The sequence below is a fragment of the Zonotrichia leucophrys genome, chromosome 5, assembly GCF_028769735.1.
Source record: "Zonotrichia leucophrys gambelii isolate GWCS_2022_RI chromosome 5, RI_Zleu_2.0, whole genome shotgun sequence".
Classification (NCBI taxonomy): domain Eukaryota; kingdom Metazoa; phylum Chordata; class Aves; order Passeriformes; family Passerellidae; genus Zonotrichia; species Zonotrichia leucophrys.
The window spans coordinates 56719564-57258418 of record NC_088175.1 but is presented as its reverse complement, the minus strand read 5'-3'; the positions used below and the strand labels follow the sequence as shown (position 1 = coordinate 57258418).

The 538855-nt window shown below is 44.3% G+C and overlaps 7 protein-coding genes, 4 long non-coding RNA genes and 2 pseudogenes across 35 annotated transcripts; 9 read left to right on the top strand and 4 right to left on the bottom strand.

The window, feature by feature from the left end:
* Positions 1-6790: 6790 nt before the first annotated feature.
* Positions 6791-8274, top strand: LOC135448812 (inositol 1,4,5-trisphosphate receptor-interacting protein-like 1; annotated as a pseudogene).
* Positions 8275-12843: 4569 nt separating this feature from the next.
* Positions 12844-14282, top strand: LOC135448736 (inositol 1,4,5-trisphosphate receptor-interacting protein-like 1). Its single transcript, XM_064714941.1, is given in 2 exon segments — positions 12844-13243; positions 13246-14282. Coding segments are annotated over 2 exon segments (1437 nt in total).
* A 4610-nt stretch (positions 14283-18892) lies between these two features.
* On the top strand, positions 18893-20346 carry LOC135448735 (inositol 1,4,5-trisphosphate receptor-interacting protein-like 1). The gene is given in 2 exon segments (XM_064714940.1): positions 18893-19295; positions 19298-20346. Coding segments are annotated over 2 exon segments (1452 nt in total).
* Positions 20347-27461: 7115 nt separating this feature from the next.
* Positions 27462-28964, top strand: LOC135448734 (inositol 1,4,5-trisphosphate receptor-interacting protein-like 1; annotated as a pseudogene).
* Positions 28965-33970: 5006 nt separating this feature from the next.
* On the bottom strand, positions 33971-45307 carry LOC135449162 (uncharacterized). 11 transcript variants are annotated; one of them, XR_010440670.1, is made up of 10 exons: positions 43949-45307; positions 39881-40038; positions 39686-39773; positions 38732-38805; positions 38517-38638; positions 38210-38289; positions 35216-38133; positions 35035-35140; positions 34380-34537; positions 33971-34272 (listed from the first exon to the last, which is right to left on the bottom strand). It is a non-coding gene; the product is annotated as an uncharacterized LOC135449162 (long non-coding RNA). The 11 variants fall into 11 exon arrangements; XR_010440671.1 differs by having other exon boundaries at positions 38736-38805; XR_010440677.1 differs by lacking the exon at positions 43949-45307 and adding an exon at positions 42816-43042.
* A 5014-nt stretch (positions 45308-50321) lies between these two features.
* ZDHHC13 (zinc finger DHHC-type palmitoyltransferase 13) lies at positions 50322-67430 on the top strand. 9 transcript variants are annotated; one of them, XM_064715823.1, is made up of 18 exons: positions 50322-50396; positions 51548-51743; positions 52515-52648; positions 53025-53147; positions 53574-53651; positions 54095-54239; positions 55525-55589; positions 56131-56293; positions 57139-57264; positions 57564-57697; positions 58488-58590; positions 60964-61092; positions 62108-62170; positions 62533-62626; positions 63994-64077; positions 64900-65057; positions 66230-66327; positions 66838-67430. In XM_064715823.1, the coding sequence occupies exons 4-18, from the start codon at positions 53032-53034 to the stop codon at positions 66971-66973; spliced, it is 1692 nt and encodes a 563-aa protein (XP_064571893.1). In that variant the 5' UTR covers positions 50322-50396; positions 51548-51743; positions 52515-52648; positions 53025-53031; the 3' UTR covers positions 66974-67430. The 9 variants fall into 9 exon arrangements, 8 of the variants coding, with proteins under 8 accessions (XP_064571893.1, XP_064571898.1, XP_064571894.1 ...); XM_064715824.1 differs by lacking the exon at positions 50322-50396 and adding an exon at positions 50412-50535; XM_064715825.1 differs by lacking the exon at positions 50322-50396 and adding an exon at positions 50637-50821.
* Positions 67431-68514: 1084 nt separating this feature from the next.
* Positions 68515-75706, bottom strand: CSRP3 (cysteine and glycine rich protein 3). Its single transcript, XM_064714594.1, has 5 exons — positions 75595-75706; positions 71739-71907; positions 70217-70352; positions 69681-69774; positions 68515-68594 (listed from the first exon to the last, which is right to left on the bottom strand). The coding sequence occupies exons 1-5, from the start codon at positions 75704-75706 to the stop codon at positions 68515-68517; spliced, it is 591 nt and encodes a 196-aa protein (XP_064570664.1).
* Positions 75707-83931: 8225 nt separating this feature from the next.
* E2F8 (E2F transcription factor 8) lies at positions 83932-96126 on the bottom strand. Of its 3 annotated transcripts, none has more exons than XM_064714310.1 (14): positions 96071-96126; positions 95703-95812; positions 94123-94398; positions 93645-93801; positions 91892-92197; positions 91102-91263; positions 89556-89693; positions 89037-89246; positions 88422-88506; positions 87683-88166; positions 86588-86803; positions 85618-85747; positions 85211-85527; positions 83932-84492 (listed from the first exon to the last, which is right to left on the bottom strand). In XM_064714310.1, the coding sequence occupies exons 2-14, from the start codon at positions 95739-95741 to the stop codon at positions 84319-84321; spliced, it is 2694 nt and encodes an 897-aa protein (XP_064570380.1). In that variant the 5' UTR covers positions 95742-95812; positions 96071-96126; the 3' UTR covers positions 83932-84318. The 3 variants fall into 3 exon arrangements, with proteins under 3 accessions (XP_064570380.1, XP_064570379.1, XP_064570381.1); XM_064714311.1 differs by lacking the exon at positions 96071-96126 and adding an exon at positions 85037-85099 and having other exon boundaries at positions 84385-84492; positions 95703-95870; XM_064714309.1 differs by lacking the exon at positions 96071-96126 and having other exon boundaries at positions 95703-95870.
* Positions 96081-103120, top strand: LOC135448358 (uncharacterized). The gene is made up of 3 exons (XR_010440429.1): positions 96081-96164; positions 99169-99329; positions 102764-103120. It is a non-coding gene; the product is annotated as an uncharacterized LOC135448358 (long non-coding RNA).
* A 19046-nt stretch (positions 103121-122166) lies between these two features.
* Positions 122167-492091, top strand: NAV2 (neuron navigator 2). Of its 5 annotated transcripts, XM_064715815.1 has the most exons (42): positions 122167-122247; positions 126633-126714; positions 126848-127246; positions 292649-292934; positions 343200-343317; positions 346451-346503; positions 359966-360038; positions 364936-365146; positions 366697-366765; positions 369565-369722; positions 385135-386242; positions 389747-389859; positions 393060-393168; positions 394684-395109; positions 408210-408332; positions 440050-440188; positions 445594-445885; positions 446829-447531; positions 450985-451452; positions 452429-452494; positions 453708-453752; positions 456201-456361; positions 459298-459486; positions 465286-465338; positions 465969-465992; positions 466102-466176; positions 469447-469530; positions 470131-470242; positions 470759-470904; positions 473860-474032; positions 475931-476084; positions 477029-477188; positions 477657-477757; positions 479069-479164; positions 479803-479971; positions 482001-482236; positions 483371-483525; positions 483988-484059; positions 484537-484733; positions 484909-485027; positions 488051-488254; positions 488484-492091. In XM_064715815.1, the coding sequence occupies exons 3-42, from the start codon at positions 127224-127226 to the stop codon at positions 488607-488609; spliced, it is 7389 nt and encodes a 2462-aa protein (XP_064571885.1). In that variant the 5' UTR covers positions 122167-122247; positions 126633-126714; positions 126848-127223; the 3' UTR covers positions 488610-492091. The 5 variants fall into 5 exon arrangements, with proteins under 5 accessions (XP_064571885.1, XP_064571887.1, XP_064571888.1 ...); XM_064715816.1 differs by lacking the exons at positions 122167-122247; positions 126633-126714; positions 126848-127246 and adding an exon at positions 291248-291391; XM_064715817.1 differs by lacking the exons at positions 452429-452494; positions 453708-453752 and having other exon boundaries at positions 122168-122247; positions 126633-127246.
* A 3227-nt stretch (positions 492092-495318) lies between these two features.
* Positions 495319-497824, top strand: LOC135448732 (uncharacterized). The gene is made up of 4 exons (XR_010440560.1): positions 495319-495637; positions 495860-495987; positions 496869-496944; positions 497561-497824. It is a non-coding gene; the product is annotated as an uncharacterized LOC135448732 (long non-coding RNA).
* Positions 497825-503311: 5487 nt separating this feature from the next.
* Positions 503312-509143, top strand: LOC135449157 (uncharacterized). The gene is made up of 4 exons (XR_010440665.1): positions 503312-503435; positions 504119-504439; positions 505187-505261; positions 508703-509143. It is a non-coding gene; the product is annotated as an uncharacterized LOC135449157 (long non-coding RNA).
* A 15675-nt stretch (positions 509144-524818) lies between these two features.
* DBX1 (developing brain homeobox 1) lies at positions 524819-529843 on the bottom strand. Its single transcript, XM_064716043.1, has 4 exons — positions 529495-529843; positions 528892-528993; positions 526147-526349; positions 524819-525202 (listed from the first exon to the last, which is right to left on the bottom strand). Exons 1-4 carry the CDS (start codon positions 529841-529843, stop codon positions 524819-524821), a joined length of 1038 nt encoding a protein of 345 aa, XP_064572113.1.
* Between the last annotated feature and the right edge of the window lie 9012 nt (positions 529844-538855).

Genomic DNA, 538855 nt, shown 5'->3' with positions numbered 1-538855 from the left:
ACGACCCATATTCATGCCTGATAGTTAGCGAATTCAAGAGTGGCAAGCTGGAAAATTCCTCGTTCTTGTTTCAATAAAATGCAGTTTTACAGAACGTGGAGTGTGGAAGACTTTATTGATCTCAGCCAGGCCTATAGTAGTGGTAAATGTAACACAGTGTGGATCTGGGATCTTGAAGAGACTCCTTGAACTCAACCAAACTGAAAGTGCTGAATTGGCTCAAGACAGAAATTAAGCTGAGCTACCCCCAGCCCCTCAGGTCACAGAATCGCAGAATGGCTTGGCTTGGAAGGGTCCTTAGAAATTGTCTTGTTCCAGCCCTGATGCCAAGGGCAGGGACACCTTCCGCTAGGCCACGTTGCCCCAAGGCCTGTTCAAGGTGGCCGGGAACGCGGCCAGGGATGGGGCAGCCACAGCTCCTGTGGGCAGCGTGGGCCAGCCCTCAGCAGCCTCCGAGGCCAGAATTCCTTGCCCATCTCCAGCCTAAGGCCGCCCTGTGTCACTGGGAAGCCACTGGCCCTGGCGCTGCCCCTGCAGGCCCTTGCCAACAGCCCCTGTGCAGGTCTCGGCTGGCTCGCGGGCTGCGCGAGGGCGACCGCGGCCCTAGGTCCGGCTAGCAACAGGGGTGAGAAGGCCAACGCCCCTACGCATAGGAAAGCCAGCCCCCCTCGGCGTCTCGGCCTCATGCTGGGCTGGGTGCGAGCTCGGAATTGCACGCTGTGGATGAGACAGGAGGCGACCACTTGCTGGGGGTGAAAACGTCGGTTTATTGATGAAGGTGACCAACAGATGGTGGAAACACTCACAGCCAAATGGCGCCGAAAAGGGGCAGAAACCGGGTTTTAAAGGGAAGGGGAGGAGAAGGGAGGGGAGCCCAGCTAACCAATAGGGAAACTTAAAGGGAGGTGCTGACCATAACTGACACACATTGGTAACCAATAAATACAAAGTAAGGGAGGGGCCCCGGGACCACAGCCAATCACCATCCCCAGAGAGAAGAAGGTTCTCGAATGCTGGGAGGAGAGGGAGGTGATTGACTGAGCCCAGGGAGGAGAAAGCATTTACTTATAAGGGAGAATAGGGGAGGAGGAATTATATAACACAACTGATTGAAAGCAGGGGTTGCTAAGGAAACCAACTGCCAGAGGAGCAGTGGCGGGAAAACTGGGGAGGGAGGAACCATTTACAAGAACAGGGGGATACAATACATAAAATGGGGGAGCAAACTTAAAAACACACCACAACAGCAGGCAGGGACTGGAAGGCGGCGCGAAGTTGCCCCTGGAGAAGGCCTCGGAGAGCGCTGGGGCCAGCAGTGCCGCCATGAGGGCAGTGAGCGGGGCCTGGGCTATCCGTGCATGTGGGAGGGCACACAGCGGGCGCTGAGGCCCTGGCAGCTGGAGCTGGGAGCTGTGCAAGGCGGCCGGCACAGAGCCCTGGGCTCCCACAGCTCTGCAGCCCTCATGGCTGAGGCAGCTGCCCGGGCACAGCCAGCTGGGGACACGTGGCCGGCCAGGGGCCACCCGCAGGGGTAGCCGGCTTTGGGGCCAGCCCAGGCCGCAGCAGGGAGCAGCCCATGGGGCTGTGCCCGGCCAGGAAACGACTCTGCCCGGGGACAGGGCTCCGGGAGCAGGGCAGCAGGGCCGGCAGTGCCGGGCACAGACACAGGGGCACACATGGCTGCAGTCACAGCCTGACTGCCCTGGGGCGGACCCAAGAGGCAGACCCAACATGGACAGGCAGGAGCTCCTCCCATCCTCTTTGTGCCCACGGGCCAGACTCTGCCTTGATGTATCCTGTGGCCTACCCTTAACCACGTGCAGCATCTTGTACTTGGTCTTTTTAAAACCACATGAAATTGCCATGGTTCCACTCCTTGGCCACGTCCACATCTCTCTGGTTGGTATTCTATCCTTCAGGTGTGGCTACTGCTCCGCTCTGCTTGGTGATATCAGCAAATCTTCTGAGGATGCCCTCGCTCCCTTTGTCTACATCATTAATGAAGATATTTAGAATCACTGATCCCAAAATAGACCCTTGGGGGACACCACTGGTCACCCATGTCCATCCTGACTCTGAGCTGTTGACCTCTGGAATCATCATGCATGCCATTTCTTATCCATCCAGCAGTCTAGGCACCAAGTCCATCTTTCTAATATAGAGAAGATGTTGTGGGGATCATGTTCAAAGGCTTTATAGAAGTCCAGATAAATGACACCTGTAGCCCTTCCCTTGTCCCTTCATATTCTTGCTCTGTCACAGAAGGCCACTTGATAGGCCAGGCAGGATTTACCCTTGGCTGTCCTGAATCACCTCCCTGTTCTCCATGTGCCTTAGCAGAGCTTCAAGGAGGATGTGCTCTGTGATCTTGCCAGGAACAGAGGTGAGGCTGACATGTCAGTCCTTTCCAGAGTGTTCCTTTCTACCCTTTGTTAAGTTGGTTGTAGTGGGTTCACCTTGGCTGAATGCCAGGTGTTCACTGAGCCACTCAATCACTTCCCTTCCTGGGGGGACAAGGGAGAGAAAATAAGGTGGAAAACAAGTAGTCAGTTGAGATAAGGATGTTGTCTAAAGTGAAAAAACAGAGTTTGTGCACGGAGAAGTAAAGGAGAAAAAAATGGAGTCTCTACTTCTCATAGACAAGTAATGTTCAGCCACTTCCCAGGAAGCAAGCAATTTCTCTGTTCTCTGGTCTTCTCATTCCCTCTGAGATACTGGGCCTATCATACCACACACCTTAACAGAGCAGAATGATACTTCCGAAGGAGAGCTCTGTCCAGCTTAGAAACCCAGCCGTGAGCGGCCTCTAGCTGGAGCCAGAGGTTTACGTATTCCACTCTGGTCCTGAAGAAGCGTAACGAGGGAATGGCTGCAGACGTGCTTGCCCTCTCCAGAACGTCCATCTTCCCTGGTTTCTAGTTGTCTTGTTAAAGTACTCTGAGAAGGGGAAGAGGGAAAAAGCCGTTTCCAATCGTTTGCCTAGCCCAAATCACACCCGCTGATGAATAAAGGACAGAATTGCCCACAAAGTACTTGCTGACTTCTCTACTCCCCTCTAGCAGCGGTTTCTTTTGTATGGTGATTTTTAATTTTGCGGGGGTGATGCAAGGAAACAAGCAGAGCCAGCAGTCAGACTGCAAGTTAGGTCACTGCAAAGAAAAGGGGTTATCTCCCACTCCGAGCTAGCAAGGGTTAGATTAAAACATGCCAGCGTGGAATGCTGCAACAGGTCCCAAACGGCTGAGCACAAGGAAGGGAAGAGAACTGGGAAAGGGTCTGGAGGTCAGGTCTGATGAGGAGCAGCTGAGGGAGCTGGAGGGACTGAGATTGGAGAAGAGGAGGCTCAGGGGGGACTTTCTCACTCTCTAAAACTCCCTGGCAGAAGGGTGGAGTAGCCAGGTGGGGGTCAGGTTCTGCTCCCAGGGAACAAGGGACAGAACAAGAGGAAATGGCCTCAAGTTGTGCCAAGGGAGGCTTAGATTGGGTACTAGGGAAAAATTTATCCTCTGAAAGAGTTATTAAGAGTTGTCAAGGCTGCCCATGGAATTAATGGTATTGTCATGTCTGAAGGCTCTTAAGGAATGTGTCAATGTAGCATTTGGGGACATGGTTTCAAGGTGGCTTGTCAGTGTCAGGTTTGTGGCTGGATGCTCTACAGTCTTAGAGATCTTTTTCAACCTAAACAATTCCATACTACTGTGATGGGGAGCCAGTTTCAATCCAGAGTATTTCGTAATGTCATTTCATAAAGTCATTAATAGCAACTTCAATCTAGTGCTCAACTTTATGCAGCTGCTTTTCCCTGTACTCTCCTCATCTTCACCTTCAGCCTTGGGACAGGAGAATTGGCTTTGGTGGGATCAGTGGTAGTGGGAAAGCCTCATGCCAGGAGGCTGTAGGTTGTTGTACTTCTGCCAAGGTTGGAGCTGCCTCCAGAAAAGGCTGTGATGTCTCTAGTCCCTATTCACATTCTTTGACCACTCTGAGGTGAGTTCCAGGCTGCAAGAGTTGTTGGTCAAGCTGAAGGGAGATCACAAGAAGCACTGATCTGAAACCCGGCTGAACGAAGCAATAGAGAAAGTCTGTTAGCCACATCAATCCCAGGCTGTGTTTGCCAAGCAGATGAAAATGACATGAACACAAAACATGTAGGAAATGGTGGGAAAGTGGCTCATTTCCAAACAGCATGCTTCTAGAGTCAGGTGTGCTTCATGTAACAATGAATGGAAGAAGCTGGTGTGCCACTGTTATGACCCTGTGTTGTTTCAATGTCATTGATCATACAGTGGAGTTATTACAGTATTATAATGATGCAAATGATACATATTTAAATCTATTGCAATATTTTCCAAGGCTTTATAACATTCAGGAAAGGCTTTGCCCAGTTGCCAATGGGAGCAGACGATGGTAGAAAGAACCCACGCTTGGAAGTGAAGAAGACTTGATTTGCTGAAGTCACTTTGGCTTCCCCTCCTGCCATCTGCTGCAGCCTCTGACTTGATGGCAGGACCAATGTGGGGCAGGACACAGCCCAGCTGCTGGCAGCTGTGAGCTGACTCATTCCATACAGATGAGCCTTCCACATTGGCTGGCACCGGGGCTGGCAGCTGAGCCACTGGCAACATGCCACCTTACCCTACTACAGAGCCCTCCCAGGGTTAAGCTAGGGCTTGGGTGGCTCTCCCATCTCCTGAGCTCCAGGTGAGAAAAGAGAAATGCTGTTACCTATCAATCACTTGAACTGAAACATCATAACAGGAGAAAGAGATGTGCAAAGGCACGATTTTGAGTTCCATGTAGGCAGCGCTGAGAGCGGACCACTCAAATCCAGGTGTACAATATGGCAAATGCCACAGGTTTTCCTGTGGGGGAAAAAGCTTCAAACAAAAGACAACAAAATCCCAAAACCCAAATAGTTACGTTTGAATTTTCTGTGATTGATAGCTGAGAGAAGCAGCTGCGCAGTGCTGATTGTCCCTTCTCTGCACACTCCTCATCGTTGCTCATCTCAGGGCTCTCCAAAGCCAGGTGATCATTTCTTCCTGCTCCAGCCTGTGCTGAGACCAAGCAGCCCTCCGGTGCCCAGGGCCCTGAGCACGAGAGCTGGTGAAAGTCACTGCCAGCCACACAGCCTTCCCCTCCTAGGCTCCAGAGACACAAGGGCAGAAAGCTGTCATCTAAGCTGGATTGCACTGGCACCTTTGTTGGCCTTGTCTGTCCTCTGGCATCCCTCAAGCCAGGTGGTGTAAATCTGAGCTGCTTTCACGGGGAATTCAGGGTTTGCCCAAAGTGGGGCCTTGCTGAGGGCAAAGGCCACGCAAGGGCTCTGCCTTCTGTTGCCCGTGCCATGGAAGGCCCCAGAGCAAGAGGGCATTTCTTGGCTGCTGAGATCCCCTCTTGACACTCTGGCCTTGCAGGTTTGCCAAATCCACAAGGACATGCAAGGACATTCTTGCAACCATGTTCACTCCAAACCTTCCAAATTTCTCCAATTAAAATTCCAATTTTTCCTTCTGCTTGGAAGGGCATGGATTCCCTTGGCTGATGTTTCTGGCATAAAGGTTCTCCTCCAATGGAAACCCTTCCGGGGAACCTGAACCTTCTGCTCACTGAGAACCCATTTTGTCTCACTGGATCATGGGAAGTGCAGTTCAAAAGCACCACCTTTCTCTCCTCTGCCAGGAGCTGGTTTCACAGCTCAAATGCCTGACAGGATGCAGATGGCCCCAGAAAGGAGGCTCTAGCTTAGTGGGGGTCATTATATCTGCCCAAGGAACAAAGAATATGAGCAGGGGAAAATGACCTCATGTTGCGCCAGGGGAGGTTTCAATTTAATCTCTAGGAAATGGTGGATCAACCAAAAGGTGTCAAGCCTCCAAATAGGCTGCCTAGGGAAATGGCTCTGAGTGACCACCCTCAGAGAGGTCAAAAAGCATCATGGATGTGGCATCTGGGGACCTGGCTGATTGGAGCAGTAGGCAGTGTTAAGTTTGCAGTTGCACGGGGTGATCTTCAGGGACTTTTCAACCGCACTGATGCTGAGATTTCAGTGTAGCTCAACCGTTGAGGTGTGCAAGCTTAGAGTCAGTGATGCTCAAGGGTGCCTTCCAACTGGGATATCTATGTGATTGCCAATGAAGGGCAGATGAAAATAATTGCAAAAGAGAAATTATTGGAAGTCCTTTGGAAAAGCTTCACTCAAGGGCAGCCCTAAGCAGTCCACCAGGGCCACTCTGAGTGCCTGAGCCAGGAGTTGGCTCAGGGGATAAAGGGTGGGGTTGGCTGGGTTGTGACATGCTGTGACACGTGTGACATCCCGGGGGACGTGTCACAAAGGGGGCAGCTCTAAAAGGCCCCAGCAGGTGACGCTGGCCCTGCATTGCTTTGGCAAACGGTGAGTGCACACGTGGCAAGGAGGCTGGGCTGGGAACAAGGACTGGGGCAGAAACGCTGCCCCTGGGGCTGGGTTCTCCCTCTGCATGCAGGAACAGCCCCTCATGGGAGAGCCTTGGGCAGGCCAAGGTGCTGCTGCTGCTGCTGCTGGGGCAGTGAGACAGGCCTGGCGGCCTGCATGCTGTCTGTGGCCATGTGCTTCCTGTGCCCAGATCCCTGAGGATCCTGTTCTCCATCCAGCAACCAGCAGTTCCCTCCCTTCTCGCCCCACTCACAGGCTTCTCTGCCTCTCCTGCCGACCATGGGTCCCATGGTATTCCTTTTTTTGCTCTTGAAAACCTTCATCCAGTACCCACAGCCCGTGGCTGAGGGATTGGATGAGGAAACACGTCTGCGCATGGAAGCACGTGCGAAACACCTGGAATGGGAGAGGCTTCAGCTGGAGCAGGAAGTGGAGCAGCACACCCAGGAGCAGGTGCAGCTCTTGCAGCTCTTAGCTGCTGCTGCGCTCCTGGTCTACGTCTTGGTCCTGTGGTTTATTGGGTGGAAAAGCAGCCTGAGGAGAGAGGAGGATGAAGAAGAAAACCGTGGTGCAAATGAAGAGGAAGTGGGCAATGTTGCTGCAAATGAAGAAGACAATCTTGGAAATGAAGCTGTCAATGAGGCTGAAATGGCAGCAACAACAACGATGTTGCAATTGCAGTCCAAGAAGAAGACGATTTTGACGATCGCATAGGACGAGTTATAATGCAGCGCATCCGGTGGCCTGTACAGGACTTGCAGAGAGGCTGTCAGTGGACAATTACAGCCTTTACTTTTTGCACGTCTTGTCAAACAGTTTCTACCCAGTCCTGCAAAGAGCCATCGGGGTGGGCAGTGCCTTTGAAGGCTGGAGTCCCCGTGAGCAGGATGTGGTGTACCGCGTGCTCATCCCCATGACTCCTCCGCGAGGCCACAGCTTCCACCTGGAGCTGGACAGTGCAGGGCAGAGGCTCGTGAGGAACTTCCGTGTCCGCGTGCAGCTGGAGTGCACCTGCACCAGGGAGCAGCAGGCTGAGAACATGCTGTGCTTTCTGCACCACCCCGAGGAGGAGCTGAGGAGGAACCAGGATCCCAGCCTCCTGGACACCCTGTGCACCGGCTCCTACCTGGACGTGCAGAAAACTGCCCGCTGGTTCTACCAACTGGTGAGAGCAGTCTGGCCAGCTTTGCCTCAGTCCCACAACTGGCATTTAGTGCTGCTGCCCTCCACACGCTCCTGCCAATTCAAGGTGACCAACGGCAGGGAAAGCTTCAGGATTGAGTTGCTCTTTGGGGTGCGGAGAGATGACTCAGCCGTCTTTGTCAGCAGCCAGACCAGAGAGGCCCACACAGCAAGCACAATCTGGCCTGAGTCTTACGCTGTGGCAGAGGCTGAGTTCTTCAAGCACATTGCCAGGCAGGCCCCTCCTGACAGCTTGCACCTCAAATGCCTGCAGTTCTTCACCCGACTTCCGCTGGGCTTCTGCTTTTCCACCTACACCATGAAGACCATTGTCATGCACCTGCTCAATGTCATGCCCGCCTCATTGTGGCGCAGGAGACATCTCCTGGAACGACTGCAGGATATCTTGGACAGCCTGCGCTTATGTGTGCAAACAAAACGCCTCAACCACTTCATTGTGGGGAACCGGAGGCTCCCTCAGCACATCCATTTACCTGCAGATGTTCAAACCGGTGGGACATACAATCTCCTCCTTCGCCTGGCGCAGCAGCCGGATGCCCACTCCCAGGCCATCCATGACTACCAGATTCTCAAAAAGTGGTACAAAAGAATCCTTCTTGCTGAAGACTGACCCAGTGAAGCGGAGGAGTCATGGCTATGAGCACAGAGCTGTGCTTGTGCTGTTTGCAGCTGGCAGCAGAGAACCACCTTGCAGTCCAAATTTGGTGGAGGAGAGGATGCACGCAAAGGCTCTGGAGAAGGTCCCACTGCCTCTCCTGCCGCCTCAGCAGATGGAGTGCCACGGGAGGGTTTATTCTACCTCCTTGTATCATTTCGTTTTCCGAAAAAAAGCACCCAGACTGCTTTCAGCCCTGCTTACATGTGAACTCTTCCACTCCTGAAAAAGCACACAAAGAGAACATGTGTCATACATGCAGGGCCAAAGTCTCCAAAGTCCACCTGCAACATGAAGTTGTTCCTGGCCTTTGAAACAGGGCATGAAAGAGCATGGAAGAAGTGTGAATGTGGGACACAGGAAGAGAAAATAAATGGGGCGAAAAGGACCAAGAGAAAAAATGGGCGCTGCTGGCCGAGGATCAGTCAATGGATGGAGTCTCTCCTTGTTCCTGGAAGGGACATCTTGACGTCAGCATTGGAACAACAGTGTTGGAGCTGACCTGCAATTTTGTATATAGAGGGATCTAGATTTTGATTTCATAGATATATTTATATATATATATATTGCGTATTCCTATTGTAGACTATGCTATTTATAAATTATATATAATAGTAAATTACCATAGAACAAAACAAAATACTAATATGAATATTATAAAAAAAAAAATATGTAGTTATGATGTAAGGATAAAAAGTTATATTAAGGAGTTGAATATGTAATTACGTGTAAATACTAACAGTAGAGGGCATATTTAGTTTAGCTATCTGATGTGACTGTTGTTAACTATCTATTGTTCTCTTAGTAGGTTATTGTATGGAAGGTGTTCCATAAAAGATATAGTCATAACATATATATGATACATATTACATACATGCTCTGTATACATTATATTTGAATCTAATTCTATAATATGTATTATACACTGCATGCCTATAATATATTACATTGTTGATATAATTTTTATATATGTAGAAAGCCATATCTAGTGTCGCTCTCTGTTGCGACCCATATTCATGCCTGATAATTAGCGAATTTAAGAGTGGCAAGCTGGAAAATTCCTTGTTCTTGTTTCAATAAAATGCAGTTTTACAGAACGTGGAGTGTGGAAGACTTTATTGATCTCAGCCAGGCCTATAGTAGTGGTAAATGTAACACAGTGTGGATCTGGGATCTTGAAGAGACTCCTTGAACTCGACCAAACTGAAAGTGCTGAATTGGCTCAAGACAGAAATTAAGCCGAGCTACCCCCAGCCCCTCAGGTCACAGAACTGCAGAATGGCTTGGCTTGGAAGGGTCCTTAGAAATTGTCTTGTTCCAGCCCTGATGCCAAGGGCAGGGACACCTTCCGCTAGGCCACGTTGCCCCAAGGCCTGTTCAAGGTGGCCGGGAACGCGGCCAGGGATGGGGCAGCCACAGCTCCTGTGGGCAGCGTGGGCCAGCCCTCAGCAGCCTCCGAGGCCAGAATTCCTTGCCCATCTCCAGCCTAAGGCCGCCCTGTGTCACTGGGAAGCCACTGGCCCTGGCGCTGCCCCTGCAGGCCCTTGCCAACAGCCCCTGTGCAGGTCTCGGCTGGCTCGCGGGCAGGGACTGGAAGGCGGCACCAAGTTGCCCCTGGAGAAGGCCTCGGAGAGCGCTGGGGCCAGCAGTGCCGCCATGAGGGCAGTGAGCGGGGCCTGGGCTGTCCGTGCATGTGGGAGGGCACACAGCGGGCGCTGAGGCCCTGGCAGCTGGAGCTGGGAGCTGTGCAAGGCGGCCGGCACAGAGCCCTGGGCTCCCACAGCTCTGCAGCCCTCATGGCTGAGGCAGCTGCCCGGGCACAGCCAGCTGGGGAGACGCGGCCGGCCGGGGGCCACCCGCAGGGCTAGCCGGCTCTGGGGCCAGCCCAGGCCGCAGCAGGGAGCAGCCCATGGGGCTGTGCCCGGCCAGGAAACGACTCTGCCCGGGGACAGGGCTCCGGGAGCAGGGCAGCAGGGCCGGCAGTGCCGGGCACAGACACAGGGGCACACCTGGCTGCAACAACCGTCAGGATCACACAGGAACCTTCTCACTCTCTGCAGCTCCGAGACCGCAGGGTGGGAGCTGCAGCAGGGCAGCCTCTGCTCCCAGGAAACAAGTGAGCAGACAAGAGGAAATGGCTTCAAATTTTGAGGCTTAGGTTGGATATTAGGGAAAGATTTCCCTTCTGAAAATGTTGTCAAGAACTGGCACCTGATGCCTGTGAAATTTGTGCAATTGTCATTGTTTGAAGCATTTCAGCAGCATGTAGAGGTGGAACTTGGGGACATGGTTTCCATGGAACCTGTTAGTGTCATGCCTGCGGCCTTTGAATTGATGGCCGGCACAATGCAGTGCGAGAGACAGCCCAGCTGCTGGCAGTTGTGAGCTTACTCTTTCTATACAGATGAGCTTACCACCTTCGCTAGCACCAGTGCTGGAAGCTGAGCCACTGGCAACATGCCACCTTATCTTGCTGCAGAAGACTTGAAGGCTCAAGCTTTGGCAGAGGAGGAGCATGGGTGGCTCTCCCAGCTCTTGAGGACAAGGTGAGAAGAGAGAAACACAGTTACTCATGAGAGCCTTGAACTGAAACATCATAACAGGGGAAAGAGAGGTGTAAAGGCACAATTTCAAGTTCCATGTAGGCAGCACTGAGAGTGGACCACTCAAATCCAGGTGTACAATATGGCAAATGCCACAGGTTTTCCTGTGGGGGAAAAAAGATCTAAATGAAACAAAATACAGACCCCAAACCAAAACAGAAAGGTTGGAATTTTCTGTGCTTAACAGCTGAGAGAAGCAGCCAGGTGATCATTTCTTCCTGCTCCAGCCTGTGCTGAGACCAAGTAGCCCTCCGGTGCCCAGGGCCCTGAGCACGAGAGCTGGTGAAAGTCACTGCCAGCCACGCAGCCTTCCCCTCCCAGGCTCCAGAGACACAAGGGCAGAAAGTTGTCATCTAAGCTGGATTGCACTGGCACCTTTGTTGGCCTTGTCTGTCCTCTGGCATCCCTCAAGCCAGGTGGTGTAAATCTGAGCTGCTTTCACGGGGAATTCAGGGTTTGCCCAAAGTGGGGCCTTGCTGAGGGCAAAGGCCACGCAAGGGCTCTGCCTTCTGTTGCCCGTGCCATGGAAGGCCCCAGAGCAAGAGGGCATTTCTTGGCTGCTGAGATCCCCTCTTGACACTCTGGCCTTGCAGGTTTGCCAAATCCACAAGGACATGCAAGGACATTCTTGCAACCATGTTCACTCCAAACCTTCCAAATTTCTCCAATTAAAATTCCAATTTTTCCTTCTGCTTGGAAGGGCATGGATTCCCTTGGCTGGTGTTTTTGGCATAAAGGTTCTCCTCCAATGGAAACCCTTCCGGGCAACCTGAACTCTTCTGCTCACTGAGAACCCATTTTGTCTCACTGGATCATGGGAAGTGCAGTTCAAAAGCACCACCTTTCTCTCCTCTGCCAGGAGCTGGTTTCACAGCTCAAATGCCTGACAGGATGCAGATGGCCCCAGAAAGGAGGCTCTAGCTTAGTGGGGGTCATTATATCTGCCCAAGGAACAAAGAATATGAGCAGGGGAAAATGACCTCATGTTGCGCCAGGGGAGGTTTCAATTTAATCTCTAGGAAATGGTGGATCAACCAAAAGGTGTCAAGCCTCCAAATAGGCTGCCTAGGGAAATGGCTCTGAGTGACCACCCTCAGAGAGGTCAAAAAGCATCATGGATGTGGCATCTGGGGACCTGGCTGATTGGAGCAGTAGGCAGTGTTAAGTTTGCAGTTGCACTGTGTGATCTTCAGGGACTTTTCAACCGCACTGATGCTGAGATTTCAGTGTAGCTCAACCGTTGAGGTGTGCAAGCTTAGAGTCAGTGATGCTCAAGGGTGCCTTCCAACTGGGATATCTATGTGATTGCCAATGAAGGGCAGATGAAAATAATTGCAAAAGAGAAATTATTGGAAGTCCTTTGGAAAAGCTTCACTCAAGGGCAGCCCTAAGCAGTCCACCAGGGCCACTCTGAGTGCCTGAGCCAGGAGTTGGCTCAGGGGATAAAGGGTGGGGTTGGCTGGGTTGTGACATGCTGTGACACGTGTGACATCACGGGGGACGTGTCACAAAGGGGGCAGCTCTAAAAGGCCCCAGCAGGTGACGCTGGCCCTGCATTGCTTTGGCAAACGGTGAGTGCACACGTGGCGGGGAGGCTGGGCTGGGAACAAGGACGGGGGCAGAAACGCTGCCCCTGGGGCTGGGTTCTCCCTCTGCATGCAGGAACAGCCCCTCATGGGAGAGCCTTGGGCAGGCCAAGGTGCTGCTGCTGCTGCTGCTGGGGCAGTGAGACAGGCCTGGCGGCCTGCATGCTGTCTGTGGCCATGTGCTTCCTGTGCCCAGATCCCTGAGGATCCTGTTCTCCATCCAGCAACCAGCAGTTCCCTCCCTTCTCGCCCCACTCACAGGCTTCTCTGCCTCTCCTGCCGACCATGGGTCCCATGGTATTCCTTTTTTTGCTCTTGAAAACCTTCATCCAGTACCCACAGCCCGTGGCTGAGGGATTGGATGAGGAAACACGTCTGCGCATGGAAGCGCGTGCGAAACACCTGGAATGGGAGAGGCTTCAGCTGGAGCAGGAAGTGGAGCAGCACACCCAGGAGCAGGTGCAGCTCTTGCAGCTCTTAGCTGCTGCTGCGCTCCTGGTCTACGTCTTGGTCCTGTGGTTTATTGGGTGGAAAAGCAGCCTGAGGAGAGAGGAGGATGAAGAAGAAAACCGTGGTGCAAATGAAGAGGAAGTGGGCAATGTTGCTGCAAATGTAGAAGACAATCTTGGAAATGAAGCTGTCAATGAGGCTGAAATGGCAGCCAACAACAACGATGTTGCAATTGCAGTCCAAGAAGAAGACGATTTTGACGATCGCATAGGACGAGTTATAATGCAGCGCATCCGGTGGCCTGTACAGGACTTGCAGAGAGGCTGTCAGTGGACAATTACAGCCTTTACTTTTTGCACGTCTTGTCAAACAGTTTCTACCCAGCCCTGCAAAGAGCCATCGGGGTGGGCAGTGCCTTTGAAGGCTGGAGTCCCCGTGAGCAGGATGTGGTGTACCGCGTGCTCATCCCCATGACTCCTCCGCGAGGCCACAGCTTCCACCTGGAGCTGGACAGTGCAGGGCAGAGGCTCGTGAGGAACTTCCGTGTCCGCGTGCAGCTGGAGTGCACCTGCACCAGGGAGCAGCAGGCTGAGAACATGCTGTGCTTTCTGCACCACCCCGAGGAGGAGCTGAGGAGGAACCAGGATCCCAGCCTCCTGGACACCCTGTGCACCGGCTCCTACCTGGACGTGCAGAAAACTGCCCGCTGGTTCTACCAACTGGTGAGAGCAGTCTGGCCAGCTTTGCCTCAGTCCCACAACTGGCATTTAGTGCTGCTGCCCTCCACACGCTCCTGCCAATTCAAGGTGACCAACGGCAGGGAAAGCTTCAGGATTGAGTTGCTCTTTGGGGTGCGGAGAGATGACTCAGCCGTCTTTGTCAGCAGCCAGACCAGAGAGGCCCACACAGCAAGCACAATCTGGCCTGAGTCTTACGCTGTGGCAGAGGCTGAGTTCTTCAAGCACATTGCCAGGCAGGCCCCTCCTGACAGCTTGCACCTCAAATGCCTGCAGTTCTTCACCCGACTTCCGCTGGGCTTCTGCTTTTCCACCTACACCATGAAGACCATTGTCATGCACCTGCTCAATGTCATGCCCGCCTCATTGTGGCGCAGGAGACATCTCCTGGAACGACTGCAGGATATCTTGGACAGCCTGCGCTTATGTGTGCAAACAAAACGCCTCAACCACTTCATTGTGGGGAACCGGAGGCTCCCTCAGCACATCCATTTACCTGCAGATGTTCAAACCGGTGGGACATACAATCTCCTCCTTCGCCTGGCGCAGCAGCCGGATGCCCACTCCCAGGCCATCCATGACTACCAGATTCTCAAAAAGTGGTACAAAAGAATCCTTCTTGCTGAAGACTGACCCAGTGAAGCAGAGGAGTCATGGCTATGAGCACAGAGCTGTGCTTGTGCTGTTTGCAGCTGGCAGCAGAGAACCACCTTGCAGTCCAAATTTGGTGGAGGAGAGGATGCATGCAAAGGCTCTGGAGAAGGTCCCACTGCCTCTCCTGCCGCCTCAGCAGATGGAGTGCCACGGGAGGGTTTATTCTACCTCCTTGTATCATTTCGTTTTCCCAAAAAAAGCACCCAGACTCCATTCAGCCCTGCTTACATGTGAACTCTTCCACTCCTGAAAAAGCACACAAAGAGAACATTTGTCATACATGCAGGGCCAAAGTCTCCAAAGTCCACCTGCAACATGAAGTTGTTCCTGGCCTTTGAAACAGGGCATGAAAGAGCATGGAAGAAGTGTGAATGTGGGACACAGGAAGAGAAAATAAATGGGGCGAAAAGGACCAAGAGAAAAAATGGGCGCTGCTGGCCGAGGATCAGTCAATGGATGGAGTCTCTCCTTGTTCCTGGAAGGGACATCTTGACGTCAGCATTGGAACAACAGTGTTGGAGCTGACCTGCAATTTTGTATATAGAGGGATCTAGATTTTGATTTCATAGATATATTTATATATATATATTGCGTATTCCTATTGTAGACTATGCTATTTATAAATTATATATAATAGTAAATTACCATAGAACAAAACAAAATACTAATATGAATATTATAAATAAAATATGTAGTTATGATGTCAGGATAAAAAGTTATATTAAGGAGTTGAATATGTAATTACGTGTAAATACTAACAGTAGAAGGCATATTTATTTTAGCTATCTGATGTGACTGTTGTTAACTATCTATTGTTCTCTTAGTAGGTTATTGTATGGAAGGTGTTCCATAAAAGATATATTTATAACATATATATGATACATATTACATACACGCTCTGTATACATTATATTTGAATCTAATTCTATAATATGTATTATACACTGCATGCCTATAATATATTACATTGTTGATATAATTTTTATATATGTAGAAAGCCATATCTAGTGTCGCTCTCTGTTGCGACCCATATTCATGCCTGATAGTTAGCGAATTTAAGAGTGGCAAGCTGGAAAATTCCTTGTTCTTGTTTCAATAAAATGCAGTTTTACAGAACGTGGAGTGTGGAAGACTTTATTGATCTCAGCCAGGCCTATAGTAGTGGTAAATGTAACACAGTGTGGATCTGGGATCTTGAAGAGACTCCTTGAACTCGACCAAACTGAAAGTGCTGAATTGGCTCAAGACAGAAATTAAGCCGAGCTACCCCCAGCCCCTCAGGTCACAGAACTGCAGAATGGCTTGGCTTGGAAGGGTCCTTAGAAATTGTCTTGTTCCAGCCCTGATGCCAAGGGCAGGGACACCTTCCGCTAGGCCACGTTGCCCCAAGGCCTGTTCAAGGTGGCCGGGAACGCGGCCAGGGATGGGGCAGCCACAGCTCCTGTGGGCAGCGTGGGCCAGCCCTCAGCAGCCTCCGAGGCCAGAATTCCTTGCCCATCTCCAGCCTAAGGCCGCCCTGTGTCACTGGGAAGCCACTGGCCCTGGCGCTGCCCCTGCAGGCCCTTGCCAACAGCCCCTGTGCAGGTCTCGGCTGGCTCGCGGGCAGGGACTGGAAGGCGGCACCAAGTTGCCCCTGGAGAAGGCCTCGGAGAGCGCTGGGGCCAGCAGTGCCGCCATGAGGGCAGTGAGCGGGGCCTGGGCTGTCCGTGCATGTGGGAGGGCACACAGCGGGCGCTGAGGCCCTGGCAGCTGGAGCTGGGAGCTGTGCAAGGCGGCCGGCACAGAGCCCTGGGCTCCCACAGCTCTGCAGCCCTCATGGCTGAGGCAGCTGCCCGGGCACAGCCAGCTGGGGAGACGCGGCCGGCCGGGGGCCACCCGCAGGGCTAGCCGGCTCTGGGGCCAGCCCAGGCCGCAGCAGGGAGCAGCCCATGGGGCTGTGCCCGGCCAGGAAACGACTCTGCCCGGGGACAGGGCTCCGGGAGCAGGGCAGCAGGGCCGGCAGTGCCGGGCACAGACACAGGGGCACACCTGGCTGCAACAACCGTCAGGATCACACAGGAACCTTCTCACTCTCTGCAGCTCCGAGACCGCAGGGTGGGAGCTGCAGCAGGGCAGCCTCTGCTCCCAGGAAACAAGTGAGCAGACAAGAGGAAATGGCTTCAAATTTTGAGGCTTAGGTTGGATATTAGGGAAAGATTTCCCTTCTGAAAATGTTGTCAAGAACTGGCACCTGATGCCTGTGAAATTTGTGCAATTGTCATTGTTTGAAGCATTTCAGCAGCATGTAGAGGTGGAACTTGGGGACATGGTTTCCATGGAACCTGTTAGTGTCATGCCTGCGGCCTTTGAATTGATGGCCGGCACAATGCAGTGCGAGAGACAGCCCAGCTGCTGGCAGTTGTGAGCTTACTCTTTCTATACAGATGAGCTTACCACCTTCGCTAGCACCAGTGCTGGAAGCTGAGCCACTGGCAACATGCCACCTTATCTTGCTGCAGAAGACTTGAAGGCTCAAGCTTTGGCAGAGGAGGAGCATGGGTGGCTCTCCCAGCTCTTGAGGACAAGGTGAGAAGAGAGAAACACAGTTACTCATGAGAGCCTTGAACTGAAACATCATAACAGGGGAAAGAGAGGTGTAAAGGCACAATTTCAAGTTCCATGTAGGCAGCACTGAGAGTGGACCACTCAAATCCAGGTGTACAATATGGCAAATGCCACAGGTTTTCCTGTGGGGGAAAAAAGATCTAAATGAAACAAAATACAGACCCCAAACCAAAACAGAAAGGTTGGAATTTTCTGTGCTTAACAGCTGAGAGAAGCAGCCAGGTGATCATTTCTTCCTGCTCCAGCCTGTGCTGAGACCAAGTAGCCCTCCGGTGCCCAGGGCCCTGAGCACGAGAGCTGGTGAAAGTCACTGCCAGCCACGCAGCCTTCCCCTCCTAGGCTCCAGAGACACAAGGGCAGAAAGCTGTCATCTAAGCTGGATTGCACTGGCACCTTTGTTGGCCTTGTCTGTCCTCTGGCATCCCTCAAGCCAGGTGGTGTAAATCTGAGCTGCTTTCACGGGGAATTCAGGGTTTGCCCAAAGTGGGGCCTTGCTGAGGGCAAAGGCCACGCAAGGGCTCTGCCTTCTGTTGCCCGTGCCATGGAAGGCCCCAGAGCAAAGAGGCATTTCTTGGCTGCTGAGATCCCCTCTTGACACTCTGGCCTTGCAGGTTTGCCAAATCCACAAGGACATGCAAGGACATTCTTGCAACCATGTTCACTCCAAACCTTCCAAATTTCTCCAATTAAAATTCCAATTTTTCCTTCTGCTTGGAAGGGCATGGATTCCCTTGGCTGGTGTTTTTGGCATAAAGGTTCTCCTCCAATGGAAACCCTTCCGGGCAACCTGAACTCTTCTGCTCACTGAGAACCCATTTTGTCTCACTGGATCATGGGAAGTGCAGTTCAAAAGCACCACCTTTCTCTCCTCTGCCAGGAGCTGGTTTCACAGCTCAAATGCCTGACAGGATGCAGATGGCCCCAGAAAGGAGGCTCTAGCTTAGTGGGGGTCATTATATCTGCCCAAGGAACAAAGAATATGAGCAGGGGAAAATGACCTCATGTTGCGCCAGGGGAGGTTTCAATTTAATCTCTAGGAAATGGTGGATCAACCAAAAGGTGTCAAGCCTCCAAATAGGCTGCCTAGGGAAATGGCTCTGAGTGACCACCCTCAGAGAGGTCAAAAAGCATCATGGATGTGGCATCTGGGGACCTGGCTGATTGGAGCAGTAGGCAGTGTTAAGTTTGCAGTTGCACTGTGTGATCTTCAGGGACTTTTCAACCTCACTGATGCTGAGATTTCAGTGTAGCTCAACCGTTGAGGTGTGCAAGCTTAGAGTCAGTGATGCTCAAGGGTGCCTTCCAACTGGGATACCTATGTGATTGCCAATGAAGGGCAGATGAAAATAATTGCAAAAGAGAAATTATTGGAAGTCCTTTGGAAAAGCTTCACTCAAGGGCAGCCCTAAGCAGTCCACCAGGGCCACTCTGAGTGCCTGAGCCAGGAGTTGGCTCAGGGGATAAAGGGTGGGGTTGGCTGGGTTGTGACATGCTGTGACACGTGTGACATCACGGGGGACGTGTCACAAAGGGGGCAGCTCTAAAAGGCCCCAGCAGGTGACGCTGGCCCTGCATTGCTTTGGCAAACGGTGAGTGCACACGTGGCGGGGAGGCTGGGCTGGGAACAAGGACGGGGGCAGAAACGCTGCCCCTGGGGCTGGGTTCTCCCTCTGCATGCAGGAACAGCCCCTCATGGGAGAGCCTTGGGCAGGCCAAGGTGCTGCTGCTGCTGCTGCTGGGGCAGTGAGACAGGCCTGGCGGCCTGCATGCTGTCTGTGGCCATGTGCTTCCTGTGCCCAGATCCCTGAGGATCCTGTTCTCCATCCAGCAACCAGCAGTTCCCTCCCTTCTCGCCCCACTCACAGGCTTCTCTGCCTCTCCTGCCGACCATGGGTCCCATGGTATTCCTTTTTTTGCTCTTGAAAACCTTCATCCAGTACCCACAGCCCGTGGCTGAGGGATTGGATGAGGAAACACGTCTGCGCATGGAAGCACGTGCGAAACACCTGGAATGGGAGAGGCTTCAGCTGGAGCAGGAAGTGGAGCAGCACACCCAGGAGCAGGTGCAGCTCTTGCAGCTCTTAGCTGCTGCTGCGCTCCTGGTCTACGTCTTGGTCCTGTGGTTTATTGGGTGGAAAAGCAGCCTGAGGAGAGAGGAGGATGAAGAAGAAAACCGTGGTGCAAATGAAGAGGAAGTGGGCAATGTTGCTGCAAATGTAGAAGACAATCTTGGAAATGAAGCTGTCAATGAGGCTGAAATGGCAGCCAACAACAACGATGTTGCAATTGCAGTCCAAGAAGAAGACGATTTTGACGATCGCATAGGACGAGTTATAATGCAGCGCATCCGGTGGCCTGTACAGGACTTGCAGAGAGGCTGTCAGTGGACAATGAACTGATGGACAATTACAGCCTTTACTTTTTGCACGTCTTGTCAAACAGTTTCTACCCAGCCCTGCAAAGAGCCATCGGGGTGGGCAGTGCCTTTGAAGGCTGGAGTCCCCGTGAGCAGGATGTGGTGTACCGCGTGCTCATCCCCATGACTCCTCCGCGAGGCCACAGCTTCCACCTGGAGCTGGACAGTGCAGGGCAGAGGCTCGTGAGGAACTTCCGTGTCCGCGTGCAGCTGGAGTGCACCTGCACCAGGGAGCAGCAGGCTGAGAACATGCTGTGCTTTCTGCACCACCCCGAGGAGGAGCTGAGGAGGAACCAGGATCCCAGCCTCCTGGACACCCTGTGCACCGGCTCCTACCTGGACGTGCAGAAAACTGCCCGCTGGTTCTACCAACTGGTGAGAGCAGTCTGGCCAGCTTTGCCTCAGTCCCACAACTGGCATTTAGTGCTGCTGCCCTCCACACGCTCCTGCCAATTCAAGGTGACCAACGGCAGGGAAAGCTTCAGGATTGAGTTGCTCTTTGGGGTGCGGAGAGATGACTCAGCCGTCTTTGTCAGCAGCCAGACCAGAGAGGCCCACACAGCAAGCACAATCTGGCCTGAGTCTTACGCTGTGGCAGAGGCTGAGTTCTTCAAGCACATTGCCAGGCAGGCCCCTCCTGACAGCTTGCACCTCAAATGCCTGCAGTTCTTCACCCGACTTCCGCTGGGCTTCTGCTTTTCCACCTACACCATGAAGACCATTGTCATGCACCTGCTCAATGTCATGCCCGCCTCATTGTGGCGCAGGAGACATCTCCTGGAACGACTGCAGGATATCTTGGACAGCCTGCGCTTATGTGTGCAAACAAAACGCCTCAACCACTTCATTGTGGGGAACCGGAGGCTCCCTCAGCACATCCATTTACCTGCAGATGTTCAAACCGGTGGGACATACAATCTCCTCCTTCGCCTGGCGCAGCAGCCGGATGCCCACTCCCAGGCCATCCATGACTACCAGATTCTCAAAAAGTGGTACAAAAGAATCCTTCTTGCTGAAGACTGACCCAGCGAAGCGGAGCAGTCATGGCTATGAGCACAGAGCTGTGCTTGTGCTGTTTGCAGCTGGCAGCAGAGAACCACCTTGCAGTCCAAATTTGGTGGAGGAGAGGATGCACGCAAAGGCTCTGGAGAAGGTCCCACTGCCTCTCCTGCCGCCTCAGCAGATGGAGAGCCACGGGAGGGTTTATTCTACCTTCTTGTATCATTTCATTTTCCAAAAAAAAGCACCCAGACTGCATTCAGCCCTGCTTACATGTGAACTCTTCCACTCCTGAAAAAGCACACAAAGAGAACATGTGTCATACATGCAGGGCCAAAGTCCACCTGCAACATGAAGTTGTTCCTGGCCTTTGAAACAGGGCATGAAAGAGCATGGAAGAAGTGTGAATGTGGGACACAGGAAGAGAAAATAAATGGGGCGAAAAGGACCAAGAGAAAAAATGGGCGCTGCTGGCCGAGGATCAGCCAATGGATGGAGTCTCTCCTTGTTCCTGGAAGGGACATCTTGACGTCAGCATTGGAACAACAGTGTTGGAGCTGACCTGCAATTTTGTATATAGAGGGATCTGATTTTGATTTATAGATTATTTACATATTGGTATTCCTATGTAGACTATGTATTTATAAATTATATATAGTAAATTACCATAGAACAAAACAAATACTAATATATATTATAAAAAAATATGTAGTATGATGTCAGGATAAAAGTTTATTAAGAGTTGATATGTAATTAGGTAAATACTAACATAGAGGGCATAATTAGTTTAAACTACTGATGTGATGTTTTAATATTATGTTTAGATATTTATTGTATGGAAGGTTATAAATGCTGCCTTAATATATTACATTGTTGATATATTTTATATTACAGAAAGCATATTAATTGCTCCTGTTACGACCATAATTATGCTGATATTAGCGATTTAAGAGTGGAAGCTGGAATTCCTGTTTGTTTCAATAAAATGCTGTTTTAGTAATCGTTGGAGTTGAGACTTTATTGATCTAGCCAGGCCTATATAGTGGTATATGTACAGTGTGGATCTGAGATCTTGAAGAGACTCCTTAAATCAACCAACTAAAAGTGAATGCTCAGACGAAATTAGCTGACTACCCAGCCCCTCAGGTCACAGAATGCAGATGGCATGGCTTGGAAATGGTCCTTAGAAATTGTCTTGTTCAGTCCTGATTCCAAGGGCAGGGACACTTCCGTAGGCACATGCCCAGGCCTTCAAGGTGGTACGTGAACGCGGCGGGATGTGGCTGGCACACTCTGTGGGCACGTGGCTGCCTCAGCAGCCTCCGAGGCCAGAACCCTTTGCCATCTCCAGCCTAACGACCGTACATTGGAAGCCACTGGCCCTGCGCAGCCCCTGCAGGCCCTGACAAAGCGCCTGTGGCTTGGCTTCGAGGGCCTAGAAATGCTCTCGTTCCCAGCTGGCCAGGGCACGGGAAGCGCTTGCCGCTGGGCCATTGCCAAAAGTGCCGCAAGGTGCCGAAGGGCAGTGGAGGGGAGGCCCAGCTCGCTGTGCGTGCATCGTGGGAGGGCACCCAGCCAGATCCGCCATCCCAGCCTGAAGGCCCTGGCAGCTGGGAACATGGGGGCTGTGCAGGCGCCTTGCCAGACAGGCTGGAGGCTCCTGGCTCCCCAGCGGCAGGGATGGAAGGCGGCGCGAAGTTGCCCCTGGAGAAGGCCTCGGAGAGCGCTGGGGCCAGCAGTGCCGCCATGAGGGCAGTGAGCGGGGCCTGGGCTTCCGTGCATGTGGGAGGGCACACAGCGGGCGCTGAGGCCCTGGCAGCTGGAGCTGGGAGCTGTGCAAGGCGGCCGGCACAGAGCCCTGGGCTCCCACAGCTCTGCAGCCCTCATGGCTGAGGCAGCTGCCCGGCACAGCCAGCTGGGGAAGCGGCCGGCCAGGGGCACCCGCAGGCTAGCCGGCTCTGGGGCCAGCCAGGCCGCAGCAGGGAGCAGCCCATGGGGCTGTGCCCGGCCAGGAAACGACTCTGCCCGGGGACAGGGCTCCGGGAGCAGGGCAGCAGGGCCGGCAGTGCCGGGCACAGACACAGGGGCACACATGGCTGCAGTCACAGCCTGACTGCCCTGGGGCGGACCCAAGAGGCAGACCCAACATGGACAGGCAGGAGCTCCTCCCATCCTCTTTGTGCCCACGGGCCAGACTCTGCCTTGATGTATCCTGTGGCCTACCCTTAACCACGTGCAGCATCTTGTACTTGGTCTTTTTAAAACCACATGAAATTGCCATGGTTCCACTCCTTGGCCACGTCCACATCTCTCTGGTTGGTATTCTATCCTTCAGGTGTGGCTACTGCTCCGCTCTGCTTGGTGATATCAGCAAATCTTCTGAGGATGCCCTCGCTCCCTTTGTCTACATCATTAATGAAGATATTTAGAATCACTGGTCCCAAAATAGACCCTTGGGGGACACCACTGGTCACCCATGTCCATCCTGACTCTGAGCTGTTGACCTCTGGAATCATCATGCATGCCATTTCTTATCCATCCAGCAGTCTAGGCACCAAGTCCATCTTTCTAATATAGAGAAGATGTTGTGGGGATCGTGTTCAAAGGCTTTATAGAAGTCCAGATAAATGACACCTGTAGCCCTTCCCTTGTCCCTTCATATTCTTGCTCTGTCACAGAAGGCCACTGGATAGGCCAGGCAGGATTTACCCTTGGCTGTCCTGAATCACCTCCCTGTTCTCCATGTGCCTTAGCAGAGCTTCAAGGAGGATGTGCTCTGTGATCTTGCCAGGAACAGAGGTGAGGCTGACATGTCAGTCCTTTCCAGAGTGTTCCTTTCTACCCTTTGTTAAGTTGGTTGTAGTGGGTTCACCTTGGCTGAATGCCAGGTGTTCACTGAGCCACTCAATCACTTCCCTTCCTGGGGGGACAAGGGAGAGAAAATAAGGTGGAAAACAAGTAGTCAGTTGAGATAAGGATGTTGTCTAAGGTGAAAAAACAGAGTTTGTGCACGGAGAAGTAAAGGAGAAAAAAATGGAGTCTCTACTTCTCATAGACAAGTAATGTTCAGCCACTTCCCAGGAAGCAAGCAATTTCTCTGTTCTCTGGTCTTCTCATTCCCTCTGAGATACTGGGCCTATCATACCACACACCTTAACAGAGCAGAATGATACTTCCTAAGGAGAGCTCTGTCCAGCTTAGAAACCCAGCCGTGAGCGGCCTCTAGCTGGAGCCAGAGGTTTACGTATTCCACTCTGGTCCTGAAGAAGCGTAACGAGGGAATGGCTGCAGACGTGCTTGCCCTCTCCAGAACGTCCATCTTACCTGGTTTCTAGTTGTCTTGTTAAAGTACTCTGAGAAGGGGAAGAGGGAAAAAGCCGTTTCCAATCGTTTGCCTAGCCCAAATCACACCCGCTGATGAATAAAGGACAGAATTGCCCACAAAGTACTTGCTGACTTCTCTACTCCCCTCTAGCAGCGGTTTCTTTTGTATGGTGATTTTTAATTTTGCGGGGGTGATGCAAGGAAACAAGCAGAGCCAGCAGTCAGACTGCAAGTTAGGTCACTGCAAAGAAAAGGGGTTAGTCTCCCACTCCGAGCTAGCAAGGGTTAGATTAAAACATGCCAGCGTGGAATGCTGCAACAGGTCCCAAACGGCTGAGCACAAGGAAGGGAAGAGAACTGGGAAAGGGTCTGGAGGTCAGGTCTGATGAGGAGCAGCTGAGGGAGCTGGAGGGACTGAGATTGGAGAAGAGGAGGCTCAGGGGGGACTTTCTCACTCTCTAAAACTCCCTGGCAGAAGGGTGGAGTAGCCAGGTGGGGGTCAGGTTCTGCTCCCAGGGAACAAGGGACAGAACAAGAGGAAATGGCCTCAAGTTGTGCCAAGGGAGGCTTAGATTGGGTACTAGGGAAAAATTTATCCTCTGAAAGTGTTATTAAGAGTTGGCAAGGCTGCCCATGGAATTAATGGTATTGTCATGTCTGAAGGCTCTTAAGGAATGTGTCAATGTAGCATTTGGGGACATGGTTTCAAGGTGGGCTTGTCAGTGTCAGGTTTGTGGCTGGATGCTCTACAGTCTTAGAGATCCTTTTCAACCTAAACAATTCCATACTACTGTGATGGGGAGCCAGTTTCAATCCAGAGTATTTCGTAATGTCATTTCATAAAGTCATTAATAGCAACTTCAATCTAGTGCTCAACTTTATGCAGCTGCTTTTCCCTGTACTCTCCTCATCTTCACCTTCAGCCTTGGGACAGGAGAATTGGCTTTGGTGGGATCAGTGGTAGTGGGAAAGCCTCATGCCAGGAGGCTGTAGGTTGTTGTACTTCTGCCAAGGTTGGAGCTGCCTCCAGAAAAGGCTGTGATGTCTCTAGTCCCTATTCACATTCTTTGACCACTCTGAGGTGAGTTCCAGGCTGCAAGAGTTGTTGGTCAAGCTGAAGGGAGATCACAAGAAGCACTGATCTGAAACCCGGCTGAACGAAGCAATAGAGAAAGTCTGTTAGCCACATCAATCCCAGGCTGTGTTTGCCAAGCAGATGAAAATGACATGAACACAAAACATGTAGGAAATGGTGGGAAAGTGGCTCATTTCCAAACAGCATGCTTCTAGAGTCAGGTGTGCTTCATGTAACAATGAATGGAAGAAGCTGGTGTGCCACTGTTATGACCCTGTGTTGTTTCAATGTCATTAATCATACAGTGGAGTTATTACAGTATTATAATGATGCAAATGATACATATTTAAATCTATTGCAATATTTTCCAAGGCTTTATAACATTCAGGAAAGGCTTTTCCCAGTTGCCAATGGGAGCAGACGATGGTAGAAAGAACCCACGCTTGGAAGTGAAGAAGACTTGATTTGCTGAAGTCACTTTGGCTTCCCCTCCTGCCATCTGCTGCAGCCTCTGACTTGATGGCAGGACCAATGTGGGGCAGGACACAGCCCAGCTGCTGGCAGCTGTGAGCTGACTCATTCCATACAGATGAGCCTTCCACATTGGCTGGCACCGGGGCTGGCAGCTGAGCCACTGGCAACATGCCACCTTACCCTACTACAGAACCCTCCCAGGGTTAAGCAGGGTTGGGTGGCTCTCCCATCTCCTGAGCTCCAGGTGAGAAAAGAGAAATGCTGTTACCTATCAATCACTTGAACTGAAACATCATAACAGGAGAAAGAGATGTGCAAAGGCACGATTTTGAGTTCCATGTAGGCAGCGCTGAGAGCGGACCACTCAAATCCAGGTGTACAATATGGCAAATGCCACAGGTTTTCCTGTGGGGGAAAAAGCTTCAAACAAAAGACAACAAAAACCCAAAACCCAAATAGTTACGTTTGAATTTTCTGTGATTGATAGCTGAGAGAAGCAGCTGCGCAGTGCTGATTGTCCCTTCTCTGCACACTCCTCATCCTTGCTCATCTCAGGGCTCTCCAAAGCCAGGTGATCATTTCTTCCTGCTCCAGCCTGTGCTGAGACCAAGCAGCCCTCCGGTGCCCAGGGCCCTGAGCACGAGAGCTGGTGAAAGTCACTGCCAGCCACACAGCCTTCCCCTCCTAGGCTCCAGAGACACAAGGGCGGAAAGCTGTAATCTAAGCTGGATTGCACTGGCACCTTTGTTGGCCTTGTCTGTCCTCTGGCATCCCTCAAGCCAGGTGGTGTAAATCTGAGCTGCTTTCACGGGGAATTCAGGGTTTGCCCAAAGTGGGGCCTTGCTGAGGGCAAAGGCCACGCAAGGGCTCTGCCTTCTGTTGCCCGTGCCATGGAAGGCCCCAGAGCAAGAGGGCATTTCTTGGCTGCTGAGATCCCCTCTTGACACTCTGGCCTTGCAGGTTTGCCAAATCCACAAGGACATGCAAGGACATTCTTGCAACCATGTTCACTCCAAACCTTCCAAATTTCTCCAATTAAAATTCCAATTTTTCCTTCTGCTTGGAAGGGCATGGATTCCCTTGGCTGATGTTTCTGGCATAAAGGTTCTCCTCCAATGGAAACCCTTCCGGGAAACCTGAACCCTTCTGCTCACTGAGAACCCATTTTGTCTCACTGGATCATGGGAAGTGCAGTTCAAAAGCACCACCTTTCTCTCCTCTGCCAGGAGCTGGTTTCACAGCTCAAATGCCTGACAGGATGCAGATGGCCCCAGAAAGGAGGCTCTAGCTTAGTGGGGGTCATTATATCTGCCCAAGGAACAAAGAATATGAGCAGGGGAAAATGACCTCATGTTGCGCCAGGGGAGGTTTCAATTTAATCTCTAGGAAATGGTGGATCAACCAAAAGGTGTCAAGCCTCCAAATAGGCTGCCTAGGGAAATGGCTCTGAGTGACCACCCTCAGAGAGGTCAAAAAGCATCATGGATGTGGCATCTGGGGACCTGGCTGATTGGAGCAGTAGGCAGTGTTAAGTTTGCAGTTGCACTGTGTGATCTTCAGGGACTTTTCAACCTCACTGATGCTGAGATTTCAGTGTAGCTCAACCGTTGAGGTGTGCAAGCTTAGAGTCAGTGATGCTCAAGGGTGCCTTCCAACTGGGATATCTATGTGATTGCCAGTGAAGGGCAGATGAAAATAATTGCAAAAGAGAAATTATTGGAAGTCCTTTGGAAAAGCTTCACTCAAGGGCAGCCCTAAGCAGTCCACCAGGGCCACTCTGAGTGCCTGAGCCAGGAGTTGGCTCAGGGGATAAAGGGTGGGGTTGGCTGGGTTGTGACATGCTGTGACACGTGTGACATCCGGGGGACGTGTCACAAAGGGGGCAGCTCTAAAAGGCCCCAGCAGGTGACGCTGGCCCTGCATTGCTTTGGCAAACGGTGAGTGCACACGTGGCGGGAGGCTGGGCTGGGAACAAGGACTGGGGCAGAAACGCTGCCCTGGGGCTGGGTTCTCCCTCTGCATGCAGGAACAGCCCCTCATGGGAGAGCCTTGGGCAGGCCAAGGTGCTGCTGCTGCTGCTGCTGGGGCAGTGAGACAGGCCTGGCGGCCTGCATGCTGTCTGTGGCCATGTGCTTCCTGTGCCCAGATCCCTGAGGATCCTGTTCTCCATCCAGCAACCAGCAGTTCCCTCCCTTCTCGCCCCACTCACAGGCTTCTCTGCCTCTCCTGCCGACCATGGGTCCCATGGTATTCCTTTTTTTGCTCTTGAAAACCTTCATCCAGTACCCACAGCCCGTGGCTGAGGGATTGGATGAGGAAACACGTCTGCGCATGGAAGCACGTGCGAAACACCTGGAATGGGAGAGGCTTCAGCTGGAGCAGGAAGTGGAGCAGCACACCCAGGAGCAGGTGCAGCTCTTGCAGCTCTTAGCTGTTGCTGTGCTCCTGGTCTACGTCTTGGTCCTGTGGTTTATTGGGTGGAAAAGCAGCCTGAGGAGAGAGGAGGATGAAGAAGAAAACCGTGGTGCAAATGAAGAGGAAGTGGGCAATGTTGCTGCAAATGAAGAAGACAATCTTGGAAATGAAGCTGTCAATGAGGCTGAAATGGCAGCAAACAACAACGATGTTGCAATTGCAGTCCAAGAAGAAGACGATTTTGACGATCGCATAGGACGAGTTATAATGCAGCGCATCCGGTGGCCTGTACAGGACTTGCAGAGAGGCTGTCAGTGGACAATTACAGCCTTTACTTTTTGCACGTCTTGTCAAACAGTTTCTACCCAGTCCTGCAAAGAGCCATCGGGGTGGGCAGTGCCTTTGAAGGCTGGAGTCCCCGTGAGCAGGATGTGGTGTACCGCGTGCTCATCCCCATGACTCCTCCGCGAGGCCACAGCTTCCACCTGGAGCTGGACAGTGCAGGGCAGAGGCTCGTGAGGAACTTCCGTGTCCGCGTGCAGCTGGAGTGCACCTGCACCAGGGAGCAGCAGGCTGAGAACATGCTGTGCTTTCTGCACCACCCCGAGGAGGAGCTGAGGAGGAACCAGGATCCCAGCCTCCTGGACACCCTGTGCACCGGCTCCTACCTGGACGTGCAGAAAACTGCCCGCTGGTTCTACCAACTGGTGAGAGCAGTCTGGCCAGCTTTGCCTCAGTCCCACAACTGGCATTTAGTGCTGCTGCCCTCCACACGCTCCTGCCAATTCAAGGTGACCAACGGCAGGGAAAGCTTCAGGATTGAGTTGCTCTTTGGGGTGCGGAGAGATGACTCAGCCGTCTTTGTCAGCAGCCAGACCAGAGAGGCCCACACAGCAAGCACAATCTGGCCTGAGTCTTACGCTGTGGCAGAGGCTGAGTTCTTCAAGCACATTGCCAGGCAGGCCCCTCCTGACAGCTTGCACCTCAAATGCCTGCAGTTCTTCACCGACTTCCGCTGGGCTTCTGCTTTTCCACCTACACCATGAAGACCATTGTCATGCACCTGCTCAATGTCATGCCCGCCTCATTGTGGCGCAGGAGACATCTCCTGGAACGACTGCAGGATATCTTGGACAGCCTGCGCTTATGTGTGCGAACAAAACGCCTCAACCACTTCATTGTGGGGAACCGGAGGCTCCCTCAGCACATCCATTTACCTGCAGATGTTCAAACCGGTGGGACATACAATCTCCTCCTTCGCCTGGCGCAGCAGCCGGATGCCCACTCCCAGGCCATCCATGACTACCAGATTCTCAAAAAGTGGTACAAAAGAATCCTTCTTGCTGAAGACTGACCCAGCGAAGCGGAGCAGTCATGGCTATGAGCACAGAGCTGTGCTTGTGCTGTTTGCAGCTGGCAGCAGAGAACCACCTTGCAGTCCAAATTTGGTGGAGGAGAGGATGCACGCAAAGGCTGTGGAGAAGGTCCCACTGCCTCTCCTGCCGCCTCAGCAGATGGAGTGCCACGGGAGGGTTTATTCTACCTCCTTGTATCATTTCGTTTTCCCAAAAAAAGCACCCAGACTGCTTTCAGCCCTGCTTACATGTGAACTCTTCCACTCCTGAAAAAGCACACAAAGAGAACATTTGTCATACATGCAGGGCCAAAGTCTCCAAAGTCCACCTGCAACATGAAGTTGTTCCTGGCCTTTGAAACAGGGCATGAAAGAGCATGGAAGAAGTGTGAATGTGGGACACAGGAAGAGAAAATAAATGGGGCGAAAAGGACCAAGAGAAAAAATGGGCGCTGCTGGCCGAGGATCAGCCAATGGATGGAGTCTCTCCTTGTTCCTGGAAGGGACATCTTGACGTCAGCATTGGAACAACAGTGTTGGAGCTGACCTGCAATTTTGTATATAGAGGGATCTAGATTTTGATTTCATAGATATATTTATATATATATATTGCGTATTCCTATTGTAGACTATGCTATTTATAAATTATATATAATAGTAAATTACCATAGAACAAAACAAAATACTAATATGAATATTATAAATAAAATATGTAGTTATGATGTCAGGATAAAAAGTTATATTAAGGAGTTGAATATGTAATTACGTGTAAATACTAACAGTAGAGGGCATATTTATTTTAGCTATCTGATGTGACTGTTGTTAACTATCTATTGTTCTCTTAGTATGTTATTGTATGGAAGGTTATTATACACTGCATGCCTATAATATATTACATTGTTGATATAATTTTTATATATGTAGAAAGCCATATCTAGTGTCGCTCTCTGTTGCGACCCATATTCATGCCCGATAGTTAGCGAATTTAAGAGTGGCAAGCTGGAAAATTCCTTGTTCTTGTTTCAATAAAATGCAGTTTTACAGAACGTGGAGTGTGGAAGACTTTATTGATCTCAGCCAGGCCTATAGTAGTGGTAAATGTAACACAGTGTGGATCTGGGATCTTCCCCTGGGCCTCCTGAACACCAATGCCGCCCTTTACACAGCTAAGTGTAACTCACCAGCTCAGGTTTCTGATCGCAGGGTGCTGCAGGCATTTCTGACTCTCAAACCAGCCTGACTTTGCAGTGGTGGCAGCTTGGATCCACGACACATCCTTGAATACAGAATTTCAGCAGGCAGCCGGCCACTAAGGGCCCCTTGGCCTCCTGAACGTGAACGCCTGCCCATTCCTCAGCTAAGCGTCACTCAGCCACCCAGGTTCCTGATGGGAGATAGCATGAGGCACGTGCCATGGCCACCGCAGCTGGAGTTACCACTGGTGCAGGGTTGGGTCTGGTAGGCATATTTGGCAAAGCAGTAATTTCAGCAGGCAGCCAGCCACTCCAGGGAAGGCCAATGCCAGCCCTTTCCTAGAAGAAGAAACCTCAGCAGCCCAGGTTCCTTGCTAAAGAATGCTGGAGCCATTTGGGACCCTCAAACCTGCCTGACTTAAAGGTGGTGGCAGCTTGGGTCTGGGAGGCATCCTGCACAATGCAGAGTGGAGGAAAGGGAGCGAGACAAGGCGAATACGGGGAAAAGGAAAGAGGGCTAGGGAGAGGGGCAGGCGCGGAAGCCTCACTGAGCCCCTCCCAAGGTGGCGGCCTCTCTATGCAGAGCTGCTCTGCCCAGAAGGCGGCAGCACTGCCGCCCGCCCCAGCCGGGGGCGCAGCGCGCCTCGGGGCTGCGGGCAGGGAAGGCGGCAAAAAAGAACAGGCGCGACCCCCGCCAAAAACTGCTCTGAAATAAATGCCCCAAATAAACCAGTAAGAAGAAAAAAAACCCTCCTGCCTCTAACCTAATAGGATAAAAAAGGAAAACAGCAAACAAAACCGAGTAATTTCTTTTAAGAAATATTTAAATATTTTTTTAAATATTTTTTCATAATAATACTCACCTTTATAATGTATATTGATGTATACTGTCTATTTATACATTTTATTTATAAATAAATTTATAGTCTATATTACATCTATTCCTAATACTTAAATTTATTTATATATTTTTATACATATTTTTACATAGTCTGTATATATTTGTTTTAGGATTTTTGCTTCTGTAAAATTTACATTATTTAAAATAATTCCTCTCTTTCTACCTGTATAAAAGCCAAAAAGAACCCCTTTAATTTACATGTAGTTAATTTTTTTTAAATTATATTTTTCATATTTATATCCACATTTATACACAAATATACATTTTGAATATAATGTTTAATTTTTCATTTTTAATGTTCGATTAATTTATAAATTTTTATAAATTAACCTAACCCTAACCCTATTTATATACTTTTATATGTATCTTCATATAGTTTTTATTTATTTCTGTGTTAGGATTTTTACTTCTGTAACATTTATATTATTTTTTATAAATCCTGCCTCCGCCCAAATTAAAGCCAAAAAGAACCCCTTTTTTTTCAACTGTATTTAAATTTTTTTAAATTGAATTTTTCAAGTTTATATTCACATTGACATTTAAAATGTATACTAATGCATACTGTTATTTGTATTCTATATTACATTTCTTCCTGCTATTTATATTTACTTATCTATTTCTAAATATTGAGATATATTTTATATTTATGTATATATTTATATCTTGATTGTAGAACAGTAATATCCATATTCATATTATTTAAAATAAAAGCCCTGCCTCTAACCCAATAAGAACCAAAAAAACCCCAACCCTTTCTTTTAAACAACATTTAAATATATATATCCTTATGTTTTCATATTTATGTTCACATTTATATTTATAATGTCTATTAATGTATATTGCTTACTTATACATTTATCTTTATCAATGTCAATTTATAAATAAATTTATATTCTAAATTACATCTACTCCAAGCACTTATATAATCAATATATAAAAATATATGTATAAAAATATATAAATTTCTGTGTTAAGATTTTTACTTCTGTAACAGTTATATTGTTTAAAATAAAACCCCTGCCTCTACTTAAATAAAAGCCAAAAATTCCCTTTCCTTTAAAATATATTTACATATGTTTATATTTATATTCCCACTTATAGAATATAAATAACCTTATATGGCAATATAAATTATATTACAAATCTGCATTTTACTTACATAAATTTATATTTAAATTTATATTCATAGCTTAAAAATTTCTCTTTATATATTTATTATATAGTTCTATCTTAATATTCACATTTTTATAATAATTATATTATTTAAAATAAAACCTCTGTCTCTAACCAAATAAAAACCAAAGACACCCCTTCATTTAATTAAATATTTAAAATTCTATTCACATCTACATTTATAATTTTCTTTATAGATATTACATATTAGAGATAATACCTTATATTGATTCATATTTATTATATTAATAAAGAAAATATATAAATATTTAAAGTTAGATATATAAAATAAAAATAATACATTTTATTTATTATATGTACCGATATCTGTATATCGGGATTTCTATTTTTATATTATTTCTATTTATAGTATTTATAAAAAAACCCCAGCCTATAACCTAAAAAAACCCAAAAAAATCTCCAATTTATTTTAACATTTTTATATTTACATTCTATATTTTTATATCTTTGTAACATAATAATATATAAATTATAGTCTGTTATATATATATGTTACAATTATATACCATAATTAATATTAACAATTATATACCATAGTTTTATATATGTTTACATATGTTTAATAGTTTTATATATGTATCTGTTATCTATATTTATATTTATATTTACCACTCAAATTTTATATATATTTTTAAATTTATATTTATTTCTATTTTAAATGATATATTAAACCATATAAATTCATTAACCCGACACATCAGAGCCACAACAATACCGTACCTTCGTCAGCAACGGCACGCAGCACACGCTCATCCCATCGCAGCACATCAAAACAAAACCTATTTTTATTACTAACGGAACAAACATCCCACAACATTGAACCCTCATAAAACCTCACATAAACCTAACTGTAAAGAAATTTTAAATCCCACTATAACTAGCCCAAAACCTCCGCACATTCTCATCATAAACTTCCTCCTAAACCAATATCTCAAAAACCCCATAAAACTCAAATACACCTTGAAAATGACACAACTGCTAAGAAAAACCAACACCCACTAAAAATTAAATCAAACCAACTCACTAGACTCAAAACTGTACAACTGACCCTAAACAGTACTAAAAGAAGCCCCCAAAGCTCTACCTTTATGCTAATGCACAAATAAAAACCAATAATCTATAAAACTTAATTTAAAATTAAAAGAAAACTAACTTATATTTTTTAGTATTTTAACAGTTTAGATTTTTTATTTTTATGCTTTCACTGCCCAAATTAAAAAACATATTGCCTATAAAAACCCACCACGTGAATACCCCTGGCACCAAAAATAAAACTAAAAAAACCTATCGAACCAGAAAGAAAATGGAACTTAGGAAAACCAAAACCATAACGTTCAAGTACTCACACCACATCCCTTACCGGACAGCAACTATAAACAACATCAAAACCATACAATCAATTCTAAAAACCACCTTAAAACCACTACATTGAAAAACCTTTCAAAAATTAAACACTGCATTTAACAAAAGCCATCGAATAAATTCACACCCACAAACTCCGGCAGCCCAGCTGGCCCAACCAAAGCTGTATGTTTATGCATACAGTAAACAAAGCCAAAACCCCAGTAATAACTATCACAAGTCTATGAAAGAAACCTATTGAAATCAATCCTGTCTCAAATACAAACCAACCCATCCAGAAAGTTAGTTCACTCAAAAAACAACTTACACTGAGTTAATCATACCAAGAAATTAAACAACACACCATATACCACCAATGAATATAATAGTCAGGTAAAGAAAAACTACTTTTTTTTTTTTTTTTTTTATTTAAACTAACTTCTTTTATTAGCTAGAACAAAAGATTTTGCCAGGCCTGTAACAACAACAACAACTTCTTTTTCTTCTTCACCTTCTGAAATGTCCCTTCTCACTCCCAAATTCCTTTCAACTCCTGAGTTTACATCCAAGCAAAAAGCAAAATTCATGCGCTCGCGCGTTCGGTGCTCCTGTCAGATTCTCTGCTTCCCTCCACATCTTCTTACACTTTCAGTCTTCATGCTTTCCTGCTGTGATGAGTCTGACAGAAGAACAGGCACACGTTAACAGAGCATTTCCCTCCCTCCCCAGAGCCGGTTTCCTCAGCGCATTTCACCCAATCCCAAGCCTGCAATGATGCACGCTCACCTGAAGCAGGGGGAGAAATCTGTAAAGGTCACTAAATACATAAAAGCGCATCCCCATTGTTCCATTACTCAGCAGCCCATCCGGCCAAGGTCAGAGCTCGCTGCCCACCGAGGACACGGCAACCAGCAGGGCCCTTTCTCCCACTCTCCAGCACGGACCTGCGAAGCCAGAGAGGAGTTTACAGAGACCGGGAGCCGGCGGGACGGGACGGGCGCCCGGCCCGACCTTCCAAAGCTGCCGGCAGCGACGGCGGGGAGAGCCACGGCCCCGCTCCGCCTCCTGCGCCGCCTGCCCGGGGCCGCCCCGCCGGGATTGTCCCAGCGCCTGGAGCGGGGCGGGCGCGGGCCCGGGGGCTGCAGCCTTGTTCCGACGCCGCTCGCCCGCCCCCGCCCGCTGCCCCCGACCCGTGGAGCGCTGCGACCGCGCCTCCGCCGCCCACCGAAACTGGCCCCGCCGGGCCGCCCCCGCCGTTTCTCTCGGTCATTGTGTCCCTTTGCACTCCTGAAATGTCCTGCCCCCGTCCCCGGCATTTACAGACCCTGGCCCGCCCCTCGCCCTTCCCTCCCTCGGCAGCGGCGTCCTTGCCCCGCCCCGGGCACCCAGCTGGCTCGGGGGGGTGCAGTACCGCTCTGTGGCCACAGGGCGGCAGATTTACCGGGGTGTGCAATGTTCCCACCCATTTCGCCGCCAACTTGAGAAGGTCAAAGAAAGTCCGCGACATTCGTGACACGCCCTTCCCAAGATGGCGGCCGAAAGAGGCCCTAGGGAGAGAGAGGGGATTACCCAGATGCCTTTCAGAAACACGCCAAAATGCACCCGCTAGCGCCGTCACTGACCCCACAGACTGCATCGGGTACACTTGAAAGGCCACAGAAAATCCCATCGGAGCCGCGCCGGGGCCGGTGTTTCATGAAGGCAGCCGATTAGACCGAGCCGGGTCCTCCACTTCCCCGCCCTTTTCGCCGCCATCTGGAGAAGGTCAAGGAACAGTCCGAGACACCCGCGACACGCCACTCCCAACATGGCGGCCTCTCGGCTGCCTGCCGGCGCACGGCTGCAGTACCGCGCTCTGCCCACAAGGCGGCAGCACTGCCGCCCGCCCCAGACGGGGGCGCAGCGCGCCTCGGGGTTGCGGGCAGCGAAGGCGGCAAAAAACAGGGCGACCCCACGCTGAAATAAAACTCCTCTGAAATAAATGCCAAAAATCTTACCCGATCAGAAGCAAACAAGCCCCCTTGCTTTAAAACCATAAATTTGGTATTTCTATTTTCCGTATTTATACTCACATGCATATTTATAGTGGACATTGATGTAGCATGTAATTTATATAATATAAGTAAATATAAATAATAGGAATAGACAGAATATATTTTGTGGTTTTATAAATATCTTTCTATATTGATTGGATATCTCTATGTTTAAAATTAAAAGCATGATAGAAATGTATTATTTAAAATAAAAATCCCATCCTAATAAATACAAAAAAGCTCTATTCTTTTAAACTGTATTGAAATATTTTTATATATATAACTTGCATGACTATATTCACATTTATATTTATAGTTTATATTTAAGCATTATATTAATCATTCTATATAATATGTATCCTATTCAAATAATAGAGATGAATTATTTTTAAAATTATGAACCATATCTACTGCTACAACTTATTTTTTCTTATATTTTTAATTTTTATATTAATCTTTAGCTATTTCTGATCTATTTCTATACTTCGAATTCTACCTTTATATTATCTGTACTTATAATTTTCATACTAAAACCCCTGCTTTTACCAAAAAAAACTAATATTTTAAACTACTTATAAAAAATTAATAAAAAACAACAGCCCACTTACTTTATTTATATCTATGGATATGGTGTAATATATAACAAATGATAGATATGATAAATCTATATTTATATCTTTTTCTAGTGTATTTTAGGAAATATAAACTTGTTTCAAATATATGCAGATATTTTATATTTTAAATAATTTAACAATTCTTTATATAACATAAATCAATACCATCCATAATGCATGTAATACTATATATAATTTCTTTCCAATTTTTTCTGGGTGTTTCCTGGGTCTTTTCTTGCCCTTCTTGGAATTTTTTTCTGGGTTTTCTTTGGGTTTTTTCTTGCCCATCTTGGGGGTTTTTCCTGGGTTTTTCTTGCCCATCTTGGGGGGTATTTTCTCATTTTCTTCTGTTTTTTTTCTTGCCTGTCTTCGGGGTTTTTTCAGGGTTTTTTCTTGCCCATCTTGGGGTTTTTTTCTGGGTTTTTACTTGCCCATCTTCGTCTGTTTTTCTGGGTTTTAAGCCAACATGGGTACATTCCATGTCAGTACATACAATATAACCTGGCTGGAGATTTGCTGTCAGGTTTTGCAACTCATTGTTAAATTTAGAATAAAAAAAGTCACACACAAGGTTAACTCCAGTCAGCATGTGCCCACCCATGCAGAGACGAGCAGACACAGACACAGCCACGTGCTCTCACACACTCTTTCCACTTAGACGCTCGCTGCGGCCCTGACTCCAGACACTGAAGAACGTGCTGTGACACATCTTCTATCACATCTTCTGGCTGCCGCTCCTTGATGTTAAATGGTAGATTCGGGGGAAGTTGGCAGCTTCAGGGACCTGCGAGACGACAGGAAGTGGCTAAAGAGTGATTATCTGACAGCTAGAACTTCTCCCCACTCTGGACCAATAAATTATCTACCCAAAATCCCACAAAAGACAGATGAACAGTAAAGTTTTTATAACTGTGCTACCTAACTGTGACTACGTGCCAGGTCAGGGCAGCTGCGATCATAAGTGGCACAATGCAAGTACAGACAATATCAGCTGAGGCAAACAGTGCAAGTGTACACAGGGTGTAAGTATACACAATATAGGGTAGCACACTTACATGCTGTGTAAGTACACACAGTACAAGCCAACATACGTACACAGAATGTGAGTACACAGAGTATAATCCAACAGAGATACACATGGTATAGGTACATACAAACATAAACCAACACAGGTACATAAAATACAAGCCAGGACTGGAGATAACTTCTGGAAGATGAATTATTGACCTTTACACGCTTTGAGAAGGGTTGGGGTTAGATAGAACCACTGCAGTCACCTAGGGAGGTGAATCTGAAACAAAGTCAGGACAAAAGTCACAGGGCGGCAGGACAGCTAAAGAGCTCCAGATGTCCTGTGTCCATCTACAAATCCCATCTAGAGTCCAACTACACCCCACATTACACATTCCAAGTCCCCGGGCCCTCTCCTATTACAGCTGGCCATGCGGCAGGGCAGAACAGCTCCGGCACCCATATGTGTGCAGACACCCGTGACACAGAACGTGACAAACAGGGGGACATCAAACACCACACATCATGCTTGTGGTGAGGGCCTCGAGGGAAGAAGGCAAAAGGGACCCCAAAGACACACTAGGGAACACGGCACACCGGAAACCACGACACAAACCAGAGCTGTTCTGCACTGCCCGCCTGAAAGCTGCCATCAAAAGTAGAGCCTCTCCCTTTAGCTGTCCTAAGAGGCCCTTGGACAAGTTTGCTTTTCCCTCCGCTAATTTTTAAATCTGTCCCAAGAACTCCCAACCTGCTACACCCCCATCTCCAGGCCATGGCTCCCAACTTATCTTTTGGATGATCGGTGACGGGAATCCACGTTGCACCTGAAATGAGTCTGCTTCAGAGAGCCTCGTGATGGCCTGTGAGCCTCTCGGTCAGCTACAATAAAGAAAACCAAAACCAAAGAATGAGTCCAGAGTTATGTGGGCCAAATCCCAGCCAGTCAGCTACTTGCCCTCTCCTGAGTGTGCCTGGCTCCCTCAGGCTCCAGCTTCATCCTGATTCCAAGGCTGTGGCCTTTATAAGGGCTGGCACCTGGGTTAGAGAAAGGCAAAGTTAAATGGCATTCCTGTGAGTGCACTGGATGACTCTGTGTGCTCTAAGACATGGGAATGCCTCTGCTAGAAGCCTTGTGGGGGGGGGGGGCCTCAAATAAACAAATAAACACCCTTTCTCACCCTGCTGCCTGCAAACCCCCTCCCAAGAACTCCTAACTGGATACCTGCTCACCCTCCCTCTCCCACTCACAATCCTCAACTCACCTGAAGCCTCAATCTCAAACATCATCTTGGACACTGGGCAGATCCCTCCTGTGACACAATCAATCTGCTGCAAAAAGTGTTGTGCTTGACACAACCTGGAATCTCTGAAAGGTGTGCTCCTCCTAAAAACAATTAAAAACAAAACAAGAACAAAACCAGAAATTACAAAGGTGCTTTAACACCCCTAAACACAAAACCCAAAATTGTGAACGTACATACTCCCTGTATTCCATGCTGTTTTCTTCACAGTCTCTTCCAAGCCTCTGCTGCTTTAGATGCCCAGAAACACCTGCTGGAAACAAGCTGAGATGAGCTGAAAGAGCCTTTTCACTGAAATGAGAGGAGAACTCCTACCCCAGCACATCCCAGAGAGGGAATGAAGCCCCTCAGCCAAGGCTGGGGTTAATATACCCCCGATGGTGCCCGCCTCTCGTTCCCATGGCACCCAGGAAAAGGGAGGGGGCAAATCCTCCCAGGTGTAAAAGCCCTCAGAACAGCTGCAGCTGTTTGGCCACTCAGATTCAAGGGGAGTAAAGGGCTTGTTATAGAAGAAAACTCTTCACAAAAATAACAGTGCTTTCTTTTTTGCAACAGCTACTTGGAGCAGAAGAACAGAAAACTGGTAAGACATAAAACTTTGTGGTTAGGTAGCATAGCTGGATAAATTGGGTCATTTGCTGTTAACTTACATAATTATTCTGTATTTAACCAAAGCCATCTAATAAATTCACACCCAAAACTCCAGCAGCCCAGCTGGCCCTACCAAATCTGTATGTTTATACATACAGTAAACAATACCAAAATCCCAGTAATACCTATGAGAAGTCTATGAAAGAAACCTATTGAAATTAATCCTACCTGAAATACCATCTATTCCTACCTGAAAACCCATCCAGAAAGTTAGCTTCACTCAAAAAACAATTTACACAGAGTTAATAATACCAAGAAATAACACACCATATACCACCAATGAATATAATAGTCAAGGAAAAAAAACCCCACATTTTAAATTTTTTTTTAATTTAAACTAACTTCTTTTATCAGCTAGAACAAAAGATTTTGCCAGGACTGTAACAACAACTCCTTCTCCTTCTGAAATGTCCCTTCTCCTTCCCAAATTCCTTACAACTCCTGAGTTTAAATCCAAGCCAAAAGCAGAATTCGTGCACCTCTGCGTTCAATGCTCCTGTCAGATTCTCTCTTTCCCTCCACATCTTCTTACACTTTCAGTCTTCACGCTGTCCTGCTGTGATGAGTCTGACAGAAGAACAGGCACATGTTAACAGAGCATTTCCCTCCCTCCCCAGAGCCGGTTTCCTCAGCGCATTTCACTCAATCCCAAGCCTGCAATGATGCACGCTCACCTGAAGCAGGGGGAGAAATCTGTAAAGGTCACTAAATACATAAAAGCGCATCCCCATTGTTCCATTACTCAGCAGCCCATCCGGCCAAGGTCAGAGCTCGCTGCCCACCGAGGACACGGCAACCAGCAGGGCCCTTTCTCCCACTCTCCAGCACGGACCTGCGAAGCCAGAGAGGAGTTTACAGAGACCGGGAGCCGGCGGGACGGGACGGGCGCCCGGCCCGACCTTCCAAAGCTGGCGGCAGCGACGGCGGGGAGAGCCACGGCCCCGCTCCGCCTCCTGCGCCGCCTGCCCGGGGCCGCCCCGCCGGGATTGTCCGGCCGCGGTCGCTCCCAGCGCCTGGAGCGGGGCGGGCGCGGTCTCGGGGGCTGCAGCCCTGTTCCGATGCCGCTCGCTCCCGCCCCTCGCACTTCCTTCGCTCGGCAGCCGCGTCCTTCCGCCGCCCCCGGCACCCAGCGGCGAGAGGCAGGGCGCTGGCTCGGGGGGTGCAGTACCGCCCTGTGGCCACAGGGGGGCAGACTTACCAGGGTGTGCTATTTTCCCGACTTTTTGGCCGCCATTTTGAGAAGGTCAAGCCAGTCCGAGACACCCGCGACACGCCACTCCCAACACGGCGGCCTCTCGGCTGCCTGTCGGCTCACGGCTGCAGTACCGCGCTCTGCCCACAAGGCGGCAGCACTGCCGCCCGCCCCAGACGGGGGCGCAGCGCGCCTCGGGGCTGCGGGCAGCGAAGGCGGCAAAAAAGAACAGGAGCGACCCCAGACAAAAACTGCTCTGAAATAAATGCCAAAAACCTGCCTCTTATCGAGCAAGAGCCAAACAAGCCCCCTTGATTTAAAGCCATGTTTAAATAAAAGTTTTATTTCTATTTTTCATATTTATAGTCACACGCATATTTATAGTGAACATTGATGTAGCATGTAATTTATACAATATATTCTGTCTATTCCTATTGTTTATATGTATTTCTCTGTGTTTTTATAAATATCTTTCTCCATTAATTGTATAGTTCTTATATAGTTCTTCTATAGTTTAAAACTACATTTCTAAAATACTTTTATTATTTAAAAGAAATCCAATTCTAACTAAATAAATACCAGAAAACCCTTCTTTTAAACTATACTGAAATATTGTTATATTTAGAGCTTGCATGACTATATACACATTTATATTTCTAGTTTATATTGATGCATTATATTTAAAATATATATAATATGTATCCTGTTCAAATAATAGAGATAAATTATTTATTAAATTACGTATCATATCTACTGCTAAACCTTGTTTTTTCCTTTATTTTTAATTTTTATATTAATCTTTAGCTATTTATGATATATTTATATACTTAGACTTCTACCTTTATATTATTTGTATTTATAATTTTTATACTAAAACCCCTGCTTTTACCAAATGAAAAACAAAACCATCCTTTATTTTCAACTACTTGAAAAATACTTTTATAATTATAATTATCATATCTATAATTTGTTTTATAAGTATAGTACATCAATTGATATATCTATTTTATATCTATTTCCTATAATATACTAAAAAAGATATATACAGTATTACTTGTATTATGCGTAGTATCAATTGATGTTATTTTATATTTACAATTATTTAAAAATTTTATGTATACCTGCATATATTTGAAACACATTTCTATATTTATATTTGAGTTGGGTTGTGTCTATATTTATATTCTCTATCTACATATCTATAAATATACACAATACTCTAATTAAAAAAGATAATATCTTATTGTAATATATAATAACTTATGTTACAAGTAAAATTTTAAAAAAAGATCAAATATATAAAAACAAGAGAGGTTTATTCCCATTTCCACACATCTGTTTTGTTTAAATGTAGTTATAATATTACATTAGAAATCCAATTCCTAAATAAAATTACAATACAAAGAGCATTGAATTGCCAGCAATATCTTCGAAAAACATCAAGATACCTCCAACAGCCAAAAATCTGCCAGCCAAAAAACCACAAAACACTCTTTTCAATAACAAATTCTCATCATATCAGAAAAATGGAACCAAGATAAAAGAAAACCCTATAGAAACACGCACAGCAAATTACAACAACTACTAAAAAAAGAAATCAAACCAACCTACTAAACTCCAAACAGTGCCACTGACCCAGAAGGTTACTAAAAAAAAATAAACAAAATTCTACCTCTACACTAACTCAAAGAATAACCAATCCTCTGTAAAAATAACAGCCGAACTACTTAACGAAATAGAAAAAATCTCAAGGACTAAAAACTAAGAAAACAACTACTCAATACTACTTGAAAAGATCCACCATATAAATACCCATATTCCAAAAAAAACCCCGATGAACAACAATCAAATACATGAAAGAACAACAACAACAACAAAAATAATCAAAAAAAAAAACCCAACAACAAAAAAAGCCCCAAAACCGAATAACCTTTCATTTTCAACAAAAATATTATTCCCAACGGAATAAACCCATAGTGCCTCAAGCTATCAAAATAAAAATAACACCTAGAAACAAACACAAAGACTAAAGACAAACGTAACCATAAACAATGTCTCCCAAATTACCCGCAACCATAAAACATACACTACAATCAAACCAACCAAATAAATAAAAGCCCTGGAAGACGATAAACACACATGCAATTCTCGAGATTAAAAACCCGCTGCTATGAACGACACGACGCTACCTCAAAAGCCCACCGAAACAAACACTACCCGCTCACGCCAATAAAAGCCACCTCAACAGAATTAAAATCCGAACCGCTGCTTCGCGCTACGACCCGTAAAAACCATTGCGCGCCTTTCTAAACATAATACCCCGGCAAAAAAAAACATATCCGACTACAAAACCCAATCCGAAACGAACCTTTATCATCCCCACCGGCACCGAGAACCGCACCACTCAGGAAGAACACCGTAGCCCTTAGCGTACCCCCGCTGCAAACCGAACACAGCGATGCAATCAATGCCGACAAAGCGCCTCCGAACCGCGGCACCGCCCCAGCACTGCGAGCAGCCGAAGCCCGCGCTCGCTGCCGGCCCCGGACGGAGCGCGGCTCCCGGCAGGAGCGCGGCTCCTCCGGCGGCTCCTCCGGCACGCGGGGCCGGCGCCGGCCCGGAGAGCCGCGCCCGCTGCCCCTGCCCGGCGGGGCCGGCACCGGGCCCGGGGGTGGCGGCCGCGCCCAGCCCCGCGCCCGGAGCGGCCGGAGCGGCCGGCACCGCCCGGGCCGCCGCAGCAGCGCCCGCGCCGCCTCTGCCGCCCTTGGCCGGCCCGGCGCGGCTCCCCTCGGCTCGCACCGGCGCGGCTCCGCCACCGCCGCCCTTGGCCGGCCCCGCCGCGCCAAATCCCCCGTGCGCCCCGGCAGCTCCCCGGGCCGTGCCAGCGCCGCTCCCGAGCGGCAACGTTCCGGCCCGGGCCGCGGCCACCACAAGCGCCCTCCCATGCAGCGGCACGGCCCCCTTGCAGCCCTGCAAACGCTGCCACAGCTGCAGCTTCCCGCAACCGAACCCCGAAACTGACGCCGCAGGCGGGGCTCGCCTCCCTTCAACAAGGGCAAAGAAGTGTCCTCTCCCCTTCACGTTCGTCCCCTACGAGAGCACAAAAGAAGGGGCGCTCCTCAAATGAAAGCCTTCGACTGATGGCAAAAGGCCATTTCCACCTCCATTCAAACCCTTGAAAAGGAGGGACACTAGGGCTGCTCCCTCTATTTGAACCCTAGGGTGATGAAAAATTGGGGGGCTACTCTCAAATCAATTCCATAACACCACAACAATACTTTTCCCCTTAAAATAGATCACAGGATTCCCCTAACAGCCTGGAAAACTCTGGTTTTCCTTCAAGCAATACCCTTAAAACCACCGGTAATGGGTGACTCCCCTACCAGTTCAAACACAGCCAGTAATGGAAGAGAACTTGTTTCCCTCAAATTGAATTCCTTTTGTCCTCATAAGCTCCATTTCTGCTCCTGGGGAACCAGGGAGGGACTGGCAAGATGAAATTGCAAAGGGGAAGGACAAAATTCCCCGCTCCAAACCCACACGGGCTCACCTGTTCGGCTGCTGCTCCCCGGCACAAAGATTCGTCCCTCGGCACCTCCTTTAAGCGATGCTTGGACGTATCCAAGCGCGAATCCGGGTGTTCCCGCCGACCCTGGGAGAAGCTCTCGCAGTCCTTCCGTGAGACAGCGCCGGGAGCGCCCCATAAACCCCTCCACTCAGCAGCTCCGTGCAAAAATGTACAGAGGCAAACTCTCCCCCCGTTAAAACCGCCCCGGCAAGAGCCACCCCCTCATCATCCTCACAGCTCACACCTGGGCTGCTCCGAGCCCTCATCATCCTCACAGCTCACACCTGGGCTGCTCCGAGCCCTCATCATCCTCACACCTGGGCTGCTCCGAGCCCCTCATCATCCTCACACTCACACCTGGGCTGCTCCGAGCCCCTCATCATCCTCACACTCACACCTGGCGCCGATGCCACTCCAACAGCGCCTCTCCCTGTCCAGCACACAGCCCGCTTCTTACAGACACAGAGCAAACAGAAATCTGCTACGGGTGTTGGCTTTCCTTAGTCCGTCTGGTACCACAATTCAAACACGTCCGTGCACTGATGGCATTGAGGGAAAGCTTTCCAGTGCAGAAAACTATCATTCTGCTAGCACACTTTGATACACCCTCAGAAAAAGTAGAATCAGCACCAACTCCTAAGACCCCTGCTGAGGAACCCAGCCCTCCTTGGGACACCCAATGCAGCAGACCTGGAAAAACGAGGGGAAAAGTCAAGCTTGGAGTGGAAAAAGAGAACATAAATACACCAGCCTTTAAAATAAGCCCTCACACAGTAATAGTGAGATCCAGTCACATTTCTTCTTTCACTGCTTTTTGCGGTTACATTAATACAAATAAAAACACATTAAACACAAGACAGAGCTAGGCATTTACAGGTCTTCATTTTGAAGTCTGGATGACAAATGGGGGAAGAAGTAAAATAAGAAAACCCATGACTCCTTGCCTTGTTTGGTCCCAACAATGCTAAGCTAAGGGCTTTGTCCTCTAGCACTCACTGCCCAGGAGAGTGATGTCCTCTCACAGATACATCCATTGTTGAGACAGCAACAGACAGTACGGCAGGGCACGATAAAAAAAGTGGTTTTAAATACATTAATGGATCAAAAAAACCTGTAGTAGAAATAAAATTGAAATAATCTCGTCCCCTTCCAGGGTGTGGATGGTCACCTCTCAAACAAGGACAGAGACACAGCAAAGGTGTTTAAGGTGCATTAGTTGCCTCTGTCTTCAACGCTCATCCTTTCCTTCCCAGCAGAAACCATTGCACTGGTGTACCAAGGGACACTGCAAAGTCCTTGAATAGGGCAAGCCCTGCTCAGCAGAAACCAAAGCACCCCTGCTTGGGGCACAGCATTCCTTCCCATCCAATCCCAACACATGCCAGCTCTTGGGAAGAAAGAAACAGAATCCCAGTCCATGCTAGAGCAGTGGGAGCACAATGAGTGTTCCTTGGCAAATCCCGATTTATTTAGAGCAGAGGCACAGCAGAAGTCAGTGAGCTGCTAACAGGAAACTCTTCCTGCCCTCCACAGCCAGTTCAGGAGAGCTCCCCAGAGACAGAAGAACGTCAACTCCCTTTGTCTCTGGAGGATCTCTCTTCTCAGGCACACAGTAGTGGGTGATTCCAGCTGGGAACAAACGTCCTGGGAGTCTGGGCTGGACGCTGCTGGCACCAGCGCTGTTCCAGGTGCACCCATGGCTCCAGGGAACGACGCCTTGCCACAGGCTGAGCTCCCGTTCTCCCAGCCAGCAGCTTTCTCTGGCCACGTCCATCTCCAGCCACGAGCCGGTTCTGCTGCTCCTGGGGGTGGGCTGGGCTCTGAGGGCACAGAGGGGCTGAGCGCTGTCGTGGGGCAGGGCTGTGATGTCCCGGGGCCGTGATGTCCCCGGGCTGTGATGTCCTGAGGCAGATCTGTGATGTCCCAGGGCTGTGATGTCCCAGGGCTGTGATGTCCCGGGGCTGTGATGTCCCGGGGCTGTGATGTCCCCAGGCTGTGATGTCCCCGGGTTGTGATGTCCCAGGGCTGTGATGTCCCCAGGCTGTGATGTCCCGGGCTGTGATGTCCCAGGGCTGTGATGTCCCCAGGCTGTGATGTCCAGAGCTGTGATGTCCCAGGGCTGTGATGTCCCCAGGCTGTGATGTCCCGGGGCTGTGATGTCCCGGGGCTGTGATGTCCCAGAGCTGTGATGTCCCAGAGCTGTGATGTCCCGGGGCTGTGATGTCCCAGAGCTGTGATGTCCCCGGGCTGTGATGTCCCGGGGCTGTGATGTCCCAGAGCTGTGATGTCCCCGGGCTGTGATGTCCAGGGCTGTGATGTCCCGGGGCTGTGCCAGCCGCAGCACTGTGACATAACCGCGCTGCCGGTGGATAAGCCGGGCCAGCGCCCGTGGCCGCCAGTGCAGTCAGATGGGACGTGCCGGAGCCACGAGTGACGGCGGCGTCCTGGTGACGGTGCCTGTCCTGCTGCTGGCCGCTGGGGCTGTCTGGTGGGCCCTTGGCCACCGGCACCCACCGGGCCGGCGGGCACGGACAGCAAAGAGGAGCGAGCACCCCGGGGTGCGGCCCCAAGGCCCACGGAGGAACCGAGGAGCCCCCGTGGCTCCCAGGGCCCCCAGGCCTCGGGCGGCTCGGCGCAAGCGGCCACGGGCTCCCGGCAGCCCCTGGGCAGGCCCTGCAGCTGCGGCCCCTGGGGCTCTGGCCCCGGAGCTGCAGGAGCTGATGCGGCTGCTCTGGGATCCCAGCGGGACGCGGGCGCCGCTCTACTCGGGGATGTGGCAGGCGCTGGGGAAACAGCTGGAGGAGCTGGTGAAGCGAGGCCACCTGCCCTGCTGTGGCCCCTGCAGCTCCTCCCGAAGCCTCCATCCCTTCAAGAGGCTGCTCCCAGCAAGATTCTCCATCCCTGGGAGAGCCTCAAGGCCTGCAAGGATGGCACAGCAGGGGAGAGCCATCCGCGCAGGAACCTCAGGCTGTCAGAGACCCTGCATCCTGCCGGGAGCCTCTGCTATCTCTGACAGCCTCCACCCCTGGCAGAGGCTCACTGAGACCTGTCAGCCTGCAGAAGGTGCAGGGCCCATGGACAGGTCTCCCAGCTCCCTTGGACTCACGGGCATCAACAACGCGGGCACAGCCCTGACCCCTGACGTGGCCAGGGAAAGCCCAGAAGTCCAAATGGGAGCCCAGCCTGATCCAGAGGAGCCTTCTCGGGAGAAGCTGGCCGAGCAGCAAGCGTCCTGGAGCCAGCAGTGGCCATCCCATAGCTGCCAGGACGCTGTGCCGCTTGTGTCAGCCGGTGACAGCCCGAGCCTGGAGACACCAAGGAGGTTCCTCCATCTCCAGGAAGCTGTCCCAAGACAGCCCTCGACTGCCACAAAGGGCTCTCTAAGAGCAGGTGAGATCTCCTGAGGAGCTGTCTGAGGCTCCCCCGGGGCTCTTGAGGGGCACAGCCAGGCCAGGCTTAGGCCCCTGGGAGCAGCCTGGTCACTGGCTCTTTCCAGTGCCTCTGACGGCACAGCTTCAGAAAGCCCTGCTTGCTTTGCAGCTGCTGCTGGCACCTCCCTGGGAGAAGAAGCCTCGGGCTGCATCCCTGGCCGCGGTCAATGGCAGAGTGCAGCCCACGAGGCCGGGGCCAGCGACGGTGCCGCCGTGCCCCGCTGCCCCGGGGCTCCTGCAGCCGCCCGTGTGCGCTGCCCGGGCCCGGCTCTGCCACTCGCCAGCCCGGCGGCTGCGGGGCAGGGGCCGCTGCCCGGTGCGCAGCAGGGAGCGGGTGAGAGCGGCGCGGCCCGTGGGGCCCGGCCCGCTGCACCCGCGGGCACTGGGGGGCTCCTGGGCGCAGGGCTGATGGCTGCTCTCGGCCTTTTGCAGGGCAAAGGAAGGAGCTGCAGCAGCTGTACCAGCTGGGCCCGCGGCTGGGCAGCGGTGGCTTCGGGCACCGTTTTCTCGGGCATCCGCCTCTCCGACGGGAGCCCGGTGAGTGGCCGCGACGGCCGGCCGTGGGACGAGGGGCAGCGCCGGGAAGGGGCAGGGCCGGAGCTCAGCCCTCCTCTCGCCGTGGCTTGCAGGTGGCCATCAAACGCGTGGCCCGGGAGAGCGTCCTGCAGTGGGACGAGCTGGTGAGGGAGCGGGGCCGGCGGGACCGAGCGGGCCGGGGCGGGCAGGGAGAATCCTGGGGCGCCGACTGGCAGCGGGAGCCGGGGGATGGCGGGGGCAGCGGGCGCGGGCTCAGCGTGCAGCCGCAGCATCGCGGGCCCGGCCGTGCCAAACAGCGGCGGCGGGGCCGGGCAGGGGCGCCCCCCAAGCGTCCCCTGGGCGGGAGGAAGCCCCAGCACCGGGGAGGCTGCGCCAGGGGGCACGGGGGCATCCCAGGCGGGGCGCAGTGCAGCAGCCCCAGGGCAGCATCAGGCCTGCCGCAGGCACTGATTTTCTCCTGCTCGCAGCCCGACGGCACCCGCGTGCCCATGGAGATCATGCTGATGGAGAAGGTGGGCTCCAGCTGCTACAACATTATCCAGCTCATCAACTGGTTCGAGCTGCCTGACAGCTTTGTGCTAGTGCTGGAGCGTCCGGAGGCATGGCAGGATCTCCTGCAGTTCCTGCTGGAGCAGGGGTTCCTGTGCGAGGAGATGACGCGCTGGCTTTTCGTTCAGGTGCTGGAGGCCGAGCGGCACTGCACCACCTACGGCGTCCTACACCGGGACATCAAGCCGGAGAACGTCCTCGTGGACCCGGAGAGCGGCGACCTGAAGCTCATCGACTTCGGTTGCGGCATCTTCCTCCAGGAGCGGGCCTACACGCGGTTTGCCGGTGAGCCCAGGGCCCGGGCCCCGCTCCCGATGCCAGGCACTGCGGGGCCCCGCTCCCTCCTGGGCTGCGGGCTGCGGCCTTCAGCCGGCTGCCCTCTGGCCTGGGGCAGACGCCGTGCCCCGGGACCCGGCTGCCGGCCCTGTCCGCAGAGGGTGGCGGCCAAAGCCAGCTTCGGGCCTCCCGGCTCGGCAGGCCCACAAGGGCCTGGGCCGCTCCGCTGGCCTCCTTTGCCTGGCAGAATGGTTCCTTGGCTTTGGCCAGCTGGCTGGAGGACGCGGGGTGGCCTCAGGGGGGAAGCTGTGGCCGTGGGTGCAGCCCCTGCTTCAGCCAGGAGCCTGGCGCTGGGCTCTGGAAGGCAGCAGCCCGCGCCTGGACAGCGCTGCCCGTCTCCCCTAGGAACGCACGCCTACAGCCCGCCCGAGTGGGTCTGCCTTGGCTGCTACGACGGCCATGAGGTCACCGTCTGGTCCCTGGGCGTGCTGCTGTACGTCATGGTCTGCGGCAGCCTCCCCTTTGAGGACGACCATGCCATCGCGCTGGGGCAGCCTTTCTTCTGGCAGCAGGTCTCTCCAGGCTGGTGTCCGGCCCCGAGCAGGCGGCTTTGGCAGCCGGCGGCGCGCAGCCTGGCGCGGCCCTCACGCGGCTCCGGGCACCGTCCATCTGCCCCCAGGGCCGGCCGCAGGAGGTGGCCGTGCCCACGGGGTCAGCGCGGCCCCGCGGCCGAAGGAGGCGGCCGTGTCCCGCCGAGCCGCGCTCTGCCCGCGGGGCACGGTCGCTCGGGAGGCCGGCGCAGCCCCGAGCTCACGCAGCGCGGCCGGGGCCCCGCGGGCGCCGGGGGCAGCCGGGCAGGAGCCTTGTGCCAGTGACCGGCGCTGTCTGCCTTCTCTCCGCAGAGCGCCAGCACCTGATCCGCTGGTGCTTGGCCAAGCACCCCGCTTACAGGCCGCACCTGGAGGAGATCTAGTGCCACCCCTGAGTGCGGGGCAGGCGTTTTTGACGCCTTGCTGGAGGCTCTGAAGCACCCACTTACAGAATCCCACGCAGGACTGAGGGCCCGAGAAATAAAACAACAACAAACCCATTGCGGCGAGTCAAGTCTGGTCCTTGTCAGCAACTTCAGCTAAAGAAACCTCTTGGGAAAAGGGGAGATCTGAGGGCTCCCTTCAGCCTTTGTCAAACTTTCCATGCCTTTCCCCCAGGATGCTCCTTTTGTGTCTTCAAGCACAGGCTGTAGTGCGGGTAGGAGGGGCTTGACAGCCAGGAAATGCAACAGTGAAACAACAGCTGCCCTTTGATAGTGACAGGGGCTTCTTGAAAGTGACAAGGGCTTCTCCTGAAGTGACACAAGGGTCCCTGTGTATAGTAGGAATCCTAGTAAAATATCTGTATTTTATTTGAATATCTGTATACAGGCCTTGCCCTGATAAGCCCTGGTTGTTTTTGATGGGCTGCAGCTGCGATGTCCTTAATTGGGCTGCAGCTGTAGCTAATGGAGATAACTGGGATAAAAGGGGCTGGGCTTGGCCAGGCAGGGAGAACCTGGAAGGAGCTGTGACTAGGAAGCACCAACAAGCAGGAGAAGATGGCAGAGCTGTGAAGAACTGCCCCCAAGAAGTATCGTGAAGAAGGTACCAGACTTTAGAAATATGATTGTGACAGTATGGGACTCTAGAAATATGAAATATAACAGCAAGATAACAACAAGCTGTGTGCATTCCAAGGGCTTGTGTGGGTCAGGAACAGAAACTTTGCTCTCTTACCAAAGCTGTGAGTAGAACCAGAAGAGACAAAATTTCATTTCAGGTTGAGCCCTGAACTCTTTCTTCCCCTGTAATGGGAGCCAGGTCTTGGCCTTTTACCAACGGGTTTTGCAACAAGCATCCTAAGTCATGTGCGTGGAGTGCACAAGGGAGATGTTGAGATTCCACAGTCACTCCTGTGGTGCTGGGATTATTGTACCCCCCAAAATAGCTTCCTCTGCTTTAAAAACAATTGATGGTGATGGAAAATGCAGTAACCAGTCACAGGAAAGCACCCAGGTTCCTACCCGATGGTTAGTTGCCATCTAATAAACCTATGCTACCTTTTGCCTACTGCTCTGACCTACCAAAACAGGGCTTTGGAAATAATTGTTGCGGGTTTTTTTTCATTAATGTGCCTGCTCTTGCAGTTTTCTTCCCTTTTATGAAGGCTGCTGAGGCTCTTGTGCCCTGAATGGCTCTCCCAGTCTCTCCCTGAAGACCTGACCTGAGCTGTGATCCTTCCAGCTGGGACCCCACTGTGGCAGGATGGCGAAAGCTCTGTGGTTCAGCCCTGGTCTGGAGGCTGAGCTGGGAGTGATAATTATCCCTTTTCCGATGACCTGTGAGAGGTGACTGTCAGTTGTCCAAGGGTCATGACACATTTCCTCCAGGAGCAGGGGGTCCCCGTGTCCCCACAGCCCCATGATGTTTGAGAGCTGGATGTCTCTGGTCATCCCATGCTGGGGTTTCTTCTGAGACAAAAAGAGATGGCATCACTCCAAGGGCTGCCAGGGTGCCACCTCACCTGGCAAGCTGGGTGAGGTGTGGGTGTTTGACACGCTTGGGTATTTTCCCAGTTTATCCCCATTTCTTCGAGGGGGGGATGTGACCGCTTGCCTTAAAGTGGCGGCTCTTCTCTCACCCTGGCGGTCATTATGAGGGGATAATGGGGCTCAGCTGGGGGTGGAAATGGTCCCAAATGGCCTTGAACTCCTCTGGGAACCGGGCCAACAAGGAGGTGACGTTACTCCTTTCAGGGAATTGTGGAGAGTCCCAAGGTCCCCGCTGAGCCTCCCTTTCTCCAGACTGAGCTCCCCGTTCCTCAGCCTCACTTCATCAGACGTCTCCAGAACCTTCACCGAGAGATAGGCACAAGCCCCGAAAAACTCGCCAGCAGACAATTCGCCTTGTCCGCCACCCGGGGGGGATCCTGAGCGAAAACAGAGTTCTTCGGTACGGTTGCCTTGGTAAAAGTGAAGGAACCATTTCAGGCACACGGGAACCGCCAATCCGCTCGCCCAAGCGGCTCCGCAGCCGCAGGGACAGCCTCAGGGAAGGCTTCCTGGGGCCCCCCCGCGCTCCCCCGGCCCCGCCTCGGAGCCGCCCCGCCCGGGCCGTGTTTGCCCGGCCCCGCCCCGCAGCCGTGCCCAGGAAGCGGGAGCAGGAAGCTGCGGGGCCGCGGGCATGGCGGGGGGCGGCCCGGCGGTGAGCGGGGGATCCCCAGGCAGCGCCGGGGCTGGGAGCCGAGGGTGCGGGGCGCGGCCGGGGCGGCCGCCGTGCCGCCGGGGTCTGGCGGGGGCTCCCGGGCAATAGCCGTCCGTGTCGTGCTCTGCGTGTGCCTTGTCTGTTCCCTCGTTGGGTTTCTGGCTGCACGGATGGCACTATGGCTGCCAAGTGCGTTTCAAACCCTCCCCAGGGCCGTAGGTTGTGGTTTCTGGAGTGTAGCGCTGTTGTGGGGGAGGCTGCTGTGTCGGGAACCAGCTCTGCAGGGTGCTGAACGCCTCTGTCATTTGTCCTAATGCACCTTAACCCCATCCTTGCTGTCCTCCGCAAATGAAAGGATTGGTCTCTTGCCCGGAGGCTTTAACCGTGCTTTGAATTAACATCTTCGTTTGTATTAACAGAACCTACCACGCCCAGTGAGTGCTTCTGGTAAAGGGGGAGCTGTGTGTGGTGTGCAGCCGATAAGTAACAGTGGTTAATAATTGTTTTGTTAACAATCAGTGTCAAAGCCATTGCCATGGGCCTCATCGACCTCATGTGCACAGGAGCCACAGCGTCCATGAAGATAAAGGTCTTCCAGGCCCATATCCCATTGCTGAAGACCCCAGCACCTGTGATATTGTCAAGGCTACGCAGTAAGTACATGTTCTGAGTGTGCAGAGTGTTGGAACAGATGGAAGTGTCCTCAAATGTGAGCCAGGCTGGATATTTTTACAAAGGAAATGTTTTCAGTTTCGTTTTCTCCCTGTAGTGGAAGAAGAACAGTAACTTACTGTTGCTGCTGTAAATAAAAACATTTCAAGCAGCTTTAAGTAGAAAATTCTACTCGTCAAGGCATAGCCCCACTCTTTTTACAAGGCTTCCATTGAATGCAATGTGGAATTTGCTCCAGTAGGATCTGCTGGGTGATGCTTACTGAGATATATTTTTTCTTTAGGGTGCAAATGTCTCCAGCCTGGAGAATACTAAAAAAAATATAAGTAAATTTATTTTTTTTATTTCTCATTTAAGGTATGGAATGCTAGAACGATGCAAAGAACTGGTAGAAGCAGGATATGATGTTCGACAGCCAGACAAAGAAAATGTGACTCTTCTTCACTGGGCAGCCATAAACAACAGACAGGAGCTGGTAAAGTAAGCTGAGAGTCCCTGTGGCAGTAACACAGTGTATTCTGCCACTGGTACCTATAATCACTTTGAAAAGAGAAGGGTAGAACTCAAATTTTAATGTACTTACCTTAGTGAAGATATCACTGAAATGTAAAGGTAGCCTGTTTGTTTATATGTGAAATCATCTAGTACATGAAATCATTGGATTTTCCTGGGTTTGTTTCTGTAACAAAGGTGAAAGCTGATTTTAGAAGTACCTTGCTAATGACTATTTTTTCTTCAACATTTTCTTGAAACAGCATTACTTACTTGGTAAACCACTTTTGTCCATTTGCTTCTCCAGTGAATTTTTAATTATGAGTCATTTACTCCTTTAGTTATGTCATCTTTAGTGTAAGACTTTTCTATTTTATTGTCTGTTCCTGACCTTATTGTGCTGTTATTACACAGATATTACCTTTCCAAAGGTGCAGTAGTGGATCAGCTTGGTGGAGATCTGAATTCTACACCCCTGCACTGGGCCACCAGGTAGTGCTGCTTGCAACCCCTAACTGCAAATCTGTCGGTATTTAAAGCTGTGGTAGCACTTTCTGAGATTCAGAGAGCAAAGCACTGCTTGTCTGGAGAAAATATAACCTGAAATAATTATTCTGGGGAAACTTCTCTGAGTGTGAAGTTTCCTGCTGGAAGATGAGTGCTTTCTTCTGGACTGTCAGTCTTTTGCCAGAATCAGAGGCTTGGATGACTGATCATAGGAGAAGTTACTGTAGAATACCCACTGTAGTCTAAATTAATGCTTCGCCCTAGGCTTGTTTGTTAGGCTGTATGTATTTAATATGATTTCCTAAATAAAGCCATGAGAAGCTGAAATATTTTGTGAGATGCCTGTGAAAATTATAAAGGCAATGCTTTCCTTAAAATATCCATGTTTGAAATCGTCTCTATAGTTTCACTTACACTTATTGTTGCAGACAAGGACACCTTCCGATGGTAGTGTTATTGTTGAAGTGTGGAGCGGATCCCAGTCTCATTGACGGGGAAGGATTCAGTAGCATTCATTTAGCAGTGCTGTTCCAACACATGCCCATCATAGCCTACCTCATAGCAAAAGGCCAGGTATGTTGCTGATGCCCCAAATATGCTGTTCTGCTTATGAGTACCTGCCTGTGTATAGGAGGCATTCCAGAACTAACTGGGTTTTTTTTTTCCCTAGATGAGAAACAGTCATTTTTACACCTATTTTTATGTGCTAGAAGCACAGACAAACTTAAGCATTTTTGTATATAATTTTTGTTAATGCTCTTCCCTATTCCTGTCATTACCCACATCCAGATTCACCTACCTTTCAGCATGTTTAGGAGTGTTGTTAAGGTTGTGTGGATTTGTGGTGCGGTGAATGAAATAACCAATGGCTTTTAAACGTGGGAACAAAAAGCAGTATATGATGTATAGACATTATGCAGTATTTATGAATTGATTACAACTTTGTAACTAAGAATCTATGCAGTTTTCCATAAATTGAAGAATGCAGAAAAAATGATCAGACTAGGTCTGAATTTTCATTGGAAATTTCTGTGTTGTATCCATGGTAGCTGATGTCTCTTAGCTTATAGGTGAAATAAGTGGAATTGATGGCAAGTGTAACAACATGCTAATAAAAATGACAAGAGAGTTCTTATATGACCTAGAGTGATTTTGAGGAACAATCTAGTGTTAGAATTTAAAAGTTTGCTCAGTTTATTTTCTTTCTCGTGAAGTTCTCTTTAGGGAGAGTGACTGACTTCAGGAACGTAGGTGCAGTGGTGTATATCACAGGCTTAATAAAGTTGTTGGCCCACCTCTCTTCTACTGAAAATATCCATGTGAATAATTCTTTTAAGTAAGTCTGTCCTAATATAATGATGGATGGAGGAAGAAAGCAAGGAAACCTTTGTTGTGAAGAAGGAAGAAAATTTAGGCTAGATGTTTACCTATGTCTTGAGATATGTAGTCCTCCTTTGTTTTAATAAATCTGTTTTATGTATTTTCTTTACATCTTTTATGTGCTTCTATTTACACAAGGAACTTGGTTAGCATTGCTTTATAAGGTTCTTCTTATAGTGTATTTCTTTGTAAGGAGGACAAGAAATACAATTGACATGATTCACTTAAAAATATCCTTAGTGGAGTCTCTCCCTTAAAAACTCCCTTAAAATAGGAACTCAGAATATTCTGTAAAGAATGACATGCAAGACTTAGAGAAGGAGGAAAAAGTTTTAAATGAGTGTTGGCTTCTTGGCTGATATGATTTGATTTGCCTTTTTTCTGTTCATTAGTGAAGCTAAGTCAGTTATATAGCCCCAAATTCCACTGTTTCCTGAGATCCCTGGTAATCACTTGCTTGTTATGTTTTTCTTCTTAGAACGTAGACACAACAGACTTCAATGGACAAACGCCTTTAATGTTAACAGCACAAAAAGCCTTTGGGTAAGTAGAGAGTAACTGAAGAAAAGTCTATTGTACTGTAGTCAAGAAGCAGTGAGGTGAATTTTTCCTTGCTTTTTTAACTGACGTTCCTTTCCCTTCCATTTGTACAAAAATATGAGGTGTTTCAGAGATTCAGCGTTGGGAATGCTTATTGGATATAGCAAAGAAAGTGAAAGGAATTTCTTAAATAATTCTAGGCTTATGGCTAAATTGTCTGCAGCCTTATTGTATTTTCTGCAAAATTAAAACAAATGGGTGTGGATGCAGTGAAATACATTTAGAACTAATAAAATGGGGAGATAGAAGCTATGGTGTTGTAGAAGATATAACTGATGTTATGTACCTCATATTTGTTAAAATGGTGAGGTAACATCATCTGGAGAAATGATGATGTTACCTTACTTCCAGGGCAGGTGGGTAATTCTAAACATGGATTTACCATTGATGAGCTGGTTGTGAGAAGGCATTATGTGTTCAAAAGTTTCATTTCCAATCTAGATTATCTTCTGTTTGTTAACTCTGATAATTTATTTTCATCTAGACCAGAACCCATGAAGTTTCTCTTAAAGTTTAACCCCTCTCTCAATGCTGTAGACAATGTTCAAAAGAATACTGCACTGCATTGGGCAATAGCCTCAGGAAATACTAGTGCAGTGGATCTGTTGCTGGAAGCTGGTGCCAGCCTGGACATAAAAAATGTTAAGGTAGGATTTCCTTTGTGATATTTTATCCCATGTAGCATGAATGTATAAATTGAATGTAAAGAAAAATCTCAGTCTTCTCCATGTTGGATGTAAATTGCAGCGGGGTTTGGCTAAGAGCAGGTATTCGTAGTCTTTCCCAAAAGACTTGACTTGAGGTGTGGCTCCAAGTATGAATGCAGAGGTTCTTTGCAACTTTTGTGTAATGAACAGCCACGCCTTGTGTTCACTAAACAGTAATTGTGTCCTTTGACTTGATTCTGCTCCCTCGCCCTTTTTTGTTTCATTTTATTGGGGTGTTTAATTAGTTTGATTTTTCTCAGGACCTTGTTTAATTTCTGTTTCATTTCTTCATTTGGCTGTTTTCTACTTAAAGACATTGTCATGAGGACTTGGGCAGATTTTAAAAAATGCATTTCTTACTGTCTAGTCAGACTTGTAAAGACTTCAAATTAAGTGAATGTCCTCCTGTGAAAGCTGATGTTTGGCAATGCCTGTTTGTACATTCAAAAGATTATCACATTTGAAAGCCTTCAACTTAATATTTGTGGGAACTGATAGCATAAATGTTGAAAGGATAGATTCCCATGACTATATAGATGTTATTGGAAACAGTCCAACAGATAAACAGCTACAAGTATCAGTTTTCAGAGCTATGAAGCTCTGATTTAAGCATGCTAGCGCTCTGAATTTAGCTTACCTTTAACTTAAAAAAATAGTGTGGGGGGAAGTGGGGCTGGGAAGTAACTGCCCAGTTAGTCTTTTTTTAACTATGTTAATTTCTTGCCTTTGTTGAAAGAGTGCTTATGTGTAAAGTAATAAATAAATAACCCTATTTGTTGTTCAAGGGAGAGAGGCCACTTGACGTTGCTTACCAAAGTCAGAATCCCTTCATGATTTACATGCTACAAGAGGAAGAAAAAATGAGAAACAGGAGAAATAACAGGTTGCTGAAAGTAGTAGAGAAATATGAGGTAATTTCCTGAGTAATAACTAATAGAAATAAAACCAGAGCATGCTGTGTTTAGAGTGACATGCAAATTAACGAGAGTAATTTCTGAAATTGGGTGCACAAAATAGAATTCTTTAAAAGCACATTGGAGTGGTTTGCATGAGAGTTTTGTCATACCTCACCCCTGCTTTTGTAGTATTGATGTCATCTTGTCCTATCTTACTGTGAGTCTTTCAGCATTTGTCATTACATGAACTGAATACTTTTAAGTAAGACCTGCTTGAGTACTTTGTCATATTTTAACAATAATAATTTTAACAGCTCTTCCTGATGTTAGCATCTTCCTTGATGTTCATGTGGGCCATTGGATACGTCATGGACCTAAGTTCTGATTCTTGGCTTTTAAAAGGAGGTTTGCTTCTCAGCCTGCTATTTGTGATGTCTCTGTTTGTGAGGTTTGTGGCCTTTCTCTCTGTTTATGTACTTACTTGGCAAAGACACTTTAAAAGGATCTGATGCATAATTCTTTTCAAGGTTTAGTTTCAGTTAACAAAAAAGATAGCGCCTGAGAAATGGCTTTACAATGTGTGGAGAATTTAAATGCATGTACTTTTTAGAATGAATGACCATAATAATCAGATGCATTTTGGTGCACACAATAATAGTTTCTTGTCACTGAAGGATTTGGAAAAAAAACCCAAATGCAGTTGGTTAGCGAATTTTATTGTCAGAGTATTGCTGATGGTCTCTATCTGGTAGACATTGAGATATCTGCTCAGAAATGTCCTTTATCACAACTTTTTCCTGCTGTGTTCTGTCACAAAATGAGTTTTCAGGAGCCATCCCCTCTCCTGCTCCCCAGACCTCCCAGTGTTATCCTGAGCTGTTTCTCACCTTTCCTGCCAAGGTCAGTGGTCACTGATATGGCAATGCTATCTGTGTGCAAATAGGCAGAGGTGGGATTTTCAACCAGTCCTACTGCACTTCTCCAGTATATAATACTGTGCTGGAGCAGAGCACTCTTCAGTTTTATTTTTGCATTGTTAACCCCCTATATGTATGGATAAAGAATGCTTTTGAGTGACAGTCCTTGATTGCTTTGGGCAACTTGAAATAAACCCTGTGCTTGAAGTTTTTGCCGTTACAAACCAGATTATTTATATTCTATGTATTTTCTATATCTATGTATATTCTGTGTTTCAAATATATTTTGAAAAATATTTATTTCTTTTAATATTCTTTCAGGCAACTTGTGGGCCTCAAGAACCTAAGATACCTTCCCACAGCATTTCTGCTAAGTTCAGTTTTTTGGATGTCCATGACCTGGTTTTTCTGGTTCCTGCCTGATATCCTTTATACTCAGGAAATGCAATTCGCTTGGAGTTTCTTGTAAATCTAAACCTGTTGTGCAAACTGTGATGAGAAGTTCCAGATAATTCCATGTGACTGTTCATCTCTGGTAAGATTGGTTTAATCCCATTGGGAAGGGGCCAAGTGACTTTAAATTAAAGACTAAAATTCTGTACCTTCTTTTGTCTATAGATTTGTCTTCCTTACAACCTGACCTATTTCTGGAATATCAGAATGAAGGTGTTATGTAACTAATGGCTTCTGTTAGCATCTACACATCACTCTTTAATCTTCCTCACTGAAACTGTGGTACAGTGATGTATTTTGTCATGTGCTGTAACTGGGTAACGCATCTTAATAATAATGCTGAAAGCATCTCTTCTTTCTGAAATGATAAGCAATTTGACAGTTGGTGGTATTCATGCTCCTGCCTTTAAAAACAGCATCCTCTACCACCACCTCCCTAAAAAAAGAAGAAATTCCTTTGTGTTCCTGCAAAGTAGACTGTCCAGTCTCCTGTCTTTATTCACAGGTTACATTGAATCTTTAGTATACAGTGAATTAATTTCTATCTGACATTTACTTGCTTTGAAGAGGCTTCTCAGTGATGAGTACAAAAGCATTTTAGTAGTTTGTGCTCTCTTTCCAGTGCCCTGTTCTTTGTTAAACAGTGGGCATCTGTTCATTGATTAAGTTGTGTGAAAAAGCCTTTAGGAAGATTCTTAGAACTGCAAATAATTTTGTACTAAAGCAGCTACAATGTATTGCTACACAGTTTTAATTAATTTTTAATTCAGTCTTTCAATTACATTTTCTCTTGTACTGTTCCCAATTAAGAGGTCCTTAATGGAATTATCAGGATTAACTTTGATGGACTGATCAAGTGTATTCCTGCTGGGGATTCACACACGTGCTTGTATAAATGCAAATGGTGTTATTCAGTTGTTGTGAAGGTTTAAGGTTTGTTTTATTGGTGCAACATAAGTGAAAAGGAAAAAACAATTCCACTTGTAGGGATTTGAGTTGGATGCTGCTGAAGATAGTGAGCATAGCAGTGTTCTGGAAGTACTAACCATAGCCTGGTGAGATGGGCCAGTGGATAGGTTTCCATTTCACCGTCCAACCCTTGTTCTCATGAGTGTGTTTTCCTCCTGGAGCTGGTCACAGTGTTTTAAAAGTTTTCAGGATTTTAATTATCTGTATCTGTCTGTCAGACTTCCTTTGGACTGAATGAAAATCCAGCCATTCTAACTAAAGATTTCTCTGAGCTCCAAAAACCAATACTAGTGCAAATAGACCAGTAGTATCCACAAGAAATACACCATCATTTTGACTTCTATAATTGCACCCTGCAACTGCATTGTAACAAACACAGCTGGTGTTTGTGCCAGTATTTCCTAATTTGTCACCTTGATTTTAATAAGAACTGTTTGCAGTGTTGTTAGTTCATAAGAGAAAACGACTTTGGGGTTGCCGTCCTGGATTTTTCAAAATTATTTTCCTTGGAGTCATGAAGTGACTGAGGAGTCACTGGAGATGCCATCCAGACTTGAGCTCTCTGTCTGGTCCTTGGTAGCAGCAGGATGGTTCTTTAGCAGCCTGGGCTCTCAAGGTTGATGCATGACTTTAAGTTGTATTAAACTAGTCTCACTCTATATGCCTTGTTGCTGTGTGGAGACAGTTAATCTTGACGTGTTTTTCTCCCCCAGTCATCTGATACACAGATGGTTTTAGTTCTTAGTGCAAAAGTGGTGTTCCTAATGTCCCATTACCTTCAGAAGTGTTTTGCAGTGTGTGCTTGGGCTTTTTTTGTGTGACAAAAATAGTTTCAGGATGACTTTCAGTTACATTTTTCTGAATGAGTATGTTTAGTTGCTTTTGGCTGAAATGAATGGGACAAGGTAAGACTGAGTAAGAGCCTGAGTTAGGGGTGGTCCAGCAGCCAAACTAATCTCACAGCTGCCAGAAGCTTTATAGCTCTGCGTGTCTGACTGATATTGTGTAAATAAAGTACAAAAGCTCCAGAGGGGAAAAAAGAAATCAAATTTGTTTCATACCTCTGAAATATTCAAAAGCAGAAGTCTGGAGGACTTCTAAGGAGGATGACATGGAGCCATGTTGTGATGCAGGTTTATACAGCTGTAAAAGTAGTCTTCAGCACTCAAACTGGACAGGATATTCCATTTATCTGATAAGATGGCCTTGGAAGGACAGAGAGGATCCCACTGTAAAAGTGAAAGTATTTTTTTTCCTTCTTGTGTCTTGCTTGTATTAACTAATTAGTATTAACCAATTTTAGAATATTTTGCTTGTTTCACAAAGAGTGGTGTTATGAGTTGTAAGAATATCGTCCTTAACCTGACTATCACATGCCACACACACAAATGTAATTCTTAAAATCACTGTTGTGTTCAGCTTGATGGGTCTTCTCTATTATTTCTATAAAACCTGGAGTACTGATCCTGGATATATAAAGACTTCAGAAGAAGAGAGAAAAGAGGTAGGTGGTTTTGTAAAAACAAATGGAAGGGCTGGTGCGGTGCAACATGTATCAGCCACTTCTGGTGGTTGCTTGTCATCATGTGCAGCTTTGGTAAACTGGAAAGCAGTGAAATATTCTTCCTTAAAGAGGTTTTAGCAATGTTGTTTAACAGCACAGATCTTGGAGAGTTTCTCCTTCTACTGCTTGTTTCCTTGTCTGCCTTGTCCTGCTAAAGTTTGCTTGCCTCTGTCTTCTCATTGAAATATGAGCTTTGGCCAAAGATTGTACAGACCCACTGGTGTTATCTGTGATATAAATTCACATAGAACTTCACTTATAAAAAAATGTAAGTTTTGCATGGCTCTGTTGCAGTTGTCTATGGTTAGAAAGAAAGAGTCACAGTGCTTTCCTATATATCATGTGCTAGTAATTATTTAAATTCTATCATGTGCTCTGAGGATGTGTGTAATGTTTTTTGTGGTTGAACGTCGTGCAACTCACATGCTATTTCCTAACTGTTTTATAGCAGCCAAAAGAAGTCATGGGCAGCCAGTCAGTAGAGAATTTAGTGTCTGCTCTCTCCAGCCTATGGGTTGAGGAGAGCATTTTCTTTATGATCTCATGGCTCTCATTGAGGTTGTATTTCTTCCAATTGCCAGGGAGAATAAATTGCAGTTTTAACATATTGCCACAGGACTCATGAATGTTCTGTCCTTGTAAAGGAGCAGGCTTCATCTCCCTGAAGTCTGGCTGACTGTATGAGGGGTGCCATCTCATTTTAAGGAGTATTTAATTCACATCATTTATTAATTTTGACCACACAGAAATGCTTTTCTGAGTCATCTTCTGGTGAAGCTGCATTAGTCTTTACTGGTTTGTTTTTTCTTGTGCACCTCTTTAAATAGTGAGTTCTTACTCCTGTTCATGCTTGGCACTTAAAATACTTACAAACTGCAGAAGTCTTAGTGTAGAAATGTTCATAGCACCTATGGAAAAGTTATCCAAGTGCAAGCACAGAATCTTTCTCTTTCAGAACATTATAGCTCTTGCAGAAACTGGGTGCTTGGACTTCAGAACACTTTGCACATCATGTCTTGTAAGTAGGGCTTTTGTACTTATTTTTTGTGAACTTGCCTTTTACTCAATACTGCCATAAACATCCTTTTTCCTCGCTGCTTGTCATTAAAGTGTTACACAAGTAGTTTGTTATATATTGTTTAGATTTCTTTTATGGTGATAAGAGATGCATTGAAATACTTGGACTCTAATCTTAATTTTTAAAAATCCACTATTTTTTCTTTTTAATTAAGGTGTGTGGTTCTCATCCATGTTCTGTGTTGTGAGGTCTATGACACAGTAATTATGCAAAATGTGGTGGTAACTAAGATGATGCCTTAAATTTTGAGCAAAGTAGATGCTTCTGCTATGAGTGTGTTCTTTCCCTTCATCCTCCTCTAGGTAAGGAAGCCTTTGAGATCTGTGCATTGCCTTGCTTGCCAAGCATGTGTAGCCAGATATGATCAGCATTCTCTGTGGACTGGACAGTGTGTAGGTGAGAGTGTGTTGCTTTATCAAATTTGAAAATGCCCCGTATTTTAAAAGTTGCAGAGATAACATTTATCCCCTTAAAGAGAGAGCACACATGACACAAGACTATCCTGTTGATGCTGAAGAACTCTGATAGGTGGCAGAGTGAAATCAGATGGAAGAGAGAAAAGCAAATAAGATTATTTAGGGGTTGTTAGAGTGGTCACCCTAAGAACACACATTATGCAATCTGCAGCTCTTTCTTTGGAGAGAGAAGGAACAGGAGATATGATTGAGACTTTAAAAAAGGAAAGAAAAAAATTATTAAGATGGTGGCTAAAGTGAATGCAGAATTATTAGCCAAGCATGTCATAGTAGAACTAGGGATTTAGGATTGGTAGAGGAAAAATGTCTCCACATGGCAGGCAGGGAAATTTTGGAGCTTGCTGCTGTAAGGGTTTGCAGACACAGGCAATGTCAGCAGGTTCAGAAAGGGTTTAGACAAACTTTTTTGGACAATCTGTCCAGGAGTAGATACTGAAAGAACCAGACAAGTGTGCACAGTCTGACATTTTAATGCAGTAGCTGTGGGTGAGGAGAATGAGCTGCAGGAAGTGGCTGGACTCGTGTGTCCTCCTGAACTTCCATTGCCCCTGGTCACTGTCGGGGACAGTTCTGAGTGGGGCAGCTGTACCACTGAGATGGCCCTGCAGGGCATTTCCATCTTCTTGTGTTCTTCCCTCTCACCCTCTCTCTTCCCTTCTGCCTTATTTCTGGTGATGCTCAAGATAGGAAGGTGAGAGCTTCACATTTCTAACAATACATTTTTTCACTTTTTTTTGCCAACAGCCTTTTTCCTAGTGTTAAATGCTATTTTTGCGATGTTTGCTATTTATGAGGTGCTGAGGCATCCTTCTGATGTGTTGTCTCAAAGCTTTGAGCAATATCACTGTAATTAAAAATATCTTCATGTAACAGTTGTTCTGACAGAGGTCTAGGGCTTTTTTGTCATGTATGTTTTCAATTCTGAAGCATACAACGTCCAGCAAATTTAATAGCTTAGACTTCTCAGTATATGAGGCAATTTTATTGTGCATGGGAGGGAGTTGTGGTTGCTTAATTAGGGCTCACCAGACTAAAACAGCTGAAGGCATGCTCTGAAGGAGAGACAAATCCTGGTTGACTTTATCACAACTAATTCTATTATATAAATTGGATGGCTTACAGGACAAAGTTGAGAGAGAGATCAGCCTTGCCAAGCTCTCTTGTGGATGGCAGAGGTTAAAATAAGAAATGGTTTTGACTCTTTTTATTCCTGATAACTTTAGTAGAAATGCAAGTACTGCTGAATTTTAAAATGTCCAACTTTATTTTTTTTCCCCTCAATTTCAGGCATTGGGAACCATTATTACTACCTGTTGTTCCTGTTTTTCCTGACAATGACTGGTGTCTGGCTGCTTTATGGAACTCTTCAGTGTATGTATCCATGAGTTTAATTTTATTTAGCTTTCAAATCTGTCTCTGTGTCGTCTTTATTTTTCAGCATTTCCTTTCCAGCAAGTACAACCTGCACGAGCAATACCTTATTTCAGCAGTGATGTTACTGTAGCTCAAGTGAAAATGCATCCTATCTGAGTCTTTGGTCAAATACCTGATTCCATTTGTGTTGAGCAGGAACAAAGATGCTGCTGTAGTGGGGTACCCAATGGAAAATGAAATAGCAGGAAGCATTTTTGTTAGAGAGGAAATTAGTTAGAGAGGAACATGTGGCAGAAGGTCAGGTGACAGGTTCGAATCTGGATCCCCTTTGCTGTAACACAAAATAAGTTTGTAAATACATTGTTGCAAAAGCTGGAGTGATTATTTTTTCTTTTTAATTTGGAAATATCCATACTAAACGCAGGCATTTCTTTTTGGTTTTAAAGTAGTTTAATTTTGAAGAGAAAAAAGTATATTAGTTTGTTAATGAATCTGGACTGTTGCTTTGTAAAATTAAGAGTTTTATTGGAAAGGAGAGGAAAACCCTCATAATTTAGTTGCTGAGGATGAATTGCCATAGCACCAGCCTTTAAAAACAAGGATGTTTTTCTGTGGATCATGAGCACAGAGTGTAAAGATTATGCAGCCAGAATAGCAAGCACTCACACATCTGTGTGGGTGCTTTTTAGGTGGCAATGGGATAGATGAAACATGGTATTTCTAGAGGATGTTGCTATGTAATATTAATTTCATGCAAATAATCTTCCCTCAGCTCTTAAGGGCTTAAAAACACAATTGACTGGCTGTGTGTGTTGTCAGATTGGTCCAAGCACTGTGCAGCAAATTTCCATCAAGATGGAGCGTGGACGTACTTCACCCAGACAGTGTCCTGCTCTCCCTGGGTTTCCTACATCTCCTCAGTCGCTTGTTTCCACACCCTGTGGGCCTCTCTGTGGCTCACTGTTCAGCTTTATCAGGTAATATCTTCCTTCAATTTGTGCTTCTTGTCAAATTAAAGCTCTTCCCTGGATGGTTTGCTCCTATAAAAACTCTGTGCCTGCTCTCCCTGATAAATGTCACAGCAAGGTGCTTCTCTTAAATCTCAAGGTAGAGCTTCAAGTTTCACAGGTTCAGCTTGTGCACTCAGCATTTCTCTGTTGGAAGTAGAATCACAGTCTGCAAATCATTCCGATAACTGAGCTCTGGGTTTACTGCTCAAAATTCCAAGCCTATAAAAAGTTGTATTTAAAGACAAGAAATTTATTTGACTAATAGAACTGGTATTAATGCCCCCAAAACTGCACGAAATCTCAGTAACACAATTATTCCGGAGTTGAAAATTCTGTCAGAGCTCAGCCATGTGTCATTAGACTGTATTAAATCCCACTGCTACTGTAAAAATATATGACCTGGATTTTATCTTGAGGACTGTCAAATTTCTTGTTTGTTTTTATCAGAGAAAAGCTTGGCTATGCAAACAAAATTGAGAAGAGCTGTCTTAAAACATCTGTGAAAGCTTGTTTAGCAGCTCTTAGGAAACAGGTGTCTTTGAAATATGTGCTAAGCACACTGAGCCAAGGGCTTGTTTTACATCTTGTTCAGTAAAAAATCCTGAAAAACAAAAAGCTCCACAATCTTAATGTGTACTGCTAGATTTTTGCAGTGTCCAAAACAGTGGGATATCATGCTGGAAAAAGATAGGGAGGATTAACTACTTAACACAGTTTAACTGCTGTGTTTCATACACAGTGATTTGAGAATGTACTGCTTTGTGGCATTTAGTGTCATTGTGGATCAAGGTGTCTTTTTCTGCCATTTTGTGTGGTAGAATGTAGACAAAAATCTGAGGAGATTGGTGCTTAACTGTGATAGATCTTCCACTTCTGCAGACATCTGTGAAAGGTAGAGTCTTCACAGACATCCCGATTGGGCTTGCCTTCTCTGGAGCTGGATCTGGCCAGGTCCTTTTAGCCCCAGTGACATTTCAAGACATACTTTGCAGTCATCGGTTGCAGCAGTGGTTACTTAATTGTTAGATATATCCAGGCTCTTCCCTCTACTCCCTTCTTAGTAGTATCTTTTGCTCACTAGGATTTTAGTTTGTGATGTTCGTGTTGTAACCATTACTTATGTTTTTTTTTCCAATCAGATTGTGTTCCTGGGGTTGACCTCACATGAAAGAATTAATCTCCTGGTACAGAGAAAATCCTCTAAGCATCCTGTTTCACTCAGGAGGACTCCCTACAAGTGGGTATTAATGAATAGAGTGTTTGAAACATGTTATCTCTTCAGTACTGGTCGGCTTCACTGCCTCATAAATGCAAAACCATTGTTTTTGGGATAAGGGAGTGCTGTCCAAAAACTTGTTCATCAGTCCCTGTGTCTGTTGTGCAGGATCAGAAAGGGAGTAGTTCACACCTTAGTTCTCTTTCTGACTTCTCCTGCAATATTTAGCTCTATTAATAGAGAAATCAGTACCAAGGTTTCCCAGTTTCCTCAGGTATACTAACAGATGGGATCTTACTAACTGTGGGGCATTATTTGAGTCCAGCTTAATCTACTCTTATGTGTTTAAGTAAAACATGTTGTAAAAGTTCAGCAAAGGTATAATGCTTAATTGAGAGCTCTTCTGTTTCTTCTTCCTGAGCTGTCTGCCTTGACAGGTTAAAATCTTGGGTGCTGTCTCATGGTGGTGTTTTTCATGCTTGCAGTCTTCGTTTCTTGGGTTTATGAATGCATGTTCTTTTCTTTTTTCAGCCTTGGATGCTTCCAGAATATTGCAGACTTTTTTCAGTGCAGTTGCTTTGGTATGTTCAAACCCAACTTAATTGACTGGACCAAGCAATATAAACTTTTTCATCCGGCAAAAGAGAAAAATGTTCATTCTGTGTAAAACTTTGCTTAATTTCTAAAACGACTGAGCTGAAAGCTGAATAAAACAAGATATTTTGTTAATTTCTACACATTCTTCTGAAGCTGCTTGTTTAATTTTTATTATTGTTTCAGATATTGAACTTACATAAGATACAGCAGATTTGTAGATGGAACAGTCACTGTGTGTCTGTGTATATATAGTTGGAGCTGAAACTATTTAAAATTTTATGTGGTGGATGACACAAACATATATATTTTTAAAGGTAAGTTTTCAGGGCATAATTTCAAAATTATGTTGGTAACATTTGCTTTACTTTTCCGGTAACAAAAGACAATTAAATTTGAAAATTAAGGTGAGAGTTCATGTTTAAAAACTTAATATTACAATTATATTGTAATTTTATTGCTTATGCTGTGAAAATCTCTATTATGTCTTTGTATTTGAAGAGTTTACATGTAATAAAACAGGGCTTTCATACTTGTGAGTGTATTTTTGCAGATTGGAATAGAGTCAAGGGATATGTGGCCAATGATGTATTTCAGAGTGGGTGGGCACAAAACCATAAGAAGGAGCCTGACTCTTTGCCTTATGTTTTTCACATATATATGCCCTGTTAGGGTATGAAAATGGGTGAGTTTATGATGGAAGAGAGCCATGCACATACAAAGAGGAGTTGTTCCCCACTGCATCTGTAATAGCTGATGTCAGCCACATTCCCAAGGAAAGGAGGGGCCAGCTGTACAGTGTGATATGAATGTAAGTCAAAGTAGGTAACAATGAAAACCAGCAGGAAAAGGGTTCAAGATCAGGAAATTAAAGTCAGATACCATCTAGAATAGAGTGTAAGTACTGTAGTGAAATGCAATTCTTGTGAGGGGTTTCATTCATCTTGGTGAAATCCATTTATCTGAAGCGTTGTAGAATGTGTAACCACAAGCAAATACAAGTAAAAATAAGGTGAAGCAGTAAGTACTTTATTGTAGCTTGAAAACAGACAAAACTTACACCACTGTATCTTGAGAAAATGTTGGGTTTTTGTAGAAACACCTCCCTCAGAGAAAGAGAGAATTTCAAATTCTTTTTAGTTGTCTCAAAGCAAATTACAGCTACTTGTTCTAACACAGTTGCCAGCCTAGACCAAACTCAGCTGGCAGACTGGTGGAAATACAGACGGGTTAACATTGTGAAAAGAAGAAAATACAATCTAAGTGGGAACACCTGGGCCCTTCGCTCCACAAGGGATCCCTGTCATAAGGGGGCGCTAGGAGTCTAAAATTCCAGTCTAAAATGTAACAAGTACTAGTTTAAGAAGCAATAATGTTCCATGAGCTTCCTTGTCTTTATATACTAAACACAAACATGAGTCTAGTGTTATCATTGTACCTTTTTAATCTACTCTAAGAATTTCTTAAGGTACAGCTCATTATTTTTTCCTGCAAGGAGGAAAATCTTAATCAAATGCCCTAGGTACTTAGCAATATGTGTTGTTTAATGTTTTACTTGACAGCTGTCACTTGGTGTCATCAACAGCGGTTTGAGTCTGTTGCATCCATTTCTTCTCATTCACACTCTTTCTTTTCCACTTGGGTGAGGCCACCAAACCCAATTCCCTTGGGACCGAAGTTTTTTGCATAGCAAACTGCAAAAGAAGGAATGGGAGGTAAATGGTGCTCTGAAGGCTCTCAGAGGTTAATATCATTTGGTATTTGTTTTTAAATTATCAAATTGAGGTTGATAAAAAGGAAGGAAATCTGAAATAGTGTATTTCCCATAAGTTTATCCAGGTCTTAATAGTGAAGCTGGTATTACATATTTGAAGTACACAGAAGTTGCATCTGGTGACTCAAAGAAAATTAAGAAATTATCTATTTTTTCAGATCTAGGTAATAGTTTCATTAAAGCTACTTTCCTATCTGAAAATGCTCAGTAAAACTTGGTCTGATGGGTAATGCTAAGTAAGCCAGAGATTTTTAAGAAGAACTGGAGCATAATCCAGAAACTATTGATGGGCATTTAAGTAATTCCATTTGAACTCTTTATTGATTAATGTGTGCATAGATGTTTATTACAACTGTAAGTGGTGATGGTGAGTATATTTCTCCAAATATGCCACCTTGATCCACTGTGGTTAACAGACTGTACCCAAAGTCACAGAACTCCAGTGTTCTTCTTTAGGGTTCTCTGTAAAGTTTAGCTTTATATATAAAAGCTTCCATACTTTTTTTCCCTTAAAGCTATTTGTAGGAGTCAACTGAATTCTGTGAACTTGGTGAGTCTGAGAAGAACATCTAGATGTGTAATTTGCTATTTTTGCATCATCTTCTGTGCTACCAATGCAGTGGAAATATCTTTACAACTTTGCTGGCAAGAGTTCTGATTTGGAGGACGAAAGATCTGAATCTGCGTGTTTTTTTTATTTTAGTGAGTAAGACTGTGTATGTACAAGAGCCTGCCCAGCAGATATGGCCAGTGCTCTGTTAGAAGGTCTGACTGGTTTGAGAGCTTGTCCCATCTGTAACATTTAAAATTTAAATGTTAATAGTAGAAGCTGCAACTGCAATGTCACCGCAGCTCTTTGCTTTCAGAAGGTTGTTAAAAAAGGACAAAAATGAAATGTCCTGGGGCTGTTAGTGTACAGCAAGGTAAATCACAATGGCAATCCCAGGTCTAAGGAGGCTAACTCTAGACTGACTCTGCAGGCCAGGTCAGCTCCTGCAGCGCTCACCTTTGCAGTAGAGCTCTCCATCCTTGTCTGTGACGTTGGTGGACTCCAGGCTCTTCCCACAAATGGCGCAGCGGAAGCAGCTCTTGTGCCAAGGCTGAGCAAGGGGAGAGAAGTCACCGTGGGCACAGAAAGTACAAGAAACAAACACTGCTTTGTGTGGTGTGGAAGGGTTAACATTCATCTGTCGAGCTTGTGGCTTCCGTTTTCAGTCATTCTGGGTTAGCCTTTTTTCAGTGACGCTGTCTAAGGTATCTTCAATTGCCACTACACATAAATGTTGATAAATATACCCAGAGACAGAGGAAGAGCCAGCTTGTACAGTAGTCTGTGCTTGGTCCTCAGACATCAATAAGAAGCAAAAAGTTGGAAAATATTTACAAAAAGTACAAGATTTTAAACCTGTTGTAGCAATTTGCAAATTCATCCTCGTGTTTTCTTTATGAACGAAAATTTAAATTATCGAGGACCTTTAGCTGTAGTGTCTCACTATTATAAATTGGTGTGGTTTTTTTCCTAGTGCTGAAGTCACTACTTACTTTTCCTCCTCCCATGATCTTTTCTGCAGCATACACTGATTTGCCACAACGGGGACATTTATCCACATCTACCATCTTTTTGGCAAATTTTGAAGCATTAGTTGGTGTTGAGGGGCGAGCAGGCTTTGGTGACCCCCTAAAACAGAAGTTTTTAAAGCTGCTTAAAAATCTTATCTTCAAAAAAAAAAATTTAATTATTTTTTTAGTAAGGCATAAAAGATACTAAATTGCTCATCTCTGACATGCAAAAGGGGACAAAAAAATAAGAAAATGAAAGTATTCTATTGAATTCTGTGTTGTATGATTGAGAAGCTGGTACTGTAAGCACTGATATTGCCTGTTCTGGGCTAAATACATGGAGCTGGCAGCAGCCACGAGCACAAAAGATTATATTTAATGAAAACTGAAGTAAAAACCAATTATCTCTCATTGGGAGGCAACAGGGAAAATAAAAGGAAAAGATGTCTCTAGTCTTTGTAACTGGTTATCTGCTGGTACTTCTCAAACTGAAAATAAAAATTCAGGTTTTGCATGCTGTAGCTTCGTTAGGCAGTGAAACATTTGGACGGGGAATTGGGGTTCTTTCCTGGCCTGGGGTCAAAAGAACATCAGAAAAGTAGCTTTGTTTTTTATTTCTGGTCTGTGTGCTTTAAATCTTTGTGCATAAAGCCTTGGACAGAACGATTTCTGATTTATCAGATAGCTGGCCTGAAACAGTGCATTTTATCCTCAGGATGCAGCAGTTTTGGGCGCAGAGCTCTGCCCGTAATGGATTTGTGTGGCACAAGGAGCTACAGTTAAATACATTGTTTAAGCTTTTATTTCCTGCACAGCATATTGCTTAATTGGTTCCTTTATAGCAGGCCACCAGAGGGAGGAAGAAGCATTGTTGATGTAGAAATGTGCAACTTTGAGAATTGCAGGAAAATCCTATAAAAATGAACTGTCAGGGCTAATTACGTGCTTTTGGAAGATGGTATCCCATTAGAATTCTTTTTGTTCAAACACATTCTCAGTGTGTTTGTAAGTGTTATTAGAACCACAGGGAGGATAACGTTATTTCCCCCATTGAGAAATGTTAGAAATGTTATTGCCGCCATTGAGAGGAGCACTGGCAGTATGGGGTAGTGTGATTATTTCTCTAAGAGTAAAATGTTAACTAAATTTTAGCCTCTAACAGGAAAAAGAAAAAATCTTTTTCTGTGGCCAGTGTGACTTTACCACTGTGCTACAAATGGCAGATTACAAATGCAGTGAATATTTACATGTGTGGTGGCATATAAAGGCTGCTTCTATAGAATAATTACCTATTGAAGGAGGGTATAATTTGTAAAGGAGGCTTAAAGAGATTGAGCATCATTAAAAACTGTAAATTACAGTGTCTATGGAAGAAAAGGGTGTAGGGAAGTCTGCTCTGCTCCTTATGCTGGATGTTGTTATGGAAACAGAATGAAATATATAAAACACCCTGGCAGGAGACAGGAAAAAGTAGAACAAGGAGTGTGGCTGGGGTTTGACTCACTGCTGCAGGTTCAGGCCCAGGTGCTCCCCGGTGTCCGTGCTGAGGCATCCAGCCCCTTGTCCAAAGCCAACCCCTTTGGGGCCGTATTTCCTCCCATAACAGGTTTTGCAGTAGATTTCAGATTCGTGAGCTGCCACTGTGGTGCTGTCCAGAGCCTTCCTGCAAGCCACTGAAACCAGGGAGAGAAAGGCACGTATCAGCATTTGCCTTTTCAAATTTGAATTAAAATAATTGCAGTTAATATTTCCTTTTGTTTAGCTTTAAAAATGTGGGGAAAGGAGTCAGTCAGTAGGAAACTTGTCAGTATAAAACTTGACTGAGCTGTTGCTGAAGTAAGGGGGAGGTATATGTGTGCGTGCACATAACCTGTTTTTCTTTTGCCACTCTGAAGTTATCCTGTAACCCCAGGGAAATCTAGATCTGCGAAGCTTAAAATGGGCATGGGATTTAAATTGGGCATCCTGAACTCCCAAACCTTAAAATGTGGGGGGAAGAAGGTTTCAGGGACATTGATCTGGCCTTTTCAGAGTATTTGTTCTGAGTCTGTGGTGGCTTTCTGAGCTCAGCCCAGGCTGTTCTGACGTGGTGTGTTTCTGAGAGAGGGTTTGACATCGACTCCTGTCTGGAGTCAGACAGGACATGTTGGGGTTTTTTATCGTTATTTGTTTGTTGAAGCTGTGGCACCAGGGCAAAGCAAGTGTCAGCTCTGTCAGGAGTGTGGCTGCAGCCATTCCCAAACAGTGCTCTTACAAATCATCTTTGGCACAGAGAGCGACAGCTTAGCTCAGCTCACTAAGGGAGGTCTGGCAGAGGGTGTCATGGGAATGCCCAGCTTTCATCAGGGAATGCAAATACAAATTACAAATTATGTCCTCTAATAATGAATGGGGAAAAAATACAGTAGCTACACTGCTCAGTGCTTAGTGAGGATTGCATGCCTGTGTTTGCTGCACCCCTTGGGGAACTCGGTGTGAGACAGCCTCCACCCCACAGAGAGGGAGGAAGATGTTTCAATTCAGAGCCTCTCTTGAAAACCAGGGTTTTCCAGTATGCTAAAAAATTACTGTTTCAGTACTTCTCACAAACTGTTCACTGTTCGACAGTGGTTGATTGGAAATGGGGAAAAAATAGGCAAGGACTTTCTCTCCAGGTTCCTTAGAATAAATGCTTACCCTGCAGAAGGCATTCCAGTCATGGGCTATTGATAGCTTGGAAAACAAAGTTGCTGAGTTCACGTTTGCAACAGAAAGCTGTGAAATGCAGAAGTATTGGAAGTGGCCTGAAGTGCAAGCTCTGGAGGAGACACCTGAGGGTTTGATTAGCCCCTTTCCCCCATGTTTACTTTAAATGTCCTCCTCTAATCCAATTTATCCACCGCAGGGAATGTACAACCTGGAACCTCTGCACCTTTAATTGTAGACTTCTGGATTGGTTTGGGCTGGAAGGGACTTAGAAGATCAAGCAGTTCCAACCCCCAGAGCAGGTTGCTGTGAAGGGGCAGTATAGCTAGTTATACATCCCCAGCTCTCTGGTTATCCTTGAGGCTTTCCTCCTCCCGGTGTGGCATGGTGGCAGAAATAATTTGCAAAGACCTTTACAGTTAGCAGAAGTAAAGTGAGGCACTTCTGTACTGCACTCTGGCTTTGAGATGATAATTGTGTTTGCTAAGGGAGTTAAGGGATGATGGAAACTCTGGCAGTAGATAGTGTTTCTATTCCTGGTGCCTTGGGGAGAGGGTATCAATTCACCACGACAGATGGAGCAAAAGCTCTTGAAGTGCTATTGTTGAAATAACATAATGTCATTGCCAGCAGGTCCTGAGACCTGTCATTGCCAGCAGGTCCTGCTCTCCCGCCCGTGCTGAGCAGATGCAGGTTCATGGAGTGAGATCCTGCCCAGTGCCCACCACGGCTGCCCTTGGGGTGAAAGCTGCCACTGAAACATCAGCCTGCAGGGAAACAGGGGCCTGCATGGCAAGGAGGGATTGCTGGAAACAAATTTCTCCTTGCAATACCTGTAGGGAAAAACTGTGGAGCGCAGAGTGTTATAAATAATTTAGCTTGTCTGATTCTTCCCGTGTTAACAGGTTGCTCTGAGTTGTTTATAATTCTGCTGGAATTGAACTCCTTGGTTAAAAAATACTGATGTGCTTTGTATACCTGGTCAAATACAATATGAAATAGAGGATATATTTGAAATAGTTTTATATAGAAATAGTCAAAAGTGCAGCTAAACTGTTTCCATGCCCAAGTTTAGGCTGGGGAGAATTGGTTTCCTTCTGTTGAGAAATGAGATCCTATAAATGGTTCACAGTAAAGCCCGTGAATGTGACACATGATCCTGAGGCATCCAGCACAACTGAACAGTGTATGTGAATCATGGGGGAAAGTAAAGCCAATTAACATACCTTTTATATGCCAGCTGGGCAATTTAGATGCATCTTTAGGTTTTGACCTTAAACATATTTCTGATGGGAATTCTATTTTTAGTATCTAACCTATTAATAATTAATTCAGCCTTAAAACATGGGACAAATAAAGGAACATTTTAAAAAACCAAACAAACAAAAATAAAACACGACAAAATACACCCCAACCAACCAAGAAAAGCCCCACAACAAACCAAATACTTGATAGAGCTAATGAATGTAAGTTGTTCATTATGAATCACTAAAAGAAAATAATTCAGCTGTACTAAGAATGAAGACTACACTTGAGAAATATTCATAACTATGCTATATTAGGGCAGATCTTTATTTTTATTTACTATTTATTGTTATAGCCAGAACATGGAAGCATTAAGAAAGTTTTAGCTGAGACTGAGATTTTCCTTTTGCCATTCTGTAAGAATTGGCTGAAGGTTGTCAGTTAACTGATAATTTTTTGAGGGAGTCCTTTCTTACTTGGCCTTTTAGGCATCACTAAAGGCATCATTTGGAGTTTTAGGCATCACTTTTGGGGCAGCTGGCGAAAGGCACAGACAGCTCAGGTGTGTCCTTTGGCTTCATTCTGCAAAGAGCTGCTCTGTATCAGCTAAGCATGTAAAATTAGTCTGATGCCTCCAAATAAGAAGTCTATATCCCTCCAGAAAGGGAGGGAGAAAATCGGATTCAGTGGCTCCTAAACTGTCACGCTGGGAGCCGTATGCACAGGCGCCAATCCCGAGTGTTTTCTGCGAGATAAACTCTTCAGCTATCTTTGGTTCTTAGCAAGTTGTTTGCTCTCTCCCTATCCACACAGGGCAAACAGAGCTGAATTGGTACCTTCTCTCTGAAATTCATTTTTTTTACAAATTTCTGCCTCTTCTGCAGAGAAAGCAAAATTCCTGGAAGCCAAACATCACAGAGGAGTGTGGAGGGGAAGAGTAAGTGAAATGGGAGTACGTGGAACAGGGAGGGAGGCTGAGGAACATGCAGAGTGTTGGTGCAGGCTTTGATGGCACTAGGATCCTTCAGCTTTTCGGTGTGAAACAAATTAGTGCCAGGATTCACTGTGAAAGTAATCCTCTCCTGAAAGTGAAGAAGCAATCATCCTTCTGTCTGATGGGGGCTGTTTGTTCAGCTCTGCTGGGCTCTCTAACCTGGAGCAAGCCTGTGGTGTGCCACACGGTGGGACAGAGGGAAGGGTGTCCTGAGATGGATTTGGACACTGTGATTCTGCAGCACCTTCGTGTCCCTGACAAAATCCATCCCATGTTTGGACAAAGGAAAGCCAGGAGACCAAGAGGCAGATTGCTCCAGGTAAAAGGCAGCAAAACTGCCTGCCAGGTAATACAGAAATAAATGTTCTGGCTTTAATGCAAGAGTTACACAGAGCTGTGGGGGTGTTGAGATGTTAAACCATTCAGGCCAGCTTACTGCAGAGGAAGCATGACTTGTGGAAGCTCCTTCCGTTGCACTGGATTTCCTCAGCGTGGTACACGGTCTTTTCACAGGCCCCACACTTGGCTCCTCCGCCCCAGTTCGGCATCCTGGTCTGCAGGGTTAACCTAGGAAATCAAATCACATAAATAAATGCAACAGCAAATATGAATTCTTTTAAATGAAACAGCTTGACTTAAAAAATATATTTTTTCTTCTTTCTCCAGTCAGCTGCTACAGCATACTTGGAATATACCTCATACCTGTGTGGTAGCAGAAGTGAGGGTGCTGCCTTGGTGCTTTGGGGACAGGGACAGTCCAAATCCCTGTGATTCCTTCATAAAAAAGGACATTCCTTGGCCTGGTGTGTTGTGATGGTAAATATGTGAAATGAATGTGAGGTGTTTCAGTGAAAAGGTGCTAGGATCACTCTGGAAAAGAGGATCTGGGGTTTGTTTTCCATCAGTCATTTTCTGTCAACACTGCCCTTTCCTGTGCTCCAACACAACCTTTTCTGAGCTCCTCATGGAACAGATGTGAGATCTCTGTGCTGCACAGCCATTGTACAGTAATAATGGACGGGCTCCTGAGGTGCTCAAGGTGTGGGCTTTTCTCTTGGTCTGTTGCATTTAAAACCTAACCATCCGAGAAAAGAAGGGCCATGGTTTCTGTTCCAGTTCCTGCCGTTCCAGTCAGCCCTGGGGTGCCTTGCCAAGGTCTCCTGATGCCAGGCTGAGCGCTTTTCCCTGAGATTGTGCTGTCACACACCTGGAACAGCCCCAGCCCCAGCCTGCCCTTCTCTTCTCTGGTTTGAGTCATCGTTTCTGGAGAGCCTGGGACGTCATCTTGTCATCTGCACACTGAATTATCGGGTTGTTCCAAGCCCCTGGCACAGCCCTTCCTCCTCCTTCTTGGAAAACCAGTCACCTTCTCATTATAGTTACTTTGAAGCCTGCTTGTGCTATTTGTGTTTGAGTAAATTCACCAAAAGGTAACTAAGAGGAGGATTTTAAAGGCTGAATCGGGCCTGCTACCTGAGAATTTTCTTCTGAGGTCAGGTGATAGAGAGAGGGGAATTTATCACAGCAGCAATGTAACAGAGCTGGTATTTTCAATTAGTTGCATTTTAGACTAACATTTTACTATATATTTACATTGGACTCATGTCCAATGTACAATGATGAATGATGAATGAACAAATGATGAATCTGATCCCTCTCACTCAGTGAAGCCTTCACTGAACAGTACTGTTAAATTGGTTCTTCAGTTTCTTTTAAATGTGAGATAAAGGAATCTTTCATGTAGGTAAAATCTTATCCTCACTCTGCCATTCTACATTTTCTTCTGCTTTTAAAGCACTTTTGTATTGGTGCCATTTTTTCTTTCTCTTACGAAAACAGTTCAAATGATGCTTCAAATGTTTTAAAAGAAGGAAGAGCAACTGTGGATAAAAAACAGTTTTGTGCCACTTCCTTGAAAATTAAAATGAGATTTTTGTGTCTACAGCGTTCCCTTTCAACTCAGGTTTCCAGTGGGATCCCTTCCCAGCTGAGGCAGCACCAGGAGAGGGTGATTTGTACCTCTTGTCTCTGCAAAGCTGCCTCCCCTCTCTCAGGGCTCCCCAAAGGCACACCACGCCTCCAAAGCTGTGGCTGCTGGAAAGTAACTCCAATTACATCATCAGCTGAAGGGGAAAAAATAACCTCTGAAAAAGTCTGATAAAGTGTGATAGTGAACCTTGTGCTGTCAAGAGCTCTTAGAAGGACCATTGTTCCTGAGGCCAATTATAGTAGCATGACTGGGCATGCATGCACATTTTCCATGGTGTTTTGGCATCACCTGATGGGAAGCTGCAGGAGAGAGAAGAAAGGCATGGCAGAAATCAATATTTCTGTAAGGATGCTGGTGTAAGAGCCCTGTCTGGGCCCTGCTCGTCCCTCTGGAGCTGACCACCATCCCTGGGGTGCTGCAGGCTCACCATGGGAATTCAGGGAATCTCCACAGCGGTGTGGAGAATCACTCACACTTTTGTACTCATCTAAACTGTGCAGCGGGTAAAGCTCCATCCTTTCAATAGAAATAGAACTCGGTCTCCCATTTGTCATCAGAAAACAATAGATCCAAAGTCTCCACTTCCCACCATTTCATTGGGTGTCAGTGTCTAAACCCCCATGAAATTGCCTGAACTTTGTGGTCTTAATCTGGTTAGCTTTTCATGTCTGCTCATCACATGGTATTTGTTGTATTCTGATGGTGGGAAGTAGAGCAGACTGATCCTGAAGGTAAGAAATGTGTGACACAGGAACTCCTGAGTGCTAGTTGCCACGTGTGGGCACTCAGGGTGCTGTTGGGCTGGAGGAGTGTTCTTGGCCATGCTCAGATGCTGTTCCCTGCTTGTGTCATTCCTCAGAATGCAGCTTCTATATGGAGCACCGTTTATACATCAGATGTGCAGCCAAGGATTCGTGCCTCCCATTACTTAGAGCTGTATCACCACTCTGTAAGCAAGGCAGCCTTTGAAGCGTTGGTATGCTCTGCACAGTTGTGAGCTGTCTTCTTTTGGGCTGTTAGTCACACTGTCCAAATCTGGGTGTCACATCACTGCCACAGAGGGGCTCTCTCTAATCAAAGTGCCACTGATAAGGATAAAATCCAAAAATGTGTTTTGGTCCATTGATCTAAATGGGTGGTGGATGCAGTACAGGCCTGATGAAATGTGGAGGAATAACAGACAGTGCCTATGCCTGACTGTGCTGCATATGAAAAATGTAATTAATTAATAGATTAATTGGAATTAATTCTGGTGCTTCCTTGCTAAACACAAGGTTTTCCCTTCCATGTGCTCATGCATTTGGCAGTCTAGAGCTCAGGTCTTATCTGAACGGGCTGCAGAGCTGTGTTGTGTGTGGCTGGCAGGGTTATCTCTGTGCCACATGTGCTGCAGGGCGGCTGTGAAGGGGACAAACAGGATGGGGAATATTGGTCTTTGTGACCAGGGGCAGCACAAGGGCTGGGTGGGAGCGGTGGGCAGGGTGTGCCTTGCATCTCTCTGCATTTTGGTCCCAGCTAAGCTGCTTGGTCTGGACTCAGAGGGTAAGGAAACTCGTTCCTTGATTCCTTACCTAACACATGAGCAATAAAAATACAAAACTCACACATGGCTGCCTACGCTGAAATGCAAAGTGTCAAGGCCACATTTGAAATTGGTTTCCCAGCTGAAGGCTGTGGGAATGCCAGTGCAGCCAGGCCTTCACTGTGGTATCTAATCACAGCCCTGCTGTGCCCTGTCCTGTGACCACCATGACTCATTTGTCCTCCCCAGTGCTGCTCACCCCACCAGCGCCCTGGGATAACAAGATGTGTCTTCCTTTATATAACAGCAATAAAATGCTGCTGTGGCTTTTCTCTGCAGCTGGCGCTCACGGTGAGGGTTTCTTTGGATGTGTCTGCATTTAAGATGCCGCTGCATCTCGACAGCCTGGGGGTGTTTCTGTCAAAACCCAGCCCCTTGTGGAACATGCAGGAGAGATTCACAGCAGGGGGAAGGCTTGTGCTTGAAGCCTGAGCTCATTTGATGGAGATGTGATCTTGTTATGTGTTTGTAATCATATTTCTGACATTCCAATGCATTCAGCAGGCTGTGGCTACAGGTAAATCTTATTAGTCAGTGTCATACATTGGGTTTCCTCCATGATCTCAGAATAACCAACATTTTCCCCTCACATCTGCAGTAAAGCAACACAGAGAGGTCAAGGTATGGGAATTCCAACACTGGAAAGTAAATATTGATTTTTTTCATTGACACTGGTCATGCTAAGTTACACATGGCACTTTGAAACAAAAGATTTTAACTGACTTGATGTGAAGCAGACGTGCATTGCTGAGAGCTGATAGTGACCCATTCCCTTGCTTTCATCTCTTTTCTTCCATTTTTTCTATTATTTTCTAGCCTAGTGATGCTACATTTCCTTTGAAACTTCCTCGATGCACACTTTTGCAGAAATTTAAGATCACGTCTCCAGAAAATACAGTATCCGACAGTAGAACAAGGTACTTCATTCTGACTTAGAAACCAAGCACACCCCACATTCACATGCTTGTACATTGGCACTCATGGTTCAGTGTGATCCCTGTGGCTGTGGAAAGCTGCATCCTGCTCTGCAAATGACACATTCAATTTTCCAGGCCTGATCCTGGGCTATCAGCTTTCACTATTCCTTGCACAAGATCCTTCTCTAAATGCTTATCCCTGCACTAAGTTCTTTAAGTGCCGGGCAAAACTGTTGCAGACTTTAAAATAGCACTGTGATGAATGAGATAATACACAGAATTATTTTATCTATGTGCAAGGCTTTGTTCTCTGAAAGACTTTCACCTTTAGGCAGAAAAATTTCATAGTAAAAACACATATGTATGTATGTATGTATTTATTTATTTATTTGATTTTTTTTCCTGAAGATTTGGCCAATTGTGCTCTCTTAGAATGCTTGAATGAAGGATTTGGGAATAATTCTTTCATCCTGCATTCTTAGCTATCCATTTCTTGTCAGATCTGCTCAGAAGTTTTCTTCTTATTTGACATGAAACCAATTGGTCACCAAGATTAAATATGTTGAAGATTTTGGGGGATTTGTTTGGTTACCATTATGGAAGCACACAAATTTGTGTGCTGTGTGCATGCGCTTTCTAAAGACTGACTGTTTGCAGACAAATAATTCTGTAGCTTTGTAGGAAAATATTTAAATGTTCTGAAACTTCTGTTCCCCAGTCTTGCCTAGCCCAAAGGAGCGTCTCTAGTGAGGATGGATCCCCCAGCCCTGCTCTTGCTCCGTGGCTGAGCCAGAAGAATCTCTCTTTCTGCTGGCTACCCAAACCTAAAACTGCTCTGTAGGACTCGCATTTCTGCACTATACCTACAAAAGTGGTTTTCTTTGTCAGGCAACAAATTGCTTCTATGATCTGTTAGGAATAAAAGAATACCCAAACCCTTTTTGGCAGAACCCGAGGGACCCTACTCACCGGAGCCGCTTGAATTTTCTGCTTCTCTCCTTGTGTCTCGAAGGGTTTGAGCAGGAGGGGCTCCTGCTCTCTTTAAATGCAGTGACCCCTCCTGCCAGCCCTGTGAGCTGGGAGGGTTTCAGGGATCTGAGCAATGCCACTGCTATCACCAAGCTGAAAATAACCTCTGACAAAAGCCTGGCATTTTGTTCCCTGGTGTCTGCTTGTGAGTAGGTGGACAACAATGCAGCCCCTCGGATTAGACCTAAAGGACATTCCTGACTGCAGCCTAACAAATCAGAAATAAAGATTAAAGTTTTGTAGTTGCTCTACTGCATTGCTTAAATGTGAATCATAAAATAACAGCTCTTGAAATGGCGATCTCATTATTAATGGTCATGTTGCCAAAAGTAATTTACCAAAATAATTGTTTAAAATAATCATACTTGCTTGTAGCACCTCCAGGAAAACAACAGTTTTAAACTAAATAGCGTTTCATTCTACAGTTCATGGTTTGAGAGATACAAATGCTTTGCCTTCTAGGATACAAGGGATTATGCTTTTACCTAAATCTTTCATTTTTTACTGGTTTTAGGCATTAAGGTGGGTAGATAATATGTAAAATATTTAGCCTGTGTAATTATTGCAGTTATCTTTGCCGTGCCTGACTGAGTCCCTTGGAAATGGATGAGGCTGCAGATGTGTTAGACATGTGGGCAGTAAAGTGTGAACTTTTTTACAGGGCTTTATTTTAGGAGCTTTTGAGGTTTAGAAGCTAATTCTCATTTTTCTGAGCAGATGCCTGAATTTAGCAACTTTGTTCAGGATCATGGACTTTGCTGTGTATGAAAGGGCCCATTCCAGGGGTTAAACACCAGAACTCTCAAGCTGAAAGTCTCAACCAGGGGACTTTCATGGCAGCATAAGAAAATTAGATGACAAATCCACATCAGACTTTAGAATTTAGGGGTCTGTTAGCTGAGAAAACTCTTAGGAACATATAAATCTGTTTGCTGTTGAGTCTGGCACAGATTTTATAATGCAGAGAGAGGTCCTTGGTGTAAAATGGAAGGACTCTCTCTTTCCTGAGCAGAGGAGCTGGCCTCCATCCCTTCTGGGGGTTCTCCCCAGATAGTTGATGGAATTATTCTATATCAGACAAAGCCAAATGCAGAGGGGACAGTGCAGTGTGTGCTATGAGGGTTCCTTGTACCAGGGCAGCAAGGAGGGGCAGGCCTGAACCCCCTCTTGGAATACATGGGCAGCACTGAGAAGCTTCTTAAATCTTTGTGCTGGCACCCTTGGTGACTTACATTAGGACCCCTGACATTTGAGAGGGATGAACCTTCTGTAATGTTCACTCCTATTTTATAGATCATGTACTTGTATGGATTTGTGCCATACCCAGCTGCAGGGAACTCTGTGAAGGAAGTTTTTGCCCCAAAATGTATTTTCCCTTTGGTTTTGGCAGAGGATTTAAGGGGAAAATGCAGGTGACGAACTTTTAGTTTTCATGGTGTTGGGTGCTGCCTGGTTTCTCTGCTGCTGTGTAACTTCTGTGTGCCCCTGTAAGGATTGCAATTTCTGTAATTTCTGTGTGCCCCTGTAAGGATTGCAATTTCTGTGTGCCCCTGTAAGGATTGTAATTTCTGTGTGCCCCTGTAAGGATTTTAATTTCTGTAATTTCTGTGTGCCCCAGTAAGGATTGCAATTTCTGTAATTTCTGTGCCCCTGTAAGGATTGTAAATTCTGTGTGTCCCTGTAAGGATTGTTGAAAGGCTCATCACAGCTCCAAGGAACAGCTGGATCCATACAGGGTACCTGGGATTCCCTATCATTCCAGGTCAGCTGTGGTCAGCAGGATCTGGGGCTGGAAGACTCAACACACACAACTGGAGTTCTAAATGCATGAACTGGAGTGGAAAGCAGAGTTTTCTGTAGATCAGGGGAGGGGATTAAAGCCCTGCCCTGAGAGCTGGGACACAGCAAGTGCAGAGCAAAGCCCAGAGGGGCTGCCCAGAGCTCCGCAGGCACCCGGGGCAGGGAGGCAAGGTGCAAGGGCAGGAGCTGGGCTGCCAGGGACAAACACGGCTCTGCTGGGGCAGGAGAGCCCCGGGGCTGAGAGAGCAGCGGCTCTGCAGCCTGCACAAACTGCACGCAGCACAAACTGCACGCAGCACAAACTGCACGCAGCAAGAAAAGGGCTGGTGGAAAAGCAACTGCAGTGTCAGGAGCCAAGGGACACTGGGCAGAAAGGCAGAAAACACGCTCAGCTTTCCAAAACGTGCTCAGCTTTCCAAAATGCGTGACAAGACCATTTCACCCAAGTACTCTAGTTTCTTAGTCTGTCAGCTGTGGTGCTCAGAAATGAAAGGGGTGCTTTGTTTCTGCTGAGTAATGCAAATTTCCAAAACCTTTGCCTTTATATTCCAGAATGAATTTGATAACAGGTGTAAGAAAGATCAGTTACCTCGTTGGAATAATAGAAAAATCAATTCAGTGCTCTAGTGAGAATTCTTCCTGCTTCCAGCTTTTATTCTTCTTTCCCCCTCATTTAGGAATATTTCAATAGTGAAATATTCTGTCAGGTGTATTTGCAATATTAAAGAGCAGATGAGTTTGTTTTACAGGATAGCTGTTTTAATTATATTTTTTTTGTGCAGTCCAGGCCTGAAACTTGGGGCTTGCTACCATTTCTTCTATCCCAGGTTGGTCTACCAGGCACATTTCACCTGGGAAGGCAGATACTGTGTTTTTATTCAATTTGTCAGCTATTACTTGTTATCTGAGTGTGAACTGTACGAGAAGCCTTCACCTTTCTCCCTTCAGTGTACAGGAGACATTGCTGCCCATATTTAAATTCGAGTGGTTTGACTGAACCTGTTTGAAACTTCTGTGCCATTTGGACACACGTTCCTGTGTGACTGACTTGATGTTCTGACTTGTTTTTAGGAGTTGTAGTATCTACTGATAAGAGTGCAGAAGTTACACTGAGTTATTTAATTCACTTTTTCACAAAACACCATTTTCCCCCCTTCCTTCAGAACACAGCAACCCCTGCCTGGCAGAAAAAGAATTGAGATGCCAGTGAATATGCAATATATGCATATGCAATGTGTAACTTAGGTAATCTAATCTGATCAAACAGAAAAAGTCACTGTAGAGTTTTATGTAAGTTTAATCTGAACAAATCAATTTAAAAATACAGTATAAATAATTCTTAACTTATATAAAAAATGATTAAGAAAATTTGGGAGCTTTTTTTGTGCTTCTTACTAACTTTACAAAAGAGCATTATTAAACACAGAAGCAAAACACTTTACCTGTGGCCTTTTTTCTAAGACATAAAATATTTACACACTCACAGTACTTTTTTTTTTTTGGTGCAAAATCTGTACTGACTGATAGACTGTACCTTTCTGTACAAAGACAATTTCAGCTTACTTTGCATAGAAGAAATCAACACACGCTCACAAAAAACCCCACTAGATACATAACTTTGCTGTTAAATACTTCAGGTAAGCCTTTTGGAAAAATTTATTAGGCATTAACTTTCTCCTTAAGAGTCAGTTTTATTTTCTAAAGCATCAATTAAGGCTATTCCAGCATTGAGGTCATGGCAATACACGTCCAAACCATTGTCCATCATACAATGCCGGATGTGTGCAGTGTGTTACCAGCAATTTTGCCTGCTAACACAATCAGAAATTCCCTTTCCCAAAATTAGTCTTCTGAAACTTCAAGTTTTCGTTGAGGAATATATAAAGTTCCTTGAGAGGTTCTCTGGGTGCCATCTGAGTTTGCAGATAGTGCAGGTTCTGTGTTTGGCCCTCCTGGTGTGCGGAAAAAGTTCTCTGTGACTGCCTGAGGCTCCTGAGGCTCCTTTGGCTGGAGGAACTGAAGAGAAAAGACAAAGTTACTTTCATTTATGGGGGAATAAAAAGTAAGTTCTACTACTTCTAAGTTTCTGCAGGATGTTAGCAAACTTTTTTCCCCCCTGAAATTTAAAAACGGAACTTTTTACTGAGAAGGGTATACCTGCATTCCTTTAGATATTTATTTAAATACATAAAAACATGGTTTTTCTAACCCCCTTCTTTTTTAACACAAACAGATATTAGGCAATACAGTATTACATGAAATACACAGAGAAACTTCCTGTGGGGGGAAAAAAATATTTAAAATCCTGTACAATCCTATCCTATTAAAAGAATAGCTATTATTACACACAAGAACTTGAGGGTAGAGTAGGGAAGTAACAAGAAGGAAAGAAAATAACAAAGGAACAATTTTTTTATAAGCACAATGTCAGTTTGTCATTATTAAAATATCTCTCAGATACGTAAAATCCTCCTTCTAAAACAGTTGTTTCTTCACATCTTGTCATCTTCCAGCTGGCTCCACTTCCACCACAAATAAGTCACTTATCTTCCTTGCTAACCTCTCATCTCTACTGTACTTAGGCTGGCCTTCACTGCTAGCTCTTTTTGGGCAGTGCTGATTTCTAAAGATCAAAAAGAAATGTTTATTTATAAATTTTACCTGCTGTAAGGGAATTACCGCACTGCATTTCCCACTCAACCCACCACGGTGGAGCTGCAATGTTTTAACTCACCTTCCCTTCTTGCACATTTGTGCTCCCTGAGCTGTGGCTGATATTTTCTGATTGGGAAGAGACTGGCACGTGCTGCAGAACGGGGTTTGCAGGAACTTGCACACCAGCAGGTATTAGTCCTATGTGCTGCAGCATAAAGTTGAGAGCTGAAGAGCTTGGGTTTGGGGCAGAGCTGGTACTGCTCGAGCTGAGGCATGAGCTGCTCAGTACAGGTGCAGCAGCTATGGAATTTGGGGACAGCATTATGTTCAAGGGTGTTATGTGAAAAGCAGGAATATTGACTGTCTTCAGTTCTGAGGCTGGCATTGGAATGACACCTGGAACAGAAACATCCGGTGTTGAAAGGAATTGGCACAAGCTGCTCCTGGCCCCCGAGCTGCCCCGTGCCTGCTTCCCTGGGCACTCACCAGTGATGGGAGAGCTGTAGGCTGTGTGCTGCACAGAGCACACCCCAGCCTTCTCCTTGGTGGAGCACTCTGCCTTGGTGCCGTGGGTGCAGTGAGTCAGAGGAATAAGGTAACCAGATGGAAAAAATGTCTGAGAGAGAAAGAGACAGCACATCTTTAGCCCAAACATGGAATACACAAACCCCAAAACTCTTCTCCAAAACTGCAGCCTTCCCTTGCCTTGCTCTTATTCTTTATCCTCCATGTCCCCAGGATGCCATATCCCATGCCTCTACTACTTTCTGTCTGAAAAGAGACACAACAGACTCAAGGACATGCTCTTTCAATTAAAACCACACAGAAGTCAGCTGGCTCCATTTGCAGCTGATACTCTTGGTGGGGAACTGGAAATCCACCTGGGATTAACACAGTGCAATTTGACCAGATGGAAAAGAAACCCTGATACTGAATACCATTTTTTCCAGAAGAAACATTCTGGACTCAGTAAATCATCACATCACCTCATTCTTGGATTGTATTTTTCATAAAACAAACATTGGATGGCAAAACTTTTGCATTTACATATTCTGTTCTTGTCAACAGAACTGTTCAGGTTCTCTACAGCAATCAGTCTTAACTGCAGAATACTGAATTTTTCTGATGAAGAGAGTTTCATGTGATGCTGTTTCCAAGCATCTGACAGTAAGGATATGCAAAGAAAGGATGGGGGAGGTAAGGGATCTCATTATTGCCCTTAGCTCCTCAGTGTGACCTTCATTCCAATGGCAGCCTGAGAGCCTCTTTGTGTCCTCTTTTTTGTGTACTAAATGCACAAACAGAAATCCTACATTCCTACAAAATAAGGTTTTAAAAGCTCACCAAAGTGAATTCAGCCAAAGACAACCTAGGTAGGAGTAGTTTGTTGTAGTTTTGTTTCTTTTGCAGAGACTCCAAGCAGTGTCTTCCCAGGGAATGGCAAGACAAATCTTACCTCAGGAGCAGGAATGGCAAATGCCACAGGTATGTCTTGTTTTGTTTTGATTTTATCCTCATCTTCTGGAATATTTTCTTTTGTACATTGGTCACAGCAACTTGCCATGTTTTGATCTGTTTTGGTTTCATTCTGTCTCTCTTCCTGGACATTGTCCATTTCATGATTAGTTTGTGAGCTATTGGAAGGTGGTTTTTCATTCTTAGTGGATTCTCCCTTTGAAGAAAGCACATACAAAAAGAAAGGCAGGTGTTGTAAGGCTTAATGATCTCAACTAGAGCCCTACAAGAGTAGTTATACATTCTTAAACACTGGAAAGAAAGCTTTTTACTTCCTCCTCATGCCCAAGTTTGTACTTTAAAAATTTCTGGTCCCTAGGACAGCCAGGTCCATGTTATCACATCTTGTTTCTTCCCAGCTAGTGGATGTGGAATAGCATGTGCTGTCATAACACACCCGTAACATATGATGGCTGTTTCAGCAAGCCAAATTTACAGCAGATTTATAATTTACAGAGATGCTAAAACAATCAGTAACTGAGGAGTAGAAAGCAACCCAGCCCCAGTCTCTCCATATACATCAAGTTTATCTGAACCTGTTATTCTCTTCATGTCTGTTCTATTATGCCTACAACAAACCAAGACTGAGTGGGAGTATTTAGAAGCACCAGGATTTTGGGATGTTCCCTGTTCAGTGACTTTCATACATCCACTTTCCCTCCTAACACCTCTAAAGCCAAGAAGGGGTGCCAGCAAGTTTACAGAATCCTAGAATTCAAGGGACCTTGAAGATCTCTCGCTTCCAACCTTGCTCTCAACCGGATCTACTCCAAAATCATGTATCAATAGGTAAGTTTTGACACAGTGTTTGGTGAGCTGCTTTATTTTCTCTACACCTGAACACTTTGTCTCCTTAGATGCAAACCCCAGCCCCCTCAAACATTAACAGCATAGCAAATGAAACACCATCTCTTCGAGCCTGATGTTATTTACAAAACGCCTACACTCACTGGCAGGCTCCTACTTCACTTTGAAAATGAGTAGGTGGCAACATCACTAAGCCATAAAATGGCATTTTAAAACTAATTTAACTTACCAAAGAAGTATCAAGGCTTTCCTCATCACTTTTACGCCTTTTAATTAAATTACTCTCTGGTAGTGCTTGTGATCTTTTAAGGCACCGCTGAGATGAAGTTTCTGATTTCGTTTCAGGTCTTTCTTCAGCTGCCAAGGACTTTGTAGGCTCATCTGGAGCCCTCTGAGTGTCCCCTTCCTCCGTGGTTATTACATTCAATATTTTTGAGTTACTGCTCTTCATTCCAGTTACGCTGGCGCAGGGCAGAGGCTGCAGCATGAAGCCTGGGCTGTAGGTGGTCACCGTGTGGGCTTGGGAGGGGTGCAGATAGATGGCATACGAGACCCCAGACTGAGGGTGAGGGAGGATGACTGGTGACACCGAGCTGTGGCTGGCAGGGCACGCCCCGAGGGGCTGGCTCAGAGCTGGCTGCGGAGAGGGCTCGGCCTTGGGGACAGCCTCAGGCGAGGACAGGGCACACTTCATTTGCACCTCCTCTGCTGTCCTTCAGCAAGAAACAAACAAAAACATCCCAAATGTGTTTTAATTCCTCCATGCAGAAATCAATGTTCTGACAAATTATCTTCTGTAATATAAACAGTTAACATAAACCTGTACTTCTCAATCCACTAAAGAGAAAATAAATTAAAAACTAGCCTGCAGTACTCAAGCTTACTGGTTTTTGCAGGCTATTACTCCACTCAAGTATAACTGAGCATAACTTTAACTTGTTCTCACCTGTAAACTTGTGCAAACTTACTTGGATTGTCCTTCCAGCTGATGTTTAGTGATTGCTGGAAACTGAGCTATTGTATTTGGGAAAACTGGTAAACTTTGATAAGTACCTGGTTAGAGGAGAAGAACAACAAATCAAAACAGTGAGTTCATCAATTCAAAGTGAAAATCTAACTTTAACTTGAGGAAACTGCATTATGTAGTGTAACACTTAATGAGGTAACTTATCCTCCAACTCAGGCCAGATGTGATTGGATCACCGGGACATCAGCTCACACCAAACCAGTGTTAAAGGCCCCAGAGAGGATCCCTAGCAAGAACGTGAACACAGACAGGTAATTGTCTGGCCAGGCTTTGGAACACAGAACTGCTTGGATAGCATGATCCAAAGCAGAGTTTCTACAACAAAGCAGGTTCAGAGGAGATCCAATATTCAGTGATTCTAGACAAACAGAAGGTTTGTAGCCATTTCTGCATTTTTGACAGCTTTTAAGATGCATTTTTTGAAAGGAGGCACCACCCACATATCTACATGTCCCATGAGAAGAGGGCAAGCCCAAATATTTAATGCAAGACTACATCTGACTTAAAAACAAAGAAAAAGAAGTTTCTAAAAGAAAAATGATGAAAAGATACGTACTGGCACTTATTTTAACTGGGCTGGTTGGAGCAGACTGGATCTTCCTTCTGTCATTCTCTATACTCTTCACTAATTTTATTAGAGATGAATGCCGAGTGAAGTTTTGCTTTCCTTTTGAAGGAAAAAGGGCTTTTGAGCACTGCTCTTTGGAAGTGATGGATTCTGAAATAGGTGGGGAACAGGTTGTAGAAGTGGCTTCAAGTTTTATATCTAGAAAACAGAAAAAAGAAGAAAATATGTATCATATGCAGATTCAGTAATAAAAGCAATTATTTGAGCCTGGCTTATAATTCTTAAAGTACCAACAGCAGCAAACATGGAAATTCAAGAATCTCAATAGCTGAACATCCACTGTGTGCAAATACATACTGGTTGCTGTGGTAATAAGGACAGTGATGTGACCAGTAAAAGATTGCCTGCTTAGTTATTCTGTCTTTTGGTCAAAAATTTCTAGTAGAGAAAACGAAAACAACAATCAATACCATCAGCAGAACAAAAGGAAATGACACATACACCTACCCTGAGTATTTGGCAAGACCTCAGGTCCCGTCCACTTGAATGCTGGTTTTCTACCTCTCTCCTCTGTAACATGGACTTTTTTGATAAGCTTAAGGCTGCTGAGAACATTTGCTATGTCATAAAGTCTTCTAATTTTGGCTGAAATAAAAGAAATAAATGGAAAGTGTAGCACTGCAATTAACAAGTAGCATGTATCAGATAAAGAAACACTCTTTAAGCAGCTAAAAGGAAGAAGCTTTTGGAACAATCAAAAGAACAATTGTGTGGAACAGGTATTTATACAATGAAATAATATTGTGATACAAAGTTTACATGTAAAATAGAAGACATAGATGCAGATCTAGAAGACACTGCAAAGTGTATTATGCTAAATATGGAAAAAAGACCGTTTTCAAAACCAGTTGATTTCTGTGTGATGATCAAACCTACACAAATCCTGTAGCAAATATAAGCAGATTAAAAGGCAGGTGCACACATGCAATGGCAAACATGGGAACTGGAGGGCAGAGACACTGAAATCCAGCAGTACACCCATCCTGCATATCTTCCCTGGCTCTAGGTTGAGCTATTAGGGAAAAGTTTCAGCCAGAAGTCAAACTACAAGTGAGTTCTAGAGCATAGTGAATGTGCTTAGGTCATGGAAGTTTTGGCTTCATAACCAAGAACGTGGTAAAACTTGATAAAAATTGATACTTGAAATACAGGTAGACAGATGGAACATCCTGAAAATGCTTTTATGGTGAGACAGGCTCTTCTTATGGAAGAATAAAAGCAAGAAAAAACCCTACTGAGTAGCTACCCACCACCTCTATGCTGCTGTGAGGCAGTGGAAAGGAAATAATGAACTGAAACCAGCAAGGATCAGTATTCACATAGACACAATTCCACCAAAACAACCCTCAAAACCAACACAAAAAATAACCCAAACAAGCAAAGGAATCTTAGAATTAAGGAAGAGTCTAATTTTCAATGAAACCCACAACTATCCCTGAAAAGCAGCACATTTTTAATTATTACATGTCTACTGACCTAGACCTAGAAATACCATTAATTTGAATGGAGAGGAAGGGGAAGAAGTGTGCAGGGAACTGAGAGAAGGGTAAAAGAATGAAGAAATAATTGGCAGTTAGAGCAAAGGGTTTCACTTCCTCTGACATGCAAGTTGTTCACAGGACTTCTACAAATCGAATTTCTTTAGATTTCTACCAAGTTAGTTATGGGGCCAGAACACAGATTTTGCATGATTCTGGGGCATCTTTGGTGAAATGATGCTGAAAACTTTGACAGGCTGCTTGAGGAAAGAGAAATGGTTCCTAATATGGAGGCTTGTGACAATGCTTCAGAAGGGAGTATTTAATGGACTTTTCCTCTCAGGTGGGCATTATGCATCAATAGCCACACAAAAATTATAAAATGTAGAAGGTGTTTAGTGGGTTTTTGGAGGCTCAAATAAACATTTATGGCAGGAAAAGTAAGACAGTATTTTTCCTTATATGCAGTAGTACTGGGATAATTCATTTAGCTTACACTTGGCTGTTGTACTTACTTTTAAACTTGCTTTTATCTAAGTCTTCTAACTGATCTTCTCCAATCAGGATTTTAGCAGCAACTTCAAGGCTCACTATTTGAGGTGTTGATACGAGAAACAGCATCACAAATTTCTGACTCATCACTCGTAAGGACTTGTATTTCCTGCCATTCACTGATGCTGCAGCAGACAGGAGAAAGGATTAAAGTATTCAGGGACACACCAGCTACAAACAAACACTGAAGAAATGAGTCAGTAATAATAGTTGTAAGGATAACACAGAGACTAGGGCCAGTGCTGACTCCAGAATCAGTTCCTACGTGACCAGAGACAGATGACTGGGTGGATACCAAGTCTAAGTACAAAGAACAGACAGTGATGTATCCCACACATACGCTTCCCATTGTCTGACAACTTCTACTCTTAAAGATGCTTAACCCTTCATTAAAATTTCTTCCATAAATCAAAGCTAAATTAATAAAACCAATTGAGTAATTTATGCCTCAAGTTTCTATAACATTCAGTAGTAACTTCTGGTTTCTATAACAATTCATTGGTAATGGCAATTGAATTATATGTTGGTGTATTTGTTAGTTTCACTTGATGTAGAAACAAATTACAAGAAATGAACGAATAAGACAAGTGAAAGAGTGCAGAGCACTTTTTCTCACTACAAACAGTTGTGGTGCCTTTGGGGCAGCACCACCTCAGAAAAAAAAAGGAAGGCTAATAAATGTTTTTTTCCCATGTTCATAGAAATTTATCATTTCAAGTACATATTATTCTTGGCATTATAGAGAATTATTACCAGCACGAAATTCCACTCCTGGGAGCTCGACAAAAGACATTTCTGACTGCTCACTTGAGCCAAAAGAACTTGCCATTTCTTCATTCCTTTCACCGTCAGGATCGAATTCATGCTCATACTCTCTTCTCTTGATCATCTGGATTTGCTGTATGTACTTGTTCTCCTCCCCCACCTTTTTGAGGGCCTGCAGGGTCTGGGGGAGGTTGTGGCGCCCGTGCCAGACATATCTGTTCCTGGCCAGGCGGCTCACCATGTGCAGGCTCTCCAGCACGTTCACGATGTCGTAGATGCGCCTGCGCTCCACATCTGCGGAGAAAGGGGAGCCTGACAGCTCTGCCGTGTGACACACCGGCACTCGAGCATTACTGCAGCACAGAGCCCTCTCCTTCCTCTCAGCATACTTCCAAAGCATTTCTGCCAATTCCACAGCAGAAACTCAAAGTAGCCCTCCCAGGTCTTGCCAGCAAGGAAAACAAATCTGGCTGTGTATATGCAAGGACTTGCTGTTCCAGAGTTATACTTGGCTTTTAGCATTCCTTAAGAAATAAAATTTACTGGTGCCAGAGGAGCCATTACATGGGTTTCAATCCAGCTTTAGGAGAAACAGAGCATTTTTAATTATTCACTGCATTGATTCTAGATGGTGTCCTTAAATAACCTCAGAAACTCATGGGAGGAAACTGTTTTATAACTTCGTTTGACATGTCATTTTATTAGCACACTCTTCTGTTGTGCTGTGAGGGTCCCCAGGATGAGGTGAGAGATGAATCTGACTCTATATTTCTTAGAAGGCTGGTTTATTATTTTATGTTATTATATTATATTTAAAGAAAGTGATATACTAAAACTCTACTAAACTATAGAGAAAAGAATACATCTGAAGGCTAGACAAGAATGAATAATAAAAGCCCATGACTGACCAGAGAGTCCAACACAGCTGGACTGGGATTGGTCATTAAATCAAAACAATTCTCCAAATCACATTCCAAAGCAGCAAAACAGGGAGAAACTGAAGCTTCCCAGGAGAAGAAATCCTGGTGAAGGTGTTTTTCCATAAAATATCACGGTGACACTCTTTTGTTCTCATTTGTCTGATAAACTCTTGCTTTTGACCAGACATTTCCTAAATTATATGTCCTTTTGTACAAAGTATACAAAAATATAAATCATACAGCTTTAAAATTTTAAAACTATTATCCATATATAAGCTGCAGAATACTGCGACTCCATAACTTTTTTTCATTTAAAAAAGTTTCAGCTTGACCATAGAAATGTGGACCCCGCAGAAATTATTGGTGCAACATAAAAAACAGTGATATAGAATGAGAAAGTTAATATACCATCAAGAACAGAAAGAAGATTCTTGCTTTGATGTCATGATCGGACAGGAAGCTGTAGGCTCAGTTTGAGAAATTCTAGTTCCTGCTGCAAAAATCTAACCACTAATCTTAGGTATCATCTCTGAATTTAAAAAACTGCAACTGTTTAAAATGCTCTGTTTATTTGTGGTATAAGCAATAATTTAGATGTCCAATATGAAACAGAATTCGGATTCTCTCAGTTCAATTCACTGAGGGAACATCAGCATTCTAAAATAATTGCTTTGGGAATTAGCAGTTTAAAACTGGGTTTAAATAAATTTGAGTGAGAGTAAGCATTCAAAATTGTATGGAGCAAAAATATACTAACGAAAATGGCAGGTTATAGGCAAATTTGCATGAAGAAATGTTTAATAGGATGAACACCAACTTACGTAGCTCTTCAGTGACTTCATCAAGGCAAATGTAACTTTTCTGTGAAGGGCTGGGGTAATCAGGATACCGAGCTAAGAATTTATGACACAGTAATCCGAGACTTTTCTCTTTGCGACTTGGCTGAGATTTTTCATATTCATCCCCCAATAAGTGCTCCTATGAGGGAATAAGGAAAGGAGATTGTGAGGTTTTTGACAATATATAAGCACAGATATTTAACAGCTTCACAGTGAGCACTGGCAAAGGGCCAGTGCTCTCCCTTTGTCTTCAGCAGCTGTGAAATAAAACCAGAACACTACCTGTTGAATGTAGCTAGTCAATATCATTATTATATTTAATAGGTGCTCCAAAACCAAAATTTCAAAAAAAGATATGCTGAGTCAATGTATATTTTTATACTGAATAAACAGCCTTCAGCTAACTTAAAAAAAAAAAAAAAAGAGAGAGAAAACAGAAAACAAATACTTTTCAACATACCTGCAAACAGTGTTTTGTCTGTAGGACCTCACTTGAACTGTCTGACAGTTGCCTTCTCTGTTCTCTGCTCCTGATCTCAGGACTGGCTGCACTAATCAGCATCTTCAGGTTGGAAGTAGGTGTCCATGGATCTGCCGGAGGGGTTTCCTTCGGTTTTGGGGGTGTGGTTAGAGGCTGACAGTCAGTCTGTCTCTCTGTCAGTACCAACTGTGAGGTAGATGCTTGTTTCAAAGGGGTTTTCAGTACGTTTTTGCATGGCTCAGAATGCTCATTCTCCTGCATATCAATGAAAAGAACAATGGTGACATTAAAGCCCGGGTGTACCACGATCCATTTATCAATAACAGTCAAAGGGGGATAGAGATCCATCGCGTTTTTTGGGTAGCTCCAAGTCAAGGGTTCCAGTCCTACTCTAAAGCAACGAGTCCCTTCCCTGAAACCATTTCTGCGCCTGTAGCTTCAGGCTTGGGTCCCCTGGCACTTATTCCTTGGGCAATTTTCTTTTTCCTTCCTCTGAGGTAAATACAATCAGAACATAAGTTAATGCATAGCAGAGAGCTATAAATAACAGTTGAAACATGTAATGACCCGGGAGCGGGTGTGATGTTGCTTATAAATTCTTGTTGAGCTAAATAGACACCGGCCTGCATGTCAGGGAAAACATATCCTTATTATAATATAATTAATTATATATATATATATATATATATATATATAATAATTATAATGTATTTGCCTCAACTCCGGCGCCCAGCCCGGTATTTGTAGTCATGGAAGTGTTGGCTAACAAGTTCTTAACTTTTACAGTGAACTTTAACAAGCTCCCAACAAACTTCGGAGCGGAGTGAGGGGTGGAATGTGATCGCGGGCCTTGCCGAGACAGAACACGAGAGGAGAGGATGAAGACGAAGGGAGAGCGAAGGGAACGGGTGCCCGGGCGGGATCGGGACCGATCCGCTTCCCCGTCCTTTCCCTCCCATTCCTCCTTTACTTTTCGCGCCGCGTCTCCGCGCATGCGCGGTCGGCCCCGCGAAGCCCTCCGAGAAATGGGTCTGGGGTCTGTGGCGGTCCCGGAGCCCCTTTCGGGGTCCCGGAGCCCCTTTCGGGGAGCTGCCCGGGGCTCCGGGCAGGCCGGCCAGCCTGGAATTGTGAGGGAAGCGGGCTCGGTACAGCGCCGCCCCACCTCCACGGGACCCTCTCCCAGTGGCAACTTCTCCGTCTCGGCACCACAGAACGCCCGAGACAAACGCGCTCCGAACATCACTATCCCTGCTCCTCCGCACACCTTCCGTAAGGGAAAAACAGAGAGGAGAGGACAGCCAGGAGGAAGAAGTGTTCTTCACGGACACCGGGGATAAAGGTCGCGAGAGATGAAGTTTCAGGAGCTCTTGTTGAGGACAGAAATTAAAGCGAAGGTAAAACACGCTCGGTTTCTGCCATCCCGCGGTTTCTACGCGCGATCGTTCCGACCGGAGCGGTTTCACCCCCAGCCGGGCTGAGCGCGGGCAGCGGAGCTGTCACCGCCCCGCGGGAAGCGGCAGCCCCGGGGGGCGGCTGCTCTCGCTCCCCGGAGGAATTACCTTGTCGCCGGCCCCCATCTCCCCGCCCGCCGGCCGCATTCTCCCGCCGCCTCAGGAGGCGACACCCGCCGCTCCCGCCGCGCCGCTCCGCATCGCAGGTCCCGCCGGCTCTGCAGGGCGGGAGGAGGGAGGGAGGCACTGGATGGGGGCCCCGTGCCGGGCCGGTTCCCGCTGCCCTCCGCGGCCGCCGGGCTCGTCCCGCCGCCTCCCGGCCCGGCCCGCGCGCGCCCGCCCGCCGCCCAACGGCCCCGGCCCCGCCCCGCCCCGCCCCGCCCGCCGAGGCCTAGCACCGCCCATCGGCACCGCCGGCGGCGCGTTTAAACACAGGGAAGACGCTACCCCGGCGCCCTCCCGCTCCCGCCGCGCACCCCACGGTCCGGGAGCGCCGGTGGCCCCCAGGAGCAGCGCTGTCGCTGTCGCCGCCGCCCGCCCCGGCCCGGCCGAAGCGCGGGGCCGCTCCAGGTGCCGATTTGAATTCAACGCGCGGAGCCGCCGCGGGCGGGTGGGGCGGGCGCGGCAGCCAATCAGCTCCCGGCGCCGCTCCCCGCGCGGCCAATGGGAGCGCGGCGCTGCGCGGCCTCTCCCTCCTCCTCCCGCCTCCCGCTGCCGGGCGAGCGCCGGCGGGGCTCGGGCCGGGGCTTTGGCGGGTTCCCTCCCTCGCTCCCTCCCTGCCACCCTCCCGCCCCAACGGCCGCGGCGGCGCGGGGCGGAGCGGGCGGGGGGCGCCGGGCGGTTTAGCGGAGCCCATTTACCCGCCGCTGCCGCCGGCCTCGCCCCGTCCCCGTCCCGTCCGTCAGGGGCCGCGCGGGCCCCGCGCGCCGCTCGCGCCTTCCCCCGCCGGCCGCGGGCCCCGCGCGCCCCTCACGGGGTCCCGCCCGCCGCTCCGGCGCCAGACCGCGAGCGCCCCGCCGCGCCCCTCGGAGCCCGCCGCGCACGTCGTGTGTAAAACGCGCCGCGCTTCGCGGTTAAACCGCACCCGCTGTGCTGCAGGCTGAGCTCCGCTGCCCGGGCCGGGGGTGGACGGCGGCTGGAGAGACTCCCGCGCAGCAAAAGGAGGCGATCAAAGGTGAATGGCTGAGCCGGTGAGGGCTCAGGTGAAGCGCCTCGATCGCCCCGGCCAAAGGGTGGTATTGCCCCCAGATAAGGGTCGCAGCCGTCTGGTGCCGCTTATCGCAAAATCACGGAACCAACTAGGCTGGAAAAGAGCTCTGAGATCAGCAAGTCAAATTTATGACCAACATATGGCGGTGATGGCGGGTATGGCAGGGGGCGCCACGTCCAGGCTTTCCTCAAACACCTTCAGGGACAGCGAGTCACTCCAGCACCTCCCTGAGCACCCCTTCCTGTGAAGAAATTCCTCCTAATGCCCCACCAAAAACGCTGCCACGTCTTCAGACAGCCTGTCCTGTCCCGTGGTCCCTTAGAGCAGAGCCCGACACCCCCGGGCTGCGCCCCCTCTCAGGGGCTTGTCGAGAGCGATAAGGGTGCCCCCGACCTTATTGCAACAAAACAATACTTTTGTTCTGCAGGCAGGAGTCTGGGATTGAAACCCACCTCATCTCGGCCGGTTTTTATGCTAGAGTCAGGATTTCCAAACCTTTTGATGTAACTCTGCAGTTTCCTCTGAAAGGTTGTAAACTCCAATGAAAATATTGACCCGAAGGGACCTTCACTCCTTGGTGTCACCAGCCATGTGGCAGCCAAGGGTTGTTCTCTTGCAGTACCCTTGAGCCACAGCTCAAAAAGTGGGATTTTGGTGTACATTTGCTCTTTCTCCTTGTTTATGTTTTGATATAATTACTGTGTATTGGTTTCTTTCTATAAAATGTGCACTATGAAGGTGTGATTGTTGTAACCCAGAGCTGGTGTGTGACTCACAAGAACTACAAATGTAAATACTAAAAACATAATGTGTGTTTTTTCTTTACCCCCACAACGCCAGGCATGACCACTTGGAATTTGAGTTACTTAATGAGGAGCACTCATGTGTTTCAAAAATCAAACCAGGGGAAAAAAAATCAGGCTTTAACATTCAAGCTGTCATTTGAATATTTATTTAATTTATGTTGAGCTTTGAAAATTACCTTTATCACCTAATCAAGAAGCCATTATCTCTGTTCAAACAACACACTCTTGTGACCTTTGTTCAGGGGACTTCTTTCCCTCGAGTTAGCTTTACAAGCTGCCCATTGCAACAGTATCAGACATTTTAAAGTAAAGGTTTAAGGAATTTCCCAGGATATTACATCCACTGAAATAATTATTCTGTTAATAACTTCTGTGCCTCTTTTGCCATGCTCCTTACCACGAAAGTGCCTTTGCATTTCTGGAATTACATGGAGCAATAAAGATGATGGAGTTATATGGAGCAATAAAGGGCATTCTCACTTGCAGCCACCAATTGAAAATGTTTGTATTTCCCTCTGCTCTTGCTTGACTTGAATAAGAAACTGCAATTACGTTCTCTGCCAGGTACCTCTTAAAGGAAAAAGAACAAAGATTAGAAATTTTCATGTCCCTGACATGGCAACCAAAGCGCCAGCAGCTAGGTAGTAATGGGCCCTTTAACTACAACCTTGAAGCCTTTTGTGTGATGGTCTTTGTCGGGATGTTTGCTGTTTTCAGGTATTGTGCTGAATGAAGACAGCACCTGATGCCAGAAATCACAGCTGGAGAGTGATAGGTGATTTTATCTATGCTAGTTCAGCTAAAGAGTTACTCACAGCATTGCCATGTGGATTAAAGAGAATGTTTGACATATCCTAGCGGTTTGGTCAAACCAAATCACTGATAAAGTGGTAAATAAGCAAAGAATTTGTGAAATTAGGTGCTTGCAGTGCCTCCATTCTAGTTAAGCATCCCTCCTCACCTGCCTGTACAAAGTTTCCTCTCCCAGAAACAGCTTTAGCAATGCATTGGGCTAAATCTAATCTGGTTTGCTCTGCATGCACTGCTCAAGTTGTATTTCTTGTATGAACACATGTTGTCAATAATGGATTTGTTTCAGTGTGATCACAAGGCAGCAAATTCAGCATCTTGTGCTGGAGTGCTTCCTAGATGTGGTGCTACACTTTTGTCAAGAGGAATTGTAATTAATGGCCCACATAAAGAGAAAATGCACACTGAATTTTACTGGAGTCATTCTTATTAGGTAATTCCATGTATAAGGCCACTTACAGAATGCCCAGGTGGAATCTTCATCCTTGGGGTTACCCAAAAGCTCTGGATGTGGTCCTGAGCAAGGGGCTTTAGTGACCACGTTTCTAAGAATACTCTGTTGTAAAGTTCCAGTTAACAATAATAATTAAAAAAAAATCACTGACAGTAATGTGAATTGAAAATATTTTGTGATCTCTACAACCTTCAGGAAGCTGAACTTCCTGTGGCTTTATGCCCTGCCGTCAGAGTGCTCAGGCTATTTTAGGCTGCTTTCCTCAAGGAGCTACTTTGTTATTTCTCTTTCTAGGGCTGGAATTGTGAATTCGAACGTGGTAGCTGCCAGCAGGAGATTTGCAGGGAAGTGCCTGGAGTCCAGCATCCAGTTTCACTGTTGAAACACAGCTTGTGGGAACCCTGGCAAGTGATGCTGCTCGTTGCATATGTCTCTTTCAAATGTCATGTTTTCTGGTAAGGTTTCTTTTATTCAAGTTAATTTTAAAGGGCAGTTGATACCTAAATAAGGTATTTATTATACCTTAATTTTAATGTCTGATGGGTTTCAAGGAGAAACTGCAGCCTTCTGTAGGTATGTACTTCTAGGCAAGGAGTTATTGATATAAGCAGACCCCCAGATATGTCATAAATCTCTCAGTAGATTGGGTTACATATTTCATATATTTAAGTATAAATAATGAAATTATTGCCTTCAATAAAAATGAAAAGAAGGCAGAGGAGTTTCAGGAGTACAAGCTGGAGGTCAGAGGTTCCTTATTCACGTGCTGATGTAATGTTAATCTCTCAATTAAAAATTGTGACGAAATCTGGATTACAACATTTATCCATTTCTTCTCCTTGTCTTCATTCTGGGCTGTGATGTAACAAAGATATATCTTCATTTCTGAGCTATGAATAAAGTTCTGCAGAGCGTTCAGGTAACTTGAGGCTGTGCCTCTTGCAGGAGTGGTATAAGCACTTGGGTTCACTAGAGGTCACACTTGTTTTACTCCTCCCTGTCTGCAAGAGACTGCTGCTCCTCACAGAGATGTGCTGGCAGGCTGTGCTCCCACCATGGTATATGCCCAGCAAAACGACATCTGTAATTCTGTACCGGCTACAGCAGCACTAAGTGGCTTTTAAATGATTTTAAAAAAATAAAACAAACAAAAAGCGCCCAAAAAAAAAACACAAAAAAAAAAAAAAAAAAAAAAAAAACCAAAAAACACACAAAAAAAAAAAAAAAAAACACACACAAAAAAAAAAAAAACCAAAAAAAAACTCCAACCTTTTAAAGATTAAACTGGGAAATGATGGCAAATAAATGTCATGTGGCAGACTGAAAATACAATGTCTAAAAGCAATCTGGATTTTTGTCAGACAGTGTCTCCACAGGCATGTTGTCACAGAATCCTGAAATGGTTTGGGGTGGAAGGGACCTTAAAGCTCATCCAGTTCCACCTCCAGTTTCTCAGTGCCCCGTCCGACTTGGCCTGGAGCAGTTCCATGGAGAGCAACTGCATATCCTGGGCGGTCTGTAAGCTCAGCCCCACAGCAGCACAGCAGTGTGTAAGGTCAGCCCCACAGCAGGCAGGTACAGCAGTGTGTAAGCTCAGCCCCACAGCAGGTACAGCAGTGTGTAAGCTCAGCCCCACAGCAGGCAGGTACAGCAGTGTGTAAGCTCAGCCCCACAGCAGGTACAGCAGTGTGTAAGCTCAGCCCCACAGCAGGCAGGCACAGCAGTGTGTAAGCTCAGCCCCACAGCAGCACAGCAGTGTGTAAGCTCAGCCCCACAGCAGGCAGGCACAGCAGTGTGTAAGCTCAGCCCCACAGCAGGCAGCACAGCAGTGTGTAAGCTCAGCCCCACAGCAGCACAGCAGTGTGTAAGCTCAGCCCCACAGCAGGCAGGCACAGCAGTGTGTAAGCTCAGCCCCACAGCAGCACAGCAGTGTGTAAGGTCAGCCCCACAGCAGGCAGGCACAGCAGTGTGTAAGGTCAGCCCCACAGCAGCACAGCAGTGTGTAAGCTCAGCCCCACAGCAGGCAGGCACAGCAGTGTGTAAGCTCAGCCCCACAGCAGGCAGGTACAGCAGTGTGTAAGCTCAGCCCCACAGCAGGCACAGCAGTGTGTAAGTTTAGCTGCATGCAGGCACCCAGAGGAATCACTGCTGCCCCGTGCCAGCCTGGGAGCTGCTGTGGTGGCAGGAAAAGTGGCAGGGAGCAATAATTGGCAGCCCCAAACCCGGGTGTGGGAGCAGCTCCCACTGGGTCAGGAGCCCTATGGAGTGCTCTACTCCAGCCCTGCCTAATTCTGTATTCATTATCTGCATAAAATTAAATCATATTAAGCATCTTATTGAACACAGGCTGATTAAATTTAACTGGAGTTTATTTGCTTTCAGTTGTTACACTATCTTTTAGAATTAGGCAAATTAAATCAGCTGGTCAAGCTCTGAGGTGAAGGCTGAGAAGGAAACAACCCCAAAACATTATGAAAACCTGAATTCCTAAACAAACAAATGCCTTTTTCAGGCATGCTAATTTCAGGGAATGCTAATTAAAACTTAATGCATGCACCAGAACCTACACTGCAAGAATATTAATAGCATGGTATGAAGAAAAATAGAGATACAGTATTTCAGTGCTTCACTTCTGTAGGTATATTTTTCCTGCTAGGATGAATTATTAGGAAAGTAAGATAACAACTCAGAAATGTGTGTTTATTAAGATCAAACACAGGGCACTTTCTCAGCTCTGGAACATCTAGAGCTAAGAGTTTATAGAGTACTCAGTAAAGAGCATATTTGTACTTCAAATGCATTTCAGTTTTTGTAGTCAAACATTTCACAGGTAATACCATCTAAATTATTTTAGTGTACTTTAGATTTTGTTGTTTCAACATTTCAGAGGTAAGTTATCTCCACTAGGAGTCGAGACTCATGGCCATTTAAATGAGTCAATATTTTTGAGAAATTAAGAGGAATTCTGCTTACCAAAGGGAAACATTCACACAAGTCTTTCACAAGAGTTATTTCCTGAAAGGGTAAGTTGGAGAAAAGGTCTACTTGCTTCATGTTTTTGAAGTAGAAGATTACATTTAAAAAAAATATTTATACACTCAAGTTTTTTTATGTGTAGGAAAAAAAAAAGATTGCTATCATGTTGTTATTTGTGGGAGCCTTTGGAAGATCTTATTTCCCTAAGTGATGTGCTACTGAAAATCCTTAATTTATTTTGTATTTGTCCTGTCACGTATTTGTAGTGGAATCCGTCATGAATTCTTAAAGCAGCCGATGAAGCATTTTTCTTATGACTTGATCTCAATTTGTTCTTGTCAACAAGCAGCATCTCGGTTCTTATTTAAGAGGATTCCTACTGCACAGACACATCCAGAAGTTAATGTTTGTTTAAAATGCAGATTCTTACACAAATTCCTTCCCCCCTCAGTTCTTTAGCTGAGAAATGACACATGTAATTGTCAATGGCATGTCAATAGCAGAATACTTTGTACCGTGGGATTAACAAAACAGACTACACTGACATTGCACAGACACTCTTCACTCCTCTGGTTCAACTGAATAGATTCTCAATATTCTCATGCTGAATTGTTTGCCATAACTCATTGAGTCGGAATAATGTTACATTCACATCAAGACATTTTCCTCTACTGCAAAATGACTGGTTTCAGAGGATTTGCATCAGGAAGGAATTTAGCTTGAGAACGTTAATAGTATTTTCTATTGGAAGACTTTTCTCCATGTCAGTGTAATTCCTCTTTTCCTGAGGTTTTGTACCATATCATATTTGAAAGCTGTTTCTTTGAGTTTGCTCTTTACATGTCTCACTTAAACCTTCTGTACAGCTCTGCCTTTCTAACCTGGGCCACCTTTTCATCTTCTTGCTCTGAAGGTTCTCTTGCCCTAACTTCTGATGGCTCATTAGTTCCACACTGCCCCTCTTTTGAGGCTGCTCTTGGTACTTCCATCCACGAGGGGTGCGTTCTTGGAGGCTGCCCACAACAAGTATATGGCAGGCCCCCGCCCAGGGACACGGGTGGGCATTGGAGTCATCTCTCAGTTTGTGATGTACGGCTGGACACACCGGACAAGGACTCAGCATTCCTCTTTCCTTCCTTCTGGCACCTTCCCAGCTGAAAGGACTGCCTGCAGGATGATCTTCTGCTTCTCCAAAGTTATGCAGCACCATATGCCCTGTATCCAGACTTGCTTGCAGTAAGTAGATGTGAAAGGCAGACTCTTAGCTTGTCTGTGCTGTGGATTCCACGTGGTGGAATGGGTAATAAAAATTCCTGGCTTCTTAGAAATGGCATGCATTATAATGGCATAAAGGGAACAGGGGATTCCGAGCTTCTTCCGTGTGCAATTAAAAGCAAAATTCTGTTATGAGTTGAACACAGACTTTTCTCTCCATTAGCTAGTTTTCCATGCCTTTTGCATGTAAAGAGAGTTGTTCAGCACTGCACACATAACCTTTTTCTTTTTCCCCTATGAGAATGCTACTTGAGCGCAATAAATCCACCACAAAGCCCATAATACCCGAAATAAACTTCACTTGCACCTGCCATCTTCTGTTCCAAATGCCATCTCTATTTAACCACTCCTCTCTATTCTGTATGTAGCATCTAAACCAAGCTGCATTATTTCATCTGCCATGAAGGGATTAAACATGTCAACAGTAATTATCTTTGCCTTAATCTCTGGCAGTTGCTTTTCCTTAAAAGTGCTCAGAGGTTCATTATAACTTTCTCACTGAATCTCTTGCTGCATAAATCTACCAAGGTATCACTTGCTGGCATAGCAAGTGCAGACACGTGTCCACCCTTGCAAACAGAAGATGGTCAGGAGGGTTTTACTCATCAATTCTAGTCTGTGTTGTTCTGGTTAAAATCCCAGTGGTTACACCCTGCTTGGAAGCCTGTCAGGCTGCTGGAAAGCGATTCTAACCTGTGAGAGGGCTGAGAATTTTTGCAGAGCTTTGTGTTATTAATATGAAATACTTAGTGCTTTGAATTCTAATGGCAGTCAAGCATTACTTTTAACTAGAAGAACTGGCAGAAGTGAGTGAGGACAAGGGAGCAAGCAAGAAGAATTACTAACTGGATATTTAAATTTCATGGATTTTTTAAAGGTACATGACCCCCAAGCAGTGGGCTCCTGAGGGCTTCAGTTTATACTGAATAATATGACTGAATAATATTTTGTAGACAAAATATTTCAAGTGCTATTTTTCAAAACCTATTAGTAATTCTTGCTGTTAAAATCAGTTTAATTTCATGTCATGATTAATTAACAAGTTTAGTTATGTAAAATAACTGTAAAATATCATTTACCAGTGCCTTGAAGTAAATGTTTTGATAGAAATATCACAGAAGTCAAGAGAAATAAAAAAAAATTAATATCAAGCTTTAAAGGATGGTGCTTTTTAATATTAAAGCCATGTTTCACTCTTTTGAAATACTTGTACTGGAAAAAAAGTGCATCATCAAATATACATAAACCTAAAACTGCATGAAAAGATAACTACAGTCCTCTGTTATTAAAGGAAACTTGTGTTTATTACATTTACACTCTATTCCTGCTGAAGGCTGGCAATTAAATCTAATAACTAGACAAATACATTAAGGGTTTTCTGTGGGCATTACAATATTCCAGATAAGGTTTTTGGCATAAGCAGTACAATGCAGTGAAATACTTGTGCTCCAGGAAGGCATAGAGGATAACAAATACTCATTGCGGTGTGCCCATCAAATAAAATCCTGTTTGCTCTGCTTGGCAGCGCCTCCAGTTCTTCACAGAAATGATAAATCTCTGAGGAGATTTTCCTGGGAAGAAAAGAAAAAAAAAAACCAAACCAAAAAACAAGAGCCTTAAATGCATTTGAATATTCATTTCTTAGCTATCTTGTTCTGTTTTGTTTCTTCCCCCTCGGAGAACACAGGAAAATGTGTGGTGCTCCAACAAAGAGCCTTTTTTTTTCCTTCTGAATAACCTGACACGGGGGAAATGTGCATCCAGTGAGGATTGTGAAGAACTGGGGTTTTCCCTGGCAGTTCCCTGCTGGCTGTACTCCAGAACGTGGCCTGTCAGCCAGGTAGGGGCCATGTGCAGCCTGGGCTCCTCTCCCCTGCAGGGATGATGCAGTGTTTAGCCACAATGGAGAGTGCCCATTACAATGACAGGGCCTGGAAAGCCACTGGGCAGGCTGAGCTGCCAGGTGGTGCACAGTGGGCTGTTCACAGCAGGCAGACACCTTTTCCAAGGACTCTCCATCCTCCCTGGGCATCCTCACCGGCCAGGAGTGCCCTAGTGTCGGTTTAATGAGGGGAAGCTCCTCTTGAGAGGGCTTTGTGGCGTTGAAATGATGCTCTGCAAAGTGTGTTTTGTCACCAGGCTGGGACAGCAATCAGCTGCTTTTACACCTATTTCCTCCTGCTGTTTCTTGTCCCAGTTACAGCAGCATCCAGGAGCATCAGCTGAAATAAAAGGCCTGTTTTCATATGATGTTCACCACCACAAAATACACAAGGATGGATTTTCCAGCAACCAGGTGCTTATTGGAAAGATGGCCTTGGATATTCTAGAATCCTTGCTCTCTTCAGTTGATTGGGGACTTCAGGCACTGAGTCCCTTCCTCCTAGCCAAGCCCATTCCAGCTCCTCATTCCAGCCTTCCCAAACAGCTGCCTCTGGCTGTGCCTGGGATTATTTAAAGCTTTCTGCATTATAGATAAGCAAAACTTTATTGGGCCAAAGAGTGAAAAAGAATTAGCACCTTCATCTGTGAGAATGTACTCCTGATGCCTCCTTCAGGGATTACTTCACACAAAATACCTGTTTAGCACAGAGAAGAATGGCGCGTGGATTCCCTCATTTTTTCATTGCAATGAAAAAAAATTTATTCTCCAACCTAATAAAAAGTCAGTTATGCTCTACAAGTGACAGAGCTTCAACAGAAGAATGTCCTCCTGTGCTTAAGGCTGTCCTAAGGAAACAGGACAGAGAAGTTCCAATGTCCCTGTGTAGAGAAGAACTTCAACTGTCTTACTAGGGAGGATCTCCCTAGATTAATTCTGTGGCACGGTGCAGAGGTACTTTATTCTAGAAGATGGTGTAGACTAAAAAATCCTGAGGGAAAGATGGTGCTGCTTATCAAAATTACAGAGGCCTGGGAGGGTGAGGGTTCAGCTTACTGAGTATGTTAGGAGCTCAGCTTTGAGCTGAGCTTTCTACCATCTCTTGACCTTGTAGTAAAAAGAATATGTCCTCTTTATTCATTTAGCCTAGATACCCATTGCTTTCTTAATCTATTTAAATTACTGCCTTTACATTAAGAAAAGGTAAATTCTGAAGTGCTTTTTATCTTGGGGATGGGGGGGGAAATTACAAGGTTCAGACACATATCTCTGTTTCTCCACATACAACAAACCTGTGGAAGAACAGATTCGGCAAATCCGTGGAAGTCAGCACCACTGCTGGTTTTTAGTTCAAATCTCAACAGCTGGATTTCATCTGAGCATGTGGTCAAAGAGAGACACTATCAGGTAAGCAAAGCTCAGTATGCACAAACAAGCATTGACAGACAAGTTTCAAGCAATTAAATACATGAATCAAAGTCCTGATTAGAGCAGGGGATTTGGGTGGAAGCAGAGTCAGGTTCATTCAGTTATGAAAATGTTATGAACAGACAAAAGTTCCCTATTCAGAGAGCAGAGTCGTGCTCCCAAAGGAAATGCAGTCTCACTATGGATTGGTATTGGCATGGAAAGCTCCTTCTGTATTGGAAAAGGCACGATGGAGGTTTTGTGTACAAAAATCACACCAATTACCTTGGTGGCAGTGCTAGTAGGTGGCCTTTACACTCAGGCCTGATTGCTCTTGCAAATTTTGTTTTCTTTCACCTAATTGCTGGAATGAGGCTGAGCGGGCAAAGCCGGTCCATGGGGATGGTTTGCCAGGGTGAGGGACAGGCTGATGGGCTGGAGACAAGCATGTTTCTCCAGTTGTTTGCAGACAGTCCTGCCTCATCTTGAGTCACTTCTGTCTGTAATCAGTGAATCACAGATCAAGATAAACACTCGTACGGAGTCAATAAACCTAATTTTTTATTTTTATAATTAAATCTTGAGAGCCACCTGATTCTGCATTGAATCAAGACTAATTTCAGCTGTAAACATCTGATATTTTATTGTAATGAAGAAGCTAAATATGAATAGAGCCACATTTTTGATTAATTAGAATTTTGTTGCCAAGGAATTAATCTGTTTTCCCTTCTCCATGGAAAAAAACCCCAACCCTCTCTAAAATGAGTTTCTCAGCAGGGATAATTATAGAAATGTTGAGTGAACTCCAGCAGCAGGCACGTTTCAATGTTCCTTTGTTGTCCTGGAGCAAGGGGAATATGGGAGAGCATAGATGACCATTAAATACTGATTATGGCTGTTACTTTTCCTGATCATAATGTAACACAAAAACTAGTCCTGGACCTAGGACTTCGTGGCCACTCAGCTATTTCTGGGTGAGATAAGAGCGAGTTTAGCTCAGGCTGTATTAACTCAGTCCCGTATTCATGCAGAAATGGCTCCAGGCTGGGAGTCTATACTAGTTAGCTGCTGCAGTAATGCACTGCATGACTGTGCCTCCCTGGATGATCCTTTGGACTGATTCCCATGTTCTCATGATGCTAGCAGAACTGACAAGCCCCCAAAATGAGTTAAGTGTACTGCAGTAAACTTTGCTGAATTACTTGTGATTTACGGATGTGAATCCATTTGTGCGCATAGCAAGCTAACATGTAATTTCCATGGTCATGAATAAATAGAGCAACCACTTAGTACCTTAAAACATTGCTTCCTGTCATTAGTTATGGCACCAGGGGATGCATTTCATTTCTCCTAAGGTTAAGGCAATAAATGCCCTTTCTTTGTTGAGAAAAGCTTACCACACTTACCCAATTTGTAGTAAGCAGTGTGTCTGTTGCGGTGTTCCTGCTTTAACATGTCTCTGTAGGATGCAGAAAGCTGCCTTCAAAATAAGGATAACCAGACAGCATTAGAACATTCAAAAGGATACTGTCTCCACATCAGAAGTGCAGATCCAAATGCTGCAGTTCAGGCTCATCAATATTGATTCAGATGTGAGTAATTGAAACTTGCTGTCACTGCGTGCTTCTAGCAAAGTGTGAAATTGAGGAACTGGAACACAATACCGAACGCATGGATGCACGGCTGCAGCCTTGAGTGCTCTCCTTGTGGGCGACCGAAGCATTTTACTGCCTGGTTACCCGCAGAGGAGAGAGCAAAGAAACTCTCTGGCATGAGAATACTTGGGGTGCTCAATTTTACTTCCTAATTTTGCTGTTAACTAAAAAAAAACCCAACGCAAAACCCTGTGTAAAATTGATTAATGTATAATAAGCAGTTACATCTTTGCTGTTAACATAGTTGAGACTCTACTGTTGATACTTTTAAATCACTTTCTCTCAAAGAGGTGTAATGTAGTTTTTCTTGTGTGAGTGATGACATACATGGATTGAAAACTTGAACACGATGATCTGGGCTGTTTCTTAAGAAAATGTTTGTGGTTAAATAAGGACTGGGTTGTTTGATCCCCCAATTCTTGCTATGCAAAGAGCTCTCCCCATACAGAAGAACTTATTTTTGAAGATTTTCTGCTGTAGTAATGATTTCTCCAGTTGTAGGGAGAGGGATGGAGAAGAAAGGGGCCCTTGTCCCTTTAAGAGCCATATAAAAGAGCACCAAATAAGTTTGCTCTGTAAACAGATTTCTTGTCAATGAGGTATTAGTTCTTGTGCAGTCGGGTCCTAAATAGTGGATGACAAATCTAGTATCTGCAGTAAAATATAATGGATTGTCCTGTGTTAGGTCTAACTAAACAAAGTAGAAGACTCTGAATATAGAAACTTGGTAAGAAGTTACCCCCAAAGACAATTTCTACTTTTGTCTGTTTGAGCATGGTTTATCTTGAGCTACAAATTTTTGTGTGAGCTCAACTTTGTATCCTTCTAGGACAGGCAAAGCCATTTTATTCCCTTCTGGTCAAGTACATTTATGTCTCATGGAAGCAGTGAACAAATGCTATTTAAATTAAAGTACCACAATATTTATCATTTCCTGCATCCTTTTAAAAAAGAAAAAAATGTTGTAAACATCCTAGGGATTGCAGCCAAACAGTCTTTTCACTTTTGAATACAGTGAATCCAAATTTCTTCTCTGGTCAGTTCAAAAGTCAGGTATCCTACTAAAATCCATAATCTGCCTTAACTCTGACACCTTGTAGAGATCTGGTTACGCAGTGAAAGAAACAACAGGTTGAAATTGACTGCTAACTCATGGATATATTTTGTTTTCTTTCTCGCTCTGATTAATATTTTATTCCTAAACAGTGTTTTGAACACCTCTGAGACTATTGTTACAGGAGCTATGTTGTGAAAGAATGACAGATGGTGGATGAGGAGAACCTTTTTCATAAATCATTTCCCTTTGCAATGCTTCTATTTTATCTTCTGTAAAATAGGTAAAAATATAATATTCCTTCTAGTACTAATGAGAAAATCTGTAAGTAAATTAATTCTTTGACTCCAGGCAGTTGCATTTTACCTACCAGAAGCCTGAAGTGGTGTTTCTCCCTGGTTGCTAGCATATTTGCTTCTTCTTCTTTCACAATTTCATCACAGATATGAGCTTCAACCCTTCCAGTGTTAATATTGAAACTGCTATTTTGGGTTTACAAAGTCCTTTCAGTCTATTAGAGTGTAACAGTATCATTGCATTTCACATTCTGCCTCCTTAAAAGGTTGTCACAGCAGCAGTAAGCCCAAGATTAGTTAAAAGCCACGACAAAATTGTAACATTCCCGTACATAAGAAAACAGGTGATGAAAGATTTCCACCCCATTGAAAATTCCTGCTCTCTTACATCTTCTCAACTGACACTTAGTGCTTGGATAATAATGAGAACATAGGAAAGAAAGATTATAGCTTTCTGTTCGTGAGCTGCTCTCACTCTAAGCCTTCATTTTCAGCACTTACAGCTTCTGAATAGATTACCCTTTGGGCTTCCATTACACATGCTTGCTTTCCTTCCAAACGGTGGTTTGTGGCTTTTTTGTTTAGTCTTTTTCATTACATTTCCTTGGCTATTTATTTGATATCTAAACATGGGGAAAATTATCTTCACTATTTCATCAATAGTTCAGATTTTTTTCCCCGCACATTGGTGCTGGTGTTTCTGCAGAACATCTGCCTTTGATACAGTAGAGGAAATTTCTTTTATAGATAACTATATAAAGTTCTTAAAATCTACCTCTTCTGTTTTGGTTTTTACTTCTTGAAATAAGCATGGAATTTGTCCTTAGAGAAAGAATCCCGAAGTGTGATATCCTAGTTAAAAATGTAAATATGTGCTAACTTATTCACAAAGTTTCTCTGTGTGAGTGGTGGCTACATCTGAGTAAACAGAATAGATGATTTCTGTCAGTTCAGAGCAGGACTTCGCTCTCCTTTATGAAGTGGTGGGAAACCAGTGTCTGTTTCACCAACAAATACCATAAATAAAAGCCAGACTTCATACACAGCTTCAATTTTGGACTTTATAACGCTCACAAATGATAACCTCCCTTTGTTTATGTATAGTTTAGATTAGTGGGCCTGATCTGGGGGAAATGATGAGGAATCAGGAAAGTCAAACCCACTGCTATGGGTTCCTGAAGGGGCCCCAACTGTCATCCCCAACAATAATAATTTCAGTCTCTTGGCTTTCAGTGGAAATGCATTAGCTCAAAAGATGAATTAACATCGAGGGTTTTGTATTTGAGTGAGAAGACATTCCATGTGCCTGTGCACATGCACAAAAAGAATGAAGGATCAGCAAAAAGAACCAAAGATCATTAAACACAAACAAAACCAATCCTGAGTGGGAAGTTTCTCTCATACAACCATCACTTACAGTCTTTCTAAAGTTCTTTAAGAATGTAAGCGTTGTTTATTAGAGAACTTTTATAGGTACTTTGTTATGTTTTTAACTACTGTTCGGAACAGATTCAACAACATACCAGTATTGTCCATTATAATTCTAAAACAAAAGGGCTTTTTGTAGAGAAAAAAAGCATCTGTAGAAAGCAAATTGTTATTATCTGTACTACGTGTGTTCCTAGGACCAACTTTGCTGTACTGCTTGGCCCAGCTGGGATGGGCAGTAGCATCTTAAAGTAACAAAACAAATCTGAGCAAGGTCCTCCTCACCCTCAAGGCCTCTCCAAGGCCATAATTTCACAGGGAACATGGTCCTGGCAATGCTGCTGATCTCATTAGGACTGGGGATATGGTTTGTTGTAAAATGCATTTAAATAAGCATGTGAAGACTTCAGAATTGTCATGTCTCAGGCAGTGAGAGTCCACGGAGCTCCCCTGAAGAAGGACATAAACAGGTGTTAGCTCTACAGAAACACTGTCCTGTCTTTCCAAGCTACCACGGGCCGCTGAGGAGAGACAGATCAAGGGAAATGCAGGGCTGTGGAGCACTGCACAGGGTGAGCAAAACCCCCGCACTCATAAACCTGACATCTGACTGCTGCTAAACACACCATCTCGCTGGAACAAGGGGTAGTTACAACAGAGATCCCATAAAAGCGATGGCCTTGGAAAAATGTGGGCTTCTTCCAAAGGAGATCGTAAGTATGAGTCTAAGGTGTTTTGTTCCCTCTTTTTCTTCTTTTTCATAATTTTCCCCCCTCCCCTTCCTCAAATTTCTCACAATAGCTCGGTCAACAGCATTTTTTTGCTTCGATGGTTTTGAAAAGGACTTGCTGTTCCCTGCTGTTAGATTATTTCCAGGAGACTGTCTCAGGTCAATAGTCATAACATTCTTTGCTCCACTCCCCCTCTCCCCCACCCAGACAGAAAAATAATAAAATTAAAGAGGAATAAATGAAAAAATTAAGTTGGGAAGTGGTAAAGGCAAGCATGATGGTATTTACAGGATTGATCCAGCAATTTAGGGTACAGATCATTTTTGTTTTCAAGAATCTGGTCTCTGCATGCCATTCCCATAGAGAAATCTCCCCCGCTACGAGGCATAAGCAGTAGCAGTTAAATTTCAAATGAAATTACCAAAGAAATATAGGGACTTTTTATTGGTATTAATTTTATTTTAATCTTCAAGACAGAAAAAGAGTCCTTCCTTCAAAAAGCCTAGGAGACACTGACTGTAAAGAAGAACTTAGCCAAAATAAACATCATCCAGTTGTGGCTACCTTGGACTTTGAGGTTCTCTAGGTTTTTTCCCTACTCTTCTTGAGCTTCAGCAGTGAATGAAAGGGCAGAAGGATGTTCCCCTGCGGCACAGGGTGATGGGCACTGCAGAGGGCAGGCCCAGCTCTTGCTGTGGCTCCTGCTCCTGGTTCATCCACAGCGGTGTTCAGGGCACATTTCCCAGCTGGGGTGCACCTGCAACTGCTCTTCCCTTCCCCCTGCATATCTGCTGCATTTAAAGGTGCCACAGGTTAGGACTGCCACTATAAAATACATGTATTAGGTTGGTTTGGCACTCCAGGAAATTCTGGTTCATATTCAGAGGGGCTTGAATTTTCTGTAACTGCTTGACCTGATCCAATAAGCATGGGAGCAGGTACTCACAAACAAAGACAGTTCCTGTTAACTGAAATGAAAATTTGATTATATGGTGTTTAAGAAGGGCAAGGTGTGATTACTAGCAACCATTGATTATTTTACAGTTTACAAAAAAAGGAAAAGACAACAGCAGGTGGATTTGACAGCAGTAGGAGTGAACAAGAGGACAACTCAATACCCAGCTAACCTGTCTTGGGACCAAACACGTAACCTTTATTCCTTTTTTCTTCAAAATCTGATTAAAACTGTCTTTGATGTGCAATTTAGTTGTGTGTGCTACTGTAGGGTCACAGAGTTATCCAGCACCCAAGATTTTTGTGGTGAAGCCCAGTTTGGGTGCTTGAATTTTGCAGACCTCTAAAAGCTTCTATTTCTTTCCTTCTTTATGTATTATTTTGCCTACTTACAATCTATATACTGCAGGAACAAAGAGATTGTTTTGCTCTTATATTCATTACCAGTCATTATAACTTCTAGTTCAAGTTTTTGCTTGTACTTTTGTAACTGAAAAATTCAGGTTCTGTTGATGACAAACTGCTGGTGCACAAACATCTGCTACACAAAAGGTTTTAGACAAAAAAAAAAAAAGAGACCTTTTTGCTGGAACAGCCCCCATTTCAAAGATTGTTTTCTTGTTCATGCATGACAACTAAAGATAAACATACCAGGTAATTGTCTTATGCACATATTGGGGGAATGTCTGAATTGTGAAGCTGTGCAGAATGACTCCAGTTATGTGACTTTCTGGCCTAACAGCAGCCAACCCTCCAGGGTACAAGAGCTTGGGCTGCACAAGTTGAAGTTTCAGGTTCTGGTTCAAGCCCGAAAGAATACAAATTCTTTGAGTCTGCACCTTTTGCAACACACAGCTATTTGCTATCCAAGGGTATTCCACTGAGTATGAGGGTGGAAGGCATCTCTGGAGTTCATCCAGTTCAGCCCCCTGCTCAAACAGATCCAGCCACATCAGCAACCTGTTCCTGCATTTGATCATACTTTAGGTAAAAACAAAAAAAAAAAAACCAGCAAAAACCCGCCAAAATCCAACCCAGCAAACACACAAAAAAATGTCAGAAAACCAAACCAAGACTTAAAAAATATTCTACCAGAATTTCCTATATTTCAGCTCAGGCCTGTTTCTTCTTGTCCTTTCCCTGGACAGCGATGAGAAGAGTTTTGCTTTCTCTTCTCCCTGCATCCCTGTGGGAATTCACCCACAGTTTTACCTATTTCAGTGGCAAGAGAGGAGGAAATGGTGTGGGATGCCTGGGTGCCTGTGATGCCCAGCTGTTTACTTTCAGAAGCAGCCTTGGGAGTATTCACTTACTCTCTTGCCCAATACAAGAACAAGAGGCATTGCCTGGCTCAGGCTGTGAGCCACAAATTGCAGGAAGCTGGGACTACACAGCACATAAATATAACTGTGCTTGGTTTGCTCCTGTATCTCCTCACACACTTTGGTTACTGAGCTCTGCTAGGGATAGGACTTGGAACAAAATTGCATTTTGCCATGACTTGGTACATCTGCTTTTACTTTCTAAGACTTTAGAGAAGTTTCAGAGGGATAGATGACCTCCAACAGGAAAGAAAAATTGCTCCTAGAGGTTTATCTTGAAGCTTGATTATAATAATGGTAAATAAGGGCTAATACACATGTATTATAACTTAGATCTTGTTTGCTTGTTATAGAGTGCGAAATGAACTTTCACTGGTAATTGCAGGTTTTCTTGATTGATGTGAAGCTGTTTTCTCTGTAAGCAGAGATTTCTCAATTTCTAGCTTTGTTCAAAGTATGAATTAAAAAAAAAACAATTTGGAAAAAAATCAAATTGCAAAGAGGTTAACTTCCTTGTGCCTCAGGACAGCAAGAACTTCTGAGCTGGGAAATTACAGGCCCTTGGCATGACTGTGGACTCTTGTATTGAATGAAAGCTGTACATCAAGAGGGATCTCTCATTACATGGTTACAGGACACATTCTCCTTGGAAGGACATAAGGCACTTCCCCTTTGGGGCCTGCCTATGAATTTTCACAGCTTGGAGAACTGCAAATGGGCTTGAGAGTAAAGTGTATCTGTGACCAATGGAAACATAAAAGGGGAAGAAAAGTTGCAAGACTTCACTGACCTCCTCAAGTCCCATGTTCCTGTGCACCAAAGGCTTTGCCTCCTTTCTGAAAGATGCTGTTTTCATCACTGCATCCTTTGGGATGAATTCTGCCAGCTATCCGTAGAATTATTTACATACAAACCTTGTCAGGTTAGCAAAGGCACAGGAAGGCAGCTGGTCATTAAAGAGGTAAGTGCATTTCAATGTCCTGTACAGTGTGCATTCCAGTGAGAAGCAGGACTCCTTTCCTGGCTGTAAGGCCATCACAGCTGCAGCCCATTTACAATAACTGGAACTGGGGCAGGGTCACTTCTACAATACAGAGATCTGTTACTGCAATACATACATTCACTCAGGCCCCTATAGCATCCCATACCTCTGTGTTCAGAGACTGGATTTGATTCTGAGCAGGAGAGCATTTCTCCAACTCCACTGTCTTGGCTAATGGCCTCATGCAGCCCTGAATGTGGCAATTTGTAAAGCAAATCTATTTCAGGGCAAAAGTGTTCTGTAAAATCTGTTCTCTCTAAAGGCCAAAATTAAGTTCACATGTTCAAAACAAGATTTTTTTTCAGTCTGATCTAGTCCCTGTTTATTTCTGCTATCATGTTGTCATTGCATCCAATCTGTCTGTATATAAACAGTTGTAAACACTTCTTACCAATTTTCCCAGTACTGTGAATTGCCTTGAAGGCACATGGGATAGATAGAAAGAGGAAAACAGGGGATTTTCCATATGGTCTGAATAGTATATGATATTTTAAGAAGGCTATTTCCCATTTATATCCATTCATCTCTTTGAATTTCAATCTTTAAATCATTACCTTTTCTCTCAGGACTGCTGTGAGGCTTAATTCATTAACATCCATAGAGTGCTTTGAAATCCTTAGATAAAAGGGAGTATAGAAGTGGAAAATATTAAAGTAAAAAATGTGAACTCACAACCTCCCTCTTTTTTACGTCACCTGTTCACAAAGATTTTTATAATCATATAAACTTACCTTAGAATCAAGGCAAATACATTTTCCTTTGATGTACAGATAACATGAGGTTGCAAATTTTTAAAGTAATGTTTTTCATATTAACAAAGTTAATGTAAAAACTTCTTAGCAATGTTTTTAATCTTCTATTCTGTGCTTCCCCAATTAAAAATGTGGTCCTAGTTATATCCAGCTGAATTTTGTAGGACTACATCAATACTGAAAGATTCACACTGCTCTCTCTATAGGCTCACAATAGGAAAACAGAAGTTCCTCCATCAGGTTTATATGGCTTCAGACTGCAAAACAATTGGCCTAATATGATCTTTTCAAAATACATAATTTGTTTTCTAAATGGGAACCATCTTCTCTCCCTAAGACCTGCACTGGTTTCTGTAAAGCAGATTCCTCATTTTCGCAGAATGATTGGATAACTCAGGTTAGAATGACCTCAGAAGATCTCAAGTCCAAACTTTTGCTCCAAGCAAGGACATCAGATGAGGTTTCTCAGTGATTAATCCAGGCATAGAATATATTTGCCTACCAACTTCTATCTGGAGCCACTAGGTCATCCATTAACTCAGCTGCCTCTGTTTCCATCTCTGAAGCTGTAAGAGTGTCCAGGTCACTCTCAGTAACTTCTTTTTCCCTAGGAAGAAAACTGGACAGAGGGTAGAGCTGGGTAAGAACTGTTAATAAGCCTCAGGCAACTGTAAAGTAAGCCTTTTGGAAACCTTGGGGTACACATATTTAAGGACAGAGTCAGAGCAAAGAAATTAGGGTTGCCACCTCCACTTCTTGGTTTGGATATTGGAAGTCCCATTTTCTGGGCCTGTTGAATAAAAAAAAAAAAAAAAATCCCTCTTGGCTGCAGCCACTAACTAAAACCTGTGGAAAGCTGCTTTTTCCAGGCATTTGTGATCACCCTCTTGATCCACACGAGGCATCCTGTTGTATTCATATTGTTGTTATCATATTTCCAGAGTCCCATACCTTCTGAGTGGTTTCCTCACACAGCTCTCCACAGCAGTGCTGTTCCTGCTTCTCCATCAGGGCTCCTCCAAGGCTCTCACTGCCCACCCCACCCCCTTTTATCCCCGTTATCTTCATTAGCCACAGCTGCTGCCCAATTAAGGCCATCACAGCTGTAGCCCATTTACAATAACTGGAATTGGGACAGGGTCACTTCTACAATACAGAGATCTGTTACTGCAATACATACATTTACTCAGGCCCCTATAGCGTTCCATACTATCTTTCCATGTCTCCAAGAGGAAAGGCTCAGTCTCCTGTCTTCTGAGTCAGCATGGAAGGACTGACCTGCTGCAGAAGGTTTCAGCTTTCTCTCCAGTGCTGATCCTACAGCCCCTGGCTGGGCAATGCTCCGTAGTACTGCAATCTTTCCTGACAAATAGGATGGAGAGCTCTTCATCATCAGGGAAAAACCTCACCATTCAATGCTCAGTTACAACATTCCAGATACCCAGATTGTCCAAGACAGTGCAGCCAGTCATGTTTTCAAAAAGATGCTGTTGTAGTGTCTCTCACCTTCCCATTGGAGCACATATTCATTTCTGACAAGAGCCAATGTATTTCAGAAATCCCCCTTTCTGCTGCTGCTGTGACATTATCCTGCTCTTCCAGTTCAGCCATTTAAAGTCAGTAGGAAAGTTTACTGACCTCTTTATTTGCAGACAGAGCAGATATCTACCAGCCAGTGGTGGAGAGCAGCTAGTTTCAACCTATATTTAAATACTCAAATAAGCATATGGTTATTCAGATTTCTCTTTAAACTTCAGGTCTAAAAGTTTCTCCTGTATTACATAGGCATGTGTTGATATAATCTGGCATTTTGAGCTGACTGCAATATTGCTACTAGATATTAGGCTAGGGTTGTTTTACCACCACTTCATCCTCAAAGAAGAATTAATCATTGACTTAACTAGAATGCTAATGTGAATGATTGTGTTGTTATGCATATGTTGATTTATTTAACTTTTTCAGCCTTCTAGGTCCCTTTTGAAAACAAGCTTAGCCAACCAAATGTAACAAGCTTTTACTTGAGTGTGTATAAATGTTAAGTAAACAAAATATTTTTGCTGCTTATGCTTGCAGTATTCAGCTTCATTAAACATGTTTGTACACAGTCTACGGCCTTTTGCAGCATACGTGACTAACTTGTGAGGCACATCTCATCCAGATAAAAGAAAACACAGAAAATGTGTTCCGGAGAACTCGTTTGAATGTGGCTCTCCCAAGGCACTCTGAAGGTGTCCTGTTCAAGCAAAACAAATCTTGAAATCTGTGAGGAGAAAAAGGACTGTTGTGGTTTAACCTCAGTCCAAGCCCCTCACTGCCCCAGCTGTGGGATCAGGGAGAGAATCTGAAGAGTAAAAACAGAAGAGTGGGTTGAGATAAAGACAGTTTCTTAGGGAAAGCAAAACCATGCACACAAGCAAAGCAAAACAAGAATTAATTCCCTCTTCCCATGGGCAGGCAGGTGTTCAGTCACCTCCAGGAGAGCAGAGCCCCATCACGTGCAACAGTTACTTGGGAAGACAAACCCCATTACCCCAAACATCTCCCTTCCTCCTCCTTCTCCCCACTTGGTATCTTGAGCTCAATTTCACGTGCTCTGGAATATCCCTTTGGTCAGCTGGGGTCACCTGTCCTGGCTGTGTCTCTTCCCAGCTCCCCAGATTCCTCACCAGCGTGGCCATACCAAAAGCAGAAAAGGCCTTGTCTCTGTGCAAGCCCTGCTCAGGCATAACAAAAATATCTGTATTATCAATAGTACTATTAATATCTATATTATTGGGTGTTCAGCACAAATCCAAAATACAGCTCAGCACAATCCTAACTTAATGTTTGCAAAGGTGTTTCATTACAGTAATGAGTGACCATGGAAGATGCTGTCTGCCCATGGAGGGAGCCAGTTACTTTGAAGAAATAAACATTCTAACCATGGAAATACACACTGACAACTTTGAGGATGACAGAGATGCAAACTAACAGTAAGAACAGTGGACAGAGGGTTGTCCTAGAATATTTACACTGAAATATAAGGCACTGTGAAATAAATTCTTAGTCTTTAGGATCCATGAAGTAGTCTTTAGGAGCCATGAGTGAGGATATTTCTTACCAAATATTTCTTACCAAGACGGTCCAGGATCCCACCTTTTAACAAGTATAGGGGACATAATTCTTAGAGAGCAGCTGGTTTTTTTTTTCTTTCAAAGCTGTTGTTTAAATTTAGTGTTTGAACTTTCTCTTTAGTCTAAAGGGTTTTCAGATCATAGGAGAGGTAAATGGGTGAAACAGCTTCGAGGATATTATACACCTGTTGCATTAAATTGATCAGCACTTGATTTCATCTTCCAAACACAAATGTTAATTAAAGGAATCTTTCCTATATAAAAAGGAAAACCAATCCCCCCCATGCCAATGAATACAACAAAGAGTGACAGGACCTGGCTGCCTAAAGGAAACCTATTAGCTATCTCAAGAGTTAATATTTCAAAGGTTATATTGGGTGTGAGAGAGGCAAAATAGATTCTAAAGATGCATGCTATCTGCAAAAGCAAAAACTTTTCTTAATGTACATGCATTGCACAATAACATCTTAAAAATGCAAAATAATACATTTTTAAGAATTCATTGCTTAAAGTCAGAACTTATATGAACATTCAAATTGATTAGTTACAGCCAAAAGCTAAAAGGTACATAAGGGAGCCTGAAAAATTAATAAAAGCTTTGCTATTTTAGTTTAACATCCCTGGTTTTTTGCTTTCTAAACGCTCCTACCATTGCAGCCATCAGTTTTGTAACAGAATGCTTTACCAGACCCTGCAGCAGACACACAGACAAATGAACTCAATGTTGTCCTTAAAAGTCTGTGAAAACACCTCAGGAAATGTTGGCTCTTACAGTCTATGGATCAAAGCTGAATTATCTGAAGCTAAATGATTTAAATTCTTCAGATGATGAGTTGCATGTAGCTCTTCATGAATGTTTTGTTTTCTAATTATGAAACATTTTTCACTTGAAATAAAAACTAGTTCTTTGAGAGTAGGAATAATATTCAGTATTTTAAGGCATCTTTTAATGTGTTAGAACTGAACTTTCTCTGACATTTAGCAGTGTCAGGAAAAAGGCCCTTGCAGAGGAAGCCTCATATTTTAAATGCTCATGGCAAAGCGTGGGTTTATGGCACCACAGCTCCCACAGCACTGAAGAAGCCTTGTACTGCAATGCTGATTAAAATGCATCGGGCCAGATCTGCTGAGATCCAAGCTGGGATCACAGCTCCAAAGCATGGCCAGCGCCAGTGGGCACCCAGGCACCGAGGGCTTGCTGCCTCTGAGCTCCAGCCAAGAGAGGGGCTTGCTTAGCACAACTTCTATAGAGCTGGTGGTGAAAGGCAACCTTTGATTTAACACATTTACAGTGCATGGCTGGCATTTAGACTTCATCCTGAGGGAACCTGGTGTGCTTCCACAGAACCCAGGGTGAGCTTAGATGCCAGAGAGCTGGCAAATTCAGGAGTCATGAGTCCCAGGCTGCTGCCCCCACCCCGCAATCTTCTGCTTTCTGTGAAAATACTAAATTGCTTTTTCATAGGAATTGTACTGGGATTTGACTGACATGATCCCTGGACTAAAGGTGTGCATTTAAAGGGCTTTGTTGCTGATTTTTACAGAACAATTGCTGTTACCTTTGGTTGTGTATGGACTCTTAAATAAGAGAATTATTTCTATGCTAATGTCCAATGAGAACTTGGACTTTGATCATTATCTTTTTAGAGTCCAAGGCTGTAACTTTATACATGATTACTTTCACCTATCTAAGAAGCTGGAATACATCAAAAGGATAAGAACCAACAAGAGCAGGAATAGCTTGTGGTTAAGATGCTGATTCAGTTGGGAAATGTGATCTTGGCAAATTCTCCTCATCACCTCTGTGCCATAGCTTTCTGCTTCTAAAACAGATATTAAAATCCTGCTGGTTTTCTCTTGCCTTTTGTCTAAATTGTAAGCACTAGAGAGGATGCAAATGTGCAACACCTTGTACACTAGTGCTTCTTGTTACAACCACAGCATTTGATCAATAAAAATAAGCCTTGTGCTTCTTTGATTAATGAAATGCTGACTGTCTCACTAGTCTGAGCCAGAGAGGAACATGTATTCCAGATGACCTTTAACTGGAAAGAGTGGGAGATCACTGTCCTTGCTTTCAGTTGCGGAGCATGAAGCCAGTAATGCAAATTTTTAGGCTCCTGGCATGCAAATTAACAAAAGAGGTGGCACTACACACGTCTTTTCAAAGCTCAAAGCATCACATGTGCACAGGGAAAAAAAGAAAAAAGGTTACACTTCTGTAGTTTTCTACAGTCAAGCATTCTTTCAAAGAGAAAATCCATCACTTTGAAGAATTTACAGAAGAAAACCTCCACAACAACTAAAGCTGCAGGCAAGCGAGTGAATGCAACTGCTGAGAAAAATAAATAAGGGCCTTTACAGCAGTCCCGTTGAATTGAAATTTTCCTTTATCACAGACAAGGCTGTTCTAATCTTCTTTACTACCTCTAGCCACATATTTTTAAAAGAATATTTTTTCTAACATAAAAATGTTACAGTAGAGGCAGAATTTCTAAGTAATATATTATAAACAATTTTTTACCATACTAAAACATCACCTGAATTTGCCAAAGAACCAGTTTGGCTTAATTTCTCATCCCTGCTGTATTGGTATAAAAATGGCAGTTGGGTCACACATTGACAGAAATGCCATCTTCCATGGGAGCTGGCAGTCAGCAAGTCCCTTAAAATGCTTGACAAGGCCTTGGAACATGGGCCAGACTGAGAGTCACAGCAAAGAAGCTTTCTGCAAGACACATTGTCCCCAAGGTCCCAAGAGCCACAGCGGCCCAGGTGTTTGTGACATCTTGTTTTTCCAGGTAAGCTTAGAGAAAACCTCAGGCAACCTAAGTTCATAGGTGAATTTTTACAGAGGCCACATACTTTGACATTTAAAGAACAGAACCAAAGAAACGGTCTGAATAAGATGTAAATTTTATTTACTGGTAGATGTAGCAAATACTGGCCTGAAAGCTCTGATGAATCGAGCTTTGAGGATAAAGCTAAAAGCAGGGCAAGACTGTAGCCATAATTTTATTTGGGGTAGAATTGAATTTTCTCTGCTCAGGAAAGAGGTGCTACAGAAGGAGTCGCACACAGAATAAACTAGCAAGTGTAGAGAGAAAATGAGGAAAATGCCTTGAAAAGCTGCACTGGTGGTATTCCTATCTGGGATAGTGTGGGGGAATGGAATGTAAGAAAATAAAGATCGTGCAGAAGGCAATCTCACACCTGAGGAGTTGCGGCTGTGCTAATCACCAGAGATTAGGAACAGCCCTGCCCTTAACAGGCCACAGGTGTGCCCAATAAGAGTCCTTAAGTGGCCACAGGTGTGGTCAATAAGGATGAGTGCCATAAAAGAGTCCTTAAGTGGCCACAGGTGTGTCCAATAAGGACAAGTGCTATAAAAGAGTGGGTTAGGAGGGAGCTGGAGTTTGTTGGCTGAGCTGTGAGGAAGAAGGAGTCAGTGCTGTGAGGAGCTGCCCAGGGTAAATCACCAAGAAGGTATGAAACTTTTGTAATAAGATAATAGCCGAACAGGAAGAGGGAAAGGTGATGATGCTGTGGAACAGGCACCACTCCTTTTCTTGTTGGCCTCTGGTGGAGGGTGGATGGCAGGAGCCACCCTTGGTTCCTTGGGCGGGATTCAGAGCAGGAGCCACCCTTGGTTCCTTGGGCTGGAGTCAGAGCAGGCAGTGAAGCACGACCAGCTCTTTGCCCTCAGACATCAACAGTCCCTCAACATTGTCCTGTTTCTGTGGCCTCCAGCCAGCCCAGATTGGACAGTAATGTTCTCCTCAGAACACAGTGTGTTCTCCCACGACAAAAAGCGCACTTCGGTTTGGGCCAAATCTTTCAATATAATCCCACTTTATTTTGTGTCTGTGATAATATTTGCTAGCACTCCTTTTGCTCCCCCACAGAATGTGTGTGGGCCAGGCAGGGTGACCAAGGCTGCTGGGCCAGAAAATCAAGTCAGACCAAAGAAGGGTTCTGCTGAACTTTCTGGAGTGTAGCTACTTGTAATTTCCAGAACTGGTGCCGAGCTTCCTAAGTGGCTCTGTGAGGAGTGAGCTTACACCCAGCCTGGCTTATTAGCTCATGCTTGTTAAAGCCTGCGAGGCTCCGGAGCAGCTGGCCCAGCTCCAAGCAGTGCAAGGACCTGCACTAACGCGAGGGTGATACCACGTTTACATTAGATTTTTGAGTATGCACCTAATCAAGACACGTTTGCTACTACCAATATATTGCATTAATAGTGCTGTGTGACCAGCACAGCCGTGGGGTATCCCACTCTTGCTTCCCTGGGCTGTAGTCAGAGCGGGCGGTGAAGCACATTGCCCTCAGAAATCAGCAGCCCCTCAACACTGCTACGGCTGCGGCCTCCAGCCAGCCCAGCGCCCCCGGGCCCGTGTGCCCGCGGTCCTGCAGCAGTGCAGGATCCCGAGGCACGGGGTGTAGGACATGGGCTGGGCTGGGCACACGAGGGACACCGCAGGCTCCGTCCCGAAGCCTGCCCGCAGCGCTCTGCTGCCCGCACTGCGGCCTCGGGGGCTCTCTCTGGGCAGGTGAGGCGGCAGAGCCGAAGGGGCAGGTGGCCGAGGGGCGGCGGGGAGGGGATGGCGCCCGCTGCCTCCCGCCTGGAGAGCGGCTCTCCGCCGGCCCAGCCGGCCGCAATCCGCCTCCATTGGCGTGGCGGCCCCACGTGGGAGCCCCCGCGCTGGGCGGCGCCGCGGGGAGGGCGGGCAGGAGGGAGGGGGCTCGGCGAAGGCGGGCGCTCGTTGTCCTGGCGACGCCAGAGTGAGTTGTGGCGGCGGCGCGGAGCGGCGACGCTGGAGCCGGAGCCGGGCTCGCAGGGCGGCCCCTTGCCCTGGCCCGGGCGCATGGGCCGGCGGCCCGCGGGAGCAGCAGCGCCCAGAGCCGCCCGCCCCGCCGCGGCAGCCCCGGCAGGTACCGGCGGGACGCGGCGGGCGCGGGGAGCCCTGCCCGGCGCGCAGGAGGGATGCGAAAGTTTGTCCCGGCGCGCCCGCTCCGGAGGCGGGAGGGACTCGGCCCCGGCCGGGCGGAGCCCCGTGCCCCGGCGGCGGCCGGCAGCGAGCGCTGCCCGCCGGGGAGCGGCTCGGGGCGGGAGGGGTGCCCGGGGGCTGTGCCCCATCCACGGCGGGGCCGGCACCGCCCGCCTCGCTGCGCGGGAGCGGCTCCTCCGCGCTCCCTGAGGCGGCGGGGCCGCAACTTGTGCGGGGCTCGGCGCTGCGGGCTCGGCGGCGGGGTCGTTCCCTCGGCGCGGGGTGGGCGCGGGCGGGGCCGGCCACCGGGCGGGTGCTGCTGCTGCTGCCCTCTGTGATTATTTGTACATTATTGCTGCTGTTTTGCCGGCGCTGTGTGCCGGGCACAGGGGCGCCCGCGGCCGGGGTGTCCCCACACCCGCCGGGTCTGGTCTGGCCCCTCACACAGCCGCGGGACTCACTGACTGCCGGGCTGCTCCCCGTTTGGAAAAAAGAGAACTTGTGGGTTTGGTTGCTTTCTTGTTCCCGAAACACGGGCAGTTGCGGGAATTAAAAATTCCCGCTGTTGCGAGATTGCTTACATTTTAACGAGAAAAGCCCCAAAAGTTGTGTTAATTTGCGTTACTTTGAATGGAAGACTGGCGGCCAGGCGGCGTCCTTGAGGATCTGGGTATCCAGCGAGGTAAATGTGAGCGACATTCTGTGCAGGCGGGGACCTTTTTGGGACTGTGTGTTGAGGATGGACTCTGGTAGGACATACCCAGGTGGAGCCCTTATGGCTTAAATTTAAGAATATCAACTCACCTGTGGTTCACTGAGCTGTTAATGTGCGTAAGCCATGGCCAGGTGCGGGCTCTGAGCCCTTAGAGCTGTTCATTCAGGGAGGATGGTCAGTTGCAGCCCAGCGTGCTCTGGAGCCCGACCGGGGCTTTGTGTGTTGCTGTGATGGGAGAATGGGGTGACACCATTCAGTTTTGGGTCACATGGGGTTTTGTTAGTTTCAGTGTCTCCGGCTATGTGGTCATTGCCCCAAACCTGACCTTTCTTTCTTCTTGAAGGTTTTTGTTTTATATTTAATGTCAATTAATTTGCATTAAATTTGTAAATAAATCCATTTCCACAGTCAGATATACACAGAGATTAGGAAGTGAAACTTACTTTTACTGGAGGTAGTAAAAATAAAATTAAGTCTAGATATTCAAAAATGTTTGGGTTTGTGGCTGACTTGAAATGGTATTTTAAGCCTCAGGATGCATTTTTTTCTTCCTGTTAATATATATTTTTTTAATACATGAAGCTTAATGTAGCTAACTTGGGCAGAGACACTAAATACCTATAACACATGGCTTTAGGTTGCAGGCATGTACTAAGTACTACGTACAAATAATACAAATAGATCCTCATGTGTTTCTGTAGAGAGGCTGTTTCCATGATGGTTAAAGCTGGAACGTTGAATGCACAGGAACTTCCAGAGACTGCACTTCCTTCTTCTTGTCTTTTTTTTCCCCCTAGTTGAGGGGACCTTTTGTGTTGTCCTTAGCTGCACTGGTTATGTCATGCTATTCCAGCATGGCATTACACGATGTGACTGATGCAGTCTCATGTGTCACATCACAGTGAAATCACTGGAGGGGAAAAGTTTTCCTCGGTGGGGCTTAAGGATATTTATAAAATTTGGGGTTTTTTTGCTTGTGATATTTGTTGCTAAGGTTGGAGGCCATGAATTGCCTTCAACGTACCTGTCTGGTTGCTGTGACTATTGGCAGGTTTGGAACCACAGATGAGGAGGAGATTCTGGTTGGAAATAGAATTGGAAACGTTCTGTTTCTCTGTAAAATGGGTTAGATGTGTTTTTAGATTACTCTCAAATGGCAAAGCATTGCTGCAATCAGCTGTGTTCGTTCCTGTGCTCTGTAGAAGAAAGAACTGGCTTTGTGGTGAGGAGCAGTGAGAGGCACAAGCAGCATTTCTACCTGTTGTCTTGTCAAGATCTTTGCCTTGGTGTAGCAAGGGATGTCAGCATGCAGAGCAAGCATTTCCCCCGTGTTGTCAGAAATCTGTTTTTGATGCTGTTTATCCTTCAGTGGCAGGAGAGTGTCTGATGATGTTTTTATTTGTTGGTTCCTTTGTTACACAGGTCGCAGGTTTGGGTTTTTGGTGCTTACCAGGCTTATAACAACATGCAGCTAAAATTTCCTCTTATGCCATGCTCAGCTAAGGTGGCTGAAATTGATTTAATGTTTAGCCTTTTTAGTATGGAAGTCAGTGTAGTAAATGTGTTTTTCCTGGTGCCTGCATATTGAAGCCTGCTGTTATTGATCCCACCTTACAAATTAACCCAGGAGACTTTCTCTTTTAGTAAACTTGTGCTTCTCAGTACAAAAAGAACAGCATTTCGAGCTGGTTGACCTGTTCAGCTGTGATTTCAGGCTCTGCTCAGCTTTCCTTCCCAATAATAAAACCTGTTTGTTCCTGCGTTGTTGTGCTCAGGATTTTGGGAGGTGGCGCTCATTAACTTCAGACTGTGAAGCAAGATCCTTGGGTAGGATTTGGCTTTAGGTGTGGGACTCTGAACCCTGGAGAGATCAGTTCTGAGTTGTTCCTTGCAGGCTTCAGTCAGTGTTGTTGCAGTGGGTTCAGCTCTGATGTACAGTATTGGCGTTCTGGGCTGGTTTTGTGCAAGAAGTCCCAAAGGCAAGGTAACGCTCTAAACAGGCATCAGAGCATTTTGAGTAGCTTGGATGACGAGTGTAGTACGCTCAAAACGTGTAATTATTGTATCAGCTCTGACTTGTGGCTCCTGGTGGTGGACAAAGAACACCAGTAGCTATGTTTTCTTTCACACTGGTAAAAATTGCCTTTTTTTTCCCCCTCCTCTTCTAGGTATTTGTTTGAATACATAGAAGAAGATGACAAGTGTGCATGGATGATTTTACGTAATTAACACCTGCTAGATTTGCAAAAGGCAATTATCACTGCGAAGTGTTTACATTGATTTATGGGAGGAAGGCGGCCCATGAGAGGGATGCTGATAATATCAACACAGTGGATTAAATGCACATTTACACCTTTATTGACATATAAATTATCTGTGCCAGGAATGCACTGAAAAGGCTGCCGATGGAACAGTAATGTGGCACACACTAGTGGGTTTGGATTCAGCTCCGTCATCCTTCTGTAAGGCACTTGCATGGAAACCTTCGTCTGAGCTGCTATAGGACACAGAGGCTCACAGAATGGCTGCTTGGTAGAATAATGAGCAGTGATGGCAAATGGGAATTCAGAAGAATGATGAAAGACAATGGACGAGGTTTGAAGGAATTGTCTCGCCTTTTTTAAAATTACTTTTAGTTTTTTGCTGTTCATGCTATGGATTTTTAGAGAAAGCTTAAAGAGGCTGGAAGAGTCTTTGCAGCAGGGAAATGGAATCTGGCTCTGAATCCAGCCAACATCAGAAAAGAAAGATTGTGACACATGGACTGGAAGATCAAAAAAGGGTAAGTGACAAAAGGTGGGAACACTTTCTGCTTAAATTACTGAAGGAGTTGCAAGTGGCAGAATAGCTCTACATAATGCTTTTATCACTTGCACTTGCTGCTCGCTATGCTCAGCCAGCTGTAGATCTCTTGATTATATGTTTTGGAAAGTGTTTGTCTTTCTCTTCTTCCAATGTATGGAGCAAAGAGCTGAGGGAAGGGGAAATTGTGATATGAGTGAAAGAAGGGAAAGAGCTCTAGAATTCTGTTTGTTGATGAAGAGACATCCAGTGCAAATGAAGTATACTGACTCTTACTGAGTCTGGTCAGATTATTGATTTGTTGTAAGTTTAACTTTTTTCCTGTTGATATCATTAGTGGAGTGGTTAGAAAAATACTGTCTTGGTGTTTGGTGTTTTCATTTTTGAGAATGTTGTGCACTTGTCAGTGTCCTCATTGTTCTGGTGGAACTGTTTGCATTTTGCTGTAGTTGCCAGATGTAATTTTGGCTTGAATCAAGATATACAGTGGAATGTGTTAATGTCAGCTGTTGGCCCTTAATTTGCCCAAGTGCTTTGTGGGTCTCTGTGTGTCAGGGTGGTGCTGAGTTACCCCATCCTAGTGGGTTGGTGCACTAAATTGTGAAGTCCTGGTCCCAGACAAAGCTGTAGCTTGTGACCAGCTGGGATTCCAAAGCTGTTTTGTTGGCACCAGTCAAGCGCACGACAACTTGGTGTGTTTCTGCTGTATAAATCATTGATGTTGTCCTCTGCTCAGAGTTGATGGGGAATAGAAAATGCCATGTTCAGCTCTGTGCGGGGAGCTCCTTTCCCCTGCATGATTTTTATTTCAGTTGAAAACTGAGTTTGAAGAAAAGAAATTGACCATCAGCTATTATTTTGCTGTTCAACAGCGCTGTCTAATTTCAGGGAGAGGGAGGTTTGTGTCAGTTTCATCAGGTCTGCTGAAGAATCAAAGTGGTTTCTCTGTCACCCCATTAGAAATCTAGGCAGCCTGGAAAACTTTCAGAAATTGGATAAAATGCAGCTGCTTGCTAGGAGAGAAATGGCATTTGGGGAACAAAATAAAACTCCTGAATGTATCTTAATTGCAGCAAGCATGATCTATTAACTGACAAGCTGCCAAGGTCTTCCTTCTACTTTTTTCAAGGAAGCATTTTGGGACTGAAGTGAATCAATAAGGGTTGAAACAAAATCCGTCTATTGACTTAATTTCTGGAGGCTGCTGGAACACTTTTCCTCCCCCTTCTGAAGTGTACTACATTATCCTGCGTTTGGGGTGTGATGGGAAAAACATTTGTGACCTGTGACACTCAAGCATGCTGTAATTGTTTTGATGCACCAAAATTAATATGCAATTATGTCTGTCTCTCCTTTCTGATAGGTATGGGAGCCTACATCTCCCATCTGCTCCTGGCTCTGGCTGTTTGGTGCACATGTAGCACGGGGCCTCTGAATGTATAATATAACCCCAAGTGAGGCTCAGTGGCAGCTGGGATAACATCAATTGGTCATGCTTTGCTGACATTCATTTTAACTTGAACTCTAGCCGTCATGGAGATTATTAAATTTATAATGATATATGTAAGATCCATTTTAATGACTCTGCATGCTTGGGTGATCTCTCTCACTTCTGTTTGCAAAACAAGTCCTAATAGAGTATTGCATTTCATTTCCTATAGAATTTTTCAGGGAGAGGTTACTGATGAGGGCTTTGCTTAGACTTCTGCTTACTGGGAAAAATCAGTCTGGAATAATGATAATGTTGATGCAACTCAGTTGTTGGTATTATGGAATTGAATAGGAATGTAGACTTTAGCATTTCTAAGCTTGAAGTTCTTAGATTTCTGATAGGGAAAGGTGTATCTGTGATCAAAGGCCATTAAAATTAATTATCAGTAGACACTTTTTTGTTATTGAAAATGAGACTTGTGCTGGAAGAAAAAAGACCAAGCTCATTTTTAACCAGGTGAGTGCATTATCCTTTTTATCACCAATATGTTTTATGGACATGAAGTCGACCATTGTTTAGTGTTTCTGGAGCAGTAAGAATCTGTCTGTGTATGTACAGCCCTTGATGATGGAGCTGGCTTGTCTTTCCCAAGTAGGGTATAGAACGCTGTGTCTGCATTTGTGGTGTAGCAATAAAGCTTAGTTTCCTGTTTGTTTTCCTTTTTTAAAAGTGTATTTTTAAGTATCAATTTAGTATCTATATTGATTAAGCAAGGACAAGATTTAGCATTTGTGCTTGTTTTTTAGAGGGATAGGGTTTTGCTTTTTATGTGTTGGCTGATGTTCAAGATCTCAAAACTGGGCTGCCTCTGCCTGTGCTGACATCAGCCAGAGCAGGTTCTTCTAGTCATCACAGCTTCCCAGGCTGACTTTAGAGGAGTCATATTCATCTTTGGGATAGCAGTTCAGCCATCTACATATCTTAAGTTGGCTCTAGCGGAATTACATAGCTAAATTCCATGTAACTGGTAATGTACAAGTGAAGAATTTGATCAGGTTTAACAACCGTGTAAGCTGGCCATCTGAAGGTGGCAGGATTACCAACGTGAATACTAATGTGAGTGGTGAGCAGGCTTTATGCCAGGATATGACCTTGGCAAGAGAGTCTTTAAATACAAGAGTAATGCAGGTGATGCTACAGACCTTTTGTGTGTAAAGTTTGTATGTAGAGGATTGTTTTGGTATAAAATGGATGATGGCTCATGAGCAGTGAATGCGGATATTTACCTTTTTTTTTTCTTTGAAGAAGAGATTTAAGGTAAAAACTGCTGCGAAAATAATCTAGTTAGGTACATTTACATGTCCTATGTTATGAAAAATTTAGTGCTGCCCTGTGTTCTGATTAAATGCATTTTCTTTGGATGATTGGAAATCAACTGAAGAAATATTTCATCCTTCATTCCTCCTCCTTCTTGACTTTTCATTCAGGTCCATAGCTCTAAATTAGAGGGACATCCTAAAGAAATGTGTATGTGCAATAGTGACAGAAGTGTCTTCTGCTCTGCCTTACTGAACCCTTTTTGACTGAATGATGAGTAAAATGGAATTGTGAAATGCATTCAGACTCTGGAAGGATCTCTGTAAATGTGTATTTTATGCTTAGATGTGCTCTCCTGTTTAACGAAACAATTGTCTCTGCCTGAGTTGTGATTTTAATTTTTTATTAGAGATTTATTTGCTCTTGCCTGGTGTCCTGGTCTGTTTCAGGAAGGATTGTGTTTTGTTGTCAGCAGCGCAGAAAGTGGCATGGCAGTTGCACACCTGACAGGCTTAGAGCTTAGTGCACCTCACAGGCTTCTATGATTGCTCTTGTGTGTGGGTTACGGGGCGTTTTTGGTTTTGACTGTAAAAAAATTGTCACCCTGAACTTTGAAATATCAGTTCAAGCTCTCTGGGCATGCTGCCACAGAGGCAGAGTGCATCTGGTGCTGGACTTGTAAAGCCAAACTGATGGTGGTCTTCTAGTACTTTTTTCCCCTTTTGCTACTTGATAGTAAACACTCTCAGCTCTTTTTTTTAATTGAATTATTTTTATTTTGAATGAAGAATGTGTGAGCTGCAGTTTTACAGTGTTACAAGCAGACTAACACTGTTTTCAGGGGGCATCTTTTTCTCTTGACTTGTTTCTGTTGGAGCAGTCGTTGTGATAGCCGTGACTGAAGCCATATGCTTTAGCTTTCTCCTGGGTTTGTGTTTTTCCTGCCTTATTATTGATAAACTTCCCATTTGTTTGAGGAAGCTCTGCTGCTACCTTTATATCAAAGTCAGCTTAAAGAGCATAAGTAGTCTCACATGTATTGACCTGCTTATACTGAGGGCTTGTGTTCTCTAAAGCAGGGTAATGGTGACTGAGTACTGTTTATTAGCAGAATTTTGTGCTGAAACATTAATGCAGTTGGGTGCTGTGCTGCTGAGCCAGTGTGGAAGCACTCAAGTGTAACACTTATAAATTGCAGCAAGACTTAGCTTATGAAATTACAGCAAGCTGTGCTGTGGTGTTTTGATAATTTAACTAACTGGGTTTTTATGGAAATACACATGCAATAAAAATCCACTGAGCAGGAGAACTGAGAAAATGTCAGCTGCTTCATTTTTCAGATATTTAAAACCTTCTGTAAGCTTAACAATCTCTGTAGAATTTTAGTTCATGGCAGGACTTTGTGTTTTTATTACAGTAATTAAGATGGTTAATAAATTTACTATAAGCCTTATAATAATAGAATCAGATTTGGGATATTTTAGTTACATGGATGTGCCTTGGTGGTGCGTCCTGCGCTTGGCTTCTGCTTCTAGGTCATAAGTTTCCTGCTCTAAAAGATGATTCTGTGACCCTATTTGTGGGTGTGTTGCCTGTGATAATTTTAAACCACTCTTCACTGAGAAATTGGCTCAAAGAAACAGCTAGTTGTGTTTTAGTGAGGCAGATTTTCACCTTGGTGGTTGCTACAAGGTATTTTGTTCATCTATTTTATCTGGAACTTTTCTACAATGGTTTTAGTGAGAGAGTCATAGAAGTGTGATTTTGTATTGCCAGCCCTCTCCCAGTCACACCCTATGAAGAAATATGAAGAAATTTTCCATATTGTCAGAAATGTCTAATATAAACAAAGGATCTTGCTTATTCAGCTGATGTCTCTTGTAGTGTGTCTAGATAAAAGAATGTGTGAACTTTAAGATTTAAGGGTGATTTTTCTCCAACTTGTATAAGTTTGCTAGGATGTGATACAAAGGGTCTGTGGTGATGTCAGCCAATCCAGCATTGGACTCAGGTGGTGGGTTTCATGTGCCTGACGACTCTGGCACAGTCTCCACTAGAACTGACTCATGTAATTCTGTCAGTCTTTCGTCTCTTTGCCCTGACCTTTCCCCATGTCTGTGTTACAGTATAGTGAAAAAAGCTCCTGTGTGATTTCTTGGGATCTTAGGCTTGGCCACCATTTTGGGCTTTACCTCTGTTTTGTACAGTGAGTAAACTACATGTGGCACAGGTACATATGCTTTTCTCTTCCTCATACCAAGCGAAGTTCATTATCTCAGAAATAGTCTGACTGAGGAGTTTCAGCTGAAGTTCCAGGAATGTGGAAGAAATACCCATGGGCAAGCAGGTGGCTTAAGCCATGCAGGGCCGTCATGGCTTTCCACTGAACTGTGCTTAAAGCCTCTTTGTGAGGGAGGGAATGAAGGTGGTCAGGAGATGAGAGCAAGGAGCTGTTGCGATGCATAAACAACTGCTGCTGATGCTGTGGCTCTGAAGTGATGGGAGAAATGTGAATGAGGCATTACTCTACAAGGTAGGACTCCGGAAGTCTCTGTGGAAAGCATCTGTGACACCCTTTGCAAATTTGCTGATGGCACTCCTTGAGCAGGATACAGAGTCTCTGTCTTAACCAAAAAGGATGGCACTGATTTACAGTATGATTGGGGGAGCCTGATATTCTCGTTCCCCCACATAAGCAAAAAGCAGAACAATTATTCTTGGAGGTTTATTGCAAAGTTCTGGCATGCATGCCTCTGAAAATGCTTGCATGGGCAGGCAGATTACACAGCAGATAAGTGCAGGTGCTGTTAGTAGAACAGTACAAAATCGGTCAGAAATTATTTCTGTTTGCTGAAATTGTTGTGAACCATTTGGAGCAGTTGGTTATTTCCAGTGTGAAAGAAGTGAGGATCAGTGCTGATAAGGAGTTTATATGGCACCCCTGACTCTGCTCATGCCTGGAAGAACTTCCCTGCTTGCATTTGTGTGTACCTACACAGCATGTAGCTTTAAACTGGCTTTTTTCCCCCCCTCTTCTCTGATGGTAGATTAAGAGTGCACTGGTGTGACCTGCTCATTCAAATCCTGCAGCAGTGTGTGCTGTAGTGCCAGTGGCACTGATCAATAGCTGATCTTTCAGAGCTGGACAGAAACCCAGCAACGTGGTGATGCATCAGCTGCTTGCCTTGTGTGTCGGGAAGAAATCCAGCTGCTGCTGCTGACAACAGCCTTTCAAACCCTAAGGCATGGTGTATGATTATTGTTCTTACTTTGGATGACTGAGTATTAATGGTCATAAATTAGCTGGGATATTTCGAAGTTTAGCCAGACGTCCTGATGCTGTGGAAAATCTGCAGTCTGGGGTGGATTATCTATTCTGTCTCCCCTAGCTGGCTTTGGGGTGCCTTGTCTGGGGCCCTTGTGAGTGGGGGCTAAGGAGTGAAAGCTGGCCATGATGCTGTAGCTGTGGCTCAGTGCATTAGTGAGCCTCTTACTCCGGTTTTCCACATCCTGTGGTATAAAGGAAGATTTTATAGTTAAGATCCTAATGGCTTCATCAATCTAATTTCAAAGATAATGAAACCAAAAAGCTTAAGCAGTAAAAACAAGTGAGTGCTATGTACTATACTGTGTATTCTTTGGAGTATAAGAAAAAACTTTATTTGAAACAAGTGAACTTCTGATATTAAAAAGGGTTGTAGGATGCTAAAGAGACCTCTCTACTCAGTAAAAAAATTATTCTGTTATTAGTTAGATTGTAAGAAAATTTACTCCCAATACCAGAGTGTTCTGGAGATGCTTCTGCAGCTGTGAAATTCACTTTCTGTCATTCTCTTCTTTTACAGTGGTTTAGCAGAAGTTGCTGCATTTCTCTCATTCTTTCTGTGATTAAGATGTTGCAAACCGAGTTTACTGTGCCGCAAGATGCATTTCACCTGATGTGCTGCTTCAGGAGCCAGCCCGTTTCGCAGCCCTCACACATGGGAAAAGTCCAGTGGAAATTACAATTGTGTCACATGCCTCAGTGTTGTGGGAATCATTAAAATTGGAGGTTTTGGGAAACTGAGGTGCATTCCTCAGCCGTCCCATCCCGTTTGATTTGTACATAGACCCCCAGGTGGCAATAAGTGTTGCAAAAATTACTTCTGTGTCCTGTGCATTTAATAGGACAGGTGTTTCTGTTACATAAAAGGTACAAGAAGGTAAACACTAGAGGTTGTGTTTTTAATTATTTTTGTAAAGCAAGTGTGACTTTTAGATAATATACATTCTAACTCATTAGCGTGTAGTTTCCTGCGCACCTCCTTAGAAAAATGTTCATTATTATGCAAATGGCTACCCTCTGGCTTTGAAGTAATTGTCACTTGGAATAATGTGTGGGCCATGGGATAAAATACTTCAAAACCTAAATAGCTGGGAAAGTCAGATGGAGCAGTCAGACATTGCCTCTCGTTATGTCTGTGCCTGGGAGCAAATTTGATATCCCTGAGGTCTGCTATCTATTGTGATATTCCTGGTGAAGGGAGTGGTAGGAAAGGCAATGGGGAAAAGGAGGAAGGAGTGTACAGGAAATAGTCTCTGTGATAATTGAGACTTCTGTACTAATTTTAGGGTGTATTATGAATCTTGAAGTCTTCCAGACTCAAGAGTCTTCCAGAAGGGGAGGCATTAGGGATAGGCAGACATGCATTTGTCAGTATTTATTTTTAGGCACTTGGTGTTAGGGGTTTTTCTGGTTGATTATAGTCTAGTCTGACAGATAGGGTGTAGATTTATTTATGCTTGCACACTGCAGTAATTCATAACTTTAAGAAGCAAATATTAGTGACATCTTCCAGCAGCAGCAAAGCGCTAGTCTATTTTTTAACAGAGACATTAGGTTTCTCTGTTAAGGTGTAGATCCAGTACAACAGACAACTTTAAGCATATAACTTTACAAGCATATTTTCTGGTGCAGTGCAGGTGAAGAAATTCTTAGTGTTACAGATGTGTATTTCTTAAATATTCCTGCTTGGAAAGCATCATGTCTGTTTCCATTGATGTTTGTGTGTTGCTTTCAAAGCACTGTTAAGAAGAATACTTAAAATGTAACAGAACCTGGCAGGAAAACAGGTATGTTACAGATGAAAATGGATCTTTTCTTCACAAGTTGTTGAAGGTCATGTTGGTTTAACTCCAAAGTAACTGGTAGGAGGCTGCTGGGTGATGTGAACTTATTCTCCAAGCTGAATTCCCTTTGTAATGCAGAACCTTATTATTGTTTTATAGATCAAGTTACAATTTCCCTGTGCAGAGGAAGACTGGAAGGGATAATACATCTGAGTTTCTTGTGTTTTCTTGCACAAACCCTTTTGCCAGTCAGTGCCCTCTGTTTCTGCTCTTTGGGTAGCGCAGAGGAGGGATGAGAGACAGTGACCCCCGGTCTCTGCACAGCATTTGGGGGAGACGGAGCCCGTGCAGATACCGCAGCCTTTCCCAAACTGCTCAGGAGTCTGCTGCAGCTTCTGTGCGAGACTGAGAGGCTCCTGCAGCACTGCCATGGGAGTAAAAGGCAGCGAGAGGGTGGACGTGATTTTGTGATAGACTGAAAAAAAATCTTGCCTTTTTTTGTAGTAGAATTATAAAAATCCCTCTTATGCAGAAGATTGTCATTCATCTTTTAGAAAGAAATGATCTGGCTTACAAATGAGCTTGTCCTTGCAGCATTAGGGAAAAAATAGCCTGGTATTGAAGACTGATTCCTTTTCTTGCTAACAGATAATGATGCGTGGTTGTCTCTTGAGGCTATCGCACATTGATGGTAATAAATATGTACTCAGACTTGTGTAGCTGTTTTTCAAGTATTCTGCACTAAAAAAAGGAGTTGTATTCAAGGGAGCTGAGGGGCAAGAGAGTAGCTTCTGACATCAGATAACAGTTGGGAAATCAATAGAGACAAGGTAGGCTTATTATGAAAAACTTTCCGCTTATAGGTGGAAAATGAGAATTCTACATGCTGCAAGCATTTAGCTTGCAGTTTATTTTCTAAAGTCTTTCAGTTCGTTGTTGTGATGACAGCAGTGACTATCAGATCCTCAGCAACTTGGAGGATTTGTTTTGGATAAGCAGCATACATCCAATATGACTGCTCCAAAAATGTAACAAGGCAGATGGAATTGCCTGTGTTATTTCACGGTCTCTCTCTGAAGTCTCCTAATTCAGATGCCTTGTTTTCTTCATTGATGTTTGCTGTATCGCGTCAAACAAGGCAATGAGTTTTTAACATGTCGTCAATTTAGTACCATGATACTCACATTTCTAAAGTAAATCTTGTGAACACAGTAGGAATGATAGTGGTTAGAAACTGGAGCAATCACAGAATTATAAGGCTTCGGGTAAGGAAAGCTGGATTGTTGTAAAATTTTTTTGTGATATGAGCATTAACTGGACCTCATTTGTTCTATTATTGCTCCATTGGTTCATAATATGAATGTTAAACTGATCAAACAAAAACTAGATGTGCTAATTCAGTTATTGGAAGTGTGCTCTTCCCATATCAGCCTTGATCAAAATCAACATAAGATATTAGAAATGAATGAAAGTTGCATCAGCCATCTTTTAATTACATAACGTTTGAGCTTTAATGCTATGTAGGCTGATAGCTTGCATTCTGTGAATGCGAAGACCCCCACAAAACACCAGAAGAGATCTTTATTTCAAGGGTTTAATTTTTGCAAGTTTTAAATACTGCACTCTATTGATGTGAAACTCATTAATCTTATGTGCTGGGTGGTTGTTGTTGTTTCTTTAGTTTGCCTTCCAGACTGGCATCATTTTGATTAATGTGCTGACTGCTGGAGCTCAGGCTTGGCAATAGGAGTAGCCTGTCTTCAAACTCCTTTTCCTTTAAGATGCTTGACTAAATAAAAGGAAGGTTAGCTATAGTGTGTATGTGTCAGGGCTGGAATAAAATATTCATAAATATTTATCAGGTGGGGAAAATAAATACATGGGTGCATCCTTTTAAAACTCAGATGACATGGCATAATAGACCAGCTGGCAGAGGATGAAAGGTGAGTGTGGGGGAGATTTTTCACCTTGTGTAAACTATGGAGTAACCTGAAGCACAGCACATCAAAATGCCAAAATAGATGGAAGCATGTGCAGGCAAGGGCCTTTCTGGATAGATAGGCAGATGATTGCTTTCCTAAGAGCCTGGGACTTGGAATTGAGGGTGGGTGGTCTAGTGTCATGCACTGTTTCCAGTGGCTGAGTGTGAAGTCCATGTGTCTAATGCAGTGACAGAATCACAATGAGAAAGACATGTACAGAATGGCATTAGCAGGAAATCCAGATTTTGTAACGTCCATTGTGATCAATAATGGTATAAACACAATGTTTTAAGTCTTCTGTGTTCACCTGTCTTTATCTGTAGGCAATATATTTTTGGCTTGTAGATGTTGGATTTTTCCATGCATAAAGCATATCTCTTCATAGAAGAGCGTTGCATTGTACTGAGTTGTTTCTTTAGCCATTGCTTTGCTCTGGGTGATTGGGATTTCTGCTCTGAGTAGTTTTTATATTGCAAACTGAGTAGTTTGTTTGTATCACATGGTTTGTTCCATTCTCCCCTCTCCCCCCAGAGCCCTGGTGGTGGTCTTGCCCTCCCTCTCTTTGCCTCTTCTATCAGTTGTATCCCGGAATCTCCTGCCACGTGTCTGACAACCTCTTTTCCTCCTGGAGACCATTACCTCCCTGGTTGTTGTCTCTTTAGTTTGCCTTCCAGACTGGCATCATTTTGATTAATGTGCTGACTGCTGGAGCTCAGGCTTGGTAAAAGGAGTAGCCTTTCTTCAAACTCCTTTTCCCTTAAGATGCTTGACTAAGCACTCTTCTCCCTGGAGGTGTTGTACCACAGTGGAGTTGGGGGACAATGAGAAGAGCACCTTCTGCCTTTTGCTGTTGTCCTTGTCATTGGAGCTGGGCTCCAGAGCTGGCCAAACAGACCCCAAAAGGCCCCTCAGTCCCTCAGAGAACAATGTTAGTTTGCAATTGTAAATAATAGCAGGAAGGGTGGAGCTCTGTGGTTCAGGAGGGGGGTGTGTGAGATGCTGAGGTATGAAAGAAGATCCTTCCTCCCTGGTTCTCTGGGCTGTTCTGGCGCAGTCTGGGTTGGGAAGTGCTGCAGCTGGGTGGTGATAATTGGCCCAGCCTGGGAGGTTCCATATTCCAGTAGTGAGAAGCATCTCTGGAGCTTTATTAAAAGTTCAGCCAAAACTTCAGCCTTCACAGTCTGAGTGCCTCACATGGGTTGGGCTGATCTGTCTGCCACTGTCCTGCTGCTGCAGCTTCACATTTCATGGGCTAACTTGTTTGGTGACCCCTTCAGTGCTGCCCCATGCAGATGAGAATATGTGAGATGCACAGCTCCCAGTATTGGATTCCTCTTGGATTAAGCTAATTTTTGTGTGTGTTGTTTGGGTTTTTTTTCCTTTTGGATTTGGGCATAATCTTCAAATTAATCCAGCTGTTACCATGGCCTTGCGTGAGTTTTAGGCAGTGTAGCTCCAAGGTCTTTGGCTGATCTGTGGGAGAATAGAAGAGTGATGAAGGATGGGAAGCTGGAGGAGAACTGGCTTGTTCTTGCAGTGCTGGTTTTGTTTTTTATAAACCCTATTAAAAAAAAACCCTATAAAATAGGGTTTTTGCTGCTCCAACAGAAGTTGGAAATGGATAATCTTGATAAATGATAAAAAGTACTTCTTTGAGTCTTGCAGGAAAGAATACAAGACACATGGGAAGCAAGTATGATGCAAACATTAACCTCATATGAGGAAATCTGCTTCAAAATTGAAGTGTCCTTATTTCTAAACAATAGCAAAACCCTGTGAACAAACCAAGAAATACTTCTTACAAACCACAACAAAACCACAATACTCTGCAGTCTGTAAATGACTCTACTGCTCCATACATAGTAGCTTTTTTTTTTTTACTGTTCCTTAGTGGCATTTCATGTGTGCATTGAGGTGCAGACAATTCCTGTCTGTATGGAGTTTTGATTTGCTCTGAAAAGAGGAGCTGGGCTGAGAGAAGTGTCCCACAGAGCCAGAGGTGTGTGTGGAAATGGAGGTGATCCCTCTGTGCTGCTGCCTCGTGCTCCTGGCGAGCAAGGACAGCTCAGAACTTTGGCCAATCTACATCAGGTGTACGTGTTTTTGAAGATGCTGAGGCAGTGACTGCTGTCCTCTCCTCCCTGTCATTTCCTGTGCCACAGGGTGATGGATCGTCACTGGTAAAGCTGGTCACTGTCAAATGCAGCAGGATTTAGGATTAAATACCTCTGGTCCTCAGAGGGTACAACAGGGGCCAATTATGTTTCCTTAAAGTTTGCACATGTTTTTAGCCAACTTAAGGGGTGTCCAGTTATTGTGACCAAATTCATCTGGGAGTTTGAAATGGCTAATTTGCTTCTGAAATTATTCTATTGCAAGTCAGTTACTATGATGAACTTCAGTGATAATCTTTTGTTGCCAGTTAAGATTAGTAATCTAGAGTGCTTTTTATGTTATGAGTTATTTTCCATTCCTGTATCCATTCCTATTAAACTTGAAAGTAATTTCAATTTAGAATTTTTTTTACAGCCTCTAAATAATGAAAGCATTGTCTTGATTCATGCTTAATGGCTTGATAAGGATTGTTTGTTTTCATTTGTTAATGTAGTGTTGTCTCCTTGGCAGATAATGTCAAAAATACCATAAAACAATGTGGTGACTGTTTAATAGGTTCATTTCATCGTTAATGTCTGAGTGGAAGATGTGACTGTGCACTTGAGCAAATGGTTCAAAATTGGGTTTTGGGCTCCGATATGTGAACTCGAGTGTCTGCAGTCCAAGCACGTTGTCAGCCAGCCCACGTGGCAGTGCCCTGCCTGCTCCCAGAGAGCATCGTGCGCTCAAGGCCTTTGTGAGGCAGGCCCAGGCAGCGTGTCACATGTTTGAGTGCTGAACTTAGGAAGCCAAGAACTATTCCTACCCACTGATGATAACTTAATATCCATGATACCCCTGTGTGTGGCTTTTTTCCTTTCTGGCTGCGTGCCCAGATTCTACACCGATGAGTAGTTATCTTTGCAACCTTTCACATTGTTGGCAGTGATTAATAATGTGTTGTGCACGCTTCCATTGCATCAAATAGCAATTTTTTGGGTAATGGGAAAAGAATATCTAATTAGGGAATGAATATCATTGACTTCACACATTGTATATAATTCAAGTTTTGCTTTGTTTTTTTGTGTTGGTTTTTCTTTTAAGCAGGGGTAGGAGTAGTAGACTGAAATGTGACTTTTATGAAGTCATGAGAGTAGAATATAAGGTTTTAGGTTAATTTCTGTCAGTTTCCATAATACAACTGAAATGCAAGCATGTGAACACAGAAGCATATTTTTAAAGGATTTTCCTGTGTGGAAGAAAGTCTTTTACATCAGTAGATGCTGTATATACCCTTTTGAATGTTAAATCCTAAAGCAATAAAGATAGCAGATGCTTGTAAAAATGAGATGACTGCAGCTCAGAAATCTTGTTTTTCCTGAGCAAAACTGCTTGAAATTGCTAATGTGTGCCCTGATAAGCACTCAGTACTAGGCACTTATCTCTCAGGCAGTGTGTAAAAAGTGTAAATCTGATTATTGGAAACTAAGAGATGGGTACTATCATACTTGTATACCCTTCATGTGAGTACACGTCCTTCAATTGCTGTATTTTATTTTGTTTTGGTCAATGGCATTTAACCTGAGGCACTTTTTCATTTCTACTAGTACTGAAGTAGTTTGCATGTCACTGTATCTACTCAAGAAAAACTGGACCATAGATTAGGTCACCTATGCTGCTTTTCCACATTTTTCCCCTAAAGTGAAATTTAGCTTTTCTACTGGGTTTTTTATCTGTTCTCCTTACTGTTAAACTTTGTTACCTTTCAAGGGTTTTTTTGTGTTGTTATGGCTGCACTGTTTAGCAATGCAGAGCCTGTAGTTGTTTCATGATTTAGATGCTATCTATGTGTATATATTAATTTCTATTCATGTGGCTAAGGACTGACATATTAAACTGGTATTCTTTCTGGTTTGTGTCACGGTTACTTCATTAACTGTGTTGAATTATGCTGTAAATATTTGCAGGAGCCCAGTCTTTGTAGTCATTCTCTGTGAGGAATTTGCATTGCAATTGTTGGGGGATCTGAGTGTAGGAAAGCTGCTTAAGTGGGCATCATCTGCTTTTTCAGGCTTGCAAGCCTAAGTGGTAGAATATTTATATTTTTAACTGCTAATGCACTGTTGGGGCAATCAAGGGGATGATTTCCTCAGTGATGTAAGTGGTTAGGCAGGAGGGGGATATCTGTTCCCCCAGAAACAGAGGAGATTTTCATCCAGAAAAGCTCTGGATAAAAGCAGAGGCCATTGGGGAAGATGCAGGAGTATTTCGGTAAAACTGAGCTATGAGATGGTGATGGGAGGGATGCAAGTTCAATGGAACAGGGCTGTGACTATGTGAAATCCTTTCGTTCATTCCTCTTAGAGATTTTGAGCCTTCTGTGAATATTGTACTAAAGGTGATATGTTCTAGAAGTTTTTTGTAAAGCTGCTGCATTCTGGGATATGAGTGCACACAGGGCTACAGGAGCAGGGAAATTCGTTTTTGAAAATGAATTTAAACAGAATTCACACTGCTGTGGAAATCCTCATACAAAGGAAGAATGATACAAATTTACTGTTTTCTCTCTGCAGCCTTGGAATGGGAAGGTTGTTGAGTAGCAGATCTTGTGCTTCATGGAGGAAAAACACAGTTGGAACAAGTTTTGCAGATATGCAAGAATAGCAGAGAAACAATACAGTACTCTCACTTAAAAAGCTCAAATGATTTCCTTTTGCCTTGACTATTTGGCTCTGACTTGAATTTCAGAAGTATACACACAAGGTGAATGCAAAACCGTGTTAAGTTGTGGGAAGTTTGTGTCTTTGCAAACTCCATCTTTAGTTTTGTCTCCGTGCATGGTGAGAGCTCTGGGATAGGGACTCCGTTGTTGCTTTGTGGAAAGGTGCACACCAAACTGAAACCAGAAATAAAGGGTGCTGGTTTTGTTCGGATCTTTCTGCCTATAAAGATGCTCTAATGCTTTTTGAACAATAATTGCTTCAGTTCCTTCCTTCTCCACTTGAAGCAAGGAAAAGGGAGAACCAAGAAGCTTGGCACGGAACAGCTTTGTGATGTGTTACAGCATATATTCTACTGGGAGTTTTAGGTGTAATCTAAGTTTTGGCTGACAAACATCAGCTGTGTTTGTACTCCATGACCCCAGTGGTTCCTCCAAACCTCAGCAACAGAGGACAATAAACTAGAGAAAAAAAGCTGAGAAATTGTCAGGTTTGTTGGTTTTTCAGAGAAGGGAAGGGGTTTGTGTTCTTTTTCACAACCTAATTTGCATTTTGCTGGAGAGAGGCAGTGACAATATTAAAGTCTGTGTTATTTCCCGGGGACTTGGAATTTGTAAGTCGGAGTTAGATTCTTCTGAGCCTGCCATGAGTTTCTCTCTGTGATCAACAGAAGAATTTTCTGTCTAACAGAAGTAAGGTCTTGTGATTATGCTAATGTGCTCCAATGAAAAATTGATTTTCTCATTTGAGCCCTTGCATAAGGGGCTTTATTTTTGCTCTTGTTCTTTTTGAACTTGTCCTTGGAGTATCCTGGCTGTTTCAGACCAGGGTAAGCTCCTAAAATACATCTAGAGAGGCCCAGCAAAGGTGATGCCCTGTGGTCTTGCTTGCTGGAGCCCTGCTACTATGCAAACAGAAAAATGCTTTCCATGGAACTCCAGGGTTTTCCAGCCTTGTATTTGCAAAGGTACGCTTTTCCCAGCAGCAGAGTCATCTGCAATTAATGGCTTAGAGGCAAGGAGTGAGGCACAGAATAACATGAGAAGGCCTGTGAATATCAGCCACAACACAGTGCATATCTTTTCCATCAGAAATAGTTGATTTTTCATTAAAATGCTTGGGGATGAGTGCTGCTGTGCATGGGAACAAGTCTGGCAGTGGTTTGGAAAGCAGAACTGGCCTATTGCACTGCATTTACAAATTGCATGATGGTCACACTGCTTGGAACATGGCACTGGGAAGCTCTCTGTTCTGAGCCTTTGCAAGTTAATGGCTTGGTCTGAAATTCTCATTCAGTTGAAAAGATTCTCTGTTGGATGGGGAATTGCTAAGTTGTGATATTGGTTCTGACAGGGTCTTTTTTTCCTAGAGAAATACAATTTTTCTTAGTGAATTCAGGGCGTGGGTGGGATGCCACTGGAAAATGAGCACTGTGTCTATTGCCAATTTGAGCACTCTAATGGCTGCACTACAGACAGCTATTCTAGCAGAGAAACTTGTGTGTTGTTGTTCTTATTATTTCACCACATAAAGGAATCCATTTTAGTAATATTAGTTGATTTAAAATACACACCAGTGAGTGAGTAATAAAAAGGCCAGTAGATAAAGAAGTGTTTCCTTCTTGCTTAATCTGCGTGGTTGGTAGCTGAAATACCTATCTTAGGCAAGAACAATGTGCATGACTTGTCCTTGAACATGCGTTTTGAAAGTTAGCCCAAAAGTTTTATCAATTTGTGCAATTTGGGTCATGTACTTGTCAGCAGGTTGCCCATCAGATTCTTGTGGCTCTTCTCTCCTGCTTTAGTATAGTCCTTGCAGGTGAGGTCTGGTGTAGGCACAGATGCAGTTGTGGGCTACTAGGAGAAAGCCATAAAAGTATTTTCTGGCCTATCTATTACACTACTTCGAGTAAATACTGGGTATACTGAGGTTAGATTAAAGCCTTTGCACTTCAGTTTCTTTCCTAATTGTTTTCTGGTTTTATTGAATTCTAGGCTTTTGAAAGATTGTGAGTATTTTGCTAAGGAGCATTGAAAATACAAGGGTGCTGTATGGAAAGATAAGAGGCCCATATCTAGAAACACTTAATCTGTTTGCTGCCACTCAGGTTCCCAGTGTAGCCATTACTGCAAGGTTTGAATGTTTAAGTCTGAAATAAGGCTTTTTGAAGTACCTCTCAATTCCAGGGGTCAGCTGATATCTGTAATGGCTCTGTAATGGCAAGGAATGAACTGGGGTGAACTTATTTAGCACTCCTCTTTCTATATATTTTCTTTTAAGATTAGGTTTTGTTCAGTGGTGCATCCAAGTCAGTCAAAACTATTTTATGCTCATCCGAACTGATGGGATAGGACTGGGAGTGTCATTGTGTCCTTAGGAATGATGTCTTTTCCTTGAATGGTGTGACAAGGATGCTGCTGAAGAAGTGTTTTGTTTCAAAGGACTTCTAAGAGCAGGAGGACATCTTATTTGTAGCCTTCTGCAGGAGAGCGAGTTGGTGCAAACTCTCTAGTGATATTCTCTGAAGTGCAAGTGGAAGCTTAAAATTTTGGTGGCCAGGCTTGGTGCTGTTTTTCAACTGAGTCTCTGTCAATGAGGCTGATGATACACAGCTCCACTTAGCCATGTTGTCTGTGTCTCCTGCTGCAGTTGGATCCCAGGCTCACCCAGGGCTTGCAGTAATTCCTCCTGTGTCTTCTCGAGTGGTTAATGGCTTCTGGTGAATCTTGTCTTCCTTTCCCTCTTCTCACAAAGAGGTGCATAATCTCTGTGCGCCAAAAATTGTTTGGTCTGTGTAAATCGCTGTCCCTGATGAAATTTAAATAGTGGCTCTCCAAAAGAAAGGAAAATGCTGAGTTTCCATGACATGGCCTTAGAAAGCATTTCAAACAATGCCAGCAAGTGTTGAAAGCTGTCCTTATCCATGTGGACATGGGAACAAAACAGTCTCTGTGGTGTGATGTGGATGTCAGGGCTTTCTCACATCGTGTCGGGCACCAGCATGTTTGTTCCTGAGATCTTCAGGGCAGTGGGTAATGTGTGGTTTACTGATTAATATTATTATTAATAGTAATGATATTATTATTGACAGTACTAACATTACTATTAATAATAAATTAATATGTTATTATTATTCTGATATACAGAGCTGTATTGCACGTCCACAGCATTTCAGTGGCTCTCAAAGGTTGTGAAGATGGATCTGTGAAAAGAGTTAAATAGTGGAGCATAAGATGGAAGGATGTGTCCATCTGATCTAATGTGTGTGCGTGCATATTTATTGCACAATTTGAAACTCTGAAGCCCCCTGTTCTTTCATAAATATTTGTGTGTTTTAGCCTTTCATTTTCATTTAAAGTATGTAATCTACCATAGCAAATACACTTTTTAAAAAATCCCTTGACAGACCTTGCCAAATTATTACTTTTACCAGCTGTTCCAAATACTGGAAGAAATAATGAGCTTTAAAAAAAAACCCAACAAATTGTAGCTTGCTGCTTCCTTATTCCAGTGTCACTAGAAGATTTGGACAGTTGCTCTGTCATTAAGTACCTACTTATTTTAAAGGTTATGGTTGCAATGAAAATAACACTTTTGCCATTTAAATTTGCACTTGAAAATCTTTTTTGGGGGGGGGGAAGATAGTCATCGACAGTCATGTAGGCCACAAGTACAATGAAGTGACAAGTGCTGTGTCTTAAAAGTAGAAAAATGCTCAATTTGCTCCCACTGCTGTCCAAAAATTAAGAAACTCTAGTATCCCCAATGGTAGTTTTTATATTTCTTCTGTGCAGAGGCTTTATTTTTCTGTTAATTGTGTCTAAGATCTAAGGATTGGTCTGTGGAATGGAGCCCACCTTTGTGAGGCATCATAGTGGGTGATGTGCAGTGGCTGCTTGTTGAGTTGTACTCATAATTTATGTAGTGCAGTGGGGTGTTTGGGTTGTGACTTCCCAAAAGTTTGTGCCTTTTTGACACTTCCTTCCATACAAAATTAGCCCCTTGTGTTTTAACACCAGCTGTATTACTGAGAGTGTGACAATGCAGTTAGAGGCTTAGGGCTGATACTCACTTCAGATTAAGCTCAGACACGTTCTCAATGATGAGGAGTAAACCCAAAGTTTAAAAGGTTAAAATAAGTCTTATTAGAGTGGTCACAGATGACCAATCCAATTGTTAAGGTTATTTATATAAATGCACTTACAGTGACTAAGGTGGAGAGTGTCTTTGGAGTGGGTCTTTCTTGCTGTAGGCAATTCAAAGTTAAGGATATTATTTCAGTAACTTTTTTCCTATTTTCAGGCAGTTACTTGTGTCTTTCTGCTGACGCTGGTTTGGGGTTTTTCTGTGTTGAGGTTGTTCAGGGTTTGCTGGATAGGTCTTTTTCCCAGTATTTTCCTTGCTTATGGTGCCAAAAGTATAAAAGCTGGAATTCATGACCTCCTGTTCTTGGTGCTAGCCTGTGGTCTGTTGTACACATAATTACGGGCTGTGGAAACAAACTAATGATGTCATTGATAGCTTTGCTAATGGGGTGTGTTTGCTCTTCTTGTAAATAAAAAAAAAATAGATTCCTGTTTGAAAAGATGGGGAAACCTGGAAGGAAATGGCAACAATCACAGTGTGGGTGACTTGTTCTGGCACACATTTTTGTGTGAAGCTCGTTGTCTGTAACATTGACTCACTGCTTATGCAGGGATCTGTCTGGTGTTCAAGGGGAGGTCCAAAGGCTGTTCTGAATTTATTTTTTTTTTGTTGTGTGCATGAGTAATTTATTTGATTACCACTGCAGTTTTGGGTGCATGTGTTTGCAGTGTTCTTACAGTGCCTCTGGTAGCTCTGCACTCACTGCAGCCCCCAGCAAGGACTAACACTTTGTCCTGCCCCTTCTGGGAAGGATTTGTATTTCCAGGGGAAAATAAGAAACCAATTCCTTCCTGGGTGTCTCTTTTAGATGGGACTGTTACTTTTCAGATAGCTAACCCTATAAATGGGGGTGTGGAACAGGGATTAACCTTGTAGGTAATGGAAAAGGCCAAGTTTTATCTACAGTGTATCTTTTGTGAGTGAACGTCCAAGTCTGAACTGTGCTGGTGCATCTTTTGTGTGCTTAATATTCTTTCCAGTATGGGCTGAATGATGAATTTGAGGAAATTTAGCATGTCTCTTTGTACAGCAGTGATTTAAAGTAGGATAAGTGCTCTACCTTTGCCTTTTCCTGCGTAAGAAATTTTGCTTTTGTCTGGCATCGCTCCAAATGTGCCCCTCAGCTTCATATGCTGAGCATGATGCCATAAAGTCCCTTGGGTCAGCTGGGATCAACTTTTTGTGTGCCAGCAGCCTGCTTGGTTGGTGGAGTGGCAGGAGGAGCAGGAGGAGCTTGACTCTGTGCAAGAGATGCTCAGCAGCCACCCAAACATCCCTGTGTTATCAGCGCTGTTCCCAGCACAAATCCAAACCTCCGTATCAGCTGCTGTGAAGAAAATTAACTCTACTCCAGAGAAAACCAGCACAGGCATCCCAAGGTCCTTTATTTAGCGAGTTTTCCCAGCTATGCCTCTGCAGTAAGCGTTATCTGTGCGTTAGATCCTGAATGTGAAATGAACAGTCCTTTGTGTAAACACAAATAGATAAAATTGTATCACTCAGAACAGCTATTTCCATGTAGTGAACTACATCTAAAATGTAGGATGACTGATTAGGGAGAAGATAAGTTGGAAGATGTTAGCAATAGCTTGTGAATAAAAATATTAACACTATAGGTGTCAGGGAAGGACTGTAAATAATCAGTGGTTTTGGAGCTAGAGATTAAGGTAAGAAGGACCTGGGAACAAGGGCTGTAGTACTGGAAATACAAAGTCATGCTGCGTTCTGTTGTGTAGTCCCTGCTGTGAGATTATGGTCAAGGGTCCATGGTGTTGGTATTGCAAAAATCTGAACGAAGGGACCCCTTTCCCAACACAGAACAGCTTCTCTGACTATTTTTTCTACACCCTCCCCATGATTCCCAAATAATCTTAAAGCAGTCAGTGTAACTTAGCGTTGTTTTGGGAAACACATTTCCCAAAGCCATTTCACACTTTTTGTTTCTGCCTGGGCTGTGATGAGGTGAAGGAGTCATCCTGAAGTGAAGGAATGGCTGCAAGTTCTCCAAATTCTGGTGCTTCCCCTTGGCCTTTACCAGAGTCCTGGCCCTCAGTTCTTGACAAAAGAGGAATCCTAGAACGTCTCAGCATGAAAAAACCTCAGGTATTTGGAGGCTGGAGCTGGGATGATGAGGATATGTGGTCACAAGTTGAACTCAGGACTGGGGATGCTCTAAATGAAGTTACCTGTATCTAACATGGAATTGTGCGGAGTAGATGCACAGTGGGCACCTGAGAGAGCATTTGAGGCAGAGCAGTTCTGGGTAACACAGGGGTTTTTTCTCCTATTTGTTGCATTAGCTTTGGTATTTCCTGTGTGTACACAGGTATTCCCCACTGAGCTGGGTATTTACAGTCCTGCAGAAATATTTATAAAGCACTTGGGTTTGTTGCTCTCTTAACAGCTTGGCACAAGCTCTAGGGAAGCACTGCTGCTGGAAGCAGTAGGCTGCCTCCTTTTGTGGGATTTAGTGAATCATTAAAGGTCTCAAATTTATGTCCATTATATTAATAGAAGTGAAAATAGCAATAGTACCTGGCATAAAAAATTCTCTTCTTTCCTGTTGGTCTCATAAATAGCATTTCCCTTCTTCCTGTGTGTCAAGCAAAACAGCAATCCTGTACAAGAAATTACTCTCAATTTCCTTTCTCTTATTGCTGTCGCAGTGCTTACTGATTTGGTGGAAAGCATGTGGGTCTTTGTAATCTTTTTTGATGAAAATTTGGGTTTTTTTCCCGTCCTTTAGGAATTTATTTATTAGAAAATAATGCTTAGGACTTTCAGAGCACTTAAAGGTGTTTGGTCATGTCTTTGGTCAGAACATATTTCAAATGTTGTATTATACACTATTTTAAAAAGAGCAGCACCTTGCCCTTCTGGGAGAAGAAATTGAGAGCTAGGAAAGTCCCATGGTACTAATTATATCCGAGGTTTCATGGGGATGGAGGTTAGACCAGTTTGTCTCTGGTTTGTGAGCCCTGATTTGTTTAATTTAATATATGCATGTAATAAATAGTTCAATTATCGTTAACAAGGATTAAAAGTGCTTTTAAAATCCAGCCTGCTCTTTGTTCCTAGAGGTGCTTGTAGGTGGCTTCTCTCTTTTCAAGGAGCCTGAAGCCAGTTTATGTCAGAGCTGTCGCTGACCTTGCCTGCCCTGTTGTGTGCTGCCCCCTCTCCAGGCTGCCCCTGCGTGGAAGGACAGCCCGACCTGGGCAGCTCTGCACCCTCTGGGTGTTCTGCTGCCGGCCTGGAGAGCTCAGGGAGCCCCTTGGCTGCAGCAGCAAAGGGTGCAGCCACACACCTGTGCTTTCTGAGCCCTGGCACTGCTTGTGCTGAGCTCAGTCCTGCTCTGGGATCCTGCTGCAGGTGGAGGTGGCCTCTGATGGTGGCATGAGGAGGGGACACGATCTCTGAGGAGAAACACCTTGCAAGGAACAGAGCTTTGAGTTTATTTGGCATCTATGGAATGCCCGCTAAAATCACCGCTTCCAAGTGATTTCAAGAGGTGGCTTTTTTTTGCAGGATTTTTATAGGGACTTAGAGCTCAATTTGTTCTTTGTTGTTTTGCTGTCAAACACTCCTGACTTGGAGCAGATTGGCTTGTGTTGTGATTTCTTCTGAGCCAGCTGGTCCTGTTAAGGGCATTGAGGGAGGGAAACCTGGCAAAGGCAAACAGGGGCTGGTTCATCAGGGCTGCCTTTTTCCCAGGTGAAGTGAAGGTTTTCTTATTAGGCAGAACTCTGAAAGAGATGGGTACTAGGTGCTGAAGTCAAATGCCTTCAGAGACTTACAGAAAGGATTGTACATCATAGGACAGCATCCAAACAAATCTTGTGTGTTGAGTGCCTGAGTTAAGATGTAGTGGGCTAACATTTTCAACAGATTCTGTGCTTAAAACTTCAATAAACATAGTTCATGTCAATGCTGTGCCTTTATTCCACCTTAAGCCCAGCCAGAAAAAAGCCTTTTCAAGTCCTTGTGTTTAACCTTATATAAGCTGGAGGCTTCCTGAGTAGTTTGTTTTGCATTAATTAACTCAATTTTTTAATAAGATGTCCGGAGCCCAATGGGACTGAGTCATTGTCAGTGTTACAGTGCAGTGTGATCAATGAGCTGAATCAGCTGTGAGCGGGATACAGGCAAACAGTTGTTCTGAAAAGTAATTGTAAAACAAAAATTGAGGTACATTTGTGTGTACAGGTGGAGCAGCTGTAAATACTGCATTGTTAATATTCCCAGTAGAATCTGAGGCACCTCAGAGCTGGGTGGGGAAAAGGAAAATGCAGTTGCTCCTTGTCATGGAGGCAGCTTCTGGGCTGCTGTGGTATTTTTTAAGTCAGTAAGCATATTATCTGTTTTTTGAGGGTTACGGTTTTGAATTTCATCTCATCAATCACTTTCTGAAGGTGTTTGAAATGCATGTTGTGCTGTGACTAAACCTCAAGTGGAGGATAAACAGAATCCTCAGCCTTGCTACTAAAATACATCACCTACAGAAAATCAAGGTCTTTTTGTAACCTGATATAGAAATAGATGATGTTATTTTGCTGTAGTAATACACTACTTTTTTTGCTTTACTCTGATAAATGGTGACTATGAAGTGACCTTTTTTACCTTTTGAATACTGGTCTTACTGAGATGTATACTGCTTGCTATATCAGTTCACTCTGTTGCATAAAACAAAACAAATCTAGTTGTAGCAGAATCAATAATCAGGAGTAAGCAATTTTCTCTCTGGTTTTGGTTTGGTTTTTTAGATTTTTTTTTTTTAAGGTGGTGTGGGGTTACCACCTCTCCTAGCACCACATTGAGGAGTGTTCTCTGCCTTGCAGTGGCACAAATTGAGCCAACTTCAGAGGAGATCCTTCACATTAAAGTTTCTGTAACACAGTTTTTGTGTTCGGGGTTTTTCCAATCCTAACCTGATCTCGCTATTAATGTCTTTTTTGGGATGGCTGGTTTGTTTGTGCTTTTGGGTTTTTTTGGTAGGGAAATTTAGTCCCATTTCTTGTGCTGGTAAAATTATATGTGAGATTGCAGCTTGTCTTGTGTAGCAACCAGGAATCAGTTGTGGATCAGATACAGAACAATAAGGCTGTACAGCTCAAAATAGTGTAAGTTTTCATTTTTTTCTTAGTTTTTGTAGTGATCCTTTGCCTTCAGAATAATTCTTGTCTGTAGAAGAAAGGTCTAGGTTTGTTTGTTGTGTAGTTTTTTAACTTCATTATGTTTTTCACCCAGATTGGGTCTTTTTTCCCCTTCAAAAGACAGTTTTGGTGAAGTACACACTCTTCATTTAATTCTGTGCACAAAATACAATCTTCTGTGCATAACAGAAAAGGGTGTATATAGAAAAAATCCAGCTCCTGAGATTTGAGTGCTTACCTTGACTTCACTGAAGGCTGGAGGGAGATAAACACTGGTGACTTCATATGGCTCCCAATAAGGCAGGTGGCAGACTTTCTGTTCTTTCAATGAAATTTGGTTTGTGCTCCTGGTTTTTTAAAAAGAAACAAACCACACAACCCCCAAAAAACAAACCCTCTGGCACAAAACACCAAATCTGTGCCATTCTCTCTTAACTGTTTAGGCACTTCATTTTGGCGATGTGAAAAGAAATTTTTTTTATATTATGTGCAGGACTAAATATTTACCAGGTCAAAGCATGGGCAGCAGTTGTTGCCTTCATTTTCTCAAAGGAATAAAAGTATTTTCCATTCAGTTCCATGTATGTACCATATTTCTTTCTGAGTTGACCATTGGCATGAAGATGTAAATTACAGATATTCAGTGTATTCTTTGAATTAATGCTGTTTTAATTTTTAGATGATTCTTTGTTCACCAGGTGGAAATGCATTCATTGGTTTTTTTTTCTTTTAAAAGTAAACATTAAAGAATTGGTAGACAAAATATACTTAAGTAAGCTACTCCCTCTTTATTCATCCCTGTTGTGGTGTGATCTGTTTTTGCTATTGAAAGCAAACTTAGTCTTCAGCCATTTCTAGAAGTGTAAGCAGAAATGACATAGTTAGAAAACTCATGCCATAAATTTTATGGCTGTCTTTTGGTCTGTGCTCCTGTTAAGAACTAGACTCACATGTTTGAATCAGGAGGAAAAAACAAAAAGAGATGAAACTGGACAAAGCTGCCCTAACAGCTATTGTTTACTGATTAGTGGCTTCTAAAGTGAAAACTTCAATGTAAGTAATGATAGCTGCCAGAAAACTGCCTGTTCTCAAAATAGCCATTACCACTTAGCTTCCATCTCTTTGCAGAGATCTCCAGCTATTTAGGATCAAAATAGCACTTAATGGGTTTAAGTAATCAATAGCCTCAAAGACTTCTGAAAATCTTGGTGCATAAAATATTAATAGTTTATATTTGTCTTTTTAAGAATCTACTAAGCACAGTTGTTAACACATTGCAAAATGCAAAGATTGCAAAGTGCCTTTATTAAATGATGTTAAAATGCCTCCAACAAGCCTGAGATGCTTGTTTTATGTACCAATGTAAATAAATGCTATTTCTATTCTGTTGGAGTACACAGTGACTTTGAAGTTCAGTGTTGACTTTGATTTGCTGACAGACTCGTTTTGCTGCAGGATGGCAAGGTGCTCTTAAAAAACATCATTTTTTCTGCGATCCTTGTATTTGAAACTACAGAGTAGTTCTCAGACAAGAGAAATCCTTTAACACACTTTCCTCTAAATAAATAGTAAGTATCTGTTCAGCCCAATTCCATTTAATCTGGGGGCATAATTAAGGTGTGTGGTTAATGCCCATAACTGGTTCAGGCACTGCAAACAGAGTTGGAAGAGAAGTGCTGAGTAGGGTGCAGGTTGATGGATGTCAGGGTCACTTCTAAAATCCCACAGCAACTCAGAATTAATCATCTATTGTAGCTATCAAGAGGAATGGCAATTTATAGTGGAATTTGGAAGATGAGAAGGAGTCTCAGCCTAATTGTCTTACAGAGTTGACATGACTACTCATCTTGGATCTTACTGCGACCAACCTTCAAATTCCTTTTTAGGCTCCTATGTCTAGTAAATGAGATTTGTTTACACTTTACTAAAATTAAATACACTGTTTTCTCTACTGGAAACTGAACATCTTAAAGAAAGGTCTTTTTCAATAAAAACATTGATGGCTAAACATACAAGGGGAAATTGCTATTGATCAAAATTGCAAGATGTTTTTATCTGGTCGGTTTTCTGCATTACTTAACACAGCTCTTTTAGTCATATTGGCAATTTTTATTTAATGGCCTCTCAATCTTCATGATGTGTACAGAAAATAGAAGGGATTATGATATTTTTAGTTCATTGATATTCAGCTGCTTTCAAGGTGAAGCTAGGGATGAAAAAAAGAAAATTCACAACTCCTGCCAGACTTAGCTTGACTGTGGGAGTACTTGTAGACCTTTACTTGGAGCATATGTTATGAAATTGCTGCTGATTTGGGTGTCTTGAGTTTAAGCATAGAAACAGTTGGATACTGTCAGTCAGTAGTGGCCAAAAATTGAAATGTAATGAGGCGAGCTTTAACCTGCATGCTGAGTGTGTACCTGTCTCTCAAATGTCACCTGCATATGAGATGAAAGACTTTTTTTTTTTTCTAGTGGCAGATTTGTACTGAAAACTGATAGACCTTTAAAGCTTTGCCTTTTCTTTCCTCTTAAGCAATTGTGTGGAATTATTTATCTTGAATTGCACTTATGGGAGGAGAGGGAGGCTGAGAGACTGTCCTGTCCATCTTCCAAGGGCACGGGTTTAGAACATCACTGTTCTATCCATCTGCCAAGGGCATGTTTCTGAAACATCATTGCAATTGCTTCTGCGGAGCTGTTCCTAGGAAACTTTAAGGCCGCCCGTCAATTTTTGTTCAGTCTTTCCTCTCTCCTCTTAATAAGGCAGCAGAGGTGGTGAGTGTGGCAGCTGAATAGCTCCGTGCTCCAGTGCTTCCCTCGCTGCTGTGGGCTGTGAACACCTGAGTTCTGGTTAGCTCCCTCCTGCTGGCAGTGCCGTTAGGGGGGTTTTAAATAGTACCAGCACGATGCTGGCTGCTGTTGATAATCAAAATCCTGTGATGACTGGAAACTCTTGTCCTAGTTTAGGGTGAATTTGGGAGAAAACCTCCAAAAGGCCCCTCCCAGAAAGCCAACCCACGCAGCCCTTCTCCCCAGCTGGTTTGGGAAACATTTCCTGGGAGAGAAGTGGAAAAAAACACTTTATTTACCAGGCAAAGCACCCCCAGCACACAAGATGCACAGTACCAGATGACATTGAGCTCATTGGCCGCTCTGAAGAGACGACAAACTGAGAAAGTCTGTGCTGTGGGTGCTCGCTGTGTTATCAGTGCCTCTGGCCCTGGGAGAGGCCGCTGCCCAGAGCAGGCCCCGCGGGCACACAGGGCCGGCTCTCAGCGCTCCCCAGGGCCCAGAGCAGGTGTGAGCAGTGCCCAGAGAAGGGAAAGGGAAAAGCCAGTCCAGGGAAGCTCTGCCTCAGCAGCTGAACCAGCTGGAAAGCAAAGGAGGGCCCTGCCCTGCTCCGTCAGGGCCTGCACAGCACAGTGCGGCACAGAATGTGGGGCCATGAGTGCGGCCCCTGATAACAAACTGTGTGCTGCTGCTTCTCCCCACCTTGGCTCTCAGAGCCAGTCTTGAAGGCACAGATTGTAACATCCAGCATTAACAGAACACACAACTGGGGATATGAGTGTCATAAAGTCACCCTAGGACTGCCACTCTTGCACTGAGATTGAGACAGGAACAGGCAAGAGGCAGGATCATAGAAAAGACAAAGGAGCTTTATTCAAAATAACCATGCAGTTTTTGAGTGATATGATAGATTCTATTGAGTTGGCTAACTAACAAAAACATCTTCCTCACACACTGTCCTTGAGAAGAACAGAAAGACAAAGCAGAAAAACGCTGCCTGCAGATTGTTTATACTTAAGTTATCACATCTTTCCGACTCCCTGAAATTTCTCACAAGCTACTGTGAGATATGCTTGCTGTTTTTCTCTCTGTCCCATGGCATCCACAGAGGACAACTGTGAACCATGAAGTATTGGAGGACAGAGGTTGAGTGGGTGTTCTGTGTATCTACCTAAGATTTGGCTTTCCTCTTGCTTTGAAAGAAAAAAAGGTTGACTCTTAGTGTAGAAAGAAAAAAAAAAGTAGAGGAAAACTGTGTGTGTGAAACAGCAGTGGATGAACAAAGCCCCTAACAAATGTCTGTTTTCTGTATTATCTCATTCCTGACTGACAGGCAGAGAAAGCATCATGTTTGGAGCACGGGAGTAAGCACTGCAGTCTGTTCTGCTGGTGTCCAAGATCAGTTTGTACAAGTTGCAAGATATAAACCCCCCTATCTTCCCATTTTATGATGTCAAAGGAGGTCCCTTCCTTCCTGGCTATTGCTGCAGTTTGCCCATCTGAACTTGTAAGGGAATATTAAATAACACTTGGTGAAGGCCTTAGTTCTTATTTCTGCTGAGAAAAATCCTCTGTTCTTTTAGCAGGGTCCATGTGAAACGCTTATGTTTGCCTTATTGAATATTTTATTTGTAAACTGTTTGGTTTATCTGGGTAACTGTACATCCCCAGTTCTGTAATTTCTGGTTAACTACTTGATCTTTTCTTGGTAATGCTGTGTGTTTTGCTTTGTCTGCGTTCCTGTTATTTACTAATGCAGAGACAAGCTTGAGGCTCTGCTGTCAAGTCTTTGTGCCAACCTGTCTGCCTGCTGGTCTTCTTCAGACCAGTTTAGTGTTTGTAAATAGGCTTGATGCAAGTCATGTCACAGCAAAAATAATGAAACCCCCTGTATTAAGAGCTCTGCTAGTTCAGTGATGCTGATAAGATCGGTTCATCCCTACATCAGTGTAATTTAGAGAAATTGCTGTGTTGTGAATGGAATTTTAACAAGAAATCTCCATGGAAAAAAAGGGTAGTTAAATTAAAATGATGTTTAAATCAGAACAGCACAGAGAAGACATTGACTATAAATCAATATGTTAATGGCAAACAAAGCTAATTCTGGAAAATGTGGTGTGAGAAGGCTCTGCTTTGGTTTTGTTGTTTGCACCTATCCATTTGTAACATGTTGCTGGTTCAAATTTTTTTTCCTATCCTGTGGATTTGATGTTAAGTAATACAGTTTTTTCAGTCTCAAAAGTCAGCCTGATCACAAACTTAAGAACTGCTAAAGGTAAAGGAGGAAAAAAAGATGTGCATGCAAAGAGTTAGTAGGCAATAATGAACTGCAGGATCTTTAATTGTGTAATATTTATGTCTCGGATTTAAAAAAAAATTCAGCTATTCTTATCTAAATAGAGAGATGCCATGAATTGCTTGGCTGTGAAATAAACCTGTAATGCATCTTGGACATAATGGAAATGCCCGCACCTCCCCACTGGAGACAAAAGCAGGGAGATGAGGTTTGTCTGGGTTGCTCTGAGGCCAGGTGAGAGAGGCACAAGGCAGATGTGTGGAGCCTGCCTGCAGCAAGAGCAGGACTCCCTCCTGTGTGCTGTGACAGAGGGCTGGCGCTGCTCCTTGTGCGCACGGGCTGCCCTCACATCCCTGCTGAGACCCTCGTGGTGCAGTGCACTGCCCTGACAGCTCTGCTTGTCCCCCCAGAGTCCTGCTCGTGGCTTCTAATGTTACCAGTGAGCTCACCATCACTGCACATCAGTCCCTGCCTCCCCTACACCCCTGGAAAGCTTCCTCTCTACCGGCTGGTTGAAATGGCTTCAGCTAAAAAATGCACATTAACCCCAAAAAATTGAGACTGACATTTTTTGACCTTCTTTTAAATAGTGTTTGTTGAGCCACACAGTTTGAGCTCCACCTCATTCTTGTTCAAGTCTGGCTTTGGAAGGGTCAAGAAAAGCTGGGCTGGTGTTCCTTAGTGCTGGAGAAAGGGACTTGTTTGGGACAGCCAGCGGGTCCCCAGGGTGCCACGGGGGACTCTTTGCTCACATCATGTGCCATTATTCTGCTGACTTGGAAAAAGGTCCCTAGGAGTGGTCATTATCTTCAAGTAATACAGGATCAGCACCCTTATCAGTGCTCAGGGTACACAGACAGCACTCAGAGGGAGCAGGGTGTTCTGTTCCTTTGTTCCTTTCCCTGTGCAGTTTTTACTCTATGGCACGATTAGGTTACAATGTTTTATTGACTGGGAGGAGGGAGAGAGAGGATGATCATGTAATAGAACATTGTAATGATGAGTGGTAAAATAATAATCTATGTGTAATCAATAGCTAACTCTCTCATGGTCGATCAGATATGCAGATACTGGGTTTGAATTTTACACCTGCCTTATCTACTGTAGAAGTGCAAAGTGATTGGCTCCAAAATGCAAATGAACTGCAGTTGCAGCTGAAGAGCTCAGAATTTGGGGATGGAATGTTCTATCTTCAGTCTTTTTCCACGAGGTGAGAGCTGTGGATGTTTCTTTATTTGCCACCAGGTGACACTTTGCTTTGTAAACCTTGGTGTGCCCAGGATTTGGCTCTCTTCATGGCTTTTTGTCCTTGCTTCAGTTTCACTCAGTTCTGTGGTCCAATTTCAGTTTCACTCCTTTCTGTGGTCCTGTCTTCATCCAGTCCCTTCCTGCAGGGAAAACCTGGTGTCCTGGTGCTGATCTCCAGGGGATGGGAGAGGTCTTGTTGAACCACATCTTCCCATGAGGTTGCATGGGAAAGACTGTGGCAAGTTTTGATTCTCTTAGAGGAGAAATGAAGGAATAAATTACCTGTCAGTAAATTTAATCTGAAGCCTTTAAAGAAGAGACAACCTGATACCATTCAGAGCAGCAGAATGATCTCAACTGACCAGTAGGAGGCTCTTATGCATTTCACTGCAGCATTCGTATCAAAAGCAATTCAAAAATCCAGATTTGCCTCTTTTTAAGTCTGGGTTTAAATGAACTTAATTGCCATCAGCAAGAGCAAGACCTGAGGCTGAGAAGCTGATGGCAACTGGCAACTTTCAAAAGGATCTTGGCAACTTGCAATGTCTGTCTGTTTCTCTTTGGGTGCTCTTCTGCATCTCTGGGGACAAAGATGTAGCTGCAGAGAATATTTATAATCATCAGCTTGTCAGAGTTCTTTGTACTGCCCTGTGCAGGGGAGCAATGCCTGAAGTTCTTGTCCTGCTGTGATGTACACGCTTTCTACAAAGCTGTGTTAGCTTTTCCTGATCATTTCTGTGATTGGTGGGATGTGAATTTGAAAAAACACATGGACCTTAACTGTCTAGGAGCTGCCACATGTCCTTGGTGTCCTGGGTAAGCTGATGCAGGGAGTATGAGAGGTGGGAAACTGAGTATGGAAATATTTCTGCTCATGTCTTGTAGATCCTTACTGCAATGATTCTTTTTCCATCTTTTGGAGTTAATCATTGCTTACAAACAGTGTGGGGTTTTTTGTGTTCTGGAGAGTAAGAAGTGATGTTGGCAGAAATTGTTGTGAGCTGTTGGTGGAGATCACAGTTGGGTTTTCAGCTCCTTTCTGACTGCAGAGATCTGCTGTTGGCGTGCACACTGTTTGAACCTGCATATCCCTGAAATGTTCTAACCAAGCTTTTCCAAAACAATACATCAGGATTTTCACTTTATCTGCACAGTGCATGTTGAAGGAGTACTTGGGAGTGCAATTTAGGGAGAAATAAAATCCACGTCAGTTTAAATGTTGTTTCATCACAGTTGCTCTTGCCTTTTTCTCCTAATTTCTGAAAATTTGAAGGATAAAGTTCAGTTAGTCATGAGTATAACTCATTTAATGGTCCAAGGCTTGTGCTTTGGTCAAATATTTTTTTCTTCTGACTATGACACAGTCAGCAGGAGAATCTTCCTTATTTTGCTTTGTTCCACTCTAAAGGAAGTATTAAGTTCCTCTTATAATCACAAAAGCTTTGAGACTGGGATTTTAGGAGAAAATGCAAATACTTTCTTAAAAGTGAGATTTTGGGGGGATATATGTGAAGTAAATTTCATAAAGTCATTTTTAGGTGGTGCAATTGAATATCATCCAGATGCTGATTTGAACCTTTTTTCTGTAGTATTTATAGTTTTTTGGAGCAAAGTCCTGTCTTGGGGGCTGGCATGGCAGTAGTGAGAGATCCTGCTGGATCAGAGCAGTGCAGGAGAGGGTGCGGGCAGCTAACATAACTTATGGCAATCAGGGTTCTCCAGGGATCAGTGCTCAGCTGGTGTCAATTATCACAGCTTCATCAGTGCGAGTGAGTGATGTCAGGCTGGAGCCAGCTGATGCTCCAGCCTTTGCCTGTAAAACCTTGGGTGGACGGCATAGATCAGTGTTTGCCTGCCTGTTCATGTGTGCACACAATTGTTTCATGTATCAAAATGTATTTAATGCGTTAAACACCGAATTTCAGACCTGACATGACTGTGTCTCACAGAAGGGCATTCCAGGGATTTCTCTGAGTGGGCATTAAGGCAGAGGGGAAAAGATGCTACATCCAGCTGGAGTCCCTTCCAGGTTGAGGTGTTTGGTACTCCTGCGTGCCTGTTCCAAGTTGCAGTCTGGCTGGTGCACTTCCCTTTGGGAGGATAGCTGGTGCTGTGGTGCTCCCTGAAGCCCACATTTTGGGCTGAATGCTGCAGGAACTGAATTGCTGCATGTGCCAGCCCTCTGACAGCACCTCTCTACTTGTGGTTGTTACAAGCTGCTGCTGGCTTTTGACTCCCCAAAAATTCAGGCTCTGACTGCCCCAAATGGGACATACCTTCTGTGGTGTCTGTGCTGCTGCATTCTGCTGAAGGAGAAGCAGACTGAGATCTAATCTATCTGGAGCCAAAATGCTTTGATGAACCATTTCCCTAGAGATGGCGAGCTAATGGTTTGCCCATAAAGCCATGCAGCTTTTCCCATTTCTTTGGGAAATGAATAGAGCTGGAACAGAATCATATGCTGCATTGTGATAGCCTAATGCTCTTAGAGAGCTGGGTGTTATTACCCAGGCTGCTTTAGTGGACAAATTAGACATGCAGAATTTCCAGATTTTATTTTATTCAGGTTTTAATTAACTCAGTGTAATAAGCTGTAAGCACATTAATATCAACAAAGTACTTTGTACTGTATGTGCTAATATTTAGATGAAAAAGCCGAGAGTATTGTTTTCATACAAAGACTGATGAGGTTAGAAATAATGGGGATCTTTTTTAGAAATTTGGAACATGCTTTTGAAACAATCTTGCATTTTCAGTGGTAGATTTCAAGTAATAACTGTGCAATGGAAAGTGCTTGTATGGGATTTTTTACTATCACATGCTTTTTATTTTTTTAAGCTTATACTTGAAAAATTGATGGAGTCATTTGCATTCACTAGCTTGGACAGATGGTGTGATCCATAACAAAATACTCAACAGCATACTAAAAAGGATCATTTCAGCACCTATCCCCTGCAAAGGGCTTTCATCCAGACAACAAGGAAAGGCTTCTGATCTGCAGCATCCTCACCCAGGCCTTTCCAAGGGGAGAGCGTTACCTGGGCAAGGGCAGGTGCCCGTCTGCAGTGGCTCTGCTGGAACTCAGCTGCCCTCCCTGGTGGGCACCTACACTGGGCAAGGCTGGGAAATAGAGGCTGGAACAAGAGCCAGCTCCTGCATTTGCTGAAGGATCGTTTCTTGGGAACTGGGAGTTGTTCAGCTGCCATCAGCATTGCTTCTGGATGCAGTCAGCCCAGTGGCAGGAGATGCTCAGAGCGCTGCTGTGTAGGGACATCACTAACCCAGGGCTTCCCAAATTCCTTCAAGGCACTGAGAGCAAAGGAGGGTGACTGTGCTTTGTCCTGTATCCCAGCAGGAATGCAGATGTCCTTTAATGAGTTCTCTAGGCTGTGTGTGCAAGGCTAGTTGTATGGGAATGTTGTAGAAGTCCAGCTTATTTTTATTTTAAAATCTCAAACCAAACACCACTTGATCTTTTGATCAAAAGAGAAGGAAAAAAAATTGTTTTCCACCATCTGCTTACTCTAGCGTGGTTCAGTGATTTTTATCATGTGGAGACCTTGAAAAATTTGTAACTGATTTCAGTAACCTCTGTTCTGTGTAACTTGTCTTCATCCTGCGAAAGACTGATCATCAGAGTAATTTTTAAGAATGTTCATTGGAGAGGACAATTTTTTTAGTGATAGTTGGAAGTTAGTTACAATAACCACTGGAATTCCATTAAAGAAGACATTTGTGGTTGCAAATTAGGAAGAAAGAAAAATGTGTCAGATACTGCCAACTGAGCAAAGCTGCAATATGTTCTTAAAGTCAAGCTGTGTTTTCTCATTTTTGCACATCACAATCCATAGTAAAGTCTATGGGCCTAAATTAGATACTCTTTTCCTTCTGAAACCTCAATTTCTATTGTCAGCAGCAGCCCCAGTGCAAACCAACCTAGAGAAAATAAGATTTCAGCAAGGTGCAGTACAGGGATAATTGCAGAACAGCTTGGGAAAGTCCCAGCTGGTACAGCTACATCTCTTGGCCATAATTTTACTCTCCTACAAACTGTTTTGTGCTACACTGCTAGCAGTAAAGGCAAGACCTTTAAAGTCTCAAAATGTTGTTTTATAGAAATGGCTGGTATTTTTAAGATAGAAGTCAGCCCTGGAAAGCTTCCTGCTCACACAAATGTCATTTTTATTTTTTTCCTTATGGGGAACAGGGCTAATCACTAAATATTTATTTTGTGCCACTATTTTGGAGCAGATTTGGCAGCTGTTGCTCATCATCCAGTTCAGCCCAGCATTTATGCTGATAAACAAGGCATGTTATTGCGTCCATGTTAACAGTTGTGTGTGGTGCCAGATGTGTTTGCAGTGGGGGTTGCAGAGGTGTGGGTTCCCCCAGCTCAGCTGCAGCAGCCTGTGCTGCTGGGTTGGAGGGGAGAGATGATGGCCAGGTTGCTGCCATGGGGCTTGCGTGGTGTATTTGGACACCATCCTTTCTCTGTGGTTTTTTAATGAGGAAGGGTGGGTTTGTAAATTATAAATGCTGTCTCTTGAATCCCCCCACTGCTGACCCTGGTGCATAAGGGACCATTACAAAGTCTCAGGCACTTGTGGATTTGTTTTTAGGGTTCCTGTACTTTGTCAATGTGCTTTTTGCGTAGGAAAAGTATGGGTTTAGGATGTGATGGTACTTTCATGTGAGTGTGAATTACAGAACATGAAGTGATGCAGGTTTTTGCTGTTTTCTGAGCCTTTGTTTTCAGATTGGCTGAACTGGTTTCTGTAAACACTCATGATCCCCATGTCTGGTGTCAAGTGCTTTGGGCACTTAGTTTAGGACCAAAACCCAAGCAGGTGTTAGACCTAAAAATAAGCTTGGTTTGGAAATATCATGTAGCCTCAGATTCTGGGTGACAGCTGTATTAATGATATTCCATTAAGATGAGAAATGGACATTAGTCATGCTCTCTAAACTAGTTTATATTAAACATTTGGACTATTGTGTTAATCAGTCTTTTGGTCAATAAATCCTTTGATTAATCCCTAAATTGCTGAGTTAACTTTAGGTACCTAAACTGTATGGGTGTTTGCTTTAAATGAAAATATCTAATTTTTGCTTTTCAAAGCTTTCATTACCTGTTGTTTTCAGTTCAGCGTAAGAACCTGGAGATCCCTGCATCTGTCCCAACATGCTTCCTCAGGGTTAGGGTCAGGCCAGTAATCTGGGTGCACTTCTTGTTTCTGACACAGATTTCTTGTGTGATGAGGAAAGTGCTTTATCCTTCTGCACGTTGGTTCCCAGTTGGCAAATGACATCCTGCAACACCAGCCTGCCCATGCTTGTATCTGCTGTGAGATGTTTGGTGTTTGATTATCAGATCCCTTCTGGCTCCAATCTGAGACTCCCTTGGCCTTCAGTACAGCCAGCAGTTGGGAGAAAACTTGAAAAACACAAGCCTGGAATCTTCACTTGCTTTAGGACTGTGTGGATGGACATTGGCTATTCCTGATGCTTACATGCCATATTATTGGGAAAATCCTTTGCTTTTTTTTGTTTTCTTGATGTTGCTGATATGCCCTTTCTTTGTGCTTGGACACAATTCTGGTTCACTGGGTAAACCAGTCTGTTAAATATGGCTTTTTCAGAGTATCTTGTTGGTAATAAAGATGTGGTAATCATTTGGAGGTACATTTCCAAATTAGCATATTGAACAGCCCTTAGTTTGAAAGCCCATCTAGGTCATCTGTCATCTGCTGGTGAAGCATAATTGGTCTAAAGGTTTTGGTATCTCCTCGTGCCACCCAAGAGAAATAACTTCAGATGGTACAGCCAGGTATTGAAGAGTCTCTCTGCTAGGGAAACAGAGGCTTGAAATCAAAGTTCATCTAAGGTAAAGGCAGAACAACTTGTCAGCTTTTGGTACAGTGCACCTGCAGCAGATGGGAGGCTGAAGTTACTGAATGTGGCTTTGTTCCTTAGTAGCTCAACCCTCCCAGTGCCCAAGCTGGAGACAAGGCTGCTGCTGAGCCATAGTTTGATTTACTGTGCTGATTGTGGCTAAGGTATAGCAGCTAATTACTGTAGCATGTTATTACACAGAAATATCCTGGTGGTTTTGCTGCTGAACATGGTGGGGTTAGTTCTTTATGTGAAGAGGACTGTTAACAGTCCATGTTAACAAAGTTCAGGCTTGAGTTTAAAATGTTCTCTCCTGAGGGGAAGGGGGCAACTGTGCTGTAGTCTGGAAGGATGTGAAAACTTGTAACTCCTTCTTCCCAATGTAGATTAATTGTGCTGTCCTGCTAAGACTTGGAAATAAGAATCCTATATGTGTTGACTAAACAATGTGTCAAAGACAGGACTGGCCCCTTGCCTTTTCAGGCTCTAAGTTGCTGAGATAATTCTATATTCGCTAGTTTCTATGTCAAATTTCCCCTGTGCAAGCACTTGGCATGGTAGGGCTGTTGTGTATGTCAGCTTCATTCCTGGCATCTTTCAGATGTATTGTGAGAAGTAGGAGAGGTTCAGTGCCCTGGGCCCAAAATCAATGTTAATAAATTATCAATTGATTTAATAGATCTGCCAGTCAGGCAAATCAGGATCTTTAACTTTTGATTAGTGACCTTGATCTGAAAGGGAACATTTGGGTTACAATAAAACAAATCTCTCATGTCTCAGTCAGATGGAGGCTGTGCTTTTCCTTGCTTAAGGTAGGCAGAGCTTGTTCCTGCCCTCGTTCAGCGATACAGAAAATGCATGTCGGGCTGAAATGCTTTCCAAGGACCTGGGATGAATGCAGTGTTTAACTTGCTAGCAGCAGCTGAGCATAAAGACTGATTAGAGCAGTTACTCAAGATGGATTCAGATTATTAGGTAACATGGAACACACGTCAACAAAAACAAGATTGAATAACTGTAGGCATAGCCTGACAGTGATTTATTAGACCTGCAGTGTGGTGGGCTGCTAATAATCTCCCAGGGGATGGTGGAGTGATCCCCCTTAGAACATTTACTGGGGGGTCAGTGACAGTGTCAGCAAATGTGCTGGGGACCTCGTGTCCCTCTGGTCTGCTTGCCACCATTCCTGAACTCTAAATATCATCTCCACTCTAAACAGGGTCATAACAATAATGCATATTTTAAATATTTTTTCAGAAATGCTGTCATTAATCTGGAAGTAGCAGGTAGCACAGGTTTAATATCCAAGTACTTACTTTAGATTTCTTTTCAAGATACCAACTATCTCTGAAACAAGCTCTGTGAACCTTGCAGTAAAAATTAAGCAAGACTTGAATAACTTAACATTAAACCCAGTTATTTTAATGCTCACTGGCCTTCTATTCAAGACTTTAAAAATTACAGTTGAAATAGCTTAATGGAGTTGATACAGTTGAAAGTAATGATTTATATTGAAGTCTTCAAGAAGAACAAGACCTCTGAGTAAATGTTTCTGAATCATAACAATGATTCTCAAAAAAATAATTTGTGGATTCTTTTAATTTAAAAATAATGGAAGGTATGAAAGGTGTTTTTGTTTTGGCCCATTTCATAAGTGTCACAGTCTGTGTGTAGTGTGAGAGTATCCTGTATTATTCTTCCATGATTGTTAGTTCTTTGTGGACTACACCTTTCAAGTTCTCGGTGTTTGTGGAATGCAGCATTGAGTTGTCAGAAGGAAAGTCAGAAATGCATCCTGTTCTTGATGAAACAGTGAGATATCCAAAGCACAAGCTTTTCTTGTGTGTCTGGAAGGCCCCTCTGCAGTTTGAAGCCCTGTTATCTTGAATTGGTGTTGCTTCTGTAGAGAGTGCCTTGGGAATCTAAAGGCACCAGTTTGGAAAGAACACAACCCCTTCTAAACCTCCCCCACTCCTGCATCTTGTGTGAGCCAGGAACAAGGGGCAGAGGAACTAAAAAATGGATATCCAAAGCTGGATGTGAGTCTTAGCAGTGAATTCAAGTCTTTGTTGTGGTGCTGTAGGTGTTTCTGGCAGGGTGAGGGCTGTCTGTGGGTCTAGGAAAATGAGTATCTCTAAATGGGAGGTTTGGGTGCATAAACTAGGTCTGTGGGAAGGCTTTAAAAATATTGAGGTGTGGGAGGCCTCTGTCATGGGCATCCCTGAGGAGATGGTCCCAAGGGGCCGATGGGTTTCTTGTTCAGATCTTTTTGTCTCATCAGTGTTCTCGGGAAGCTTTGTTCATCTGACTCGGGTGCAGCCATGGGGAAAGCGTGGCTTTGGCTTTTCCCAGGAGGAGCTTTGTGGTTTGAGGCTTGGGTTCTTGCAAAAAAAAAATTGGTGAAATCAAGCTTTAACAAATGTTGAATCTTGGAATATAATACAGTTTTGCCTGTGCTGCTGCTCCTCTGGAAAGGACCTGCTATTAATGATATAAAGTTTGGCTCCATCTGGCATGGCTGCTGTTCGTTTGTGTGAGTGAGGTAAGACAGCAGTTTTCTATTGGTTTTTATTTTTGTTTCTGTATTTATTTGGGGCTTTTTGTGGGTTTCCCCCCCCACCTGCAGTGTGTGCATTAGAATTAGGCAGAATTTCCCTATCTAGTCTGTATCTTTCTGGGTGTTCCATTTGAATCTGCGTTCATTGGATTCTAATGTAGTTTTGAGGTTTCAGTCTTCTGTAGCTACTGGTGAGGGAAACACCATAATTTTCAGTAATGTGGTGGTTTAAATGTAGATATTCTGACTCCTGACATTTTCTGTAAACAAGATTATGGCTAGTTATTGTATTTGAAATACGAGTCAGTTTTCAGTAATTTAACCCCCCCCCCCCCCAAATGGCAATAAAAGAACACAACATTTAGGCACAAAAAGCTTATTCTGTTTTCCTTCATGAGATGTTGTGGTTTAGTGCAGAGGCTTGCTGTCTTGCATGCTGTTTATTTTTGATTCACCCCACCCAGGAAACTGGCATTAGGTCCTGGGTCCAATTCCGGTTATTCAGATGTTAATGTCATCCTTGGGGATGTGGTTGTTTCTGTGGCTGGATATTACCCATCAGAAAGCCAAGGGCCCACCTTGTTTCTGGCTGCTCTCTGGGGGGAGCAGCAGAAGCTGTGCTTTGGTCTCCCTGTGATTAATTGGGGGTGAGTGAGTTCCCCAAGTTAATAATTTTTAATTTTCATTTCATGCCAGATAAGTCGTCTGTCTTGTACAGATGAGAGTGGCCCATCTAGCCACGAGCTCTCTGGGAGATGGGGACAGCCTGGACCCTCTGAGGTTCTCTGTTGCTTCTGGAAGAGCTGACAGCCTCTCCCCTTCAATTCCCCCATCTCCTGTAATGTGCCTTTTCCCTCTTCCTGCTGGCAGTGTAAACTCTTTATTTTTTTGCTAAATCTGTCTTGCAAAACGTGATGGTTGGGGAAGATGCAATTTTGCTTTAATTATGATTAAATTACTTTATGAATTAACCAGAGGATCTCATGGGACTGGAATCTTTTGACACATGAGAAAATTGCCTTTCTTTAACAAGCTGCTTCAAGCATGCAAGGTAATATTAGCATTTTTCAGTTATAGCTTCAGGGGATTAAATAATGAGGGGAAGTATTGTACCTACAATTACATGATGTGCATGTGTGTGTTAAAATCTTCAAGTCAAGTAGACACGGAAGGAATTAGTTGAACTGCTGAACCTGTGACATTCTGCAGTAAGTGTGAGTGGGGATTTTTGTTTCTCTATAAAATGGCTTTTTAAGAAAACATGTGGATATCTGAAGAATTTTATGTTGTAGATTTGCAAAGGTTGGTTGAACTTTGAGCGTATTCATCAAAAGAAGCATGCTGGACTAGATACACCTGTTTCAACTTAAGGGTAATGAACTCAGTGCAGCTTTAAAGGGAGTGAACAGTAATTTTCATATGTGTTACTTTGTTTTACTTGATTTGGTGGAGGTAACAAATAGGCTAAACCCAGGAATGATATTGCAAATACATTGCTCAATTAACCTTTTTGTGAAGTACAAGTGGAAAATAGTGCATGCTATCCTCTGGTCTGTGAATAGCCTGTGATGCATGTGCTATCTCCAAACTCATGTTCTCCTGTTTTAATACCTCTGAATGCACTCTTAAAAACATTTATTTGGATACACAATGTCTGATGAGCTACAATTGTTCAAGGTGCTGCAGAAATTCAAGGTGATAATTTATTTTTTTTAAATGAGGGTAAGAAAACAGTACAACAGCTTGTGTCAAATTGGGAAGGCATGGGACAAGCTAAGTTGTATGACCTCTGCATATGTTGTATTCAGTGTGGACTTGCACCTGCATGACCCTGCTTGGTTTCAGAGGGTTGCCTCTGCCTTGTGCTATCAAATCCAATGAAGTGGAAAATTGACAATAAGGGATTTAAGCTATTGTTGTCATTGCCCCAGCTGTTTGGTTGTGGTTTTGATGACAGGATTCATTAATGTTCTACACAAATCCATAAGGTAACAGTAATTAGTGGGACTCAGAACTTGGGGGGACTTATACAGGGATAGGGAATCATAGGACAAAGAAAAAATTGTTTAAGCATTGCTGCAGTTTGGTTCTAAAAGGAAGGTGTGTGCATAGTACATGCTAGATTAATTAGTGTGCTCCACTAGAAAAGGTAAATTACTTGGCTTGGAAACATCAGTGACAGAAACCCAACACCTTCATCTCTAGTTGTGTTTGAGGCAAAACTGTGCACGTGCAATAACAACCCCAAGCAATGCTGGTGTGCAAATGCTCTCAGTAGGGCAGGAACCTTTTCACTTGTATTTGTCATGTCTTGCTTTAATCTAAAATTAAATGCATATTAGCCATTACAGCTATTATTACTGCTGTTGTACTGTGATATAACTGGCCTGTCTGCATTCACAGCCCAGAGACTAAATGAGGCTGGTAATTTTAAACCTGAAGCTGTTCTGTGCTGACAGTAGGTAATACCCAGAAGACAAACAGCACAAATTACAGCCTTGTGCAGGCAAGATCAGATCAGTGTTGATAGTCTCTTGATTGCATGTGGCTGAATGTTATCAGAAAATTTGAGAAATCCTTCAGAAGAAAGCCATGTTGTCTGGTTATTCATTTTTTATGGTGAGTGTGGAGATTGAGAGGGTTCATATGGGGGAAGAACAAACCCCTCTACTATGGTGTGCTTCTTGTTCAAATCTTTTGTTGTGGTTTTGAATTTGCTTTCATTTTTTAGTTGACACTGAAGGTTCTTTTGCTGCTGAAGGGAGTTTTGTGCTGTGTGCAGATTCAACCCAAGGCTCCAGAAGTTTGTAATCAACCAAGTAAATTATTTGTCAACTTGGATAAATATTAGCTCTGACAAATTAAAAATGCTTTTTCCTGGTGTGCATTGCACTCTATCTCACAAAATGGTAATTGTTCTTACACTTATTGCTCTTGCTTGTAGTGAGGCATCTGCTTCTTGTCTAATTGCTAGCATTCAAATCTCAGTTTAAAATAACTTTTTGAGGCTTCAAGATAGCATATCCAAGGCATGCATTCCTGATTCGTACCTTTGGCGTTGTGCTTTTTATGCAAATACCTAAAAACCACCAAACCAGACAAAAAACCCCACAAACAAAAAGGAGTGGTTGGGCATGCATTGTGTTTTGGGCTGTAATCAAAGGCAATAAGAAGAAATCCTGGTGTTGGATCTGCCTTTCACCATCAGTGTCTGTTCATCCTCTGAGCCTTGCTGTAAATCATGGAGCCTGGAATCCACCACTGCCTCTTGCACAGTCACTTGAAAATGTGTTAAATGGCTTTTGCTCTCTGACACGGCCTTGCATGAGTTAAGAGTGACTCTTTTTTTTCCTTTTGACAGTTAATCTCTTTATTTTTTTCTGAGCTGGAATAATCATCTTTCTTCATACTTGTCCCCTGCAGCAGGTCCTGCTGCTTTGCTTTTCCATGTCCTTTGGCTGTTGTTTTAAAAATCATCTTTAGGGTTTCAAGACTCTGTAGCACCAGTTGGGAGCTGTATCTTTTCACAGTCCTCCTTGAAGAGTGAATTCTCTCACCTGCTGAGAGAATAATGATGATAAAAACAGAGAGGCTCCAATTTTCCTGGATTCTCTGGAACTGGTGTGGGGATTTTTAAACTTTCTTTACTGCTATCATCTTTCCCCTCATCTCCCATCAATAAAACAAGAAAATGCAAAACATAAATAAGAATTTTAAAAATCCCTGTCTGAAGAGCTGAAAAATGTCAAATACATAAATGAGGAACACGAGAGCCGCAGGGGGTGGGGGTGCCCAGAACGGGTTTGTTAATGTCTTTATCTAGAGATTTTGCAGTGATGCCGCACCAGCTGCAGTGAAACTGCCCACCAGGATTATCTCCAGGGACAGAGGATGATGTTTAGGGGTACTGCACAGTTTTTTGGGGGCCATGCTGTGGTCTCTGCACCCTGACTGCAGCCTGTCTTGCTGGGAGCCCTTGGGGTTGCTGTTTATCAGTGCCAGTGCTGGTGCTCTGCCTTTATTCTCATGCCTGCCATGGGCTCCTGTTCACACTCCCCTCCTTCTTTTGTGTGAGCACAAGGCCCGTTCTGATCCTCTGTACTCTTGAGATTATTCATGAAGCGCCCCAGATCAGCTCTGGTCCAGCTCTGGCTGTTTCCCTGCAAGGGCAGGCAGAGCTGCATGCTCTCAGCTAGAAGAAAATGCCTCCAAACCACCACCCCACAGAGCAGAGGTGCTCTCAGTATGGGTGCCTCTGAGTCATGCACGCTCAGAGCTTTTAGCTGTTACAGACCCTTTACCTTCCCTGAACTGTCCTTTGTAATGTTTTTGTGCTATTTCCAAAAACCTTGACAGTTTTCAGTAGTAATTTCACAGCTGTAGGGGAAAAAGACATTGAGGGCTGAGACTTCAGGTGCATGTTAAAAAACTTGACCATTTCTCCTTTGGCGTTCTGTAGGAAATCTGGAACAGCTCTTGACATTTTCATGTGCAGCATCCAAGAACACATGGGGTGTTACCTAACGGGGCTGTGCAGCTGCTGTGACCCCTGGTAATGGCCAGCAGAACCTTCAGCAGATTTTGTTCCTCCCTTCCCTCCCTACTGCTTTATCCAGTAGTGTTTATGCACCTCAGCACAGAGGTCTGAGGAGTGTGCTGAGCACATTCCTGAATGAAGAGTTGATCAAGATGCGATTTAATTGTAACAGGAGTAGTAATTGGTATTGATCTGAATAAAATGGAGAGAGTTCTCTCTTCAGCTGCATGCTGTGTGATAGTGGCTTATATAGGAGTTTCAATGTTTGTGTCTGCCTTAAAGGAAGGTAAGAAATAAAAACGAGATGTGATGGATATTAGTGCTCTGAAGATGAAACAGAAGATGCCTTATTGCCCCCAGGAAAGCAGTGAGCCAGTGATAGGTGTAAATACTTTTATCCAAAGCTTGCTGGTTGCTGCTGCTGAGCTCCATTGACTCCTCATGAGGTTAAAGGGGATAAATCACTACTTGTGAGTCAATTATTTCTATGGCTAAGTGTACAGGCAGGCTGCTAAGGCTGTGCATGGCATGATGTTGTGAGGAAGCACTGGGCACCTTTCCCTGCTAATGTGTGTTTCCAAATGCCACAGCTGTTGCCTCGCTTGGCAAGCAGCCACTTGAAATCGGGGCTGGACAACTCTCAGGTGTCAGATGTGACCTGTCTTACCTTTTTTATTTTTTCTTCCAACAGTTTCTCATTTTTCTGGAACAAACTGTGAAATTTCATATATACTCTAAGTGCACATAAACTTTAAAGTAACCTTCTTTACCCTCAAAATGCTCTATTTTTTTTCCCTGGTCAGTTCATCCAATTTGCTTTTTCAGCCACATGGTGCAGAAAACAAAGATGTGAGGGTAGCAACAAATACACCACTATGTTGGTAAGGACAGGCTGCTTCCTCTGGTGGCTGTGCCAGCTTTTGCTATCTTAATTTATAGGAATAGATGGCAGTGTTGGTGGTGGTGTTGTGCTGGAACTGGACTGTGTTCTAGGACATACAGCTTTGAAGCTGCATGAGGGATTTCTGAAATTTCTGTAGGAAGAATCCAGGAGCACTGCTTAGGATAAATCAGACACTTCTGGAATGGATCCTGGCACTGTGAAAGACATGATTTTTTGTGTGGATATTAATGAGAGCATTTTTATAGTAATTCCATGTGAGGGACCAATGACCAAGGCTTGAGCTGCAGCATGATGTGTAAAACCACCTGCAGAGTCCTTGCCCATATTACTTGGAACAGAGCTGGCCTGTGTCAGTGTTTGGTAGTTGTGTCCCCAAAACACTTTCTAGTATTTCACAAATTAGCAGAGCTTTTAGTGGCAGTGCTGTCTTGGTTTCTGGTGGTTGGGGAAAGACTGCTTCAAGTTTCTGTCCTAGCACTTAATAATCTGTTTCCTCTTTAGACTGAGTGTGAGCCTTCCAACAAAGCACAAATTGCATTTTTAAACTCTCTACTGTCACTGCCAAGTAATGACTCATGTGCTGTTTTACCTGTGCCTAAAGGAGCTCTTTCCTCTTTGGGTTAATCACTGAATGAGATTAATTATGCTGATTAGACACCAACCCTGATTCATGTAACTCATCACTACCATCATAGATGTTCAGAATGGGATGATTAAACCCTTTCCAAATTCAGATCTTGCAGCACCGGTGACTATCCTGTTAAAAATTGCCTGGAACAAAACATATGGTGTAGAAAAGTGTGATGTGCAGAAGCCTCATGTATTTTTTTGTCCAAGTTGAGTGGCTCCTATCACAACTTCTCTCAGTTGAACCAGCCTAATCAAATTGCTTTCTTCCTACTGGGCTGAGGTTATTGTGGTTGGTCCTGGTCAGATGTTGATGTTTGTGTCTCTATGCTAGTTTTGAATCCCTCTGCAAGAATGACACCCACAGGCCCATTTGGGCAAACAAGACTTTAATTTATTTTTTTTCCCCCAGCCTACGCATGGAAGTGTTTTCCAGTGCAAGTGAAGCGTCTCTGAAAGCAATGCCTGGATTTCCCAGGGGAGGTGTCCAGGCGCGGCAGGGCCCGTCTGCTGCGGTGGCCGGCGCTGGGCAGGATGCTGCTCTGTGGGCTGGCTGCCACCCTTTGGGGACACACAGGGCCGGGCTTGGTTCTCAGCCTGTCTGCCCCAACGCTGGTGCTCAAAGCACGGGAGGAGCAGCAATCAGCAGCTGGGGTTTCTCCAGCACCCTTGGTTACATGGTGCCAGAAAAAGCGGTGCCCATGCCAGGGTTTTGAGAACAATGTTTCATAGCATGTGTGTATCGCAGTATTTCACTATTTCCAAGGCTGCCACACGAGACTGTAATGTTATTTTTTAAAAAAGGTAACAAAGCCAACAACCACCAGACAAAAAGACCTCAACTGGCACACCAATGGAGCATCTGGAGGGCTTTCTGTTAGCATTTCAAAATTGGGAATCACAGCAGTCCGATGTGCTGTGCAGGGTATGAGCTTGGTAACAGCAGGCTCTTAGTTCTGCCCTGGGGTGAAATCTGGTGTGTTCTTAGGGTTTATTTGAAAAAAAAGTCAAGGTTCTAAATATAGCAGAAGCTGCATCGGTAATGAAGAGACTCAACACTAAAGTAACCAAATAGGAGATCAGGCATATTCCTTCAAGTTTTCAGTCTATTTTCTTCCTGTCCTTGGAAAAGTTTCTTCACCTAAAAATCCTTTTCTAAAAAGGAAAACCAATAATATGTATTTCAAAAACTGTCTTTATTTATATCAGGATTTGCATATGTAATATCGAACCCAGATTCAGGTTATGTTATAAAGCTTCAGGATCTAAACTGCTTTAGGAAGGAAGCAGGGAGAGACTGTGAAATAGCCATCCATGCCTGTACAGATGAACAGATTTCCAAAGTACAGTTTGGTATCTGCTTTGTTTGGTTTTCTTTAGCTTGTGTGGAGGCTTTATTTACGCCAATTCCTACCCACTCATCTGTTTCAGCCTCTTGCTCAATTACATTTTGATAGTTTCATATCTTGTCATCTTACCCTCATTTTAAAAGTCTGCAGGAATGGAGCTGTAACAAAAGCTACCTTGAAATAAGAGAGTTCTGTGTTTCTCCTAATTATTCACAGTAAAACATATGCCAGATTTCTGTGGGTAAATGTGCCAGACAGGCACAGACTGTTGTTATTTGTGCACAGGATCGTATCGGGGTGCAGCAGGCTCTGTGACTGCTGACGTGCTGCTGTCCCAGAGAGGTTACTCTTCCCTTTGTGTCTGTGCCTGGATGCACTGGCAAAGGTAACAAATCCAGCCTGAATTACATGCATTTCTGTAAATTAACAGCCTTTCAATACAGGTACCAAACCGTAGCTGTAGATGGGTGAGGTAGATCTGGGGGAATCATGTACCCAGAGCATGTACTGTGTATCCCTGGAGTGCGGGCACAAATGCTGGATAGTGGGAAGAAGCGGGAGACTTCTCTGTTCAGAAAATAACACCTGCTTGTGGGGACCACCTTGGGAACTGCTGAGAAGACAGATGTCACAGCTCTTTTAGGGGGTTTTGGGTAGTTATTTCCCAGCTCTGAAGGCATGCTAAACCTGCAAGGCCCTCACTCTGTTCCACAAATGTGGGATGTAAGCCACGCTTACATTCTTTAAGATGGTGCAGCAGTGTGCATCTCCATTTGCTTCAAGTGTGTGGTTTGGGTGGTAAGTTCAATTTATTTCTCTAGTTTTATCTTCTGATTTCCTTTTTTCTCCCCTCATGTTCTTCTCTCTAAGGTCTCTTCTAAAGCTGAGGTTATTTCCCTGCTGTGAGGTGGACCCGTGTTTTTTCCTTCAGTCGATACCAGAATTGTGATTTTGCAGTTCACAGTCTCTTGCTATTCATACGCATAAAGCAGAGGAGCAGTAGAAGCCATCCATGTGGCCTGGTGCCCAAGGCTGGTGTCCAAAGATTGGCATCCTGGCTGGGGAGCACATGGAGCAGGGAACGCTGCCAGGGGAGCAGCGCTGCTGGGCTGGCACAGCCAAGGTACCCACTGAGGGCAGCCGCCAGGGCTGGAGCAGAGGTGCTGTTGGGAGCACAATGTCAGCAGCCACCCGCACCATGTGCTCTTGTTCAGCTGCAAGGAGAAGGACTGAGAGAAAGCATTGATTAGGTGGGGTTTCCTTTGCTAGGAATATCCTTGGATGCAGTAGAGTCTGTAGCGCTTGGACACCAATGGATGCAAAATATTTGGGGTCTTGGAAAAAAACCCCAGCAATTTGTTGTGTTCTTAGTGTTGCTTTCAGTATGAGCATGGCTTTAAGGCTGGTACTTTCCATTAAAATTTGTAGGGAATTTATTACCTGACAACTTACTCTAGTGAGATATAATTTATTGTTACTTTCTGATGGTTTATCTATGAAGAGGAAAAGAGTAAAGGAAATAGTCAGCTGTGGTCCTTCAGAAAACAAACCACCAGCTGTGTAGCAGTAGTAACTAATGTGCTGTAAAGCTGCTGTGCAATAATCCAAAGCATTAAACGATCGCTGCTGGTACTTACAGTAACAATTTTGAGCCCTTGCCTGTGAGGGGGTGGTTGCTCGCTGCCACATGTCAATGATGTAGACCTTGGAGCTGCAGTGATCCAAAATGGGCTTCTTTGTGGGCTTTTCCCTCACAGTTTGGAGGCACTAATGTATCCTGTACTGAATTGTTTTGTGATCAGGATGCTTTCAGTAGAGTTCAAAAGGTAGAAGCAGATGATGAGTCACTGAAGACAAGTTTTTACAAGATTGATTAATCAAGACTCAGCAGTGTAGAAGAGCACAAAAAAAAGTGTTAATATTATATGTAACAAAAGCAAGGGCAATAAGATGATTGCTTGTAACAGTAAACAGGGTTTCTGCATATTCATTGTGTCCTTTTTGTCTTCTGCTGTGCTTTGGAAAGGATGCAGCTGTGTACACGGATCATGCCTGATTCTGTGATAAGCTAATCCTTGTAGCTTGAGATTAATCCAACAATGGAGAACCTTTGGTTTTAAGACAACAAAGCATTTTTAAAATGGAAAATAGGATTTTAGATTCCTAAGATAATGAATTATCTTTTAGGGTCAGTGCTTATAGGTATGAAAGACAGACCTGCAGCTCAAGAGCTGATTATTTATTTCTCCATCCCCTCATTATTTTGCTTTTTTTTTTCTCTTCAGCTCTGAACTCCCTCCTCCTCTCATTTTCCTTGCTACAAATCAGGAGCAGGTCTTTTGCGTTTGGCAGACTGAGGCTAGTATAAGACTTGTGTAGGCAATGTTTTAATCAGAGCAGGATGTGATGCCTCTAAAGGGAGCCCTGACAGCAATAGGGGTGGAGAGCTGGGACCTTGGGGAGCCTGGTGGCCTGTTCTCCTGCCAGAGCAGAAATTTATCTGGCAGCTCCAAAGCTACTTATTGGAAATGACTGTGAAAGAGGGAAGGGAGAGTGATGTGCAGGCTAGGTATGTTTTCAAAGGTCAGTGTTGAATTTTTCCTCTCTCATGTCAAATAATTCTTTTTTTTCCTTTAACGCCTACAGTACTGGATCTTGCAAGAGTACTGAGCCATAGTTGAGATGTACAATTACTGATGATTTGGAGCAAGGACTGAGACTTTGGTCCTTGGAGCTGGACACTGAGTGACGCTGCTGTGGCTGGTCAGGAGAAAAGCTGCCCTGACTGAAACACTGTGGAGGCACAAAGGGGACCAGCTCCTCTTTTCTCTTTGTGACACGAGCCAAAGAAGGGATGTTCTGTAAGATTCTATTAAACTCCCTAAAAATAACAGCTGTGGTTTTTCTCCATCTTCTCTCTAACTCCAGCTCTAAATCCCACCTGTGCACATATTGCTGCTGCTTCAGTACCTGATTTCATACATGGATAATCCAGTGCTTTCTCCCTTCTCTTCCACTCCATTTCTGCAGTAGCTGGATGTCTGTCCTGGAGCACATCTTGCCCTTACTCCATCCCTGCCCTTGTCTTCTCATCCTTGCAGCCCAGATTCCTGCAGTTAGAGCTCCTTTTCCCACACGTGCCCCTACACCCTGTGCTGTGCTCTCCTGCATCTCCTACCCCTGTAACCTCAGGAAAATTATGAGAAGGCTGTTCTGGAAATGTTTTTTGTCCTAATTGTGTTGTAGTCAGGAGGATGCAAGCTTCCACTTCAGCTGTGGAAGGAACAATTTCTAGTATCTTTTTGCCTGGAGCTGCACGGTGGAAGGTTTGTGTCAATGGCCAGGAGCAGAGCAGGGGCTGGATGCAGCCCTGCCTGGCAGCATCTCCTGTCTGGGGTCCTCCAGCCCTGAAGTGTGACAGCTGCTACCTTTAGCAGGAGAAGTGTGATGCTGCAATTGCTTCTTTCAACCTCAGTCTTTACAGTTGCAGGTGAAATAATTAAGGACACTTTGTATGTGCTTTGTCTGACTTGATGAAAGGCAACTGATCTTGCACGTTTTGTTCCAGTGATCTTGTGTGCCATTTGGAAGTTGCAAAATGTGAGCAAAACATGGGCATTGCCTTTGTCTTTATAACTGCATGCTGAAGGGCACACTTAGCCTTAGAAATGTGGATTGTTCTCTCTCGTTTTGCAATGCTGATGACCAAAGTTTCTTGTAGTTCAGAAGATAGTTGAGCCTCTTGTAAAAAACCCTCTGTGAATAGATGCTTTCTTGTAGCCCACTTCCACTTGGCTTTGTGAGCTCTGTATGGAGTGTGCTGCTCTGGTGCTGTGAGATCCACCCATCCAGGGGCTCTCAAACCCAGCTGGTGTTGAGGTGAAGCTGTAAAGATACCAGGTATACCCTTAGTACCAAAGGGGGCAGTTGAGCCTTCTCCTCTTCAACTACTTGATCCCGTGGTTTTCCTTGCCCCACAGCTAGAAACCACAGGCTCTTATAATCCTTGTCTGCAGCCTTCAGCTGTGCAAGAGTCAACCCTTAGGTGTATTGTTCAAATACAGCTGAGGTGACCTGCTGGCAGCTGCTGGCAAAAATGTTGAAATTGCTCTTTTTCCTCCTGGCTAGAGACTCCTCCGTGAGGGTTTTTCCCTCTTGAGTGAAGACCTGAATCCTCATTTAGTTTCTTAGGCTTGGCTGCTTTGATGTCAGGTGAGTGCCCGTGCTGGCAGAGGGGAGGATGTGGAGCTGTGGCCGGGGCTATGGGAACGGCATCACCTCCTGTGTTAGTTGATATGGGCGTTTGATTTCCTGTGTCTTTAGCCAGCTGCCTGGGTTTGACAGTGCAGGACAGCTCATAAGAAGTGACTGGCTTGTTTGTTTTCCTCTTTGAGGTCTGGCCCCTTCCCTGGAGCTGCCTTGCAGGAGCATTAGGGTTAGGGGCTTTTGTCCTGCAGCCTTCCTTGCACTCAGGGCAGGGGGATAGATGTGGGGATTTTTCACTCTGAGGTTCCTTGCTGCTCTGAGGCGTTTGTGACAGGCCATGTGCGTGAAATTAGGAAGAATTCAGAAACTGTGCATATGCAAATTCCCTCAATCACTTATGTGTGATTTTATTGTTTTAGCCTTGTGATCTCATGGCTAAAAATCCCATTCTCTCCAGTCGGTATAATTTGTTTTCTCTGTGTCAAATGCCACTTATGTGTGGCAGAAGGCCACTAATGCAAGTTAGATGCACTGAACCTGTGAAGAGATGGTATTTCAGGCAAAGCAGCTTACAGTTTATTGGCTTTGTTCTTTCTAGAAACCTTATTATTATATCTCTCCAGAGCTGTCAAGGAGAAGGTTAAAGATTCTGTGCAGCTTCCAGGAGCGTGGTCATGCTGAGAGCAGATGGTCCATTCTTGGAAGCCATCCCAAACGATGGATTACTCATCTGATGCAGAATGATGCACCAGAAAATTGCAGATTCATCAGGACCGCTCTTTGACTCCTCTAAAGCTTTGATTCTTTTAACTTTCTGCTTTTACTTGTCTGCCTGGTTTGTTGCTCAAAAATCCTTCAGTAAAATAAGCTCAGCCAGAACCATAATGACACTTAGCATTTAAAAGGGGAGCTAGTATAATGCATCTGAATTGAGGGAAGACTTTGGAAGTGTGGTTTCTTGTGTTGTAAGACTTATAAACAAAACCAAAAAATCAGTTTTCATTAGAGTTTCCAGTGGGAAAGAAGGAGCCCAGTAGTATAACAGAATACTTTGGTGCTTGTCAGTAGTATCACTTACTAATGTATCACCTACTCAAACCTGCCATCAGGATCACTTCTTATATCTGTGTTGTTTTGTGTTTGCATTGATCCTCACTTCTAAGCCCCTTTAACAGTAAAGATGTGTTTGAATTAATGTGATACATGATTTAGGCATGAAAACCCAAGTCATAAGAAGCTGAGAAGTTGATTATTATTCATTGTAAATGTATTCAGTGAACCAGCCATTTTGGAGGCTGGTGGCTGAGGGTGTTGCAGTAACTACTCTGGCAGGAGCGTTTCTAGCTAAGTCCCTGACTGATGCTGAAGGATAGCTACAAAGGTTAGCTATTATTTTTAACTTCCTGTCTATTGCTCTGATATTCCATGCTGTTTCTCAGTATTTTCTTCCCTGCAGACAGCCCCAGCCTGCTGCTCACCACACCTGCAGTAAAACATCCACTCATCCACCTCCCTTTGTCCAGCTGTTCCAGTGTCACCGAATGATGTAAATGGATTTTTTTTTAGCCAGGTCAGAATTATTTCTCCAGAATATATTGAATTTCCTCTGGCTGGAGTGGAAGAAATCTGGAGCAGGGTTTTATGGAAATCTGAGGTCACCTAGGCAGTGGAGAAGCAGCTGTATCAGAGCATGGTGCTCAGTAACACCAGGGATGTGGGTTTGACCCTTGGATGTGTCACTCACTCAGAATAACTCCATATTCTCCAAAGGCCAACCTTTGCTGTGCTCTGGAGTTGTTGAACAAGGTGATGATGGGAGCAGGGTTCTGGGTGCTCTTTAAATGCCCCAGGCCACCACAGCCCCTTCCCCTCATTGCACCATGGGGGGAAGGGACTGGCTGTCAGTCAGGTTTTGGGCCCTCCTTCACACCTGCCTGCTACAAATGTTTTAATTTTACAAATCAAAAGTGAGAAAGGAGGCATGGTGGTCTGGAATTATTTGGCGTTGGTTTTCTTTCCTTGTTTCTCCATCCATTTAATGGCTGTAATCTTCATCTTCGGAGGCTGATTTAAAGGAGAATTCCCTGACTTTCCTGAAAACATTTATTTTTCCCAGGATCAAGGCACTTGAACATTTTCTGCTAGTGTTAGGGTGATGAAGACTTTGTACTTGCACAAACACAAGAAAAGGGGTTTTATTTTTATTTTTTGTTTACTCCAATTTGACTCCATTGACTACAGGGGAATGAACTCTTTCTTCCCTCTTCTTTATTCAGAAAGAGATTTAACTGCACTGATTTTAATCTGGTGAGAATTTAACTCTTTGGGACAATATATTAATACCACTGTTAGATTTAAGACCCAAAAGCAGAACTGATTGAACTAGTTCATTATCTCCAAATTTTGACAAACACTTTTTAAAGTGAACTGTAATATGTTACTTGAAACTGTAGCTTCATGTTAATCTAACTATTCTTTTTGGTATACTTCGAGAGGTTGAGGCATGTGTGTTAATATGCATATATTTTGAAATTCTATAAGTGAAGAAATTTTCCAGTCTCTTAAGGTTCTTGCTATTATTATCTTGGTTGGTTGATCACAATAGAAAGGAATTATTCTCATTTAATTGAAGTCCTAACTATAGTACCAGTTTTTGAAACCACAAAGTTGATTTCTTGCAAGAGCAGTTTGCTGCTGACAGAGCAATAATGAGTCATGACAACAAAGCATGCTGCAAACCCTGGGATTTGTGTTGCAGTGCCTCCACTTATTTAAACCTAAAATAATTTTAAGTCCTGCTAATTCACAGGATGTGGGGTGCTGCAGAAATCATCTGGAATGTACCTTCATAGCCAGTCTTGAGTCACCAGTTCAAATGTTATGAAAGGAAGCATATATTTGAACAGACATTAAAATAATATAGATTTTAAAAAATTGCATCTTTATTAGAAATTTTCATTTATTTGCACCTTTGTGTGCCTTCTTAATTAATCCTCCAGAAATGATTGTATTTTAATCAATCACATGCTTATGCATGCTTATGCCTTTGGTAAGAATGAAGGATTTTAAGGGCATGAATATTTCTTAGGAGTAGGGTTTGAGGAGATTTCATCACTCCTGTTTGGATCTGTACCATATGGAATGGTACATATTGCTTGAGGTTATTTTACACTGTGTTCATACCATGCTGGATGCAGAGTGGAAAAAGCTGCAGGGGGATCAGAGGAAAGCAGAGCTGTGCTAAGGCCTGGCAGTGCAGTTTCCTCACTGGAGTGAGTTTCTAAAGCTGTGCCTTGCTGTCTGCCAGAACAGTCCTGCCCCTTTTGCCAGCCTGATCAAAGAGTTTTACCTTTCCCTCTTTGAGCTTGAGTGGCTTTAAAGGCAGTCAGATCGATTATGCAGCCAGTTTCCTCCAGTTCATTTCCAGTTCTCTCATTAGCTGGGTGAGAAAGGCGATCTGACTCAGGGACTGGGGTGCGTGTGATCGCTGCAGAGGGAGTGGTGATGATGTAGATAACTCTGAGGAAAGGCAAAGGTGGTGTTAGCACAGTATTATGTTGTCTGACACTCTTCTCAGGGACTCATGCGAGTGAAATCCCCTTCCTTGCTGCCGCAGTGAAGAAAAGGTGTTACTCTCTTTGTTGGTGGGCACAAGCTGCAGAGTTGGTAAAGGGGCTGGCGAGCTGGGGTTTGGGATGGGTGTGAGAGGGAAGCGCAGCTGGGTTCTGCAGATGGGGATGAGGCTGGGGGCTTGAGGATGATGCAGAGATCCTGAGATGGCCTCAGCTGGCCAGAGCATGGTGCTCAGTAACACCAGGGATGTGGGTTTGACCCCTGGATGTGTCACTCGCTTGGGAGTTGGACTCTGATCCTGCTGGGTCCCTTCCAACTCCGAATGTTCTGTGATTCTCTAAGCTCTGAAAGCTGAGATTATCCATCCTAGTGGGGAAGGAACCCCATGTGGTTTTCCAGTTGAATTAAGAAATTTGGTTACATTTTTGTCTCTCATAATCATCAATACTTCTAATGTAGGCACTCCTAATAGTTCAGAGAGTAACTGTGTTGGTGTTATCTCCAAACTGTGGATGAAATAAAATCTATTCTTGGTAACTTAGAAATTTTCCCTATAAATTATTCATCCAGATTATGTGAACACAAAAAGTCATCCAGATAATTAATTCCCTTTGTTCAGGTTGGTTTACTCATCACCATATTTTAATGACATTGGAAGTGTTTTTTCATTTATTCCAACCGATGTAAGTGCAAAGAAAATTAGGAGTATTTTGTGTTTCCTCTTATGGATTTGTAGCTGTTTAGTTGAGATACAGTAGGATGCTTCTGTCCTGTACAGCACAGTGCTGGACTTTTATTTTAAAAAGTCAACAGCCAAGACCAAAAGAGCAGCAATATCAGACTTTAGGAAGTCTAGATTCCAGGCTGCTTTTGAGTCTGTGTAGGTATGAGGTGGCAGAATTACATTAGAATATTACCCAAAATTTTGGCCTTGTATTTTTCAATTGTAAAACAAACGAAAAAGATAAAATCTTTGTATGTTACCACCCATTTTCCTGCAGGGTAACTTAGTGAAGGATTGAGGAGCTATCAAAAGCAAACTGGAAAAGAACAATCCGGTCTTGTGCCTGGACTTTTTGATCCCTAAACTGAGCTCAGTGCCCTGCTGCTGACATTGGCTTGTTCTTGGGCTTTTTTATTTTTGCCTTCATTGTTAAACCCAGAAGATCTGTTTCCTTTCATTCTGGAGTGAAAGAGAGAATGTGACAGCTGAGCTGTTGTGAAAAAAATGAGATGGGAGAAGAGATAGGATGTATATAAATGTGTAATTTCACTTCAGGGAGCAAATGTCACTTAGATCTCTACTCGAGTTAGTTACAGAAACTAATATATATTAATGTAAGTCTGCTGCCCGTTGAAAGAAACGCGATTATAGGGCAGGTTTGGGCATGTGTGTGTCTGGGATCCCCGGTGCACGCCCAGCCCGCTGCAGGACGCGTTTGGAGGGTGTGCAAGGGCAGGGTGGTGCCTGCTGTTCCACGGGGGGCTGCAGGGCCGGGGGGCACCTGCTCCTCTGCAGCCACACCTGAGAGCCCCCCGTGCTCTCAGCACCCCCAGCCCCGGGAGCTGCACCGTCTGCCTTCTCTGTGCGTCTCTCTGGCAGCCACTGCCCTGGAGCCCAGGGACGCGGTCTGCTGTACACCGGGGGGGTTCAGTGTTCAAGGAGGCACTGAGTGACGCTTCTGGCTCTTTTCTGTGGCTCACGAAACAGTTCTAGATCTGCCCTGGGGCAGGTGGGGCTGAGCGGGTGTCTCTTTTCATGGTCATCAAGTCAAAAGTTTTGGTGTTGACAAGATTCAGCTGTGTTTACTGTCCTGTTCAAGTGCTGTGCAGAGCAGATCAGGGACATCGGCAGTACTGGCTGAGATTTTCATCAGCCTTTGTGTCTGCTCTGTGATGACATGCACTGCAGTCAAAACCACACACACAATACTTCGTTTTTCTAAACCTGAAAATAAATTTTGTAGCAGATTCTTCAGTCAAAAGTGATGTGGACTTTTCAGCATCCGGACTTGTGGTTTTTCTTTTTTTCCTTTCGCTTACATGCAAGCAGCAGCATCACTGGGAGCTACTTCCTTTTTTTTTTTTTTTTCACATACTGAATGTGCTTCTCTTGTCAGACCAGCAATTCTCATTCAGCTGTAATAGCATCTTTAAAAATGAGATTATTAACTGAGATAATAACACTGGTGACCGAGAAAGGGGGAAGGAGGGTTTTGTTTGAGTTAAAAAGAATTTGCTTTAACTATAGACAAATGTACATTGTCAGGAAATTTTTGTGTTCAACCCAGTAGTGATTGTGAAGGTTATTTTAAATTCAAAAGCAAGTCAGCACTGATAGTCAAATCTCTAAATAATTTGGAAGGAAGTCAGAGATATTGTGCTTGCTGATTATTTTAAACTCATCCATAAATAAAACCTAATACTTCCTTTCAGCTATTCATGCTATTTCCATCTCTCCTGTGGGGTATAAATTCAAGTCACCAAATCCCTCCTTGAACCTAAGCGAGCTTGTCTTTGTTACATGCTAAAATAGCCAGCCCTAATATTTTTTAGGGCTGTTACTCCTAATGGATGTGGACTTTACATTATTTTCTTCAGCGGCCAAGTGTGTTTCCATTTGTGTAAAACAACTGCATTGTTATATGGCTCAGTTGTTTCCATGTCCTAAGTGAAAGAGGAATAATAATAATAAAAAAGTGTCAGTTTTAATCAATATCATCAGACATGATGGGAATTGAATTCTACCTGCTGCTAATATATTAGGTGTATTCTGGTTTATCTTCTTTCACAGAATTGATTTGCCACCATTCAGTTCCCCTGGCTGTTGTTATGCAAATGGTGCCATTTCTCCCCCATGGAGTGCACAAACCGAGATTAGACTCGGAGAATGGAGTCTCACTGACCAGCTGCTGCGCTATTTTCCATTGCATTTGCCCTTGCTTGCCGTGCCCGTGCCTGGTGCTCCCACCGAGGCTGATAATGCCATCCCTGGGGAGCGGGCTGGGGCTGCGGCCGGGCCTCTGCTGCTCTGTTCCAGCCCTCCGGAGTGTGAGGGAAGAAGGGAAGGGCAAGGATGAGTTGTGGGGATCTGCAGCACAGGCAGCGAGCAGTGCGTTTGTTCGGGCTCTGCCCATTGTCTCTCCCCCAGGAGTGGTGGGGAAGAGCTCGCTGTGTTCCCTGCGGGACCTGGCATAGCAGGAGGGTTGTTTTAAATCAGATATAAACTGGAGTTGTGAGTGCTCCGTCCCTGGGGCTGTTCAAGGCCACTCGGGGGCTTGGAGCAGCCTGGGCTGCTGCGAGGTGTCCCTGCAATGGGGGCATCTCCAAGGTCCCTTCCAACCCAAACCACTCTGAGTCCCGTTTAGGACAGGGATAGCAGAATGCAGAATTAATATCAGAACAGGGTCTGTGCTTGTAAGCTTTGTTGCGTTTTTTCTGCTTTGTCACACTTGTCGGAGTGCTGATGGCAGTGGTTAATATCAGGGGTCTTGCATTGTGCCTGCTGGTTATGAGATTAAATGGTTGATAAAATATTTGGCCTGGGAGCAGTTATTACCACAGACTGAGTTTGCCATGATCTGAGCTTTCATCAGCTCCCAAAGGCAGAGGTCAGTGATTTAGTGGCATGTGATATTAGATCTGGTTTCCAGTGCTGGAGGTCAGGGAAGGGAGCAAAACCAGGTGGGTTTCTTTAGTTACATGCATGTTATTGAGTCTGTTATAACAAGAAAAATGTTAGAATGAAGTAACTTGAGGAAAGAAGAAGGGAAAAAGAGAAATTTTTAAAAGAAAAAATCCCCAACAAGTGGATGAGCAGGCGGGATGGAATTTCTTGTGCTGGATGGGAGATTTTCACCTTAGCTGTGTTTTGGTCTCTAATATCTGAATACTGTGGAACTCTTTGTGTATTTATCTTTAGTGTTTCTGCAAGAAGGGGAAGGATATTAAAAAAAAAAAAAAAACCAAAACGACAGAGGGACACAAGAGTTACGTGAACTAAGGCCGATTATTTGCTTTTCTCCAAAATAAATTCAACTATTGTAGGTCTGTAGAGATTCTAGACTTAAATGTATTTATTTAATAATCCACTTCACCTGCAGTTGCTGGGTGCAAGGGCTGGAAATAGGCCTTTGCTTCCTTTCTCCTTCTGCTTCCCAGGAGAACTGGGGTTACTGTGGCAGTGCACTGACTCAGGTTTGATGGGGGATTGTGGCCAGACCTGGTACTTACTCTGCTGATGCCTCATGCCACAAATTTTGGCAGCAGCTACTTGAATATTAGGGCCTGACCTTGAATGGAACAACACAGTTCCTGCTTTGTTACTTCGCCCTCTTGCACTACTTGTTTTTAGCCCTTAATATTTGTAGCCTCAAAATTCAGCTACAATTCAAAACAGTATTTTTGACATTATTCACTTCTATTGCATAGCTGTCAGCATGGCCAGTATGTGCTTGGATTAACTTTATAGGAATATCTTGAAGATTTTGCTTTCACTAATGAAAACTTTTCAGATGGGAAAACATTTGAGATGTAATACTAAATTTCATAGAAAGTTTTCCTGAAAGGCTCTTAATCGTGGCTTTCTTTGTAAGTTAAGGGAAAGCATATTCAGTACCTGTGTGATAAATGCTGTAATACAGATAAGAGGAGTGTCTTTCTTTTTTTGTATTAAAAAAAGAGTTGGATCTCTGCATAAAGTATAATGTAATTAATTCTCACTGAAGGCAGACAAACACAGGCATGTTTCAAAATAGATAATACTGTATGTAATGAGTGATTATTGTGTATCCCCTTCTAGATAAGTGTGCTGTGTCCTTTGGCTCATTTTTGGATTCTCTCCCAGCAGACAGGTGCACACACCCAGAGTGGATGAATGAGCAAACCTTTGTGGGTGTGGGCTGTGCAAACCCCTGTGCCCAGCAGCAAGGAGTGGCTGACGGGTGCCCTGCTTGCAGCATCTGCAACTGCTTGGTGTGAAAAGCCCTGGCCTGTTGTGAGTCTTAGGCCAGCGTTTATTTCCCCTGCATTCCCCTTGGAAAGGGTCACCCTGTGGGTGTTAAAGCTGAGTGACTGGCACCGTGCTCTTGCCTGGACTCTCCATTCCCGAATTAACAGTCCAGAAGTTGCTTTTCACTTAGAAGATGCTCATTCAGGTTTCTAGGCAACCGAGCCCATTTTCACTTCCCCCCACTGAGAGATAAGAGCTGACTCCTCATGCAGGGAGGCGAGACCATGACGGATTTCGGCAGCCTTTAATTGGAGCTCAAGAATAAAATGTAGCCCTTCAATGTCAGGGCAAGTCAGCTCTTAAGAAAAAGTAAGAAAAAAAAGCCCCAAACTGATGCACAACAAAACCAACTGCGCACAGGTCTGGGAGTGATAGTGAGCAAATTGCTGCTGTTAATTAAGCAGTGATAAGAGCTATCTGCAGGACTGGTGACTGCAAGCAGGAGCCACGTTCAGCCTGACTGAGAGAGGCTGTCGTGGCTTAGTCCAGCTGTCCAAGGCAGGCTGGAAGAGAGGGATGTTTTTCTGGCTGGGCTCTTCTCAGCTGCTCCCCGGATCAAACAAAGGTGGCTTTCCTCCCTGTCCCTGAGGCCCAGTGGCCAACTGCTGGTGCTCCCTCATTTCTGATCCACCCATGCAGAAGATGCTAAGGCATGGCCTGCCACGGCATCACAAATCAAACTAGGACTTGATTATGGCAGCATGAAAGAAGCTCTTGAGAGGACCTGGCCATCTTAAAGCAGCTTTTGGGCAGAGGCGTGATAGATGTTTGGGCAGCTTCAAATAGTCATGTTTGCGCGATGGGATTTGGCACTGTCCCTTCCTTAGGGAGGTTTGCAGGCCAAGTGGTGGCAGTAGTGGGTGTTGGAGGTGTTAGCAAGTGTACTCCTGGGGATGTTAAGGCAGTTCAACACTTAACTGAGGTTTTTTACTGTGCTGGACTCTGTTCTGTGTATTGATACTGCACCCCCTAATTTGCATTCACCTGAGAATTCCATTCTGATACCATGGTCTCTGTGCTTGTCTCAAATAGTGCAAATTCTGCACAAAGCGAATGGAAAACCAAACTGGCTCTCTTGTCTGCCTTCTACCCAGTGATTGTGTCTAGGTTAATGAATTTATAATCTCAAGTAGTAGCTGTGTATGTTCAGTTAATGTCCTGCATATTTTATAAATCCTTCCTTAACAAGGAATTATTTTCTCCGTGCCAACTGCTGTGTAATACAGCTGCGGCGGTGACAGATACTGGCTAGCAGACAGATTTTTCTTTTTAGCTTTTTGATTTTTCTGCAAGTGCAGTGACCTGCAGGGCTGCTGCATGGGGAGAGCAGATGAGCTGCTGCTGCCACAGGTGCAGGTGGCTCTGCTGCTTTAACTCTTCCCCAGCAGCTCTCACTGCTGAATTAAAGACTTCTGATCCTCTGGCTTCTCCTGTAATCTGGAAGACAAAGAGGGATGGATGCTCTTAGGGGCAGGGGTTTTGTGGTTCTCTCTGGGCTTGTGTTTGTCCTGCTTTATTGACATATTGGTATTCATTTAATGTCTCAGAGAGCCTAAATTGAGGGCAGAGGGTTAAATGTTATCACAAATTGTAGCTGTGTCCCAGTATTCATCACCCTTCTGCGGTCCTGCTCCAGCCCCCCGTGCAGCTCCTGCTCCCTTTGCTGGTGCTCTATGGAGAGGGGGTTTGTTTCCCTGCACTGCAGCTACTCCCCTCTAATCGGACAGCTGTGTTTTGGATGCTGCCTGAAATAGTTAAAATTCATTTTTGGCTCTGTGAGGAGCAAGACACAAATAGCTGGAAATAGCATTAAATAGTCTTGCACCTGCAGTCACAGGAATTGTGGCTGATATTCTTGAGTAATTGAAATTTTATTGACAGGTGTTTTTGCTATTGCACCTTCTAGAATTAGGTCAGCTGTCTTTTTTTGTGTGTCCTCATGTATTTGTGCTTGATTCTGTGTTGCCAGTTTAATTGGCAAAACATTCCCAGGAACATAAACTCTGTTAGAAAAGTTGTTTGTTGATGTTTTTCTTGACTTTAATATTTTTTGCATCTAAACAGAGCCTTCCCCCCATCAGTAAATATTTAATTGTGTTTTTGTTTAAAAATATATTTTCTTGTTTCAGCTTGGCCCCTAACCTTTATTTAAACTTGAAATGCATACATAACTTTTGTTGCAAAGGGCACATGAATAACCTAGTGAAAAGCACTGAATCTGATACAGTAATTGTATTTAAATAAGGTCTTAAATACAACATTCTCTTGTTAGCTGAGACAGAGAAGCCTGTTAGTCTATTTGAGTTTTCACAGCAGGAAAGCAAATGGAGTTAGGAAGGGGATTGTGTAGAAGGGCTGGTAGACAAAATTGGTCAATTAAATGCTACATGTGGGAATTTCTTTTTACTTACAAGTTTTGTGGGTAAGTTGTACCATTTCACTACAAAAAAGGAAAAAAGCAATGCAGAGGGGACCAGTTTGAGATAGCTCAGTGATATTTCAAATGCGGCATCTGACATGCCACATCAGACTCCATGAATAAATAATTTTTCTTGTATTTTGATAGTGTTATACTGCTGTCAGTGGTTTTGGTATTAGATGTTGAATTAACTCGAAATTGTCTTTTTGGTGGCAGTTGAAGTTATTTGTCAGATTTGTCTTTCAGATTGGTAGGTTTAATTATTTATACTTCCATCTCTGGTGTGCGTGCTAAATCATTATGATGGAACTTTTAATATTATTTTATTAATCTTAAAGTATGATCTCATTAAGTGTGACTAATTGAGATGCGAAACTTAATAAATAGCCCTAATGGCTTGTGTCTCAAATTGTGGGGTGGGTGTCAGCCCCAGAACCTCCAATGAATGCAGAGTTTGCAGAAAATGGCACACTGCTGGCGTTTGTAGCAGATATGGGGAAAGGAGGATTAAAACATACTCACCCGTAACTCTGTGGCGCAAATAATTGATTTCTCGGCATTGCAGCGTTCTCGTTGATGCTGTTTGTTTGCTGTAAAGATCTACAAAATGAAAGAGGGCAGTTTTAGATTGGAAATTAGACGCAATTCTTGACTGCAAAGGTGGTGAGGCCCTGACACAGTTTGCCCAGAGAAGCTCCATCCCTGGAAGTGTTTAAAGCGGGGTTAAACGGGGCTTGGCTAAACCTGGTCTGGTGGAACCAGGGAGCTGAAACTGGATGGTCCTTAGGGTCCCTTGCAAGCCAAACCAGCCTGTGATTCTGTGCTCTGGTGGCACCCAGCTGGAAAGGTTTCAGCTGCCTGTCAGCACCTGGACCAGCTGCGTTCTCTTCTTCCCAGCACTCATGTCTTGCTTGCTGGATTGACCCCTGCAGGAGTTTTCCACTTTTGCGAGTTGAACAAGATCAGGCAGTTGTGCTACAAAATGTCTATGAAATAGAATTGTAATTTTATGCCAGTCTAACAGTCGTGGCTAAAACTGCTTATTCTTTCAGTTTCTCTCATCTGCAAAAGATGCAGCTCTCCCAATGCTTGTGTTTTGTTGTGTGAATTCAGTATAAATGAGGCTACAGAGTGCTGTTTCTGGTGCCTGGGAATGCATAGACATTTTGCTTGATCCTTTACACGTGTATGTGTGTGGCTGAGTCGGGACTTGCTGGTCTAACCAAAGGGAAAGAAGCAAAATCACAGTGGAGACCAGGACAGGTGAGCGGGGAAGACCACAGAGGAAAAGTTCAGTTGTGTGAGGAGGGGATGAGAAGGTGGAGCTGAACCTGGCAAATGATGCCCAGAATAACAGAAGGGGTTCTACAGGTCTGTAATGAGAAAAGGAAGGTCAAAGAAGGTGAGCCCCTCCTTGATGAGCAGTGCTGGAAAACAGGTGACAGCCACTGCATCCATTTGTACCTCCTGCTTGAACCTTCTCACATTCCTTGGTCATAGCTTAAGTATTCCTTGGTCATTAAATTAAGTAAATTGGAGGTAATTTCCTTATTCTTCCCCTTTTAAAGCAAAGAGAATGGAATAAAACTGAACAGGGTTTTTGTATTTTATCCCCTTCCTTAAGTTTTTTTTTCCCTTGCCTTGTGATAAATAAACATTGGTGCTTTGCTGTTTCACATCTCAGATCCACTTTTCAAAGCTTGGCCCGAAGGTAAGCACCAAGTACAATTCTCATACACTTGCTACTGCTAGTGACAAGATTGGCAACAAGCCTTCAGCAAATCACTCCTTTTTATTTACACCTACAACTACCTGCCATTGTGGGGAAAAAAAATTGCTGTGTTCCTTTCTTGTGGGACTCATGTCGCTTTCATCAGAGTGCAGTCACAAAGGCAGTGCCCAAAAAAATCAAAATTTGTACTTTCTCCTGCCATTTTATTAGTGTGGAGGAAATTTTGCTTTCAGCATCTATTATTCCTCAGTTTTCCCTGGCTTTACTAGGTAGGGGTGATAATTTGAGGCTTTTCTTCTTTCAGCAGAAAGCTGGGCTATATGCTCTGCTCACATGATGTAAATGTCCTTTTTTTTCTTTCTTTGGGCAGAGAACAGAGAGTGGGTTAGTGACACAATGCATTCAGCACAGAGACTGCAAATCCTATCTGCACACAATGATAAAACATATCCCTAAAAATGTAAATTAGCCCGCTTAGTCTCTAAGCTAATTTTCATGTGTATAGTGGAAACAAAACCATAAGAAGATGTAGCTGTTTAACCAGATTATCTTTAAAAAGTGACAGAGATATATGCTGGCTAATAGCCATCTCCTGGTGAAATGTCTGCCTTACAAAGCAGCGAGGGCCTTTCCTCCCAGCAGCGTGCTCTGTAATCGGGGCAGGGCAGAGAGTGGAACTCTGTTTGCTGTGTGCTGATAAACTGGGCTGCTTTCCCCCCTGTGGCTGCTGGAGCAGGAGCTCTCACTGGGACAGGCCCTCAGTTCCGCTCCTGATAACTGAGGCTGTGACCGACTGCTCTTCTTTGGCCGCCAACTTCTCTTCATTCGCCGGTGTCAAAGCATTTCTGGATATTGAGAATTTGGAAAGGGGCTGGGAGTTCAGCTGGGCTGCAGGCTTTGGGGTGGGTCTGATCCATGCTGGAGTGACCCCAGTGAGTATTTGGGCACTGCTCTAATGGGACACTTGGCTGCCTCCTGAAGAGACTTGGCTGTCCTGAGTGAACGAACTTAATTCAGGACTTTTAGACACAACTGAAGCTTGACCCAGGGTTTTTAGGTAATCAGGTAGTTAAAATGTATTTTGAGGGTTGTATTCAGATTAATCACAGAATCATTTGCTGATTTGGTGGTTTCTGGATATTCTTGGACTAATCTAATTTTTGGTCATTCCTAGTTTGGGTGGTTTCATGTAGCACTGTATGCTAGAATGATAAACCTGGTTAAATTGAAGAAAGGGGTGGAAAATCCCACAGAAATTCATACTTACAGTCCTCTGAATTTGTCATTTCTGTATCTTGCTAATTTTTACTTGAACATCCTTACCTTGATTTCTGTTTTTCCAAATGAAATTGACCCTACCTTGCATGTATTTTTGTGTTGTAACTGATTTTTTAAAAGTGGGATGAAAGTGTTGGAGAAATATTCAGAAGTATTACAGAGCAACATTCATAGTTATTCTTCTCTGTAATAACGTGAAAGTACTATTAGCATGAACCTATGTGGAAAAGATTTAAAATGTTTGTTACATTTTTTTCAGTTTTTCCACTGTCTACCAATTCTGCTCCCTTTTAGGTGTGCATTGTTACATCTTTCTTGCAAAGCAGGCCCCACCTGACTAATAACTTCTGTAGATCATGAATTAATGACTCAATACTGCTTCACAAAGAAGTCTAAGCTATGGATGTACATGAATATTACCCACAGTTATAAACTGGGAACTATAATTCTTTCAGCACTTGAAAGGCTTTACGTATAGATTTGCTTAAAAATTGAAAAATTAATGTACTGGAACAATTTTGAAAGACCCATAAATAATGAGCTGAGGACCAAAAGCTTGAAACATGTCTAAGGTTATGTTAATTATGATAAATTATTGTGAGAGGTTTGTTAGAAGCCATTTAGCAACTATTAACAGTAATTATGGCACGTCAATGAAAGCACAGAGACAATGGCGGAGATTTCTCACCCTGGCTGAAGGTTTATCATGCAAGTTTAGTTGTAACTGTCTTAAATAAGTACATATAAGCTGAGTTCCTGGCTGTGGTTTGGCTAATAAACTCTAATGAGGGCTTTCTTAATTGGCTCTGAAGCTGATCCAGCTGTGTCTTGTACACAGAGGTACAGAGAATTGATAGTGAAGACCTTGCAGTCCCAGCACCAAATCCTGGTGATGTTTCACTCTGATCTGCTGCTGTCTGCTGAGTGTGACCTGGAAACGGTTGAGGTTTTTGGTTTTTTTAAGTAATTCATGTACGTCTTTCCCTCTGTATGAAGAGGATGCAGAAGGTGTTATGCCAGGGCAAAGCCACACCCCAGGCCTGGTCCCCACGGCTGTGGATGTTTGGGTTTCTCTCTTAGAGTCAGAGAAATCTCTTTGGGAGCCCTTTGGTTCCTGGTGCTGCCAGCACACCCTGCAGCCTTTGGAGGGCTCATCTTCGTCCAGCTGGGACTGAGCAAAGGCAGCTTTGCATGGCCAGCTTCGTCTTTGCAGAGACTTCCCCTCCCAAAGCTGCTCTGTTCTCTTCTTAGCCAAAAGCAAGGCATCAGGCCAGAAATGTCAGGAAGAAATGTAAGAAAAAAGATCCAGAGCTCATTCTGTTAGTTCGTTAATGAACCATAATGCCACAGTAAAACACTTTGCCCTCTTCCAGATAAAAATATATCCTAGCAGAAAAAAGTGAGAAAAAATAATGGCAGTGTTTTGTGTTGAGAAGTAAAGACTAAAAAAGCCAGATCTTTGATATTTAGAATTCACCTTTTGGGGTTTTGTTTCTATAAATATTGATTAGCTGGCTTGTCTGAGTTGTGATCCAACCTTTCTTCCACTGAAAATAATGGCAAACTTTTAATTTTTGCTTATAACAGTAGAATTGCTCTTATGAGCTTCTTTTCTCACTCGAATGTCTTCATACTCTGCACCTAATTCCCCATTAACATTAATGGGACTTAAATGGGCAAATCTCTTGGGAACCCCAGGCTCCAGTGTGTGACTAGATCACCTATTTGCTCTGCTGTGATATGATGGCATTTCTGACAGTATTTGGCAGGGCTTTTTTTAAAGTGAATGCACCACAGGACAGCTGCATCCCTGGTGACAGGGGATGAGCTGACCTTTAATGAGTTATTCTAGCCAAAGGAGGGAGAAGCACATGGTCAGTAAAATGAGAATTTTCTGAACTATTTAATGACTCTCTTATTATCATCACCTCTGCATGCACATTTGTGTATATATATTTATTTTTCCTCTCCTGTTGAACCGATTCTGCTGTGGTTACAGTAGTGTTGCTATGGTGACCCAAAGTGACAGCTGTTATTTTGTGCTCCTGGGAGGACTCTGTGATAATGATGGTCATTTTCCCAAGAGGAATGGTTTGATATCAAAAATAAATCTGAAAGTAAACGAACAGGTAGCACGTAAATTAATAAAAGAAATTCATTCTCATTAGCAGTAATTAATCAAGCCCTGTAGGATTCTAATGGGGGGAAAAGCCAATTCTAGATGGAAATATCTTGTACTGCATGAATGTAAATGAGCGTTGTGTTTGCTGCAAGGAGGATGCCAAACCCTTCGTGTTTCATTTTCTGCTTGCACTTGACTGCCCAGTCCCAGCCTAGGAAATGGTTCTCCTTGGGCAACATCCTGAGGCATTCAGAAAACCCCACTGTCCTGCTTTCACATGGAATTGATAGAAAGATTTAAAAATAAAATAGAATATAGACCTACCATTTTGGACCCATAAATGCACTCATACACACTTGCAAACTTTCCCTGCTCTTTGGATACTGCCAGAACTGGGGTTTAACTGTAAGAGCCCCCAAACATCACAAGGTGGATGGTGGAAAGCACGGAGCTGTCCTGCCTTGTCCTGCTGCAGCCCCCAGGTAGCCCAAACACCCAGAAGATTTTATTATCATTCTATTCCTTTCTATCCTTGCAAACCTGGTGATGAAATCCTTCCTTCTATTCTTTTAGTACAGTTTTAATATATGATTTTCTTCTGATGCAGTATATATCATAAAATAATAAATCAGCCTCCTGAAACACGGAGTCAGCATTCTCATCTCTTCCCTCGTGCTGGGACCCCTGAACACACCACCACACCTGGTGGTCACTGTTTTGCTCGGGGGAGTATGTAGGGCAAAGTTGTGTAGAAGCTCAAAATACATTTTCATAGAGCCAGGGAGTGATTTGTGGTGGAAGGGACTTTAAAGGTCATCTAGTTCCACACTCCCTGCCATGGGCAGGGACGCTTCCATCTATCCCAGGCTGCTCCAAGCCCCATCCAACCTGGCTGTGAACACTTCAGGGATCCAGGGGCAGCCACAGCTTCTCTGGGCACCTGTGCCAGGGCCTCACACCCTCACAGGGAAGGATTTTCCTGGTATCTGATCTGTACCTCCTCCTTTCAGTTTAAAGCCATTATCCTTGTCCTGTCACTGCGTGCCTCTGTCCAGAGGCCTTCCCTGGCTCTCTGGTGTGCCTTCTCCTCTGAGCATCCCCATCTCTGTCAGCCTGTTCCACAGCAGAGGTGCTCCTGTCCTGTGGGCATTCCTGTGGCCTGCTCTGGACAAATCCAGCCAGTCCATGTCTGTTTTGTGCTGATCTCATCACCTTTGCTCCTCTTCCTGCTGTTGGGAGACTCGGTGCAATGTTAGTCTCCCACCCTGCTGTGTGGATGAAAGCGTTCGTGCCCTGCTGTGATCCCACCAGCAGCATTCCAGAGCTCTCCAGGTGCGCCTCACCTGGGACACAGGAGTGTTTCCACAGAGGTGCTCCTCATGGCTCCATCTCATTCCTTGGAGTCTGACATGTTCTTTATGTCACCTGTATAAATGGGCAATACAAAGGCCAAGCTCTAAATTTATATTTATCCTAACTGGAGCTGGGAAGCTTACAAGTGTAATAAAATATTGCTGTTTCTAGTTCTTGTCCCACACAGCTTGTATTCCTTTGTGTTTCAAGGTGTGAATGTACATTTATATGGTCATAATGTGTTTACCCCCAGTTATGAGTATTGTTAAATATTTTATGTAAATGTGTAAATATCAAGGTTTACAGTGGAGATGGCAAAAAGCTTCTCTGTGATCACAAAAAAAAAGAAAAAAAAAGGCATTTTAGGCCAAAACCATGTAGACCTTCAGGTTTGAGGTGTGCATCTAACATGTGTGATACAAGAGAAAAATCTGTTCTTCTTTTTCTAACCTATTCAGTTTACAGTCAATGCTGGGGATGAAGTGATGCTTGTAGATTGTTTTGACATAGAGATTTTATGTTCTGCCTATCAAAAGGAATAAATGAAGGTGGTTTGATTATAGTATATTGCTAACTTCAGTGTGAGAAAATACTGAATGGCAGAAAAGCTATAACAGAAATCAACCCCTGGAAAACGAAGTCAGGTAATCTAAGTGTGAAATCAAGGATGTTTTCAGAAGGGAAGGTGTTAACACTGCAAAAGTCTTATCAGAAGTTGGAGTGCCTCCCATGGTGCTTTCAATTCAAGCCTTGCATGGTGGTGAGAGCATTAGGTTTAATCCACAACAGGTTATTTGGCTCAGCTGGAGACTCAATGGCCAGAGTTTGGGAGGGGAGCTGAGGGGACAGGGATCCCTCCTGGTTTTTGTGCCCCATCCCGACAGTCATGGCGTGGCTTTGAGCTTCAGGGTTTTTCTCAGCGCTGTGTGTGTGCTTTCTGTAAGAAATTGGTGTTTTCTACATCCTCTGGCATCCAGTTTCCAAGCAATGGAGGGAACCTCTGTGCTGAGGTTGGCTCCGTTCAGAAAGGGGAGCAGCTCAGATGGAACGTGAAGAGTGCTTTCACTGTGTCCCTGTGAAACAGAATTACTTTGTGCTACTAAAAACACACAAGCGAATGGAGAACCAAACCACCAGACCCTGTATTTAAGCTTGTGAAAATAATCATGCTACAAACATTTTAGGCCAAAATCCAATGGGAGAAGTTGCTGCTGTCTCATGGGGTGAAACTGCTTGTAGTCAGTGAAGCTCTTGACTACATTTACTACTATTTACATCCTGACTTGTGTTTATCAGGCTAGAGAGGGGTTTTTGCCTTCAAGTACATTTGTTTGGTTGTAGCTTCTTGATATCTGTTATGGCAATAAAGGAATTTTGAGGTAACACAGCTGTTCAGGGAACGTGTTTGAGACACACGCTGTAATGCAGAACTGGATTTTGGTAAGGTAGATGAGAAGCTGAAATGATGGGGTTTATTTCTGTTAGTTTGATATTTGTTGGGACTGCTCAACAAGTTCTAATATTAAATTATTTTAATATTGAATGCATCATATTAACATCAGTTTCTGAACAAGAAGTTGCCAAATGCACTGCTTAGCTATTTGCCAGCACCTCTGTAAAACACTTTATTCATGATATTAAAAAGAACTATGACTGGTATCAAACCAAAAACTAAAAACTCAATTTTTTGGCCTGTTGATAGAAATAAAATATGGACATAATAGCTCTTAAGCAGAAATGCTTCTCTTTGGGTCTCTGTGTGCATTAAGGTTTGGTTCCATGAATTACTGCCATTTGACTTGAAAGAGTATTTGTCCCTTCACAGCATTTGCAGCTCCACTGTGATCTTAATTAGATGTTGTTCCTGTTGCTTTTCAGTTAACCAAGGGCACCTGTTTCTCTGCTGGGGGATGATTTTCACAGGCAGCCAAAAACCTTTTTAAACATGTAAAATTTGCTTGTTAAGCGTTGGCTGCCTGCGAGTAGCTGCCCTGAAGTCTGTGGGTGGCAATTTCATATACAGCATAAAATGCTCACAAAACAATTCAACTTTATTGAGCAATTTAGACTAACTACATAGAATTTGGTTTGGTTTTGTCCCAGAGGGTTTGCATCTAATGGGCAGAGTGAAAATATAAAATAAAAATCAAATTTCGCCCTTGTCTTAAATGTCCAGAACTGGTCAGTGGAAACGTAAGAGAATATCTTTCACAGAGCGTGGATAAATAGTTCATATTTTAATTTCAAAAAGCCTTTGTGGGGGTTTTTTTTGTTGTTTAATGCTGACTGATTAGGCACTTTGGAAATGAATATGTACAGAATTTTCTTGCAGTGTTGAAAAAGGCTGAATTACAGAGAACAGCTTTTGTTCTAAGGACTAAATGGCTCCTCAGTGAAAAAAAAGGGTTTGTATGTTTTATAATGTGCAGTAGTGAAAAAGCTTAACATGAAAATATGAGGGACTGCAGATCTGTGAGATCCAGGAGTGGCAAGTTAATCATTGCAATGTTGCACATGCGTTCAGGAACTTATGGAATATTCTATGTTGTGAGATCTATTGCATGAGACACAAAATAGGCATCATTAGAGTTCCTCAGGAGCTGCACAATTCTAATATTTTAACTTCTCTGTGCCTAATTTCCCTAGGTTTTCCATGTTAATATTGACTAGTGTCCATTTTTGTAATTATCTGTGACTGTAGGTTTGTATCAGTCGTTGTCTTTAATTACCTTGAAGTATGATGCTCAGTAAAGCCTGTATTGTATATCCTGGAGTTGTTTATAATGCTTTACTGATTTACAATTATTAAATTATATTGCCAGAGGGTGGTGGTGGGGGGATGGGTAGATTATTATTCTTCTAAGCATCTGACTTCAGTAAATGCATGATTGTGTAGGGAGCAAAGCACTTTCCCAGGCAATACCTTGACTTTTTAGAGATTTAAAGAGTCTGTGTAGTATTTAGGTTGCTGAATATTTCAGGATGGAGTGAAGGCATTTTCTGGCAATGCACAAAACAGCTGTTGCTGCTAATGTCCTCAGATCTAATTTGATGTGTTATTTTTCTTTTAATAGCCCCTAAACCTCCTTCCACATCACTCCTAATTGAAGGCTCTGTCAGCATACTTTTGCTTTCGCTGCTTGGCCATGGATAGTATGAAAATATTTTTTTTCTTTAAATGTGCTAGCTTTTCAGGGTTAAATGAGGAACACATCTCAAACAGTGAATAATGATTTAATATTTTTTAGATGTGTAATATATGGTAAGCGTGCCTACTGTTTCTGGTAGGGTTTAGTTCTACCAAGACTAGTGTTATGCAGCTGCACTCTGCTTATTGTAATAAGGCAATTCTTTAGGAAAGGGAGTGAATAGAATTGCCCCAGATGGGAAGCGTTCCTGGTCCATCATGGGTTGTTGGGCTGCTCTGCACAGGGTGGGTGCCTGACATGGCAGTGCCTGTCCAGTTTCTGGCCGATTGCTCAGCTGTTAATTGTGGCCAATGACAATTTTATAGCTCCCAGGGTTCAGGGTTGCCAGGCCAAGCCATGCTGTATTTATCTCTGAAGAGAGGAAGGAAGGGGGCTGTGAGCTGCTGCCCTGGTTTAAAATGAACACGGGATTTTTCATTTCAGCTGGGGTTGTGACAGTGTTGTGCAGAGAGCAAATAAGGCTCCGTTCTCTTTTTTAAAATATAATGGGCAGAAAATGTCCACAGGAACATCCGTGTTTCTATGGTTACAGGATTGTGTTCTGTTTTGGACTGTAAGGATGATGAATGGATATGATCATCCTGTACTAAACCTAAGGGGAAGCAGGAACGTGTCACAGGTTTACAAAATCCTTGGTGTCTTGGAGCTGGGAGCACCTTTAGATCTCTCTGCTGGTCTTGGACTACCCTAAAGTAGGAGCTTGCCATAAAGAATATCAATATCTAGGGAAAAAGCTCATAAATAATAAAAGCTAATAAATGTATTCTTTCTTAAAGGCTCATATTTCTAGTGACTAAATTAAAGAAGTGGAGGCAATTTTACAGTTGGACTCGATCTTAAAACTCTTTTCCACCCTAAATGCCTTTATGATTCTCTTTAGCTTGCAGTTAAGTCAAAATAAGAAAAAAAATCAATAGAAGAAATGATGAAATCTTGAAAAAATATTGTAAAGCTTCAGTTTACTTCCTTTATGTATCTTACACTGCTTTCTTAACACTACTACAAAAACAGTGTGTAAAGCAAGCCAATCTACTCCTCTGAATTATGTTTTGTTTCTTTAGAAATAGCTGGAGGTGTTTAATTTTCCTTTTTGCCCTATGTGCAATAAAGATATCTAGAAGATCCAGTCAGTGTTTCTAATGGAGATGTGCTGAATGAAGATGAATCCAGAGCAAAGCTGGGTCAGTTGTGGTTTTTCTGGAAATGGAAAGTAGTGCTGAGCTTTCCCCACATGAAATATTACAGGGTGACAGTGTTGACAGAGGGATCGGACATGATGCTGCCGAGGTTGATTGGATTATGAAGGGTTTAAGTAGTAATGGGATTGAAAAGTGCTTGTTGAATGAAGAGACAGCTGTAGAGGATTTGGCAAGGAAGGTTTATAGGGTTGAGTCGGTTCAGCCCTGGGGTCATAGCCTTGCCCAGGGTTTGGGGGCTGGATGAAGGCAGGGAGCTCCGTGCTTGCAAAGGCTGAGAAATGGAAATGCAGAACCCGAGTCCTTCATCCAGGGAGTTATAGACACTTTAACAGAAACTGACATAAATGACTACCAAAAAAAAAAGTCTGCCACATGAAATTTTCCTTTCTGATCAAGGGTTAAATGTTAAATGTGCTACAGCAGCTTGTTGGAGAATATTAGTTTTAATGAGGTGTTACCCCGCTTTCACCTATATCATTGTCCAAGACTTGTAGTAATAAATGGAGTTGGTTCCTGCCCCTAGACCATAACTAAAAGCAGTTAGCAGAAAATTAATTAACCACTGGAATATACATGTATGCAATGTGAAAATGTTTGTGTGGAGCAGAAATATCCTTGAAACTTGGAGGTTGGACCCCTTTTAATCTTCACTGTGCTTGCAGTAATTCCAAATGTGTTTGACAAGGTAGGGTTTCAAGAGAAGAGGAAGAAAGTGTTGTAAGGGTAGGTTCTCAAGCACCTTAAGGAATTTAAGAGTTCATGCTTTCCAAACAATGGCCCAGATGGTGACACGTGGAAGAAGGGCTGAATTTTTGGACTGCCTGGACTTAGGCAGTTTAATTGTGCCTGGAATTTGGAGCATCAGTTAGATGGCTCAAACATGTGTAAGATGAGACTTCTTGACCAGAAGAAAGATGTGAAGCCAGAGTGTGGGAGAGACCTTACAAATGGAAATAGATTTCTTCTGGCCTGTGCTCAGTTTTATGGCCAGCAGGAGGGAAAAGGTTTGAATACTTTTAGCTGCTTGAGGCCACAGAATCTATTGAAAATGTCAACATTTAGCAGATATGTGGTACAAGCCTTATTGCCCTTAACAGCTGTTAGCTTTGCTCTTTCCTTTCTGCTTTCTTCCCCATTTGTCCTGGATCTTCTAAGTTTGTAATTGGCCTGTAGCCTTGCTGGTCTGTATGTGAGCTTAGTAGGTACCAAAACACCTCAGGTGTCCTCCTTCAGGGAAGTGCACGCTTGGTTTTGAAGGAAACTGTCACTGTCAGTTCACTTCTGGCAGCCAACAAACTGAGGGTCAGTTTTTTAAGTCATTTATTGCATTCAACTAGAATCATAGTTTGAAATGATGCATGATTTGTCCACTGTAGACAAGATCTCTGCTTTCCAAGGTTAGTGCTGCTCTTTTGCAAATTGTTCCAGATCTTTTTTTTTTTTTTTTTTTAATATCAAATAGGATTTCACACTGGAATAGGTAAGGTGATCATCTTCTTTTTCATTTGGAGACTGTGGTAACCACATTAACCCTCTGCAAAGAAACTGATGAACAGGAACAGAGATTACTGCAGGACCAGTCTCTGAAAACCTTTGTCTTACTTAGGTGCTTCCTTATATCCATGTTTCCAGAACTTTTGATAATCCCAAGTAATTGACGTTTCTAATATTTGGTGATAAATGTCCAGCTAAACACAGTTCAAGGAATTTTGTAATGTAATTTCTGCTAGCTCAAGCCAGCCAATTGCTTATTGACCATAAATGCTTATCTATTTGCTTCCTTTTTTTTTCCCTTCAAGAGATAAATGAACTGAATCTAGCCTGTGAAGTGATAAAATTTAGCACTGCATATCAAGTCTTTCATTTCTGTGACCCGCTGTGGGACCAGTACTATAGGTGGGATTTGTTGTTTAAAATCTCAGGTCAGTTTACCATTTTACAGTCTTTGAGCTTTTATAAACGTCCCTCAGAGAGTATTTTATGAGAGGATGAGCAGTGGCCCTGTCTGTTGGACACCAGCTGCTGCAGTGTTCTCACTGTTCTCTATTTTCTGTTTTGAGTGGGGAAGCTCATCCTGTGGGAAACACTTACTGGAAAATTGACTTTACCTATACAATGAGAAGTTAGAGGAAACTTATCCGCAGTGGGCACCTGAATATGGTGGATAACCAGACTTTGGGGGCAATCATCTCCTGCCGCTGAGCCACAGCCATAGCTCAAACATCATCTGTGAATTATTTTTTGGCTGTGGCGTGGCAATGTTTCCGAAAATAAACATACTTGGACCACATCCATTAGTAATTTAGTGATGTGTCTGTATACTGCAGAAGTAAAGGTTATGGGGGTGTGATTTAGGACTTCCCAACCAGAGCAGAGGGGTCTGACCCTGAGAGTCATCTGTCGGAAATGCAGGGCCACCGACGAAGGAAGGAGTGACGAGGAGGACTCCGTCCTATCAGAAGGCTAATTAACTACTTTATTTTTTTAGGATACTATGTTTTTAATACTATTTTAACTACTTTATTTTTAGAGTGGTATGTTACATTATATTACATTACATCTGAACTGGATCTGCCCAGCATGTGTGACTGTCAGTGACAGTCCCACACACACCTGGATCCAGCCGGTCAGTGAATCACAGCACTCACCCCAGAATCCTGTCACCAACTCCCTTCAGGTAAACCATCTTCCACCATGCATTCCACTTGTGAGCAACACAGGAGCAGCAAACGAGATAATTGTTTTTCCTTTCTCTGAGGTTCAGAGAATGTGAATCCCAGAATATCCTTGGGAAGTTTGCTTTGCTTTTCCCTGTGAAGAGAAATGTGGTGACAGTCATTGTTAGTACTGATCTGAGGAGCCAAAACAGTGTTGTCCTGCGCTTGTTCAGGGCAATTGAGTCTGTGCCAGTGCTGGTAGAATGGCAATGAAACAAAAGGCAGGAATGTCTAAAGCCCAGTGATAAATGCAAGATTTAAGTAATACAGTTGGTAAATCAAATATGGTTACTTCAGTCTTCCTATTGTCTTAATGTTTCTTTAAACATATCATTACTTCTCCTAATTAAAACCCGCCACTGTAGCCCTCTACAAAATAACATTTAAGAGTATTTTGCTTGTATTTCCCTTGCTCCCCATAGGTGTTTTGTGGGGTATTAAATTGTTTTGTTGTTGCTGGGTTTTTTTGTTTTTGTTTTAACAAATATATTCAGTATATTTCAGACAGAAGGTTGCAGGCTGATAATGATTTAACTAAAGGCTTTGAAATGATCATTATTATTGTACAAATACCAGAGTGTGTGAATGGAAGAGGGATGAAATTATGTTTGCCACCTTTCTGACAGATTGATGCACGTCTCATGTAACCTTTAGGCCAGACAGCTGGGAAGTCTAATGAGCCTGAATTATTCAGAAGCCAGTGAAGATTGGTTTGATAGTGAGAGTATGTATTGATCTGCCAGCATTCTTTTTGCAGTGTTGAGCTTCCAAAGTACTTAATAACTTTAAAACCAGGTTTTTATTTTGACCAAAAAAGGAGTTGGCTGGCATTGTTTTAGACAAGTTACAGGCTTTTTGTCAGTCTTTGCTGAATGTTAATCTAAAAAAAACCCCAAACCAACCAATCCACACAATGGCTCCCCAAACCCCACAAAAGTAACATGCTTTCTCTTTCTTTCTTTCATTTCTTTTTTAATTTTTTTTAACATAGTGGCTAACAATACATCTGACACTGTCTTATATCCTTCCACAAAAAGATCCATTTCTTTCAGGCAATTACCAGCCTCTCTTTCAGATAAGATACAGGCTTATTGAGTTTCCCACTGTGCAATTACAGTTCTCCAGAACAGATTACTACATATGAGCAGCCTGGATGATGGAGTGGATTGCAGTGGAAAGTAGGCAAAAGATATTGCAGCATTTGGGGTTTTTTTGGTGGTGATCTGAAATGTATAAAAAGGAACTTTTGATTTTACTTTGTGGGCAGACAGAAGCAACCTAATTCTTGCACAAACTAGTGATGTGAGGAGTTGAAAATGGATTTCTTTCTTTGATATGGAAAATACTAGGACTCACCATTAGCTTAAAACAGAGTTTCAAATTTCCAGCCTGTAATGAGGGAGACAAATAATATTCCTATGTATGAACTGCCCAGATGGGAGGAGATGTTTCAGCAGTGTTGGATAAAATGCTCCTGTTTATGACATTAATCAAAAATTATTAAATGTTGGGGACCCAGAGAGGGGCTCGTTCACATGCAGACCCTGTGCTTTCAGGATTAGCATTCCATTCCCAACACCAACTGCACCAGGCTTGCCTTGTGGGACTGTTGCTTTTGGAAGGCGAGAACAATTATTCTAAAGTATGTAGGAGGTGTATGTGTTTTTTCTAAACTCTGTTGTCTTAAATGACTTCTCAGGACATGTCTTCTTTTTAAAATTAGTAAGTAGCTTTTGCTTCACAATGACTGTGTCTTGGTGAAAACTGCTTTGTATTCCCATCCTTCACCTGCATTCTGCTTGCTCAAGTTACAGGCTTATGCAAATACTTCTCATTCCTTCACTTCTCAGCAAGGCTGAAGGTTTTAGTCAAGGTTTGGACGCCCAGCTTAGCTGTTTGTGCAGGAGTTATGCCTCTGCTGTAGGAAGCTGCAAATTTCAGGGCACAGCGTAATTTTACATACAGCATTTTTTCTAATCTCAGTTTATGCTCCTTGTCTTAATTATTTACTTGATGTAGTGTAGTTTTCTGTGCTGTCTTTTTAGAAAGAGAGAAGATGGTGTCTCTCCCTGCAGAAGGAATCTATTGCCATTACACTACCTGAGATGAATCTGTTTGGGTTGAGGCCTTAAATTAATGTGAATTTTTGGTAGTAAAATAAGTGAGTCTGTGCAGTTGTGGAAGATGGATATTGTTTCACAGAAGTCAGCTGCACAGTACTTTAATTAAAAATAAGGCAGCTGAACCATTTTATCTTATGTTGGCGCCCTTATTATTTCTGTGTCGTTGAAGCATTAAATAGGTACAAAAATCTGTGCTTACCTCTGCTACAGGCTCAACAGCATTGCCATTAATGTAAATGTGACTGTAGTCAGTCACAAATGTCAAATATAATGCCAATGATGGTATTGCAGGCATTTAGAAAGTGAAGCATAACTGTTAGTGCTCTATGGCTTGTCCAGTTTTAATAAAGCAGGTTGTTCTCCACTGATGGCACTCTGGTGTCTGCAGCTGTGGTGGGTCCAGAGGGATGCTGGTGCCCGTGGGAGGGACTGTGTGCTCCTGCCTCAGAGCAGCTGTTCTGTGCAGGGCACAGCTCACAGACGTGGCATCCGTGCAGTTGGAACAGTAACTGGGTGTGCCATCTGCACTCTGGGCTTTGGCCTGCTTTGAGGAATATCTCCATTTCCATCGCTTCAGATCCTTCAGGTGCCGTGAGATCTCGGCCATCAGCGGGGATCAGAGTGCAGCTCTCTTCCAGCTGCATTTTACAGGAACCTTGTGCTCTCAACTCTATTTCCCAGTGGCCAGCTGGATCTGCCTCGAGCATGGGCAGGAGCGTTTCCCATCCATGGAGCTTTGGGTGTTCTTTATTTTGGCTCTCAGTAGGGTGCCTTTGCTGGCCTGTGTCCTGCACAGCCTCACTACTGTGTGTCCTTTTCTCTCCTCACCCTCCAGCCCAAGAGCTGTACCCAATAGTAAGAGCTTTTATCCATTCTCTAAGTCTGGATCTTAGCATAATTCAGTTCAATTTTAATACTACTTAAACACTGATCAGTCAGTTTATCGTCTTGTTAACATCAAGGCTGGCACTTTCTTTACAGACAGCTGTTGTGTGCTGTAACCCTGAAGATTCCCATCATGTCTTTGTAAATAAGAATTCAGTGAACAGTTTAAAATATGGTAAATACTGTTTGTGTTTTCCCTTAAATTAATCTGTTTAAAGATTTTTGTTTTTTGCATGTATCATTTGTATATAGTATAACATTTGCAATCTGGCAAATGATTCTGTGCCTCTTAAACTATGAAATAGTATAATTTATCTAAGCTGTAGGGTTTTCAGTGTATGTTACTCTAGGTGTTCCTAAGCCTGACTGGATGAAGCAATGCATTTCTGAAGTAGAGTTTGATATGAAAATGCAGGCCTTAATATCTCATTTGGTCAACACCTGGTTGGTGCAGTTCAAACCAACTAGGCAGCATGTGTAGTTGGACTTGTTTTCCATCAGAATATTGTGCTTTGGTGAATGTTGAGAGTGATCTACTGATGTTCTAAATGCTTGTCATGCCTGGCTAGCTGCTGATGAATGCTGCTGAAATTGGAGGGATTTAACCTGTAAAACTTGGTGTTTGACATTGCTTATTTTAAAAAAAGTTATTTACTGAATTATTATTGCTTACTAAATATTTTAGCATTAATAAATATTGTTTACTGAGTGGGTGCTCTGGATGCCATTAAAATGAAGAAAACACTTCAGAAGTCTTAGCAGGTTTGCAGCATTCAAAGAGCTGGCTTAGTGAACCTTTCTACTTACAGATGGAAAAATCAGGAGTTGTTGAAATCTCCAATGTAAATCACCTCTGCATTGCTCTTGTAGCTAGAACTTTGTTCTGCACATGGACAGCACAGCTAGATGGTCTTCTGACCATGTCGTGCAGCTGGCATCCCCTCTGAGTACAGCTGCATCAACTTCTGAGACAAGTTTCCATTTTCTGTAACCATAAAACATAATCACTTTAAATGACCTTGCTGTTTCTGGAAGCAGATTCTTTCATTACTTTCTGAAGTTTTGAGTGTAAGTAAAACATGTGAGTGCAGAGTGTGCTATCCAATCCATCCAAAAGGATAGGAGCTGAAAATGGGCTTTATGCCCCATCCTGTGGGATCCACGAGGGGCACACTGGAGAGAGCCAGGGCAGAGTGTGCACTGACTCTGCTGGTGCTCTCTGTGGATAGGATGGAATTGTCTGAATGGGTTCAGATGCTTTTTGTTTCTAGGCTGAGCACACAGTACCTGGCCCCTGCACTGCTGCCATTCACACGTGCAGCAGGTCTGTATTTAAAATGTTGGCTGCACTGAAATTGGCTATTGGGCTGCTGGTGTTTGACTGTGTGTTCCTAATTAGATGGATAATTGCCTGAACATTGCTTAAAATTTTACTTTGGGAATTTGGCTCTTACAAACCCCATTTTATAATTAGTTTATTTGCATTCTCTTTATTCCTTATTAATAAATCATGGTTCAGATTGAGCAGGCTGCTTTGATCGCAGGGTCTGGTGATGCTCAGAGAGTTTTGTTCCCTGTTGGCATTTGAAATGCAGGGCTGTGGCAGTGCAAGGAAACATGCCTGGGCACCCAGTTGGAGCAATTTGTGATCCTCACGAATGACTCTGTCCTGTTCGTATGTGGTGTGTTCGTTTAGTGAGTGAGGTGAGGTCATCCCTGGGTGAATCCCTGGGGGCATGACCTGGCGCTGCAGCTCTGGCATGGGATATCAGTGCTTTATGGCATCTGTTACCATCGATTTTCATTCATTTATTTGTTTACTAAAGTCCAGGAAATGGGTTTCAACCGAGGGACAAGCGAGCAAGAATTTTGCTTCTAGCAAGCTGCAGTTTGGGAAATATTCCTCTAAAGAGGGATAATGACAGGGGAAAAAAAAACACCAAACCAACAAATAAACAGGGAGTTCATGGGAATCAAAGAATTTAATGAGAAATAATGATGGTTGTGGGATATTTGACATATGCTTTGACTTGTTCGAGGTAGGTGTGTATAGGAGAGCTGAAATTTCAGGCTCTTCTGGACCCATCTCTTTTCCCTGAGGCCAGCTGACCTGAGGGGCTTCTCATCTCCTGCAGTACATAATCCCGAAACGTCCTCTGAAGAAAATTGTTTGCAGTGCAAATAGGGTGCTTTATAGTGCTGCTGCAGTTTGCTTTCTGTCCCTGTTGGTGCTGCAGAGCTGCCAGGGTGCACGGTTGGAACATCCTCCCTTTCGCTGTGGGCAGAGGGGCCATTCTTCTCTGCATGTGTTCCGTGACAACAGAAGTAGAAATTAAAGCTCAAATACCACCACTCTGAGTGCAAGAAATCACTGCAGCCAAAAGGTCTCTGCAGCTTGAAATAGTTTAAGGCCTGTAAATCCTTCAGGGATCAGGTTCATTTACCTGAATATACTCCATGCTCAATAAGAATTGCACTTGAGGCAAGAGGGACGAGTAGGAAGGACTCTCTCAGCTGCATCAATGAACTTGTGCCTGACCTTTGATGTAGTCCTTCTCTGCTATGGCTTCATTGTGTATGGAACGGGGAAAATATCAAGAGCTGCATCTCATTCACAGAAGCACTTTGAAGTTAAATTCCCCATTATAAAACAGTTTTAGGTCCCTGGAGGGAAAACAGCAGAACTGCAAGCTGCTAGTCACTTAGATATTGCATACGTGAAGTAGGAGGACAGTTACATGTACATTGTATTATTATGATACACTATATCCAAAGGGTTGAGTCTAAATATAATAGCTGAACAGGAATGTGTGGGCTCATTATGATTCAGTGGTGTAAAATTAAGCTGGAAGCAGATATTTTTTGGATAGAGTTTGAAATAATTCTGAAAAGAGAATTGTTTAGAGAAAGAGATCAAAGAAAAGAGCTGAAACAAGGGGAGGATGTTTTTTATGTATGGACACAAGGGTCATGCCTCTCTTCCTACATGCTCTCTGTTACACCTATTTCCTGCATACGAGGCTACAAAGACAGTAACTGTATCTGGGTGCCTGAAACCCTGGGTTCAAATATTCTCATCATGCAGGGCGTACATTTCACATTTTCAGTGAAGGTTTATCAGGAGGTTATGGCAGTAAGCAGTCATGAAGCCAGACTTCCTTATCCAGCATCTCTGATGCCTGATACGTGTGCAAATTGGATTACCTGGAAGCCAGGAGAATGGTGTGTGCTGTCTCCCATGCAGATGGACACAGAGTTCTGCAGTAAAATTCAGGCACTTGTGCTTCCTGTCCATCTTCACCTCTGCATCCCTGTTACCCAACCATTGCTGTGACTGGATGGGCAGGAGAAAATTAAAAATTCAGGGAAGTGTATGCAAGTTTTGCACATTAGTGGCTTGGTAAAAGAAACAGACCCAAACCAGTCCTTGTATCTGAGCAGGAGGAGCCCAGCCTTGTTTTAATCTTTCTCTGTCTTGTTACTGCATGTGTTTTAATGGCTTTGAGCAGCTCCATGTGTTAGTGCTAAAATGAGCAATGCAACAGTATTCACAACTCAACTCACTGAAATGGTTAAGGTTTAATTTGCTCTTGCAATTAATTCATTCCCAGTGGCAGTGGCAATGGTGCTGAGATAAGACTTGTTTGTATCATTGAACTGCTGGTGTTTGTTGCCATAAAGTGCAGTTAGAGCTGATGTTTTCTTGAGTCAAAGATTAGCTTGATTCTGCATACTGAGAAAGTATATCAGTGTAATTGCAACATTGCTTTCTAAACAGGAACTGGTTCATAGAACTTCTGTTAGCCATTTAATGGATTTATTTATTGTCAGGGAATAAAAGTGCTAACAAGCATGAGTAATCTCTAAACATTTTTTTTAAATTTCTTTTTAATAGCAATCAATTCAGGTTGTCTCTCTGCTCAGTCAGTGGGACTCCTTAAGGAATTAACTTTCCCTTTTGGCCACAGTAAGAGTAAAACTGGTAAAACTAAGATGCTGGAATTTGCTACAAACCAGGCTTTGCTGCTGTGCCAGGTGGCAAGAGGACCCTCCTCCTGTACTGCTCTAATAATTGCATTAACTTGAGCAGTGGTGAACTCTTTTTTCCCCCCTCCTCTTCATATTATATTCTAACCCTGTTCTTTCCAGTCTGAATCAGGAGCGTCCTGGCTCCTGGTGCCAGCCAGCTGTTGGCTACACCAGAGGCAAGCCGAGTGACTCTCAGAACAGATGTGATGTCCCAGTCCTTAGCTCTGGATATTGCAACAAACTCAGATTGTGGTATTGTTTTCACTCACCTGATTCACAATCAGCCTCTGTCAAACCTTAAAATTCCTGCCAAAGTTTTAAGGCTCTCTCCATTTAATTTGTGTTGTACCTTGGCATGATTTCATGTATCTGTAGATAAGCATGAAACATTTCCAGGCTATTTGAGCAGCTTTGTAGAGCACAGACTTAGCAAACTGCAACAGCAGAGAGGGACTTCACACAGCCACAGGAGGAGGAGAGAAGCCCATTATTGCAGCATCGTCTGCTTTCCTGGAAACTGAGACAAACTGAGAAGTGCCTGTGCCATTCAGTACCCCGGGAATTCAAGCACACAATGTAAATATATCATAGCTCCCAGAACTTCAGCTGGAGCTGAGAAATGCAGGGAAGTTGTCAGCCTTTCTCAGGCTTGTAAATGGAAGCAAAAAGCAGCTGTGCTGTACCACTGAAAGTAATTTATTAAAGCTGCCATTTGGTCATCTGTTTGGAGATGGCAAAGAGACATCACAAAATACACATAATATGCTTAATCACGAATTCAGTGGGTGCCTTCAGCAGGTATCATCTATTTTCATGCAGGATGACAGGTTATTAGTAACATTTGTAGGGACTTAAAATGCAGAACATGCCAGAAGAAAACATGTCCCTCTGATCTGTGGTGCCCATGGGAGCCATTTTCTTCAGAGGGTCATTTTATTTTGTAATAATTGGATGCTATCATTGATTTGAGCTCCAAGCCACCTGGTATCTTACTTAAGGCCCATGTTTACTGTCTAAGATGACACAATTTTTCCCATTTGGGTTGACTTCTGAAAGTCATCTGGGGAGTTTAGAGGAGAAAGCACTGCTTTATATAAAATGCCTGTGCTGCATGGCATTCTTCTAAGAAAATTGTCTTTATAGAAATTTTATGGCATTAGTAATTCTCAAAATGTTTTCCCTCTATATAGAAATGCTACTTAGCTCTAATATAATTTAAAAAAATATAAACTTTATCCTAATGTTGAAATTCCATGTAAAATATGTTACCTTGATTGGACGCTGACTTTAGGCCTCTTTAGTTAGTGTTTACAAAGTATTCCTTTTTTTGAAAAACGGCAGAAAAAGTTTTTTAAAATGCAGATGATGTTTTTAAAAATGCTGAAATCAGTGACCTTGTTGTGATATCAAATGAGCATTTTCTTACTTGATTATGTCTGTAGTCTGTAGTCCAATAAATGACTTGCTCTTTGAAACGATGATGATAGGTGTGGAAAGTGATTAGCCAGCTAATTAACAAGCCATCATACTTATTAATCACAGAAAGACAGTATGTCACCAAAAGGTTGGCTTCATGCTGCTCGTGAAAAATGGCAAGATACATTTCTTCTTTTTTTTTTTAACATATTTTTAGTAGATGGAGAATAGGATTAATGTCTGTAGGCTGAAGTTACAGCCAGCCCCTGGTCTCTCACACAGCTCGGTAATTAAAGAGCTGCAGTGGCAATCAAGTCCCCAGATTTATGTGGATCTAAATAATTTTAGATATGGCCAAATGAAAAGTTACTAATAAAAGGGAATTCAGCTGTGAAATGAACTTCCAGAAATAAGCTAAACCAGTTTCCTTGCCTTCATTCCATGTGGCAGCAATCACCTCTTTCTCTTTGTGTTTTATGTCCTTATTTATGGATGTAAAAGACAGAGGCGAGAGGAGATGATCTAAATGTGCTCTGGGATTAGAAGATTTCTTATTTTTATTATTTCTCCTCTTGCAATAATTTCAGGAAATGCAAAGAAATAGCCTTCAAAAGGCAGTAAACAGGAATCTATTCCTTTACAGGCATTCTCTCTTAATGTACTCCTAATAGCATGAAGCAGCATTCAGTCATTGAAATGGAAACCCCTGTGAGTAAAACTAGGAGGAATTATTGCTTTTGTCTTGAATCATAGAATCACAGAGTCCTTCAGGTTGGAAAATACCTCTGAGGTCACAGAGTCCTGTTAGCACAGACCCAAAGCTTTGCCATTTACGGTGTGCTACAAGGTAAAAAATATAATTGTAAAATTGCCCAGGCCTTTTGCTGAGCACACAGCTCTTACCCAATCTCGTGCCTGGAGTGACTCCTTGCTGTGACTCCTGCAGGCTCTCAAGGTCAGCTCCATTCATTGATGCTCATGTGCTTTGGAAAACCGATGCAATCAATATTAGCTCCTGTGCTTATCTCCTGCCAAGGAGTTCCCTGTGCAGCTTCTATTCCATTTTACTTCTCTGCAGCTGGTTTAATGCAAAACCAATGCATCTTGTGGAAGAGCAGATGCACACAGAAACAATCACTGACTAATTTTGTAGTGGTTCCTGTAGTATTAATAACCGTTCTGATAGTAATTACCTGTAGAACAATAAACATAGATCCATTGTGTATAAAGAACAAAACCAGGCTGCTGATGCTGCCAGACTAATTTATATTGGTAGTGTCAATTTTTCGAGTTACCGGGAAGCTGTTGAAGACAGACTCAATTAAAAGTACGGTGCATCTTTTTAAAAAATGACTATTTAATGACCTCAAATATTCAATGCCAAGACCATTCTCTTGGCCCAGTGCTCTGCTAGCCAGGAGAGGAGTAACCCGTTTAAAACCTCCCAGAGAGAGCTCTATCTGGTTCCTTAGAGCCACTCTTCAGGAACAAGAAATTCAGGCCAGAGGGATGATCTCTTGTGTGAGGACAGATTGAGAGGTTGGGGTTGGTCACCTGCAGAAGGAGAGCAGAACTTGTTGCAGCCTTTCAGTACTTTAAGGGAGCTTATAAGAAAGATGGGACAGACTTTTGAATGGGGCCTGCAGTGAGAGAACAAGAGGTAATATTTTTTTAAATTGAAAGAGGGTAAATCAGACTAGATACAAGAATGTTCTTTTGCAATGAGGATGGCAAAATACCAGCCAGAGAGGTGGGGGATGCCCCATCCCTGGAAACATTCACAGTTAGGCTGGTCCAGGCCCTGAGCAGCCTGACCTTAGTCCCTCACTCCGAAGGGCTTGGACAAGGTGACCTCCAAAGGTGCCTTCCAACCCCAACCCTTGTGCAGGAATGTGTGCCCAAAGACTGGCGGGGATGTGTGTCTGGCACGAGTCGCTTGGTACCCCTTCTGCCAAGGGCAGCTTCGCTTGAAGCCCTGAATGTTTTATTGCAGGACAGTTTTTAGGTACTAAATCCTTTGAAATCCTGAAGGGCAGGTATTCCCTGCTTTGAGAGTGTTGTGAGGAAGACCTCGATGCAGTCCTGTGCTGACTCTGTCCCCCACAACGGGCTGTTTCAGAAAGCTGACCAGCCTCTTGCAAGACCTTTCAGGAAGGAATCTGAAGGGATATCTGTTGCCATTCATGCCTCCAATGAACAGGAAATGTACAGGGTATTACGTGCTCACATGCTGGGGACTGATTTTGGCGTTATCAAATAAAATCATGCTGAATCTATAGCTTGGTTGTCTGCCAGTTTCACACAACGCTGCTGTTCTGCAGCAATCCATGAAAAACTGCTTACTGACAAAATACTTCTCATCTGCAAGAGCTGGATGATCTGATTGCTTGAGAGGTTAGAGGATAATTTAATTTTCTTGGAGGATTTGCTGGTATGCCCATGTGAATATAGAGATGTAAGAGGTTCCTTACAGTTGTTCATAGCTGTGTCCTCAAGGTGCCTGGCTCGAGGATGCCAGCCCTGACACCACGTGTGGACATCTCTTCCCTGCTCTGAGGGAGGTGGGGCCATCTGCTGCAGCAAAGCCAGTTCCTCCAGGTTTCCTTGACGGCCTCTCGTGCACGCAGTAGTTGAGTCCAACTCAGTGCAGCAGATCTGATGGAATCTGCAGCTTGTAGCCTGTAGCAGTCTCCCAAACCCATTAATTAAAAACCAAACATTTGTGTTGTCTGTAGTTTCCCGTAGCAGCTGAGATGTCACATTTTCCCTTTCCCAGGTCTGTCATCTCTGACAGTTTCTGAGACCCTCATAGCCAGCCTAATTAAATGATCAAACCTACTGCTTCAATCTCCATAGCTTGTTCTCTTTCCTTTAACCAGTATTTTCCAGAACTTAATAAAGCAGTAAAAACAGTAATTAGTGCTCTAATTGGTTATAAATAATAATATAGCAGACTTTCTGTCAAAATAACAACCACAAGGCAATATGCTTGTTGAGATTATTTTAAATTCCCAGTACTAAGGCGGTTCAAAGTAGTAAATTATATTACAGCAATTTGCTTCAAAGAAGTATAACCTGTAAATTTATTTTATCCTGACAGCTGTGACAGGCTGCACTCTTAAGTGTGTATTTGTTTCAGGTCTGGCTGCTCATTTCTCTTCTAATCCATGCTGCCAATTAAAAGGTTGTGTCTATGCCCAATTTTGAATTCCCACTCTTTGCTGTGTACCAAATGCATAAGCTCCATGTTAGGGCATTTCCCTGGTGCAATCTCGGCAGCGCCAAGGTGGTGTCCCCAGAGGGTTTCCTTTGTCCCTGGCAGCGGGTAAATTGTGAGTGGTGCTGCAGGGGAGCCGGGGCAGCCCTGCTGGGGTGCAGGTGCCAGGGAGGCACAGGCAGTGACCGCCGGGCTTCCCCAGCTGGGTGCGTTGTGGTGGCTTTTGTTTTTGCCACAGGGCACCACAAAAAGGTACAAACGGATGGATGCAACGTGTGAGAGGAGCTTGTGGCAGTGAGAATTTGTACTTTGTAGCTGTTGATAGCTTAGCGTTCCTAATCTTTTTGTTCTTACTTAAACCTCTGAAAATTGATTGAAATGTTGTCTGGCATCTCCCCTTTCAGAATTAGCAGGAGAGCAGTGGGGGAAGGACGCGTTGATGTTTCACACTTGCCGGCTGGTTTAGATGCTGATGCCTTTTATTGACACACAGGCTCGCTGTGATCCGTGAGCAACCATGAGGTAATCTGGAGACAGGGCTCTGTCCAACCACCCAAAAGTGATAAATACAACCTTTGGCAGAATCCTCAGCTTGCTCATTTGCCATAAAACCCCTGAGAAATCTCTCGTGTGTATGAGACACAGCTGCAACCAACAGCAGCGTTCAGTGTATATATATTTTTTATTTTTTACAGGGGAACAGTGACAGTGCTAACTGAATTATTTCATCCTGTAGGGTTCTTTAGAAATTTATAGACTTTCTAGGTAGCTGTTAACACTTGATAATGCACATGAAGGCTGGTTTTAGTTTAAAAGTATCACAGTTTACTGGTTAATCTCTAAGAAAGGGGAGGGGAGGCTTTTTCCCCTCCCCTATCACTCTTGTAGGTGCTCGCACAGAATCTCTGTCATTCTGGCTGTCACAAGGGTGGTTACAAAGGAGTCAGCAGTACATCCCAGCTAAAAGGCGTAATCTCAAATTAGAGCTGCTGCTTTTTCCAAAACTGATTCAGGAGCCATGTGCCCAGGAAGGTTGGCTCAGCTCTCTGTGCTTCCAGTGCAGCATAGCCCAGAGGCTCCCCCACCTCCATGGGGTGGTTGTATTCTCAGTTTTGGAACTGAGAGGTTTGTTAGCTCAGAGTAATTCCTGTGACTGCCCTGGTGTGCTTCCCCAGGCTTCCCATGCAGAGCTCAGGCTGTTCCAACTCGTCTGCTGGGGCACAGCCTGTCGCTTTCCCCTGGCCCTGGTCAGGGCTGTGCTTCAGTAATTCTGCAGGTATTTGCAGACACTTCACACTTTTTATTAATTTCAAATGGAATTTACTTAGTGGAAATTATTCTAATACTAAAGCACGTTAACAAAATTTTTTTCCGAGTAGTTACAAATCTGTTTTAAGTTACAAAAGAAATGCTAACCCAGGCACCCGAAGAGGAAGCATCTAGACTGGCAGTTTTCATCCAGTGGATTTGTAAAATACCTTTGCATTTTTTACAGGATATTTTTTCACAATAGCACTGTTCTTGGGATGTTTGATTTGCAGATGGGTTGATAAGGCAGAGCCTGGTGAACTCTGTCAGAGGGAAGGTGTGACACAGGTGCCTTGCACAAGCAGGGTAGAGTTGCCTTGTTGGTGTAGCTCCTGTCCTCATGTTGTGGTATGAGTAATAGCATACAAAACATTGCTAAAATATTGAGAAGACCTCCTTAGAGAGACCCTTAAAGATGACTGTGAGGAGAGGTGCATACTCTTTAAGTATTAATTCTCTTTGCCCTCACCCATGCACATCCTATGAGTCTCTAATTGGAGAGTGTCTTTCCTTATAAAATACATCAGTTACTGAATAAAAATGTTTTAACTGTGATGGCACAGGGCACAAATAATCCCTTCTTGCTAAAGGTTACTGGGCAGGGACGTTATGTTTATCCTTCATCCTGCCCCCAGAACTCTCAGTGGGAAGGATATGTGGTAAATGTGCTTATAATTAACATTTGGATGTATAATTTGCCTGTATATCCCAGCTGAGTCAGGTAACTTTGTGGCTCTAGCTTGGTTTGACTGACAAGCCCGTTGAAGCAGGTCTGAGCTGAGCAGTTTGTCCTGTAAATCGGCTGGAATGTAGCTGCAGTGGGGATTGAGCTGTGGAAGGAAATGTTAAATTGTAATTCTTTGCCCAGTGCCTGTCGAGGTGGGCCCGTCAGGTGAGGGAATTTCCATGGGAATGGCAGCAGCCATCCTCGCTGGATTCTGGTTAGCAGGGCAGAGCCTGCCCTCTGCTGGGTTCTGCCAGCCCTGAGACGCTGATCGTTTGCAGGGCTCCACATCAACGCTAATAACACGTGTACTTTGCTCTAATCCACTTGCACGAGTCTGTCCCAAATTAGCCAAGTTATTCTGCTGTGTTTAAGTATGCTGAGCTTTTAAAAATACATTAAACTAACTCGCTGAAAAGGAGCAGGCAGAAAAGAGCACTGTTGGTGCCTCAGAGATGACTTCCAAGTTAATAATTGCAGGTTAAACCTGGATATTTGTGTTTTAACTGGAATGTGTAGATGTTGACTTGGAACAGCAGTCAGAGGTGAGTTTTTAATGTGGCTTTGGATTGAAAGGTGTTGTGTAATGCTGGAGTTAAAAGTCCTGTGAAAATTTATACATACCCAGAGTGTGACTGTGCTCACAGGGGTCCCAGGATGAGGGAAGAGATGAGTATCTGACTCCATGTTTTAGAAGGCTGATTTATTATTTTATGATATATATTATATTAAAACTATACTAAAAGAAAAGAAGAAAGGATTTCATCAGAAGGCTACCTAAGAATAGAATAAGAAGGAATGATAACCAAGGTTTGTGTCTCAGACAGAGTCCGAGCCAGCTGACTGTGATTGGCCATTAATTAGAAACAACCCCATGAGACCAATCCCAGGTGCACCTGTTGCATTGCACAGCAGCAGATAATCAATGTTTACATTTTGTTCCTGAGGCCTTTCAGCTTCTCAGGAGGACAAATCCTAAGGAAGGGATTTTTCATAAAGGATGTCTGTGACGCCAGACCAGCTCAGAGGAGTGGCTGTGCAGAGCCCGCGTGGCCAGTGAAGTGTGAGGAGCAGAGAGCTGGTTGGAAATGGCTCTGGGCTGCCATTATCTTGCCGTGGTCATGGTCATACACTGGGGGTGGTAAAACACTGGCCCAGCTTGCTCAGGGCGGTGGTGGTGGATTCCCCATCCTGGAAACACTGAGCAACCTGATCCAGCTGAAGATGTGCTGCTGTTGGGATGACCTCTGAAAGTTCTTCCAAGCCAAACCATCCTGTGATTCTGTGACTGTCCCATCCTGAGGTCCTACCTGTCTGCTAAGTCCTTTGTGTGAGCAACTTGAGGGTTTTTAATGTGAAAAGTTGGGTTAAACTCGTTGCTGGGGGCAACAGAGGCCATTTAAAACTGAAGAGAGGTTACAGGGAGAAGAATAGCCAAAGGCTTGAAGAACGGCTGTTCATGGCAAAGAGGTTTTTCCTTGAGGATGTGGATGGTGCCCTCATCTCTTGCAGGTGATTCTTTTCCAGAGGTGGCTGAATCACACACTTGTAACCAGAAATCACCTTTTGAAGTCAAACCCAAGGAACAGACCTTGGCAGCTAAATCCAGCCTGGTTTGGTATTTAAGGATTGCTATTGAACTTTGGGTTTGGTATTGGTTATTTTTTCTTTTTCCCCCTCCTGAATTACTGGAGGGAAAATGGCCAAGCAAGCAGTACAAAACTGATACCTGTAGCCAGCCTAGCTGATTTATGGTGTTCCATCTTAAAACTTTCTTTTACATAGAAGAAGGGAAGGATGCAGGGCTTTCCTGAATTAAACTTTTTTTTTTCCCTGTTCTCTGAAGGATGTTGTTTGTGTTTAGTTTTAGTTGATCCCCTAAGAGGATATTTTAACCAGCTCATTAAACCAGTGTCTCTTCAGAACACCGTGATAATTTCTCCAAGCTGCTGTGTTGTGTTTTTGTACATCTGGCCCCATGTCTGTAGGCTTGTCTCAGTCTTTGCAGTGGTCCTTGCAGACGTGGCTGGTGATGCCTCTTTGGGATGAGCCCTTGTCTCTGCAGGGCTGAGGCAGCATTTGCTGAGAGCAGCACGAATGTTTCTGGCCCCTGCTGTGGGCAGGGATAATAACGAGGCATCATTTCCTCCTCTGCTGCTGTGTTATTCCCAGGACAGGAGTTAATGACAAGCAAATAGCGTGGCAGGGGAAAGGCAATGTCGGCGTCCTGGCTGTGTATATCTGTTGGGAATCCTGTATAAAGCTATTCTGCTGAGTTGATTTGGTAAATACTTTAGAAAATTGCAGTTGGGAAATTACAGAAAGGTTTCTCTGCAGCACACAGCGAGCTGGGTTTGACTCTGCCTCTGCCTTGGGCAGCTGCTGGAACAAAAACACACCCTGAGCCCAGTTTGACTTCTTGAAGTGGATCAGAAATGAGGTTGAAGGGCCCACCAGGCTAGCTAATGCTAGAAAATTGAAATAAGAGTATCAAAATATAGATGAAACATTGAGGAAAGATTTTGAGCAAGTAAATATATACATATATTGAGTTAAAATGCTTCTAATCAGAAACAAAGCTTTAGACAGGAAATATTGCATTTTAGGCTTCTGAAATGATTGTAATGTGTCCTGGACTTGTGGTACCCTTAAGTCGCAAAATGTGGTAGCTTTTGAACCACCATTAAAGTCAGTTTTTATTTTAGTTTATTTCTTTCTCCAAAACTTTTGTGCTATTTTGCATTCTGGTTGCTGTGTGTTCCCTGTGCTGGAGGCTGGAAGGTGTGCTGTGCTTTGCTCTGTGAGTTGGAGTGAAGCCCTGTCCCTAGAGGGCAGGTTTGTGCCAGACATTGGGAAGGAATTGTTCCTGTGAGGGGGTGAGGCCCTGGCACAGGTGCCCAGAGCAGCTGGGGCTGCCCCTGCATCCCTGGAAATGTTCCAAGCCAGGCTGGACAGGGCGCTGGGTAACCTGGCATCGTGGAAGGGTCCCTGCCCATGGCAGAGTGAGATGAGCTCTGAGCTCCCTCCCATCCAGAGCACTCAGGATTGTGTGCTGCTAATGAAACCAGGTGTGTGCACCCATTACAGCTCCAGGGATTCCCTTCTGGGGGGAATGGAGCCACCCTCACTGCCTGCCTGAAGGAAACAGGAGCTCTGGACACTCCTTGTGGGGATGGTGTGGTTGTCCAAGCCTGCACGAGAGGTTAAACAGCAGAAAAGGAGCTGTGAAACGCTGTGGGAGCAGCTGCTCTGCCAGTCCTGCTTCTGGAAACTGCTAAACTGGCTTGGTTATGTTGGAAAACTGCTGCTCAGGTGTTAAAAAGTCACATTTTCTTTTGGCTTTAGCCACTGAATAAACAGATTTCTTGTTAAAGTCCTGATTTGTGTATTTTAGCAGTGTTGTGTTAAACCAAGCTAAAGAAGTGGTCGTGATAGTGTTTATAAGACAAAATATGAGAAGCCATATAGCAACCAGCCATCCAGTTTTAAAACTTTTTTTCTCTACAAATGTGGCCAACTAATTGGTTTACAGCAGCAAAATTAGAGGTGTCCCTTTCTGATTCCCTGCTTGGGGGTGTAATTTGAGTTTGTAGTGCAAGTCCAGACGAGGAAAAGCCAGACAAAGACCTGTGCAATGTTTTTTTTGCCAGATCCATAATGCAGATTTTAAGGCAATTCAGATATTTTGCAATTAAAGTTAAGGATTGCATGTAATCAAGAATACCTACTACATCATCCCCCTGCATGAACTGTCCTCATCTTCTGCAGTAGCTTCCAAAAATTAGGTTTACACAGAAAGACTGATGTATTAGGCACAGTTTGCTCTACATGTGTTTTAAACCAGACAAATTGACTGCATGACAGAGCAGGATTATAGAAAAGCTCTTGCCTGTTACGCTGTGGATGTTTTCTAAATAAGCACTTCAAAAGAGTGTATTAGCTAAAAATGTATAAAGGAGAGAAAATCCTTAGCTTTTACTCAAACAGTGGGCTCACACATTAATTTATATCCATCTCCACTCTGCTTTCTGGTCAGGGAGCTAGAGGGTGCCAATGGCCACATTCTCCTGAGGGATGGAGAAATAAATACCAAAACTGCTATTGAATCTATTGTTTTGATATTTATGGACACTTTAATACAACAGGCAAAAGCATTATGTATTTCTTGATGATGCTTTACAGCTCTCCTGTTTTCCCATGAGGAAACATTGAGATGCACAAAAAGGTGTTTAAAAGCAGATAACTAAATGAATAGAAAGCAGATAACTCTAAATGAATAGAAAGCAGATATCACTAACTTCTCCAGTGTGATTTCATTTTGTTTTTTTTTTCCTATGGTTTCTATATTGTGTTATTTATTCTTTTTTGCTAGGTACAGTTTCGCAAAATAGGGTTGATCAAAATCCCTGCCAAAGTGCAGCTAGTGAGGGTGCTTGTAAATAAATGTATTACGGTACTAGTCCTGGTCTGGATTTCAAGTGAGCAACTCAAGTGGCTTTAAAATAACAGATCAGCAAAATTTAGAAGTGTTTGTAGAAAATGAAGCCTGAGTACCGAAGGTAAATAACTTGCTTTCTAAGGGAAGGAATGGTACTTGAGGGGAAAAGAACCATAACTGGAAAATGAATTCTGGGGCAACAGAAAACGTTGATTTTTAGGATAGGTGTAACTGATTTCCTGTTGCTCTGGTGGGCCTTGAAAAGTCTCTCTTTCCATTTGCACCCCCTGGAAGCCACAGCTATCCCTGAGCTACGTTCATCTGTCCTGCCCTGGAAAGGAGAAAAGTGAGTGACCCCACTGGCATTTAAACCTGTGGATTTAAGGAGTATTTCATTTGAGATTAGCCCACTAAGCCATTCCTTCTGCCTAGTTAAACAATTTTATTCCAAGAAGGACACAGGAGTGCAAATATTATTGTTAACTGTACTTGGAGGTAGGAAATGTGTATTTCTGTTGCTGGTGAGTTTGTTTTATCAGCCTTTATTTTTGAAGGGATAGCTACATGTTCACTAGGAATGCCATGATCTAAGATCTTGGTTATTCCTTTTCTAGTGGATCACGTTTGGTCCCCCAAAGCTCTTTCCCCCTCACTTTTCCCCATTTTCCCAGGTACCAGGGAAGGTCTGAGAAGCCCAGAAGCTCTCCAGGTGAGAGAGCTCTGGGGAGCTGCCTGAGATCTCCTGGCGGGTGCAGATCTGGTTTTGGTCTCCTCGCTGCAGGTTGGGCACAGTGGGCTTGCATGATTTTGTGATGTGAAAAGCATCGGTGACAAATCAGTGTTCTCGTTTTGCCTATGGAAACTGGGCTGTAAAGTCACCTTGCAGCTAAATGGCTGACCTCAGAGCACTGGTCTTTATTCAGTGTAAGGATTCAGAGGTAAAGTAAAATAAAAGGCTTCTGAATCTTCATGAAACTCAGCTTTTATTTCCTCAAGCATTATTTTTTAATATCCAAAAAACACAACCAGCCAGTTGTGTACACTTGGTGTTCATGGTAATATTTTTCCAAAAACAATAAAATACCAAGCAGAGAAAACAAATTGCCTCAAGCACGCAAATGATGATTTAGGGCCATTTTTCACTGTGCAGAAATGTATTCCTAAAATACTTCTGGGGCATGCTGCCTTTTGTTTTAGCTAATTCTGGGTATTTCTGGTGCTGAGGACCTGCTGTTGGCCTCTTGCTGCTAGCACTGAGGTGTCATTTGCTGACAACAGGGGGCAGAGCGAGTATGTGTTTTAAAGAAGAGAAATCCCTGTCAGAGCAGTCAGTGGTTATTTTTTATTCCAAATGTAAGCCTTGTTTTATGAAAGAGATAATAGCAAGTACTCCTCTGTTTAAATCTGCTGTCCAGAACTTGTGGGTGTCAAAGCATTTCAAAGGCTTCGGTGCTGTCTTGGATCCTCTTTTATAAAGCACATAAGGCAGTTAAGCTATAAGTTTGTATTTATTTAGGTTGATTCAAAATCTTTTTATTAACTGTTTATTTAATTTTAGCCACCCAATATGGCTCTGGCAAGCTCTCAGCATACTTCTGGCTGCCTTGACTGTCTAAAGAGACTTTTGGCAGGGTCCTAGGTCTGGGGTTTGCACGCTTTTTCCATCCTAACAGGCATGCTTGAGGCGCCTAACCATACTTAGAAAATAAAAAAGGAGCAAACTTCACTTAACCATGAAAGGAGTAGGAAGGGGATCTGTTGCTGCCGTTATTACCTCCACACTCCTTGATCTAATTTGGACTTTGATGCTGATGAAGTGGCAGCCCGGTTTCTATTGCACTTATAAATGCATTAAAGCAGCTGAAATGGACTTTGTAATTTTTGCTTTATTTTATTTAAAGGGGTAAAGCATAGATTTGAGAATGTGCTTTATTATTTCTCAAATACTCATTATTATCTGATAAGGTGACACATTGCTTCTGGGACAGACTAACTGCACATGTTGAAGGCTTTTTCTAGAATTCTTGGTTCTTTACTGTGGATCCAGTGCTCCTGGCCTGAGTTTCACACTCATATGTGTATGAACAATCCCCTGGTGAGGACATTGCCAGGTGTCAGAGCTGTGACAGCTTACAGGTAACAGTGTGCTCCATTGTCCAGAATCTTGAATTTTCCCTCTCTTTTTGTTGGCCTTGCATTTCCCAGCACATCTGACATACAGACAGAACATGGACTTCTCTGTTTTTAGCTGAGCCCAGCAGAATTATTAGGGCATTGTTAAGGCAGTGGCTGAGGGCAGTCTTCATTTAGAATAAGACATTGGAAATTCCATGTATGTTCTTTATATGGAAATGTTTATACAATATAAACTTCTGCTTAGGAAAGCAACTCTTTTTCATCTGGACAGTCTCTCCATACAATGTATCATGCCAGACAATAGATGAAGTGTTTTAATGGTGGTAAACAGTGTGTGTGTGCATGTATATACGTATTAAAAATATATATTTATATATGTTTAACTGCATGTGAAATGTCCTTTCATTTCCTGCCTTTTAAGGGGAGATTGTATGGCAGAGCTACCTACCCTCAGTAGGATGTGGAGCTCCCACACTTGAATGCCTCAGAGCTCATTTTTCTGAAATGGGAGGGAGACAAATTACCTACATGTTGTGATGGACAAATCAATCCCTTAGAAGTTGTAATTAAAATTCTGCCACATCTTGCAAAAATTACAGGGAATTCACTTTGAAATTATAATAGCGTGTGTAGTAGCTATTTAAAATACAGCTACTATTCACAAATTCCTGAAGATGATATTCATCTAACGTCTAAACTTTTGCATGGTCTCTGTGTAGCAGGAGAGACACAGTGTTTCCCAAAATAATTTTTACTACTTCAAATGACTGCAAATAAAAATTGCAATCATTTTTGCTGTTCGTACTTACACACGTGTGCTCAAAAAAAATCTATTCTAAAACTATCTGTTGTGCAGTTGCTTTTAGGGATTAAAGGAAGGCAACAGCAGCACAGCGGAATGCTCTTTCTGCCAAAATTAAAATTGTGATGTAAATAATTTAGGTTATGTTCTAGTATTTTCTTCTCACTTTAAAGGAGAAATGGTAGCAGCATATCCCCTTACCTGCCACATGCACTAAACGTGGCTTCTCGTTATTAAAATGTCAAGTGTCCAGCTCTCCATTTCCCAGTTACTGCCTTTCTGCACTTCATATCACTGACAGACCCAGCCACTACAGATCCCTTACAAGCCTTCGTGAATTCAGTGCAGTGTTCACTGACTTGAGCAGTTGGACCAGCTCCTGCAGCTCATGTTTTGATTGCCCGATACGAGCATGGATACCATTTAATAGGCAAAATAAGGGATTTCATTTCAGATGAGGCAAGCACCCATTTCTCTCTTTGTGCTATGGGGACCTGGATGGCTTTGTTTTGGTTTTGTCCCTTCCCCTGCTCAGAGGCCACGAATGCCAACCCAACCAGTTTAACCAGCCCTGATGTCCTTCCCCATAAGCTGTCAGACCCACGAGTGGGTGTTATTGGCAGTGCCCAGGGCTCCTGGTGCCTCTCTGGGGCTGCCCCATCGCAGGGGCACCTGTGCACGCAGCTGATTTTGGTGTTCAGGTTCTGGGAGCGGAGGGGATGGCAGAGCTCTGTCCTGGCAGCGCCCTGTGCGCTGGAGGAGCTCTCTGGAGGGGATATGGTGCTCGTGGTGATATTTCCCCACGGAGCTGCAGGGCAAGGGGCGCGCCGTGCCTCCCGCTGCCGCGCTGCCCGCTCCGCGCTCCCTGCTCCTCACAGCTCCATTTCCTCTCTGCTAGCGTGTCTATCGTCAACATGCTTGCCATCATTTCGGGCTATTTCTGTCCCCTTATCACAGCCATTTCCTTGGGTCAATAGTTCTGGTGGCGCTGCTGGGGTGCGGTAGGTGTGGGCTGCAGAAACCTTTTCTGTTCTCGCCTGCTTCCAATGAAACAGCTCCCATGTCAGCAGGGTCCTGGCTTCAGAGAGGAAACAGTGAGGGAGGGGGGAGAAAAATAAAAGAAAAAAATAACACCAGAAAAAACCCCTAAATTTTATGAATGTTAAATATATTCCAGGAATCAAAAAGCAGAGACACTCTGTTTTCCAGTTTGGCTGGTTGTGCAATCACCTGTATGCTCATTGTTGATTTTCAGGTATATTCCCCCTCGTTGATTTAGAGTGACAGTGCCTCTTATCTAGATGCTCTTGCAGGGCAGGAGTGAAAGGTGTGGCATGGGACCCTGTCATTACTGTGTTTAAAGATTCGGATATTTTGTTTTAAAAAAAAATCACTGTAAACAAGTGGGGACTGAAGAATCTCCCCCCTACACAGGAGCATGGAAACCAGGCATCCTGTTGTTCTAGCAAACATGTGATCCTGATAGCACAGGATATTCCAGGCTGGAAAGGACCCCCAAGGGCCATCGAGTCCAGCTCTTCAGTGGATGATCTGTGCTGGCATCAAGGCCGTGACCTTGGTGTTACCAGCACCGTGCTCTGACCAGCGAAGCCAATACGTGCTTCTTTATGTGCTCTTTGTTATGGTCTATTATGTATGTTACTGTTAATACTTTCAATCATTTTACAGGGCTTTGCACACTGCTCCATCACTTAGGAAGGTCATTGTTTCACTTCATACCTTTTTGGGGTTTTTTTGCTCAAGATTCCCAGGGAGCTTTTCTTCTTTTTTTTTACTGAGGTTTACTGAATTTATAATAGCTAGAAATTTAAGAGGGTTATGGAGGAGGAAATTACACAGGTGTCTCTGTACATTGCTGGAGTGAGTGCTTGTCTGAATCGTGAAAGCTTTTTCCAGAAAATGCCATCCTTTTCCCCAGATTTTATGTAAACTCAATACATTAAGTAGTAGCAGAACAGATACTGATTTAGAAGAATGTGTATCATATGTCAAACTATTTTGTAAAGGGAAGAAAAATCTATAAGCACTTTTTAATCTCTTAAACACCCTCACTTTGTTAGGGCTTTACATTGACATGCACAACATTGACGTGCATTGGCTGTAGGACTTGCTAGCATTAAATTGGAGTAAGGATGTTTCCCTCTTTATCTCTGTCACTGGGTCATTTGTTTTACACATTGTATTAAAAAAATTAAATGTAACATATTAAAAATACTCCTGACCTCCTTAAACACACAGAAGTTGACCCAAGGAAATGCTAACTGATAAGCTTCCTTAAGACAGAAGCAAATTTTTTGGGTGCTTTGTTGTCAAGGATTGCCTTGAAGAGAATGAAGAAGTGTATGTAATTGGAGTCCTAAAATTGTTGAGTTAGAAACCCAACCTCTGTGTGTTTTTAGCTGTGTCTTTAGCTAGTTTGAGGCCAATGCTTTTCAGAACTTGCCTGGTAACTTTCTTGAATCTGTAAGATGCATTGTATTTGGTATTTAGTGAAAAATGTGTGAAAAATGGATTTCCAAACTCGAAGGCATGAGTCCGAGGGAGATCACAGGAGCTGGGAATGGAGTTGGAGTTGGGAATCTGACAGAAGTTAATTTGACTGTGGTTGTATTTGAAGGTCATTTGAAATAATTTGTCTGCAGATTAATTTGCTCTTGAGAAAAATTACAAATTAGTTGTCTAAAATATGTTAACCTTACTGAGAATCTTATTATTCAGCAAAACGTTGTTCAGTTGGTGGTGTAGTGATGATGCTGTGAGGGTAACCACTCTAAAACAAAACTTAAATTGCAACTCCCATTACATTGCTACCTTAATTTGTAATTGGATGTGAACTTTGGAAATACAGCATCATTAACCAAAGGAGCTGGTGTGATGTTATTGTGGTTCCTCTGTTCTCAGTGTTCAGCCTGATCTGTTCCCACAAAGAATTGTGTTGAGTTATGCCATGCTCTTACTACTCACCTTTATCTTGGAACACAGCGTTGTCATATGCATTTTGTGCCTTTTTTAAAATTGAATCTCTAACAATGGGTTTCACTTACTAATTTTATCTTCTATTCTTCTAGATATAATAGTGTACAGTGTCTGACTTGATTTAATGAAATAAAGATGGTTACCTGAAAGTAACTCTTCACTGGGTATGTCAAGGTATCATTTTCTATCTTTGGGCTCAGTAGCATTTGGTGCCGTTTTTTTTTTTTTTAATGTGTAAGAAAACCAGGCATTGACATTGTCCTTGGATATATTTGGTTGCAATAGGATTATGGCTTTGAAGGATTAATACTTGTAAAATTAACACTGCTGTAATTGGCATTTGCTGTGATTTATGTCAGGAGAAAGTTCTCTCTTCTAAGACAAACTTGAACCAGCCCCTGAAGGAGCTTCTATCTGTACCAAGAATTTTGGATCTCCTCATTGCCTTGAACACCAAATTGCACCTACAAGGCTGATTTTGTAGTGCTGTTGTTTAAGCTGCAGCTGAGGATCTGCCCCTTGTTCAGTTTTACTAACCTTGGGATATCAGTGAGATTTCAGTTGTCAAGCAACTAAAAGCTTTGCTTGTGTTTTTATCTTTTTACTGATACCCGAGTGCTTTGTCATCTAGACGAGTGTGTGTTTCATACCACAAAGGATTCTCTGTATCTCATATTTGACCTGGAAGTGTTACTAAGGGGAGCTATTAAAGTTACAAATCTACTCCCCACATGCATCCTGCCATTCACAGTGGTTGCTCTCCTTGTCCCACCACGAAACTTTAGCTGAGCTAAAGGGTGGTTAGAATCAAATTAATTAACAAAACTGTGGGGAATCTTACTATTCGTTTTTATTTCTGCATTAATCTCACTCTAAAGGTCTGTGCCAGTACTTGTAACTTAGGGAGGCTGGCTTACAGCTTTATCACTGATTTGCACTAGCATGTGTCTTTCATCTAGAGGATGAAAACCAAATGATACTTGTTTGGAAGAAAGCTGATGCAATTTCTCCCGTGGGTTGTCAATTAAAGGAGGCTTTTTAAAATCTGCTCTGTCAAGTGGGGAAGGGCAAGGGGTGAAAGAAAGAGAAAACAAGACTTAACTTTATTAAAATAAATAAATTGCCTTAATTCCAGTGTGGAAATCTGAACAAATGATGGTGCAATCACCGTTTCCCATGAAAAATGAGAGGTTGGAGATTTCCATCACTACTCCAGTGGTTCAGGTGTTTATTCTCAGTGCCAGAGTACCTGTTTTGTCTCCCATCCTCACAGGGTGAGGTGCTAACACACACCTGCTTGAGTGGTCCCAGAGCATTTGGGTGCAGTATTCAGGATAGGGTTTCATTAGCCTCTTCTTTTCCCCAGCCTTGGGAAACAACACAGATCTGGGGTTCTGCCTGGTTTGGGGTGGTGCTGCCGCCCTGCTCGCAGGTGAGCGGCACAGCCAGCACACCCTGGAGCCAAAGCAAACCCTGTCAGTGGGAGAGGAGCCAGGGGTTGCGACACTGCCGGCTTGTGCAAGGACTCATTCCAGCTACAGCTCTGGACAGGGCCAGCAGGGAGCCTGAGCCTTGCTGCTGCGGGGACTCCAAAGCCACCGCTGCCTCGTGTTCTGCTCTCTGCATTCGCTGTGAAAAAGCTTGGGTTGGAATTTGTGCTGTGCTCGTGTATTCAATTCAAAGCCATCAGCAGGGATGGTTTAACCAAAATCAGGTTTGAGTGGATAATGTATTTGCTGCAGAGATGTGCAGCTGTGATAATTGGAATTTTCCAGTGACATGTTTGTGTCAACAGGAAGGTCTGTGCAGTGATTGATCCAGTTTGTCTTTCTGGCAGTGAGTTTTATCAGTTTTTAGAAAATCAGTGTGTATCACAGCAGAGGGGTGAAAGAGCAGCTCTGTGGATGAGCTTTGCTGGTTGTCTCTTGCTATTAAAAACTTGTCATGGATAAATAGGAAATCCTCTTGTAAAGGGTGCATCAGGTGTTCTTGACTTTTTAGCACTGCAGGAAACACTACAGAAAAGAATATCAGTGTTCAGTAGAAAAATGTCTGCCAGTACCCAAAATAATAGATTTATGATTTAACATTGCTAAGACCCAAAGTTTTGTAGTTCAAGACCAAATTTCTGATTTGTAAGCGAAAGTTGTCTTGCATGTTGTGCAGGATGTTGTGCATCCTGTTTGCTGCCTTTCTACCAGAGGGTGATTTTGTTATTTAGCTACAGCATGAACACTGACAGGCTTCTTTGCCTTTGTTCATTAGCAGTGAGTTGTGGAAGATCAAATTAGTGACAATTCTGCTTCTGGATCATATGTTAATTTTGAAGTGAGTGGGTATAGAATAGTAACTTGAGTCAAGTTGTTATGAATGATTTCAACCTTGTGAATTCCAGGCAAAATCCATGTAAAGGAAGCATTAAAGTTATGGGGTAGAGATTCCTAAGATTTCTTACCAGACCAAAGTGAACAACAGAGGACCAATACAAATGTACTGTAATACAAAATTACAAATTATGTTTTCAGCACTTGTAATTGGTTTGATTTGGCAATATGCTTAGCAGTGTTTAATCCCAGGTACATTTTAAAAAGAAAAATGTCAACTAGAGAATCTGGGCCAACAACTTGTTAAAAGTTCCTGGTTGCCTCAGTGTATTTGTTTCCAAACTAGGTTTCTTAGTCTGTTTCCCATCATAGTGTCCTGAGGGGACCTTGCTCTATCTTCTTTTTTTTAAAGCTTTGGTATGTGTTCTTCTCGCAATATGTATAAGTATTTCCATTAGGGTTAATCAATCAACACCAAATAACAAATGCCTTTACCATTAATGGGAGCATTGAGTGTAGAGGGGGGCAGGACTGTGCATGTGAAGGCAGCACATGGACCAGGAGGAAGTGCTTTGGGAAGTATTTGCTGCTTGCTAATATCCCAGGCAGGTCTCCTGTTGGATTGGGCTGGTTGCCTTTTGGGGTAGAGCCAGGTTAGGGGGGTCATGAAATGTGCACTTGTTTTCCAGTTGAGTGTTCTGCCAGATAATGGAAGGGGGACCAGGGTACTACTTAGAATATACATGGATGGGAAGAAAAGAATAAGTCATTAAAAAAATGTTCCATCTTGTTTCATTTATCGATCATTGTATTGATACCATAGCAATATCAATATCGTGTTTCCAGCACATCCTACCTGGAGATTTTTTGCAGCACTCCATAGTTCAAAGATCACTTTCCGCTTTTCATGTAACAGCGGTCAGGTCTGGTGTATTTGCATATCTCTAATTAAAGCGTAAGGAGATGTGTAATTAGCTGCTAATGCTACCTGTAGTTCCGTGGTCCTGTCACTGCAGAAAGGCTGTGGCACACAGACAGCAGTGTGTGTCTGTAAGTGATGCTCCAGGCTGAAGGAACCTTATCTGTCGGATTTTAACTTGCTCTGTCTTTCAACTTCTGGGGCTGTCTCAGCTTAGCTGGGGAGCTTCAGCTGAGTGGCAGCCACGGTTGTGCTTTTTTGTGTGACTGTGGCATGTGGGTGTGAGTAAATGACAGGGCACTGACACGGCCACCACCCCTGCAGTGCTTGCCCACTGCCTGTGGCTGCCTGCCCTAGTCTGCTTCCTTGCTGATGGGTTGAGCCAAACAATGCCTATATGTGTTATTCTACTCCTAAAAAGTGAAAACAAAAAAAGTGTGAGTCAACCACAGATGCATCGTGTGTTTACCGTGCCAGGCATGACAGGAGGAGGCCAGGAGATGGGACGGGCTTGCGTAGAGCTCAGCAGGACGATGGGTGCGTGTCAGTCACAGAATCACAGAACAAGCTGGAAAGGACCCACAGGGGTGCTGAGTCCAGGTGCTGGCCCTGCAAAGCGTATTCCCAGAGTAACACCAGGTGCTTGAGAGTGTTTTCCACACCCTTAGTGAGCTGTGCCAGGCTTGGTGCTGTGGCCGCTGCCATGGGGAGCCTGTTGCGGTGCCCGGCCAGCCTCTGGGTGAAGAGCTTTTCCTGATAGCCGGCCCAGAGCGGACACGGCTGCAGGCCGCTCCCTGGGCCCCTGCTGCTGTGGCAGAGCAGAGATCCGTGCCTGCCCTGCCCTGCCCGCCCAGCGAGGCTGCAGCCCGTGCTGAGGGTGCCCTGCGTGCTGTCCAGGCTGAGCAGAGCCGGTGCCCAGCCCTGCTGTGCCCTGCTGGGGCTGCCTGGCCGCCCCGGCCCGGGGCCATGGCACCGCGCTGTGCCCCAGGAGCAGCCCCGAGCAGAGCGCCCTCTGCCAGTGCTCCCATGTCTTGCATGCAGTGCGCTGTTTTTGCAGACACCTAATTATCTGCTGTTTTCTTTCAGCTGACAGGCTCCCTTAGCTGCGGCTGGAATTAGCAGGCATTCCTGCGTTCCTCTGACAGCAGCGAGGTGCAGGCTTGGAAGGGGCTAATTACATGTCCTTGGGATTAGAGGATTTGTGCATACAATTAAATTGCCTTTGAGCTCCCTCAGAGTTCAGCCTGTTTCCTTTAGTTTTGATTCATAAATGGGCATCCCTGACAAAGCTTGTGTGCAGTTTTCTTAACCTAATTTATAGTTGGTTGCTCAGCATTGTTGGGGAACAAAAGAAGAATGAACTGGTGTTCAGGCAGTGCATGTTTTATTTTTTGCAATTCTTAGTGCAGCATTCAAACGAGTCCGTGTCATCTTATTTTTAACCAAGTGTTTAGTTTTATTAAGTATTCTTTCAAAGAGGTAACAGACCTAGTGATAGAGTATGGCTATTTTTAAAATTATTTGAAGCTAACTTTTTTTATTTAAGAAAATGTGATTTGAACAAATTTCATGTGTATTGAGAACTTTTTTCTGGGGCTGTAGTATATAATACTTTGTCTTGTGGAAGAAAATGATGGCATTAGACCAGATATTTTTACTATATGACATCCAATTTTAAAAAGTTATAGCAAGTATAGTGGGTTTTCTTTAAAGAAACAGCTATTTTCTATTTAAATGAAGGCAAATTTATTAATTTATTTCTCTTCACTGTGAAATTTTAATAATTAAACCATGTGACCTGAGAAATAAGAGTCTTTTCGTAGTTAAATGATTTAACTCCAGTCTCAAGTAAAGGAAAGATTTCCTGTGCAGTTCTTTTGTATTTGTGTTAAGCTGAAACTTCCTCTGGATTTTAGGTCCTTTCCCATTAAGCAAGCACTTGTGCTTGTTTCACTTGCATAGTTTTAGCATGAACCTCCCTTAATCTCTGCATGGATGACTTGAATAGAAATATCACACGTGATAAATACCTGTTAAACACTGAGGAAGTTCTGCACGATCTGAATTAGCAAATTCTTAAACTCGGCTTTTCCCAGGGTGGAGTGAGGGAAGAAGGGATAAAAACATCTTTTTCCCCTGGTTTTATTTCTTTGTCTTGCCTAATGGGCTACATAGATTTCTAAATCAATTTTGCAGATATTAAGTTAAAAGAAAATGACACATTCAGAGTATTCTTCATTGTTATAATTGATAGCAAACATCATGAGTCATTTATTGTTTGCAAAGGCACTGAGACATTTATTAATGCCACGTTTTACTAATGATTTCAGAAAGGATAAGTTAATAGGTCTGAGTTAAGGCCCATAGATACAATCTACCCATTTAGTGTTTTGTAATGTTGAATTAAGTGTACTTGTGCAGTACTAAATGCCCTGATCTGGCTCTGATACAATATTCACACTCAAGCTTAATTTGTGAAGTTGTGGGGAGGCTTAATTCTATTCACACATTTGTGATTGCTGCTTTTGCTGTGGGACATGATGCAGTCATAATTGGAAGGATGTTCATTAAGCATATTTTATTAATGTATAATGAGCACCATAAATACAGTGACCTTTGAGATAATTCACTTACATGTCTTGATTCATTACTGCATTTTCCACTTGTTTATTCTTCAGACATGAAAATGCATGAATTTCTGAGCTTTTCAGACCTCACAAAATGTGTTTTATGATAAGCCATAAGGGATTTTATAAAGAGTCTTCTGCCCTCTCTGCTTTTAAAGTCAGAAATGACAGAAAGAGGGAATTAAGCTTCAATTAGCATAGCTGTGAGTCTCCATCACTATTTCTTTATGAATTTAAATATAAATATGTAAGCATTCCTTAGAGACAAGTAAATTCATGGGTCATGGAGTCACTCAGGTCAGAAAGTCCACCCATGGACCCAGCAGTAATAGGTCCACCACTAAAACCACATCCACCCCCCAGCAGTCCTTTTGGTATGAAATATTCCTGTTTCACTAGGCAGGTATGTATAGTCTTGTGTCTATTAAAGGGGGGAAAAGCCTAAATAAAAACCAATTTTTTTTAAATCAAGAGTATCTGTAATACTTAAAGTTGTAAAATAACAGTTGTGGTATGGTCCTTTCAGTTTAAGTCATCTTCAAAGAATGTGCAAAGCTGATTAATTTCATTTGGCTTTCTCTGTACACAATGTACAAAATGCAAGGTCTTCTGGAAACTTTGAGGTGAAGTTAATTTTGCTCTCTGAAAATAATTTTATTATAATATTTAATTATTTTTTGTTTACTGGTGAATGTTATGTGATGTATAAGAGTTGAAGAGTAAAGTCTGTCAAGAAAGTGTTTTATGTGCATAGTCCTTTCAGAGTAAACATTCAGTTGTGATGTGACTGTTTCTGTCATGAGCAATACTTAGTTTCTTCCTCTTAAAAATCAAATTATGATGAAATAAACCTGAGGAGAATGCAGTTCAATTTGCTATTGTAAGGGCTGGAGTTATAAAATGAAGCTTCTTTTTTCATTTCCATTCCTTTTTGTGTTATACTTGCGTGTACCCAAGGTAGTAAAATGTTTCAATCAGAAGACCACAAAGCCTTTCATTTCCTCTGCACCAACAGTTTGAATAATTTCCCACCTATTGACTGGTAGCAGATCTCATTTTGTTAAGCCTCCGTTTGACTTTTCCTGATGGAGCAGTTCCCCTCCCGATGCTGAGGCTCAGCAGCCTCTGGCCATGCTCACGCGTTCCTTGGCTCAGTTTATCCGCAATGAGGGTTTGTGTCTGCGAGGAGCCTCACCTCACAGAGTCCCTTGAAATAGAAATAATCCCTGGGAACTGCTTCCCACTTTGCATCGTGGGCTTTGGTGAGCAGCCCAGAGGTGTTTGACCTGTTCTTGTCTGCAGTGCACCCACGAAACTCACCCAGAGGAACAGGACCCAACAGCCCTCCAGCACCCAAAGGGGCTGGAGAGGGGCTTGGGACAGGGCCGTGCAGTGACAGACAAGGGGGAATGGCTCCAAACTGACAGAGGGCAGGGTTAGGCTGGAGGTTTGCAATAAATTCCTCTCTGTGAGGTGGTGAGGTCCTGGCACGGGTTGCCCAGAAAAGCTGTGCATGCCCCATCCCTGGAGGCGTTCAGGGGGTTTGCATGGGGCTCTGGGCAAGCTGGGATAGTGGAAGGTGTCCCTGCCGTGGCAGGGGGGCTGGAAGGGATGATCTTTGGGGGTGCCTTTCAATCCAAACCATTCTGTGATTCTAAGTTGTAAAGGACACGTCCAGTCTGCTCACTGCTTCACTGAGGGGAGCTGTGGTGCTTTAAGTGTGTGTGACTTGTGGGTGTCTGTTGGAGCTGAACCTGTGCTTCCAAGGAAGCAATCACAGGAACAAGAATTAAGATCACGTGGTTGTTGCTTTTCTGGGGAGGGGTGTGTGTGTGTTTGTCTGTTTTAATAGAGCATATGGCTAAAATGAGGCAGCATTCTCATATATCATGTATGTGAACAATCCAGGATGACAAAAAAGGAATGTAGAGGCACAGGACCCACAGATGAGTTGGATACTCCAGTGCTGTTTCACAAGTCTCCAGTATTGTTTTAGGTAGAAGTATAGTTAAAAACAAGTTATTACATCTTATGAACTCTCATTCCCCTCTATATTTTCTTCCTCAAAAATTGGAAAAACTCAGTCAGTCACTGAAACACGGAGCTTTCTTGCTTGTAGCTCCCCCAGTATAGCAGCGTTGCCCTTCTTTCATTGTTCCTCCTGCATGAAAAAAATAAAAATCATCACACTGAGCCCTTGGAGGCTTCTTTCAGCCACATGGAGAAGAGGAGTAATTACCAGGTTTCTGATAAGCTGTTCCAGTGTTAATAACTTGCACTGCAAGAAATGCAAATGAAATTTTGACTTGCAGGATCAAATCTTAACACACAAAGGGGTTTGGATTGGTCTTTAACCTGAATGCAGTTGTCTGGCCCCTTGGGTCTGCCCAAGGTTGGTGACTAAGACAGTGACTCCACTTTTAGGGGAATAGCAACCTTTTTCTCATCAGCAGTGACTTCAGAGATATTCCAGTAACAGCATTTTGTTGGAGGTTGTTTGGCTTTTGTCATGCCATTTTATCTATGAGAAAGTGTAATTTTCAGTAAATAATCATTAAAATGATGTTCCTTGTGTCTTTCCTTGAAGTGCTGATTCACACCCCTATTTGATAGGAGTCTGGGTATGACTCACACCCTAAATGGCCAGCAAACTGCTGGGAGCTGTGACTGACTGAGAGCAGTACCCTGGCCTAGAGTTTCCTCAGGCAAGAAGAGAGTTTTCCATCCCAGTCGAGGGGGAAGTGGGTTGAGAAGTTGTATCCTTTGTAGAAGAAGACTGGAAATTAAAAACCATTTACAAAAAATTAGTTTCTTTCACAGTATTGGGCTACACAATATATTTTCTGGGATTTTGTACCTTGTGAAAGAAAATGTTGACTTTTCCTTTGTTTTCCAAAGTCCGTTTTCTTGGATCACCGTGGTTATGTGTTCTCTCACAGCAGCAGGTTTTAGTACCTCAGAACAAAGCCTTATGGTAACTTTGTACTGCTGGTAACAGTGTTTACCAGCTGCAAGTGATTTAGAAGTCTGGAGCAGATACGAATTGTTTGGAATTTGAATTCTTTTCATCATAAAGTTTTATCCCCTCAAACCCATTCCTATGCTAATATATATTCTATCAGCACACAAATAATATGATGTTTTCTGCATGCCGTAATTATTTAAGTTTCTATCTGTGTTTTATGGTTGATGGAAAACTGGCAGAGTTGGATCTGACACAGCAAGACTGGTTCAAACGATTATCAGTGTGCATGTTTGACATTCTTGGCCTCTTAAGTGTTGTATTTTACACTTAATGCTTCAAGATTAGCATGATAGATTAGCTTGCTTAGATGAATGTTTTTGTAATTTATGCTCTTATTAACTGTTCTGTTGATCCTAGAAAATATGTCATTTTTTTCCTTGATGGATGTCTCATCACAGGAATACAGCTTGTAAATCAAGTGGTGCTTTATGCTGTGGGGATGTTGTGTTAGAATCTATTTCAGATGAAAAGTACTGAGATCTATAGATATAAAAACTGTAGGGAAATGCAGAATGTCCTGCTGCTGTCTTGTGGTGTAAATTCACAGCCCTTGTCACCTGCCTTGCAAGCTGCATTACTCTGGTGCTATCCACAAACCTGATTAAATTTCCTGAGGATGAAATGAGGGAGCCTGGCAAGACCAAGGGGTGTCAGAGTTCAAGAGCACCAAGAGCTCACACATGCTTCTGCTAAAGCCCAGGGTGGGTGAAAGTCGAGACAGGAACCAGCCAGGCTCTACAAGAGAGCACAGAGCTTCTGTTTGGCTCAGTTTAAAGGCAGCCTGTGATCACACCCGTCTGTGCTTTTGTACGGGTGTGCGTACGGTATCTGGGGCTTGGGATGCTATTTGGGATACTGCATGCAGGAACAGATTCTGAAGTGTTTATACACAGACATTATGCAACAATCCAGATTCTGGATTATACTGTCCCTTGAAAAGCAGCTGGAGATGGGAAAGAATTATGGATGATATTTCCTTCAGATCTTTCTTCTGGTACTCTGGATTCCTCATTTTCTTCTTGTGCCAGTGGTTTCTCTCATTACAGTCAAGTTACATAACCATAGCATGGAGACATGTATATAATAACTGCATATGTTATTTTTTATTATTTATTTATTTATTTTATTAACATTGTACTATGTTTTTGTATAGTTTGGAGACCTAAAGGATGTGCTCAAACGTGGTAATTTCATATCGTCACTAAAATTTCAGTTCTCCTCCACTGAAAAGGTCAGCAAATCTTCTTTATAGCCATCTGTATAAATAACTTAGTTGTGTATTGATTTTTCAGAGATAACCTTTGGCTTGTTTTGCACCTGCTCTGAGCTGGTTGAGTGTGAGGCATATCCAATTTAGAACACATATATAGCAGCATCAGCACATTATTGTACCTGAGATGGTAAGCCAAGGCTCTCAGCTTTGAACTGCAGCTGGCTCAGGCACATGTGGCTCTGAGCATCAGCTGAATATGGGACACAAACAGTGATAGCATAAATCCCACCTTGTGGGGCCTGGGATCAGTCTGTACTCTTTTCAGTGCCAAACACATCAAATTTTTATGTTCTTCAAATAATAATTTTTTCCCAGGCCTGATTCCAACCCTCACCTCAAAGAGAATATTGCTCAATACAAGTTAAGTAGGAAACATTGGCTGCTGTGGGGATCTTTCGAAACGGACTTAGTGAGTGATTGAGTAATTACTGTTCTGCACTAATAATTACTGAACTATTAATATGCTTAAAAAACCCCAACTCCACAGATTCCAGCTTCTTCATGTGAATACCTCTAGCATGCAGCTCATGGTTACAAGATCATGGTAGGAGTCTGTGGCTCCCCTTGTTGTGTGTGTGAATTAAATACCTTGTCATTACATGTCTAAAAATTGTCACTTGCACCTGGAGAGGCATTGGAAACTCATTAATACCCAGGCTAATTCTAATTATTCTCTCTCATGTAGAAATAGATCTTAATTTAGATTAATAGCAGACCTCTCTAGGGCATTTTCAAAATAACCCAGGCAAATGGGTTCCATAAATAAATATATATATGCATATTGATTTAGCCATGATTTTTTCTTCTTTTTTTTGGCTTTTTTTTTCATAACTAAAAATAGATTTTGATGCCAATATGTTCTTTAGACTGAGCTACTAAAGATCATCGTTACAAGGTTATGTTCTTTAAAAGGAGCAGATAAATCTCCAAACAAGCATTGTGTTTGTAAGCTGCTTTTTCAAATATCACCATGAGGTTTTTTGTGGAAATGTGTAGTGTTGTTTTCTTTGCTCTCTCCATTCTCTTTGCCCTCCTCCTTTCCATTCTCCTAAACAGTAATTAATGCCTAGGATCAGCATGGTTGCTGCTGCCATGAGAATATACTGCAGGAAGAACAAAAGAATGACGTGCGCTTTGAAAAGGAGCCAGATAGTGAAAAATTATTGCAGCCTGCTTAATTACAGGCTTTTCCAGAGCAGCATGTTTGGTTTTGCATCACCTCAAAAACTAATAACTTCATGGCTTTTTAAAACCAAGGCAGCAAAAAGAAGTTTGATGCCCGTTATAAAAAGAACAAAATTGGGATTTTGTTTTTAGCGTAGTATGTGGAAAAGTTTAGACTGAAGAACAGCTGAACAAAAAGAAACATTGAACAAAATGATTGAACCAAGAGAAACAGATATCAGCTAAGAATACAGCCAATGTGGTTCGCCATTTGCTCTCAGCTGGAGCTGTGCGGTGCAGAGCAGGTTCCTGCTGCAGGTGCGGTTGGCGCCGCGGGTTGGGAGGGGACACACAGCAGTGCTCACCTGCCTCTGTGCTCCTCGGTGCCAGCCCGGTGCTGGGCAGAGCTTCCTGTGCCACCCCCGTGCCCCTGGGGCCCAGGGTTAGGGAGGGTGTGCGCTGTGGCCATTGCTGCCCAGCAGGGCTGCCAGAGGGGCTGCCAGGCCATCCCAGCTGGTGGAAGTTCCAGCAGCTTTCCCACCTTCCCTGCTTTTCACGGGTGCTCAGCTGCCTGGTGACCTGTGCACAGAGGGCCTGCCTGCAGTGAGACCAGCCAGAGCTCGAGAAGACCCTGCTCAGGCTTTCTGCTCCTTTCCTGGCCGTGCCTGTGTTGGGAGCAGCCTCCATCCCCTGCCTCTCTGCTCAGGCTGCATTGTCTCCCCAGAAGTAACTTTTCCTTCAGACTTGGAGGTGGAGCAGGGAATGACTTCTCAGCTGTCTGTTGGACACTCTTCCTAAGTACTTGGTCTTCATCCTACTCAAGAGGCAGCCAGCACCTGGATTAAACTGGTTTGGAGAATTGCTTTCCAGATTAGAAGTGCAAAAGAGGCCAAAAATGTGAAATTTTCCAATAGTTGTGAGGTAGAGCTGTCCTGCTCTGCCAGACTGAGGATTTTAACTGATGGTTGTTGGACTTGTCTAATGTGATGTTCTTGGGATGGGCTCTCAGACATTCATACAAGCCCCCTGGCTCTGAGTCCCCCACCAAAGCCATGAGCTGCCCATTCTGGTGTTTCCCTGGTGGAGCTCAAATTCCCCACCAAAGCCATGAGCTGCCCATTCTGGTGTTTCCCTGATGGAGCTCAAATCCCTCACCAAAGCCATGAGCTGCCCATTCTGGTGTTTCCCTGGTGGAGCTCAAATCCCTCACCAAAGCCATGAGCTGCCCATTCTGGTGTTTCCCTGATGGAGCTCAAATCCCTCACCAAAGCCATGAGCTGCCCATTCTGGTGTTTCCCTGGTGGAGCTCTGAGTCAAAGCCATGAGCTGCCCATTCTGGTGTTTCCCTGGTGGAGCTCTGAGTCAAAGCCATGAGCTGCCCATTCTGGTGTTTCCCTGGTGGAGCAGATGTCAGCCTGTTGATTCTGAGCCCATATGAGCACATACTGTGAGCACACAGACCCCAACAGGTCTGCATTTGATTTATCGTGGGTTAGACAGAACTGATCAGCCTAAACATGTCTTTAGAAATATCCTGGGATTTATTTTTAAAACCAGTTGTTGATCTGGAATATTCCTGTCCTTTTAACAAGAAATGTTCAACCTCATCCTTATCTGAAAATGGGTTTTAACAAGTTTTCTATTTAGTACCTGTTAGTACCTGAATCCTAACGTAACATTCATCTTCTATTTTAAAAAACCCCCAAAAGTTATCTCAGAGTTGATAGGGTCTTTATTTGCATATCTGTTTTAATTGAGGGATTTTCTCCTATTTAATATTCACATCTGAAGAACAATTTACTGAAAGGTTGGATGAGTATGGAGGCAGCTCAGTTTGTAATCAATTCTCTCAAGGCTTTTTGGGGAGGGTTTCTGTTAAGGTTGCTAGGAAAAAAAGAGTATATGACTTAAAATTTCTGGTGTTTTATGATAAAGGATGAGAGGGGCAAAAGCTAACCAAATATCTCAGTGTTGCTCCTTAAACATCTTGACAAAAAGAATAAAATCGCAGCATTTTGTCCTGTGTCTCTGATACATTTGTTCAATCTAAATGTTGTTTCTAATAGCACTGCACCTTGTTATCTACTTTTGTCAGCATCATAGAGGTTTTCACCCTCGTAGTGAACGTGCAAAATCTCTCATTTTCCTTGAGTGTACTTTAGGTGAACATCTTTACAATAGTAAGGCACTTTCTCACCAGTTCTAAAATAGCAGGTTGATTTACATGCTTATTTTTACAATATTGAGAGGAAAAAGTAGTTAAATACCACTATTTTGTATGCAAGAAAGGAATACTTCCTAAGCTTCACTGCTGTCATGTGAAAGTCCCTAAATTGCTTTTGGCAAGTAGATAACTTAGAAATTGCTTTAGTGACAGAAGTGTTTTGAAAATAAACCTTGAAAGTGAGAATATGAAACCTGTAATTATCTAATGGAAGACTGAAATGGTTTTAAAAGCGAGCTGAAAGGTAAACACTGGAGTTGCTGCAGTTATCAGACCTCTCCACGTGCTGTGCTGTATCTGTGCATTCTGGATACACAGCACGTGAGTTTCCAGATGCCCATTAGTCACAGAATGTTCGGGTGAGGCCCTGGCATCACAAAAACATGGAAAATATGTTTGCTCTGCAGGTAGTAGCATTTGTGGAGGCAGACAATTTCTTGAAGGATTCAGTAATTTTTTTCACAAATTTTTTATCTTTCTTTTTGCTTCTATATTTTTATAGGAGTGCCCACTGTCCTCCTGCCGGGACAGGGGTGTGTATTTCATGTGAGAGCTGATGCCTTGCTGTACACAAGTGTTTTACGAAAACCCTGCAGGGTTCTTGGCCTTAGGCTGGTGCACTTGTGTCAGACCTGTGTTGTTCTCAAGGATTTGCTGATGGTGGAGTTTGATAAGGTCACAGAAGATCCAAGGTCTGCCAAATCCAAATGCTTCTTGGTTTTTTGTGACTGTGGCTCACTGGTACGCAATATTGTCACTGCAAGAGATGAGTATTTGCCTCTTTATTAGTGAGAAATGTTTGTTACCCTGCACAAATAACTTGTCACCTCTGAGAGCTAGAATCCTAGGAAGACTTTGGCAAGAAAAGCAACTGGGAGTGGGAATAGTTTGGTGGATACTGTTCTTGTTCATGGAGTCAGATGTCAATAATTCCCTGTGTTGGGGTGCCCTGTGTTCCATTCGTGTCCTCTGGAATTCGGGGTTTTTTGAAGTCACCGGTGTCACTCCTGATTGTGATCGAGACTAGATGGTGGCTTCACGTCCCAGTCAGTGCCATCTCAGGCAGCTCCATCAGTGTGAGGAAGCAGATCCCTGTGTGGTGCTCAGCACGAGTTTGTGCCCTGCTGGGGCAGGCCAGCCCGTGTGCCCGTGTCTGTGGGCAGCTGGAGACACCGTGACCGCCTCAGCTCTGTGTGGCTGCAGGGAATGGCTCCTGCACGGCAAATGTCAGTGTCAGAAAGCCAAGTGAATCCTTTTTCAGGCTGATGCCTGCCTTTTAAAGTGACTCTGTAAAGAATTGTGTTCCTGAGGAGAATTGTAAGAATTTTTGGCCTGTGAAAACATTAATTTCTTTACTTCCAAAGGGAACTGCTCCTGCTGGAGGTAGGCAGCTATCGGTTAGCAGTGATGAGGTGTTGCAGCACCCAGAGTAAATGTGCACGAGACACAGAGAACATAAAGAACCTTGTTAGTCTGTTTTGTAGTCCCATCCAGGATCAGGCTGGCATTGGTTCCTGCCACTGATGCCAGAAGAGCCCTTTCCTGCAGTTGCAGGTAACAGCCCTGACATGTGGCTCTGTGCTTCCTGTGGTATGGAGGGTCCCTTTCAGTATTGGAGCAACTCCTGCAGCTTAAAAAGCACCTGGGAAGACTGGCTGTTCTTCCTGAAGGTATCCTGCCAAGGAAGCTGCATGGGACACTGATGGTGATGACTGAGAGAGCAATGTTTGATTTTTATAGTAACTCATTGGATTCCAATGGGTTATTTTTTTTTTTTACTAAAATTTGACTTTTCTATTCTTTTTGGCTAAAACGAAAGTAGGAAACCAAACGAACATATCTCAAAAGATACTTTATCTTCAATTATTATTGCCTTAAATAATAGTTGCTCTTAACTGGCGTAAGCTGGTGTTGCCAAGAGAAGCAGTCCCACCTTCCCTGGCAGCCTGTTTACATTCCTGTTGCCTCCTCCACTCTGCCAGCATGAGGGGATCTGCAGCTGAGCATTGACATGGGATGAGGAACTGGCACAAGGTAACAGTAATCCAAGAGAAATTGCTGGGTTTTGTGTTTGGGTCTTTCCTCAGCTGTTAGCCACCCTCAGTTGCTGCCTGGCTCTGTGTGTGATGGGGGAAATCCCACAGGGCAGGAGCAAGGGGCTGAGGAGACAGGAATGTTGTGTGGGTGATGCTGGTGCTGGCCCAGCTGATGGGAGAATACAGAATTGAAGGTGTAGCTGCTGGTTTAACGTGGCCCCTTTGAGCTCTCATGTTCTGCAGGACACTGAGGGCTGGCAGTGACCCGTGTATGTGCCAACTGCTGTGGTGCAGGTGTGGCTGTTCCTCCAGATTTGAGCCATCAGCTCTCTGACTTTACAGTGCTCCACAAATGCACATTGTCACTGCATGAAATAGGCTTTAATGTCCCGTGTCTGTGGTGGGGGTGTGCATCCTCTCATACTGCAGACACAGTGAAGCGACTTTGTTTTATAGGAGTCCTTTTTCCAATGGTTTTCCTCTGGTTTTACTTTGGTGTATAAATCTCTGTAAAATTACTGTGTTAATGCTTCTCCAGTGCAATTGGTGTGCTAGTTTTAACTGCAAGTGTGCACAGAGGTCATCTGTGGATCTGGAATTAGTCAAGCAAAGATTAATGCTATCTCTGCGGCTGTTTTCTCCTCGCTTAAAAAGAAAACAAAGTTAATTGCACATGAGTGGGTGTAGAAAAGCAAAGGAAAATTTTCTGATAGGCCTCTGTACTTTGTTGGATGATGTTTGCTTTCTTGTGCAACTCTGCTCATTCGTCCAATATTTTTTTTAATGAAATGAACTTGTACAGGCACATAGTTATTTATCATAAACAATTTAGAAGCTTTAAAGACTTTTCTATCTCTTGTCCATTTGAATTAAGGATCATTTTTGTAATAACTGCCTGGTCCTCAATACACTGTCACAATTTGCTTGTGTAGCTGAGGACAAAAATGTTTTTTAACACATTAGGGATGAATGGAAGATGAAGGTTTACTGTACTTATGACAGGAACTGGAGCTTTCTCTTATTTGCAGGAATAAGCCGCTGCCAATCATTTCTTAAAGCCTTTTTTAACTTCATTGCCCAGGTGAGAATCAGGGGCTGCTGCAACTTCCACCCAGCACAGGCAGAGCACTTTGCAGCGCTGCACACAGTGTGGAAACTTGGCAAGTTTGGAAGCTTGGAAACTGTGGTTTCTAATGTTTTTGGGAAAAGACAATGCCAAATGGGGTTATGTGGGGGGCTAAAGAGGAGCTGATGGTCCCTCCACAGCCAGAATCCTCCCTGAAATGGAGGTAACCTCCAGTGCTGCCTCCTGCATCTGCACAGCCACTCACACAGCTCATTTTTGAAAACACTTGTGAGGATAAATGTGACAAAAATCAAAACACAGAATAAGCCTTACTCAGGTTTTAGACCTTGTGAGTTTTATGGTCTTTTAGTTAAAAATTGACTTCTAAAAATTTATCTTAATTGTGCTGGAAGAACATCTTTCATAGCAGGTGTTCTGTAAAATATAAGTTGGGCTTTCAGCATCTCTGTTTCTGGTTGTGGTATCTTTGTTGTGAAAAGTTGTTATCAGTCTGAATGCATCATTTTTTGAGCCACCTGCTGCTCCTTTCCTCTTTTCTCCTCTTCCACACTCATTTCCTTTTGAGGTTGCATTAAACCTGAGGGCAGCCTCTTTCTACCACACCTGCTGTTCACACTGTGCTCTCCTGCTAATGCTTATTTTATTAACCCCCTTCTTACCCTGGCAGCAGAGGCAGTGACGTAGGAGCCAGGGCACTTTTCCAAACCCTGAAATTTTACAAGCAGCACCCAGTGGAAACATTTATAAATCTGTTCCAAGATACATATGCACTGGGTGTATATATACAGATGTAAATACCCAGATCTGTTTGTTGAGTTTCGTGAGTTTCAATTCTGTACCCCTTTTAAAGTTTTATATTCTGGTGTCCATGGAGAACCTTTTGCTCTCTGTGGTCAGGATGACAGCAGGTTTTCTAGGGAGGAAGAGTGCTGTTTTCTTATCTTGGTGTTCCCCGAGGCTTATCTGCAGTCCTGGGGCATCCACGCACAAGGTGCTGATAAGGAGAGAGCGGCAGCTCCGCCAGGTCTGCACTGCCGACTCCTTGGTGCTCAGTCATCTGTGTGAAGGGATGGGCTGCTGCAGGTTCGAGCTCCTCGTGGGGATGCTGAGCTGGTTTTGGCTCTCAACAGGACTATTTTGTGGTTTTTGGTAAATCAGAACTTTTTTTAAGGGGTTGAGATGATCTGAAGCCCATCATTTGCTAGGTGGGAAGCTGTAGCAGCTCTTATATTCTTCAGAACAGTGGCAGTCATGAGGATGAGTGAAGCTTTGACCTCTCCAAGTGGAAAACTACATTGTGTTTCTCTCTATGAGTTGAAGAGACCTGGATAGTTTTAAACAGAGTTTTTACTGCTTGTCATATTTGATCTATTTTTTCTAAATTATGACTTGTAGGCAAAATCCATTTAGGGTGCTTAATGTCTGGTCAGATTTTCTTGAAAATTGTCATCTTTTAGTGTGTAAGTTCCATGTCTGACAAAAGACAGTGATCAAAACTTGTGTCTGAAGAACCCTGGCATTGAGAAACTTCAACGTTGATGGTTTGCGTCTAGATTTGAATTAAATGGATTTTTATAAAAGCAAACCTCACTATCAAATACTGCAACCAAAATTTCACTATTTTGTAAATTTCTGGGTGTGATTTTTAGGTTTCTTCCCATTCCTAAGACTTGGTGTGAGAAAAAGTCTTCACCTCAAGTGTCTGGTAAATCCCTTAGATTTTAATAATCTGCTGGAAAATGTCCTGTCAAATGACAGTGAATCTTCAAATGTAATGGTTTAGTGATATTTTTCTTAATTATTAGCACTATTTTTTCCTCTTTACTGTATCTGAAATATGACATCTGCAGTTACAAGAGCAAGGGCACCTTGCAGAAGTTGGCAGAAATGCCAAGTTTGTAATCCAGCCCTTCACTGTATGAAATTATTAAGTGCAATTGCCTGAAAAAAACTTTTGGTATCAGTGGAGCTAAAAAGCATGAAAAGGTCCAAACTTGACCTTTGGAAAGGAAATATTACCCATGCTTGGTGAAGCACATCTGCACCTTTTGCTTCCTCTTGACTGAATTGGTGTTTGAGGATTTAGTTAAAAGTGAGCCTGTGCCAAAGCGCATTCCTGAATCGTGGTCCCCTCTCTTCCTCAGAGGGAGGACAGTGCTCCCTTGGTCCCTGTGGGCACCCCTGGCCATCGCAGGAGTGCCCACCTGGCGGGGCAGGGGCAGGGTTTGCCCTTCCTGCCTGGCACACAGGTAAGGCCTGGCAGCATTTCTTGAGGCCTCTGTGTTCCAGAAGAGCGGGTGGAGTGAGGCCCAGAGAGCGTGGGGTGCCCTGTGCAGGCTGGCTGAGAACAGGGCTGCACAGAACTAAGGAATAACGCTGGGATTGATTAGGAGGCTCTAATAGATAAGCACAAGAGCCCACCCCAGGTGAACCCAAAATGGTCACAGAAAAATGGACCACAGGTCATGGGGTCTGTCACTGTGATCAGTTCTGCTCCATCTGCATCTTGCAGTTCATTGTCCAGTTACAGCTCCAGCCCGTGCAGTCCCACCCTGCTTGTTTTTCTCTCTTCATTTTGCTGCTGTTTGTGCTCTTGGGGCTGAGACTTGGATCATTTGTCCTTGGTGCCCAGCTGGAGCAGGAACTGTTTCCTCTCCCTGCTCTGTGCACAGAGCTCACGGTCCCATAGTGTGAGGCCCAGACCCACACACTAAAGCAGCACAGAATCTAAAAAATATAAAAGCTAAAACCTGAGGCATCAGTGGAACACACTCTTCTTCAGACTTGGTGGTGTTGCACAGTGTTGGTGTGAAACTTATCTGGCCCTAGGCAAGATGTACTTTTTCTTATTCTTTTCCTAAAGTTAACCTTCTGTTATTGGTCATGTATTACTGCAAGTGCAGTAAGCTTTGGAAATTTTGATAAATGAAACCATTTATCAAATGGTGGGAAGGAATAAATACAGCACTAGGCATAGGAGGATCAGTGTGAGTGTCCCCAGTTCAATATGAAGCACATTAAATAATTAAATTCTCTCTCTGCATTATTGCCCTTTACCTGAGTGTAAAAGTTGCAGTTTCTTTTAGATGATCAAGTCAAACAAGCAGAAAGGGACAGGACTTTGCAGAGTGAATGGCAGTAGTTGCCACAAAAATTAAGAGGTTTTAAGGAGCAATCAAGAAACAATTTCTGCTGAATTAATCTCTGTATGAGCAGCATGCAGTCAGGGCAAGGCACCTGTGTATACCATGTTCTTAAATAACATTTCTCATCTATAACTTCAGTAGTTTGACACAAAGGAGTAAAGTACTTTGGCTTTTATCAGATTAAATTCTCAGCAAATAAATTCTCAGCCGATTTCCTTAGCTGGTTTCTGTTCCTCCTGTTAGGCTGTAATTGGTGCCTCTGATGGGGAAATCAGTCAAGTCTTACGAGTGTGCCTTGCCCAGCACAGCATCTTCCTTCAGCGGAGGGGTGCTGGGACATCCTGCCCCAACGTGCTCTGGATTGTGGCTGCTGAGATAGGAGGATCTGAGGGGATGCAGGAGTGGTGGGAGTGCCCATCAGAACAAGCCCTCATGTGGGCAGCAGGGCAATGCAAGCCCAGTTCTCTCTGGGTTCGCCTCATCTTTGGGTTTTCTGGTGCCAAATGAGGCAACAGTTTCTTCTTGGCTGTTTTCACACTCAATTCTGGTGCCTGCTATGGGTGGCTCCAGCTGCAGCCATGTCTTTGGTTGAGTTTAATCCCATTTATGAACCCTGTTGGACTTTGATGTTTGGGGCTTTGCTAGCACAGCAGCTAAACCTGGCAGGTAAACCTTCTTTTTTGTCTTTGGTTCAAGCAAAAATTCCAGGCAGGAGCTGTTAAACTGTGTAGAGAAAATTGATCCCAGCCAGGAATGGTTGTCACTGCTAACACAGCTGTTTTCAAAAGATACAGCAAGTTTTGTTTTTTATGTATTTTTTTTTTTTAAAGGTTGAATTTTAGGTAGACATCCCTTGGGGTCAGGCTGTCATAACAGAGAGCAGAGTGTGCTATCACACAGTGACAGGTAACAGGAGATACGTTTACTGGAAACACCAACAAAAACATACCTCATAAAACTACAAACCACAATATTGTTTTTCATAATTCACCTGATCTTGAAGCTCATCTATTCAAAAGAAGAGCAAATTGCTACTTGTAAATAAAGTGAGTTTTCAAATGCCTTTTTCAGATCTTCATCTTGTAATAGTTTCTAAACATAGCATCACATCAAATACTTGAACAGAGCATTTGTGTTTCCCCAGCAGTGCTTCAAACTTCAGTCTCTTGTGCTTTCATGCAGCTTGTATCTTTGGTCTGTGCCAAACCATTCTGATTGTTACTGGTGCTGTTTCAAGGCATTTTTGTATCCTATTCTTTAGGGAATTATTAATCTAATAAAAAGACAGGCTAAATTATGCTTTGGCATAATACCCCATAAAACTCCTGAGATTTTCCTTTGTTTTCCTCTCTTTCAGATGCTGAGTCATCATGTTTATGAAAATCATACATCACTATCTGGAAATGGAATAATTTATTTAGAAGTGCTGACTGCCACACTTTATCTGCTAAACTAAGCAAGCCCTGAACTGGCCTTGATCAATGTGCTTCAGTCAAGGGTGCTGCAATTTACTGGCTCTGACCTTCCCTGCTCGTTTAAGAGCCTTAAATGACAGGGAAGGTCAGTGGTGATTACAGCATTTAAGGAACTCATGGAGAGTGAGGCAGCTAAATAACTACAAGGATTTAGAGCAGGCTTGATTTGTTTCCTTTTTTTTTTTTTTTTTAATGTCCATATCGTCCCTTAGCAAAGATTTCTTCATTTGTGGTGAATGAGTAAGGTAGATCTAGAAGCAGCGAGTTCAAATAAATAAAATCTGCCTTCATGCTTCTAAAAATAGGCTTTTCGGCCATCTGGAGAATGTTAATAGAGAATTAAAGAATGTTGTTAATAATTGCTGGGTCATTCCAAAACTGTTACAAGATCCACATTACAGTAATGCAGGTTGTCTTGGACCAGCCTAATACAATCTAATCCTGTTTTCTCAGTCTCAAACTCTGCATTTTGGCCAATGGGAGATGTTTAAGGATGCAGTATGTGCATCCTTATATACATATATAAGGATACATCCTTATATATCCTTATGTGTCCTTATAAATCCATATACATCCTTACACACATATCTATAAGCGTTGCTGCAATGTCTGGCAGTATTGGGTGATTTTTTTATCTGTGTCTGCTCTGAGGTGCTTTTGGAAGTCCCAATGACAGAGAGTGTGGCCTGGAGCTGCACTGCCAAGGTTTGTCAGGTGGAAGGGCAGCCAAACCCCATCAATTATGTTGTCTCCTGAGGTACATGTGGTGCTCTTAGAATTCAGAAGAATGTTGGTTTTCAGCATGAAGCAAAGTGATCCTGCTTTGCCCATTGGTGTGTGTTGTTCTGGGGGATTCCTCAAGGACACAACATGGAGAAAAGTTGATGGGACAAAATTATTCCCAATTTTGTGGCTGACACCTTCAAAGATTCACTGTCCCGACCAAGCTGTTTGCATTTTAACCTTGTAATGTGAGCACTTCCAAGCTACTTAATCCAGTGCAGCATGACAGAAATAAAATTAAACCGTGTTTCAACAGCTGGAGTAATTTTATCTCAAACCTTTTAATTAAAGCCTGCTTCCTACTTTTTCCTGCACTGCACTGTGTGTCTGCCAGGTGCTTCTTGGGTGTAAAATATTGTGTAGAACTGTGCATCGTGCAGAATTTCAGTGTCTCTGGTCAGGCTTTTGTTTAAAAACCATTTTTGTGCATCTCAGGAGGAATTGGAAAGTATATATGGAGTTGTATTTGGACATACTTGTACAGCCTTTCCTGCTTAAATTTGTCCTTTTGCCATCAGCATGTGTGCGGTTGCATTAGTGCTCCCTGCTTTGCAGGGGTAAGTCAGGATGGTTGTTGCTTCTGCCTGGTCACTGGATGTTAACTAAAAATGCCCATTTTCATCAGGAGTCCTGGGTTAACCACGGGCTGTGAGTGGGGCTGGCACAGGGGATTTAATGCCATTTTTAATGCGGTGGAATTTGGGTGTGTGGGGCATTATCTGTGCCCTGGGCTGGCCTGGCAGGGCTCTTGTGTCACCTCCAGCCTTGCCCATGCTCCCCAGTGATGGCAGACTGAGGAAGTCATTCTCTGCCTCTCCCTGGCTCCCAGAATGGAGCTGCATTTGCAGGCTGGTGCTCTCTAAGATGCTTTTGTTCACTTCATCAGCTGAATATTCATGTATGCATCAAATTGCACATTTGTTGAGAAAAATGAGGGCTGAAGCTTTTCAGTGCTTAGATTGAGATGCAGAAATGAATCATAAATCACTTGAAGAATTCTGTGATTAAAGCCCTTATTGCAGTTGCTGCAAGAACATGTATTTAACACCATCGCTGCTTTCTAGCGTGGGCTGTGCTTACTGCAGTGAAACTGTGAGCACCTGGATGAAGGAGACTTGTAGGAAAAAGCGTCTGACATAATTTGAGATTCACACAAAGTGCTTCCCTTCCACTTTGTCCAGATTTGTGTTTGCAGTGGGACTTGCAGGAGTGAGGAGTTCATGGGCTGGGTTTAATTTGTTTTTATGAACTGCAGTGTAGGCATCACCTTCAATACATCATAAGAAACCGGTCTGATACACCCCAGTTGTGTTTCAGGGCTTCCTGCATCTGCTCAGGCTTGGAGATGTAGAAATGCTGTCACTTTCTCTATTTTGTTTATTTTTTTTTGCAATGCATTTTCCATTTTCCCCATAACAAATGAGAAATATTAGCATCTGGTCTTTTTGTTTGAGAATACAGTTATTCTTCATGCATGTGTTTCATTTCACTAAGCTATGAACATTATTTAAATTTGCACAGCAATAGTTTTACTGGGGAAGTAATTAGCTATAGTCTGGAATAAGTGTGCATATGCATGAGGAATATGCTGTTACTGGGAGGACACGTCCTGTGTGTGATGAATGCTCTGGGGTTTTTCTGAAAGGTGTGATGAAGAGGCAGAAGAATTATTCTGCTCTTATTTGCTCCTCCTCTTTGTGCCCCAAATACATCTTTCTTTTACTGAATTGCTGGTGGTGAGCTTTAATAAATCAATTTTCATGGGGGCAGAACGCTGGCCAGAGGGTGCTGGTTAATGTATGGAAATGAATGCAGCTCCTGTGCTTTGGGAAGTTGTGGCTGGGGAGAGGGGCAGAGATGGAGCCAGGTCACACAGTTACCTGTGAGTGTCAAACACACCTCAGCGAACCCAGAAAGCCTCTTAACACAGAGCTTTGAACTCGGTGGTTTCATTCTGATCGGAAATACCTGCAAGGCAGCTGAGGAAGGGGAAATTGGCATCTTCTTGTCTGGCAGGCACAGTGGACAGCTGTGCCAAGATAGTTGTGTCTCTAGTCTGTGAGGTTCAGAATCATCCAGGTGACGAGTCTTTGCAGAGATTTCATGTGGGGGAGAGGAGTGAAAGCAGGAATGTACTGTAGGAAGGAGGTGGCTTGCAGGAAATCAATACAGTGAGTGCATGCAAAGGACATGCTATTTAAGGAGGAAAAACATAGCAAAGCATCATTACTATATATTTGAAAAGAAGAGAAAAGTTGTTTTGGTTGATTTAAAAAAATATATATTTTTTAAATTATATTTCCTATGAGAAAGACACAATCTTTTCCCAAACTGATTTTCTTCCATTCCATGCCAGTTTGTCTTTTGGCCTGCTGGCTGTGTGGAGCTGACTGGTATTTCGGGGTTTTTAGTATTTTTGAACTAGGTGTTTATTGCCTTTTGTGTATGCTTTAAATGTTAGTGAGGGCATGGACATTTTGGTGAGGTTCAGGCTGAATCTTCCCTTGTTGCTCAGTGTTCTGCCTTGAGTAGCTGCATTTTGCTTTTCTGTCTAGGAGGAACATCATGTTGGTGGGAACGAAAATGCGGCAAAGCCAGCAGGGATTTTAAATGAACTTAGACAAGAAAACTGCTTTGGGGCTCTGGAGTGAAAAGATTTAACTTCTGTTGCCTTACACTGTAAGTTGGTAGCAAAGCCACAGAAAGATTGCAAAAATTCTGAATCCCCTTCATTTCCTGTAGTCACATGAAAGAAATCTTCCCCACTGAATGCTTGGAGAATAATACTGAATATGCCTCTGTGTTAATGATGGCCCATTTTAAAAAAACATCTGTCCAATTGACAGAATTTTTTGAGACAAATTACTTTAGCCTATTAATAAGCATGAATTAGAAGACATTTGTCTGTATCACCTTGAGTTGCAGCCATCAGTTATGTGTGGGTTTGGTGTATCTCCTTCAGCTTTCCTCATTATAACCTTGCATCCCTTCCAAAGTCATCCATTCTAATCTAGGGAAGTGGGACTTGGCCTTTTCTCCTGCCTGCCTGCCCTATCCAGCATCCTTGCCCACGTCCTCCTCACACATTCTGAATCTATTTTATTTTATTTAATATTTTTGTCAGCTTTAGCCATTATGTCCCTGTTGAGCTCTGTGAGTAGTTATTTTTGCCAACAAAAAATTTGCAGTAGGATCCCATTCTGTCTTAAACCTGCCAGTGCATCTACCACATAAACCAAGCAAAATCTAAGTTAAAGGAAGCTCACATTTTACTGAACTCCAGCAATTGCTGCAATAAACAAAAAGGAAAGCAGCTTTGTTAGTGCTTTGTTAACTTTACTGAACAGACTCAAAGGGAAATGAGCACCATACACAAGAGCTGAATGCTGTTCCAAAGGCTCCAGATTATTTTCTGACTTGTATTTCTCCTGAGCTATGTAAATTGGCCAACATCTGCGAAGATGCTAAAAACGGTTTCCGCTGCTGGAAAATTAGAATATTCTCCTTCTGCAACCTGCCTCATTGCTTCTCCCTCCCTCCTGCCCTGCTGAGCCTGCTTCCAGCTCTGCCTCCATCTGCTTGTAGGCCAGCACAGCTCAGACTCTCCAGAACTGCTGAACCTCGTCATCCATGGCAGTTTTTAGAAGCAAGATGTTCTTAAGGGTCTAAATTATTTTATGTATTTATATATATATATTTGTGTATGCCTATTCCTTACACCAGAGCTGTGGCAGAGCCACATAACAAATGTGCCTTTTTCTATTGTGCCCAGACCTTTGCACATTGATGGTTGTTCTTAGCTCTGCCTGATGGAGGTCTCTCGTTTCAAACAATAAGTGTTTAGAGGGTGTCATGGTTTGACCAGGAAGAAGTTGGGAATTCTGGGAAGCTGTGGTCAAACCAATGAAGGTTTTGAGTTTCATACTGACACCTGGTGTAGCCAGTGGGGTTTGGACACACCTCCGAGAATACACAGGGGTTAAAAGCAGGGCACTGCCCTGGCACTTTTTTTTTGGACATCGCGGCGAGGAGTTCAGATCTCTCTCTCTCCCGCCCAGCCTGTTGCTGCTGGGCGGGGGAGGGGCCGGCCATGCGGTAGCGGTAGGCCCGGGGCCTGGACAGGGATGGGCTTGAGGGGGCTTCGGGGGGGCTTCGAGGATGGAAGGGTGGAAGGTCCCAGAGAGTCAGCCCTTGGGCAGCCAGCTCCCCTCTCCCCCCCCCCTTCCCTCCCCCCAGGAGAGCAGCCAGCGAGAAGGGGGAGGAAGACTGCCCGGCCGCAGCGGCAGCGTGTGGGCAGCGTGCGTGGGAGCCCGTTCCGGGACCGACAGACAGAGACTGAAAACTTTTAACCCTTTCTTGCATGATTGGGGCCTTACAAAAATGCTAATCCTCCTCGAAGCTGAATAAGAAGGGAGATGAGAGATAAGGACTTTGGCCCGGAGATTGTGGAGATGATTGGATGGGGAGAGATGATTTGGAGTGGCCTTTTGGCTGGACTTTTCTTGTAGCCATGGACTCAGTTGTTCCTGTGACACAGACTGCATTTAGGGGGAGGCAGTGCCTCAAAACCAGGAGGGTTCATTTGTGAGGACCCCCCGGCCCCAGGGGGTTGGAAATATATGGGGGGGACAGTTGTCCCAAAAGCAGAGACTGTGCCTTTTTGGAGTGAGACAAGGCATCCTTGAAAGACCACCCTAAAAGCAGCTCTGGCCATGTCTCGGTGGTGAGAGCACTGAGCATGGAAGGAACATGTCACAAGCGGCAAATGGACTTTCCGGGCGGTGCCGAAGTGACAAGGAAGCATCCGGGATTTCAGTGTGTTTTCCAGAAGCCTATGGAACAAGAAGGACTCTTTTTCCTCTTCATGAACTGATGTTTGAGTATACTAAAGTGTCGTGCCGGGCTGGGCAGTTGTTTCGAGAGAATGTATTGGATTGGGAAAGTCAGGTGGTGGGGGAGGAGGAAAAGTGGTTTTTGTAAGGTTTTCAATTTTTTTCTCTTTTCCTTATAGTCTTTCCTATTTTTTCCTGTAGTTTTAGGTAATAAAGTGTTATTTATGTTTAAGTTGGAGCCTGTTTTGCTTATTCCTGGTCACATCTCACAGCGGACACCAGGGTGAGGCATTTCATGGGGGGCACTGGCTCTGTGCCAGGCTCAAACCATGACAGAGGGGAAATGTTCAGAGGTGGGCCACGGGCTTTCCTCTTGTGTGGCATTTTTGTGCAGTGACACAGCAGCCAGTGTCAGTGGAACTGGGGCGCTGAAAGGAGAAATACACCACGAGGGTATTGATTCAGCAGCAGTGCTGACGCTTAACAAATGTCCGTCCTGATCACAAGTTCACAGGACTCGGGGGTTTTGGAGATCAGCGTGCAGTTTCTCTGCAAATGCAGAGTAGATGTGATAAGTGCATCTTTGTCCCAGGCTGAATTTTTATGAAGAAAGAAGCTGTGGTTTTTTCATGGGGAAGCCATAATGAATTCTTCATTGTGTATTTCTGGATCACAAGGGGTAATTTACTCGCCTTTTTCTTATGGCTCTTGTCAGAATTCATGTTGCTTAATATCCTTGCTCTGCTATTAAAACTCATCTTCGTATTTACCACAGGCCAGGAGAGACTAATCTTAGCTCCTGGTAATTAGTGCTTTTTTAGTTCTTTGTGCTCCATGCATGCCAACAAAGGCCTAATACAGAATGTGCATATTTTATCTGCACAGTAACCTAACAATCCAATAAATGGGAAGTCTTTCTCTTCTTTCTCCATAATTCCTGTTTTTGCCCTCTCCCCCCATCATATAAACCTGTGGAAGTATTGAGCTAACAAGAGTAAGAATCAATTGAACTGTGCTTAATACACTCAGCCTGGTAAAATCTGCTGCTGCTGGGGAATTCAGGGTGCTGCAGGGGGGTGTGCGTGGTCTGCAGGCTCACAGCCGAGTTCAGTGCATCCTAAAGGTAGAGCATGTCTCGCAAATTCCTGAATTACATGGAATCCCAGAATCCCAGGATGGTTTGGGTTGAAAGATACCTTAAAGATCATCCAGTTCCACGCTCCCTGCCACGAGCAGGGACTCCTTCCCTAGACCAGGGTGCTCCAAGTCATGTCCAGCCTGGCCTTGAACACTTCCAGCTGTCTGGGCAAGGGGCTGCCAGGGCCTCACCTACCTCACAGGGAGGAATTTCTTCTTACTATCTAATCTAAACTGGCCTTCTGTCAGTTTGCAGCCATTCCCCCTTGTTGTGTGCATGCCCTTGTCCAGAGCCCCTCTCTGGCTCCCTTGTGACCCCTCTAAGTACTGCAAGGGTCTCTGAAGTCTCCCCAGACCCTTCCCCAGATGGAGCAGCCCAGCTCTCTCAGGCTCCAGCCCTCTCATCGTCTTTGTGGCCTCCAAGAGCTCCCTGGCTTCTTATGCTGGGGCCCCTTATCAATAAGGTGGGAGCTTTTCAACCTGGGTAGATCCTTCTTGTTTTAAGCCCATTCTGGGGAACTGAGACAGGGGAAAGTAAACAGTCAGTTGATGCAATTGGGAATACATTTAAAGTAGTAAGTTTATTGTGTTTTAATGCATGATTTTTGAACCTTACAGAAAAGTGAGATATCTAAGACCCCAGCTCTAATCCCAGACAACCACCAGCAATGGCTTTCTGCCATCCACAGGGAAGAATTGCTGCTGTGGTTTTCTGTGTTGGAGTTCAAAGTGTGAAGGTCTGTGCTCTGCAGTCAAATGCTTGAGGAAAGTGGTTTCACTCCAGTAGAAACTCCATTTAATTTTTGGATTTCACTTCCCTTCCCTGTCCTGCTGTGAACACCCAAAGCTGTCCCCATTGTTGTCCTGGATTTGTTTTCAGTGCCAGCAGAGGGTGAATTGTTTCTGGGGGTGACTCCAGCAGGGCCTTTGCATCTGTGGCCAGTGCAGAGTCAGGAGGCTGATAAGCCCCAGATGAGCCTTTGGATTTTGGTTGCCAGTAGCCAAAGGATAGAAACCTCCTCTTGCCCTTCTCTTCTTGTCAGGTCCATTTTGTGAGATGAAACAGGATCAGAGCTGGACTTTGTCAAGCTGCACCTTGACAGATACACGTATGGGATTGCCAGTTTGTGGGATGTCACAAGCCATCTTCTCCAGTAAAAATCCTCCTCAGCTGATGAGGAGCTGAGCTGAAAGATGATCAAAATCTTCAAGACAGGCACAGCCTATTGCTTCAGAACAAAAAAAAAGTTGCTGAACAAGCTGAATATTTTAGAGTAAAAGCAGACAAAACCGGCAAGGTTAGTCATTGCAAATACTCTGGCTCTCATGTGCATGAAGTACTGCAGCACATTGCTAAATCCAGTGGAACTGGGTAGGAGTCACACTCTTCAGGGCAATGGGTGTGAAACCTCAGAAAATCTGCTTTCTGGGACCTTCTCAGTTGTTCAGAGCCTTGTGCTCAGGGAGCCTCCCTGCTCCTGATGTGCTTTTGTTTTACTGGAAGTGCTGTGTTACTGATTCACCTGCTCCTCGCCTTCTTTTGTGTATTTAAGCTACTTTCATAGGGAGCTTAAATTTGTTTAGGGTAATTCTGTTTCTCCTTTTTTCTGCTAGTTCATCTTTCCTCCTCTGCCTTCTTCCAGCACCTTTAGACCCCGTTTCCCAGTTTCAAACCCACCTGAAGGCAGAGCAGATGTATCCAATCTGGCTCAGTGAAGCTAATGAAGGTCACTGGCTGCTGGAGGGAAGGTGTTCAAAATCATCTTCTCCATGAGAGAAATGCAACCTCAGGCTGTGAAGAGCACCCTGGAGGCTGTTCAAGAGCATGTGGAAGAAATGCTGGGTAGTTTAAGGGAAATAAAGATACTGCCAGGGAGAGGGGTCTCAACAGGAGCACTACGGTGGTAGAGAAGTGGTTTAAGTCTTGAAGGGTTTGTGGGAAATGGGGGCTGTGGTGGTGGGAGTGATTACTGGGAATGTCCCTGAGGAGGACAAAGAGCAGGGACTGATAATGATGGATGGAGGGGTGTGTGTATGGGTGCAGGGCACAAATCCTCAGGAGAGCTTTTCTTGTTCCACTGCGGGCAGGAAAACTTTATTTTTCTGATGGCACCCAGTTAATTGTGGTTTGGTTTGATAAATGTTAATGTATCCCTGTGTCATAAAAGTGCTGTGTTAGCATGTGTCTGGCTGCCATTTGTGGATTTGAAGCAGCAGTTTTGCTGTGCAAGGAGGTCTGCTCTGCAAACAATGGTGCATGAACTCGTGCTGACTTTTGCCTTTAGGCCAGCTTGCAGCTTCATTCCTACAGGAGCATTATGTTGGCAAATCAAGAAATCATTTCTCCTCTTTGCTGCCACAAAGGAAAAACGTTCTTGCCCTAACCTGGTTTCAGGATGTAAGATTTTTTCCCCTGGCATTATTTCAGGTCCTGCATCATCCTTGCAGGTAGTACAAATCAATTTTTACATGTTTTTATGACAGTGGCTGCTTTAGCTGCTAAATATTGATTAAATAATTTTGATATAAATATGAGCTGCCAGAGGATCTGTGTTAAGGTGCCTTCCAACCCAAACCATTCTGTAATTCTGTTATCAAAGTTAAGGTGGCTCTACTCAGTCAATTAATATCTACAGAATAATTGTGCTGCTGTATGTATTTCTAGAATGTGCTAAGACTTTACATATGTTTCACAGTCCAGTAAAAAAAAGCTTCATTTGGTGAAGACTTAAATAATTTAATGTGCAGATTTCATAAATCTTTATTAACGCCAGTACTTTGCAACTTCTTTCTCTGACTGTGCCAGTCAAAACTAAAAATAGGGCAAACAGGGCTTGAGGATTGCAAGCTGCAAGTCATTAAGGAGTTAATGCATGTAATTAATGAGCAAGTGGAAATAGCATACATCTGATAAGAAATATATGCATAGAAATTGTAGCTGCCTAGAAAGAACCATGAAACAGATCTGAATGAGCAACAGAACTGGAAATGTATTCAGTGTTGCTTCAATTATTTTTGCAAGCATCCGAGATCAATAAGGGTATAAACCAGAGATTACAGCATTACATCACCATTAATAGAATGCCCTTCACTTTATATTTAAAAGCATTTACCATATGGCTTGGTTACTTCTGAGTCCTGCTGTGACTCTGGTTTTGATGGAGCATATGTTTCTGCTTCCTATCTCCTTTAGCTGGAGCGTGCAGCAAATGGAGCTGGTTTCCTAGCAGCTGGATCTCTGTCCCTGCATCTCAGCAGGGCAGCCTGCCCCGGGATCATGGTATCACTTGATGGGAGCTTCTTATCTCTGTGTACCTCACTGTGGTGTGAGCGCTCTGCTGAGTAGCTGAGTGCTCCTGCATCAGGGGAGGAGACTGCAGAGATGCTTTTTCTTGGGCACGTTGCTCTGCTCCTTGGTTCTTGTGCCCCTCATGCATCTTCCCATTTAGTGATCTTGCTGCAGCTTGTCCTGGCCAAGGATAGGTGAACCAGCTAATTTCAGAGCTCGTTATCGCTGCTCCAAGCATCAATTAGTAGTGAAATATGAGCATGGTGGTAGTAGTGGGGTAACAGCACCTTTACCCAGTGAAGGGGGTTTCCTTTCTATCTGCCCTCAGACACATGAGGAGTTGTGTCCAAAATGCTTCAGCCATACACTCAGAGAGATGGAATCGCTGTTCTCCATCCTTGCAGCATGTTCTGCAGGAGGGACATCACCTGCTTAGCCTGTGCTGCTCTATCTGGAGCAGTAAATCAGGAGTGCACTGCTGAGGCTGTGAGTAAGAACATAACAGAAACCCCTCTGCCAAACCCAGCCTCAAAATAAAGAGCGGGGATCCAGAGCTGCAGCTTTCTTTTCCAAATGAAAGTGAGGAGCCCTGTAGTTATATTTCTGCATTTGAAGTGGTATTGGATGTGAAAGCTCGTGCAGATGAGTACAGGAGGAGTCCGACCGACTGTCAGCTTGAATTCCTCAGTCAGAGGATGTTTCTGTATTGGTGCAGGGTGGATCAGAGTGGCTGGAACCCGGGGGCCACTCCACACCAGCCTGGCTGCTCCTGGCACTGTGAGGAGGGAGTGCAGGGATGCTCTGGCTCAGCACACCGTGTGGGATGGTGCCAGCCACCCTCTCATTAGAGACACAGCAAAAATGGGAGAGCTCGAGTGTAAGTACCTGCAAGTTACAGTGCAGGGCACGGAAAGTGTGAGTGCTTGTGGGGGCTGCTTTGGGTCACGCTTGCTGTGTGGCAAACACCAGCAGCAGTGGCTGGGTCCGAGGTGAGAGGGTTTCACAGGGATGTTCTGCACATCTCTGTTCCTCTGTGTCTCCATTCCTAGTCTGTAAAACAGGAACGTGTGCTTTGCTTTTCCATCCCTGTTTGCTTGTGTCTGCCCATATTGCATGCTGATTGTGGCTGATGGTATCTCTTACCAGGTGTACAAACCCTACCTGGTCTCCAGGGATATGGATAAAAGGACCAACCAAAGCCATCTCAGTATGTACAGATGAGGCTGTGTTCACGTGGATTGTACTGTGAGAGTGTTTTCTAGGAAGAAACTGTCTCAGCAAAAACAGGCAGACAAACCCCTGCATAAAGATGATGTTCAAGAATGAATTGAGTTCCCAAAAGCTGTCGACATAAATATGGTTATGGACCAGCAGCCAATTCCAATTCTCCCCAAACCACAGAATAAATTAATTCTCTTTCAGTCCTTCTGGAACGCAGTCAGGTGGTAAACAGAAGGAGACTGGATCCCATTTGCTACTCTGTGGGGTTTTGTTTGACTGGTTTTGTTCTTTTTTACAAAAAATGATACATTTTAGCTGTATGTACCAACAAGTTTAAAAAAGAAAGAGTTGTCCGCAGTGTACTTCAATCAGATACGAGACTGGGGATTTAGAGGAGCTTTACTCTCAGCTCATTAATTGTGCAGGCTAAGGATGTACAAGCTGTGGTTTTTTTGTATCTTACCTTCCCTGTGCTGTGGAGGGAAAGAGCCCCAAGCTGCTGCATGTAGTAGATATTGCAGACTTTCCTTCATGTTTGTAACATGCATAGAAATCTTGGGCAGATTATGGCTCAGAAATGCCAGGTATCTTTTAGAATATTTCAACAAGAAAAAATCAATTGATTGAAACTGCTCCTGTGGTTTGGAAGATCATGGCCTTGATTATAAGGAGAGGTGGGTACAGCATTCACAGAGTGCAGGTTACTAAACTATGGCAGTCCTTTGTTTCTTGCCAAGAACTTAGAACTAAGCATGAGTATATTTAAAAATTTAAAATCATCAATTAATCAGAAGCGATAAAATATTTAGCGAGTGTGCTGTGGAGTGCAGATTGTTGAGATGCATGCAGTGAGCCTGCTGCCCATGTTTTGGTTTCCTGCCTGCTGAGGGCATCGGGAGGAGCCCGGTGCCAGGCTGGCGCTGCCCTGGCCCCTGTGGGGCAGGAATCCAGCTGGGCTCTGCCTCTGGGCCAGCTCCCTGCTCCATCCAGGTTCCCGTAGTGCTCTTTCCCCTTTCCCGGCAGAAAGACCAGCTCAGAGCAGCAGAGCTCATCCCCATCCCTGCGGGCAGCGGCGCCTGGTGCCTGCCCTGCCTGGAGCTGCAGCACCGGGGCTGCTGGCTCTGCTGGGGGACAAGAGCAGCCTGGCACCAGGGCCAACACAGCTCTCCCGGGGCACAAGGGCTGGCACAAGGGCTAACAAGGGCTAGCAAGCAGCCTGGCACAAGGGCTGGCACAAGGGCTAACAAGGCCTAGCAAGCAGCCTGGCACCAGGGCCAACACAGCTCTCCCAGGGCACAAGGGCTAACAAGGCCTAGCAAGCAGCCTGGCACAAGGGCCAACACAGCTCTCCCAGGGCACAAGGGCTGGCACAAGGGCTAACAAGGGCTAGCAAGCAGCCTGGCACAAGGGCCAGCACAGCTCTCCCAGGGCACAAGGGCTAACAAGGCCTAGCAAGCAGCCTGGCACAAGGGCCAACACAGCTCCCTCAGGGCACAGCAGTGCTCCAGGTGCCCCCTGCCCAGAGTGCCCTGGCTGTCTCTTACCCTCTGCTTTCACAGCGAGGAATCGCGTCCAGCATTGTGACCGTGCTCACAGGGGTTCTTGGGTGAGGGTGAGACCAGGATCTGACCATGTTTCAGAAGGCTTGATTTATATTTCATGGTATATATTACATTAAAGCTATACTAAAAGAAGAAAAGAAAAAGTTTCACCAGAAGGCTGGCTAAGACTAGAATAGCAAAGAATGATAACAAAGGTTTGTGGCTCAGCTCTCTTGTCCAAGCCAGCTGACTGTGGTTGGCCATTAGTTACAAACATCTAAGAGGGGCCAATCAAAGATCCACTTGTTGCATTCCACAACAGCACATAATCAATGTTTTTATTTTGTTCCTGAAGCCTCTCAGCTTCTCAAGAAGAAAAATCTTAAAAGATTTTTTCATAAAAGATGTCTGTGACACAGCATGTAGTTAGTTAATCTATAAAAGGGAGAAAATGATCTTTGTAATATGAGATGTAGAGCAATAAGAGAGTAAATACTATATATAGAAAAAATAGATGTATTAGTAATGTGTTCCTGTGTAGCACTAGGAATTTTCTTTAATTACTAACCTGTTTTGTGACCAGTCAGGAAAATCAAATATCTGATCTCTCTCACTGCCAAGTAATGAGCTGCCTAATTATTAATAGGAAAATGTTGTGATGTGGCACATTCAAAAGGTCACTGTGTTTTCCCAGGTCACAGTGCGAGTGGGCTGTGATTCCCATGAGCACGTCAGTCCTAGCAAGGTCCCTGGAAAGCGCTGGCCTTTCCCTAGGGCTGGGCTTTGCCTGGGGAGCTCTCTGGGAGCTGTTGTGCAGCCTGCAGGCTGGAGCTGCCAGCATGCCCTGGTTTACTGGGGCATCAGTTGCTCTGTGCAGGCACCATCTGCTTGGAACCTGCTGCTGCTGCAAGGGCGAGCTTGCCCTGGGAACGGTGCTAGGTCACATCCATGCATTGCTGTGCATCCTGATGCTCAAGTTCTTGCAATCAGAAGGAAAAGTAGCAGGATGTTTTATCTTTGGGTGTAAATGTGAAGGTAGATTAACACCAGATTAATAATCTGAAAAAAAAAAGTGTATATGGGTTAAAATGCTGTGCCACTTTTTTTCAGCACTCAAAAATATTTGCCTTTTATCATATGGCATAATAATTAACAAGGACATTTGTGAGATTTAAAGACTGTCTTCTAGGATGTGCTGACTGATGTGAATTAGCCAAAAGCAGCAAGATGAATCGTGCAGCTAACCCAATTAATCTTCTTTACTTTTTTGCTGCAGTGATTTCAAATAAAAACCTCCAAACTTTCCCATGATCTTAAAGAAAAATGCTCCCACATCAGGGACTTCAGAAGGAAAACTTATTGTAAGCTCACAGCAGGACATCAACTCCCAGCAAGCCAGGAAGATAATACTGTGGGCAAATTGAGCAAATGTCCTTGCCTCTCCAATCAGCCAGCATTTGAAGGGTATTATCCTTGCTAAACTTGTCATCCACTTTAAATGGAAGTTGGGCTGCAAATGTACAGACTCTGCTTAGTGTGACTTTTGAAGAGTTGCCTCTGCAGTTTAGAGGTTGGATTTAATTCTTAAAGACCTGACTTTGCTGCAGCTTTATTTAATCTCTATTTATTTGCTTTGCCATTCTCTGCTTTATAATCTAGGCAGGGTGTAAGGAAACTACTAATGAATAAGTAAAGTAAACAAGAAACATCCTGGAGGGGGAAAAAACCCCTGAAAAGCTGAATATCAAATCAGATTCAGGAAGTTTCTTTCTTGAAGTAATCAGAAAATAACTACTGTTACTGTATTTTGAGGAGCAGAAATAACCTTTTTGACATGGAGTAGAAAGTGTAATATTTATTCCATGTGCTGGAATATTTAGTGAAATTTTGGGTCATCTTCTCTAGCCAGTGCATTCCACATAATTAAGGCTTGAATTGTGAAAGCTTCTGCTTGTTCTTGCTGTCAGTTGCCCATTTGCCTCCTCTATTTTGTCCTATTATAGTAATTTCAAAGTTGGATAAGCCCAAGTATTTTTTAGTGTCATGAATACCATTGCTTCCTCATCCAGAGACTTCATTACCAAAATCTCCTTCAACCATTAAATAGGAGCTGCAGCCTTCAACAGGCTCAGCCAAGTCAACTGACACAGCATGAGAGGCACATTTCCCCCTTTTAATATGTATACAATAAATCTGTCTTTGCATATGTAAATATCTATGTCATGTACATTATGTGAGTGGAGGAAGGATATGTGGGGGGTGTGTGTGTGCAGGCTGCTGACACAGTCTGACCCTTTGATGTATGGCTGCTGTAACAAACCAGATTATTTCTTCATTGTCTTTTACCAATCTGTAGGCATTTCCCTCAGACAGAGGTGGAGGTGTCTGACAAAAAGCAAACCCAGCACACACAGCCTGCTCTCTGTGCAGGGGTAGCAGCGGTGGTGCTGGCTCCTTATGCCTCACTTTGCATCTCCAGACTCTCTGCTCCATTTCTCCCCTAGCAAACACATTCATATTTGATGGGTTTGCATCAGGAATTCATTCCTTCTGCTCCAGCATGTGTGGAAGGCTGGCAGCTGGGGATTGCCAGGGATGGCAGAGCTTCCCACCTAACTGTGCCTCACAGATCAGCAGTTCTGCACATCAGGGCGGTGTTATGATTTAAAACTGTGACTTTATAAGCCAGAAAGCCTCCTCCATCTGAACCAGAGGTGATTTAGTACATTACACAGTATAGAGTGTCGCAGACATCTTTTATGGAAAGTCCTTTCTTTAGGATTTTCCCTCCTGAGAAGCTGAGAGGCCTCGGGAACAAAATGTGGACATTGATTATCTGCTGCTGTGGAATGCAACAGGTGCATCTGGGATTGGTTCATGTTGGTTTGTTTGTAATTAATGGCCAATCACAGTCAGCTGGCTCAGACAGAAAGCCCGAGCCAGAAACCTTTGTTATCATTCTTTGCTATTCTATTCTTAGCTAGCCTTCTGCTGAAATCCTTTCTTCTATTCTTTTAGTATAGTTTTAATGTAATATATATAATGAAATAATAAATCAAACCTTCTGAAATATAGAGTCAGCTCCTCATCTCTTCCTTCATCCTGGGACCCCTGTGAACACAGTCACAATACAGTGCTCTTCAGTTTCAGAGTAAAAATCAGATTCCCTGAAAGAACTAACCTAAAATGAGCTACAGAATTTTAGCTGTTTAATTACTCAGCTTCATAGCTGAAAGGATGTCACGCTGGCTTTTCAGCGTGTTGCCTTTAGCAAGCTGAACACGACAAAAGCCCAGAGCTCTCAGAGGCTGCTCTAAGTGGAGCAAGTGGTTGCTGTTCTCCCTAAGATCTAAAGGGAACAGTATCACAGCTGGGAATAGTGATGGGGACATTTTGCCTTCCTGCAGCATCAGGTTTGATTTCTCCTACTTTGTGTTCCATGTCATGGAATCCTCAGGAAAGGCATGGATTGTTACACAGTTGTTGAACTTTGTTCTGGAAATAGTCCTGTATCACTCTGGGAGTTTCCAATAGGAAATGGAGACCTGAGAAAAGGGAAAGGAAGCCAAACAATTGCTAGAATTCCTTCTCTAAAATCTGATGTATCAGTTCTATAGGACTAAGGTACCAGTAGAATGTCTTTGCCTATTCTTTCTAATCAGAAAGTAAAATAAATGTTAAAAACATGAGAATTTCCTCCCTGGTGAGATGTAACTTGTAACTAGTCTCCTACTGAAAGATCTCTGACAGAGCTCATGTATTAGTGAGGTTTTTTTGTCACTCTTTGTACATGAGCTAATTAATAATTTGGATGTTTTCAGACAGAAGCCTGACTAAAATCAGCCCTGACACAAATTACTGCCTGGACTCTGCCTATCAAGAGATGAGCTTTCCTTGAAACCTAGCTCTGGCAAGGTTGTCTCTGGTGGTTTGGATGATCATAATGATCCTAATCTCCAAGTAGATTTCCGTATTGTAAGGAATATGTTCTTCAGCATTTTCAAATCTTTGGATTTTTACAGATGAGGAGTAACAAGGGACATAAATAAATTAAGGGGACATGCTTGAAAATTGTTCTAGCTTTTGAGAAACGATCTCTTAATATTTCCAGGTGTCTCAGCAACAGACATGGAATGTTAATTTTCTTCTCTGGGATTTGGGAATTTGCTCTTTGTGAAGATTTTGAAAGATAATCTAAACTGACTGGAGCCTGGTCCTGTGCATTGGTTGTGATAAATCCCCAAGGCAGCTAAAGGGGAAGTCCAGATTTGAAGATGTACTAAGTGAACAAAGGAATCATCTCTAAGAGCTGCACAATGTATGTTTTCCTTCTCTTTAGGGAGGAAGAGTGCAGTGCTACTCTGGGAATTGCATTAGACATGACACCTATAATGAGGGCTTTTGCCCATTAGTTTAATCTGATTTAAGGGGAAGGGAGGGGGAAAAAAGAGTCAATGTGATAAATGCAGAATTTTCATATCTCCTGCTGTCCACTTAGCCCTGAGGCTGAGCGCGGTGTGTGTGGAAGGCAGGGCTGAGGAACCGGAGTTCCCCCTGGTTACACCCAGCTCTGCTGCTGCAGTGCTCTGTCAGTCTGTCAGTCTGTCTGTCAGTCTGCTCGTGTGCGTGACCCCCGTGCCAAGCAGATGCCACAGCACGGGTCACTAATTCCCTGCTTTCTCATTGTCTGAGCAGGGCAGATGCATTTCAGCTTGTCAATGACCATTTCCAGACCTCCATCAATATCTGTTAGTGAAAGCAGTGATATTTTTATGTGAAACCAATGGCTCCCTAAAGCAGCAGACAATAGGAGCTATTTACACTGGTGTGTCTGACGCTTAGCTGTATTGAGCCTTGTGAAAGTACAGCCCGGGGGCAGTGCTGGAGTCCTACTGACCTAGAAATTGTAGCAGCTATCCTGTGACAAAGTCAGAAAGTACAGCGCTGCACAGCAAAGGGCTTTGGGGTTTTAAAATAAAAAGTAATTGAACCAGACTTGCCCTGGGATGACCTGGCTCAGCGTGTGCTTAGGAGTCCCTGTTGCTGCCTGAGATAACACTGCCAGCCCCCGACTCTGGGCACGGAGGGAGGGAGGTCTGCAGCTGACACAACATCTCTGCTCTCGAGGAACATTTCCAATGGCTCTGCTGTTCGTTCCTGTGGCCAAGGGACGCTTTAATTGGGTGACAAAATTTCACACTTGGTGCTGGGCAAGACTGGCTCAGTGTAATACAACTGCTGCAAGCCGAAGGGCTTGGTGAAAATACAGAATTGAGCTGTGCATGCGCTGGCTGAAAGGCGCAGGAGTTCACCCCGAGCTGCACAGCACGAGAGGAGGGGATGGCATTGTGGACCCCCAAAGGAGAAGGGGAGTGCTGCCTGTTTGCCTGGTGTTTTTCTCACTTACAGGATGGATGATGCTTTCCTTATATTCTGTGACACTGACAATCAAATCCACGGGGAAAAGAAAAAAGTCTGATAACTCAGATAATTATTTTTGAAAAAATTCAGCACTGTGGACTTTGTTAGGGTGCTTTGGAGAGAATGCAATCCCTCAGACTGTGTTTTCTTAACTAGGTCTAGATAGCTACTACGTGGCTCTTATTATAGCTATAGCTGTTGCATTTATGTTCTCTAAAAAACCACCAGAAACACACAGTACAGTGTGGAAAATGAGTTTAGAACATGAAATGGATTTTGAAAAATCTCAGTTTAACAAGATTTTGATTCCAAAGATCTTTGGAATAAGACTTGGAGATAGTTTGCAGGTAAAGTGTTGACACTGGATGGCCTGCCTGAGGAATTAGAAGTTGCTGACCTGGTCAGGAATGAGCCAGCCTTGGAGGGAATTACAGTGGAGGCACTCTCACTGTCACAGCGCCTAAGCAGCTGAACAGCAGATGCAGGCTGCTCAATGGCAGTGCAGAGTCTGGAGCTGGGTTTTGTGGCTGGTCTTTTACACTTGGCAAAACTCTGCTCACTCCTCTAAGAAAAGCCCTCTGCATCTGTGAGAGACAGGGCTATACTTCAAGAAATATAAGAATTATGTGTGGCTGTGGCAGTATCTAGTTCTCAACATTTCTTGCAGGAACATGGGAGTTCCAGCCTGATATAATTTGTATTTCTTTTGGATCACCTTTAATTTTTTTTAAAGCAAAGTAAACTTACTTAGATCCATGTAACCTGGATACATGATGCCTGCAAACCCTCTGGAAGACATCCCAGAACATTTTATCTTTTACTATTTCAGGAAAAGACTCTAATTTTCATTGAAGATAATACTTGTACTGCAACAGTTTGGGAGTATTTATTTGGTGGAGCCCATGTTTACATGAGAGACCTTTGTTAATTTAGTTCACAGCAGCTGTAAAAGTGAGCTGCTTCTGCTGAATGCATAATGCTTTAATTGCAAAAGAAAAGCACCAGGATCCAGGAGCAGCACTTGGTTTCTAAAGGCAGGGCATTTCCTTTGAGCACCTCAGGTGCCAAAAGTGGCTGTCAGGCTCCACACATTGTGGGATAGTTTTCAGGGTAAAATTAACTTCCATGTTTCTGTGCATTCACAAGGAGCTCCCGTGACAAATAGCTCCCTTTGGCCTTTAAGCAGGATTGTTGTCCTTTATGGTTAGATTCTTGGCTGAGAGCAAATAACTCAGTGTGCTGCCTTGGGGGGTCTGTTTCTTTTAGAGCGTGTGGATTTAAACTATATTGAGAAATTAGAGGAATCAGTTAATATTCAAAATTATTGTGTCAGTCTGTTTACTGTAGACTGGTGAAAGCACAGCCTTGACAGCCTTAGGTCTGAGTTTGAAAACTTGCAAATGTTCCTGGGGAGGAAATTGTTATTGCTGGAGGCTTTTTTAATATATCTCTACTGCGTGTGGGTCGACTCCATCCTCCAAAGTTCCAGGATCCAGCACTGGTCTGAAAAGCTCCAGCTTGCACACCACCTTGGGATTGCTGAAAGGAAGTGCTGCAGCTCTCTGGCAGTTGTATTTTATAAATATTGCACTGGGGTCAGCCCTAGGCAAATGCTGCAAAATAGATGGCAAAGATTTAGAGCTCTCCTGGCAATAATTTTGACATGTCCTGTTTTCGTAGTTTTCATGGGGTTGTTTCTCAGGAGGTTGCTTCATTCATGCAGTGCAAGTTTTTGTGGAAACAGATTTAGTTATGCAAGGGCAATGTAGGCAAGTTGGTGTGCAACTTGCTCTTAGGAATTAGTTTTCCTCCAAAATCCCTTTATAATCCTGTTTCCCTGCTCTGAGGCCTTGCATACTCCATTTAGTTTGTGTACAGAGACTTACTGATGGGGATGGTTAGGGGAATGCATCCGTAGGTTTTATCTTTCTTTCAGTTCATGCTCATCGAGACCTAGGAGTTCAGGAAAAACATGACTTGCCCTTTTGGATTTATTTGAAATAGAAATAAACTACTCAGCTTCAGAACAGGAGGAAACTCAGCCAGTATTTTGCCCCTTCAATGATATGAAAACTTACTCAGATGATTGTTTCTTGGGGGAAGGGGTGGTGGTCACCTCAGACTTTGTAGGCTGTTATGGATGTGCGATGAGACAGTGTCTGCAATGGAAGCTACTTAATCCACCAAGCAAAAATTACTTTGGGACTTAGGAGATGAGATATTAATTCAGAAGCCTGGTTTTCCTTGTTCATCATCACTTGTGGGAGTTCAGGTTCCCATGTCCATCAGCCTCATCTCCAGATTTAGAAATGTGGAGTATCCTGACTAAAAGAGGCGCAATCAATATATTATTATATTATACTTATTATATTTATTATTATTTTATATATTATATATTATATAATATATGTATATATTTTATATTTATATATTTATATAATTAATATATATTAATATATATTATAAATATATATACTTTATGTTATATGAAATTATATAATTTATATTATATGAATTATTATAATATAATATGTTATATGTTACAATAAATATAATAAATTATAATATATATATAAATAAAGACTGAGTCCAGCTTGTGTGACATGGTATGGTATTTTGGTGAGAGACTCACAGAATATTCTGAGTTGGAAGGGCCCTACAGGGATCACTGATTTGTGCTAGTGCAGGCAGTGTTTGCACTGATAAATAAGTGAGCCCAGCCACTTGTCCAGCCCCTGTTCGCGGGTCCTGGGGCAGTTCATCCCTCTGCTGTGCTGCAGCAGCACCCACCAAGGACCCGTTTTCCTCGTCTCCCTTCATGCTGCTCTGTCCTGTAGCACTACCCCAGCATATCCTGCAGCCTTGGGCACCCCTTGGTGTCCTTTGTGCCACAAGCCAGGGCACGAAGCACACATCCCAATATTTCCTGCCATAAAGCTTCCCAGCTGCAATGCAGGCGCTGCCTTATTTCAGGCACTTAACGGGCAGAGAACGATTCCTGGCCCTGTTTTATTTAGCTGTAGTCAAGGAGACTAGAAAGACTGGGATGTGATTCATGAGCAGAGATAAAGCTGGCAGGGTCTGGTTTTAACTTGTACCCAGGAAAACAGAAAGCAGCGTTAAGTGAATGGGCAGTTCTGTCTCGAGATGGAAGTTCATTGGTAATTAAAAATGCAGCGTTGCAGGGGCTGGGTGCTGCCCCTTAATCCTGGGTTGCAGTCAGGGCTTCCCCTGTGCCCTTTGCAGAGCAGCCATTGTCACAGCTGTCCCCAGTTGTGATCTATCATGACAGGCTCGCACGGTTTTGGGCTGTTGGCAGGGATTCTACAAGCGGCCCACGACAAGCTGGGATTGGAAGAGCTCAAAATAGAAATAGGAGCTGATTGCTTTTAACCTATGCAAGCAGTGTCAGGGAAATCTCACCTCTGTTTCCTTGCCTGGTGTCAGTGTGCTCTCTTGCCAGCTGCCTAGGAATTCCTGGGAGTGAGGACTTTGTGTGGTGGAACTGAGCTTGGCACTGGCTCCTCAAATCCTCGCTGTCCTTCCTCTGCTGTGTCAGACTGAAATGAGAACGCTGCACCTTCTGTCTGTCTGTGTGGAACATCGTTTTTAACTCTGGTGAAATAGAAGATCTTCTGGTTGGGTCACAGCCTATTGTTTTGAGGGGATGAAAGCCTCTTCCACCCTTTCCTTCCTCCTGCAATGGAGGAAGGTGCTTTGATGCTTAGGAAAAGCATCCAAGAAGCTGCATGAGGTGAGGCAGGCCCTTGGAAGGCGAAGGCCCTTGCAGTTGGCAGGGCTTTGCGCAGGTGCTGGGGCAGGGAGCCTGGCTGTGGGTGTCTGTAGTGCCTGCCCTGCCAGCAGCTGCTGTTCATCATTTCAGGGCTGCTGCTTTGGGCGTGCAGGGCTGGCTGCCTTGGCAGGGGCAGCCCCATGGGTCACGCTGGGGAGCCCAGGGAACAGTGCCTGCCCCTCGCAGGGCTGCAGCCTGATTTCTGCCTCAGCAGCCTTCCCGAGGGATTGGCTGCTTCTGAATTACAGGAACACGCTCCAGCATCCCAAAATGCAATAGAGAGAAGCAGTGTTTCTGGGAATTACCCAAGTGTGTGCAGTCCAGTGTATTTTCCTTCCTAGTCACATTTTTAATTATGCTATTACTTGGGAAATTGAAGGCTTGTGAGAGCTACCAGGCTTGGAATCTGCTCTCTTCACATTTACTGACCTTGCTGTAGAGCCTAGGACTCAGTTGGGTGCTCTTCACTTCTTACCCTTTTATCTGTATTTATTGTGAGGTGCACAGTTTTGCATTAACAAGTGAGTTTATCTAGAAGAGATGGTCAGTAGCTGTATAGAATATTGTTGTTTTCTCCTCTAAAACACCTGCCATGTATTTGGAGAGAGTAGAAATTGTAATTTCACTGTGGGAATTTTTCTTCAGTAGAATCAAGTCATTTGGTTTCTTACTGTTGGGGTTTTGAAAGCAAAACCAGTGAGAGACTCCAAGTCAGAAGTACAATTTATTAAGAACAGGGAAGGAAAAAAAATTAAAAAACCCCGAAATACATGCAATAATACAAAAGAAAAAAACACTGACGGAGTCAGAATACAAGCAGACACCCTGCTAGTTAGGGTGGTGGCAGCAGTCCAGATGAAATGCTCTTGTTGAAGTGGTGCTCCTGTAGAAACCATCTGGTAGCTGCTGTCCTCTGGAGAGCAGGGGGTAAGGGCTGCTTGTGGTGTCCCAAAACCCAGAGTATGTCCTGGTGGGGATGCTGAGCTCCCCCCTGGGTGGAACATCTCACAACGAGCTGATAGCATTGTCTGAGTCATGTGGCAAGGCATTGATGGGCCCATTAACAGCAGATAAGGAAAAAAACATGGTTTTCTCCTGGTTTCAGCAGCTCTTGAGGCTTGGGATGGAATACACCTTATATTGTAACCTAGGACACTTACATATTGGTAATTGCCTTTTCGGTATAGCAACACTGTGATGATTTAATTTTTTTAAACGTGGACAAAGAGGTCTGATAGCTACTTCTGTTATCAAGAAAGCAGACCCCCATTCCCAGTTTCAGGGCAGTCATATCCTCAGGTATCTCACTGCTGCAGAACTTAGGGGACTTTCTGTGATTCTGGGTGGAGCTGCTTTTAGTGAGAAATGAATTCATCTTTCTTTAAGCCTTTGCAGCACAGACATATGCAGTAGAACTGACTGCCTTAGGGCTCCTTTTATAGTTAAGGAACAGAAATAAGCATTTTCAGGATGTGATTCACCTGAGCTATTTTAGGTACACACCGTTGGGTGATCTCAGTGTGCTCTAGCAGTGCTGTTTCTTGCCTTGGTGGCAAAGGGAGTTTGAGCTGGTCCTGGCTTTCAGCGTAATCATATCTTCTTCAAATAGTCATTCCTTCTGTGTCCACTCTGTGGCCTAGATAGATTTGTGTTACATCCAAGGTGATCTTTTCTCAAGCTAACTTCTCAGCTAATACACCCTTCAAGCATCCTGGCCATCTATTTTTGTGCTTTGAAGGTACAACAAGACTCATGCTATTTTTTTATTTGATACTTTCACTTTTCTGCTTTTCACACTCATAATTCCTTCAGTAGTGGGATTAGAGACCAACTCAGCCTGTCTTGTGTGACTGAACCCTGTGAGTTCCTTCAAACCATTGAAATTCTAGTGTGGGATTGCCTTGGAAACAGCAGCTAGAGAATTGATGTGTAGAAGCTGCAGCAGAGAAGTAGAGAAAATGTCTTGTGTGGTTGAAAGAAATAATCACATCCATCAAAAGTATGGGAAGTAATTAAGCTTATGTGGTTCTTTTTTAGCTGTAGTGCCAGTTTTGCATAGTAACAGCTGATGGGAGGTGGGATGAGGTCCTGTGTTCCCAGGGCTGTTGCACTTTTCCTGTTTCATTAACCTGGCAGCTTCTCCTCCAGGTATCAGTGTGTTTTTAATAGAGCTGCCCAGCTGCTTGCCTGGAGGCTGGGCCAGCATCCTTCCATTCTTTTCTAAATAGACCTGAAGATGCTCCTGGAGAGTCTGAAGCTCTGCACTTGGTCCAAGGAGGTGGCCCAACACCTCTATTACAAGGTTTAGGGTTTGGGGTTGTTTTATTCCATGTCTCATGCAAATCTCTGTTTGATTCTTTGTAGAAGTGAACAGCAGTGCAGCTAGAAATGATAGGGAGCCTTCAAAATCTGCCCTGTAAAGACCAGTGAAGAGGCTTTGTGGATGGAGAATAACCAAAGTGTTTGGTTTGGCTTTAATAATCTGCATATCCTAATGATGATACTGTGCAATGGAACTAATTATGATAAGAAAATGTCTTCTGTGCATGAATGCACAGGGAAAAATGGCTTCCTTTTAAACCTGTTGTTTTCCTAGCTGGACTGACAGCTGGCTAGAATTATGAGAGGTGCTGTATTGCCCCTCTTCATTGCCTTCATCTGGAACAGGCATAGACTTGTTTATGCAGTGCATCTTTCTTCCTCAAGCACAGTGGATATTTCTGCTCCATGGAGGGATGGCTCACTGTTATGTCCCAAAGGCCATAAATATTTTACCCTCTGCAGCAGATTGGCTCAAGCCCTGATTTAGTTGCTGGTGAGCAAGTTAGTCACCCATAATATCCACATGAGATGCTGGAAAACTGGCCCATATTCTGAAAAGGGGAAAGAAAATAAATTATTATATTAATATGTATATGTATTAATATTACTATTAATAGTAATACATAATATGTGTATTGTGTACAATGTGTGATAATTGTTGTTTAACCCTCTGGCTTAGGTGTGGGCTCAGCTGCCTTTGGTGGAGCAGGGAAAGGCTGGGCCTTGCTTCACACTCACCAGGTGCCTGTAGAGAGGCTGTGTCACTGCTGTGACATTGCTGCTTCTCCCAGCAGCTCTGGAGCTGCCAAGGAGCTGTGGTCAGTTTTGCTGGAGATGTGCCCCTTACCTTTTGTGTGGACTGACCTTTGCTGTTGCATGTTAGCAACAGAGTTAATTTTAGTGCAGCTGCATCCCGTGGGGACAGGAGTCACGCTCTCGTTGGCCTGCAGCCACACACACACATTGCTGCCCCTCTGCATTTCAGCACGTGGGTGAGCTGACGGAGCTCAGTGGGTTTGGTGGAGATGTCAGTGCCAAAACAGAAAGCCTGTTTTTGTTTTAATCTCCTGGCTCAAGCACAAATCTCAGTGATTTTGGATGGCATGGAGCAGTATCCATTCCCTCTTCTCTTCTCTACTTAAAGCTAACAGCTCCGTGCTATCAGCTTAATATAGTTCAGTTTTTATCAGCACACAATCCCAGAATGTCTTTGGGTGTTGTCAGCCACGAACACAGGAAATAATCCCTCATTAGGCTGGATTATCTAGACACAGCACAGGCCAGGGAGGCCAGTGCAAATAGTTTTGTATTGACAAGGGCTTCCTGTTTAGTACAAGAAAGTCAAGGCACCCGAGGTGAAATGGCAGCAGCAGATTCAAATTTCATCTCAGTGAGTGCAGGGAGCTGACATAGAACTCCCAGTCCAACATAAATAAAACACCAGCTTTTGGCCACTGGCAGGACTTTCTCTTCAGAAGGGATTCCAGTGAGTCACTCTGCACATGGCACATAATATTTTCAGCCTGTTGTGGTTTTTGAGAGGGATAAATAACAGGTTTGGGTTGGAAGGGACTTTGAGAGGTCATCCAGTCCAACACCTGCAGTGAGAAGGGACATCTTCACCTAGACCAGGTTGCTCAGAGCCTCACCCAACTGGGCCTTGAATATTTCCAGGGAAGGGGCATCCACCGTCTCTCTGGGAAGCCTGTCCCAGTATTTCATCACAAAAAGCATCTCCTTCTTATCTAACCTACACCAGGCCCCTTTTAGATTAAAACCCTTAGCCCTTAGGATGGGCTTAAAGATTTTTTCTGTTTTTACTTCACAGCACAGGCTGGACATTGAGCATTCAGTAAAAGTGTGTTAAGAGCATCTGCAAGGTGCAGGCAAAGAAAGATGGGGGCATTTTGATCGTGCTGCAGTGTTCAGTGTTGGCAGAGGGGACAGTGGCCCTCTGGGAGGGATCAGGGGTCTCTGTGCCCTGAGGTTTAGACTCTGACAGGCAGGTGAGAGACACTTTAGCTTCTTGCCCTTCTGTCATTTCAGAACAATACAGTAAGCGTGTCTTTGGTGCTTCTGTCTGCGTGTTAGAAATTATTCTGTGCAATTGGCTGCTAGAAAAATATTCCACATCATCTGTTTCTTCATAATTTTTTTTTCTACCACAAGCTGCTATCCCTCCAAGTCCATGTAGTAACCTGAGAAAAGGAGATTCCTTACTTATGCTAAACATAAACCCTGTATGCAGGAGTAAAACTATGGTGTTTGAGCATCTAATCCCATACATATCCATAGACATCCCTGCCATCCAAGCAATCTGTTTTATTTTCTTGGTTCCTGCATTATTTTTATGCTGCAGAAATCTCCTGGACAAAAAAAAAAAAAAATCCTACATGGCTAGATAGCAGCTCACTTTAGCAGATCAACCATGGTTTTGTTTAATGTAAATTGCTTCTATTTTAAAGCCTGGGATTGTCCACATGTTGTTCTGTTGCTGCTTAGTTCAAATTTATCCGTCCCCCAGATCCTTGTGATCTCCCTTAAGGTACTTAGAGAGCACAAGAAGATCCCCCCTGCAGCCTTCTCATCTTCAAATGCTCACGCTTAAGCGCCTCATCCTGTCATCTTAGCAAAGCCCTCCCTGCGCTTGGCCACACTCCCATCTCTCCTATGGATATTCTCCAGAATGTCTATGTTGCTCATGTTGAGATAAGATGTGCCCAACTCCAGCTTTTGCCCCAAAATGGCCATTTGTAATGGCATGGTATTTTTTTTTTTTTTAAATGTTGGGAAATGGTCCTGTGCTGAGTTTCAGGAGCCAGCACACTGTTCATGCCCGGGCAGGGGTGGGTGTGCTCTGGCCTTGCTCTGGGCATCAGGGCTCTGCTGGCTCTCAGGGAGGAAGGAGAGCGCTGGCACAAAGGGCTGGCTTTTTGCTGCCACCGTGTTGGTGGCAGTGGCTGCCACAGGATGCAAGGTCAGCAAAGTCCTCAGCAGAGGCTGAGTTATGGCATGAACATGCCAGCTGAGAGCAGTGGGAATGGCTGGCTGTTCCCAAAACGCATGCTTTACACTGGAGTGGTAGAGAGAAGCCACACTTTGCAGAACTCAGGCACTAAGTGTTTTCCATCCTGGTTCTTTTCAGCTCGAATGTGAAAATTACTGGTATTGAAAGGTTTCCTTGCTGTATTCACAGCCTAATGCTTGAGTTACTTCACTATTCACTAAAATTACTGGTATTGGAACAGTTCTTTGTGATAGTCTCAGCCTGATTCACTTCACCATTTGTGTCTGCCAGGAAGTGAAACTTTGGGCAAGCCTGGGTAAAGTGCATTGAGAAATAAATGGGCAAGCAGTGATGGAGAAGCTGTAAAGGTGTGATTTGTGTAATTGCAGGCCAGAAAGGAAAAGAAATGTTAGCCCAGCCTCGTGCCACTTGTTCCTGACAGCATGGCATGAGGATCAGAGATTTATCAGGAGTTTAAGGAGCAGGAGCAAAGGGCCTTGGAGGTAGGAGAACACAAACCTGAGTGATCTGGTACACAGAACTGTGGGGCCGAGCTGAATATAGAAAAGAGAGTTCTGTGTGTTATCAGTTGTGCCATTTTTAGTCCTTTCAGTGTCACAAGGCTACTCCTTATCATAAGATCCAGTTTGAGAGCATAGTCTTTTTTTGAAAAGGGTTGTAACCTGGATTTTTTTGTCCTTTGGTTCTCGAGCCTTTTTAAAAATACTTTTTGCCTTTGAGGGAGAGAAGAATTGGTCCTGCACAATATCTCCTTTCCTTTGATGCCTCTCAGTCATGTTGATCCTGCACTTACCTGATGTTATAGCTAGATGTCAGCCTCAGATGTGAATCTGTCACTCACATTTATTTTTGCTCCTTGTCTCTCATGGGACTGCTGGGATAGCAGAGAACTGGGACTCGCCTCCTCCTCAAAAGCCTGCCCTAGGGGTTTAATTGTTAAAGTTAACAGAGCCAGTAGAAAGGATTTGCTTTTAACATGCTTGGAGGGGCATGTGTGCTCATGGTAGAGTTTGGCTTTCTGCTGACTGTTCTGGTGGACAGCTTGTTTTGCAGGTAAAGCCTTTGCCCATGAAGCTCTGCTCACACCCTTCCTCCCACAGCCTTCCCTCAGGAAAAACCACTGGAAAAAACCTTCTGGGACGTGTAAGCAAGCTAATGAAGAGTAGCCTTAAAGGGTTCCAGCCTTAAAGGGCTCCAGGAGCTTCCATAATGATGGAGCTTGAAGAGTTCCAGGAGCTTCCATAATGATGGAGCTTAAAGGGCTCCAGGAGCTTCCATAATGATGGAGCTTAAAGGGCTCCAGGAGCTTCCATAATGATGGAGCTTAAAGAGTTCCAGGAGCTTCCATAATGATGGAGCTTAAAGGGCTCCAGGAGCTTCCATAATGATGGAGCTTAAAGAGTTCCAGGAGCTTCCATAATAATGGAGCTTAAAGGGCTCCAGGGGCTTCCATAATGATGGAGCTTAAAGGGCTCCAGGGGCTTCCATAATGATGGAGCTTAAAGAGTTCCAGGAGCTTCCATAATGATGGAGCTTAAAGGGCTCCAGGGGCTCCCATAATGATGGAGCTTAAAGGGCTCCAGAAGCTTCCATAATGATGGAGCTTAAAGGGCTCCAGGGGCTTCCATAATGATGGAGCTTAAAGAGTTCCAGGAGCTTCCATAATGATGGAGCCTTAAAGAGTTCCAGGAGCTTCCATAATGATGGAGCTTAAAGGGCTCCAGGAGCTTCCATAATGATGGAGCTTAAAGGGCTCCAGGAGCTTCCATAATGATGGAGCTTAAGGGGCTCCAGGGGCTCCCACAGCAGCTCCACAGAGGCCAGAGTGGTGAGAAAGCAGGGCAAGGGCAGAGCCAGAGCTGGGACAGTGCCAGCAGCCAGTGCTGGCAGAGGGTGATGCAGCTGCTCAGTGAGGGCCCCCTGAGCCCAGCAGCCTTGGCACACGGCGTTTGGGCACATGAGGGCAGTGCTGTGAATGATCTAACATGTATTACAGGAGGGCAGTGAGTCACAGTGTGACTGGTGCGGGGCCAGCACAGGTCACCACTGCAGGCCTGATTTGGGGTGGGGACAGGCTGGGCCCCTGCAGTGCAGAGCGGTGTTTTGGTTTAGGGCAGCACAGGTGTTTCCTTTGCAGTCATGGCTCTCTCTGAAGTGCAGCAGCTCAGAGCCTGGCTTATGGGAAGCTGGGATCACGTGTGCACTGGGAATGGGGCACACAGCCGGTGCTGGGGCTTTTTCAGTCCTGTCTCTGAGTCAGTGTCATGGGATGGGATGGACCATGCAGATTGTTACTGAAGTTTCAATCACAGTTTTCAAGACTTCAGTGAGAAAATTGCAAATTATATAATATAAGGATTGTATATCTGTTATTAAAAACAAGCAGGCTTGCTTTTAAAAGCCCTTGTCTTTCTGTTCTAGGCTTCAGAAATGTCTGTTTGATGTTTATGTTGCCAGGAGCTTACTGCTACAGGCATTTATTTACCTGAGGGCTCACTAAGGTCTGATCCCTGTCTCTAACACAGTTCAATTTATCTGAACAATCTTTTAGCCCAGTCTTCTCTTTCTGGGAAGGACAGAAATAGAGAGAATTCTCTCCTGCAGCTCACTGTGTTTCGTGCCTCACTCCAGTCGGTTTAAAGCAAAACCAGCTCCTCAATACATAGATTTGCAGAGTAGGTGTGGTGATATGCTGTAATGTCAATGTGTTGGGAAAAAGAAGTGCCCTGAATTATAGGTTCTTGAGCTTAAGGGAACTCATCACTAAACTGGGCTGAAGGTCTGTAGCTGCCTTTTCCCCTCCACTGAGTTACTGCAGTGTCAGTGCCGTCTTCTGCATCATAAGCAACAATAAAAATTGGGGTGACATTGCACGTGCCTTTTGTTGCACTATTCCTTCTCTTGTTTCCCTTATTTCCCCTACTTGCCTGCACAGAGATGATTTCCATTCCTGCTTTTGTTTCCTGCCAGACTTGGGCCAAGGAAAAGCAGCAGGTGGTTATCTCATCTCAATTACTGTACAGATACTGAGTCATCCTTAGGAAGTTACTTCCAGAAACTGCAAGCATAAAAAAGCTTAAAAACCTTGATTTAGGTTTTCTGTGCATCGTTATTCAAATCAGGAACTTACTACTCAAGGATGTTGTCTCCCATTACCTGTATTTTAAAATCAGGGTGCAGTATGTTACCCGTAGCTCTTGAGAGTGTCCAGTGAAATTCTGACTGTGAGGTGAACTCATGTGCCAATGTTTTCTGGTTTTCTTTAGGAAATCAGTAGGCCATACTTTGCCCATCAATAGTAGCTTTATGGCCAGTGGTCACATTTTGCAGTGTGTCCTTAGGCACCTCTTGCGTGTTGTAGCAGCTACATGATAGTTGCCACCCATTTTGGACCTTCATTTATAGCAATAAACACACAGTATAAATAGAAATAACCACTGGGTTTTCTTGGAAAGAGCTCTATTAAGCATGCAACCTGTAGTAATGTAAGAACAATTTTTTTTTTTTTCCCTCCCACTCAGTAACTTCTTTCTTCCTGGAAATAATGAATGCAGACAATTATCTGTGAGAATGCTGAGGATTTTTAGTAATACGGCAGGAGTTAAAATTGATAAGTGACTGTACTTAGTTTTAAGTGGAAATGCTTCAAATGTCTATTTTTGTAAGAGACTTTTGTAATGTTAACATTGTTCCTGATTAACATTCGCTGTGTTAGGGCCACGCGAGGACAGTAAAGAAGCTGTCCTGTTCTGCACAGTTCCCCAGTGGTTGTGGCATGCTTGTCTCCATCCCTGATAGCCAAAGTGAAGTCAGGTGAGGGTGAGGGCATCCTTGGACAGACAAGTGGATGGGAAATGCAGGGACGGGGATGTGCTGGGGCTGGGCAATGTCACTCTTGCTTCTGAGTCCCTGGTGAGCTAAAAACCTGAGCAGAGTGTGAGGGGTATATTGACAGGGCAAATTGCTGTCACAACAGCTGCCTCTAATCTCATTTTCACGTATTTGTAGTGTGTAAGATAACATTTTCTCTCAGTGAGCCCTCTGGCAGGCCCCTGGGCACGAAGGGACTGTTTTCTGTCAGCATGGTGTGGAGCAGTACTCTGATTACTCAGAGGGGATCGTTATTGCTGCCTTGCCAGGCTTTGCCCAGCGAGTCTCCAGGTTGAGTTTGAGAGCTCTAATGGCCTTGATTGCAGACTAACAAGGAGCTTTGATGCTGTGCTTAAACCCGGAGTGGGCAGAATGGCAAACGGAGAGGGAGCTGAAATATGGGGCCTTTGGGACAGTTTCCAGCTTCGACTTGTGATCCTCCTTTGTGCTCCCAGGATTTACCCTGTCTGTGACTCAATTACTTATTGTACACAAGTATGAAAGATTGCTCTAATGTGGCTGCTCCTTTGTTTCTGAGGGCTGTTTTCAGCCGGTGTCCTTAGCAATTGGATTTGCTTTCACATCGTTGTATGCAGAGCTGCCTTTTATTTGCTGCAGTTATCTGCTCCCAGCACCGCTCTGCCACACAAGGGTTTGTGCCTGAGCACACACATGTTGGGAGCTGCTGCCCTTTGTGCTCTGGCTCTGGGTGGTAAAGCAAAATGTGGAGAGGAAGAGGAACATTCTGTGGAGTTTTTGGATCAACGGAACAGAACTAAGTTTTGAACTCACTAACAGCTTTTGAGTTCCCTGACGCTCCTGTTTATGGGACAGGGAATCAAAATATTGAGAGTAAAAGGAAAGATAAACAGAACTTTCCTTTATTTCTTCCTTCCCTAACAATGTTATCTGCATAACCCTCCCCATTTTATATCTCATTTGTTTGGGGCTTGGTAGTGCCATAAACATCAACCCAAAACAGATAGTAACATCAAAAGAGAAAGCTGTTATTTTAGATTGCTTTACAGATATTTTTATATATAACCTATCTATAATACTTTATTTATGTCTACTCTTCATTAGCTTGCTTACACATCCCAGAAAGGTTTTTTCCAATGATTTTGTCTTTTCCATTTGTCAAACTTTGGCTCTCTATCTCTGCTTCCAACTGCTCCCCTGTTGTGATTTATGGAGGTTTGGGAATAATTACAGCTGTTTTCTTTAGCTGCTGCTGCATCCATGTGTGTGTGTCCCCAGGATATGTCAAAGAGCCCAAGTTTGTAGCCTAGCCTGGGGAACTGATGTTAGTATACCCTTCAAGAAATATAAAATCAACTATTGTGCCTTGGGGTTTTTACTTTTGTCTTGCTAAGGAGCTGAAAACACAGATTCACAGAATGTTCTGAGTTGGAAGGGACTCACAAGGATCATTGAATCCAGTTCTTACGTGAATGGCCCATACAGGGATTGAACGCACAACCTTGGTGTTATCAACATCATGCTCTCACCAACTTAGCAAAACACAACCAGCTTAAACTTTTTTTGCTTGTTTGCTAATTTCAGTCAAGGCTGGGAAAAGACAACACACTTAATAGTCTTTGTTCTTTACTAAGATTATAGATGCTGCCTTTGCCTTCCTTTTGTGCAGGGTTTGCCTGCATATCAGCTGTGGCATCCCCACATCCCCTCTAGTGCAGAGGAACCTGGCTTTGGGTCACACCAATGTAGATCAGCATTAATTACATAGGTGGAGAATGCTCCCCTGCTTAAATGAAATCTCTGCCTGGTGACATCTCAATATCTGAGGTGCTTCTGTTAGCAGAGCTCTCACATTGCCCGGGACAGTGTGCAGGCATTTTCATCTGGTTTTACAGTTCATAAAGAGAAAGCCAAGAAATACATTTTCAAAGCAGCACCTAACTTTACTTGTTTCTGTTTTGGGCAGCCTGATTTGAGGTGTTTGCCAAGCTGTCAGGCCAGCTCACCTACATTTACAGGGGAGCTCAGCATGGGTCTGGGCTCATCCCATATCCCTGATTTCCAGTGTCATAACTCCCCTGCAGTACAAGCACTGTTCCTCTTTGCCTGAGCTGGTCAGATGTGTCGTGCTCTGTTCCTGTTACAAAGTTGGAGTTGAGTGAGCATGGCTGTGTCCTGACTGCACTTGAGACACTTGCTGGCTGCTCACAAGGGCTGCCCTTGGGGAGAGCAGCCTGCTCACCCTGCAGCAGGGTGCTGGGGGTGGCGTGGAGCACGCCAGTGGCGTCACGGACACTGCGATTAAATTGCTGTGGAGATAGGAAAAGCCATCTGCTGTTTGTCCCCCCTGCCTGCTGCTGTCCAGCCAAACCTGGCTGACAGCGTGCCAGGCTGTCACATGGAACTGGCCTGGCTGCCATGGGGCCTGGGTGACCCTTTGCAGGTGACATGGCACGCCAGGCTGTGGCAGAGGGACAGGAGCTGTGCACAGGGCGCGATGGGCACTGGGGTGCGCCTGGCACAGGCACTGCCCCTGCAGCTCTGAGGGCTGGGGGGTCCTGGCTGGGCTGGGGATGAATCCTGGGGGTACTGGGGCTGTGATCCTGGCTGTGCTGTGCTGGGGATGTGATCCTGGCTGTGCTGGGCTGGGGATGTGATCCTGGCTGGGCTGGGGATGTGATCCTGGCTGTGCTGGGGATGTGATCCTGGCTGGGCTGTGCTGGGGATGTGATCCTGGGGGTACTGGGGATGTGATCCTGGCTGGGCTGGGGATGTGATCCTGGCTGTGCTGGGGATGTGATCCTGGCTGGGCTGTGCTGGGGATGTGATCCTGGCTGGGCTGGGGATGTGATCCTGGCTGGGCTGGGCTGGGGATGAATCCTGGGGGTACTGGGGATGTGATCTGGGCTGTGCTGGGGATGTGATCCTGGCTGTGCTGGGGATGTGATCCCGGCTGTGCTGGGGATGTGATCCTGGCTGGGCTGGGGATGAATCCTGGGGGTACTGGGGATGTGATCCTGGCTGTGCTGGGGATGTGATCCTGGCTGGGCTGGGGATATGCAGCAAGTGCTCATGGTGGGCTTACAGTGATGAATTCCCACTGATCTTTTCTAATGCCAAGTTAAAGCTTTGGTATTTGCTAGTGCTCTGAATTTTTTTGGCATGCTAATTATTCCTTTCAATTGGAAACGCTTGTTCAGCACAGGGTAAGAGAGATTGGTGATGCTGTGCTGCAAATATTGTGGAACTTTTCCTGTTTATGTCGACGTGCTGTTCTGGTTTTCTCAGGTCAAATTAGACATCACCACATTTTTATTCAGGTCACACTACATGTGTGTGTGTGCACATGCATATGCATACACAGATGTAATTTTGTTGTTGTTGTATTAACAGTGGTCCTGTCCAGGAGGAATTTTTTTCCCAACATCATGGTGGAAATATTATGATGATTTTGGAAATGGCTGCAGCTGTCTGAAAATGTAAAAGAAAAGACAAAATAGAAACACAAATATTTTGTGTCTGTGCAGAGAGACTAAAAGGTAATTAGCCAAGGGTAAATAAATGGCTTTGTTTTGAAAGACCCAAAATGGTGACCTGAAATGTTTTGAAAGGTTTTCTGGATGATGGCATTTCTGTGTTCAGAGTTTCAGTCCAGAAGTCTCATACAAAAGTGATAACTGTTGGCACGGGAGAGCAGTGGAAAGTTATGCCTGCAATAGGAAATCATCTCACTTTTTAAAGTGAATGTTGCTATTTCAGGTTTTAATTTTGATAATTAGCAGTAGCATCTCATTCTCAAATTGCACTTCTAGCAGTAGGTGGCCCAGAATTGCATGAGGTAACTTAATATGCCCTTTTTTTCCTGAGTCTGTAATTGGAAAAAGACAGGAAAAGCTAACTGCTATTAATTGCACAAGCTATTTACAGCACAGAAAAATTGGTTTCTCATTTGTGTACATGCAGAACAGCGTTGGCACTGCTGCTGAGTGCTGCACTTCAGAGGTTTTGCTCTAATACTGAGTATCAAGTACTAATTCCTGTTACAAGCCCTTAGCCAGCGCACCCCGCCTGGTTCCCAGTTTGGCGGTAACACATTCCCCAGGGCTGCTTTTGTTCAAGTCCTTGTGAATTCCCCTCCCCTCCCCAGTGGACATGGCAGCTCCTTGCGAGGGCTCTCTCGTGGCTCTCTGCATTCCTGCAGGTTCCTGGGGCGCACACACCTGTGGAGGATGCACGTCTCTGCTGGCTGGTGTTCCCCCAGCTCTGCCTGCGCTCTGCAGGTGACATTGGGCTGCCTGGATTCTGCCGGGGTGCAGCCAAGGAGCTCGCTGAGGCGTCCTGGTGCTGCAGGGCACACACATGCTGTACCTTAGGGTGAAAACATGCACTGTGGTTTGCATTTGGTGTCAAAATCGAAGTTAATGCAGGCTAGGTTAATGTAAATTGCAAATCCTAGATGTGAGTCTGTTCACATAATTCAAAGTGATGGCACATTTGTGTTTGTGAGAGATGTGAGAGAAGAACCGAAAGGAAGATCACACTTTAACATGTGCTAACGTTTTCCTGCTAAAATCTGATCTGCTGGTGTCTTCTGCTGGCCCTCCTGCCTCAGCATTTTCTTGTGATGGACCAGGTTATTCTTCATAGCTGGTTTCTACTTCGACTTCTTCCAGTGGGTACTGATGGGATTTTAATTTTTTTTCTCTTTTATTGTATTTGGAAGTAGTTGAGTTAATTCAGATTGAAAGGGCCTTCAGGAGGTCTTCAGTGTGACCTAATCAGAGCAGGGTCAGCCATGAGATCAGACCAGGTGCTCAAGGCTTCATCCAGTCGAGCCTTTCAGGAGTGACAAAAGTGAATAGATGGATGCCCGGTTGGCCTGAACAAACTCCAGCAGTGAGATAAGGAGATACAGAGCTGGTTACCACTAAAGTTTGCCTTGATTCTTCAGCAAGCCAGAGGTGCAAAGCTTTGAGCTATAATTGAAGGTGGGACAGATGTTACACGTGCGTTGGAACTTCACGTGAATCCCCATCTAAAAAGATTTATAATTTCCCAGTTAATTTCCAGATGATCTTTTTTAACATGCTGAGGGTAGCAGATGTGTTTGTTGTATCCCACTCTTTAAAGTCATTTTAGGAAGTTGAGCAGATGGATGCCTTTTGAAATGCAGCAGCTGCAGCGGCGTTGCTGCGTGTGCCAGCAGCTGGGGAGGGCTTTGCTTGTGAGGAGCTGACCCACGTGCCAGCAGCCAGCACGGACCAGTGCTGTGGCAGCAATCATTGACTACACTGCTTTTACTGTTATTATTATTTTACTGTGCACTCAGTTGAGTTTCTGGACAGCTGGGCAGGCTTGAATACAGGTTGTTCTACTGCTGGAATAAACAAAGCTCGTGTTAATTCTCATACAAGAAGTGATTATGTCTCAAAACACAGAAAATCACTCTATCATCTGTGTGCTGTTTGTTTGGGAAAAGGTTGTGTGTTACAGTGTCCTTGCTGCTAACACTTCAAGGGGAAATGCAAAATTCAGAAAATTTCTCTCTCAGTGCTATGTCTTAGTGTGCTGTTTGTTGTCCAGTGATGAACATCAGCCAGATCTCCAGTAGGGCCATGGGCTGTTTTGACACTTATACCTTCCCAAAATGTTCCAGACAGTGAGAGCAGTGTTATTCAAAATCTTATTGATGGGGTGTGTAAAATGAATGCAAGCCTGTCAGGTTTTCATACTGTGGCTGTAAACCATTGAGTTCAGTACAGCACCATGGGTAAAACTCAGGATGGCAGGAAGCCTGTCACCTTAAAAAAATTAAAATTGATTAAATGTTGAAATATCAAAGCTGTTTAGGGCAACAAACGTGTCACTAATCGTTACAGTGGGAACCACCTTTGATTTGGTAGAAAACAAAATATTAGGACAGCATTCATGACTAGGTTTTAATGTCAATTTTGGATGGTGGATATTAAAAATGCTTGAAGAAAATCAGTGTTAGAACAGCACAGGAGGGTTAGTTATCAGTTTGCTAATGGGAGAACAAAGGAAATACAAGGAAATTTGAGAAGGGAAGCTTGACCCTGCCATGCATGAGGCTGCACAGTGGCCCTGCAGCACTTTAAATTTGATTATTTTGTGCTAGGTTAATAGAGAGATTAAAGAATAACTGTTTTCTGTACATTTCCTTGCAAAGTGATTATTTAAGCTTTCTGTTTAAAACTGAGTGTGATATTCAGCAGGTGCAAGTAAACCTCTCCCTCAAACGGACATGTGGTTTTTAGGTTTTTTGAAATAAAATGAGTTATTCCTATTTGCTTCTCCCTCATCCCAGTTTATGTGTTAGGTAATCCTCATCAAATTCCCTTGCTGGATCATCACAGTGGGAATGGAGGTTGGCTTTGGGGATGTTGACTCTCAAGAATGGTCATAACTGTTGGGTTGATGGTTGATTTATGTCTGTGTAAATCTGAAGAAATTTCCCTGAACTTTTTGATTTAAGAATTTCACTAGAACCATTACCCCAAAATTTAGCTGACTAGGGTGTGCTTTTATTTTCCATAAACATCAACTCAGGACAAATCTTTCTTTCAAGGAGCTGTGGAGGTAGGCAGCATTCATTTCAGAGCATTATGTTAGGCACTTTCTGTGTTTCCTTTGCTACCACTGTGGACAATCTAGGTTTGTATGTTGTTTTTTTCTGGCAACACGTTCAGAAGTAGCTGGTGTTCATATTGGTGCAGTTAGTGCCACTCTGTGGTGCATTGCAGGTGAGTTCCAGCACAGAGCTGCGGCTGAACGGCTGCCCTGTGGAAATGTGGAAATGCTCCCTTTGGTTTTCTTTTGGATTCCAGGGAAGAGGGGCTGCCTGCAGGCTTGGGTTGTGAAGTGTATTTAGCGAAAACTGGAAGTGTAGGGTGGCAATCATCGTTCCCTGACATCAGCTGGCAGTGGGTGAGCACCACAAGCACTTGTTCCATGGCTCCAGAGCTGCACGGTGCAGCACCAGCTCAACTGGATGCCTGGGCTCATTTCTGCTGGAAATTGACAGGAAATTTGTACTGAGGGGAGTGGAGATAATGTGAGTGTATTATAGGATTGGATCGCTCTGTAAAGAAGATTTTGATAAATACTTCGAATTTGGAAGGCAAATTCTGATGTTGGCTGTAGAGAAACTACACTGATTTAGGGCAAGTGAAAATCTGGTCCCATCTACTTAGTTTGAGTAGTGCAACTTTGCTCTTTACAAAATAGCTGAAGTTGCTTAATGATAATCTGGCCAATTTGTGTTTGTTCAGAACTGCTGATGTGGGAGAGACTGATGGCAGCTGAGGGTGGGTTGGAATGCTTAAGCAGATCCAGTTGTAAAAAGGCTTTGAAATACAGCCGTTTCTTCCAATCTGCTTCTCAGATGGTTTCTGCCTTTAGGCTCTGACAACTCTTCCAGATGATGGAGCAGGTTCATTTGAAATGTGCCAGCAAGGTTACAGAAGGTGACTACCTGATGATGTGAGGTTGTTAGCTTGTAAGTGGTGGCTATTTTTAACATGCCACTTCTCCAGAGGGGAAGAGAGAACAGCAGCAGAGGGAAGAGAGCATTTTTTAGGTCCTCTCCTTCACATTTCCTCCTAACGTGATGGTTCTTAAAGTCAAGAGTAGCTTGTGGTATTTATATCGTAATCATCATCACCATCACCTTTCTTCTGTGATGTGCTCATTAGTCACAGGTGTTTTCTTTGCTTTTCCAAACACACCAAGCCATAGGCAATGTCAAGTCAGGCATGAATTAATATAAGAGCTGGTACCATTAACCTTGTGGAAACAAAGGACACGTGGACAGATTAAGAATACCCAGATGCACATCTCTGTCGGGAGGACGTGATCTGCAAGTCTCTTTCCAAACCAGTGCTGCAGTGTTTATTGCAGGGGCTGTTGGTGGCAGGGAGAGATGATGTCCATTGCCACAGACACAGAGATGTGCAAGGTGAGCTATGGGCTGGCCTGATAGGGCTCCTCTGTTAGGATCATAAAGATTATTCATGTGTGTATGCTTTACGCTGCAGTCGCTGCTGCTGTGACCATGGCACAGGCAAACAGTAAGCATCCACATCCTACACCACCACAGAAAACATTAATTCAAATAAGCTCTTGCATTCCTCATCCCTGTCAGTCCTGCTCCTGATGAGTTTAAGTCTGAGGAATGAACTGAACATGCAAGGTCAGAGGGATGGACCTTTTCAAGGCCCATCACAGAACCCCTACCAGTGAGTGTCTCAAGACAGCAGGGCCCAGTTTTTATTAGATTGTGGGAAACTGATATGGCTACAAATCCAAAAGCAATGGGAGCATAATGAATTCAAAGCTGTGAGTTTGCATTTGCTGTGGCAATAGAAACGTATGAAGCTATGGAGTGCAGTGCTACTCCAGGCTTACTTTACAAAACCATGCAGCACTCTGGTACAGAAATGGGATTAAATGTGAGCATTGTTCAGAAGGTGCTAATTTTAAATGGTGCCATTTTCTGTCACCATGCAAGAGCATTTGCTTGTATCACTGGTGTGGCCGGTGACATCTCCTGTGTATTTTCTGAAAATGAGTGGAACAGATGTTCTTGTCCAGGTGGAACTTGGATTGTATATTTTAAAAAAAATTACACCATTATAAAATGAAGTGGAATTAAACCCAGTGTGAATTAGAAGCATGTCAGGGGACTACAAGTGGAATTTTAGATCAGAATTAGTGTAATGCAGACAAGATTTCTGTCAAAAGAACTGGGAACAGAACCAAGGTTTCCTCCTCTTCTCACTGCTCTATATAAAGAACTCACATGTACAGATTATAATTGCTGTGGTGAGAGGATGCCAAATTATATAATGCTTCTATCCACATTCCTCCTTCTAATCTCTACTGATCCCCATGGGGGAGCACAACAAAAAATTAAAGGGTTTACACCTTTACTCCTCTACACCCTTATGGGTTCTTTCATGGAATGGTAATATGAATGTACAGATGGGATCAGCCCTTTGCATGTTTGATACTGATGAGGAGCAAAAGATGGATGTGAATGCGCAGAACGCCTGCAGTGCCAGAAACAGACCCGTGTGTGTTCCTGTGGTAACTCCAGTGAGGTTGGTGGAGCTGTGCCGGGGCTGAGCGTGCCCACAGTCTGTGACGGCTGCCTGGGTGAGAATGGCTTGGAGGGAACAATCCAGCCTCTGATTCTGACTCTGTGTCACAGTCTGACACACGTTTTAGGGATATTCACCTCGGCTTGAAATGATTTTTCTGGGACATTGCAGATCCATCCTTGATGCCTAAAAGCCGAGGATAGACTTATCAAGGTATTTTCAAGCCTTGAGTTCAGTTCCATCAGCAGTTCTGAATCACCAGACCAGCTAATGAGGTCTTCTAATTGATAGCATAATTCTACATGGTTTTTCCATTTAGGCTAATGTAACATTTGGCTTTGTTGAGGATGAATATTAACCACAAGTTGAAAGGAAGGTCTGATTCTCTGATCTTACTGCAATATTTCATCAAGGTTTTTATTTTATTTGCAATACCCACATGCAATTCATACAGACGTTTTCTTTCCACTGGTGTATAGAGACCCTGTTTTAATTGATAATGTGTGAGCTGTGGAGGCAGCTTCAGTGGTTTTACTGTTCCAGAAGTGTTCATCTCATTCATAAAGATCATCTGTTCAAGAGCAGTCAGCTCTGGGCTTTTGTTCTCTTCCCTGCCTTTATTTTGGGCAATGTGCTGACTTGCCTACAAGCCCTTGAACTACAGGCCATTCAAATAGTTTCCTCTGGTGTGTTAAGTTCTTGAGTTCACATGAGCCTGCTCACTAAAATTTTGAGAGTATTAAGCCAGTTCTCAACACCAGAGTCTTGGCACTTGAGCTGACACTCCATGGTGCTGAGCAGTCACAGCTTGAGTCCAAAGCAGTGATACTTTCTGAGCTTCAGAATCAGCTGTGGAAGCCAAATCAGTAGGGTTTGTTGTGGTTTCATTGTATTGTTTTTTTTCTAACAGGGAACTGCTTGTTTCTAGCATTTTTCCTTCCATAGTTCCCCATTTGGGGAGTGGGTGGATAAGGAGGGGATGTTGTGGTTATTCAGGCAAAGATACTCATCAGACAGACTTAAAGCTGCAAGGGAATTTCTCCTAGTCAGAGGCTTACCCAACACTTCTGGGAAGGAATGAGGCTCTTGCTTTTTGTTTAGATAATTCACCTCCTTTTTAAAGGGTACTTACTCCTACCTTAGACACAGAAATTTGGGTGACTCAAAACAGGGAAAGGAAAACTGACTGGACTTTTCAAAGATAAGAGAGAGGTTCCCAGATCCCTTTGACTAGGAGAAGTAGTTCCTTCTTAAAATCTTAGCCTTAAAACTAGATAAAAACTAATTTATTAAGCAATAACAACAACAAAACCAACCCCGAACCAAAAAACGCAGACAACCCAAAAACTTGTGAATTCCAGACAGCCAGAATTGATGTTGCCAGTCTTTGCAGATAGAGCCTGTAATGTGATATAATTTATGATCTCATGTGACTACACTGCCACTGGATGCAGCAGCATTTCAGTGCCATTATGCTGGGATGTTTAGATATGTAAAGCAAAATATCTATAACATCAAAACTCCCCCAGGGTTTAGATGACAAAGGATTATTAGAGGCAAACTATGAGAATCCATGAGAGAAGCAGTAATTCTAGGTCACTCTTCAAATGTGTTGTTAGGAATTCACATTAAGCTTTGATGAAGAATATGTCCACTGATTTGGCAGAATATCTGTCAGGATCATAGAGTGTATTCAGAAGAAATCATGTTCAGTAGGTTGGACTGCACACTGAGAAATCGGTAAAACTCCTCTGAGTGTCCGAAGGAAACTGTGGATTATTTAGTCCACAATCATCAAAGGATGAGATTCCATAATTGTTACAGGAGCAGTGAAATGAATCCTTTTCTTTTGGTCAGATTAACTCTGTGGCTTGTTTGGTATCCCATGCCCTAGCCAGTTTTCCAGGATAAAAACAGAACAACAAAAACTGGCGAGTTGGGTGCAGCAGGGGCTGGTGGCCTGAACCTCATAAAATGTGTAAGTGAAGAACAGAGCGTAAAGCTGTCAGTTAGATCTTCTAATAGCTTTTAAACCTTACTGTATTTTATTACAGATCTAAAATTAGCCTGGTTCTCAGGCCTGGATCTTTTTCAAGATGTTCTTACTGGAGCCCAACCTTCCCTAAGCCAGCAGGGCTGAGCTCTCAGCATGGAACGATGGAAATGGTGTTGGAGCATCTGACACATTTCTGCTCCAAGGACGACCAGTCCTCTCAGATGGTAAATTTACATTCTTTATCGACTTGTAGGGTTTTGAAGTGTTTTATATGGCTGTGTTTAAGCTGACATTGTGGACAGTTATGGCAGAACATTAGAAGACTTGTCTTGGTGGGATCTCAGTGAGGTGGATCATGAGGGACATGTGCTTTCCCATGTGAAATTGGTGGATAAAGAGATTGAGGTGGAAACAGTTACTTTAAAAACCAGCTACCATAAAATTTACCCTTCTGTATTTACTACAAAACAGCCAGCAGAAGTGGTACACGTGGAAGCAGAATTGCTGAAAAATCCCAGCAACAGCCAAAACTGAACACGTGAGCTTATGTGGGAACTTGAATTACATTTCACATTGCAATGTTGGAGGAAGAATAGAACTTGATAATAAGTAGAGCACAGTTTCTGACTTTAGTTTTTAGTTCTGCCACTTGGTCGCTGTGTACCCTTGGGTGAGTCATTGAGGATGGCATCTGCAGAAGGATCCAGCAGTGCTGTGGTTCATCCTGGAGACACCTACACTGCAATCCAAAAAATGCCTCCTTTTTCTGTCTGAAAGAGTCTCAGCTGTAAAAACCTGAGGTTTGCTCATGTAAAACTTCCTGAAAAGACTGAGTGTTAAATAGGCAGGTCCCAGCTCCCCTTGCCATGAATGATGGAGCATGACTGAGCCTCCCTTCCCCAAGCACAGCTCATGGGGCAGGGGCACTGGGGCTGGGCTTCCTCTGTCCTGATGAATCGCTTCACCCAGTGTGTATTTCAGACATTCAGGTGCAGGTTCATTGCTTGTCTGGATGCCCTGCAAGTGTTTGAGGCTGGGCTGGATGGGGCTTTGAGCAGCCTGGACTGGTGGAAGGTTGTGAGGGACAGGTCAGAGCCTTAGCGGGGCGCTGTGGCGCTCTATGTGCTGGGCTGAGCCCCCCGTGCAGTCTGAAATGCATCGCTTGGTGCCTTGGTTTGGGATGTCAGTCTCCCACTGGCTGGGCTGGTGCAGGTGTGCACAGCACGGGGAACGAGTGCAGCTCTGCAGTGGGTCACGATGGGCAGGAATCCGGGGCTTGTAAGGGATCCCGGCAGCGTGGGGAGGAACCTGCGACACCGAGAGCCTCCCCGGAGCCAAGAGTTGCTATAATAGGGCCGGATTACTCACTGTGCTTATTCAAATTCCTGTTGATGCTGGCAGCGGGAGTTTTTCCCGAACGGCCGCGAACAATAAGTCACCTGGAGGTGTTTTGATTTGAATTTTTTTTTTTGTTTTTTTTCAAATTTCAAAAAGAAACCGATCCTCGGCTCGCTCCGTGCCGCGCCCCCGGAGCATCCATCCATCCATCCATCCATCCATGCATCCATCCATCCATCCTTTGGAGCATCCATCCATCCTTTGGAGCATCCATCCCTCCAGACCCCTCCGCCGCTCCTCCCCCTGCGGAGAGAGAGGGTGCGATTTCTTTATTTATTTCTTTATTTATTTTTTTGTTGCTGGTGCTGGGAGCGGCGGGGCCAATCGGGGCCCGCCCTGCCCGCTCGGTGCCGGGCTGCAGCCGCCCCTCCCTCGGTCCGTCCGTCCGTCCGTCGGTCGGTCCGTCCCGCCCGCGCCGGCCCCCGGGCTGCGGGAGCCGAGCCCGCTGCACTGCGGGCGGGACCGTGAGCTGTGCCTGCTGCGCTCCCTTCCCGCTCCGCGCTGAACCGCTTGCATTTTTAATCCCGCTTGGTTTTACCCCCTCCCTTCCAGGTTTTTGTGCTCAGCACTAGGGGAGCCGGGAAATTTTGTGGCCGCTGATGTATTTTGATTTAAAAATCGCTGTCAGCGGACGTTTCTCCTTCTGCTCCGGCATCGTTGTCCTGTTCACAGCTATTTAGGCTTAAGGAGCTTGATTCTCTAAGGCTTGTATCCAAGGGCATCAGTCATTAACACACTGAGCTACATCTGCTTCTTGGCTAAGGCTGAAGAAGGACATCTTAAGCTGGAAATCCTGCTCGCTCACTCTCTAGTGCTTACGGAAGGGGAAGCATATGCAGCAGCAGGTTCCTTTTTTTTTTTTTTTTTTTTTTTTTCTCCCCAAAGGCTGCCTCACTTTGGAGATGCAGTGACAAGATAATGGAGTGAAAGTCTTTCATTTCCAGGCAAGAAAATTGCAGGAGTCAGATAGAGAAAGGAAGGAGCAAGTTACATAGGAGAAATAGGAAAGAGGACAGTGGTAAGGAACTGAAAATAAAATTAGAGGAAACAGGTGGAAGGCTGGCATAAAGCTGGGAGATATTTTGGACTGGAAGTGGTGTTTCTTCTTTTTTTTTTTTTTTCCTTTTTTCCTTTTTTTTTTTTTTTTTTAAGTTTTTTTTAATTGGTTTTATTGTTGATTTTAAATTCTAAGCTGATTTTGGAGATCTCTGCAGTAACCAGGCTGCTTTAGAGCAGAGCAGCTTCCCCAACGTGTCATTTTCTCTCTCCCTGCCTGCTGTCTCTGCTGTTGCTGCTGCTGACAGAAACGTGTTAGGAAAGCAGAAAGAGAAAATGCCAGCCATCCTGGTAGCCTCCAAAATGAAATCGGGACTACCTAAACCCGTCCACAGCGCTGCTCCAATCCTGCATGTCCCGACAGCCAGGACCATCCCACAGCCCTGCTACCTGAAGTTTGGGAACAAGGTGGAGGTGACGAAGCCATTGTATTCCAGCCAGATTCCTCTCAAATCATCCAGCGGACAAGAAAACGCGGGAGACGGCCTCCCAGCGAGGAAGAGTAGCTCGGTAGAAAATGGATTTGACACACAGGTTAGCGGGCACCGAATGCTGGGGCGGTGTATGCGAGAATTTATGTCTGTGTTGAGTGTGCAGCAGGATTTGTGGGGCAAATAGCATGGGATTGCAGGGAAGGGATGTGCATGTGTGTGTGTGTGCCAACATGTGTCTGCAGTGGTGGGATGTTCTATATTGCACACAGTGGCATGTGTAATTCTGTCAGCGTGATGGAGCTGATGGGGGGCTGAGGGCTGGGGCTGCCTGTGCTGCTTGCCTGTGCTGCCTTCCCCATCGCCCTGCTTGAACCTTGAACCGAGGGGGGGATTTACAGGAGGGAGATGGAGTTTGTGGGGTGTGTTCTTTGTGTGCTTTCTGGAGGTGCTAAGTGTGAGGGCTGGCTCGTTTGCCTGGGCTGGGGAGGATTGCTGCTTGTCACGGATGTGTTTTGTGTTCAGTCATGGACTGTACCAGGGCACTGGTTGTGTGAACGTTCTGTGGGGAGTGAATGGGAGGCACTGCTTGATGCTAGATTACAATATGCATGTCATTCAGTGCAGCTAAATTACACAGATTATGTAGGAAATGAATACTAAAGTGGAATTGCCTGTATAATGCTATATGTGCATGACATCATAGATGCAGCACATCAGCAATGCACACATTTTAGGTTTCCCTTTAACCCGTGTCAGCCTTCTAATGTGTTTTTATATGTGCTGCTTGCTGTGCAGGGAGGAGAGACGCCCGTTGCTGAAGTGGTTTGATTTCTGTGCTTGTCGGAGGGTGTCGGTGTGGCTGGGGCTTTGCAGCAGCGTGGGCACAGCGTGTGTGTGACCGTGCTAGGGAGGGAGCAGAGCAGATGGGCTGCTGCAGCAAGCACAATTGATTGCTGTGCTCCAGAGATGGCTCCACAGCCCTGGCATGTGTTTTGGCAGCAGCCATATACGTTACACGCTGCTTCTGCCCATATCTGAGCCCGGTGGAAGGTGATACCATTGTGCTGAGAGAGGGAAATGATGACAGATACTCACTGGGTTTTTTCCTTCTTTGAGGAATAACGGATCATCCCCACCACCTAGGTTGTGAAATGTGTGGCCTGGTAACCCTGTTCCCTTCAGACAGCGTGCCTGCTGACGGGGCGTGTTTGACCGCATGCCCTGATTTCAGGATACGCTGCGCTTTCCCTGCTGGTAGGCAGGGTGGCGTACTGGGCTGCTCAGACCAGACAGATATGACTGGAGCAGTTCCTGAGGGACTGGCAGCAGGAAAAGGAGGCAGCCAAGCAGGGATGCAGGGCAGTGGCAGCAGACAGACCAACCTGTGCATCACGTCTGGCCCTTACAAGATAATCAAGTGCTCTCTCTCTCTCTCGCGCCCGAGTCTGTCCTTGTGATTATGAAACGTCAGCAAAATCTCATTATCTGCTGCCCTTTCTCTCGCACGTGCCAGGGTTTCTGCATGGAAATCCACATTGCTGAATAAGTGGTTGTTATTCAGAAATACTTTCCCATCTTGTCACAGATTATGCTCACGGAGATCTGCCGGTGGGAGCCTTTGCAGCACTAAGGGCAACACTATGGTGGTTTTAACCCTTACAAGGATGTGGAGCCAACCCCATTTTTTGTAGCCTGATGATGAAAGGGTCTTGATACTAACTTGTTATATTTGAACAGGGGAAGATTTTGGCTAAGGAAATGTCAGATAATTTTACATTTTTAATTTCTTCAGCAGCAGGAGAAGTCTTAAGCTTTGCATTCTCAGTAATCTCCTCTGGCTGGCAGTCTGAGCAGATGACCAGCACCTTTTAATTTGTGAACCAGTGAGGCTTTTTTCACTACCTATTATCCTGAATAAACACAGTCATTTTTTTGTTGTTCAGCAGTTTTGCTGATCCTTTGAGCTTTGATCTTTCTGCCCACAAAAGCATGCAGGGTTTTGCCATTCAGGGTGGTCATTTGGAATAGCAGTCTATATCTAGAGGGAGATTTTTCCAGATGTGTTGTGTCAAGGGCACTGTTCATTCCTTTTCCTACTGTTCCTCCCTGCCAAGGGAGGAGGAAGAGGATGGATGGACAGCTGCCAGCTGATAGCTCAGCAGCTGGAGCTTTTATCTTGGAAGACCTTCAGCTATATTCAGGTACAAAAGTGCTTTCTGATAATAACCATGGTAAGGTTTAGGCTTGAACACTGCACCAGGTCTGAGTAGCTTGAGAGTCTGAGGGTGATCACTTTGCTCCTCTGGGGGTTTGTCTGAAGCACCAAGGTGACCCTCACCATTTTATTGGGCAGGCGCCTGGCATCTCCTGTGATATTCTTACAGTAGAATTTATAGTTTAGATCCATAAGCTGGACCATTGCCCAGTGTTTTGGCTCCTCTCCTCTGTAGGTCTTGGTCCCTCTGCAGAATTTTCAGCCCACAAGAAAGGACATCCTCCTGTGTGGGTGGAGGGAGAATGAGACAGAGATTGTGTCACTTGGACTAATGCTCTTGGTTCTGGGAGTATTTCAGGGAGTTGTTCTTAATCCCGTTGAAGTGAGTCCTTTTTGCACTACATAATACCAAATTTAGTGGCTTATTGGACTGATGGGTCTGTAGAAGAGTCTAGAGCACAGTCCAGAAGCCAGCACATGAGGATGCCATGTTCTCATGCTGGGTTAGCATGTTTCAAGCCACTTACACACCACAGCAAAGCTTCATGAGCTTTCTTGGCGCCAGGTGCTATCTTTCTAGAACCTGATTCTTCAGAGAATGTGAGCACTGCAGGTATTCATTAAAGCACCAATTATTTTAAAAGACCTGCTGAAATTCAAGATGTCCCACTCACAAATGTGATATCAGTGAAAACTTCTAAATGTTTTGCTGATTTTGTTCGTCTTGATATGGTTTTACGTGTGTTAGCTGGATTTTATATAACTGGAAGTTTTGTGTCTTAAGGCTTTATATGGGCAGTGTGTTTTAAAATGCTGTGCAATTTATAAAAAGCACACTTCAGAGTATTTCAGGGGCACTTTCCAAAGAAAGGCCTGAGAATTTTAGCATCAAGCCCGTTGTAAATGCTAGTCGGAAATCTTAGGTTGATGAATCATGGCAGTATCATTCCTATTTTACTGTTACTGATATACACACTCTATTTTTCCATATTAAATCCCCTGTGTTGTGCACAACAGTATCTGACTGTTGCACTGGTGCTTATTTTGTCTAATTTGAAAACACCGCCAATAAATTGTACTACCCATATTTAGAGAGAATTGTTTTGGAAATATTTAACTTTGTTACCAGAGAAACCTCTGTTGAGTAGATAGCAAGATTCTCATCTCTCATCTACAGCATGGTATTTCTCAGTGATTCTGAGAAAGTCGGATGCATTTGGCTACTAAATTTGCATTAGTTGTTTAAGAAAGAAATCATTGCCAGTTAGGAGTCCGTGGTTGGATGTAATTGTTCATGCAGATGCAAGAAGGAAGATGCCATTTTGAATATCACTGAAGGAGATAATGGATTTAATTACTGTGTTTATTGCTGCTATATTTTATTCTCCAAATTATTGATTCTCTTTTTCCAGAGAACCTGAAAAATAAATTAAAATAATCGCTGTTTGTACCTTCAGTAACTAAGCAGCACTAAAGGCACCAGGACCTTGCTAAATGGTTGGTCCCACCCTTCCACTAAAACACTTGTGAATTAAGAGAGATCTGTTTAACCTGGGTTTAGAATATGTGTGTTCAGCAATTACCTGTAATTGTGCTTTGTTTGGCTGGGAGGGCAGGGGCTGGGAATTGGTATTTCTTTGTAAATTTCTTTGCAATATTCATTTGCTGAAAACTGTGCTGGTGGACATGGCAGGCAGGTGCTGACGGAGTGTGATGTTCTCCCTCACTTTTGTCTTTCACTGCACAAGACAAAGCCTTGGATTTCTACAACTCTTGCAACTCCTTGTGCTGTCTACAGAGCTCTTCTTAGTTTCCCTAGACCCTTTTTTTTTTATTAATTCCATTTAAAACTGGTTAGATATTGTCTGAAATCAAGCTGCCTCACTCAGCTGGGTTTTTCTTCATATTGCTTTCCCAGTTAGTGAAGATCTTGTTGAGTTTGGCAGCCTGGATCTGGGGTGGTCTAGTTCTGGAGTGTTCTAGATGTCCCTATTTTCTAGTCTTACACTAGATTTTTTGCCTAGTGATTCTTTCCTAATTTTTCAAGACTATCTACACCTGGGTTCCAGAACATTTGCCACACCTGTTGAGGTTAAAACCATCTCTGTTTTTGGCCTCATTGCCCATTCTGTAGCCCAAGCAATGGCAAGGAAGCTGTGTCGCAGGGCTGGAGGGGACAGGCTTTCCCAGGCTGGTGGACACTGCTGGCACAGCCCAGGCAGCTCAGCCAGCTGTGCACTGCTCCCAAGCTGAGTAACTCCACAGGCTCCTGCAGTGTTTTCCCACACCTCAAATGCAGGCTCACATCGGGTGTTTGATGAGCCACATGTGACCCATGAGCTGTGGGCTCAGTTATCTTCTCTGCCTCACTCCCCTTGTGCCCATGCCATTAGCAATGCAAACAAAGCCACACAGTTCAGGTATTAGTAATTACTTTTCTGTATTTTAATTAACTTTAACTGTTTAAACCTCCATATCTTCACTATCTTGCCAATGTGTAGCTTCACAGACAGAAGGATTAATGGAGCGTGTTGCAGGGAAGTGATGCCTGCCCTTCTGACGTGCATTAGCTGTGTTTGTGTGTGTGTCACAGTTCTCATACCAAACTAGCTTGCAGAAGGGACAGGAATCGAGCAAATCTTTATCTGGACCCAGTTTAAACTCAGATGAACATCAGCTGGTTTCAGTGCCACTGCATGAGCTGCCTCAGCCGTGTGAAATTTGGTCTCGCTATGACTGCTGAGCTAATTATGAATGAAATTTTGAGAAATATGGTCAATCATGTTAACTTTGACATAAAAGACTGCTTTTTGCAGCTGGAAGAAACCCAATGGAGTCATGTTTAGGATCTGAACAAAGGATAGATTTTACTGAAGTTGGGCGAAGCTGAGGAAAACTATAGATTCAGACTATCAAAATACATAAGCACAAAATAAAATTGAAATTGGTGCTGATGAGCTTGTTGGTGTGATTATAGTTATGTACCTGTCATTCTTACAAAAAAGCCTGTGCTGGATCTTTATGATGGATTTTTATTTTTTACACCCACTGTAAGCAATTTGAGGCCACTAAGTAGCCAAATTCTTCTTCTATTTATGATTGCTGTGGGTTTGATCTATTTCTAGATACATACTGAAAAATATTTAATTGTTGGAGGGCGGGGGAGGGTTTGCTCTGGATGAAATGTTCTCAGGTAGAAAACAAGGTAACAATTCCCAAGTTGTTGTACTGTGATTATTAACATGGGTTTTTCAGTGATTTGTCTTTTGCTATAAAGAGCTACCTTTTCTGAAGCCTTGCATGTGAACAGCAGGTGTAACATTGCACTGTGAGTTCAGGAGGTTCTTTAATCATTGGGTTTTCATTTAGAATGTGCAAAGGGTTGCTTTGCATAAAGTAACTTTGTTCAAAGCTCCATTTGTTTTTTCATCGTATTGGAAAATGGTTTTTTCCCCTTCTTACTTGTGACAGTCTGTCTGTCTGTCTATCTGGCTTGAAAATTTGAATATGCTCAACCTAAAGCACCTTATAGGTAGTGATATTATTCTTATTTTTTGGAGAACATTTGTGAAGTGGATGGCTAAGGCACAGAGAAATGTAGCCAAGGTCAGAAAGTCTGCAGCTCTATAGAAAATGACTCGCTGGTCCCTTGATGCTAGATTATCTTTCTCCTTTGCAGCTACTTGTTAACAGCTCAAAATGCTCATGCATATGGTGTCCATGTGTTCTCCCTCTGTCCTTGGAACTGTTAGTTCACTCCATTAAGTTGAATTTCCGAAGTGAACACTCTCACTTTCTTGTCCCTGCTTTAGCAAGTGATTTTTATCACCTTCTGCTGTGACACCAAGCAGAAAGAGGTACGAGCATATTGATAGAGGAGAACAACAGATACTGCTGTTGAAATCTGCTGGCGCTGAACCTGAGCTGTAGTTCTCGAAAAGAAAAAAAATCTGATTATAAAGAAGTCTGATAAACAAATAATTAACTTTCCCCAAGTTTCAAGTATCTAGGAAGTAAAAAAAAAAAAAACAAAAAAACCCAAAACCCCAAACCAACACTACTTGTGCTCTTTTTGCCTGTCCAGAGGGTATCAGGAAAGAAAGCCTTTATTTACTGAGATATGTGATTAAGTCCTGGGTTTTGGAAATTAAGGATTGGTATTGCCTGGTTTTGATTTACTTTTAAGAGTCCTTTGAGAAACATTGTCTGTAGTTTTACTTTCCAGATTGTCTCACCACTAGATTTAAATCTCTGAACAATTTGTAGAGCATTTTAATGCTTCTAGCCTACAAGTTCCCTCTTCTTACCAAAGTGGAAGAAATTAAGGAGGTGCTTAAATCAATAATTATTTTGCTTGAACTTTCCAAGTTTGCAACAGGATAAATATTGTAAGTGCTGTTTGAGAAGAAATATTTGTGAATTAAGCAATAGCTGGGCCTTTAATGAAAAGGTGTGTGCTCTGCTCTTGACCTTTTTTCCCCATTTATTTTTTTGCTTCTTGAAGCTTTGGAGCTACATCTTCTACTTTTTATTTTGGTATAAATCAAAAGATGCTCTGAAGATTTTAACCCATTAATCTATTTTTTTCTTTGCAGCAAACTGTAGAATCTCATTTTCCTGAGAAATTCACCTGGCTAAAAATACCCTGCTTTAATATTATTTTTAGAAACATCTATATTTGAAGTATATAAATGGTTAGCTATGATGTGTATTATTAGACATGAACTGTTGGTACATTTTGTAACAGGAAGCTGCTGGTTTTCCATTCACCAAGAACTGGAATTCAGTCAAACGCTTGGCACTTAGTTGTATGCCTCTAATTTTATCTGCAAATTGTTTTTTCTGAAATAGTTTGTGGAAACAGTCTCAGTTTCTTCAGTTTTGCAAAGGCATGGAAATAACTGCTAAAACTTAAAACAAATAAACCACCTATTAAAATAAATGAGAAAACAGGTCACTTCTTATTTTAAAACCGGCTGAAATCTGAAGTTTTCTTCTGATTCCACCTTTTTTTGCCTGTTGAAAGTATTTTTAGTTGTGTTATCCTTGGATTATTTTTCATTTTAATTTTGGGTTATTTCAGAATTGGAAGCAATGTGTGGGAAAACAATGCCTGAGAGGGAAAGGTATCCAACTTCTGTATTTGAAAATTCACTTTTACCAGGACTTTTTCCCCTTTGCGTGTTGAGTTTTGGACTGCCATAACATCATGTTTTGACGGTGCCTTGTTTACTTGCATTTTTTAGCTTGAGTTCATCCCTTGTCTTGGATGTTAAATCCAAGGAAGGAAAAGGATTTTTTAGTCTCTCCAGCAGTGGCTGTGAGTTGCCATATCCTCTCTTAGTGGGAAGGAGTCTCCCTAAGTGTCTTTATTTTACCTGTCCTGTCCCTAATCTTGGTCCGTTTCTTGTCTTGTCCCTTGTGTGATGGCAGCCACGGTATGATCCAGAAGTGCCTTGGCTTTGCAAGAAGCAAAGAGGAACCCGGGGATGTTTGTCTCACCTGCTGAAGAAAGCGAGCCTGTCATGCACATCCAGGCCTTCTCCTGAAGTTTATAATCCATAAATAATTAAATAGAAGCCCTGGAGCAGCCCTTGGCAGGCTGCCTTGCTCTCTGGCTGCAGCAGCAGCTCCTCTCAGTGCTGTTGGGGTGCTGCTGGCTTGGTTGCCCTTTCTCCAAGCAAGGGGACCGAGCCAACTTCCCTGATCTTTGCATGTTCTCCCTCATCTCCCAAACAGCCTTGTAGGGGCTGGCAAGGCCTTTTAGCCAAAGGAACTGGATTTCTCATCAGAGTTGTTTAGGAAGAACATCCTCTGGAGCAGCTGTCTGAGGACACCCATGCTTTACTCTTGGGAGAAGTGTGTGACAGGCTGGAACTGTAATTTTATGTATTTTTTGTCTCATGGAGTGACATTCTCAGTCATGAGAGCTGTTGTAGTAATACCTTTATGTTTCACACAATGAGGGGATCTTCCCTGATAGAATTGCTTATCTTCTGGAAATGCTGACCAAAAATGATTGTCTTACCTTTTTCTGCCATCTATTAGTTCTATATATGTGCCTACTGGTAGAACAAAGTGAATACCCTGGTGGGATTTCATGTTGCTGATCTAGCTTGTGTGATATTTCATGGTGAATATGGGTGCTAAGACTTTGTTATACTTGCATATCTTGAAACAAGTGTTGAGAAGCAGATTCCTTTCCCTTCAGCCATCTCCTCTTGAGCTGTGTCCACTGTTGGAAACCACAGGTGGTTTCAGCACTGGCATTTTGATCCACCGTGATCGATGTGGAACTTTGATTGCAACTGGTGGAGACAGTAATTAATGGATCAGTCTGGTAAGACAAGTTTGATTCTGTTTTAAATTATTCTCCATTTGCCAGAGACATATGGATATTTAAGTCTTCAGAACTAATGGAAAAATGTCATGAGTTGTGTCAAGATCAAATGTGCATTGACCATTTGATGCAATTGTTTAGAAATTAAGCTTTTCTTGCTCAATAACCAGAGGTCAGTCTGCTTCCCAGGACAGCCACATGTATTCCAGACTTGTCTGAGGCTTAACTGGGATGGATTATTTTGGGAAGGAGTATTTTTGGCATCACTGCATCTTGCTCCTCTGGGATGGGCTCTGGAGCACACAGGGTCTGGTCCTCCAGGGTAATGTGCCAGCTGGGCACTGCCAAAGAAAGCTGCCAAAAAGGGGCCAGGTCCTCTAGTGTGGAGCTGCAAAGGGGAGGCAGCAGCATCCTGTTCATCCCTGTGGAGCATCTCCAGGGGAATTGTGATGAATTTGCTTTATTTCACTGAATCAAACCTCTTTGTGCTCTTCAAGAGGATGAGCAGTGGTTGCCTAGGATGCTGTTTCCAAGCAGTCAGATAGCAGCTTTCCACACCGCAGCAATGTAGATTTTCCTTTCCTTTCCTTTCCTGCCTGCAAGAAGCCTTTTGGCCCTCCCCTAGGAGGGTTTGGACGTGTGGGCTGATGCCACCAAGGTGCAGTATGGTGGTGTGGTGGGATGCCATGCCCCTGGGTCACCACCACTGCTGGGCTGCTTCATCAGGCTGGATAGCAAGGCTGCTTACCTTATTTTTAACACAAACATGAATTCCACCTTTCCCTCGTTGAGCAGGTAGACAAGGAACCTGAAATAATAGTTTTTAAAAAGTCTGTGGAGCTCCTGGACTTCTTAATAGCAGATCCTTCACTCTCCTTTCACCGTTTCAGCTTTGTGCTGAAACTTAATCTCTTGGCCACAGCAGTGTGAACTAAGGAGGATTGAGCCCTCTGTATTGCCTCCTGAATGCTCTCACGTTCAGCAGAAGAGGGGTTTGTGTTGGATAAATGCAGATTTTCATCTCTTCCCTTCACAGTCTGAGAAATGTCCCCTGGTGTTGGACGTGGTGGAGGGGACTGATGCCACCCTTGGCTGCTGTGTCAGCATTTCTGGGCCAATGGCCTGTCAGATCCTCTCAGTGTTTATTGTGCAGCATTGGGCAAAGACAGATTTGAAATTTCAGTGTTCCACTGGCAAATAGTTGAATTTTAAATATTTTCTCAGTGGTTCTTAGTAGCGTATATAAATGAATTTTCAACAAATAAAAGCCCCAGGCTTTCCGTGCACATGGGGCACGTTTTGGTCACTCAGACAATACCTGTGGTGGAAGGGGCTCTTGCAAACCATCTTGTGAGTAGCTGCAGCATCACTGAGAGCCACTGCCTGCCCTGCCTCCTCTGTGCCAGCAGCTGAAATGGCAGGGCTTGCTTTGGCCAGCACTGCATCCTTCACAGCAGTGCTGTAAATGCTGGGCTGAAAGGGATGGGAGCTCAGCTCATTTGCATTATTTAAAATGCCAGCTCGGTTTAATGTAGAGCAGCTGGTATATGCTTAACTCCTTCAGGAGAAAACTTAATACCAGCAGATCGCATTATCCAGGGCTGTGCTCCACGCGTTTATTTCTTTATCTATCCCTTCTCCTCGCCGCCTCCCAGAACCTTGTAAAGATTTGTAAAGATTGTTTGTGCATGGCTGGCAAAGGGCTCTGCTCGCTGCTGGCATTTCTGTCTCTCTCAGAGTCACAGAGCAATCGGTGTCACCAATTGTGTGACAAATACTTGTTGCAGCTCCTGAGCATCCACTTACTCACTGACCTTAGCAGGCAGGACTCTAAATTAAGATGTGTCATGGTGAAGGGTGGTGAGATTAGTTGGAAGAGGGACAGGTGTGGAGGCCTGGATTATGTGGATTACTGCATACTCAATTTCTTAGGGTTAAATTTCAAGGTTGAAAATGGCTAATTCCACACAATTGTGGAATTAGGATGTGCTGTGCTGCCCCTCTGGGTGCTGTGCCAGCAGCCAGAGTCAACTTGTGAGGGAAGGAGGACTTGGAGGATCAAAGAATTCCTTTGCTCCCCTGCAATAATTAGCATAACCTCAGTGAGAGGATGGAGGGAGCATAATCTTTTAATACCAACCTTTCTCAAAATTGACCTTGTCACAGGCAGATTCAGCCTCTCTCAGAGAGACAGATGTGTGGTAGAGTCACTTTTACTGCATCAGAAATGCTGGCACAGTATCTCATCCTCTGCCAAAATTGTCTTTGCCTTTCCCTGGGTGATCAGCCTCTAATGCCAGAGGCTCTGAACGTGCCTTTGGGTGAGCTGTGGGATATTGATGGATTTCACAGAACCAGGGCTTCCTCAAAGCACATACAGTGGAGTGTTCTCTTCCTCTGGAAATGCTTTATTCTGTCCAGCTCGAGCTGAGTTTTCTCTTGAAACAGCCCTTTCAAATGGTCACTTTGGAAGAGCCTGATCAGTGTCCAGCGCAAGCCATTAAACTGGAGATAAAACGTGTGTTAGGTTCTTTTGACATGGGTAAGTCCTTGAGGGCTGCATCTCAAATCTGAGCGTTTCTATTGCCCTTTGTAAACCTTTGGGGCAGACAATACTGTGTAGGTACTTGGTTGATGTCAGTGCTGTGTTTGGTGGCTGGGACAGCACCCGTGGGGTGCAGGACAAAGGACAAGTCTTCCCTAATGAAAACTGATTATTGTAGTTTTTTGTTGTGAAAGGGAAACCTCTAAGATGATGACCTCCCATAATCTTCTTCCATGAATGCAGGAAAGATAAACTGTCTTTGGTGATGAAATATTTAATTCTTTCATCTTCTGTGGTCCCTGTGTAAGGTCATTGGTGTCCCTGCATGCTGAGGAAGATTACAGCCTGCATTCTATAGGCAAATTATTGATGTTGTGGAGTATGCATATCACAACTAGGCTGAACATCAGGATGTTTTTGATATGCAATATGCAAATAAATTCAGCCATCTGAGAAAGAGCTTTTACTCTTGCAAGCTGAAAATACAGTTAAGCAACATGTATCCATCTTTTAAATAGACAGAAACCATTTTGTGAGACAGTTTAGAAGGTTCCTTTCTAGCTGAGCTGGAGCAGTGTGGTTTAATAATTGGTTGTCAGGCACCAGGTCAGAACTTGGAACAAAAGAGGCAATTTGTGACCTGACTGCAGGTTTCTGGAACAGGAACAAATTAGCCAGCTTTTCATTTATGCTGTGTGAGAGAGTGTCTGTGAGTTTGTAAATCCTCACCAACCATGTCACTTGGGTGTCTCAAGTATTGTTTGTTTTCTTTTTATAGCTAAAGGGATAAGTTTAGTTATTTTAATGCTTTTCCATTGGTTAATACAAACTTTTCAGGGATCCAAGCTTGACCTCTAATTCTTATTATTATTCATTCCTTGCTATTTTCCACCACAGATATTTTTATTTTGCTGTTTTTAGGACTTTCCCAACCGGTGGGAAGGTTAGGAAAGCCAGTTCCAGCAGACTGGACATGCTGTGAACCAGCCTGAAGAAAGGACAAGAGGAGTTTCTATTGCACCACCCTCATTTTGAGCGCCTTTCTGGCAGGAGGGGTTTCAGTCCCAAAGGGCAGGGAGGATGCAGGGTGAGAGCCACCAGCACCACTGTCACCCCTGCTGCCTGCTGCGGTTTGTCACCACAGCTCCCTTATCTCACAGCTGCTCTGCAGAGATAAATCCACTGTCATTCCAAGCAGCTCAGGTAAAGCGATACCTGGAGCCACGGATTACCTTAAATAGCTAACTGTGGGACTTGTCAACCTTCATGCATGTGTGATCTGTTATTTTCTTATTGATCTTTCTTCTTAAGGTAATGCATCAAAGCAAGAGGTACTTGATTTGAAGTCCTTTTCAGCAACGATTTAGAGATTTTAATAAAACTTGTGGAAATAGAAGTCACATTGTTAGAAGGTTCTCAGCTATAAACAGGTATCATTACTTTTGGCTGTGCCTTCTGAAAACAGCAGTTCATCCTTTATTGCTGAAAATAATTTGAAGAGAAGATGAGAATTGAAGAGCTGCTAGCACTATTTCAAATTATAATGAGGAGTCTGTGGGCTCTGGGTTTCCATCTGCACTCCCCTTCTATGCCATCTGCCCATGAGGAAAAAATCATATCAGCTGAGAAAATAAGAGGGTGTCCTGCATTTAGGCATCCACAGAGCCACCAGTTACACACTGGTGTAACTTCTGAGATTTGTAATGGAACCTGAGCCTGTGATGGTGCTGCTCTGAAAGGGAAAAGGAGAATGTATAAAATTCTCCTTTTGAGATTCTGTAGGATGAAAAACGGAGATTTTAAGCCTCATAAAATGCATGATTGACCACGTTAGTAGAAGTGAGGGATCTGCAGGGTGTTGATTTGTAGTATGTAAAACAGCTGAGAACTATCTGTGAGGGCTGAGATTATGCTAATTTATGCAGTCCACACTGCTACTGCTGTTTAAAAATAGCTTCTTTTCCAGAGATCTAGAGCTACTGCAGGTTGGCTTTGCATTTAGCTCTGCAGATTTGAGCACAGAACAAAGCCTGACTTATGTGGCCTTGTTATCCCAGAATCACAGAATAGTTGAGGTTGGAAGGAACCTCTGAAGATCATCTGGTCCAAGGCAGAGAGCAGGTTACACCTGAGCAGATCCCCAGAGCAGGTTACACCTGAGCAGATCCCCAGAGCAGGTTACAGCTGAACAGATCCTCTGGAGCAGGTTACACCTGAACAGATCCCCAGAGCAGGTTACACCTGAGCAGATCCCCTGGAGCAGGTTACACCTGAGCAGATCACCTGGAGCAGGTTACACCTGAACAGATCCCCAGAGCAGGTTACACCTGAGCAGATCCCCTGGAGCAGGTTACACCTGAGCAGATCACCTGGAGCAGGTTACACCTGAACAGATCCCCAGAGCAGGTTACACCTGAGCAGATCCCCAGAGCAGATTACACCCGAACAGATCACCTGGAGCAGGTTACACCTGAGCAGATCCCCAGAGCAGGTTACACCTGAGCAGATCCCCTGGAGCAGGTTACACCTGAACAGATCACCTGGAGCAGGTTACACCTGAGCAGATCCCCAGAGCCGGTTACACCTGAACAGATCCCCAGAGCAGGTTACACCTGAACAGATCCCTTAGAGCAGGTTACACCTGAACAGATCCCCAGAGCAGGTTACACCTGAGCTTATCCAGGTGGATTTTGAATATTTCCAGAGGGGAACACTGCATCACCTCCCTGGGCAGCCAGAAGATGCCAAGTTGGAAGGGACCCAAAAGGATCATCAAGTCCAACTCCCAGCCATGCACAGGACGCCCCCAGAATCACACCAGGTGCCCGAGAGTGTTTTCCAAACACTTCTGGAGCTGTGCCAGGCTTGGTGCAGTGCCCACTTCTCTGGGGATGCCACCCCATTCACTGCCACCCTTTGCACCCAAGCTGTGAGCCAGTGGCTCACCCACCACACCATGATTTTATCCAGAAGGTCACTGTGAGAGGCACCATGGAAAGCGTTACTGAAATCCCAAAAGATTGCATCAGCCGGCGTCCCTTGATAGGTTTCCAATGAGTGTGGGTGAAAATGAGAAATAAGAAATGTATTGCAGCTGGAGGCAGTGGCTAATTTAATATTCTGATTCAGTGTTTCAAATTCTGAAGGAGCTAGAATGAATTTTGCAGTTCAAGTCATAATTTAGCTTTATGAATAGACGTACAGACAATACTGGAACTGAAATTAAAGATCAAAGCAATTTGGAACAAGAAGTCCTAGTGTGTAACTTGCATATGAGCAGGTGTTCCTATGATAAGAAGATGCTGTGGGTTTTGACTACCAGAATGTAAATCCATCCTAGCATGAACACACTCAGTTTTAAAAGTCTACAGTGATGGGTGGAAGCCAAGAGAACGTAATTCCCCTTCCTCTTTTTCTTTCTACCATCTTCAGTCACATTTCCTTTTCCAGTGCAGGGATGAGACTTGATTCAAAAGCTCTTTTACCAGAAAATCATAGTAGAGAACAGTGGTTACAATGCAAATTTTTCCAGTTTCTCCTTTAGGGTCATATAAAATAGTTTTTGGCTCAGGTCAGTGGGTGAGTCCTTGAGGCCAGAAGAATGGCTGTTAGGGAGGGAATGCTGAGCTGCAAGTTCCTGCTGGTCTGAGGTAGTTGAGCACTTAGAACTGTGAGTCTGAAAAGCAGGTGTAGATCAGTCACTTGTTTTTCTTACCTTACTGTAATTCCAGAAAGGATTCTGGTGAGGTCAGATCAGAGATGTAACTTTACATATGAATTTGCCTAGGATTATGTTTTTCCTACAGCTCCATTTAAAAACCCCACAGATCTGTTTACTAGACTGTTGAGAAGTTTGGAAACTGTAGTCCTGGGATCCTGGATGAAGCCAGATTGCTCTTTGATTTGCAGCATTGTCATTCTGTGTGATTGATGTCTGCAGCTTGTGTTTACAATGGCAATTAATTTCCATGCACCAAACCACCTCTGCCTCTTCCTTGGACTTGAGATGACTGGTAAAGCAAGACCATGCAGTCCTAACTCACTTATACAGAGAACTTGCTGAAATCTGAAAAATAGAAACCGCTTTTTGGATCCAACTTTCTGTTCAGATCCACGCCTGGAGTACTTCTATCTTGTCCAGGTTATTAAAAAGTGTTTTTCTTTCTCCTACTTTTCCATATATCATGTGGTTTGGGGCATGTATGCAGTGTTTGCACAGGGAGTGAGTGGAGTCTTGCATGCTGCTCTCTCCTTGAGCCAGAATCCACGGGAGGGGTGTCAGTTTGCAGCAATCAGGGGGCTGTGATGGATCTCTGGATGAGGCAGCTGTGCCTTCAGCGCAGAACAGCAGGATTTGCCAGATTGGCAGTGTCAGTCCTGGGTTCCTGGGAGCTGCTGAGGTCGGACCCAGGCTTTGGACTAGCTCCTGAGGCAGGAGGGGGTGTCCTTTTTATTTTAGATGCTTATCCTGCCGCTGAGTTTGAGTTGTGAAAGGCTGGGGTAGGGCTGAGTGCAAGGGAAAGGGGAGTGAAGCAGCTGCTGCGCTGTGGGATGGGTTGGCTGGGCTGCTATTGCCACCTGCTGGTGCTGGGCAGAACCTAAGCACACCTGATTTTCCTTTGCTTTCCCGGAGGAGTTGCACGGGATTAAGTATCCATGGGCATGGATTGGATTTATTATGGATATGCTTTTATTAAAGATAATTCTTTCAGTGTCGGGGAAAAAATCCGCAGTATTTTATGACTGTCATTTATTTCGGGAAGAGATGATGTTGTAAGAAAATACATAATTGAGCCTTTCTTTGGGCATGATCATATTCTGAATTGGCAGACACCAGTACGTGTGTGGCTGGAAACTGGCAGTAAGCGTGACTGATGGATCCAGAATCTGCCTTTTCTGGTACCAAATGGGACAGGAGGTACCGTGTGTCTGTCAGGGACACGCTGTGACCTGGTGGCATCTGGTGCACAGCTAATGAGCATCTCTGAATTGCTGCAGCAGAGTCCAGTCACTGCATTTCCAGGGCTAATTTGATTACCGTAAGTGATTAGTGTCTTATCTTGCTGAAATTAGTGCATCATTATCAAATGATGACTTTTTGCACATAGTGTGACTTAATTGTCCTTTCATTACAAAGGGTTTTATTGCAATCCTTTCAGCAGGGGAATGCAGATTAAGTTGTAGTTACCAAGAAAAAAAGCAGATCACAGTTCCGCCCCTCCTGTTCAGTGACAAAGCCACGTTCTGTAGCTTCATCTGTACATTCTGACTCTCTAGAAAGCGTATGCATCTGCTGGAGCATTCCAGAGCTTTATAGTGTTTCTCAGAGGAGAACTGGCATAGGTTATTTGCTGTGAATCTTGCAGGCAGCACTCTGGAACCGAGATCAGCTTTGTCACATATGGAAATTTGATCTGTGGTAGGGGTCTGACCTCAAAGTCTCTTTCCCTCTGTTGTAGCTGCCATGAACTGTGCCACAAAACTCTGTTTTTGGGGGGATCATGTAAATCCATTCAAGTCACAAGCATTTGCGTGGAATTAGGGCTGAAAAAAATCTCCATTGCGTTGTCAGGTCTGGAAGTTTTCCCTGGAAGTGCTCAAGGCCAGGTTGGATGGGGCTTTCAGCATCCTGGCCTGGTGGGAGTTGTCACTGCCCATGGCAGAGGCGTTGGAACTCGATGGTCTTTGAGGTCCCTTCCAATCCAAGCCATGATCCTTCATAATGAAAGAAAAATAATTTTAATGGAGGAAAAAATATTTCTGAAGCAGCTACACTGTCCTTATAGCTATCATCTTTGGATTTCCAGTTTATATGGTAGTGTGAGCCAATTTACCAGGACCTGAAATACAACTAAATGGTGCCCTTGTGTGCAAAGTCCCTTCCCCGTGAATCTCAAGTGCTAATTTCACCTGGCTCTTTCAAGCCACATTCACGTTGTATTTTTGGCTGCAGGGGAGCCATTCTGACTGCAAAGTGTAGTTGTTTTGTGACGTGCTGTTCTGTATTGTTATTGAGGCTTATTAGATTTCTAGGCTTATTAGCAGTAATCATAATTTTGCCTAGAAGCAGTTAAACCAGCAGGAAGCAGAACAGTTTTTGTCAGTCACTTGTTAACAATTTAAGTTGTTGATAGTCCTTGAAATAGAAGCCAGGACTTATTTCTCATGTGTGGTGGTTGGTTTGTTTTTTCTTTCTTTCTGGTTCATATGTGCTTAATCCTCACAGTATTTGGAAAATGAATTGGATCATGGTGGCACAAATGCTGCTTACAGTGATCCCTGGTTGTAATGTGCCGTGAAAAGGGGTGAAAGGAAGAATAAATGGGTTCATTGAATTGAATGTTCTGTTTTTTGTGTTTTTGCTGCAAGAAGGTTTTTGGATCATTTTCTAGTCTCTGGTGGCCTCTGCCCATCAGAGTGTTGTTGGAGATCATTGTCTGACGCAGGCGCTGGAGTGGGCCCTCTTGCCTCAGGTGTTTGGCTGCCGTGGGCACAGGGGGGTCCCGGCTGTCCCAGGGGTGCTGCAGGCAGATGTTTTGGCTGCCCGGTGGCGGAGCAGAGGCAGCGGCCGGGCACAGTGTGGGTCACTGGGTGAGGGTCCCAGGGTGCTGCCCAGGGGATGCTGCAGGCTCAGGTGTGTTTGGCTGCCCAGGTGGGCAGGGGCAGAGGAGCAGCGAGGTGAGGCTGGGCTGTGCAGGGTGCTGCAGTAGGTTTGGCTGCAGTGGGCAGGAGCAGAGTGCAGCAGCCCGGGCACACTGAGGGTCCCCGGGCTGTGCCTAGGGGATGCTGCAGGCTCAGGTGTGTTTGGCTGCCAGGTGGGCAGGGAGCAGAGTGCAGCAGCCCGGACACACTGAAGGTCCCCGGGCTGCCGGGCTGTGCCCAGGGGATGCTGCACCAGGGGATGCTGCAGGCTCAGGTGTGTTTGGCTGCCCAGGTGGGCAGGGAGCAGAGTGCAGCAGCCCGGGCACAGGTGAGGGTCACCTGGGGCTGTGCCCAGGGGATGCTGCAGGCTCAGATGTGTTTGGCTGCCCAGGTGGGCAGGGAGCAGAGTGCAGCAGCCCGGGCACAGGTGAGGGTCCCCGGGCTGCTGGGCTGTGCCCAGGGGATGCTGCAGGCTCAGCGGTTTGGCTGGGCTGGCTCGTGGTGACAGGTCAAAGTGACTGAAATGAACTTATTTAAGGACGCTTTTGTTGGGCTTGCCCTTTGGATTTAAACCCACCTAACATGAGGGTTACTATGGGGCTGAATGTTTTGGGTGGAGACAAAGCCTGGCAGCCCCAGCTCAGGCAGCCTGACCTGCCTGTTCCATTCAGCCAAATTCACCTTTTGTGGGCCAGGAATGCTCCGTGTCTGTGACAAAAGGACGGTGCATTCCCAAACCATGTGAACAGGACACACAGCTTTGGGAAGGCATCCTCAGGCAGATGTCTCTTTTTACCTCACTCTCTTCCCTCCTCTTCTCTCTCCTGTTCCTGGGGCTTGGATGGAGCAAACCTCAACGTTTCCAGGGCACAGATCAGTGCAGTGCTGCTGCTTTTGGGCCAAGTGCTTGGAGAGCAAACCAAGCGGCATTAATAATTTTATCTGCAGAGGAAAACTAATAATAGCTGGTTCTCAGGTTTATTTATTTTTCCTATTCACCCTAGTGAAGGGCTGTAACAGTAGGAGCAGAGTCTTCTTTTTTTTTTTTCCTTGGTCTGTGATTTGAACTCTGTGTAACCAGACTAGAGGTTGGAAACCCATCTTGTTTTCAGAGCCTCCTTGCCTCTGAAAATAACATTGTGCTCACAACTGCCGCATTTTAGGACATTCAGAGCATAGTTTGACATTGTTTTAAAATCTCTAAATAGCTTAGAAGCAGTATTAGAACCTCTTCTTTGGGGCATGATCTGACACCAGTGAAAGAATGCTTAATAAAAATGAGAAATATTTAATTTCATGTAATCAGACAGGTTTGATTCTTTTATACCTTGCAGCTTATGTAATTGCTAGTTACATTATTTGAATATTATAGTGAAATGCTAAATTATGTGGTCAAACTAAAAGGCAAAGAAGAGTCAGATTCCATAAATCTTAATTGGATTTTTCTTTTTTTTTCCTTTAGTTATGATATTAAGGTACATTGAGAACAGGCCAGCAATAATTTTTAGTACTGAGATGTAAGCTAGACACACAAGTGATAGGAAATGGTGCAAGTAGGGGGAAAAATTGCCTGGTATTCTAATGTGCCTTTATAACTGAAAATCTATTAACCTATTAAGTGAATCCCAGTCAAAATACTGATGGTATGCTCTTAGACAGGCGTCTTAAATTGAGGCTGGTAACTGAGTTACTTTAGTAAATGCTGATTATTTAGTTCAAGCCAGACTGGGCCACAGGTCATAGTCTCAATTGGGCCAATCTGGGGAGCAGATTAAGTAACATGCACTTCTTTGCCCCATCATGAAACTGTAGTCCAATTCTTAGAGTGATTTGAATGGTACTAAAAATCTTTTTGACATTTATGGGGTGAGGATGTGCTCTGTTCAGTAATGCATTATAGGGTGAACTCAGCAAAATGCTTCTGGTTGTTTACAGTGGGGCATGCTGTAGCTTTTTTTTATTTATTCATATTTTCTATTTGCCTCATATTTTGAGACACAGAAGAATAACAGTGCCAGTAAAGCATGGGAGTAATCCTTGATAATATATGGGAAAATAATGTTAAAGTAAAAACCTGTATTCATAGCTCTGTGCTATTTTACTAATCCATTAAAAACACAAACCAAGTTTTGTTTGCAGAATTTTTATGTTTATTTTCAAGCAAGTGATAATGCCTTTAGAATACCAGAAGCATTAATTGGATATCAACTGCAGGGACTAGAAAAGGTTTTCTTAGATAAAACTTGTTTTCAGAACCCCTATCTGAGGCAGCTGATAATTTGTTTACCCTTTGGTGGAAGCTCTGTCTTTTAAAGTAGCTTGAATATGTTGAGATTTGGCTGTCTGCATCCAGCATTGTGAACAAGAATTTGCATTTATATTTGATCCAGCCTAGAGCAGTCTTTCATGATAAATATCAGCAACTTCATTTATTTTTTTGTTAATTACTATTTCTGTTTCTGTCCTCAATTTAAGAGTACAGGGAAAAATTAGATAAAAAGTAGCTAAGTAATATCTTTAGTTGACTTTTAGACTGCTGCAAACACTTTTGAGCTTGAATGGATCTCAGGTTTTTTTTTCCCCTAACTGACAAGGTTGATGGTGGTGGATGAAAACTGAAAGAAAAGTTGAAAGCAAGCAGAAAGGATAATATTTGAAATAATAACTAGAAAAAAAGGAGGGAAAAGAAGCAGCTCAGGTCCGTGTGCTGTGGTGAGAGCACTGGGCATGGAAGGAAGATGCCAGGATGGCAAATGACCTCCAGGCAGTGCCACAAGTGACAGGAAACACACGAGGTCTCAAATGTGTTTCCAGGGGAAGCCTGTGGCACAAGAGGACTCCTCTCTTCTTGATGAACTGAGAATTGATTATCTAAAGGGTGGTGATGGACTGAGAGCTGTTGAGTACCAGCAGACTGGGATTTGGGATAGAGCACAGGAATGTTTCCATCCTTGTATATTCCTGGAGTCCTTGACAGCTGCTGTATGTTACACTGGGTTTTTGGCAGGAGTCAGCCGGAACAGATCTGTGGCTGACTGACACACTTTAATCGGGAACTTAGAAATAACCTTTGATGATAAATAAGACAGCAATAAATGTGATAATTCCCTCTGACTTCCTCCATAAAACAGTCCACATGACTTCTGCTGACTTGCTTTCATTTTTTTTTAATTAGTTCATGTTATGATATAATGTTTGCCCTTTCTCTTCTCTGCCAAATGAGAAGGAGCTGTTTGGATCTTGTGATCTGCATTTTTCAGTCCTTAAGTCATTCTCACGGCTCCTCTCTGAAGCCTCTCCAAAGGTTCAACCTGTTGAACTGTTTTACACAACCAGCATTAAACCCAGCAGGTGATAAAGCCTGTTCTTGTCTGATAACCCCTGTTCCTATGTGCAAGCATTGCATCACCCCTGCAGCAGAGCACAAACCCGTCACCCTGGTGGCACATCATGGCTCTGATGCTCTCTCCAGGTGCACTGAACTCATGGAGAGGCATTGCTCCGTGACATTCTTGGGTTCTCCTCCTTACAAGATTGCATTTGCTGCGTTAACACCTTGTCATGGCTCTGGTCATTATAGATGAGCTTCTCTAGCTTTGATCTTCCTCTTTTTTTTACCATGTACTTCCCCCATTACTGATGTGCCAACAACAAATTTTGTAGCCCCTTCTAGGGCTTGCTCCGAAAAGTAGGGCTGAAAATTATTCCTGTGAAACACAGTCAAGCTGCTTATTTTAGTAAGAATAATCTCTCACATATCACATTATTAACCTGCTAACTCCTTTTCAGTCCACCAGATGTTTGCTGGGTTGATTTGTTATTATTCTGGTTTTCACCATGCCAGGTGAAAATGAGGCAAGAGCCTCCTCACAGAATCACATCTGTGATACCGCTTTTGTAAGCTCCTGTGAACTCAGCAGAAAATACCAGTTTAACAAGGCATGTTTTCCAGAGAAAGGATGCTCATTTGCCAGTAATAATACTGTCTGCTTCAGCTGTTGATTAATTGAGTTTCTGTCTGTTTTTGTACTTCTGCCTGGGACTGGTGGGAGGTTGTGACTATCAAGGCCATCTCATTCTCTTTGACCTGGTACCCAGCACCAGCTGTCTCTGTGTCCTCCAGAACCCCCAACAGCTGCTGAAAATCAGGAGTAACCATGTGGGCAGCTCCTTCATTGGGTCCTCTAATGGTGCTACTCAGTGCAAGGCGTCTCTTCTGCTGGTTTAGAAAATGCTGAATTCAGAGGTTCCTGCTCAACACCATTTTGAGGGCTTTTTTGGGGTGAAAATGGTTGAGCATCTGTTATGATTCCATGAGCTGAGCTCCTGTTCTCTCCCATGTCATGCTTAGCAAAATACTGTTATTGACAGCTTCAAGATTTCTAGGATGCTTTCAAGATTATAATTTGTAGGTATTTCCATTCTGTAATGCATGAAAGGAAGACATATGTTATATAGTAAAAAACAGAGAAAACCCCAGCTTTCAGTGAACAGAAGATTGTAGTCTTTTTGACCAAAATGTATTGAAATCCAGTAATAAAACTCTCTAATATGCTTTCTTTTCCAGATTAAAAACAAACAAACAAAACCCAACAAAACAAACAAACAAAAAATCAAACAAAACCCAGCAAAATGTTGATGTGTTTAAAAAGCAAAAGTAATGGGTAAGTGCAGGAGTGTGGCTTTGTTTAATGACAGCAGAGCAAGTTGTTAGCACACATATTTTTCATAGGCAAACAATGAATTATTACTGAACGGATTTCCCCAAGCTTTCTTTATAGTAAACGTTGCACGGACAAGGACTGTGTGCACTGAGTTCATTCATAATGCCTCCAACACCTGTTTCCTCTGTTTTTCCAGCAGTTTTATTTGGAAAGCATTGGAATCTGGAGTCATGTCTCATTAGAGCACGGGGTTTGCTGGGGACACGTGTTTCTGTGTCATTGAAGGCTTGCTGGTGAATAACAAGTGTATTGTTCAGCACTTTAATAGGGAAGTTTAGATGCCCATTAGGGCTGTAAATAATGTCCTTTCCTGAAGGTTCAACTTAATATTGACCCCATGTCATCATGTATGTGTTGCTGAAGATCATAGTAAAGGCTTAGAAAGCTTGAATGTTCTATGGTTTTAAAGGATTCAAATACAGGCAAATAGCTGGTGCTTGTTCTCTTTTGAAATTGGGCATTGTATGGGAAAGGCATCTCCTGAATCCATCAGCAAAGCCGGCACTGCAGCTGGGGAGGAGCTCCTGCCGTGACTCTGCCAGGGGGCAAGAGGTCATGCATGGTTTCACCAGCTCCAGTCCTGACCTTATCTCTTTCACTGTGCTCTGGGAGCCTGAAAGGGAGATAGGAAGATGAAAGGCAGCTCCAAAGTCTTGCTTTTTAATGGAAGAAATAAATTCTGGTTACACCTGGCAACGCTATCAGCAAGGGATCTTCATCCCAAATCAAGGCTGGCTTGGGAAAATCCATTAAATAAAAGTATCTAAAAGCAACACAGATTTTAGCTAAGGATATGAATTAGCTTAAAAAGTGATTGGGAGGCACAGAGCTTATGCTTTAACCTCAGGAGCTTTGCTTTATTAGTATTTCAGGCTGATTACATGTGTCTCTGTCCACATTCAGTGTGCTCAGCTGGCTCAAACAGGGATAAAATGAGAAAATACTCAAGCATGGGCCACACTTCAGTTAATGTAAAAGCAGACAGCAAACTGTGTTCAAAGAAACAAGACTGGCTGGCTGGAGAGTCCTTCCATCCGTATCTGGTCTTTTAATCTGCTTTTTGTAGCTGGGGCGGTTTGGCTCTACCCTGTTCCCTGGGTCCCAGAAATGGAATTTTTCCCGGTGATGGTAGACAAAAATCTGCCATTTTCTGAGGCCTCTCCTTTGTTTCTTACAGTTCCTGATTTTGGCACCAGGGTGAGTGTTGAATGAAAGTATTTGGCCATTCAAACTGGCAGAGCAGATCATCAACAGCCTTTTAAGAGGCTTGGGAGTGTCTGAGCAAGGCTGCCTTGTGCTGTGGGCTGTCTTGGCCCTCTGTGCAGGCCGTAATCCTGCACGTGTAAAGCTCCACTTGTCTCGGTTCCCGTGGTTTTTGCCTGAAGCTGGTGCGTGTGTTTTGGAAGCAGAACGCCATGGTGTCACGGTGCTCAGGCAGATGCCAGCAGGTGGATGGGAAGCCGTGGATGCTCCCCCTGGGCAGCAGCAGGGAGGGCACGCAGTGCACCCGCAGCTCCTCCGAGGTGCTCTTGGAAAATCCTTCTGGCATCGCACCCAGTGCACGCATTCATCCCCTCACTCACGAGTCTGGCAGCAGGTTTTTGTCTCAGCCTGTGACCCTCCTGGAGAGCACACATCTTGTGTTCGAGCCCTGCAATGGGCTGTGACCTTCCCCTCTTGTGAGTGACCTTTCAGCAGGGAACTTGCTTGCGTGAGGGCTGGCTGGCAACATTCGGCTGTGCTAGGGCTTTGGTCCTCGCTGGCCTGAAGGAAAAGAACAAGAGTTCTTTATTCTCAGAAGAGGATTCGGATTTTACTTCTGTGGTTCAAAGGTAACCTGCATGCAAAAAGTCTTTGAGTGCTTCCAACATGCAGCTCTTTCTCTGTACATAGCTATTCAAGCCACCAGACTTGGTAGGGCAATTATTTTTACAGTGCGGGAATATATGATTGTTTGTTTCAATAATTATTCCTTCTCTGTTATCACTTAAAATAATAAACTAGAACAAGAGAACAATTAGAGACTTAAAATATTAAATCTTTAAGTTGTGGAAGCATAACTGTTAGGGAAACCACTTCAGTAAGAAGGCATGTGGGTTTTTTTTCTTATGGAAAAGGGTATTTACAGAGTTTCAAATGCTAATTTACTGATTTATTGTATTTCTTCAGCAACATACTGAGTGGATACATGAAGCAGCCTTGCCAGTAAAATCATACAAAAGGGGAATTTTCAGATAGGAAAGTGATCACTTTGACTACATCTTGGTCCACCTATTTTTTTTTAATGTTTTAATATATTTTTACAGGATTATGAAATGATTTAACAATTAGAAAATGATATTGAAATACTCGTGGGCTGTAGGTTATGTCTGTGGTAATTTCTTGCCTCCACTCCTGCAGCCAGCAAAGTTCTCTTTGAAGAACTTTGTATTTGGAGAGAGGGTGTGAAAAGGGTGCCCCGGGGAACTCCTGTTTTAATTCCCCGTATTTCCCTGGCCTTTATCGGGCGCAGCACTTTCTGCAGAGCAGAAGGGTGAGGAGCATGGTTCCCATCGATTTCATGGTGATTTCCCAGACCTTGGGCAAGAGCCGGCACGAACCCTCCCACAGGTGCGTGTCCTTGTCCCTGGGCACGGAGCTCCGGGAGAGCAGGGCAGCCCCTGTGGAACAGCCTGGCAGTTACAAACGTCTGTGAGAGCTGTATCTCAAACACGATGTGGCCTACTCTGATACACTAATTATTCTAAACGCTCTCCCTATTTTCTTGTTTAGGCTCCTGAAGCCGATCTGCGATGCTCCACTCCACCTGTTGAATCATTTTTAAGGCGGAATATTCTTCCCTTTCACTCACGGCAAGCGTGGTCCTTTCCCACCCTAGCAGGCTTAAGTACAGGCCCAGTTTGGAGTGGAAGCAGGGCCAGACGCAGAACGTGTGCCTCTAGCAGAGCCAGCCCGTCCGAACGGGCAGACACCCTGTAATCGGCAGCTGTGCTTTAAACGCGCCCGGTGCCCTCAAGGCTCTCGCACAAACGGGCCGGGCGCTCGGTGAATCTCGGTTTCCCGGCGTTTCTGGGCTGTTTCCCCGCCCCTGTGGCAAACCCCTCCCCGGGCCGGGTGCGGGGATCCTCCCCCGGGGCAGGGCCCGCCCGAGAGTGCCGAGCGTGGCCCCGGCATGGCCGGGCCCGGCCCGGGCCACTGGCGGCAGGTGCGGCCCCGCCATGAGCGGGGTGCTGTGGCGCTGCGAGCACAGCAACGGCGCCATGAAGCTGGTAAGGACCGGGAACACCTCGGGAACACCCTGGGAACACCTCGGGGACACCCCGGGGCTGCCGCTGACCGAGGGACAATCCCCGGCACGGCGCTCATTGCGAGCAGGGGTGCTGAGGGTGGCAGGGCTGCTGCTGGACCGGGGCGCTCTCCCAGCGGATGGATGCGCTTTTGCTATGCAAAACTCGGGTTTGTTGCTTATTCAATCATCTTTTGGGCTTGTTTAGGTCTGCTTGATGTTTCATCTCTGTAGTGATGCTCAGTTCAGTTATGTGTGTAGCCCTCTCCCCGCATCTTCATTAATTTACTGTCTTCTCGTTTTCTTCTTTCTGGAATCAGTTTTCTCTCTTTCAGTTTTGCTGGAATAATTTTGTCGCCTGGGAGCATTTGGAGTCTTGTTTGCTCAATAAGTTTTTGTTTTTAAATTCCCCCTCCCCTTTTCCCCCATCTCCTTTTCTTTCTTCTCCTTTCATGAAAAGTAAAAATCCTCACTGCACATTGTAAGTATGAAGTGTGTGGCTGCTCCATTCCTGCAGCATAAGTCAGCTCAGAAAACCCTGAAAACATAGATGCCTGTCTGCTTGAATTACTGTCCGTACAAGATACAAACTCTGATCAAAACTTGGAGAGACGTCTCATCAGCAGCTTTTTTTTTTAAGCTATTTGATGTAAAGAATCTCAAGACAGTGGCTGTCCAAGATAGCTTTAAATGTGTTTTCTCTGCCTCTCTAGCAGATTATTTAAACAAAGAACATTACATTTCTAGGCAGTTTTTAGAGGAAAGATTTATTTTCTTGAGAAGTTTATAATAAAACCGCAGGATTTGCTGCAGGTCTAATCCTTTAGCCTTTATGTGTGAAAACTGTTGAAGTCCACGTGGGAGTTAAAGGTTCCCAGCACCTCTTCCTATCAGGCTCTGCAATCAGAGAAATTTACAGCGCGGCTGGTAATGTACCAACCTCTGTTTTTACATACATTTCTCGCTAGGAATGAGGTGATAAACACGTGTTAGTGAAGGAGCATTCAGCCCTGCATACAGCAGCAGCCCTCAGTGGGGGGATCGGATCGTTTGGGATATCTCACGCATGAGTAGCCCCTGCAATAATGAATTTGCGAGCTGGCAGTGGAAGTTGGCGGCTTTGTGAGGGGGTTGCCCAAGCCCGGCTCCAGCCGAAGCCAAGTATTTGGGCGGGAGGTTAAAGTGAGTCCTTTCTCTCGCTTTTCATATGCAAAGAGCCCTTTAGGAAGCAGAAAGAGCTTATGTACACAGGTGTATTGCAGGGTCTTTGCATTTACATTGGCCTTTAAACCCGCCCCCGAGGGCTGCGCCGGCACCTGCGAGGGCTGAGCTGGGAAGTCAAGCAGAGAAAAGGAGATGCGAGAAATGAAACAATTGGTGGTGTCCAGCAAAATCCAAGTGATGCTCAGAGTGGAAGAAAAGTGCTGGATTTACCCAGTCCGTGGGCAGGAGGAAAAAAGATAAAATCCTTCACCCCTTGCCCCTGCCGGACCCACATTCCCTGTCCAGCAGCAGACATTTATTGCCCCTGGAATTGGGCAATTACAGAGGTTTGCCCTGTGGGAGCGCCTCCTGCCTTTGCTGGATGCTGGCTCGGGGGCCTGGCAGGGGTCTGGCTCAGCTTGGTGCAGAACTCTTCCTTGCTTGGTCTGTCTTGAGAAAGTGGGTCAAGGAAAGACAGCTTTAATATATATATGTGTGTGTGTATGCAGTTTATTTATATATTACTTATTCATTAGTATTTATTATAGATATTATTATACTTTGACACTCAGGTGAGGATTAATTTTATATATAAAAATTATATATATTATAATTTTATATATAAAAATTATATATTTTATGAAACATTCTGTGTCTGACATGGTGTAATAAATGTAATAAATATATTATATATAATTATGTTATATATAATATATTATTATAATTATAAAATTATATATAGAAATTATATATTATATATTTAAAGATTATGTATATATTATTTATTTAATAATATATATGTATATATGCATATTTATTATTATATATGTATATATAATATAGGATATTATATATTATGTATATATAAAATTTATTATACATATACGTATAGAGTGTACACTATATATTATATAATAATTACAATTAATATACACAATATATTAATTATATACACATTATATATTATATATTAAAAAATATATAATGTGTGTGTCTGTCATATATATATATATATATATATATATATATATATATATAAAAAATCCTCAGCTAAGTGAGTGTCAAAGTAAGTACCTCAGACCTTGCCTTTCTGCCTTCTCTCCTCCTCCTTCTTTTGGTCCACCGAGGTTTCTGTGGAAAAAAGAATGAGGAAATGCTTGCCATCATTGCTTATGGTGAGCTGATTATGGCTACTGTGCCGACAGAAGTCAGGTACATTCTGCTGAGAGTTTTGGCTGGTGATGGCAGAAATCACTTGGTGGTTGAAATCGTAAGATTCAGTGTGTGGAAACTTAGGGTTTTTTTCAGATTTGTAATAAAGGGCTTTTCAGGCAGCCAGGGATAAATCTATCTGCCTGCTGTTATCACAGAATCTCCAAATATCAGATCCTGCAAGACTTACTCAGATAAATTCATAAAAATTGTGATGTTGCCATAAGGGTGCAATGTGGAATGACTCTGCTGAAACTTTGTGTTGGTGGCTCCTTTTCCATAATATTGTCCTTGAATAATTTTGGGGGAGGGTGGCCTAGTTTTTGTCACACTCTATAGAAGCCATTCAGCTGCCATGCTGTCATCTGGAATTAGCTGCAGACCACAAGGCTGCTTTCATCGTTGGTGTGTTTCCTGGGCAGTCATGTCAGGTTTCTTGCCACTCTCTCTGGAGCATTTTGATGTTATTACTAGATATCCAGAGGAGTGGCCAGACAGTAACCAAGAGAATTTTCTTGCTGAATAGTCTATGTCCATTTGCTAAGGTACTGCCAACTCATGGGAGAAAAAGAATGAATTGTGTAGCTCGCTCCTGTTTGTGCTGAGTGACTTGTGCACAGCTGATCAACAAAATTGTTTTGACCTCAGAGTTCCTCATTCCTGGGTTTCTAAAAGGAATGTTTAATTTTGATTTTATTTCCACTTTGCATTTGAGACTAACAGTATTTCAGGGTAGACTCACTCCTTTTTGTTTAACTGTTCTGAGTCAGTTTCACACCTTAATGCAAACACCTTTTTCTGATGTAATCAATACAAGGATCGTTCCCACTCACTGTTTTATGGCTTTGAGAACTCACAAGGGGTTGTAAAAAGCATGTGATCCTGTTACTTTCTGCCAAGTTCAAATTGTCCCGTCCATATCCTACGAGCCCCCAGCCTTGTAGCGTGTGTATACAACAAATATGAGAATGTTGCAGCCTTTTATGAGGTTTTTCCCGCTATTGTATCAGTAAAAGCTTGTTAACTAACCTGTCAGTGTGTTACTGGCAGTGGATAGCCTTTCCAGGCTGGGTTTTCTTTTGTGGTTTGCTTGGTTTGTGTTAGATTGGGTTTTTTTGGTGTTTGGGTTTGTTTCATTTTGTTGTTTTTTTTTTTTTTTTTCTTTTTTGTTTGCTCATTTGATTTTTTGAGCTCATAGGAAACTAATGAATGAAAACCCTATGTATGTGTTCTCAAGATGAAACATTCTGTGTCTGACATGGTGTAATAAATGACCCCAGGATAAGCCTGTATTGAAAGATTTGTTTCTTTGAATGGAGTAAAAGAAACTTGACTGAAGAGCCACAGTAATGTCAGCAGAGGCTGTAGCATTTTATTGTGAAATGTACCATAATAGTGTTTCAAAACCAGGTTTTAGATGCACAAAAATATGAGCATTTTAGGTTTTTATTGAATGTAGTTTATTTGGAACTTTTGTGGCTTTTGTCTTTTCTCATTTGAGATCAGACTGATGGATTGTACAGAAGCTGGAGAAAACTGAAGGCTGCTCAGCTTTCCCTGTCACCTTTATTGTTTCTGGTTTCAGTTTAAGAAATTTGAATGGTACTCACTATGAAGCAGATATAATTCTTTCGTGACTTTTCTCTCCCCATAATTATTTTCAGCTTTGATTGAATGACATGAGAGAAAAGAAAGGTCCATGTGTTTGCACGAGCACTTTATATTTGTGCTGTAACCTTTGAGCAGGACCAAATTCTCATTTCCACAGCAGCAGACAGGCTCTGGGTGTGGATGCCCCTTAGTGTTCCTATCCTTGCCCTTGCTCCATAGGAGACCCTGAGATCCAAAATTGCTGGAAAATTGCTCATGCAAAAAAAAAAAATGTGGGAAAAAAGTTATTCTTGTAAAATAGTGAGCTAATTCAAAATTTTATCCGTGAAGAGAGTGTTAAAAAGTTTATCTCTATGTGTAAAATTTCAGTCCTGGTTTGCATATGACTTCTCCTTCTATTAAACATTTCCCTTTAATTCTCTTATCTCTGTGTGCCTTCTGGGCTGGTGTGGAGCATACAGCAAAGGGGACATACTTATTTGGAAGAAACACTTCATTCTGGAAGAGATTTTCAAGGGCTTAACTTAAAAACTGAGAGAGAAGAATTGACTGGGCTGATAAGAGATTTGCAAAGTTATGATTTGATAGGCCTATTTTTGCTAGCTGACTTAGCAATACTTTTCATTAAGTAAGGGAAGAAATTCCTGCAGTTCCCTAAGCTTTTGCCATCTCTGTTAGTGCTTATAAGCAGTTTATTGGAATGATCACAGCATTATCTTGCAGCTGACTATTGACTTGGTGTTGGAATCGGATCATACTCTGTTACCCAGCTTTTCCAAGCCAGAGTGTGGAACTTCTGCCAGTTGTTGGATGTCCAGATCGAAGGCTTAGTTGCTGGCACTGTACAGAGATTAAAATAAATAGTAAAGTATAATTCAGTGTTTCATAGGTGAGGATATGTCTGGAAAAGGCTGTTGCATGTAATCATGCATTGCCCACACTTCTGTTAATCGCAGAGCTGAGGAAATGTTCCTTTGCCACAGCACTGTGAGCAGACAGTGTGCTGGTGCGAGAGCACGCTCCTCTTTTCCCGGGGATGAGGCAGGAGAAGCCAGGAGAGGAGAGCAGAGCTGTGGCCTGCAGCCTCATGGGGCTGAGCAAGGGCAGCCCTGTTGCTGCCAGGTGGCAGGAGAGATAAGCACTGAAACTGCCAGGAGGCAGGTGAAACCTCACCCAGATCTTATACACACTTGTGGTGTCGTTTACAAAAGATCAGTGCCAAGGAAAAAAGGGCTGCTGGGGTGACCATGATAGAGAAAAATCTGTTTTCTTGGCAGAAAAAAAAAAAATAATACGATGTGGGCATATGAGTATTCTCTGTAAAGATATCAAAATCCAGCAGGGTGCTCCTGATCGCCACAGCAGGAGCTGAAACAGGATCTCTTTCTAAGAGGGAAGCCTCCACACACCTTGTAGGAGTGACTTGGATCATTTATGGCAGCACTTGTTTCACACAAATAAATTCCCAGATACAAGTACTGTGCATGTGCATACATGTGCCAGGGACAAGCCAGCACAGTGTGTATTTGTTCTGCACAATACATAGATATTTAAATACTACAAAAATCTAAATATCTTAAATTGTATTATGTCCCTGTCATATTTTCTGGAGAAATCCCTTTGCCCAGGATTCTTCTCCTGGGAAGCTGAGAAGCCTCAAAATGAAAGAAAAATGAAAATAATAGTTATCTGATTGCTGCTCCTGCGTTTTGCTGCTTTGGAGTGTGGTTGGAGATTGTTTATCCAACAGGTGATTGTTTGATTGGTTTCATGTGAATTGTTCTGACTTAATGACCAATCACAGTCAGGCTGTGTTGGGACTCTGGAAGCAGTCAGGAGTTTTCATTATCATTCATTGTAACCTTCTGTCTGTATCCTTCCTCTATACTTTAGTATAGTTTAGTATAGCATTCTATAATATAATAATAAATTAGCCTTCTAAGAACATGGAGTCATTCATCATTCCTCCTTCGTCCTGGGGACCCAGCAAATGCCACAGTATTGGATATGTAAGGAGTTGATGTCATTACAGAAATCAAAGTAAGCTGAAAGCAAACACATGGAAATGACTTAATGTGCATATTCAGATGTTTATATCTCAAGATAAATAAATGCCATATTATAACTGCTTTGTTACAAACTATGGATGTCACATTTCATTGCAGATACCATTTAAAAATCCTTATGTAAGGAGTTTCAGAAATGCAAATCTAAAAATATATGTAGATGCTGTATGCTGCTTGGTTTAGGCTTTCTGAAATATTCCAGATTAATACGTGTGTCTGTCTCAATTTAGAATTCAGGTGTAGAGGTTTGAGCCTCGTTTAATTCTGTTCTGGGATTATGGCAGTAAACAGACTGGAAAGGGATTTGAGGTAGGTGATCCTTCAAAAAGCATTCCTGTTATGGTACAGGATGCATTTTGGGATTGCAGCTTGATTTTGGTTTATTTACTTCTTTCCCTCACAGGACACTGTGGAATGATTAAAAATTTCATACACTTTTCTAAAAGCCTTGCTATTTCTTTTACTCCCTGTTGTGTGTGGTTTTGTGCAAAGTCTTGCTCTGCAGTCATCTTATCCCACATAGGGGTAGATGCAGATGGTATTTAACAGCAGAATGAGGGTTTCTTGTGTTAATCAGTGTCAGACTTCGCTGTTAGGGTGTTCTGATGAGTGTAACAATGTCATCGTTTCCAGGGCTATAAAATCCGGAACCCGCTTGGCTCGCAGTGGTGCTCGGTGCAAAGATGGCCCTGGTTCTCCTCCAGCCTCGCCTGCTCTGGCTCTCTCAGCCGTCTGTGTGCTTTGGGGGGATGCTGCCAGCGCGGCTGCTGGCTCCCCCTCGGTGTTCTGGGCAAAGAACCCCTTGCTATGGAGTTCAGATAAACATACTTCTAAGAGTTTTCTTTCACAAGATTTTCTCCTGATTCCCAAGGTCGTTTTCTGTACCATTTCTGCTCTGAATTCTTCCTTCTTGAATACAGGTGGCAAGAATGAGATGAGATGTTCCAGGTGAAGTCTTCCCAGGGCATTACACATTGCACAAGGGTTTTAATATGTCCTTAATTTAAAAATTTTGCATGTGAGTAGGGATTAAGTCTCTCATGTGACCAGTATTTGCCTTCTTTTATTAGCAGATAGTTCCTGATTAGTGCCATCATGGTGAGGCTGTGACTGCTCAGATGACTTTTCTGTCTGAAAGTCTTGCTTCAAATACCCTTGTTTATTGTTGTAGTGGGTTTGCTTTTTTATTTTGAAATGACAAACATAAATTCCTTATGGATTATCTGTGCAGCTGCTAATTTTATTATAACCATCCTAATCTTGTTGGCTAAGAATCACTACAGACCTTTGATCAGGGTGAGTACTGTTAAAGTGAAGGAGAGAGGATGGTTTTGGTGGAGAAGGGTTTAACGAGGCTTCTGAACTAAGCAATAATTGTATGTCTCTTGTTTTTCATCAGTATCTTTTACAATGAGGCACCGGAGAGCTTCTGGAGCACTCCTGAGTATCCGGTTTCGAATGGTGTCAGTGTTCTGGCATCTCACCCCTGTGCCCGCACGGGAGTGTGATAATGATCACCTGTGAAACAGTTGGCCATTGTGAGGCAGTGGAGTTTCTCCTCTCTGCTCCGCATTCAGACATTTGCCATACGGGCTGGTTCCTTTTTTAAAGCAATCTTTGGAGGTTTTTTGTGGTTTTTTTTCCCCTGTTGTTGTTGTTTTGTTTGGTTTTTTGTTTGTTTTTTTTTTTAATGACCAAAATGCAGGTAAATAATTTGGGATCAGAATTCTGCACCAGTGGATTCAGTACAGGGCATGTGAAAGCAGCAGCACTTCCGAAGGCTTACCTGAGTGTGGCTTGGTTTGGGCAGAGACTTCCAAACCCACGCAGGTGCTGCTTTGTTCTCCTGTGATACATGCCTTAGTGTTCAGAAGGTAGAAATACTATTTGTTGTTTGATTTTGGTGTAGACATTGCAGTGGAACGTTTCCATTAGGAGAGGGTCCCCAGTCCAGGATACTGGGATTGATGAGGATGAGATGTCTCTGGGGAACAAGTAATCTGTTCTGGCCTTCTGTGGAAACGTTTTCATGACTAAATACGGATTCAGGAGGCAAATTTGTGCCCTTTTGAAAAACTTTATTGAAATTTTGAGTAGATTGCCTAGATTGATGTACTGAGATCACAACCAAGTTGCGTGAGGTGTTGCTGAAACTTAAAGTGGCAGCTCTTGTTCTGGAGGTGTGCAGTATAAACATGCCTAGGAATTATTACCTAAATAAGACAAGGAGTGGGAGGGGTGACAGGCACAGAGAGATTTACTCAGTGCTGAAGAAATAAAAGGAATAAAAGGAAACACACCTGCCAGTCTGGGTACCTTAGTCTCTTGCAAATATGATTTTTTTCATGTGTCATTTCAACACTCTGTGTTTAAAATATTGCAAATATTGCCTGGTTGGCTGTTTCTTATGCTGAGAGAGCATGGATGTATTTAATTACGTTCCTTGCCCTCACATCCACATCCAGTTCTATATCTGTCCCCATACAACCTGTCCGTAAGTGATTACCAGCTCCAGCACAGAATGGCTGCCAGGGGAGAGAGCCATCAGGTTTCTCTCTTCCTTTAATGCATTTCTGTTGTGTGGTGTTTGATTTTCCGTTCTGAGCCATTTGTGCTCAGCAGGGCTGTGGAAGGTGTGGGTGCTGCTGGGAGAAGCTGGAATCGCTGTTTTGGGAGCAGCAAGCTCAGAGGTGCTGCTGGTGTTGGCTCATTTGGGGCTGGGGAGGCTCTGCTGCCTGAGCTGGGCATCTCATCCTGCCTTGATGTCCTGGGGGGTAAGGCGGCTCCACCAAGCAGGCAAGAAATTCATGCACTCTTGAGTGGGTGCTCGGGAGGCCTTGCTGTAAGATTATACACTTTGTACACAAATAGGAGCACACAGAACAGAAATATACTTCGAACAGAAACAGATAGGAGCACAAATAGGAGCAACAGAACAGAAATATACTTCGGGTACCTTTGAGCTAAAGAGAAAATGCTTAATAATAATGTTTAATGATTTAGTTTGTACTCAGAGGTAAAACAGTACCCTTAATTCAAACTGCATGAAAGCAATAGTTTACTTTTTATGATGTGCTTAGTGTTAGGCTGACTATTCATCCACGAGAAAATATTTTTATTTGATAAAATAAAGATCCTTTAATGTAATTTTGAAGGCAGGGCGATTGGCTATGTGTGTTTAACAATAATGTGAATGGGGCCATGTGTTGGGTTCAATTTGGTGTCAGCTGTTCATTGCTGATCTTTGACTGGTTAATTTAATGTTCTCTGGCATTTGCTCAACAAGCTTTTTTGTTGTTTTGCTTTTTTTTCCTTTTCACTGACAAGCGATTGCCAATGAATTGACTGATGAGAGAATAAGGGAGTCTCGAGGTGCTGTAAAGCAGCAAAGATACATTTGGGAGCCATGGATCATTTGCTGAGCAGAGCAAAGGAGAGGGAAATTTTTAACCTTGTGTAAAAATTATGGTTTATTACTTTGTTAGACATCTGCTTTCCTGATGCTAATTGTGTTTAATCCTTCTTGGGGGTGGAGGCTGGTCAGTACTTTCACAGCTCTGCCAGTCTTAGCTGCCCTCATGGAAATCTCAGGCTGCTAATCTGATCTTTGGGTTATTTGCTTTTTGATACAAGCACCTGCAGAGAGCTGGGAGAACAAAATGTTGTCAGTGCAAAGCAGGTGTCATTAAAATGTGCAGAGCCCTCCCCCAAGCCTTATCCCTTATCCAAGCTTTGTCACGTCCCAGTTTGCACAAAGAGCAAATATAAAGGGTCACGCTAAATAGACACAAGTGTTTAAAACACTACAACAACTCATTTAGACCTTCAGAATACTTTCATGTGCTATTTACTACTAGTTATACTAAAAAAAGGAAAAATGGATAGTGTAGAAATACAGGAACAGATGCACTAAATGCACTTATATTGTCTGCAAATGCTTAGTTCAGAATGTGTTGCTGAGAACTTACTTTCTGCGTTATTGATTTGCAAAACACTGGACAAATGTCAGCATACAGAACTGCACAGACTTGGTCCCTCAGTCCATGGAGAAGCCTGATTTAATGCACCAAAATTTAGTATTCCATGCTGTGTTTTATACCACATGGACTCTTGGGGCTTTTTTCACTTGATTTTGTGCAACTCAATATCTCCGTATGTAAGACTGCTCATTTTTCAAGTAATCCTGATTTTTACCAGTTATTGCTTAAGCTAGTTCATGCTCAACAATTATTTCTTTGGCCAACTGTGTACTAGTAGTAGTAGTAGTAGTGGTAGTAGTAGTAGTAGATTTTCCCCTTATGCACTAATAAAATGAGGTTTGGGGACCTCATGCCAAAACATGCATCCTTCAAATCCTCTAGGAGCTTCTGAATCATAATAAAGAGATCTGTATCTTTTGAAGGCGCTGCTGTTCCAACTCACTGATATTCTTTCCAGTGTGTGCTGGGAAATGTTAGTTGCTGGTGCTTCTGTGTGCTCTTCAGCAGCGCCTCTGTGTGTTTGGTTCCTCATGCAGCCACGGGTGCAAGGCTGATGCCCGGCAGGCTTGTCCTGCAGAGCCCTGCAGTGATGGCTCAGGAGAGAACCTTCCCAGGTGCCTCCTGCAGGTTGTTGGTGGAGATAAAAATGAGCTTGTAACCTCATAATCGTTGCGGGATTGCATAAACAAAATTTTCAACAAAAGGGTTGCAACTGTATAAAAGAAACACTGCAAAAATGACAGCTCTAGGAAATTCAGCAATAATGTTGTTTTGTTCAAAAAACATCAACAAAATCAGACAAAAAAACCCACTCACAAAACCAGACAAACCTCAAACAAACAGCCGACCCCAAATCCAAGCAGTGAGCTGCTTTTTCTTTCAGGTTGTTTTAATAGTAGTTATAATTTTCATTCACAACTCAACCATTTGCCCACAGCTTAATCAGTTTGTTGCAATTTAGCTTTTAGATTATGCTGTTAGCCTGCCTTTTGCAAAAAATGATATATAACCTAAAATCTCAATGTAGTGCTACAACAGCTGCTGCAGCTTTCTTTTTTCCTTTTTAAATTTTCTTTTTGGGCGTATTTCCGAAGTTTTAAGATTACAGAGCTTGAACTGTAGTTAACAAAGAACCGGGTCAGTAACTAGTCCTATAAATAATAGTTATTCAATCAGGATAACAGGCAGCCAGTCCTGATAGTTCTTTTTTCCTTTTCCCCCCCTCCTAGTATTAGTATCTCTGAATCAACATTTTATATGAGTGCCTAATTCACTTCTTTTCCTCCTCCTTTTCCAAACTGGCAGCATGCCCTTTGTTCTGCATTCCCCCAACCCTTGCTCCAGGCAGAACAGAATAGCTGATGTTGCTGATGTCCCCAAGCCTTGTGTGCAGGATCTGTCCTTCCAATGATTGCCAGTAAATTGCTCTGATTTTATCTGCGGCTAAGCCACTGCTCTTATCTGATGTCACTTTAAACCATGCTTGCTTTCATACAAGGTGGGCTTTCATCTGCATCCTGTGGAACGTTTGACCAGTCTGAGCATGGATCAAAATGAATGTTCTCATCCAAAGGAAAACTGAGCATTTACCAAGTTGTTGTGGGTTATTTTTTTTTTTTAATAAAGGTCAAATGTTTGATTTCTATGGATCCCAGTAAAATGACCACAAGGATTAGTTGCAGGATTTTATAACCTGTAAATTCCATATAGTTTTTCTTCTCGCTAAACCTTTTACTCAAGCTAATTTTAGCAACCTAGGTTTGCTGGAGTGACACTTTCCTAGGTGTGGGTGCTCAGGCAAAAGCAGGGCTGAATGCAGGATATCAAACAGAGAAATGTAAAATTACATTTGAATTTGGGTGATGGAGGCCCCAGTGAGGACAGGCTGCTGTCACTGCCTTGTGCTTTCTGAATTGTCCAGAGCTTGCAGGTCTTTTGATCAGCCTCCTTGCTGCCTTATAATGCTTGAAGGACTATTAATAATAAGAGAAGTATTTCAACCATCTGCATTTTAAAAGGGGATGTGTGAAGAAAAATCATAAGGAACTGATAATAGTCTTAGCCTGGTGTAGGTCATGCTGTTTAATGGAAACTCCCATTAAATACCTTTGTGTTAAAACTCTTTCTGCTGGAAATAGATGAAGCCTGCAGTTGATCTGCCTCATGACAGTTCTATTAAAGGACTGTGCTATATACATATATATATATATATATATATATATATATATATATTTCTGTAGAAAGCTTCAGGAGCAGTGCAAGAATTATTCCTTTTGGTTGAATGATATTTTCAGGAAGGGACAGGAGGCCTTGAAGTGGGTGATGGCTGTGTGAGGAGGCTCCCAGACAGAGATGCCCAAATCTCCTGTACCTGTGGGAATTGTGCCTGTACTGTCACTTCCTGATCAGCCATAAAATATATTTTTAAATTATTAATTCTGGCCTGCTGTAAGTTTTACTTTACCGGATTTTTTTTAAATGTAAAATGAGGTGATAAAAGTTCAGTATCAGAATTTTTAACAATATCCTACAGCATTGATTTTCGTTGCCAGATCAATGAAAGCACAGACTGGTGTCACGTTGGTGATCCTCTGTAATTAGGAGCAGAGGGTTTGCCACCATCAGGCCAGTGGTTTTGTGAGCCTGTGAGCATCCTGCCTGCAGCAGTGCCCACAGCTGGCTCTGTGGACGTGGCATCCCCCTCCCTCCTTCCCCAGCAAGGCAGCAGGTCAGTGGGAAATGGAAAAGCAGGATTTTCCTGTCCTGCAGGGAATCACTCTCCATCCCAAAGGCAGTGGATTGGTAACTGGGGTTGTGGCCAGACTGCCTGTAACGGGCCTTCAGGGATAAAATTGATAATTGTTTATACAGTGCTAAGCTAAACTTAGGTACAGAGGTTTGCTCCTTCCCATTAGGAGGGGTATTCCTTAATTATTTATAAATAAAGAAGCACATTTGATTGAAAAGGTCTTGGTGATGCAGACTGTAGCAGAGAAGGGGGAACTAAAATTTTTTCTATAACATCTGCACTCTGTAGCTTTTTTCCTATATTCCCTTAGTCTGCATCATAGCTGGGGACATTCCCTTTCTCTGCCCCTTTAAATCTGATCTAGTGCCAAATGTGGAGCTTTGTCTATTGCCAATTTTCTTCTGTCTAATTGGCATATAGATCATGGTACAGAAATCACTCCCAGCCCCTAAATGGAGGCAGGAGGAACTAAGCTGGAAGCAGGGTCAGCATTGACAATTTAATGTAATTTAGAAAGTTATCAGCCAGTGGGAGATTCAGTTAGATTTGTATCTGAGAAACAGATGGCCAACTGCAAGACCATTAGATTAGGTTTGCTATGTTTGTGGAAATTAATTCAGCACTTTATTTTTTTTTGTTTGGAGAAGGAAAAAAGCAACAACTTGTAAGTGCTTAGCAGGAACAATTTATAAAGATGACCTCATTTCCTGTAAAATATGGTGAACCCCTCGTGATCCCAGGTATGCAGGAAGCTTTTTTCTGTAGCCTGAATTTTGGGCAGTATGGCAATATAGTGAATGACATAACACAACCGAAAATGCTTCCACCTATGTATAGATGGTTGTTAGTATATTCAAATGCAAGAATTTTACCTCAAGATCTCATTAACAAGAGCCAGACACCTGTGTGGGCTGCATCGTCTCATCTGTATGTTGATACAAATATTTATGAATATTTCCTTTTTCTCTACTGAAAAGTGAGGACCAGATTTTAAAAAATGCTGGAGATCTGGCACTTGTTTAGTTTTGCTTAAACGATCTGAAGTTTTCTGAAAGATTGGTTGTTTATTTTGATGGCTAGGAGGAAGATGAGCTCTAATGGGAAAAGCTGGGTCCTTCTGAGATTTTTGGTCTTTTTGTGTTTCTTTGGGATGGAGGCTCTGCCACGCAAATTAATGCTCAGCTGTCGCAAAATATTTTTCGCTATCTTAAAAATGCAGCCCAAAGCAGGTCAAAAGTAGGTCACACCTAGGGTTTGTCTAGCCAACTGTCCCATTTCTGACAGTGCCCAGAAGCTGGAGGTGTGTTGGAAATATGGGCAGAATATAAAACAAGTGAAAAAGTCTTTAAAAAGGTAATTGGCTCCTTCTCATTCTTACTCTTACCATCAATAAGCTTTCGAAAGAATGGAATTAATATGGAATTCTTTAACTGCCCCCTTCAGTACTGTCCAGCTGTTCAGCGCTGCTGTTCAGAAGGGTTAAATGCGCACTCAGCAGCTGAGACCTGATGCGTGCTTGGAGCAATCATGCGGTCAGGTCCTTGCTCAGGTTTGGGTCTTGTTTCCTCCTTTTCCATCTCCAGACGTTGCATTGGTCCAGCCTGGCAGATGAGGTGATGAGTGGTTTGTTGCCTTGCTGGCTGAGCTGCGGTGATTTTTCACCGTGTGCTGGTTGCCTGTTGCTTCATGTCGTTCCAGGTGTCGGAGCTCTGCCCTCGCCTGCTGCTGGCAGCCCCAGAGGCACTGCCTCTCCTCCAGAGCCTTGGACACTGAGTAAATTACATTTCACAGAGGGAGGGAGGAAGTGCAGCTGACTTTTACTCGTTTTTGACTGGCGTTAGACGCTCTGCTTGTGGGAGAGGAGGATATTTGGCTGGTGACTGCAGTGTTGATATGGACTGAGCCTGCCCAGGCCCTGGTTTTGAAGTCTCTTTTTTGTCCATCAAGCACTAAGCAGACCCAAAAGGGAATGTTGGCTGGTCCTTCTTGGCTAAAAGAGGGCTAGGATTTGCTGCGAGACCAAGGCCAATTTCTGTAATTCCCTAATTCCCACAGCAAACTGATTTTGTTAAAAATTAAGAAAAGCTTTTGCAATGTTTCCTGGCCTCAGTGTTTGGATCAGATAACTTTCATCTTCATACACTGCTAGGAGTTGAAAGGGTTTAGTATGACGTGCCTTAGAAACCAATTTTATTTTTACTTGGAGTAGCTTCACATCTGTGAAAGTTGTTTTGACGAATTAATCCTCTAAGCAATCAAGAGAAAATGGAATAGAGGAGTGACTTTGTTCTTAAAACGCTACATGGCAAATCAGGTTCCATTTCCAGCCCTCTTCAGATTATTATCTCCTGGAATCTTTTCCTTGCCCTTTGTTTCTCAGAGTCCAATCCAGCAGTGATGGTTCATCTGTTCTGATCCCTCCTGAGGCCGTGGCGTTCTGCCCAGAGGAGATGATACTGCAAACACACAGATCTGTGACCCCAGGTGAAAAATACCAAAGAAATTACAGCAGCTGTTTGGAACAGCCTCTCAGATCTTTTCCAAATGGAGAAAATGAACCTGTTTTTATTAGAAAAGTTTAGAAGACACATTTAGTGTCAGGAGCCAAGGGTACCCGGAGCTTTGGGAGCTGATGGCATTGAGTGTTGGGTGCTTGCAGCAGCAGCTGTAAGGCTGTAGCACCCTGGAGTTGGATCCTTCTCCCATCTTCAGGGCCAGGGTTTGGGGGGAACACGTGCAAACTGCCCCCTTTGCAGCCTGTCTGCATTGGCAGAGCTGTTGCTCAGCACAGCCCTGAGCACATCAGAGCCGGTGTGGGTAAAGCAGCTCCTTCACGTTCTCCTCAAACTCCATCAAAGGCCCTGTCGTGCCCCCTCCCCAGAACAAACAGCCCCTGTGCTGGGGGAGAGCTGCTGTGGAGACACCGTGGCTCCCAGGCTGTTTGCTTTCCATGGAGCACTTGAAAGGGTCTGGCTCTGGCAGGAGTGTGCCTTTTGGAAAACCAGCAGTGAAATGTCAGACATCCATCCTTCAGCCTGGCCGGGGGGAGTGCGGCAGCCGGCGCTTCTCCCCTTGGCACCATCGGCTGGGTTATGGTTTTAACATGAAGAGTTCCAGCCAAGCTTCTCCCAAGTGCCAGTTCTCTGTGTTCCTAAGGAACGCCAGCAGCGGCGGTCAGGCCATGGAACTGGGGCTGACTTGCACATGGTGGGGTCTTGCCAGAGGGCAGGCAGCCCTTGCTGCACCGGCTCCTGTGTGTCCATTCCAGGTCTCACTCAGCCTGATGCTTTTTAGTTTGCATTTGTGATGGATAGAACCTTCAAATATGCTCTGAAGGTCTAAAAAGAGGTGTACCTGGTGCTTTTGTCATGCAAAATCTTGGCTTCCCTTTCAGAGCATGAATTTCCATAGATTTTAGAAGCATTTGCAGCAAGGGGATTGTCTCAGTAGTAGGTAAAAAGCCTCCTGATTGTGTAAAAAACCCCAAACAACCCAAAACAACAACAAAACAAAACAGCCAAACAAAACTCCAACAATTTCTTTAATCATTCTTTTAACGCCTGCAGAGTCCAACACGAAAGACCTGCCACACTTTATTGTTGCTGTAAATAGCTTTGATATGATAAAATATACGGATCCTGTTTGAAATTGATGCCAAACATTGGCACTCCGTGTCAGACACCGAGAGAAGGGAGCAGTGGGGTGTAGGGGAAGAGCTGCAGGAGGGGTGGGATTTGTCAGGTTTGACTGTGTCAGAAATCTGAGCGCTGTGCATGCGTGTCTCCAGCTAAAATTAACCCCCCAGGCTTCGCATGCCAGCATATATATAATCATTTAACTGTGGAGCCCTTGAGAGGAGCAAGCTGGACTCCAGCAGATATATCCACGTTAAATATGCCAATAAGTAGTATGAGCTTCCCGGTCCCTGTTCGTGGGAGAAGTAAATTTTCCTGTGACCATTATAAAACAGTAAGCAGCTCTTGGCTCCTGGATCATGGCAGTGGTGCTGTTGAACAGTAACTAACTTCAGCCTTAGAAGTGTTATTTTGGGGGTTTTTTGGCTTTTTTTTCCTTTTCTTCTGCAGCTTCTTAGGATGTTCTGTGGTTTCTCTTCGGAGTAGATATGTATCACCATTCCAGATAAGCCCTCTTCTGTTGCTGTTTGTGTGTGGTAGTAGATGTAAATGGGTAATTTTGGTTATGAGAACTGTGATATTTGAAAATAACTTGCTGTGCACTTCAGGTGACTTTAGAAAACACTGAAAAAAACCAGTGCATTTGCTGCTTTTGTTCTCTGAGGTAGATGATAATTTGTTGGTGCGAGATGAGTTCAGCTGTTTCACTGCAGCCAGATGTGACTGGGAGTGGGTTTTGCCCATCAGCTCAGCAAACTGAACTCTGCTTCACTTTGGGATGGGCGAAGGAATCGCTGCAGGTGTGAGCGCAATCTCATTTATCCATGGGGGTTTTTGCAAGGGGGAATCAGAGAGTGGCACCTGCTTGGCACGGTGTGTGTGGCTGCAGCTTGACAGGGGTTTGTGTGTGGCAAACGTGGATGGATAATGGGAGCATTGAGGGTGCAGGATGCCGGCACAATCGCTGTCCTTGCTTCACCTTGGAGGCTGCTCCACAGGAAATTGCTGCTCTGGTAGAAATAGCCAGCCCTCTGTGCAGGCAGCACCTGTCAGTGACAGGCTTCAGGAACTGACACTGGGCTGAGAAAAGGGAGTTCTCTCTTTTGCTCCTCTTTTATAGTAAATGTAGTGAAATATTCAGTGGGCAGAGAGAAGGAAAGGTGCCAGCTGGGCAATTGAAAGCACGATGCTTGTTAAGTATCCGCCAAAGATTTGCTCCAAACACACTCAGTGCCTGCTCTGAAGTGTGCACAGTCCAAGGCTCTATTCCTGGAAAGGTTGCAGGCCTACTAAAATTGAGCATATGCTTGGCTCTGTGTGCTGTGAGTCAGCCCATGGCTTTTGAATAGTAGTCATATGCATGAGAAAAGCCCTCCTCAGCTGGGAATAAGGCTTTAAAGAGAGAGAAATAAGTAGTCCCAGTGGTGTTTAAATTATCCATTTATCTATTTAACTTCCAAAGGCTAATTTATGTACACAAGTGTCCAGTAAGATGTAATATTCAGAAGAATATCCCCACCAGCTGGGTAATAATTCAGAGCAGTTGCAACAAACACTTGCACATCTGAACAGAATGAATAATTTAGTTGGGTTGCCTTAAGAAATTTTAAAAAAGAAGCAGAGTTATCTCTGTTTCCCAGAAATGTGGGAATTGCAGATGGCTGTAGCTGAATTCTCAAGATTTGATGGTAACTCCAAAGTTCCAGCACTTTGGGTAATTGAGAGCACTGGCATCATGTTAGATACTAATTAGGAGGTCTGTGTGAGTATGTGTGTGACAGCTCTGTTTAGGGGCTGCAAATCATAGAAGCAGAGAGTGCTTTGGGGTGGAAGGGACTTTAAAGATGATCTCAGTGCACCCCCTGCCATGGGCAGGGCCCCTTCCACCAGAGCAGGCACACAGAGCCCATCCAGCCTTGTCCATAGGGGACATTCCAGGAGGGCAGTTCTGCTCTCACCTGCCTGCTGACAGGAATCCACCTGCAATTCCAAAGCCCATCGCTGCCTCAGGCTCACAGTTTGCCGTGGTGCCCTCCCTTTGTTAGCTGGCTTTGGTGCCGAGCTGCTTGGGAGGATTGAGTGAACAGAGCTGCAGCCCTCCGTGCCAGCTGTCCAGATGTTCCCAGGGTCCTGGACCAGGGAGGTGCTTGGGAGGATTGAGTGAACAGAGCTGCAGCCCTCCGTGCCAGCTGTCCAGATGTTGGCAGTGTTTGGGCCAGGGAGCTGCTTGGGAGGACTGAGTGAACAGAGCTGCAGCCCTCCGTGCCAGCTGTCCAGATGTTGGCAGTGTTAGGGCCAGGGAGGAGAGGCGATTCAGTGCTTGCCTCGTTGTCCTTTCCTGCTGGGCTGGGGGCACGGGGATCCAAGGGCAGCCCTGAGGACAGTGTGTGTGTTTGCTTTGGGCCCTGCTGTCCTCACACCCTCATCCTGAAAGAAAAGGAGCAGACAGAGCTCCTTGCTCAAAGCCCACTAACACCTCAGCGTTATCACAGAGAAATGGGGTTATTAATTACAATGGGGTTATTAATCCTGTGTCTGCTTTTTAGACATTTGTTTTGTTTTGCAAGAATTTATATTGGGGAAAAAAACACGACCCAGTGTTTTTGGATGGCAGTGCAAAGTTTAATTCATTCTGGAGGAGTCAGCATATTACCCTTTTAGTGGGATTTGTGTCTTGGTACAGATGTACAGACAGAGACTTCTGCAGGGTTTAAGGACCATTTAGGGGCAACTAAGGCCACAAATTGTAAGAAAACTTTGAGAAAAAAATTGTGAAAAATGCTGTTAAACTTGATTTTTAATTTTTTTTTTTTTTTTTTTACCATTTGCTTCCTTGTTGTCCTTTTGCCAGTAACTCAGCAAAATATTGTCAGGGCCATCATCTCTATGCCCTTTCAAAATAGCCATTATGCTTCCAGTGCTTCCTTGGAGCCAGAGATGCTTCAGAGGGACGAGTTTTCAGCCAAACCTTTGGCTCTCTCTGTTTGGCTCTGGGCTTTGCAGTGTGATATCTGATAATGAGATCCCTGTGTTGGCCTGTAGCATGGATCAGCATGAGGCTGCACTTAGCGTTGCCAATCAGAAATTGGGGTTTCATGGCTCCACATGTGCAATGCCCATGGCAGTGGGCAGCAGTGAGTGTCTGTGGGGCTTTTCCAGAGCCCCAGAGTGTTGGAAGGGCTGCAGGCATTCCCCTGGGGTCAGCTCAGTGTGTTGTGGCTATTTTTAGGCTTTGGGGCGGTTTTGTTTCCCCTGTGAAGGTCAGCAGGCAGCGTGGTGTGGTTAGCAGCAGCACAGGCACTGCATTGTGGTGGCTCTTGTGGAATGGGAGCTCATCAGTGTGACTAACCCTGCCATTCAATCATGAAAAACCCTTACTCGGCTCTAATTATGCTGCATGATGTCAAAAAGATATTCTTCAGCTGTTACCAGATTCATGAGAGTCTGATTCATGGTAATTATTGGGGGAAAACAATCAGAGTCTGATTAGTTCAGAACTGACATGGTAAGGGAAGGAGAGAAAGATTTGAAAATTTACTTGGGCATTGACTATAATTAGATTTGTGTGTGTGTGGAAATGAGAAACAAGGAAGAGATGCAGGCATATTTTCTACTTGCGTGGAAGAGAGACATTGTTTTCAAGCAGAATCCTTTGCTTTTCATGCGTGTATTTCAGAATACTGACCCACAGGCAAAAGCATCAGGGAGTTTCCATTTAAAGGAAACCCTGGGGTACTGGTAATACCTGGCACGTTAGCTAATTGCAGTGCCAGGGATATACTGGGTCTCTGAAGGATCTGCCTGGATTCATTGCTGCCATGGCTTTATCCGCGGTTTCTAGGGTGCTTCTCTCATCTGAAATGTGCTTTAAAGCAGCAGCTGTGGGCCTTAGGAAAGGGCAGTGGGGAGAAACCCCACTAAATTTCAACATTCTTCAATCTTGTTGATGGAAGGCAGTGTTCAGGCCTTTATCTTTACAGACAGATTTCAAAATCTTTAGAATTTGGGTTCTTTTTTCCCCAAATCTCGGTGGTTTTTTCACTACATTTTAGTGTTTTAGCTATAACTCACTATATACTGAATATTTCCAAAATTGTTACTTAACTGTAATGCTCTTATTTCAAAATCTGGGGGATCAAAGGGGCAGAGAAAAAGTGAGAAGAAAAAGATCTTTCACATAAGTTGTTAATTTGTTCCCAGAAAATTGGATTGCTAAGATCATACACTACAGAGGGAGAAAAAGCTACCAAACAGCTGAGTCCACCTCCAACAAAAGCTGAGTTAAACATTAACCTGCCCTGGACACAAAGAGCTGCTTGTGGTGATAATGCCCAAATCACCATGTTCACTTGGTTTTACTAACCAGAGTACAGGAGCTGCCTCCACTGAGTGATTTTGGTACTGTGTGAAATCACTGGAAAGTTTTACACCCCATACTGGTGTGTGTAATAAGGCAGTGTCTCCTGGGTTGTAGTGGGTTGAATGTTTCATGTCAAGATTTGTATATTTTTAATTAGACAACTGTTCAGGTAATTTTCATGTGAATATTCAAAAATACCTGAGGAACACTCATAATTGATATGCAGAGATAGGGAAATAGAAAGTTTCTCAGCAGTGTTTTCTTACTTCTTTTATTATTGTTTTTCCAATTATTTGCCTGGTTTTGAAAATTTGAAAACACTGTGTGCTTTGAAACGTATTTCATGTGTCTAGAAATAGCAGCCATTGTGCAATAATTTTTTTCCACTTGTTTGTATAGAAAAGGAAAAGAAACATTAGAAATCTATTTGTGTAGTACATTACAAAGACTTGTAACAAACAGGTTTCAAAAACATCCTGGAAGGTTTCAGTTATTAGCTTAATATATGCCATAAAAACCAGTGGTGACCACGAGGAGCTACTACAATAAGCCTGGGTAATACTGTATGCCTAGGAATGCTTCAGAGATTGCAAATATAGAGCCTAGGTAGGTAAAAAACAATAATTTGCATGTTATACATATTGCAAAATATTGTTGTGTGCTAACATTTTTCAGAGAAGCACAGGTTTATTATATCTGTGACATGCTCTCCTAATCAGCTAGTGGAATGAAAGAATATTCCACACCCTTAAATCCCCCAGAAACAAATAGTTCCTCCATGCTGGTGTGCATTTCATAATGAGCATGAAAGCTCTGCTTGCAGCAGGCTGACTTCAGTACCCACAGTGGGGTTTACAGGAATGATTTGCTATCAGAGGGAATTTCTCTAGGTGTTATAGGCAGTGAATCAGGCTGCAGGTATTTGGGGTTTTTCAAGTTGTCTCCTTTACCAGTAGGAATTCGGGGAGTTCAGGGATTTCTTTGATGCAGTTCTGTTGGAATATATGAATATAGGAATATAATGAATGTAAGATCTGGTGTTCCTGGGTGCAGCAGGAAGCAGGCACAGCACAGCAGTTTGGCAATGCCAGCTGAGCATTCCCACCCTGTTATTTGACTTAAAAACCAATCCTGACTGGCTCTCGAGGCCTTGCTGTGATTTTGGGCTCTGCCGCTGTTCTAGCTGCAGGGCTGATCCCAGGATTTGTCTGACTGCATCGTGGAAATGATCCAGGATGGAACTGAAGTATAATCTTAACTTTTCTGAAAGCCCTCAGTGATAAATTAGGACATGCACTGCAGCCTTCCCATTAAAGGAAACATGGTTATTGTGTTTGATAAATTCCTTGTCAGCTGAATTGAAGGGATGGCGTGGGGGGTTGGACCCTTGCTTTTGCAAAGTAAATGGTTTATAACCTGTTTCCTCATATGTCTTCACTCCTAGATAAGAAAGCTAAAGCCATGTGGCAGAAAAGTAGGTTAAGTCAACCCCAGTTCCTTGAAGTTGTTGAATCTTCTAAGATATTTTCCTCTTATGGAAAATGTGTTCTTCTAAAAGGAGCTAAGGAACACAGTGTCTGCAATGTGGGTTTTTGCCCCTTTTCTTGTTCAGCTGGGGAAATCACTGCTGTGTACTCAGCCTTTATTTCATTGAGATGTTTTCAGCTCTGGGGGTGTTTTTCGTGGGGTGTTCCGGTGTTTTTTTCTGTTCAAGCCGTGATGCTGTTGGCATAGGAATTGCACATCCTGCTGCTCTGGAGGGGAAAGTGAAGGATAGATGGTGGAAAACAGGGACATGTCATTCAGGTGTTAAGTGATTTGTTCATGGCGGCTACCAGTCGTGTTCTACAGGTTAAAAAACCCACAAATGAACACTTGATAACAAAAACTAGACTATAGTCTATGAAGACTGTAACAAAAACCTCAGTTCTTCATTTTATCACATTAACATTCTATCACCAATGCAAGAGGAGTATGAAATCACAATTCTTGTATTACATCCAGGTTGCTCTGTCTTGTGGCAAATGCTTGCCCCCTAGACTTGGTAAAAAGCTGGCTTTTGGTTCCTGTGGAAGAGAACATCACCACCACACTGGAAATGTGTTGTGGTGTTGGGTGCCCAGGACGAGGTGGGAGATGAGAATTTGACTCAAAGTTCTCAGAAAGCTGATTTGTTATTTTATGATGTCATATGATATGATATGATATGATATGAGATTATATTAAATGCTATTATATGCTGTATTATATGCTATATTATATTATATAGCACATCAAATATTATTATATTATATTATATTATATTATATTATATTATATTATATTATATTATATTATATTATATTATATTATATTATATTATATTATATCAGATAATGTAATGTAATATAATGTAATGTATATAATATCATATTATATCATATATTATTGGATATGATATGATATTATTCATAGTATAGTATATGAAAATTATATACTAAAACTATACTAAAAGAGAAAGGGGGCATCAGAAGACTGAAACAAGAATGATAATAAAAACCTGTGATGCTCAGCGAGTCCAACACAGGTGGCTGTGATTGGCCATTAATTAAAAACAATTCACATGCTGGGTAAACAGGTCTCGAAATCCCATTCCAGAGCAGCAGAACAGGGAGAAGCTGAAGCTTCCCAGGAGAAGAAGTCCTGGTGAAGGGATTTTCAGACAATATCACGGTGCCAGAAATGCCAGGCTGGGTGGAGCTGCTCCTGGAATGGGGAGCTGTGGGTCAGGAAGGGAGAGGATCAGTTGTAGGGTCTGTGAGGGTTGGGATGGCTGGTGCTCCTGGAAGCACATTGAGTCACAGCTGCTTACTGACAGGCTGGCTTGGATGAATGTGTTCCCAATATTCTAGACACTCTACAGAGGACGGATGAACATTAATATTTTTATATTTAAAAGGTAAAATCCTGATATTTAATTGTTTTTACCCTAATTTTTTGGGACATAATAGGTAATTTTACAAAATCTTAATTCAGAATATTGTCCTATGCAAAGAATATTGTTATTTAATTTCGTAATGAATAATTTAGCTTCTTTTTATAACCTAGCATGAAAAGTTTTTATAGGTTTTCTGGAGTTCTTGAATAAGTTGTGCTGGCATATGATGAGCAGTACTTAATGCAAATTAAAGAGAGAGATTTTGGCTGCTTGGTGTGCTTAGTTTTCAGGTAATACATTTTGAAATAAATTCCAGCAGCTGGAAGTTTGCATGATAGATTAAAAGTGATTCAATGGGCCTGTTTAACCTGTGAGATGGAATTTATTAAAATTGGTGGGTATTTAGGACCTTTAAAGGTTTCTTTGGTAATACAATGAAGGAGTTTCCTCACAATGAAACTGCTGTATGGCTAATATCTACCAGAAGCTTTTTTGGGAAAAGAACCTTTAAAACTATCTCAATAACAGCTATGGAGAAAAAAGCTTGGGTGGACATTGAAATCTCTTGTGCACACTCAGTGCTGCTGTGGAATATTGCAGTGACTCCTGATGGTCTGTTCAAGCTGTAACACGTCCAGGAGCTCGCTGTCATCTGCCTTGGGCTTTGATGTCCGGTTGCTGAATAAAAAAGTCCATATTGCAGTAAGCTGAGCACTTGATCTGCACAGAGCCTTGAGTTTTAATGCTGTTGGCTTGTTTAGAAGAGGGGAAAGAAGAAGGCAGTGGTCTGAAAGCAGCTTTTTGGATACTGGGAGAAACAAAGGCTTCTCATTTTTCAGGTTGAATAACAGTTTGTTTGTGTTTATCTGTCTCCTAACAGATTTATACGGATTGGGCTAATCACTATCTGGCAAAATCTGGGCACAAGAGATTGATAAAAGATCTGCAGCAAGATGTGACTGATGGAGTCCTGCTGGCTGAAATAATCCAAGTTGTAGGTGAGTGACTTTCTGTGCTTGTGCCAAGCATCCTCCAGCTCGGTCAGACAATCCCTGTTTTTATCTTCCACACCAACACAGAGTGCATGGGGGGCTGTCCATCACACTGCATGGAATTATGTGCATCCTTTTCCTTCAGAGGCTTTGGTAATTAACTTGAAAAAGCCTTGTCTTGTAGTGGAAAAATATTGGATGTTGCTAATAAGATCTCCTGACACAGCAGTGTTACTCCACATGGCTGAATGTTAGAAAAAACAACTCATGAGGTTTTTTTTCTCTGCTAGGATGCTGTTAGCCCTCACTATTTCTAATACCTCTTGGGTACTGGACTGAATATAATTCACAGTGATACTGCCTCCTGTGTTTAACCTCCTGCCTCCAGTTGGATTTGGGAGATCACACATACGGCTGGGAAAAGGACAGAGGGTGTAATTTTTGTGTGGCAGAAAAAGAAATGTTTCATAACGAGTTTTCAGATGAGGAAAATCACTTACCATTAGGACAAATCTCAAGTGCAGGCTCAGTTATTTCATCCAAAGCCTTTATTTCTCTTAAATTAGTGCATTAATGCTCGTGGATAATGAAAGTTCTGCATATTGTCCCTCTTCCCTTGGGCCTGGATCCTTCATTAGTTCCTTCAGAGGCTCATCCATCTGGGGATGCCACAGAGCTCATGCATGGGCCAGTGGAGATGGATGGAATGGGAAAGCTGCTGATGGCAATTAGGACAGCCATTGTTGGGAGCAAAGGGACAGATCTGAGATGCAAATTAAGGAGCAGGACATCAGTGCATGCATATTTATTGTGTGTGTTTGAGGGGCTGTGAGGGAGCTGCTCCTGGCTTTGAGGTAGGGATCTGCAGGCCCTGTTCTGGGATGACACCGAAACATCTCCCAGTGATTCCATTCCAAAATCTCAGAGAAGATTTTGTCCCTGCTGTAGGGCAGCACTGGGTCTCAGCAGCATTGTAGACCAGTTACAGAGGTGTGAAAACAGGCCATGGATTAATTGATGACTGTGTGTTGGCAGGCATTCACTTGGAACAATGCTCCTTCCTACATCCCTTTCCTTTAATAGGAAGGGGTTTTGGAAACCCAGGAGCAGTTAGGTGTTGATTCCTTTCGTGCCTGTCTGGCTGCCCTGCCTTAACACAGCTGTAGGAAACTTCTGCATGAGAACATGTGTGCAAGAATACCACCAGCAAAATGTGGACTTGGTTCCTTCTACCAAATATTCAAATGTAGCTCTTTGAGTACTGACTTGTGAAATTCAAATTATTCCTTCTAAAATACATAACCAGTTACTGCTTTGATCACCTTTGCAGGGTTTTTCTTTGGTCATTTTTATAGCTGCCTTTTGGCTAATATTTAAGATAAGGTCTGCAAGGTTTCAAAAGTTGAAGTATGAGGGGAAGGATTTCTTTATGAAGAACCTTTTTCATGTGGAAGAAAACATTCTGAGTTTAATCCAGCAAATTAATAGTGCAGAAAAGTAATTTGTTTCTGCTGTGTATGGCCTTTAGGCAGCTGCATCTCATTGTCACAAAGATGAGGAGGGCTTTCTGGTGTAGAAGCAGCTTTTTCTGTTGCCTGCAAAATCCAAGCTTTTTTCCTAACTACACAGTAAGAAAGCTTTGATACGCAGTGCAGGAGGGGGTTTTAATGTTATGGTGTGCTATGTGCAGAAGCAGCTATTTGCAAGTCAATTAAAATGCATTCACATCATGCTGGTTCATTTCAGTTCAAAATGTATGAGCCTGTAAAAGAATATGTAAGTCCTACGTGCCTTAGTAATGCCATATAAAGGTAGCAGCTGTGTTTAAATCCATGCAGGGAGACACACTGGGTGTGACCTGGGTTCCTGGAGGTGTCTCTCTACATGTGTCCCAAACAACTGACACCTCCTTCACAAGTTCCTTGGTCTGCTTTCAAGTAGCTATGAATGGTGCCAATTTATAGCAATGCAGCTATCAATTTTTAAAATGTTATGAACTTAATACTATGAGATGGGTGCACAGGACTTGGAAAATGGGATTTAGTGAATTAATCTTTGTTTCTGTATGGCCAAATCTGAGATGGCATTCCTGGGAGCAGCGTGTGCTTTTCACGTGTGGAGGCTGATGGAGCACACACTGTGAATTCAGTCTCTCTCAGACCAGCATCAGTTCCTCACTGCATTGTGTGCTGTGCCATGGGTGTGTAAAATGGGAGCTATCAGGCAAGAGTGAAGCTGTGTTACTGCTTTGCTTCCCATGGCTATGACTGCCACTGGAATATTGTGCCAAATGTGGTCCTCCTGACAGAGGGGATCCATGGGGTGGATGGAGTTCTGCCTGGTGTCCTGAGAATACATGAACAAAATACAGCTTTTAATGCAAGAATCAAATGGGATGGCAGTGCCTGCCTGTATTACAGTGACAGAGATGTGGGAAACTGAACTTTGGTTCTGACTGGTTCCTCAGACTCAAAGACAAAAGTCATTTCAGCAACCAAGGCTGAAAGGTGAAACAGAGCAAACTCAGACTCTGAGGCAAACATTATCCACCTCAGGGATTTCACTGTTTTACCTCTGACCTTAAAGATGGAAACTGGAAACTAAAGAGGCAAACTGCTCTTCTGCTCTTTGGCAGGTTGGGGTAACATGTGAGCCATGCTCAAGAATCTTGAAAAGTTGTTCCATGATTTGTGCTTTAAAAAAGAAAGGAAAAAAAATATTAGTATTGATCATAAATTCACCATTTGGGTTTAAAACCTGTGTTCACTGTGCAAGCAAACCACGTGCCATGCTAACATCTCTGTGTGTGCAGTGCTCACTTTTGCACCCAGCTGTGGTTCAGCTTGCAGAGCTCACTGACACCTTTGCTGCAGTGCAAAGTTGTTCCCTGTCTCTGTGCTGGGGCTCTCAGGGCAGTTGGTTCCTGCCCCAGCTGTCTCTGCAGGCACAGCCCATAGAGAGCTCCAGCTGCTTTTTTCTTTTTGTGGCTCTCAGTGTTTCGCACGTTCACTTGGCCTGCACGGCTACAATCCAAACCCCTCCACTGAGCTGGCAGCAGGTGCTCAAGAAGTCATTGGAATAAATGCCCTTGCTTTAGGTTTTTTGCTTTATTGCCTCTTTTTTTTTTTTTCCCTTTCAGCAAATGAAAAGATTGAAGACATCAATGGCTGCCCAAAGAATAGGTCTCAAATGGTGAGTAGTAAAGTGGTTTGTGTGTGAGTGGATGAGTGACAGTCTCAGACTTCAATGTCTGAGACTTTTAGTAACAATTTTTAATTAACTTTTCACAGTAGTGGACTAAAAGTATAATCTTCAGAACATAAATACTACAGTTCTTGCCCTGTTGTACTCCACAGTAGTTGGATCAGGCCTTATAATATATCACATATTTACAATTGAGATTATTTTTACATTGCTACTTCATATTTCTGAAATATCACATAATTAAACAGAAATATATAGAAATAATTGGGTATTTGAAAGTATGATTAAGAGTTTCTATATCTTTTGAAATGAAACTAAGTAAATGAGCAGTATGAATGAAATGAAACAATTTCATTAGATTCAAGGTGCAATTTGTTGACAGGTAAGAAGTTGGTTTGTATCTTGCTTGTGTTTAATATTCAAACCTGGAGAACCAAAAATCAGTCCAGGAAAATTAAAAATATAATAATACCTCAGGAGTGTATTTGCTGTAAGTATTGCTGAAACTAAAGGTATAGCAGAATTTTATGAAGAACACAAATAATAAAAAACTTGTTTTTAAAATATATTTAAATGAAAAGTTTTTAAAATTTATGATACAGAAGGAAGTAACTTGTTTGAAGTATCTTGAGAAAAAGTCATTTTGCAACATAAATTCTATTGCCTTCCTTTGGCATTGCAAGTGCTTGCTTTGGGACGCTTGGATATCTGTTCTATGTGGGAAACTTTTGATTTTTTTTTTTATTTTTATGAGCATTCCTGTCTGCCCGTACCTCCATGCCTTCAGCATGAGCATGGCCACTCATGTAATAAAATGAAATCAGGATTTAGGGAGAGCTTGACATCCTAAGTCAAAACTCAGGCTCTGTTCTGCTCTTCTCTCTTGGCTGTTTGCTTGGAAGTTATCAGTCTTGTTGAAAGCATGGAGCAAGCACTCTGTAGAAAGCAAACCATCAGGAAGATTTATCATTGCTCCTTTCTGCTGCTTTGAGCAGGGTGGTTGCTATTCTCACAGCAGCTGTCTGGAGTATAAATAATGAGGAAATTTTGACAATTGCTATACTTTCATGTTCCACAAGCGTGTCTCAAGACCTGAATTTCATTCAGGACCAGAGTGTGTAACCAGCTCCAGGACGCTGCAGCTAAAAAAGTCACTTGAAGTCATTATTCTGAATGAGGAGAAAGCGCTGCTCTGTTGGGTAGAGGGATGCACGTTGCTTACAAAGCTGGCTCAAGTTGCAGCCAGAGGCATGCAGGGGGCTGTGCTGGTCAGGAATGCTGGGCAGGGCTGGGAGCACACATTTGGTCGGAGCTGCCTCCTCTGATGCTGCTCCACTTGCTCCTTCAGGAGGCTGCAGTGGGTGGGACTGACCCCCCACTCATCAGCCCTGCAGTTTTCCTCATGGCAGAAAAATGAGAATTATGCTTGTGGCTTGCTTTTATCAGTCAGGTATACATGGTTACAGAGCTCTTTGTGGTCTGACTGTAAAAAAGAGTGTTGTTTCCCAGAGGAGCTGTGGCTGCTCCATCCCTGGAAGTGTTCAAAGCCAGCTTGGAGAAACATGGGGCAGTGAAAGATGTAACCAGAAGATCTTTGAGGATGCTTCCAACCCAAATCATTCCAGGATTCTTCCAAGGCAGAGCATAGGAATCCTCATGGGGTGGTGTTGGTGCAGTAGTTACCTGCAGTGTTTAGGGAGACAGGACAGACATGTTGCAGAGCTTGTTTTAGGTACAGCAATCTTCATCCTTTGCGTTTCAGTGCTCTCTGTTAATACAGCTTACAGGGCCCTGCAGCATGTGGAAGCTGGTGTTTGTGTCTGGTAGCTCTGGCTCAGAGAGGTGCCAGAGGCAAGGCCATCCAGACCCTTGGGTAATATCCACTCTTTTTTCAAATGAATCTTTCAGTTCCAAGTGGCCATATCCATATCAGAGTGCTTGAAAGGTGAGCAGCACATGAGGAGATTTGGGGGGGATGTAAAAAAAAATAGCACCAATGAATGGAGATTTAACTGTGCTCATTGTGTAGGAATCCAGCAGATCTCAGAGGGAAGGAAGCCTTCTCCCATCCCCTTTTCCCTTTGCAGAGTGACACACGTGGGCTGAGCTGTGAAGAATCAGCTCCCTCCCTGCCAGGTGTGTCAGCTCAGAGAGCTGAGCAGACTGTGCCTTCCCCAGTGCATCCCAGGGAAAGCAGTGTGTTCGCTGGCGTGTGGCACAGTGCCAGGCTGGGGGTGCCAGCCCGAGGGAGCTCTGTGCAGAGCCACACCTGGCCCCTGGGCCTCGTTCCCTGGGCTGGAGAGCGTCAGGCAGATTGGCCCAAACCGAGCATCAGGGACAGCTCGGGTCTGTCAGGCTCCAGGCCAGCGCTCATAAGCCTTGGAAAGTGAAGTTCAGCACTGCAGAACCATGTGGGACCATCAGTGCTTATCAGCCTTGTCCCAGTGCCAGAAATGACATGACAAGGACCCCACTGGCTCCATGAAAAATCACTTAGGTGAGAAGCTGTCCTCCCATCCTCATCCTTTCTGGGTTGTTCTGCTGAGGGGAGTATCCCTGTCTTCCTTTGCTCCAGATAAGAGTTGGCTGCCTTTTATATAATCTATTATACACTATTCTATAGCTCTTCCTCTGCATAAAATCTGTTTCAGGGCTTTTCCCCCCCCAAACCTCTATATTTTCATGCTGTGGATATTTGTCTAAACAAAAGCCTGCAATTCTGGTGATTAGTTTCAGCTGCTTGCAGAAAATACTGTGGGTAGGAGGGGATGTGCTTGTATGGAGCACAGGCCCTGGGACCAAGAATATTTGGAGAGCACTTCAGCATTTGGGTTTTTTAAAAAAAAACCCAGAAAATGTTGACATAGTCCTTGATAACTGGGTGAAGGTCAATAAATCAGGGCCAGTTTTCTCTCCTGCACACTTCTGAAAAGAAGACTTAGGTGAATAAACCTGAGTAGGGCTATCTCTGCTAATATGGTTTGTTTATAGAAAAACAGAGATATTTTTCCTTTTTTTTTTTTCTTATTTGCTTCTTGTTTAGGGCATGATTTTAGAGTTTAATGTGTGGCGTCTTGCAGATTATGGGAGGTTAGTACCTGCCCTCGTAGGTATTACAGATTATTCTTACTCATGTGGGTGCCTTTGCAAGTGCTGAATGTTACCCCTTGTAAAAGGGTTCACACCACTTACATTTGTAAAATGATGAGCAGAACCCAAAGTGTATGAGCTGCCTATGCTACATTAGATATGTATGAATATTGCAAAGCTGAAACGTGCTGAAAGGAAGAGAGTTGGAGAACCTGTGGGTGGATACACCAGACTCTCATCTATCTCCCCATGTCTGGGGAAGCTGTGGGACACCCAGGACAAGAATTTGGAGCAGCAGAAAGGCTTAACAAACACCACAGCACCTCCTATAAATAGGGCAGGAAATTACTGTGGTTCGCCTGTGGGCTGGGGCTTGGGCTTTCATATTTTCCAGGACCACTTTGTGTCTGTAAGTGTGTGTTCTCAAACAGCAAAAGGGAGGTGTTTATTTTTTTAACGTGTTGACAGGAAGGTTTTAGGAGTCATCTCTTTGTGGTGCAGATACCAAGCTGTGGTGGTGAACTGATGCCACTCAGCCTTCCTGCTGCTGCGTGTCCTGCAAACAAAGGACCTTGTGCTGGCTGCAGTGTGCATCAGAGCCAGCACTTCTTCCCAAGAACTGCGTGGAAGTTGGGATGAAGGTCGTGTTTCCAGTGCAATACCTTAGTTTTCAAGGAAACCTTGCTTCCAGTGATGGGAGTTTGACTACTATTTGAATATTTGACTGATTTCTGGTGCTCTGATAATGAGCTGTTTTGTTATGTGTGCGACACCTAAGGAACAGTTTGTATGGAAGTTTTCCAACATGGTGAGGACCTTGGTTTTGACTTGAACACCACTGTTGGAGAAGGGCATTCACTCCCCTCCTCACTGTGATCCCTGCCAGGTCCATACATTATTTTTTTTATTGTTGAAAGAGCATAGATGTTGAAATCTCCATTACTAACTAGTTTGTATGGCATGTGTCATCCGTGTTTCTGTGTTCTTTTTCTCAAGAGCACTTTAATGAATTGATGCAGTGGGTGTGAGTGCTGCCATGGTGTGGCTCATGCTTACAGGAGATAGCTGGGCTCACGCATTCATGGTTGGGAGGAATCATATGAGCTGAAACCATCTGCATGACCTGAGCATGTGTGTGTGTGTGAAATACCCGCTAAGGGAGGGAGCTGCTGTGTTATGTACAAATAACTAAAAGTAGCTGCTGTATTTAAAAAAAAATAATTGTTGCGTGTTTTCTCATGGAAAACAATACTGTCTCTGCTCTTTGAGAGCAGACACCCACTGTAACCTGCTGCTCTGAAAGTTTGGGGCAGTTTTATGCACCAGTGCTGCCCAAGCTTTGCCATAGGAAGGGGCAGTAAACCTGCCAGTAAATCTGTTGCTGCAGCCCCACTGAGTCCCAGAGCCAAGGAGGGCTCTGCTGCTGCTGGGGCATGTGCTGCTAATTCAGGGCAGCAGCCCTGCTGCAAGATCAAAGGCATCACAAGCATGGCTTTGCTCTGTGAATTCCTAGCGCAGGATTTTTGGAAATGTATCCCAGGGGTTAAATATAGCCGTGTATTTTCAAGTAATCCAACTCCAGGGCTGAGCAAATGTAGTCAAAGGGAACTTTCCCATCATCTGAGCCTTCCCCTGCTTTGCCTGGCGAGCTGGTAACTCACCAGGAGCACATGTTTGGGAGTTTGATTGGGTTTGATGGTAGCTCATGGTGTCCTCTGGCCCTAACCTGTGGTGCAGTGCCGCCCAGCTGAAGGGTTGTGGGGGCTCATCTGAGGGGGAAGAGCCCCCAGTGCTGTGCCAGCCTGGCCAGGGGCAGGCACCGTGCAGGGACATGGCCAAACAGCAAGTTCCAGAGTGTTAAAGTAGCTTTTTTTGAGCTCTCAGGGTTTCTGTTGGTCATGTATGAACCCACGTTGTGATGCAGACAAGAATGATTTAGTGCAGAGGAGATCTGCCAGGTTGCCTGTACTTAGCTGTCCTTCAGCCTCGGTTTCTGTGACTCTCTCTCCAAGATGAGATTGATTTTACTGACTCTGTGTTTCCCAGATACCCAGGCTGCTGTTGTGCTGCTGCGCTGCCCATTTGTGCGTGGTAGTCAGGGAGACAGGTGTGGTTGGGTCCGGGGTTTCTGTGCTGCAGGGCTTGCAGCCCAAATAAACCACGAGCCCCCCACTGGGCCCCCATCATCCTGCACAGGAAATGACAGGGTAATTGGAGCTCAGGAAACACCAATATGCACATCTCCCTGCCATGAGGCACGGCAGTGTCCCCGAGCAGAGGTTTGTTTCATTCTGGAAGGGAGGGCTCCCAGAGCTCTGTGTGCCCGTGGGGATGGGTGATAAGGCAGTGTGATAAGGCCTCCTGCACTGCATGGGTGTGTGGGGTGCCGCTGGGGACATTGCTGCTGACACTCTCATTTCATCAAGGATCACCCTCGTGGTCCCCAGTGGGCTGCTCCCAATTCCTCACCCTTTACAGTGATGCAAGAATTTGTGCATCGTCTGTCTCTGAAACAGTGTGAGGTTCAGTAAAGAGCAACAAAGGGATTTTTATTGAAAAAATGCAATGTACAAGCTTCAGTATAAAGACAGAATTAGATTCTGTTTGATCACTTACGTCACAGTTAAATGGAATTACTGCATTTTGAGTACTTATGGTTCTGCCCACCCTGTGTTCATGAAACAGCAAATGGATTGAGGGGCCAGGATCATTCCACATGTGTATATGGGGGTGTCTGTGGCTTCCACTTATATATTTACACCTACACCAAAGTCTGGAAGCACCATTAACATCATTTTCTGCCATGACCATTGCTCATATAAAATTACATTAATGTACCTTTTATGAAATACTTTGCAAACACACAGCTTCTTATTGTGCTTGGCAAAAATGGGGAAAACTGTGAAATCGTGGTTGAGAACATTTTCTAACTAACAAGAAAAAGTTTGGTTGATTTGAGGACAGGTAGAAGTAAAAATTAATTTATTATTCTCCTTTAGCTTGGTGCTGAAGGATTGAGATTGTTTGTATGGAAATTACTTCTCCTGCTGGGTGTTTCTTTTATGGGAGATGCAGTGATAAGCTCTTCACTGTGGAATATCTGTGAAAACAGATCATAGCTGTCACAAAGAATTCAACAGTCCAGAGAAATAAACTTTTTGTGTCTGTGTCCTGTCACAGATCTTTCATTTGCAGCCATTGCTTGTACAGTGTAATGAGTGATAACGGTTGTTTTAATTAGCTATTCCTTGGTGGTAGTGCATATCCAGAGCATTTTGTTCTTCTGGTTTTTGTGCAGGGCTATTTTTACACACACAAGTGGTGTTATTGCACTTGTTCTGGGCAGTTATGCAGGGGAATTTCAGTAGGAGATGCTGCCCAGGTGCAAGGAAGGAGGGGGCACATGTGTGTTGGTGGCCCTGGAACAAATAAATCCCTTGGGAACAGGTGAGGCTGGGAGCCCGGGGCTGCAGGCCCAGGAATGCCAGTGGGGAATGCCAGTGCTGGGAACGGGCTCTGGCCACAGCTCCTGCCCAGGGACCCTTCAGGAATGAGCAACTGTCCGTGCCTGCATTGCACGAGGCACTTTCTGAACCACTTTCATTACATTCTGGATTCCTGCTGCAAGTTCAAGTTACTGATCCACAGAGCCTTCAGCATTGAGCTGGTGTTTGAGGACAGAGCAGCCTGCCCTCGGTGCACTGGTGGTGTTGGTGTCAGTCCTGAATTCTGAGCATTTGTGCACTCTGAAAAAGATTGGTTTGTGTAAATTTCAAGGATCTTTCAGGAAAAGTCCCCCTTTGCTAGATATTGGTGTCATTTTAGATGGAATCACAGAATGATGCAATTGTTTGGGTTGAAGGGATTGTGATGACCACCCGGCTCCAACCCCCTGCCATGGCAGGGATGTTTCCCACTGTCCCAGGCTGCTCCCAGCCCTGCCCAGCCTGGCCTGGGGCACTGCCGGGGATCCAGGGGCAGCCACAGCTGCTGGGGGCAATCTGTGGGAAGGATTCCTTCCTAATGTCTGACACAAACCTGCTCTCTCCCGGTTTAAAGCCATTCCCCCTCTCCCAGTTGCACAGAACAGAATTTATAATGGGAAAGGGTCTTCCGTGGGCAGCCAGGAAGGTGGGAATAATGCATCCCTGGGAGTCACTGCTGTCCTAATGATGGGCTTCTTGAGCACAGCCATGGCTTCTCCCCAGCTCCTCCTCTTCTCAGTCACACGGAAACTGAGATTCAGTGCCAAGAAATACAGTTATTGTGGTCTGTGCTAAAATACTGTCAAGAGAGTTTCATCTGTGTCCTAAATTGATGATTCTCCAGAGGCAGGATTCTTTGTTGATACTTGTTTTGCAAAGTTGTTGCTTGATCATAATTTAGAACATCTCACAAACCCAAATTCACAAATTATCCACTTTAACTTTTCAAAGGTCTGATTCTGAAGAGCTAATCAAAAAATAACCTTTCCAGGAATATTTTTCGAAGAAAATGCTCTTTACTTTTGTTTTTCCCCATAGGAAAATGTCAGTTTTAAATAAATAAACCTGTAAAAACAAACCTGAAAGAAAGCTGAGTGAAGCAGGAGCATTTCTACCACCCTCCATGTGTCTGTCCCTGAGCAGATCAGCTTTGGCAAACGAGGGAGGTGCCCTGGATGGCCTGAATCCATGCACAGCCCCCCGTGCCCCTTGGATGCCCTCTGTTGTCATCAGCAATTTGGCCAGTGTGAAGCACAGCCTTCTCTGTGGGGTTTGCTGCCCTCATTTCTGTTCACCCTGGGCATGTTGGGAGGGAATGTTGAGTGTTTGTCCCATTATTTCTGCGGGAAGAGCTGCAAATGCAGGATAGCAAAGGTTTTACCAGGATCAAAGGGAAGAGGATGCATGAGATGAGGGTTAAGCTGGTTCTCCAGCTTTAGACTAATGCCCAAACTCTCCTTGTCTTTAAAAACCCAAAGTATGGCAGTTTTAAGAGAACACTCAACTCTTCATGTATATTTGAGCAGATTTTTTTTCCTGTGAGTATATCTGCCACAACCTGCTTCAGAATACAGACTAGCTTAATTTACCATTTTATTTTATTTTATTTTATTTATTTTATTTTTAATTTTATTTTATTTTTAATTTTATTTTATTTTATATTTAATTTTATATTTATTTTTATTTTATTTTTAAGGTGCCCACCAAGTTCTGTCAAAATCCAGAAACTTAATTTTGGGAGATATTTTTATCCAAGTAGTCAGGAGCAGCAGATGAATGCTGGGAGCGATGTATTATTTTCTTTTTAAAAAAATATATTTTGAATGGGATAACTGCTAATGAAGATTTATTTTAAACAGAGCAATAAGAGTTAGTATTTCTATTCTTCTGGGACAAATGGAATTTGCAATTCTGCTTTGGTGTTTTTTTATATATAATTATATTTAGGAAATAGAGGAAATGAGATGTTATTGCAATGGAGAGCCCTTCCTCCCCCAAAACTCCAGGATTCTAAAAATTGTCAGTGTAATGACTTAAGATTTTAAGGCTCTTTCTAAACTTTTGGATATAAAATATGAGGGCAAACGCCTTATTCAAAAGTACAGACAAGGAATAAATTTTGTCCTAAGGAACAGCTTGTGTTTCTTAGGCTATTTCCTTGTTTCTGCACTGTATGTGAAGTCAGCTGGAATATTGCATAAAGGTTTGTGAGGCCTTAAAAACTTTCATGTGAATTCATTCTTTTTTCTTTTGAAAGTGAATATACTACACATAAATTTGAGCCACAGGCTGCATAAGCACAGATTTCGGTATTAGAAGTGATTTTTCTGGATAAGCTCATCAAAACTCCCCATTTATCACTGTAAAAGTTGGGAGCGCAGGTCTTGCATCACAACAGGAGAAACCTCCCCTGAAGGAGCCTACAATGAGTTTAATTCTGTTTTTTGTTGAGAAAAACCCCCATGTCTGTTCCAGGAGCAGCAGCCTTGTGTGTTGGACAGACAGCTTTGGGTGGGGCTGTGTCCATACCCAGATTTTGTCTGAGATATTCAGTGTTCCACACGTCAGGGCCCACCTGTGGCTCTCCATTTATAGGCTACAGGATGGGGATATTTTGGCTTGGGGTTTTTTAAATTTGCTTCTGGCATATCCTGTTCTGCTCATACAGGCCAGGGCATGTTTCCTCTCCAGCACTGGCAAGAATAGAAATTGAAATTGCTGCGCAAGGTCTGGTGTGATCATGCGGTCCTGGGCAGTTCTCCATGTGCAGCACTCAGCCATGGTGCCTCCTGCTCCCACCTTGTCAGGTTACTCATGTCAACAGGGAGTTCTCAGGTGGCTTTTCCTTCTCTGAATATGAGAATGATGGCACTTGACACGTTATGTCTGAGCAGAAATTGAATTTCACAGCGTTGTTGCAGTTTGTTTTCCTCATCATCTCCTAATTAAAAGGAAGCAGGAGGAGGAGCCCCAGAGGCTGCCAGCCCCTCTGGTGTGGGCTCTGCTGTCCTTGGTTGGCATTTAGGGACATTTCAGAATGAATACCCATCATAAAAGAATGTGGGACTGATAGCACATGTTGATAGTAGATTACTCCTGAAATAGTTTAAATGTGATGATCTAAAATTGCAAGTTAATTTGAATATTTTGTCTGGGAGGTTTAATAAGGCTTAGTTTGGGATACCCCAGTAATGTTTCTGAGTGGGATCATCACTGTGGGTGGCTGTGCTTGGTTTTCCTTCTTTTGCACAGCTTTCCCCTGTTTTGGGTAGGCAGGGATTGAGAGCATCCAGCTGCCATCTTTCCTGCTTTGCTTCTGCTGTGTTAAACATTGCTGACAAAGCAAATGAGAAATCAGAATTGTCGGCCAAAAAACACAATTGTAGCTCACAGTGCAACAGAAAATATCCACTCCCCTTTGGCAAATCTGGTCGTTTCACATCTGCGTGAAGGGTTTGAGCAATATGGACTTGGCAGAAGAGGGGCCTGTAGAGTCTGGGTGATGATTTGCTGCTGAGTGCTGTGATTACAGGCAGCAACTGTACTTTGTGTTGGGAGTCACCAGGATGCAGGGTCATTGGGGTTTTGCTTACAATCACAGAATGGTTCGGGTTTGAAGACCCCCTTGTTCCAGTCCCCTGCATGGGCAGGGACACCTTTCACTGCCCCAGGTGCTCCGAGCCCTGTCCAGCCTGAACAGTTCCAGGGGTGGAGCAGCCACAGTTCTGTGCCAGGGCCTCACCACCCTCACAGGGAAGGATTTTTTACTACCATCTGTCTACCTGAGATCTATCCAGGAACTTCACTTCTGTCCTACGCACATCTAAATGGTCTAATTATCATGGCTTGCTTGTCTCCAGCCCTGTCTGCACTGGGGTCATATTTCTCCACTATATTTTTGAATTATTAGTAGTTAATACAGCAGAGGCCAGGGCAGGAATTCTTCCTTGGAGCTTTTATGAGTGAAATTCATGACATGTAGCATTGCTGGGAAGTCATCTCTTCAAACAGCAACAGGATTTCTGATGCATTAGACTGATTCAGCCAAGTCAGGGTTCTTGACTCAGCCATTGTTCTGTGGGAAGGACCTTGAATTCTTACCAGCAGTAAATTTTGATAATTTCAGCCACAGTCCTGCATTCAGTGTTCCACTTAGTTTTTGGATTTTTCTCCTTTTCTTCTGTTTTCCTTTTCGAGCTCTATTTTTCCTTCCAAATCAACCAATTCCTCTCATTCCTGCCATGCTGCAATGTAATGTTGTTAATATCACAGACACTGTGTAAATCTTAGACAGTCATTATATCTTTCAGGTTCTTATATATTTTTATTTATATATTTTAGTTTTATTCTTTTAGTGAATTTCTCACGTGTGCATTGCTGTACATCCCCACAGGATCTTCTCCTAGTTCTTTATTTTCTGAATGTGAAGGCTGTAGCTTGCACATCCCTGTTACTCCCACTTTGTTTAGTCGTGCCTGATGAGATTAGGGTGTTTTCCACGCCAGTAGGGCACCAAGAGCTCCTGTTCCTCACAGCTTTTAGCCAGGAATTCCCACTGGTGTGGCGAGGCATCCATCTGACCTTTTGTATGGCAGTGAGGTTCCATGCTCAACCTGTGGTTCAGATACAGACCTGTGATGGAGAGCCATCCATCAGTCTGAGCATGGGAGTGATTTACCTTAATTCAGTGGCCACAGTGCTCAGAAAAACTGGGGGGGTTGTGCCACAGGAGAAATAGAATTGTTTAAAGGGGACTCCCTGAATCTGAGTATGATGAGATTAGGACATCACCAAAGATTGCTGTATAGCGCCAAGAATGAGGACATGGATGAGGAGCTCACTGCCCAGATGTGAATCCTAATCTTGTGCCTCACTCTGTCCTGGAAGAGTTTATCAGAGGTGAGGGCACTGGGAAGAGAAGCAGGCAGAGCAGGACTGAGAGAGCTGCTGCAGCTGGAGTGAGGGTGAGATATTGCTTGTCCTTAGTCACTAACCTGCGGGTTTGGAGAGGAGGCATCTACCCACAGCTGTGGAAGTCTGGAAGTGTTCTTGGAATGGTGCAGCTTGTTAAGTGCAAGTAGTAGGAATGGATTGATCCTTTTATGTGGTGTTTATTCTTGAAAAGGTGAACTTTGGTTTTCCAGCCAAGTCGCCAATCACCTCAATAAAAGAGCCGTATTGGAAACTTGAAAGGCTTGTTGAGTACTGAAGAAGGAAATGGGTCAATTGGCTGTTGGATCATACTGAACTGTGGATAAATGAACCTTTGAACTGCACCCTGCTTCAAGCCTTAAGGTCTGAGCAGTACAGGAAATGTGTTCTTTGGTCCCTCTCTGGCTTTTGGAGTATATGATTTACTCAAAGTGTGCTATATACTTTGTGTACTTTATATTATATCTCAAAGTATAATGAGGTTGATAAAAGTGTTTCTAATTGTTGAAATCACAGTTCAGCAATGCCAATAACTTAACCTCTACCCTTGATAGGAGAAAATGTTTTTATTGTTACAGTTAAAGACAATAAATTAATGTGCTCTGAGAGAAGTCCATGTGGGAGGTTTCCTGGCAGCTTCTGTGGTCCTTTTTTATTACTTTGAGAAGGACAAGGAGCTCAGGTCAGTGCTGGGAGCTCAGGTCAGTGCTGGGAGCTCAGGTTCTAAACTGCAGCCTTAGCCCTCAGCTGTATGGTTTTCTGAGGGCAGGCAGGAGCTGCTAGAGCAGCTGGATTTTTCATGTTTCCTTTACATGTCTCCGTGCTCCACAGAATAAAGGTAGTTATGTGAGACCAAGCGTGGGGCTTGGTGTCTGTCTCCTTCCTTATCCATATGGTGGATGCAGTGTTTGGTTGCAATGTTTAAAGGAATTAATAAATTAATGTTTGAGACATGTTCAGACACAAATACTTATTTTATCACTTGCTGGTTACCATGGTTAAATAAAAGAGTTGCTCAACAGTGTCATCCAAAAGTTTTTGGTGTAACTGCACACAAAACATGGTATTTCCTCAAGTGCTCCTTGCAGCCCCTCGAGGTGTCCAAGCTCAGGTGTTTGCATGGAAGTGCTTTGGGCTGGGCTGGGGGCTGGCATCTCCCTGCATCTCCTGGTTATGGCACAGAGCTTCAGTGGGAGCTTGGTGGGAAGTCAGGTGTGAGGCTGCTCCAAGGTTCTTGCTGTAATGTTGAGATGGAGTGGAAAACACTCCTGACTCGTTCAGCCCCTCTGGAGTTCACTTTGTTAGGTAGGTTTGAGTCCAGTCTGTGTGTAGCAAGGGCAGAGCTGTTGTGCACGAGTCCCTGCCTGGTGGAGGCTGGTTTGTCCCATGAAGGCTGTGCCCATTGTCCGCCTGTGTGAGGGGCAGGAGGTGCCCTCAGGAATGGCCTGGTGCTCCTGCCTTGCGGGGAATGCGGCAGGGAGCGCGCTCTGCATTCCAGTTTCCAGTTACAGCTCTTGTGTTCAGCTCCTGCTGCGGCTGGAAGCTTCTGCCAGCTGTCAGCTGCAGAGCAAGTGGCAGTCTGCCTCCTCCATGTTTATTTTCGGTTTGGTGTCTGTTGCGCTTGTTGTAGGTTACGCATCCGGCGCGGAGCATCCTTGACCCTCCAGTAAGAAACAGGGAATGGAGCTAACCTGCTTCGTGCAGATGCCAATAACAGAAAGCCCTGACCCGTGGAACAGCCAGTTTATAATCAATGCAATAATCCATTTAGGGCCTCAGTAACTGAGAGAGTTTCATACTATGGTTTCCACATCACAAGCAAAGGGACTTTTTTATGGGATGCACCACTCAAGGGTGGCGGTGGATGGGAGTAAATAATTCTTACAATGCTTTTTCTTTTTGTGTCTCCTTTTTCCCTGTTTGTTTTGTTTGCTCTTGAACAGATTGAGAACATAGATGCGTGCCTGAGTTTCCTGGCTGCCAAGGGGATAAACATCCAGGGGCTGTCAGCAGAAGGTGAGTCCATTGGTTGGTTAAGATTCCATGTTAAAGGAGGAACCTGAATTGCTACCTGTGATTACAACTAGAACATGGAGTGTAATGGAAGATTAACAAGGTCAGTTTAAACTTCTGACAATCTTTATTGCTTTTTTCCCCATCTCAGTTTGAAAGGTAGATAAAATATGTATCTAATTTCTACACAGTTTACTTGTAAAAGTAATCATTGAGACCAAATTAGAGTTCAGTCACTTCTTCACTACTTTCTGTTGAAAACCAGAAATTTCTTATCTCAGTTCTATAATTTGCACATTGATCAGTATATATTTTACAGATATAAGTGAACTGCTGTCAGTTGTTTGCCTTTTCAGAGAAAAAATTTATTTCCTTATTCTTCAATTATTCTTTTACCTGAACAACCATCCTGCTTCCTGTTTCCAAGTGCACAAAACAATCAAATCCAAATGTTTTGAGTCAAAACAAAACAAAAGACATTTTGACCTCTAATTAATCACTCTGCTTTTGAAGCGCATCAGAATTTTCTGAAACCAAACTAGGTTAACTCTGTTCCTTTATGGCACGATGTGTGGCACCTGTTGGCTCAGAAGCTGTTTAGCTATTATCTTATTAAGAGATCAAACAGATTTCTGTCATCATCAGCACCAGCTTTCACTTGTATTTTCAATTAAATATGCTGGAAAAGCATTGGGTTCAGTAGCTGAATATATGACATGACATCTCCATCAGTGCTTTGCAGAACACATAATTGAACGTGTGGCATCAGGTGAGACTTCAAAGTTACATTTGATGACTGAGTCTCTTCACAAAGTTTGGAGGAGGATGCTGCACCAAAATAGCAGATATTTAGTGTTCTAACCTGAGTGCACCACAGCTAGCAGAAGAGGAGGCAGAATGTTGGGTGTATTCTTAGGCTGCATTAGAACAGCAATAACAAAAATTTTCCTACAAAGAGAAGCTTTACTATGGTCCACCTGAGTGCTGCCAGCATTGCACTTCTCAGTTGCTTGGTTATAATCAGAAGGATTCTCGTGTCAAGAAAAGAAAGCATGAGCTAAAACTTCAAACAGCAGAAAACTTGGTTTTTGCCAGGAAATGAGTAAAAAGAAAATGCGGCTGAGTCAGTTGTAAAGGCCAATTTTGACCTTAGCATGGAAATATTGTAAAAATACATTCACATTATTTACCAGGTAAATAAACTCCCAGTGGAGTGGCAGGTGGGTGATGAGCAAAGTGCCTGGGTGTACGGAGCTGGCAGCGTGGTGCTGCCCACGCTGGTTAATGCCCATGGCTCTCCTGCCCAGGCCCAGGGCAGGCCCAGCAGCACACACATTATCCCATGGCTTCCCTGATTCGGGATTTCTGCCTTGCTCTTACACTGTCTAGGAATTAGTGTATTAAATCTCATGGAAGCTGAGAAGGGACAGTAATGTTTGCTGCCCATAAATGAGAGCATTACTGGCTCCACCACTAACATTGAAGGAAGAAAGTGACAACTAGAGAAGGGGAGGGAATGAATATATTTTTATAAAATAAGGTAAAAGACTTGAGTGCAGCAGTGAAGTGAATTTCTCTTTCTAGTTGCTCCAGCACTGTGTTGAGGAACACAGAACCATTTGAAGTGAGGAATGTTGTTACCAAACAAGCAGTGTTTCTGTGCAAGTTGCCAAGACCTGCTAGGTCAACTGCAAATAACTTTATTTACTTCACTGGCAGATCCTCATCCAGGAGGAAGGAAAAGGTTGTGATTGCTTCCAAACGGGAATAATCACTGAAGTCCCCTGGGTTTGTTAAGAGCACGTATTTTTCAACAGTGCAGCTTCAGTGTGGAGGGAAGTTAATGACTCAAAACTGGAATTTGGATGACTCCTAAATGTTGAAATAATTTGGGGCTGCACGTGTATATCCTTCTAGTGTTGAAAAATCCTGCTTTGATATGTGTGTGCCACTGACACAGAGTCTGTTTTGATGGATTTGTGCAGTGGAGATGCTGAGGATCTGCAGTCACTGGTGATGACTGTGCTGTGCTAGAGGCTCCCCTTCCCCAGAAACATGAAGGCAAAAAGGCATCCCCTTATCAAAGATTCCTAAAAATAGAAATCTCCGTTTCTAGGCTGAAGAAAACTATTGAGGGCTGGAGATCTCTTTTCACTTCTTGCTGCAAATTTTTATTGTTCATTCTTTGAACTGTCTTGCTATACCCCTGCCCTTAGACCTGTGTTAGACTCCTGGAATTGCAACTGCCCAGACAAGCTTGCTCTCCTTCACACAATATCTCCTTGCTCTCAAGATATTGAAGATATTGGAGAACATAAATGAGCATTAGAAACTCAGACTGATATCACACATAAGCAGCTGCACATCTTTTGGGTGACAGATGAGCTGGATAAGGATCAGCCGAACACATCCTGGAGCAGGGATGGAGGGCAAACAAGCACCAGCAGGGAGATCCCAGGATGGAAATCTCTGAAGAGTGGATTTGGGGGCTTCCTTTGAAAACCAAATTCCGGTTTCAAGTGTCCGGAGTGTTTGTTTCCAGTATCCAGGACAGTAATTTTTGGCTCCACATTTAGAATGGCGGGGTGACATCCTTGTCCTTATCTAAGTCAATATGATACTGGAGCTGCCCATGGGCTGGAGAGGACTTGAAGCAGGAAGCATTTGAGACTCTGCTGGTGTGCAGAGTGCAGTGAGGCTGAAGTAGTCTTTGAAATACTCCTTTTGTACGAAATGTGAGGTAGAACTGTCAGAATTACCTCAGTTTTTAAGATGAAAGAAACAGGTACCACTGAAAGCCTGATTTAAAATGTTGTTGGTTTTTTTTTCAAATCCAGAGGGGAAGAGACTGCTTTAATTCATTAAAAGTGTTCTTCTTTTGATTATTTGGTCAAAAGCAGGTTGCCTTTCTGATAAATGCAGCAGACAACAGGCAGCAACACGTTGTGGGTGGGTTATTGTTATAGTTGCCTTTCACTTCACATAGCAATCAGTTTCCAGTTGCATATAGCTAAATTTAAACAAGCAGGTCCATGGTAATTTCTTTTATACCTGACCTGTATTTGTGCAGTTAAGCTTCCCAGTGCCCCTGGATCTGTTTAGTTATGCTTCAACCTGTGATTGGATGCTGCTTTCCTTACAGCTCCCATGGATAATTCGAGCTCTTTGCTGGAGATAAGGAAATCCTTTTTACTGTGTTCTGCTGCATTTTGTGTCTGTTTTACTTCCACCCCTGTCCTCCTAAGCTAAACAGAGATTATTGAAGAGAACCTGCAGATTAGAGAAGGAACCTGCCTGGTGCAGGGAGAGGAGGCTGGGTTTGTGCATGGGAGCAGGAGTGGGCTGGGAAAAGGGGGAACAGCAGGATTAATCGGGACCCCACTGTTCAGGAGGAGACCAGAATTAGCCAAGAAAACAAAGGAAGGCTGAAAATGGCTCCTGGAGGGCCCTGGGAATGATGATCCTTTAAACAAGGATGGGAGACAGCACTGATGGAGGGACCAGGCTGCAGGGAAGGAAAAATGGCTGGGGAAACTGAGTCAGGAAGTGTGAGAGGAAAGGAATCTCCTGGGTCAGGGCCACTTGGAGAAGGGCTAATATTCTCTGAAGTCGTGGGCAGGGGTTGAGACAAATTTCAGAAAGAAAGTGAGTTATATCAGTGTCTGGGAAGGGAAGGTAGACTGAGGTGCAGGTAGACAAGGAGAGCAAAGCTGGGAGCTGGTACAGAACGGGTAAAGAACAGTTTTAAACCTTGAGCCTCAGATCTGCTGGGTGAAGTGCTTAGGATTAGGAGCAGAAGCTTGTTTATACAGCAAAGACGAGCAATGTGAGCAGAAATGTGGCTGGGAGAGGGAGTAAGGGATGGAGTGGGGCCCATCACAAACTCAGAGCAACCTTTCAGCCAGAACTGGAAACAAATGAAAATTCTGCTTCTTGCCTTTGTGCTTGGCCACTGCCTTACTCATGTCCTTTTCTTCTTACTGTCTCACAGGGCAACAGTCAGCTTTTAGTTCGAGTGATCTGTACAACACAGGCAGAAGTTCAGCTGTTTCATTGTAGCTTTTTAAATTCACTTTTTTAATTTAGGAAATTAAACATGCTAAATAATTAAGTCACAGCACATTAAGGTTGTCTGCAAGGAAGAATTTTTCCTCTGGAGTATTAATTATGATACAGTGGTTAAGTGTGTGGTCTGATACACCTCTTCATCTTTGTATTTCTGTTTGCTTTTACGTTTTTGCATTTGATATTGCATAGAGGAGCAGGATGGCATTCAGGAATTGAAAAGTTTATACCTTGACTGCCCGGCTATCTTTAGGTAAATTGGGTGCCCATCCCTTATCAGCTTGTGACAGTATCAAAGCTGGTAATTATGTTTGAATACAGCTATGTCAGCCAATAACTACATTTTCTAGTGCAAAACTTGCATCAAATTTTCTTAGTGGAAACGATTATTTTGATATTCCAGAAATATCAAAATACTGAGATGTGATGCCGGTGTGAGAATGGAGTAGTTTCCTCCTTGTGCAAGTTTAGGACTGAGAAATCATTTACAGCATGCTGCCCTTAATACAATTGTTGTTGTGGGGCCTCTGTTTTGGGTTCTGTTAGTTTAAAGGAAAGATTTCAAGGAACTTGCTTTTTAAGCACACTGTCATTCAACCCAGTGGAAATGTGAGATATTGCTGATCACCGCAGGGGAGAGATTAGTTATTTATTTGTCCTTGGTGCTCACTGGCAGTCAACTGTAATGCCAATTAGATGTGCAGAAGGAAACTCATCCTCGCGGGTACCCCAGAGGAGCTGGGTTCAGACAGTGCTCTGGGAGCGGGGCTGACCCACCGCACTGCCAGAGAGAAACCCCCTGGTGGCTGACGAGCCTTCTCCCTTTGCCTTGCAGAAATCAGGAATGGGAATCTGAAGGCCATCCTGGGCCTGTTCTTCAGCCTGTCTCGGTACAAGCAGCAGCAGCAGCAGCCCCAGCAGCAGCCCCAGCTCCATCCCTCGCAGCCAGCAGCGCCCCCAGCCCAGGGCCAGCAGCACCAGGGGCCAGCTCTGCCCCACTCCCCGTGCCAGCAGCAGCTGAAAGCACAGCCAGAAATGCACTCCAGGTGGGGAAATCTCCTTCAACGTGGGTTTCTTTCATTATTTACCTCTTTTTTTTTTTTTTTTTTTTTTTTTTTTGCTTCTTGCAGGTGTTAAAAAGCCAAAGAAACTCCTTTCTTTAGTTCTGCTCTAGAATAAAGTGTGTTGGGAGTGGAATGCTGGGTAGCAATTGACTTCAAGCCTTTGGAAATCAAAACACGTGTGTTTAAATATGTTCTCAGTGCTGGAGATCTGCAGCCCAATGGGTGGGACATCCCTGCTGGACCAAGCAACCACAGGATTGTAAAAGGATGTTTTTCTCACTATTCCTTTTGCTTCTTTCTACTCACAAAGAATGCACATTGTTTCCCTTAGAAAACATACATTTTAGGCATATGAAAACCAGCCTCAGTTCTCAGATTACAAGAGTTTCAGTCCTCACTAAGACATGGAAGGGTTACCTTCCACTGTGGGGAAGGGTTACTCTGACAGTGCTAAAGGAAATAGAGCTCATAACGCCTGGTGGCAGTCAAAATCAAATCTAGACTTTCTGGTCAAAAATAATATGCTGCTGGCTTTACATGAAAAATAACTTCCATCACTGGTGTTTGTTGGCGCTCCTAGATCAGAGTACAGATGAACAGAAAGGGGTTTTGTTCCTTGAATGTCTTTAATGCTAGCAGTGCTCTGCCCAGGTTGGAATAAAAACAATGTTCTGAGGCAGTGCCACAGTAAATGCATGCGCAGCCTTCTGCTGCTCTGACCTTGCACTGCTAAAACAGGGAGGGGATAAGAAGGAGAACTAAAAGCAGAAATCATATTTGCACAATTACTAAAGTATGAAGGCTTCTTGTTCTTGCACATCTCACGTTGAGGCTTGCTTGTGCCAACACACCTTGAGGTGGATGCTGGCTGAAGTGCTGCCTTAGGAGGGATATAAACAGTTTTACTGAAGCCTTCCAAGTGGGACCACTCAGAGGTTATTTGGGTTTGGCTTTTATGTATTTCATCACAAATTATGCTCATTTAGGTGTAAACAGTAGTTTTATGTAGCTGAAAAACATAGTGTTCCTGCAGCATGTATAAAAAGGAAATAGTTACCATAAAATAAAGATGTGTTTGAAGAGATTTCTGCAAGTTTTCTGTCAAACATGCAGAGATGCTGAGCACTGTTTTGCTGTTTTCAGTCCATTGTGTAGATTGGGCTGGGTTTCAAATACTTGACAAATATGTATATCCTGAAGATCTTCAATGTAATGTTTTCTTAATATGTACTAAAGTCAAATTGCTCAGATTCTACAGAAAATATATCTAATAAAGGAGTGAGAAGGAAAAGAGGAATAGGGTGGGGGGTTGCATGCAGATTTGCATGTTCATTGCTCTGTAAAAATTAATTTCAGACTGTAGTGGTTTTGACCTGAAGTCATACTTGGGCAAGAAGCTTTATATTCTTGTGAAATTCATAAAAAACCCGTATTTTCCCTAAAACCAGTTACAAAGTTCAGTGGCTTTAAAAAAAAACACCAAAAAGTTTCCTTGTTCAATGTTCTCTTCCACTTTTTCTTTCCTGTCACAGTGCATCTCCCAGGGACTCATCTCAAAGCAAAATCATCCGATTCACTCTTGGTCAGAAAAGGTCCTCTAGGTTAGCATTTCTTCATCTTCTGCAAAGCATGAATTACCTTTTGCAATATTTCTGGGTGCATGTTTAGGGTTCCTGTCAAAAACAGTTTGTAACTAGGCCTTTACAAATGGCTGAAACGGGAAAGTTTCACATGGAAATTTTTTTTTTTTTTTTTTTTTTTTTTTTTTTTTTTTTGAAATGTGGAATGCATTTTGGCCCTGAAGGAAATAATTTGATTTTTTTTGTTCTTAGGAGCTTTTGCTTTTGAGAACAAACCATGGTTCTGGGAGTTCTCGCCCCGCTGTATGAATTATATTTTGACCTGCATTATCGAAATGATAGAATCAGAGAATGTTTTGGATTGGGAATGACCTGAGGGATCTCGTCGTGGTGGGGAGAGTGTCCCTGCATGCTGTGAGCCCCAGAGCACGGCGTGGCTCCTGCTGTCCCCCTGCTCCCACACCCAGCACTGGAGGGGATCAGGGCCCCCAGCATGGCGTGCATGCCGGCCCATCTGCCATCTCATCCCAGGGATCCTGAGGCTTCCTGTGCTTATTAACTGGGTGATAATCTTGCTAGTTTACTATTATATGTAAGTGTTTGACTAGAATATAGTTTTACATTGGTAAATTACACCATACCATTTTTGCTAAGCTTGTGAGCCTATAGGCTATGATCTTTATTCAGTTTGTATAGATTGTTTTTTGTGCTGTATAATTTAGATTTATTTCCCACATCTCATTTCTTACATGCTAACAGTGAATCTCTGCAGAATAATCCCTGTTAAAAAGTTCTGCATTTTCTTTTCACGTTCTTCCTTGATCTTAATTATGGCTTGACAGCTCATATTTGCTTAACAGAGGTGCTGAAAAGTAGTAAAAGAGTGCTCTCCAAGCTCAGTACCTCCTCTCAGAAGTGTCTCCCTGAACCTGATTTTTTCCTTAGATTTCACAGACATGTGCAAATATCTTGTGAAATATCTTGACCTAATACTAAAAGCAGGGGCTTAAAAACAGTTGCTTAAACTACAGTGGGGGGAAAAAGTCTAAGAGAAAGGATATCTTCAAGAGTGCTCTTGGCACGTAGATTTTTTATTCTTGGTGTGTTTTTGTTGGCAGTGACAATTCTGACTCAGATGGAAAACCTGTCACTTGTTAAGTGGTCACATGGTTTGAGGAGCTTTGTTTACTTTAAAATGTGACAGCTTTGCCAAACCCGTGTGGATGTGTGTGGGGAGCCTTTTCTCATCCATCACCAGAGGAAGATTGTCCCTTCCCTTGCAGCCATCCTGGGCTGGGAGCCCCACACTCAGGGTTTCAAACTGGGGGCAGCTTTGGGCTGAGGTACCTTGTAGAAAAACTGTCACACAAAATGAGCTTTTCATGGACTTCCTTGTCTTGGTGACTTTCTCAGCAAGTTTTATTTGTCACGGGTTGCCCTCAGCTCCTTCCCCTGCGGTCTCCTCTGCAGTGGATGGAGCCCTGCTGGGGTTTTCTCATGGGCCCTTTGCTGCAGTGATGAGTATGGACAACTTTTTAGCACCCCCCAGTGCTGGAAAAAGTGCTGGATAATTTGAGAGACTGGTCTAAAAGTCAACCTCAGAACCATGATGTGCTGTGCTGAATCTGTGGTGGTTTGAGCTTGTAAATTAATTTCTGGGTTTGTATTTGAATGATGCCCTCATGTCTTGGACTCTTGAGCTTTGAAAGCATGTGCATGCAGCTGCTGACATTTTGGCTTTTTCTCCATGTTCCTTTTCATATTTTCTATTTCTTCACTGGTCCTGGATAAATCAGTTTATTTAGGAAGCCATGCCAGGTTCCTTCCTGGCTTCTCTTCCTTCTTTTAGAGGCACAATGGTGATTTGGCCAGTTGCATCCCCACTTTCTCTGACAACTGGGAGTTCTTCCTTTTACTTTATTTATGACACAAGTTATTTGAATAGATTTTTGTATTTTACATGAAGAAGCTTAAAAAAGATTCTGTGTGTGGGTGTTGGCTTTGAAGTGTTCTGAGATGTGATGCCAGTGGCTTTCCTGATTCTGTTGGGCTTTTCAGGGAAGTCTTCCACCTTCTTTTTTGCCTGAAAAGCATAAAAGTTTGTTGACTTACTCCAGAATAACTACTTTTTTTTCCTAGTTGATCCTAGCCTTATCTGGTAAGTACAGGCTATGGTGAGAGAGTGCTGGAAGAGGCAGATGCCCAGTTTAAACCAGAGGTTAATACCAGCTCACTGATAATGTGCTCACTCTAGGAGAGGGTACTGAAGCTGTGTGTGATTTATATAGGCTCAAATAATCAAATCAGGCTAAAGTCTTGCTGGGCCTGGCTGCTGAGCTTTGTAGCTCTGTCAGGGCAGAGATGCTATGTGCCTCTCTAGAGGGAAAGTGCTGCCAAGTTCCATCTCATTGGTATTTCTGAAATAAGGGTAGCCTTTATGTGGCCAGCATGTGCTGAAGTGTCCGGCAATCCGGTTTAACAGCAGTAATGTCTCATTTGGTGTTAACCTTTTGCCAGTGGTATTGCCCCCCTGAATTTACCTGCAACTGTTTCTGATTCACCAGACTTATGGCAGGTGACTGTTAATTTTGTCTCAGGGCTTTTTTTCTGGTGTAAAACACTTCAGACTGCAGCTTGTTTGCCATACAATTTTCATCCAAGACAATCCTTTGATTTGTTCTTACAGAAGCAGAAACGCCCTTATGAGCCTACACTTGTGCTGTTAATGCTTTCATTTTCAGCTTGTGCATGGTGCCCCGTGGTTTCTTGCCCAGAGTGCTTTTTCCCTGTGCTTAAAGCTGCTGTAAATTGTCCCGGCAGACTTCCAGGTCCCACCATGAGGGTGTCCGCTGCGGGCAGCGAGGCCAAAGCTCGTGGTGCCATCAGTGCCAACAACCGACGCAGCCAGAGCTTCAACAACTACGACAAATCCAAGCCTGGCCTTCTCCCCCCAGCCCCAACCAGCAGCAACGACAAAGGTAAGCAATTAGCAACTTGGATTTTTCTTAATGATGGCTTCAACTCGGAGGAGATTGGATTTTAGACTGTCTTGAAGTTGTGTGTTGTAAATATGACATCTGTAATCCAAAAGCCAGCTGTCTCTTCTTGAAAAATGTATAGTCCTCCTTTAATATATCTGAAGTTGTGACTTGCTGGCCTGAAGGTGCATCCAAAAACATAACTTTAAAATGTGCTGGCACTGGTGAACCATGTTTCTTCATTTTGCTTCAAGCACAGATAAGGGGGAAGGAATTAATCATAAAACAAGGCATTTTGATGATTAGTTTGACAAGAATGAAAAATGACCGCTGAAGATTTCTGCGAAGTTTTTATATGATAAGTAGTACAATTTGCTCTCATTCCCATTACTAGTGTGGACTATCCTGTAAGAGACAAAATTGCACAATTCCGATCTGGTTTCAGGAATCATCTAGTGTTGTATGTGAAGGCAGGAACATGTTTTATGAACGTTGCAGTGAAGTGATGTCTGTGGCAGCACATCAGGAACACTCAGAGCCGTGCTGTGTGTGAAGCAGAGCTTTTTTGAATGACATTTACTGACTCTGTGTCCATTCAGTAACTCAGTGAGCTGCCAGCACTGATTAGCCTCAGCTGGCAGCTCAGAGTGGGGCTGGGGGCTGTGGCTGGTGAGAGCCGAGCGCGCCTCTCCAGCCTGGCACAGCCAGACTGTCAGCGTGGGCTGGCAGCAAGCCCGCGTGCCCAAAGCCATTGTGCTGCCCAGGAGCCAGCTCTGGGCCTCAGCACAGGCTCCCTGCGCCCACTGGGCAGTGGCACCCTCGGGCTCAGGGCTCCTGGCTGCCTGTGCAGAGGTGCTGATCACTGCACTGAGCCCTTGGCTCCAGGGAACAGCGCTGCGCTGGGTCAGCTGCTCTGTAGCTCCCATGCTTGGCTCTTTCCAGGAAACTCTGCTGTTCCTTCTCTGCAGAGTGTTATCCGAGGGCTGCCTGTCAGTAGGTTTTGGAATGTTACCCCAGAAAAGTTATGGTGGCAGTGGAGGGCCCTCAGCATTCTCCAAGGACATTCTGAAACACCCTGCTCGTGTTTTGTATAACAGAAAAATAAAATTCACCTCTGTCTAATATAATTATATTACAGATCATTGTATTAGCATAATAAGCTAATAATTTAGCAGCACACATTGGTAAATCAATGTGTATTCTTTTAGAATGGTACACTATGTGAACAGTAATGATTTAACTGCAACATCAGCATGTAATAGTTGTCTCTAAATCTGAGTTAGGTCTGGCTTTCAGGTCAAAGAACGAGCTAACAGCTTTTAGTGTGAGCAGTAGAAACCTTGTTGTCCTGTGTAATATCTTCCCAGCCTCTTTCTCTGTCCTTCTTGTGAATATTCCTGTGCTCATGTCCCCTTATCCCTGGGCTGGGGAGAGGAGAGTGGGATTTGTTTTGTCCTGCCCATGGGTTGGGCGGCCAGATGGTCCCTGCTCCGTATGGGATGTGTGAGGTGATGCTGCAGGCAGGAGAGGACCTCCATCTATTTTAGCTGTTTTCTCAGTTAACCTAGATTACTAAATAAGGAAGGTAAAGTACTGGTTTTAGTCTTCAGAAAAGAAAAAGAAAGCAAGAAATCCTTATGCATACAGAGAAATAACAATAATTTGTCAACTAACTTAAATGTCAACTGCTTTTACACAGTCAGTTCTGGGAACCCTCATTCCTCACTATAATTCATCTCCTGAGAAAGATAAACTGGTTGCTGAAGAAGCACATGAGATGAACTGCTTCCTACAAATATTACAAATGACTAAAGGAAACAAGGCTGGCTCTTAGGGTGACAATCTACATAAGTTGCATTAACTACTCAGAATTTTGCTCTGGTCAAAATTTCCAGTCATAAATTATGGTCTTAAAAAAAAAAAGGGCTCATGTAAAGTTGAACTTGAACTTTTCTTAAAAGTATAATCATGACACAAAGTTGGCTTACATCCATGAGAAACAAAAGCAATTGGTTTGACAAAATTTTGGCTTATTTTGAAGTTAATTGTAACATTGCCAGGCAAAGTTTATTGTCAAAGTGCTAGGACAATTCAGGTTTTCTGACCCATATCCTGTGTTTTGCCTAAGAAAATGAGACTTACATGACTGTGCTGTGTGCCAGGCTTGGTAAGTTTTTGTCTCTTTACCTAGTGCGTGCTCTGTTGTGTTTTTGAGGAAGGAAATGGCAGAAATAAAACTCAGCCTGTTTTGGCATGGTTGGTCACTTTGTGATAGAAGGTGGCCTTCAGTGTTTGAATCATTTCTTACAAAAAGTAGGTTGTAATTTTTAGCTTTTATTAATCTGTGGCCTTTCCCTCCGAGTGCAAATTGTCTTGTTAGTCATTGGTCTGTGGCTTGTGGCAATGAAAGTGCATTAATTGAAACAGAATTCATCAGAAAGGAAAAGGACAGCAAATGGAGCATAGAAAAAACAGCCAACTACTGGGAAATAAATAACCCAGATTATTCAGAAGATTCTGTAAATCAGTTACTGATGAGACCACTGATTTCCTAGAAAACCTGGGGAAGGGATTTGTGTAATATCAAAAATCATTGCACCATTGCAGAAAAAGGTGAGGTTCTTGGATGGATGCATGTGTTTGACGTGAGGTGCACATGTGCTCAATATATAGAGCAGAGATCAGTGTTTCTCTAGTAAGGATCACTCAGACACCTGGTTCAGTCCTTCTCTGAGGTTAGGGCCTGATAGCTTTAACTTGCTTTTTGGAGTTACAGCCTCAGTTTATATGCAAATTCCTCTTTTATAGGGAATTTACCTGAACTCACAGGAATTTCAGGACCCTCATTCCTCCTATCATAAAATGATAACACGCTGTAGTATGGTTTTTTATTTATTGTCATAGTGATTAGCCATTTATAATTGCAGATACGTTCCAGAGAGGATATTTTTATATATGTGTAATTGGTGTTGCAGACTTTTTTTAAAAGAAAAATGCCATTAAAGTCTTAATTGCATTTTTGTCTTGTGGGGAATTGAGCACTTAGGCTTGTGGGTTTTGGGGTTTTTTATGTCATCCTAATCCCTTCATACAACAGGAGCCAATTCTCTTCTGAAGGGTCAGAATTCCTTAGCCCATGCTTATGCAGGAATAGCTTTGGTTTGCTTCCATGTCCTTTGATGGCCTTGCACACCACAGGTCTCCTGTGGCATGGAAGGCATCAGACTCTTCCCATGGCACTGCTGAACTCATCTAGGTTATACAAAACTTTTCTAATGAATGCAGAGAAGCAAATGAACATTGCATTTCAATGCCTGTGTGCAGTTAGCAGTTGCTTTGAGGCTCCTCATTACCACATCTTTCTAATTGTCTGACAGGACCACCAGATAAAATACAGCCAAAATTTTATTTGCAAATGGGATGCAAAAATCCATATGCGATTTAGCATACATGAATCTATTCTTATGCATGGCAACGAGGACCAGAACTGCATCCTAGGTGGCATCAGGAAGGAAACTTAAATCCATTGAAACCTACAGCTTCAATAAAGCCTTTGATGCAGTAGGTTTTCTCCTGAGTTTATGTCAGTGTTTTGCTTGCACACAGCAGAATCTCTTCAGACATGCTCTGAAGCAGCCTGAGTTCTGCAGAATGGTGGGGATTTTTGGCCAGCTCTGAACACCCTCATGCACCCATTGTCCTCTCTGTTCTGCAGGCACTCAGCTTGCAGTTTGCAGTCTAAATGTCTGATGCTGTTGGCTGGGAATATTCTGCTTATTACTTGTGTCAAATCTCTAAAATCAGTGACATTATGAAGCTGTAAGAGATATCAACTTAGTAAGCCTCCTCTACCATGTTGATGATGTGATACAGTATATTTTATTTGAAATAATCCTACAGAGGGCAGTAGACATCTGTGGGAAAAATTACAATATTCCTGTGGATTGTATGTTAAATAAAATATCAGTAGGAAAAAAAACCTTATTACCAGACTTTGCCCATTTCTGCTTGAGATCAAAGGAAATGGTTGTTACTCAGGTTTATAAAGAAGGTTGATGTCAGGTTTCTCTTAGATATCATCAGAAAAAGGAAAAAACCCAAGAATACATGCCTACAGATTCAGACAGTGAGGTGAAACAAATAACTGTTTTCATAGCAGTGTCCATATGGGCAGGAGATAAGAAAAGTGTGTGTTTCTTTTATTTTATTTTATTTTATTTTATTTTATTTTATTTTATTTTATTTTATTTTAATTTTATTTTTATTTCATTTTATTTTTATTTCATTTTATTTTTATTTCATTTTATTTTTATTTCATTTTATTTCATATTTTATTTCTTTCAAATTTTGGGTAAACCTTTTTAACTTGGAACACTGTGTATTTAATAACTGCCTTTTAATATGTGAGGGGTAGTCACCATGTTCACAAGGATGTGGGGTGACAGTTTGAGGGGCACACGTTCCTTTAGGGGAAATCAAAAGCGTGGAAACAGGAATGAAGAAGAATATGAGAAGAATAAAGCATTGGAGAAGTTTGTCCGGAGAAGGGGTGGGATTTCATTGTTTGGCAGTGTTCAGGAGTTGCCTTGGCAGGGCCCTGGATAACCTCAGGTTATCCCCAGCTCCTGCTTTCAGGTGGAGCTCAGGAGGAATATCTCCACAGGCTGCTGTGACCTACACTGGTTACCACGTTTGGATACCTCTAAATATTATTTCCTTCTAAATCTTTTCTCAAGTGTAAACTGCTGAAATAGGAAGAGTTATTAAGGCATTTGGAAGGAGAGTTAGGGAGTTTCTTTCCTCTTTTGAATTTCATGTTATGAAAACAGGACTGACTGCCATCAGTGCAAAGTTAGCAAGGAGATGCCAGCCCTGCTGCAGTGAGCAGGCTGGTGTATGTTACACATGCCACATGTGTGCCCAAAGGTGTGTGGGCAGTGAGCAGACGTGTATGGTTACACATGCCATGTGTGTGCTCACAGGTGTGTGGGCAGTGAGCAGATGTGTGTGGTTACACATGCCACGTGTGTGCCCAAAGGTGTGTGGGCAGTGAGCAGATGTGTGTGGTTACACATGCCACGTGTGTGCCCAAAGGTGTGTGGGCCGTGAGCAGACTGGTGTATGTTACACATGCCACATGTGTGCCCAAAGGTGTGTGGGCAGTGAGCAGACGTGTATGGTTACATGTGCCACGTGCGTGCTCAGAGGTATGTGGGCAGTGAGCAGACGTGTATGGTTACATGTGCCACATGTGTGCTCTAAGGGTGTGTGGGCAGTGAGCAGGCTGGTGTGTGGTTGCACGTGCCACGTGTGTGCCCAAAGGTGGGCAGTTCTATTTATGAGGTCCAGAAGGCCAGGGCACCAGGGCACCAGGTTGAAGGGCACAGTGCAAGAGGCCATGGCAGATGTGGTCAGAGCTTCAGCAGGAAACGCTCTTCAGAGTTAAATCTGTGTCTCCATGTCAGCTGCATGAGGAAATCCATATTCATTTATCTAAATGCTCTCTTGTGAAAGAGTAGAAAATCCTAAAGCTGGAAATGAGCCATTGGAATTTCTGCTGCTGATGATAAAAATGTTTCATATTCAATCCTGTACTGATATAAAAATGCATGACAGTACACTCCCATGACTTGGTTCTGTGTGATACTGAGCTTGTCTTGAACTCAGCATTGCTTAAGGTCATTTAAAATGGCAGATTTGGATCATGTCAAACCCTCAGATTCAATTGAAAAAGGCTACTTTAGCAACTGAGAGGAAAAACTCATCTTTGTGTAAAGCAAGGCGAGAAATGTGTATAAGGAGATGGAAACTCAGAGTTCTTGTGGGTAATGGCTTGAAGGGTGAGATATTCAGTGGTATTCAAATGGGCTTTGAAACAGAGGGATGCTGATAAAACACAGAGCTCTGCATAAACAGGGCTTTGGAAAATCTCTTTTGCTGTTTGGTACTTGAAGGGTTAATTTATGTTCTTTGTCTAAAAGAAAGGTTGCAAGGTTCCCTTTTTACCTACAAGATACCTGCAGTGACATTTATAGCAATAACAATTCTTCCTTATCTCAACAGATAGTGTGTGGGTGTCCATTTCTCAGGAATTTGATATTAGCCCAATTAAGACCACAAATTGGATAGAAATTTTAAGAATGAGGGTGTTTAGCCATTGAAAGAGATTAAATCAGACATAATGAGTCAAAATTTAATATTTGCCCAGAGCTGGTGTTCAGACAGAGGTTCCAATTTTGGCTCAGAAATTACTGAGCCCTTTTGTCATTAAGATCAACATAAATGATCTGGAAAATTTACCTGAAAGAAAAATCTTTCATTCAAGCACATTAAAATGGAGGACAAGTCTTCTTTTGTAGCTTTATGTAAAATGAGATGAAATATTTGATGTTCTGAACGATTGGATTTCTGCTTAGTGTTTAGGGTGCTGCCTCTGTGCTCCTCTGTGCTGGCATCCAAGAGATGCTCTGGTTTTATGGCCCAAGGGTTTTCCCTGTAAGTCTGACATGTAAAATAAATTTACAGGAATTGTCTCAATAAATCCATTACCAGAGCAATGGGTGCTTTCTGTTGTTCTGCTGTGTGCATTACCAAAAGCAGATGCTGGAGTAACCCTATCCACTTTTATAAACACAGTATACACTGAAGGAATTTACAAAATACTCAGGGCGATTTGTTTTGCCTTGGATGTAGTGCAGTGATCATGAATTTGATGATGCAAGAGTAAAACCAAAAGCACAGAGAGAAAGGAAGGACTGTGAGGTTATCTGAACAGCATGCTGAGGAACCTGGTACTTTCTTTTGGTGAGTCATAACTTGGAAGTACAGATATGGCTCCTGGCTTACACTCTGTTTAAAGAACTCTGCTTAAAATTTTCACAAGTTTGCAGCTTACACTAAATATTTGTAGCATTGCATCTGTAAAGAACATGGGGAGTCTGTGCTCCAGCTCTGAAGGAAAATCAACTGTATCCATGTAGAAAAAATATCTTCATTGTTTTATGAATTTCTAAAGCTTATGCCAACTATGTTCAAAGTCCTGTGGTTTGTAAAGCTCCACTCCAGCCGTGATTAAGCCTTCAGCCAGGCTTTGTTTCGGTAGAAGATGCCATGTTTTTAAATGCCAGATTCAGGCAGCTGACAGGTGTTCACAAGTCTGTTCTGAAATGCCTCCTGACAGGGGTGTGACCATCTCTTCCACTGGATCCCTTCCAGAGTCCATTTGGTCTTAAAAGTAGCTGTTAAAAACACGCACATAAAACCATTCTGTCTGGCTAAAAATAAGCATGTTTTTGCTCTTCCTTGATCCCTGTCATGTTTGTAAGTCTCCATGTATTTGAAGGCTTAAAATGTCTCCCTTCAGCCTTTTCTCTTGTAGACTAAGCAATCTTTACTACTCCATCCTTTTTCTTATAGGTTCCTTGTGATAAATCCCTTCAATGTGATAAATCCCTTTTATGTCTGGATGGTCTCTACTGGCCCTTTTGCAGTTTGTTAGTCTCCTTTAGAGGGGTGCTGGAGCTGGACACAGCACTCCACCTGATGCCTTATTTTGCTGCTGTACAGCATGGAGTGATTATGTCCTTTGTCTTCTATCCTATGATTCTCCAAACCTCTGATTCCATCTGTGATGCTCCTAAAGCATTTCTGACTGATATTTGTATTCTTTTAGTGCCACATTATGGAGTGTGCAGCTGCAGAAGTGCAGAAGTTTGAGTGTCCTTCCTAAAAGCAGAATTCTTGAACACTGTGGAAATCTGGTGTTCCCTATTGGATGCGATGGCCTGTGCAGATATGTTGTAGAAATTTTGCTATTTTTGATTTATTTTAAAGAGATTTTAGTTCATCTATTAAAATGAAAACTCCCCTGTAGCAACAGCATCTACAAATTTGTTCCCATGTTTGTTTTGATCTTTCCTTTATATCAGCTGCATTCTGCTGGGACTCCTTTTGCTGCAGTGAAGTTGCACAGTTGTTGTTTGATCTTTTACATTTAGGCCTTCAGTTTCTTCTTTCTCAGCACACACCTCTTCATTCAGGCTCAGTGAATGAAGTCTCACTGTCTCAGGTTTATTTCTCCAGTTTACCAAATGTATTAATGCTGAGAAGTTCCCCTGACGTGAGGCTCCTGCCTTGTGTCAGAAGGTGACCCTTGGAAGAGCCATTAGTGTCAAACAAAATACTCATCTTTGGCCAGCTGAGATATATGTGTGTGTCCTGGGGTATGGTTTGCACCCTTTCACTTTGCTAATCAGGGATGCTTTTGAAAGATTGGCTCATCTCAGTAAATCCTCAGTGACATCTTTATGTTGGGTGTGTGCCCATCAAACAGCTTAAAGACAGCCAGGAAATAGCAAGCAGCATGGCATGTTTATAGGGCAAGATGTGAGTCTGCAGTGAATCATATTTGTGCTTAATTTTACAACTGTTCAGCTGGCTGAATCTGGCATTTAAAAATATGTCCTCTTCTACCTAGACAAAGCCTGGCTTAAGGCTTAATCATGGCTGAAGTGGAGCTTTACAAGACCACAGGACTTTGAACATAGTTGGTGTAAGCTTTAGAAATACATTAAATGAGGCAAAAATGTACTTGAACGAAGTTTCAGGGAAAAAAACACCCTAAAAATTTAGCCAGTGACATGTTCTTAACAGTACAGTTCATGAGGATAAAGATCCTGAGCTTTGAAGTGAAATTTAACCTTGAGAAGCATGTTCTTGCCCAGTGTACATCTGCATAGCTGCCTTGGAGGTGGTGGAACCACGTTAATTTATACCAGCTGAAGAGCTGGTCCAGCATTTCATGGCCTTTGCAGTGCCTACATGTTTCCTTTTAAAATAAATATTTACAATTTCTCATAAATTTATTGTTGTGTGCCAGAAAACCAGCCATGGAAGCAAAGGTTCACTATTAAATCATGGGAGAGGAAGGAGCAGTGGTGCTGCAGCCCAGGCTTGCCCAAATGCCAGCATGTTCCTGCCACCTCTGTAGGAGCCCCTTCTCCTTGGGTGGGAGCACTTCCATTTGTGCCTGTTCCTCATCCATAACCAAATATTCCTGAAGAATCTGGGGCGGGCAGCAGAGAGCTGAAAGGAGGAGGACCCCACCACAGATTGCAGTTTGTGTCTGTCATTTGGTTTTGGTACAAATGGGCAATATTTCCTGACTGCAGTTCTCAGCCCACTGATTTTCATAGTGCCTGTTTCATACACCCTGCAAGAGAGATGTGTCAGAACAAGCTGCTAACTGTACATACAGTCCAATTGTAGTATCAAGTCTAATGAAAGACTCCATAACAGCTTCCTGCCTGGAATTCATTAATGCCTTTGAATAAGTCTGTTATGAGAAGTCTTGGGGGATTAAATTGTACAAATAGTCAGAAGGAAATGGAGAAGAATGAACAAGAATGGTATTTGTCTAGTGTAAAATGGAGAGTGCAACTTGTTTTGAATGGCACAGTAAACTTGGTTTCATTATTTTTATGATCATTTAACTGGTATGTGCTCAGTAGAGGTCCCTCCAGCCTTTTTTAGGCATTCATGTCAACAGCATTTTGAATTTTACAGTAGCTAAACAAAAACAACAAGGAATTCAAATGTCTTAGTTGGTTATGGCGAGACAATGAGAAAAGGGGCTGCCTGTGCTCCAGTTTTATTTCCCCTCACCTCAGCAAAAATGCTGAGTCTTGGCTAAGTGAGCTGGCCCACAGCAGCAGCCTTGTTCCACGTGCTGGAGCCCTGTGTGGATGGAGGCAGCTTGGCAGGAAGGTGGCAGTGGGGTTTCTGACATGTCCCTGGCTTTGGTGAGGGCTCTCGGGGACAGAGCACATTTCTGTCAGTGCCTGGGCTGCTGTGCGAGTCACACCGTTCACAGCACTGGGATTGAGGTAGATATGGTGGAAGGGAAGGACAATGTCATGGAGTAAAGGTAATTTTTCTGTTGTGTTACAGTCAATTTAATCACCATTAAAGGGAAAATCAGTGGGCAGAAGTTGAAGGAAACAATTCTGCTCAGTTAGAAAGGGTCCTGAACAGCCTGGTCTAGTGGAGGTGCTCGTGCCCGTGGCAGGGAGATGATCTTTAAGGTCTCTTCCAATACAGTTCCTGCCATGATTCTAAGGTTTCATCCTCAGCAAAGCAAAAATACTCCCTATTCAGGGCTTTTCTCTGGTTATACAGAATTTCCCTATCTGGCAATCTCTACTTTAAAAAGAAAAAATTGTGTTGTTTTTTTTTTGTGGTCCAGAATAGAAGAGAGAGCAGAAAGCTTCAGCCGTGCTGTGGGTGGGGGCCGTGCCCACCCCTCGTGGCAGCTCGGCCAGCTGCAGTTCTCCCAGCGCCGCAATGGAAATGGGAATTTCTGTGCACCACAGGAGCTGTGCTTAGCCTGGGGAGGAGCAGAGTGCCAGGGTGATCTCGTTGGGAATGGTCTGCTCTACCTGCTTGTGGTTTGGGTTGGGGAAAGGCTGGGGTTTTTATAGTTGGCTCCTGGCAGGAATGCAGACATTTCCATACTTAGAGGGTTTGATAAATGATCATTGGAGAAGAGAACAGCTCAGCTGAGAAGTTCTTCTCTGTAGGAGTTTATGTGTAGTGCTTTAAAGGAGAGTCTTCTGGTGGGTGGATGGGAAGGGTCAAGAATCACCATTTATTCTTCCAGATGGGAAATGATGAAACTGCCACAGTGGTTTCTGCACTTCTGACGCTGTAATGTCATAGAGCAGAGCTGCTTTTATTTCCTAAATTACAGTCTGGTTGTGGATTTGCTTTCACATCTGTTATCTAATCTATAGGCTGGACTAAAAGAGTCTTTCTCTTCATAAGAACTTTTCCCATAGTTGTGAAATTTAAAAAAAAGTTTGTTCATTCAAAAATGGGTAAAAAATGCTTTTAAGTTCTTGACCCTCCTAAGGAGAGTAACTATGAGAACATTGTCTGTGTGTTGCCTTTCATGCTTAAAATGATGGATTTTGAAAGTTTTCAGTTATAGCAAATCAAAGTCCACTTACTTCGAGTGAACATGACAAATGATGGGAAATTGCATATATTTTCTCCTGACCTTATTATAACATAAGCTCTCAAAGACTTCTGTGGAAGAATTAAATCATAAGCTTTCAGATTCTTTTTTTTCTTCTTCACACACGGGTGGGTTTGCAGATGCAGTTCAGTCTTTGCAGGAGCAGCTGAAATCAGATTTACCCATGCTACAGTGTGTATTGGCATTGGAACTGGACCACCAACATCTTTTTTAACAGGAACACTAGGAACAAAATAGATTTCAGGCCAAGATTTGACTTTGAAAAGAGGAAAGTGATCATTATTTATTGTAGACTGTAGCTTGAGTTTGAAAACATTTCTTTTATAGTCAGTTTTAGTTAATGCAGGTTGCTGAAGAAAGAAAATACCTCCCTCACAAAGGAACACATGGGAAATAATAAGCTTATTAACTGAATGCATGAAACCTGCTCCCCTTTTCATGAAAGAAGGGTCTATGCTATGCTGAATAAAACTTTCCCCTCTGCATGCTGATGTGTGCTGCACGAATTGATGCTGTGCTTCATTAGGAAACCCAGCATTTGAAGCTGCATTCTGGCAGCAGAACTCCTTTTGCTTACCAAGCTTGGCCAGAGGAGTAAAAGAGCCAGCACTTGTTCGTAAGGAAGAAACAGAGAGTCTGAAAAACTGAAGTTTTCTTAAGCTGGAGCAATTTTTCATGTGTTTTGGGGTGAACCTTTTATTTCTTGCAGTAACTGTGAGTGGTGCAATGTGACAAATCACTTGAGGATGGTCAGTTTCTGCTTTCCCTGTACTTGACCCAAGTACAAATCAAAATCCACCCCAGCTGTGTAAGAAAGTACCTTCTTTCCTTTCCCAAAGATCTGCTGCTTAACTGTAGACTTTGTGAATATTGTTTATTCATTTCAGGTGCATAGCATCCAGTATTCACAGAATTCACTTTGTGGAAAACGTTAAGTAGACACTCTGAAAATTACGTTACTGTTGCAATATATTCTGTTTTTTTAATGTTACAGTCATAGTATTGTCCTGATTCTGGTGTCTCTGACATGTTTGTAAATGGAGCTGCACTGTGCTCCTCCTACGCCACTGGCATCAGAAGCAAAATTCACTTCCAGACAGGAGGGTGGGTGTGGGGGCGTTGGGACAAAGGGAGCGTTGTGTTTATAAACAAATAAACTGGGGAAAACATACTTTAGTCAGTGACCAAACATGAATAAATAAATAAATAAATAGATTTCCTGAAAGCATTAAAAATTAATTTAAAAAAAGAGAACTTGAAAAGTTCTGGATTTTGCTGGGAAATAAATTTTGAGCAATGCTTTGGGATTTGGAAAACAAGGCATTTCACTTGATCCAAGCCGAGCCTCGTTTCGCAGAGGTGTGTGACCTGGAGCGTTCATCTGTGCTGTTGGGATGCAGTTGGGGTCCCTTCCCTTCCCTTCCCTTCCCTTCCCTTCCCTTCCCTTCCCTTCCCTTCCCTTCCCTTCCCTTCCCTTCCCTTCCCTTCCCTTCCCTTCCCTTCCCTTCCCTTCCCTTCCCTTCCCTTCCCTTCCCTTCCCTTCCCTTCCCTTCCCTTCCCTTCCCTTCCCTTCCCGGAGGCTGTGGGGCTTGCAGGGCCTGTGTGCTGGGTGCCTCAGCGCTGTGCAGTGACCCCAGAGCCAGCTCCATGTCTGGGGCAGGTCGGGCTCCCCAGCCAGGCATGGACCTGCTCTCAGCTGCCCCTGTGCCAGGGCAGGGCTCTGGGTGGGCTCTGGGTGCCTTTGTGCAGCCCACACCACATCTCCTGTATTGTTGTCACACTGCTGTGAAGTACCTGTTTGAGAAGGCAGATTTCTTTCCTAAGAAATATATATATATATATATATACTCAGACCACCAGCTGAGTTTTTGTGCCTGCATTTGTTGTACTAACAGGGTGTACAGCCAGCTCTTCTATAGACACAGCCCTTACAGGTCATTTTTATTTTGTCACCCTTCCTTTGCCCCAGTCCTGTTTTTCTGAGCAAGTGAAGGCTTCCCTGCCCGTATTGATCAGTACATTGGTCCCTCCCAGGACCTGGTTGTAAATCCATCCCAGGCATGTTCATGGATCCCAGACAGCTATGATGATTTCTGGGCATGGCTGTTCTTTGTGCTGGGATTTGTTTGGCATGATGAGGCCAGAAGACATGGATTAGGAACTTAGTGTTCAAAGTACTGTCAATCTCCAGTTCCTATAGCAATATCTCAATATTGAGATGGGCTAGTACTATTTAAAAAAATAATCTGTACAAATTAACTGTACAATATGCACAGTTGGGATTTTCATGAAGCTTTCACTTCATTGCTGGACGTCGTCTGTGGAAGGCAGGCTGAGACAAAGGCTTGCTTGTTCTGAGTTTGCAAGAGGAGCCTGGTGCGGTGCAGGGATGGGAAGTAGACTGTGATGAGCAGGAGGACTTCAGGAAATGAAAACAAAAACAAAGCAGCAGTGTATGGTAAGAGGCACGAAGGAAAGAGCAGTGGTGCAGCTCCTGAAAGCAGAGTGAGGAGCTCTGCTGGCAGCTTGTGAGGAGCTTGTCACCTCTCTGGGACTGTGTCAGGGCACTGTGTCAGGGCGCTGGCACTGCTCCCACAGTGCAGGAATCCCTGCAAGGGCTCAAGGAAAGCTGTAGGTGTGGTGCTGAGGGTGTGGGTAAGTGGTGGCTTGGCTCTCCGCTGTTAGTGGCTGGACAACCAACAATCCTGGTTGTCTTTTCCAGCCTTAATGATTCTCTCATTCCTGTGCCATTATATTTCTGGTCCTCCTTAACACATTGGGTTGAATTCAGCAGGCTTGAGCAGAGCAGCAAGAGGCCAGATATCACTGTTTGAGATACTTGGTGGCTTGATTTTCCTTCTGTGTCACACAGGAGCAATACCCTGGAAGTCAGCAGGCTGGCACAAGCTTAAAAGCAGCGTAAGTCCTGTCTGTGTCTGTAACCCAGCTCCTGATTCCTTCCAGCTCCATGTGGGTACTTGGCCATAGGAAAAGAACTAGCAGAACCAGCCAGTATAATAGTTAGTTACTGATTAAGAGTTGTGGAAACCTTCTGGCTTCAGTAATAGTTTTAAAAGTATCATTAGTTCCTGCTATTTCACTTTGTCCATAGCCATGTGAAATGGCTGAGTTTATTATTAAGGAGTCTCTAATACTGTTAGAAACTCCATTCTGTGCTAAGTCAGGAAGATGTATGTGACTGAAATCTTCAGTAGATCTGGTTTGGATCAGAGGAGGGAGGTTAACAGAGCCGTATCTTCATGGAGCAACTGAAAGTGAAGTAAAACAGTCCCTGTGTGGCTGCAGCCGCTCGTGATTTACAGGGCTGGATTCACGGGGCTGCTCCTGCCGCCGAGAACGCACGCTCTCCGCTGCTGTTGATTTTTGAATTAAAAAAATGCAGCTCTGTACACAGTTTACTTTCGTGCTAGAGGGCAGGGAAATATAGGTAAGAGCCGTTAATCCCCAGCAGGCTGCTGGGCAGGCGAACAGACACAGATGACAAAGTTTAATTGGAAACATGAGCAGTTTAACAGAAAACATATTTGTGATAATTGAGAGAGTAACATCTCCAAAAGGGAAACTCTGCAAAGAGGAACTGATTCAGAGGAGAAGTGGCCACTGGTAGGTGAGTGTGATTTTTCAAGCTCTCTTTAGGCTCAGAACTAATTTCTTAATAAGAACAAATTAGGAGGAACTAACTAAATAATAGATTTGTTTTCTCTGTGGGGGAGGGCTGTATAGTTGCTGCCACAAGTTTCTCTTACAGCTGTATTAGGATATGTGGTAGTACTTATTTTAGGTTCTTTACAAAAGGGTACAGTTGGTTTTATTTTTGTATGTGGAGTTTTCTTCTACCTTTGCATTGTGAAGATATTACCACCCCCACCCCTAATAACTGAAAGGACTTTAGTTTTACTTTTTTCCTTACTCCTGCATTTTTTTATGTTTGAGGTTTTTCTAAGAATCGAACTTGGACTGTGAGTATTTTGCCAAAAACAGAGGGAACCCTTAGTTACAAAATAGTGCTGTGTTTTTGCTAATGAAAACGTATTGTGGACTTAATAAGGGAGAGCACATTGCAGAACACATTTTGGTTTGAATTGGAAGAGATTCCTTTTCTTCCTTCTTTTTCTCGAAACAGCAAGTAAATGTAAATTATACAGTAGGAGCTCATTGCTGCTCTGCTGGGTAGGAAAAGAAAGCTGGCTTTTATTTTCTCTGAGTTTCACCGATACTGAAAATACCGACGTGTCTTTTTAATGTTATCAGTGTGGAATTCTTGATGTTTAATTACAGAGAGAATATCACAGTAGCTCTAATACCAGGTACTACCGTGTTGATTTATTGGGTTGTTTTCTGTGGTTTTTTTCCCAGAGCCTGCAGACAGCGCGGCCTCCCAGCCCACAGGAATGAATGAAAATGTCTCATCCTCAGCTCCGAGCTGCGGCAGCGCTGTTCCTTGCAATAACTCCTCAGCCATCCCTCAGCCCAGCTCTGCTATTAAGCCTTGGCGCAGCAAGTCCCTCAGCGCCAAGCACACCGCGACGTCTTCCATGCTGTCCGTGAAGCAGCCGCCCGCGGAGCCTCCCAGGCCTCCCTCGGAGATCGCCAAGGCAGCTCCCAACGCTCAGAAATCCATGCTGGAAAAGCTGAAACTCTTCAACAGCAAGGGGGGCTCCAAGGCAGGAGCGTCCGGGACCGCGCCGGAGTGTCCGGGCTCTCGGGACAACAGCTGCGAGAGGCTGGAGGCGCTCCTGAGCTTTGAGGAGAGCGAAGAGATCGATGCCACCAGCCAGAATGTGAACAGCCCGGCATCCATGTCCAGCAGCCCCAAAATTGCACTCAAGGGAATCGCACAAAGGACTTTCAGCCGCGCGCTCACTAATAAGAAAAGTTCTCCAAAGGGTAATGAGAAGGAGAAAGAGAAACAAAAAGAGAAAGAAAAGGATAAAAGCAAGGACATTACAAAGAGAACATCCATCACCGAGAAGCTGGAGCTGAAGGAGGAACCTAAAGAAGAACAGACAGCACTAACAACAACAGCAGAGATGCCAAAAAAGTCCTCCAAGATCGCGAGCTTTATCCCTAAAGGAGGGAAGCTGAACAGTGCCAAGAAGGAGGCCTCTGCCCCTTCGCACAGCGGAATACCAAAACCAGGAATGAAAATCACCACAGGGAAATCCTCAAGTGCCCCTGTTGCTGCCAAGGAAGGCGAGCGGAGCCGTGGCGGGAAGGCCAGCGCGGGGCTGTCCCATCAGAAGTCCCAGCTGGACGGCCGCCACTCCAGCTCCTCGTCCAGCCTGGCCTCCTCCGAGGGCAAGGGCGCGGGGGGCCTGCAGGGCAGCGGCAGCAGCCAGGCCGCCAGCGGGCCCGCGGTGAGCACGCACACCACGGGCAGCAACACCGTCAGCGTGCAGCTACCTCAGCCCCAGGCGCAGTACAGCCACCCCAACACCGCCACCGTGGCGCCCTTCATGTACAGGTACGGCACCGCCGCCGCGGGACAGCGGGCACCGGCCTTCTGCCACGGGTGCTGGGATCCGCAGCCTCTGAGCCTCAGAGTGGGGAAAACAGTGCTTGTCTCGTTTGCTGTGCCTGTGCTGTGCCACAGCAGGATGCAGTGTGGACACTGTTCACCCACAGTGCAGGTGTTCTGTTCCCTTGGCCTGTCACGGCCGGGTGTGTGTGTGTGGGTGGGCACTGTGGGTGACAGCCACGAGATTCGGGGCACTGTGAGCAGGTGAGGGCTTGGCAGATTCAGCTTAGATGTAATGTAGTGCAATATACTATTATGTAGAGTATATAGATTATTTATAGTGTATATATAGAGTATTATAAAGTATTTATAATACTCTATATATACACTATAAATAATCTATATACTAATATAGATATTAGTATATAGATATATAATATATAAGTAATATATACCTATATTACCTATATAATACATAAGTAATATATATAAATTAATATATTATTCTATTATATTGAGTAATATAGTATGATAAAGTAATTAATTAGCCTGCAGTGCAGTTGTGTGCAGGGCTGAGTGCTTGGCAGATTCAGCTTAGATGTAATGTAGTGCAATATAGTATTATGTAGAGTATATAGATTATTTATAGTGTGTATATACAGAGTATTATAAAGTATTTATAATACTATATTACTCTATTATATAGAGTAATGTACTATGATAACGTAATTAATTAGCCTGCAGTGCAGTTGTGTGCAGGGCTGAGTGCTTGGCAGATTCAGCTTAGATGTAATGTAATATAGTATAGAATAATATAGTATGATAAAGTAATTAATTAGCCTTGTGATAAAGCAATTCATTAGCCTTTCAGCTGGGAGATTAGCAGTTTTGTTGTGTGCCAAGATAATTCAGTGGCTTGTCCAGGGGTTCAATTCGCTTAGATGTAAGGTAATAACGTGTAATATAGTATAGAATAAGATAGTATGATAAAGTAATTAATGAGCCTTCTGATAAGATGGAGCTCTCCTCATCATTCCTCCTTCGTGGGGGCCACAGCACAGTGGCACAGGACACATCCCTGGGGGCTCAGGAGTGGGGTGCCCAGGAGGGGCATTCTGGACACTTCCAGGGGGGTGAAGCAGCAGGGGAAATGCTACAGGATGGAGATGTCTCTTGCTTCAAGAGTGCAGGCAATTCATGCATTTTCACAAAAACTGATAGCACCAGGCTTTGTCAACTTTGTTCATGTCTGAAGGATTATATAGATGTAATTGAACTTCATATAACTCAACTGTCCTGTAGGATTAAGGATGGCAAACCAGACATATTTATATGAGAATAATTTATTTATTTTTAGAATGATTAGACTAATAGTTCTCAATCAGAATTATTTACTACACAGTTTGGGCAGCCATGATTACTAGTACAGTATAATTCACTACTTTTGAATCAATGTCAAAGGAATGATGTTGAAGTTGCATTAAAAGCAATTATTCGGTAGAGATTGGTGTTATTCACCCATACCAATGTGGGCACATCTCTTTTGCTCACCCTGCAGGATGTCCCCACTCCAGGAGGGCTCTGCACACTCCAAGGGTTTGTTAGAAGACCTTGTCATTAAAGAGTGGGATTGGGCTTTTCTAGTGCAAAATGACATCAGCCATGTATGTCTTGTCATTTTCTAGTGCAAAATGACATCAGTCCTGTGTGTGTCCTGAGCTTTTCTAGTGCAAACTGACATCAGCCATGTGTGTCTGTGTCCTGGCCTTTTCTAGTGCAAACTGACATCAGTCCTGTGTGTCCTGGCTTTTCTAGTACAAACTGACATCAGCCATGTGTGTCCTGGCCTTTTCTAGTGCAAACTGACATCAGTCCTGTGTGTCCTGGCTTTTCTAGTACAAACTGACATCAGCCATGTGTGTCCTGAGCTTTTCTAGTACAAACTGACATCAGCCATGTGTGTCCTGGCCTTTTCTAGTGCAAACTGACATCAGCCATGTGTGTCCTGGCCTTTTCTAGTGCAAACTGACATCAGCCATGTGTGTCCTGAGCTTTTCTAGTACAAACTGACATCAGTCCTGTGTGTGTCCTGGCCTTTTCTAGTGCAAACTGACATCAGTCCTGTGTGTCCTGAGCTTTTCTAGTGCAAAATGACATCAGCCATGTGTGTCCTGGCCTTTTCTAGTACAAACTGACATCAGTCCTGTGTGTCCTGGGGTTTTCTAGTACAAACTGACATCAGTCATGTGTGTCCTGGCCTTTTCTAGTGCAAACTGACATCAGCCATGTGTGTCCTGAGCTTTTCTAGTACAAACTGACATCAGCCATGTGTGTCCTGGCCTTTTCTAGTGCAAACTGACATCAGCCATGTGTGTCCTGAGCTTTTCTAGTACAAACTGACATCAGCCATGTGTGTCCTGGCCTTTTCTAGTGCAAACTGACATCAGCCATGTGTGTCCTGAGCTTTTCTAGTACAAACTGACATCAGCCATGTGTGTCCTGGCCTTTTCTAGTGCAAACTGACATCAGCCATGTGTGTCCTGGCCTTTTCTAGTGCAAACTGACATCAGCCATGTGTGTCCTGGCCAGCTGTGCCATCTCCAGCTATCAGTGGTGTCATTGTTGGCTCCTTTCTCAGGTGCTTTACCAGATCTGCCCCATTTCCCCTCCCTGTGGGGAGGTTGAGCTCTGCCCTTGCTGGGTCAGGCTGGTTTCAGGGTTATTCCACACCGACAGCAGCAAAAGGCCCCTTCTCCCTGTGCCCCAGACAGCTCTGTAAATTGGGCATTGTTCCTGTTGGTTTGCCCCCTCTCCAGGCACAGCATCCTGCTACAAGGGTCAGGTGAAATTAGGAGCATTGCAATAGGCATTCCCCACTGTGTCTTTACCTCTTTACAGCAGCACTTACCCTTGGGGCAGAACTTCCAGCAGCCTGTTGGTGTGGCTCTGTGAGCACAACACAGCACGACTTGGGCAGTGAAATGAGTCACAATATCTTACTTAAATCTGGCAGGAAATCCTTACATCACCTTTCATTACCTGGCAGCCATAACATCAGACAATAAATTGGAGTTTGAAGTTGGTTTTGCCCAGTCATTTCTCTCAAAATGGAAGTGATGTTGAAGAGAACCTAGCAGGAATGTAACATGACATCACATCTTCCCTGCTATATCTTCATGCAATACAGACTTTATTGGAGAGGTTCAGATTAGCCACAACAACTGATGTTATTGATAATTAAGGTACATATGGAAATCCAAGTGTTTTAAGACCCCATCTGACGAGCTGTGAAGCCTATCTTCGACTATGAATTTTTTATTTTTTACAGCTGAGTGCTTGTTTCCATTTCTAGGACATAATTCAGCATGGGACTGATGAATTATGTAAAGCCAGTCTGCTGGTGTGTGTGAGGAGTGGGACAGAGTGCTGAGGGCAGGTGCGCTCGCTGTTCTCCTTGAGGCGCTCTGGATGGAGAGGGGCTGCACATCCCTGTTTGGTTTTGCTTTCCAGATCTCAGACAGGCCATGAAGGGAGCGTGACAGCCGAGGCCAGCACGGGAGGGGTCAGCATGGATTCTGCTCTTTATGTCAAAACTGCCCAGCCTGCCCTCGAGGACCTCTCAGGTGAGTCCTGCAGCATGACCATTACTGGCTGTGGTTTGCTTAAACAAGAATGGGCTAGAGCAAGTTGATTTTATTCCTACTGCTTTTGTTCTTAATAACTCTGTTTCTGTCAGCTCTTCAGCAGTGAACTGGGTGTCAATAATTTGAACTCTGGATGCTTAAGTTCAGCACAGGTGTGCTCCCTGAATTTCTTAAAATCACCAAGAATTCTTCCTGCTTAATGAGATGTGCAGCATTTATTAGGATTAAACTACTATAAGGATCCTAAGCATTCTCAAGCATTGTTTGATTTTAAAAAATTCATTTTGGAGCTTACAGAACAGACTGTGTTCATTTCCTTGATGTTTTGGTTTGGAGTAATCTTACTGTCACTCATATGAATCTGATCAATTTGAGAAACAGCTTTGCAGCAATAGAACACCAAAATCCAACTACACTCCATTGTGTCCAGCATACAGAAGCTGAAGCTGGTTGTGGCTAGAATATGAGTAGTCTAGTTCAGAAAGTATCTGGTATATTTATCTAGAATTCCTGCTACTGTAAGTATATGCTCGTTAAAAAAATAAATTAAGCTTACCAATACAACAAAGTGATTTTCAGCAACTACATTTGGTTAGAATATACTAGATTCTACTAAGGTGATGTAAAATGTGTTTGTAAAGTCACAGTCTGATCTCCTCCTATCCCCATTTCAGCAATATCTATGACTTTTCTTACTGTGTGCCATTGCAGGATATCTCATCTGTAGAATTTCTCAGGTTTCTTTCCATCTGCTTAGTCTTGGTGTCCCCCAGTTTAATGTGGGGTTTGAAACCAAGTGCCCTCCTTGGAAAAGTGGTGTGGCTGAAGGTTTCACAGTGAGATCCATTTCATACTGCATTGTATATTCTGTCAATATACCTGTGTGCTGATGGCAGAGTCACTGGAGGGGAAAGGGGCTGCAGGAATGCCTAAGTGAACATATCTGTGTGTACAATTTGTACATAGGTGCATGAAGTACATAAAAGGCACATGGGATGAAATCCTTGAGAGCATTTTTGGGCTCATATTTAAATATGAGAGTTGCAAGTAAGAAACACAATGTCCAGCTGCTTAAACTTCTTCAGCATTGCCTCTTAATCATCATATTGGCTGTTTTCAGCCTGCAAACTGAGAAGTGTTTCTAGATCACAAAAGATATTCAGTCTTTAATGACAGATGTTTTGTAAGTACAAACTATTACTCAACTAGAATATGTAAGTTTTGGGATCCAGAGGCAGAAGACAGCTGAGAAACTTGAACAAGGGAGATGCAAACCCCAGCTGTGCACAGCCAGACCAAACAGCAGCGTCCATGGAGGGGCCTTGGGGGAAACAGAGCAAACTGGACAAATAGCCCCTCAGCCAAAATGAATTACAAGAAATACGGCACAGATATCTTCTCTCCCTGCATAGCTGTTGATTTAAAAGCACATATAAAACAACAGAGAGCATAAGTGGGGAAAAATGGGAGCAGAATTGTTTAAGGATGCTGCCTGCTCGTGAGGAGCTAAGTGATTTCAGAATTGAACTCTAGGGGCCAACTGTCCAATATCTGTCTCTAAAGTATACTTTCAGTTTAAGCAGTGGAATGTCATTTAAGTGAAAATTTGGTATCAATTTAGGCACAAGAGTGATCTCAGTAGAAATTGCTTTAGTTTGTCTCCTGTGTGTTTTCCTAAGAAGTTACCTACCATTTGCCTTCACATATGTGAGAGAAGTGATCTGTAAAAGAGCACTGTGACATTTGTTAAGCTGAAGGCCTATAAATATTTTATGGTTTTTACTACAAAAATTTGTAGATCCATGAGTATAGAAAATGTTTTGTGTCCCAGAGACCCACTGGCTAAAGTGATCAGTCTTGTTAGGTGGATGTTTTCAGTCCAGCCCGACCATAATTGTCTGAGCCTCTGCCTTAAGTGAGTTGTAACTCAAGGAGGTGATTTCCCAGAGTAGAGACTGACTAAAAGAAAAATGCTCACATGGGCACTAAGCACTTTGGTCACTGGTTTGTAGCACAGGCAAGAGTGTGTGAGTGGGTTTTTCTGTGCCACCAACATGACATCTTCTAGAAACATTAAATTTAGAGCAGAGAATGTAGAAAGTTCCAACATCACCTTTTTTTATCTGGTTCTTCACATTTCTGATGTGTGTAATATATAGATATCCATCTAAACTAGCAATTGTGTTTGTGCCCAGCATCCTAGCAGCTCAAAAACGCATCACGTGTACAGAGAAGGCTGGTACAAAATGTGAAAAGTTTTACATTTACTGTAGTATTTTCTTTAGTCATGGGTTGTAAACCCTTTAGAATGAAATAATTTCCTTCTGTGCCCAACAGAAGCTTTGTGACAGTTTTTTGGAGGTTCACTGTTCCAGCTTTCAGCTTACAAAGAATAGGCTGGCACTACTAGAAATTCACTTCTCTTTAGCCTCCTAGAGGATTTAACTCCATAAAGCTCAGCTGAGGTAGCGACCAAAGCATTTCTGAATTGACAGCTGAGAGTACGTAAATAAATTATGCTGAAGCACTAATTAAATTATTAATTTGATAAAATGAAATTATGCTGAAACAGTAGGAAGACTTTATTTTTTGTGTACATAAACTCTACTTTTAAGGAGCAGGACATGAATGTGTTTAGAATAAAGTACTTAAAGAACAGGATTTCTGATGCTGTGAAAACTAAGTCATCCCCAAGTTTGTGTCATGTAGCACATTTTAGGAACAGTAACTGTGATATGGTGACAAGCAAAACCTTTTGTTCTTTTACCTGAAACATCACTCAGCATGGAGTCAGCACTGTTTAGTTTGTGGAAAGCTGTTACTGTAGGACAAAGAAGATCTAGTGAAAACACAGCATTGGAGAAATTGTCTGTGTCAGGTTAATGTTAATTGCATCAACATATGAGATGGAAAGGGTGGTATTGATGGAGCGTGTGTTCCAATGAGGTTGAAAGTTACCCAGAATTTACCTGGGTCAGCAATATCTCAGGGGCAACAATGAGGGTGACCCTGCAGGGCCCATTTGGTCAGGATGTGATGGCGGCAGGTGCCTGCCGAGGGGAATGGAATCTCAACCAAGGCAGCTCAGAAGGTCAGAAGAAGGTGCAGTGGAGCGAGGCATGGAGAGCAGCTCAGCGCTGCTGCTGCCCGCTCCTCACTGCTGGCTGCCTTTGCTGCAGGGGAGGACCCCGAGACGCGGCGGCTGCGCACGGTGAAGAACATCGCTGACCTGCGGCAGAACCTGGAGGAAACCATGTCCAGCCTGCGGGGCACCCAGGTCACCCACAGGTACGGACCCTCTGGGCTGCTCACACCATGGAAGCCGCTCTCTGCAGCTCCTGAAAGGCGCCTCTGCTCTCGTGGGGCTGGGCTCTGTCTCAGGCAGCACTGACAGAACAGGAGCACACAGTCTCCAGCTGCCTCAGGGGAAATACACGTTGGATATTAGGAACAAGTTTTTTACAGAAAGAGTGGTAAAGTACTGGAATGGTCTGCCCAGGGAGGTGGTGGAGTCACCATCCCTGGGTGTGTTTAAAAACAGACTGGATGTGGCACTGGGCGCCAGGGTTTAATTGAGGTGTTGGGGCTGGGTTGGACTTGATCTTGGAGGTCTCTTCCAGCCCAGTGATTCTGTGAATTCTGCTTCTGCTTTACATCTCTTACACCTGGGCTGCATCCTTAGAAAAATTATTAACACTGACAGTGGGAGATACTGATCTTGTAATTTCTGTCTTTAATGCACAGAACTTGAATAATGTTTGCTAGTTACTGAGATGTATGAAGAGAAATAGAAGTGATGGGATGGGGTGTGTAGTGACTCAAGGGTCAAGAATAGTCACATCTTGTTAAATGTGTGAGGTGATGTTTGAATATAAGTTACAGTTTAAAATGTTTCTTTTTACTATTGAGTAACTTCAGTGCATTACACCTCTCTCCCCCTATGTGTAGTATTTTGTTTGAATAAGAGGTGAACTGTGCTTGACCCATATTATCAAGTGCATAACTTAAATTCCTGACCAAACTTCAGGCAAACAAGTTCTTCTAATATTGTTAGTCATCTCCTGAATGTAACTGCTTTTTTTTTTTGTAAAGCAGCATTTGGAAATCTTCAGCAATATTTAAAATATGCTGGAGATAAACAAAGATTGCTATTACATTTAAACATTATGTGAGTTAGATCTCTGCAGTGTTGAACAGGAAGTTTTGGAGAATAAGGTTTTTTTTTTTATGTTTGGCCCATAATGAGGTCAGAGTCCTACCGAATGTTTGGTGCCTTATGTACCCCAGCCCTACATGAGTTTATTGGGGAAATGCTTTGTGTTTTGTCTTTGTGTCTGAAACTGAAGCAGAGCTTGCAAAGGTGAACTGCCAAAGCTGGTTTTATTTGCAAATTTCAAACCATGAGGCAAACCATGACATCTCACCGCAACATCTCCCCCTTGTTTTGTTTAAAGAAGAGGACTGGGACTGTGGCGCAGCATGCTTGCCAAACCACAGTTGGTAAATTGGTTCCTGCTTTTCAGGAGGGTCAGTGTTTTCCACTGAGGCTTCCATGTCACCCATTGGAGCGCTCAGGGCTTCCAAATGATAGATTTGAGGAGGGGAAGATGAGCTTCAAGTTTTCTTGTAAACCGTGCGCTTGATTAGCCCAAAAACAATGCTAACAATAACTACAATAAAATTAGACCAAAATGTGAAGTCAGTCAACTAACTTTATATGGAGTTTAGAGTTATACGCTGAAGCAGTACAGGATTGGAAACATATAAATGCTAATGGATTTTACACCCGTCTCTCCCTTCAAGCACCTTGGAGACCACGTTTGACACCAGCGTCACCACCGAGATCAGCGGCCGCAGCATCCTCAGCCTGGCGGGGCGGCCGACGCCGCTGTCGTGGCGGCTGGGCCAGTCCAGCCCGCGGCTGCAGGCGGGCGACGCGCCGTCGGCGGGCAGCGCCTACGTGTCCCCCGTGGGCAGCGGCGCCTTCCCGCCGCGGGGCAGCGCCGGCCGCCTGGGCAGCGCCGAGCCGGGGGGCGCCGCGCGCTACCTGTACCCCGCGCCGCTGCGGCGGCAGCTGGCCACGCGCGGCAGCGGCCTCTGCCACGTGGACATCGCCGACAAGGCCGCCGACGACATGGACCTCGAGGGGCTCGCCATGGACGCCGCCGGCTACATGAGCGACGGCGACGTGCTGGGCAAGAACATCCGCGCCGACGACATCACCAGCGGGTGAGTGCGCGCTTCCCGCGGCTCTTTGGCGCTGCCGCGTGCTCTGAAAAACCCTTCACCGGGGTTTCTGCTCCCGGGAAGGTGAGACACCTTGGAGAAAACAGTAGCTCATAATACAGAACATTATATCGTCTGCTTAACATTATATAATACTAATATTTGCTTAATATTTTATAATAATATTATCTCATTTGCATCTCCTGGGATGATGAGAAGCCTTAGAGAAAATATTATCTCATAATATAGAATATTATCTCATTTGCATCTCCTGGGATGATGAGAAGCCTTAGAGAAAATATTATCTCATAATATATATTATCTCACTTGCTTAATATTATATAATAATATTATCTCATTTGCATCTCCTGGGATGATGAGAAGCCTTAGGGAAAATAATATCTCATAATATAGAATATTATCTCATTTGCGTCTCCTGGGATGATGAGAAGCCTTAGAGAAAATATTATCTCATATATTATCTCATTTGCTTAATATTATATAATAATATTATGTATTATATCTATAGATATATAATAGGTGCATCTATATCTATTATATTATGTTATGATCTCATATGGTTAATTTTATATAATATTAAAATTTGCTTAATATTATATAATAATATCTACAATATCAATAGATATATAATAGGTATATCTATATGAATTATATAATATTGTATATAATTTTTATTAATATTATATAATAGTATGTATTATATCAATAAATACATAATAGATATTTCTATATCTATTATATTATAATATTATCTCATTTGGTTAATATTACATAATAATATTATCTCATTTGCTTCTCCCAGAAAGATGAGAAGCCTTAGAGAAAATATCTCAATATGTAATATCTCATTTGGTTAATATTATATAATAACGTTATCTCTTATAGCTATAGATATATAATACATATATCTATATCTATATGTATTATATAATCATATTATCTAAAAAATTTGCTTAATATTATATAATAATAGTCTCTCATTTGCTTCTCCCAGGAAGATGAGAAGTCTCAGAGAAAATATTATCTCATTTGGTTAATACTATATAATATTAAATTTGCTTAATATTATATACTAATATTTTCTCATTTGCTTCTCCTGTGTTTGCTGCGTTGGAATGTGGTTGGAGATGGTTTATCCAACAGGTGCATCTTTGATTGGTTCCATGTGAATTGTTTTTACTCAATGACCAATCACCATCAGCTGTGTTGGACTCTGAGGAGTCAGTCATGAGTTTTTATTATCATTTTTGTTACCCCTTCTGTCTGTATCCTTCTCTCTTTCTCTAGTATAGTTTTAGTATAGCATTCTTTAATATAAGTACTTAAAATAATTAATCAGCCATCTGAGAATATGGAGTCATATTCTCATCTCTCACCTCATCCTGGGGAGCCCAGCAAACCCATCAACTCTTCTGTTCTGTTTATTGCTCTGTATTTCCGTGATTATTTCGAGAAATAAAAGTCAGCACCAAAGGTATTCTACTGATCTTAATAGGCCTTTGGCGAGACAGCCGGTTATCACAGAGGGATTTGAACAAAATTGAGGTTTTTAGGCCCCTGTTAAGCAAGAATCCCTGGATGTGAAGCTGTTGCGATGGAGCGGTTTCCAGGCAGGCCTCGCAGGGTGCAGCGCTGCCCCGCGCCCAGCAGGTGGCGGCAGTGAGGCGCGTGTGTGCTCAGTGAGCTCCCGCGCTGCCGCGGCTCTGCCGGACCAGAGCCGGAGAGGAATGGGCTGGCATCATCTCCGTGCTGGGTAAAACAGCAGTGGGAGCGAGAAAACGTTTACAGAACAAGTCAGTGTGCAGAAATATGCAGCGATAGACAGTTATTAACAAGGTTTTACATCAGCATTTTATCTCTGTCTTGAGTGGAAAAAGCATTTGTTCTTTGCTCCAATGTCAGTTTTCAATTCGTCTACTTTCAGTTCCTACTATAAAATTTTTTGTTAGCTCAAGTACAGTAGCATTGGATTGATGTTAAAAAATTATCTTTGAAATTTAAGCGATTTGGTGTTTTATTTGTTTTTTCTTGTTTGATTTGGTGGGGTTTTTTTTGTCTGTTTCTTTGTTTCTCTTGGGTTTGTTTTTGTTTTGTTTTTTGTTTGTTTGTTGGTTTTGTTTAGGTGTTTTTTGTGGCAGTCCTGACTGACCATTTTGCATCTTTTGCTTTTTTGTAATTTTTTTTTATTAGTGACATTTCTAGTGCTGTTTGCTTTTTTAAAAGACATAATGTCTCTTACAGGAATCCAGCTGCTGCTTTGTCATTAACTGAAAAGTTCAGTTCCACCATCTGGAACCCTCCATTAATTCTGCCCATTATGAATATTTGGATATTTTCACACTTTTTGAGAAGTCAGACACCTTCCTTATATGCTTCATTAGGGAAGCATATAGTAAAGTAGCTGATGCAAAAATCAGTGTGAAATTCTGTTTCAGATAAAACACCAGTAGCTGTTGCTGCATTAATAATGCATCAAATCTCTAAAGCACCTTGTGATTACCTCACATACATCAACTTTCACCTGGGTTTTGTAATGTTTTTTGTAGGAACAGTTGCTGCTTTTCCTCTGGACCATGAATTCTGTTTAAATTTGTGGCTGTAGTTTTGGTCTGGAAGCCAGGAAAGTGCATTCTAAGTAGCGCCGTGGTTTCTATAAAACGCCTTGAGTGGTAGTTGAGAATTGCCCCTGGCAGAACTGTGTCAGCTCCGACTTCTGCTGCTCAGAGAGGAGCCCCAGTCTTTGCAGACCTTTACTCAGTGTATAAAATTCACATTCCAGGTTAAGGAAAAGGAAAGAGTAGAAAAGCTGTTAAATTTATGAATGATTTAGGCAGAGAAATCTGTACCTTCGCTCATCTCTGTGTATTATTTCCTTTTCTGGGCCTGGTCATCCTGCAGGGTGAAAACTGGGAGTCTCCATAGTCTGAAAGTACAAGAGTGATGTTTAGACTCTGGGCAAGACAATGGTTTTGCCAGTTGGTACCTCTGTCACCAAAGCAGGGAGTTGTGTACCCAGAATGATTAACATAGCAGCAGAGTCATTTTACTCTGCCCTACCTCACTCCTGGCCTTGAGTGCTGGGATGTCTTTAATTGAGCATCTGACTCTTTTTTCCCCACTAGTTTTTGAAGGAGTGAGATACTTTTCACTTTTTACTCATGTAAAAGTAACTGATAAATGAGATCTCCATTTAAGGTTCTTAGGACAAGAAGTGCATACAAGTATGTTTTTCTTTTCCACATCTTTTGCCTTTAGCTACAGGAGTCTGTTTTGCTAAATAGTGTGAGTTGATTTGTCAATTCATATAGCAGTGTTGGAGTCAGTGACTAATTTCCAGTTGGTACTGCAGGTAAATCCATTGTTGGAAAGATCAGCTCCATTTCCAGGTTGTGGACAGGGTTTGGAGATGGGCAGTGTGGGGTTCTCTGCTTGCTGCAAGCAGCCCCACAAGCCTGGGGTTGCAGTCTGTGGATGGTAATGATGTGAGAAGGGAATATTGCAGTATTAAATTGCAATAACAGCATTCCAGTATTAATGGAGAAGGATAAAAAAACAAGGTTGTTACCTTTGGTGACCCCTAATGACACTGGGTTGCCATCTCCAGCTTGAGCAGATGTTTGGTAGCCTTTGCTGTAAGTTATGTTCCCCAGTGTGTGTTTAATTCAAATAGTAAACAAAAATAGGATGGCATTGTGTTTTTGTGGGAGAGGAGTAATAATGTGCTTAGAAGTCAGAGAGGTTGCTTGTAGAGAAAGCATCTGTGTGACTTGCTGCAGAGCAAATCACCAAGAGCAGGGGTAGGGCAAACAGGCTCAGCATTTCCAGAAGCCCAGCTACACTCTGTGCAGAGCACACAAGAGGGTATTTAGAGCATGAATAGCTCTTTATTAGCTGGTATGTGTTTCACTTTGTCATTTTTCAGAATTGCTACAATCCCGGAGTCTGAAAACCTTGGATCTGTGTTTTCATTGGCAAACTGATAGGGAAGGAAGCCAAAATATTTGTTACAGCCAAAATAAATCCAATGGCCAAGAAAAACTAGTTTAGCCCTGTGATCCTGGTGCTTTCTCTGAAATGTACTGGGTCATGGGAAGCTCGTTTGGCCTCCCTTAATGAGTCTGCTCAAGCAGAGCTCTGGCAGACAGCAGGATTGCTTTCTTAGGGTTAAGGAAGGGAATCTTTGCCAAAGGGACAGAGGACAGCTCTTACACTAAGCAAGTGCCCAGGGGGTGGATCAAAGGTAAGAAGCTGCCTTTCTGCAGGGTCTGAGCCGTAACGCAGTGACAGAGCAGGATCTGTGTGAGCTGGGGTTGAGCCCCCAGCCCACCCCTTTGGCTGGCTGAGCTGGGGGCGCAGGGCCTCGGTGGAAGGCGGCACCTCAGAGCCCACAGTGCTCCCCTCTCGCCCCAAAGATTGTCCAGGTGGAGGATGTTAATTCTCATGGATCCTTTGCATTTGTTCAGAAGGCTTTTGTCCACTGCAGTCCCCCTCTGGCTACGAACATACTTATTCCTACCTTTCTTTTTTGTCTCCTTAGCCCTAATTTTCTCTAATGAGATGTAGAGTTAATTTCCTTTATATCTCTTATTGGAATGCAGCAACAGGGCTGTTGATCCAAAAAAAGAGCCTTTTGTAATTTTTTTCTTTTCATTTGATTAATCCTCTGTCCCTGTTTTCATCACCTGAAGTGTGCAGCTTTCTATGCAGAATTAACAGTGTGGATACAGTAATTAGTGCTGGTCACAAGTTTTCTCAGGAAATGGTTTTGGGTCTGCAGACACACCTTTGTCAAAATCATTTTTTGCAGAAGCATGGCTGTTCCAGCTGTGTTCTAACAATGGTGAGGGCACTGTGCTAAAATTCTCCTTGCAGCCACCTCCTGTGGGTGCAGTGGTTATTGCTGGGGGATACATTTTGCTATTTTATTAATCTCCCCATATTTGATGATTTGGTGGTGATATATTCCCATCCCACATCTGTTTCCATAACCTCTTAATGTGTTTGCATGCACAATCCTCATAGGGTTATGATTGCTTCTTGTTTACTCAAGCCTTTGTTCTCCCTGAGGATTGTTTAACAAGCCCTGGAAGCAGCTGGATTTGGAGCTTGCATGAAGGATGCTAAAGGGAGAACAGCCCACTTTGGGCTGGGGACTCAGACTCTGCTTCTGCTCAGCTCTCACACTCACCCAGCAGCACTGTGCCCTTCAGACCACAGCCATCACTGAAGGAGAGTTCTCAAGTAGCTTACATGTAGGAGCTACATCTGTTGGGAGGCAAAAAAGAGCTGAAGTTGGGGACTGATTTCACAGAATGCTGAAGTGTAGTTGGCATTTGTAGGATTCTTGCAGCTGTCCCGTGGTTTTGTCATATTTAAAAGTGAGACAGTGACGCATTTTCTGTAGATGTCAGGGTCACAGGTGGTATAACAGACCTCCCCCAGGGCTGAGGTTTCACAGGAGGAGGAGGAGGACTCTGCAGTTTGCTGCTAATGAGAATTTGTTGTTGGTAACAGCAAGTGAGAGAAACCCTTTCTGTTCCTTTCCTTCCAAGCTGTCTGCAGCAGGAGTGGTTCCTGCTCCAGGTAACTCGTGGCTGGCTGGAAATCAGGGGTGCCTGATCTAATCTTGGTCTGGGTGGGAATTTGGGTGCCCTGGGCATTGTTCAGTGCTCTGTCTTTAGGCTTTTCTGACCTATATCTTTGCATAGTTATTACCACTGTATTTTTTCTGTACACTTTGGGTTACTGTGTATTAGTCATTTACTGCACACTGCTCTGTAAATGATATGGTTTTAGTGATAAGCTTTCATCTGAATGCAGTGGATGAGTGAAACTGCATTCCTTTTATGGCTCTAGCACTTCAACATGTCTAAGGCTCATTAGGAGGTTTATGTTATTTTTCTTCTGTGTTTGAGCAGTGTTTATTTGAACTGCCTTTCTTCTTGCTAGGGCTGACTATTTCTACATTGTGATCTTTTCAACATTGCAGAATAGTATCTATATATGGTAAAAGGATAATTAATACCAATAATGAAGGGGTCGAGCAAGCAAACTCAAAAGTTTGACTTTCATGAAATGGAATAAGGAAACATTAACTTCTGACTTTATAGCAAACAAAGTTGCTATAAAGTCAGAGATGACTTGGTGCTGTAAAAATGAAAAGAAAAAAATTATGGCAGATGTTCAAATATAGTATTCTTATTCCAAGAACTGTACTTGCAGTTCTTTGCAGGAGACAGGAGTATGATATTGCACAAGCATATTCAATGTTATTAATTTTGTATACTGTTTTAAGTATTCTTAAATATTGCACTCACTTCAGGAATAGTTCTTGTGTCAGCTTCATCAATAAGACAGTGTTTATCATTTATCTCAAGTGATATTTCAGATCACAGCTCTCACAGAACCTTTCTTGCAGTGTGATTCAGCAAAGGAAGACAACGTAGTCCTATGAGTTATAACCTTATACATCAGCTTTTGTTTCCAGTATAATGGTTAAATACCCGTGCTAGGTCGTACGTAGTGTTAATCAAGACAGTGAATGCAGTAGTTGTGGTGTTTTATTTTTGTTTACTTCTACACACTGACCTACTGTTAACAATTACCAAAATACCATTTAATAGCAGTTATCCCATTTTGGGCTTTTTTCTTGTAAGAAACACCTCAGCAGTGTTTGAACTGCTGCATCAGTGCCACCAGGTTGTTGTAATTTGAGTGAAGGCACAGTTTCTAAGGGACAAGATAGGGTCCCAGTCCGGGGCTAGCCAGCAGAGGGGGATGCAGGCATTCACACTGTGCTGGTGTGAAACATCTGCAGGGAGAGAGTGGGCAGGAGGGAATAATCCAGTCTCTGTGGAGCTGCTCTTGCTGTGCTGTTGACACTGCTGAGAACCTCTAGAGAAGCTGCACCCCCTCCTTAATCCTGTTTGGTCACAGGTCATTCCTCTCCTGAACAGAACTGAAGAGGGGGGTGAAAAATGCATCACTTATTCTAGAGCTTAGTTCTGTGATTTTCATTGAAATGGACTCTGAGAAAGAATTTAGGCATTGAAATCCAAATTGGCACGGGCAAAACCCCATTGAACAGCTGCCTGGTTCTGGTGGCCTTCGGCTGCTTGCTGGGTGTGAGTTTGCACCCGTGTTCTGCTGGGGCCCAGAGTGGCATTTGCACACCTGAAGGGACTTGGCCTCTTGTCTTGTTTCCCAGTCTCACTCCAGCCCAGGCTGTCTGGGCTGACTGGATTTTAAAAGGAGTTTTAAAAGCTGTGGTGGAGCAGGCCTTCCCTAGAGGGGAAGGTGAGTGTGTGGTGAGGGTGCCCTTGGCTGACAGATGGAGGGAGTGTTGGGAAGGGGATCATGCACTGGAGACTGTCCTCTGGAGCAGGAGTGGCTGCAGCCATGAGACACCTCCTTTCAGTCCAATATTCAGTATTGACAGCTTCTCTTTGACTGTGGGTGTCTAAGACTGCTCATTCCACACAAAGCTGGTTTCTGCAAAAGCTCTGTCAGAAGCTGTTGTGAATGTGGGGATGGATGTGGAGGAGCAGCAGCCACCCAGCTCCCTATCAGGCTGTGCTGTCCTTGGAATTCCTTGCCTGCAGACCGTGTGAAGCTAAGAGACATAGAAAAAAAATAGCCATGGCCAGTGGTGCCCAGAAATTGTTATTTGATGGCTGCTGAAGGACTTATGTGCCAGGCAGATTTAATATATCTCCAGACAGAAGAGTATTGATTTCACAGAAGGCACTTACTTCTGCAGATTTCTCTTTTTTTTTTCTCATGGAAAAAGGTCTGAGCATGAAGTAGTTAATGAGATGAACTTGTTTTGCTTCTAGACGGAATAAGCAGCACCAAATCACTATTAGTGATTTACACGTGAGAGGTTTCTCTAAATAAACTATGAAACTAATATATACTTACTAAGTTTTGCATATTCTCATTTGTCCTGCCTTACCTGTTGTTAGAACAGGTATCTCCTCCTTTGCAGCAGTGATTAGGATTTTTGAGTCTGCAAGTAATTTGTTCAGGTCTTACTCCATGTTTGGGTTAAGCATCTGCAAAACAATTCATAGCTCATTCATTAGTTTGTTAATTTTAAATAGTTAGTGATTGTGGGTAAAAGTCTATTAATTTATAAATTATAGGCTACCTTAAATATAAATTCAATTTTATTAAATGAGCAATAGGTTTGCCTTTCTATGAATCTGAACTGTAATATTAGGGCCTAATATTAGGGATTAAGGCATTGTATTGGAGTCCCTACCTGCAAGCTCAGGACCTAATCCTGTTCTTGAATGTTCTTGTTGAAATTCACAGGATCAGTAATGGAATTTAAAGCAGCCACAGGCTTGTGGACAGTGTCTGTGTCCAACCCTTTGGCTAGAGAGATCAAGTACTTACCAAGTACTGACTCAAGTCAGGCAAGAAGAGTGATTGGAAAGACTTTGGGGGATATAAACATGGGAAAAGCCCCTATGGTTTAGTGCCAGTGTTACATGAAAAATGCAGATCAAATTGATACTAAACTGAGACATTTGCAGTTGTCATCATCCAGCTGCTGGGGTAGCGTTTCTTTTCAAGTCAGATTTAGGACATATAGTTGCAATAACAGGATGGTTTTGATCCCATCCAGCGTATTTCAGAAAGAGCACAGGGGAATTCTGTGCTGTGGATTTTTAGCACTGGCAAAGTCAGAGCTGTTCTTTGATACTCAAAGCTCGTTAAGCCTCTTGATCTCGTTTAACTGACTGTAATGACGAGACAGATGAAGCCTAGTGAAAATGGAGATTTAAAGGAAAGCATTTAGGATAGCAGTGTTACTGCTACATCACTAAGAGAACATTTCCTCCTGTCAAAGCCGATGTTGATGTATGAATTAATTCCTCAAGCTTTTGGTTTCTTTAAGGTTCAAGCACTTGGGCTGCTGGGCAAGCCCTCTGCCCAGGAGACACCTGGGCAGCTTTTTCCACCCCAGCTGTAATCCAGGGCACCAGGGGGAAGGCAGGAGAGCCTGAGCTGCCAGTCAGGTCCCATTTGAGGCATGTTGCTGTTCTCCTGCTTGTGGGATTGGGATTATGGGCTGCAGGATCCAGAGCAGGGCAGGCTAGGCTTGCCTGGTCTGTTATGTGTTGCTGATTTACCTGCTGCTCCTTCTCTTCCTAATCCTTAAATAAAGAGCGCGTTTCCCTTGGCTGTTTGTTTTCAAACTTGGAAAATTCATATTCATGCATGAAGGAGTGAAATGAATATATATGAAGTGCTAGAGTTGTCTGACCATAAAAGTAAGTGAGCTGTTGGCTGGCTGCATCTGTCAGTAAGCAGGGAGTGCAGACAGGAGTCAAGTGATTCAGACCACTGGATTGTGCTGATCCTTGGCATGACCCATTCCTGCTTCCTCAGTGTGCCTTTCAGGAAAGGGGAATAAATCACTTCAGCAGCAGAAATACCCTAAAAATATTACACTTGGAAGGGCTTGTTATGGCACTCAGAATTTGAGAGGCACAGAAAGGACGTATTTGGCTAAAGAAAAGAGAAGCTTAAAGGTCCAGGTTGTCCAAAGTAAATTGTTTTACGCCTGTAATGCAGGGCAGGGAGCCACTTTCTAATAAGAAAAAAATGTCACCTAGAAAGTGGGCTAGAAGTCCTAATTGTATGTTAGAAATGCATAATACTGCTCTTGTTTAACCTGAGTCTTTTCATATTGACAGAAATTTGGTCGGGTTTTTTTCCCTTGCTGATGAAGAGCTAAGCTATAGTGATGAGTGTTAGTACATTAATTCCTGGAAAGATCAGGAACTCCTTTTAACCAACCTCATCACTGTTTCACTGTCCATTTATTAAATATTATTATATTGAGCTTCATTAAAGGCAGTCATTCCTCCCTGGCTGTTGGTACTGTTCATAAAGCATCTGGGAGATTAAATTTTTTGTACAAATTACCTATCTCTATAAAAGAGTCTGGATACTATATTTTTCCTTAGATAATTTATTTAAACTTTTTCATATTTTGGGGCAGATAAAAGAATACTTCTAAGTCCTGTTTGTTTTTCACTGAATGTGCTTGCAGAATTCTTAGCAGTCATGAAGCTAGCAAGGCTTGTAGTGTAAATTTTGTAATGATTTTTAATATGAAATATTAGAGAAATTACATTTAGGCCTAGTACAGTTGTTTGAACTGCAATGTGTCATTGTAGAGGAGAGGCCAGTATTCTTGGGTTCCACATTGTGTGAATGTGATAGGACAATAAATTCCAATAACTCTGAGTACTGTTACAGTTATATACAGGATAGTATTTCCTTGGTCTTGTTTCCCACTGAGTAAAACATTGGAAGATTTTTTTTGTTAGGAAAATGTGCCCTCATTATATTCTTCTTTCCCATAAGGCAAAAATCTACACCAATATGTATTCATAAGGGCAAGATAGTTTCTTAAAGCCAAGACAGGTAAAGTTTGAAGGGATGGAGAGGGAGGAAATGAAAGCAGTGGCTGGAGGATTGTGGCACCAGGAGCTTTGAATCTCCTCTCTGCTAACCAGTGGATAATTACAAGGGGTTTTTTCATTTATTTTAAATATGTTTTTCTCCACAGACTTCAGAGGTTAGTGCCTTTCCTTCTTCCTTCACCTTGCTGTTGCATGCAGGACTTCAGGCATCACTGGTTTTGGCATCTTTTCTGAATTAAACATTCCTGGGTAGAGGATATTGTGTGAAACAAAAATAAGCTATAAAGCTTTCAAACTGTGATTACACAAGCCTGTTTCAAAATACAGAAGTCTATCCTGTGTTGTTTTGGCATGTAAGAAACTTGTCTTATTGGTATGGGGGTAAAAGTCATTGTTTGTGGCTGTGCTTTTTCACAGCCCTAAACAATGGACTTGTTTAGAAAAGTGTCCTGATCTAGTTGTCAGAGGTGCTGAAGCCACGCAGCTTCCATTGGCTCCTGTGAGATTTGTCAGTGCTTGAGCCCAGTTTCAGTTTGAGCTACTGCAGTGTTACTCTGATCTTTTAGCTTGCTGGGCTTCTGTGGAGAAGATGAAACGCGCTGATTCTGGTGAGAAGGCATTGATTTCGGCATGGCTAACTCTTAAGAGGGCTACATTAATTTCCACATGTTCTGAGTGATAGGTATGAAAAACAATCTATTTCAGCTGTAACAGATCTTTTCTATCAAAGGACCAACGTGGCAGGAATGTGACAGCAAAGCCAGAAGCTGCCTTTTACAGCACATGTGCAAAGAGTGCTCATACAGAAACTTGTTTCGTGTGCAGACAAGTAGCTGCAGTAAACCAATTAGTGCATGTACATTAGATGTTTTTGCAAAATACTCTTTGCATGTTTGCATAACACTATGGTCTGAAGCCATTTTTCTCTTCTTCCCCTTTATTTTAGTAGCTTAAGGAAAAGACATATTTTCCATGATAAAATATTTATAAGTTAGAATGCCAAACCTATTGCAAATTCTACCTGCTACAGTGCAACTCCTCCTTGTGCTTTTACAGTCTTTGTTTATGGGTTGGGAGAATCCCCACGGATTTGCTGGGTGGGGAATAGTCCTGTGTCTGGCTTGATGGGCATGGTAACCTGTTTGTTAGACTCTGCAGAGACTCCTCTGGTTGCTGCTGGGATGGCTCTGCACAGATCCACACACTGAACTGCAGTGCTAAGCAGCAGATTGGGCAAGGCTTCCCAGCTGCTCACCATCCCATTTTTGTAAATGCAGGAATCAATTTGGGTTGGGTAAAGCACGTTTGCACAGTGGGATCTTGCCAGCAGAGACACTGCTGCCTGCAGCTCGGAGCATCTCTCTTTCCTGCTGTGGGTGAGGGGTGTCTCACTATCAGGGAGAAAGCTGTGTGCTTACTAAGCCAGAGGAAGGTGTCCTGAGTGTCTGGATGCTATTCTGTGCTCTGCTGTCGATTTGCAAGAGTGGCAGAGGGATTGAGGAGATGCAGTCCTGTCAGCTCCTGTCTCTGTGGGGATGGTGCTTGTCCAGCACTCTGCTGGAAACAGCGACCCTACTCCAGGGTTGGAGCTCTTTCAGTCTCAGGTGTGAGAAATCTTCATGGTGTGTTCACCCAGCTGCCACTGCTGCTCACCTACACCTGCATGAGCTGGTGGGTGAACTGATGGTGGTAACACAGGGCTCGCTCCATGCCATTTCCTGCCATCTCTGTTCAATTTAACACTGATTTTTCATTTGTCTAAACCAGAAGGTAAGAAATGTCCTATCTTGGCAATATCTGAGGTGTCATATGTACACCTGGCACTTATTAATGCCTAAGAAGGCTGCAAAAATGATGATTTCTGTAAGTTGTGGAATACTTTAGGTTTATTGTTCATTGACAAAATCTAGGCATTAAGTCAATGTTATTTTTGTGCATAACTTGTACAAGTTTTGAAATTTTGATTGTGTTTTAGCCCATGCAGAAGAATTCGGGGTGGTACAAACCATGTATATTTTGGACAAGGAGGGATCATTAATGATAGCACTCACAAATATTTAATTACTTCCATATAGGTATCCTTAAAGAAAGTTAGGTTTTCTTTGTTGCTATCTTGTTGCAGGGGTTCCATACTGCTGTCTCCTTATTGCAAAGGTTTCACGCCTTTTTGGTGTTTCTCACGGGCTGCTCCTCAGAGCACTGACTGTTTGTTCTTCACAAAGCAGACAAGTGACTCCAGCTCCCCTCTCAACCAGCCACCCCACTCTTTTATAGCATCTTCTTCTCACTGGGTACAGCTGTGGCCTGGTAAAGTCAGGCCCGTTCCTAATCTTTGATAATTGGCCCGGCTGCAGCTCCTTAGGGGTAGGATTACTTTCTACAGTGTCTTTATTTTCTTACATTCTATCCCCCTACATTTCTTAAGTATCCTTCATCACATTTATGTTGAAATTCAGGCCTTGCTGACGAGAGAGCGTGCAAGGTGAAACGGAGAACACGACACAATGGAGGAGAACTCTGACGTAATCAATAATGACGTTTCGCTCGCTGCTAATTCCCTGTAACTTACAAAGGGCTGAAGCGCGGCGCGGGTGCTGTGTGCGCTGTTGCTGTGGCACTGAGCAGGTGTTGTGTCCCCAGGTACCTGACGGACGGCGGGCTGGGGCTGTACACGCGGCGGCTGACGCGGCTGCCCGACGGCATGGCCACGGTGCGCGAGACGCTGCAGCGCGGCACGGCCCTGCGCCTGGGCGACGCCGACAGGTAGGGACCGGCTGCGCCAGCCCCGGCACCGGCCGGGAGCTGCTCGGGGTGGCGGGAGGGATGGGAGCCTGGCGAGAAGGTTTTGTGGTATGTGTGCTTGGTGGAACGCTCTCTGAGCGCAGATCCTGAGAATGGGGTTGTCGTTGCAGAGGCTCCATGCTGCTGTCTCCTTGTCACAAAAGCTTCACACCTTCTTGGTGTTCCTCATGGGCAGCTCCTCAGAGCACTGACTCTTTCTTCTTCACCAAGTAGCCAACACACTCCAGTTCCCTTCTCAACCAGCCAACCCACACTTTTATAGCACTCTTCTTCTCATTGGTTACCCAACACACTCCAGTTCCCTTCTCAACCAGCCAACCCACACTTTTATAGCACTCTTCTTCTCATTGGTTACAGCTGTGCCTGTTCCTAATCTTTGATAATTGGCCCAGCTGCAGCTCCTTAGGGGTATGATTACTTTCTACACTATTTCCTTAAGTTCTATCTCCCTACAGAACAGAATGGAGGTGGAGGCGAGTTTTGATATAGAACAGTGGATTTCTAAACTGACAATTGCTGGACTGATGCAGTTTGTCTGGGGGGAGGCCAGGGGGTCCCCTAAGCTGTGTGTTCCCTGGTAGCAGCAGGCAGGCAAGGAGGCTCCACACAGCTCTGGGGGTGCTCATTAGATGAGGGTTTATTGGGGGTGCCAGCCCTGGGAGCAGCATGGCTTCTGAGGGAGAAGGGGGAGAGCCAAGGGGGAAAAGGCCAAGAGAGCCCCTGTGGTCTCCCCCCACAGCTTATCAGGGAGATCCAAAGTGGGCACGGAATCAGACTTGGGCCAACGGGATTGCAGATCCATGATAGTGCAGGGGAGGATCGCAGGCTTGGAACAAACCCTACATTTTCAAGGAGTGAGACAGAGCAAACCATTTAACTGAAATGTAACACCACCACTAAGAAAGCAAAGGCAAAGTCGAGTTGGAGGGAATCTCCTCTGTTTTATGACTAGAGCAAAGGATGTGTTGGCCACAAACAAAAAAGATGTTTTTACCAAGCAGAAATAGGTCTTAGGAAAAGCAGAAAGGTACCATAGGCAAACAGACATGCCAGCGTGGCAAACAGAAGAAAGGTCTAAGAATTTTCCACTGCAAGAAAACTGAAAAACTACTTTAATCCTAAACTGTACATAGCAACTCATGTGATTGGACAGTATTGACCATATTATGGTAATGATGGTTATGATAGGCTATAGGTAATAGCAAAGGTGTTATACATGATGCTGATTGGTTATTATACATTAAGATGCTCAGCAAAGGAAAATAGATAATGCATTGTAGCCAGAAATAAAAGTTGTCCATGTCTGCCTGCAGCTGGAGCTGACACCTGTAGGCACAGCTCTGTCCCCCACAACCCTGGGCTGCTGTACACAATAAACAGCATTTTGGAGAGCTGCCTGGAGTCCCACATCTCTCATCTCAGGCTCTTATACCAGAATATTTTAGGTTTTGTGTTCATAGAGGTGTCGGGAGAAGTGCTGGTTTTGTGTCTCCTGAGTGCTTTGCTGGGATCTCCCCCGTGCTTTTGTGGCTGGGACACAGCACTAGAAAGTGCTGAGCTCCTGCTTTAGTAGTGTTTGAAACAGAAAGGACTGAGTTCCCCTCTCATGTCCATTCATTCTCCTCCAATTCCAGTGATTCAATGTGAACACTCAAGGCCAAATGTCAAGAATTAGAGAACTGGAAATCCATAATTCATGGGAGTGCAGTCACAAAGGAACCCAGTGAAATGTTCTATTAATGTTGATATAAATGGGTTAAATACTGTTGTTTTTAACAAGGTCAGCACATGGCTGCTTCTTTCCCTTCCATGACCTGATCAGTGTTACTGCTGATGCAGTAAGTGACGTATCCTTATCCGTGAGGGGCCTCCAAGTATAAAAAATGACTTTTGAGGTGCAAGCTCAAACCAATTTTTGAATTAACAGGTTTTTTTTTTCTTTTTGCTATCTCTAAGTCGTTCCCAGGACATGACTGAGCTTGATATTACTGATACTGTATTCATTGTGATGCATATATTACTAAGGAAACACAAGTGATGAAGAATCTAGCCTTGATTTCTAAGCAAACTAAATCTAAATCTACCAAGGTTTAGAACTAAATCTGCCTTGGTGTCCTTGTGATATTAGCAAAGAGCAGGATGTCAAATATAAACAAAAGAACTAAAACCTCTCAGAGAATCCCAGCTCAGTTTGAATTACAGGTCAACATATGCTTGCCAGTTGTAAAATATGCCTGGATTTTTCCAGGAGCTCATCTCTCTCTCTGAAATTTGCAGCTTGAAACCCAAGCAGCACTCACTGGTCCTGTGGGTGAGGGTGTTGCCACCTTGTGATGCAGCTGGAGAGGAATCAAGTGTCATCCTCTCCAGCTGCTGTGGCTTCTGAACCAGTATTGCCACAGCAGCAAAAGCATCTGTCTGAAATTCAGCATTTGTCTAAGATAAAGTATATTGTTGTTTAAGTAACAGCTTTTCTGGAGAGCCAGTGATAATTCCTGTCATTGTTCCTTCCCCCATCCAATATTTTCTGTGCTTGCAATGCTTCTTGTTTGCTGAACTCCTTTCCTGAAGATGCCACACATCAGGCACCAATGAGGAACATTTGACAAGAGGGATTATTTGTGTTTAAATGTGTAACACCTAGAATGGGGCTGAAGTGCAGTCCCTAGGTTGTCATTTGTTTCAGCTTTGAAAACCATCCTTTCAGTTCACTTGGAAGGGGACAGACTGTACACACAATAGATGTTGTGGTGTGTTGCAATATCCTGTTTTACCTTCTCCCTTCCCCCTCGCCCCTCGCTGAGTGTGCCCTGTCAATCAGGCTAACATACCAGCAAGGCGTCGTGTGATAGGTGTCCCTAGTACCTTGAGACCCTGCCCCTTCACCTGGTTGGTGACTCACCTGTCCCCTCCCCTTCCCCTGTCCTGAGCTTAAAATGTGAATCAGACCATGCGGCTTCATTCTGTTACCAGCAGTGGCCCAGTGCAGACGTATCTGTACTCATGGAATAAACATCTGGCTACCTTCTAGCAGAATCCGCTCCCTTCTTTTCTTCACCATCGCCAGAAGCTCTCTCCTGAGGAGAACGGAGTCCTGTCTTGTGCCCCGCTGCACTCTGCCGCCAGCCAAGGTATCTCTGCGGTTAAACACCACAGTGCTGCCTCTGGCCAAGCAGCGAAGGTCAGAACTGGCCTAGGCACCATCTAACTGGTTATATTGGGATATTTATTTCAATATAATGGCGCCCAAAAACACCCTGCATGGCAGAAGAATTACCCTTGGTCCCAGAGCTGGTGATACTCTGATGTGTTGCTTTGATTATTCAGTCTTTTCTATTTAGAATATAATACCTATGCAGGAGATGAGGGGTTTCTGACAGTAGGGCAATGATTTAAAAAGAGTTCCTCTTTGCTTGTTGGGTTACCATGATGTGCAGTTTAAACAAAAAATTAATCTTAGTTCAAGTGTTTTCGGGGTGAAAATGGGCATAAGGAAAAGGAGTTGAATAAAACTGTGCCGTATCTAATTGTTTTCTTCATTCTGTGAGGCAGTGAGCAGAAGTGCAGAGTTGCTTTATTGGTACATGCAGAAAACATATTCAGATTCAATTTAACTTGTTCAAAGCAGATGTTAATTGAATGCATGGGAGAACAAGTGTGAAAGACTGTCAACCTCTGAGTGTGAGGTTAATCATTAAAAAGTTATCAGAGGAATTTTTGCAATATACTAGCTACTTTAGTTTCTTATGCTATTAGTTGTAGAAATTTTACTCACTGGCTCTGGTAAGGTAAAGCACAGACCTTACATTTTCCCCTGCAGCAGGGAAATCCAGACAAGGGCACTGAATTTAATGCTTGATTGCAAGGTTAATGGAATCATTGCGCAGCACACTGAGCTTACTTTCTGACTTCAAGATAATTTCAGTTTCCTAGAACAAAGGCATTTTAAATCAAAAAAGGCATTAAAATACCTTTTTATTTAGTTTGTGATTGTTTTTTTAATTTCGTTTGGGATTTTTTTTTCAAGGTTGGAAATAGATATCCTATTTTTTTTTCCGTTCTGTATTTGGTTATTTAAGTTGATTTCACTTTGTCAAGCACAGCTGCTCCATCTGAGACTAAATCTGACCCTTGCCTTCATATATATAACTTGAATTTGTAATATGTGTGGGTAAATTGAATCTGAATTAATCTTTCTGTAGTTGCCTACCTGTGTAAGCTGTTATTTAGAGGAGGTAATTCAGACCTGATTTATCACAGACTTGTGGCTGGGACAGGAGACTCTGAATGTGAGCTTGCCAAGAGTAACTTTAATGCTGTTAGGGAAGGGTCTCTATGACCTTTTAGAAACCATCACAGATGAAGTGCTTAAAAACCTGCTGCTGAGCATGATTAGCTTGGCCTGCTTCCCTTTCACGGCTCTGTTTGAGGCTGCATGCATTATTCCCTGGCTTTGCACAGACCACAGAAGGCTTTTCCCAGCTCCTGGTTGCAATGGCTTGTGAGGGTGCATTGTGTTGTCAGGTGCTCCCAGCAGCTGCAGCAGGGATGGGCTGCAGGTCAAACAGAGGAACAGGGCTGGGCTGGCACTGAGAATGTGTCTGTGTCCTGGTCACATCTGATGAATGCAGCTCGCTTAAAAGCAGCCCACATTCAGGTTAACTCTCAGGCAGGTTTGTACTGAAGCTGCTTCCTGGCAGTCAGCATTGTAGAAGTATTTCCTGCTTTTGGAAGGATCTTTGGATAATCCTGGGGGACACTGTGGAACCTGGACAGGAGATGGACAGGAAAGAAGAACTGGAAGTGATGCAGAAACCAAGTAGAAAGCCAGAGGACATTCCATGCAGAGCACACATACTTTGCTATTCATAAGAATGTCATTAAGTGCAGTACAAATGGTAAAAATTATGGCTTTCAAAAATAGCTGAACAGTAGTATTTTGCTGCTATTTTGCATTTTATAAAAACAGACTAAAGTTATTCATATGTCTTGACTCAGGTAGTAGACGGTATTTCACATTTGTGGAGTAAATCCCTTTGTCTGGCATATGTTTAAATTCACTAATTGCAATTTAATTTCTTGAATTCCGCTACAGTGATGAGATTACTAAAAGATGGGCTAGTTCTTGGTGGTGGAGGGAGATTGTTGGATTGCCTTGATAACCAAGGGGACTTGGATCACACTTCAGAAGGGCTGAAAAGCAAGCTGAAGCAAGTCATCAGGTTGGGGGAAATATTGGCCTGTTTTTAAAAGTGGGGAGAGAAGATGTCACTGCTTTTTGGAGGGGGCAGATTCCACTGAAAGCAGAATTACAGTCATGGTACTGATGGATATTGCTTAAGAAGTTGCATCAAATTTCCTTAAAGCTGCACCAAATTTCCTTTTTTTCGGTTTTTTTTTTTTTTTTGGTTGTATGCTGATTTATTCTAGACAATGAAAATAAGGAAATAAGGAAAAGAAAAAGGAAATTTTTGTTAAGATATCCTTTATGTAGTTTTATGGTAGGATAAGACAACTCAAAGACTGTGGTTTCAGTTTTTCTTCTTAATTGAGCTGAAGTTAAATGGAGGTGGAGCAGAACTCCTCCATCACTGCCCATCTCATCATTGCTGGATTCTGCTGCTCTAGCAGTGGCACCACAATACACAAGAAAAGGGGCAAACCAGAGAAAATGCTTCTGGGATAGATATCTATGGACTCATTGACTGGATAGTCTTCATGTTAAATTGTTAGAACATGACTGAGTTAAGCTTCAGATGGACCCAGTTGCTATAATAATATGTAGGAATAGATACTCCTGCTTTGTAATGGCAGTGGAATTCCCTGCTCCTGCTGCATCTCCCTGCCCTGCAGGCTCTCAGCAGCGTTGCTGTGAGTGTGGAGGTTCCTTGTGAAGGAATTGCAGGAGGTTCCAGCCCCTGCAGGCTCTCAGGAGCATTGCTGAGTGTGGAGTTCCCTGTGAAGGAATTGCAGGAGGTTCCAGCCCCTGCAGGCTCTCAGGAGCGTTGCTGAGTGTGGATGTTCCCTGTGAAGGAATTGCAGGAGGTTCCAGCCCCTGCAGGCTCTCAGGAGCATTGCTGAGTGTGGAGGGTTTCCCTGGAAGGATTGCAGGAGTTCCAGCCCTGCAGGCTCTCAGCAGCGTTGCTGTTGTAGAGGTTCCTGTGAAGGAATTGCAGGAGGTTGCAGCCCCTGCAGGCTCTCAGCAGCGTTGCTGTGAGTATGGAGGTTCCCTGTGAAGGAATTGCAGGAGGTTCCAGCCCCTGCAGGGCTCTCAGCAGCGTTACAATGTGTGAAGGTTCCTTGTGAAGGAATTGCAGGAGGTTCCAGCCCCTGCAGGCTCTCAGCAGCGTTGCTGAGTGTGGGGATTCCTTGTGAAGGAATTGCAGGAGGTTCCAGCCCCTGCAGGCTCTCAGCAGCATTGCTGAGTGTGGAGGTTCCCTGTGAAGGAATTGCAGAGCTCCAGCCCTGCAGGCTCTCAGCAGCATTGCTGAGTGTGGATGTTCCCTGTGAAGGAATTGCAGGAGGTTCCAGCCCCTGCAGGCTCTCAGGAGCGTTGCTGAGTGTGGAGGTTCCTGAGAAGGAATTGCAGGAGGTTCCAGCCCCTGCAGGCTCTCTCTCAGGAGCGTTGCTGAGTGTGGAGGTTCCTTGTGAAGGAACTGCAGGAGATTCCAGCCCCTGCAGGCTCTCAGCAGCATTGCTGAGTGTGGAGGTTCCTTGTGAAGGAATTGCAGGAGGTTCCAGCCCCTGCAGGCTCTCAGGAGCGTTGCTGTGAGTGTGGAGCTCCCTGAGAAGGAGCTGCAGGAGGTTGCTCTGTGCTGTGTGTGGATGGTTTGCAGAGGGGATGTCCCTTCTGTCCGGAGAGGCAGGAGCTGCACGCCCTGACGCCATGTGCAGCCCGCGGGAGGCTCAGCTGGGGAAGCTGCTGCCTCCCCGTTTGCACTCTGCCATCTCTGGAGGATTCCCTGCCATCAGCTCACGGTTCCTTCACTCCCAGAACATCCTGGCAGCTGCACTTGCATTAGGTTGCTACAATTAAGAGAACTTACAAGCTGCACTTTGCCCATTTCTGTTCCCTACCGGGACAGTGAAACACCCCCCTATAAGGATCCTGTACACTAAATAAGCGTAATTTCCTAAAAATAACTTAAACTCTCTACGTCTTTTTTAGGATAATATGGATAAAAAGTGGTATTGAGAGTTCCTTGCTCTCTGTGTCTCTACAATGAGTCACTGCAGTTTGTGTATATGTGCCCATCTAGAGTTGCTCAACAGCAAAGTCACAGGGCTGGTGAAGTGATTCATGCCCAGCAGATCATCTGCCCTGTTTGACCATCTGTTTGGATTTTATCACTAAATTAGAAAAATGTGCAATTGCTTCTAAATATGCAAATTGTGCCTTGGTACCTGTAGATATCCATCTCTCTGTCTTTGAAAGATCCTACATTTGTCTTGAAAACTGACTCTCAGAAGCAGGGGAAATTCACATTGCAAAGATTCTTTGAAGTTTATGGCCCTGGGATCTGCTGATTAGGATCACAATACCATATACTTTTATTTTCTGATGAATCTTTTCACAAGCTGCCATCCAAAGTGGTTTTAGATTCCATAGAGTAATTGCAAAGTTAAGCAACAACTAGTAGTTCAAAACAAAGGTGTAGTAGCTGTACCAGGGGGCTGAAATGAGCATTACCAAAAGGAAGAAAAGGACACTCTACATGCAAACATGCCAAGGTTAGTCAAGGGAAGCAGTGTCTGACAGATCTGTTTCAGTGGTCTAAAAGACAACAAACTTCCTGTAAAGATTTCTTCAGGTCTAGAAGCAAATATTTTCATTACATAACACAAGCTTTGTGTGAGTTTGTTCAGCAGACACAGTGGCAATGTTTTTCCTTTTTTCTTTTTACACATTGTTTTGGGGGATGTACACGTGGTACACTGGATGAAGTAATCTGGGCAGTACTTCTGTAGGGTTTGGTAGTGTTAATTCTGTTCAGAGAGGCATAAAGGAATGGAAATGGGTTTGAAAGTTTCGTTTGTTTCTTAGGCTTGCTCTAATTTTACTCGTTGCATGATGGCAGGTAAGAGTGTGATTCCAGCAATTCCTCCTTAGTGAGGTTGGAAGCTGTTGGAAGGCTAAAGAGAGTTTTGAGGAGGGGATGACTTGAGGAAGTAAATAGTTTTTCCGCTGAGATGGTGTTTGTGTAGAGAATTCTATCCAGCTCCAAAATAGCACATCATGTAGCAATAGCAGATGTATGATTACTTGTGGGGGCTTGCTGCTGAAGCACTTTTATGCCTGTAAGTTAACTGACTTTTTATAAAATTAAAATTGGTTTTCCTTGGCGATCAATTAGGATTGCTTTTCCTTCTTTGTGTATTCATGGCCACAAAAAAAAAAAAAAAAAGAAGCAGATTATACTGCAGTATGGACCTGTGTGCATTCAAGAAGCCAAGAATTACCCTGTTCTTCTCCTACCCAGGTATTCAGGTATTCTCTCATACCTGGTTTAGGAGCTCCACAGGCTGGCAAGGCACTGAGAGCAGTTCTTTGCCTTTTTCAAGAATTCTTCATATGAGAAGATGCCACTTCTCAGAATTCTACCACTCGCTACTGAAACCAACCAAACAAACACCCTACAGCTGCAAGCTCTTCCCTCCAAAGTAATTTGATTGGGCAATCTTCACATGCTTGGTTATCACTCAAGTTCTAATCCTCTTGAGAGCTGCCTGTTTTGATTAGATGTAAACATATGTAAGAGATAGCCTGGACTTGGGCTTTAGGAGCTGCATTTCTTGTTGAAACCTCTCCCCTGGTGTCATGGCCCTTGCTTTTGTAGCTGTGGTTCTCGCTCTGCATCCCTTTATGTTGTAGGGCATGTTTACTCTCTCCTGTAGCATCCCAGTGGAACGTTCAGCCAGCAGCTGCTGTTCAGTGCAAAGCTGGAGGCAGTGGGAGGTGCCCTCAGGGAGCAGCCCCTGGTGACTGAGCCAGGCTTTTCCTTTTGCCCGTGCCATCGGTTTGTGCTTCCCTGGAAGGCTGCACCGGGCGTGGGCACAGCTGAGGGGATAGGCCTGTTCCAGAGCTGGTGGTGCTGATTCTGTGTAAACAGGGAAAATGCCTGGTTTAAGCAGCTGAATAATTGACATCTAGGGATGGCAAACCCACGGGAACTTGATTTTCCTGAAGACATGCTTCCTTTCACACACCTGCACTCAAAGTACATAAGTGTAAAGTTGATCTCAGTGCTGATTTGGAGGCTCTTCTGAAACCCTCTGTTTCTGGTTCCACTGCCAGAGATCAGCACTGTCTTTTCTGTTGTATGAAGTGGCTTTCAAAACACTTCAGACATGTGGGAAATGAAGCTTGTATTCCAAGGGTAAACAAGATTGTAGATACAAAGAGCATTTTGAACTGTATCAGGGTCTTTGTGCTTTGCATGACAAACCGAAGAATGTGAAATGCTTGCTGACACAGAGCAGACTTTGTTGTTTGGTTTTCCATGTCAAATGGCAAGAGAGTCAACACAGTCTCACAACTGACCTACACCAGTAACCTCTGAGTTTGGGATTTGGAGATTGAATAGATAAAACTAATAGCAGACAGCTGTCAGCCTCCCAAAGGCAGAATCCCAGTTTGGGGCTGCTTGGAGAGCCTGGAAGCTCATTGTGGCTGTGAAGCAAATTTCTAGACTGGTGATTTTTTTCAAATGTTGTGTTTATTACTAAATATTGCATTACTGGAAAACCTTAGCATTCTCATTTTGATCTTAGTTTGTCTATCTTTGTTGTCCATAATTGTAAATTTCAGTATTTATTTGTTTTTCCTCCTGGTATACAGCTATGTATTGTCCTGTGATTATAACAATAGTTTATTACTATTTGCTTCCATGGTAATAGAAATATTAATGTTAATATCCAGGATCTAAGCTTTCTTTTTAGCAGATGAATGTTTCCTGTAATGGTATTGTTTAGAAAATTATATCAGAATGCTGAGTCCAAATGTAAGATGCATGTGTTTTCCTTTATGCGTGCTCTTCTGAGCTTTGCTGGAGTTCCTTTTCCTTTTCCTTTTCCTTTTCCTTTTCCTTTTCCTTTTCCTTTTCCTTTTCCTTTTCCTTTTCCTTTTCCTTTTCCTTTTCCTTTTCCTTTCTTTCCATCATTTACTCCCGTTTTTGTCCCCTCCAGTGAAGAGATTTCAAGCACTGCAGGTGGGGAGAAGGGTCTCCATCAGGGAGATCCCTCCAAGGAATTCAGAATACCTGGATGCTTTGATCCGTTGCATATACATGGTAATGGGACTCCTAAATTGGACAGTTAAATGTCTGAAGGTGGATGGTACTACTACACTGGTATATCCAATCAATATCCACATCTGCAGCATGGCAGAAGAAGCTCTCAGGCGTCCACAACTTAAATCTCATATTTGAAATGCTCCATATTTTGCAGTTATCTCCTCCAGCTGTCCTGAATGGCAGCTCCTGTGTTTTCAGAAGGTAATGAAGTAAACAAGGGGTGCTTTTGGGCTTATTGATACCAAAGAAAGTAAAAGCATCCCTGACGTGGCACTTGTGGAGGCAGAGGATGTCTTCAGGTAAAATGAAGGCTCCTTCCCTGTTTCCATGGCACTTCACAAAGAGGTGCTCTCCTTTCCTCTTCTGCCACAGGGATTTTATGTGTCACTTAGAAGTGGGTTTTCAAAGAGCAGGGAGTGTCCCATTTCCCATGCATGTGCACAGACAGGAGTGCAGAGGACGGAGTGTATGGACCACTTGGAATGAATGTCTGTGCCCAGTGAAGGAAATTCCCCCTCTGGGCAGCAGCTGTGCTGCATTTTACCCGTTGGGGAGTGGAGGGACAGGGACAAAGCCTCAACCTATTTATTTGCTGCCCCAGGACGTGGAGCTGCTGCTTATGTCACGTATTCCTTGGTGTCATGATAATTTCCCTGGTGTCCAACTAGATATTCCGTACTGGGGGGCCATACTCTTCTTATCTGTAGATCCTGTCCTGTTTCTCTCAATTCCTCAGCTTCCTCACGACATAGGGATTTTTCAGCAGTATGATAAGGTGGCTTTGTGACCTTTTTATGACAGCTAATAAGATTCACAGTGCCGGTGAGACTCCACAGAACAAGCAGTCACTTTGCTCCTGATCTTTCTGCATTGAGCTCCAACATCCTGAGGCTTAAACTGCTCAGTGTTACACAGCTCCATGGGGCTTAAAAACACTCTGCCACTGTATAAACAGGCATTAAGGCTTCCACATGATGTTCTTATGTTGCTTAAGTATATGCAGTTAAATATACATTTGGCCAGCATAAATAATTGCACACTCCACAGTGGAAACACTTGGAGTGACATTGTGCTGCTGCAGCAGTATTAGGAGAAGGTGGTAATTTGTTTTTATTAGTCAACGATTTTTTAAAATATATTCTTACTATAAATAAAGCATCTAATTTTATTTAAACTGATTGCTGCAATTTGAGGCTAATTAATTGGACATAAGTGGCATTGGAATGTGTGAACCCTGTGTGCAGGGTTAGCACAGGGAGCCTCAGTAACCCCCCTTTGCTAAGGCTGTGTTTATGTGTGGCCAGGTATAGATGGTCAATGAGTAGCCAGGGGATAAATGCTGAACACTGGCAGTCTGATTAGTGCCTGAGCAAAGTCCAAGGGCTGAGGTCAGCTCTTTTTAACAATATGTTATTTTTTTTGTCTTTCCCTAACGTACAAAGGCTCAGCTCAGCAGCTACTGTGGAGTTACCATGTGCTCTCATCAGCCCCAAGTAATATTTTATTCTTTTTAATCTAATTTAAACTTTAAAGTTTATCTTTCCTGATTATGTTGTTAGTTTAAGTTAATTTTCAGATATATCAACTAATTAATTCGTTTTGGTTTGGGGGAAATGAGCAAACCACCTTGAGTGTTCAAAAAGGTTTCATTCCCTCTTTCATGTTCATTGTCAAGGTTGATTTATTCTTGTTATGAAACTTGCAGCTAGAAATACTCTTCATAACATGACTTAATGCCTTAAACATTTCTTTGAAACCATTCATGTTATTTGATACCATCTCATATGCACATGCATAGTTTCATGTTTCACTTGCATTTTTATGCAAAGATTTAATTTTTGTTTTCAGGGACATCTGAAACATAATATTGCATTTGCAGAACTGAAACTGTCTTGAATGCAGAAGGGATGAATAGAATATTATCAGGAATGGCTGGAGATGTATTTATAGCCAGCTGTGTATCTCTGTGGAAAAAGATGAGAGGGAAAAGGAGAAGGAAGAATCACCAACATGAGCCTACGGGAAAGAAATATGAGTATACTGTGCCAGGTCCAGTTCACAGAGGTTACCTTCACCCAGGAAAGCCTGAAATTCCACTTGACCTGTGTTTTGGGACTGTGTGTATCCTCTGTCTACTCCTAGGGAGAGAATTTATTCATTTGTGCTTTGGGAGCATTTCTGTAGCAAAGGACTCATGGGAGGGATCAGGTGGTAGAAAGGAATCTGCATTTACACATTTCTAATGTCTTAAATGTGCACGCGAAGGAAAGACAGGAATTTTCTGAAATCAAAAGACTGATTACAAACTGAAGTCAGTCTGTGAGTTTCATGTTCTTATTTCTGTTGAAGCTCTTTATTGGCTTCTAACTATAACCACAGAGTCATTTCTTTGTTAATAGAGGTTAAAAGCCAAAATGCCATATGGCAGCAAGAAGTTGTTTGTTATTCCTTTAGGGCTAAGTGTGCTGGTGGCTTCACCACCAACACCCAGAGGGCAAAATCAGAGGTGTCCTCCACGCTGTGACTTTAAAGTTTTGGTCCCTTTCTGCTGTTACTTCTGACCAATTCTTGATTTTAGTGGCATTCTCATTTCTCACATCATGTTTGTATGGGCTGACTTTACATCAGCTGTAGTGAGCTAAACGTGTGACTGATAAAATCACTTTTCTGTGAGTCATACCATGTGTTTCCCTCTCTCCACCAGCACAATTCTGGTCATTCTTTTCTGTGAGTTATTTCACCTTTCCTGCATCATCCCCTCTGTGCCACCAGTTTGCTTTCCCTTGCAGCCATCCATCTCTTTCCAAACAATGCCTTGTGTTTTCATCACATCTACCTGTATCCTCAGCAAACTACTACAGCCCTGCTTTGGCCATGAAATGTGTTTGAATCTTTAAGTTGCTCCTCGCTTTGGGTACATTCCTCTCTTATTTATTGACATTGGGCTCCGATTTCACCTCCAGATTTTAACATCCTTAAATTGAGGGGTTTGCAATATATCGTGATGTGATTGAAATTATTGTGGCAATGTGTATGTTATCAAATCATTTAGGAACAAGGGATTCTTTTAGAAATTAAAAAATGAGAGCCAAAGGTAACTTATGACTTGGCTGAGCAAGACAGGGTGAGATCATGGGAGGAGAATGAAACTTTCTTTGGACATTTTCAGGGACACTAGTGAACTGTAGCTGTAACTTTACTAGAATGGATTCAAGGCTGACAAGAAGAACAGGGTGCTTAGAAGAAAAGCCTCTGTGGGCTTACTCTCTTATAAACTAATCCCTGAGAACTCTGTTCCTTGTTTCTTTAAAAATCTATTTGAACCAAAGCACAATCACACATTGGAGGGAAAGTGGAGGGAATAGCCAAGAAGGGGGTTTCCAGATGAATCTTTGTTTATTTCTTTATTAATCTCAAAGGCAAGGAGTTCCTTCATTTTCTTAGGTGTGCCTGTTAAAACGCTAAATATGAGTGTGTGCATTAATCTAATTAGTAATCTGGTTTTTTAACTGGGGGGAGGGCAGGATACACCTCCTGACTTCTGTCCTTTCATCCTCTCTTCCCCTGTGCGGTTCAGTTCACTGAAGTCTCCAAACAAATATATCCAATGACCACTCCTTAATTCTAGAGGAATTCACTGAAACAGAGCTGTGCTTGTCAGTCCTGTTCAGGTCTCTGATAGCAACGTGAGCCACCATTTCACAGCTCAGCCTTACCAGATGCTGCACTCTGCCCATGCTGAAATAGGACAGAGAAACGAGAGGCTGGCTTAGGATTATTTCATTATTGTACATGGGTAAAACAGAAAATAAGGGCTTGGGTCTTGTTCTTGGTTTTTGGCTTAAAAGTGGTGATGCAGTGATTAAGGTCACAATGTGCAAAGTTTAGTTGAGGTCGCTCCTGTGCCTGACTGGAGCGAGGATCTCTGTTTTGGCTTCCTGTGTCAGGGTTGTTTCTCTAAGAATATTTCTCGCTGTCTCTCCTGCCAAATTATTTGCTGGAAATAATATCAACATAAGATACTGAAAGGTGTTGATTGGACTCTTGACTATTGTGGAGCTATCAGAGCAGGAAGTGGGATGGAAAGAATTCAGGTTGAAGTGCTTGAACTCCCACATCTCCCCCAGCTAATTTAACTATGAAAATTAACAGGGGTCCAAGGGAGTTGTCTTAGTGTTGTGAAGCCACATTTTTTCATTAACCAACAGGATATTTAATAAAAAAAAATTCCAAATTTCTCTAAAGCAGAGATGTTTGCTCTAGCAGTAGCAGAGCTGGCAGTTTGAGGGCTTTAGCTAAAAGCTTGCTGAACCAGAGATAGTGTGGCAGTGCCTTAAAGCCTCTTCTTAACAAAATACATTTCTGACAGGATTCCAGCCCCTTCTGGACATTCCTGGTCACTTCTCAGCTGTGTTTGTGCCATCACTGTGGTGTAAAGGTGTCTCTGACCAAGACAGACCGAGAGAGCTGTGGTTGTTCAGCCTGGAGAAGAGAAGGCTCCAGGGAGAGCTGAGAGTCCCTTCAGTGCCTAAAGGGGTGCAGGGAGGGCTCAGAGTCCCTTCAGTGCCTAAAGGGGCTCCAAAGAGGGCTCAGAGTCCCTTCAGTGCCTAAAGGGGTGCAAAGAGGGCTCAGAGTCCCTTCAGTGCCTAAAGGGGCTCCAGGGACATCTCAGAGTCCCTTCAGTGCCCAAAGGGGCTCCAAAGAGAGCTCAGAGTCCCTTCAGGGCCTAAAGGGGTCCAAAGAGAGCTCAGAGTCCCTTCAGTGCCTAAAGGGGTCCAGGGAGGGCTCAGAGTCCCTTCAGTGCCTAAAGGGCTCCAGGAGAGGGACTTGAGCAAGGGGGAGTGGCTGCACACTGGCAGGGTGGGTTTGGAAGGGATACTTGGTAGAAATTCTTTACTGTGAGGGTGGTGGAGCCCTGGGCTGTGAATGTTCATCCCTGGAAATGTTCAAGGCCAGGGTGGAAGGGGCCCATAGCAACCTGGTCTGGTGAAAGGTGGCCCTGCCCATGGCAGTGGGGGTGAACGAGATGATCTTTAAGGGCCCTTTGAACCCAGAGTGTTGTGTGATTCTGTGCTGGTTCCCTGAGTTACAGCCATGTAGCACTGTAGAGCAGTGAACCACCTCCAGCAGGCCCAACATTCAGCTCCAGACTTTCCATCTAAATTGGTTTTCACTTTCCTTTTCTTTTTTCCAGTTACATTTCACATTCTCGGCTTCCCTTTTCATGTCTTACCCTCTCTGTTCTCCAGGGCCTTCCAGAACCAAATAAGTATTTTGTATTGCAGGACAGGGTTTCTCTGGGAAGATGAGTACAACTCAATAGAAAAATCTCAGGGAAGATCAGTACAACTCAATAGAAAAATCATGTCTTGTTTTCTAATGATTCTCAAGAATTGTTTTGTTTTTAACCAAGACCAAAGTCAATCCTTAGGTTGGCATGCAGCTTGGAAAATTTCAGGCCAAAGATGTCAGTTTTTGGCAAAGTGATAAATAATTGAACTCATTCCCCCTGGTAATTAGTTCATTTCTGTAACACAGCCATCTCTGAAGCAGCGGGTGTAGCCTCTGAGGGAACAAACAGGGCTGGGGAAGGGATTGCTGGGCCAGGAAGAGTTTTGCAAGATTTTGCTCTCACAGAAATCCTGGGGAAGGTTAAGGAGTGCTGCAGAGAGCCTGGGAATTCAGTGGGGTAGGGAGTGGAGCAGGGAGGCAGTGCTGGCAGCAGTGACCCAGAGCTCTCAGCAGGCACGGCTGATGAGATAGATGATCCAGCAAGCAAGCCTTGCTCACCTGCTGGAAAATAGTAAAATTGTGTTTTACTATCATATTTTACTATTACGCTTATATTTTATTTATGTTTTACTGTTATATTTCATGGCTGGGACGATTAAAAGGTTAAATTCTTCTAAAGTGGGATAGGAGGAGTAGGCATGATATTGGGAAAGGTTTATGACTTTGCACAGTTGAGCTTTTGTTTTCTCACATTTTATTCCTAAAAAAAAAAACGGATAGAGAAAGAAGCCTGGGTGCTGCTTTAGACTTGTTATCAGTTGGGAATGAGATAATGGGTGAAGGAAGGGGTGGTTTGGGCAGGAGCTCGAGGGTAATTCAGCACTCAAGGCTTCCAGCCCTAGAGGAAGGCTCAGGAGGGAGGCTCCCTGTTTGCTGTGCTGGTCAGTAATGGGAGAGAGGAGAATGTGGAAACAAGGAGGAAAAGGTGGTGCCAAAGAAAGAAAAGAAAGAAAAGGTGGTGCCGTTGTGGCTGAGGAAGTCAGGCCCCAGCAGGATGCCTGCTCGAGTTGCATCTCAATAAATAATTAGCGCTTGTTATGCTAATAGTCACTATTTCCAATGACATGATTTGCATACAGATCATGTGCATGCTAATTACGCTGTGCACACAGCCAGTAATGCGCTCTTAGGTCTTGTCTTCATCATTTTCATGTGTAAAATGATGCAGCATGGAAATGAATATTGCAGCGTTTTCACGTGCAAATAAATAGCTGATAGAATAAAGAGCCAGACAGGCCTGAGATAAGCAGGAATACCGGGGGCAATCGTGGGAGAAGCCCAGGATTAGTGTCACTTCTGGCTCTGACAACATCTGTCCTTGCACCTGATTGTAAAGAAAATAAAAAGAAACAAAAGGTTGCCTGATAATGCTGTGAGGCGTGATAATAATTAACCCCTTGTTGGTTAATTGCTAGGTGCATGCTTGTGAACATTGCTGCACCTTTCACTGGAGCACAGAATTTAGTAGTTTTGTTCTGAGTTGGGGAAGGAGGGGTCAAACAGGTGCGACCTGGCTCTTTGGAGAGATGGGATAGATAATGTGGGCAGAGTTACCCCTGGAAAAAATGCTTATCGGGTTATATGGCATTCAGACTAAATATTTAACATAGTTCATAAGGTATATGAAAGAAATATTTACCTGTGAGGAAACTGTAACAACGAAATATAAAAGTTCATTACCCGGTTAATTTTTTAATTTTTCAGGTATCAGAAAACAGCGTCAAGCATCAGATAATCTGGGCCCTACAAGGCACAGGCATTTGGAGTTAGCTCTGTTTCAAAAGAACACAGCTCTGTTTTCTGTTTCATGCAGTAGCTGTCATTATTGCCATCAGTTTTCCCCTGTCCTGCTGCAGTCTGATCGTGTGTATCTTCTGGCCAGCAAGGGCAGGAGGTTTCATTGTTGTGTTTATGTTTGCAAGGGCAGTGTTTTCTCTATGGGTAAGGCATCTCTGAGCAGTGGAGCTGCTGGAGTGGGTAAAAAGTTGACCTTTTGCTGAAAGCAAGGCTGGCAGCTGAATTTTTGTCCAGTCAATTTTACCCTGTGGAGCTGGGTAGCTCTGTGAAATGCAGCAGAGCTGAAGGACCATTCTCAGTGATTTTCAGCTGTGATTTTGGTAGGGCTTAGCTGAGGCCAAGAGTTCACCTGGGCAGGTTGTGTGTACCACAGATGTCTATGGGATAAGGAGTTTGGTGGAGAACACACAGCTGTGGTTTTAAATATTTAAATAAAACATTTAAATATTTTAATAATCAGCTGCAATTTTAAAATATTACTTTAAATTTAGTGCCTTATCGTTTATGCTTGGGCTTTTTTGCTGCTTAATTAAGAATTTCTATTTTGTTTCTAGAGCAATGAGTCCATAAGAGTTGTCAGCATTTTAAACAATACCTGAGAGCTAGGAGAAACTTTTGTTTAAAAGTATGCACTGTTTGAGATGCTGTATTGTAGGTAAGTGGTTTGAGTCAGTTAATTTTGTGTTAGGAATATTATAAATCTAAAAAACCCTTAGTTTACATAACCAGGCATAGATAACAGTGCCAGGGAGGGGAAATGTCCAAAATTCTGTATTTCATTAAGAATCTACTATGAATTTGGAAATGGCAAGTTAGTCTATTTGATGGACAGAAACAATAAAAATAAAAAAAAAAAAAATCACACGAAAAAGTACATCCAAAAGAATGGAAATACTTTGCAAGGTAACCTGAGAAGGAATGATGCCTTTTGGCTCAGATACAGACTTTGGAACATCCTTGTGTAGGATGGGTGGAGTAGATTCTTTTGTTTTATAAGAAAAAACACAAATGGACTCTCAAAACTGAAGGAAAATAATTTTTTGTTGAAGTTGAGAGTTTGTGTCTCTGTTCTTTGCAGATTATGCAGTTGAAGTGTTTTTAAATGGTTGCATTGTTTATAGACTCAGTGAGACAGAGGATTTGCAAACGCTACAATGATGCTAGCTTGATGTAGTGGTGGTATTTTCATTCGAATAAATGAGTTTTCTGGTAGGATGTGCAAAAAAACACCCACAGCAACAATAAACAACTGTAAATTCAGAGACAGCTCTAATTAGGGGAAGGCTGAAGCAATTAAGATGGGTAAACTCTATTGATCATAACTGATCAAGATACATACAGATGTCAGCAGTGGTTTTACAGTGGGTGCCCTGCCACGGTTAATGACTGCTATTGATTTCACAGTAATGATTTTAGTGTTTGATTGGGGGAGTGTGTGTAGGCAGGTTAAATCAAGTTTCATAGGGCTTCTCAAAACTGTACTACAACCACTTGGGGAGCTGCTTGTTGAGTCAGAAATATCCAATTCCGTAGCTATCACCCTTGGCATATCCCTCTTGGGCTGAATGCATGCTCTGACACAGAGCCCTGTGCCTGCTGGCCCAAACAGAACCTGCAATTCACATTTTCCCTCTTTCTGAGCTGTTCTGTGCCTCACTGCTCCAGGTGATGATTTGTACAGCTTCTTTCAGGTCTGTTTCTGTTCTCCACTCTATTGCTTGTTGGTGCAGACATGATGTTAGAAAGCTCAGAAAACAAACTGTAAATGAAATATGGACATCTGTCATAGATTCACCCCAAAGAGTCCTGAGAAAGAGAATTCATGCCAGCTGCACCATGTTTATAATTCCATTTGGTGGGGATCAAACTTAAAACCTTAGTGTTTGCAGGAGACAGTTAAATCCTAGAAAGTCGTAGCAGTTCCTGTTACTCCATTCAGCAACCTAGATTGGAAGAATGACATTTTTTTCCTTAGTGAGTGGCATGTGTGTTAAAGTCATGCTTGGCAGTGTTATGTTCTTTTTATAGTTTGGAGAAGGAGATGAAGAAAACTGCATTTAAAACAATGGTAATGATGCCTCATTCTTGTGTTTCACCACATTAACTGCACTTTAAGATCAGATTTTTGTCCATTTTATATCGACTGTTCTTACTAATGGGCTCTTTGTCTTATATAATTTTAGTCTGGTTTATCTGTTATATCTGGAAATATTAGCATAGAAATCATAGATGCAAAAGCAAACACATGTGTTAATATAGTTAATATGTTAGTAATATTTCTCACTCAAGGAGTCTGAGACTTGGTAATGTGTTTAGATATAGAAACATTTTGGATCATCCAAGTGTAAGCCCTGGATTCAGCATTCATTTGGAATTCCTCTCAGATAAGAATATGCAAGCTAAATTGCTGTTCAGGATCCCCCATTTTTATTGGGTTTTCTCCAGTTCCCTGCCTTTTTTTCTTTTTAGAAAGTGGCCATTTCACAGTGTTTTTCACTCTGATGTGCTTATTCATTGGAAGTGGGCATAGTGAAAAGTTTGCCTCACAACTGTGTCGCACTAGTGCTCTGTGCAGGCTACTGGCATTTCTTAAACAATCTTTGAAGTACATGTTAAAATGCTGCAAAGCCATTTTAATCATGCACCTCACACACACAAATAGTCTTTTCTCCTCCACCAGGCATGGATCTCACCTTGTTGGAGGAAGCTGGGGCATTCTCTAATGGTTGCTCAGTGAAAAGCAGCTCCTTGGAGGGGGATGCTAAGTCTATCTCACACTGTGCAATAATTATTAATATATTTATATTAATATAAATATACCCTGTATTTTTGAGTTTTCTGCTCAAATTCAGTCTCCTGGGGGTCAGAATCCCCTTTCCCCAGTTCCTGTGCATTACAATACATGCCCATGCAGCAGCACTCACTGATGGTTCCTTTTTACTGTCTTCTGTGTGATGCCATCTGAGTGATTTAAACAAAAGCCCAAAGTACCCTGCACTTCATGTGCTCACTTATAAAAATAAATAAATCCACACAGCAGCACCATAATATAATTATCTGCTCTCAGGAAAGCCTGAGGCAACAGAGGGTTCTTCCCGTTGAGATTTAAGGATGTGAGGAGTGTTTCAGAGCACATATCCCCCGTCAGTCTGCAAACTCAGTGCCTCTGAAGAATAAGAGGAATTCAGAATGAAGCTTCATTTTCCAGCCCTACTTTTCCTGTCTTCCAAGCTCCCTTTGGAACCTAACTGAAAACCCACATGGGTGTAGCAGCTAGAGTTTATTTTCTACTATACCTCCTCCTGAGAGTTTATGCTGCTGCCAGTGTTCCTCTGATTTTAGGTAGAAATACCTTCCTAAGATTAACAGGTACACACCAGTTCAGTAAGTTCGGGCTTCTTTGTTGTTTTTGTTTGATTTTTTTAAACATTTAATTTAATGCAAAGGTCATTTGTTTAGGTAGTTACATAGAGTTGTAGCCCTGTAGTATTGTGTGTAAGAGCTGTGATGGTGCAGCAGTGCTGCTGTAATCCTGCTTTGATTTTCTCATGCAGATAATCAATGAAAGTGGTCTAAAAAGGTGTATTTTTGTTCCATGTGCTCTGCTTCAAAGGATAGAAGTGTGTTCAAAAGCATGTTTGAGTCTGTTCAGAATACGTTTTGTTACAAATGTTGGGGTTTTTTTTAATTTAAAAAAATCTTAATGTCCTTTCGGAGGAAAGAAGTGAAAAACAAATATTGAAAAATTGCTGTTGAGGTTATTTTAAGACATTGGTTTACCCAGTGGTGATGGAGTCTCTTCCAGGCAAGATGTGGCAGATGCCTCATGCCGCACATTATCCAAGGACTCTGCAGTGGGATGCCTTTGAATGCTGCTTGTGTTACTTTTGTCATCATTCCAGTTATCAAATAAGGTCCTAACTGACACATCTCAGCTGCTGAGGAACAAAACCAAGAAGGATTTGATGTATTGCAATAAACCCACAATTTTCAGGCATTCTGGCCTTCTCCAAGGGAGTATTTGAGCTGCCTTAACCTAGAATGCAAACCTGTAATTGTGGGTTTGGGCCCTCACAAATGAAACGGCACGAGGCATTTCTGTGATGGGTTTTTGTTGTGCTGCACGCAGAGTGAGTTCCCTTCTGCCCAGGGTCACGGTGGTGCCTGGGTTAATGGCAACAGCACACGGGAGTGGGGGAAGGAAGCAGGGCTTGGAGGCGCAGTGATTTTATGGCATTGATATCAGGACACTTTGCAGCCTTTTCTAAAAGAGCAGCTGTTCTTTAGGTAAATCAATACTGTGGGGTCTCTTTACTTCTCCCCAACTTTAACTACCATAAAAGAACTTGATGTGAAGCTGTTCACAGCTTATCTCACCCCATTGCTATGTGAACTTCTAACACAAACGCTTTTGTGCGCTGCAGCCATAACACACTAATCTTCTGAACTTCCTGACCCATAAAACTGTGATTATTGCTACATGTAAAATTCATCTGGAGGTATCCCTCTGCATTTGGCCTTATGGGTATTACATTGCAAAATCCCTCCTTTGCAGTGGAAGCACTGCCAGGGAAGGGAAGGACAATGGGGCTGTAGATGGATGTTAGTACAGTGCTGTTCCTTAATATTGTGAATTTGGGCTTTATTTGGAGCTGGTGATTCAACAGATGCAGTGTCCTGATTTTTTTTCCCCCTAGATTACAATTTCAAATTTGTTTTTTTTTTAATTGAGTATTTCTGGCTATTCTTACTTGCCATTAGCAGTGGGTCAGTCCCTAATTTCCTGTACAACTGCATGGGCAGATAATTGAGAACCATCACTTGTGAAAGAAGGACAGGAAGGGTGTTAGGGAAGAATAGAAAGCTTTACTGTTGCAGTTGTGGTTCTTTTATAAAGTACCTGTCATATCTGAGCGTTATTTGTGCTCACTATTCAGCAATTAAAATAAAGAATGAGAAGCAGTTTGCAGGATTCTTTGATAAAGGGTAGTGGTTAGAATGCACCAGAGACAAAAAAGGAGAAATAACATTCCATGAGGACTTTCTCCCTCTTTCTCTATGGGCAATACATAGCTTTCTTTTAAAAAAGCCCTGTGATTCTTGTCTAATCTTCAGCAAAGATGTGACATCAGCAGCTTTGCATTTGCACACCACAGAGGGGGTGGGTTGGCTGCACTCCTAGGTGCAGATGAACCAAAAAGCACGAGAGTCATGTTTCTACCTTGTTTTAATCATCAGACTAACATAATATAGGTAATCATCCGGCTGAAAAAAAAATCTAAAAATTTTTAAAATTAAGTGAACTGGCCTTTTTAATTTTGAACCACAAACGTTTGTGTTAAACGATGCTTTTCCCAAGCCACTTTTATTATTAGCATTGTTCAAAATTGCAAGTTGTCACATCCACCAGCCTGTAAATTACCCGTCCTCTGTGTTGCCATAGTTACGCAGTAGCCACTAAAATACAGGCTCCAGTGTAAGAAGGCAAGCTCAGACTGAGACTCATTTATTTGAAGGTTTTGGCAGCAGAGTATCTCCACAAAGTCTTTGTTTTATAACCTTTGAATTCTTGCATTTTAACTCTTTCAACCAACGTTGCAGTGTTGTGCTGAAAGGTATGTTTCATTTCAGACAAGGGTACTCAAACTGAGTTAATAAATATATAATGGTGTAGTTGACTTTTCACTTCCTACTTTTCTTTTTGGTTTTGGGCTGAATGATCCATGACTTTCTTGAGGTGAGGCTAAGGCAACAGCATCGTGTCTTGTCCATTTTCTCCATCCTAAAGGCTTCCCAGCTCCTTTCCAGAACAGGATCCCTTGCAGGTGATCTTGCTGGCAACAGAAATCCTGGCACTACTCAGCTGATGTGATTTCCCATACTAGAAAAAAAATTTTTAAAAATTCCACATGTTCATCAGAATGCAGAGGTCTTGGTAGAATCCTGTCAGAAAATATTTATATTAGACTAAAATAAGAATTTTGAATGTTAACCACCAGATTTTTTTATCAACATCACATTTCTAAACAGCCATCTCTATTCTGTTTGAAATAAGGGGAAATAATAAGCCCCCCCTTGCTCTATAGTGCTAAATAAAGGAAAGTCAGATTAATATTACATATCTTGTCTCAGTTTAAGTTCTTAGCTGGAGATACCAGTGGATAAATTGCTGTTTTCTTTACCATTCTTATTGAAAATGTTTTTCTATACCACCACTCCCGCTGCATTAAAAAAAAAAAATTTAAAAAAAATGACCAGTGTTCCAAATCTTTAGTATTAAAGCACTTTAGGTATGTCTGGTGGTACATTGACAAGAGTTGCTTCGGCAGTGCCAGTGTTGCCCGCTCTGTGGGGCAGAGAGGGGCAGTGCTTCAGGAGGAGTTGATGTTCCAGCCGGGATCGCTCGGTGCCATCGGCACCCAGGGCAGGGCTGCGGGGCTGCTCCGTGCTGGGCCTGCCGGGCCGCATCAGCCCCCAGCTCTCACACAGGGCCAGCCCCAGCCCTGACCTCTGCCTTTCCAGCGCTTCAGGGGTTAATCGTGGCGAGGGATCAGATTTCTTTGCAGGGGAAGTTTCTGATGATCACCTTCTAGCTGGGCTGTGCTTTGCAGTGTCTCTCAGAGCTGCTGGCTCGTGTGGAGGTCTCTGTTGGAAAACAACCTTGCTCCAACTTTGTTTTTTTTTTTTTTCCCCAAGTCTCTTCCTAGATAGCCAAGTTACAGGCTGGTTTGTTTAAGGGGGGGGCATTGGATGGTAGCCTAATGAAGGTATCAACCTGCAAAATAAATCTGAGCCCCTTTCCTGGAGTTCTTCATGGGCAGCAAGGTGGAGAAGTGCTTTGGCTGGGGAATATTGCAAGGTAAGAGATTTTCTGCACTTTTGGAGACACGGGAGTGTGTTGTGTTGCACCTCTTTAGCTTTGCAAATACTGGTGGCAGTGGACACACATGGGATGATGGATAAATCTGAGCAGCTTTCTCCCTGCACTGTTTCTTTTCAATCTCTGTATGCTGCATGAAATCAATACATTTTTAATAGACTGCAAGTATTTGAATAACATGGTAGAAAGTTTCTTGTGTGAGGACTGACAGCTATTGCTGTGTTTGCTTTTTCTGCCTTCATTTTGTGATGCTGTGAGGTTCATTGATACTCAAAGGTTGCAATCTAGCTGGCTATCTTTCCACTAGTGTTTCAGGCTTTTAGCCTCAGAAAACTATGGGGCTTTGTTATATTTTAGCACTCTAAGTCTGGTTTCTTTGCAAAGGAGGAGCCTCTGTGGGAATGAGCTCACCCTGCAAGGAAACAAAGGCGTGTGTGAGTCTGTTTCAGGCCAGATCCCAGCCCAGAGTGCACTTGCTTTTAGTGCATAATATCCAGTTCTTATTCTCACTCCTGTGCAAATTTCTGCTGGCTTCCTCATTTGTCTGAGTAAGGTTGTAAGATCTCTTTCCTTTTTGTAGTTCCTTCCAAGTGAGCCTAGTTTTAAAGGCTCACATGAACCAGGAGTTCCTATCCAGAGTATTGCAGTTCTGCTAGGACAAAAAACTGCTTCCAGGGTTGGTAGTGGCTGACATCTTCCCAGCAGCAAAGAATAAAACATTAGACTTGATTATGTGCCTGTTTGTTCTGTAAATCACTGGTGGGATAACAACTGTTGTTTTTCTGTGGTTTGGTTTCCTGAGTGATGGTGCTGTGCCCTGTGATCAAATTAACACATTTTTATTGCCAAGTTCAGCGTTTATTTTAAGGCGAACTTCAGCAGGCTGTCATGCCTTCAGAAAGACAATTTCTGATGTTTCTCTCCTTTTCTCCTGATGGGACAACCGTGTGCATTATCTTTGTCTCCATGTGCTCGGCTGCAGCTGATGCTGCTGTGAGACAGGAGCAGTTCTCAGGTGTGAAATCACCTGTGCTGTGCACAGGTTTTGGCCTTGATCAATTTATGAAGGAGCTTTTGTAGAAGAGCAGGGAAAAGCAGAATTGCTTTGAGGTTTTGTGCATGTATATGTCTTGTGTTCAGTTTGTGCCTGTGTGTTTCTTGCTTGGGGTTACAGTCTGCAGACCGGAAAGATTTGTGGAGTTACAGTGTTAGGGTGGATCAGAAGAAGATGGGAAGAAAAGGAGCCATGGTTTTGTTCCATCATTTCTGTAAGAATTTATCTAATCTATTCTTTTTCCTCTCGGTGTTTAACCCTGTTTTTGTTATGTTTTGGAGCCTCTGCCAGGTACCAGTGAGTGCTGGTGAGCTGCTGAGCTCTCACCAGCTCAGCCCAGGGCTGGAGGAGCTTGAGGTGGGTGGCTGAAACTGTCACTGTGTTCAGAGGATGCTTCCCCCTTCTTTAGGTCTTAAATTGTGTCTTTGTACGAGGAGGTGATGTGACCCAGAGTATCTGCTTTTGGGGAAGAAGTAAGTGAATAGTAAGAAAAAGTAAATAGTGAGAAACCTGCACAACCAAGTCATTGGTTTTCACAGCTCTCCATGCCCTGGGCAGGCCACCTTCTCTGCCTGCTTTTGGGGGAGGTGTAAGTCAGTAGTAAGAGGAAAGCACTGGTTTGTGAGGCAGGGTGAGAAAGCTCTGGGGTGAGGAGTGTCTGGGCTGGGAGCTGGCTGAGAGGAGCTGCAGGCACCCTGCATGGTGACATGGTGACCCACACCCGGCGCTGTGCAGGGGCCTCCTCCCATCCCCTCCATCCCCTCATCCCTCATCCCTCACCCTGGGGCTGCCGGGAGCCGGGGCAGCCATCCCTGAGCGCACAGAGCTCCGGCCTTGGCCCCACCCCGGTTTGTTCAGTCCCGGGCTGTCATGGACACCTCACAGGGGTTTCTGGTCTGGAAGGCACCCGAGGCTTTGTGTGTAAGCGAGGATTTCTGACTTGGATTAGAAGACTTTCTCAGCACTTCTTACTGTCATGGAAACAAAGGCAGAACAAACAAAGCACGTTTTTTTGGGGTGATGACTTGAGATTTCACACTGACCTTGTTGTGATATGAAGAGCCTGATGTTGTTTTCCAGCTTCCTCAGGAGTCATCCTGGTGACACAGACACGGGCAGGGATGAGCATCACTCCCATGGCTCCCAAAGCAGGCTGGCCAAGGGGTGCACCAGTGCAGAGCTGCTCTGTAGACAGCTGTACAAACACAGCAGGTCCTCAGACAGAATAGTAGCTGGGAAAATACGGTTTATGGGTTGTGAGTGCGAGGAGAAGGGGCTGGCTGACAGGCAGCTGGTTGTAGTTTTGTACAGTAAATTGTGCAGACTGAGCCGGGAGCTCCTCCAGCACCCGGGTCACATGCAGGGCCTTGCTTTTCTCCCCTTCCCCGAGGCTGTGGAGGCACCAGAGGAGCCCTGCTTGTGAACAATGGCCAAACAAACGAGTTCCACCAGTCAGGCGTTTTGCAACTGAATGGAGCTGTGCTGGCTGCTGACCCCAGCCAGCCATGGAGCAGAGGTGTAGGTGAAGAAGGGACCTTTGGAATTTCAGCTTCAGAGCAGGACGGGATGAGTTTCCGTGGAAAGTCAACTCAGTTCATGAACATTTAGGGTTTTCTAACTCCTTGAGATCAGGCGGATCCTGAGGAGGTCCTTTGTGTGTGTGTGTGTGTGTGCTCAGCTGTGTTCAACTTTGTCAATGGCTTGGTCAAATTCCTGGTTAGATTTTAAGGGACAAAATAAAATCCGGTGTTATTTTATAAGGTTATTAGCAATGATCTAAGAAGATTAAATTAAAAGAGCATTTGCAGTTTTTTAGCTTCTCCAAATCTTTTCTTAGCCGAATTTTTCAACACTGAATAATTTTGTTCTGTGAGTTATTCCCTTTACAAATAGGTATTTTAAATGTAAATCCTGAAACCTTATCTTGGATGAATTCTAAACAGAGCTTGACAGAGAGCTGCAGTTCAGTTTGCTGGCAGGAACCCCAATAGTCACTAAACATGAAAATGTCTGAGTAGCTCACAGCACACTTCCAGCACTTCAACTCTGCACCAAAAAAATGTCTCTTAAAGGATTAGATTCTGCTCCAGAAAGAACAACTGGAACTGCTCTGTGTTCTTTTTTCCTGCTTTGCTTTTCTTGGTCTGACTTTCCTAAGTGTTTCAAGGTAACAGTCCTGTCCCTGGGCTCCACTTTTGGTACGAAACAAAGTGGTTTATGTTAAAATACCTATAGTGGGATGTAAGAAGAGAGAAACTGGAGACATGGGGGAGGTGGGTGATTAATAGCAGTGTAACACACATTAATTACATTAACTTCTCTTGAGGTAGATTTCCATCCATTCTTTTGCAAGTGGTTATGTTTCAGTTTAAGAACCGTTTGAAAGGAGAGCTGTGCAAAGGTTGTGTGTGCTTTCTGGGTTTCTGGCCCAGTTCTCACTGCTGTAGGAAATCCCAGGAGAAAACAGTGGAAGCTGTGGTAGTAACTGTCTCATGTTATAGCACAACTGAATTTTTCCTTTTAAATCTTTGAAGATGCTGTGAATTTTCAATCATTTTGTACCTTGATCTTTGTTGTTGTTGTTGTTGGCCTATCAACTCATAAATAGTTAAATTTTTAAATAGAAGAGGATAATTGCCATGTTTCCACTTGAAATATTGTAGAGCCCCCAAGGCCCTTTCTTGGACAAATGTATTTTTCAGCAGCTCATTGTAATTTTGGTTTTGAGTGAAGATCCAACAGAATTAAACTCCACACCCATCCGTAGAGAAAGGTGCATTTTCAGCCTTCAACAATAGCTTTATTTAGAAGGATTTTAATGACTCCTTTGCAAAGGGGGAAGGTTTCTGCACTGAGAGGGGCTGTCCTGAGGAACACAGAATGACTTCTCTGCTGTCCAGGTTGACAGAGGAGAGCCAATTGTGTGGATGATGATTATGCAAGATGGAAAAGTGCTGATAGACTGTGGAAAAATACAAGTGTGAGCCTAAGAGCTTTGCAGAGCTGTTAGAAAAAGCAGCTTGGAGCAGTGCTCTGGGGCTGCCCGGGGGCAATGTGCAGTGGCAGGGCTGGGTTAGGGGAGGCTCAGGAAGCTGCTTGGGGTGCTTGGTTTCATGGAGAGCAGGAGCCAGCACCCTGGCAGGTTTTAACTGGGGGCAGGGGTGGGTTTCAGGTGGGTGGTTGTATCATTTTCATATATAATAACACTTTTAAGATTTTAATTATTTTTTTTTAATTTGCAGTTTTCAGTAATGAAAGTAAAGTTTCAGGTGATTGATCAAATAAAGAAAGGAAAACCCAAACATTTCAGCTTCAGGTTAGGCTTGACATAGACTTTTGCTGACATCAGAAATTTTTAATTGCACCAGCTAAATTACAAAGATGCTATCTGGGCTCTGGGAGCCAAGAGCACCATAATTAGGGCTGTTAGATGTCCCATTCTGCTTCCTCACTTTTGGCTTTAACCATCAAGGCGCCGGATCCAGGTAAAAATGAGCTGATTTAGGTGGAGGGCTTGGGGTGGTTTCAGGAGCAGCTGGAACAAAAGCCTCAGATTGTGACTGGTCCTGTCCCCTGGGGGAGCCCAAACCCGAGCGTGGGGGTTCATTGCATTGCTCTGCAGCTGTCTCTGTTGGGTGCTCACAAAGTGGCTTCACTGGCGTTTATTTTACAGAGTTCAGTCAATTCTGCCAGCCCTATCTGGTGCTGTTCCAAAGGGCAGCATCAGTCATTGGTTATGTAGGTTTACAAAATTATTTTTGGTTTCTTAAGGTGTTTTCATGTTTTCTTACCTGCTGTTGTTTTTTCTAGCTAGAGACTGAGCTGAAGTGATATTTGTTAAATAAAGCTGTCTGGGTTTAGGCAGATATGTGGGTTTGCACACCCTGCCTTGTCAGAGCAGCTTGGGCACCAGTGCTGTGCTGCTTAGTTGTGGCACCCAAAGTCTGTCCAGACACCTATCTCAGACCTCAGAACAGCTAATCTTTTTAAATTTACTAACAGATTAGTAAGCTTGAAAACGCAGAGTTGGAATAGTTCATATTTCATAGTTTCCACCAAAACATAAAGGCCCTAAAGCCCAGGATACACAGGAAGGGAAGCCACAACATCAATGTATTCAGGTGCATGCTTCTACCTTTGTCCTCAGGCACATGTCCCAGTTCAGAAGGGCACTCAAATATTTTCATAATGCCTTAGATTGCCCAACTGAAGCCAACAGGACTGCCTGATGGCAGAAAAACTGCTTATGATTAACATTAAACACATTCTTTAGGTGCTGATTAACTGGGGCCTATGGTAGTTTAAGAATTGTGAGCGCTCAAAAATGAAATGTTTCAGTTCCTATATGTTGAAGATGGGACTAGGAGTCACACAGAGAAAAATTATTGTATTTAATTTTTTTTTCTGCCCACTGCCATATCTCCATAAGAAGGAAACAAAACTACTTAGCACAGAAAGCATTGGTAGTGATGATATTATTACTGTTATGATTGTTATTTTTTATAGGTTCAGAAATAGAAAATAAGTTCGTTGCTGCACAAAACTTTGGAAAACAAGAAGCATATTTTTTTATTCAGTGATTCTATTAACTATTTTGATACCTTATTTGTAGACTTACCTAGGAATTTTAAATGCTTTATGTGATAGGTTTGGAAAGAGAAATAAGTACCAGTTATAGGACTTGTTTTCAGAACTGAAATTTGGAAGTAATGTGGCTTCCAATATTTTGCCTTGTGATATGCGTGGCCACACGCATTTGTGGTTCAGCAAATTGCGCTGCTCTTCAGGCTGTGCTCAGGCCCCTCAAAGGCCAGGTGTGGGGGAACAGAGCACTCCCAAGTAAGAAAAAGCATTGAAATTGTTAAAGCAACATTAAAAGTCGTGCAGGAAGGTGTTTTGTAGTGCTAAGTAGGAAAAAATGAAATGCTTTCCATTTCAAAGCTGGCAAGGTTTATGTAGAAAGGCTGTAGCAAATCAGTGGTGAAGCTATGAATAAAGTTCAGGCAAACAGAGGTAGTTTGCCTTTCTTTGCACAGTTCTGTTATCACAGGGTAAGACAGTTCAGGTTTAAATGCAAATGTTAACTGCTCAGTATATTCATTTGTGAGCCAAGCTTTCACTGCCCAGCCAGAAAGCTCTCTGCAATGTCTTTGTTACGAGTTTGTAAAGCAAACAGAAACGCAGCAGGGAGGAGAGTCTGGAGCTCCCAAAATCTGAAGCTGAGGTTATAAATGGCTAGTGAGCTGCCAGTTGATGAGCTCTTAACCTTTTGCAAATGACCTATGCGATAGATATATGTATTTACACTTCCAGATTTCCAGCAATAGTTATCCAGTGAACTGAAATATCTTCATAGACCTCCTTTCAGGGTAATATTTCAGGCCCAGCTTCATTGTTGTTGGAGATAGAGCCCTTGTAAGCCAGTATATAAATCTCTTCCTTGAGCAGCTAACTTTTACAGGCATTTTACAGGTTGGAGCATCTGACTCCATTTTTAGATCATTTTGAGTCTTTCTGTTCTAACACTGAAATTGATTCCAGCAAGGTCTTTTTTTTTTGTTTCGTTGGTTGGTTTTTTGTTTCGTTGGTTTTGTTTTTGTTTTGTTGGTGTTTTGTTTGTCCTAAACTCGCTGTGAGACATTTCTCATTTACTGGGAAATGGTGAAGCTATCACATGCTGGGAGAAGGTAGTCCTGAGTAGTTCTCTCCTTGAAAAGGGCAGTGAGGCTCAGGAGGGTTGTTTGCCATCTGGAGGACTGAACTTGCAGTTACTGAAGTTCTTTGAGGCTGGTGATACTGTTGATGTTAGATCCAGGTCTGTGGAGCACCCGGGTACAAAAGGTTGCTTCAGGGTGAATGTTTTTCCTTGCATTTAAGTTCCACCTGTGTGTTACAGCTTGGCGAGTCAGTGCTGTGCCTACTCGGAGATCCCACAATCACAGAATGGTTTGGGGTGGAAGAGACCTTAAAGATCATCTTGTTCCCCCCCCTGCCATGGCAGGGACGCCTCCCACTATCCCAGGTGGCTCAGAGCCCCGTCCAGCCTGGCCTTGGGCACTGCCAGGGATCCAGGGGCAGCCACAGCTGCTCTGGGCACCTGTGCCAGGGCCTGCCCACCCCCAAGGAAAAAATTCCCTGCTGATATTCCTTCATGCCGCTCCTTTGGATTTCAGCAGAAAGGACACACGTTTCAGCTGAGTCAGGAAGAGCTGTGCCCCTGGTGCCTTGGCTTGGTGACGGCATGGCCTGGCCTTTCTGGCACCACAAGTGGGCTAAGGGTTGTAGAAATAATACAGTCTTCCTTTTCAATGATGTCTTGTGTTCTGACCCTTGTTTTGTCCCTCTGCTGCGCTTTTTCTCCAGCTGGGACGACAGCAGCTCTGTCAGCAGCGGGATCAGTGACACCATAGACAATCTCAGCACGGATGACATTAACACCAGCTCCTCCATCAGCTCCTATGCCAACACTCCTGCCTCCTCCCGCAAGAACTTAGATGCACAGGTGAGAGCCTTGCTTTATTCAGCTAACATTGGTATTTGTTGTGTTCTCTGTGCAGGAGGTGTAATTGTTTTATGTGCCCGTGTTCACAGGGCTTCTTGGTTGAGGGAAGAGACGAGGATCTGACTCCATGTTTCACAAGGCTGATTTATTATTTTATGATGTATATTATATTAAAACTATACTAAAAGAATAGAAGAAAGGATTTCACCAGAAGGCTGGCTAAGAATAGAAAAAGAAGGCATGAATAGCAAAGGTTTGTGGCTCGGGCTCTCTGTCCAAGCCAGCTGACTGTGATTGGCCATTAATTACAAACATCCAACATGAGACCAATCCCAGATGCACCTGTTGCATTCCACAGCAGCAGATAATCAATGTTCACATTTTGTTCCCGAGGCCTCCCAGCTTCTCAGAAGGAAAAATCCTAAGGAAAGGGTTTTCCATAAAAGATGTCTGCGACAGTTTTAGGTTGCTGAACTTGAACACACAGCCTGCCCTCAGTATAGACAGTGTCACTAATAACCACCTTGTCATCCATGGCATTTGCAAATATTTCCTCTGTGGGTGGAACCCAAGGCATCTCTGCCATGGTGATGTCACAACAATTGGGTCTTGTCTTCCTAGAGGTACTGCTGCACAGAAAACAGATTTTATATAGATATTTTTGAAATATCTGTATAAATGTATAGAATGAAATGGTGTTATGTTTTTCATAGAGAATATGAAACGGTTTTACCTTTTTCCTTTAAGTAATAGAATACAATAAAGTAACATCAAAGTTCAAAGGTTGTTTACACTTTCATCAGAAATGTAAGCATGTTATGCAAATGAAATTGATTTTATTAAATTTCCAGAGCTGTGTGTTATTGAAGGCTTTCTGTGTTTGCCAGCATTTCGTGGGAGGATAAACTTTGCCTCCATCAGCAGGATGCATGTACACTTTGTGCTCAGACACCGCACATCCAAAGAGTGTGGAACAAGTGAAGGCATCTAACAGTTTCTCATTGACCAAACAAACTGCATAACACAGAGATTTGCACTAATACAACCTGCATTTTTTTTTCACCAATTCCATAGATTTTTGTTTGGACTAAAAAGCCCAGCTTGGTTCTGGTGCTGTGTGCTGCAGCCACTGGGCTGTGGTGACCTGGCAGAGCAGAGGGGTGTCGGTGTGACCTGCTCCTCTGTTCCTTCCCTCTGTTAATCTCCTCCAGTCCTTAAATCTGTTTTTGGCATCAGTTTTGAGGGAGCCCTGTGGTTGCTGTGAAGTATTGCCGTGTCTCCAGACTGAGGTGCAGGCTCAGAGCAGTGTTTGTTCCCTTGCCATGCAGTGCATCTTTGAGCCTGCACAAAGGGGTTCCAGGTAGCCTCTGTTTGCCTCTCAGCGACTGCACAGGCACCTGGAACTGCCAATGCAAGGCCCATACAAGCTGAGAGGAGTTAAGATCTATCAAGCATGTTTTTCAGAATAAGACAGGCAACTGGAAGTATTTTTTGACCATTGTTACTGAATCCTGTTGGGGAGGGAAAAAGGAAAACTTAGGGAGATGTGACTAAACATTAACCTGAGGGAAAAAAATAAAAACTCATGTGACTTCTATCTTCTCGGGGATCAGATTCTTGGAAGCACCTCTGAGAGATCAAAATCTGTGTTGACAAACTCCTCTTCCTCCCCCACAACCATTACAGTATCCAAGAGGGTGCAGACAGACACCAGAAGAAAAGCAGCTGGAGCTTGTTCAGGCAGTGGAGCGTGGTTATTGGCAGAGGAAGCTGGGAGCCAAGAATGTACAAGTGGTGTTTGCAGTTTTTTGGTGTGATGTGTGTCTCTGACCTGCTTCTCTCCTCAGTTTTCGTGAATGGCAGTCTTTATTCCAAGTCTTCTGTTATCTGGAAATTATTGTCCAGAAAATAGTTCATTTTCAGTGGAACAAACTGCCTGAATCTTGTCAGCCAAGGGAGTGAAATGGAGTGCTGAAATGCGTGGCTTGCAGGGTTAATTTTTGGCTGACCTCAGAGCTCATGATGCAGTGAATGCTGCAGAGACACCTTTCCTGTCCTCCTGAAGGACCCTGTGACAGCCAGGGCCCAGGTGTGCCTTCCCCAGGCTGCTTCCACACAGGACTGGCACAATTTGCAGAGGGATGTGGACTTTCCTTCTGAGGGTGTCCCTTGCTTTGGTTCCCCTACACAGTCGGTGCTTTTGAGCTGCTGTGATTCTGTCACATCTCTTAGAGAGGGTACAGAAGTTGGATTTCAAATAATGAAGGAGGGAGCTTGAAGCTAATACATGTGCAGCTGGGAGTCCAAGCAAATAATGCAGCAACATCAAAGGGAGAGAGTCTGAACATGTCAGCGTGTGCTGATAAAATCAGGAACTCAGGCAGAATCATCTCTGCAAAGAAAGGCATAGTTGCAGTAGGAAAAAATCTCTGTTGGGATTTCTCTCTGATTTTCAGGGCTGTTGAGAGCCCCATATTCCAGAAGCTGCAGTTTCCCCATCTTTGAGGAACAGGACTTAAATATGATATTAACTCAGTCTTCAGAGACATTCATAGCTGTATCCTCTTTTCATAGCAATGCAGTGAAGATGCTTGCACGTTGTTTCTGGGAACCAGAATTTGCCTTGCCACGTTCCCATGTCCTGCTGTGATTATGCCAAGCACCAAACCATTTAATGTAGTTACAGGAGTTTTGGCACCCTAGTATTTGTCCTTTTTATTGCACAGAATTAGATAAGTTACCTTTATCACAGTACTACATGTAGTGTGCCTTTAAAGTCACATCATATGCATACTTTTAGGAGAAATTAAGACCTAGGTGGGCATTTGAAAATAACTTATTTAAGTGAAATAAGATGGGAGAAAGAGACCAAGTAACAAATTCAATCATGTGATGGGAAAAAGATCGGAAGACAGAAAGGTTCCTTTAAATAGAAAACTGCAGCCTCTCTAAGCAGTTGGATAAGACATCTTTTCAGGAAAGATGGGTTTGTTCTGTTCACAGCTTCAGATTTACAAAAACTTTGAGTGAGTTGAGAAATGCTGGTGGTTTGCTCCTGGCTCAGGCTTTGCTCTCAGCTCGCTGTGTCTGGCCATGACCTCCAGCCAGAGTATTTCCACTTCCACCCCTCTGGGTGGGTGGGTTTCTGCTGCAGTCCCCAGCCAGGTTTCACTGTGTTTTGGTTTGAGTCCTTAGTCATGTTTCTGTGCTGTTCTCAGTGTTTGCCATTAAACAGAGGCGTCTCTGGCCAGAGGGTTTCAGAGGAGGAGGTGCAGCGTTTCAAAGGCTGCAGGAAAGCTTTGGCTGTGGGAGCAGTAGTAGAATAAAAGGCAGGAGAGCAAAGGTGGAGAGGATTTCTTGCAGTGCTGTTCTCTCTGTGCAGACTGGCTGTACTAACCTTACCGATTAGGGGAGGGGAAATAGAAGGTATTGGAATATTTTCTAGTCAACTAAAACTGAAATAAGGTCTTTGCTAGCAGGCAGGTGTATTTCTTGTTCTTGAACACTAGCAGTGCATGCACACAATTCCAGACAAGGAGCTTGGAACAAGATACTGAGGTGATCACGTGAGGAATGGTGTCTTTGAGGTGGCTTTGTTGGTTGATTATTTGGTACTTTTTGCCTGTGCTCTCTTCCAAGATTTGTGAATGTAGGAGCTGTTTGCATGGAATAGTGATTTTGGAGAGGCACAGGACATAGGAGCAGTCACACTGTGAATTTATTACACAGCTGCTGATGGTCAGAAACAGAAAGGTGACCCAGCTGCCCCAAACCTGGCAGGCACAGGAAGAGAAGGGAGTTAGAAGGCAGAGATCCGTTCAAGCCTACACAGGGTTGCTCTCTTTGAGTGGAGAGGTAGGGAAACAAGCACAAGGAAAGTACAAGTATATGATATTACCTAAATCCATAATTCAAAATGCAGGTTAGACTCATGACTCAATATGTAGATAAATAACCCAAGCCCTGTTTCCTGACTGAAGAGAGACCGTTGTGATATGTGGTGTCAGCTTTCACACACTGATTGCTTAACTAGTTTTTCAGGCTTTAAAAAAAAACATAGTTACAGTAAAAAGCAGAGGAAATTCAACCACAGTTCCTCTGAATTCTTTAATATTAATGGTGTGATCTGATAGGTAAATTCATAAACTTAAAACATTCTTTAGGAGCTTAAAAGCTGAAAAGCGTGGTAAATAATCTTACAGCTTCTCTGTGCTGTGTTTTTCTGTTTATCCAAAAGGAACAAAGACTGTGAGCTTTATAATGCTTTAGGATATTTAAAATAATTTCCTTTTAAATAAATGATTCCTTTTGCCTACCCACAGTTGTGAGCACATTCAGCTTCTGCTGAGGCTGCAGGGCAGACAGGTGGCACCAAGCCTCACCAAAAGCCATCGGCCTGCGCTTGGAACTGCAGGCAGGTGCTGAACTGTCAGTCCCTTTCAGGGTGCTGTGGTGCTTGGAGAACACTTGAGCTGTGAATTTCTGATCCTGATCAGTCAAATGTGTGGATATTTGTCATTTGTGCCTGATCACAACATGGTTGGTTGTGATGTTACCACATTCACCAAATTTAATCAGCAGCATTTGACAGGAGTAGAATTCTAGAAGAGTAATTGTTAGCAGTGGGAAATATTAATGCATGTATGTATAAAGTATACACATATATATAGGGCAGTGTATTTAATGTAAGCATTTCTGAGATTTTGGAAAAGGTTTACTAATGGGAAATTTTTCGATTTAATATTGAGCTTAGCAAAATTCTCCATAAGAGACTGGTAACAATCAATCTGTGCAAAGAATAGGGGAAGAAACAGTCTGCAAGAGAAACTAAAGTAATTTATGCATTGACTTCAGTCTCAAGTATTGTTAGAAAGTTTTTCTTCAGTCCTTGGGTGTCCTTCTACTATGTTAGTTTAGATTTAAGAGCATTCCACATATTCAGATCTGTTCCAAAAGCTGCCTCCTCATGCTCTGGAGATCAGATTGCCAGACAAGAGATAAGAAAGCAGCAGGAACAAAGGAAGGCTGGCTGCACAGGTTTGAAATGCTTTTTTGGCATTGCAGTAAAAGGGTTTGTCAGAAATTTGAGATGGAGGATTATAAATGTCATGGAGCTGAATCTGTCCTTTATACATCAAGTAGGGTTTTTTCCCCCCTTTATTCATTCCAAGGAGTGTGGCTGTTGTGTTTTTTTGTGTTTTTGTTATAAAGCATATTAAAAAAAACATGTCATTGCTGGGGTTACCTTCTTGCTGTGACATTTCTTCCTCAAAAGCATGTCATGTTTGTTGGTACTCAGAGATGACTGCTGAGCTGATTAATCAGGGTGATGGTTCCTCTGTAGGAGGCTTCTTAAAAGAAAGACTTGCTCTGAAAGTTGCCTTGCAATTCCTTCTCTGCCCTAGACGGACGCAGAGAAGCATTCCCAGGTGGAGCGGAATTCCCTGTGGTCGGGCGATGAAGTCAAGAAGTCGGACGGGGGATCTGACAGCGGCATAAAGATGGAGCCGGGCTGCAAGTGGCGGCGGAACCCCTCGGATGTGTCGGACGAGTCCGACAAAAGCACTTCTGGTCGGAAGAACGCCGTCATTGCCCAGACGGGCTCCTGGCGGCGGGGCATGTCCGCTCAGGTCGGCATCACCGCGCCGAGGCCCAAACCTGCCGCCGCCTCAGGCACCTTAAAGACACCTGGGACAGGTGAGAGAAGGCGGAGGGTGTAAACAAGCCAGAAATGTGTTCGGTGTGAAAACAGTTTAAATACTTTGCAGAGGCAGAACCTGAACTTCAGGTAATCCTGGCTGTATTTTTAGGCATTGCTTTAACCTAAGCAGCATCTTGTATGTCCACGTTTCTATTTCTGGCTGAAAATGTGTATTTCGAATTATTACACCCTGCCAGTTGTTTTCATGAAAAACTCTGGTCTTAAGCCAAACTATTTATTTGGCACAGTATTGCTGTGTGAAGAACAAATAATATCATTTTAATTTTGAAAATCACTGTTTTTGAAAATCACTGCTAATCAAGAGCATACAATATATATGGTTGAGGAGATTTCCCCCCCCCCCCCCCTTACTAAACAAGCATGTTTGTTTATACTAAACCTGATTTCTGGATTTTATTTTAAGTGTATTAATGATTTTAGCACTTGCAGGTGTATGAATGAAAATTGGTTGAATTTGCATAACCAAGCAATATAATTTAATATCTCTCTTTTTATTAGGTCTTGTACACAGTTGTATATGAAAAAGTTAAAGTTACATACTGTTTTGAACAATACAAATGCTTTAACAATGCCTTTTAGGGAAATTATGCTATCAACCTAACACTACTAGTGCGTAATGATAGAAACGATCGATCTGTGGTAGCTTCAGAGAGAAACTTATTTTTCTTATCTGTCACTATTATGTGAGGCTGTTCTGCTTTGCATATTCTCAAAGGCAAAGGCACCACACACTTTCTTTGGCAAGTCTGCATGTGTAACTCACTAGAGTGGCATGGAAGCTCAGTGCAGACTCGATCATAACTTTGAACCGCACTGCAGTGGCTAACGCGCTTTTGCTTTTCATGCTGCTTTGAGTTTCATCATTTGCTTGATGTTTTCAAGTCATTAAATATTAGAATTCTTTTTCTATTTTTGTAGGGAAAACTGATGACGCCAAGGTATCAGAAAAGGGTAGACTATCTCCTAAAGCTGGACATGTTAAACGTTCCCCATCAGATGCAGGACGCAGCAGTGGTGATGAATCCAAAAAGCTTCCCACAAGTAACTCTAGGACAGCTGCTGCTAATGCTAATGCATTTGGATTTAAGAAACAGAGCGGGTCAGCCGTAGGCATGACCATAATCACTGCCAGTGGGGCAACTCTCACCAGTAGATCGGCTACCTTGGGAAAGATCCCCAAGTCATCTGGACTCATGGGTAGGACCACTGGTCGGAAGACTAGTGTTGATGGCTCCCAGAACCAGGATGATGGCTACTTAGCACTTAGTGCACGAACTAATCTCCAGTACCGTAGCTTGCCCCGGCCCAGTAAATCCAGTAGCAGAAGTGGAGCTGGGAATAGATCTAGCACGAGTAGCATAGACTCCAACATAAGCAGCAAGTCAGCTGGGTTGCCTGTCCCTAAAATCAGAGAGCCTGCCAAGGTAATCCTTGGAAGCTCTCTGCCAGGATTAGTCAATCAGACTGATAAAGAGAAAGGGATTTCGTCTGACAACGAAAGCGTGGCTTCATGTAATTCTGTTAAAGTGAACCCTGCATCACAGCCTGCTGCTAGCGGAGCTCAGAGTACCCACCAGCAAGGAGTCAAGTACCCCGATGTGGCCTCTCCCACCCTGCGCAGGTAGGCACAAATTCCTCCGTTCTGCACTGGTGTTGGTGGGAGCTCGATGAGCAGCACTGCCAGCCCGGCCTGGCTGGCCCCGGTGCAGCACTTTCTATTCAGTGGCTTACTTCAGAGTCTCGGTATTTACATTGAATTTCACACAAACAGCTTGGCCAGCGTCGTGGATACGTAGGGCGTCACGCGACAGAAATCCAGCGTTCAGGGAAAAAGCCAAACCTGTCTGGCAGAAGCTTTGGCAGTTACAGTTTGAGTCACCTTGTTGCAGAAATCATACCTGGAGGCTCTCATCTGTGCAGATGTCACAGATATAAGAATTTTCTTACCTGAAGGTTACTGAGGAGTTCTTGCACAGATGTATATGTAACAAACCTGGAAATATTCCAGTCGTGGATCAAATAAACCAACAACTGGAGGGTTATCTCAGATTTTCATTATGACAGCGGCATTGACCTGCCAGGCTTAGATTCACCCAAAGCAAACTATTATAGCTTGTGTGGATTAGCCCAATATGTTGCAAGACTCAACATTTTAGCCTGTGAAGATGAACCCTAAATAAAAGTGCTGTCTAAGCTGGGTTAAATTTTCTTATTTAATAATATTTTTTGGACAAAAATCCTGTCTTCTATATCTCCAAGAGTACCCCACACACTAACATTAACAAATAGTTAGTGAGGAGCTGATTGTTGATGCAGTGTATATCAGAGCCTTGATATTGGTGAAAAGTTCTGTTAATATTATTTTTCAACTGAATTTGAGTAGCTTGTGTGTTTCAAGTTGCAGTGTTTTGCATTTCATTTTGTCGTGACGCCCATATTACCCATACAGTTATGCTCCATCATCCTGCTTCCAGTGACGTGAGAAAGCCCCATTCCATCTGAAGCACCAGTGCAAGCATAATGGCTGTGATGGCAGCTTAGGCTGATGCTGTGAACTGTTTTTAGATGGGTGGTTTTATTTGAAGAGTCTGTGTGAGGGTAATTGAAGATACTTTATTTTGTACCTGGTTAACAATAGATAAGCTGTGTACTTTGGAACGTGTAATTTTCATCAGTGGTTAGTTCAAAACTCCAGTAGGCCTTTCACTTCTATAGGATACACAATGGGAAATGCAGATTTTCAGTGTTTTCAGTGATTTCAGTGTGCCTCAGGCACACTGGTGGGATTGTGATTGGGAACTTTTTATTACTGAAAAGCTGCATTGCTGGCTGTGTAATTGAGATGCTACATTAGAAATACACGAAACTTCAAAGAGCAAACACTGAGGCTCAATTTAACTGTTCCTTCATTTGATTTGCAATTTCACACTTGAATTTTCACCAGCCTGTCAAAGTTGTCATGTGTTGAAATACATCAGAGTTGAATTGAGCCTCGTCTGCTTATTACTGATTTCTAGGATGACAGTAAAGAAGATTTTGAGCTTAATTTTTGTAGTTGAGTTGCAGACATTGTTTTTTGCATATTTCCTCTTGGCCCTGTATTTTTTTTGGTGCTACACAGTGAACTAGTACCCATACCTTTGTAATGGTACAGACTTACCTATAAGTTCACAAATATATGTAACTTCCATGTTGTCATAAGCAGGGGGTAGCTTAAAAACAGCCTATAAACAGTTGCGTGGGTCTTTGGGGTTTTTTAAGCTCTGGAATGCTTTCTTTAGGGATGGCTTCCCCAGTGCAGCTGAAGAGGATGTGTGCTCTGGCACAGGAACACCCTGGGGAATGCACTGAGCTGGTGTAGCTGCTGAGTGCCATGGAATCATGGACTGGTTTGGGTCAGAAGGGACCCTGAAAATCATTTTATTCTGATTGCCCTGCCATGGGCAGAGTGTCCTTCCACTATCCCAGCTCATTCAAAGCCCCCCCCAGCCTGGCCTTGGGCACTGCCAGGGATCCAGGGCAGCCACAGCTTCCCTGGGCACCTGTGCCAGGGCCTGCCACCCTGCCAGGGAAGGATTTCTTCCTTATGGCTGATGTGAACCTGCCCTCTCGGTTGGAAGTGTTGTCCTGGTGCCCTGTGGCCAGTAGGTACCTGCCCAGCCCAGGTGTGTTCCATGCACTGGAGCTGCAGGAAGCACCTGTGCAGCCTGGGCGCTGCAGCTGGGCCATTCACAGCATCATTCCACCCCTGCTGACCAGAGCTGGGCCCTAGCAAGGCTTCCTCCTGCTGCTGCCCAAAACTCCCATGAGGCGGCCTCTTGACTACTTAAACCCAAAAATAAATCTCTGGAGAGGAAGGGAAGCAGATCAGCTTCTCCTCCCGAGCTCTGGGAATGAGAAGCAACATCAGCCTGATGGTTTCACAGCTCCTGTGTGTCCACTCTTCCCTCTCCCTGCTATAGCTGGGCAGCAGGAGCTCTTTCTTTTAAAATGTGGGCTTGCTCCAGGTGCTGCAGGTGCCCAGCTCTAACACAGCCTGTTCCTGGGAAGTGATGGACAAAGTGACTTTAGTGTCCAACAACCTGGGCATGCTCCAAAGCAGAAAGTTCTGCCTGGTGCACCCCTAAGTCTTCAGGAGCACTTGTGTGTAAGTGCTGTAGTCCTCTATTCTGAAAGGTTTCATCCACAGTGAATGATAAAAAAGCAAATCTATACAGGTGTGTGTGAGGAAAACTATGGTTCCAAATGTAGTTACAGGAGCCGAGAGACAGAAACAAAAGCAGTGCTTTGGGGTGGGTGTTTGAAGCTGGAGTGGAAGATCAGTTTCCTAATTCTGAAGATCAGTTTTGGAATGATTGATAATTTAGTCTGAAGCATGTTTACTACTGAGGCACTTGGGCGCTTCTGAGAGGTTTCCCACTGACTGTGTTTGAGGGCACTGGGGTCTTTGCTTCCTTGGCATGAGCTGCATCACAGGCAGCAGCGATGCTGTGGTCAGCCTCCTCGACTTCTGGAACTCACCTGGCTTTTTACTAGCCCATTCCAGGTGCCAAAAAGCAGGTAACATCACATTCTCCACTAAAAAATACTGCTCCCAGCCAGCTTGGCTCATGGAATGAGGCAAGCCTACGTTTGGTATGAGTTCAGTGTTGCATCCCAGCAAAAGCTGCTTCTGTGAGGAGTATTTGGTGATTTGTGCAGAATTTACCTGGTCAGCAAGCTTCCAATCTCTAGTATTCCATCCTTCAGATTGTTTCTCTGGTGCCCTTTTTCCTTAAGGAGCAGAAGAGGATGTGGTTGTATGTCAGTTCTGTGAAGCTGTATTTTAGCTTTGTGGAAGTATTGGTTGATTCAAAGGCGACACACCTGAGATAGGTTTGGTGCTGTTGTAATTGCCTCTGGGCTTCATTGAAAGGGACAGTGAACACAAGGAGATTATAAATGTAGAGTTGCATATGTGCAATCTAGGATCATGTACTCAATACTGGTTTTCTGAAGCTAAGATGAAATAGAAGATATCCTTGTGCTTACTGTTCCATTTTATGTATTTTTCATGCTGTCTTCTTTTTTACAGACTTTTTGGTGGCAAGCCTAGTAAACAAGTTCCCATCACAACAGCTGAAAATATGAAAAACTCAGTAGTCATCTCCAACCCTCATGCTACCATGAGCCAGCAGGGTAACCTTGACTCCCCGTCTGGCAGTGGTGTGCTGAGCAGTGGGGGCAGCAGTCCCCTCTATGGTAAAAACACAGATCTCAACCAGTCTCCACTGGCTTCCAGCCCCAGCTCTGCCCACTCGGCTCCTTCCAACAGCCTGACGTGGGGCACCAACGCCAGCAGCTCCTCTGCAGTTAGCAAGGATGGCCTGGGGTACCAGTCTGTCAGCAGCCTGCACACCAGCTGCGAGTCCATCGACATCTCCCTGAGCAGCGGGGGCGGGCTGAGCCACAACTCCTCCAGTGGCTTGATCCCAGCCTCCAAGGACGATTCTCTGGCTCCCTTCGTCAGGACCAGCAGCGTTAAGACCACGCTGTCTGAAAGGTTGGTGGGTTTCTCTCTTCTTTCCGTGTGTTCGTATCTCGAGTGGGAATGAACTCCTGGCAGCAGCAGCCAGTGCTGCAGATACAGATCAGGTAATGCCTCTGAGCAGACAGTGCAGGTAGCTCCTGGACTAGAACATACAGATAAGTTATTCCCAGAAAGGAGCCCAGTTCAGAGCAGGAGGATGGGTTCAGAACAGGTTTTTATTTTGCTGTCGCAGCCCATGTGACAACTTTTTTTTGCTACCAGATCCTTCCAAAGATCCACTTTTAATTGAGCTGGTAGTGGTATTTTTAAAAACCTTCCAGTTTTGATTTGAGAAGTCAACTGTTTCCTGTTAAACTTTTTGATTGTAGAATTTGATTACTTTCAAACTGGGGGTGATGCTGAAAAGAAAGTGCCCATGTCCGCAGTCACTTGATCCCTTCTCATCCTCTCCCTGCTGTCTTGTCCTATCTCCAGTTGTTCACTGCAATATTTCAGTACAAGCATTCATGTGGATGCTTAGTGAATCCTGTTGGAAGCTGGATCCAGGTGAAGAACAGTCATCTGGATTGTATTTCAGACTGATCAGGTGCCCAGCTCTGTGCACAAAGAGGGTCAGTGGTACCTGTGTGGGCACCTGTGGGACTGGGAGGAGGCTGAGCAGGAGGGAGGGAGCAGGGCTTTTCATATCAGAGCTGCATCGGTGCCACACTGAGCTGGCACTGGGCTGAGCTCTGCAGGGACCTCTTGTAGATGAAAGCAGAACCCTTCCAAGCCCTGGAAATCAGCTGTGTCCTGGTGTGTAGTGATGAGTTCAGGTAGCAAGATTTTTGTAGCTGCGTCTCAATGGAGAAAATTGCACCTGAATGTAATGTTCTGACAGTTTGGGGTTCTGTTTGTGTTTTATTATAATTCCTTTTTGTTGCTTCATCTTTTCATTCTAATACTCCTTCTTCTCTTGTTTTCTGTCTTGTTGGACTGCTCTTTCTAGCCCTCTTTCCTCCCCTGCTGCTAGCCCCAAATTCTGCCGAAATACTTTGCCCAGGAGACAGGACAGGTAATGCTGTCTCAGGACAGGAGTATGCTCAAGGCTGCAGGTTTTGTTGCCCATCTCAGTGAAGCAAATTGTTTTGTGCCAGACTGTGCTCAGTTCAGTGCTCTGTTGTGTTCATCATCCAGGTGTGAACTGACACCAAGACATGCCAGTGAGAGTCCCTGCAAACACCCATCTCCCCACCCAGAGCAATCTGGAGAGTGGCATGCAGCACAGTTGGCATGTTTCTGGTGTTGCTCTCATTTCTGGGATGCCCTTTGGTTTGGGGGGCTCTTTTTAACCCACCCTTCTTATCTTTGCCAAAGGCAATTTGGAAGTCAAGCCCTTCTTTTTTTTCCCTACGAATCTAAACTCTCACTAGCATTTCAGCATTCCTCTGGCATGCTGCTTTTCCCACTGCCTTTCTGGCCTGTCCCTTTTGTTGTGAAGTCCCTGTGTCGTTCAGTGTTGTCAGTCTCTTACTGCAGCTTGGCTCATGGGTGTTTTCCAAGTACTTTAGTACTTCACAGTCATTCTTGTACAAATGAATGTTAAAGTTAGGAAAAGATGACACAAATCTAAACATTCAAGCTCACTTTTTCTCACTGATGTAATTTGTATCCCAGTCCCGTGCTGTAACTTAGCTATAAGGGTTGTCATTTAATTAATTTACTTAACCACAGGGGTATTTTCTTTAAAAACAAATTAACAGGCTCTGCTTGTCAGTTGTAAAAACATAAACTGAAATAGTTGCGTTTTGGGCAACTGATCGGTCCATTTTACTTTGCTAATGGAACTTAGGCTAAGATTTGGAAATTTTAACAGTCTGGGCTCAATACCTATTTACAGTAATTAGGGGCAATCCCTAAAGGGTGTCTGCTGAAAGAAATGATGGGAAGGTGGTTTGGACTAGAATATTCCCATGAGGTTTTACCAATAGCCTGCTGAAAAGTGTGTTTTTAAACACCCATTTGATGTTTAGAGAGCCATTTTTGTTCCTTGTGGGTAGGAGAAACAGTGCAGTGAGGTTGTGAAGAGCTGTGGTTCCTTGGCATGGCAGCAGCTGCATGTTTGTGCAAACCCCACGTGGTGAGGAGGTCTGTGCATGTTCCTGCAGGGAGGCCCCAGCACCTTTTCCTCTGAAAAGGGGATGCAGATGTTTGTGCGTCCTTCGTCCTCATCTGACTCCTTCCCTGTTGTTCTTCTCTGAAGTTCTTTTCTTTTAACTTTTCTGCAGCGACCCACACCTTGATAGGAACACTTTGCCTAAGAAGGGACTCAGGTATTGGTGTTTCCACGTGGTTTAACATCTTCTGTGGTGGCTTTGGAGTTTGCTTTGTGTTTCTGTTGTGGCTGCTGGTGATGGTCGCAGTTTGCAAGAGGTGGCAACAATACTCTTCTTTCTTCTTCCTTTCTTCTTCCTTTCTTCTTCCTTTCTTCTTCCTTTCTTCTTCCTTTCTTCTTCCTTTCTTCTTCCTTTCTTCTTCCTTTCTTCTTCCTTTCTTCTTCCTTTCTTCTTCCTTTCTTCTTCCTTTCTTCTTCCTTTCTTCTTCCTCGTTTCTTCTTCCTCGTTTCTTCTTCCTTTCTTCTTCCTTTCTTCCTCCTTTCTTCTTCCTTTCTTCTTCCTTTCTTCTTCCTTTCTTCCTCCTTTCTTCCTCCTTTCTTCTTCCTTTCTTCCTCCTTCCATTTTTTCTTCATTTTTTCTTGCTTTCTTTCAATCCTCAAAGAAGGCCATTGGCAGCTGAGCTTTTTTCATCCAATGTCCTCACTGCTTGATCAAGAACTGTGGCTTTTGCTGGCTTAATTGCTGAAAAGCATCTCAAACCATCCCTGGGCTTGATTTAAAAGCATTAATATTTCTGTGCCTATTACATGGAGTGACCTGAAATAGTTTTTTAACCTTGGGAACCTTGGTGTTGTGATAAATAGAAAAGATTTACAAGATCATGCCAAACCTTTCAGGATGAAATTGGACATTAATTTTTTTTTTAACTGCATCATAATACCTTAATCTATGTTTTATAATCTATATTCTATTTAATCTATACCTTATTCTCCACTCTCATAGAAAATAACAAAAAAATCATCAAATAAACTTTCAGCTGTTGTCTTCTCACATGTTTTGTACATCTGTGAGGTAGTGATTTTTATAACATTTTTTTTCCCCATTGACACAAGCAATTCTAACCAGAATTACTGTTAGCTATGTTAATTAAAGGCTTTATGCATTAAAGAATTTACAGTAGGTATCTCTGACAATTTAGGAAATTCAGTTTCTGAATTGCTTAATGCAGTGTTTGGGATCACTGCCTTGAAACTGCAGCTCTGATTTTTTCTGTGCTGTGCATCTTGTTCTTCAGAGCAGCCTTGTCCCATGAAGCTGAGTACTAAAGGCCTTTCTTAAAATGGCAATTTGTTTTAATGTTTCTATGGTCCTCTGTGTCTCTAATAAATACTCTTTTCTAAGACCAAAACATTTGAGTGCTGAAGAGGTAGGTATTAATGCTGACATTAAAAATAAACCTGTAGTGTGTTAAGGTAACATGATTGTTTAAAGCCCCTTTCTAAATAAACTGATTTATATGCAAAGCTTAAGAGATGCAGATTGTCAGGGATTGCTGCTGAAGTGTTGAGGCATAAGCAGAAGAATGAGTGTATTTTTTTAAAGCAGATTGGCTTTTAAAATGATTGCAGTGTTCCCATTGTTTTAAAATAATCTTAATAAGTGATATCTTACTGTAGGGCATTTACTTGAAGGGAATCAAATTAATTAAATAGATAATATCAGCAAATAATAGGCTCTGAGTTTTTGGAAGGAGAGCTAGGAACTCATAAGTATCTGTCCAAAGGCATAGCCCAAGACAGACACTGAATTCCATCAGCAGAGTGTTTCCACGAGGCTCTGGCTGTTGGTACCTGTGCCCCATCACGTAGCTCACAGAACACCTGCCCTGACACACCTATTTTTCACACATAGACACAATAAATGAAACCTAAGCTAAAGCCAGGGGTTTTTTTTGCCACTGATGTTGGCACAGAACGTGTTTCTGCTATTTTCATTGCCTTCAGAAAAGGCTAAACACAGCCTCCTTTATGATGTTTCAGTGCTGTTGGTTTTGAACTAAATGGGATACACCTCCACAGGCCTTATATGGATGTCTGCAATATGAAATATTGGGTCACAGCTTGTTAAAAAAAAATCCTGATAATGGCTTTGTTGCCTTGAATTTGGTTATAATATCACAAAGTCAGCTAAGGTTATTGATGTACCAAAGTATTTAAATAGTGTTAGAGTTTTGGCATAACTTAGGGAAAGGTTTTCCAAGTTACAGTTTTATTTTTAAATCATATGATGTAGCACACTCTACCTTTTATCCTACAGTGCTACACAGCACAACTTCTACCTGTAACTTTTGGTTCACTCTGGTTTGGTTACACCTGAAGCCATAGGAAAGGAGTTTGTGGTTTGGTCTTTTTGCCCCAAAAAGAGGCGAAATGAATTAGGAACATGTTGGAAGAGCTTGGAGCAGCTCCTTAATTCAGAATTCTAATTGGTTTAGATTATTTAATCCTTTAATTTCATATGAGGATTCTTCCTTTTTTCTTTCTCTCTCTCTCCCACCCCAAGCCTTGTGACATTTCATGGTTGGTTTTTTGGTTTTTTGTTTTTTTAACAAAAAAACCAGATAAATACCAAAGTCCATGGTGAAAAACCTGTTTGTTTTTGCAGGTATACTCCATCCTCCCAGCTCCGTAGTCAAGAGGATGCCAAGGAATGGCTCCGGTCCCATTCAGCAGGAGGACTGCAGGATACTGCTGCCAATTCTCCATTTTCATCTGGATCCAGCATAACATCACCCTCTGGAACCAGATTTAACTTCTCGCAGCTTGGTGAATAATTATGTGTTTGAATGATCCCAGCAGTGCGTTGTGTGTCCTGAGCACAGCATGTTGCACAGGATAATTTCCTTTCAGCAGCTCCCACATTGCCCCTGAGGAGGCACTCTCACTGAATGAGTGTGACTGATTAGCATTGTTATCTCCTATGCCCAAAGGTGCCATTCTTGCAGTAACTTGGATTCTCTGGGCCTAACCAGGTTCCCTAATATAAATTGTGAGCTTTATAAGCTGCTCAGTAGAGCTGTTGTTGGTATCACACATTGGGGTGCTTAGAGGACATGTGATGTTGCCTGCAGATGTTGCAACATCTAGAATTCTGTAAAATCCAAGCATTTTACTTACTGTGTGTGCCAGTCTCATCAGTTTGGTATTTTGTCTTTGTCTTTTCCAAGTGGCTCATTGGAAAATTGCAGAAAGCTCAGTCAAGCAATCTATAAAAGTCAGGGGAGTTTCAAGTCAGAAAAAAAGCCATTCCTTCACTTAATTTCTTTGATAAACACATTTTAAATTAAGGAAACAATAAATGCTGATTGGCAGGATCCAGGAAGCATTGCAAGTTCTAGTTGACTGTATCAGCAGTTGAAATAACCCGATTTAAAGTGCTAGTGGTGCTCATCTCTGTTGGGCTGCTTAAATATGACTTTGTTGCTTTGCAGTTTCTTCAGGTTTGTAAACTTCATCTTGAAGTGACATCTGGAAAAAAAAAATACCTCTTTGGTTATGACTTTCAAAAGCTCCTCCATAATAATTAATATTATTGTTTAACATAAATCTATTGCTTATAGTAACTAATTTATAGACAATAATTATGTGCAAAATAGTTAAGCTTGCACTTGTGAACTTGTTGTGGGAATTCGGAGCAGATTGCACAGTCACTTATTTCTAGTGCAGTTTTGAGTTGCAGTAATGACATTCTGGAGCCTTTCCTTGAGTGTTCTGGAAAGAAACACATTGAATAAGTGGCTTTAAATAAACTGGCACTTAGCAAAATTTCAGCTGAATATACACACAGCATGACTGCATTTCCAACAGCTAGCAAACTGTCAGGAAAGTTCATGAAATTTAAAAAAATAACCAAAAAGTGTTGTCAAAAGCCCAGAAACTTAACTCTTTATGTACAGTGTTGGAGATTATTTATATTAGCTTCAAAAGCTCTTTGGCCACAAACTGCAATGAACACCCAAAACAAAAAAGAAAATATGTTTTTCTGTGTTTTTAAGATGAGAGCTTAGAGATATTGGAATAAGAATTGGATTTAATTTAAGAGCAAATGATGATATGAAATTCAAGCACCTGTGAACTGAATTATCCTGTTTTCTACAATAGTCTGTATCAGTTGATGGTCTGTATAGGAACAGGCAGTGACAGCACACCAAGAGGAACCAGATGTACAGTGATTTTGTTCTCTTTTTTTACCCACAAAATAACTAATTCTTATTAAATAGCAGGCATAATTTTAGCACAGAAGCTCTTTTGAGAAATGTGACATTGCAGTACTTTTGTACTCTAAACACTGACTGGAAGAATATTGGCTTTTAAGGCAAAATTAATATTTTACAGTTCTCAGGACATCATAGCTGAAAGTTCTGAACTGTACAGCTGAGCTGTACAAGCTCTTTATATTTTTGACTAAAATATATAGAAAAATGTCATTTTCTTAGAACCTGAAGGCTTTGAAGAAGGTAAGTCCTGCTCTATATAGACAAAATACTACAATTTTTGAGGAAGAACAGTTCCAAATTAAATGATGAATTAATTAATTAATTAACTAATGAATTAATTGATTAATTAACTAATTAATGAATTAGTTAATGACAAGATAATTTCCCTTCATTCTTCCATGCCTGGGAGGTGTTAGTGAGGTGACTCAGCTTGTTTGTGGAATTATGGACACAGGGACATTATGGACACACAGACAGTGTTTAAAATGACCTTATTTGACTTGAGTTTTCACATGCACTGGCTTAGTTTGCATACCCCTTACTTGAAAACCAATGAAGCCTGGAGAAGACAATATCAAAAATTTGTGTCTTAAAGTGAAGGGCGGGGGAGAAGAACCTTTGCTGGTGGAGGATGGCAGAAGGAGAGCAGGAAGGGCCGTGCTGGTGGCACTAAGGGCGTGTGTGGTGTTTGTGAGCGTCCCCAGGACGAGGGGAGAGATGAGAATTTGACTCCCATGTTCTCAGAAGGCTGATTCTTCCTTTTTCCTTTTTCCCCTTTCCTTTCCCCTTTTTTCCTTTCCCCTTTTTTCCTTTCCCCTTTTTTCCTTTCCCCTTTTTTCCTTTCCCCTTTTTTCCTTTCCCCTTTTTTCCTTTCCCCTTTTTTCCTTTCCCCTTTCCTTTCCCCTTTCCTTTCCCCTTTCCTTTTCCCTTTCCTTTTTCCTTTCCCCTTTTTTCCTTTTCCCTTTTTTCCTTTTCCCTTTTTTCCTTTTCCCTTTTTTCCTTTCCCCTTTTTTCCTTTCCCCTTTTTTCCTTTCCCCTTTTTTCCTTTCCCTTTTTTCCCTTTTCCCCTTTTTTCCTTTCCCTTTTCCCTTTTTTCCTTTTCCCTTTTTTCCTTTTCCCTTTTTTCCTTTTCCCTTTTTTCCTTTTCCCTTTTTTCCTTTTCCCTTTTTTCCTTTCCCTTTTTTCCTTTCCCCTTTTTTCCTTTCCCCTTTTTTCCTTTCCCCTTTTCCTTTCCCCTTTTTTCCTTTCCCCTTTCCTTTCCCCTTTCCTTTCCCCTTTTCCCTTTCCTTTTTCCCTTCCTTTCCCCTCTGATGAAATCCTTTCTTCTGTTCTTTTAGCATGGGTTCAGTATATCGTTCTCTTTTAATACAATCCATCTCATGAAACCCTGAAGCGCCCTTGTGCAGCCCGGGGTGCGGGTGCTGGTCCCGTGCGTGTCAGAGCTGCACAGAGCGGCCCTGAGCGCTGTTTGTGGTTGCCTTGCAGCGAGCCCCACGAGCGCGGCGCCGCTGAGCCTGTCCAACCCCGGCATGCTGCGCACGCACAGCCTGTCCAACGCCGATGGCCCCTACGAGCCCTGCGGCGACGCGCGCCTGCGCAACAGCTCCGTGTCCCTGGACGACAAGAGCCGCACCATGAGCCGCTCCGGCTCCTTCCGCGACGGCTTCGAGGAGGGTCAGTGCGGGCGGCCGTGGCGGCTCCTGCCTCTGGGCAGGGTTACACGTTTGCTCTCGGGTGTTCCGTGTGTCGTGTCCTTGGTACAAGGCGGTGTCAGGGCCCAGGACATTGCTCTGGGTGATCCGAGACCCTGACAAAGAGCACAAAAACCTTGGCACGGAGTCACAAACACCTGTGCCTTCCATTTCAGCCCATGGAGAAAATTGCCAACTTTGTGTGAGGAGTTACAGGCCACAGGAGTTTGAGTAGAATGACAGTGAATTTGTCACAGGGTGAAAAAGTAGAATTTGGGGGATTTAGAATGGGGGTTCAAGAAGCAACATGGAGGAATCTGGGCATGTCCTGTCCTTCTTCTCCTTCTTGTCCTCCATCTTCTGCTGTGATGGTGACACTTCTGGGTTGGTTTAGAGTAAAGCAGACTGTCTGACATAGGTGATAGGCATTGGAAAATTATTGTAAATAAAGCACAGGTAGTTCTTAGTATAAAAAGCCAACACCACCCCAAGGGCAGGGACTGTGCCACAACCCAACCTGCTGGACAGACCTCAGCAGGTCAGAGAAGGAATGGAACAGATAAAAGCAAATAAACAGCCTTGAAAAACAAGACCAGCAAATCTCGACTTCTTCAGTCGCAAGGCTAAGAAAAAAAAGACTTTGTAATACCTTGGGGTCATCTCAACCGCAGAAACCCAAAAGCTGTGAGTTTTGCAGTGTTCTTCTAACAAGCTACCAAATGGCTGTCTTTCTATACAAGGTCTTTTCAGGCTGAACTATCCAATTAAGAAATGACACCTAAATTATTTTCACTTTTAGCCCAGTAACTAATCATTCGAAGTCCGCAGTGTAGACTTTTCTGTGCAATTACAAAATATCACCCAAACTCAGGAAGAGGAAAGAATAAGAAGGTAAAGAAGAAGGACCAGCCTGTGCCCTAAAACTTCCATCTTTTTTTATATATATCTAGGCTTGTCTGTTTAGTGCTTCATCACCTTTTCAAATATGTAACTACACCTGATAAAAAGAACCCATGTAAGCGTAATAAGAAAAAGCATTTACCTAGAAATGAATATTTGGTTTGTTTGCTCCTGATCAGGCATCCTTGTAGCTGTAGGAGGAGCAGCTGTGAGCACACATTAAAATCCTCAAGCATTGCACTTTGAGAAGTCAAGCATGGAGGGGCTCATAGGAAACATTTTCAGTGTTAACTCTTTGGGGCCTAAACCTCCTTGCTGGCAAGGGTTGGGAGGAGCTTGGTTGTGCTTCACAGGCCACCCAAGCCTTTGATGCTCTTTCCTTCTGGAGACCTGCCCTTCCTCAGCACGGTTAGTGCCAGTGCCCCGTGGTTGTTGCTCCCCAGGAACCAGACCTGCATGGGAGCCACCCTGGCAGAAACCTTGGAGAGCTGCAAAGGGCCTTCCTGGACGTTCTGGTTATCCCAGCATGGCTTTTTGCCACTGGAGAAGGTAGAAAATAGGTATTGGATGTGTCTCTGGAAAGATTAATTAATTAATTGGTTATTGAATTTAGTCAGTCTAACTTCAGTACATTTTGTTGTGTTTTAGAGGTCTGTGGCTGAGGATTTTTATTAGGGGTTGAAAATTATTAGAGTAGTGCCACAGGGCTAAAAGCTGGGTCATGGCAGGAATTAACCTTTGTTTGCTGTCAGAAAGCTGAATGTTCATGAACAGTCAAAGGCTGCCCCATGCTCAGTCAGTATAATCTGGGAAGGAATTTGAGTCTCTGTATCTGTGTTGCACTTCAGTAATTTACCAGAAGGACTACTGCAGCAAAATTTACTTGGGTTTCATTGAAGACATCCTCCAAAAAATTGTAGCCTTGGTCTTTTAACTGTGCTCAAGATTGCAGCAAGTCCATTTTGGCACATTGGAGATTAAACTCTCTCTTGTAGTTCAGAAATTCTTGTCCAGCAGAGAGACTGATTTGGATAAACATTTAATAAGTATTGCATGTTTGAAGACGAACCATTAAAAAAAAAAGAAAAGGAAAATCTGAAAAGACTTAGGTGAAATGTTCTATGAAGGGCTTTTTATTTATTTGAAAAAAGTAATAAAAAGGAAGTCCAAGAAATATCCACTAAGTTATGGACTTGAAAGTGGTTGGAAAATACCACTTTTATACCTGAGGATGGAATCTGACCCTACGGGTGACATGCTGAAGATCCCTTTCAGATTTTCCTCAATTTTACACACCTAAAACTATAATAATATTTTACCATATGGATTGAATGTTTAGGTGTAGTCTCTGTATTTTTGTCTTCAGGAGAAAGGTCATCCATCACCTGCTTACCAAGTCCTGCTTATTTCTCAGGGTCTAAGTGGTTCAGTGTTTCTGAATATAGCAGAGGCTTGCCTTCACCTTGAGAGAATAGATTTAAAAGTATTATAGAAATTTAAATTTGTGGTTAATGAACAAATTGATTTTCTACAATCATCCAGTGTCAACGAAGCAAATCCAGGTCTTAAATGAAGCTTACCAACCTACTTCTTAATTATTTCCTAGCACACAGTATTACAAGGCATTTCTTTCTCATTAACCTCCAGGCAGGGCCAGGGTTTATTCTTTCCAGCCTTTTCTCCTCTTGTCTCTGGGTGTGAAGAGCAGCCGTGTTCTCTCACAGCACAGCCGGTGGGTGAGAAGCTGGTCAGCCTTGCAGTAACTCCTGTGGCAGACAGGGCCAGCAGGAGCAGCCTCCAGACTCGACAGGGCTTCCTGGGGAAAAAGCACAGCACAAAAACTGAGGGCTCTCCTGGCTCTCCAGTTTCCCCACTCTTCCCCAGCAGCTGGGCTGCCACTGGCTCCACCCTGAGAGAAAAAAAGTGAAATTCTTGATCGTTGGAATATAAATTGTTACTCCTTTTTGTGCTACTGACTGCAACACCAGCCTCCAAGAGAAAAAAAAGTGAAATTCTTGATTGTTGGAATATAAATTGTTATTCCATTTTGTGCTACTGACTGCAACACCAGTTCTTCTTTCTGCTCTCTGGGCAGATGGTCATGTCTAGAGCCTTTCTTTTCTAGCATTAAACATGATAACATGCTTGCCTGTGCATTTACAGTGCTTTAAAATAATAGCTCCAGACCAGTTTGGGTTTGTGGGCTGCATGCAGATGCATGCTGGGTGCAAGAAACAGGAATTGCATCAGGAGCATAACTGCCTTCAGGCTCCTCATTAAATAGCCTTCAAGTAGCCATCTGCAGGTCCTGTAAAAAGAAATTGCACAAGTGTATTAACTCCTCAGTTGTCCTTGAAATGAGAACTATGAAATTCTGTAACGTTCAGGTGATGCAGGTGAGTCACCATTCCTGTGTCTGTGTGCTCCTTAGGGACATGGCTCGCTGATGGCCTTGGCAGTGCTGGCTTATCTTAGAGGCCTTTTCCAGCCCAAATAAATCTGAGATTCTGTGTGATGGTGGTGTTTCACAAGGCAGGAGTAGGATCCCAGAGTTATATGTTCTTTCCCTTTTTTCTTATTTTGCATCTTCTCATTAGAGTCCCAGTGTGATCTTAAAAATGGCAGCTGATGCTAAGTCTGTGTTGTGTCTGACCAAGTCCATGGTAAAGTTTCTGTTTCCTCTCTGGCAGTTGGTAGGGCTCTTTTTTGGTTACATCTCTATTAGGAAAAGAATTCAACAAGGAAGAACATAGGGAGGCAGACCAGAAAATAATATTATATTCCCTCTGTGAGTCCATTTGTGGACTTATGCAGGATTGTCTCACTTTGGACTTTCCATCTTGAAAATCTTAAGGGGAAAATGCAAGTAAAGAAAAGTGAGAAGGAGATCTTAAGCACAGAACATCTGTGATATAAAGTTAAAATAGAAGGGGAAAATGCAGGTAAAGAAAAGTGAGGAGGAGATCTTAAGCACAGAACATCTGTGATATAAAGTTAAAATAGAAGTCTTCAGCATGGAAAGTGATGGCTGAAGGGATGTGTGCTGAATTTTTGTTTGTTATGAAGAGATTGGTCATCCATTCCTCCTGTTAGCACAATGGCATGGAGGCACTCCAGGAACTTACTAATTCAGTAGCAGGTCTAACACAACTGCAAAGAATTCCATTTCTGAACACGAGAATATTTCATTGCAGACAGAATGTGTCAGTGGGTTCAGTCGCAGGTAGGGGAGTTAATGGTAGACAGGTCACAGCCAAAATAATGGTCTGGCTGCCGTTCCCACCCCTGGAATTTCCATCTCTGCTGGTTCCCAGAAGGCGCAGAGATGTCCCTGGGGAATAATCTCTGTGTATCTGTCTCCTCTTTTCATTCCTTCAGTAAACATGGGCTGTGCTTGCAGCCAGGGCTGAGCACACCATCAGACAGAGCTGCCTCTGACTCACACCACTTGTTTTGTGTTCTTGGTGCAGGATAGTCCTTCATGTGTGACTAGAAAGATCATTTTAATTGAGAATATGATTACCCAGAGAAAGCAAATGGATATGAGGAGTTTTTTTCACTTTCTTGTGGGTTTTCTAAATTATCTTAAATTCCTTCAGAAGCCAACTTAGACCTTGTTTACTTCTCTTTCCAGTATTGCCTTAGGATATAATGTCAGTGGGAAAGCAGAACCCATTTATTATGAATGTAGAATTGCTCTAGGTAATTAAAGCAAAATGGCAGCTTTTCTAAGCTTTTTTTTTTCTTTTGGAGGACTTAGAAAAAATTATTTTATGCTATTTCATATGATTTGTGTTCAGTTACCTGAATTTTGAATGAAAGTTTCAGTTCAGTACTATTTGTTTCTAAAATTAAAAATAAGGGAAAAGTAATTTTGCATGTTTCAGTAGCAGAAAGAATAGCTTCAGGTAGTTTTTTCAGTAGTGTAATAGGGAATGAAATGGTGCTGTATTTATATGTAAATCCTGATGTAACAGGCATCAACATGGTAACAACCTTGAGAATCACAGAATAGTTAGGGTTGGAAGGAACCTCTGAAGATCACCTAGTCATCAGGGTATATGTAGGTCCTTTATTGAATTTAAATGCAAAAATTGCTTGAAATGAATCCTTTTCCAGAAAGTTTTGTAGCTGTGTTTTCACAGTTAATTTTTTATGAGAGAACAAACTTTGCCTTGTTAAAAAAATGTCCTTGCTTTAGAGGAACACCAAGAAACCCTGCAGGGAAAGGGAACGCTGGGCTTGTTAAGCTCCCTTAAGTCAGCAGAAGGAAGATAAGCTGCATTTAGAGGAGAATTCACAGCCCCAGAATTAGACAGTTTTTTTATCCTGGGTCCTCCACGTCTCCTCCTGCAGCTACGCACTGGAGCTGGGTGTTGTGGTTTCCTCAGGACTTTCCCATCTTGGTTGGTTGCTTAAAAATAAAACCAACCAAACCTCAGTCTCACCTAAAAGTGAAGATTAAATACTTAGATTTAATTTTGTAATCCATTCTGCATTTCTTGGGGTTTTTTTTTAATCTTGAATAAGCCCTTTTGCAAGAATTTTAATATAAACTATCCAGAGAAATATTTATCTCTGAACAGACCTTCATCAAAACTTCTGTAAACTTTCTTGGCCACACCTAATTTTCAAAAAAAACCAAGTCTTATGAGAATTTTGAAACAGCTTTACCAAATTCAGGGTTATGGATTGTGTCAGCTGACAATGCATGCTTCAAACCATACATTATTGGTAAATAATGTGATTAAGTTTATGATGGATGATGAAATTTGTGAAAGTATTTCCACAGCAGATTGGAGGTTTACAGGGGATGATTTATGATGATTCCACCCTGTGGTTAGTGCACTTGAATTCATTGTGTTTATTTTCTTTCCTTTAGTGCATGGTTCTTCTCTCTCTTTGGTGTCCAGTACATCATCTATTTATTCCACAGTGAGTATAATGAAATAAGTGTATATTTATTCATCAAAATTATTGAATTGGCTGGTCTTGCTGTGCTAGTTTGGCCATTCAGGGAGCAGGAAAAAAGCAGTTTTCATTTGACTGTGTTCTGAATGCTAGCTAGGAAAGGAATGTTTATGTTCTTGGAAATGCCTGTGGATATTTAGCACATCAAACACAGACTTCAATGGCCTAAAAGCAGCCATTGAGTTTTTGAGTCTATATTGTATGCCATGCTAAGTAGGTTTTGCTACAAAGCACCTTAGTAGATATGAGGAGATTTGAACGTTGTTACTTATAGCATCCCAAAATTTGATGAATAAAGTCATCCCATCCTTATATTAATGATTTACTACTAAAGAATCTCCGTGATGAGATCACTGGTCAGCAGGCTGAGGTGGAGCCCAAATTCCTTCCTGCAGAAGGAAGTACCTCCAGCAGCCTGTTTTCTTTTTCCTCGAGAGTAAATAAATTAGGAGATGAAATTAGACTGAATATGGATGAGGGAATCCAAAACAGGGAGTTCATATTAGAATTCTTGAAATGCAAAAAGATCATTTGCATAAATTTGTCCGGCTGGTTATGTTGTAATATCCTCACATGCTTCCTTTTATTTTCCAGCCTGAAGAGAAGTGCCAGTCAGAGGTAGGAGCACATGCTCTTTGCCAAGCAGAAATGCCACAGTGCATTGTCTGTGCTGCCGTTTCCTTTCTCCTTGCTGTGATGCTCTAAAGTGCTCTCTTGAAACCCTCAGATTCGCAAGCTGCGCAGAGAATTGGATGCATCCCAGGAAAAGGTGTCAGCTCTGACAACTCAGCTGACTGCTAATGTGAGTACATTGAGCTGGAATGCATTTAATGCAACAATTACCACCCAGCTTCTTGAAGTGACAAAAAGATTTCGTGTGTACAACATTCAGTTTGTATTACTGATGCGTTTAAAGAAATAACTGTTTGCATGTGTGGGACATGTCCAAAAATAGCATCCTCTGCCCTACTGAATTACATAAATTATCTTACGCTTTTCTTTAAAAACTGAGGTATAATATTAATTTGGCTTTATACCTGTGTAAGCCATCTTAAGGTCCTGGGAAGATCATTGAGGACAGGGTCTTGTTTTTACAAACAGTGTCTTGCTTTGACACTTGGGTGGGATGAGATACAGATAAAGATTATAATTGGTAGGAATAAAAGTTAATAGAAACTTGGACTGAAAGTTTTGCTTTTTTTGCATTATGCTTTTCTGTTGCATGAAGATGTGGCATGATAAATAATACTGGCGTAAGGGGCTCTGGAATCTGATTTAAAGTTAAGCCTGAAGAACTGAGATACCTGACTTTTTGTCAGTGTAGGCAATACTTCTGCTTGTTCCTTTCAGGAATTTGAGGGATAAGTAATTTAAGACACTCAGGGGAAAAAAATACTTGCTATCCAGGAGGTGTTGAGGCAATACTGCATGACCCTGATCAAGTTTATTTGTGTGTTCTGTGCTGCAAGTCACACATAGCAGGAATCTGCAACACAGAAGCTTGCAAGGAAAATAAGCAATTCTAGAGTAAATAAGCTGGAGATGAATAGCAGATCAGATCATCCTGACATCCTGGTTTATGGGAGTGAGTAAACATCAGAACCTGTGCTGCTTGAAGGGGACTTCCTTGTCCATCAGCTCAGGGGAGATTCAAGGGGAAATCTGTGCTGTCCACTCCAGGCACCACAGTGCTTCATCCAGCTGGGAAATGGGGCCAGAAACTAGGAACACAGTTATTACAGAGAAGTCACACAGAAGGGCTTTGGCTGAATGAAACCACTTAGTTACTGTCCCAAGGGGAAAAGAAAACAGTTTAAACATCTTTCAAAAGTTAAGTCTTGTAATTGCCTTTCAAATACAAAGGGGATTGGTTTTTCCCCAGAAGATTCTTTTACTTGTGGGAAAGCAGGACCCGATTTTCTTGGATGGGTTTTTAATGGTGTTGTTAAATAACCCAGCTTGTGTCCTTCAAACAAAGGCCCTGTCAGCTGAGCAGCTCCTTTGGCTCTTTATTGCATTCTGCTTGCCACAGTTCAGGGTCGCTGGGCTGGTGCTCAGCACAGGCTGCTGGCCCAGCTGCTCTGCATCTGCCCAGCAATTCCTGTGTGCTTACTGCCACTCTCTTAGTGTACACTCCTCCTGGATGCTTTTGTTTAGATTGGGGTCATTTGGGTTTTTGTGGGTTTTTCTTGTGGGCTTTTCTCAGAAAAAAACCAAAAAAAAACAAAACCCACAAAGCATATAATATATTATTTTGATAATACTCCATTTTTGCTTAGTTCACTTTGCTAAAACTTCACAGTGTTTTATTCATGCGATTTAAACTCCTTAGACTTGAGGCGGCCCCTGATCTCCCTGATCTGTCCATAAATTGGCAGCAGAGATGTTGCTATAACTGTCCCAGTATTAAATTTCAGTCTTTAGCCACCTCTTTCCAGAGAACATCCTTTTTCCATGTAAAAGGCAAGGTCTGTTCCCAAAAAGATTGAGACTAATAAATGCTATTAGTTAAGACACTTGGACATTTCCTTTAGATATGATTCCTTTAAAAAAAGGCACTTAAAACTTTGACAATTCAAATTAATCTCTTCAGTTTACAGGTTTTTTCCTGAGTTTCCTTGCATAGACACTGCAGTTGTTGGTGCTTCTCAAGCTATCAAGGGCATGAATTTGAAAACATTTTGCTCCCACTACAGAAAATGAAGATTACATTTTTTCCTTAGCTCACTGAATGATTTCAAGATAGGAATAACTGCAAGATCCAGTTTTGAAAGAGCAACTGGTTTTTAAGGCTCAGGTCAAAGCATTAAGGGTTTGTATCTGTTACTAATCCATGCACTCCTGCTTGCCCATTTATTTTTTGCTTTTGAAAAGTATTGCTGAGGATCTCTGAATATCAGCTTTGTTGTTCCCTGTTCATCCTCCCCAACAGAAGCTGTGCACTCTGTGTTTTTAAAATAAATATTTAGATTTTCCTACGTGTGTAGTGTTAGGTTTTGAATTACTTTTTGCCATTTTCTCACAGCCTCAGCTCTGCTTATTTTCATAGGGGCTGATGGGAATGAGAGCTGCACATCCCCATGTTATTGTACTGCTCATGTTTGTTTTCATTGTGAATGTGAGAACAGTTATTTAGGATAAGTCAACTGTGTGCTGCTGCTGAATGAGTCTGGAATAGCTCTGTGAAAGGTTTTGCTATTCTGTATTTTTTAGGTGAGAAAATATCTCTTGCTGCTTGGAAAGATTTCACCATTTTACTTGTTGTTGTGCATGTAGAATTATTTTTAATAGATAAATGAAGCTATATTTTAATTGTTAGTATAGATTATTATGGCTAGTGAGACAAATACATATTGAAATACACCTGTGATCAGCTATGTATACATATGAATACCCATAAAACAGTGTCATGTCATGGCTGTAGAAATACAGTTTCTTGCATTGTTTTCCATCTTCCCAATCTACTTTTCCTTCCTTTTGCCTCTCAGTCATTTTCAGTTCCTAGCTGATGTCTTTCATGTAACAGACACTCTGTTTTCCATGCTTCTTGGGAGAAGAATGTAGAATCTTTTTCTAAAAAAGCACTTTTTTTTTTTCTTTCCTTGGGAAAGGAAAAGAGGGCAATTGGCCAAGCAGCAGGAATTTTGGATGATAGGCAGCAAGCTGACCTTGGCTGGAAGCAAGGTGTGCTCAGATATTGGAGAAGTCTTGGAGTTAGATGCAGGTGCATCATCTGGCAAAGCATCGGTTCCCCTGGTGGGATAAACACAGTGAGAACCTCCACCCCCGTGGCTGCCAACATCTTTTTGCCTTAAATATCCACAAAGGAAAATTCTGATTTAGCTGAGGGAAATTTCTGCCTGACCCTTCTCTGTACACACACTGTTTTATTGCTGGCAAGCATTTCCATAATGTGCGCTCTACTCGTGTGCCCTTTTCTAAGCTGTGTTGTTTTCTCTGCACCTCTTACACAACAAACAGTGCCATGTGCTGGGTGGCCTGATTAAATACCTGCAGAAATCCTCCTTCTTGGGGCAAGAGAACTCACTCCTCCTGTGTGCTTTGATTTCAGGCTCACCTGGTGGCAGCGTTTGAGCAGAGCCTGGGGAACATGACCATCCGACTGCAGAGCCTGACCATGACAGCAGAGCAGAAGGCAAGCTCCAAAAGCGTTTGGAAGCCCTAATTTCTGTTTCCAGCATTGTTGCCCATGCTCCTTCTGTGGTTGTGGGGGGGAAAAAAGTCACAAACATAAGTCAATTTGACTTAGCTCCCTCATTTGTGGTGACAGAGTAAAATGTGAAAAATAGTTTGTATAAAACACTCATTTTCTGCACTGGGATTTTGTGGCAACTGATCAGGTTATTCCTGTTGGTTGTTGCTTTGGACACAGGTGTTCAGCATTGCATATTTCTGTAATATATTCCATCCCAATGCATCCATACATGGGCATGTTTGAAAGAAACACCAAGAAGAATACTTACAAGACTGGCAGCATTGTGTTTTTGGACAGTATGCTTGAATAGACATTATTTCTGCATTACACCATACATGCATTTTTTTGGTATCATAATACCTAAGCTGTTTTGCACCCTGCTGAGGGTGTGCTTCCCCAGGTATCCCAAACCTCATTTTTACCTCCTTGTACATATATATTACATAAATTCACTATGAATTATCAAAAGTTAGGTGGAAAAACAGCTTCTTTGGTGTTCTTCTCCTGTGCACTATCATATGGTTTTTTCCCTTATTCAAGGACTCGGAACTGAATGAGTTAAGGAAGACAATTGAACTGCTGAAGAAACAAAATGCTGCTGCTCAGGCTGCCATCAATGGAGTCATCAACACACCTGAGCTCAACTGCAAAGGTGAGAGACAAGCACCACATAGAGAGGCTCCAGGGCTCTGGGTAACACTGATGTAACCATCAGAGTTACCCAGAGACCAGAGTAACCCACTCATTTACACTGTCAGAAATTGCTGAAGGAAAGGTTTGAAGCATCTCTGATTTTAATGTCATCACAAGAAACAAGGATTTGAAATCCGCAATCCATCCATTGGGACGAGGGCTTGTCAGAGTGCCGGTTTCCCAAAATGCAGCTTCAGGATTGCATTATTGAAGCCATTGATCACATTTCCTAGCTAATTTTGACACTACCTGCATTGATATCCAGGTCCTGGAAAAGTTTGAAGCATCTCAGATTTTAATCTCAGATTTTAATCTCTTAATGTCACAAGAAACAAGGATTTGAAATCCGTAATCCATCCATTGGGACGAGGGCTTGTCAGAGTCCCGGTTTCCCAAAATGCAGCTTCAGGATTGCATTATTGAAGGCACTGATGACATTTCCTAGCTGATTGTGACTGCCTGCATTGCTGCCCAGGCCCCGGCGCTGCCCAGCCCGCGGAGCTGCGGATCCGCAGGCAGCACTCGTCAGACAGCGTGTCCAGCATCAACAGTGCCACCAGCCACTCCAGCGTGGGCAGCAACATCGACAGCGACTCCAAGAAGAAGAAGAGGAAGAACTGGGTGAGTAGGTTGTAGGAGACTGTGAGGTTTTTGTGAAATGGTCAGGACATGCACGGTGTGACCGTGCTCACAGGGGTCTGAGGATGAGGGAAGAGATGAGGATCTGACTCTGTGTTTCACAAGGCTGATTTATTATTTTATGATATATATTACATTAAAACTATGCTAAAAGAGTAGAAGAAAGGGTTTCATCAGAAGGCTGGCTAAGAATAGAAAAAGAAGGAATGAATAACAAAGCTTCTGTCTCAGAGAGTCTGAGCCAGCTGACTGTGATTGGCCATTAATTAGAAACAACCACATGAGCCAATCCCAAATGCACCTGTTGCATTCCACAGCAGCAGATAATCAATGTTTACATTTTGTTCCTGAGGCCTCCCAGCTTCTCAGGAGACAAAATCCTGAGGAAAGGATTGTCATAAAAGATGTCTGTGACAGCACAGTGAAATGCAGCTCCTTCCTGCCTCGTGCAGCAGGTTAGCACAAGGACTGTGCCCTGCTTAGATCCTGGGTAAACTCTCCTGTGAAGGCTTTACTGAGTTGTAAGTGATGTATATCCTTGTGCTGACTCTGCATAGGATGGAATTTTAGCTTGACAGCTGTAAAAGATCAGGTCTGGCCAATAGGGTGTCCAGTCCCTTAAGGAAAATGTGACATCTGTCATTAAAGAAAAACAGACTCACAAGAGAAGATCATTCTTGTGGCTTTTCTTTTGTTTTTACATCGTAGGGCTTTCTTATAAGTGAACATATTAAACAGTTTAAGAACTCTTTGTCCAGAATTAACTTGGACTGCTAAGAATAATATAAAAAATACTTATCTTTAAAAATTTTTCGTGATGGACATCTCTTTTGGAAGTTTTTGCATTACTTACCTGTCCTTTCCCGTTTCTCCCTCTTTGCTCCTCATGTACTATGTGCAAGGTACCCTGTACTGGAGGAAAGGTACATTATCTTCAACTCCATTTTCAATTAGACCATAACTGCCTTAGTGACCTAGTCTGACTGTAGTCTGGACTGAAGTCCCTAGATCCTTTATTGTAGTCAGTAAAACAATCCACCCCTTTCTTCCCACTGGATTTAAATCTCCCTCCATCTCTTGGGTGTACAGACAAATCTGTCGAGATGCAAAATGTGGTTAGAGCTGGTAAAAGCTATTTGCTCAGTATTCTCTCAGAAATGTTGATGAAACTCCTGAACTGTAAGAAAGAGATTCTTGAACAAATTCTTGTTTTTATTTCTCTCTTATCTCAGAGGTTTCATTGTGGTATCTCTTGGTATTGCCAGCTGCTTCACAGAAGAAGCATTTCCACTCTGCCCCTTAAATAATTGGTAGAATGGAAACAACATCTTGTCCAAATCGTTCTCGTCCTGTACATTAGTATATAGACAAAATAAATTGCTGTAGCTTGTGAATTTCTAGCAACCCTTAGTTTGTAACACAAAACTTTTGTAGTCATTAAGTCTTGGTTAAGATAAACACTTTTAAAATTCTTGTTTAGCTTCTATTTTTTGTTACTGTAACCTAGTGGATATGGTCTCACATCAGCCCACATTTCTCACTCATCAGATAACTATTTTTGAAGAAGATTAAGGGAACATGCTTTTCATTATAAAGTCATATAAATAAAGTTTTCATGAAGTAGAAGAAACAGGACAGTATTTTTGTGTTGTTATTAAAACTGAGTGCATCATTGCTGTGAAATGAAGATTGGAAATTTAAAACACTACAACAAAGAATATGTGAGTTGAATCTGATTCACACATTCTTTATTCCACCAGTGCTGAGGGAGCTCTCAGCCAAGCTCTTTGTGTTCTGTGTAGAAGCAATGCAGATGTGCATTCAGAGCTGAAACATCAGGGTTTCAGCATTTCTCATTGTGGGAATCTTTGACTGGCTTAGAAAACTGTTTCCAGCTCATATTAAGCCAGCCTGTGTACGTATGCAGATTTTGCAATGGCATTAAAAGTGTACGTGGAGAATCCTGAGGGGGAGGGGAACCATGAGGATCATCAAGTCCAGACCTTGATTCCATGGGGGTTTAACTTTTAGGGCTCCCTAAAAGTGAAACTGTATATCTAAGAACGTTGTCCAAATGCTTCTGAACACTACCTGTTGAATTGTAACTTTGGGGTCACAGCAGTTTATAATGATTTGAATATTAATTCTTGTTAGGAAATCGGCAGTCACATTCCTAAAGGTTATTTTAGTTGCAGGTAGGTACAGAAGTTACAGTTTTTTCACATGGTTAAATACCTGTTCCTGCAAGGAAAAATACATTATTAACTTGGCTCTTAGCCAAAGCACTCTGCCTGAGCTAAGGAGAAAATGCAATTTAAATAGTTAAAGACTTTGGCTCTGGTGTCTTCCTCAGGTAGTGCAAAACAATGGCTGTATGTGGTTTGAGACACCTGGTTTTGGAAAATACAGGGTTCTGGTTTTAAAGCAACTGTTTGTCTTTGTTAATCATTGGTCATGTTTGTCTCAGAAACCCAAAACTTCCTTATCAGTGGCTTTATCTGTTAAAACATGTCTTTTTTCCTTCCCCCACTTCCTTTTGCTTGCACTTGTCGCGGCAGGTCAATGAGGTAAGGAGGACGTTCTTTGAACTGCACAGCTAACCCCATTGACACCACTAACCCTGCAGCAGCACTAACCTGGCATTAGCCTGGCCCGTGCCAGTGCTGCAGAGCTTGCTGCCCTCAACACAGCTTGCTGTCATGTAGCTCCTAAAAAATAGGAAGCACCCATAGCCACTCCTATTGACCTTATTAATCTGATAAAATAGTTAAGGAAAAAAAAAGCCTTTTTTGTTTTTCACCCATGTTACTGTGTATGTGAGTATGGCTGTAGCATCTGGAGTATTTGCATGTTGAAAGTTTTTACTCTGTGGCTTTTTTTGTCTGGTTTCACTCTTAATGATGGACCTGCTGCTGTGGTCTTTTGTTTTTGTTCCAGTTACGCAGCTCCTTCAAGCAAGCTTTTGGGAAAAAGAAATCTCCCAAGTCAGCATCTTCTCATTCAGACATTGAGGAGATGACTGATTCCTCCTTACCTTCCTCACCAAAGCTACCACACCACAACACCACTGTTTCAACACCGCTGCTGAGAGCTTCCCATTCCAATTCCCTGTAAGTGATTTTTTTGCAATTTGTAGACAGAAAACGACATGAAAAGCATCTTGCTGCACTGGGAGAGGAAAGGCAGAGGACAGAAATGCTGAATTCATGTGTTCAGAGATTTAAAGATGCATGAGCTGACTCCCAACCCAGTACCTTTCCATTAGTGTCCAGGAAGCCAAAAATCATTTTGTCAGTACTGGAATGTAAATATTTCACTGGGTTGCTCTCTCAGCAGAATGTACTGAGTATCAAGGATATTTATAACCAGGGTGACCTAGAGGTGCCAAATTAATTGGATCTCTTGCTGTTAATTAAACAAACCAGGTCAAATCTGGGATTTGGTTTCTCGTGTCTAAACACAGGACATACTATATTCATCTGCCATGATAAGTTCCCAATTCTATTGACAAATTCAGATAAAGGAAAGGAAATCAAACAGTGTGGGTTAGTGATGCAGGTGAGCTCATCTGACTGCTTGTGCCTGGTGGATGGAGATGACCCACTCCTCCTTCCTTCTGTAGCTTCCCAGCCACCTGTGCCTGGTCCTTTCCATGGCCACCTGTGAAATGCAGTTCAACAATTCCCTTTCCAGGCTGTTTTCAGTGTGAGCTCACATTTTAGAATGTACATGGGAAATTTAGTGAAGCAGCTTTTATGTGAATTTCATCAGTAGCTTTGTCACTTGAGCAGGATAAATAAATACAGAAAGCTGTAATTAGCACACAGCCTCTTGGCCTTGGGAGGTCGTGCAGAGCTTCCAGCCTGATCTCAGAACAAATGCATTGGAGTAGTTCCCCTGCACTTGTTTTCACATGAAGAAGTGAAAACAATAGCAATAGTTTCCAGCTGTATAGCAGTGATGAAATGTCAGTAGCAGGAGATAATCCCCCATGATTTTTGTTTCAGAGCTTCCTCTGTCTCCTGAGCCTAACTCAGAGTGTTTCTGGTGACTACAGCAAGTTGTGCTTTACAGCTCTCAGCCCAGCAAATTGTCAAATGGTGATCCCATCTGTCATCAGCCAAAATGCTGTGTGGGTACATCTCACCTTGCTATGGAAGCCAAAATTATAAACATGAACAAAGAGTAAATATGTGAACTGGGGAAAGCATAGAGCACAAGTAAAACTGGTGTGCCTTGGCTTATTGGCTTTTTGGTGGGGAAAACATCTCTCATGAAACTGATTTAGGAGTTAGGTAAAATGTCCCTTAAAGCATGCAGCTGTGTGGTTGATCTTTATACAGATACACTTACAAATGTGCTGAAATGTTGTTACTCACTCAGTTTTGGGTTTTTTTTGTGGGCGGAGGGCAGAAAAATGCCACCAAAATTTTTTTAAGCGTAAATTCTTTAAAGCAAGCAGGAATTTATCATGCTTGAATAGGTGTAGAGTTCCAAAGCCCTCCAGAGCAGTTCAGGGAAACCCAGCTGTGCACACCTGGTGAGCTTTAAATCTGTCTGTGAACTCATCAATCTCCAACCAACTGCTGTTAAATGCCTGCACCCCTTTAATTTATTTAGATTTTGGCTTTAGAAGTTTTCCTTTATAGCAACTACTGTAAAAAAAAAATGAAGACTGTCCAATAGTAGGTGATTTCAGAGAATTCTGTTTCAGATGCTGATTAAAAAATTAAGCCTCAGACATCTTTGTTTCATCAGACTCTAAAATTTCCATGGCCTGTTTAATATCTGACTTAATTCAATAAGCCAAAACTGCTACCTGCTTCAAGCAGAATAAAAAGAATGAGTCCTCTTCTGCTAATAAATCCCGGAGAAGCAGCAGAAGGCCAAAACTGTGCCAGAACTGCTACCCTGCTTCGAGCAGAATAAAAGCAGCTCCTCTTGTGCTCCTGAACGCTGGAGGAGCAGCAGCAGGAGAGGAAGCTGTGTGTGTGTTGGTGTCGTGCAGCATTTCGGAGTGCACGGACAGCGAGGCCGAGACGGTGCTGCAGCTGCGCAACGAGCTGCGCGACAAGGAGATGAAGCTGACCGACATCCGCCTGGAGGCGCTCAGCTCTGCCCACCAGCTGGACCAGCTGCGCGAGGCCATGAACAGGATGCAGGTGAGGGGCAGCCCCCAGAGCTGCAGCCTGGGCCGGGCTTACACCTGCCCTGAAAGGCAGCTTGAGCGCCTGACATCGCTGCCCTGGGCGGCGGCTGTTCCAGCCCCGGGACAGCGTTTTGGGGGACAGGATTCTGGGGACAGCGTTTTGTTGGCTGTCAAAATCACAGGATCACAGAATAATGAGGTTGGAAGAGATCTCTAAGATCATCGAGTCCAACCTGTGCCCTAACACTCACCCAGACTATAGCACCAAGTGCCGTGTCCAGTCTTTTCTTAAACACACCCAGAGATGGAGATTCTACCACCTCCCTGGGAAGAGCATTCCAGTACTTTATTATTCTTTTGGTGAAAAACTTTTTCCTAATATCCAACCTGTCCCTTCCCTGCTGTAGCTTGAGATTGTGTCCTCTGGTTCTGTCAGACCAACCCCACCTGTGTGCAGCCTCCCTTCAGGAAGGTGTAGAGAGCAATAAGGTCTCCTCTGAGCCTCCTCTTCTCCAGGCTGAGCAGCCCCAGCTCCCTCAGGGGTTCCTCACAGGGTTTGTGTTCCCAGCCCCTCTCACCCTCCTTGCCCCCTCTGGATGTGCTCGAGCATCTCAACATCCCTCCCAAACCGAGGGCCCAGAGCTGGGCACAGCACTGCAGGTGTGCCCTCAGCAGTGCCCAGCACAGGGGCAGAATGAGCTCCCACCATTCCTGATCCAGGCCAGGATGTTTCCATCCTCTCTGCCTTGAGGTCATTGCATTTCAGTGTTAGTGAATTCCCACATACTGAGGTATTTTAGGATACTTTGAAGAGTTTCACAGAACAGACATTTTAATAATTAAAATCCTTCATTAAAACATGATGGAAACAGCCTTTCTGCTAAACTGCCCTTTATTCTTAAGTTTCTGATGTTGCTGTCTTATGATTGTGTTCTCACTTTGACTTGTCTCTCGCAGAGCGAGATTGAGAAGCTGAAAGCAGAGAACGATCGGCTGAAGTCTGAAAACCACGGCAGCTGCAGCAGGGCTCAGTCTCAGGTTTCCATCTCCTCCTCTCCCAGACACTCCGTGGGTCTCTCTCAACACAGCCTGAACCTCACGGAGTCAAGCAGTCTCGGTGAGCTTAATGAGGGGTGCTGGGGCAGGTTTCATCCTGCACTTGGAAGGCTTGGGTTGGTTAGCCATGGAAAAATGAGAGCGTGAGGATTATTCACAGCTGAGGTGTGGAAATATGTCACGAGCTGGCACAGAGCCCTCTTTTAAATATCATCGTAGGTCTGCTACACCCTCGGTCAGAGGTGTCCAATTATGACCTCAGCTCTGAAAAGTCCTGTTTAAAGCCATTTAATGGTGCACATTTGCCAGGGGATATATCATAGGAAGGAAAATACAGAGTAACTGGCTAATAATTTTCACCTTCCCTTTTTGAGAGGGATATGTGGCGGGGAAGGCAGTCAGCCTGGTTCCTGTGTTTTACCTGGGGCACGGGAAGCCCAGGCGTGTTGTGTTGGACTGCAGTAAACCAGAGCAGTCCCCATGGTAAGTGAGCTCCAGCTGTGAGGCTGCTGATGTTCCCTGCCCGCAGACATGCTCCTGGATGACCCTGGAGACGGCTCTGCCCGCAAGGAGGGAGGCAGGCACGTCAGAATAGTCGTCAGCTTCCAGGACGAGATGAAATGGAAGGAGGTGAGTTGTGTTTCACCCCCAGCTTTGGAATGTAGGTGACTGCACAATGGGTGAGGGAACTCAAGTTTGCAGAGCACTTTCAAGGTTTTTTCAGGAAAATGGTTCATTTGTGTGTTGATAGTGATAGAGAGGGAACTTGGCTACCTCCACTTCCCTGGAGCTGCTGAGAGGGACCAAAATGCCAGAAGCACCAATCTTAGGGGAGAACTGGACAAATCCAAACTGGGAAAGCTATACCATATCATTCTAGTTCAAGTTGTCCCCTCTGGCACAAGTGCCCTGTTTAGGATGACATCTTCCAGATGTTTTCCATCCACAAGTACGTGAAAGAATCCTAAATACCCAAATAAATTGCAAATAATGTAAAGTTTCATCTTGTCTTGTGTGTTTAACATGCTTGAATGTATTACACAGTCCTTGACAAGCAATGGCCTTGCTATCTCACATTTTTGAGCACCTGTTAAAGTGTGTTTAAGAAGTAACTTCATGTCTTCCTGAGGGATGGGCAAAAATCTGAATGATCAGAAATAAAATGGACTCAGCTGCTCTTTCCATTAAATACCTATTTTGCATTAATTATTATAACCCTGAATAAACAGTAAAACTGCTGCTGATTGACTGCAATCACAGCAAGTTTTAGTAACACTTCAAATGTTATGATAGAAATTAGTTTTCTCTTCAGTTAATGTTTCACAGTGATTGTAGCTGTAGAAAAACAGAAAAAATGTATTTATTCTGATTTCTATTATCTGCCTTTAAAATCCCTTACAAAATGCAAAATTCTGTGATACATCAAATATAGAATATAAGGAAAAAGTCTCTTTCTGTATTACTAGAGCCATGTATACATTAGAGCCATGTATTGTTTATCTATATATATAGGTTTCTGTGCCCACAGCAGAATTTCTGAAAATAAATAGGATAAACCTAGCAAATGTAACATCTTTGATTGTGAAGTCATGGAAGAATTAACTTGACATCTACTTTTCTGTCTAGAATATTCCTAAGAGACTTTCTGTCTCTTTGCTAAACTGTAATCCTCTCAGAGATTTTTAGTTTTTCATGAATTGATTAATAAATACCTTTAACTTAACATCACAGCCACCTGAGTATTGTTTAGATTTGTGACTCCAACACTGTAGAAAACGTTTATCATGTGTAAAGAATTCCATGTTCCCTTCAGAATTCAGCATATGGAGCAGTAAGGATGCACCATCATTGAGAAGCAAAAGAGGAGGGGGCAGGGCAGGGAAGCCAGCACTTTAATTGCATTAACCACACTTGTCTGACAGAGTTATCCTGTGCCTGCAGGACTCCAGGCCTCGCTCCTTCCTCATAGGCTGCATTGGGGTCAGTGGCAAGACCAAGTGGGATGTGCTGGACGGGGTTGTGAGGCGCCTGTTCAAGGTCAGTGCTGCAGAGCCTGTGAGCTCCAGTTCCCCTGGGGGTTCTGGTGGTGCCAGGCTGGCTGAGCTGGGTGCACTGAGCACTGTCCCAGCAGAGAGCAGGCCCCGGAGCTGCTGACTGAGGTCCCCTGCCCCAGAGCTGCCTTTGTCCCCGAGCAGGGCACTCCTGTCCCTCCTGGGACACAGTGCCCAAACAGCCAGGCTGCTCACAGCCACTGCTGCCTTAGCAAGCCCAGTGGATTTCAGCTCTCTCAGGATTCCAGCTCCTGCCTGCTAAGGCTCCTGTGGGCTAGGAGGAGAAGGAGACGCGAAAGAGGAGAAAGAAGAAAAGGTCCTGGTGATTCCACAGCGATGGTTTATGGAGGGGTCTGTGAAGGGTCCCAGTGGCAGCTCTTCTTGTGCCAAGTGGGCTAAACAGCCCCTTTTTGTAAGGTATAGGGGGATCCAAACTTGTCCTATAGGGGAAAATGACCTGTGGGGTTACAGAGATAAGCTGGGGTCCAAAATACAGAATACAGGGGCTTATTTCTATCCCATCATGACCCAGCAACTCCTACTATTAAGTCTCAGCCCTCCACGGAGCCTTAGGCAATTCTGTGGGGCCTGCTGCCCTGACCTCGTGTGTCCCTTTTCCCCCAGGAGTACATCATCCACGTGGATCCCCTGAGCCAGCTGGGGCTGAACTCGGACAGCGTCCTGGGCTACAGCATCGGGGACATCAGGCGCACCAGCAGCGCCGAGACCCCCGAGCTGCTGCCCTGTGGCTACCTGGTGGGGGACAGCAACACCATCTCAGTCACCATCAAAGGTGAGCTCGCCTGGCCTGCCTGCTGCGCTGCTCTCTGCTCACTTCTACCAGTCAGGAAACTCAGAGGAGTGGAGATTCTTTATTGCGCTGCTTTTTCCTGTTCCTACCGTTTGTTTACTTCCTGCTGTTTTATTTGATAAAGCCAGCACTTGGGGCATGCTAAGTCTGTAATTTCAGCAAGTTTTCAACCCATAACTCTAGGGAAAATGACACAGATCTTCAGTTGTCCTGGAGGAGACCTCGCATCACAAAGGATGCAGTGGAGCTGTTTGGGCAGCAAAGTGCTTTCCAAATGAGTCAAGCCTCAAAATTTCATTGGCTCTTTGTCACAGCTATAGTTATTATTTCCTTCATGCAGGATTAAAAAAAAAAAATAGATCTTGACTCATTTGCTTGATTAGTCTTACTGAAGGGTCCCTCCTTAAGTACCAGGAAGGAGGGAGCCCAAATTTTATGAAACTCCGTAAAATCCAGATTTCTCAAAATGTATGGTTTTTAGAATTCCCATTGATTTTATTCTGTAAGACTGATAAAAATTTAGTATTTGTGTTTCTCCTTTCGTTTCTCGGGGAATAACTTTTTTATGAAAACTATGCTATGAAACTTAAGTTTGGGGTAAAACCCTCAACTGCTGCATTTTGACCATATATCAGTTTGCTCAAAGTTAGACCTGTGAAATCTGCAGACATGGTATTTGAGAGCAGTGCCAAACGTTCTTCAGATCAACTTTGAAATTTGACTGAAAGCAGATTTTTGAATATTGGTGTAAAAACCAGGTTTCCTTGTATAGCAAAGCAGTGGGCAGGAAGACAAACTGTGAAATACATCAATTTACTGAGGCTTGACATGAACCCAGGATATTCTGCTTATATAAAATGCATTGTCCAGTCATAAACCCTAACTGAAATATTGCATAAGGTCTAACTGTGTCTGTAAAGCTGCAGTTTGAGTTTATATTTAACTTGCACTGACTTGACATGTGCCTTGAAGGTTCAAAAGTGATAACACTTTTCAATAAAATAGAAATGTGTTTAATCAATTTATGGAAAATCACTTACATATACCTTTGAGATATAAAGCTGCCTATATAAATATTTAATGTTTCTAGTAACCACTGAGGTGCAAACATTTCTCTGGGTGATCTGCCAACTTCCCTTCCTGCTGTTTATTTTGAAGCACTGTGTATTTTCCCTAAGCCAGTTCTGCCTAAAGTGACTGCTGACATGGCATAAATGCTTATCAGTACGAGTTTTCTGTTAGAGGAGATAACTATCAGCATACAGAGGAGGAGTTTAATTACAAGCATTTGGGAAAGCAGGGGGAGTTGATGATAGCTGGGTTTGGGTTTTTTTTTTGTCTAGTGATCCAAAAGTAAACAGGTACATTCAGGGTGAATGCATGGTGAAATGCTGTAAAATGGATGGCTTGTGCATGAAAAGTGCAGCCTGGGATCCTTTGGTGTGGCAGCTCCCCAAGGGCCTCAGGGGTGCAGCTGAAGGCTTGAGGAGGCTGGAGAGGGATCCAGGCTAAGGCCAGGGCACCCCTGCACTTGTGTCCAGCTTTGTGTGTGTGAGTGCTCACAGGGGGCTGAGGGTGAGGGAAGAGGTGAGGATCTGACTCCATGGTTCAGAAGGCTTGATTGGTTATTTTATGATATGTATTATATTAAAACTGTACTAAAAGAATAGAAGAAAGGATTTCCTCAGAAGGCTGGCTAAGAATAGAAAAGGAAGGAATGATAACAAAGATAACAGCTGGCTGTGATTGGCCATTACTTAGAAACAGTCACACGAGACCAGTTCCACAGCAGCAGATAATCAATGTTCACATTTTGTTCCTGAGGCCTCTCAGCTTCTCAGGAGGAACAGTCCTAAGGAAAGGATTTTCATGAAGATGTCTGCGACATATGTGCCTCTCTCAGGCATAGGGACACTGGGCTGGGGAAGGTTCAGCTCTGAGGTGAAGAGCAGCCTGCTCGGGTGCATTGATGAGAGCTGGAAATGTGAGCGAGGCCGTGTCCCTGCTGCAGGTGTGTGTGAGAACAGCCTGGACGGGCTGGTGTTCGAGTCGCTGATCCCCAAGGCCATCCTGCAGCGCTACGTGTCCCTGCTGATGGAGCACAGGAGGATCATCCTGTCGGGCCCCAGCGGCACGGGCAAGACCTACCTGGCCAACAGGCTGTCCGAGTACATGGTGCTCAGGGAGGGCCGGCCGCTGGCCGAGGGCATCATCGCCACCTTCAACGTGGACCACAAATCCAGCAAGGTGAGCGCGCACACACCGACACCTTTCCTGGCCTGGCATTTTGAACCCTGCTTCGCTTTCAAAGCATGATGTTTGTCCTGAAGGAAGCAATGCTCAAAGGCTTTCAGATTCACTTGATTATGGGTCTGGAACAGCAGGCTTGCAGGTGTGTATTTAAACACCTAAAGGTGTCGTGACTTTCAAGTGTTTAAGGAGCCTGAGAATTGCCCAGGAAGCTGAACACCTGCAGAAAATTCCCAGAGACTGAAGCAATCCCTGTTGCATGTGGGCACTTTTCCCAGAAGGCTGAAATGCATCTGCAGGCTGTCAGGAGGCTCTGCAGCTGCAGGTATCAGCGCTGTAACCGTGTGCTGGGCTGTTGTGCAGACACATTCCTGGGCAGGCAAGGCGTGTCTCTGCTGTTTTATGTGCTGCTGGTTTTGATGAATATACTTCCAGTGATCATCTAGATTAAAGAAAAGGAAAAAAATACAAATCTGAGTATTTGATGGCCTTAGGCGTATTTTGCTCTGGAGGAAAGGGATGGTTGAAATTGTGGTTGTAAGCCACTGGTATGATTTCAGACATGCTTTAAAGCTGTTGAGAGGATTTCAACCACTCATCAGCAGCACCAAAAGCTCATCCTTCATTCCAGCATTGCTGAAGGCGTCCAGATTTGGCCTGTGATGAGGGATGGTTTGTTCCAGATTAATTTTGTCGTCTGTATTTTGATGGAAAAACCGTTGCAAGATGATACAACAAATCTAGCTGGAATGCAAAGTTTGGTTTGGAATGGGGAGAGTTGATCAAGTTCCTGAAAAGAAACAAAAATATGTTTCAGACCTCTTAGGTCTGACATTGATGAATAAAAAACACAAGCTAAATTACAAAATATTACCTCTCTTTAAGCCCTTATCTCACACAGGATTTCTGGCACAATCTCTGAGTCTTCAGCATAACCTACAACAGAGAAAGAAAGCCATACCTTGGGTTTTCTCATAGAAAATGAGAATTGTTACTGAGAAACATGATTTGTTAGATGTCAGACTCTTTTGCTTTAGATTTTGTTACCAGGCTTATTTATCTTAATTGATTTTTTTAAGAAATGTGAAGAAAAAAATGTTTTTTCTTCTTTTCTTTGTATGTGGTATGCAGGAACTCCGGCAGTACCTGTCCAACCTGGCAGACCAGTGCAACAGTGAAAATAACGCTGTGGATATGCCTCTTGTCATCATTCTGGACAATTTGCACCATGTTAGCTCCCTAGGAGAGATCTTTAATGGGCTCCTGAACTGCAAGTACCACAAATGGTAAAGAAACAGTGTCAGAACACATTGCAAATGTTAATCCTGTACTCAGAGCACGCTCCTGCAAAATCCAATCACACAAAAACAAGTCTTCATTGGTTTAGTAATGTGGAGGAAGATGGCCAGGTTGTCCATATTGTGGACAGTGCTTCAGAGGGATCTTTTTCCTTCATAGAATTATCTATTTTTCTGAAATAAGTCATTTAAAAGTAAGCATTTGCTTCATGATGTAGACCATTAGTAGTAAAACCCCATTTGTGGTGGAAGATCCTGTTTTGGGACTTCTGGTTCACTTCCAGAATTTGATGTTCACAGAATCTCAGTAGAGAATTTGGTGATAAGTAACTACAAAACCTTCTTTGACAAAAGAGTTTTGAATAACTTTTTTTAATATTCAGGTTTTACTTAAAACTTGTTTTTCGAAGTTCACAAGTTTGATTTGCTCGATTTTTTTTCTCCCAATAGTCCGTATATTATTGGAACAATGAACCAAGCCACCTCCTCCACACCTAATCTTCAACTTCACCATAATTTCAGGTACTGTTTATTCATGTTTCTCATTTATGTTTGTGGGCTGGCAGAGGAGTAATGGCCACTGAGTCATTTGAAATTGTTCTTATCAGCTGAAATAGCAATGTGAGAGAGAAATGCCATTTGTTCCTCGTTGCTGCCCTGGCATGTTCAGCTTGGTCATGGTGCTGTCATTAAAGGAACTGGGTTCATGAAACTTTTATTTTATAGAGGATTGTTATGATACTTGATTTTCTACCAGATTTTCAGTAAGACAATATTTAGGCAAAGCAGATTATTGAGTAATGAGCTGAAACAATGCACAATAAAAATTGGCTCATCTAGTGAAATATTCCAAAGTAACTTTTGCTGAAAAACAAGTATGACTGGAATAGCCCATTCTGATCCTGATAATCTGGAAATAAGAAGAGAAATGTAGTCAGGAATGGTTACCCTCAGTTGCATGGAAGAGAAATAAAGTGCATTTCTGGTGTTGTGCCATAGATGGGTGCTGTGTGCAAACCACACTGAGCCAGTCAAGGGCTTTCTCGGCCGCTTCCTGAGGAGGAAGCTGATTGAAACAGAGATCAGTGGCAGGATGAGGAATGCAGAGCTGGTGAAGATTATTGATTGGATTCCCAAGGTCTGGCAACATCTGAACAAATTCTTGGAGGCTCACAGCTCCTCTGATGTTACTATTGGTAAGTACTGCGCCCAGGCATATGTAAATATATATATTTTATTTCCTTGTGTACTTCCTTGTGCTGTGTAAAAAAGGCTTTCTTTAAAACCCTGCTTTTAGATGTCATCACCCTATTTTTGATGCTTACTGTGGGATTTGGGATTTGAGTGTAATCTCTGCATTTCCCTCTCCAGGTCCACGGCTCTTCCTTTCGTGTCCAATAGATGTAGATGGTTCTAGAGTTTGGTTCACTGACTTGTGGAACTACTCCATCATTCCCTATCTTCTGGAGGCAGTAAGAGAAGGGCTACAGGTGAGCAGGCAAAGGGGAAAATCATAGCTCTGGAATGGCATCTGTTCAAAAGGCAGCAAAACTCAGTGGTGGCAACATTTTCTGTAGATGCAGCCTTGCAGGTTGAATATCTGCATGTCCATGCAAATGTAACCAGAGTTGTCAGTAATTTCAGGCAGAATGAGTCTCTTCAAGCACTTTGGAAGTAGAGAGTGGAAGAAGTGATTAGATGCCAAACTGCTGATGTTTGCAGTGGGGGGAGTTAGGCATACAAATACCTTTCAATACTGAGTTCCAAAAGCACACCTTCAGATTTTCCTGTGCATCACAGAAATAGGCTTGTCATCATGAACTGTGTTACACAGGATTTTCCTTTGGAAATCAAATCTTTCAGCATAGGAACAAAGCTTTGTGCAGAGAGAATGTGTACAGGAGCAGTATCAGTGACATTTTGTTTACTTCTCAGTATTTAAGATGATTTTTTTAGTAGATTCTTTCATAATTCTTTCAGAGGATGAGGTGAAATCATCGTTGATTGTGACTCAGTTACTAAACACAGATAATCTGGCAATTTAGGATAGTTTTTGGTGTCCCTATGACTGTGAAATTTGTTGGAATCAGGAGGAGGGTTCAGCAGAGAATTGCTATAGAATTGCCATTTAGATAGGGGAAAAAAAGAGGTTTCTTAATAACCAGCTCTTTGTTCACAGAATAAGCCCAGCAGCACCTGCTTGAAAATATGGTTTAGAACTAATCTTTTACTAATGGCTTCTTAAAAAACTGTGAAACACATGAATTCTCCAAGTTTTGGGTATAATTTGGGCAGCTGCCATTTGAAATTTGCCAGTGCTTGGAGACCTCATTCTTTTTGGGACAGTTGTGGTAGGCTCTTTGCCATAAGGAAAACAACAGGTCCTGGAGTACAAAACACACTCGGGAACTTTGCTAGAAATAGAACAGGAGAACCATTTTACATGGAACTTGTTTTAAAGGAAGGTAATGGGAGCCAGGAACCTTTCCAAGCTAAAACAAGAAAATGGAGAGCAGGTGGTTTTGCTTGCTCTTGAAATGGGGAGAACTGATACTCACAGTAATGATGGGCTCCTTGTACTGGGTTTTGGAGCTCTCATATCATTGATCAATACCTGTGGAAAGCATTGAAAAATTAGTAATGGAAGTGGAGAGGGAGTAATTGGTAAAACCATCCTTTTGCTTCCTTGTTCTGCCCAGTACCTCCATCTTTCCAGGTGTGAGGACCTCAGTTTCCCACTGTGCTTTAGATTCTTTATAGCCTTCAGCCCCATTTCCCCCAACTGCACTAATTCATCCCTATTTAAATAATTTCTCTTTTCTTTGGTTGATGGATAAGAAGAGGCACCTTAGTACTTGAAGAGAGTGGTGCTAATGAACTAGCTAGTGCTGGAAAGGTGGGTTTCATCTGGGCCTGTTTTCTCTTCCTCACCCCACAAAGACTCCTCTGAGCACATCTTCTTTCCTGAAATTGCCTTCCAGAAGGGAAAGGTGGACTCCTAATTTTGCTCTGATCTCTGTGCATCTGCTCTCAGCTATTTTTATATTTCTGTTTCTCATTTAGAGAATTATTTTGGGTCAAATACAAACAAACCAAATGATTCCTTACAATAATTGCTCCCATGAGAGCTGGCTTGTTTTGTTCCTCAAAACAGAGATGTGAAAATTAGAAGGTTGTATAAAACCCAAGTTCTTCCTGCTTGGTGTATCAGTACAGGATGCAGCACCAGCAGAAGGAGGACACTGAGTCCCTGTGGCTTCCATAGTCACTCATACTCCAGTGATTTTTCTTTTGTGCTTTGTGGAGCAACCTGTTCCATCCTTGTCCCAGGACTTGCTCCCTGGAAAACGTGCCACTGGGAGGGGTGCACAGACCTGGTTGCTGTGGTTGGTGAGGCATTTATCTTATCTCCTGAGCTCACATCCACTCAGAGTTTTGCTGGAGAAAAGATGTGAAAAATACCAAGTCCTCACCATTTAATGATGCAAATGACATGTATCATTGTAAATTTGAGAACAAGGTTGAAGTAGGAGATCTGGCTGGCCCCACCTTGCAGCTACAGGGAAGGTAAAGTAGCAGGGCTGAGGGATGAGGGGTCTGTTCCAGATTGCCTGGCACCATTGCTGGAGCCCCCTGCCTCACAGCACCTCAGTGCTTTGTGCATGCAGAATCTAAACCCTCAAAAAACACACCATGGAGAAATAGCATTGAGGAAAGTGAGATAGTCCTGGACCCATCTGAGAACTGGGGAATTTCTTTGCTAGGCCTTTGTTTTTACAGGAAGGGGACAGTGACAAAATGTCAGAGACAAGCAGCAGTTGCTGAAGGATGTTGATGGTGATATTTATAAAGTGGAAATAAATGTTTTAAAGCCACTTGTATTTATGCTTTTGGTAGTCATGAAGCATTCAAATGAATGTGTTGTCTAGCTAAGACAAATAGAATAGGACAGGGAGGATACGTTGGGATTATTCAGCAGTGCAGTCCGTTCCATCCAGAAAAAAGTTTTTGAAGCAGAGCTTGCTTGCTTAGGAACTTGAGCATGGACAAATGCTGCTGGTGCTTTTCCGTGGTTAAACACAAAAAAAATCTATGGAAAACTTTATGCCTTGACATCCACCATTCTTGCCTGGTGACAGATCTCACGTTTCCTCCTCCACATTCCATGGATGGCAGTTTGTAAGGCAGCTCCCAGTGCAACCCAGATGTCAGCACTGATGGCTTCTTTAGTGTGCTGAGGTTGTTTAAGCTGACTTAATTAGGTGATGTTATTTTCAGGCATTTCTTGAATGCTGCTGCAGCTGGTGCCAGGAGAAGGAAGGGCACTGCAGTCTTGGAGAAGGGGGTCAGCTCCTTGCAAAGCAGTGCCATGGCAGAGGGCTTGGTGTGTGTTTAGGGAAGGGAAACTCTCACACTCAGTCCTGCTTGCCAAGTGTTTGCTGCAGCACAGGAGCCGTGGCACGTTCATTGCTGAGGGGGTTGGAGCGTCTGACACGGCTTTGTGCCCTTTCAGCTGTACGGGAGGAGGGCGCCCTGGGAGGACCCTGCCCGGTGGGTGATGGACACGTACCCCTGGGCAGCCAGCCCCCAGCAGCACGAGTGGCCGCCCCTGCTGCAGCTGCGGCCCGAGGACGTGGGCTTCGACGGCTACTCCGTGTCCCGGGAGGGCTCCGCCAGCAAGCAGGTTCCCGTCAGCGATGCCGAGGGAGATCCGCTGGTAAGCTCCCGTTCCTGAGAGCACAGCTCTTTCCCTTGCCTTGTTTCTAGGGAAATGCCAGTAAATCAGTCACTCCCTCTGCTCTGAGGCTCGGTGTTGCTGCCCCTGCTCATTCCTCCCTGTCCTTCCTTGCCCTCTGGCAAAGCCAGCGCCGCTGTAGCTGTCGTGTGCAGGTAATGGTGTTCCTGCCTCAAGGTGCAAATAATGATGAGCTTCCTTGGCTCTGCAGATGAACATGCTGATGAGGCTGCAGGAGGCAGCCAACTACTCCAGCCCCCAGAGCTACGACAGCGACTCCAACAGCAACAGCCACCACGACGACATCCTGGATTCCTCGCTGGAGTCCACGCTCTGATCTCCCTCAGGCAGAGGCTGTTCCCTCTTGGCAAGAGCCCTGACCACGGACTGATGGAAAGAACCTTCCTGGGCTGGGATCTCAGTATTAAGAGCTGCAAGAACAAGACACTTGGAGCAATCTTGAACCTGGGTGCAGGCAACCCAAGTGACCTTTTTATTGTTTTTCTTTTGACCATGATGAGAACTGCACTACTCCTTTGTTTCCTTCTTTTTAGTTGCTGTAAGCTCTCATGCCTAAGATCCTGAAGATGTTAAAAATAATCATCATTACCAAGATGAAGGGACTGGGGTGAGGGGCAGTTTCACAGCTGTGAAGCAAGCAGCTTAGTGCCATGTACTGTCTGGAAAGAGAGGGGAGAGGGAATATTTGCCTATGCTGCTTCTGACCAAACACATTTACATGAGGGCTGGACTTTTACCAGTCAGCTTTGTGGGTTAAACTCAGCTTCATATAGTTCTGGTGCTATAACAATATCTACAACTTGCCTCCTAATAATACTCAATGAAGGCAAAGCTGCAAAACAGGGAAGCTTGAATAAATATTAAAAAATGAGAAAAGGAAAAAAAAAATTAAAACAAAAATCGCTGCTCTCCTTGCCAGTCTGAGACCTTGGTTTTCTTTCATTGTGTGTTTATAAAGATTATATATATAAATAGGAATATATAAAAATATGTATACAGTCTGAACAAATCAGGTTTTTTTCAAACACTGTGTAGCAATCAATCCTGCTACAAATGAGAAATCAGGTAGCCTTTTGCTAGTCAGGGCCCAATTCTCTTCCCACTCAGGCCCACCCCACAGCTGGGCTGAGCTCTGTGCTGTTTACAGGGCACTGCCCCACCCTGGGGAGAGGGGGCTCCCTCTGGCCAGGGCAGTGGCCGGGCTGTGCCCACGGAGCCGGGCAGTGCACGGGCACAGAGCTCTGCACACACCCAGGGCTGAGCTGCTCCCTGCCAACGGCTGCGGCAGACTCCAGTTTTTAATTCTTGCCATGAAATGTGACAGCTGTTTTTAGAAAACTTTGGGTTTTGTTCAGAGGTTTCATTCCAATCAGCACAACCATAAGGGGGTTAATTAAAATTCAGCTCTGTGGCAGTTCCAGTGCTACTCTGGCGACAAGACTTCCATTAATTTTCTTTTTAATTGCAAAGTTAAAAAAAAAGAAAAAATAGCATTTCAGCAGTATTCAGGTCTGGAAATAAAAAGATAAGGTACTGAGTACCGTGTCTTTTGGTTTAGCTGTGCCATGCCTTTGGGTTGTGGCAGAGCTGTGAGCCTGCTCTGGTGTCCCCTCCTCTGGACGCACACACGCACACGGTCGGGGCTGGGGCTGTGCCTGTGCTGGGAACCACAGCATCCCTCCCAAAGAGCTGCACTGTCCCTGACACCATCCTGCCAGCCCTGTGCCAGCCTTCCCAGCTCTCCTCTGGTGCTGACTTCTGAAAGCGATGCCTTATTTTGTACTAATTGTGTTGGATTAAATTAGTGCTGTATAGTATGGGATTTTATTTAAAGAAACAGGGCTAAAGTCATCTCTTGAAATATCATAAGTTGCTGTGAATATTGTTTGTATGAGATACTAGAATTTGTTTTAATGTGACAAAAAAGGAGGGAAATGAGATAACGTTTCAGGTTCATATCAATCCCCAGCTAACAAATCACTGAAGAGCTGTTTTATCCATGCAGAAGGGACAAAGAAGCTTTTCAGCTCTAATAAATTACAGGAATATGCTGGTTTTTCAATGTGCAGAAAGAAATCTTACTACAAACACTTTGTCAATAGCTTGTGGGTTTAAAGGACCATAACAAACAAGTTCATGCTTCTGTGGCTCAGCTCGAGAGGATGGTTTTATTATACCTCATGACTTTCTGTAATATAACTGTACTTTGTCTTACTAAGCTGGTCTTGAATCTGCTCCTGTTACAACTTTTAAGTGCTGATGACTTTTTTTTTTTAAGAAAAATATTGTAAAAGGAAAAATTTAAATATTTTAATGATGGGGGGGAAGAGCTCGGTGCTGTTACTGTTTTAACCTTATGAACTCTGATTTCATTATTTCACTGAATGGAATAACAAAGGTTACTCAGCCAATTTTCCTAATCCAGTTCTTGGTACTGTAAAAAATGGGTTAGATCTGTATGGAATCAAATCCATAGCATGCTGATGATGAGTTTGAGAGAAGTTAATTTTCCCAGTAGTCTTGACAATTCTGCTTCCCAGCACTGACTTTACCTGCTACTACTGTGAATTTTGGTACCTAATCCCCAAACTGAATCCATGCAGACAGAGCATGTGCCTGTAAAAAAACCCAGTTGCAGGGCTAGGGCTTTAAATGGACTTAATATCCTAGAAAATGTCTCAGTTGACCTTTAACTGAGTGCTAAAAGACAAGTTTAAAGTAGTGTTTTATTTGTGGGGAACGGGGTATTTTTTTTTTGTCATGTTTAATCCTGTGCTTAAGCTCAGGAAGAAATTTCTATTATCTCTTCTTTTTTTTATTGACACTAGCTTGGCTTAAAGTGAGAGAGGCAATTTTGGATAGGCTAGTCATTCTGAGCATCACAATATTCCATGTCTTTTCTGAAACTTCGGGAAGCAGGGTTACCTGTTGTGCACACGTCTTAGTTTTTATCAGGACTTTTCATAGATTAACTCTTTCTTTAGGTGGCTTTCTTCTCGTTTAAGGCTTTTTCAAAACACTTCCTTTTTTAATTTTTTTTCCTTCCTTTTTTTCTCCTCCTTACAAAGTTGGCTTGTTTAAAAAAAAATACCAACGAGAAATGCAAGATTCTATGCAACATTCGTGTTGAGTTATAAATTGAGAGAATAAACCATTTTCTTTCCTTCAGAACTGCCAAGAATGATACAGGCCATAAATGAGATGTGGTTTATTTGGGAAAGGGGAGGGAGGGGGTTGGTTAGCCTTTTTGTACATTTTGAAAGAAGCAAACTTGATATTTCATTGTTGATGCTTAACTTCGATATTATGTGTATGAAATCTTGTCTAAATGTGACAATTTTCTTTCAAGAAAAAAAATTATATACAAAAACAAAGCAAAAAAATCTTTGTTGATATTAAATGGAAGGTTGCTGTTTTGATCTAGTCGTTTCCAGTGGAACAGTTTATGAAATATGTTCTATAAGATGTACATTTTTTCATTGTAACATAGAAATGTAAATATTTGATTAAAAGTGCTGCATTTTGATGAATTTTTTCTAGCCATTTTTAAAGAGAAAACTAGGAATTGAGTATTTTGTGTACGTTTATGATGTTTTCCATTTGCTCCTCTCCCTATTTAATTTTCAGTTCTCATTTAGGATTGGAATTTGTGAATGGTCTGTTTGAGATCATGCCTCCCCTTTCTCACTCTCCCTGTTTCTACCCCTTCCCCACCCCGTGTCATGGAGAATAAAGCTGATGATTGTACCAGTCTTAAATTATTCATGATTCAATAAAATTGATGCTTATTTATTCAGATTTGTGGCTTCCCAGAACTCTTTATCCCTTCGTAATCCCCATTTTGTAATTTTTCATTTGCGGATCACGGGGTGGGTTCACTCCTTTGGTTTTGTTGGCTTTACTGAGTGAGATTTATCTTTATTGCCAAGAGCCCTCACCTGTGCATCCAGCCCAGCCTGGAATGTTCCCAGGGCATCTCCCACCCTCTGCACAACCTTCACATTCCACACAGTATTCCCATTTTCTCTTCACCCATTTGATAGAGATGTTATGGTTGTACAGGAATGAATATGTAGGAAACTGTTATCCTCCTGACAAATAAATACTCTGGCTACAAAAACCAAAGGTAAAAGTTCTCTATTCAAAAAGGATAAATGCAAAGACCTCTGCACTTAAAATCTAGGGACTTGGGGTTGTTTTTTCCTGGTGAATTACTTCTTCATATTTCTTTTTTGATAATTCCTTGTCCACTTATCACCCATTTGAATTATTAATGTTGGTAGGACAGGTTCACATGTAGAAAATGTCAAAGAAAATAGAGAAGCTCTGCTGAGAACTGATGATTGTTCAATCCAAAAATGACTCTAAATGGTCTGTAATGTGGGCGCTGTCTGCCCCCCACTGCAGCAGAATTGCCTTGGACATGCTCAAGCACATTTTTCTGTGTTCTGTAAAATTCCTTTGATTCACAGAAGTGCATGTCCTAGACTTGGTGCTGGAAAATGCTTCAGCCATGATCCTGGACAATTTTTGAATCCATGCTGGACTGCCGAAATTTTATTATCTCTCAGGAATTTTTTCTTTCCTTTTTTGGCTGCCCTGTCCCTTTCCTGCATTATTCTTTTCTCTGCTATGCACTCTGTCTTATCTACACTTACCTTGACTTTTCTTTACCTCATCTTCTCTTTAACCTTTATTTTCCTACCTTTTTGTTGTTGTTGTTTCCAACCTCCTGTTTCATTTTATGTCTTTCCTGGATCCATCTCATCATTTCTCAGTGCCATAGGATCAGTGCTGACTTCCTTCCTTTCTGCAGTGGGAATGGGAAATTCTCTGGAGCCATTCTGTAAACTCAGCCTGCAGCATGTGAAGTGCAGCAGATTGTCCCTGCTGTACTGACACCTCTCTCACTCCTTGCCCTTTTCCACTGCTGCTCTGGCGTGGTCCCCTCAAGAACCAGGGAGGAGATTGCTCCTGGTACCCTGCAGGCTCCCACCCTGCATCCCTCCCTTTCTGTCCCTGTCTCCACTTGCTGCTGCCCAGGATTCTGACACCGAGCTCTGTGGTTTCCAGTGTGGGTGTTTCATCTGGGGTTTGGGGGTTAGAGCAGAGCACAGCAGCTGAGGACAGCTTCCATCTCTGCCCCTTGGCAGTGGGGCTCACTGCAGGCAAATCCTTCCCCATCATCATCTTGGTTGGTTTAGCCACGCACAGAAATCCGTGTTTCTCTTGCTTTCCTCAGTCACGGGATGGTTTGGGCTGGAAAGGACCTTTAGAGGTCACCCAGTGCAACCCCTGCAATGAGCTGGACATTTTCCGAGAGGGCAGCTTGCCCAGCCACAGGTATTTCTGATTGCTCAGAGTTTGAGAGATGCTACAGGAGGCGGAGACCTGCTCTGGCTATAAATATGGGTAATTTCTCCCCTGGAAAGTTCACCCATGTGGGGCTAAGCCAGGTAGGAGGTCTGAAGGGTCCTACCTGAGATGGGATCCGCAGGCAGATGTTACAGAGCCCTTGTCCCAAGGAGCAGCTCAGGCCACTCCAGCAGAGACAAGAAGCTCCTGCAGGGCAGCTGTGTGTCCTTGGCTCTGTCCAGCCATGCAGCAAGGCGGCCTCACGGCTACGTCCTTTCTGTCTGACAGCAGAAAGGGTTAACAGAGTCCTTTTGCTGAGAGAAAACCCCTCCTGTAACACCTGGGATGCCCACACCCTCGCCTGGGGAGGCCAGGATGCTGTGTGTGGCTGCTGCCCAGCGTCTGAGGGACAGAAGATTGTCCCTGCTGTTCCCACCTTGCAGCGTTCTGGCTAACAAAGAGCATTTGATGCCTCCCTCGTGTCGGAGCTCAGTGCATCCCTCCGGGTGTCCAGAGCTGCCAGGACCCCGCCGGGGGGCTCACAGACCCTGGCACGCTCCCCAGAACACGGGGATTTGATTGTGACCCCTGGAGCAAGTCACCAGCTTTGTATGAGGACATGAAAGTCACACAGGTTTGAATGGTGTAATAACAAAATGATCACAGGGTGAAAATGTAGATTTTAGGATTTTTTGTATGGGGGTTAGGGGGACAAGATGGAGGAATCTGGGCATGTCCAGCCTTTGTCCTTCTTCTTCTTGCTCTCCATGTTCTGCAGTGATGCTGGCACTTTGGGACTGGTTTAGAGTGGAAGCTCACTGTCTAACACAGGTGATGGGTATTGGGAATTTAGTGTAAATATGCTATGCGTAGTTTGCAGTATAAAAGGACAACACAGAGTGCCTGTGGCTGCCCTGCTGAGCAGATCTCGGCTGGGCAGAAAGAAAATTTTACAGATAAGAATGAATAAACAGCCCCAAGAGCGAACAGTGAAGAGTCCGGGCTCGTTCTGCATCCGCACGGGCCGCAGCAGAGACGCCCTGCACATCTGGGGCAGCAATGAACGCCCAGAGCCCGGAGCTGGCAGCCCGATGCCTTCCATGGGGATTGCGATGGAGCAGCACCACCCAGCGCAGAACAGGAGCCAGGACACAAACCCGAGCCGGGGGAAGGAACGAGCTGGGGAGCTCAGATCCGTGTGAGCCGCTGACCCTCGGCCCCAAGGGGGTTTCTGACAGTGCCATTGCACAGCGCTCAGCCTCGCGCTTTGTGCCACACCTCCCGCCTCCAGTCCCAAATCCGGCCTGGCTGTTTGTGCCCGTGTTCACAGAGGTCTTACACTGAGGGGAGAGACGAGGAGCTGACTCCATCTTTCAGAAGGCTGATTTGTTATTTTATGATATATATTACATTAAAACTATACTAAAAGAATAGAAGAAAGGATTTCATCAGAAGGCTGGCTAAGAATATAACAGAATCAGGAAGAATGATAACAAAAGTTCTGTATCAGATTCTCTGTCACAGCCAGCTGACTGTGATTGGCCATTAATTACAAACATCCAAGATAGGCCAATCCCAGATGCACCTGTTGCATTCCACAGCAGCAGATAACCATTGTTCACATTTTGTTCCTGAGGCCTCTCAGCCTCTCAGGAGGAAAAATCCTAAGGAAAGGGTTTTCCATAAAAGATGTCTGCGACAACTGTTGAACAGTCCATGTCTGCACAGGAGTGCCCCAGTCATCCAAGAGGACTCTGGAGAGCTCTGGGAAATGCTTCCTGCTGCAGCTGCTGGGCATGCTGACCCAGAACAGCCCATTGCTGCCTGCATTTAGTGCTCACAACCTACCTGACAATATTTACTGCATAACTGTCAGTGGTGGCCTTGGGTATAATGATAACAACATTGTGAACTTTCAGATCCTGCTAAGAACGCTGCAGACAGCTGACAGGACAAAACCCCAGGACAAAAGCCCTGCAAATCTTAGAGGTGAGTGCATGCCTGAGGCTCTCACTCAGCTGTTTAAAATCTGTCTAGAAAATGAAAGTGTGCTTGGGTTTAGTTCGTTTATAGCACTTAAAAGTGGTCCTAAGGTATTGTTCAATAACCATATAGTGAATCAAGGCTTTGTGCCAGAGTTCCTTTATGCAAGCATTGTTCTGACGGACAGTGTTCACCTGAACTAGTTTCAGTCTCTGGTTTTTTCTGAAGTTCCCATTCATTTTGCTGTACTGCTGTGGATGTTCACCCTCATGCTCCGGACAGTGCTGCAAGCTGTCATCCATGAGCAACCACTCACTCTGGAAAGTCAAGCTGGCTTGGAAGAGGTGCTGGAAACGGTAAGATTTAACCTTATAATTAATAATTGTTTAATTCCCCTGTGTGAAACCTTAATGTGCTCCAATAGTTTCTGCAGAACAGCTTATTTCACCCAGAGTAATTCAGGGCATTGTGGCATGTGCTGGTCTGCTTCATGTCATTGGTACCTTGTGTTATGCAGGATTTTCAGTAACTTTCCTTCAATTTTCATGGTAATTAGCATTTTCTGTCTATCAAGCACAGCATTAGGTTCCTATTTATGTCTCAGTAATTTGATGGTTCTAGTTAGTTCTGATTCACTTTTCCAGATCTTCACTTAACTTTTAGTCACGTTTCTTCTGCCTTTTGTGCAAATGGACTTAATGCTTTTGCTGTAGCTTTCCATTGAAATATAACATCATAAATCAAGCTGATGTTTTGCTCTACTAAAATCTGGTGACTCCTGACTTCCCTGCTATTCAGTATCTACTGAAAATGCTGGGCATTTTCCTAATGAAAAACCTCCCTGTGGTTCTGTGATTTCCAAAGGAACAGCACTCTGTTTTTTCTTGCCTCCATAGCTTTAGCTTGACTCGTGCTCAAAGACAGGAATGGCTCAATAACGATATGTGGTGAATTGTGAGTTTGGCAGGGTTTTGTGCAGGTACAGGGCTAAAATGTGATGTAAGAAAAGGCTTTTTTTTTTTGCAGCATTAGATTTTTGCAGCATTGCAGCTTTTCAAGCTTTCCAAGTTGCTCATTCTGATTTAAACTCTCTTGAAATATGCTTAATGTGTTGGGGTTTTTTCATTGTTACTGCTGTTGGTGGGGGTTTTTTTGTGTTTTGTTTTTTTTTTTAATTTGGTTTTCTTTTTTGCCTGCCTTAGGAAAATGTAACAGATCTCACTTTTTTATTCTCCAGTTGAGTGCAGTGCTATCTTCTCAATTCAAAACACATTTGCTGTATGGAAAAAGCATCTTGCCTTGTGAAAGGACAGGTAGGAGCTGTTGCAATGGCCAGTGCCCTGTGGCACAGAGATTCCCGGGCACTGGGGAGCCCTGTGCCAGGCACACACACCTGGCCAGGCCCCTGTGGGTGCTGCTGCTGTGCCTGGTGGTGAGGTGATAACCAGCTGGGCTTTGCTGCCACAGTCAAACCCAGCAGCTTTCCTGTGAATCCCGAATTGGGCCCAAGGGCTCTGTCCCTCAGCCTCTGCTTCCATTGGTCTGGAGGGGTTGGATCCCAGTTATTCACCCCAGGAGCTGCCCCTCCATCCTTTTCCCCACTGTTCTGTTCCAGTCGTGGGAAATACTTGGGTTTTGGTTTTTTCCCCCTGCACTTCACTGCAGATCCCAAAAAACCCACAGGAGGGAAGATGTGCTTCCACCACCAGGTGAGGAGCCTGACTTTGGAATGTTTGATGGAATTGGCCCAGTAGCTTTTCCGTCCTGCTCCATGGCAGGCCCAGCCTGTGCCTTTAGCTTGGAGCCCTCAGTCCTCAGGGAAAGGAACCTTTGGGAAGTTCTTACAGCTCTGCCCAGTGCTGTATGGATTGGGATGATTTTCTGGAATTAGGCTGTCCATTCTGACCCGTTTGTTCTCTCTCCCTGCAGACTGTGCTGCTGAAAGGCTGAGGTGACACCAGGATCAGTGACATCCCTGACTCCCTGTGCCTTCCTGAGGCTGAAGCCACGTTTGCTGCCAGTGACCACAGAGTGGAAGATGCTAAAGACTGAAAACTTGGGCATTTTTCTCCTGAATCCCAAGACTCTCTGCAGCTGTACACTGTCTGTCTCTTAAAAGAGCTTCTGGGTTTATAAAGCTTTTTACATTCTGCAATATTTATCTGTAACTCCATTAAAAAGAGTCATACTGTATCGATGTGGTGTGAATGACTTTGTTTGAGTTGGTTAATTAAAGCAAATTATTGATAAGGGGTTTGAGCATCCCTTAGTTGGAACTGGCAGCTCTTATTTGTTTTCTCTTCATTCCTTTAATTCCTTTCAATTATTTCTTAAGTGATTACTGCAATTAGGATATACAATAAGGACAGCAGCATTTCTGCCCTGCTGGATTGGCAAATCCAAGCCCAATTTCTTGCAGAGACTGAGGGGATGGGTTTGGACAGTGGGAATTTGGTGAGGGAGAGAGAGGAGAGGTCCCACAAAAAGTGGTTAAGGCCAGTTCTGCTGGCTTTGGGTGCTCCTAGCCCCAAAATCATCCTGGCTAAAGGGAACTTGGGGAAGCAAGGGGCCCTGTGCTGGGGGCCTGTGCTGGGACCCCTCAAATTGCAGCCAGAGGCGCTGGGCACTGCCAGACTTTTGGGACACGGTTATGGAGAGGCTCCACGGCCTGATCCCGAGGGTTTTCCCATTGTTTCCTGTGGTGCTCAGCACCGGGCAAGGCAGTGCAGCCCCACAGGCTGAAAATCCCATGGGAGCAGTAGGAATCACAGACGAGCACACAGAAACCAGGCTGGGAGAGGACATGGGCTGCTCCATAGATTTATTTTTCACGATGTGTTTTGAATTTATACCAGAATCTCTCCCTCCCCTCAGATTCCGCATCCTTGAGTTTTGAGTTTTCTCATAAAGACTCCTCGGCCTGCACTGGGAAATGATTCCGTGGCCCCGGGGGAGCGGCGGGGTCTGAGGGTCCTGGTGCCGGCACGGGGCTCCCCCCGCCCCGGCCGGTTCCCGGTTCCGTCCGTGTGGAGCCTCTCCGTTCTGGAGCTCCCGCCGCCCGCGGCCGTCCCGGTCCCGATCCCCGCCCCACACCGCGCCCGCCGCGGGAGAGGCGGCACCGCTCGGGACCCCCCGGCAGCCGACACCGACAGGAGCCGAGCCAGAACCCCGGCCCATCCCGGCCCCGCCTCAGCGCTCGGGGCTCCGCGCAGCGCCGGGAGCCGGCCCGGTGCGACTGGCGGGGCCGGTGTGGGGGACACGGGCGGGACCGGTCTGGGGGGCACGGGCGGGGCCGGTGTGAGGAGCACGGACCGGGCCGGTGTGGGGGACACGGGCGGGGCCGGTGTGGGGGACACGGGCGGGGCCGGTGTGGGGGACACGGGCGGGGCCGGTGTGGGGGGCACGGGCGGGGCCGGTGTGGGGGGCACGGGCGGGGCCGCCAGCGATGGCCCCACCCCCATCCCGGGCAGGGCGGGGCGGACTCGGGGCGGGCCCGGGGCTCCGTGAGGCGGGGCTTGGGGGCGGGGCCAGAGCTACGTAAGGCGGGGCTCGAAGGCGGGGCCAGAGATACGTAAGGCGGGGCTAGGGGGCGGGGCCAGAGCTACGTGAGGCGGGGCAGGAGGCGGGGCTAGAGCTACGTAAGGCGGGGCTCGGGGGCGGGGCCAGAGCTACGTGAAGGCGGGGCCAGAGCTACGTGAGGCGGGGCCGGAGGCGGGGCTAGAGCTACGTAAGGCGGGGCTCGGGGCGGGGCCAGAGCTACGTGAGGCGGGGCCGGAGGCGGGGCCAGAGCTACGTGAGGCGGGGCCGGGGGCGGGTCCCGGCTCCGGCTCAGGTGTGCGGGGCGGGTCCCGGGACCGGCTCAGGTGTGCGGGACCCCAGTGCGGCTGCGCGGGGCGGGGCCGAGGTTTTTTAAGATCCGGTAATCTCGTTAACCGCCATTTGCTCACTCGGAGCCCGCTGCGGACGGGTGGGTTCTGTCCCCGCTCCGCGCCTTTTTCTCCCTTCCTCTTCCCTCTTCTACCTTTCCTTTCTCCTGCTTGTATTCCCCTTCTTTCTCTGCTTTTCTCTCTCCCCCCTTTTCTCTCCTCCTCAAAGCCGACTCCTTTCCCTCCTCTTTCGGCCTCCCCTCCTGTCTCCTCCTCTGCCGTTCCTTTTCCTCTCTATATTCCCCTTCTCTCTCTTCCCTCCTTTCCTCTCCTCCACTTTCGGCCTCCCCTCCTGTCCCCTCCTCTACTCTTCCTTCTCCTCTCTGTATTCTTCTTCTTTGTCCCCTAGACCCTACCCTCCTCTTCCCCGTACTCCTTTCTGTTCCCCCTCTCTCCCTTCTCTGTCCGCTGTCCGTCTGTCCCTTTCCAGCCTTTCCCTTCCCTTTCACTTTCCTCCCTGCTATCCCTCCTCTCTTGCCGTTCTCTCCGTTCCTTCTTTCTCCTCAGCCGCGGGGCTGGGGGTTCCGGACAATAATAAAGCCCAGAGGGCCGGAGTCCGGCGCCCCCGGCCCCGCTGGAGCCCCGCTGGTGTCCCCCTGCAGTTCCATGGTTGTGAACGCAGGGGGCGCCGCCGGGGCTCCGCTTCCCCCATCCCACGGGTGCCCCTCGTTTGGAGGGGGCCCGGGATGGGGGGTCGGGTTTGGGGATCCCCTTGTTTGAAGGGGGTCCCGGGGTGGGGGGCCCCCTCATTAGGAGGGGGTCCTGAGGGGAGGTTAGGAAGGGCCCCCTCGTTAGGAGGGGGTCCTTGGGGGGGGTTAGGAAGGGGCCCCCTCATTAGGAGGGGGTCCCTGGGGGGTGGGGGGGGGTAGGTAGGGCCCCCTCCGGGGGAGGGGGCCCGGGGGGGCGGGGCGGGCCCCCTCCGGGGGAGGGGGCCCGGGGGGGGGGGCGGGGCGGAGGGGGGCATTCCCCCCTCCTGGCCCCGCCCCCTCCCCCGGGTCCCCTCCTCCGGACGGGGTCCCGGCCCTGCCCCTCCCGGGGACCCCTCCTCCGGACCGGGGCCCGGGGGGGAGGGGGGGCGGTGGGGTGGGGGGGAAGCAGAGGGGGGCACATCACTCTGCGCCGTGAAACACAAGTACACGTATAAGCACACACACGAACGGCCCTCCCCGTCCGGCCCCCCCACCCCACCCGCCCCCCCTCCCTCCCCCCCGGGCCCCGGTCCGGAGGAGGGGTCCCCGGGAGGGGGCAGGGCCGGGACCCCGTCCGGAGGAGGGGACCCGGGGGAGGGGGGCGGGGCCAGGAGGGGGGAATGCCCCCCTCCGCCCCGCCCCCCCCCCCCCCCCCGGGCCCCCTCCCCCGGAGGGGGCCCGCCCCGCCCCCCCCGGGACCCCCTCCCCCGGAGGGGGCCCTACCTACCCCCCCCCACCCCCCAGGGACCCCCTCCTAATGAGGGGGCCCCTTCCTAACCCCCCCACCACCCCCCCGGACCCCTCCTAACGAGGGGGCCGTTGTAACCCGCACCCCCCCACCCGCACCCCCCAGTGTGATGTAGGGACAGCCGGAACCCCGGCGGTGTGGGGCGGTGTATTGAACTGGAATGGGGGGACCCGCAGAGCGGCTCCGCCCCGTGTGGGGGCCCCAGCGAGGGCGGGGGCGCCGGGCTCCGGCCCTCAGGGCTTTATTATTGCCCGGCACCCCGAGCCCCGCAGCTGCGAGGAAAGAAGGAGAGCGGGGAATACAGAACGAGAATAGGGGAGCGGGGGGGTACGCGAGGGGAAGGGGGGGAGAGGTCGGGGTGGGCAGGGCAGCAGGGGACGGGGCAGGGCGGAAGGCCGGGTGGCGAGGGAAGGGAGAGGATGGAGGAATAGGGTAGGGTAAGGTAGGGATGAGTAGGGTAGGGGTGAGTGACGGAATAGGGAGGTGGGATGGGAGCGGGGGGCGGGGGGCGGCCGTAGGGGGGGAGGGAGGGGAGGGCTAGGGGGGAGAGGGAGGGGGGGGGGGGGGGGGGGGGGGGTGTGGGGGGTGGGGGAGGGGAGGAAGGGAGGGGAGAAAGGAGAGGTGTAGAGAAACAGAAATACTAAAGAAAAGAACCGCAGAAGAAAATATAGAGGAACAGAGATATAGAGCCCCGACCGACAGCACCCTCACCCACCGGACCTCCGAGGAGCAAATGGCTCCGCTCGGCCCTCTCCGCGCCTTAAATTCCCCAAGGCCCCGCCCCGCGCAGCCGCACTGGGATCGCTCACACCTGTGCACGCCCCGCCCCTCACACCTGTGCCGGCCCCGCCCCCGGGGCCCCGCCTCCCCGCCCCGCCCCTCTCCCGCCCCCCTCCCGCCCATAAAAGCCGGCCAATCCGCGCCTGTTCCGTTTTCTTCGGGGGATGCTCTGCTCGGGATGCTGCGGGAGCGTCGGTCGGAGCGCTGCGAGGAGATCCGGATCGGGGGCTGGTACTGCGTGGAGCCCGAGGTGCTCAGGTAAGACCGGGATCGGGAGCTGGGCCCGGAGATTCGGGTCCTGGTCCTGCCGGTGTCTCCTGTGGGAGGCGGACAGGGTATGGGGGCTAGGTGAGATTGGGATCCGGGCTCGGGGATTCCGGTCCTGGTTCTGCTGGTGTCTCCTATGGGAGGCGGGCAGGGTGTGGGTGCTACGGCTGGATGGTTGAGGCAGGATTGGGACTGGGATCGGGACCGGTATCGTTGCAGGTGGAAAGAGCCGCTCCGGCATGGCTGCTCGGACCGTGCCTGGTACTGCTCCTCCGGCTGCGGCCAGTGCGGGACTGGGGTCCCGCCAGGGCCGGATGATCGAGGTGAGAATAGGACCAGGACCAGACCGGCATCGCTACAGGTAGGAAGAGCCGCTCCGGAATGGGCGCTGGGACCGAGCCAGGTACTGCCGCTCCTGCTCTGCTCGGTACAGATCTGGGGTCCCGCCGGGGCTCTGGGCCGTGGGGAGCCGGGGCTATGATGGTGCTGGGCCGCCAGGAGGACGGCGCTTCCCTGGAGCAGCCGCTGGATCACGGCTGGAAACGGGTAGGGCAGGGGAATCGCCTGTGGCAGCCCCGGGACCCCCCGGGCCCCGCCGCTCCCTCAGCGCCGCCGCCCGTCCCGCGGGGCGCCCCCTGGCGGACACGGCGCCGCCCCTCAGCCCTGCGGGGACACCGAGCCCGGCCCGGCAGCACCGCGGCCACCGCGCTCCCCAGTACCGGGACACCGCGCTCCCCTGTGAGAGCCACAGCGCCCGCATCCCCCTGCTCCGTGTCAGCATCCTCGGGGGATCCCCGCCGAACGACCAGGACTGGGGCTGCTGCTCCCGCTGCGGCTGTACCCGGTGTGGGCCTGGAGGAGGCCAGAAGCCCCCGAAGGGCTGGCAGCCCTCGCGTCCTAGGGATCTGCAGGAGGAGCTGTGCCTGCAGCGTGCCGAACACACGTCCCGGTGTGGGTACCGGGACAGCGCTGGCACAGACACGGCTAAAGCGCTGCCTGCGGCCCCTCAGCCAGGGGCTGCTCTGAACAGGCACACGGAGATACCTCAGCCCGGACAGACACCACCGACAGCCCAGAAGGACCCCAAGGAGCAGCTGGCATTACCTGGAATGGAGGCACAGACCGTTTGCAGAGGGGCTCAGACAGCAGTTCCCGTTTCTGACCTCCCACAGCTCCCAGGTATGTCTCAGCCACCCCAAATCTCCTCTCTCCTTTCCAGCCTGAGGCCATATTGTCTCAGCAGCGCTAAAGCCAAAGCCATCTTCCCTCACAGATATTGAATCCCAATCAGTATACTTTGGAGATGCCTCAAAATCAGAGGTTCAAGCAGGATGAAGTTTGGAACTTCCCAGGGAGCCAGCTGGAAGTGCAGAAGTGAAGGAAAGCTTTTGCAGGTGGGTCCCATTGGATGTGTGCTGAAGGCAGGGATGAGCATCCCTTTTCCTGAGGGGAAAAAATGTGCAGAGGCTGCTGCTGAGGCTCTGAAAGGAGCTGGGCTTCTGCAGGGAGAGGTGTGCTGCCTCAGCACAGGCTGGGAGTGCATCCAGCCACTGCCTTGTCCTGCTTTAAAACATCAACTGGAGCCCGAGCTCCAGGGTTGGGGGGTGAAATCAGCTGGGTTCCAGGGAACTCTGCCAAGTGACCCCAGGGACATCAGGGGAGATGGGGGATGAGGATTTTAAACAGCAAGTTCTATAGAATATAGACTGTCCTTGTTCTGATCTCACTGAACTTCCCTGGAACCTCTGCTGGCTCCTGACACAGCTGGTGCAAAAGTGGTACCTCTGCATGGGAATTTCCACTCTCCATGAGGCGCTGTCAGGTTATTCCAGCAGGAATTCATCAGGGAATGTGGGGCTGTGGGTACAACTCACCTGAACTAGCAAAGCTGATAGCAAACCCCAAATCTAGGCACCACATAGAGAACAATCTTTGTGCTGGCCTGTCAGCTGAAACCCCTGGGCTGGGAAATTTCAGCAGTCAAATACAAGCAATAATCTAAATCCCAGAAGCCAGCATTTCCCAGGGGGACAATCTAAGTTCCAGAGTAGCAGCTGGTGGGACAAATTCCCCTCAGAACGGGCAGGAGCTGGGAGCAGGAGGGGCGGAAGCGGGCATGGGGAAGTGCCGGAAGATGAGGTCGCTGCAATGTCACCTGAATCGGGAGATGAGGACGCTACAATGTCACCTGGATCGGGAGATGAGGTCGCTGCAATGTCACCTGAATCGGGAGGTGAGGCCGCTGCAATGCCGGCTGAATCGGGAGATGAGGCCGCCGCAATGTCACCTGAATCGGGAGATGAGGCCGCTGCAATGTCACCTGAATCGGGAGATGAGGACGCTACAATGTCACCTGAATCGGGAGATGAGGCCGCTGCAATGCCGGCTGAATCGGGAGGTGAGGCCGCTGGAATGTCACCTGAATCAGCTGGACACATTCCTTCCCTGCAGGAGCCAGAGCAGATCCCTCCTGGCCAGGCTGGGGGCAGCTGCTGGATCTGCTCTGGGGTAGAACCCCCTGCCCTGCCAGCAGCCCTGACTCTGCTTTCCCTCCCCGCTCCTGAGGGCGTCAGGGCCGCCGTGAGGGAGCTCAGACCCAAAAACCCCACAGCCCACAGAGTGAACGATCCCAACAGGGAAATGCGGCGTTGTAATGAAAAATCTGTTAAAAAGGCTGTGACAACACTGTAATGGGATTCCCAGGAGCCTTCTGGCTTGCTCCTGGTTCTATTTTTATGTATTTTTAGTCCCTCAGTTTGTAGGATTTATTCTGGGACTCAGAGGTTGAGCAGGGCTGGCTTTGGATTGGCCTTCACCTCTGCTCCCACTTGGGCCGAGCTGGGCGGACTCATCCCCTCAGCTCTTCCCTCCAAACCATCCTGACTCATTTCCCTGCAGGTGAACCCGGGTTTGGCCCCAAGCTGTCCCCTCCCCGCCTGCCCTTGCCCTCACGGTGTCCCTTCTGCTCCCCACAGTGCCCTGGGGACACCAGGGAGGTCCCTCTGCCTTTCTCTGCCCCTCTCCAGCCCCGGCCGCTCCTCTGCTTGCTCTCTCTGCCCCTGTCCCACACAGCGGGGCACAAAAGGGCAAAGGGGTCATTAACTTAATTAATTCTGCAATTAATTAATTAATTCCAACTCCCCAGTGAGAAGAACACGAACTCACAGCCACCGAGGCCTGATGGGTTCCTGCAGTGAGAGCTCAGCACACATCCACAGAGGTAAGTCCAGCATCTGCAAGGAAAAAAAGAAAACTGTGATTTATTTTGCTTCTAAGTTATTTCGGGTTCTTAGAACCCAGCCAACATTTGCTCTTGATTTTGTTTGGGTGGATTGTAAATAGTGGGCACAGGTCATGCCATTTATGGGGGCAGAAAAAGTACATGAAGCTCACCTTGTTTCAAGTTATTAAAAACGATTTAGAACTCTTTAAACGCAACACCCTTCTATTACCATAATGTTTCTTCCTTGATTTTAACTAATTCTCAGTATATTTTATAAATCTTAAAATAACACCTCTTCCTTAACAGACCATAAAACATTAGACAAAAAGTTCTAATACCAGTCTCAGGCTTACACAAGAGACCCTCCCCATAACCAAACAAAAAAATCAAACCAATGTACCAAAAGTAGACCTTATTAACATTAAAAATACAACTGAACCATATCAAAAAATAACTCCAAATTTATTTCCTCCAAACACCAAATACTCTTCAAATTCTAAATCAAAAACTCTTTAAAAAGTAACAAAAACCATTAAAAAATCTTCAAATATCAAAAACCTGATAAGTAAATATTACTCAAAGCCCACAAAAACTATAGAATAATCTAATCAATATCCTAAATACAAAAAAACCCCACTATACAAATGAGTACTATTCTAAATAGAACATAAACAAAAATCTTTTACCAAGAAACATAGCTCCCAATAAATAAAACCACCATGTAAAGATATAGGTAGTAATAGTAACCCAACAATCTAAAGTTTCCCCAAAACATTTTAAAAACTTCAATATTTATAAATAACAACCTTAAATAACTCAAGAATTAATAAAATCAAACAATATTAAACTTTACTACATTTAAGTCTAAATAGTCTTAAATTTCACTTTATCACTGTAATGATCTATTAAAATTAGGTTTATTATTCCTTACTATCAGAATTAATTAATTCTACATCTTATTTAAGGAAACTTATCCTAAAATTTATTAAAAATCATTTATCTAAACTATACAGTATATAGGTATTTTTCTTTAAAAAGTAAAACAAAATTAAAACAATTAAAATAAAACAATAACAAGCACCTATTCATAAGTAAAAAATACGGTTTATTACATCATCCATTTAATAAAAAATTCTATTCTTCATTACAATCTCTAGTTTTTATCTTTTATAAATAACACAAAAAAAAGCAATTACTATTAATGATGCTATTTTAAAATTTTTACTTTATTTCCCTAATATATAAATATTTTTTAAAAGTTATCTTAACTTCTCCAAACACTTACTACTAATAGACTAATTATAGAAAATTATTAATTTATTATAAACATTATTTATAAAATATTATTAGAATATTTACAACTTACATTCACATACTTTACCATCTCTTTATAGAATTACCAAAACCACATAATTTCAAAATCCCACTTTTTTATTCTCTACCTACTTATACATCTCTGAAACCAAGTTAACTCCCTAACTAATCTCTACACTAACTTTGTCATTTAACCTAATATTATCTCATCATTTTAAATATTTTTCAAAGTTTAAAAAAAATTAAACTTTATTAAAAACCTCCTCCAAACTATTAATTTTATAACTTTCCTCAGTTATTATCACAAAAACACTTCCATGAAAAATCCAACTACAACATTAATTTCTTTTTCTAAGTTTCATACTAAGTATTCAGCCTCTCCTACAACCACATTTCCTGCCCCCTCACACTCTCAATATCCAAATCCAAATTCACAATCCTGTCTATAACCACTTTAAAAAACAAATTTACTGTATTCAAAACATCTCTATTCTAAAAATACTTTCAAAACCCAAATTATGAAATAATTTAATTAATCTTTAATCCTAAAATTTTTACTGATAACTACTATTTTTAAAAACCTTATATAAAAATGTATTTAGTAACATCCACCAATTACAATTTAAACTATAATCAAACCCTGGCTGTACTGAAATAAAATAATTAACAACAACCCCAAATATTTGCTGCATCAAAAATAAAATTCAAATAATTAACTTAACAATTTTACTTTATCAATATAACAACTAAAACTAATTTTAACAATTATGTAACCTTCTGCTAATTTAAAATTTATCAACCATTACAAACTCTAATATAATATACAGTATTTTATTACTTAATAAATATATCATTTCACATGTTACTAATTATACATATAACCTAAATCATTCCTAATTAATTTAATTTTTCCTTTACTGCATACATTATTTTAATCTAATATTTCTTCATACTTATAACAAAAAAATATAATAATAACATCTTAAATAAGTATCTTACTCATCTCTATGCAATTTTATAAACCAAAATGTATCAATAGTTTATTTCTCATATGAAAACAGGAAGTTTACTTACATCTCAACAAGTACAAAAACCCAGGTAAATTTCAATAAAAATCATAAAACCACATCACACAAAAACCACACTGACCACTCCAGCACTAAAAAACAAAATTAGATAAGGTAAGTACAAATGTAAATTACACAAAAAATCCAACTCACACCTAGCATCTAGTATTACACCCACCAAAAACTATAAACTTTAGGTTTCTTTATAAATATAAAAATCAGTAGTATAAAATTCTTAGTAAATAATAACTTAAAAATATAGAATTCCATCAAGTGTTATGCCTCTACTTAGTTTATTTACTTTTAATTATACAACTTTACCAATTAACCAACCTAAACCAAACATTTAAATACCTTCAACTTAAGTTTTAAGTTTAAATACTTTGTATTTATCTATCACTACTCCAAAAAATCCATTCTTTACTTACCTAATCAATATACCAATTATAAATAATCCATATTATGAAAACCAAGTACATTATTAACTCTTAATATAAAAATAATTACCTATATATAACATGAAAAAATCATTTATCCATCAATACTAATCTAAATATAAAAATAATTTTAAACCTTGAAACTTAGAAAAACACATCACTTTTTATGCCACCTATGACTTCAACAACACTAAAATGATTAAATAAGTTAAAATATTATCTAAATAAGCAATCTAACTCTACATCCTTTACATGAAATAACCTTTTAACAGATATCAAAATATTAAACACACAGTTTTACAAAACAAAGCAACAATAAATTTTCTTTCATTAACACACAAACAAATATAAAAATCTAATGAAATATATTCTATAAATTTATCTAATAACTCAAAATCTATTTATAAAAATATACGACTTTGAAAAATATCAAAAGTAAGAATAAATAATAAAACCTAACTAAAAATTTAATAAATAAAATTTAACACCATAATTAACAAATATAACAAAATTTTAAATACATTTTAATTATTATAATACTACTACTACTAATATCTTATTTACATTAATATATACAACCAATACTTAACAAATCTATTAATAATTTTTTTTTAATACAGAGAGAGGGGAGACGTGGGAATTGGAAAACCAGAAACTTCCAGAGACACCCAAAGATTTGATCTGCAGCCTGGGAAGAAGCTTGGATTGATGTAAAAATACAATACACAGGCATGAACAGAAAAATAATACATAAAATAATGATGTTTCTATGGCTGTAAGTAGGGGTTAGAAAGTTATACATTGCCTCCTGAGAAGCTGAGAGGCCTCAAACAAAATGTGAACAATGGTTATCTGCTGCTGTGGAATGCAACAGGTGCATCTGGGATTGGTCTTATAGAGTTATTTCTAATTAATGGCCAATCACAGTCAGCTGGCTTGGACTCTCTGTCTGAGCCACAAGCCTTTGTTATCATTCTTTCTCTTTCTATTCTTAGCCAGCCTTCTGATGAAATCCTTTCCTTCTATTCTTTTAGTGTAGTTTTAATGTAATATCGATAATAAAATAATAAATGAGCCCTGTGAACCATGGAGTCAGACCCTGGTCCTTCCCTCACCCTGCCCTGTGAGCAGTGCCAGGCTGGGCTGGCAGCAATGGCATCCCCAGGCAGAGAGGGCAGGAGGAGCCCTGGCTGCCTCTGACTCACCCACAGCAGGGCACAGCAGGGCTGGGGCTGCTCAAACACCAAAGGTTCTGGCAAAGCTGGGAGGAGTTTGGGGATTTTTCCTGGCCTGAAAGAGAGGAGGAAAAGAAAATTCCACTGTGGAAGTCAAAGGAGCCAGTTTTCACACTTGTGCTCTGCTGGCTAACAAGGGGTTTTATCCATGAGAGGTGACACCAATTCAAACATAAAAGTGCCCTTTTCCAGCATTTTTATTCCTAGCTATTTCAGACATTATAAGGAAGCTCATTTTTCTTATTGCATTCTTTGCCTAATTTTAATAGAACCATTTTTATCTCACATCTCACTTGTCAGTCCTTTACCTCTGGGCTTTGTACAAAGGGATGGTGCCTCACAAGCAATCCCAAAGAGAAACCCCTCCAACGCTGCCAGGGGAAGGTTCCAGGGCACTCCAGAGCACAGCCAGCTGTCCCTGCCCTGCCAGGCCACACAGCCCTGTCCCATCCAGCTGGGCTGGGCAGGCCAGGCAGGGGCTGCCCTTCCTCTGGGAGCACAGAGAGACAGCCTGGGCAGCACCTGGGAACAGCAGGGGAAAGGGAAAATGCTTTCTGTCAGAAAATGAGTGTCTGTAATCAGACCTTCTGGACAAATTCAGTAACACCACTTTCATATGATAAATTTCATATGATAAACCATCCTTCCAGCCCAGGTGAAAGCAGGAAGGAGAGCTACAGGAACAGCAGGAGGGCAGAGTCCCTTATTTGGATGGATTTCCCAAAGTCTCTTCTGCATTGTACGCTCTTTGTGCTCTTTAAAAGAATGGATTGCTGCTACAAAAATAATATTTTATCAGCCACAGCCAGGGCAAGGGGAGCTACAGCTGCAGAGCCAGGTGTGGGGGAGAGCTGGAGAAGTGAGGGAACAGGCAATCTTGTCAAAAATAAATCTTGTTTAGACTCACCAGTGCTGGGAACAAGGCAAACACGCTGTCCTGGATGCATCAGGGCCACAATGGCCCTGGTTTGGCTGTTGTCCTTTGCCCCCAAGCTTTGGCCTCACCCCTCTCCAGAGGAGCAGGGAATTCCTGCAGGGTCAGGGGACTCTGCTCCCACTGCAGGGATGTGCCCAGGAAAGGAGGGAGCTGCTCACAGTGCCTGAGCAGTGAGGAGCTGTGCACGGGCAGCTGGGGCTGGAAACCCTCACTCAGGATGGCACACTGGCTGTGCCAGGAAGCACATGCACTCACCTGTGCCCATTCCTGTGATGTGTCAGTCAGAAACCATGTAACCAGCACCTTGCTCCTCACTGCACCACTTAGAAATACATTAAAAACAGAAAAACCCCAAACAAACCAACCAAACAACAACCACAAAAGAGAGGGCTCAGTGCAGCATCACCTCAATGTTCTGCCCAGGGATGGACAGAAAGGAGGAGGAAAGCTGTTCTTCCAGTGCTGCCAGGCCTGCACCAAGCAATCTGAAACAGCCAAAATTGCCTCACCTGCACTTCCCTCCCTGCCCTGGCTGCTGAGGGACAGAGGCACCACAGCCCAGGCTGGCAGCACTCACACCCTGCTGGCACAGACACCTCCATGTTCCATCTCTGGCCCAACAAACCCAGGGTGTTTCTGCTGTCCTGTCACACTTGGCAAATGGCACTGACATTGATGCAGGCACAGACACCCTGTGTGGCTCTGGGGTCAGAGCCCCTTTGGCACAAAACCCCCAGAGAAGGTTGGAAGCAATCTGATAAATCTTCCTCCACAAAGCACCAGTTTATCAGATTATGCTCTTTTCTGACCCAGACATGGGGCAGCTGAGAGGCATTTTAAAAACTTTGATTCCATTTTCAGTCTCATGTGAAGGGTGAGACAATACAGATGTTAGAATTCACACCATCACAATCAGCAGCCGACTATTTCCTAATTCCAATACACTGTAAGTGTTTCTTGGCCTATCAGCTTCTGCCACACCATGCTGTAAGTGCCTTAAAGCCAAACATCTAAAATTACCCCTCCTGAATCTTATTACAATGCATCCTTCACAGTTCTATTTCTCTCAGGTATCCAGTCTTATTTACAAACCATCCTTTAAAACTTGTTTCTAGCCCAGTTCTCTCTCAGCAATGTCTATCCTATTCCGTGGCATTTCTAAGTCAGCATTTCTTATCTCAGAATTTCCATACAGATCCACACTATGTGAGCCTTCTGTCAAACTCTGGAAATTTCCTGCACATCCATTTCCCTCCCAGAGCTGTTCCCTGCCCAGCCCAGGGGCTGTGGGTGCTGCTGCAGGGCACAGGGGCTGGAGGGCACTGCAGTGTGACATTAAACAGCAAAGCAATTGCCAAGCACAAAGAGATCCATCCTCACCTGCTCTGATGGCTGAATCCCTGCGGCTCATCCTCGGCTGTCCCTGCTCCAGGGAGGATGGCCTGGGCTCACACGCTGCCCTGCCAGCAGAAGGGAAAGGGTTAATGGAGCTTTGGGGCACGTTCTGTCCCAGAGGGGTTGGGCACAGGCACGGGAAGCTCTCACACACAGAAAGGGTTAATGGAGCTGTTGGGCACATTCTGTCCCAGAGGGTTGGCACAAGCACGGGAAGCTCTCACACACAGAAAGGGTTAATGGAGCTTTGGGGCACGTTCTGTCCCAGAGGGGTTGGGCACAGGCACGGGAAGCTCTCACACACACAGAGAAAGGGTTAATGGAGCTTTGGGGCACATTCTGTCCCAGAGGGGTTGGGCACAGCCACGGGAAGCTCTCACACACAGATTATCCCGAGCCAGAGCCCTCCAGGGCACCCTGGAGACAGAGAGCAGGAGCAGACCCAGCTGCAGCGCTGATCCTGCTCCTGCTTTCCCCCAGGGGCAGGGACAGCATTCCCTCCCGGCCCCGAGAGCCCCAAGGACAGTCACTTATTGGGGTGGCACTGGAGCTGCCGCTTTGCTGCCACTCCTGCCCTACAGCCAGCAGGTTTCTGTGGGAGCAGGAGTTATTTGTGCAGGTCAGAGGCTGCACATCCCCGGAGCATTCCCTTAGGGACACAAAGCTTCCCACGTGCATTCTGTAGCCCAGTTTGTAATTTAAGTGCCTTTCAAGAGAGTTTAAATGAGAATGAGGTGGCTTGGTGCCAGCCCAGCATCAGATATGGGGCATGTGATAAACGCCAATCACTTGTTTTTAAAATTTTTAAAAGTTTAATAGTAACAAAATGGTTAAAAATAGTAACACAATTAGAGTAATAATAATTTGGACAAATTGAATTAAGACAATATGAGACAATAGAGACACAGAGTTATGGACGTCCGGGTACCCTTTCTGGGCAGCACGAGCCCGAAAAAGGACCCACGTTAACAAAGGATTAGCCCTTAAGAACAATGGCCCGTTGCATATTCATACACCTCCATCCATGATGCATTAATTGAATTCAAACACAGGATTCTGTCTGGTCAGTGTCAACTTCTTCCTTCTAATCCTAACAGGGCCTCCAAGGCGGGAAGTTAATCTCTTCTGATTAGGGAGCAATAAATTCCCTTTCTCTGAAAGATTCAGGTGTCCTGTGGCTGCTATATCCCTGAAAGCCCTTTCTGTTAAACAAAGCAACTTACATAGCATAGTTTCTATTTTAACAATTTTTATAACCTAAAACTATATTTAACACAGTACTTAAGAGAATTAATACAGCATTGCTTTCTAACACAACACGTATAATATTCATTTTAATATTTGCCAAAAGCCAATCATAAAATACACGCATTTTTCACAGGCATGAGGAGACTCACCAGACACATTCCCTGCAGACTCTCCCCTCTCAGCGCTCCAGCTGCAGCACTCGCATTTCTCACCGAGTTCTCTTTCCAGGATTCCCAGCAGGAAACTGGTGGCCGCTTCCAGATGCAAATCCCCAAGGCAGCGCTGCTCCTCTCCCCCCCGAACCCCCCCTGCCTCCATCCTTTCCTCCTTTTATAACCTCGGCCCCACCCAGCATTCACAGGGAGGCTCCCAGGTGCTTCCCAGACCCAAATCATTCCAGGTGTTTCGGGAATTAACAGAAATAAGCTCGTCCCTTTTGGGGTAACAAATTATCTGTTGCCCCATTCCCCCTTCTGTCTCCTGTTCCCTAAGGCAAAACACCCGGATCAGGTGGGGGCCAGGGGGAAAATGTCAAGTCCAAACCCAAACCAAAGTTGTTTTTCCGTCGGTTTCCCTCAGGACTGTTCAGTTTCCCCGCTGTTCCTCGGCCACAGGAGCAGCTTCTCTGTGGGGCCCGTGGGGTGGCACAGGGACCCCCGTCCCGCTGCCTGCCGAGAGCGGAGCCCGTCCCATCCCACCGCAGCCGGAGCGCGGCGCGGGTTTCGCTCCACGGAGCGCGATCGCAGCGAGCCGCGAGTGCCGGCACAGACCCGTCCCGCTCAGCAGCGGCTCCGGCAGCGGCGCCGCAGCACACACGGCCCTGTGTGCCGTGCCCTGCCCGAGCCAGGGGATTGTCCCGATCCCGGCCCCTGCGCGCCCCTGTCCCCTCCGGCCGCACCCGAGGGCGCCGTGCCCTGCCCGAGCCGGGGCATTGTCCCGGTCCCGGCACAGGGACGGCGCGGAGAGAGCGACCCCGCGTTCTGCAGGGCGGGCACGGGGCTGGGCACGGAACCGCAGCCCGGCCGCCTTGTCCCGGGACAGCAGCTGTCCTTGGCCATTCCTGCTGCTCCCGGGGCTAAAACCGCCTGGGGAATTGCTTCTGGTCACAGCCATCAGGTGTCTGACGGGAGTCCCTGAAACAAAGCTGAGTGTCTGTGACAAATGAGGGTGCTGAAGGTGGAGTGACAGCAGAGGGAACCTTGTTCCTGCCAGTTACCCATGGGGAGAAAGCAATTCCCAGCTTGGGAAACAGGGAAAGGGAATTCTGTGTCCTCTCCTGCTCAGGATACACATCTTCACTGTCCCATAAAGGGACCGTTTGAGCCTTTAGAGAGATTGCCGTGGGTCAAGGACCTGCTGCCTCGGCAGGGCAGGTTGAGCTGCTGTTTGTGATTGTGACAATGACCTGAAAAATTAGAAAAAATCAGTGGGAAGTTGTTCAGTGCACCGGCAGTGACAGAGAATGTGCTGGGCTGGTGTCACACTTAGAGATGGACAATGACCCTGAACACCCCAAACAGGCAAAGAAACCCTGAGCCACGCTGTGATCAGGCCCCGTAGGGGCGATTTATTGGAAGCGCCAGTGAGGAACAACGGGAATTCCCTGGCCCTCAGCTTGGTCCCGCCTGCCCACACCCCCTCCTCGGGAAGCGCTGCTCTTCCCGGCTGCAAAGCCAACAAACATTTTTTCCTCCGTCCCTTAAAACTCTTCTCTGAGAGCCGGCCCCGGGCCCCACCCTTATGCAGCACCCAGGGCATTCCAGCAGCCAGGATGGGGTGACAGGAAAACAGTGTCCCCCGGTGGCATTTCACTGATGGCACTGGGTCACCCGGCACACAGTGAGGTGGCTGCCTCAGCCCTCAGACCCCCTGCATTGCACTGGGGAGGAATGGCGGTTTTTACCCTAAAACACTCTGGGAAGGACGAGATGCAGAACACCCTCACCCCAAAGCTTACCAAGTGGTTTGGGGGCAGCGCAGCACTGAGCTCGTTGTGCAGGGCAGGCTGGATCCCTTTGCCCAACACAAACCATGAACCTCAATCCATCCCAGAGAGCTGCTGAGCTCCCAGCAGGATTGCCCCTGCATGGTGCAACGTGTTCCCAAGCTCCCGTGGAGCTGGGTGAGCACCTTGAGGTGAAATCCACCACCAAACCCATGGCACCCTCAGAGCGTGGCTGGGCACTGGGGCTGGGCTCAGGACAGGGGGCTGGAGGCCAGGGTGGAGCGAAGAAAGGCCCATTTCCCTCCTTTTTTAAAAACTCTGTGTGTTTAACCCTTGGTGCCCATTAGCCCCACACGCAGAAGCACCCTCAGGATGTGCTCTGAGCCTCCACACTCACACCTGAGCTCACTGTGCACCATGGAGCCTCCTTTGCCCCAACCCACGAGGTAATTTCTGTTTTCTCTTTCAGCAACATGGGATGGGAGCCCCCCTCCTCCTCAGCAGCCTGGGGAGCTGAGCTGACAAGAGGAGCACCCACCACAAGAAGCTCATCAATGCTGCCCCAGCCCCTCGTGGACAGAACTGCTGTGGGTACAGCAATGATAACATGGCTGGCTCTCGTGAAGAACCACTCCTTGCTCTCAGGAGCACATTTAGAGGAGGAGAGCAGCTGTACCTTGGCCAGGGTTAGGGGGCCCTGCTGCCAGCCAGGTGTGGGAGAAGGAGAGCTGGATCTCCTGGACTGTGTGGGTGCATGGCCTGGCACGTGTGACCCACAGAGGGACTGCTCTGTGTGGGGCACACTGGCACTCAGTGCACCCTGATGCCACCAAGGTGTGTGGGAGTGGATCCCAGTCCCATTTCTGGGCTCACAGGAGGGTCCCAGCAGCTGGAGTGAATTATCTGGGAGCGAGGGGCACAAACAGCCCGTGGTGGCTGCCCAGAGGCTCTGCATGCCCAGCACAGCCCAGCAGTGAGTGTGCCACAGACTCCAAAGGACAGCCCAGCCCAGCAGTGAGTGTGCCACAGACCCCAATGGACAGCCCAGCCCAGCAGTGAGTGTGCCACAGACCCCAAAGAACAGCCCAGCCCAGCAGTGAGTGTGCCACAGACCTCAAAGGACAGCCCAGCACAGCCCAGCCCAGCAGTGAGTGTGCCACAGATCCCAAAGGGCAGCCCAGCCCAGCAGTGAGTGTGTCACAGACCCCCAAGGACAGCCCAGCACAGCAGTGAGTGTGCCACAGACCCCAAAGGACAGCCCAGCAGTGAGTGTGTCACAGACCCCAAAGGACAGCCCAGCCCAGCAGTGAGTGTGTCACAGACCCCCAAGGACAGCCCAGCACAGCAATGAGTGTGCCACAGATTCCAATGGACAGCCCAGCCCAGCAGTGAGTGTGTCACAGACCCCAAAGGACAGCCCAGCACAGCAGTGAGTGTGTCACAGACCCCACAGGACAGCACTTTTGGGGTTGCTGCTGCACAGACAGAAGCCATCAGAGAGCTGATGCCCTGCCTGCTCTCCCAGATGAGCCCTCTGCTGTGGGACTGCTGAGAGCTGAAGAACAACAGGAACCAATCCCCACAGCAGCCCTGCACCATCAGCAATTCCTCATCACAACTAAAACTGGCTGTAGAACAGCCCAACAATGACAAAGTGCTTTTTTTTTCTTTTCCTCCCTTAATTAAACCAAAATAAAGCCCTAAATAAGTCTTGTCTCGATGTGTGTGTGATTCCCATTCCCAGGAGATGTTTTGGAAACTGGGGAGCCAAGGAGGGGTCAGCAGGGCCTGTCCAGCCCTATAGGGCCATGCCTGAGTCCAGTGCACACTTGGGATTATTTTCAAACCAGGACAGGTCATTTAAAGTCATTGAAGTCCCTACTAAGGGTTACTTTAGGTCACAGGGGTCATGAGAGGTCATTTGAGGTCACAATCGGGGTTACTGCAGGTCATAGGGGTCGTTTGAGGACACAAAGGTTACTGTAGGTCATTTGAGAATTTTTTGGTTTTTCCAGGGGTTACTTTAGGTCATTTTTTGTCCATCCCCGCAGAAACGACCAAACATCTCCAGGGCTGCAGGGCATTGCCCATCCCCTCACAAACATCTCCAGGGCTGCAGGGCATTGTCCATCCCCTCACAAATAACCAAACATCTCCAGGGCTGCACGGCATTGTCCATCCCCTCAGAAATGACCAAACATCTCCAGGGCTGCAGGGCATTGTCCATCCCCTCACAAACATCTCCAGGACTGCAGGATTCTGTCCTCACAAGCAGCCAAACATCCCCAGGGCTCCTGGCAGCTGACCCTGGCTAACTCCAAATGGAGCTGACTCTTCTGACCTTAAAAGACCAGCTGGTGACAGCAAGGACCGTTCCAGGGGCTGCAGTAACCCCTGACCTTCACCCTCCTCGGGAGTGCACAGGAACAGCCAGAGCATTTCTGTGCCAGCCCTGCCATCCCTGTGGCTCTGTGCCATCCCAGGGCTGCAGGGATGTTCTGGCTCTGTGTGTGTGAATGGCACTGGCCTGCAGTGCCACGTGAAGGCAGTGGGGCACAGAGGTCAGCCAGTTTGCCATGGGATCCCTGAGTGCTTCCTGCTGCCAGGGGAGGGTTCCCAAATGTGCAAACGGGTTTGGGGTGTCACACAAGCCCTGCTGGCTGTGGGGAGCCCAGCAGAGGAAATCCCTGAGGCAGAGCTGGGCAGGCAGCGCTCCATGGCCCTGCACACATCCCTTGGTGCACAAACTCCATTTCCTGATGGGTGCAGGCCCATCCCTGCACAGGCAGCGCTTCATGGCCCTGCACACATCCCTTGCTGCACAAACTCCATGGTGGTGGGTTATTTGCTCCAGAATCTTTTCTTTTCATCTCAGAGATGAATATACATTTTGGGAGCAGGGTTTGAAACACCAGTTTGCTTCAGGAAACTTCTCATGAGCAAGTATGGGAAGCCAGAACTAAATCCCTTTTGGACATTTTATTTCCCAGGGAATCAGGCCCACTTTGTTTATTATCTAGCAAAACCCCAAGCAGAATGTAGAAACCAAGCCTGAATCAGAAAGGAGCATTATAAACATACTGAAGCTGTCTTTCCCTGGCAATGGGGAAATACATTGCTTCATATTAATGTGAAAAAGAAATGGTACAGTGGTAAAGGAATAAAAGCAAAGGCAGCTGAAGAGTCTGAGAGGAAAGCTGATGTGTCACAGACAGTCTGAGGGGTGAAGCTGGGGTGTGAGGCTCTGGGATGGCTCTGGTGTCTCTGCTGCCTTTGGCAGGTTTGTTACACAGCCCAGGCACTCTGGGCTCTGCACAAGGCTGGGTTCCTGAACTTTGGGGTGAAATAACAGGGTCAGGGGGGAAATGGGGCAGGTGGTTTGGGAAGGTTTGGGAGTTTGGGATTAAAGGAGGCTGCAGCCATGAGAGAAGGGAGGGAGGGAGAGAAAGGAAGAAAAAGACAGAGAATGAGAGAGAGAAAAAAACGGGAGAGAAAGAGAAAGAGAGGGAGAGAGAGAAAAAGAGAGAAAAAAAAAATGAGGGAAGGAGGGAGAGAAAGAGAGAAAAAAAGGGAGAGGGAAAAAGCAGGAGAGAGAAGGAGAGAGAGAAAAACCCAGGAGAGGGAGAGAAGAAGGGAGAGAGAGGGAGGGACAGAGAGAGAGAAAAAAACAGGAGAGGGAGAGAGAGAGAATAAAATGGGAGAGAGAGAAAGAAAGAGGAAAAAAACAGGAGAGGGAGAGAAAGAGAGCAAAAACTGGGGGGGAGAGAGAGGGAGAGAATGAGAGAAAAGTCAGGAGAGGGAGGGAGAAAGGGAAAGGAAAAACCCCCTTGGGCACGTTCCCCAGTGCCTCTCCCTTTACTGGACCAAAGCTGCAGGACTCTCTGCTTTCTGGGACAAAGCTGTGGCATTTCCTGACAGGTGGGGAATTGTCTGGGACCCTGGCCCTGCCCAGCTCCAGCTCGTGGCTGGAGGGGCTGGGGGTGCCTGGCCCAGTTCGGTGCCCCCAGTTTGGGGCCCAGCTCCCCTGGGTGCTGCTGGCACCTGGAGGTGCACGGGACACCTGAGGCACCCAGGACACAGAGAGGGGACATGGGGGCCAGGGGCAGGCACAGAAAGGAGCACGTGCATGTCCAGAGCGGGCACTGAGGGACAGGCAGGAAGGGTTTTGGCAAACCTCACTGATAAGAGCCAAAATGAGGGATGCAGGGCCCCAGGCAGCTCTCCAAAATGCAGTTTATTGTGTCCAAGAGGTTTCAGCAGCCCAGGGCTGTGGGTGACAGAGCTGTGCCCTCAGCTGTCAGCTCCAGCTGCAGGCAGGCCTGGAGACCCTTTGTGTGTCAGGCCAGGCTTTGGTGACACATTATCTCTTACAGGGTACACAGAATTGGTCCCTGAACCCGTGGGCACAGACTCCCCAAGGAGCAGGGACACCCACCGGAACGGGAGCTGCTGTAGGCAAAGCCAGGCGGGGGGGGCTCCTCACGGAACGGGGCCCCTCCGGGCACCAGGGGCTCCCCCATCCTCCCCGGGAAATCCCGCGCACCGCAAAGGAGCCGCACTTTCCATCCAGGGGCGCAGAAACCTCTTGTGGGACCAGAGCCAAAGAGTCTGCTGAGAGCGATGCAGCCAAAGCTCTTCTGTGGATGCTTTGCTGCCCAAAGTCCTTCCGAGGTACTGAGGCTCCCTCTGGCGCTGCAGGCCAGAGCAAAGTCACGCTGGGCGCCAGAAAATTGGAATAGGATCCCAATATTTCCAGGTGGAACGTGCCCGGGCTGTTCTGGCCTCAGCTTCTTGGCCGGAGGGGACTGCTGTGGTATTTTACACAGAGACACCTCCGGCCGGCCGGGAATCGCGGCCGGGCACTGGAAAAACCCAGCCCAGGCTTGGAGAAGGCTTGGTTTTACCCCTGGTGAAGAGAAAGGAGACGGATTCTGCCGGAGGGTTAAAATCCAGAGCTTTGTTCCAAGGGCACGGACACCTGCACGGCAGGAACAGCCCTGGCAGATGCCGAGCTCCTGGGCCCAAGGCCCTTTAAGCCAGGGAGAGGGGAGGGAAGGACAGGGGAGCACCAGCCTGCTGGGAGGAGGAGGGTCTCGGCCGAAAATGGCACTTGGCCACCCCAATGGCATCTCCTGAACTCCTGCCAAGCGCACGGCAGCCTCGCTGGAATGTGCACATTGACTGACAGCGTCCCGGCAAGGGGACAAGGGGCAGGGACGGCTGGCTCACCGGGGACACAGGGGAGTCTGAGACTGCAGCACACTGCAACATCCTGGAACTGAGCTCTTGCATCGTGTGCTCCTCTTCAAGGTTATTGCAATGCTATTTCCTGGATGACAAGTGTTCTTCAAAAGAGGTTCATTTTTAAAAAATTTAATTTAATTTAATTTAATTTTATTTTATTTTATTTTTATTTTATTTTTTACTCAACCTGCTCCCACTAAAGGGCTGTGTGCAGGAGCCTTGTCTGCCTGGCTGTGGCTGCATGAAAACACTTCCAGCTTCCCCATTAGTGCAGGACACTGCTGCTACTTATTTTATTTTATTTTATTTTATTTTATTTTATTTTATTTTATTTTATTTTATTTTATTTTATTTTATTTTTTACTCAACCTGCTCCCACTAAAGGGCTGTGTGCAGGAGCCTTGTCTGCCCGGCTGTGGCTGGGTGAAAACACTTCCAGCTTCCCCATTAGTGCAGGACACTGCTGCTACTTATTTTATTTTATTTTATTTTATTTTATTTTTATTTTATTTTTGACTCAACCTGCTCCCAGCAAAGGGCTGTGTGCAGGAGCCTTGTCTGCCCGGCTGTGGCTGGATGAAAACACTTCCAGCTTCCCCAGTTGTGCAGGACACTGCTGCTACTTATTTTATTTTATTTTATTTTATTTTATTTTATTTTATTTTATTTTATTTTATTTTATTTTATTTTATTTTATTTTATTTTATTTTATTTTATTTTATTTTATTTTATTTTATTTTTATTTTATTTTATTTTATTTTATTTTATTTTATTTTATTTTATTTTATTTTTTACTCAACCTGCTCCCAGCAAAGGGCTGTGTGCAGGAGCCTTGTCTGCCTGGCTGTGGCTGCATGAAAACACTTCCAGCTTCCCCATTTGTGCAGGACACTGCTGGAGAAGCTGTTGGAGCAGAGGGACACTCTCCAGGTCTGTCAACAACAGCTCTGCAGGCAGCAGCAGCACAGACTCTCCAATAAAGTGATTTATTTCCTGTTCTCCCCCTGTCCAAAAGCCACTCTCCCACGCTGGCAGGCACAGATGTAGAACCAGCTGGTTTCCTAAGGGATGAAATAGTTGAGAATTTGCTGCCCTGAGCTCACAACCATCAAAGGTAAGTTCCCCTCTCTGCCCCATCATTCCCCAGCCTGGGAGATGGCCCTCTTGTCTCTGAGAAGGAAGAAAATTCACACAAGGCCTCTGGGCTGCTGGGTCTCTAAACAGAGCTCTGATATCCTACAGCAGAGGTGGTTGTGGGAGTGTGTTACACATGGGATTACCAGAGTTTCCAAAACTCTGGGTGCCACTGATGTCATTATGGGAAGCATTCCCTCTCCATGAAGGCAGGAAAGGCTTCTCATGGTCGGAGCTCAGTGCCTCCCTCCGGGTGTCCAGAGCTGCCAGGACCCTGGCACGCTCCCCAGAACACGGGGAATTGATTGTGACCCCTGGAGCAAGTCACCAGCTTTGTATGAGGACATGAAAGTCACACAGGTTTGAATGGTGTAATAACGCAATGATCACAGGGTGAAAATGTAGATTTTAGGATTTTTGGTATGGAGGTTATGGGGACAAGATGGAGGAATCTGGGCATGTCCAGCCTTTCTCCTTCTTCTTCTTGCTCTCCATTTTCTGCAGCGATGCTGGCACTTTGGGATTGGTCTAGAGTGGAAGCGCACTGTCTAACACAGGTGATGGGTATTGGGAATTTAGTGTAAATATGCTATGCGTAGTTTGCAGTATAAAAGGACAACACAGAGTGCCTGTGGCTGCCCTGCTGAGCAGATCTCGGCTGGGCAGAAAGAAAATTTTACAGATAAGAATGAATGAACAGCCCCAAGAGCGAACAGTGAAGAGTCCGGGCTCGTTCTGCATCCGCACGGGCCGCAGCAGAGACGCCCTGCACATCTGGGGCAGCAATGAACGCCCAGAGCCCGGAGCTGGCAGCCCGATGCCTTTCATGGGGATTGCGATGGAGCAGCACCACCCAGCGCAGAACAGGAGCCAGGACACAAACCCGAGCCGGGGGAAGGAACGAGCTGGGGAGCTCAGATCCGTGTGAGCCGCTGACCCTCGGCCCCAAGGGGGTTTCTGACAGTGCCATTGCACAGCGCTCAGCCTCGCGCTTTGTGCCACACCTCCAGCCTCCAGTCCCAAATCCGGCCCGGCTGTTTGTGACCGTGTTCACAGGGAAGTGTTGCAGAAGGAGGCTCCTTTTCTGCAGCCACAGATGCAGTCTGACAGCTGCTGGTAAACAAAACCAAGCCCTTTAATTTCATATTAAGGTATCCCTGAATCTCAAATGTTTGTGCTTAGTAGTCACACAATGGTTTTTTGCTATTAAAAAAAAAAGACTCTGAAAGGAGAAAAGAATAAATAAAGTGTAGGATTTATTATTGTCACACTGCTTTTAATGGAGGGATGGGATTTTTTTTTGGGCTAAGAGCAATTTATTGTTCAGATAAACATCAGTCTCAGAGGCTGGCAGATTTTAGAAGGGCAAGCCGTCAGCTATAGTTCAAGAGTAGTTACAGATTCTTTGTTATAAGACAATATACAACTTTCTAAATTAATATAGTTGCTGCAGGGTTTATTTTGCTTTTCTAACCTACTACTTTTACTAAATTTTGCTGCACTGTGGATACTTTTGCCTAATGGAATTCTGTCTCACATCTACACATATGCTTTTGTTATAACCTCTAAATTCCTAACCTATTTCATATTATTACATTACTACACTACAAACTTCTCATCATCTCACTTAAACAGTTTCTTACGTACTTAAGGTATATTCTTACAACTATAGAAACATAAGTTAATTATTTTTCTACTTAATGTCTGTGTATTGTATTTTTATATCAAACTAAGCTTCTCCTAAGGCTGCAAATTAAACTCTTCTGTGTCTGTGGAAGTTTCTATTTTTCTGGTTCCCACAGAATTAATAAATGTCACATTTTGGGTAAGGATTTTCCCCTGTTAAATGGCAATTCCATGATATTTTTCATTTATTAAGCCTATTTGTTGAGCAGTGCAAGATGTAATAGCCCTCATGCTGAAAGAAGCAATCTTCAAAAGTTGTTCCTGACAGCATTTCTAGTGCAGGGAAAATGCAAAGAGCAGAGGGTATCAGATCAGTTTCTGCTGAGCAATGAATTGGAGGGTTTTGTACAAGCAATACCTGTTCTTGTTTTGGAACAAGATATTCTTATCTCCTTCCTTTCTGGAGCGTTGCAGTATGTGTGAGGGCATCTGTGTTCTCTGGAGCAGCCACTGGATTTAGAAACAAACTGTGTATTGAATCAGTTCTGTCTTTATGAGTCGTTTAACCACAGCCTGATGCTCACTGGATGTGCTGGTGTTGGCGGGGGCAGAGTAAGTTTTGTTGGCAGGGGACATCTGCTGCATTTGTTTCTCTTGTTTTGGTGAGTTATGAATGGCAGGCATTAAGATCATGGGGCAGAAAATAAATGCAATGTTGTAATGAAATCTCTGTTTCAGAAAAACACTGATATTTCTGTAGTGTATCACAAAAATGTAAAACCAAGCAGCAGGTGGGTGGTTAAGGATTTGCCTGGTTTTACAGTAACAGTTATAGCTGGACCTGAGGCTGGAGAGTTAAGTTGATCTCTTTCATTCTGTTTCTCTACCCTGTAAGACTACCAAATGATCAGATTTGGAAATCTACTCTTTTTTTTTTTATTTGACAATCATCCACTTTAATATATATACATATTTAGAGTCTGTACATGGTAAAATACAAAATAAAAGTGTTTCTTTATAAGTTACACAATTACACAGCTGCATTCACCTGTAGTTTAGCTGTCATTTAATTAAAATAAAAGAGAGAAGCATTGTTGAGCCGTTGTTATAATCATTGACAATAACCTTGGTATAAAACACCCATACAGAGTAAGTGTACAAAATAGTGTACAGTTCATATAAGCTGTGCAAAGACAGCAAAGTTCAGTTAAAAATCAAAGAGATGTATCCACTTTCCTCTGTCCACACCACGGATAGGAGAAGCAAAGTGGAAAATAAGCACAAACATAGGCAAGAAGGTGGGTTAGACAGTGCTTTGAACACAATATTGATGAATAAATTAAGAGGAAAATCATAAATATATAAGATCTCCATTACACAGGGCATGCTTGCATTGTACCTTCAAAGTCGTTCCAGGGATTGGGATGGATTTGTTGCACGAGCATGGTGCCATTTGGGGTGAGGAGGGAGGCAGAGCTTGCTCTGGGTCCCTCTAGGTTATTTATTTTGGAAGAAAGTGTTGCTAGATCAGACAAGCCTTCAGCAGCAGCTGAAGTAATACAGTAGCTGGAAATTCGCTTGAAAGCTAACAGAAATTGTCATGCTGTCTATATTGTATTTTTGATGATTTTTTTTATCTGGGGGAAGAAGTTTCCTTTCCTACAGGGAAATTTCCCTTTCCTCCCTGGTGTACAGCCAGGAGCTGCCTGTTGTCTGTTTTTTGCTAAATGAGAAATTATTGATTGCTGAGCAGAGAGAGTAATGAAAAGTTGGGCAGATACCATGAACATGAAAACCTCTCCACAGGGCAACAAATGAGGAATAGCAGTGAGAAGGAAGCCTTGCAGCTATTGTGATAAAGAACCTGCACTGAAGCAGCATGTGGACATTGGGGTGGGACAGCACCTCTTCAATTTATAGCACTCTGGTTTATTTACATCTTTGCAGAGTCCTCGTGTGATGGTAGGGTGATCTAAGATACTGTTATCTCCTCCTCTTCTTCCTCCCCTTCATCATCCTCCTCCTCTGAGTCTGAGAAGTCTGAGGGCTTGCTGGGGCTGCTGGAGTGGGATGGAGAAGGAGACATCTGGGAGTCCAGTCTGTCCCTCAGGTGCAGGTGTTCTGGGGACGGGTGGTAGGTCAGGGGGTGCTGGGGGCTGGCCGGGCACACAGGGGCAGCCTCCTCCTCCTCCTCCTCCTCCTCCTCTCCCGAGCACTTCTTGCCCACATCACTGAGGTCTGGGTGAGGGTTGAACTTGGTGGGGAGGGTCTGTTCTCTGCAGCCACCTGAGGAGAGGAGCTCTCTTTCTTTGGAGTTCCTCCATTTCATCCTCCTGTTCTGGAACCAGATCTTCACCTAGGGGACAAAGCAGCAAGGAAGTGAAATGGTTCAGCGAAATGGGCACCAGAAAAGGTGGCTTTGGCTGCATCCTCAAAACCCTGCACAAGGCTAACAGGAACCACAGAATCTGATCTTTGGAGGAGCCTGGGAGAGAGCTCAGGTGGCATCAGCTGGATGGTCCTTGTTCACGCCAGCTGGTGGGTCACAATTTTTGGCTGTTCTGCCTGCTATGTTGTCATCAGGCTGCTTCCTGCCTTTCTCCCTTCCCATCCCTTCCCATCCCCTTCTCCCATCCCCTTCCCCTTCCCCATCCCTTCCCATCCCCTTCTCCCTTCCCATCCTCCCTTCTCCCATCTCCCTGCTCCCATCCCCTTCTCCCTTCCCATCCCTTCCCATCCTCCCATTCTCCCTTCCCATCCCTTCTCCCATCTCCTGCTCCCATCCCCTTCTCCCTTCCCATCCCTTCTCCCATCTCCCTCCTCCCATCCCCTTCTCCCTTCCCATCCCTTCCCATCCCTTTCTCCCATCTCCCTCTCCCTTCCATCCCTTCTCCCTTCCCATCCCCTCTCTCCCATCCCCTTCTCCCTTCCCATCCCTTCCCATCCCCTTCTCCCTTCCCATCCCTTTCTCCCATCTCCCTGCTCCCATCCCCTTCTCCCTTCCCATCCCCTTCTCTCATCTCCCTGCTCCCATCCCCTTCTCCCATCTGCCTGCTTCCCATCCCCTTCTCCCTTCCCATCCCTTCCCATCCCCTTCTCCCTTCCCATCCCTTCCCATCCCCTTCTCCCATCTCCCTGCTTCCCATCCCCTTCTCCCTTCCCATCCCCTTCTCCCATCTGCCTGCTTCCCATCCCCTTCTCCCTTCCCATCCCCTCCTCCCCTGCTTCTCTCAAGCTGCCCCAGCCAGTGGGGTCTCCCCACACACCCTCTGCCCGCCCATCCCCAGCCCTCCCTCTCACCTGCGAGTCCTTGAGGCCCAGCTTGGCCGCCAGCTTCTTCCTGTCGGGTTTGCTGATGTACTTCTGCTTCTGGAACATCTTCTCGAGCGCCTTGCGCTGCACGTCCGAGAAGACGGCGCGGCGCAGCATCCCCCGGCGGGGCTTGCCGCGGGCGGCCAGCGGCCACGAGAAGGTGCCAGGGATGGGCACCACGGCGGAGGCGGCTGCGGGACGGACACACGGACACACTGAGCCGGGGGGACAGACCCTCACCGTCCCTGCCCGCCCTCATCGACCCGGGGCCGTGGAAAGAAGCTTTGGGTTTATCCGAGCGTCCCCTTTCAGGCAGTGGTGGCTGGGATTAGGTCTGTCAGCTCCATGGAGAACACGGGGCAGTGCTGGGATTAGGTCTGTCAGCTCCCATGGAGAGCATGGGGCAGTGGTGGCTGGGATTAGGTCTGTCAGCTCCATGGAGAGCACGGGGCAGTGCTGGGATTAGGTCTGCCAGCTCCCATGGAGAGCACGGGGCAGTGCTGGGATTAGGTCTGTCAGCTCCATGGAGAGCACGGGGCAGTGGTGGCCAGGATTAGGTCTGTCAGCTCCATGGAGAGCATGGGGCAGTGCTGGGATTAGGTCTGTCAGCTCCATGGAGAGCACGGGGCAGTGCTGGGATTAGGTCTGTCAGCTCCATGGAGAGCATGGGGCAGTGCTGGGATTAGGTCTGCCAGCTCCACAGAGAACACGGGGCACTGGTGACTGGGATTAGGTCTGTCAGCTCCATGGAGAGCACGGGGCAGTGCTGGGATTAGGTCTGTCAGCTCCATGGAGAGCACGGGGCAGTGGTGGCCGGGATTAGGTCTGTGAGCTCCATGGAGAGCACGGGGCAGTGGTGGCCGGTTTTGTTGGGAGATTCAAAGCTCCCCCGGTCTGAAAAGGCAAAGCGAGGCGTACCGGCTAAGACAGAGATATAATAAAAAAGCTCTCCCTCCCACTCAGAAGCATTCGATTTTTTTTTTTTTCCAGCTGCTTTTATCATTTCAGATGCTTTATTATGCTGGAGATGAAAATGAGGACTTTTCTGATTCCGAACAAAACCGCTCCTCTTCAGATGCAGTTTTGATCAATTGGTATTCATCTTTTTATAATAATCTCTTCTCTCTCCCTCCCCCCTGCTCCAAAGTTGGAAAATTCAATTCGAAGACATGAAAAGTTGCAGCTAATTAGCACACTGCCTGGTTCCCAATGGCATTAGTATGATAAAAAAGGGCAGAGTTTCGCCTTAAAAAAAAAAGGAGGGGGGAACCTCCCCAAGAGAGACAGAGATGCTAATGAAGTGTGAATGGTAATTGTGTAGTAATGAACTAACAGAAAAAGACTGAGGACAAGCAGCTAACGCCATATATTATTGGAACAAAAGAGATTTACACTTTCAAACTAAACACAACGGCATGCCAGGCTCCTCGGGAGAATACTGATGGCACAATCGTCTCTTTCCCCAAATCATTTTCATTAAATGGACATGAAAAGCTATTTATAAAGCTCAAGTTGTTTTTGTTAGGCTATTCACATGCTGGAGAAAGGAAGCAAATTCCATTATCCAGAGGATGAATAGAAGAGCTTGGGTTATTTTTTTTCTCTCTCTCTCCCTTTCCCTGTTTTCTTTTTAAATTCATTGCTTGTTTGTGTAATTAGATTAAAATTTTAAAAATTAAAAAAATTAAAAAAATTGTTCTCTGAGCATCACAATATTTCGGTGCTGTAGCAACCACAGCTCCGTGGCCTTGCTTTCTCTCCTTTCCCCGTGTTGTTGGATGGTGTAACTGGGAAGGCGGAGGAGTGAAGGGTTGGTAGGTGGAGGAGGTGATGGAGCAGAGGGTGAGGAGGTGATGGAGCAGAGGGTGAGGAGGTGATGGAGCAGAGGTAGAGGAGGTGATGGAGCAGAGGGTGATGGAGCAGAGGGTGAGGAGGTGATGGAGCAGAGGGTGATGGAGCAGAGGTTGATGGACCAGACTGTGATGGAGGAGAGGGTGGTGGAGCAGAGGGTAGTGGAGGAGAGGTGGAGGAGGTGATGGAGCAGAGGGTGATGGAGCAGACTGTGATGGAGCAGAGGGTGGTGAAGCAGAGGTGATAGAGCAGAGGGTGATGGAGCAGAGGGTGAGGACACGGTGGAGGTGATGGAGCAGAGAGTGATGGACCAGACTGTGATGGAGCAGAGTATGATGGAGCAGAGGGTGATGGAGCAGAGGTGGAGGAGGTGGTGGAGCACAGGGTGATGGAGCACAGGGTGATGGAGCAGAGGGCGATGGAGCAGAGGGTGAGGCAGCCACAGAGCCCCGCTGGAGCCGCCCGGAACGCGGAGAGGTTTGGGGGACGCCGAGAGGCTCCGTCCCTCTTCCTTCCCTTCCCTCTCCCCTCCCTCCCTGCGCGGAGCTGACCGCAACTCGTGGTGCTGAAACATCCCCGGGCCGGGCGGGATGGAGAGGGAGAGAAGGAAGGAGGGAGGGAAGGAGGGAAGGAGGGAGCGGGACCCGCCTCGCCCCGGGACCGTGACAATCCCGGCTAATTTGCGGAGCAGCGGGGGGAGCGGGCAGGGAATGTCAGGCAGTCACTGCCTGTGCTAAATCGGGCAGCAAATTGGCGCGACTGATGCTTGAATGTTGTACTCCGTCCAACCTCTGAACTGCGGCATAACCCCGCGGGGGGAGCGCGGGCACGGGCACAAAGCAGCGCGCTGTGCCCGCACACAGCGACACTGCCAACACCCACCTGGGAAATACGAGGATCGCAGGAAGGGCTGGAAGGATCCTTCAAAGTACGGGAACGAGAAAGTCTTTGGCGGGACGCTCTGAAGCAACGCAGGGGAGGTTTCTAGTAAATAAATAAAATCAAATTAATCGGAAGGTTTGGATTCGACCGACGGCGAGGTTGGGTTCTGTCGCTCGGTCTGGAGACCAGCGCTGGGTACTTTTAGAAAAAATAAAGGAATCAGACCGAACTTGGAAGGGCCGAGGGAAAGAGGCACTTTTGCTGGTTTTGCCAGCAAAGCGGCACCACACAATGTGAGGACAGGCTCAGCCAGAAGACACGGCCTGGCTCTGGGACCCCTCGGCTCTGGGAGCCCAAGGCTCTGGGAGCCCTCCCTCCGCCTGCTCCTCCCGTCCGTCCCGGCCCCGGCAGCGCTGCCCTCGCCCTGGAAAGCCGAGCGCTGACGCCGGAGGGCTCTGCAAGCCCAGCGGGGCTCTACAGCTCGGCACCGGCTCCGCCGCTCGGCACCGGCTCCCGCCCCGCTCTCCTAACGCGGTCCCCGCGCTCCCCCGCCCCGGGGTGGTGTCCCCAGCCCCCGGTGCCACCCGGGCTGTCCCCGCTTACCGGCTCGGGGCGCGGAGGACAGGATGGCATTGACTCCGAACTTGAGGAAGGTGGAGTCGCCGCGGGAAGGCTGCGGCGAGCAGCCCCTCCTGGGGCCGGCGGTGGGGCCGGGCAGCTCCGGGGTCCCCGCGTCCGTCCGGGCCGCCGAGCCCGGCGGGGACACGCCGGCCGCGGGGGCGCTCCTGGGCAGGTAGCCGGCCGGCCTGCTGATGCGGATCAGATCTTCCACCAGGAAGCTGGAATGGCTGGAGAAGGCCGACTGCAGCGCCTGCGGCACGGTGAGGGTGGGCGTGGGCCGGAGCAGGCTGGGGTACACGGCCGGGGGGGCGAGCAGGCCGGGGAACATCATCGCGGGCGCCGCTCGCCGCCTCGCTCGTTCGCTCCCTTTTGTTTTCTGCCCTGCAAACCTGGGTCGGTAAAGATCCGGCCAGCGAGCCTGGCGGAGTTCTCTGCGCCCCTTCCTCATGGACCGTGCGTTTTATAGTGGTCAGCCCCGCTGAGGCTCTTTCAAAAGTGACAGCCTCAACAATGGGGTTCAACAAAGTTCTCCACTTGAGCTTCATTCAGGGCGAGCTCCCGGCTTCTCCATTGGTCCGGGGCCGCAATTTATGATTGGATTAGACTTCATAAGCAACCGGGGCACAATGGCCCCGCCACAAAGAAAGTGTAGTCATCAATTTTGCATATTGACCGCCTCTTTGGAATACAGCGCTCCAAAGGCTCCCAGCAGGGTTTTGTTCAGAGGCAACACACACAGGCTAATTAAATGCCTATTTAAAAGTTTCAAATGACATCTTGCCTCGTAGAAAGGGAATTATTTAAAGAAAGCACTAAATTTATTTGCCGCTCCCCCGCTGAGTTTAGGAAATAAATCAATAAATATTCATAGAAACTTATCTGCGGACTCTCAGAAAAGCACGGGTTTTGTGGATTTGAAAATTCAAATTACAAAACGTGGAACTAAGCTCTGTTGAGGGAGAAACACTTTTGGAGAGTGTGTCCCACCGTAGTTTGAACATATTCTGCTCCTGCTATTAGTGTGAGGCAGAATTAGTGCGTGTAGATGGGCTTGGTTTTCTATCCGCACATCAAAGGTCCGCAATAAGGCATATTTGCCGTGCCCTCCTCTCCTTTCAAGATCCGAGCCTCGTAAAAGTCTGGTGTACTTGTGCTCGGGCGAGAGGTTTGCCCAGACCGAAATGCGAGCCCTGGTGAGGTCGGTGAGAGCTCTGCTCCCACAAAATCTGGGCATTGCACACAGCAGGGACCCGGGCACCCTTGGGGGAGCAGAGCGACCCTTCGGGGTCCGCAGCCTGCTGCTCCTCTGCAGCTTCTCTGCGTTCAGACAGCGGCAATCGCCACCTCCAGCTGTGAAAATGAGACAGCTTTGGAGCATTCGGTTCCTTTTGGCTGAGCTGTCCGAGCTGCTCTGGGCTGCGTCGGTGCCGATGGCTCGAAGGAGCCAAATTCACCTGAAATCGCCTTTGATCCGCGCGGGTGTGCGGGATTTCGGAAGGCGTCTCTGGGACAGAGCCCGGAGCGCCCTGACTTTGGTGCGAGGGACGAATGGCATCGTCCAAGGCGAAAGTAGTAAATAGGGGTTTTTCTGGCAGAGAGGTTTTGTTTGTGGTGGAAATAGGCGCGAGTGTAGTCTAGTTTCCTTCGGAGGTGCGTGATGAAAGCGGCTATTGAGAGCGGTTTTACCTGATTTCTCTGTTAAAGACTATAACAGATGTGTTAAATGTCCTATGTTTTAAAAGCACCCTATTCAGCCCTTTGGTGTGTCTGAACCTTTGCAAGCAGAAGTGTGCAGCTCGACCATGCAGCCTTTATCCTATTAACCATGAACTAACTGTCACCTTCAGCTGTTTTCCCTTTTTACTTTTTAACACAAAGCTTTCTCAAAAATCTTATTAACCAGCTTTATTTCTCCCGATGGTTTTTGTCCGGACGTTTTGTGCCGATTATCTCCATGTCGATGCTTTAACCATTCAATAAAAGTGCATCTGCGATTTATATCACATTAGGGAAGAAAGAAAGTCTGTTAAACCTCTCCCTTGATTCAAATCAAAAAGTTATTTATTGGGGAGGACGGAATCAGCCCTGGAAACCCTTGTGATCCCGACAAGCCTCCGCGAGGCTGCTCGGCCCCCGGCGGAAGGGCACCTGCAGACCCGAAAGCATCACTTTGAAATCAAGCCTGGCTGGAGGGTTTGGTTCGCTGGCCTTGGCGCTGGGTTGGCGGGAAGGAGGGTGGGCAGAGGCAGGGGCTCGAAGGGGCGGCAGCGCCCCGGCGGGCCCCGCTCCGCCCGCCCCAAACCCCAGCCGGGTGATCCGGGATTGACTCAAACCCCGTTCCTGAGCAGCGCTGATCTCGGGGTGCTGCTTAGCACGGTGGGGAATGGGAGAAGCAAACGGCAATGCAATAATCAGCGCGCACCCCCCAGCTCCCGGTGCCATCTCTGCCCCTCTCGCAGCCGCCCCCGGCCCCGCTCGGCCCGCCCCAAACCCAGCCGGGTGATCCGGGATTATCTCGAACCCCGTTCCTGAGCACCGCTGATCTCGGGGTGCTGCTTAGCGCGGTGGGGAATGGGAGAAGCAAACGGCAATGCAATAATCAGCGGGCACCCCCCAGCTCCCGGTGCCATCTCTGCCCCTCTCGCAGCCGCCCCAGTCGAGCTCCGCCCGGGCTGTTCCGAGAACACTCCGGTTTTTACAGTCATTACTGGTTTCTTTTGAGATGATTTACTCCTTTCTTCACATATACATCGGGGGCATTTTGTCTCGCCATAGACCAACTGCTGCTGATTTCTCTGGCTCCAAAAAAGAGGGGCTGACATTTTCTGGAAGGTTGGGTCAAGCGCATGCTGGGGCACGCGTGGACCCGGTTCCTTGTGATGCGTCTGAGCACACTCGTAAAGAATTCCTTAAGCACCACGGCAAAAGGGACTAGACATCTATTGAAAGGGAAGATAGACCATAAGAAACCAAGAAATCAGACGAAAGGATCTTATTTTAAGAGATCTCCTTTGGAAGTTTCTTTTCAAAGGCAGTGATCATTTAAGAGAAAGGGAATTCTAATGCCTCAGGATAAAACCTGTGACTAATGCCGTTTGACCTATGCTCGGGCAGTTTTGTGTTTCCTGCCATTCATTTTAATGTCGTTATCTTCAAATTTATTTCTTAAAAGTCACTCACTTTCTTTGTCACAGTAAAAAAAAAAAAAAAAAGAAATAGGAAAAGAGCCCAAACTCGAAACTGCCGGCGGGTGGGGTGGGGCAGGGAGGGGGAGGTAAGGCTGAAGCTGCGTGTGTCCCGGTCCGAGGCCGGTAATCCGCATGAAATCGGGAGAGCCAGCACTTCAAATCCGGACACCAAAGGGCTGGGCAGGGCCGGGCCGGGCCCCCCCGGCGGCCGGAGCCGCGCTCGGAGCCCCGCGGCTCTCCCGCATCCCCCGACGTCTCAATCACCGCCACGGCGCGGCCCCACGCGGGACGGGACAGCCCTGTGCCTGTCCGTGTGTCTGCCCCTGTCCCTGTCCCGTCCCTGCCCCTGTCCGTGTATCTGCCCCTGCTCCTGTCCCATCCCTGTGCCTGTCCGTGTGTCTGTCCGTGTGTCTGTGTCTGTCCGTGTGTCTGCCCCTGCTCCTGTCCCATCCCTGTCCCTGTCCGTGTGTCTGTCCGTGTGTCTGTGTCTGTCCGTGTGTCTGCCCCTGTCCCTGTCCCTGTGCTTGTCCCCTGTCCCTGTCCCTGTTCCCATCCCTGTCCCTGTGATTGTCCCCTGTCCCGTCCCTGTCCCTGTCCGTGTGTCTGCCCCTGCTCCTGTCCCATCCCTGTGCCTGTCCGTGTGTCTGTGTCTATCCCTGTGTCTGCCCCTGTCCCATCCCCTGTCCCTGTCCCTGCTCCTGTCCCTGTCCCTGCTCCTGTCCTTGTCCCTGTCCCTGTCCTTGTCCCTGTCCCTGTCCCTGTCCTTGTCCCTGTCCCATCCCTGTCTCTGCCCAAATCCCTGTCCCTGTCCTCTGTCCCGCTTCCCACAGCCAGCCGGGAGCCGACATTCCCGCTGCTCCCTCCCAAGCCGGAGCCGACATTCCCGCTGCTCCGTCCCCAAGCCGGAGCCGACATTCCCGCTGCTCCCTCCCAAACCAGAGCCGACATTCCCGCTGCTCCGTCCCCAGTCTGGGAGCCGACATTCCCGCTGCTCCCTCCCAAGCCAGAGCCGACATTCCCGCTGCTCCGTCCCCAGTCTGGGAGCCGACATTCCCGCTGCTCCCTCCCAAGCCGGAGCCGACATTCCCGCTGCTCCGTCCCCAGTCTGGAAGCCGACATTCCCGCTGCTCCGTCCCCAAGCCGGACCCAATCCACCCGGGCCCGGCCGAGCCCCACCGCGCACCCCCAGGGCTGCCGCTCCTTCCTCCCTCCCTCCCTCCCTCCCGAGAGCTGCGGTGCAAACGTGGGTTCCGCCTCTAAGGTTGTTTTCTTACTCCTTCCCCCACCCCCCCACACTCCCTTTTCATTTATTTTTCTTTTTTCCTCCTTTTTTCTCTTTTTTTTTCCGCCGGAGAGGGGGAGGGATGCTCCTTCCCGCTGTGTCCCAGCCCCCTGACGATGCTCATGGACCACGCCGGCAGCTTGAATGGAGGCTGCGGGGGCGAGGCTGTATTAAGACACCTAAGTCTTCACCTTTAGAATTCAAGCACAAGGAACAGTAACTGTTGGTTCGTTCAAAGCTCTTCTAGATCCCCCCTTTTCTTGAAAATCCTTCTATTGTGCCAATCAAGCAGATGGTTTGCAGGAAATATAGCTTGGCCCCAGTGACCGAAACTAATTTTAACTAGCTTTCCAAGCCTGGCACGTTTGTTTTGCTCTTACAAAATAGCTAAAAAAACAGCTGGCAAGGGTGAATTAAACCCATTAAAGACACATTTATAAGAAATTATATTCACATAGGTTGCTTGAAACCCCCCTAAGAGGGGAGAGATGAGCGTATTGAAATGAAAATGTCCCCGAGCACACTACCCTCCTTAACATCGCCTGAGAGTCTCAAAACATTTTACTAAATAGATTAACTTGACTATTGTTTTGCATCACATTTATCAGCTTCATTAAGTGAATAGCTGAACAAATATATTACGCATGCATGAAAAGCTCTTTTGGGGGCTGCCTTATTGTGTCCTCAGCCCTGACAGGTGGTTAACTGTGTTTCTCTCTGCTCTCCCCCTCTCTCTCTCCGCGCAAAGAAAGAGGGATCTCGGGCAGAGCGCGCAGCCCAGACTTGGCAAAGGGACCTCGAGGGGAGAGTCACTTTCTTTAGCCTCGCCATTCATGCCGGCCAGCCCGGAGTGCACACGGCCTGAAACGCAACCAGATGATCTGATCGTGTCACAAGTAATTAACTTTAGTTTAGTCCCTGGCTCTTGCTCGCGCTTTGCTAGCTCCTTCCAAGCCCGTTTAATTTGCATCCTTTCTTCCAAATTTGATTATTTTTGTCCACTGCGTCCTTTTATCCTTTCCCCAACCTCCACCTTTGTTTTAAAAAAATAATCTGGGGCTGAACAATCCCTCTTCTTTCTTCTCCATTGATCTGTCTAATAAACAACCACACAACTTCCTTAAAAACAACTCCTTTCACCAGCTAAGATTGGCACATTTTGGAGAGCTAGGATTTGCAAAATACAACATGATGGTTTATTTGCTGCCTCAATTTCATGATTTCTTGGCCCAGTAGAACCTTTCTGGGAATTGGACAGAGGCAGTTTGGATTTCAGATGTTGGTGGGCAGGGTCCTGCTTGTTTCAGTTGTGGTTTCTGCCCCAAGGATTTCCAAATTAGACTGTACAGATGAAATGTGGAGGAGGGTGACAGAACACAAAACTTGCCCATTTATTTTCTCAAAAATGTGTTTCTCTCATGTTGCTCAAGTAAGTCAGAAGAATTAAAAATCCTTTTGTCTTTCAAATAATTTCTTAAGAGGACTTCTGCCTCTTCCCTGCAAACTGAACTGTGGTCCTTTGCCTATGGCAGTGGCAAATTTCTCTGCTGACTGATGTGCTGAAATCTCTTTGCAGTGGGCACCTTTAAGTATTGTGACTTGAAACTTTTCCTCTGAGACCCAGCTCTGTTCCTCACTCTCCATGTTTTGACAGGAAGGACAACTTTCTTTGGAGGACAGGACTCCCAGCACAATCCAGCAGGAGAATGAGCATGTCCTGGGGTGGATTTCACAAAATCTGAGAGTTTGCTGTCACCTTGAACTGAGGGTCCTGGAGCCTTTGTACTCCCTTGCTGTCTGCCACAAGAATGGATTTAAAGGCTGCTCTCTACCCCTTTGCCTGATGGAACACCACACACCACCTCTGTCTCTCAGAGAAAGAACAGAATCACTATTTGACTACCTGGAGGATAAAACCAGGACCTTCTCTTGATTGTACACCTTTTCTTAAAAGGTCATTAACCTTCAGCCCCTTGTATTCTTGCATGCCAGCCAGCTGATGCTTCACCTCCTTTGGGCTGGGAGACTCAGGAGAGAGATGCTGGTGAGAGCCCAGGTGCCTGTGAGCACTTTGCCCAATGGAAAGCCCTCCCCAAGCCATGTGCTGGTAGCCAGAAGGATGATGGTAGCCTGGGAGGCTCACTTTGTTCCTTCTAGGTGAAAAGAGCTTCAGACGTCATGATTTAGTGGGAAAACAGCTGTTGTGGGGTTGTGGGGTGAGTGTTTTTCTCTCTGAGTCCCATGTGAAGGTGCTGAAAGGTCCTTTAACAGGGATTAACCTGTGATTCATTTGGTGGGACCCAAAGCTGTGTGATAAGGAAGGAAAGGAAACTCAAACACTGTGTAACAGTCCTTTAGCAAACACAAGTGCAAAACTTCCTTTTTGGGTGTATATAGATATACGGATATATAGATATATGGATATATGGATATATGGATCTATAGATCTATGGATATATGGATATATAGATATATAGGTATATAGATATACGGATATATAGATATATAGGTATATAGATATATGGATATATAGATATATGGATAAATAGATATATGGATATACAGATATACAGATATACAGACAGATAGATAGATAGATGGATAGATAGATGGATAGATGGATATATAGATATACGGATATACGGATATACAGATATATAGATAGATTAGATAGATAGATAGATAGATAGCAGAGCCAGGAGATTTTCCACTGGATCTCCACTTGTGAGAAAGAGTTGTTCTCTTCAGCAAACACTTGTCCCTTCTGCTGGGCTTTGCTTTGCAGGCAGTGCAGCTTCCCAATGTCCAGAGATGCAGGGCTCTTCCATTTCATCATCCAGAAAAGCTGATGAGGTCCTGCACCTTGAGAATCTTTCCTGAAATAGCCAAGGCCTCTCTCCTGGGAACTTTCCCAACCTGCAGAAAGCACATCCCCTCTCAAAGATTCGTGTTTCTTTCTGACAAACAGAAGAAAAACGCCCTACCTGTGTTCCAGCAGCCCTGAGATCGGACAGACACACACTGAAGTGTGTTGCTCACTTGTGCCTTCAGCTCTCTGAAAGCAAACAGAAATCTCTGGGACGAAGGAGAGTGTGAGCATGCAAAGAGAGTTGTAGAAAAGCTTTTCCCCATGCCTTTGGCCTGAGAATGTTGCTTGCTCTGTCAGGGCTGAAGTCAGGGGCAAAACTCACGGTAATTTCAATGCGGTGGGGTTAAGCCCTAGCAGAATTTGAATGTACTTGTCTCCTTTCAGGACTCTGTCAGGAGTGGTTTGGTACTGCAGGGGGAAATACCAAAGACAACTGAAGTTTAGAATGAGACAACCAGGATATTTGAAGAGGATCTTCATAAGATGAAACAGCTTTTCCCAGGTATCTCACCATATCTGTAGCAATGAGAATTACTTTACAAAAACCAATGTTTTAGTGGTTGCATTCGCATTTTTGGCTCTCATCATGTCATGATTTTTATCTTTTTTTTCTCTGTTTTTCCTTGTCCATTACAAATGTAAGAGGGTGGAGAACATAAAATTACATGTCTCTAGTAAGATCTTTAGGGGCATCAGGTGGGATTTAGCAGATTTAAAGTTTGCCTTGATGAAATCTGGTAAGGTTGTGTTGTCCTGGCACAGGACAGGGCTCTTTTTGAGGCCCCATACTCCAGCTGCGCCTTGCCAGACCCAGAAAGCTCAGGAGAGAGGAAATAATTGTAGCTTTAAGCTGCATTTGCAGCCTCCTGATTCATGAATGTACTGAGATAAGAGGAATTTCTCTGGTGTCTTAAGTCTTAAATTGAAACTTAGTCCTTCACCTATCAACATTTATCTAACTTTCCCTAGTGGTACTGCACAAAAAAATTTATATCCTCCTTTTTTTTTGGTGAATGTCTCCTGCCCTTACAGATAAATAAATAAATAAATAAATACATAAATAAATAAATCAGCAGGAGGGAATGTGTAGAGACAGGACAACGCTGCTGACAGTGATGAGACCCTCTCTCTCACAAGAGTTCAAGCAATGAGACTGGACTTCTGTGCCAGGACAATTCATGTCTGGGCCTTTTCCCTGCTTCTGCACTTAAAGCAGGAGCAGGAGCAGGAGCAGGCTGGACAGCATGGAAAATTTTCCATCCATTGATGTATATACAGTAACTGTCTCCAGATCTGTGAGAGCAAAAACAGACAAGGTCTTCTTGTTATCTTCTGCTATTCCCACAGCACCTGCTGGCCAAAGAAAAGGCAGCTTTTTGGTCTCAGTTCTGGTTGCCCAGCCCTAATGTTTAAAAGCCTGCTTTAGGAAGAATGCAGTAATGATTTATGGGGTTTATGGGGTGTACTGACCTCAGCAGGAAGCAGCAGTAACCAGAGGTGTCTCTTTGGAAAGCTTGGTGCACACCAGGACCTGCACCTGGCCCCACAGTGCCAAAGGGGACTGGAGTCAGACTGGACTGGCTGAGCTGGAAATTCACAACTGGCATATTTGCACTCTGGGCAGGTAAAACAGGGCTGTGGAACAGTCTCACCATTTCCAAGAAAAATAGATAAGCTTTGTATGAAAGGTTTAGGGAGAACCTTATTTTCCATTTAGCATCATATCCAGGAGTCTGGAGGCCTCTGCTCTGAAGGAACAGGAGGGAAGATGTGCTCTCTGACCTACTGCAACTCTTCTGCATCCCCCTTTTAGGGTGCCCAGGACATCAGCACATTCACACTTGCTCTTTACCTTGGCAAACTGACTCCAGTCCACAAGTAGATTGTGTGGCCTCACGGAAAAAATCCACAGAGACAGACAAGTCACGCCATCCTCCTGGGCTGGGGAGATTTGGCCCTGCTGACAGATGTCACCCTGTTTTTTTAAGATTTTCTAAGCCTTCT

Coding starts and splice junctions, on each gene's coding strand:
- E2F8 (XM_064714310.1), bottom strand. CDS start 95,741: ATGCGGCCGGCGGGCGGGGAGATGGGGGCCGGCGACAAG. Junction 93,802..94,122: donor AGACAAAACACTGTTTGCAG/GTATGTTGAAAA, acceptor ATTCCCTCATAG/GAGCACTTATTGGGGGATGA. Junction 89,694..91,101: donor AGATAAAAGCAAGTTTAAAA/GTAAGTACAACA, acceptor CTTTTATTTCAG/CCAAAATTAGAAGACTTTAT.
- DBX1 (XM_064716043.1), bottom strand. CDS start 529,843: ATGATGTTCCCCGGCCTGCTCGCCCCCCCGGCCGTGTACCCCAGCCTG. Junction 528,994..529,494: donor GTCCTCCGCGCCCCGAGCCG/GTAAGCGGGGAC, acceptor TTTATTTACTAG/AAACCTCCCCTGCGTTGCTT. Junction 526,350..528,891: donor GCGATCCTCGTATTTCCCAG/GTGGGTGTTGGC, acceptor TCCGTCCCGCAG/CCGCCTCCGCCGTGGTGCCC.
- CSRP3 (XM_064714594.1), bottom strand. CDS start 75,706: ATGCCGAACTGGGGCGGAGGAGCCAAGTGTGGGGCCTGTGAAAAGACC. Junction 69,775..70,216: donor AGATCATGGGAGGAGGAAAA/GTAAGTAGTGAC, acceptor CCCCTTGCTCAG/CCTTGGCACAAGAGCTGCTT. Junction 68,595..69,680: donor TGGAGAGCTCTACTGCAAAG/GTGAGCGCTGCA, acceptor CTTCTTTTGCAG/TTTGCTATGCAAAAAACTTC.
- NAV2 (XM_064715815.1), top strand. CDS start 127,224: ATGGACTGGAAGATCAAAAAAGG. Junction 456,362..459,297: donor ATTTAACTTCTCGCAGCTTG/GTGAATAATTAT, acceptor GTTGCCTTGCAG/CGAGCCCCACGAGCGCGGCG. Junction 465,993..466,101: donor AAGAGAAGTGCCAGTCAGAG/GTAGGAGCACAT, acceptor TGAAACCCTCAG/ATTCGCAAGCTGCGCAGAGA.
- ZDHHC13 (XM_064715820.1), top strand. CDS start 51,975: ATGGCGGGGGGCGGCCCGGCG. Junction 51,996..52,514: donor TGGCGGGGGGCGGCCCGGCG/GTGAGCGGGGGA, acceptor GTTAACAATCAG/TGTCAAAGCCATTGCCATGG. Junction 54,240..55,524: donor ACCTCATAGCAAAAGGCCAG/GTATGTTGCTGA, acceptor TTTTCTTCTTAG/AACGTAGACACAACAGACTT.